The 576,716-nt window shown below is 42.6% G+C and overlaps 8 protein-coding genes and 1 long non-coding RNA gene across 24 annotated transcripts; 3 read left to right on the top strand and 6 right to left on the bottom strand.

Annotated features, from left to right (window-relative positions):
- The first annotated feature begins 4,505 nt into the window (after positions 1-4,505).
- LOC148684869 (uncharacterized) lies at positions 4,506-23,535 on the top strand. Its single transcript, XR_015951239.1, has 3 exons — positions 4,506-4,619; positions 17,528-17,631; positions 23,278-23,535. It is a non-coding gene; the product is annotated as an uncharacterized LOC148684869 (long non-coding RNA).
- Positions 23,536-62,434: 38,899 nt separating this feature from the next.
- Positions 62,435-80,070, bottom strand: CA2 (carbonic anhydrase 2). Its single transcript, XM_035125900.3, has 7 exons — positions 79,931-80,070; positions 78,480-78,677; positions 68,676-68,794; positions 67,376-67,468; positions 65,586-65,648; positions 64,806-64,961; positions 62,435-63,381 (listed from the first exon to the last, which is right to left on the bottom strand). The coding sequence occupies exons 1-7, from the start codon at positions 79,956-79,958 to the stop codon at positions 63,262-63,264; spliced, it is 777 nt and encodes a 258-aa protein (XP_034981791.1). The 5' UTR covers positions 79,959-80,070; the 3' UTR covers positions 62,435-63,261.
- Positions 80,071-100,716: 20,646 nt separating this feature from the next.
- On the bottom strand, positions 100,717-120,897 carry LOC118090073 (carbonic anhydrase 3-like). 2 transcript variants are annotated; one of them, XM_088675675.1, is made up of 7 exons: positions 120,794-120,897; positions 114,394-114,591; positions 107,497-107,615; positions 106,453-106,545; positions 104,646-104,711; positions 103,235-103,390; positions 100,717-101,928 (listed from the first exon to the last, which is right to left on the bottom strand). In XM_088675675.1, the coding sequence occupies exons 2-7, from the start codon at positions 114,560-114,562 to the stop codon at positions 101,809-101,811; spliced, it is 723 nt and encodes a 240-aa protein (XP_088531801.1). In that variant the 5' UTR covers positions 114,563-114,591; positions 120,794-120,897; the 3' UTR covers positions 100,717-101,808. The 2 variants fall into 2 exon arrangements, with proteins under 2 accessions (XP_088531801.1, XP_034981293.3); XM_035125402.3 differs by lacking the exon at positions 120,794-120,897 and adding an exon at positions 118,257-118,338.
- Positions 120,898-161,066: 40,169 nt separating this feature from the next.
- LOC118090074 (carbonic anhydrase 13) lies at positions 161,067-176,283 on the bottom strand. The gene is made up of 7 exons (XM_060277721.2): positions 176,166-176,283; positions 170,989-171,186; positions 169,428-169,546; positions 166,764-166,859; positions 165,661-165,723; positions 164,206-164,361; positions 161,067-162,767 (listed from the first exon to the last, which is right to left on the bottom strand). Exons 1-7 carry the CDS (start codon positions 176,191-176,193, stop codon positions 162,654-162,656), a joined length of 774 nt encoding a protein of 257 aa, XP_060133704.2. The 5' UTR covers positions 176,194-176,283; the 3' UTR covers positions 161,067-162,653.
- Positions 176,284-182,285: 6,002 nt separating this feature from the next.
- RBIS (ribosomal biogenesis factor) lies at positions 182,286-189,305 on the top strand. 2 transcript variants are annotated; one of them, XM_035125745.3, is made up of 5 exons: positions 182,286-182,354; positions 183,878-183,994; positions 185,928-186,044; positions 186,372-186,449; positions 187,881-189,305. In XM_035125745.3, exons 2-4 carry the CDS (start codon positions 183,881-183,883, stop codon positions 186,438-186,440), a joined length of 300 nt encoding a protein of 99 aa, XP_034981636.3. In that variant the 5' UTR covers positions 182,286-182,354; positions 183,878-183,880; the 3' UTR covers positions 186,441-186,449; positions 187,881-189,305. The 2 variants fall into 2 exon arrangements, with proteins under 2 accessions (XP_034981636.3, XP_088531800.1); XM_088675674.1 differs by lacking the exon at positions 182,286-182,354 and adding an exon at positions 182,523-182,706.
- E2F5 (E2F transcription factor 5) lies at positions 186,503-202,445 on the bottom strand. 2 transcript variants are annotated; one of them, XM_035125743.3, is made up of 9 exons: positions 201,867-202,445; positions 196,612-196,721; positions 195,963-196,124; positions 195,078-195,121; positions 194,204-194,268; positions 192,911-193,172; positions 192,410-192,598; positions 190,107-190,151; positions 186,503-187,233 (listed from the first exon to the last, which is right to left on the bottom strand). In XM_035125743.3, the coding sequence occupies exons 1-9, from the start codon at positions 202,053-202,055 to the stop codon at positions 187,124-187,126; spliced, it is 1,176 nt and encodes a 391-aa protein (XP_034981634.2). In that variant the 5' UTR covers positions 202,056-202,445; the 3' UTR covers positions 186,503-187,123. The 2 variants fall into 2 exon arrangements, with proteins under 2 accessions (XP_034981634.2, XP_088531799.1); XM_088675673.1 differs by having other exon boundaries at positions 192,410-192,544.
- Positions 202,446-204,874: 2,429 nt separating this feature from the next.
- Positions 204,875-229,868, bottom strand: LRRCC1 (leucine rich repeat and coiled-coil centrosomal protein 1). Of its 3 annotated transcripts, none has more exons than XM_035126190.3 (19): positions 229,610-229,868; positions 222,089-222,294; positions 221,442-221,507; positions 220,679-220,846; positions 219,598-219,767; positions 219,285-219,485; positions 218,122-218,315; positions 217,110-217,305; positions 216,106-216,254; positions 213,785-213,989; positions 212,348-212,487; positions 210,529-210,730; positions 209,085-209,270; positions 208,735-208,909; positions 207,814-207,977; positions 207,107-207,315; positions 206,765-206,902; positions 205,602-205,737; positions 204,875-205,194 (listed from the first exon to the last, which is right to left on the bottom strand). In XM_035126190.3, the coding sequence occupies exons 1-19, from the start codon at positions 229,666-229,668 to the stop codon at positions 205,072-205,074; spliced, it is 3,087 nt and encodes a 1,028-aa protein (XP_034982081.1). In that variant the 5' UTR covers positions 229,669-229,868; the 3' UTR covers positions 204,875-205,071. The 3 variants fall into 3 exon arrangements, with proteins under 3 accessions (XP_034982081.1, XP_034982082.1, XP_088531798.1); XM_035126191.3 differs by having other exon boundaries at positions 209,154-209,270; XM_088675672.1 differs by lacking the exon at positions 205,602-205,737.
- A 6,923-nt stretch (positions 229,869-236,791) lies between these two features.
- SLC7A13 (solute carrier family 7 member 13) lies at positions 236,792-248,143 on the top strand. Of its 3 annotated transcripts, none has more exons than XM_088675670.1 (6): positions 236,817-236,957; positions 237,331-237,771; positions 237,872-238,628; positions 243,276-243,407; positions 244,211-244,575; positions 245,586-248,143. In XM_088675670.1, exons 2-6 carry the CDS (start codon positions 237,679-237,681, stop codon positions 245,817-245,819), a joined length of 1,581 nt encoding a protein of 526 aa, XP_088531796.1. In that variant the 5' UTR covers positions 236,817-236,957; positions 237,331-237,678; the 3' UTR covers positions 245,820-248,143. The 3 variants fall into 3 exon arrangements, with proteins under 3 accessions (XP_088531795.1, XP_088531796.1, XP_088531797.1); XM_088675671.1 differs by having other exon boundaries at positions 236,850-236,957; positions 237,644-237,771; XM_088675669.1 differs by lacking the exon at positions 237,331-237,771 and having other exon boundaries at positions 236,792-236,957.
- Positions 248,144-266,311: 18,168 nt separating this feature from the next.
- Positions 266,312-524,575, bottom strand: RALYL (RALY RNA binding protein like). Of its 9 annotated transcripts, XM_088675664.1 has the most exons (11): positions 523,625-523,673; positions 523,342-523,464; positions 399,224-399,502; positions 311,098-311,173; positions 307,214-307,246; positions 291,584-291,631; positions 288,085-288,248; positions 284,751-284,864; positions 280,982-281,160; positions 279,695-279,771; positions 269,055-269,191 (listed from the first exon to the last, which is right to left on the bottom strand). In XM_088675664.1, the coding sequence occupies exons 3-10, from the start codon at positions 399,477-399,479 to the stop codon at positions 279,736-279,738; spliced, it is 906 nt and encodes a 301-aa protein (XP_088531790.1). In that variant the 5' UTR covers positions 399,480-399,502; positions 523,342-523,464; positions 523,625-523,673; the 3' UTR covers positions 269,055-269,191; positions 279,695-279,735. The 9 variants fall into 9 exon arrangements, with proteins under 9 accessions (XP_088531793.1, XP_060133709.1, XP_060133710.2 ...); XM_088675666.1 differs by lacking the exons at positions 523,342-523,464; positions 523,625-523,673 and adding an exon at positions 524,499-524,575; XM_060277725.2 differs by having other exon boundaries at positions 523,342-523,903.
- Between the last annotated feature and the right edge of the window lie 52,141 nt (positions 524,576-576,716).

Genomic DNA, 576,716 nt, shown 5'->3' with positions numbered 1-576,716 from the left:
TAGAGGCTTAAGAATTTTACTGAATCTTCAACTGAAGCATGAACTTTGACATCAATTGTATAATGCTGGCATTGATTTTTAATCTCCTTCATTCCTTGGTGAACAGAAAACGTGGAATTCAGGCGGTTCTTTTCGTTCATTTGGCTAAGAAGTAAACCTAATAAATTGCAAGCAGTAGGTTTTTTTGCAGCATGCAGTAAATTTTATCCTCCCCTCACACTAGCGAGTTCTACATTTGCTGTTTTAATCAATGAATATGTTCAGTGACCTGAAAACAAGAGGTTTATTTATGTGAAGTACAATCTGCCCCTAAGCAGATGCAATTCTACGATTTAAAAAAAGGACTTTTAAGTGAGATTCTTTATGGGATACAAGATGGAATGATTTATATTACATGAATGCTAAAAACACCTGTTAACGATGTTACATGTAGGGTTGCAATCGCTGTTCTTAGAGAACCTGAACCTTTCCCCAACTTTCTGTATTCCATTCCCATCCTCTTTTAAACGATTGCCACCAATCAACTTCTATACATAGAGCTGCACTACAGAAGACTCAATGAGAACAGACTTAGTTTGTCATTTGATAGCTACTTATTCAGCCGCTTCTATGAACAGTCCTAGATGTTGTGTCTCCCAGTCTCAGTTCTCTTGCCATTTTTCTGTCATGCAACAGCTTTGCACTATGAGACACATAGCTGCCAAGTTCTCCCTTTTTTTAAGGGAAATTCTCTTATGCTGAATAGGCTTCCTCGCAAGAAAAGGGAAAACTTGGCAGCTATGATGAGACAACAGCAATGCATTGACACGGGGATAAACAAGGCATGTGTCTTTTTCGATGTGTTTCTCATACAGAATCAGAATTTGGCTTATATTCTGCTTCTGTGCTATTGTCTTAGTATAATGGCTTCTGCCCATGTAAGCTGGGAGATTTCTAGAATGCAATGCTCTTATAGCTGACCTTGCTCTGATACATACCTCCCTATAAAGAATTAGAAGAAAGGAAATAAAATACTGTTAAGATCTTTAAATAATTCCAAGGAACAGTGGGACATAGGATCTGAGGTTGTGTGCACCTTTGCACACATAAGCTATGTTCTACCTCCATTGTCAGAGGCATTTTGCCTCTGAATACAGTTGCTGGAAACCACAGGTGAGCAGAATGCTCTTGTGCTCAGGTCGTGCTTTCAGCTTTTCCCATCAGGGACTGGTGAGTGGAGGATTCTGGACCTGGTGGGCCATTGGCCTGATCAAAATATGTTCTTGTTTAGCATGAACTGGGAAATACATTTATATTAAGTAGGCCTTACCCATGTGCTCTATCAATCCTTTTTGTACAGCAAATGGGCCCCATGAACACAGTCTACTTGCATATGAATGAATATGTGTAAACAGCAGTTCACAGTAAAAGTCCTACACATGATTGTGTGGGCAATGGATGTGGTAGTGTTGTATGTAAAGGATATACATGCCAGGACCATGTATGAAGTAGCCTTGTCAACTTAACCTAGTGTGTCTTATGAATGCATTCCCGATTGTTGAGAGCTGATACTTTTTACATAAGAGAGCCTGTTAGATCCCCTTCTCATGTCATACAAATTTATCACACCTGAAAATGATATGGTGGAGGGCAATCAACATGGTGCCCTTCAGCTGTTGTTAGACTGTACATCCCACCATTCCTGAACATACAGTTGTTAGACTGTACACCCCACCATTCTTGAACATTGGTCATGCTGGCTGAGGCTGATGGGACTTGGGAGTCTAAAAAAAACCTAGAAAACACCATGCTGCCTATCCCAGGAACAGGGAAACACAGCACTGCAGGTATAGAACATAAGAAGAGTTCTGCTGAATCAGACCAAAGGCATATTTAGTACAGACCATGAGAACAATAGGCCTCTCCTGCTGTTGTTCCCCAATGACCAATCTGCAAACGCTTTCTGTTAGTAACTAGACTTCATGGCTAGTAGCTATGGATAGTCTTATCCTCTAAGATTTCATCTGAGAGCATAAAAAGAGCCTGTTTGATCAGGCCAGTGGCCCATCTAGTCCAGCACCCCCTTCTTACTGTACAGTGGCTAACCAGAGGTCTTTGAGAAGCCTGCAAGGAGGACAAAATCCTTCTTCCTTCCCATAGTTTCCCGCAACTATTCTCCTTGTGAAGCCACATCTAAGGGCTCATCAACACTTCCCTATGCCCCATGATTTATAGGCATGTGTCTGAGAGGTTTTGTCCCATCACTTTCCCTGGGAAAAGCACACTGTTTACTGCTAAATTGGAATGAACGTCAATTGTGTTTCCTGCAAATTGGCATTTGTTCCAATTCAGCGGGAAGCATTATTTGGCTTGGACCTATACTTAGAAATCATAGGGCAAGTGGAAGTGTGGACAACAGTGCCTAGATCTCATAGTTTAACTGTGTGCTATGCAAAGACGTGTTCTTTCCTGTTCTGAATCTCCCACCACTCAGCTTCATCAGATGCCCCCATGTTTTGAGGCTTTTGCCACTTGCCTCAATGCTTTTTCCTCCTTGTAGTGTCAGAAGTCATGCTATGTTCTCAAGCCTTTTTCCTGATGATGTCAGCTGTCACCATGTGTCTGTCCATTTATATAAAAGAAATATTGTTCACATGCAGGCAAGTATTGCGGTAAATCAGCTTGTGTTGATTTTACCATATCAAAAGAAGAAAGCAAGAATCAGTCCTCATGCTGGGGTAGCAGCTCCCACGGTTAGGTCATGCAAAGGTTTGACTGCAAATACATATGGGTAACTTTGGTTGTTTGGGAGGCAAATGGCAGAATAATAATAGTTCTTTGTAATGGAAATTTGAAAGTCAAAACAGACATTTGAAACACAGCGTGATTTCCTTCACTTGTGAGATCACCCACTGTCATCTTGTTTTTTTAGGTCTTGCATGTTCTTCCTCCAGTTCAAAGTTAGAAATTAAAAGCTAAATGCATGACAAATGCAGAAACCTGACCATTCTACTCATGATGATTCCCATCTAGTTTTGTACTTGATTATCACTGTTTAATTTTTTTTTAGCCAGCAGGAAACTTCTTTTGTGCCTTGAAAGTGATCCAGGTTTTTAATCTCACTGTCAGCCTCTTCAATTTTAAAATCCTGCTTTGTTCAAATAATAAGATGATGCTGTCAAGGGTTAAAGAGACCAGAGATCAGTGGAAACCAAAATAAATAAGGAGTTAGTTGCTGTTGTTTTCAAGTCAATCAATTTTGCTATCAAGGCAACTGTGCATTCTGTAAGGTAACATAAATTCCCAATTTTTTCATTCATAACATTTGCCTAGTTGTCCTGTTGCATGCCAATATTTACTGGTAACTCTTAAGAGGAAAATGGATCATCAGTTTAAGTCGGTTGAATATTCTTCAGATTTATGCTAGCTAAGTTGTATATCTTTAATTTATGCTAGCTAACATATTTGCAGCACAGTCCTATACGTATTGATGGGATGCAGGTGGCGCTGTGGGTTAAACCACAGAGCCTAGGGCTTGCCGATCAGAAGGTCGGCGGTTTGAATCCCCGCAATGGGGTGAGCTCCCATTGTTTGGTCCCTGCTCCTGGCAACGTAGCAGTTTGAAAGCATGTCAAAGTGCAAGTAGATAAATAGGTACCGCTCCAGCGGGAAGGTAAATGGTGTTTCTGTGCGCTGCTCTGGTTCGCCAGAAGCGGCTTAGTCATGCTGGCCACATGACCCAGAAGCTGTATGCCGGCTCCCTCGGCCAGTAAAGCGAGATGAGCTCCGCAAACCCAGAGTCGTCTGCGACTGGACCTAATGGTCAGGGGTCCCTTTACCTTTACCTTTACCTATACATATTTACTCAGAAGTAAGTTCCACTGGGTTCAATGGGTATTATTTCCAGGCAAGTGCCTACATAATTTCAGCCTTAGAGTAGCCAACTTGTATACCTCATACCAGTAAATTTGGAAACACCATAGATATTTTTATAAAAAATAAGAGAACAACATGGTTGCTTTGGTATTATTTCTCACTGAATTGCCTTCCAACTTCCAAAGAATAAATTCACCAGATTCCTTCTGAACTAGGGTAATCTGACAAGTGATTGTTTCAGAGCAACACCCAGGCTAAAAGACACATAAAGATTTTCCTAGGAAGGCATGAAAACTGTAGAGAAGCAGAAAATGTGAGCATTCGTTGCCACAGAAATATAACTGTGGTTTTTTTTAAAGCTACAGCAGAAGCATTGAAGCCTTTGAGCCTTAGGGGAAGTATGATGGCAGGAACATGCTTTGTTGTTTGGATTAATTATATTGAGAAGCTTGTGCACTACTGCAACAAGGGCAAAAAGTTTTGTTCAATTTAACTGCCCCAAAGGCAGGGCTGACATTTGCAAACAGGCGAATCAAGAGTTCTGTCGCGGTCTGATAACCAGAATAAATGTTAAGCGCTGAACTTTAAGCAGAGACCTTTGAAAGACCTCTGAGTACACTGTAGCTGTCTCCACTTGCTTTCCATCCTTTTACAATACTGTGCTTTATATATTGCTGGTCTCAATGGTGCTGTCACAGCAGAATCTGGAGGCAGATGTGCAGGGTCCAAATCAGCAGAAGCGGAACTGGCTTATCACATTTAAAGTAAGTGGAATAATATGCATTAGCAACCTCCTCCCACCTGTAAGACCATTAAACCCAGAGTCTAAAATTACCTGATGCAGCCTGCCTTCACTAACTTAATCCCCTCAAGATTTCCCAACTAGCATGGCCATGATAGGGACTGATGGGAGTCATAGTCCAAAACATCTGGAAGGTACCAGGCTGTTGAGGGCTGACCAAACTGTACCACTGGCTCCTACTGTTTTCAGTTTACATGTTTTGAGTTTCTCTGAACTTAGTTTCTCACATGGAAAAGCGGCATATAAAGTTTGATCAAACCTTTCATCATGAGATGGGGAACCTTTGGCCTGACATATGTTGTTGGACTCCAACTCCCATTAGCCCCAGCTAATCTGGCCGGTGCTCAGGGGTGATGCGAGTTGTAGCCCAACAATACTTTCTTAAAAATATAACGTGGTATAGAAATGACAACAACATTTGGGGGTCAAAGGGTTCTCCATTCCTGCTGCTCAGTATCTATAAAAATGTTAAGATTGTTTTAAGTGATCTGTACAGTTGATAACTTTGGTCAGTTCATGAAAAGCCCTCAGTGATAATTCTGCGGGGGGGGGGGGGGTGAAGAACCCCAGCAATCCAATTTTCGTAAGAGGAAAGAAATAAAACAAGTCACATAACTTCGGCTGACATAAAATTATAGGGTGTCCATCAGCACCTACTAAATATGAACGCTGTGTGAACAATTGCTCTGTGGCACTGGCATAAATTATGAGGTAACAGACATTCTCCGCATTATAAAAATGTGCTGAATAAGAACCAGAGGTTTAATCTCCTGTTGCTGTTATCTCCCATTCCTCTCTGCTTAATGGCCTGGGATTCCAACCAGTTGCAGGTGGTTGTACAGAAGACAAGATGGGAATCATTTGCTTTCTCCTCCTCACTTGAAAGGTTTGCTCAAAGAAGCAACTTTGAGGCTGCTGCTCCTGTGCTTAATCAACAGTTTGGATTAAATGTGTATAAATTATAGAGCACTTTTCCACTTCTAAATTATGGAGAAATATTACACACATCGCTAAACTGGAAATAGGGTTGTATAATTCTATTTTTAAAAAAGGAAATGCAAGGAACAGCCTCATGGCACCTTACAGACAAACACACCTTTCTACGCCCATTTACTTGGGGGTTCAATGAAACTTCCTCTCAGAAAAGGGATATATTAGATTGACCTATTAGTATTTAAGGTGCTAAAAGACTCTGCAGTTTTGGAGTTTCTTTGCTTGTGTCTGCAACAGCCCAGCACAGCTAGCACTCAGGGATTTTTTTTTAATGGATTAACTTTCACCCGCTTAAATTAAACTAGGGATTTGTACAGTCCATTCCTATATTTCAAGAAGTGACAGCACATTTTAAAAATTGTGGAGGAGGAGGTAGGCATTTTTGCTGAAGGTCATAACTCTGTTGGGGGGGGGGAATCTCATTTCAACAGTAAATAGCAATTTGGTGTTGCTAGACCCCAGGGCCAACCCAAGGTACTTCTCTGCCTGGTTTTATCCCATTTCCTGGATATTATCCCAGTTGGCATCACAACAAAGATGAAGTAGGAAAAACGTGTGTAGGAAATGTTTGAAAGTTCTTTTTCTGCTGCTTTTACTGTACTTTGGTGGTAGGATGTTTGTTATTCATTCATTCATTTAAATAAATGTATCCATTCATTTATTTAAATAAATGTAGATTTGTTTTGCTTTTTACTTTTTGATGCTGTTTGTTAGCCACTTTGAGCGTCCCCATTGGAGTCAGGAAGCAGAATAGAAATCATATTCTAAATAAGGTGTCAGGGGATTCTTGTGACTACTCTAGAGTAACGACACTCCTCAGGTTACTTTTCCATAACGTGTTTATTGGTGCTGCTATGTACAGTGAGGAAGGTGTAGAAACATGTCTTCTTACTCCGATGCAGAATCCGGAAGTGCCCCCCAGCGCGAACGCTCCCAACATAAAAGTCGCGGGACACTGAATCTCCTCCCCTTTCTTCTTTTTCGTAATTCCGGAACCGGCGGAAAGGGTCTGCGTTCCATGTTTTCCCTCTCCCCCTTTCCCCCTTCTCTCTCCTCCCATCTGTGGAGTCTGGGCTCTTTCATCCTGCCTGAGCCCGGGGCACTCTCTCTCTCTGTGTCCTGACTGCCCTCCCCTGAGCCTGTGCTTCCTTCGCTGCTCGGGGAGGGGCTGCTCCTGATGATAGGGGGAGGTACTCTGTACTCTCTCCCCCTTACATAAGGGAACATTGATTGGCTGGCAGCTGTGATCCCTGTCCCTCCACCTCAGAGCCGTTTTTATAATTATTACTTAAAGGATTGGGCTATTTCTTAAAATGAACTCTCCTACATTTATGCATCCGTTCTGCACTTCTTTTCTTAAGCACAATCTCTTGGCACAATGCTTTAAAACTACTCTGAAGGCTGAGAGATTACGCTCCTGATTACACCAGGCAATCAACCTTCTTCCCAGCTTGCTCTACTGAAAACCCACAGAACTGGTTTCCCCATAATTAATCCTGGAAAGGAAAATATGCCTGTCAACAGCATAGTAAGTTCAGCTCCAGTGCCGTGGCTATTTCCTATGTATGGTGGCAAGGTGACTTGGCTGTAGCGTATGGCCTCTGTTTGTGAAACAACTCTCTTGCCCCTCAAAGAAATTATACTGTCATTTCTTTTAACTGACTGAGAGAACTTGATGACAACTAATTTTAAGAATCTCTAGTCTACATGTTGAGGTCAGGGATAATGAAGCACATAATCCAAAACTGCATCAAATGAGAGATTCTATCAACTTCACTTGGAGTTATTCAGTGATGAATATCAGCCCATCATCCTTTTAAAAAAATGCAACAGCAATTTCATAGCAGATGGGATGTGAGTACGGATGAGAAGTACTGCAGTTTACGTCAATACAAAGTGAATCATTTTGTTTCTTCGGAACCCCCATATTTTTCACTTGCTCAGTTACAAAAGCAAATTATAGAACAAATCAGTTGGCTCATGAAGTCCAGCTCCCATAATCTCTCACTGTAAATGTTTTTTTCACAGCTTCTCAGCCAATTTCCTATTGAAAACCTTCACAGATAGATATTCTTTTCTGGGCAGTTTCTCCCATTGTCATAAGAACATCAGAAGAGCCCTGGAAGATCAAACCAAAGGTCCATCTAAGTCCAGCATCCTGTTTGCACAGCAGCCAACCAGATGTCCATGGGACGACCAAGAAAGATATGAGAGCAACAGTGCTCTCCTCCTTCTGTACTCCCCAGCAACTGGTATTCAGAGATACTGTATTGTACGCCATCTTTGATATGGGAGGTGGTACACAATCATCATGACTAGTAACCATTGATAGTCTTATGACTGTCTAACCCCCATCACTGCTATGCTCACTTAGGAATTTTTGGTGAGGGGCTTAATGATCAGCATTTTGAATGTCTAACTGCGCAAAGGCCTTGTTCATGCATCACTCTAAGCCAAATTAAGGACCGTACCTAGAAAGAGCAGAGGAAAGATAAGTGTGGATATGCCCTGTGTTTTCTTTGAAATAAACCACAAGCAGTAAGTAAAAAATAAGTCAAGAACAAAGCTTGGCTTATTTCGGCTTTACCATTTGTAAACAGCAGCTGTAGTATTTTGTACGTGGAATATGTTGCACACAGTTGTTGTTTTTGTTTAGTCGTTCAGTCATGTCCGACTCTTCATGACCCCATGGACCAGAGCACGCCAGGCACTCCTGTCTTCCACTGCCTCCCACAGTTTGGTCAGACTCATGTTGGTAGAGAACACTATCCAACCATCTCATCCTTTGTCATCCCCTTCTTCTTGTGCCCTCCATGTTTCCCAACATCAGGGTCTTCATCAGCTTTATCAGCTCTGAATCTACTTGTACTTGTCCTCCGCTCTTCCTCAGTAGCATGTTGGACGCCTTCCAACCTGAGGGGCTCATCTTCCAGTGTCATAACTTTTACATGCCTCCATGGACTCCATGGAGTTTTCTTGGCAGGGATACTGGAGTGGCTTGCCAGTTCCTGCTCCAGGTGGACCATGTTTAGTCAAAACTCTCCACTATGACTTGTCCATCTTGGGTGGCCCTGCACGGCATAGCTCATAGCTTCTCTGAGTTAATCAAGCCCCTTCACCACAACAAGGCAGTGATCCATGAAGGAGGTTGCACACAGTATCCACAAGTAAATAATGTTTAAAAACATATTGTTGCATGCCACCCCTATCTCTGAGTGGTGCAAGATTCCAGCGGTTCCACACACTTACCCAGGGGTCTTGTTTCCTTTTAGAAATTATGCACAGTGGAGACGGAAATATATTTCCTTTTTTTGAAATGTATATATATATATCCCCACACACAAAACCCGAGTCTTGTTTCTCCCAAGACTGCAGGCTTGGATTTAAGCAGAAATCAGCCATGGCTCTCTCTCTCTGCTTTTTCCAGCCCAAAGCCTCAACGATCGCTATGGTTTGTACTATAAGCATTTTTCCTCTAGGTCACATCACAGCAAACTCTCCTTTCCAAACTCCTGCTTTGCCATACTAACTATGTAAGAGCTGGAGGAAGGGCCCTACCCATTTGCCATCCGGCACAGAGTCCACTTTCTACCAGTACGGAACATGTTATATCAAAAGGACCCCCCCCCCCTAGTCAACTGGGTTATTCAACCTCAAAGACCACTATGGTTTGTACTATAAGCATTTACTGCTGGCAGAAAACCATGCTGAACAGTTTCCCTTTTTTGTGACATGGCAACAAAATGGTTTCTGTTTTAATTTTCCTGGCTCTGTCAGGTTGATAAATGGATGTGGAGAAATGCTTCAGATTTCGCACTGCAGACCTGCTTTGCTAAATGTTCAACGCTACCTAATTATACAATCAACACAGAGACATTTCTTCACTGCGCATAAACAGGATGCATTTGTTCACAAGTTGATGTTTGCAGGTGAAGAGAGTAATTTTCCTCAGAAAAGAATTGCTTACAGAATAAAGGTTAGGCAGCAGCTGTAAGCTTTAAAATGGAGCTGTACGGCCAACTGTAATAATGAGATAGGCAGGCAATAAACTTACAGGTTTGGCTCAGGGAAGATTGAGGAGGCAGTGCACTATTCAAACATTCAGCACAGTTTATATTTTATAACTCTGACTGGTAAGCATGCAGAATGCATGCACCTCCTTTAAATTGCAGGTGCTATATGAAAAGAGGGGACCCTTGACATTGAACCTATAAAAAGGAGATAAAAAAGCTGTAGAAATCCATGCCCCCTCTCCGTGCAGTGGGGGGGGGGGGGCAATTTGGAAACACATCTGACTGTGCTTATGTGTACAACAATGTGCAGGTGCTATTTGAAATGCAGCGGGGAGAAATGACCTTGTCACGTTCTGTGCTGGTAATGTGTACATCGCCTCTGGGTGATAGTTAGCCCTGCTGGTTACCTGTTTTGGATGGTGAATGGACCAAATGTAGTGTCCCCACTCACTCATTCCAAACAGCATATCTTCACAGGAGACCATTAGTTCTCTCCTAGCCTACACAGATGGAGTTGCTGCACATAGATATTTATTTTATTTTAAGCATGTTAACCATGCCCTTCAAGGCTCCTAGCATTTTAACCCTGCCCTCATGGCTCACATAAGATCATTAAGAAGACTAACACATAATTGAAACCATTATGTAGGCTATTTAAAGGCAGTTGGTTCGAATCGCCTTGTGAGAGGCCCTGTCTCAGCTGATGAAGCAGCAGCAGATGGAAAAGTGATGATGGCAGCTAGCAGGCTTCCAGATATGGCTGGATTAGGGCCATGATCCATCCATGGAGAGGAAACTAAAACCTTTAGCTGAAATATATGGGGCCTGTTCTGAGCCTTGGGACAGAGCATGTTCTGAATCAAAGATAAACAACCTCAAAGTAAACCTATAATTTTTTCTTTTTATTTATTTATTTGTAATCAAGAGCTGGGCTCGCATACCTCTAACTTGCTCTACATTTGGAATGAGCTGGGTACTATTCTCTAAGAATGGATTCATGATTTCCATATCCAAGTAAAAATCCATTTCATGTTCTTTCACAGTGTGAAAGGCGCACAATGTCAGAATGTTGTCACTCAAATTAAAGACTATAATGTGAGTGTGTTTGGAGTCCTTTGTGTCTACACACTGTGGAAAGTGTTTGTGTTGTGAGCAGAAATACTTCACACCTATCTCCAAAGATAACAGACCAAAAATGCATCTCATCCTTTTATTTATTGCTTGATGTTGAAAAGGACTTGACCAGCTTTGTAATTTAGTAAAGCACAGAAAGTTTGTTTTCCAGGTAAATACTGAGGAAGTAATAAAGCTGTGCAAGTGGGGCCTGCAACAAAATATTGCAACGTGGAGAGCTCTTGTTCAGAGTTCTAATAAGTCAGCTATTTCCTTTTCCAGCACACCCTGTTCCATCTCTCTATTTCATTCTTTTCCTCTCCCCCCCCCCCTCACCAATTGTATTTAGATTCCTCAAAAGTTAGCTCGTAACCTGCATATGCCTTAAGATAAGTTTTGGACTTCTGCTTGCACAGTGGAAAAATCTGAAAAAGGGACACCCTGAAAAATCAAGGGGTTGCAAGGGAGAGGAAAGTTCAATTGAGCAAGCAGAAGTCTGCTGCACTTGCTTCACAGCAGTGCTGGATATGACCGAAAGGTCGTAGCATCAGCCAGTCTTCATACGAAACAGAACAAGGAGTATTAACTTGGTGGAAGGGAAATTTGACAAAAAGAAATACAACAATAAGGGAAGCCAGCACTGTTTTCTCATTTGCTTAATTGTTCAAAATAGGGCTTATTGAATAATTGGGTCACATTGTTGAGTCCTTGGACTCAGCTACCCAGGGGGAAATAAAACGTTTTAAGTATGTTTTAAGTGCAATATACAATGTGACACTAGATGGTGATGGTGAGCCTTATGGACAATTCAATGTGGTTTTTTAAAACACTTTTAAAAAAGCATTTTCAGAACCAATATTCCACCCTTATCTTGGTGGACAAGCAAATTCTTGTACATACCCTGGCATCCTCTGACCTGAGCCCCTTTATTTAAGAAAATACTTGCATGCATTATGTTTAGGTAATCAAGTTTTGAGAATGTATGCTTACAGAAAGAATATTGAAATGTGCATGCCTGAAAGAAAATTAGAATGCCTTTACAAGCTTATTTAAAAATTTGACTAAATATAATGCTTGATATACAATGTGCTCTCCTGAAGCATAAGGTGGTTCTCTGCCCAAAGGAGTGTCCTCTGTTTGAAGAGCTGTATGGACCAAGTCTAGTTTAAACATAAAGCGCCATAGAAACAGAAAGCAGGAGGGGCTTGAAGTTGCTGATCAACGGCAACTTGGCAGCAGACTGAGAAGGAAGACAGGCCACAGTCTATAGCAGGCATCCCCAAACTTCGGCCCTCCAGATGTTTTGCACTACATTTCCCATTTTCCCAACCACTGGTCCTGTTAGCTAGGGATCATGGGAGTTGTAGGCCAAAATATCTGGAGGGCGGCAGTTTGGGGATGCCTGGTCTACAGCAAGGTATATTATAGTAATTATTTTAAAATTTGCATCCATACATCTAAAATGTTATATCCAACTTATTTGGATATACATTGGCTCCCAGTACATTTCTGAGCACAATTCAAAGTGTTGGTGCTGACCTTTAAAACCCTAAACGGCCTTGGTCCAGTATACCTGAAAGAGCGTCTCCACCCCCATTGTTCTGCCCGGACACTGAGGTCCAGTACCGAGGGCCTTCTGGCGGTTCCCTCGTTGCAAGAAGCCAAGTTGCAGGGAACCAGGCAGAGGGCCTTCTTGGTAGTTGCGCCCGCCCTGTGGAATGCCCTCCCATCAGATGTCAAAGAGAAAAACAGTTACAGTGGTACCTCACAAGATGAAATTAATTCGTTCCACGAGTCATTTCGTATTGTGGAATTTTCGTCTTGCAAAGTGCAGTTTCCCATAGTGCAGTTTCCCATAGGAATGCATTGAAATTTAATTAATGCGTTCCTATGGGCAAAAAAAAAAAAGCACCAAAAAAGGTGCCGACTCACCCGCCACGGCCAGAAGTTTTTAAGGCTCTGGGGAAGGGGATGCAGGAGGAGGGGGGACAGAATTCACAACTTAAAGCAGCATCAACGTGAAAAGCTATGGCCAAACCAGAGCATCTTTTAAGTCTTGGGTCACAAGGGTTCAGCCCTAGACTTTCACTGAATGCCAATGTGGCCCAAGAACATTTGGATTAAGAACAGATGCAGGGAGGGATGTGCTGCAACATGTGTAGACTACCTTTCCCACAACAACCACAGCTTACCCACACATCTCAACACTTAGGCAACTGGGTTTCCAGATCAAAGGGCATAGTTAGATGCGTGCTAACATGAATTTATGCCCAACGTCATCAAAAAATTAACTATTTCCAGCAGAGAAGCTTTGCAACCACTTGAAGTCACACTTCTAGGGGCATTCTTTGCCTTGATTAGTTTTCCTTGCCTCAACACGAAGCAAGGAAATTCCGCAGAGTGAAGGAAACTGGGGCAGACAGACAGAGGAAATCCAGCTTCCTCTGTCATTATGTCTGCCTAGGCACAATAAACACAGAGTCAGAAGATAAAAGGGTCAGGGCTACTCTCAGATCCTCATGATCATTCTACGACACCCTGGAAACCCACCACCTAATCACAATATAGCTCTCACCTATAATGGATTGCATTATAAAATTCACAATGGGAAGAAACTAGAACTGAGGTGCGAATACTCATGCAGTCTTCAAAAATCCAGTGTTTGGTTCCCACAGGTTGTGCCCACAGATTTCAATGTTATTTTAGCACCATCCATGTTTAAACTGATGGTTAATTTTATAATGCAAATATGGTTAATTAGTTTTAGCTTGGGTATGTGAGTGTGCTGGTGTTGATAACGTTTTTCCTTTGCTGTTGGCTTGCTTTATTATAAGTTGTCTCTGTTTGGCGTGTTTAATGTATATCTTAAATGGTACTGTATGTCACCTCAAGGCTCATTTTATCTATATAGTTATATATCGGGTTTTTATTTATTCATTCATTGAACTTATACCCTACCCCATAGGAGCCCAGGATGGTCTACAATCGTCATAATATAACATTAAAGCAATAAAAACCATAGAAGCTCTACTCAGAAATGAATGGTTGTATCAAATGAAATTATCTTGTTAGCGCAAGGACTTCCCGCTGCAGAACAGCAATTCAAGGATGTTCATGTGTTGGTTTCTTTACATGCAGACCTACTATGAAATGTAACTTCAGCTTCTATCCATGGCTATGGACTGGACACAGATATCCTCATTATTTTTACATGCAGGTCTAGAAACTGATCATCTAAGCCAGGCATGGCCAAATTTGGCCCTCCATCAGTTTTGGGACTACAATTCCCATCATCTCTGACCACTGGTCCTGTTAGCTAGGGATGGTGGGAGTTATAGTCCCAAAACAGCGGGAGGGCCAAGTTTGGCCATAGCACAGATCACAATTATGTGCATTGACTTCATAACAATCACAACTCACGACACCTCAGTGTCATAAAATTCCCTTTCTGAGCCTTATATCCTCATGTATATCCCCATGATCGTTCAAAGCGGCTAACATTCTCCTTTCCCTTCCTCTCCCACAACAAACACTCTGTGAGGTGAGTGGGGCTGAGAGACTTCAAAGAAATGTGACTAGCCCAAGGTCACCCAGCAGCTGCATGTGGAGGAGCAGATACGCGAACCCGGTTCCCCAGATTATGAGTCTACCGCTCTTAACCACTACACCACACTGGCCACCTATGACTTTCATATCACATCCGTTCCTTCTTACACATTGCAAACTAAAAAAATGCAGTGCACACAATTGCCAAATCTTCCACTTCCCTCAGCTGTTGAAACAATCCTTGCTCTGTTGGGAAGACTCACCAAATTAGTCTTTTCTAACTGGCATCTTTCTTCAGAAAGAACCTTAAAAGCTTTCATCATTCCTTTTTGAAAAATAGCAGTAACGTGTCATGACAGAAATTTGGAGCTGAGTCAGATGAACACCTTTGCCTGAGTCATGAGCACCTTTGCTGGCAGCATGTAGTACATCTTGCAAATCTCCTGTCCAATCATCTTGTCTGTTGGGATTCGTATGCAAGTTGCTACAGTATTGTGGTTGGGGTGCCTATTCGTTTACACAAAATTGCTATCTGTGGACCTTAAATCATGTTGGATTGCATTTTCTTGTGTTTCGATGGAATTTCCTTCAGCAAATCTCAGTGACTGCAATTTACTCATTAGCAGAACCTGACGGTTCATAATAATTCACCATTTTAAAGAATTTTAAAGCCTAGCTGTTGTACAAAAGGTGACTATTGTATATTAGATTAGATTATATTGTATATAGCACAACACCAGGCTATGTTGTTGTAAGTTTGTCAAAAAAAATCTGCTCTGTCATAGGATGGGTTTCTTATCTATTCTATATTTTTATCTTATGATTTTGTATTTTCCTATTATTATTACTTATAAAATAAACATTAACAAAACTAAAGTTTTATGAACATCTTGTACATAATCGGCATAATGAGCAAGTTATCATTCAATTCAAATACCATCATGATCTGCTGAATTTTTGATTTAATTAATAATTTGTACTTTGGATCTGCTTCTACTAAGGATTGTTAGCTTGACCAGTCTAGCTGTCCACCATGCGTTTCGTAAGTTTCTTTTGGGAGAGTTAGGAACATAATATTTCTTGAACACCTGATCTCTAGTTTTCATTTCCCCTCTTAGGAGTCAATCGTTTTAAAAAAGAGATTCTTCTGTTTCCCAACCCACACCCAGCCTTTCATGCTGTGAGGGGAGAAAAGTCTCGTTGCCAGAAAAACATCACAAAAGTCATTGGACGGTTCCAAATGCTACATTCTTCACCTAACACATCTCAGTCACAAATCCGCATTGGTTGAGGCCTGATATTTAATATTTGCATTGGCAAATGAGCAAAACCAAATGTGAAGAGTTTTGTGCCTGTTTTTCTAGGTCCCCAAGTGCCCTTTACATTTGTCTCCTTGCATTTCCCCCATGGTCCCTGTTTGTCACTGCCACCACTTTAAGTTTGGTCTTAGATTTATCCCTGGAAGCCATGGAAGGTCTAGGGTGCCTAACCAGCCATCATTTTATTGGCTGGTCCAGTGAAACTATATTCTGACCTGAAGTAACCAGAACTAGGAGCTACTCCAGGTGGTATTTCAGAGTTAAAGTGATAAAGTAGTATTGCTTTATACTAGAGTAAACTAGTATTGAATGGGGTAACTGTGCCCCTGAAGGACCAGGTGCGCAGCGTGGGAGTCATTTTGGACTCACAGCTGTCCATGGAGGCGCAGGTCAATTCTGTATCCAGGGCAGCTGTTTATCAGCTCCATCTGGTACGCAGGCTGAAACCCTACCTGCCCATGGACTGTCTCGCCAGAGTGGTGCATGCTCTAGTTATCTCTCGCTTGGACTACTGCAATGCACTCTATGTGGGGCTACCTTTGAAGGTGACCCGGAAACTACAATTAATCCAGAATGCGGCAGCTAGATTGGTGACTGGGAGCAGCCGCCGAGACCACATAACTCCGGTCTTGAAAGACCTACATTGGCTCCCAGTACGTTTCCGAGCACAATTCAAAGTGTTGGTGCTGACCTTTAAACCCCTAAATGGCCTCGGTCCAGTATACCTGAAGGAGCGTCTCCACCTCCATCGTTCTGCCCGGACACTGAGGTCCAGTGCCAAGGGCCTTCTGGCTGTTCCCTCGCTGTGAGAAGCCAAGTTGCAGGGAACCAGGCAGAGGGCCTTCTCAGTAGTGGCACCCGCCCTGTGGAACAGCCTCCCACCAGATGTCAAAGAGAAAAACAACTACCAGGCTTTTAGAGGACATCTGAAGGCAGCCCTGTTTAGGGAAGCTTTTAATGTTTAATAAATTATTGTATTTTAATACTTCTGTTGGAAGCTGCCCAGAGTGGCTGGGGAAACCCAGCCAGATGGGCGGGGTATAAATAATAAATTATTATTATTCTTACCGGTATTGTTGTTGTTGTTGTTGTTGTTGTTGTTGTAACTGGAGCTGCCCTCTGGACTCTGCAGTCTCTTCCATCATGCTCTTTACTCATCAGATTCCGCTCCAGTCCTGATCCGAATCTCACCATGTGTTGGGGGAGCAATACTTTTGAAATCATCCATTGGAAGCTCTACATTAGGGGTCTATTTTTAACAAACTATAGCAGTGTCAATCAAGTGGACTTTCCATTCAAGGTACCCGATAAAGAAAGGCATTTCATCTATTACTGGTGTAAGTTATATCCAACTATAGTGCAGTGTGTCTAAACAGGATAGTATTGGTTAGTAGTTTGTACCGTGGAGCTAACACTGTTTGGATGGAAGGTAAATCATTTTGTTTTCAGGTGAACTCTTCCCAATGTGAGCTTAGTATTGCAATAAACATTGTGTTTCGCTTCCAGGTGACATTTCTTTCTGTACGCAGTTTGCATACAGTTGAAAGGTGTTGTTAGGCACAAGGAGTACAAGCTGATTTGAAAAGTGGGCTTCCTCCCTTCTTCCTCAGACACAGTGATTTGCTGCTAACCATATTTTGCCACACTGTCTGAACACAGAAAAGCATGGTTTATGCATACCATTGTTTGCCACACCAGCATGCTGGGACCGGAAACCCCTGTGGTTAAGTTCTGCATCCATAGCTTTAAAATTTTATGTTCAATGTTCCTCAAATACAGAAGATAAATTATAGCACACTGAAAAATTAGCAATTGATGTTCTTCCCCTGACTTTCCTTTATTTGATCTCTCTCATACCAAGCCTTTAGTCTTTCTTATACACACAGCAACATGGATGCTTACTCATCTGTCCCGTGGGCATTGAAGTTCTTTTCTCTTCCTGTTACAAGAATATGAAGTTGCAGTTGCACAATGATTGGGCATACAAAAGGTAAGAGGATTATGAAGAAAACCAAATTTTAAGCTTGTTGATCCTGAACGTTTTTTTCCTGAAGACTTTTCTTTTCCATAACTTCTTTTTTTTTTAAAAAAAGGTTGCTTTATTTGGAAAGCACTTCTTCTCTGGAAGCTTGTGTAGACTTAGCAAATACTTTGTGGCTCATAGTGGGATTTCATCCTCAAATTATGTTGCGTCAGCAGAACAAAATGTTGCAGCAGTAGAGCAGATTTACACCAGCGATAAGCAGCACCCACACTGTTGCAAACCACCCCAATCTCAGAGCAGTTTCAGACAGGTTTCCGTGTTTCCTTCTGGGTGAGGTACAGCAGAGACTGTGGTGTCTTTAGGTTATATGGTTTATTTACACATATATACAGTTTGAGCCTGCGATGGAGGGGTCCACAGCATTAACACCCCTCCATAGCCATAGCCTGGGATTCAATCAGAAGTCAAACATTGCTCTCTCTCTCTCCAGCTTCCTGCTTTGCTTCTAGCTTACATCACTCCAACAACTCCCCGCTCTCAACTCTGCCTTTGTCTTTCTAACTTCCTTGAGCTGAAGGGGGACACCCATTTGCCCTCTTGCACAGTCATCTCACCAGGAAGCTAGCCTGGCTTTTCCAAGAATTAAAAGCGGGTGCACCCAGAAAAATTAGAAGGGTTTTGGCATACAATCTACCCCGCAAAAAAACACCTCATAAAAACTTATTGTGGAATATCAAAACAGAGGGTTATTCCATAGATGGGATTTATCAAGTGGGTACAAGGTGCCAGCATTTATATTCAGTGTAAAAAAATTCAAACAGTTCCTATGTTAGACAAGAAATCTGCCTTCAGGCAAATATTTCTTGTTTGGAAGGAAGTGGTATATATTTAAATACTTCCCCCTTTCCCTTTGATATATATCACAAAGTTAAAGGCTTTATTCAAGCAGCAGTTGTAAAAATTGAACTCCCATGATTTTTCCTCAGTTACATATGACAGTTATTCTAATGCCATAATGATTTATGACAGGTGGACATAAATCGTTAGAGTGCCATTCCTATGCAGCCGTTCAAACATTAAGCAGGAGAGTAACAGACACTTGCTTTGTCCAACATAGAAATATAGAAAGAGCAAAAAGAAGCAACTTTCTAAGCAAGGATGGGGAATCTGGTGCAATCCAGATTTTGTTGATCTCCTATCAACCCCGGTCAGCATGGTCAATGGTCTTAGTTCGTGAGAACACTGCAGGCTCCCCCCAACTCTGGTTTAGAGGATAACCAGTGGCACAATGTGTCTAGAGAACACTCCAGATCCAATGAAGGCCAGAGTCAGATTTCATCAAGCTTTCTGGGTCTCTTTCTTCACATCACCTGTTTAGGCAGAGTTTAATCTTTAAACCACCACCTACGCACAAATTTGTAAATAACTGTATAACCATGCATTAGTGTAAGCAAGCACTAATATTAGTAAATAGCAAGAATTGATGAAATTATATATATATACATATATATATATATATATATATATATATATATATATATATATATAAGCAGGTCCTCTTTCCAGGCTAAACACAGATATAGAATATGCTGTACCCCTAGAATGTCTCACTACCTGGAGGCGGGGTGTGATTGTAGGAACCGCTTGGAAGATTCAGGTTAAAGAGAGAGGTATTTAAAGTCATAATTTTGGATGCAAAGAAATCAAGCCAAAATAGACTTATTACAGTAGGGGGGAATTTTCTTGCGGTTTGAAGTGCCAAGAGCTAAACAGATTGTTGTGTTTGTTATGAAAATTAGGCTCTTTACAATTCCCAAAATAATAAAACTATACATGTTTTTCTCAGGCAGTATTCTGAGATTTCAGAGCCACGTGAAGTGTGTGTGTGTGTGTGTGTGTGTGTGTGTGTGTGTGTGGAGGTGGAGTTCTTCTTGGTTTGTCACATCAGAAGCTTCTAGAATGGCTCACTTGAACAAGCTGCCAAATTGCTTATTCCCCTCCCCTCCCCGCCCTCCCCTCAATATAAGGATTCAGTATTATCATGCTGAAAAACACTGCTGGGGAAAACGTAAGGGAGAAAACTGGGTGCATTTCTAGATTTTGCATAGAAAGAAACAGAGCCCTGGATTTGAGGTTTGTTACATCCTGCTGTGGTTTCCTTAATGTGATGACCTGTGGTTGATACAGATAAATGAACTCAGCTGAACTTTGTGGGTGCTGATTGATTTACATTAGCTCCTGCTTCCAGACAGGATGCATGTTCTCTCACTGGAAGCTGTTATCAGCTATCAGCTAAGACTTTAAATTGCCCCTCCATAACCTACTGCTCTCTCTCAGTTACCATCCATTCTTTCCTGGTGCCCAAGAGAGAGTTCAATATTCTAGATTGCATCCTTAGTATTCTAATACGGACAAATTGCTTAAAGTGTAGCCGGATGAGATATTAGGCTTAAAAATGAGGGCATGGCCCATCCCTGTGGGGATGAAGATGCTTCATTGTAACTCCTCCACATCCTTCCATCTGTCTTCTCCTAACTCTTACTTATAACTGGTCCACTCCATGGACTCGGATTGTATTCTCACCTCTCTCTCTCCTTCTACTGGTGCAGTTCACTCAGCCATTTCCAGTAATGCAGGGGAGGGGAAACTTTCTCAAATCAGGGGCTGCATTCCCTCTGGGCAGCCTGCCAATGGCCATATGCCAGTGGGGAGTGAGGCCAGAGGCAAAAGAAGGGGAACCAACAGATATTTCTACACCACGTTATACGTCCCTTTCTAGCCTCCATCCAGGCAAGCAAAAGGCATCAAGGACACATTCCAGCCAGCAAAAAACTGTCAAGGAGGGTGTGAAGTTGGGCAGGGAATGGGTGTGACTGAGGAGGCAGTGACAGCGCCCCCCTCCCTCTTGGTCAGTCCAGGGGTGGGGTGGGCACAGGTGTCCCTTTGCCGGCCATAAGGAAAAGGAGGCGCCCCCGATCTCAGCCCCAAAGGCCCGGCTCGGGTGTGGCTTCCCTCCCTGTGGCTCCAGCCTCAATGAGGGAGCCTATCGTGGGGGTACTTGGTTTTACACTGCCTCAAAAAAAAAAACACAAATGTGTCCAGGGCCACGCCCCTGCAGCCCCTCCCCCCCCATGCTATGCCACTGCCATCAAGGATCACTTTTAAAGAAATCTCAATTATTTATAGAGATGTTTTTAAAGGATAACCAAAACACACCTTAAAAAAGGCTATGCTCAAGTTTTGCTGCTATAAACAGTGCCTTTCTTGAAATATAGTCGGGGGGGTGTATATGTCATTTGGAGACATGTCTTAGAGTGGGATGAAAAAGATAGCAACTGACAACATTGCTACAAGGAATTTCTGCTGAAGAAGTCTGGTGGTGACACAGTTCTTGACATAATGAGGCCAAATGCCTTATCTGGCTCTTCTGCAAGAATATCGTATCATTCGCTTCTGGAGTCTGACATTACAGTGGTACCTTGGTTGTTGAATGGCTTGGCTCCCGAACAAATTGGCTCCCGAATGCCGCAAACCCGGAAGTAAGTGTTCTGGTTTGCGAACGTTTGTTGGAAGCCGAACTTTTGGTGTGGCTTCCGATTGAGTGCAGGAAGCTCCTGCAGCCAATTGGAAGCTGCGCCTTGGTTTTCGACAGTTCCGGGAGTCGAACGGACCCCCAGAATGGATTCAGTTCAACAACCAAGGTATCACTGAATAGAGACATTGGATTCTTATCTCATTATACATGAGAAAGCTATTTTTTGCCCTCTCACCCCTTGCTTTTTCCTGTAAGACCAATTGCAGTTGTTAACAGTCATCAACAGGTTTATCACACCTATCAGCCAATCACCCATTCCCACCACCCTTCTGAGTAATACCCCTCCCTACCCTCTCACTATATATAAGGGTCTGGTGACTTCTGTTTCAGTGTATCTGAAGAAGTGTGCATGCACACAAAAGCTCATACCAATGACAAACTTAGTTGGTCTCTAAGGTGCCACTGGAAGGAATTTATTTATTTTGTTTCAACCATGGCTGACCAACACAGCTACCTACCTGTAAAGAAAAATGTATTTTATATGTGTTGTATATGTGATATAACACCGTGACACCAGATGGCGCTGTGGAGTCCCATCTGTCTCTACCAGATTTCCCTGTATGAGTTTGCAACGCATCCAACTGAATCGCTTCTTTGATGTGTCTAGATCCACCCCAAGTCTTCATCCAATATTCTATCCACTGGACATGTGAATCTGTTTTATACCATGTTAAGGCATTGCTCCATGTAACCTAGTAAGATCTACTCTGACCAGCAGTTTGCCAGCAACCTAGGCATAGGGCTTTCCTATCATCTGGTACAGCTGAGTTGCCAGGGATTGACTCAGGACTTTCTACATTCAATACATACGGTAAGAAGCAATGAATGAGCTATGTCTCCTATTTTGGTCCTTGTACAGTACATAGAAGGAAGATATTCAACCAAACACTCAGATAAAAAATTCCCTCTGAAGTACACAGCCAATCAGGGCACATTCTATCTCAGCAAGGATCATGCTACTCTGTCTGGTTGCTTAGCAACACCTCCACCTATCCCCACTCTTGGCTGATTAACACTAACATAGCTAACTCTTACATTTCAAACAGAACGATCTCTGCTGTTGCACTTCCAACAGCTGGGAACAGAACTCACTTCAACCCCCGCCAGCATATCTGAGGGTTAAAGGGTGATGGGATTTGTACTACAGCAACATCTGGAAGGTCACAAGTTCCTCACCCACACTTTAAGGTTATGACCTTAACTGAACTCAGCTACAACCAGTAGATAATAATCTTTATAATAAACTGCTGACAAAATGATGCAAGCTGTTAAATATAAAAGTTGCCAAAAATAAATGAATACTGTTTATGAGGCATGAGCACTGAAACTAAAGAGAAAATAGAAATACAGGAAATAGCTGACATGGGGACCAAGCTGTTTCTAAGCAAAGTGTTTTATTAAGGCTGTAGTAGTGACAATTCCTGGAATAATTCAGTTTTTTAAGAAAAACATGGGAAAGAAATACATGTTAAAATAGTCCAGAAAGTGATGATTACTAGGTAGTATCATCTATTCAACCAATTTTCCACAGTGTCCATGAAACTTAGTAAGTTGGTTATCCATAACACCCTTCCTGGGGAAGGGAGGAGAGTTTTATTGTGCATCATGCCAAGATTAAAGGGTGTGGCAAAATGTGACTCCTGTCTTGGCAGGCCATGGCAGAAGGTGAATACAGACAACCATTACCCAACTGGCAACTTTCCATCAGGTATGCACCTGTCAATTTCTGCCAAGTGTTGAGAAAATGCTGATCGTGGTAAAATTTATTATGGCTCTACTTCCCCAGATTTATGATTGGGAACAGATATCTAATAAAATTATCCTGAGCGCTTTGTGCATGTAAGCACTTGAGAAACTAGGAATATGAACATCTTGAACCTTTAACACTTTAAATCCTCTTAGGTCACTGCTCACTACCTGGGTTTTATTCCAAATGGCCCTCCTTTGCTTTTCTCTTTCCCTTTCCTTTCCTCTCCTCCCAAATATGCCTTTTCATTACTTTTAAATGATTGCAAGCATGCAAGTGTGAGCTGTTTTCATTTTTCGTTTCTGTACAGTGCCTGTACAGAATTCTGCCAGGGAGAATTTCACTACACATCTTACTACAGAGAGGGCTGGTGCCCGGCATGAATGAACTCTTGGCATAGTTCCACCAATGCCACGAAACCACAAGACAGCAGGCAGGTCTCTCTTTTGCTTCAAGACCTGAGCTCCAGCTCCATTGTTGTCAAGCTAAAATAAGGGTTAAATCTGGTCTACGCTTCATTGGAAGCAATTGCAGCTAGCCTGTGTAATAAACCTGTCTCTTCTGGTGATTAAATGTGTGGTGCAATCCTCTTTATTACATACTTCAAAGCATTCAAGGATGCAATTATACTGGGACAGCGTGGCACACGGATTTTTAAAGGAAAGAAATGGCATCGTATTTCAACAAACTTACACTACCCAATGTCTGGTGGTTTGCTGCAGGCCAATGGACACTGATACCCAGAGTCCCCCTGCATAAAAGGGCTCCATTAATTTAATTAGACAAAGCAGATCAGCATGCAAGTTGCATGCACATAGAAGCCATGCACTTTCCATTGAAGCAAACCCTACAGTGGCCTGGTGCAGACAGAACACTAAACCAGAGCCAGGGCACCTATGGCCCTCTAGTTGTTGCTGGACTCCAGTGGCTGCCAGCTAGCAGGGCCAATGGTCAGGGAAGATGGGAGCTGTAGCCCCAACAACATGTGGAAGGCCACACATTCCCCACCCCTGCTCAAAACTAAAGCTGAGTGTTGCAAGCACGAGCCTGATCTCCTGTGATGCTGCCATGAGAAGATCAGATATATCTGCTTTGGTTTCCAGAGTTTGTCATTTCATCTGAACTGGGACACAGGGTTAGTTTAAAATGATTTATCAAAACAAGCCAGGGTCAAAACCAAGAGCTTGAAACTGACTCGTTTGGACAAGCTATAGTTAAAACGAACCACAACGGTCCCAGTTCAGATGAAACCATGAACGGTGGTTTGTTAGAAACAGAAGCAGATCCTTTCGATCTCATCCTAGCAATTGTGCCCAAATGTGGGGTGGAGGGGGGAGCACATGAGTCTGAGGCTTATTCAAATAGCTTTAAATTGTGTTTTTAGTCTTACATCCAAATGCAGTCTGTGGAGTGGCTGTAACTATTTTTTTTTGTTTTACTAATTAATGGGTTAACTTTTTGCAGACCAGCACTTCCAAAACATATAATTGTGATGAGGATGAGAGCGTAGCTAATTATTCTGATTGCAGCCTAATGTATGGGTCTCTTCACCTAACCAATGAAAGACCAGAAGCAAAAAAAAAATTTTTTAAAAATTAGACCCTGCAGTCTTGCACACATCCAATTATAAAACACACAGCATTTGGGAAGATTATTCTCAAACGTTCTCTGCAATTCTTTTGATTGAACTTCTGGGCTTATTCAGTAGAGAGGACAGAAATGGATAGTATTGTGTACAGTTGAGGCAGGTCACAGGTTCACACAAAAAACAACAACAAGGACACCATTAAGCAGTGGAGACAGCAGGTGTTGCACATTCAGATTTGGGTATCATTCCCCCCCATGTGGGTCTTCTGGTTCAAAAAAGCAGACCCATGAGCATCTTCTACTAGAGGGCTATAAATGAACAGGGTTGGTTTGTACAAGTTCTAAAATTCTCTCTTGTCAGGTCTCCTACTGGCATGAAAAACTATTATTAGTCTATAGCAGTGCAAAACCAAAGGTTTTGAGGCATTCAGAGAGAAATCATATTCAATACTCATAGCCAACCTGTGATTATTTGCCTGGCGATGCTGTACAGGAAGCTGTGTGCTTCCGAATCTCTTGATGGTCACACAGCTGTTAAAAGCACAGGATTACTGCCAAGAAAAATAAGGATGGCAATATTAAGACTAAACCAGGCCCTCCAAGTGTCCCTATTTTCCAAGGACATCCTGATTTAGAGAAGCTGTCCTGGTTTCTGATTTGATCCCAGAATGTCCCACTTTTCCTTAGGATGTCCATGTTTTCATTGGAAAAATGTTGGAGGGTATGGAGTTATCTGACCCCCCCAAGCCGGTTGAACGCAATCCTGTACAGAGAAGGTTTTTTAAAAAAATGTTTAATGTTTTATTATGTTTTTATATATGTTGGAAGCTGCTCAGAGTTGCTGGGGCAACCCAGTAAGATGAGTGGGGTATAAATAGTAAAATTATCATTATGGAATGGGATATCCCTATTTTCATTGGAGAAATGTTGGACATTTTTTTTATTGCTGACCTTCACCTGACTCTGGCTCCTGACAATATTATCTCGTTTGCCCCCGGAGGTAAACCATTTTTTAAATTTTGTATATAAAAAACCACACCTTTTTTTCCCAATTGCTTACTTTGCCAAGTGACCTACCTCAACCAACTTAAGTCAAGATTGGGGCCTTTTGTTAACCAGAAGATTGCCCATTTTCCTATGAACTAATATTCCCCACCCCCAAGCCCAGTGCTTTTTCCTTGTTGGTTTTTATCTCTGATTTATAAACTGAGTATAAGGAGATGGGAAAGGGTTTGTTTTCCTTTTCTGGTTGGTATTTTAATTATAGATAAGTACAGTGCTTTTTTTAAAAAAAAATCTGGCTGTATTTTTGAAAACCAGCAATAAACAACAGAATAGGCCACCTAGAATGAAGAGATACTGAGCTAGCAGGAGGGGATATATACCGAAATTCCCTCCACTGCTTTCAGAACCTCTGAAATTCAGACTTAGACACTTAGGCCTTAGTTGTTATCTTATTAAAGTCACACACTTTACGGTTTGTGTTGAATGTGGATGTTTTCCTGTTAACATATTGAGTTTGTACATTTCTTCTCGTTATCTGATGTAGGTGCCCTTTGAAACAAAAGCCAAATTAGTCCCATTTTGCCTTTTGCTTTGCAAGCTTCAGCACGGCGATAAGGAAAAGTCTCTGCATGACGCAGCACTAATCCATGAGTCACAAGAAAAGTTCTTTGCAAATACTATGGATAGTGCTGTAGCTCAGTTGTATAGCCTCTGCTTTGCATGCAAAAGGTCTCAACATTTTGAGGAACATTCTGAGAAAGAATCCCTGCCTAAAACTTGCTATCAGCAGTCATTACTGAGCTGCGCACACCTTTCTATGTTCTGCTGGGAGACCGATATTATAAAAGTGGGTCTTGCAACGAACGTTGCAATCTGGAAATGGCAGGTTTACAAAATATCCAGGTTTACAGGATATAGCAGGGGTGGGGAGCCTTTGGGTGTAAGTGTTAACTTTATACAGTAATCTGGTTTCCACACACACTCACACACCTCTCTCTAGCTTCCATCCAGGCGAGCAAGAGGCATGGTCAGAGTCCAAGGACACATCCCAGCCAGGCAAAAACACTTTGAGGTGCAAGGAATGGGGTTGCTTGGAGGAAGGAGGCATGGCCTGGGGAGAGTTCCAAGGGCCAGAGAGGTCTGGATTTGGTCCCTGAGATATGGAATGAATTCCCATCATATGGTGAGAATCTGTACGGAAATACAGGTGAGCTGTACCTGAATGTGCAGGTGTCACCCCACAACTTTGCTTTGCTCTACCTTTGCTCTTCCCCTTATTTACAGGATTTGTATATAAAATCACAATCCAAAATGTGCTTACAGAATTCAGAATAAAATAAAAATTCAGTAATAAGACAATTTGACTGAAAGAAAATGTACAAGAATAAAGGCACTCCAAATAAAAACAGATGATGCAGACAATAACATTAGCAACCAGTAATCTGCTACTATGGGACCCAGGTGGCGCTGTGGGTTAAACCACTGAGCCTAGGGCTTGCTGATCAGAAGGTCAGCAGTTCGAATCCCCGCAACAGGGTGAGCTCCCGTTGCTCAGTCCCAGCTCCTGCCCACCTAGCAGTTCGAAAGCACGTCAAAGTGCAAGTAGATAAATAGGTACCTCTCCAAGAGGGAAGGTAAACGGCGTTTCCGTGTGCTGCTCGGGTTCACCGGAAGTGGCTTTGTCATGCTGGCCACATGACCTAGAAGCTGTACACCGGCTCCCTCGGCCAATAACATAAGATGAGCGTCGCAACCCCAGAGTCAGTTACGAATGGACCTAATGGTCAGGGGTCCCTTTACCTTTACCTTTTAATCTGCTACTAAAATGCTAGATAATAAAAAAGATATTGACTTGCCACCTATATGAGAAAAGCACTTATATTAGTCAAACTTGTTGCATTCCATATCCAAAAAGCCATTCTTGAAGAGGTCTCTTCCTCTGCCACTAAATGCATTAGAACTTCTTAGAGACTTTAAATTCTGAGCAGGTTCCTATAGATGAAAACACGTTCAAGAGCCCCCTTGGTTCAAGGAACTCTGTTAATCCTTGTTTCCTCTTTCTGGTCATCCGTTGCTCCTCTCACCTAATTTGCACTGTTTAGATGCCCCCTGCCTCTTAACCTGTTTTCCATTCAGTCCCATCCCCAAAGCCATGATAGCTAGATTCCCACCAAATGCAGGGATGTGTGATTGAGTCCTTTTACAATGAAGAGGACTTGTTCTTGTTTGCTCCAAACCTTGAGACATGTCTGCCTCAACTCACGTTTTCTCACTCACAGTAGCTGGGTTGGTTTGTTGCTCACCACATTCATTCTTGATCCATTGCTTCAAGGTCTGACAGACATAACAGCCTCCTGCACTTTCCTTATTGAGGGATTCATTAGTCACTTGGAATGGATAGGAGATGAAGGTGAGTTGTAATTGGTTGATGATTCCACAAAAGCATCAATGGTTTCCTAACCATTAGAAATCAATGGGGTTTAGTTCCTTGAGAGAAAGTGCACTTGAAGGTCTCCCTCTTTCAACAGAACATTGCAGCTGGTTCTTTACAATCCCTCTACAAACAGGTTCTCAAAGAGGTAGGAAATTATTGTGGAACATGTGTAACAATGGGATAAATTGCCAAGGAAAGGTAGTGTGTTTTTGCAAGCAGGCTAAAGTGTGTAGGGGGCATGTACAGCCTGTACTTCAAATACCCAGCTTTGGAGCAGCTTTAATTACCTAGCAACTGCTTCAGCGCAGAACACAATGACATTTTCAGAAAAAAGAGATCCTGCTTACATTAGGTTACAGTGTTCCTAATTAATAATCTCATCTTAAAAGGTCTTGCTGAAATATTAATTTCTTTTGCTTCCGTCTTAGTGTTTGGAATCCAATGGTTATGGTTATTAATTCTTAGGGAAACGTGAGTTTCTAGCAAGGTTGCAACAAGCAGAAGAGATGAAGAACAGAGGATGAGTGGATGAACAAACTGACCATTGGATTCAATTTACAGTACAAGAAAAAGGGGTTTAGACTAAACACTAGGAAGAACTTTGTGATGGCACAGGTTGTTTGACAGTGAACTGCCTCAGAAGGTGGTTTTTAAGCAGAGGTTAGATTGCCACCTGCCAGAGATGTTATATTTCTATTGGTTGTTGTCATCATTACCTGCCCTTCCAGGACAAGTTACAACAATTTATCATTCAGAATTAAAAACATACCGTGTTTCTCATATTTTAAGACATGTCTTATATTAATTTTAACTCAAGAAAATAAGCCTATGGCTTATTTTCGGGGGTGCCTTATTTTTTGCCGAGCCCCGACTGAGCGGGAACCAGCAAAGGCAGCAGCCCGCTGGGCTGGGGTTTGCCTTCCTTGTGAGTCTGTTCTTTTACCTCTTGGCGTCGCTATCACTCACTCACGTCAGTCTCTCTTTCTCCTCCTCTCTCTCCTCCCACTTTGCGTCGGAGATCTAGGCTTCAGGGGCTTCTCCTCCAGCCGCGCTGCAGGCTATTGTTTCGCCCTGGTTCACCCCTGTGCTTTTGCTGGTTCCCGCTAAGTCGGGGCTCAGCAAAGCGTGTGCTGCTGCCTTTGCTGAACCCCGACAGAGCAGGACTGAGCGGGAACCAGCAAAGGCAGCAGCCCGCCGCCGGCTTGGAGCTCGAGCCGGCAAAGGCAGCAGCGCGCGCTTTGCCGAGCTCCAAGCCGGCAGCGGGCTGCTGCCTTCGCTGGTTCCCGCTCCGTTGGAGCTCGGCAAAGCGCGCGGGAGCCGACTTCCGGTTTCCTCGCGCTCGCATCGGACGCGCTCTGCGGGAGCTCTGAGAAAAGCTCCGTGCACGAAGCTGCTGCCTAAGGGGTCTAGGGGCAACGCGAGGCTAAGCGACCCCCTAAAAGCCCTGGGGTGAACCAGGGCGAAACAATAGCCTGCAGCGCGGCTGGAGGAGAAGCCCCTGAAGCCTAGATCTCCGACGCAAAGCGGAGGAGAGAGAGGAGGAGAAAGAGAGACTGACGTGAGTGAGTGATAGCGACGCCAAGAGGTAAAAGAACAGACTCACAAGGAAGGCAAACCCCAGCCCAGCGGGCTGCTGCCTTTGCTGGTTCATGCCGGGTCCAGCATGTCTTATTTTTGGGGGATGCCTTATATTTTTTAGGCTTCAGAAAATCGTGCCATGGCTTATTTTATAGGCACGTCTTAAAATATGAGAAACACGGTACTACATTCACAAGAATAGAGTGAATCCTGAAAACATACATCTCGACTGTCAATGGCTAGGGTAAAGACGTGTGTCTCCAGCATTTGCCAAAAGCTATATAATAGAGAATTATGGGGTAATAATTCCACCACTTAGGGGCTGCCACATGGAATGCCCTCCCCTGGGCCATCACCACCCCACACTTCTGAAGGAGGTGGAACCATCAAGAGAGTCCCCTCTGCTAATCTTAACACCTGGGAAGGTCTATATAGGGAGGGAGGTAGTCTTTCATATATTTGGAGCCTAAGTCATTTAGGGCTTTAAACAACAACATGTGCACCATTAACTGGGCCCAGAAATGGCCTGGCAGGCAATGCAGTTGTTTTAGAGCAGGTGTTATATGAATTGATTTCTTGCATTAGCAAGCACTTGGACTAGGTAACCTTTGAGGTATCACTCAGTCCTATGTGGTAAACTCTATGCATGTTTACTCCAAAGTGAGCTCCACCCAGAAAAGCCTAATTCTTTGCAAAATGTTGTTAAATGACGGAAGCAGAGCAAAAAGCATTGCATCTGTGTTTAGGGTTGCCAGACTCAATAGAGTACAAGGACTTCTGTTCCTTTAATTGCCCTGCTCTCTTTTGAGTCTGGAAACCTTAAAGAGAAACCAGCAGACCCTTTGCTTGGAAATTAAACAAAGGGTCTGCTGGTTTCTCTCTAAGGTTTCCAGACTCAAAAGAGAGCAGGGCAATTAAAGGCACAGAAGTCCTGTCCTCTATTGAATCTGGCAACCCTATCTGTGTTTTTTAAGAAAAATGTTGTGGGTTTCAGCCTGTCCTTGATTATCACTCCACTTCCTATTTCTCTGTAGAAGCTGGTTGCAGCATCCACCTTGCCACAAATGCCTTGCAAAGGAGGCCAGTCTCACAAGTGGTGTTGCTCCGCCAACAACTGCCCTTATTTCCTGTTCACTTTGCCCAGGGAGGAATTCCAGAGCTATAAGCCAATTAACTCCATGGGCAATTGAGCATCAAGCCAATACCTTCTTGTCTCAAAGGGACCAGGGCATCTTGATTTCCTTGTACTTTCCCTAAGGCACCCATTGGTAATTTGAAGCCATTTACTCCAGCGCATGGAAGGAACGCAGTTCCTTGGCCTTGTCACATATACACTCTTACCCCAAAACCAAAATAAGGATTGTATTAAGTATGAAATACAAAATGGAAAGCAGGATAGTACAGTATATTCCTGCGTATAAGACTACTTTTTAACCCAGAAAAATCTTCTCAAAAGTCGGGGGTCGTATTTCTTATACGGCGAGTATATCCCAAACGCTATATTTTAACTGGAAAAGTTGGGGGTCGTCTTATACACCCAGTTGTCTTATATGCCGGAATATACGGGTACTTTAAGATAATGAACATTAAAGAAATAGCTAGCTGATGAAAGACTGCAGGAGGAGTCTGTTACTCACACATGAAGGGTCACCCAAATTTAGATTCTAACACACAACAGCCTTGGATGGTCAAAGATGAGGAAAAAGAAATATATGCACTATGCACTATATTTATTTTATTTTCACCTAAGTGACTTTGATTGATAGGTTGCCTGGCACAACTAATGGGGTGAGTTGCACATAAGTCAGAAAGTTGCTCTTAACGCTTTTTGGGAGATGGGCCAATTGGAGTATTAATTCAAAAGGATATTGTCCTGACAGGCAGAATATCTCAAAGGAAGGCATAGGCTGTGTACTCAGAAGTGGAAGTAAAAACATGACTATGTACTTAGAAGGAGTAGAGGACTACAGAATTTGTATGTCTCAAAGAGACACATCTGGCCAGGCTAGAACTAAGTAGGTCACAGTGACACCTTATTATAGAGAAATAAACTTCCTAAGATTAACTGGGACAAGTGTATTGTAATTCCCACCCATTGCAGTAGCCTTCTTCTTTCACTATTTAGGATGGGGAACCTGTGTTCCACCAGATGTTGCTGGACTACAACTCACATCATCCCTTGGACTTGCTGCCTTGCTGTTGGAGTCAAACAACATATATAAGAACACAGATTTCCTATTCCTGAGTTAGAGCCTTTTCACTATATTTTCCAATCTTCTTTCTTCCATACATTATTGACAGTGTTATCATTTATTAGAATTTTCCTAACAATGCTCTCAAAACAGCATTGTCACTTTCATTTGCTGTGATATATATGTGGACATTGGGATGGCTAGAGGGAAGTGATGAAATAGTTCTGATCTTGCACAGTTCTGACTACCTTCACATATCCATCTTGCATACCCTCCAACATTTTTCCGATAAAAATAGGAACTCCCGTTCCATAATGATAAATTTACTATTTATACCCAATACAACTTATTGAGGTTCCCCAGCACTCTGGGTAGTTTCCATCATATATAAAAATAATAATAAAACATTTATATATATATATTTTTAAAAAACCTTCCCTATACAGGATTGCCTTCAGACGGGTTTGGGGTTGGATAACTCCATACCCTCCAACATTTCTCCAATGCAAATAGAGACATCCTAAGGAAAAGCAGGACATTCTGGGATCAAATCAGTAACCAGGATGGCTTCTCTAAATCAGAGACATCCCTGGAAAATAGGGACACTTGAAGGGTCTGACCTTGATGTTTTTGCCCTTAACTCTGCTGCTTCATTTCCTCTCTGTGCCTCAATTGAGTTACTGAAATTTGGATGTGTGCAGTTATACAAATTCTAAACTCACAATTCTGAGAGGAGGGATTGTGGGATGTGCAAAGTTTAGACAAAGGATAATGAGAAGACAAACTGGCATAGAATTAAACAAGAAGCAACAAGGGTTCTAGTGCAGATACAAAATTTTTAAAAAAATCATTCCAGTAGCACCTTAGAGACCAACTAAGTTTGTCATTGGTATGAGCTTTTGTGTGCATGCACACTTCTTCAGTGCAGATACAGTGTGTTGTTGCTGCTTGTCTAGCCTTCCATGGTAAACAGCTGGCCCTGGGATGCAGGCCCTGTGTAGGCAGAATGCATCTGAATACCCAGATTTACATAACAGCTAGGATAAGTGGTGCCCAGAAACTCAGCACAGCCACATTACAGTCTGTCCTCAGTCTGTTCTCAATTCTGCGTTATCAGTTGCTGCAAGCAGGGAAGAGAAGGCAGTTGGTTGGTCTGATAACACACTTAACTTCATGCAGCCTTCAGTGTAGGTCTTACCCTACGAAACACCACCCAGTTGCTCTCTGCCTGTGGGAAAGTTAATGTTTCTCTGAGCAGTTTCACATATTGTACTTTTGTTGCAATATGTAACAAAATCCATTGTTAGCGGTCCTATCTGGTTGATAGGCATGCAAACATAAAAATCAGAATGATAGTTTTTGAAAACATGGAGCTCAGTATTGGAGATATATCTTCCTCTTCCCCATTCGAAACTGCTCTTGCGCTATTAATAGAAAGTTCATTCCATATTAGTAAGGTCACTTTGCTGTTTAGGTTGAATATAGCCAACCAAGGTCAACCATGTTGCTTTCTAGTTGACCCCGTGTGACTCTAGATCAACTAAGGGCAAATTTAATGTTCTAATAATATGTTGCAGGACCCATCTGTGAAGGTTCCTGAGTGGCCAGGAAGATAATGTCAGCGTCATTGGATGACCCCAGCTTCTTCTTCTTCTTCCCTCAGCATACTAGTACCAGGGTTCATCCAAGGATGAGAGATTCAGGGCAAACAGAAAAAGTACTTCTTCACATAGCTGATAGTTAAGCTATGAAATTGGCAGCAAGACATTGTATTGTCCACCAGACATTGTATTGTCCACCAACACACCAACATAAAGAGCTTTAAAAGGGGATTGGGCAAATTGATGGAGAATGAGGCTTCCTATGGCTACCGATCATGACAGATATTTGTTACCTCAAGTATCAGAGGCAGCACACTGGGGAAAAGGCTATTGTGCTTCCAATAGGCCTTTGATTGCTTAGGTTGCAGGCATAGCCAAACTTGGCCCTCCAGATGTTTTGGGACTACAACTCATCCCTAGCTAACAGGACCAGTGGTCAGGGATGACGGGAATTGTAGTCCCAAAACATCTGGAGATCCAAGTTTGGCCACGCCTGGCCTAGGGCGTGGAACAGAATGCTAGACTAGATGGGGCCTTTGGTCTGATCCACCTGGCCTCTTCTTATCTTCTTATATGTTACTTGGATCTGTTCTGTACCTGTTTTTCATCATGGGGACTTCCTTTGTGTGCTTTGGCATTCTTGGCACAGCTGACTTTTTGTCTACTATTAGGCATGAAGCTGATGGATTTCAGCGGAACAAACTAGTGTTTTTTCTTCACCAACGATTAAGTGTGTTATCTGACCAACTTCTGACCAACTACATTGAACATACGGTAGGAGGCACAGAACCTTTGACGTGCTTTACATTTGGGCTAGGTGTTAAAAATTGTGATTCAAACTAATTCAAAAGAAATCTGACAAAAATGAATGGGAAACGGGATTGCAATGTAACTGATCTTTAGAGCAATGCAGTGCCATTGTGGTGTGATATACTAAAACTATGGATTCACACACACGCCATAGCACTTGTGGTTGACACTATATTTGCCTTTAGCAAGATAATTTTGCAAAACTAGTGTGATATATTATTTTTCTGTTTCCTGAAACCATGGGTGACACTCATCCCATTATTGACTTCCCTACTTTTCCTCCTCCTGTATCAGCCTATATTTGCAATGCAAAGAGCTGGTACAGGGAAGGGGATGGAGAGCTGCCAATGGCACTAGATCAGATGTTAACACCACTGCAGTAACTATTTGGGGCTATGAGCTTTGGAAGAGACCAGACACGAAGAGTGCCATCTCTAGAAATAAGTGCTTGTGCATTTTTTGTTTCATGAACATTTATAGAATAAGGGTCATTGATTGGAAATCGCAGCCAGTCCTGAATAAAATTCAGGCTTGACATTGTTTGTCATAATCACTCTTCACATTTTTTAAGTGAAATCTTAAAACATCTTAGGTGCTATGGAAACAAATACACCTTTCCTCCCTGGAGAGAGGACAGTCCTATAATTCACGGTAAAGAAAAAAGACCCTCACAAGTGTTGTAGAAGTATGTGGATGCATATCCTCTGTCCTGGAAACAAATACCTTTAAAGGTAATGAATGTCTAGCCCTTTTCAAGTGTCCCCCCTCACAAAATTAATATTGCACGAGGGAAGGAAAGCAGAAAAATTCCATAAGGTCCGGCCCATCATGGAGCAACACCTTAGGTAGCAGGATTCACAGGGGCAGGGGATCCCAATGTAGATCTTTATTCCCCCTTTGTTCCTAGTGTCGATCTTCACTCACCTCTTCTTTTCTGGAGGGGAAGGGGTTGCCATTTTGTGGTTCACCTCAGGTGCCAATATGTATTGTGCCCGCCCTGACTTCCATCGCAGGCGCCGGTTGCATAACCCCCATGCATTAGGGGCTGAATGTTTGTGTCAGGAAGCCTTTTTTGTAGACTCCCTGCACAATATGGAACCCTGAACTTCCAAGATTCTTAATTTGCACAGAACGCCTACATTGAAGTTCAGCCTCCCTGGGCAGCAGGACCAGGGATGGTGAGGCAAGAGAAGCAATGGGGATAGGAAACACCCTCCTTGATATGCGATGGTAATTACTGGATGGGGGCCAGGGGAAGAAGTCCTGAACAGGGTTCCTATTCAAAGCAGTTCCAACACAATTAGAGTGCTAGGCCTGTCTTCACCCACAGTGGTGGCTTTTTTGTGGGGGAAGGAGTGTCAGAGGCAAATGTGGAAAGCCTATACCATACACACAAGCAGATATTGAAAATGAGTCTCAAGCCACATCTGCCTAAGTGCCCCCCACACACTTCGCCAAGGGTTGGATGCTGTAGTTCACAACATCTAATGCATCTTCGATATCTGCTTAGATGCACAACATCAAATCATAGCTGCCAAGTTATCCCTTTTTTAAAGGGATTTTCCCTTATGCTGAATAGGCTTCCTTGCGAGAAAAGGGAAAACTTGGCAGCTATGCATCAAATTCACAACCGTTACTCTTTGGCATGAGAAGCAGGGATGAATGTGAGAAGCCCAGTGTGGGTTCTGCTATTCTTGTACACAATGTAAGTGTGGTTCCCCCCCCCCCCAGGGACGTAGGAAGGGTGGGGTGATAGGGGCGCTCTGCCCCAGGCAGCGCAATCCCAAGGGTGCCATCACGGCTGCTCCCCTGCCCACGCTGGGTGCCCCGCCCCCGCAGGCGGTGGTCCTCGCCCCCAGAATGCATGCCACGTCCCTACAGGTGGCACACCACACCCCCAGAATGCGCGCCAGCCCTGCCCCCACTTGCTCTGCCACCGATGCCGCAGCACAAAGCTCCACCACTGCCCCCCCCCCCACAAAGACTGACTTATTTGGAGGGGAGGGGGTTGGGGGATTCTTCCTTCCTACTTCTGATTTGGTACTGTAGAACAGAATCAGGAGGGGAGATTTGCTTTGATCAAACACATGGGCTTCCCCTCCCCCCAAATAATTTACTGAACTTTTAAACGTCTGGGTTTTTTAAAAAAGAAAGAAAGAAAAATAATATAATAAAAGATGTTAGATAAAAGGGTGTTTGGAAGTGGTGTGAAAGCAAAACTAATGTTTGATCTAAATATATGCTTCATAACAAAAAGGCTGTGCTGTTTCCAAGATATGTGGGCTTCACTCACTGCCATTGCTACCCTCCAATAAGGCAGCCTGAATATGAATGTTGGGACTTTGCCAAGTACCTTTGACCATTTTATCAGTGAGGACCACCACCACCCTCCCCTACTATGGAAGCAGAGCATTCAACGTGCTTTGAATGCATTTTAAGCCCATACGGCACAGTTGTCTCTTTCCCTGCATTCTGGAAGCTTGTTTTCCTATCTCAGTGATTTCTGAGTCATCTCATCTCCACCTTGTGTAAATCAGACATGATGACATCAGTACACAAGATGACAGTGTGTCAGCTCTGCAGCTCACACTTTTATACCTTCCAAATCAGAATGCGGCAGAAGCCAAATTTCTCCACTGAACCCAGGAAGGGAAGCTACCACCCAGTATTTTGCTCAGCTGTTTGTTGTATTGGTGTGATAATATAGGAAGCTACCTTACACCAAGTCAGACTCCTGGTCCAGCATTGTCTGGGAGTTCAGATCAGGCTTGACCTGGAGATGTCAGGGATTAAATCTCTGTACCCCAAACTTCATCCCACAGAGGCCTCTGATGAATCCAGTGGTTCCCAACCTTGTTTTCGCTATGCCACACCTAAGCATCTCAAAAATCCAGATGCCCGCCCCCCGCTCCAGGTGACATATAATTCTTATTACAGTGGTACCTCGGGTACCTTAATTCGTTCCAGAGGTCCGTTCTTAACCGGAGGCGTGCTTTCACAAAGGGGCCTCCTCCTGCTGCCGCTGCGGCGCTAGGGCGCGATTTCCGTTCTTATCCTGGGGCAAAGTTCTTAACCTGGAGCAACCATTTCCTGGTTAGTGGAGTTTGTAACCCGAAGCATCTGTAACCTGAAGCGTCTGTAACCCGAGGTACCACGGTATTCAAAAAGTGAACTCCTATTCACTTGGAGGAAGCCTAAAAGGCCATTCACTGTTAATAACTCATTCTCGAATTCCCCCCCTTAAAAATCAAATTGCGCCCCACATTGGGAACCATGGGATGAACCATACAAGTACTTAAAGGGACTCAAGTGGGTCCAGAACATTCTGTACTTCTTTTAGTGGGTTCAGAGATTATCGGGAGAGGTCCGTCATTCCAAAACACCAATATTAAAAAGCTGTGCCAGAACCAAATTCCAATGAGTTTTGGTAGGGGGGAAAGCCCGGCTTACACCCCAGTTGACAAACCCACCCACTCCCTACAATTTATTTATTTCAAAACTGTAAAAAGTGCAGTTTGCAATAATTTTTAGGAGCAGTGCTTTTTTCTGGGGGGATGCAGGGGTACGCATGCCCCCAAACATTTTGTGAATCTTTGTACTTTTGTGCATTTACTGTAATTATTTTTTTCTGGAGTCAAAATGAGAGTACACCTAAACATTTTTAGGGGGGAAAGCACTGGTTAGGAGACTCCTATTCCCCTCACAGAGCTACAGTTCCCAGAATTCCCTGGGAAGAGTGATTGACTGTTACACCACCCTGAAAATTGTAGCTCTGTCAAGGGAATAGGGGGGTCACCTCATAACTCTCAATGCCCTTAACAAACTACAGTTTCCAGAATTATTTGGGGGAAGCCACAACTGTTTAAAGTGATAAGATACTGCTTTAAATCTACAGTGTGTATGGGGCCTTAGTGGCAAGCAATGCTGTTGGGTGCTTTGTTACAGCATCTTCAGGAGTCATAACTCCGTGCTCACCCTTTACAATGTTTACATTCCCTCTTGTACGCCTCTGTTCCCCACACTCAATAATTTATCCAGGCAGTCCCTTCTCCATCTGGCTCTTCTGTGCTATGTTGGATTGCAATAGGGGTCTGCCTCGGTGTAAATGATAGGAGCTGACTTCTTGTTGCCAGCAGTGTTCCTAACATACAGGAAAGAGGTCAGACGAGCTCACAGAGCCCTCGAGGAACACTCATTTTGCAGAAACTGACATCATAAGAAATCTGAACAAACCAAGCAGAAATCAGCCAAAGGAGATTTTAGTTTCTGCCTACCACTTTAGAAGAGGGGGAGCTTTATAGTATAGCGGTTTAGCAGTCTCTTGGGGGATCTATTTGGATTTGCAGATAAACTAGGGCTGATTTCCTTGAAAAAACAAATGAATAAATGCTTTTAGGTATTTACTGATTTTCATTATCTTAATTCGGAGGGGTTGGGGGAGGCAAAAGGAAGCTGCTTCCAAGCCGTACTGTCTTTGCAGAGTGGTCTAACGACCTTTTCATATCACATACACTTTTGCAGCAACAGTATTTTTTATCCTGCAACAGCCACCACAAATGGTTGGCTGGCTGGTTGTATTAGCCTTGATGGGTCATAAACTGTGCAAGCCTAATGCAGTGTATGGAAGGGAGCCATGCAACTCAGTACAGTCGTACCTCAGGTTGCGAACACCTCGGGTTACGAACAACCCGGGTTACGAACTTCGCAAACCCGGAAGTATTTTCGCCGCGCACCTTTGCGCATGCGCAAAGCGCGAAAATAGCAAAAATAGTGCTTTGCGCATGCGCAAAACGGCGGTTCGGGCCCTTTTCGGGTTACGAACTTTTCGGGTTACGAACTGCGACCCGGAACGGATCGCGTTCATAACCCGAGGTACCACTGTAAATATGTGCCTGTGATACTTTAGCTGTTGCAGCTTTGAGGTGCATATGTGTGTGCATACTACCTTTTTGCGTGTGTTTTACAGATATAGGAATGGGAACTTTAAATAGGGAGCTGATTTATTCCAAGTCAGACCATTGGCCCATCTTGTTCAGTAATGTCTACACTGACTGGCAGCAGCTCTCCAGGGTTTCAGACAAAGGTCTCTGGCAGACCTAGTGGGGGATGCTGATGATTTAGCCTGCATGCAAAGCAGATGATTTAGCTTTGAAATACCTGCCTGTGAGGTTTGCTGCAGGTTTAAAGGCTCCACTGCAGCTGTCTAAGCTTTGTTTCTGCAGTTAATTTCTTTGCTTTCTTTTCTTCCTTGGAACTGGGTAGCAAGATTTGCCTCTCATCTCTCTCCCTGCCCCCCACCCTCCCATCTTGTGCAGATCAGCTCCTTGAGATTGGGATGGAGTTCTGAGGAGATTCTGAGAAGCGTTGTTTGAAGAAATTCAGAGAGGAAAGAGAGACTAAGGGGAAAGGAAAAGAGGGGAATAAATGCAATGACCCACAGTGGAGGAGACAGCTGCTGCTGCTTTCTGCTCACACTTGTGGCCTTCCAGCAGCTTCTTCGCAGCTGAGGGGGTGGCAGAGAATGAGCCAAGGCTCTACACTACAGTTCCCTTTATAGCAGGGAGTTGCTTGCAGGTAGGGTTGCCAGACTCAATAGTGGACAGGACTTTCTGTGCCTTTAATTGCCCTGCTCTCTTTTGAGTCTGGAAACCTTAAAGAGAAGCCAGCAGACCCTTTGCTTGGAAATTAAACAAAGGGTCTGCTTGTTTCTCTGTAAGGTTTCCAGACTCAAAAGAGAGCAGGGCAATTAAAGGCACAGAAGTCCTGTCCTCTATTGAATCTGGCAACCCTACTTGCAGGGAAAGTGGGGTTGCACATTTTTAAAAAGGTAAAGGGACCCCTGACCATTAGGTCCAGTCGTGACCGACTCTGGGGTTGCGCGCTCATCTCGCATTTTACTCAAATGTAAATCCCAGGGAATTGTGCAAACCTTACACATTTGCTGAGAACAAATACTCATTACGTTCAATGAGGCTTACTGCCAGTTGTTTATAGGATGAGAGTTTCTTCCGTTTTTGCTATCTGACCACCTATCTTTTAAAAGTAGTATTATTTTATACAATAATGGGCCCAGACAAACTTTCCCATGAGGAAGAAAACTACTTTCCTCCAAACCAAATCATGCAGGTAATGGGAGAACCCTTATTATAAAATGCTATCTGTTATTTTATGTCTCCTCTCCCCCCTTTCATGTTGTTCATCTTTAAATTAATAGAAATAAATCATTATGTGAGTTAACTGATGTTTACTACTGTGTCTGTGCCGTGTTTGGTTAGTGCCCTGTAGAGTGGTTGTTGGTTTTTAGTTTGTGCTTCCATTGAACAGCGTAGGCGCCGTCATGAATTCTTAACGAAACCTGTTGTGTAAAGCGATCTCTTAAAGATGTCTATCTGTGTAGAAACTGCTTCTGTTTCTCAGAACTTATGAAAACTAGATCCAAGCAACTGAAGGCTGTCAGTGCCTTTAATAAATGATGGGTATATTTGATAGCCATAATTTAGGAGCCTTCTCATAATGTCCTCGGGATCATGTACTTCCCATATATCAGGGGTCAGCAAACTTTTTCAGCAGGGAGGCGGTCCACTGTCCCTCAGACATTGTGGGGGGCCGGACTATATTTTGAAAAAAATATGAACGAATTCCTATGCCCCATAAATAACCCAGAGATGCATTTTAAATAAAAGCACACATTCTACTCATGTAAAAACATGCTGATTCCTGGACCGTCTGCGGGCCGGATTTAGAAGGTGATTGGGCCGCATCCGGCCCCCAGGCCTTAGTTTGGATACCCCTGCCATATATGATCAGAGAGTCCTTTTGTTCTGTCAAGTCTTCCTGAGATAGCTCAGCAATCTTCTTTACCTTTCCAGCCCAATCTCCAGGTTACCAGAAGGCGACAAGACCTATCCCTGCTTGCAAAGGAGCCCCAGTATCAGCAGCCATTCCAGCTGGAATGCCTTCCCATGAAAACACACAGTTAAAAATATCACATTCTCCCCTGTGCTTTGTCCCATGTCTAATATCCAAGGAGGCCTCATGTTACTCAGGGTGACCAAGAAAACAGTATGTAAGTGATACATCTCTGTTAGACTGTCAAGTGTCAGTTATGTTAGTAAACGGTTTTTATTTTCTTTGGTAGTGAATACTCACTGTTTTCTGTTTTCCATCTTTTAATTTTCCTCTGAAATAAACTGTACACAATTGGATTCTGGGCTGATTTAGATTTTCATAATGCCCAAGGCTAAGTGCAGAACTGCCAACTGTCCCATTTTAAGTGACACATCCCAAATCACAGAAGCCAATCCCGGTTTCTGTTTCTATCCCATAATGCCCCGTGTTTTTGGTTCAGTGCTATATATATATATATATATAGTTTGACACATTTTGTAGGCTTGTTATGCAATATCAGCAATGACAATTTTGGTTTCCTATGTGATAGGATGTAAGTCTTCCTTCTAGGCTGCTTATGGAGATGAATGAATGCAGGGGTCTCTCCAGAAATCTATGTGCAAGTGGATTCATAGCCAGCTGAGTTTTCATCAGTAACACGTCTGTGTGTATATTTATCCCTTGTTGTATAAATGTCTTGTTTACAATTACATGGGTATGGAGAGGCTCTTTGAACTGCCTTCCTGTGCAGGGAATTTTCCCACTGCTCCATCTTCTGAGACAAATCCTCAGTAAGCAACTAACTTCCTTCGAGTCATTACAATTAATCCCCATGGGGTCAATAGGATGTTTGCATGAATAGTTTAGGATCACATCTTTAGAAGGGAAGGGGCTTATTACTGGGTCCATATATAACCCTCTGGACTTTGGTAGTTCCCCTAAACAAAATTGTTCAGGGTCTCGACTGTATTAAAGCAGGCTTCCATAATTCAAGATAATAATCCATGAGTTGAGAAACCTCAGTTGAATTAATAAAATGTATTAGTCAGTGTTTAAAGAATAAGCACTTATTCAGTCTACTTATGGCTTCACTCCTGATGAATCTTATCCATTAGGCTCACCACCAATAAGTGGGTCTGTTTTAAACCACAATAATAGTAATCTTCCCTGCTTGGTTATTGATCACCAGTGTATGATGTATTTTCTCATCTCTTGTGTAGCTATGGTAACTGCATATATACTATAGATTCAAATAACAGTTACTATGGAGTAAACTCTGTATAGAAAGAAGGTGATATTATTTATTCCAAAATGACATTTACTTAATTTCCCCCTCGGAGTAAGTGAGTTATTCAGCTTCAGTGAGATGAATCACTTGAGTTACTTACAGCTCAGTTTGGCAGTCAGAAAGAAAGCTGCTCTCTTGAGACTACATTCAAAAGCAACCAATATCTGTAGCTCTGTCGGAAGTCTTAGTTTAACGAAGGAACGTCATATCTGCAACTCATAATTTATTCTCTTGTCCTCCCTTAAAAATACGCTGATAAATATAGCAAAAGGTTTAAGGATGTGGTGTAGGTGGTGCAGAGATTAAGAGCTTATCCAAATGATGCATTTCTTGATCATCATGTTCCCTTCAGTTTTTCCTTCATGTCTTCATAGAGAACATTATGTGATTTCCATGGATTATGGAAAAGCAGTAGCCTTGCTTTGGGGAGAAGATGGTAAGGAAGGAAGAAAAAATCTGCAGAACGTGGAGTGGAGTCTCAGAATTGTTTTCAGAGTAGTACCGAGTGTCCAAAAATGTGGGAGATACGTCAAACAGATACCTCTATTCTACTTCCCCCCATTGTGTAGTTGTCCATATCAGTAATCACGGTACTTGTGTTAACTGTTATTGACCACATGGATTATTCTAATTTAACTCTCTTTTTTCATACCAGAACATACCTTTACAAAAATCATACTTGGTTATGTTTGAAGGGAAGGAAGAGTAAATAAATTCTAACGGACAGAGGAGGCGGAGAAACAGTGGTGGCTGAAAAATAAAGGGGGAATTTGTAGTGGGAACTATTGTAAAAAACCAAAACCAAAACAAAAGTGAACATGTTAAATTATTTATTACCAAAAAAACAAAAACAAAAAAACCCAACAATTTCCCATCACACTTCTTCATGGTATCATCATCCAGCTCTGCCTCTTTGCAATTATTCTAATAACTCAAAGGTCAACTTTAGTTCTTAAGGGACTGACCGAACATAAAGGAATCCCCCTAAGATTAAAATGGATGAAGTTCCCTCAGGAATCACTCAGCTCTAATTGTTGTAATTGCTTCTGGAAACACAAAGGAGGAAGTTGCTCCTCTTGTGATGCACTTCTGCCACCTCAATTACTGAGTTCTTTAGGACAACAGTGCTGTGCACAGGTCTTCTCCACAAGATATATGTTGCATGTTTGTCACCATGATCCCGGGCACCTCGATTTAAACCTATTTTGCAACCTGTTCATCTGTTTTCCTGTTGTGCCCAAATTAAGGGCCTCCTGGATCACTGTTTGTTTAGCACAGTAAATGTGCAGAGATGCTTATTTATGCCCTCACATAAAAAAAAAAAACACTTACTGTCTTATTTTTCCTCTAGGAAGTTCTTCTGTTGCAAGGGTGCAACATTTCCCGGGCACTCGGATTGCACCATAATCTAGAAAAATGCATTTGATTTCCTCTCCTAGGGCTTCTGTTGCAATGGTATCTGCAGTGTGGAATGTGATTGCATAGGTGAAATTTTGCAAATTGTTTTAATATGTTCCTTTTCCTATCCTTAAAGTACATACTTAGAGCTGAGTGGCTAGAAATCACTGCAATGTGGTGTGCACCTAGTGTTATGAGTTTGTGGGGTGGGGTGTCAATCTCTTTGATGCCAGTGTGTGAGAGCTGAGAGCAAACTAGAAGCTGGCAGAAGCTGGGGGAGAGACATGCTTGATTTCTTTTTTAATCCAACACTGTGACTATGGGAGAAGCAATATATTTTGGGCAGTACTATTTTTTCTAGAAAAAAAGAGGTGCCATAATTCACTACGAATGCCTCCCTTGTTTTCTTATAATGGCAATGGCACCCACCTGAGAGGTGTCAGAACAGGATTTCGGTGAGCTCCGGCTGAAAAAAAAGCCCTCATTTTGGGGTGCTGATGCTGTGGCGCTCCATCTTCAGCTTAGGTTGTGTATATGTGTAAATAAACCATATATCATAAAGACACCACAGTCTCCTCTGTTCCTCATTCCAAGCAAACCAAATGCTGGGTGAGCACTGGGAACCCCTGGAATCTTGCACTGCTCAGAGATTGCGGCAATGTGTAGCAATATTGATAAATATTTAGTCTATTAAAAGGGGGAGGGATCTCTAAGCCTGCTGGCTAGAACTGATAACAGTCCAGAAACATCTGGAAGGTCACAGGTTCCACACCTCTCATTTATTAGAACTTGGACATTCTATTTTCAGTCCAAGAAGGTAGAACAGGAAAGATAGCTACTATAAAACAATCCCAGTGGTGTTAGCTACAACACACGGACAGTAGGGAAGATTCTATAAGGGACTTTCATGGCTTTATGTTTCTATTCCAGTATCATAGTTCTCTTTCACCCAATTTCATTCTACACCTCTTAAGCATTACTTCCAGTCATCCTACCTGTTTTAGAGCAGTGTTTCCCAACCTTGTGCCTCCAGCTGTTTTCGGAATTCAATTCCCATCATTCCTGACCACTGGTCTTGCTAGCTAGGGATGATGGGAATTGTAGTCCAAAAACAGCTGGAGGCACAAGGTTGGGAAACACTGTTTTAGAGTACAGTACATGTTTGGTGATTTCTCAACTTCCCTAGCTGCATGAGTCGGTTGTTCAGCAGACACTTTGACCCCAATGAAGAGAAAGTCCCACAGAAATCAATGGAACAGGCTAACTAAAATGAACTTATTACTTCTACATGTCAATGAGATTTTTTTCTGGATGCCTGAGTCCCATAATTTCTTTTTCCTGTCCCTCCAGAGATTCTTTTTTTGCACAACAGCTCTTCCCTTTCCATAAACTATAATTCCATTTCATTGTTTATATGACTGTGTGATGGGTGTTATTTTAAGTTCTTCTTTTGTCCTATTCTTCATATACAGTACAGCATGTTTACATTCCAAGTCAGTTCCCTTCTAACTACGGGGCATTTTATCAACACACGGGTTGACCTCTCAAAATATCCTAGCACAAGGGATCCATGTGGCTGATTTAGGGGCAACTATGATGGCTTCATGCCAGCTTCATACCCACTGAAAATTCTTATTTGTCTAACTGACTGCCAGCTACTGAATATGACAGCTGATATGGTAAATGCTGCTGCATTCTATTCTGTATTTCTTTTTACAGTTGGAACTGTTTCATTTAATCTCTACTCTTTATTAGGACTATTCCACTATCACTCTTTGCTCTTGTATTCTTTCTCTCCCACACCCTTTTCTGGATGTTAATTTAATGAAAATGGTGCTCAGAATTTAACAGAGCAACCTTTTTGTGATTGTGTATCACCAGTCCAAGAAAAGCTCCATTGGATAAGTTCACATTGACACCATACATTTAAAGCACTCTTATACCAGTCATGGCTTCCCTGAAACAATCCTGGCAACTGTCATTTGCAAGCCCATGCACTAAAACCTGTTCCCTGAGCCTACCCTACCCCCTGGAAATGAGGCATGACAACAATGTATGGGTTTATATTAGGCCACAACTTCATTGAATTTCAGGTGTAGGTGTTGGATTTTTTGAATAGTCAAGTTACTCTAGAGCCAATCTAATGTAAATACTGTCTGTTTAAGAGAAACAGGTGCCGGTGATTTCTGTTAATTGCTCACAGGCGTGGGCTCTGCTCCTTGTATATAGGGCTCTGCCAGAAAGCCTTCTGCATCTCTTAGTTAGATCTCTTAGTTGAATGTATCTCTTAGTAGATCTCTCTCTCAGTTGAATGTATCTCTCAGTTAAATATCCATAGCTGCCAAGTTATCCCTTTTTTAAAGGGATTTTCCCTTATGCTGAATAGGCTTCCTCGCGAGAAAAGGGAAAACTTGGCAGCTATGTAAATATCTCTCAGTGTGATTTAATTTTCAGTGTAAGAGAATCCAAGTTGAATCTTAGTAAGAGAGACTCTCAGTTGAATCTTAGTATGAGAGTTGTTTAGTTATAATGCTAGTTTGCTGTTAATTCTTGGGTGTTTTAATGAGAGTTATGTGGGAGTTTGTGGGAGGTTTGGAATGGTTTGAAGGTTGGAATGTGGGTAGATAAAGTTGCCAAGAGAGAAAGCATTTATCTTTAGTTTAAAGTCTCTTTAGAGTCAGTTTGTTTTTCAGTTAAAGAAACCCAACCATTTGTATTTTCATCTGTATACTTTTACAAGTGTACAGCTAGTAAGGGGTTTCATATAAGGGAAATAATTCCCTATGCTCTTGGTGGTATTTTCTTAGCCAGGTCAACTTCTGACTGCGTATACTCTGTGTGAAGCATACTTTGAAGGGTCGCTGGAAACTGGGATATATGATTTAGGTTAAGCAAGTTTCAATACCCAGTTTTCTCCAATATTATTCTTATTATATATATATTATCCAAAAGTAGGAACCTTGGCTTAGGCCTTGGAAGGTATCCCTCTCATACCCAACAGGGGCTGAGGATGTGCAGACCAGTCAGGTGCAGTGGGAGAGGACTGTAAAGCGTGAACTTACACAGCGTGCCCTCCCACCTCATCAAAGCCAGTTTGACCTAGGGTCAGTGACTCCCGCAATCAACACTTTACCCCCCCCCATCTTGAAGATAGACTATTGAATACTGACCAAGACTCAAAACTGCCACCTGAGACCTCTTCTTGGGGTCTCGCTGCCAAGAAACCTACAGCTGAAAGCTCCTCCCCCCTAAGAAGGGTCACGCCCTGCCGTCCACCCAATCCTTGAGGCCTTGGTGCACATTGTGCAACCAGAGGTCATTTCCTGAAGGGGTCAAATGTACTCCATCCACCCTGAGATGGGGGCTGGGCAACGGCCACCCTTCAGCAAGGTGGGTGGCACCTAGCTAGCCAGGTAAGGTTGCACAGTGTGGCAAACTCCGCCCACCTCTTGGGACGGGGTGAGCAGTCATTGCTAAAGATGCTGGGAACATGGCATAGCCAGGAGGGCAAGGGGGCAGCTGCCCACCCCCCAAATCAAGTAAATAAATAGAAATACTTAACTAAGTGACCTATTGCACTGCAGATAACTCAGTTCTGCCCCCCCTAAAATAAATCCTGCCTATGCCCATGGCTGGGAATTGTAGATTTCTGAGAGGTAAACTACAGCTCTTCCAGGTTTCTTTGAGGGGAACCCAAGGCTATTAAAATGACTTAATTGTACCTGAAATGTTTGGTGCTTTAAATGTTGATGCATCAGAATGCTGTTAAAGGCAGAAAAGCAGTGACTGTAAACAAAATCGCAATGAAGAAACCCTAATTTGCACTACAGCAACTAAAGCCATGCAGTTCTCTGACACATGACATTGACAAGCCTTAAATAGCAAAGCCAGAAAATTAAGTTGCCAAGTTTCACCAGCTATTTTGACCTTGCAAATCATTCAGCCTGATAAAACAGTGGTGGGCAACCCATGCCCCCCCCCATATTATTGGATTCCAACTCCCATCAGCCCCAGCCAGCATGGCCAACAGCCAGGGATGATGGCAGCTATGGCCCAGCAATACCAAGAGGATGCCGTTTCCGCATCCCTGTTCTAAAATGTCAAAGGAAATAGAATCAACACATCAATCAGCAAGGGCAGCCCCTACACCTGTACTGAGCATGTACGTGTACAGAGATCTTTCTTGTGCAAGTGGGCAAATTGTGCCTTCACGTTGGTAGCAGGATCTTTATTCCAGATCACAGGAGCCACTGTTTCAGGGCAGCAATTTATAGCCTATGGGGCCATGAATAGGGGGAAAAAATAGACTCGATGGGAAAACAAAATGTTAGGGTAATGTCCCTCCGCTCCTGGCACAAAGAATTTCTACGTCCAAAAATACACAGGGAAAAACCTCCCCAGGCTTTTTCTGCTTCTCCCAGTTGACTTAATTCTTTCAATTCAACAGGGACCTTGACCTGCCAGTGAGTACGTTCCGCTTCTCATCCCCAATGCATCCCCTCGCAACACGAAAACACCACCAATTCATGCAGTGGGGAGGGCAGACCATGGCAGAAAAGGTCTTCATAGCATAGGAAAGCATGCTACAAAGACAGAACAGCTGCCCAAGCAGAAGATGAAGCGAAAGTTTGCAGACTGCAAGGCAGGGGGAGCAGATCTCTAATTGCTGCAGAGCTAGTTAAACAGCACTTGATATTTAGAAGTGGTAATTTAATTGTACAAATATGTCAGACTATCAGAAATAACTTTTCAGTTACTGGATTGCAGGAGAATCCTGATTTCACACACCCTCCTACAGTAGTGGCAACAAAGATTTTGCAAATTCAAGATAATACAATCTACATCTGTAAGTCTGATCTTCGCAGAGACATTCATGTTTGTAAATCCCAACGTAACTTAGAATTTGTAGTTACAGGTAGGTAGCCGTGTTGGTCTGAGTCGAAGCAAAATAAAAAAATTCCTTCAAGCTTTCTTTAGCGCCTCAGCCCTTGCTTTTCCCCTGCAGGACCAATTGCAGTCATCAGCAGTCGTTAACAGCCATCAACAGGTTTACCACTCCTATCAGCCCATCACCCATTCCCACCCACCCCCCACCACCCTCTGTATATACATAAGGGTCTGGCTCTTCTGTTTCAAGTGTATCTGAAGAAGTGTGCATGCACACGAAAGCTCATACCAAAATAAAAACTTAGTTGGTCTTTAAGGTGCTACTGAAGGAATTTCAGAATTTGTAGATGTCTGTTTGCAAGTTGCTGACAGGTTTTGCTTTATTTCTAAATAAAAGCATTTGTGTGTGTGTGTGTGTGTGTGTGTGTGTGTGTGTGTGTGTCAGCATCCTTTGCAGCAGATAGTGTAAAGTTCAGGTGCTTATCGAGAGGATCTCTTTCTGTTCTTTTACTGGAAGGTTTAAGCAAGTGAATTGGAATACAGTACTGGCAAATGCTGTGGGCGATTTCAGGCACATTCAGAGCAAATAGTTTTGTCCCATATACGTAACCGTGTGTGGGTGTCCATTATTGCACAGGAGCCAGATTGTGGCACTAAGGTTGCATTCCATCTAAGCATTACTGTTTAGAAGTAAGTCCCAGTCAACTTAGATGACTTGCTCCAAGTACAGTGAACATGCTTGGTATTGCTCTGTAGTTGAACCTTATCAAGAATAATTCCTGCTCCATTTATATATTAAATTTATATCCCTAGGTAGAAAGGGGGAGGTGCATTGCTACGTCCCATCCAACTCTATCATTCTATGTGGATGGTTTTGGTTGCCAACTGGCTAATCGGAACAGTAATGCCAGTTGCCAAGCCCAGATAACATACAATTTCAGATAATATATAAATTCTCTAACCTGTGTATTTTTCAAAGCCACAAAGAGGAATGAAATTGGTATCTGAGCAAAAGTGCCATGCCCAAGCCACATTTCCCTAAGTAGACACTATTAATTTCAGAACAAACCCTCACTGATGCACGAACCAATGGGGCTGTATCTACAAATAAGAATGAAGACCCTCCAGTTCTCCCTATTTTCCAGGGATACTCCTGGATTTACAGAAGCTGTCCTGCTTTTTGATTTGATCCCAGAATGTCCTGCTTTTCCTTAGGATGTCCCTATTTTCACTGGAGAAATATTGGAGCTTATGAAGTTATCCTACCCCTGAGCCAAGGAGATAAGTACCTATACAACCTTTAGACATCTGAAGGCAGCCCTGTATAAGGAAGTTTTTTAAATGTTTACTGTTTCATTATGTTTTCATCATACATGTTGGAAGCCACCCAGAGTATGAGAGTGGTATGAGAGTGGAATACTGTATTGGCCCGAATATAAGCTGCACCCCCCCCCCCAATTTCGGACCCTGAAAAGTTAAAGTGCAGCTAATATTCATGACTTTTTACCAGATGCTGCTGAAAGCGATTGGGGAGCACACATGCTCCCTAGCTGTTGGCGGAGGGGGGAGTGGCGTGGCCACCTCCAGCTGGTTGGCCTGTGCGCACTCCTCCCACCGCCAACCAGCTGGGAGGCGGGCACCCAGCTCTCCAAGCCTGTGCCAGCACTCCAAGCCCCTCCCAGCACTACTGCCCTGAATGGGGGTGGCGGGCACCGGCTTGGGGAGCAGGGAGTGAGCATCGGCACTGTCTTAGTGGCCGCACCTGCAATTAAGCCTTGAATTTTAAGGGTGCGGCTTATATGCAGGTGCGGCTTATATACGGGCTAATATGGTAATTTGCTTTACACATCAAAGGAGGCCCGTGCCTTGCTCCTCACCCTCTCACTAAGCAGCAGTGACCTGCTCTGTGGGGCAACCAGGAGAGCTATGGAGCTGCACCCACACTGTGCCTCACTGGCTGCTACTGTTGATAAGCATAGATGTAAATTTAGAAATATTTGCTACTATTTAATTGCCTCTCATTATCATGAGGAAGTCTGTGGCCTAGGGACAGCTTCAGGGCCTCTAATCCTCACCTTTATCTTTAAACTTCTTCTTTAAACTGGACATGGTCAGCCCTTCAAACAGACGGCTCCTTCAGAAAGAGTCCTGTTCTCTGCCAGGCCTTCAAAAAGAGGGCTGCCCTCTGTAAAGTAGGGCACTTGGCCTCCTGAGATCCTGGCTAAACATGCACCAGTATCCCAGCAAACTCCACCCATCAGCTACTGTGTCTTTGAACCATCAGCTACTGTGTCTTTGAACCAGGCCTGTATTGCTGGATTTAGAACGTGTTGCTGAACACCGCGAAAGCCTCAACATAAACACACCAAAACATCATAATGCTGTCAGCAAACAGATCTCTCAGGATGATTATCAGCTCTCCAGAAAAAACACACGTCCCTCATCTAGTAGAGTGTGTTTTAAAGGACACTTAACTTCTTCTACTTGCATTGCGATGAGTCAGATACTGCTAGCTCATTCCCATTTGTCAACTGCTTCGTTTATTAAGGCCTGGAGTCCTGCTTTAATGTAACTAGACTTCTAGATTTCACTCTTGGGACTTTCTGTGTCTCTAGATTTTTATTCTGAGCAAAACACATAGCTTGAAACAAAGAGCTTTTAAACTGTGTATCCACCATGCCTAGGGTTGCCACATATTCATTTCCAAGCAGTGATGATGAAGAGTTACCTTAAAAAGATAGGATCATGTAGTATTGTTAGGCCGAAGGTCAAGTCAAAGCCTATTGCCAACCAGGTTGGAAAAGTCATGGTTTCGTGTGGGAAGCAGATTGCTGCTTCCTCGCCTCTCCTTCTGCACAAGCAGATTTCAAACTGGTTTGCCTTTGTACCCAAATGAGCAAAGAGGTAAATTGTTATGCCTTTCACAATCTGCAAATATTGTAGGGAGTAAAGGAACTTTTCTGAGCCTACTTCCTCTTACAATGAATTCGTAAAGACAGGCTTTTAACTATGCACTGTGGATAGGTACAGGCGATGACTGATTTATGCATCACAGAGACCCGGAAGTGGCAGGAAAAGGAGGAGTAATGGGGCAAGGATGGGCAGGGCATCAGGAACGTAAACCCTGCACAAATCAGTCATTGCCTATACTTTCTTTTGTCTGTCCTGAATCTTCCAACATTCAGCTTCATTGGCTGTCGCAATGATATACCGGTAAATAATCACAGAACATGCAGAGCATCAAGGATTCCTCCCCTATCCATCTGTTTTGGCTGACCCCTGAGTTTTAACAAAGAATTTCAGTAACATGTGAGCAGATTGCCCAGCTGAAGCTGCATTCCAGAACAGACCTTACACCTAACCTTCCTATCCCAGGAATTCTAAAGGAATCTGGACTATCAAATACTAATTTTTCCATTAGCAGCTGAGGGCCACTGGCCTTTTATCAGCACCCTTTTCATTCATAGTGTTTACTTTCCAGCCCAGAGTCGAGTCACATTTCCCGAATGAAAAGACACATTGTCTTGGAATAGCTCTGACTTACAAGTTGTTCTCCCTTCTCTGCAGTGCCATGATTGCACATCTCCGTTAAGTATTCAAGGTCTATCTGTCATTAAGATGTACATTCCGCTCTTCTCTATGGGTGGCACAATAAAAGAGATCTAAAGGAAGTTTTAACTCAGTATTCTACTTACTTACAGAAATGAGGGAGATGCTGATTGGCCTCCTTTATATAAGGCATTACAGAAACAGCCAGCTCATCGCGTAAATGGCATTCCTGTCTAGAATTCTAATGTTGTCCTTAGCCATAGGCTCAGTTTGATGTAACACAATATCCATTTTCTCATTTAAGTTAATTTGTATTTTCAATTCATAATGGAATTTAAGTTGAGGAGGAAAGAGTTTTACTCCCCAGATTGTTTACTTTCTGATGCACAACCTTAGGAAGCTGTTTCCAAGTTTCCCTTTATGAACAAGAATGTTGTTGTTTAGTTGTTTAGTCGTGTCCGACTCTTTGTGACCCCATGGACCATAGCATGCCAGGCACTCCTGTCTTCCACTGCCTCCCACAGTTTGGTCAAACTCATGTTCGTAGCTTCGAGAACACTGTCCAACCATCTCGTCCTCTGTCGTCCCCTTCTCCTAGTGCCCTCAATCTTTCCCAACATCAGGGTCTTTTCCAGGGAGTCTTCTCTTCTCATGAGGTGGCCAAAGTATTGGAGCCTCAGCTTCACGATCTGTCCTTCCTGTGAGCACTCAGGGCTGATTTCCTTCAGAATGGATAGGTTTGATCTTCTTGCAGTCCATGGGACTCTCAAGAGTCTCCTCCAGCACCATAATTCAAAAGCATCAATTCTTCAGCGATCAGCCTTCTTTATGGTCCAGCTCTCACTTCCATACATCACTACTGGGAAAACCATAGCTTTAACTATACGGACCTTTGTCGGCAAGGTGATGTCTCTGCTTTTTAAGATGCTGTCTAGGTTTGTCATTGCTTTTCTCCCAAGAAGCAGGCGTCTTTTTATTTCGTGACTGCTGTCACCATCTGCAGTGATCAAGGAGCCCAAGAAAGTAAAATCTCTCACTGCCTCCATTTCTTCCCCTTCTATTTGCCAGGAGGTGATGGGACCAGTGGCCATGATCTTGGTTTTTTTGATGTTGAGCTTCAGACCATATTTTCCGCTCTCCTCTTTCACCCTCATTAAAAGTTTCTTTAATTCCTCCTCACTTTCTGCCATCAAGGTTGTGTCATCTGCATATCTGAGGTTGTTGATATTTCTTCCGGCAATCTTAATTCCGGCTTGGGATTCATCTAGTCCAGCCTTTCGCATGATGAATTCTGCATATAAGTTAAATAAGCAGGGAGACAATATACAACCTTGTCGTACTCCTTTCCCAATTTTGAACCAATCAGTTGTTCCATATCCAGTTCTAACTGTAGCTTCTTGTACAGGACAAGAATATATATGAATAAGATAATATGTAAACGACCATATAGCTGTGCTATAGCCGTCACTATAAAATCTTGCCGCACCCTAAATGATAGAAAAACTTCACACAAAATAAAAGCTTTAAATAGTTACCCTTTACTATCTATGGCTTGGAGAGGGGATACTTCACTATATTTAAAAGCCAAATGGAGAGCCAGTGTTCTACAAAACAACTGCTTGGTATTTCCATCATCATGAAGGTGTGTTGATGGACACCCCTATTCCCATGTTGGTTCCTTCCAGGAAAGTCCAGTGATGGAGGCTATGCAATTAAGGGTGAATCCAGACGAGGGGCTTCCTTCTCCCTCCTCCCCCCACGCCTGCAAAACATTACAGTCTTACATTTTTATATCAATAGGTTTGCTTGCTTGCTTGCTTGCTCGCTTGCTTGCTTAAACAATTCCTAGGAAATTCAACACAGAGATCTCAAAGCCAAATGCATGGAATTGTGCAAGCCCAACAGGACTTCCCCATTTGGGACCCCTAAATTTGTTCTGGGGGTTTCCCCAACCCTCCAGAGCAGATTGTTTTTTGGGGGGAGGACACATGGCATGCAAAGAGCAAGAAGGGGGAAGAAAGTCCTATTGTGCAAGCAGCACTTCATTAAATACAAGCCAATATACACACAAAACAAGCAAATGTGAATTGTGCATTTTGTCACTTTGCCTAGCTCTCCCTGCAACAGCTTGTAAACTGTATTGTTTTGCTCCACATTTCTTCATTTTCCAGGACCATAGAATAGGTACCGGTTTCCTTAGTGCCTCTAATTATATATTAAGGCAACATAGGCAGAATGGGGACACAAAAAGCATAGTATTATGTAGCAACTCTCCTGTGGATTGCATTGGCAGTTTGTGAGAGACAGGCTCAAATAGTAGGGAACAGAAACGTCTTTTAATGCCAAAAGCATTTGGCACATAAGTATCTATTCTATTGTAAGTGCTAGACTTCTCTAGTAAATAACAAAAGCTACTTCAATGTATTTTTTATATGCGAGAACTCTTTCTCATTCCTCCGACTGGCAAACATTTCCTTGTTCAGACACAGTCATGCATCAAGTTAGAATCATAGAATAGTAGAATCGCAGAATTGGAAGGGACACCAAGGGTCATCTAGTCCAACCCCCTGCAGTGCAGATATCCCAGCTAAAGCGTCCATGACAGATGGCCACCAAACTTCTGCTTAAAACCTCCACCACTTTCTGTCTGAAAGTTCTTCCTGATGTTTAGTCGGAATCTCATTTCTTGTAACTTGAGGCCATTGCTTCAGTCCTAGCCTCAGGAGCAGGAGAAAACAAGCTTGTTCCCTCTTCCGTGTGACAGCCCTTCAGATATTTGAAGGTGGCTATCATATCTCCTCTCAGCCTCCTATTTTTCAGGCTAAACATACCCACCTCCTTCAGCCATTCCTCATAGGCCTTCCTCCTCTGCACGCATTCCAGCTTGTGAATATCCTGCAAAAGAGTTGGCAGATCAGGTTGTGAGATTTTGTGTCTCTTCTGAGATACCGTGTTTCTCATATTATAAGACACGTCTTATATTTATTTTTTCCTCAAAAAAACACACTATGGCTTATTTTCAAGGGATGTCTTATTTTTTCCTCCTCCTCCTGCTGCGGCCGGCATTGCTGCTGCTCCTATCACTATGTCTTATTTTCGGGGTATGGCTTATATTCCTTGAATGCTTAAAAATCCTGCTATGGCTTATTTTATGGGGATGCCTTAAAATATGAGAAACAGGGTATGAGTACCCAAGTCGCCAAGCGGCCAGTGATTTCATTCACTGCCCTCACAGGCCTGCTACCAGTCCTCTATAGCCCTGAATAAAATAAAAATAGGCTGTGACACATCATGTTGGCAGCCCTCCATGCTTTGGAATAGTGGGTGCTTAAAATAACAAATTGTATATTTTGTTAGCACTCAGCGCATTATGCTGACCGTTTGACCGTCTGTTTTGCAAGAGGCACTTTCAGCTGAGGAACACAGGGAGCACTTCCGAACTGATAAGAACTTTTGTTCTTGATTTCCTTTCAAATCCTCTGGTGAATGCCACCCTGGCCCCATCAGCAACTGTAAACTAATCCCATGGGTGCTTTGCTACTTCATTTCAGACGGGGCCATCCCTTTGTATTTAATGCTCAGCAAAAATTAATCTGAAGGCAAAAAGTTTTATTGCAAACAAGCGGAGAGCGCTTGGGCAATCTAGTCTCTTGTCCTTTAGGCCACCTCTTTAGGTCTATTAGTAGGGCTTCCTGCTGGTTCCTTCTTTCAAGGAACAGTTCCTTATTTAGAAATCCTAAATAAAGAATCATTCCTGTGAGCCTCATGGCTGAGGGTGGATTTGAACCCTGGTTTCCCAGGTCTTAGTCCGATACCCTAGCTGCTATACCACACTGGCTCTCAAAGATAGATAGATAGATAGATAGATAGATAGATAGATAGATAGATATAGATACAGTGCTATTTTTCTAGAAAAAGTGGTGTCAGAACTCACCATGAACACCTCCCTTGTTCTCTTATAATGGCAACAGTGTTCACCTGAGAGGTGCTAGAACTGAGTTCCAGTGAGTTGTAGTTGAAAAACATCCCTGGATAGGGTGTGTGTGTGTTAGGTAAATAGAAGATGAGTGGTTTGTGCCCATCCAGGGATGGCTGTGGGCAGGATTCCTACATTGCAGGGGGTTGGATTAGATGATCCTCAGGGTCCCTTACAACTCTGCAATTCTATTATTGCTTTGGGGGTGGGGTGGGGAGAGTGACTAATAAATAATTAAACAATGGAGTGATCTCACAGAACTAGTGGAAATGGGATGGTTCTGTTATCTTTGGTGCTGACACTTCTCAGCTTGGTGGACCCACCGCAGTGTATACTGTATAAGTATATTATTTTCACATGAAAGTATTGGTGCCCTGAGGAGCCCTTCAAACTGACAACCCCACTGTGCTTCCACTTGATTCTCTTTGATAATGTTTTAACATAGGGCTGAAAGTTACAAATACTTTAGATGTTTCACTTATTTTGTACATCATCAGTTTATTATTATTATTTTTATTTTGTTTCTTTTTTATATAAAATCCCCCCAGTTTGCAGGTTCTCAGCAGGAAGGAAATCCTTTGCAGGCGGTTACAAAGTCTCAGAATGAAGGCTTTTTATAAATGCAGCCCAAGACTCGCTACTGTAATTCTGCTCTGTAGCTGCACGGTTCCCTTTGGCTCTGGTTGCTGCGTTGAGTTTCAGTTCCCCCGTGCTTTGAGGCTAAAGAGGCTGATATGTTAAGCTTCCATAAACCTTGAGGCCCTGACTCAGACATTTTATGTTGAAGTGTAGAGCCGTCCTCGGTGCAGTAAAGAGCAAGCAAAATGCTGCAAGATAAAGTTTGAGCCAGGCGCAGCATTGCCTGCCTGCGCTCACGCCGTGAGTACTATGCAGCCGCTCACGTGGGTAAAAAGAATTTGGCTGCGGCCCAACACAATCTGCGCTTAAGGAAGAGGTTCAGAGAAGTCAGCAGCCTCATATGCTGCCTTCTCTGAACTCCTTCCTTAGTGAGGATTGTGTTGGGACGCAGCCAGTTTTTATTTTTACCCACGTGAGCTTCTGCAAAGGATTCACAGCAAGAGCTAGATTGTTGATGGGATAGCACAGTCTGAACTTATAACACCAATCTTGGTACGGCTGCACTGGCTACCAGTTGGTTTCTAGGCTCAATTCAAAGTCCTGGTTTTGACCCCAGTTCCTCAAGGACCACATCTCCTCACATCTGAGGCCTTCTTTGTGTACCCTTCCTCAGGAGGTTCTGAGGGTGGCAACATGGGAATGGATCTTTGCAGTGGTGGTCCCTGCTTTTGGGATCCTCTCTCAGGGCAATACACCAGACAACATCTTAATCTGTCTTCAGGCACCTTCTACTTGAATAAGACACTGCAGGAGCGAAGCAGTGTGTGGAAGCTCCCTTGTGATGAAACAGAAAAAGTAACAACTATCTTAGAATACATAGGCATAGGCAGGGGGGCAGGAGGGGGCAGTTGCCCCCCTAGAAGCAGGGCCGCTGGTGGCCAGCCTGCCCTGCTGCCCACCGCCGCCCGGTGCCGTCTCCCTTCTCCCTGGCTGGCTGTGGGGTGGGTGGAGGGAAAGCCCCAGAGCCGCGCAAAGCATTTGGCTGGCTTTCCCTCCGCCCACCCCACATCCAGCCAGGGAGAAGGGAGACGTCCCTTCTAGCCGGCTGGCTGTGGGGCGGGTGGAGGGAAAGCCAGCCAAATGCTTTGCGCGGCTCTGGGGCTTTCCGTCCACCCGCCCCACAGCCAGCTGGCTAAAAGGGACGTCTCCCTTCTCCCTTGCTAGCTGTGGGGCGGGTGGAGGGAAAGCCAGCTTTCCCTCCACCCACCCCGGCGATCGCAGAGGTGGAGGAGGGGATCGGAACAGCCCGATTTCGGGCTGATCCAGGCGCCCCCTCGCCCCTGCCAATCGAGGAGGGGGAGGAACAGCCCAATTTTGGGCTGATCCTGGCGCCCTCTCGCCCCTGCCGATCACGGAGGGGGAGGAGTGGGTCAGAGCAGCCCGATTTGGGGCTGATCCTGGCGCCCCCTCGCCCCTGCCGGTCGAGGAGGGGGAGGAGGGGGTCGGAGCAGCCTGATTTTGGGCTGATCCTGGCTCCCCCTCGCCCCTGAATGATCATGGCTTTCCTTGCCCCACTGTGGCCCCTCCCCCATGCCTTGGCCCCGCCCCTTGCCCCCCCTGATTTTGATCTGCCTACATCCCTGTTAGAATATATCTATTTCCCACCCCACTTTTCATTTCATTCATTGCATTTCTATCCTGTCTTTTTTCCAATGAGCTCAAGGCAGTGTATCAGGTTCTCACTGCAACCCTGTGAGGCAGGTTAGCCTGAGAGACTCTTAATGGTCCAACATCGAGTGAAGTTCATGGCTGAGTGGGGAGTTAAATCTGGGTTTCCACACTCCTTAGTCCAAGAATTTGACCCAGGAGTGGAGAACTGGTGGGGGGTTCAAGTAATCCCAGACAACTAATGGTCAGGGATTGTGGGAACTATAGTTTAACAACATTGATTAGCCACCCCAACTCAACTCCTGTCTCTTTCACTTTCCATGCTTTCTGCACCACCTAACAGGAGCTAGATGCTGTGTTTATTTATATCCCGCCTTTCCTTCTAGCAGCTCTCCCCCTCCCTATTTTACCTTCACAACAACCCTGTGAGGCAGGTGTAGCTGAGAGCCAGAGGATGCCCCTACATTGCCCAATGAGGAACATGGTTTGAACCTTGTCTCCCAGGTCCTAGTCCAACACTCTAACCACTGCACAACATCAAAGGACTCTGGAAGCGGGGAATTTATTCCTCTCCATGGTACACTTCCAAGTATTCAACCCATCCAAAAGCTTCCATGCTGTGATGCTTAATGGAGCTGTTGTTCCACACTTTGCTGTGAAATAAAGAAGCACAATTATGGCCTCTCAGTATAAACAAACAAGGAAGCAGAAAATAGTTCAGGAAGGAGAACCCAGAAGTTCTAAACATGTCTCTTTAGAACAAAACTGGCAGGGAAGAATGACCTGCTAACATGGTGAGAATAATTAGAATTAAGTTTGTTTCCTGATGGCACATCAGTTTTGTAGGAAGCAACAGCTCCAAAGTATCTTTTAGAAAAATCAGTGAGTCAAGGTTGTAAACAAGTAGGACCAGAGGTAATGTGCTTTGGGACAGACCAGATAATTTTCCTGCTAATATTTTCTTGCCCATTGTCACAGCCAACCAAATCTAATGGAAGGGAAAGGTATATACTGTATGAGTCAAGATCAAGGGAAGTAATAGTACCACTGTATTCTGCTCTGGTCAGACCTCACCTGGAGTACTGTGTCCAGTTCTGGGCACCACAGTTCAAGAAGGATACTGATAAGCTGGAACGTGTCCAGAAGAGGGCAACCAAAATGGTCAAAGGCCTGGAAACGATGCCTTATGAGGAACGGCTTAGGGAGCTGGGTATGTTTAGCCTGGAGAAGAGAAGGTTAAGGGGTGATATGATAACCATGTTCAAATATATAAAAGGATGTCATATAGAGGAGGGAGAAAGGTTGTTTTCTGCTGCTCCAGAGAAGCGGACACGGAGCAATGGATTCAAACTTCAAGAAAGAAGATTCCACCTAAACATTAGGAAGAACTTCATGACAGTAAGAGCTGTTCGGCAGTGGAATTTGCTGCCAAGGAGTGTGGTGGAGTCTCCTTCTTTGGAGGTCTTTAAGCAGAGGCTTGACAGCCATCTGTCAGGAATGCTTTGATGGTGTTTCCTGCTTGGCAGGGGGTTGGACTGGATGGCCCTTGTGGTCTCTTCCAACTCTATGATTCTATGATTCTATGATTCTATGATTCTATGAGTCTGTTTGTTATGCTGGGTTTGCTGAGCACAACTTCCGCTCCCCCTACATACTGGGAATGGTGAGTCAAACGCTAGCAGAGGCCTGGTTTCCAGGGATGCCAATTGAAATTCCATCCAAGGCAGTGTAAGAATTGCATGCACTCCATTAATCCCAATAATTTTTTTAATATTCATTCCTAGGCAATGTCTCTGCCTGTAATCCACTTTTAATAAGCGGAGGCTTTTACAGCAGTAGAAACAAGCTTTGCAACATCCATTGAATGGGTAAGTAAGTACTGATGCAAATTCAGCCCTGCCTGGTCTGACCTAGTTGTGCATTCCATGCCACATAATCAATGGTTTCCTATTATGGACTAGTCACTTCCCCCATTTTACACCATAGTGGTTACCCTAGTGCTTAATTACTTACACCCTGTGCAATTATTATTAAACTTTATTTTTAAAAGGCAGCATGGTATTTGCATCGCTCAACCTTTTCTTCAATAAATTAAGGGGTTGTTTTTTGTCAGCTTGTTGCTACCAAATCTAAATCATTGTGGGGATCATTGATAAATCGCTGGACCTCAGCTCCATCAGCCCCAGTCAGCATAAGCAGTAGTCAGGATTGATGCAGTTCAGAAACATCTGGAGGGCCACATCCCCCCCCCCCCGTCACTGCTCTAGATGCTTAGCTCCTGAAAATATCATCAATTTCTCTCTCTCTCGTTCTGCCAAAATCAACAGAGCTGAAGAGTTAACAAGGGCAAGGGAATCACTGCCCACCCTTCTGATTGTAGTCCCATATGCATCAAAGGTAGTGGGGCTCATGTCCACCTGTGGGTGCATATTTCTGGCCCACCTTGATGTTTGATGCTCACCAGATTTGAGAGTACCAATCAGCTGAGGATGAGAGATGGGGAATTGTCTTTAGCTGCTTCCCCTCTCAACAGGATGGATGAAGCTCATAGTGTTGGCCATGTGTTTGGCAGCCAATGATATAATAAGAGGCCTAATAGTTTATGCCATCTTTGGACTGGTGGCATAAACTAATTAGGCCCGGTATTATTAACTGGCTATTTAGGAAAGTAATGCTTTCACATAAATGCAGCAAACTCTGTACTGCATGCCAGCCTTCCCTGGCCTGGTGGTGCCTTCCTGATATATATTGGATTACAACTCTCAGTAGTCTCAGCCACCACAGCCAGCAAATGGAGCAAGCCCATTTCTGAGCTCAGAGATGGTGAACAGAGACAAATGGAAAGCAGTTGCTTTAGGATTTCAGCTGTCTGAGGCATGATCAAGGAGGATAGGTGTCACTCTGTTAAACACGGCAAGTGGAATAGAGTGTCTGCTCCCAGGTTTGGAACTCCTTACCCATTAATGTTAAACGAGAACCATCAGGGTTTGTTTCAAAGGCTTGCTTGAAGACCTTTCTGTGTACACAGGCTTTTTCTGATGTATAATTCAATCCATCGGTTATTGTGTATGTTAAATACATGTCCAGATGTTAAATACGTACTTCATGCTGTTTTACGGATGTGCTATGCTCACCACCTAAATAAGCTCATTTCTTGTGCAGCACATAAGGCTGTAAAATTCATAAATAACTAAGCACATAGGATAAAGTTATCAGTTGAATCAAAGGCAGCAGAAAGGTCAAGAAGGACTCAAGGCCTTCAGTTTTTGCAGCGAGAAGGCAATCAGTGATTTTTGTGAAGGCAGTTTCACTGGCATGATTGTAGGGTGTTGAGAGTTGGAGGGGGCTTCTGGTGGTCTGGAGAGTTGATGGAGCAGGCAGCATGCGTCAGAAGTCTGGGGGGTCAAGGAGAGCTGGTAAGATAGTTGTAAAGGAAGGTGGGTCAAGGGATGGGCTTGTGAAAGGTGAGAGTGAAATCACTGAATGCAGGGGGAAACTAAAGGGAAAGACCAGTTATGTGGCAGAGGAGTGATAATGATAGGGAGATATGGTAACCAGGAACTGAAAGGGCATGGGTTCAAGAGGGTACAGGGAAGGATTTGATGAGATGAATGTTAGAGGAGGGCAGAGGGAGGTGATTGGTACCAATATCAATTCAGCAGCAGAAATACTTACTGACAGTTTGTTTCTGTGAACAAGGCCCTCTTGACCAAGGCTACTCTCTGCAATTATATGCTATTAAGTACTTGTAAATACTACTCATTTTGGTTCAATAGAATGTACCAAAAGTAATAGACATAGACTTTCTAAACCATTTTTTTCCAGCAGGGTTGCCATGTTGGTCTTTTTGCAACAAAACCAGCAAAGAGTTTTGTAATGCTATCGGAAGCTAACAAATTTATTGCGGTGTAAGTTAGATTTAAAGTGTTGCAAGACTCTTGTTTTTCAAAGCCAAAATCTTGTTTCAAGAGTTTTTATGTTGCATCCTCTTTTCTCCCATTGCAATAAATGACTGAGAACAGAAACATAAGTATATATATATATTTATTTCTTTATTAGCGAAGGTATCTAAAATACAATATTAATTTCTTTTTTTAAATTATGACAATATTATTTTTCAGTGGAACAATACTCTGTATTATAGCTATGGTATCAACAATTTTTACACATAATAGTACTTAATTTAGCTCAGTTGACATTTTTATAATTAAAAAAATAAAACACACTAACATTAAGACATGATTCAGATTTATGGCTAAAAATGTAAAACAATTTAAAAATATTTACACTTCAAACTTCTTTTAAAAAAGCTAAGAACGCAATCCTAATTTTGCATTACAATGCCTATGTTGCTACAACGTATTCTCCTAAATCAAATGTAAAATGTTCATATTAGATTGCATTCCTGTGCTTCCATGAAAGATTCAAGTTACTGAGTACGTTTAACCTCATATGTTCCATGAGGTTATATATTTTTTAATTTTAAAAAATGGCTTATTTTTTTCTGTTGCTTATCATCTTATCCTTTGGCAAGCTGCCAAATGAAGATCTCCTACTACAGCCTCAGCACCAAAAAATAAAATAAAAAATCACAGCAATTCTCATCAAGCATCACTCCACGATTCCTCTCCCCTGCCCTCTTTAGCCTGGCATACACACTGCAAACATGCCGCAAACACAACCACACTTTATGGCCTTCATTATTAGAAACGTCAGAAGATGATAGGCAGACAGCACTGGAGTTTGGGGGAGAAGAGAGATCTTGCCAGTGCATATATATGGCAGTAGTTTGATTTGTGCTTAGCGGAAAATAACTCAACCCTCAAGGACACAGCAATGTTTAATGGGCACAGCTTATTGGAATGAGGCTCTAACTTCCCTGGTCTTCAAGGGCTGGCAAGGGCGCCAGTTGTCCACCATGGCGCAGTGGGACTCGCCCTCGCAACTGAAGCAAAGGCAGCGCAGCTTGTCCATCTGGAGAAGAGAAAAGGAAGAAGCGGGTGTCTTCAGTATTCATGCGCCTCCAATTAATTTTTATTTATTTATATGTCACGTTTATAGCCCACCTTTTTCTCAAAAGGAGCTCAAGGTAGAGTATGTGGTTCTCTCCCTCCATATTTTAATCCCTACAACAACCCTGTGAGGTAGGTTAAGCTGAGACTGACCCAAGGTCACCCAGTGAGCTTCATGGCCAACTGGCCATTAAACTCTGGTCTCCCACATCCTAGTCCACACAGGCTTTCAGAGCATTCTGTTGGAACTCTCAGGATTTGGGATGATCTTTACACTCTCACCTTAACCTACCTCACAGGGTTGTTGTGATGCTAAAAAGGAAGAGAAACCATGAATGCCTTGGAGGAAAGGTGGGCTATAAGTGGAATAAATAGGCAAAACATAGTTCTGCCACAGCAGTTCTGTGTCTTAAACCATGCATTATAATACTTCCGCATACACCCAACTACACCCAGAAATATGCTTTTCGAAAGAGACCTTCTTTGCTAAACCTCTATGTGTACGGCATGTATTCAATTTTAGCAGAGCAATCAGAGGGAGACCTTTCAGATCCCCCTGTGTGTGATTTATTCACTTCTTCAGATCTAATTCCAAATTCCAGGACAATGAGTGGATTTCATTATGCAGCACTCATATGTGAAGCTCTTTCATGTGTGATACGGCGAATGTACTTATAAATCAATGCGAGTTGTGCTGGTTGGAAATATCCCTCAATTCATTTAACTGATTGAGGGTGTTATGTCTATGAACAGACACAAGTGAATAGAAATTGCTTATGCAAATCTGAGAATGGCCATGTCGTATAAGAGCATGCGTCTCATTCTCTTGGAAAGTCTGCAACACTCTGGCTTAGCCAGTAAGGTGTTCCTTGGGTTTATGTATATCAAAATCAGCAGCAAGTTTGCCCCACAGGGGAATGAGCTAGCGCTCAGAAAGACACAAAGTTCCACATGTGCATCTCCCATCTGGAAGGCCATTGACTATTTTCTGTAGGACCACAGGTTCTTCATCCCTGCACTAGGCTGAACCATATTAGAAGTATCTTTCAAATGTTATGGCCACCATGTGAATGCACTTATCTATGGAGCTTTCTCATCCTTACCTGTGGAGATACTAGGGACTGAACCCAGGGTGTTTTGCATTCAAAGAATGTGATCTTAAACTGAGCCATGGGGATGGCAATTCGCACAGCAAAACCAGGTGATATCCTGGCCATGAATCTTCATGCCTGATTTGGCCCTTATTGCCCACAGGCTGTGTGCGTCTCTATGGGTAAACTATAATTCCAGTGTAGGCACCTTACCAATAAGAAAAAGATTAGGAGTGTTTACAGATTAATATGTTTTTTGCTGCAAAAAAGGGGGGAGGCGGGAGAATTTATTCACCTGTTCCTTGCTGACAGTCACGGGCTCCTTCAGGACAATCCAGATTACACATTCAAGCAGAGGAGGAGTGGTCAGTGATCCTGGGTAGGTCCAGAAATCACGGGAGGCAGGAAGCAGACCGGTTGGATCAAAGTTTGTGAAGGCAGCCTGATTGCCCTAGAATAGATAAAGCTTTTTGATAAAACAGCCCGATGCAGTAGTGAGTAGATGATGTGTACAGTACACACACTTTGCCTGTAATTCCGTAGCATGTAAAGGAGAGCTATGTATTTCTTTCCACAAGTGTATAACTATTATCGAGCTGGGGGTGGCTGGAGGGAGGGAGGGCGGGGTTGGAGATGCAGGGAGGTCTGCCTGTGCTTCAGACAAGGTGGTGTTGCATTCAAAAGCTGCATGCTAAAAAGTGGTGCAATCTAAGTGAGGGTAGTAAACCTACTCTCCTTGGAGCAACTGGTGATAATAAGGGACTGTGCAAAGCAACTGAGCAAGGGGAGGAGGATGCATTTTCCTTTTCAGCCCCCTGCCCCCCCCCCTCCACGCACCAAATAAGCAGAATCTTTCAAAACACTGAAGAACCCAAAGTGCAATTTTTTTTGCTGTTTGAAGGCAGGTCTCTTACCGACAAAAGATTATTCAAGAATAATTGCCCAGCTAGAATAGATGGAATGAGAAGCTAAAAGCAATCCCTTTGGAATTCCCTTGCAATTTTGTTCTTTGAAAGAAGAAAGCAGGAAACTGCAGTGCAGTCATTCTTAGCTGCCAAAAAGGCAGAAGCTTTACCTTGTGTTTAATGGTGCCGAGCGCATCAACAACTTTCTGTATTCCAGGACAGGCACTTCCAACCTGTGATATAAAAAGGCATAAAGAGAAGGTTGTGCGCACAAATGTATATGTGTTTATATCACTTACACCTCACAGCTCAGCATACGCTTATATTCCCAGCACTAAGAGAGTAGTAAGAAACAAAAAAGTGCATTTTAAAAATATTATAAAAAAAGGATACAAACTACCATAACAAGTTAAAATATCAACAATTCATCTAAACAGCAAAATCAAATTGCTCTAAATTAAAAATGCTTACACTCCCATTTCTTAAAAGCCTAGGGAAACAGAAATATATATTTTTGAAGGGGAACCTAAGAGATAATAAGGATGTCTCCCTGGGGAGGGAATTCCAAGAGCGAGGATCCACCACAGAGAAGGCTCTCTTACATTTACCGATTACCGGTAAATATTAAACAAACACAGTGCTCCAAACAAGGTCATCTTGCATTCAAAAGTTACATATTAATGAGAGAGTTAATCCTGAGTACCCTGTCATCTTTCACAGTAAAAATTTAACTGTCTTTCACAGAAGTTTATCTTCATTTGGTAAGGGAACTAATCAGTTAGCATTGTTTTAAAAGCTGAATATTTTACAACCTGATGCCTTAAGAATATATCCACATGCAGGAAAATCTCGTTTATTTCTCTGAATTTTTTGCTCCAAGCCAGAGCACCTTGGTTCACTGTTTCATATACAGACACCTAATGTGTATACCATTAAGAATGAAAGTACACTGCCACAAGTTGTGAAGGGTAAAGCATTATTTGCTGCTTTGCCTTTCAAATAGTTGAAAAACTATCCTGGCTATCCGTTTATAAATAAATAAATAAATAAATAGGTGGCTCCCAACAGAATATTGAAACAGAAATATTGAAACAAAAATTTAAAACTTCCCTAAACAGGGCTGCCTTCTCATATCTTCTAAAAGTCAGATAGTTGTTTATTTCCTTGACATCTGATGGGAGGGCATTCCACAAGGTGGGCGCCACCACCAAGAAGGCCCTCTGCCTGGTTCCTGTAACCTCACTTCTCACAGTGAGGGAATCACCAGAAGGAAAGAGGAAACACCAAGACAGCCACTTGCTCACTGGTCCACTTGGCACCCACTTTCTGCCCACTTAAACAAACACTGCAGTGAAGCGGCTGTGGTTTCTCACATGAGCAGAGCAGTGCACCCCAGCACTTCTCTCTGCCTAACGTTAAAGCTGAGCCTGTGTAGGAAACCGCTCTGTATGCATAATATTTGGGCCCCAATCATTTTAGCTTTTTAAGGCTTATCAGTACAAACTGAAACTTCTTGACATTTACGCAGCATGTGGTTTGGCTCACTTGCATGAGTCACCTGGACGTATTTGCTCTGCAAGCAACTTTCTGCACTATAACTTATCTTGGGGCTTGCTATGGGTGGGTTGGGTTGACTGATTTGTAATGTTTGCTAGCAGATAATGGTTCTGTGTCATAGAAGGAGGTTGGTTTTATGTGGCTTTTTGGACCCTTCCACTTCTAAGATGCTGTGATGATGATATTATTATTATTATTATTATTATTATTATTATTATTATTATTATTAAAAAAACACTTGATCAGTTCTCACAGGACTAAATAAAGGGAACACGGTATCACAAAGCCACCTTGAATGCCTGTGAACAGAAAATTCAGCTTCCGCTGGAGGCGTAAATCGCATTGTACAAAATGTTCTCTTGCAAAGCCAGCAATGATCAAAAGAGGACATAATGGTACTAACCTTCAAAAACACGCCCACAACGGCCAGACCATCGGGATGTTTCACAGCTTCACCAGAACTACCATACTTTGTGTTCCAATGAACCAAATGAAGCTGGAGCCAAAGAAAAATGCAGAAATAAAGTGACCTTTTAGAAAGGCCTTCTCTCAAACTGAAGAAGCAAGATAATTCCTATACTAAACATTAACACGTCCTTTTATGGCCGAGACAAAAAGGTACTGAAACCTTGTTCAGCCATCGATTTGCGCTTTTCATTCACTGAGAAAGGCAAACATAGATATCAGAGCTCTGCTCTCATGCTGGCATTTTACACCCACTCAAACAATTTCCTAAATGCAAACATTCTGCCATATCCTGAAGCATATATTCTGAAAAATCCCTGTGGCCTTTAGTAGGAGCCCTGCTTAATTGAGATCTATTATATATTTCTTTTAAGTCAGTAGCTTGAGTCCAAGCAGTGAGGAAAGGCAAGCAATGGTAAGCTTCTCTACAAGGGGAGTGCCATAATACCATTACTGAAAACCAGTGTGGTGTAGGGATTAGATTGCTGGAATAAAACCAGGGAGACGTGGATTCAAATTCCCATTTGGCCATGAAGCTCAAAGGAGAGGTCTTGGTCTTGGGCCTGTCACTGTCTACCTTACAAGGTTTTTGTGAGGATAAAATGGTGGAGTCGGGGATTATGTCTTCTGCCTTTAGCTTCTTGGAGAAAGGCCTGGATTAAAAACATCTCATGAAAGGACTGGAGCCACCATGTAAAGAACTTGCTCCTTGCCCCAGGTGACCTTCATACGCTTCACATCAAAATGGTTGGGAGTTCACATACTCAATAGATTTGATGTTTAAATAATCCCACCTGCCATCAAATTTTAGAAGCTTTTCTTTGATCAGAAGATGCCACCATGTCTATCCTTACTACCTGCTTTTATCAACAGTTTCAGGATCTTTTCGAATACCTGACATAAAGATACTCAGAAGCATAGCTGCCAAGTTTCCCCTTTTCTCACGAGGAAGCCTAGTCAGCATAAGGGAATTTCCCTTTAAAAAAGGGAGAACTTGGCAGCTATGCTCAGAAGGGGGGTCATTCCATATCAAGTGATTCAACTTTTGTACCTCATGTCATCCAATTTTATTAATATTTTGTACACCTGTTGAATGATCGAAACTAAGTTTAAATCTAAAATTGATTTTTTTAAAATTGAAATTTGTAAGCTTTGAGGGTTTGAAAGGGATATGGAATGACCCACTTGATATGGAATGACCCAAGGAAGTCCTGAGAGGATGAAGAACAGGGCCTTACCTCAGCATCATATTTCACCCCATCCACTGTGTGTTCAGAGCCTTGGCCTTCACAGGAACCCCAATGAATGTGGAACTGAAGCAGCTTGTAAGTTCCCTCAACTGGACCACCTTTCAGCACTGGAAGTAAAAAGAAAGAAATAGCTATATTTACAACATTTTTATTAATTTATTGATTTAAAAATACTTAAGAGGCCATTTCAAGGTAGCTTACATAACAGAAATAAAAACTACAACATCAGCAATGTAATAATTTTTTTATTTATAAAAACACAATATGACTTCTACAGATCGCCCCTGAGATGAATAGTAAGGATAAAAAATGTACCCAATTCATAATGTAAAACTTGATTTCCACAATTAAAAAGAAAGCAGTCAAGCCAAGGAAGGTGGCATTCAGTATAAAAGTGGGGGGGGGGGTTTACATGAGAAATATTAAAGGCACAATAACAAAACATTAGACTTGAAAGGGCAAACATGAAGATTGGGTAGAAGGCAGATAATGTATGTGTGAATGCACTGAGCTTCCTGCAAGTAGTGCAGTTAAGCCATTATATAGACTATGGACTGAAAGATCTCTAGGGTCTCTCCCCTTCCCCATCATTTTAGATCAGTGCTGGCTGGGGAAACTTTGGCCATCCCAATGCTATCGGACTCCAATATCCATCAGCCCCAGCCAGCCCGCCCAGCAGCTAAGGAATATAGAAACTGGAATCCAACAAGATCTGGAGGATTACAGGTTCCCCCCCCCCCTGCTTTTAGATGGGAAGTCAGTTCTGTTGCTTTTTGGGGGGGGGGTCCTCCTGCTCAGTGATGCTCTGGACCTGCCACTGGTAAGAAGAATCAGCGGAAGCAGAAGGCTTCCCTCCCTGCTTGCACTGAGCTCATACATATCCTGGATAGATATTGAGAGAGGTACCTTAAATGTGACCCCCCCCCCCCAATAATAAAAAATGAAGCTTTCCCAGCATGAGCACACATAGTTTTAACTCTGCAGAGGTTATCAGCCATATTTTCCCTTTTTCTCTTTGGCAAAATTAAACTAAGCTAGATGGGCCAATTGTCTGACTTACAGTAAGGCACCTTCTTAAATTCCTATACAGGGCTATAGTATAAAATGCATGCATAGTTAATTATGTAGGGGATGAACCACCTCCCCCACCAGATAAATAATCCCATGCCTGAATGTACTGTACTACTGCTGACATGAGACAAACTAATAAGGATTTGAAAGGATTAGGCCATGTTGTCCCCGACTAACCCACAAGCCATTATTGACGAGTTCAATTGGGGCAAAGTTCTAATCACTATCTAGCAGCAGAATGCCATATTTTGGGAGGCTGCGTATTTTTAAAACATTATCTCTCATAACCATGCTTTCTATATTTAGATATATTTTTGACTTGGTTCTGGATTGAGTACAAACTGAGCGGCACATTCTGAATGGCTACACAAATTTTCCTGGTTCAGAACATATATATAGAACACATTTAGAGAGTCATGAGAGTACCTTCTTTCACCCTAAAAAACTTTTTAGCAGTTTTTTTAAAAATAAAACCTGATAAAGAGCTGAAGGGTGTCCCAGGGTGAAGTCAGCTGGGGTTTTTGATAGCACTAGAAGGTTTAGCAAAAGGAGATAACTTTCAGAAAAGCGCAACACACCCAACTTTCCTGAAACGGCCCTTATTTGCACATACTTGGTGTTGATTGTTTGTCAGCGATTAGGACTTGCCCTACATGAACTTGTCAGGAGAGCTGAAGAAAGGCTACTCCTATTTAAAGGCCCATTGCTATTCCTGGGTATCCCAGGTCCTCATATGACACAAGGGACTTAGGGTTACTTCATATGCATCGGTGTTCTGCACTGGTATCACTTCTAGTTAACTTCTCACACATACACACTCACCTCAAACCTGCATGTATGTTGATGAAGTAAAAGGAACCTTTTTCTGTTGAATATATAAACAAGTTTATGACTTCCCAAGTCTTTTTTTTAAAATAAAAGTAGCAAAAAAAAAAAGGTACATTTGCTTCAAACACAACAAACTGTGCAACTTTGTCAAACTGCACAAACTGTAGTAGTCACAGCACTTGGCAGATGTGTCCCACATATGACCCATATGTAGTTTGCTGACACATAAGTGCTATTTTTGGAGTGTGTGAAATAATCCTATTAAGCTGTTAAGAGTTTACACATATATTATTCTTTTACTTTATTTATATAACTCCCTTCATCTGAAGATCTCAGGGTAGTTCACGAAACAATAACCTCCCCTCCCACAAACATATTTGAATGGCTGGGTGATATTAATCAGCCAAAGGGCTGGTTGAAGAGCAACATTTTCACCTAGCGCCTACAGATGTATCATGAAGGCACCAGGCAAACCTCCCTGGAGAGAGCATTCCACAAATGGGGAGCCACTGCAGAAAAGGTCTGCTCTCATGTAGCCACCATCTGGGCCTCTCCTATAGAGGAGGCACACAAAGATGGGCCTCATAGGATGAGTGCAGAGTCTGGATCAGTTTATATTGCTACCAAAGAGTGTGGTGGAGTCTCCTTCTTTGGAGGTCTTTAAGCGAAGGCTTGACAGCCATATGTCAAGAATGCTTTGATGGTGTTTCCTGCTTGGCAGGGGGTTGGACTGGATGGCCCTTGTGGTCTCTTCCAACTCTATGATTCTATGTTTCTATATAGGGAAAGGCAATCTTTGAGTATTATTATTGGGCAAATACATTCATTCACAGACATCCACTTTATTTCTACTTGTATGTAGAAAGAGGGGGGTAAATAAATCTTCTCCTCCAAATTATATTTACTCTGAAGCAAATCCAATTGATTTGAGTGGAACTTCTTCCAAATAAATATGCCTAAAATTACAGTCTGTGTTGGAAATGCCGTATTATTCAGTGTTGCCTTAGTATGAAATTTGTTTGTATTTAAATGTATTTCCAGATGGAAAAGCAGAGCATTATTATTATGCTCAAAACAATTAGAAAATTTAAATGATAAAAAATAAAAGCATGAATTATTATTATTATTGTTATTATTTTGCTCAATACCATTAAAAATGAAAACAAATACGCAAAAGATGTCTATTTATTATAAGGAATACTGAGACTAAGAAACTGAGGGAAAAAGTCTGGGGGAACTCTTGCTTTTTAAGAGGGCCATTTCTCTTGATGATCCTCGATTCTCAACCACCCATCCCAACCCCAGGGAGGAAGTTGTCTATAATAGAAGCCAATATTTATGGCATAAAGAGACATTTGAAAAACAGGATGGAAAAGTGTCCTTATAGAAAGGTGGTCTCCCCCTGGTTGACACCCACGGTCTGTATCAAAAAGTTCAGCCAGGGTGAGGCTTAACTGCTGGCAAATTGTGAATGTGTGCATACATTGGATATTTTGGGAGTTGTTTCACAATTTTTTGAGTTATCACACTAAAACAAAACTTCTGCCATATCAAGGTTTCCAGCTGCCTACTTTAGAGTTAGAAGAGCTGTCTTTCAATGATAGCAGACTTTTTTTCTGTATCCTTATATGCTTTATGAATATTAAGCATAATCAATAAATAATATAGCATGGTGAATAATTACTAAAACTGGACAAATAAAGCTATATCAGAATGAGCAAAAAAACCTTAAAATGTTTTTAAATACAGTATTCATTATACAGGGAGGAATTAACCTGCTTCAATACATACATACATACATACATACATACATACATACATACATGTTAAATAAATTAATCCATAAAAGTATGAGATTAATTGAGCTGTGTGCTAGACAATGATAACCAATCCTGGTTAAGCACACCTGGAACCTCTGGAATCTCACACCGCTCGGAGATTGGGGGTGGCATGTAACATTTCATCCTTGGCTAAACAACAAGCAAGTTTGCCAATTCACCCATTTGCTCTTAAAACGAATTATGATTCTGTGATCACAGTACTGCATTACATTATAGACATGTCAATTTCAAAGAGTTTTCAGCATTTCATGTTTTATTACTCATCCTCCATGAAAGATAATTTATATCTATGAAACTATGCAATCATAGCTTTCAGTATTTCGCCTGCTTTTAAGAGCACTGACTTTCTACAAAGAACATTCAACAAAAAGGCATGTCAGAAGGGAAAGATTGTTTTCTATTTTGTTTATTATTAAAACCATATACCTATAAGTTCTTTATTAACTATCATCAATTTTAGCTCGGTTTATGTCGCTACATTAAACAAATTCACTAGTGATGGATTCTTTGTTTCCAGAAGCATGCTCAGTGAGAAATTAATTAATTTACTATGGATTTCACAGCTTATTAATCGAAAGTTTCCAAACTGGTTATAAATGCTCTCTTTACATTATTGCTTTCTAACATCCTCTTCCTTTTTCTATAACTGCATTATTCGGGTGGTCATCACACTCGCCTGTGTCTTTGTAATAGTGGTGGTCTCGATATTTTCTCACAACAGGCTTTAAAACTCCTGAAACTTTAAATTGTTGATCAAATGGCTTTATTTATGAGCATCACCAACTCAGAGACTGATGCCAACTGCAATGTTCTGGTAAACAAATTTTTGGGTGATCTACTTGTTGGAATGGCTCTGGCATGATCCAACAGATGTACAGGACAATCCTGTGCATGTTTACTCAGAATAAGACCCACTTAGATTTACTCCCATGTCAGTGTCCATAGGCCTGTGGTGTAAGCGGACATTTTTTGACACGACTGCAGAGGAAGAACGGATTCAGAATTCGATTCAGAGATCTATGAGCAAGCAAGCCACTCATTTCTGCCACTGAACAGATGATCAGCAGCTGGAGGCAGGGGGGCACTTTCCTGCACTTGAAATCCCTCCCAACAGAGAAGTCAAGACTGTGAACGCAGCAGTGGGAAAATAGGCTGGTGCAGCAACCCTCAGGCGTCTCTGAACTGAGGGCAGAACTAAGTCGTAAACCGCTGTGTGATTTTTTTTGGATGAAGGGCCAAATACAAATTTAAATAAATACAAAATATGCAGGGTATTTTTCCCCACCCAGGTGTCTCCTGCTTCTGTACACATAGGGGCCTTTTGATAGAACTGTGTGATTAGCTCGTATTTGTTCCAGCAAAATCTGCTTCAGTACCAAATGTGCTGAGCCAAGAGGAAAGCTTTTTCATTCTAATGTCAAGAGGTTAATTCTGCAAATATTTTCTGCTGCATGTAGTGGTTACTACTGATGTCCATATGGGGCAGGTCCCTAAAATAACAGTTAAACAACCCAGTTACACTAATATACTTGTGTTAAAGCTGGTCCCAGCATAATTCTAAAATCCCAATACTTCATTGCAGTCAGGCTGTGATTGGGCTGTAGAGCTCACATTTAGATGTGGATCCTATAATTGGCCTAAAAACAGTCTGAAAGTGTGAACATTTTGCAAGGGGTTGTTTATGCACTTTCGAAGCATTTACTAGTTTGGCAATGGTGCAGCCACCAGATACAGGCAAACAAACTGCAGCCGTGGGAGTGGGGACAGAGAAAACTGCACAAATGATTACAAAGGGAGCTTAGGTGTGCAAAACCTAATCAAATCATACAAATCAAAATCCCAAGTGCAATCCCATGGGGAAAATTGGACCCTTTTGTCAAAGTCTTTCAACAAATGAATGTGCTGAATTGATTTTCTGCTGCCCGGGGACTTATGACATTTCCGAAGCTGTACTGGAGATCATTAAATGTTATGGGTGTGCTATAAATGGCCAACTGCCAAATCCTGCCCATCAAATGCAACAGAACTGAGCAGATGAGCGTATGCAGTAAGAACTGCAGCGATAACTAATTTTCTGGAATTCCCTTATTGCACCAACAGAGAGTCTGGTTCCTAAAGCAGTCCTACACTTCCATTTTCTAAGGATCAATAGTGGCTATCATGTACAGAATAGTCGCTTTATAACTGACAGAATACATGTTTGGAGGATTCTGTAACAGATAAACATAGAACAGGGTGTGCCACCAGAGGACACATTTTATAAAATGTCAAAAGATCATATAGGATTAAACAGCCACAGAATTTCACATGAATTTTTTCAATAAGGAAGTGACTAGATTTTTAAACAGAAGATTTCAAGCTTGGTGGCCAACATAAAAATACAGCAGACCATTCAATATGCAGGGTGTGTGCACCTTGCAGCAGTAGGGGGGAACCTGTGGCCCTCCAGATGTTGATGTACTCCAGCCTTCATCTGTCCAAGCCAACATGGTCAATTATCAAGGAGGATGAGAGTTGTAGTTCAACAGCATGTGCTTTAGCAGTTTGTAAACATGTTAGTCTGTGTAGCTACAAACCAGTTTAAGACTTCCTCTATACCAGTGTTTCCCAAAATTGGGTCTACAGCTGTTTTGGAACTACAATCCCCATCATCCCTGAATGCTGGTCCTGCAAGCTACAGATGATGAGAGTTGTAGTCCAAAAACAGCTGGAGACCCAAGTTTGGGAAACACTGCTCTATTCTATAAAAATGTACATTGTCATAACAGAATAGCATGCATTGACAAGAACATGGACATGACTGGACTTCAATTTTACTTTATATTTTCTACTGAGGGTTATATCAAATGTCAGCGCTACCCAGAGAAGCCCCCCCCCCAATCAATAGCCATGACTTAGGGCCATTAATTTCAAGGTGTCTATTCTGAGTAGGACTTAGTTGGCTATAACTCTAAGCTTTTAACAGGAAGTCAATAAAATTTGCAGTGCCGGAAATCTGTAAACAGGTAGCTTGGGAAATCCAGTCGGGATGGTTGTATTTTTGTGTGTCACATAAACAAGACGGCTAATTAATTTCACAACAGATTATTAACTTGTTAAACTGCTTTATACTGAGTCAGGTCTTTAACCCAGTTTGACTGGCAGAGGCTCTCATGAGGTTGTGGGCAGAGGTCTTTCCCAGTCCTGCCACCTGACTTTGAACTGGATATGGCAGGGATTGGGTTTGAGACCATGCAATACACAAGGATTCGCTACTGAGCTTTAGACTCAATTTATATAATAAATACAATTATGTGTGCATGCAGGTTCATTTGGTTATGCATTGTGCATTTTGAAAACCTGAGGAAAACCTCAGGCACCTGCTGCTAAATCTACATAGCTGTGGCGGCTCTCCCCCCCCCCCACCTGCCACCCGCGTACTTGCAGTCCACAGATGAGCTGCTCTGAGCATTTCAACTCTAGTCCTGTCCTCCTCCCACTTCTCCCTCCCACTCTCTGCAAGCTGTAGCTGCCCGAGACTGGCTTGCGGGCTGCTGCAGAATCAAAATGATCAATGCCTGTGCTGTATTTTCTGGCTAAGCCACTCTTCCAGTGGATCTGAAAACATCCACACATCCCTTCAATTTGCAGCTTCATAGGGAATTTATATATACACATGCTACAGAAAAGCCTTTCATCGTGCTAGATGTATGAAGCGTGGATTTTGGAGGTGTTGTGCATCCTCACTCACGCTCCCCACTGCCTTGCTCCAGCTTGAGAGGGACTCTAAACCTCAATGAATAATACAAACTCCTAAGCAATGAATAATACAAACTCCTAGCAAAGGATTCTGAAATGTGGAACAACAGGGGGTAGGGGGGCAGTGGCATCATCACTGTCACAATCAGTTGCCAACTATGCCCACTTGCAGAGAGATCTGGTAAGAATTTTGAACATCTTAGTATCTCTTTTCTTTAAGGAACAAATTTAATATGCACCCTACTGTTAAGTGGGGGAAAAGGTGTCTCTTTCCATTAAACTTTAACAGTTAAAGTTTAGAAACCAATGTCGTTTTTAATATTGCAACTGTATGGAGCACAGATCTCAATTCCCTGCTCTCATTTGATCACCCAACCCCAGATTTTCAACCAGAGCAATATATGGAATTTGCACAATTGCAGAATTTGGCTTATAGGATTTTGGAGAAGACTCCTCTTTCTGTGTGCAAAACTAGTGTGCACAGGCAGATAACTGGATGAGTCTAAAAAGATTGAAAGCATGAGCCATGCAAAAATTCAATTCAATACTTAGTAGGTCTCTATTTTAACATGTTTTTCATATACTTTTATAGTGGACTTCACCGAGTGTAAGGTGCTGGGTGCCTTTAACTTCTTTTGGCTACAACTGCTGTCTGTTGAGGGGAAACTGGATACCAAGGAAGTGCTGTGTGACATAACTAAAAAGCAATTGGAAAGATATTCTGCATTTCGTTTGACATTTACTTCAGCTCTTTCTTCCCCCTCTAATAAATGCTGATAGTAAAATGGGGTATTGCAGATTTAAGTACATGCGCTGGCTCTACTCCATCAACCATTTTACCCCCAGAGTTGTCCTATTAAAAATCAAAAGAAGTAGGCCTTGGATTGCAGCCTGTGACATGGTTGCTTGCAATCCTGTTTGGAAAGCTCACAAGTCAAAGCTGCTCTGGGCTCTTTGAATTTGTCCCCTCAATGACACTGCCAACACGGAAAAAAATAGGACACTTGCTCAAGCAAGTTAAAGGAGCCAGTGCCTCGAGAAACAAGCAACTTTTGTCTTTACAGCAGAATCATTTCCTACATTTAAAAGCTCATTCACAGTCAATGTAGGCAGGTGAAAATTGCTGCACAGGCAGCTGACGGAGAAATTACTAAAAACCAAGCATGCACACTCTTACTCATAAGCTTGGACATCAGCATTGTCCATATGGTCATGGAATTCTCTTTAGAATAGGGACTTACAAAATGAGTTTTTTCTGTGTGTTTTTTTAATTTGGCGTGACTGTGCACAGAGGATGGTGCTGAAAAGGATGACTAAGTAGCCCCCAGTGAACTGTGTGGGGATGTGGGAAGAATGTACTGCAGCTTCTATTGAAAAAAATGCTAAAATGAGAGGGAAATCCTTTTGGGAGGTAATTCGTAGACAGCTCCCCTAGGACAGCTCTGGCATACCACCACCCAGCCCTGAATATCACATACCCCTTGTCTTAAACAACTGCCTGTTATTCCAGTTCAAAAGATTTGTACCTGGAAAATATTTTGCACATCAGCACTCCACAGGACAGGTGCTGCTGCATTGCAAAGGTCCTTTATGTATTAATGCGGTTTGCTTGCTTGATCTGGAACTCCAAAATGTAAAACTGAAACGAATGAATACTGACAGTCTGTTGTCCCTCTCCATTGGATCCTGACCCTCGGCTACACCTGTTCTAATGGTGCGGTGATTAGATTTCTTTTTACAAGATGAAGGCTACAGAAATGTAGAGCTGGAAAGCATAACAAACTTCAACCCTGAAGCATAATGATGAGATCCTCCATTGTTGAAACAGAGGTGAGCATACACCAATCTAAATTGTTATCAGAACACACACGCCTGCCCTGAAATTGTGTCTGTCAAATTAACTCCTATTTGCCTTGCAAGGAAGAAAAACAAGACTGATAAAAAGGAAGCAGATGTATGCTAAATACTCCATAGCTGCTAAAAGGGACAAGGGAGAAGAGATTTTCCCCTTGTTGAATTATGTGAGGTTTTTTCTGATGTTTAAGGCTACAATTCCACACAGACTTACTAGGGAGTAAAGCATCACTGAGCACAGCACACTTTCTTTTGAGTAAACATGTATAGGATTGCACAGTTAAGACTCATTTGGCAAACTAACTTGCATCACAAAGGTAGCAAAACCCCCCTTATGCAAAGCTAACATTAACTAACTTTGATAACATGGGCCCCTTCCATTCCTTTGCTTTCTTACCTTTCCAGCAATGCCTGGAAAATCTCAAGTCTAAAAAGCCCCCCAAAGTGACCAAGTACTAACCGCATTTGTCACCAGAGTCATCAAACTCCACGTTGAAGGAATGCCCATTGTTCACTATGTTTTTGGCTGCAGATGGGTCATAACTGATGTTCAGGGACTTCAAGGAGGCATCAAACTTGGCAGACTTCGGTTGGATGTTGATTGGGGACTGCCGCTCTCCATTGGCAATGGGGAAGTTCTCATGCCAGTGAGCAGGTCCTAGAAAGAGAGAGAGAGAGAGAGAAGAAAGCACAAGAGTAAAACACCCGCAGACTACAGAGGCATGGCTGGTTTTTATTTTTATTTTAAAGGAGAAAAACTCAATGGAGGCTTTAATGCCTTAAGTGCAGCTGGGAGGCTTTAACATTTGCCTCATCAATATTGAATGCAGGAATGAAATGATCTCTGGAATTGGAAGCCTTAGCTACCAGGCAGAGACAGATCATGCTGCGGAGCAATTGGTGAGTTGAGGGAGGTTTCGTAAGCCTGGATCTAAGCTTGCCTGGATCTAGGAATTGGTGTGGGGGGGGGGATAACTGGCTGAGAGGGATCTGAAAGGAATGTAGCAACCTCTTTGTATTTCCAAGTCGAAGAAAACCTGGCAATCACACAGCTCCGTGGGCATGACAAGCAGCACCTCTGCAAAGCAATGAACTGGACTGGCAAAATCCCCACCACACAGTTGCGACAAGGTCCCATCTCACACAATCCAATTTCCCAAATGTGGGGAAGAATGGAAGGTGGTGGTGGGGGACCTATGCCAACCACTCACATTTAAGATGCAGACCTCTCCTAATTCATGGGGAGCGAAATTCCTATGTCACACCTGTGAAATTGCCCCCAATGATCAGGTGGGGATTGGAGGGAAGCGAAGGGGGTTCCTGTCCCTCTGGCATGCTGCAACAAGCATATGTGCGCAAGAAGTTTCAGGCGGGCTCCCTGCGCGGAAGATGGGAGAGTGGGAATTACACGGGGCTGACAGTCAAGTGGCCGTGGAAGTGCAGGTAAACAGAGTCTGCATAGAGCTCCCCATCACTTCCATCTCAAACACCTGTGGTGGGACCCCTAGAGGTCCTCGGCTTCCCCATTTCCTCAGCCCAGAGATGTCCTGCTGCTGGGAACTCTGCTTTGGACGAGACGTCCTTTGATGGGAGCAAAGATCGCACCTCTAACTGCGGATCCATGAATGGATCGCAGCCGCTGAGTTGCGCCCCTTTCTGAGCCGGACTAAGGAGTCTTTCCGTTTCGCCTCGGAAACCTGGGAAAAAACACCGTCTCTGTCCTAAAAGCCCCTTCCCGGGCTGATACCGCAGCCTCGCAGAGCGGCTGCGGAGTGCGCTCCCCTTCGCGATGTCCGTCCAAGGCAGCAGCAGGTGCCGCGCTGGACTCGCCCCGAATGCCAGGAAACAAGCAGCAGGAGGAGCAGCCGCGGGGTCGCCGCGTCAGGTGGGCGAAGGTCGCGAGGGACTCACCGTTGTCCTTGCCGTAACCCCAAGACATGGTGATGGTGATGGCTCAGCGTTCCTCCTCCTCGTAGTCTGCTGTGGCTCGTGCTGCTGCTGCCGCTCGCGCGCTGTGTGCCGCCTTGATCTCGCTTGCCGGTGCTGGCGGTGGCTCTGAGGCTCTTGTCAGGGGCTTTTATAGGCTCCGGCCAACTCCATGCCCCTCGCGGACATCGCTGAGGTGAGAGAGGGAGGAGCACGAGCAGCAGCAGCAGGAGGAGGAGGAGGTTCCCAGAGGAGCGCGCGCTCCGAGAGCCGCCGGGGGGTGGGGAGAGAAGGTGGCCGGCTGCCAGGCAAGCACCGCGCGCGGTTGCCTCCTCACACGGTCCCGGGAGGAGCTGCCTCTGCTGCTCTGGTCGCCGGGGCTCCTGTTCCGTCACTGTAGCGGCAGGCGCCGCCACCGCGCCGCGTCACACCAAGCCGGAGCCTGGCACAGGCGGCGGGAGCGCCCGAGCCCGAGCTGCTGGCACTGCGCAAACGAGGGTCGCCTCACCGGGCCCGCCGTGGAGGAGCGGGTGGGCGCTCGCCGGGCAAGAGGAAGGCTGTGTGTGGCTTGAGGGTGGCGGTGTGGAGAGCGGGGGTGCATGTGGCGGGGTCTCGCGCGCGTCCTTCGGACCGCGGCCTTCCGCCTGACTCTGGGCCGCCGCCGCCGCCGTGGCGACTCCCTGCCACGCAACTCCGCTTCCCACACGCGCTGGAGCTCCATTCCTCCCGGAGGCGGGAAAACAGAGCCCTCGCGGGGCTGACCTTGGGACGCGTTCGCGCGCGCGCTGCGGGGAACCAGGCGGACAGAAAAGGAAGGAAGGGGGCCGCGTGGAGGCGGAGGCGGCCTGGTATGTGAGGAGACGCGGCGAGTCCAGAGAGGGTGGCGAGGGGGCGTAGGGTCACCGACCCGCCGGGCTGCCCCGGAGGGACCCCGCGGAGAGTTGGCGCCCTGAAGTTGCCTTGGAGGGGGGGGGTGAGAGAGGGACGCTTTGGAGCATCGCTTCCTTCGCTTGTGCCCTTCAACGACCCTGTTTGTCGGAACTCGCGATCAGGAACCAGTGATTCCGCAACACACACACACACACCGCGCGCCCGTCACCTTCCGACGGTCTGTTTGCTGATCAAAAGGGGAGGCAGCACGTTTAGAAGTACAGAAGTGGGAGTCGATGGCTGAAGCCTCTGGCAAGAGGCGGCCCACCTGATGCACCGATTTCGCCTAGCGTTCGTTTTTTAAAATCAGGTTTTCAAAAATTCATTGAAAGCGAGACCCTTTTTTAAAAAAATATTAGACTAATTATTTTTTTTTAAAAGAGTCTTGTTAGAAGGGGGGAATCGGTGAAAGCTTGCCCTCTTCCCGTCCCCCAAAGTGTCATTGCTAGCCCTCCTGAGGATGCCCTATTTATTAGCTGGAGCGTGACAGAGATGCCACCAGTACAAAGTAAGAAAGAAACAAAACTTCCAGCTTTATTCACTGACACCTCCTTGGCGACGGTGGTTTGCCTCCTTGAAAGTGGGTAGAGATTTTGCCAGTAGAATAAATCTCCAAGAGCTTCCACTGCTAGTAGACAAAGTTACTGAATCCTGGCAGGGGTTGATGGGGGTTGTAGTCCAAAACATCTGGAGGTCTGGAAGTTGCAAAAAGCTGCTTCATCCCTTCCCAGCTACATTTTCCATTATCACAGAAATCTTACTACTGTATTTTCATTGTGTGCGTTACTATCTTTTTTACTTTTATGTGCAGTTTCGTATGCACATCTCAATTTCTAATGGAAATTTCATAGATTTTATAATCAAAAGGATTAACAAACATCCCAATTAAATTTGATTGTTAACTTAGGGGCAAATTATATATAGAACTGCGTTTTTTTAAAAAAAAACAGCTTTAGAAGGACAACATATGAAATGCAGCAGGATATACACACATTTGTAGGCCTATGAACTCCTCCAACTTCCAGAATCTGCTTTTTTCCAGTTAAAGGCTGCCAGGCCTCCTAGTATCCCTTTGCAGATATCATGTAGTTTGTCCCTTAACAGAGCCACTACTTCATCTCAAATTAATAAACCGTAAAGTGTTCCAGTGCTGTAACGTTTAGATGAAGAGATTGAAATAAAACTCCGGTAGGATAAAAGAATATGGGTGTGAGTAGCACCTTTGTACCTCATTGCCGCAAATAATAAAGATAAGTGAGCAACAGGCTCTACAAACTCTTCACAGGAAGACATTTACTCTGTGAGAGTAGTATAAATTGTCACCAAGTTAGTGACTACTTCAAGTTAAGTAAGTCATGGGCTTGCGTATTTTCATGACTCAGTTGACATGTCAGCAATTTTAGAATGGTCTTATGGGCTTTGGAACAATCTAGCAGTATCCTTTTCCATGTAAGTAATGTGGAAAAGGACATGCAGTTAATAGTCCTTGTTGGTAAAGGGCCCGACAGACTTACATAATAAAACCAAACTTTGGCATAACTTCATGGTTTATATCTGTGCTGCAGAGTGAAATAAAGGGCCATTAGGCTGTTGTCTCTGAAAAGGAAAGTGTGATTATATAATTTATTTATCCATCCTAATAGCAAAAAACGAGCCAAGTGAGAATTGCTTGGAAGAAAGAGAGGCACTTCTCAGGGCTCTTTGAGGATTATCAGAAAATGCTTCAAAGATTATTACTAATTAACCAAGTCCTTGTGTTCTCTCACACTTCCATGCTTCCATTCAGAATGCGGCAGCGACCTTAGTGCACAATTGGAAAATCACAACAGCAGCACAAATACACACACAAGTAGTTAACAAAAATTAAATACCCATATGTGAAAATCTTTGGAGACCACGTTTCAGGTTCCACCATATTTAAGAGGTCAAGTAACTCTGCTATATACTAGTAATAATCATAGCTGCCAAGTTATCCCTTTTTTACAGGGATTTTCCCTTATGCTGAATAGGCTTCCTCGCGAGAAAAGCGAAAACTTGGCAGCTATGGTAATAATGCATGTATGTGACCACCAGCATTAGAAGCAGCTTGCCTCTGAATATCGGTCACTGGGGAATTGGAAGAGTGTGGTGCTCATGTCTTCTGCCTGAGTTTCCCATGGGCCTCTGGTTGGCCACTGTGGGAAGCAGGATCATAGACTAAGAAGGGCTTTGGTGTGGTTCAGATGGGCTCTTTGCTATTGTGATGTCCTGACTGTGCAATGCCCTCCTGAAATAAGTACACCCAGATCCTATAATATCTTTTGGGTGCCAGGTGAAAACTTCTACTCACTAAAGCCACTGGCATATTTTAACAATGGATGGTTTTCTGTTGTGATGCTGCTGCTTTTCTGAATTGCTTTTGCATTTGTATGTTGTTGTTGTTGTTGTTTAGTCGTTCAGTCGTGTCTGACTCTTTATGACCCCATGGACCAGAGCACGCCAGGCACTCCCATCTTCCACTGCCTCCCGCAGTTTGGTCAGACTCATGTTCGTAGCTTCGAGAACACTGTCCAACCATCTCATCCTCTGTTGTCCCCTTCTCCTAGTGCCCTCAATCTTTCCCAACATCAGGGTCTTTTCCAGGGAGTCTTCTCTTCTCATGAGGTGGCCAAAGTATTGGAGCCTCAGCTTCAGGATCTGTCCTTCCAGTGAGCACTTAAATGTATGTTACATTTAATCTAATAAGTTCATACTCTGGTTTCCCTTCAGATCGTATAAATCTATTAAATTTGCATTTTTTGTAATCCCCAATGGAGATAGTAGTTGCAATATTAATCTTCCATAAATAAATAAATATGCAATTGATTATCCATTATCCACTAATTCCCACATGTGATACTTTTGCTAGCAGAAGTAGCTGATAGACTGATCAGCACAAGGTCAATCTCAGTTTCAGCAACTCATTCAAAATTTCAGTGGTATTTACCTCCACCAAGGTGTGTTTAGGATTGAATTAGAAGCATGATCTGAACAAGCTGTTAATGTTGTGTTTCGCATGATGTCTTCTGGATGTAGTAGTTCATTTTTTTCATTTGCCACCTTTTGTTACACAGGTATATATTGTTGTAATAAATAGAATTAACCTTTTTTGTTTTGTTTTATGCTATGCTGACTTTTTAATGAAGTATGAATGTAAACTTCGCTGGGTTGAATTACCCATTCATACAGATTCTTTGTTCTTGGCAGGAACTAACTCTAATTCACAAACTCTGTAGTATACTCAGAGAGGTAAACCCAAGTCTATGAACCCAAGTCTCAAGGGCAAATCACCACCAGGCACTGGCTTGCACCATCTGTTCATTAAAATGCAGTTTGCAGGGATAAATCATAGGAACTCAGAATGCTGTCTTGTACCAAGTCAGCCCTTCTAGTTTACTGACCACCCACTGACTGGCTGTTACTCTCCAGGGCAGGCAAGGGCAACCTCGGCCCTCCAGATGTTTTGGGACTACAACTCCTGTCATCCTTAGCTAACAGGACCAGTGGTCAAGGATGATGGGAGTTGTAGTCCCAAAACATCTGGAGGGCCGAGGTTGCCTATGCCTGCTCCAGGGTTTCAGAGAAGGGACATTGGAGATGCAGGCGATTAAACCTGAGATGCTTTTGCTCTAACACTAAGCTATGACCCTTCCCACAAGCAAATTTCACTTAAATGACTGGAACAGCGTTTATTCAGTAGATAAGGTTGGTTGATTTCACCGTGTCCCTACAATGGAGTAGATGAACAACTTGAAGATACATTATATCCTGAATAATGTGTGCACAGCCTTCAGGAAATGTACCTGAGGACAGGAAGTAGTTGCCCTGGGGGGGGGGTGTAATAGTTTTCATTCAAACAAAGCTCTAGGAGTATAAATAGCCACAAGGGTTTACTCTGTGCTTGTCTTTCCTGGTACCTTTGTGCAGATGAGATCTAAGGGCTTTGCCTTTGCCCGTGAACATTCTTGGGCTTGATAGCATCTTTGAGTTACCATAGTAAATATTCATGAACAAAAATACAGCCAGAGGGTCCATCATGCACTGTGCAGGGGTTGGTAAAAGCAAAGTGCTGTGAACTAGACTTTGTTCCAGTTAAAATGAGAATAAATGAATGAGCATTATGGACAGGACTCTGTTCGCGGTGTATGTGCACTATATACTGCACGTAAAAATGTACAGCTGTCATCATCACCCAGCCCCCACCGAAGGATTTGTGGGGGAACATCACAGTCCTGGATTTGCACAAAGTCAGGGGAAGGAGCAAAAGAGAAAGCAGGTCACATAATCCCAGTGGTCATGGAATGGGAGTGAGAAGGGAGAGAGACTTGAGAGGGAGAAAGTGGTGTAAAACAATGCAGGTCGAGGAAGGATTGAGGGAATTGAGAAGAAAGTGGCATATTTTAAAAAATGCAAAGGTTTGAATAAAAAATGATATTTGAGGGCTTTTCATCTATGTCTCTCACACAAGACAGCTAAGGAGTGGAAGACGGAGAAGTGCAGCAAGAAGGAAGAGCACTGAAAGGAAGAAAACACATTAAAATAACAGAAGTTTTGGGTCCGGTCATCTTATAGATATAGAAACGTCAGCAAAAGGGGGCTGCATAACAGGAGAGGTGACAAGGCATAGAAATGGGGGTGACCTGTGTGCAAGGGGAAGTTGAGGAAAGGGAGGAGAATGGAGGGGGAAAGGAAGAGAAGGTGACAATCGGGGGGTGCAAAAATGAAGGGAGTAGGAGGCATGGGAATGGAGTTCGATATGAAAGCAGGGTTGTGAAAGGGTCCTAGATCATAGGATCATAGAAGTGTAGAGTTGGAAGGGACCCTGAGGATCATCTAGTCCAATATCCAGCTGTCCCATACAGGATCGAACTTTGGTGTTATCAGCACCACGGAGCGGCTGCTGGTTTCATAACTGCTCAGAAGGTGGAAAGAGTGCTTAGCAGGTGCAATGTATGGGAGGAGGAGGAGGAGGATGCAGCAAGTTAACATGGGGGTGGCTTGTGTGCAGGGGGCTTGCCCCAAAGATGGGGGGGGAGGTGTAAAGATGGGGGTGAAGGTGAAGCATTGTGCAAAGTGGGGGTGCAGAACAGATGAGAGAAGTGGCTTCTGAAATGGGGTGAGGGAGGTGAGAAACAAGCATGGGGTGGGAAGGGAAAGCTCGGGGGACACACACGGGATGGCAAGGGTTTGCCAAGTGGAGTGAACAGGGGCATAGCCTCTGGTACCTTACATATTACTTGGGTTACAAGTACATTACACGCTCATTACAGTGGTGCCTCGGTTTACAAACACAATTGGTTCCGGAAGTCTGTACTTAACCTGAAGCGAACTTTCCCATTGAAAGTAATGGAATTATCCGTTCCAGACAGGTCCGTGGAGTACTTAAACTGAAAATACTCAAACCGAGGCGTACTTAAACAAAGGTATGACTGTACATTGCTTGGCCACTATATGCTCCTTTCAAGTTACTTCATTCCCTTACAGAGGTGCAGTCGCCTTTTTAGAATCCTTATTGAGCTGACTGTTTATCTCCCTACACACAGCACAAATATTGGCCCTCATTATTCCCGTTTCCAATGCATTCCCATGGGAAATTGCATTTCCAATGGCGCTTTTCGACCTACAAAGGTGCCTTCGGAATGGATTAAATTCGTTAAGTCAAGGCACCACTGTATTCATATGGAGGCAGCATTGCATCGGGCGATTTACTAATGTAAGAGTTCTCAAACTCTCGATGTTTACAAAGCCCACATGCATAACTGCAGCATTTTCAGAGGCAGTATACTGTGCTGTTCAGGTTCCACTTTCGGGCCTCCCATGAGCATCTGGCTGGCCACTGAGAGAACTGGGCTGGGCAACATGATTCCTGGGTCGTCTCATTCAGCAGGACAATGATGTTCTCTACTTTGTCCCTGGAATCTCAGTTCAACTGCTCTTCACAGCTTTAGCTGAAAAACTACCACAGCATCTTGTGCAAGGTACAATGGGGCAGCCTGTCCTGTTCTGGTATGATCTGGTGCATTTCTATTCCAATATATTTCTCACCATATAGTATAAGTAAGTTTGCATGCAGAAAGTCCCACGTTCAATCTCTGGCATATCCCAATAGCTCTGGGAGAGGCTGCTGCCCCAAACACACCCGTGAGTAGGGTCTATTCAACATAGTGGGATTTACTTCTAAGTAAAGATGCATAGGCTTGCCCCATAAATCTGGCAGCAATGGGCGCTCTCAGTCTAGCAGCACCCCCTACTGTTGCATCGATGCAACATGACACTAGCAAAATGAATCTCATGCCCGTTTCTCTTTACCACTTCCTAGCATAGGATTGGGAGTTGAAAAGGCAACAAGAATTGAAGCAAAAAAAGCAAGATGCTGTTGATTCCTGCCACTGTTGTTGCCACCGACTACAAGAAGAGTCCTGATCCAGAGATTCATCTGTGTCTGCTTGGCACGGGTTGAACTTTCTCTTATCGAGGAGATGCTTATGAACACAGCTTCTCAATTGTTCAGAACTCACTGTGCAAACCGGGCACTGATGTGTGGGTGGACAAAAATGTGAGACCTATTCCCCACATTACACTGTTGTCCCAAGGAGGACAAGCAGCCAGTAGTTTGATTCTGTATTGACAAAGCACAAACTTACAGTAGCTCTTGACGTGCATTAAACACACACACACACACACATTTCTGGAGGCTAGGTAGCAGATGCCCCTCCCTGGGCTTATGCTCTGAGCTGGATTGTAAGACCAATGGGTGGCCACACTTCCACCCCAAAATTAAATACTGTTGCACACCACCCCAATCTCCTGTTAAGGGCTGTCTTAAGCATATCTGGCGCCGTGGTGCGAAGATCCCTCCGGCGCCCGCCCCCCCTGCCCCGTTTCTCAGCGCAGCTGTCTGACGGGCGCAGCGTGGTGCCCCCCTGGTGGCCCGGCACCCTGGCGCCCGGTGCCACCCAGCCTTGCCCTAGGGCCGGCCCTGCTCCTGTTAGTACGCCCTGTTTAGCCCGTATCTTATGGGCTAGGTGACTGGAGCAGTGTGAAATTCCAAGGGTTCCAGGCGCTTCCCCAGTGTTCGTGTTTCCTTTGGGAATGAGGCGCAGTGAAGACTTGCTCCTGGCCCTCATGTGGTAGCCCCCGTGACATGTTAGAAAGGAAAAGTGAAGAACAGGAGCATGCTGAGAGAAATAGCAGCTTCTGTGTGATGCTACTGGGGTGCTCAGCTTCTCCTGACTACTTGTCCCTCCTCTCATCAGCCCCTTGGACCACAGAGAGCTCTTGCAGAAACATCTTTGTCTGGCATTACTGCCCTCTACAAATCATACTCGAGGGGAGAGGATCAGCCTCTGCTTTCAATAGCTATAATGCCACCAGTGGCGTGGCTAGCCGCTCGGGTGCCCAGCGCAGTGTGCGCATCCTGCAGCCAAGGGTGGGGCGGGGCGCAAGCTGCGTGGAGCCTTTCTGCTGCCTCCCCCTCAGCTGTAGGGTGGCTGAGGGAGAGGCGGTGGGCAAACACAAGCCCCACACTGCCATTTCAGGCAGCGTGGAGCCTTTAGGTGCCCAAGCCACCATGTCACTCCCAGGAGAGACTTAGGCACGCTGCAGGCCCCGTGGTAAGTGCCGGCCCCCGCGGTGTGGCACCCAGTGCCAGCTGTGTTTTCTTACATTTCTTGACTGAACTATAAAGTTTTGTGAGCCCATTTAAAAAAACAAAACCCTAATATTTTTCTCAACCCCCTCAGCGATGACACCCGGGGCGGCTCGCACCCCCGCACCCCACTTCCTCCACCACTGAATGTCACCACAATATTACGATTGTTGGGTCTGAAAGAGGGCATTTGGAGGAAATGGTCTATTTATTCTGTCATTTCTTCCTGCTGCACTTAGCCATCCGCATCAGAGCCACACAAGTACAGTTAATCATTTCGCAAATAAATGTCGACAGCTAAAGAGTCTTATGCACCTTAAAGACAAACAGATTGATGGTGGTGTGAGCTTTTGTGGACTTGAGACCAGTTCATCAGATGTATGAAGTTTCAATCCTCAGCTAGCTGGTATATGTTTACCCATGAAACTATAAAGAGGGAAGAAATAGGGACAAATGGCAATGAGATGCAAAAAGCAGAATCTGTGACAACTCCATGTAAAGCTTATCACTTTTCATAGGATTGTGACAGGCTTTACTTTCAGCGTTTCATTGCCATTTTGGTCCCGTTATTCTGTCTGTCTCTGCTCATGTAACTGCCAAGAGGGGAGATCATAATGAAGTAGGCTCCAGTCCACAAGAGCAGCCGCCACAATAAATCTGTTAGTTTTTAAAGTGCCACCGTACTTTTTGTTGTTGTTTTCACTGTGGCAGACTATTACGACTACGCTGCTGGCAAGAAACGACACTATTTACTTTTTTCAGGCAACCTCCGATTTCCATATTCCAATTAACATGGATAAGTAGCAGCAAATCCAGAGACAAATACCGGAAGGCAAATGACCATTCATTCTTAATCCTTCCATAAATAAAGCGTAAGAAGGATTAAGCTCAAAAACAAACAAAACATTTTGTTTGATCATCCTGAGAATGCAATTTGATATTGTATGATGGATCACTGTTAACATTTCACCACATGCATGCAATAAGTTGTTTCTGGTGTTCTGGTCCCAGAGGGATCCATTGCAGTTATTTTACAGAAGGAATGTTAGTGCAACTGATATTTTATCTTGCAATTTCCTTCCTTCCTTCCTTCCTTCCTTCCTTCCTTCCTTCCTTCCTTCCTTCCTTCCTTCCTTCCTTCGCTCTAGCTAACTCCATCCAGTTCGTTTAACAGCTTTGCAGTAATTTGCTTTCCCAAAAGTAAGAGCTGCATGTTCTTCAGAATTTACTGTTTCATGCCCGGCATTTTCCAAAGTAGAAGGCAAGGAAATTGTTTCATCCCCTTCAAATGTACAGTGCCTTCTAGTTACCTCACACCTGGAGCCTGGAGATGAACAATAGGCAGCTGGAATGTATCCCATTTAGGAGACCGGAAGTTAAAGAATGTTTGCAGCTGGGTAAAAGGCCCCAAGGGAACTCCATTTGCATCTAGAGAATCTTCTTCTTCTTCTTCTTCTTCTTCTTCTTCTTCTTCTTCTTCTTCTTCTTCTTCTTCTTCTTCTTCTTCTTCTCAGTGGCGGAGAGCAGGCGTGCTGCCCCCATGGATGTGGCGCGCGTTCTGGGGGCAGGGCACGCGTTTGGGGGGCGGGAGCACCGCGTGCAGGGGTGGGGCATGCGTTCTGGGGGTGGGGTGTGCCGTGCAGGGGCGGGGTGTGCCGTGCCGCACGTAGGGGCGGGGCACGTGTTTTGGGGCAGGGCGCACTGCACGCAGGGGCGGGGTGCGCGTTTTGGGGCAGGGCGGGCATCCGCAATGGTGCTCCTGGGATCGCGCTGCCTGGGGCGCCACGCCCCCACCACCCCTATCTTCCTACGCTGCTGCTTCTTCTTCTCTTCTTCTTCTTCTTCTTTTTCTTTTTCTTCTTCTTCTTCTTCTTCTTCTTCTTCTTCTTCTTCTTCTTCTTCTTCTTCTTCTTCTATCACTCATTTAAGAGTGAGTCCATAGGTGACTGTGGAGGCCAGTTGTGGATCCACACATCCTTCCACAGTGGGGACAGAGGTTTCCGGACAGGAGTTTATCACAGTGAGGGTTTGCAAAGTGGGCTTTCCTCTTAGTGCATCTCTCCCTTTTGTCCTGAGTTTGAGCGTCTCCAAATCCCATGACACCTTTGGTAAAGGCTGTTCTCCAATTGGAGCACTCTCAGGCCAGGGTTTCCCAGTTGTCAGTGTTTATACTACATACCGGTATTTTTTTTAAAATAGATTAGTGCTATTTTCAAAACGAGCACTTTCTGCTTGTGCATCTACCTCCTCCTCCCTGCTTGGTTGTAGCTCAGCAGAAGAGCATCTGCCTTGAAGGTCCCAAGTTCCATTCCTGGCATCTTCAGGTGTGTTAGATGGACCCAAGAGGTCTGGCAGGTTCAAGGCAGCTTCCTACCACCCTATGCTCATGGAACTTTACCAATGCCTCTTTTATCTCATAGCAGGGAATCAAAGGGATGGTCCTTCCTTTCATTGATTGCCCCAGTACTGGTTCTCCAAGATCTGCTGTTTTTGTTTTTGTTCTGAATGCAAAAGTTCTGGTTTTGCCACTACTGATCTGTCCTCTGTGGATTTGTCTAAGGGTGTCTTTCAAGTCTGGCAGAGCTGATTTCAGAAGAGGCAACCAGAACTGTACATAGTATTCCAATTGCAGTACAAAATTCTATCATGCCACCTCTTCCTCACCTTTCTTCTAAAGTCCTGAATACTGCAACCTTTCCTAACAGGAGAATTGCTCAATTACCCTGATCATTTTGGTTGCCCTTTTGTGAAACTTGCCCAACACTACCATATCCTTTTTGAAGTGAGGCAACCAGAACCATACACAGTATTCCAAACACTGCTGCACCATAGATTTATATGTAGTTGCATTATGATACCAGCAGTTTTATTTTCGGTTCCTTTCCTAATGATCCCTAACATGGAATTTGCTTTTTTCTTCTTCCTCTTTTTACAGCTGCAACACACTGCCTGCCTTACTTATAACCACTCCAGGGAGTAGAACTGCTTGTCAGCTCCCTTGTCCTTCATCTGTGTTGCCTTTGTAGAGCTCAACAGGAAGGGAGAAATGGACAAAGCTAGCAGTCCCAATGGACACCAACCATCACTTCTCAACTTTGGAAACAGATGAATGGCATTGAACCACTTTTTCATAAAATAAATAACTTTCTTCAGCAGCACTCCCAAGTTATAGTTTTTGAAATCCATGGTAAAGGTAAAGGGACCCCTGACCATTAGGTCCAGTCACGGACGACTCTGGGGTTGCGGCACTCATCTCACTTTACTGGCCAAGGGAGCCGCCGTACAGCTTCCAGGTCATGTGGCCAGCATGACTAAGCCGCTTATGGCGAACCAGAGCAGCACACGGAAACACCGTTAACCTTCCTGCCAGAGCGGTACCTATTTATCTGCTTTCACTTTGTTGTGCTTTTGAACTGCTAGGTTCGCAGGAGCTGGGACTGAGCAACGGGAGCTCACCCCGTTGCAGGGATTCGAACCGCCGACCTTCTGATCGGCAAGCCCTAGGCTCTGTGGTTTGACCCACAGCACCACCCGCGTAAAACATGTAAAGCATGTTGGTATATGACATCTTCCTGGTCTTCTGTCCTTTCCTCCAACCATCCCAGAGCTATTCATATAAACCTCCGTCTCTAAAGAGGACCATGCCAAGATCTTCCACTCCCTGTCCTCTCAATACATTACCTCTCATTGGCAACGTTTCCAAGTCGGGACTCTTTGGACTACCCTTTGTCCTTGTCCCTTCTGCTCCTGTTCCCTGCTGCAAAGTTATTTCCCCGGCCATCCGTCAACTAATTTCTTCCTAGGAGTGTCTGCTGCTCATCTTGCCTATAGGAAAATAACCACATACCCTTAGTAATGAAATGTCCTTCGTTTATTTTGTGAAGATAAATACAATGGGAGTTCTGCATAAATCACTATGGCAGCAAAAGGCATGCATAATTCAGAGCTTGTACAGTGCCGGACTTTATCTCGTTTGCAGAGTGTTGCAATAATTGTCTTATCACTGACGTCAGAGGGAGCCTTTGCTTTTAAGTTAAACTGGTGGTTAGAGTTCAGGTACCTGTAATGTTGCTGCCATCTACAGGCCATGGAATGAAACACACAGGAGCCACCTAATGCACATTTTGCCAGTTTTTCTGCTGGGCGATGTGTATAGACCAGCTCCAGTTCTTAACATCATCCTGAAATGCTAAAGGACTTACCAGCAACTACCACTTCCTTTTCAGAAGTCTAGCAAAGAGGACATTCTGCAAATTGTTGTTTTTTTATAATGATTTTTATTAGAAATTTTCTTAAAATAGTCACAACAAAGAATAACACAACAAACTATATAGAAAAACACTACAATAACAACAACAAAGAAAAAATAAACACAAAAAATCAAATTAATTATTCCTTTTTCTTTCACATTATATATGGGGACCCCCTCGGGCTCCCTTCTACTGCAGTTCTTTAACAAATTGAATTCTTAGCAATTTCTGAAACATTTTAATCACATTTTCTAAACTTATTTTCCTCCTTTCTACTTAACATATTCATACATTCCACAGTTTCTTTTTTTAACCTAATTCTGATCTTAATATGTAACGTTTACATTTTTAAAAAAATTATAGCTTAAAATCTTTCCATTCTTCTTCTGTCGTTTCTTCTCCCCGGTTGCGGATTCTTCCGGTCATCTCAGCCAGTTCCATAAACTCCATCATCTTCATCTGCCAGTCATCAACTGTTGGTAGTACATGGGATTTCCAGTTCTTAGCTAATCAGATTCTTGCCGCCGTCATGGCATACATAAAAAAGGAAACATTTTTCTTAGGAATCTCTTTACCGACGATGCCCACTAGAAATGCTTCTGGTTTCTGACATTCTGCAAATTGGCCAAGAAACTGTTTTATGTCAATGGGAAGGAAAACAAGTACCAGCATTCCCAGACTTGCTTTATCCTGAAGCAAAACATGTCAGGGGAATGAGAGGGCTTTGGTTCTGCCGTCTTATTTCTGAGTAATAAGAAAATGCAATCACCCTAGAATAGAAACCCAATATTCCTGCCTGGCCTCCGGGCCTGCCTTTCCAAAAAGAAATATTATTCAAGGCACCAAACAAAAATACAGTTCCTAAGTTGTAATTAAGACCATGAAGAAAATATCTAAATACCCTAAATTCAGAACCAGCTCTACCATTAGGCAGAGCAAAGCAGATGCCTCAGACCACTGATGCTTGGAGGTGGAGAGTGGCAGCAAGGAGATGCACCCTCGAAGCTCCAGTAGAGGGCGCTGTCCTGGCACCAGTGTTAATGTAAAACACAACTGCCAGCGTAGTTGGCTTCTGTATGTGAAGCACAGAGTGACTCGCTGGGGAAGAACCGCCTTGTCTTTCATGTCAAACAGCGAAGTATCTGAAGGCAGCCCTGCCTTAAATTAAATATTACGTACTCAAATATTACCTCTAAATGGAGCTCCACTTAGTATATAAGCCAAGAACCAGAAACACCCTCCAGCAGTCTGAACAATGGCGTCACAACATCACAACTAGGAGAGCTTTTACAGCCCTTTACTTAATCTTTTCCTAAGAGCAATGATATTCATTAGTTGAATTGTCCCATAGGTTAGCTAACCTTTAGTTTAAACAACTACAGTATAGTCTTATCTTGAGGAAGTTTATCCCTGTCTGCTATGTAATTTTCAATCCTTTTCAGAGTTTACAGCTCCTGTTTAGTTTTTGATTATAAAGAAACCTCAGCCCCTAAACATTTTCCTTCTGAGGAAACAGATAGAGATTTTCCAGTGAAACGAGTCACTTTAGCCGGCACCTCATCAAGGTTTACTTTATTTAAAGGTTTACTTTATTTAGAGGTTACTTTGAGAAATTCATTTCTTTTCTATATCAAAGTTTCTTTTGGAAATTTAAACCTGTTATGTTTCTTTGAGTAATCATTAGTTGAGTTTTAGTATTATTCACTTCATCAATATCTCGTTTCAGGGATTTATCACGGCATAGCTTTGTTTTTGTTTTCGCGCTGATTATACATTCCCCTGATTGTCTTTTTTGCTAATTCAAATTAAATATTAGCAACTGCGTATTCATGATGAATAAGAAATGATCATCTGGAAAGCTGTCCCCGGTTTCTGGTGTTCCATTCAGGTCGGCACACTCGGGAGAAACGGAGCTGTCAGAGACGGGAAGGGCGGCCATCCGTTCAGAGGCCCTAAGACGGGCGGAAACTCTGTGTACAGAAAACTTTTCCTTTACTCCTATGCATAGTAGCCCTTTGCAAACATTAATCACACAAACAATTAATGTATGCTTTTTTGAGGTGTGTGTGTGTGTGTGTGTGTGTGTGTGTGTGTGTGTGTGTTGTGAAGCAGCCTCTACCTGCAACCTGCCTTTCATCATGTAAAACTATCATCCGTGTGTGTGCAGGATTATTTCACACAGGGAAACAAATGTGCCCAAGTTAGGACCAGAACCTGACACCGCTTTCATAACCTGTGTTCGTTTTTAACAGCTGGACTGCCATCTGTAAAGTGCTTAATGTGTCCCTACAAAGAATCGCAGAACTGTCAAGTTGGAAGGGGCAACAAGGTTCATCTAGTCCAGGGGTAGGCAACCTAAGGTCTGTGGGCCGGATGCGGCCCAATCGCCTTCTCAATCCAGCCCACGGTTGGTCTAGGAATCAGCGTGTTTTTACATGAGTAGAATGTGTCCTTTTATTTAAAATGCATCTCGGTTATTTGTGGGGCCTGCCTGGTGTTTTTATATGAGTAGAATGTGTGCTTTTATTTAAAATGCATCTCTGGGTTATTTGTGGGGCATAGGAATTAGTTCATTTCCCCCCAAAAAATATAGTCCAGCCCACCACATGGTCTGATGGTCGGTGGACCAGCCCGCAGCTGGAAAAGGTTGCTGACCCCTGATCTAGTCCAACCCCCTGCAATGCAAGAATCCTTCGCCCAATGTGTAGCTCAAACTTACAACCCTGAGATCAAGAGTCTCATGCTCTACCAACTCAGCTATTCATACCTGAGTTTAGGGCAGGGATGGGGAACCTATCGCCTTCTACATGTGACCAAATTACAGCTCCCATCACCCCTGCCCTGACTGTTGCACATGCTGGCGGCGGGGGGCGGGGGGAGAGAGATGGGAGTTAGAGTACAGCAGCAAGAAGAGGGCACTTCTTGATAAATTGATTTCATTCCAAAAGTAAAAGTTCACCGCAAATGGATTTTGTATTGCCCCACAATGTGTCCCTTTGAAAACTGATGTGGGCCATCCCAGTAACGAGGAGCGGTTTATCCAGTGACATTGTGGGTGGGCCTATACCAAGATCACAATAGCACTTCCTTCTTCGTTTCTGGGATGGGGTGGGGTGTGTGGAGAGAAAAGGGCATGGCTATCCTAATCAAGAGGAGGGTTTTTGAACATGTATCAAGGAACCACAGTCATCTTTGTGGACAGCAGGATCTAGAATCAATCTAGATTCCAGACTGAGGAAAAACTACATCTGTGTTATAAATAGTTTAGTGTGTATGCATTCTTAGAATTTTAGCTAGCTCCTGAGTAGACCACTGCAGAGAGAGAGAGAGAGAGAGAGAGAGAGAGAGAGAGAGAGAGAGAGGTGTCACTCATTGGCAGTGAGCCTAGCCTACTGGGTTGGTGCTGGAGTGGGGTGTCCACCACAGATATCACACTTCATTTGCTTCTTTTTGGAAAGAACCACCCAGCCCACCAGATAAGCAACATGGCCGAAGAAAAACACCTTCCTCCCTAATCTGAGGTAGATGAAAATTGACAGGGCATTCCAGTATATTCTCAGATATCTGTTATTTTAGTGTGTTGAAGACTTGAATATACACATGGATTTCCCTGAAGTTACACACACACTCACACACACACTCCCCTTTTACCCAGCTGTACAAATTTAAAATCCTTTGTATATAATGGATTTCAGCAGCTGTGAAAATGTTTGCTCACTCTGATAAAAATTTTTAACCCCAGTGCAAGCATGTTTACTCAGAAGTAGATTCCACTATATTAAAAAGAATTTACAACCAGGTAAGCACGCCTAGAATTGCACTCTCAAATCCTTAGCATGCTTGCAGGAGAGAAAGTTCCTGTGCATACTAGAATAAGCCAAGTGCACACCCCAAAATGATTCTTTTAAAGATCAATTTCTAAAAGCAATTTGGATTAAGAAAAGATACAGCTAAACATTTTGTAATCTCGTCTTGAAGGAGCTGCCTGTAATATCTGAGAATGAGATCTCTCACTTCCTTTTCGTTCTGAGACAGCATGAAATAGCATGTGATAGTCGAAAGCCCCCTCATCTGAACTCCGTGACCAGAATTCTGGATGTGAATTCGCTGTACATCTCTCATCTTGCTCCATCTTGGATGTTTTTTATGAAAAGCATGCTTGTTTCTACCAGACACGATTATCCCAACATTTCAGTTGTCCTTTAGGGCATTTGACAAATGCAGTTGTGCTTTGCACTGTTCAGTCAGATTTACTGATCTCATCTGCCAAATCCAAAAGGCATTCTGTTGTTGCAGATGGACTAATCTCAAAGAATTATAATATGGAAAGGTCACAGTGAATGTGCTGTGTTATTCTCTTTGCAGGACAGTACTGTAATAATATTGACATTTGTGTAATTGATGTTGTACGCTGGGGACTTATGACTCAGTCTAAGATGATCAGAGGCCAACAAGATGACAGATTTGCATTACTACATAAATACTAAACCATTGTAAACATATGCATGTTGGCTTGCTCCCAACCATTAATGAAAGCTTGCACTTGGCATGCAATGCACTCAAGAATTGTTTACAGACCAACAGCATGAAAACGTAACATTCCGAGCTGATCAATTATTTTCCCCTTCTCAGAGTGTCAAGATTATGCATTAATGGCACTAAGCCCTTCAGGGTAATGGCTGCGATTCTAACCATAATTACTTGAATGTAAGTCCAAATACAAACAGTATGACTGTGAAGTAAAAAAAAGGGTGAGAATCAGCATTTTTGTGTGTTATTCTTCCCCACGAATTGCAACCAGTGGATTGCATAATGGATTACATAATTAGTATTGATGAATCTGATTTTGCTTCAGACAAACAGGAATCTCTGTAACCTGATTTATCATGACATCTTTAATGTAAAAAAAAGAAATTGCAGCCAACAAGAGGAAATGTAAGAATGGGCCCAAATTTGCAAATTGAATTCTATAATGATTTAGAAACGAGCCAGAGAAGTCAAATGACTAAAGGTTATATAGGCAAAGAATTTTATTTCTTGGCATATCCTCAGTGCTTAATTTCCAAAGAAAAATACGTTGGGGGTTTGTAGTAAAACGTATGTTCAATTGACTATTTGAATGAGATAAAAATGTTGAACCAAAGACATCTGCCTCCTGGTGGTTTTCAGAGAACCATTCCATTGGCATTTTGTCAAGAATATGGTTGTGTGTTAATCATTTTATTCCAAGCCAAGGAACAAAAAATTTAGGCATTGTTCAGTTTTCTAGCTGGAAGGAAGTTTCCAACGTGCCTCATAATTTTTTACCTTGCAGGCAAACAACAAACAGTGATGGTTATTTAAAATTGCTACTAGTCATGGTGGATATATTCTACCTGCACTGTCAGAAGTGGCATGCTTCTGGATACCGTTTGCTAGGAACTGGAGGTGGGGAGAAGACTGTTGAGATCACGGTTCTGCTTGCAGACTCCCTTCATGAGAACAGGCTGCTGGGCCTTTGGTCTGATTCAGCAGGCTCTTTCCTTATGTTTATGTAAAGACCAACAAATGCACTGCCGTCTCTTGGCTTTCCTTAGTAAGCACCACCCACCCAGGGCCGGCTCTAGGTAAACCCCCAGTGGTGCGGTGTGGCAGGGCGCCGGGCCGGTAGGCTGGGCGCCGCGCGGCGAAGCCATGCGGAAACCATGCTGCGCCCTGCGAGGGCGGGGGCGCCGGAGCGATCTCCGCCCCTCAGCACCAGGGCGCGCGACCTGCTCGAGACTGCCCTGCACCCACCTCTCAACATGTGCACCCATCTGCTTACCTATTTGGGATGCCACACACCTGACAAATTTTGCTGTGTACCACAAAGGCTTGCATGCCAATATATCTGCAAGTATATAATGCCCAATATCTTGATGGCTGAGGGTAGTGGTTTGGAGGATCAAGCACAGATCTCTTGCCCATCACCGAGGAGTACGGCTGATTTGGGGGTTGGGAGGGAAGTATTATTATTATTAATTTGAATTTTTATACCGCCCTGTACCCAGGGGTTTCAGGTCAGTTCACAGAATAAAATCAAGATATAAAACCACAAAATACCTAATGAAAACAAAAACAACCCAATACCCCCCCAAAAAAAAACATTTTAAAAGGGCATGGGATGTAAATCAGATCAACCAAAGGCCTGGTTAAAAAGGAACCTTTTCGCCTGGCGCCTAAAGGTGTATAATGAAGGCACCAGGCGGACTTCCCTGGGGAGAGCATTCCACAGACAGGGAGCCACTGCAGAGAAGGCCCATTCTCGTGTTGCCATCCTCCTGACCTCTCGAGGAGGAGGCACACGGAGGAGGGCCTCAGAAGATGGTCTCAGGGTCCGGGTAGGTTCATATGAAAAGAGGCGGTCCTTGAGGTATTGCGGTCCTGCAGCAGAAGCCCACCTTCTGCCTGAGAGGGCAGCAGGCTTAGTGAGCAGCGCTCCTTCGACTAGTGGCACCCTGTGTAGGGCTGCAGAATAGGGTGTTCCCCGGACAATGCGGGACCAATGATGGAACCACTGGATCTAAATCCAGCATGTTTCAAAGAGAGGAAGCCAGTTCAGCAGCTAGCATCAGCAGACAGAGATCCAGATCCAGCCCTCCGATATTCCTTAGGTTGGGTTAAGACTGCTCTGCCAGTTTTGGCTTCTTATACAGTTGAGTAACATGAATATCCATCAGGAATTTAAAGTTGAGGGTTGTTGTTGTTGATGATGATGATGATTGTAACGGATTGACACGGTTTTGAAAGATTCCTACCTGGCTGGAAAAGAGTTAATCCACCTCCAGCCTGACTGACATAACATTCTGGTGGGGGCAGGACTGTTCCCAGTTTAAAAGGAGGGAGCAGCGGTTTTGTCAGTTGAGGAGAGGGAGTGGGTAGATGTGAAGAAGAGAGTTGAGAGGCCAGGATAGTGGGGATCTAGATGAGGTTCAGGAAGGCTCGATGTTAAGTGTTTGACAGAGATTACCCACAACCAAAATGTATCTTATAAACACATGAAACGTCGAATAAATAACTACGGTATGTTCTAAGGTTAATAAAATTCTTCTCTTTTGTGGCAAGTAGTATCGTCCTTATTTTTCCAGCAAGGTATCCACTCACAGAAGTGGTAACTCATTAGAGGACAAAACTTACCTCAGGAAAAGAGGCGAAAGTTTGTGTCTTAGAGTAACACTGAGGAGGCTTAGAAAGATAACCTGGGGGTGACAACAAGTTGCCAGCGTGGAAAGGGCAAACTTTTGCAGTAGGGGGAATCAAGCCGAATGAGACCCTTTATTGGTGGCAGGAGGTTATTCTATCAAACAGCCTAGAGTTGTTGTTGTTTTGATACCAGGCCACCTGAGCTGGAAGGAGAGTCTCTTTACTTATAAACCCACAAGAATAAAGGGGTTTATTTGGAGGCAACGGGAGAAGAGTGTGTGTGGCTTCACCTCTGGATTCTTGTGTCGCATTTTAGTAATAGAGATGGGGACATTCGTCGCAATGATGTTTTTTAACCCCTATCAAAATGATTCAAGTGCACAAAGCCCTCTCATGGGATGATATTACAATCACCTAAGAAGTTCTGAAAACTTTGCTTCTGAGGTAAACAGATTTGTTGTTGTTGTTTTATATACAGAAGCACCTATGTTGCCATCATGCAATAGTATCTAAATTGCTTTTTTTCCAAAAAGCACCAGCTCAAAGCAAGAAGAAAAACAACACACACACCCAGAAAATAACACCCTGGCTGTTGTTTTCATCAATTTTTTTGAAAATGTTTTTCAGATTTGAAGCAACAAATCGTGGGTGGCACCCAGCTGAGTCATACTCTGTTGATTTCAATGGTCTGCTCTGAGAATGATTTAGCTAGGTACCGCCCTATGTTTACAAACATAAGTGCTACAACTTAAACACTAAATAGATTCAAGTTCTTATATTTTTATTGATTTTTGAGATCTGAGGAGAAAAAAAGCAGCCCCCTCCTTAACAGGATAGGATCTGACTAGTCATACACAGAGTAGTTCCACTGGAATCAATGTATGCAAATTAATGGCAAAAAAGTCCATTTATTTCAATAGGTCAGAATCAAAGTTGGTATTCTGAAATCTGTAAACTACTGACAGCAATGTATTGAAACAGGACATACAAAACTCAATTTCTTTAGTAGTTTGAGTCTTTGAGATATTTCCCATTGCAAAATTTATCTGAGCATTTCACAAATGAAATGGGTTTTCGACCAATATTTCATTACACTAACTTCAATGGCATAAAAATTAACTGCAAAATAATAAAATCAGAAGTTCAGAAAGTGACCTTTCTGACACATTGGAGAAATGATACAATAAACCCTAACAATTAAATAACTCATAATGCTTTCTGGAATCCCCCCCCCCAAAAAAACCAACCCTATTTTAGAGTCACCAAGATTACTTACTATATATTAAACAAAAATCCTGGCTGTTCAAAAGATTCATTATCATTTCAAACAAATCAACAGGAAATGAAGTTGTGCAATTAAATAAGAATGCTTCATCCCATACTATATTCTGTTTGAATTGATGTCTTTAATTTCACTGTCCACAATGAGAAGGATGCAGGGTTAGACTTCCAGGTTGATTTTCTTCACAATTTGGATTTTTAATGACACTTTATACATAGATATGATACAGAAATGCATTCAACTCCTACTGTGCTCCTCTAGCATTCTTCATTTACAGGTGTGTGTGTGTGTGTGAGAGAGAGAGAGAGAGAGAGAGAGAGAGAGATCCTTGAAGACCTTCCCACCCACCCACAGAATTTTCCATAAAAATTGTAGTGTTCACAAAGATTATAGAGAGAGATCCTCCATTCTAATATAGTTAATTTTCCCCCAGTGATTTCCCCCATCTAGAATGTTGATTAATTTTATCTAATTTGTCCTGTTTCATTGCTCGGAATTTCTAGCTCAACAGTACAGATCTCGAGGGAGAATCCTGGGTCTTCACAACCGAAGGTCATGGGCTTCAGCAAAGATTCTATTGGCATGAAGATCTTACCATCCTGTTATTCAGAGGCTGAAGAGGCCGCCAGTTGTCCACCAAAGCACAATAGGGGTCACCTGCAGTGTTGCTAGATAGGCTACGAAGCTTTTCCATCTACAGAGAAGTAAAAAGATGTGAGGACCAACCTGGAGCCTGGCTAAAAATGAGATGTGTTAAGCACTGAGCAGACACATGGAATGCAGTTTCCTTAGAAAACTACCAGAGTCCGTTTGGGATGTACTTGCAACCAAACATGAAGGGATAAAGCCAGCAGAACCTGTTTCTAAATGACATAATTAAGGCTGATGGAGGGGCTTCAGTATGATTCATGATGTTGAACCCAGCAAACCCGCCAAAGTTCATTTGCGTTTTGTGCTCCAATGAAATTTTTAACCGAGAGCACGGGCGGATTTGGGTAATCTTTTGGCAATATGGCGCCCTGAGCGAGCCCAAAATTTGGCGCACCCAAATGGATCTTCTCGGAAAAGGAAGCTAGGAAAAATTGGGGCGGAAATATGAATCAAATGCTCTTTGGTGAGTCTCTCCCCTTCCCTCCCTAAATGTTTTCTTTTGTCAATAAAATTGAGACAGACAGGTATGTTAACGGCAGCAGAAGATAGTTAATGAAGAGAGAGCCTAACCACAAGCCAAACTTTGGCTGAGCTCCGCATGGTACAGGAATATAAAGGACTGCAGAGGACCAAAATGGTTGCAAGCTCCTTTCTAGGAGTCAGCACATTCACAAAGTCCCAATAAGATATAGTTTAGCTTATTGTGCTGTGTAAACCAGGTCTTAGTTTGGGGTTAATCCCCCTGTTACATTGTCAGAAGTTCTTTGAGGTGCATTATAAAGAATATTGGCTTGTTTGATTCTGTGGTTGGGTGAACAAATGCAAAAACTGAACTGAAACCCAAGATGATTTTCAGCCTTTTCTCATAGTTCTGATTCCTCAGCTTTAGAAATGTCCCAGCATTTCTCATGGCTGTTGTCAGCATTGAATTCATGCATGTTATTCCTGATTAACAGAGCAAAGCTTTCAGCAATCTGTATGTGGATGTAAAGGGACCCCTGACCATTAGGTCCAATCACGGACGACTCTGGGGTTGCGGCACTCATCACACTTTACTGGCCGAGGGAACCAGCGTACAGCTTCCAGGTCATGTGGCCAGCATGCCTGAGCCACTTCTGGCGAAACCAGAGCAACACATGGAAACACCATTTACCTTCCCGCCGGAGCGGTACCTATTTATCTACTTGCACTTTGATGTGCTTTCAAACTGCTAGGTTGGCAGGAGCTGGGACCGGGCAACGCGAGCTCACCCCATCGCGGGGATTCGAACCGCTGACCTTCCGATCGGCAAGCCCTAGGCTCAGTGGTTTAGACCACAGCACCACCCGCTGTGCATAAGGAAAGCTTACCTGGTCCACACTGACAGTGATCGGCTCTTTCAGAATAATCCAGGTAACACACTCATCACAAGGAGGCGTGGTGAAGGAGCCATGGTAGGTGAAGTAGGTCCGATTTTGAGGGAAAAGGATGGATGGATCAAAGTTTTGAAAAGGAACCTCTTTCCCCTTAAATAAATAAAAAGAGAAGCAATACTATTAAATCCAGCTGAAGATTTAGCTGAGGTCAGGGATAGGCATAACTAACACACACACACAAGGGCAAAAGATTTTGGATATAATATACAGTTGGCAGCATGGGGAAAATAATGGAAAGATGACTTTAAATTGACAGCATGTTATACGCTAAAAGAAAATTATATGAAGATGATGTACTGTTGGTACTTAACACCCAGTAAGTTAGCAAAAATGTATAGGACTAACTCAAATGTATGTTGGAAATGTAAGGAAAAAGATAAAGGAATTCTGGGAAATGATATGTAATGAACTTTTAAAAAATGTTTAAAATAACATTTGTTAAAAGACCAGAAGCCTTTCTCCTAGGAATGATAGTTGCAGATATACCAAAAGATTTGAGAAGACTATTTATGTATGCAACTACAGCTACAAGACTGCTGCTTGCCCAGCAGAGGAAAGAGGAAAAACTGCCAACAAAAGTGGACTGGCAGACAAAATTATTAGAGTTAGCAGAAATGGCAAGATTGACAGGGGAAAATCAGAAATCAGGAGGAACAAAACTTCAATAGGGAATGGGACAAATGTAGACTGTATTTAAAAGAACACTGTAATAATTTCAGCTCTTTGGCAGGCTTTCAGTAACTCTTGCAATGTTACAAAGACTTTGGGAATTTTGGAGGATGATAATGTGGAAGAATTATAATATGCAGTTGATTTATATATGTAAAGAACCCACAAAGGGAAGGAGGGAAGTCCTAAGATTTGGAAGATTGATTTTGAAATATAAATGTGGTAAATGTAAAATTTGTTTTGTAAAACCAATAAAAATTATTTCAAAAAAACAAAACAACTAACACACACACTTTTTGTGACCATTCCCCCCCCCCCCACACACACAAATGGGGTGGGAAAGATAAAAAACGATCACTCCAGTTTCTAAATGTAGGAGGAATGCACCCATTCCTTTAACTGTGTGTACACTCATCTGATAGTGGCTGAACCCAGTTCTTGGAAAAGCCACCCTGCTTCTAATCTTCAAGAGCCAAATGATTTATCTTGCTTCCCTTATGCCCCTTCTACACATCCACTTCTTCATCAACCCTTCTCTTATTTCTATTTTAACTTCCACCTGCCTCTCCTGTGTGTGGTCCCTGTGACTGGTTTGACAGTCCCCCTCTTTGTTTCCTTGGCAGATTATAGATGGTTGCTGTTTTGCAAGTGTGAGTCAGTTGTACCGTCAAGTTACCTTGGTCTTAATGGCTTCTATTTCTTCAATAATTCTTTTCATCTCTGGCTTAGGATCTTTCCCTACCTGTGACAGAGAAAGTACAAGATGAATGGCATGGAAGCTTATAAATCACAACCACATGCAGAATTGATCTTTAACCACCCCATCTGTTTGTTTAATTCTGAGAACATCTTGCACAGAAAAACAGCAAAAATCATGCCTGTTGGGTTTAAAAACAACAGAGAACAACATTTGGAACAATGTATTTGCCTGATTGTTCATTTGATTTGGTTTGCTGTCACTAAATTATGGTATAACATGAATGCAGCAACCTCTTGCTTCAGTGGGTGTGCTAGAGTTTCTAAAAGTATTTTCGAAGTCCACATGCAATACTGCTGAAAGAGAAAGTAACAGGAAACCTCTGTTGTAGGTACAGGTGGTGCATAAAGTCCTCTGGATCATGGCCGAGCTACACCATCTCATCCAACTTCCTACCTTCTGAGGCAAGTGAAGGATTCTGTAGAGATTTTCCTTGGAAATTCGAAAGAAGGGTGTAGTACCCTTTCTGTTGTTAAGCCACTTATAAACCAGCTGTTATTTACATAACCATTTCCACTGTTATTTCTTGCTGTAACAGCAAAATGCAAAAATAATAGGTTCATCCCTAGTAAGAATACTAAAATGGCACCTGCCGCTCATGGTTTTTGCAAGTTCCTTCAGTGAAAATAATCAGTTTGGGGTCGCTCTTGGGTTTTTGTTTGTTTTGAAAATATGTAGCCTGATTATTTAGGGCACTTCTAGTCCTTCAAAAGAGTTTTCATCAGTTGATCAACTCAATTAATCATCTAACCCTAAACTCATGTACTAGAAGGTCTTGTTGAATTCAGGTGAATTTACTTCCAAGTAAGCATGCACAGAGGTGCATAACAGAAAAAAAGCTGTGGGTTTCTAATTCTTATGTGATAAGAAGAAGAGCACAGTGGGGATGATTTAAATGATTTGCTTGACAGATTGTCTGTTTGACGTGTGTGTTAATTGTGTTCTGTTGGTATAATAAACTGTGGTGTGGTGGGAGGGGAGCTCAGGGGAAGACAGCTCCAGGACCTTTTTTTTTCAGAGCAGGATCGCCAGTGTCATCTGCCACAGTGCCAGGGTAATTAAACAGATTCTCAGGCCAACAAATGTGGTGATAACGGGGCTTTCAAGTATATTTGTGACTGAGTTACATGGTGCCAGTCAGAGAATGAATTTCAACGGCAACATTTATTTGAAAAATCTTTGCATTTCAACTGGCTGAAGCTCAATGTGTATTGCAAGCAGAATCTATACTGTCAGATGTAAGCCCCACTGGCAATCCTCCCAGGAAATTGTACATAAGATTCTAATTATGCTATGGACTGCTGCTCCCTCGTGCAAGCACCCACACACAAAGGATCAGTTTAGCTGTCTTAATTGTTGGACTCTCCTTAAGGGTGTGGGCTGGGGGTGCTGTCATGATGACCTCCTGCACTTCTTTGCTGAGACCCCACTGGTAACAAGGCAGTCCAAACCTAGTATAATCACACTTGCACATTCATGCAATACTGGGGTAGTGTGAGTAATATAAAAGGACATTGTTTCAGACAGACATACCGTAGAATTGTAGAGTTCGGAAGGGACCACAAGGGTCACCTAGTCCAACCCGCTGCAATGCAGGAATCTTTTGCCCAATGTGGCACTCGAACCCATGACCCTGAAATTAAGAGTCTCACACTCTACCGACTGAGCTACTTAGACAACAAGATTGCTAGGTATCGTAATATGTGTAAAGAAAGATAGAGCTTACTTTCAGAAGAATAGCCAAGATAGCCGCACCATCAGTTTTTCTCAGAGAATCTGCATAATTGCTATACTTAGGATTCCAATGCACCAAATGAATCTGGAAACAAGGAAAATCTATTATACTAGGGACTCTGTCCATGCTTGCTCACCCCCCATTAACCCCTTAGAGCCTCCCATTCCCACCCCCATGAAACTACTAAACTTTCACCTTCTGAAGCCCATTACTGAAGCCACTTCTCTCTTCTATTCTGCAGTCCTGCACTGAACCTGCTTGCACTTTCGCCCTCCATCTTTGGTGCAATTTATTAATTATTATTATTATTATTATTATTATTATTATTATTATACCCCACCCATCTGGCTGGGTTTCCCCAGCCACTCTGGGTATCTTACAGCACATTTAAAAAATTGTAAAGCATTAGACATTTCCCGATACAGGGTTGCTTTCAGATGTCTTCTAAAAGTCAGATAGTATTTTATGGGAGGGCGTTCTACAGGGCGGGTACCACTACTGAGAAGGCCCTCTGTCTTCTTCCCTGTAACTTCACTTCACTTCACGCAGTGAGGGAATCGCCAGAAGGCCCTCGGAGCTGGACCTCAGTGTCTGGGCTGAACGATGGGGGTGCAGCTGCCCCACAGCGCACAGAACACCCCAATTGTAAGCTTCTGCATCCTCCTGCTACCACACATTGCAACTACTAAGCACCCTTTTCACCTTCTTCCCAGCTATGAAGTCGCTACCCCCTCCTATTCTTCAGATACTTCCACACCCCTCCTTTTTATCTTCTCAACCCCATAAGCGTGCCTCCTATTCTTTCTCCTTTTTGCACACCCCATTTTCACAGCATCCTGTTCTCACGGGGGGGGGGGGGCAACCAGGTGGCTGTGAAAGACCCACAAGCAGGATCTGATCACAAGATCCCTCTGCCCATCTATGTTTTCCAGAAGCAGGCATTCAGAAGGGTAAGGCCTCTGACCATGGAGGCAGAGTATAGCCACTGGTAGCTTTATCCTCCATGATGCATTCTCTAGTGCACAAAAAACTCACCTCTCCTGCATGCCTTGTTGCATCCACCACATGCTCTGAGCCTTTGTCATCTGTAGAACCCCAGTGGATGAGAAGCTGACGCAGCCGGTAAGTACCCTCCAGTGGCCCTCCCCTGAGCACTGCAACAAAGAGGTCTCGATTAAAAGAAGGCTTTTCTGGGCTGAAACAAAAAGGGACAACCATGTACTGCATGGGCCTTTTCTTTTAGGGTTGATGAGCACCTCTTGCAAATATGGCCAATGTCAGAGAGGGCATCTCATCTTCTATCACCTGGCATCCTGGGGCAGCTACCATGGCCACAGCCATGCTGGCACGGCCTATCGCTGACACTTCTATCAGCACTGGATGACAGGGTCTAAACCAGGGGTCTAGCCACCATTTAAATTTCCTACAAAGCCCTGAAGCAACACTACATTGTGGGCATGGTGAAAAATTAAAACGGCAGCTAGACCCAGCTTCCTGGAGCACTGCTGTGGCATTTGCCAATTAAGCCAGCCCAACAAGATCCACTGAAGGACAAGTGGTCCCATCGGACCTGGAGCCATACACCTGGTGCCTACATCACTGTTATTACTACTCTGCCATCACTATATTGTTCGTAGAAATTAACGTTACTTGAATAAATGGTTGACCTTACGGAGATGCTGTATGTAATTTTGTTGCCCAGGAAAATCTTTTAATAAAAACAATTAATAATAATGGTTGGCCTTCTTGTAGCTTGGGAGTTGTCCAAAATTACAGCATAAACAAGGTTCAGATTTATCATCATCATGTTGTTGTTGTTGTTGTTGTTGTTGTTGTTGTTGTTGTTGTTTATATGCTGCCCATCTGACTGGGTTGCCCCAGTCACTCTGGGCTGCTCCCAACAAAATATTAAAAACACAATAAACTTCAAGCATTAAAAACTTCCCTATACATTCATAGCAACCTTCTTTGGTGGGTTTCTTTCCCACACACTAATATTAACCGTAGAAGGCTTCAAAGCAGCCCCAAGACATCAAACACCTGAACAGGAGCTAACAATAGCAAAACTCCATAAAGCCTCAGGGAAGACTGGAATGTTATACATGCAAAGGGACACACATTTATTCCCCCTTTCCTTGAGTTCAAAGCCAATCTAAAGGTTTAGAGACAGGGAGTGGTATAACTTTCTAGGACTATATCACTTAAAAATGAGCCAGTAATGCCTCTCCCTGCTGTTGTTTTAAAATCCCTACAAATGAAAAGCTAGCATGTCAGGAAGATTGCCAGATTAAACTGGAACCCTTCTCCCAGGCATCCTAACTCTGCAGTTTGCTGCAAAAGAACAATAATGTGGTCGCCATTTGCATTCTAAAGTGGTACAGTACCAAGAGACCCATGTCTGTTTGTTTAGTGGTCTTCGGATTTGATTTTTTAAAAAACAACCTCTTGGTCATGATATTTTGCCAATTGTAAGAACTCAAGTGTGCATCTAGTGATTATTTATTTGTGGGTTTTTAAGCTGCCTTGCAGGACACACGGTAATAATTTATGAAAGAATACATAGTGAACTACAAAGCAGTAACAATAAAAACACAGCAGTTAATTAAAGTGGGTTGAAATTAAAAAGTCTTAAGAGTTCTCTTCAGTGTCAGCCACGACAGAGCACTGCTGTACATATTTCCTTGAGGAGGGAATTCCACAAACACAGTGTCATCTTGAAGCATGAGGTTTACCAGTAGCACTGCTGGTGGCAATTAAGAACAGGAATTCTTGGTTGAGAACAATAATAGCTCACACTTGTCACTTGTGAGTTAATTACATGTCACTCTGTGGGCTTCGAGTGAAGCTGAGCCTTTGCCCAAAATTCACACCCCTCACCCATCTATAAATAGGCTCTGACTTCTATCTCAATGAAGAACCAGTTATAATGGCAAGGAAGGTACATTTCACATCACAGGAAATACTTCTGAAGTTCCTTCAAATAACCAATGTAGTTATTGACTAAAATTCCTTTCTCTCGTCACACACAAGTGTGTAATTTAATATGGCAGTGCTCCCCCCCTTAAAATAAACAAAAAAAAGAGGGGGGGACCAGCAAGTATCCATACTTATTTCCTTCCAGGCATGCCAATCAACCCCAAACTGCTGTGAAGTACAGTATCTTGAGCTCCCAAGTGGTGCAGAAATGGTGGGAAGTGCCTAATTTCTCCAGCAGGAGGAGAATTTGCCAACACTTTTTCAGGGAGCTTACCATTAGCAGTGGCAGCAACACGGCTTATGTCATTTCCCCACAAGGTTTTGTTTTGTTTTGTTTTGTTTTTGCAACTGTGTTGTCAGCCAAGCCACAATCTTATTGACTCCACAATGCCGCAGACCCAATGTCATCCCAGCAGCCATGCCCACACCTTTTGTGCATTGGGTTGGCATGGGAAGGAACTCCTGTTCACAGTATCCCTTGCATGCTAGCTGCGTGTTGCTGCCCATGGCAGGAGTGGGGCTAGCTTACATAAGTGTTATGGTCTCTCTCAGAAATCCTTTCAATGCATGGGTTCTCTGAACCTCCCTAGAAGGCCATCACTCATGGTGCAGATACATGTGAAGTCTTGTATGTCGATTTTAGCTCTGTGCACGCAATATTTTGAAAGCACATTTGGAACACTTCCCCCCCCCCTCAAATAATATAATTCTAAGTAGTTTGTTAAGGGTTGCCACAAATTGTAATTCTGTGAGGGCGAAACTACTGTGCCCAGAATTTCTTTAAGAGAAAGAAGGTGCTTCATACATGCTTTGAATGTATAGTGTGTACAGCCTCTGCCTTTGCTCAAAAGTGGGACTGCTGGCTCTTAAAGCATCATAGCAACTTGCAAAGCTCATTGGCCAGAGAACATAGCAAAACCAGAGTAACTACCGGCAGCATGAGCAACAATGCCTCTATCATACCTCCACCAGCTCTCTGAAGAAGTTATCGCCTGTTTCCAGTTACATTCCCCCCCCCCCCAGTATGAAACCCAACTCTGACCATCCTGCTTTTGCTTAAGAATAAAGGAGTTGCGACGGAACAGGTTTCCTACTATGAAAATGTCAAATGCCGATCTGCCAACTATTCTACAGTGGGAAATTCATATACGTATTTCTTAGTCATTCCTTATGGCATTGTCTCACTGAAGAAGAACCACCTAAAGTTCACTACCACAAGATTTAGGAATAACCACTAACTTGGTCAGCTTAAAAATGAGATAGGACAAATTCAAGGACTATGAGCCATGATGACTCTGAAAACCAGCTGCTGTGGGGCACATGTCCTAGTTGTGAGTCCCCAATAGGTGTCTGCTGTTGGGGCAGAATGCTGGACAAGGCTGACATCTGGTGAGATGCAGCAAGATTCTTCTTCTGGTAATAAGCAATCTTTCTCCATTATGGGGTTTTCGTTTTCACTATATTAAACAGATTTTTGTGCATGGAAGGATCTGTTGATTATACCCTTCTGGTGTGAATGCAAGTGTGTGACGGCATAGTCACATCAGCAAAAACAAAAACAAAAAAACCCTGGAGCTGGCAGCTTGCAATCTACTGTAAAATCAGTGGAAGAAAACATCTATTCTACCCAGTAGGTTGCAAGCAGGAGGGAAATTGATTCCTTTTTTCAAAAGGCAGATGCCACTGGGAGCCAGGTAAAAACAAAATCTATCAGGCAAGGAATGTTAGCCCTGTTTATATATAGTTATGGGGGAGAGCAGGTCTTATTGACGCAAAGCCTCACCTGTTGCCAGATTTATAGTGACAGGTGATAATCCACAAGTGAAAACAATGAAGCCAAGTTTTCCCCAAGATAAAAAATGATGGCCTTCCCATGCTGTTTAAGGATAAAAACAAAGTAACAGTATAGCACAGTTGGCTATGTCAGTAACGATGCATTAACAGGTCCAGAAATAAATAAACATTTGGTCGGCAGACTGTTTTGGCATATTCTTTGTCATTATTGTCAATAAAGTCAGCTATGTATGTTTGACAATGTGCAATTATATGGCTTGCATTTCCAAGAAGGAAATTTTTCACCTACAGCAAAACAACTGTCAATAGCAATGAGGCTTTTATTCTATGAAAGTTTGGAAGGGAGACATCACAGTCTCTACAAAGAGTGTGGAAGTTCTGGAAAACAGGGTGTTCTGCAAGAGAACCTCCTTCCTGACCTGCAATGCCCCTGTCCCACTGTTGTAACCCTGGGTCCCCTGAGATACTAAACTGGTCTTTATTTGCAGCCTAAAAAGGGAAAGGAACCCAAGTTTCCATAGCCAGAAAGCCGATAACCCAATGTACTGTAGCAATCCCAGAAGGCCTTTGTTTGAACAACGTTCAAGTTCTTTGACCTCCAGCAATAGCATGGAATTTCAAAGTTAATGCTAACACAGATCTTAAATCCTTTTGTGCTGGAGCACTGCTGGTCTCATGTCAGTGATTGATATCCTATGTGCTGGAATACCCAAGGATAAAGGCTGTGTTAAGCACAGGGCAAAAGGCTTAACGTTGACTTTTCTTTCTTTAGTTGGTATGGGGATGCCTGCACAAAGCAGCTCCCCTGCGGCTCAGCTGTGTCAATTCTTCTCATTCTGACTGGTATCCAGAGGTACCCACAGAGAAATAAATCACCAGCAACAAAAAGCAGTTATGTAAAGATCTCAGAGGCCCATATAAAGTGCGGGTGGCCTGGCTGTCATGGCTTCATGACAAATGAGGACACTCAGACACTGAAATGGATAGCGAAATTCCCACTAGGGTGATTGTGGTGTCCCCAAAGCCAGGACCTGGAACTCGATGCTCTGGTATACATGCCAAAGTTAGGGTATCACAACTACTAGAGTAGGACAACATCACAAAAGATGAACATTACATCAGTGCAACAGTAACATCAGAAAAACAACAACACTGCAAGCAGGTAGAATGTCACCAATGTTTAGGATCAGCATCCTTAAGGTCCTAATTCTTAAATATCCAAAGCAGTTTTATGAAGCCCCATGGAGCGCAATGATCCAAAGCATCCCTTGAGGATTACAGCTTAACAGTACAATTAAAACAAACAAACATAAAAAATTACTCAGCCTACAAGCCAAAGCCAGACATGTGTCAGTCTTCCGACATTTTTTTAAGCTGAATGGACTCAGAGCTTCCATCAGAAGTAAGGCGAACTTTCATGGTTTCATTTGACTTCACCCCTCCAGTGATGTACTGAGGAAGCCCTCCAGATTTTGCTGAACAACTCCCACCAGTCCCAGCTGGCATGACCAATGGCCAGTGATGAAGAGAATTGTGGTCCAGCAACATTTTGAGGGCCGTAAGTGAGCCATTGCTGGCAATGACTAAGGGAGGGGCATCACCTGAAGTGGTTTGTGAATGGCAGACGCACAGCTGAAAGCATGACGATGAGCAATGCAAAGCCCCCATCCCAATACAGTGAATGAATGCTGCTGAATCTACAACCCTACTGCTATTATCATATTTGGAACAGGACCTCATTGAACATCTATTCTATGGTTTGTACTATGTTCTCAGACTGGACTGTGATGAGACCCATGAGCTCTATGAGCACCACTATTTTAGAGACAGGAAATTAGACGCACGGATAATACATGTACAAAAAAACCTCAACTTCTTCTGAATATTCAAACTGGCCTTCAGAAGTAGGTTTAAGCTTGGTAAAACCAGATTGCCACAGCAAATATGCCCACAACAAATATCTGTGTTGATCTGTGAGATTATTGTCCAGGCCAGAGGCTACTGCTCGTTCTCTGCATTTTAATGCAGGTCACTCATCTTTTGTGCATAATGCATAAGATGGAGGGGGGGCATTCATTTAAGTAATTAAGTAATACACATTGTCATCTAAATATTTTTAAACCCTTCAGGTCCAGAGTCTGAAATTGCCTAACTGGACCACCAGAAGGCGGAAGAGCTATCACACAAGCATATCACAAAAGTACTTCGCCACCTTCCCTGGCTTGTAATCTATTTCTAGGTCCAATTCAAGGTGTTGGTTTGTGTTAAGGCTCTCCATAACGTGCAACTAGGGTACTGACAAAATGGCCTCTCTCCACCTGAACTTAGCCAAGGGTAGTCATATGGTGCCCTCCAGGGTTGGCCCACCCATGAAGTGCCGCTTTAGGTGGCAGAAGCCTCTGCTGGCACCCCAGCCATACCTCTGCCTCTGCCACTGGTGGAGAAGTGGTACCAGCAGGAGTGTCAATTTCCAGCAAGATCTCACCCAAATCTCACGGAGCATGAGAGAGCTCACAAAATTTCAGCGAGATTTTGCCAAAAATAGCTGCCGATGCCAGCACCACTTTCCTGCCGCCACCAGTGGAGGTGGGCATCGCAGAGGCAGTGCCAGCAGAGGCAGAGCAGAGTGGGACGTCATTCCCTCCCCCTGCTCATTGGGTATTCTGGCTGGGCCTGATGGGAACCGGAGTTCAGAAACATCCAGCACACCATATTGGCTACCCTTGAACTCACCAGACTTTCAAGTTATTCTTCAGGGGACTTTCTCTGATTGCCACCCACCCAGAGTGTGCTGCAGTGGGGGAGAGGGACTTTCCCATGGTGGCACCCCAATTGTGGAGTGTCCTCCTCACAGAGCTGCCCCTAGCACCTATCCTGATGTCGTTTTCATGCCTAGCAAAGACCTCTTCATTGTCCTGTGCTTCTAATCTATCTTAGTTTCAGGCTGTTTTTTATAAAGCTGCCCTGCCACAGTAAATCAATAAATCAAATAAATATATACATTGCTTAAGATCCCTGCATGCAAAAAAGTATGACGTAGGAGAGGATCTCTGCCATACACACACACACACACACACACACACACACACACTCACACGATATTAGTAGGGGTGCATACTGGTTAACTAGAAGTATTTGTAAGAGATAAAACTCTTAAGTTACCTGAGCGATCGAAAGTGTCATCAAATGAAACACGGCAAGTTTTCCCAGTGTTCATAATGGTCTTAGCTGCCCCTGGATCATAGCCAGTAAACCAAGGCAATAGAGCAGGGTCTTTGTGGGCATCCTTGGTCAGGATTGCAACAGGTGACTGATTAGTCCCTTTAGCCATCGGGTATGTTTCATGCCAGCGATCTGGCCCTAAGGGGGAAAGACAATAAGAGAGTGTCATGTTCTAAACATATGCTATAAGTCCTGCAAACACTGCACGGTACCCACTTTCACATTTGCTTAGCATTTGGCAGTCAGGGAGTGCAAACTTTAGTATCTTGCTCAGTTCTACAGGACCATGGTAAATTAGAAAGAATGGGCAGATTAACTTAAATTTAAAGGTTGACAACTGCAGTCATATATACCCTTAGCTGGTGACTTAGTGGGACTTACTTCTGAGTATATGTGCAGAACTGTGCTGGAAGAAACACAGCACATCCCCCCCCCAATTGCCATCATGGATTTTGATTATAATTATGATGGTAAGATTTCTTATCCATCCTTCACCACAAGATCTCAGGGCAGTTCACCACGCCTTAAAAATACAATAGTTAAAATAGTTAAAACATACTACAATCAAGAGAATAGGGTGGGTCCTAGTACATATATCTCAGGTGTCAGACACTAGGATACAGAGTGATTTATTATTTTATTGCATTGCATTGATATCTCACCTTTTTAATCCATAGATTAACCCCCACAACAACCTTGTGAGGTAGGTTAGACTGGGAGGATCTGTAGGGAAGGAGGTTGTCTTTCAGATATTTAGGGTATAAATTGTTTATACCTACTAATGTGAGTAGCTTGAACCGGACCCAGAAACAAAGTAGCATCCAGTGCAGCTGTTTAAAAACAGGGGCTATAGGAGTTATAAATACTAGCGAGGGCTTCAATCTGACTGCTGCATTTTGGACAAGTTTCCAAGTAGTCTCCAAGGAGTGCCCCACATAGAATGCATTCCAGTCATCCAGTCTAGAAGTTACCAAGTCTTCTTTGTCCAAAAGACGCCATAGATGGCCAACCAGACTTAGCTGGAAAAAGGCATTCCTGGTTACCGAAGACATCTGAGTCCCAAGTGACAAAGTTGGATCCAGGAGCTATGAACCTGCTTCTTCCAGGGGAGTATAACCCCATCCAGAACAGGCAGCCTCCCGCCTCCCAGATTTGAGAACTCAGAACACATAACACTTTTGCCTTTTCAGGTTTCAGCTTCAGTTTATTTGCCAACCTCCAGCTCCTAACTGTCTCCAAGCACCAGTCTAGGACTTCTGCTACCTCTCCTGATTCAGATAAAACAGAGAGCTAGAGTTGGGTGTCATTTGAAAATTAGCAGCACACACCCTACTCGGAATCTCCTGAAGTCAGATCCCAGTGGTTCAGATATATGTTAAATAGCTTGAGGGACAAGGAACAGGATGGCACAGGGCAACTCCCATGGCACTGAACGGTTGCGCCACATAATTGCTTTCTGGAAACGGCCCTGCAGGCAGGAGCAGAACCACTGAACTGCAGCTTCCTAAGTTTCTTCAAACTGTTTTATCCTCACAACTTCCCCACAATTTAAGTTAGGCTGCAAAGAGCAGGAACAAAATGACTCCTCTTCTAAAGCAGGCTGCTGAAGTGAAGAAAGCTTGGAGTAACCGGGAATGAATTTCTGTGTGGAAAGACTGTGAGCTCCCATTCAGTTCTGGTATTCAAAATAAAACCCTGGACTTCCAGTAACAACAACAAAAGTCTGTAGTCTGGCTATTCCTGCTCTACATACAACACCTTGAGTACAGTGTTAGAAACTGAAATATGAAAGCTAGGAGCTAAATGGCACCTTAAACCTAGGTTATGGGCGCAACAACAGGATGTCTAGACACACATTTTGTAACAGGAATACAAAGCTGAAAATGAATGAACTGCAGCTAAAATCTTATGTTCATTTTTCACATGGTCTGGTTATCATCTGAAGACTTCAGAAAAACAAAGCCATGCTTCCCCTGCTGGCCCCCCATATATTCTTAAGAGGGTCCCTTCTGCAGTCTTCAGAGAGTAACTGGAAATGGGGAGGCAGAAAAAGGTCCTCCTTTCCTTCCACTCTTCAGACAAGCCCTGAATTCTCCCTACACCCCTTTCCTTCATATAAATATATCTTTTTTGGCACCACAATTAACACACAAAGGCCTATACAACTGATGGCAGAGACACCCAGTTCACAAACCTAAGACTTAAGGGTCCTTCAATGACCCCACTCCAAAATTTGTTTTGATTTTAAGCATCACTGTGAGAGTCTGAGGTAGATAACACTTTAACATGCACTACTTAAACCATCATAACTAACTGGCTAGTATGTTTCAAATTAAAAGCACATCATACATTAACAGTACATTAAACAAGGCAACTAAAACCTAAACAAAACATCTTGGGCTTAAAAAGGAAAGGAAAGAAAGTTCTCAGGTCCCCAATCCATACATGTTTTGCTTGGGAGGAAGCCCCATTGAACTTGGTTGGAATTTACTTCTGAGTAATAGTGGCAATTTTAATCTTAAAGCTTAGGCGCAGAACTGCATCCAGAGCTCAGAAACTGCTCGTGTTTATGAAATTCCCTGTCACAAAATGTGCCTAGAACAATGGGAGTTTCGAATGCTGCTTGAGTACTGTGGAAGAAAGGTGGGGTGTAAAATTAAATATATGGGAGGAGAGAGAGAATTTTACTTAGCTATTTCCACAAAACTTAGCCAGAAAGCATAAATGAAAGCACAGAAAGGCTAGCTTTGATAAGTGCCACATTGCTTTGTTATAGAGTGCATTCTGGTATACAGGATATCCCAGCTTCAGTCCTTTGAAGCTCCAGCCTCCAGACCCTGGAGAATCACTGCCAGTCAGGGCAGACAAGAATAGAGGGACAAATATTCTGACCCATCATAAGACAGCTTCCTGAATACCTATAAAAATATGTCAGATCAGTCCCAGAATTTTGCTTATTTGTAGGTGGTGTTGAACTGCGTACCAGCCAATTCACGTAGCAGAATGAAAGTGAATTTGGTGTTGGTTTTGTAATGGTCTTTTTTTAGTGGTGAGTAGTGCCAGGAAAATTCACCAGAAAGCATGCAAACAATTGCTTCATGCAACATACAACCTCCCTGCAAACTTTGTGCTTGCAAATCAGGATGAATAGAAGCTATATCCATCTTCTTCAAGGCAGAAACAGGGGGACCTGCTGCCCCTCCAGATGTCCTTGGTCTCTAAATCCCACCAGCCCCAGCCAACATGGCCAATGGTCAGGCGTGATGGAAGCTGCATGCAGTCTGGGATAGCTCAGTTGGAAGAATAGGAGTCGCTTAATCTCAGGGTTGTGGGTTCGAGTCCCACATTGGGCAAAAAGATTCCTGCATTTGGACTAGGAGATCTTTGTGGTTCCATCCAACTCTACAATTCTGTGATCTGCAGGAAAGCCACGTCCCCGTCCCCACTTTCAAGGCGGCAAGGACACCAGTGCCAGCTGAAAGAGCTCAGTAGCTGCCCAAAAAGCTTGTGTCCAATTTTGCTAACCAGCGAGGGAAAGTCCATCAACAGAACATACCAAGGCTGACCCCAAAGCCCTGAGAATCCAATATAGAAAGAGATGCTATTGGGGAGCTCCATCGAAAACAAATAAATACCGGGCACCGGTGGGCAAGGAACAGCTTCTGCAGCTGGTGAGAGATGCTCGTTCCCGTTACCGAAACTCTGCTGCATCTCCTACCCGCTCCCCTCTTAGGCGGGGAGGAGGGCGCCGCCGTGGGAAGCCGCAAACTCTGGCTCCCCGGAGAGACCCGCGCCCCACTCACCATTGTCCTTTAAATATCCCCACGGCTGCAGGCTCATGGTCTCCGACGGGACGGTTCGCACTGCGGCTCCTCCGGCTGCGGTAGCCGCGACCGTCCCCTGCCAGGGCCATTTATAGGGCTCGGCCGAGTCCAGCCCTTAGACAGCAGAGGGGCGAGAAGGGCGATGCTCGCTGGGGGCGGAGAGGGAGGAGGAGCCCCAGGCGGGTAGGAGCCCTCGAGGTGCGGGGAAGAGGGAAGCGCCGTCCGAGCGACGGGGATCTCCTCCCCCCCCCCTCTCATTCGCCTCTATTCAGAAATAGTTGTGGGGTCTTGGTCATTGGAAGGGGATTGAATGGCTGTAGGCTGTCGTTGAATTCGAATTATTTCTCAAGCGAGGCATTGTAGTGCCTTTTAATCTAGAGTTCTAGACAATCCTCTCTTTTATTAGCTATAACGGGGGAAGCATCCTTCCGAGTCAAAGTAGATTTTATAAACGGGAGGCGTCATGTGAAGACAGGAAAATTGAGAGCTGCCAATTTATACTGCCATTTGACGTTAATTTGAACTGGGCAGTTTCCCCGTTTTGCCCAAAACTTATTATGTGAAGTTATTTCCACGCTAAGAGTTGTTTTAGCAGCACTGTGCACTCATGGTTCACCCTCTATAAGCTACATAACTTTAACATTTCAGCAGGTATCTCCCCCCCCCCCCCAATCTTCCCTCATGTTACCAGTGCTGGATTTAAGAATAAGCTAAACAAGCTATAGCTTAGGGCTGCACTTTCTTGGGGTCCCCCAAAAAATTTAAAGAGAAAAAACCTGGATGTACATTTCCAAAATATAAGATAAAAACATAATAAAACCTACATACAGCAGCAGTGTTTTGTGTTGTGTAGGCTCCTATTATGTAAATAATGTGCCCCGCCAGCTAACCCGCTCCCTAAAATATTTGACACAAAAAACAGCGACAATTTGTTGTTGACAAAGGACAGCTGAACATATAAAGGGCCCCATTACCTTCAGTAGCTTAGGGCCTTACCAAACCTAAATCCTGCCCTGCATGTTGCCCACAGTTTTCCACATTAACGGCCTCAGGACATCATTTTTTAAAAAACATTTGAGATCCTGCTGTCTATGCTTGTCTGTGTCTGCAAAAGTTCTGGGGCGGTCACACTGCTTCATTTCCATTCACTGCACCTCCTGTAACTTCTTGCTGAAATCTCCTAATGTTCCATACTACAAATCCTCTGAATTTTATTTACACACACACACACACACACACACACACCACACACTTTAGTTGCACTATAGCCCCTCCAGACAGAATTGTGGAAGCATCACAGAGCAACTAATAAAGCAGAGTAAATTCACTGCTGGTTGTACTATCAATGTGTCAAGAACATATTGCAAAATACTCTTGCAATGAAATACTACTTTGAATTGGGGCCCCCATATGAAAGTAGCCACAGCAAGTATATACTCTGTAGATTCCCACTGACCTATAAAATGCGAACACAACAAATAATGCAATGTTGGCATCCATCTGTCTCAGGAGACCATGGAAGAGTGCACCTTCAGAGGTAAAGTCAACCCATTGGAGAGTTACAGTGCCTGCTGTGGCTGTAGAGACTGATACAGGAGAGAAATGTTTTGTTGCAACTGGGGCAGATGAAGGCTTCTGGTTTTGTTGCTACAGGTGCACCATTTTAATGGTACATTGTACTACATCAACTGTCACTATTGCAGAGATCACTATGAAGCAGTCTGACATAATGCATTCAACTCAGCAAGTTAAAGGAAATCAACCAAGGACCACCAACCCCAGAGGCGTCTTTACCATAGGGCCTAGTGGCGCGTTGCGCCAGGGCGCCAAACTCTCGGGGGCGCCGGCGGGGCGCAACCAGCCACTAATCCCTATGGCTCTGCCGCCTCCGCCTCCACCTCTCCCTTGGCTGCAGGAATCAGCAGGCTGTCGTCAGGCAGCGGAGAAGGAGGTGGCGCCACGGAGCCTCGCAAGTGAGCGCGGGGTTCCGGCTGTCTGGCCAGGACTCTGCGCCGCGCCTCCTTCTCCTTTCCCCCGCGCTGTGTGCGCACTGGTGGTGAAGCCTCTCCGGAGGCCGTGCTCTCCCCTTCCCGGCCCTGCGGCTCTCCGCGTGGCGATGGGTCAGCTGAGGTAGAATCTTGAGGCCTCCCGGTGAGGGGGAGGCGGTGAGCGTGGCGGGCCTGTTGCGGGACGCGGTGGAGGAGGAGGAGGATGGGGCACCGTGGTCGGGGCCTGGCGGGAAGGCGCTGGCGGGAAGGCACCACGCTCCCCAGGAGGCTTCGGTGCTGCTCTTCCCCGGCCAAGGCAGATAAGGGATGGGCCTCCTGCACTACCCAAACATGCACAGCTGAGGAAAGGGCAGGTGAGGTGGCAGGCGTGCATGTGGGAGGGTGGGGGGCGGGCGCCCTAGGGATCCCTGCACCAGGGTGCGAGATAAGCTTAAGACGATACTGATCTGCCCCACTGCCTGGCTGGCTCTGCTACCTCCCCCCCCCCCCAAAAAAAAATCTACTCACCTCCTCTTCCTCTGCTCCCTTGGGTAGACAAGTTTGTTGCATGAGAGCTCCAAATGAACTTTAACTGCACAGCTTGAATTCGCTGGTATGTGATTTAATCCCACCTGGAAAATAGCAGCAGTCTGGAATCATCTACCAACAACAGAAGTTGGCTGAGGAGGAGGAGCCACTGTCACCATGTAGAGCCAGGAGGGTTGACAGAGGCAGGGGGAGATCAAGGCAACGGAGGGGGGGGGGGTTCACCCTCCTTCATTCATTTGTATCCAGAGAAATGAATGAGGCGGTCTATGGAGGATTATCTTCACTGCTTGTTGGGACTCAGGGCTCAGAGCACACAGAACAACTGTAGATGTGAAAAGAGGAGCCTGATTTCTTTCTTTTTAAAATATATCTTTTATTAAAGATTTCTTAGTTTACAAAAATATGTGCATTGTCTCTTTTTCAAGTTGTGTTTTCTACAGATGAGTTTCATTTGTTGTGAGACATTAGCGTTGCATGCAGTGTTAGGTTGGGAAGGAAAGAGGGGGAAATTGTGAGTGGGGTGGGGTGGGGTGGCAATGCTTCTTCTACTTAGTGTATGTGTGGGGTTTTGTGTCAGCCTCACTTTTGTGGGTTCTCTTACTATTCGCTTGTTGTGTTTTCTTGGTGGTGAGAGAGGTTGGGGGGTGGCCTAGGGGGTGGTTGGCTGTCGTGAGATTTGTTTTTGTGGGGAGTGTGTGTTTTTGGATCAGGTTAGCCATATTGATTCATACATATACTGTTAGCGGATTCTTGTTGTCTTGTTGGGCTGTGTATGTGAAAAAGGGGAACCATACCAGGGTGAAGGAGTCTTCTTCTATTTGTCCCCTTGTCAGTTTCACTTTATTGGTTAGTTTTTTCTGATAAGGCTGTTTCCCATACTATTTGATACCATTGGTCAGGAGCTGGATTTCTTTGGAGAGTATTTCCTTGAAGGAAGAGGTCAGGAAATGGTCTTGTGAACAAAAAAAACTTCCTAAAGAACAGAAAGGCAGCACTAGAGTGCACTTAGGTGAGGTGAACACGAAACCGAATCCCCACCCTGCACCCTTAGCATCCTAAAGGGCAAGCCTATTGAACCCAATGAGACTTAATCTCTGAGTAAGCACATATAAGATTGCACTTCAGTTTCAGAGGATGACCTGATCGTGTCCACCCTCAAATCAAAGCAGTGGCATCTGTATTAACAGTGCCATTCTCTCAGCAACATCTGATGCCATAGCTGGAAGTGGCAAGAGTCCTTTGATCAGGCTGCAAAGTGACATGGGCGATCATCAATATATCACATGGAGAAGCACTGACACATCCCACCCTCTGCCCTCTCCTGACTCCTCCACTTCCCGCAAAGTAGCAGCTGCTTGTTAACAACTTCACTTGTCTCGCTCATAAAGAAGGGTGCCGCTCCTGGTATTGTCCCACACTTGACGACAGCTGTCGTTTCCATTTGTCTTGTGGTTGCAAGAGACAGATGGAGGCAGACAATGTGGAGGTAGCTTGAAACATGGCACCACCAGTCATCCCAAATGCCTTCATGCTAATGCAAAGAGTACGGGAGGGAAAGTACGCCGAGCTCAGAGCTATATGCAGAGAAATGGGATCAACGGCTCAGCCCTGCATATATTTGTTTCGTTTGCTTCACATTCCATTTATGAATCGCTTCCCGTGAAATAGCTCCAATTTTTGCAGCAAAACATCAACAAAGAAAAACAATTGCATATGTACAAACAATATAAAACAACCACACATACACACACACACACATACATGTGTGTATATATACATATATATACATAAGCAGAGGAAGTTGTGTATACGTGTGTGTGTGTGTGTGTGTGTGTGTGTGTGTGTGTGTACAACTTCCTCTGCTTATGTATTTACTTACTCTTGAAAACCTAATAGAAACTGTTTTAAAAAACCAAATTTTAATACAGTGGTACCTCGGTTTACAAACACTATTGGTTCCGGAAGTCTGTACTTAACCTGAAGCGAACTTTCCCATTGAAAGTAATGGAAAGTGGATTAATCCGTTCAAGACAGTCCGTGGAGTACTTAAACTGAAGCGTACTTAACCTGAAGCGAACTTTCCCATTGAAAGTAATAGAAAGTGGATTAATCCGTTCCATAAGGGTCCACGGAGTACTCAACCTGAAGCGTACTTAACCTGAAGTATGAGTGTAATTGGTTCCGGAAGTCCATACTTAACCTGAAGCGTACTTAACCTGAAGTGAACTTTCCCATTGAAAGTAATGGAAAGTGGATTAATCCGTTCCAGACAGGTCCGCGGAGTACTTAAACTGAAAATACTCAAACCGAGGCGTACTTAAACCGAGGTATGACTGTAGAATGTGGGGTGAAGACGCCTTCAAGGCTTGTTGAAAAAGCAAGGTCTTCAAAAAGGCAGTAGAGATTATGCCTGTCTCATATGTAATGGGAGGAAGTTCCAAGAGGCAGGTGCTACCACACCAAAGACCCTGTCCCCATATCGTTTGGAATGGACTTCTTGATAAAAGGTATCTCTCCAGTAGAGGCGCTCTCTTGAAGAGCACTGCGATCAGTTGTTTATTTACCACCTTCCAAACACATGTCTCAGGGCGATTGGGCATATAAGGTGCGCTGAGAATATCTTTTATGTATTGTGGTCCCAAGAGTTACAGGGCTTTGTAACCAGAGTAGCTAATTGGCAGCTAGTGCAAATCTTTCAATGGTGATGATAGTCTGCTCCAGTGATCAGCTAAGCCACTACATTTTGCAGCAGCAGCAGCAGCTTCCAGGCCAACCTCAAGGGCAGCCCCTCATAGAGTGCATTGCAGTGATCTAGGAAAGGAGAAACAATTCGGCTCCACATGATCTGCCTCAAGGACCAAATTTGAGAGGTAAGCAAGTTTTTTCCCACCTTTAAGATCAGAGTGAGACTGAGGACTTTAAAAGTGGGAGGAGACTTGCAAAAGCCCCTCCTTCCCTTTTAAGATTAAATTTGGCTGCCCAGGCTGTGCAATCCTGTTCACAAGCAGAGAACAAGGCAGCACAGCCAATGTAGGATCAAACCAGTGATGTCAGCTGATAGGAGGGGAGGAGAGTGAGATCTGGAGGAAATGGCCTGGCAGGTTGAATGAGCCCCTGGGTCTGAGGTTCCTTAACCCCACAGTATCCCATTCTGGAGATTTCCAGCACATGTGGTCAAGCTATCCTGGTTCAGAAATGGCAATAGCTGTCTTACCAGCCAAAGTTGGTAAAAGGCACTCTCGGCCACTGAGGTCAACACAGGATTGCCGTCAAGTATGCACTCAGGAAGGAACTAGAGCCAGCCCCAACTCCCAAGCAGGCATATCTGACAGATATATGTGTTTGTAGACGCTTGTTTGTCACTTTCGTTCTTTTCCTTTTTACCAAAACAGGAAGTGTGTACCTAAGGACATTAGAAGAGCCTTCTGGATCAGGCCAATAGTCCATCTCATCCAGCATCCTCTTGTCGCACTGGCCAACCAGCTGCCTGTGTGAAGCTTGCAAGTAGGATCCAAGCACAAGGGCATCCTTCCCTCCCGCGTTTTCCAGCAACTGGTATTCAGAAATATGCCACATCTGACCATGCAATTAGAGCAAAGCCACCATCACTAGTAGCCATGGATAGCCCTCTCCTCCAGGCATTTGTCTAATTCTCTTTTAAAGCCACCCAATTTGTGGGAGCAGATTCCATAATTTAATTATGGTCTGTATGTAAAAGTACTTTCCTTTTGTCTAACATTCAGCTTCATCTCCATGAGATCTAGTATTATGACAGAGGGAGACTATTTCCTATCCATTTTCTCCATGCCATGCATAATTTTATCACTTTCTATAATATCGCTGATTACTCCTCAAATGCCGCAACCTTTCCTCATAGAGGAGTCGTCCTGTCTAAAGTGTATTGAGGCCCAATCACCATGATGGATGTTTTTAATTCATGGTGCATGTTAGAATTAGTGAACACAAAATGCACTTCAAAACATTGCATCATCCTTTAGAATTTGGTGAAGCCAGTGCGCCCTGCTCCATGATTTTTTCACCCACTGCATTTTTGCAGTGCATGGCATGCACAGATAAGTCTAAATCCAGTTTCAGGAATTAAACCCTGAGCTGGACAATCTGCTTTTATAAACTCTGGCACAGTCAGGCCCAGAAAAATCCAGGAATGAAAATCTGACCTTAGCTGCTTGCTTTTAGAAACTCAAGGCATGTCTCCTCTGAAATGCCAGGAGACTGGCAAATCACTACTGCCATCATAAAACCTTCTGCTGTCACTGACCTTGACCTGCATTAACTTAAGGTGAATTATCAGAGACTAGAGACTGTCTAAGGCCACAGGAGACATTAATGGTTTGTGGAACAGCACTGCTTTGTAGAGAGTAGCACATTTGCTGCAGAAATAGATTGTGTGTTGCTTAACTGTAGTAACACATGAAAACAACAACAAAAGGTTCAATGAGATAGGCAAGCAGGAAATGTGTAAGACATCCTGGCAGCAGTTGGCCATTCTACAACTCTTCGTCATTCACTCTGCAAAAGAACCTTTCTGTGGTACTGACTACTCCTGTACCGAAGCAGGAGAATTGAGGGATTTCTTTTTTAAAAGGTATGGCAATGGGACCAGTTCCCTGCTCTGGAATACACAGACAATAGGGATCCTTTGCACTTGTTCTGAAAGCTTTCAGTGGAAACCTGTATAATGCTTCCTCTGTCCCTTAGGCTTTGACCTGACATTTTACTAAAATGCAATTTAGGATTTTACTAAAATATTTGTTCAGTACTTGCTTTCTCTTAGAATGGCAATGATGCCCACCTGACAGGTGCTGGAACTGAGTTCTGGCTGGGGGGGAAAGCCCTGTATTTTCTAATACTAAAAGGCATTTAAGTCTTGAAGATTTGGGCCCTGATTTAGCTCCACACTGATCTTGTTTCATGCAACTAATGGTCTTGGATGTTGAGGACCAACCAGGTCAATAGCTGCATTCCCAAGTTCAGCATGTGCCTTAACCAACTGTATGTTTGGATCTCCTTTGCTGGGAGAGCAGGGCATTCATGTAAATTTATGCTTCAGTTCAAATGAGATCATTAATGCTATTGGTATTTTTATGATTTAAGTGCTGACTTGAGTTGGGAACACCCAGTTCTGTGTCTGAACACCCAGCTCCTTTGAAACGCTGTGAACATGTTTTAAATGGGGAAATGGTTTTTATGTTTAAAATATGAATAAATGAAATCTGGAGTAGTCTCACAGACTTCTGGGAAGTAGAAATAAAGAATTGCAACTAATAATAAACACTTTAGGTGTCTAGTCTGGTTCACAGTGATACTGACTTCCGGTGTGCAGTTTATTTTCTCATTCCTATCACACTGACCAAACCAGTTATATTGTATAATTATCAAATGCATGTCATTCATGCCTTCATTTTCATTACAATTACCAAACCATAAATTACCAAACCAGAACCCCTGATGCTCAAAAGGCAACAGGCCTGCATGAAGACGCTCACATCACCTTTGCACAAATTTCTGTTTATGAACAATGGCAGCAGAAGAGAAGAGGGGAATGTTGTTGGCAAGGAGATCAAAGCTGGGATCCTGCATTGTCTCTGCCCACACATATCATGGACACAGTGCCTATAGCCAAGCACTGTAATTAGAGATCTGCTTCTCACGTTACTAATGATCGTTCCAAAAAAAGTTGTATGCTCAGCAAAGAAATGGCTAGAAAGGTAATCTAAGGTTGGTCAGTTAGAATAAGAAGGTTTATTGAAATCTAGAAGTCTAATTATAATGCTAATTAAAAATTTAAAAACCAGCAGTGCTTAACAGACACCAAACTTCAATAAAATCATTCCTTCCTTACCTCTTTGCTCAAATTTCAGCTCTCCACAGGCCTCAAAAATCGGTGCAAGGGCTCCTGGGATTGCACTTGCAAAGGTTTGTGGAATTGCTAGGCACTGTTTTTGCACCTTTTTACCCTTTCTGGGCTATTTCAGGGCTGTTTTTGCCATTTTTAAAGTCACGTCTGGGTTCTGCGTGATGCACACAGTCGCATGTCAGTCGGTCACATGTAAATTTGCTTTTACTAGTTTTGTCATTAACTCAAAGGGATATTATTATATGGTGCTGTCATTCATTTCCTCATTCTAATAATTGATAAACAAAGCCAATATTTCCATAAATGTGTCTTGCTGATAACTGTTTGTTGGGATTGTTTGGTAAGCCAATATAGTCAATAAAACAATTTCCGAGGTCTTTCATGGCCACTCCGTTGATGTGGGAGTGTCTTCTTTTCTTTCCATAATTGTGCAACACAAAGTTTGACCACAGTTAATAACTTGATTATGAGTTGCCCATCTGTTTCTTGAACTTTCAATTTTAAAATGCGCAGGAGTGCAGTTTGGGGATTTCTGGATATATTGTGTCTTAGATGTGTCTTAAGTAAGCTGTTGTAGTTGTGTCTGCTGAGGAACCATAGATGTGTACAACAAGGATAACCAATATGGTGCCCTCCAGATGTTGTTGCACTCCTTGACCATTGTCCATGTTGCTGGGACTGATGGGAGTCTGCATGTTCCAGGCTGTCCAATGACCAACCAATAACCTGAGCAAACAAGTGCATTCTAGAGCACAAACAAGCCCCCATCCCCAGCGCTGCTTTGCACTGAAGGTGGTAAAGTTGTTTTTCAGGGAAACCTCCCCACTCCCATTTATCACCTCTTTGAAGAACTGCGAACAAGCTTGCAAGAAACCCCAGATATCCCTGTAACGACATAGTTCGAGAATCCCAGAATTACAAAACTGCCATACAACATCTAAATGCAGTTTCCGCTGCTCATCCAAAAAGGGATTTTGCACAGCTGTCACTTCAATGAAAGATGCAAGCAGTTGAGCCAGCTCTAATTATCGCTGCATAGATGTAAAATGCTTTCTGGTGGGTTTTATATCCAGACAGGAGGCTCCCTTGGATGAATTCAAGCAAGGAAAGAGAGAAAACGGGGCCATTCTTTAACCTCACCCAACTTTGCAGCTTATGGGGCTTTCCAAGGCACAGCAAAAATTATACAGCACAAATGGCCCTCTCTCTCTCTGTCCCTCCCAATCAATAAATGGTAATGTACTGTGCCAGTCCTCCAGGGCAAACTTGAGAGGCACATATTAATCCAGGAGGAAATAAACACCCATTTTAATGTGTGTCAGACAGATAATATAGCAGCTACGTGTCACCAGGACAAAATTCATTCCACTGCTGGAAATAAAGTAAGGCTGGATCAGTTCTCCTTAGGTGTTATCGCCACCATGCAGAGCCCATCTAGAAGGAAAACTCTGAGCCTAAACCTTGCGGGATATATCCGGGAGAAGGAAAGGCTAAGGAGTAAACCCTACACAAATCTGGAGTGGAGTCCCTAAGACGGTTGGTTGTTGCCTTGTATGCCTCCTCCCAGCAACTCCTGCAGCCAAGCTAGGGCCAAACATATTGCTCTGCTTTCCTTTGGACCACATCAGTGTTGCCACGAGGTGAGTTTTGTCATCTGGGCAGCCCAGGGCCTTGAGAATGTGACTGCACACAGGACACCCTGCAGATTTTTCTTGAGAGCAGAAAATAACTAGCAGTTTTACAAAAGCAAAACTATTTCCTGATGCTGAAAAATGAAATGGTAGTTGGTAAGAGCAGTACAAAAGAACTGGAGGTTTTCACCATTCTGCAAGATGTGAAACCGTTAGCAGTAGGAGGTGGTTCTGCAAAATTTGACGGGGAGTCCAACATTTGATGGCATTTGACATGTAACATGCCTCTGGGTACATTTGAAGGCATGTCACGCTGTGTTTTGATTGAGTGGTGGATATGTTGCAGCCAAGCAGCCAGACTGTCCTATGCCTTTCACTTTGCTCTGATACGTGCCACAATGTGGAAAGCATGATAGGTACGGATGGAAACCCTCCCCAGAGCCAGAGCTGTGTTGGAAGAGCTGCCAAAGCGAAAATAGCAAAATGTGGAGGCAAATATTGTGATCCTTTCAACAAACAGATTTATCTGATTCCTTGCCATTTTCTTGTTTTAAATTTAGCACAATGGACACCTTTTCGCAAAGTTGCTACAACTGAGCAAACACGAAGTACAGCAACTGGATATCGGTGCAGAACACAGCAGGTTACTGGTAAAGTGCCTTCTTAGCTATGATGTACAATCACATTCCTTTAGCCATGTACAAACTGGATATACAATTCGGAATATTTAAATGAAAACATGCATGGATCGAGCACAGAACCTTAGAGAGGTGAAGCAAAGGCATTTTCTGCATTGATAACCTTGCAGAAGAGACCATTAAAAAGAGAGAGAGACTATCGATCTGTGGTCATGTACTTAAGCAATCAGTTAATCCATGCAGGGTTTATGCAATACAAATCTTTCATCTATTTAAGGCACAGCTTCCAGATTTGATACACTGAAATGAACTAATCTTCATAAGTAGGTGACTTGTCATAGGTATGCATTTGCATGACATATGCATTGAAATCCAAATCGCAATGCAAGAATGAAAATCTGAGATGAGCTATCTACTTTTAAACACTCTGGCAAGCCCGACTCAAAATAATCCAAGAATGAAAATCTGACCTAAGCTGTTTGCTTTTATAAACACCAGACGTGTCTACTTTGAAATTCCAGAAGATTGGCAGCTTTTTTGTCTCATGTTGACCTTGAACACTAGATTCTGACGGGAATAATTGGCTATCTGGAACATTTGCCACCTTGCAACCAAAGCAGTCATGTGAGGAAATGAAGTCCATTTATAAGAGTTTCAATAGGGCTCCATTGAGCGATGGGGCAGGTTACCTGGAAAGGGTTAGAGATGAGTTGGGACAGTGAGATTAGCACCAGCCGCAGCACCATCCTGGCTCTTTAGGTGCACCTGAGCAGCCACATCCTTGCTGCTTTTAAAATACTTGCTTTTAAGATGTAACAAATTTCCAAAGCTCAGAATTGCTGACTAGGAAACAAGTGCTCAGGTTGGAAGGTATAAGCTGCTGAACCAGTGCAATGGCACAAAACACAACATTGTTGAAGCATTGCAGGTGGATATGGAACAAATGCACCAATGTATTTCCAACCCCTCAGTTTTACAGATTTGTGGCTTTACCTGGGAAAACCGACAGAGCAGCGTTCTTCCAGCCAAATGAGCTGTTCTTCTAAATAGCTTATTCACACTTACCTTTCCTCTGCTCTTTCCAGGCATGGTCCATGATTTAAAGCTCCGTGTCTGAGCACCCCCCCCCCTTTTTTTTTTTGCTCTGGAGCTTTACCCATGAAAAACCGCTCTTTAAAGCTTAATTGGAGCAAATGCCAATTCACAGAAAACCTGACTTGATGTTTTCTCCAATTCAGCTTTAAAGAGCAGGTTTTCATGCAGAAAGCTCGGGGCAAAAATACACACACACACACACAAACACACACACACACAGAGACAAAATTCTTGGACATGGATTGTTAAAGCATAGACCTGTGCCTGGAAAGAGTGGGGCAAAAGATAAGTGTGGCTAAAGTCTTTCCTCCCCCCATCTGTAAAACATTTTATTCATCTGAAGCACTCAATTATTTCCTCCCCATGTAAAATACAAAGGCTGCCCATAAATCTCTCCTTGGGAAAATTACCCCTTTTGATAAACACATCTATATATATATAAATGTAAACTGGGCATGTGGGTTATTATCCACTTTTCTCCGAAACCGCTTGACCGCTTGTGTTCAAATTCGGACACAACGTCCCATGTGAATGTCCGAAGGATCTTATAAAGTTTCCTAAGACAAATGTCACACCTGGGCCACGTAAACCCCATAACCCTGTGTTCAAGAACTCACAACTCACCCTAAAGTGCATGCTGGGAAATAAAAGCCAGAATCAGGAGACCTTGCACAATAGTGGCCTCTAGCGGTGGCTACACTGGTACTGCAAGTAGGAAACTTTCCCTCTCCACAGCAGCTCAGCTCGGTTTTGCAGACTAGGCCGAGTAGAGGTTTGTAGACTAGGCCGAATAGAGGTGGGGGCTCCCCTAGGTGGGGAGTGTGGGGAGGAGGGGGCGGGAAAGGTCATGGGTCGGGACAGGGTGGAGCCAATCACAGGGATGAGCCGGGTGGGGTGGGGGGGAGTCTAAAGGGGGACTCTGAGGCATGGGCATACCCAGTGTGGGGCAGCTGCCCCCCTAGAAGCAGGGCCGGTGAAGCAATCGTTGAGAGCCTGCAGCACCTCCTTCTCGTTGCGCCCGCGCAGGTCGCCATTCAGTGACGACTCCAGGCTCTCAGTCGATGAGCCAAGCTGGCCCCGCAACCACAACTGCGAGTGGAAGCCACTCGATGCCAGCGAGCTGCTGTCGCCTGCGGAGCGCGCGGCTGCCATCGAGTAGTGCCAGCCGTCGAAGCCGGGCTCCTTGCAGTACGAGGGGCCACTATAAAGTGTGTTCATGCCGCAGCTCATCATGGTGGTGGCGGGGAGAGCACCGCTGCCGTCAGAGCGACATGCCAGAGAGGCCACTGCCACAAAAGGGAGCGCCGCGGTTCTTATATATCGCACGCCGGCGGCCGCCGAGCATCCCGGGGCCGCTCCTTCTGCGAGCAGGGAAGGAGGGAGGGAGGAAGAAAGAGATGGGGTGGTAGAGGAGGAGATGGAACGGCTTCTTTTCCCCTCCCCCCCTCTCTCACACAAAAACCTATGCCCGCATCCCACCCCCTCCTGCCAAAGGTAAACTCTGCAGTGCTTTTCAGTACGTACTGGGGCTCTGCCTTCCCAACCTGAGACACTTATGGAGAAGGGTTCCTCGTTTGAAAAGAGGTTCCGGGGCTCAAATTATGTGTCTTACCCCTAACATGAGATATATTATTTTGGGGGGTGGGGCGGTATTGTTTAAGATGTTCCGGAGCTTACGTCTTTCCTCACCTGGGCTCCGTAGCCCCGCCCACATTCCCACTTTGTGGCCCCTCCCCTCCCATGCCTTGCCCCCGCCCCTTGCCCCCCTAGTTTTGATCCTGGGTACGCCCCTGCTCTGAGGGCCCATTTAACAGACTAAACCAAAGTGGGGCCTACAGGAGAGTCTGAAGGGGGACTCTGAGGGCCCATTTAACAGACTAGGCCACAGCAACGAATACCTGACATACAAGCCGGGATACGCCGCCACCGGGGAAATCGCAGGGATGTGCCAGGGGGGCAGGCGTGGGGGAGTCACAGGGATGAGCCGAGGGGTGGGGGGTACAGGGAGGGGACTGGGACCAGTCACAGGGATGTGACAGGGGTGGGGGAGGAGGGGGAGTGATGCCTCATGGGTCGGGACAAGGATGAACTGGGGGGTGGAGGAGGGGGCAGAATAGGTCATGGGTCAGGACAGAGTGGGGGGAGTCACAGGGATGAGCCACAGCAACGCGTGGCCAAGCCAGCTAGTTCTCCATTAAAAGGTTACCATATTCTGTTAGGTCCTTTCCAAGAACATTCCATTTTGAAACAGCCAGTCCTTTAGCAAGTACCATTTACTACCATTTGCTTCTATATGGGGGTACTGTTCCTGTCATGGAAATTCCAAGTGACTGACCTCAAATGTACATTCAGAACTTCTTGTACTTCACCATATGAAAAGGAGAAATATAAGTCATGAGTCAAGCAAACATGTGGTCAGCCAAACCTCTCCAAGGATTTTGTCACACACAGCAATCACAGACTAGACAAACTAGCGACCAGATTATAAAAAAGGGACTAGACAGGTTCTAGACACATTTATATGCAAATATTAATTAGAGCAAACAACAACCAGCAGTGATGCATATCCACTGCAGCATGGGATAATAAGTTAGTACTTTCCCATTCTAAAGCCATTCACACAATACTTCTTCACATGCACAAATTGTCATATTTATAGCATAAGGCAATTTCTCCTAGGGTTATGACAAGAATTAAGTGTGCACTGCAAATACATTGCAAATAATTAAGACCCTTTGCCAGTACTAAGCATAATTGTTACAATACTTTTTAGAAGACATGAAACTGTTCATTATAATGTCTACTGGTTTAGTAGAGCCACAAGTTATAATAGCTCTCAAAAGTCAGAACGCAGTTGGAGATAGTCAATGCATAGCATATTACATACAATGTTTAATCCAGTGCTATCCTCACATGGTGCACACAGCCTTTTCAGTAGCTAAATGGAGCTGTTGCATAATCTTCCTAGGAAAGCTTATCGGGTTCTCCCTGATGAATGAGTACTGATTTATTGTCCAAACATAGGTAATAAGAGAGAGAGAGAGAAACCATTAGACGTGGCAGGTGTTCTTATTATAATGAACTACACACATGTCCATAGCAGCTTGTCACAATCGGATTAGTATTAAACATGCTACAAAAATCTTTTTGTAGAACTTGACTAGAGTCAATTGCTTTTGTTTGGCCGCCAGCTCCAGTTTCTGTAGTAGTGAATTTAATTGTCAATGCTTTAGCATTTTCTCACCACCACTAGAGGTATTTTAATAGAAAGGTGAATAATAACAACAACAGTGGGGCACAGTTATTTGATGGGAATTCTCCGTTGCATCTGAATTCAGAGGCATATAGCCATTTAACACCAACTGCAAAGGCAGGTAGTGATTTGCCTCTCTCTTGATTGCTGTTTCCTTAACTTCTCACTTTCATCTATCAACAATTATGGTCCACTTAGATCCATTTTGTTCCATGTGCTGTAAGGAACAAGGTGAGTCTGCTCACATAGAATTGTAGAGTTGGAAGGGACCCTGAGAATCATCTAAGTTCAGCCCCCTGCAATTCAGGAATACTCAGCTGTCCCATACGGGGATTGAACCTGCAACCTTGGTGTTATCAGCACCATGCTCTAACCCACTGAGCTATCCAGGCAGAGGCTCACGTGGAATAGCTGTTCTGGGCCTGCCATGCCCGTGTTTTACCTCTTTAGCTAGACTGGGCAAGAGTATTAATTTAGCAGCCACTTACAATTCATGCTAATGATTCCTTATTGTCTTTGTGTGTTGCTCTCTGTCCTTGCCTAGCTACTCCAATTTTATAAAGACCTGACACTTAAACAACCCCTCATTTCCCAAACAGTATGTTAGCACTCCCTGTGTTCTTCTTCTTCTTTAATATCTGTTCAGCAGAAGCTATCGCACTACTCTAAAGATCTCAAGCATGGAAGGTATTCTCTCTGAACTTACACCCCTGTACCTTTTCCTACAGCCGCATGAACTCAGTGCTTCAATTATAGAACACACGAACATTGTTGAGCAACAAAGTCAACAACTTGCATACCTTTATCCCTGGGCCAACAGCATTTGTTTGGCCATAAATTCAGAGGTGGTATAGCTGTCAATTGTCACTCACACAGCTCTACTGTACTAGAAAAATATATGCTTTGAGGATCCATTTTGGTCGAAGTAGGCTATTTTAAACATAGGCATTCAATTCCACAGAGGAAAAGCTTGTAAATTAGAGGTCCCAGTAATAACCGGCACTCTTTTGGTTCCTGGAAGAATAAAAACACAATGAAGCATTGAAAAATACAGTTCAGGTCATGCCTTTTATTCATAGAATATTTTTGGTGCCAGTAAAATGGATGTTTTTCTAGTGAAATACAAGTCAATGTTCATAAGCCTCTTTCTAAGCAACATTATGAAAAGCATAGCAATCAATTGAAAATATGCAAGTGGTCTTCCTCCAAGGGTCTTCTGCTGGTTCCCTCACTGCGAGAAGCAAAGTTACAGGGAACCAGGCAGAGGGCCTTCTCAGTAGTGGCACCCTCCCTGTGGAACACCCTCCCTTCAGATGCCAAGGAGATAAAGAACTACACGACTTAAAAGACTTCTGAAGGCAGCCCTCTATTGGGAAGTTTTTAATGCTTGGTGTTTTACAAAGTTTTATATATGCTGTAAGCCGCCCAGAGTGGCTGGGGAAACCCAGCCAGATGGGCGGGGTTTAAATAATAAAATTATTATTAGTATATTAACCTTCAAATATAACTTTGTTGAATTACAATCTACAACTATGGTTTAGATACTGGTAGTTATTTCAAATATATGCATTCTGGGGACACACACTGGTAAAATTCCATATTGCCCTGCATTAAGTGTTGTCCCACTAGAATATAAAGATAACCTAATAGTAAAGATCTTGCACATTTAAAAGTTTTAATGAACAACTGTTCTTGCTAATACTGTCATTTCATGAAATAGGTGTCCATAGAGTGACATGATTTATAAACTTTTCATATGTTTGTTTAAAAGGGTATATAATTTTTGTATGTGTACTGATGAAACGGTTTCATGGATTGCAAGAGAAATGAAATACCAATTGTCATCTTAATCTTGATGAGACGCATTTCCGTATATATTGAACTTTTCCTCTGAATGCGCTGTTTTGTGTGATAAGATGCAGTTTCTACCAAGAAGTGTTTGACAGTTGCATGGAGACAAATGCATGTTTCTCACCATGCACAACATGATGGGGAGCCATGTCCAAGGTCCTTGCGTGGAAATGTAATGTGAGCATTCAAACATGCTTAGGATTTCAGCATGAATGTGTTTAAACTTTAAGTGTGCATAACAGACATATTTTTTTTATAAGCATGGTGGCTACTACTGTTTAATAATCAAAACTGTTACATGCCTAGGACTTACTCCATGCTTATTCATTTGATAGGCTGGTTTTAGTCTCTGCCAGGATGCCAAAGGAATGAAGCAGAGGCACAAGTGATGAAAGGATTAGCCTATTTCTTGAACTTTCCAAGTCCAGCCAGAATGTTAATGAGAGAAGGAATTAACTATGCACAGAACCAAGGAGACAATCTCTTTCTCAGTTGCATACTGTATTTTCCTCCTCTGTGCACAGCGCAGGTTGCCACCTGCTGTAGAAGTAGGAAAGCATTCTGAAAGAATTTTTAAAATGTTACCGTATTTGGTTTTCTAGTAAATAAGCTCTCAGTGGGAAGGTAAACAGCGTTTCTGTGTGCTGCTCTGGTTTGCCAGAAGCGGCTTAGTCATGCTGGCCACATGACCTGGAAGCTGTACGCCGGCTCCCTCAGCCAGTAACGCGAGATGAGCGCCGCAACCCCAGAGTCGGTCACGACTGGACCTAATGTTCAGGGGTCCCTTTACCTTTATACAGTGGTACCTCGGGTTAAGAACTTAATTCGTTCCGGAGGTCCGTTCTTAACCTGAAACTGTTCTTAACCTGAGGTAGCTAATGGGGTCTCCTGATGCCGCCGCACGATTTCTGTTCTCATCCCGAAGCAAAGTTCTTAACCCGAGGTACTATTTCTGGATTAGCGGAGTCTGTAACCTGAAGCGTCTGTAACCCAAGGTACCACTGTATTAATAATAAAAGCATAGTCCGTTTTTTGTGCTAGGAAGGATGGTAGCTCAGTGGTAGAGAGCATGTTTTATACGCAGAATGTCTCAGGTTTAATCCCTCCCATCTCCAGGTAGAATTTATAACAGCTGGGATAGCTTAGCTGGTAGAGCATGAGCCCCACATTGGGCAAAAGAGTCCAACATTGCAGGGGGTTGGACTAGATGTCCCTCCTGATCCCTTCCAATTCTACAGTTCTATGATGGGAAAGTTCCCTGTCTGAAACCCTGGAAAGTTCCTGCTAATCAGAGGCAATACCAATGGCCCGACTCGGTACAAGGCAACTTCTTGTGTTCCTATGTAATATCACTTACTATATTAAGTTGCAACAGTTTGTTCAATTTACCCATCTTTTCTCCAAGGACTCTCAGGCATGGTTTTCCTCCCTTTTATCCTCACAGCATCTCTGTGTGATAGGTTAAGGTGAAAGACGGTGGCTGGCTTTTAACCTAGTCAGCATTTAAGCATCATGGCTGAGGGAGGATCAGATTCAGATCAAATCTTCGAGTTGTAGTCTGTCCCTCCCTGCCTTACCCAACCAAGTTCTCTCCCGATGTTTTGGACATCAACTCCCAGCAACCTCAGCCAGCATGGCAAATGGCCAGGGATCATGCAAGTTGTATGCCCCGATCTCAATGTTACAGTTGCACTTATGGTTCTACAGGACCTGATTACTGAGCATTCATCTTGGTTTGTTAGAGGGGAGGTTAGACACTGCAGCAAGCAAAGGCTATCTCACACTTTCCAATGCAATTTCCCATCACTTGCTTTATTGCAAAAAAATAAAATAAAAATCTTGGGTTTAAGCGACTTCAACTGTGTAATAATAATAATAATAATAATAATAATAATAATAATAATAATAATTTCTACCCCGCCCATCTGGCTGGGTTTTCCCAGCCACTCTGGGCGACTTCCAACAAAAGTTGGAATCTGAAATTGCCAGTATGAGATTGAATCCAACCAGAAAACAGTTTGGAATTGCTGCGAGATTTTAAATAAGGTATCAAATAATCAGCTCCCCCTTGTGGCAGAAAAAGCACTGCAAGAAATTCTAACAGTCTGACATAAAAGGAGAAAAGAGAAGATGTGTCTTTGAACAGCCCTGAAGGTTTTCATCTGCATGAAATTGCCGTATGGGATCAGGGCAGCCTCCATCTAGCCAAGCATTTCTCTTTTCAGCTTCAACTCCTGGCTTGTAACCCCTGGAAGGGTTGCCCACGTGGAAATGTTGCCTTGAAGTTGTCAACTGTTGATTGGTATCTTCAAGGCCCCTTCACATCTTCACTTCTTAGGGTTCTTTACCTTTAAACCCTTCAGAGAGAGGACTCCTTGAAAAAGAAAGCTGTGCTTTGTATGGCAGGGCCCACAGCCATCCTATACTAGTTTCAAGAACCTAGAGACTCCTACCTAGGCCGCTCCTTCTCTTGACTATACCGTGATTCCGTCTAGTAAGGGAATACTGTATAGGCAATTAAATTGTGTTTCTGTCATACATAGACCATGGCTGTGTACACATTACCAGCTTAAAACACAGCTAAGTAGTTCCTTATCTCAATTTAAAATGTGAGCTAGACAATGCTACCATTCAGTGGATTTGTAACTGGCTGACTGACCGAACCCAAAGGCTGCTCATCAATGGCTCCTTCTCATCCTGGAGAGTAGTGACTAGTGGGGTGCCACAGGGTTCTGTCTTGGGCCCAGTCTTATTCAACATCTTTATCAATGACTTGGATGATGGGCTTGAGGGCATCCTGAGCAAGTTTGCAGACGACACCAAATTGGGAGGGGTGGCTAATACCCCAGAGGACAGGATCACACTTCAAAATGACCTTAACAGATTAGACAACTAGGCCAAAGCAAACAAGATGAATTTTAACAAGGAGAAATGTAAAGTACTACACTTGGGAAAAAAGAAAAGAAAAGAAAAGAAAAGAAAAGAAAAGAAAAGAAAGGCACAAATACAGGATGGGAGACACCTGGCTTGAGAGCAGTACATGTGAAAAGGATCTAGGAGTCTTGGTAGACCACAAACTTGACATGAGTCAGCAGTGTGATGCAGCAGCTAAAAAAGCCAATGCAATTCTGGGCTGCATCAATAGGATTATACGCAGGCATGTCAAACCTGCGGCCCTCCAGATGTTTTGGCCTACAACTCCCATGATCCCTAGCTAGCAGGACCAGTGGTTGGGGAAGATGGGAATTGTAGTCCAAAACATCTGGAGGGCCGCAGGTTTGACATGCCTGGATTATAGCATCATAGAATCATAGAATCATAGAATCATAGAATCATAGAGTTGGAAGAGACCACAAGGGCCATCCAGTCCAACCCCCTGCCAAGCAGGAAACACCATCAAAGCATTCCTGACAGATGGCTGTCAAGCCTCTGCTTAAAGACCTCCAAAGAAGGAGACTCCACCACACTCCTTGGCAGCAAATTCCACTGCCGAACAGCTCTTACTGTCAGGAAGTTCTTCCTAATGTTTAGGTGGAATTTTCTTTCTTGTAGTTTGAATCCATTGCTCCGTGTCCGCTTCTCTGGAGCAGCAGAAAACAACCTTTCTCCCTCCTTTATATGACATCCTTTTATATATTTGAACATGGTTATCATATCACCCCTTAACCTTCTCTTCTCCAGGCTAAACATACCCAGCTCCCTAAGCCGTTCCTCATAAGGCATCGTTTCCAGGCCTTTGACCATTTTGGTTGCCCTCTTCTGGACACGTTCCAGCTTATCAGTATCCTTCTTGAACTGTGGTGCCCAGAACTGGACACAATACTCCAGGTGAGGTCTGACCAGAGCAGAATACAGTGGTACTATTACTTCCCTTGATCTAGATGCTATACTCCTATTGATGCAGCCCAGAATTGCATTGGCTTTTTTAGCTGCTGCATCACACTGCTGACTCATGTCAAGTTTGTGGTCAACCAAAACTCCTAGATCCTTTTCACATGTACTGCTCTCAAGCCAGGTGTCTCCCATCCTGTATTTGTGCCTTTCATTTTTTTTGCCCAAGTGTAGTACTTTACATTTCTCCTTGTTAAAATTCATCTTGTTTGCTTTGGCACAGTTGTCTAATCTGTTAAGGTCATTCTGAAGTGTGATCCTGTCCTCTGGGGTGTTAGCCACCCCTCCCAACTTGGTGTCATCTGCAAACTTGCTCAGGATTCCCTCAAGCCCATCATCCAAGTCATTGATAAAGATGTTGAACAAGACTGGGCCCAAGACAGAACCCTGTGGCACCCCACTAGTCACTACTCTCCAGGATGAGGAGGAGCCATTGATGAGCACCCTTTGGGTTCGGTCAGTAATCCAGCTACAAATCCACTGAATGGTAGCATTGTCTAGCCCACATTTTACCAGCTTCTTTACAAGAATATCATGGGGCACCTTGTCAAAAGCCTTGCTGAAATCAAGATAGGCTACATCCACAGCGTTCCCTTCATCTACCAGGCTTGTAATTCTGTCAAAAAATGAGATCAGATTAGTCTGACATGACTTATTTTTCAGGAACCCATGCTGACTTTTAGTGATCACAGAGTTTCTTTCTAGGTGCTCACAGACTGTTTGCTTAATGATCTGCTCTAGAATCTTTCCTGGTATTGATGTCAGGCTGACTGGGCGGTAATTGTTTGGGTCCTCTCTTTTCCCCTTTTTGAAAATAGGGACAACATTTGCCCTCCTCCAGTCTGCTGGAACTTCGCCTGTTCTCCAGGAATTTTCAAAGATTATTGCCAGTGGTTCTGAAATCACCTCTGCCAGTTCTTTTAATACTCTTGGATGTAGTTCATCTGGCTCTGGAGACTTGAATACATCTAAACTAGCCAAGTATTCTTGTACTACCTCCTTACTTATTCTGGGCTGTGTTTCCCCTGCTGAATCATCTGCTCCATATTCTTCAGGTCGGGCGTTGTTTTCTTTCTTGGAGAAGACTGAGGCAAAGAAGGCATTGAGGAGTTCTGCCCTTTCTCTGTCCCCTGTTTGCATTTCACCATCTTCTCCTCTGAGTGACCCCACTGTTTCCTTGTTTTTCCTTTTGCTACGGACATACCCATAAAAGCCCTTTTTGTTGCTTTTAACCTCTCTGGCGAGCCGGAGTTCATTCTGTGCTTTAGCTTTTCTGACTTTGTCTCTACACGTGCTGGCTATATGTTTGAATTCCTCTCTGGAGATTTCCCCCCTTTTCCATTTTTTGTACATATCCCTTTTAAATCTTAACTCAGTCAAAAGTTCTTTAGATAGCCAGCCTGGCTTCTTTAGGCACCTTCCATGTTTCCGTCTCATTGGTATTGCCTGAAGTTGTGCTTTTAATATCTCCCTTTTAACAAACTCCCAACCATCATGAACTCCCTTCCCTTTTAGTATTACTGTCCATGGGATTTCACCCAGCGTTTCCCTAAGTTTTCTGAAGTCGGCTTTCTTAAAGTCTAGAATTTGGACCTTAGTATGCTTGGTTGCTCCTTTCCGCTGGATAATAAACTCCAGAAGAGCATGGTCACTCCCACCTAATGATCCTGCCACTTCTACCCCACTAACCAAGTCATCACTATTGGTTAGGACCAGATCTAAAATGGCTGATCCTCTTGTTGCTTCTCCCACTTTCTGGACAATGAAGTTGTCTGCAAGGCCAGTGAGGAATCTGTTCGACCTTATGCTCTTGGCTGAGTTTGACATCCAACAAATATCAGGATAGTTGAAATCCCCCATTACTACTATCTCACTTCCTTTGGAATGCTTGGCCATCTGTTCCAGGAAGGCATCATCTGTGTCCTCAGTTTGGCTTGGGGATCTATAGTAAACTCCCACAATGAGATCACTGTTGTTTTTCTCTCCCTTAATTTTGACCCAGATACTCTCAATTTGGCTTTGAAGTTTTAAATCCTGGATCTCTTCACAGGTATACATATCCCTAACATATAAAGCTACTCCTCCTCCTTTCCTGTTTGGTCTATTTCTCTTAAATAGATTGTATCCCTCTATTACTACATTCCAGTCATGAGACTCATCCCACCAGGTTTCAGTGATGCCTATTATGTCATATTTAGTTTGCTGTACCAAGAGCTCAAGTTCATCTTGTTTATTTCCCATGCTCTGTGCATTAGTATACAGACATTGAAGACCGTTGATCATTCCCCCATGTCTCTTATTTAAGGATATTTTCGTCCCACCACTAGGTCTGCATGCTGCTTGCTCCATTTGGTCCTTGACATTTGGATGATCATCTTCAGCATTTGATAGACTCCTACCTTCAGGACCACTGTCTCCCTCCCCCACATAAGTCAGTTTAAAGCCCTCCTGATGAGGTTTTTGAGTTTTGTGGCAAAAACATTCCTCCCAACTTTTGTGAGGTGCAGTCCATCACTTGCCAGAAGTCCATCTTCAAGAAACTGCAGACCGTGATCTAGGAATCCAAACCGTTCCTGTTTGCACCATTTGCGAAGCCAGTTGTTCACTTCCCCTATTTTTCCCTCTCTCCCTGGGCCATGTCGTTCAACTGGGAGGACAGAAGAGATGACAATTTGTGCATCTAATTGCTTCAACTTCCTGCCCAGAGCCTCATAATCATTTTTGATCTTCTGTAAGCTATGGCTTGCAGTGTCATTGGTTCCCACATGCACCAAAAGGAAGGGGTATTTGTCGGTGGGTTTTATGATTCCTTGCAGCCGTTCTGTTACATCTTTGATCTTGGCCCCAGGTAGACAGCACACCTCTCGAGACATCTTGTCAGGCCCACAGATCACTGCTTCTGTACCCCTCAGTAGGGAATCCCCAATCACCACTACACGCCTCTTCATAGGCTTGGTTGGGATTCTTCTATGTGCTGTCCCTTCCAAGGTTACCTGCATATTTCCAGAGGACTGACTTGGTTGCTCGTCTTCATATTCCTCATCAACTGTGATGAGGGAGAGATCCTCAGGTGGAGTCTGTTCCTCGTCTTCCATGAGCACTTCAAAACGGTTGTGTAATTCTAAGCACTCAGAGCGATCCCTGGGCCTTCTACTTCTATGAGTCACGTTCCTCCATACATCTGGCTGCTGTGTTGGGGAACTGACCTCCTCCTCAGGGAGATCCCCTGTCTCCTCCTTGGTGCAGACAGTGTGCTCTGCTGCATCCAAGAAAAGCTCCAGCTCTTTAATTCTCTGGAGCGTAGATACACGCCCCTGAAGCTGCTGCACCTTCTCTTCCAGAAGGGCAACCTTGTTTTCTAGTAGGGCAACCAACTTGCAATTGTTGCAGGTGTAGCTACCCACATCCTTTGGCAAGAAAACAAACATTGCACAGGAATTGCAGGTGACAATGGTTGTTCCCTCCACCTCCATCTTGAAAACCTTGAGGTCAAGGGGGAAAGAGGAAGAGGCCTAGGTCCCCCCTAACAAACGTATGAGACTTGCTGCCCTTCTGCAGCTAGATCAAGGGAAGTAATAGTACCACTGATTTCTGCTCTGGTCAGACCTCACCTGGAGTACTGTGTCCAGTTCTGGGCACCACAGTTCAAGAAGGATACAGACAAGCTGGAACATGTCCAGAAGAGGGCAACCAAAATGGCCAAAGGCCTGGAAACGATGCCTTATGAGGAACGGCTTAGGGAGCTGGGTATGTTTAGCCTGGAAAAGAGAAGGTTAAGGAGTGATATGATAGCCATGTTCAAATATATAAAAGGATGTCATATAGAGGAGGGAGAGAGATTGTTTTCTGCTGCTCCAGAGAAGCGGACACGGAGCAATGGATTCAAACTGCAAGAAAGAAGATTCCACATGAACATTAGGAAGAACTTCCTGACAGTAAGAGCTGTTCGGCAGTGGAATTTGCTGCCAAGAAGTGTGGTGGAGTCTCCTTCTTTGGAGGTCTTTAAGCAGAGGCTTGACAGGCATATGTCAAGAATGCTTTGATGGTGTTTCCTGCTTGGCAGGGGGTTGGACTGGATGGCCCTTGTGGTCTCTTCCAACTCTATGATTCTATGATTCTATGATTTGGGTCATATATGGTTTTTGTATGGCAGATGGTGTCATGCATACACTGGATGCAGAGGAAATGGGAGTGCGGACACAGCCCATGTTTGGTGTGCATTTAAGTGCTGCACAAGAGAAATTGGAAAGTAGGTCTAAAATGAACCAATGTGGTGCAGTGGTTATAGCATTGGACTAGGACCTGGGAGACAAGGGTTCAAATCCCCTTTCAGCCATGAAACTCACTGGGTGACTGAGAGCAAGTCACTGCCTCTCAGCCTAACCTGCCTCACAGGTTTCTTATGGGGATTAAATGAGGAGGGGGAGAACCATATACCTCACCTTAAATTCCTTGGAGAAATAGTGGGATTTATTTATACAAACATACATACATCCCCTGGGTTGCCCCAGCCACTCTGGGCAACTCCCAACAGAATATTAAAAACACAATAAAACATCAACATTAAAAACTTCCCTAAACAGGGTTGCCTTCAGATGTCTTCTAAAAGTCAAATAGTTGTTTATTTCCTTGACATCTGGTTGGAGGACATTCCACAGGGTGGGTGCCACCACCAAGAAGGCCCTCTGCCTGGTTCCCTGTAACCTCACTTCTTGCAGTGAGGGAACCACCAGAAGGCCCTCTGCGCTGGACCTCAGTGTCCGGGCTGAATGATGGGGGTGGAGATGCTCCTTCAGATATACTGGGCTGAGGCTGTTTGCAATAAATAATTGCAATAAAAAAATTAATAATAATAATAATAATAATAATAATAACAATGTGGAATTTTATATGTGTTGGAAGCCACCCAGAGTGACTGGAGCAACCCAGCTAGATGGACAGGGTAGTTTAGTTTAGTTTAGTTTAGTTTAGTTTAGTTTAGTTTAGTTTAGTTTAGTTTATTGTTACGGTGCTCGGCCAGCATATACATATATACATAAAACAATCCAAAATATAATCTAAAATATAAGCAATAAATATAAACCATTTTAACCATTATAAAAATTATTAGATAAAAGAAGGTATCACTACTTGGGAGGGTTCAACAAATCTTTGGGCACTACTAACTAGGTCGGCTCGGATTTTTATGGCTCACAGAACTTGGCTACCTTTTCTATCACATTAGAGTTGGCATCTGAAAGAAGCCACTCTATATAGAAACATGGACAGGGTATTATTATTATTATTATTAGCTCTAAAACAGTAAATTAAAACCATAATTCACAACAATCCTTTTGTCACAGGCACTCTTATTTGAGAAGAACACTTACCATAGCTGAAAACACCAGAAGCTATTTTTGTATTCCATGAATGCCACCACCCTAGTGTGACAAATATTATCGGGTCGGGTGTCATTGCCACCTTCACACAAAGGGTAAGGAGAACACAAATGCAATTCAGTTAGGTGTGAGCAGGCTGGGTTTGTGTGTCGGCTGCAAATGGCAGCGGTGATTTAGTATTGATGGGGGTTTCGTGAACTGCAGACAATCCAAGCAGCTATTTCTGTTTGTTGACAAATGGTGATTCCTGGATTACTGTTGCCAGGTTGCTAATTAATAGATTTTGTGTGAGCCCCAATGACAAAGAGAAAAAACAAACAAACACTGACAACAGGAAATGCTCCGATATTACCTCACTGCCACAAAGGTGCATTCCTTTTGTCAAGATATATGGACACAGAAATATTTATATATATTTTTTCACGTTTATAAAAAAAGGTTTATTTTTGTGTTTCCCTCTCACCCTCAAAAAATCAGGGAGGGAGCAGGTACCCTGCGCTCTCCTCCATTTTGGCATTAAAAACTCTGACCACCCCACGTGAGGCAGAGACAGCCCTCAAACAGGGCAGCAGGGGGCAGCACTTACTCCTGAAATTGTGCCAAGCAGCACCCACTGCTTGAAGTTCAAAGTCGGAACGGCTGCGGAAAGCTCTGTCTTGCCATGGCTGCTGCGGGTATCGCTTGCATCCAATACATGACTGTCGTTCTGTGTCCAGACACTGCATTTATCAAAAGGATGGTTGAAAATGGTCACTTCATGTACCATCACCTTGTTGTAATCTTTTCAACAACCACCATTAGGTAGATCAGATGTGCATGTCTGCACATGGTGCAGACGAGGGGACAGGGACTGAGAGAGAACAACTGGCTTAAACCTCCCAAGTAAGTAAGCAGAGGCAAGATTCAAAACAGGTTCGTTCCTTGGAGGTCTTTAAGCAGAGGCTTGACAGCCATATGTCAAGAATGCTTTGATGGTGTTTGCTGCTTGGCAGGGGGTTGGACTAGATGACCCTTGTGGTCTCTTCCAACTCTATGATTCTATGATTCCTATTCATATCTCAATCTTTCCATAGCCACTTTGTGGTTACTCCAAAAAAGGCTTCCCATTGTAGGCTTATTAGGCATTTGACACCCGAGATATACATATCTAGCTTCATATCTATAGACACACAAACAAACACACACAAACCTCTCCTATTTTCTGACTGTTAATTAGAGGCTTTTGTTCGATAAGCAGCATATAAATCTCGTCAAATAAAAATAATAAATGAAATTGTTTTACATTATTTTATTATTATACCTTTACATTCCATCACCCACCTTGGGACCTGGGAAAACTGAATAATAATAAATTCGCTAAACCCTCATCATCCTGCCATTCCTCTTCCTAAGCCCCTCACCATGAGGTGATACTACGAAGCAAATTAGAAGTTCTCCATTGAGTAGGATTGTTGGGAACCCAATTTTGTTTGAAATGCATTTGCTACTCGACAGATAAAACACCTCAGGTACTTGCACCAGCAGTGTCATACCTGGAGCACTATCCTGAAATGACCCTTTGACACAGATTGAATTGGAGCAGCAGTTGAAATAAAGGTAAAGGTAAAGGATCCCTGGATGCTTAAGTCGAGTCAAAGGTGACTATGGGGTTGGGGCGCTCATCTCGCTTTCAGGGCGAGGGAGCCAGGTTTTTCCACAGACAGCTTTCTGGGTCATGTGGCCAGCAGGACTAAACCACTTCTGGTGCAACAGAACACCGTGACAGAAGCCAGAGCGCACGGAAACTCCGTTTACCTTCCCACAGCAGTGGTACCTATTTATCTACTTGCACTGGTGTGCTTTTGAACAGCTAGGTTGGCAGGAGCAGGGACAGAGCAACGGCAGCTCACCCTGTCGCGGGGATTCAAACCGCCGACCTTCCAATCGGCAATCCCAAGAGGCTCAGTGGTTTAGACCACAGCGCCACCCACATTCCGTAGCAGCTGAAATACCCCCACCCTAAGCCACCCTTATTTTATGGGCACTTCATTCAGCCCCACTGTGGCAACCCCTGGATAGGAAAATATGGGTTTACAGTAAGGTGTGATAGCCAGAGCTTTTTCAACAGTAAGCATAGTGATCAGACAAACAGCAGTCTGGTTCACATGGGACTATGGCTTCTAAATTACCTTATTACTTTACGCTTGAAGTTGACACTATGCCAGGGACTGGCAGCACTCTGAAGAATGTGTGGCAGAGGCTGGGGACCCAAGAGAGGGGACCAGCGATTTATGGGGCGTGATGCCGCCTGCAAGGCAGGAGCCAGGGAAGAAGGGGGTGTCAGTGTAGACCCAGGCAGAGGAAGGATCTGGCAGAGGGGCAGTTCAGGCAAGGGATGGGTCAGTAGATTCCCCAGCTTCCCTTGCCCCACTGTCTCCCAGAACCAGGAGGGGCTTGAAAGGGGAAGAGCAACGGTGACTTCCATGCAGGAGACATCTCAGGCTGCAGGGACGCAATCCATCAGAGGAGGGTATATAAGCCAGAAGAGGGGACCACTACCACCACCACCACCGCCCCGGTTGCTGCAACTGCTCCATAGACTTCAGACCTGTGGACAACTGCTTAGAGCAGGCATGTCAAACCTGCGGCCCTCCAGATGTTTTGGCCTACAACTCCCATGATCCCTAGCTAGCAGGACCAGTGGTTGGGGAAGATGGGAATTGTAGTCCAAAACATCTGGTGGGCCGCAGGTTTGACATGCCTGGCTTAGAGGCTAGAAGCAGGTGTATCTGGAACACCATGGAAGCTGCTTTTAAGTGTTTCTCCTGCAAAAAAGAGTTAAATATCAGACGTGTGTCTTCCTTATCTGGGATGGGCACACTAGAGCTCTTCGGGCATTAATATTAAGTGTTAAGGTACCACAGGGGTGGGGACGGGGCGCTTGCGTCCTCCAACCCCCATCGCTGCTCTAGTCACCCTCCAACTTGTGGAGAGTGGCTTTCTGAAGAGTGGCTCCCCATGGACTGAGGCTTCAAAAACATGTAGGGAACCCCCCACTGATACAGGAGGTTCACGCCTTCAGACAGCTGCCCTCTATAACTTGGAGGGTGACCAAAACAGCTAGTGCCGTCATCCCCACTGCCCCCCAATACACAGTAACATGTAACACCTGAAGATGGCTGGAACTGAAATCTATTGTACTTGAGGTCAAGGTCAGAGTCTATCCGAACCTGGTGCCTTCCAGGTGCTAAAACAGCTGTGCTAGCTGCTGTTGACGTGAGTTGTAGTTCAAGGTCTTTGTTTTTGTGTGTTGTTTTCATTTTTACGTACACCTCCCCCCCCCCAAGTACGTGCATTTTTGTACACATTCCTTGGTTGAAGAACTGTATTGCAAAATTCAGAGAAGTGATGATTCGAAAGGCAAGCTGAGTTTTGGTTTACATATTGACTTCCAGAAGCGCAATTTTAGATAAAAAAATGCACACAGAATCAAACTTCTCCCCCATCCCTTGCCTGAGATTCCGGAGAGCCACTTGCAGTCAGAGGTCCCACTGGGCTAGAATGATGAAAAGCTCGCCTGAAGTGGTTAAAGGCAGCTTCCCCACATAACTCACATTCGCACAGGTGTTGGTGTTGCTGCTGGTGCAGAAAACCCCCCACATCCTGCATTGGATTGTTCTGGCTCTGATCCAGAGATTCCTCTGTTTACTGACCACCAGTCTCTTCTTGGGGAGAAAACGAGTAAATGCTACTTCTCCTCATCTGTCTGAAGCAGGATGCAAACAAAAATATCTCTGCATATAAGGGATGCCTCAATGGAGAATATGAAGCAGTTGTTTTGCATCTGAGCAGATGGGTCAGCTGTCCTGTCAGTCATAACCAGTTCATGGCATTAAGGGGCTTCTAGGATTACTTAGAAGGCTGGCAGTCAAAACTGTGAAAGGTCATTTCTCCTAAAGCTGGTTGCAGCCACCAAGATCTTTTTTCTGAGCTGGTGCTATGCACACACACACACACACACACACACACACCGAGTGCATATTTTTCATAGCCAGAAAATCGCCATCAATTATCTGATATTGTCATAGCTGCCAAGTTTTCGCTTTTCTCGCGAGGAAGCCTATTCAGCATAAGGGAAAATCCCTGTAAAAAAGGGATAACTTGGCAGCTATGGATATTGTAAAAGATACTGTAGCATGCTTCTCCAGATTACAACCCCTTTGCATCTGTCTATTAGGATAAGATTTATATTTCTCTTGGCTCTTATTCCCAAACAGTTGTTTCTACTTGTTTATTAAAGAATTACAAACGATCTCATGCAAATCTTCCTGCTCTTAATGATGTGATTTCTTAATATTTCATTGGCCTGCTTCCTATTAGAGCAGAGCTCTTTCTTCGGGGACCAAGTTATCAAACAGGTATAACAAATAGTTTCAGGGTTTTTAAAAATGAAAGAATCCTGGCTGGTCCATTAACCAGAGTCTACTGGGCTATCACAATTCAGGGTTACAGCTCTAAAATATTTTTATGCCCAAGGTAAAGGTAAAGGGACCCCTGCATTAGGTCCAGTCGCGGACGACTCTGGGGCTGCGGCGCTCATCTCGCTTTACTGGCCGAGGGAGCCGGCGTTCAGCTTCCGGGTCATGTGGCCAGCATGACTAAGCTGCTTCTGACAAACCAGAGCAGTGCATGGAAACGCTGTTTACCTTCCCGCCAGAGCTGTACCTATTTATCTACTTGCACTTTGACGTGCTTTCAAACTGCTAGGTTGGCAGGAGCAGCAACCGAGCAATGGTAGCTCACCCCATCGTGGGGATTCGAACCACCGATCTTCTGATTGGCAAGCCCTAGGCTCAGTGGTTTTAACCCACAGCTCCACCCGTGTCCCATGCCCGAGGTAGAAGACCCAAAAGTTTCCTTCTCTTACTATGGGCCAATCAAGACATTAAATGTGCAGGGGGTGGTGTTTGTTTTGTTTTTAAAATACAAATTTCTATAGATGGGAGGTCTGATAATTATCCCCTGAAACTGGTTATTTGCATTGGGAGCAAATCCCCTATTGGTGCCAGGGGATGAATTTTTCATTGGACCCTATTAAGGAAGGAAAGGGTTAAATTGCCCCTCAGTTCCTGTTGCGATCCTAGTCATTATCAGCTCCTCCTCACTGTTTAACTGTGTGTGTGTTAATGCAAATATGCATTTAACAACATATCTTTGGTCTGGTTTAACATTAATGGTCCAAAGCCCATTCATTTCTACGGAATTGCAGAGAAATCATACCTTACAGGATCAAGCCCACAACATTCCACTCTGCATCCCTTCATGGCACCCAGATCTTATCCCCTGAGCCTATTGCAGTATCTAGTCTTAGCTCCATCCTTACAGCTGTGACTTCTGCTTAAAACCATGGTTGAAAACGTCGTACAGTAGAGAGTTTCGAGGCCACCGGATCGTGGTGGAAGGTGACTGAAGTAAATGTTGTGCATAACATTAGGAGACGAGTACACATGCTTTGCTGTATGCTATGCAAACTTGATGACAAATCCAGTGGCGGCCATGAGGCGAGTGATATGTCCATGGCTGCATCTATGGTTGCTGTCGTCATCCGGGGACATCTGCACAGGACTGATACCAGCACAAAGTGGACCCACCAAGAACAGCAGCATGCAGTAAATAACAAGATAGTATGTCTCAGTTTGTGTTTTTCCTCCCAAGTCAAGATGGTGGAGAGATCTTAAAGGTGACACTTTTAAAAACAAACAAACAAACATGAAGCCTGCATGACTAAAGTTCTAGAAAGTGCTGCTTGCAGTCTATGCCTTTAAAACACTTGGGGGGCTGTTTTTGTGTGTTTCCTACTATTCACACACACACACACACACACACGTGTCATTTCCCATGTCACAATTTTCAGTTAAGAATAAACCCTGCTGCAAAAGGCCTACCTTGCCCAGCATCCCGTTCCTTTAATGACCAACTAGATGCATTTAGAAAACCCACAAGCAGGACTTCTAAGCTCCATGGCACCTTCTCCACTTGTGAGGTATGCAGAGGCCTCCTCCCTCTGGTAGTAGAGGGAGAACAACCCTTACGGCTAGTAGCCAGCAAAATTGTGGTATCTTCCACAAAATCTATCCCACAGGCAAGTCTTAGCCTTAAAGCACTATTCCACTTTAAACCGCCATGGGTTTCGCACCCAAAGAATTCTGGGATTTGTAGTTTGTCAAGGGTGCCGTTAGGAGATCTTAATTTCCCTCACAGAGCTACAATTTCCAGAGTTCCTTGGAAAAGGGGATTGATTGTCAAACCACTCCAGAAATTGTGGCTATGTGAGGGGATTAGGGGGTCTTCTAACAACTCCCAGCAACCTTAACAAACTACAGATCCCAGAATTCTTTGGGGGAAAGCCGTAACTTGCATTTAAATGTATGGTGTGAATGCGGAAAGCAGATGTGATGCACTAATTACGATAATAGAATAATAATTCTTCTAAACGTATAGCTATTCTCAGTCCTTTAAAATAAAATTAGCGGGCAACACATGACATTCGTGAAGTTCAGACTAAAAGCATAACCTGGGATGGGGTATATGCCATCTATCCATAGATCTGACCCTCAAAGAATACTGGGACCTATATGGGACATCCGTCTGTCTCGAGAGAAAATGGAGTGCGCCTTTGGAGGTGAAGTCAAACTGCTGGAGAATCGCAGCACCTGCTGTGGCTGCAGAGAAAGGTAATTCGTAACTGTTGCTTCCCATGTTGTTTTTGCTGTGTTGGCAGCACGGAAGTGACCTCTCTGAGGCACAAGCCTGGGCAGTGTGTATGGAGGTCTTGGGCTGTCCAGACAACAAGACCCCCCTCTCAGCCTCGCTGATGTGGTCCAAAAGAAAGCAGATCACTACATTTGGCACCAGCTTGCCTCCAGGAGTTGCCAGAAAGAGGCGTACAAGGTGCCATCCAACCATCTTAGGGACTTCACTCCGTATTTGTGCAGGATTTATTCCTTGGCCTTTTCTTCTCCTGAAGATGTCCCACAAGGCAGCAGGTATGGATCTTTCCTCAGGGTTTACTCCTGAAGTCTTTCTCACAAATGAATATAGCCACAAGACAGCAGAGGCTTACGATCAGAGATTTCCTTCTCCTAGATTGGCCACCTTCCCAGGCTGGCAAGCCCCATCTGCTAAGGGTGTAGGTAATAGAAGCTCTGTGGCCAATGCCATCCTGGGCATAGGAGAATAACGGTGGATGTTTCACATAAAGAGATTTGTGTGTGTTCAGGTTTTTGGAATACTGTTCATCCCAGCTTATATATTTCCTAGAAGTTTAACTGTGGGATGTGATTTCTTTTTGTGGTTTCTTACAGATTTGTAAGAGCTCCAAATATACATTTGCACTGAGGTTCAGTGGAAAGCAACTCAGCTATTAAACACATACAGTAATCTAACGAAATACAGAACTGCTTAAATTCCAGGCAACTATGAGTGCAGCTTGTTGATAATTCATTTATCTAATCTTCAGGACAAAAAACCTGCCCTTCAAGATGCACATAAAATGGAGTCTCTGACATATTTTCAGCTAGCTTTCATGCCCACCCACCCACACCCCCAAAGGAAATGCTATAAAAGACCAACATGCACAACTTCAAAATGCAGCATTTAAAAGTCTTGAAATCACTAACTTTCCAGGAATTTAGATTTTAAGGGATATATTTTTATTCTACTTCATCAGGCAAAATCAAGTTATATACTAGTACACTGTCAAGTTACTTCAATGTCGACCTGAAGGGAAAGGCATCAACTCCTCTCTGCATAAGTTCCAATACTGTATAAAACTTTTGAGCAAACTCATTCTCTGAATGCCAGTTCTTATGTGGGCAAAACAGCACTATCTGCTCACAAATGGGTGGTATCAGCAGACTCCAGGAAGCCTCAAGCTTTGCAAAAGTACAAAAAAATTTTTTAGGAAAAACCTTGTTACAAGAGATGCCCCCCACAAAAACAAATATACCAATGACCCAATAAGGGCCAAACATAATCCGTGGGCGTGGAATGCTTACTAAACTTTGGGAAAATGCAAAGTGAAAAGGGAGGGGGAAAGGAATGGCAAATCTTGGAGAAGGGCAAGGCTCCCTGCAAGTTGAAATCCTGACCAGGAACATGGCACACAGTAATATAATTCTGCAGGTCTCAGCTGTAAAAGCTGCAATGTCGGAATTCTGATTATGTTCTTAAGGGATGGGGAATCGATGGAGAACACCCAAAACAGAGACAAGTGGCACAGTATATTTAAAGTGATCTTATGTATTAGTGAGCGACTGGTTACAATATTGCTTGCATGCATTTCCTTTGATCTCCGCAGGTAAGAAGGCAAGAGACCTACTTTGTAAATGAACACTAACGATCTATAAAGAGATCAACCTGTAAGCTCTAACCCTATATAGATATACAGTGGAACCTCGGTTTATGAACACCTCAGTTTACGAATTTTCGGTTTACGAACGCCGCGGACCCATCTGGAACGGATTAATTCACTTTCCATTACTTTCAATGGGAAAGTTCGCTTCAGTTTATGAACAGACTTCCGGAACCAATTACACTCATGCTTTGGGTTAAGTACGCTTCAGGTTGAGTACTCCGCGGACTCGTCTGGAACGGATTAATCCACTTTCCATTACTTTCAATGGGAAAGTTCGCTTCAGTTTATGAACGCTTCAGTTTATGAACAGACTTCTGGTACCAATTGTGTTCATTAACCGAGGTACCACTGTATGTCAGGAAACTATGAGGTTGTAATATCAAGTAATAACACAAATGCAAGCCAAAACCCAAACTATTCCACACTTTTTGCGATTCCTTGTGACACTTTATGTTGTCACAGTCTGCAAAGCTTTGAAATGAGAACTGAATTGTGTTGCAATGACTTTGAAGTGAACTACTACAAAAAAAGGAAGCCTCTCAGGGTAAGGTGGATTGCAAAGTGTCTCCCGTCAAACCTATTAAAAGGTATAGGCCCATTGAACCAATGAACCTGCATACTTCCCTAAATGTCAGTGCAATATAGTATGACAGAAGCCACCAGGGGCTATCCATTACAACAATAGAGCTGCCAAAAGCGACAGGACCCCCCCATCCTGCTTTCAGATTAACATTGCAGAGGTCACACAACCACACCGGCTGCAAAAGAGCTGATCTCACGGGACCTGGGGGACTACTTTGGGCTTCAGGGGGAGCCAGAGGTCCTTGGTGCCATTCTGTCGCATGGGGGGGGGGTAGGTGAGTGAGTGGGAAGCTCCTAGGGGTCACTGAGTGCAAATGAATGGCTTTCGCATTGCAAGCATGTCCAGACAATGCAGAACTTTGAAAGAACACAGGTCGCTAATGGCATTTGGAGTTCGGCAACAGCCACACTTTCCATGCCCGTAATCTGAAACGAGCATCCCAGTGTCATAGCTAAACTATCTGCACCTGACCTCCTTTTTAGACTTATTAGATTTATTTCCTATTATATCTGCACAAAGCCCTGCATTTACAGGCATTAATGTTTGAATAAACTCATCTAATCAGAAGGCTACACAGCAATTCTATCCAAGCATTTCACAACTGGGCAGATCATCCAATTACTTCCCTATATAAATAAGCCCATGCAACAAACCTGGGTTGCTGGACCTGTCAGAGCTCAGGGCAGCTGCTCATGGTTTCCTTCAAGAGTAGGCTGTCCTCCATTCTCTGCCGTCCCATAAGATCAGAGAAGCCCTGATCAGCATGGCATGGTGCTGGTAGTGGAGAATAGCTACCCCAGACTCAACCATCTCCTCTCCAGCAAGTTCCTTTATCCCCAAAGTGGAGAACCTTTTTCAAACAGAGAGTCACATTCCCATCGGGGAAACCTTCTGGTGGTCACCATATGAGGTTGAAGATGTTGGCCTAGCATGCAGCACATGTGAAAGACAAATTCCACATGGAGATCATTAGTAAACGGACTGAAAATCAGACTGTCGTGGTGTACTACACCAGCGTGGTATAGTGGTTATAAGAGCGGTGAACTCGTAATCTGGTGAACAGGTTTCGCTTCCCCGCTCCTCCACATGCAGCTGCTGGGTGACCTTGGGCTAGTCACACTTCTCTGAAGTCTCTCAGCCTCACTCACCTCACAGAGTGTTAGTTGTGGGGGAGGAAGGGAAAGGAGATTGTTAGCCACTTTGAGTCTCCTTAAGGGGAGTGACAGGTGGGATATCAAGTCCAAAGTCTTCTTCTTCTTCTTAGTCATCATCATAATGCCATTACAGTGGAACCTCGGTTTATGAACACCTCGGTTTATGAATTTTCGGTTTACGAACGCCGTGGACCCATCTGGAATGGATTAATTCACTTTCCGTTACTTTCAATGGGAAAGTTTGCTTCAGTTTATGAACGCTTCAGTTTATGAACAGACTTTCGGAACCAATTACACCCATGCTTTGGGTTAAGTGCGCTTCAGGTTGGGTACTCCGCGGACCCATCTGGAATGGATTAATCCACTTTCCATTACTTTCAATGGGAAAGTTCGCTTCAGTTTATGAACGCTTCAGTTTAAGTACTCCGTGGACCGTCTGGAACAGATTAATCCACTTTCCATTACTTTCAATGGGAAAGTTTGCTTCAGTTTATGAACACTTCAGTTTATGAACAGACTTCCGGAACCAATTGTGTTCATAAACTGAGGTACCACTGTATACATAACTATGGTGAGGCCATAGTGTACAGTTCTGGCTGCCTCATCACAAGAAGGACATTGTAGAGCTGGGGGAAGTTCTGGAAAGGGCAACCAAAATGAGGGGACATAATGGAATTGCATATAATTTCCAGGCACAGGACTACTACTTTTGAGTTAAGCATGTGCTCTGTCAGGGATTGTTCTCACACATAAAAATCTATTCCCTTGCAAGGATTATGCATGCTTCCGCCTGCTGTTTGAAACCCAAACTGGGGACCTGCCCCATTGCGACCCCAGCAACCCCCTTGGCTGCAAACCCTCAAAACTAGCACGTTAACTGCAATTGCAAATGCTGTTCAACTTTGACACAGAGACCAGGGTGGAGGCTCCCCACAGTATCAGGCTGAACACGGCTGTCCTGTGTGTTTACTGCATATAATGGATACTGTAGCAAAAAGAGGAGGGGGGGGGAGAGAGGGACTCAATGTTCTCAGCAGACTATCCACAGCTTGCTAAATCATGAATTTGCACGTACCCAGCTTGGCTGGTCTCGCTGAGATATCAGCAATATGTGACGTTACCTATCCAAAAGTCCCTTGGTGCCAAAGCTTCTGTTCCACGATTCTACTTGGTAACACTTAAAGCAAATTGCTTCTCCCTCATTTCAACTTCACTTTGAACTACAGTGGAACCTCAGTTTATGAACACCTCGGTTTATGAATTTTCGGTTTATGAACGCCGCGGACCCATCTGGAACGGATTAATTCACTTTCCATTACTTTTAATGGGAAAGTTCGCTTCAGTTTATGAACGCTTCAGTTTATGAACAGACTTCCGGAACCAATTACACCCATGTTTCAGTTTATGAACGCTTCAGTTTAAGTACTTCGTGGACCCGTCTGGAACGGATTAATCCACTTTCCATTACTTTCAATGGAAAAGTTCGCTTCAGTTTATGAACGGTTACTCCACGGACCGTCTGGAACGGATTAATCCACTTTCCATTACTTTCAATGGGAAAGTTCGCTTCAGTTTATGAACGCTTCAGTTTATGAACAGACTTCTGGAACCAATTGTGTTCATAAACCAAGGTACCACTGTATTGCATTCATATTCAAGGAGGCCTTCCTTTTGTTAGCTTCTGAATGTAGCTGTGAATGTAGTACCAATTGTAGATACTGTACACCAAAAAGAAGGGTTTTTTTGCACCAAGAACTCTGGCCAGAAATTTCAATGTTAGGAATAAATCCTACACGCGAGTTACAGTCAAATGAGGTACGTATTCTGGTAAGACTAACAGTCTTGAACAGAACAAATGAATACAAACAAGAAATGAGCTACAAGTTCACTAGAGTATATATAGTTTAAAGTAGGCATCCCCAAACTTCGGCCCTCCAGACGTTTTGGACTACAATTCCCATCATCCCTGACCACTGGTCCTCTTAGCTAGGGATCATGGGAGTTGTAGGCCAAAATATCTGGAGGGCCGCAGTTTGGGGGTGCCTGGTTTAAAGTGTTACAACTAAAAAAATAATAGTACACTACAGTGTAAAGACACAAAAGCTATCAACTAATAATATCCGTAAAAGTCAGTCCGATTCCAAAAGTGTTCAAAAGGGTCGTTTTATATAGAGCCGGAATGCCGAGTCGATTCAGTAAAAGAACCCAGGACAGCAAATTTATGAGGTTGTGTTGACTTGTGGAATAGAATTCTATGTTTTTCAAATATCGTGTCTGAGTTTGTGGCGATTAACGTGTATCTAAATATTTCTATGCGTTTTTTTTCCTTTTTGCTGCAAAGGGACTTGGCCAAACGCAAGAAAAGGCTGAAGGTTGTAACCATTTTGTTAGGCATCTTCAGCACAGTCCTGGCAGCAAGTCAGTATGCCAAGTGCAAAAAGTCCAAGGGCCGAGCCACACAGGCAAAGTCCAAAGGTCAGGAAATGCAGTTTGGGGTCAATCCAAATAGCCAGGTCCAGACACAGCACCTCAGCTCTGCTTCCCTTTTGCAGCACCTGGGCTTGATGAGGCAGGTGACTCTCACCTGTCCTGAGCCTCCTCCAGCTGATGAATCACACCGCTTTCCCCAGAGTTAGCGAGCCCCACCTGGCCAGCTAGAGAGCTGGGCTGTGGGCCTTTGCCTGCCTCAGCCTCCTGCTGCTCCCTAGGCCTCAGAGCCTGCCATTTGTATGGAGACAGAAGCCCTTCTGGCTCTGGTGATGGGTCCTGCTGCTCTGGTTCCTGTGCACTGACCCCCATCCCATCGTAATCCTCCATCACCCTGTGAGTACTTCCTTCCCCATCCCCTCGCCAGGGTCCTCTGCCTCCTCCCCATCACCTTCCCCATTCATCTATCACTGAAAATAATATACAAAAATGTATTATGCTTGGGGTGATGGTTTTTGCAAAAATGTATATATTAGGCAAAATTGTATACTGTACATCAGAATAAATCCAAACTCAAACGGCAATGAGTTGCCACGAGGACTTTCACTTTACAAATTGATGTGGAAATGTGGAGAACTGAATTTAAGACTAGGAAAATTAGAAACTGAGAGACACCCAAATTGGCAGATTTGCCCACCTTGGCCAGTGGATATTCTCTGGGAACAGAAAAAGTGGAGACTCTGTGTGAAACATCAGTGGTTCTGCTAGGCAGGTTGTTAGGCAATGCTTCCTTCTGAGGGGATATTAGGATGCCACATTAAGACCATTACAGCTAGGGGTTGTTGCTAAAATATCTGTCAGTGAAACAATTAGGATCGTGGTGAAAGGACTCGGTTGTCTGTGGCCTTTCGGCCTGTCAACACATTTCATAGACCTGTTTGGTGCTTCCTCTTTTTTTTATACTGCTGCTTCATTGTAAAAGGATGAATGGTCTTTGAAACAGCCTTGTACTTGAAGGGAACTTTGATACGCACTCTGTACCTGAATGATTGTTTTAGTCCACTGCATTCTCAAGAGTCTCCTCTCCTAGCAACGAGCAAATAGTTTTAATGAAAGCTGAAAAGTTACAAGCTTTGGAGCAGGTTGTTCCAGTCTCTGCTTTCGTCTCTCTTGTTTTGAGCCTTTGCTACAGGTATTAGTACAGGTATCTGTCCCATCGTTGTTGTTCTTAAATGCTGCCAATTGTGAATTGTCAAAACACTGCTGTATGCCTTTTGGCTGTGCTGTTTTAACAAAATAGAGAAATGTTGCTACAAACTCAGCTACATCATTACAGTATTTCTGAGTCCATCACCATCCAAAGCTAAATCTTGATTATTTTTACCTATTCTAACCTTAAAAGCTATGGATATATAGTGAGCGAGCAGGTCTTGTAGAAAGTTTCGGGGGGGGGGGGAATAAATCAACAGATTCCTCTTTTAAAAACCAACAATCCAAACTCTAATTATTCCATGTACAAGCTAAGTCAGGAAGGAGTCCATGACAAGGGGAACCCTCCACAAAGCTTTTGAAACAGAAACCCACACATCAGCCTTTTGTAAAACAAAACATAAATACACACAGTACCATTAATTGTGTGTCCAGACTGGTGTTTTAAATGAGGGATGTATCCTTGCAGATGATAGGGATTTGCAAGTCTTTCAAAATGCATCAATAAAGGTGGATTTTCCAAAGTGCCACTTTTCTCCACCCTATTTTGTCCAGTGTATTGAAATAGCCTTATACCACTCAAACTCAGGACGCTCGAACTCAGGACACAAGGGAGAAACGTGCTAAGAGGAAGGCACACTTGGCAAATCCACACCGGGATCAACTCCCGCCCAGAAACCAATGTCCTCACTGTAAAAGGACGTGTGGATCCAGAATCGACCTCCACAGTCACTTACAGACTCATTGTTAAAACTGTGTTTATGGAAGACAATCTTACTCCACTACGAGTGATTGCCAAAGAAGAAGATACCACAGCATAATCATATACATGCTTCCTGAGTGCAGTGGAGCTAACTCCTAGGAGAGTGTGAACAGGATTGCAGTGGGGCAACTGAAATTGATTTGAGTTACAATTTGGTAAAAGGTATCTTGTGCTGGATTCATACATTACATGAATTCTCCAGTCTTTGCATGAAAAAAATGGGTTGTGATTACCTCTTCAAAGGAGTCAAGCGCTTTTCTTGATTTTAATTGTCCATGTATATTTCATTGCAGTTTGAACGGCTTAACTCACTAATTATCTTAAAGCTAACTTAATGGCTTCAAGTAATGTTAACCCATATAGTTGTAGATCTACATGTTGGATATTACTTTGCTTGTAGTGACACCTACTGATTGGAAGGAGCTGTTTGCTGGCTTCAAAATCTGTTGACTTTTGTTGATTAATTAGTGAAGGCTTTGTTGAGTCCTGTATGGAAAAATTAGTGCATTTGTGCTGCTTTTTGTATAGCTATTTTGTATAGCTATTTTTATATAGTTGGATTAACCCATCATTTCTGCTGAACACAGAAAGAGCAACCTTCCTTGTACAAGGTTCAGGGACCTGGTCTGGTTCCTTTTGACCCAAAATACAATCTTTGTGGTTTATATTTAAGAGGTGACTTGTTCTCCTTTTCCTGGAGTGTGCTTGTGGATGTGTAAAGGAAGAAAGAAATCAGTTTGAGATAGAGAAAGTGGCAAATAGTGAGCTTTGAGCTCTGGAAGGTTAAAACAACTTGGGGGGTTTGCTGCCTCTTTGGGGATCTGGTGAGGGGCTGTGGATCTGCTGGCTGCAAGTGTGCTATGCTGTTTGCCTCCACCTATTGTATGTTCAACCTATATATTTGGAAATAAACCAAAATGCTATAAGAGTCCAGTGGCCTCTCCTTCAACAGAAACCAAACCCAGTTAAGCACTGCCCCAGGATGTCTCACTACTTGAGAAAATGGGGCGATAAAAGGAGTAGGGTGTAGCCACAGATTTCTTGAATTGCACAAACACAGTATTCTTGAGCAGCAATATGCCTCAGCAGCTAAGACAACAGATGTAATTTTATGTTTTGAGCCGCCCCGAGATCTATGGATGAAGAACAGTATACAAATTTGATGGTGATGATGATAACCCAGCATTAAACATTTGCATCAGCGTATCTGTCTAAACCACTGAGTCTAGGGCTTGCCGATTGGAAGGTCGGTGGTTCGAATCCCCGTGACGGGGTGAGCTCCTGTTGCTCGGTCCCAGCTCCTGCCCACCTAGCAGTTCGAACGCACGTCGAAGTGCAGGTAGATAAATAGGTCCCGCTCCGGTGGGAAGGTAAACGGAGTTTCCATGCGCTGCTCTGGTTTCGCCAGAAGCGGCTTAATCATGCTGGCCACATGACCCAGAAAATCTGTCTGTGGACAAACGTTGGATCCCTCGGCCAGTAAAGCAAGATGAGCGCTGCAACGCCACTGTTGTTCGCAACTGGACTTAACTGTCAGGGGTCCTTTACCTTTTTATCTGTCGGTAACAACAGATCAATATTGCTAAACTGATCCAACTTCATGATTTGTAAATGTATTGGTTAGCCTGGGTCAATCTGGTTTGTTGGCAGAGCACACAATCTCATGCATGCCTAGCCTATGCAGAAGAAAGCCCCACTGAGTTCAGTTTGGCTTACTCCTAAGTAAGTTAGCACAGGGCTGTGACCCTGAGTCTTGGCATCCAGCTTATTTTGAGTTACCACCGTGAAGTGTACAATGCCACATGCACCCTCACTTGGAAGCAAGCCCCACTGAAATCAAGGGAGCTGACTTGTCACCCATAGGAGTGTACTGTGTAAAAACTTAAATTATTTCTGGTGTAGCAGAATCCCATTGCCATCAAGTGGAACTTACATCCACGGAAATGTGTCCTAGGACCTTAGTGCAAGTTCTTGGCATCTGGACTCAATCCCAACTTGTTTCCATTTACTGTGCAATTTTTTTAAAAAAGATTCTAACAGGCAACTGAACCGAGAGCAACATGTTGATCTATTCATGTGTGCAGAGTAAAAAGAAACAAACAAACATTTGTCTCGCTTGCTTTTATTTATTTCATAAAGTTGCAGAATAAACTCAATTTATTATTAGAACACCCCCCCCCCATTTCTTCTAATATGAAAACATGAAACCAGCCAATTTAGCTTCACTGTTTTCCTGTCCAAACGCAAACAACTTTAGAATCGTCCATGCAGCCATTCAGACAACATGAAAATATTAGGTACAACTCTGGACTGAAAATATATATCTGTAAATATGCCATAGGCAAAGCATCATTAACATCCTGACATACAAACATGAATGTGCAATCGCACACGCACACACACACACACACACACACACACACTTGTCCTATGAACTCATGTCTCTACTAGTAAAGGCAAAATGGAAAAACGCCCCTGGTGACATTGCTATGTTAGGATTGCCATACCTCTTCCCCTGACACTTCGGTGGCTGTGTGTTTCATGGAGTGGGAAAATGCTGATATGATTGTCACGTCACACTCTACCCCCAATAATTAGCAACCACGAAGATGTGGGGCAGTAGCACCCACACTTCTCCTTGCCTCAGCTCCACATTTCGGCCACCAGAGGCTTCTGCTCCTTAAAGGTGCTTTGCTCAAAAGTCCTCAATTCCTTTCTTTAAGGCTTAAGGCATTGAAGCAAATGATGCAGCGCTACAAGAGTCTAAGGAATTGGCAGCTTTTGAGGTAAGTGAAGATTCCTAAGTCACTATCCAAGCCACACCTAAGTCACACTTATTCTCTAGATATGGCCTCTGGCAAGGAAGTTAGGAAATAATGTGTCCCATTTCCCCCCCTTCCAGTTTGTAGGGGGCAGGAAAAGGGGGCCTGTGGAGAATGTCTGGAGGGATGGGAGGAACCTCAGGTTCTCTATGATCAGATCCCAGCACATCTATACTATGCATTTAAATGGGTTTGAACCCCTGTGGTTTAACCCCTAAGGTTTCTGCTAAAGGGCACCCAGAGTTTGCATGTGGGAATGCTAGCGGTAAACCCAGGGCAAGTTGAAACGGATCCAAATGGATCCTCTGGTCTAACCCTCTGCCTTAGATAGCCCACCTCACAACTAACATTCCCAACTGATATCTGCCCAACCTAGATAAGAGAACATCACCATACCGAACAAAACACAAGGTTGGCTCAACTGCTACACCTCTGAAAAACTCTTATTTTGCTATAACTAACTGTATCTTAATCAAATCACAATACAACACCCAATCTTATTTCCTACAACATGAATCCTATTCTTTTTATTGAGTCATGAGTGCCTGTCTATCATAGTAATAAAGCAACAAAACAGTATCTATTAATTATAATACCTTAGCGCATTCATGGATTACATGCTAAAAATTAGGGGAACAATCCAGGAAATCTGAAGCATTTAAAGGTCTGCCTATTTCACTTGAGAAACATAAGCATGGGCCTCAAAATACCTAGGACTTGAAAATGCTTTCTATTTACCAAACTTGGGACCTAATTAGAAGGTATCCTTTTTTAAAAAAATCATTAAAACTTAACATAACCTATTAAAATGGGTTCCGCTTGCTAAATAGTATCAGTCATTGCTAAGAGTTATCCTTGCTTTTTCTCCCCTTCAGTTTCTTCTCACTTCCCGGCCCCTTAAAGGCTGTGGCGGTCTGAAGTTTCTCAGCATGCAGCAGGCGGCTTCTCCCTCACCAGTGCAGAGGAGGTTGCGAAATTTGGCTAGCTGTGGACGAAAATGGCACAAAATTCAGCAGGGAATTGATTTGAATGCCCCAACTCAGCCCAAAGTTCAATTACATGCATCATTTAGGCCCCACCCCCACCCCAAAGCATTGTCCCAATCCAAAACCTTATGCGTGCGTCAATGATTGGGAGATTACAGAGCCCCTTTGCATTTGAGGTGGTCTATTACCTTCAGTAATAAGTAAGGTAATAAGCAAGGTGCTATGCTCAATATGCCAGCAAGTTTGGAAAACTCAGCAGTGGCCAGAGGACTGGAGAAGATCAGTCTACATCCCAATCCCAAAGAAGGGCAGTGCCAAAGAATGCTCCAACTACCGCACAATTCCGCTCATTTCACACGCTAGCAAGGTTATGCTTAAAATTCTACAAGGCAGGCTTAGGCAGTATGTGGAACGAGAACTCCCAGAAGTGCAAGCTGGATTTCGAAAGGGCAGAGGAACCAGAGACCAAATTGCAAACATGCGCTGGATTATGGAGAAAACTAGAGAGTTCCAGAAAAACATCTACTTCTGCTTCATTGACTACGCAAAAGCATTTGACTGTGTCAACCACAGCAAACTATGGCAAGTTCTTAAAGAAATGGGAGTGCCTGATCATCTCATCTGTCTCCTGAGAAATCTCTATGTGGGACAAGAAGCTACAGGTAGAACTGGATATGGAACAACTGATTGGGTCAAAATTAGGAAAGGAGTACGACAAGGCTGTATATTGCCTCCCTGCTTATTTAACTTATACGCAGAATTCATCATGTGAAAGGCTGGACTGGATTAATTAAGATTGCCGGAAGAAATATCAACAACCTCAGATATGCTGATGAAACAACCTTGATGGCAGAAAGTGAGGAGGAATTAAAGAACCTTTTAATGAGGGTGAAAGAGGAGAGCGCAAAATATGGTCTGAAGCTCAACATCAAAAAAACCAAGATCATGGTCACTGGTTCCATCACCTCCTGGCAAATAGAAGGGGAAGAAATGGAGGCAGTGAGAGATTTTACTTTCTTGGGTTCCATGATCACTGCAGATGATCACTGCAGCTTTGCCAACCAGGAACCGTTGAGCTTTGTGAGCACTTCAGCCTTGTTAAGTTTTAATGTATGAACATGTTGATGAAGTCTGTCCCTTGAAGAAACTGTACCAGTGAAATGGGGATAACACAAGCTAGCCGCCCGTCGGAGGACAGACAAGGACGCCTGAGAGACTTTAGCACCTTATTACATTGGACTTTTTGCACATTGAACGTTGCACTTTTTGAGCCTTATCCGCCTCTTCAGAGACATTTGCATATGTGTTATGTATTCCACCCCCTCCGGTTGCATATACATATGATTTAGTGCTTTCACGGTTTTTGTTATTTCTATACATCCCATGGTTTCAAACTTGGAAGATATTATTCTACAAGGCAGAGGTATTAAACCGCACCTGCTCTGAGCAAACGCTTATAGGCTCCCTGAGAATGATCCAGATCACACTTTCAAGAAGAGGAGGAGAAGTGAGGGAGCCAAGGTAAGTCCAGTAGTCCAGCGAATGGGGCAGCAGGCAGGAAGGATCAAAGTTGGTGAACCTGTGCTGTTTGCCCTGAGGAGAGAAAGAAATGAGCAAACACCGCCATGCACCATTTCCTATCTACCTTATTGCTTTTTGAAGAGGGAACTGTGCTAGTCTGCCACAGCACAATAATAATAATAATAATAGTAATAGTAATAATAATAATAATAGTAATAATAATAATAATAATAATAATAATTTATTATTTATACCCCGCCCAGCCACTCTGGGCGGCTTCCAACAGAAAAATAAAACCACAAATAACTTGGTGTCTTGCGGCACCGTAAATAACAATTTCTGAAAAGGGGGGGGGGCTTTAGGCAATGCTTTCTAAAGGTAAGAGCTATTTGTCAGCAGAACAGACTGCCTTGGGAGGTGATAGGCTCACTTTTGCTAGAGGCATTTGCAGAGAAGCTGGAGGTCCATCTGTCAGGCATTGAGCAGAGGGTTCAACTATGGACTCAGCTACACGGCTGCAAATAAAACGGTCTAAGTGTGTTTTAAGTGCAATATACAATGTGACACTAGATGGCAATGGTGAGCCTTATGGAAAATTAGATGTCTTTTTAGAAACGCTTTTTTTAAAAAGCATTTTCAGAATGTTTTTTATATGTGTGTAGATTCCACCTTAAGCAAGAGTCCCTTTCAACTTTAAAGTTCTATAATTCTATGAGATGAGTCAAGAGATTCAAGTTAAGCGTTCGTAATAACGCAACATGCAGAATATGCTTGAACGGCTAAATATGACAGGTTTTCATTCAGCAGGGGAAGCAGCGTGGGTCTGCCTCTTGTTTCAAAGAACAAGGAATTGGATATAGCCAGCAGAGGCTCTGTGAGCACCTGAGCGTTCCTATAGCTATGTTGAATGTTGACATATGTTTTAATCTGATAGCTGGCTTATTCTTCATTTTATTACTTTATGTTTCAAACAGCTGTTTTTAACTAGTAATTTTATTTCGTCATCCCCCCCCCCAAAAAAAATTTTTAAACTGCTTTGAGATTTTATTACAATCAAGCAGTACATAAATATTGTTAAATAAATAAATACACTGAAGAACGTTGTGAGCTGTGGAAAACACAGAGAGCAGTATTCAGCTGCCTTTCTCCATCAACATAAGGATTTCCTGTTGCACAATGGGACTTCCCCGTTCTTCCCACTCTCTGTATGCCTTGCAACTCTCCTCTAGGGGGCTCGGGGGAACCCCCCAAAACAGTTTTAGGGGGCATGCAGGGGAAGGAGAAGTGGGGTTTGGAAGTCCAGTTGCATAAGTGGAAATCCTTGTGCTGACAGGGATAGTTAATTAGTGCCCAAATTTAGAATTACCTTACCTTAATTTTGATGGCGTCCAAATGGTCTGTGATTTTCTTCAGCTGCGAATTGCATTCACCCACCTGTAAATACAAACATCAACTTGTTTGCCTTGCTTAGGGAAGCTTACAGATTTGTAATTTTTCATTTTGTTGATTCTTTAAATTTATTAACTGCTTTCTCATCAAAATGCTCAAAGCAGTGTAGGAGGTTTAAAAACTATATTAAAAAATGCCTTTTTAAAAAAAAAGTCCAGAAACATGAACAATTAAATATGGAAACATTTCCAAAATATTAGTTAGTCCTTCTTGGAACACGTGTCAGTTTGTTTGTTTTTTAATCACTGAATCATGCTAAAAGTTGAAGTTCTGTGAACCTTTGAAACAAACTTTAAATAGCAGCTGCTGGTGGGTCAGGGTCACGACTGCAGGGAAAAGGGTTCTTCCTGTGCCACACACTTGACATGCCCCCCCCAACCAATGATGCTGTTAGTTGTGAGAAGCAAAGTTCTATTGATACAAAAAGGAACTTCACTCCATGCCAAACATCAGCTTCAAGGGAGGGGATTATTTGCTGGGGCCGAGCTGCAAGAAGAGTTATCACTCTTTTCTACAGTTCCAATCCTGGTGTCATGTCTCTCCCCCCCCCACCCCCGGATTATGTTTATTTCTGTATTTTTGAAACACTAAAGCAACATCAATTGATGCATTTAGCACTGGATGTAGTCTGGCTTCCCTTTACATTAACTGTAATGTTTCCAAGCACAATTCAATGTGTTGGTGCTGACCTTTAAAGCCCTAAATGGCCTCGGTCCTGTATACCTGAAGGAGCGTCTCCACTCCCATTGTTCAGCCCAGACACTGAGGTCCAGCGCCAAAGGCCTTCATTGTGAGAAGTGAAGTTACAGGGAACCAGGCAGAGGGCCTTCTCGGTAGTGGCGCCTGCCCTGTGGAACTCCCTCCCACCAGATGTCAAGGAAATAAAGAACTACCTGTTGGGAGCCGCCCAGAGCGGCTGGGAAACCCAGCCAGATGGGCAGTGTAGAAATAAATTATTATTATTATTATTATTATTATTATTATTATTATATATACATTTAATCCCTCTATTCAAAACCTCTGACCTGTAAGAAAACAGCCATGACTGCTAATCCATCTGCCTGGCAAGCGGCCTCCACAAAATTGGGGTATTTGTCTGCGTTCCAATGGACCACGTGGAGCTAGAAGGCAAGACAAGTAGTAGTATCAATCATCACTTTACTGAAGCCAGACAAATTTCCGTAATATCTCACAAGGAGTATTTGGGACTAGTTTAAACTTTTTGGTTTTTACAAGCCATCTTGAGGTATGAAGTCCTTTGGAAGCTCCATGCTTGTTGGTCCAAAGCTCTGAAGATCCGTTCTAGCCAGTCCTAGTCTTGGCCATTAAAAAAAAAAGCAATGAAACAGTCTCTGGCCTGTTCACATGCCAGCCCTGCCCACTAGGCCAAGTTCCCCACCCTCATTTTCCCCTCGACAGGAATCCTCAGATATACACGCTGGATTTGAGGGCTTACACAAGGTCCTTGGCTGCTACGGAAGTGCAAATGAGTAAAATATATGAATTCTGACTGCTCGGTTCATTAAATCATTCCGTATTCTGGAACGTAAAGGTGTCTCAAAACACTTGCACTTTTAAAAGCTGGACGGCACAACTTTTTAAAAAAATTATGCATGTTACAAAGAGGAAACAAATGCTTTCGGTCTGAATGGCTTTTATTGTAATGGAAAACAACAAACGAGAAAGGACACAAGTCAAATCTGAAACACTGTGGGGGAGGCCCATTCCCAATGGCTTGTGACTTCTCTTTTAAAGGATGTATGTATCTTGTCTTACCACCGCTTCTGCACCACAGCTTGTTGGAGAAATCTTTTAAGGCCTGTTTCTTGTGAATCACCACCACCATCATTGGCACTCCTGTACGGCAGCCCGTTGGAGAAAACTGGGTCCAGTGGATAGGCCGTCCCAGCTAAGCTGGGACCTTGAATCCATTATCCTGTTGAGTTCATCTGCCAATGGAAGTTATGTCGTCTTCTTTGACTGCAGAGCAGCTCTTTCTTCTTGCATGTGCCAGTTTGGCAGAGGTGCATTCTTGCATTAAAGAGCCTTTTTTCCCTTCTTCTTCATGGAACTAAGCACTGCAAACTGCCACCTGGCCACTGATCCTTCGGAAGTCTCTCCACCTATATAGTTATGCCTGGTTCTGTCTCAATTCTAGGGTCCTTTCTCCAAAACCAGAAGGGTTTCTCTATTGGTTCTTGAAGATGTTTATAACCAGCAGTGGGAAACCTTTTTAGACTGACTAAAGATTCCTAGATATTGCCTCTTTCCATTTTGGTTTCTTAGATGGTACTTATTTTTGTTTTCCAGCTATATGTTTGTTTTGGAACATATTGTTTTCTAAGCACTTCTTATTAATTCTTTATATTCCATCTCACCTGGTTCCTGTGGAAAACATAAGTCTTTAAACACTGCAAATGTCATTTCCCACCCCCACCCCCAAATTTATTTCCCCCACTGATTTTAGCCACTCAACATATTTCCCCACTTTTCTCTATTTCACTAAGGACATTGCTTCTCCCTGTCTTCAGCACTTGCATTATAGTACTGTACTTCCATTTCAGGTTACAATTCCATTAAAAATAAATAAACTCTAAAAAGTTTGCATCTTAATGTTAGTTAAATGGAAGCCATTTACACTTTTTAAAGGTGGGGGAATCAGCATTTCAAAGTGTTATGAATAACAGCTTTTGCACGACAAGTTCCATTTCAAACACTGAAACAACTAAATGTCAGAGGAAGCAAAAATATTGACCATCCTGGTGCAGGGAAACCTTGATGTATCAAAGTTTCAATGTGCACCTCAAGCTCCCTCACTTGGAAGTGCTTCCTTGTTCATTTCAATGAAGGTAGTGTATATTCCTTTGAATAGAGGAGCCAACGCATGTAAATTACAGTGCGTGCCTCAGAGTACACAATACCTTGATACTTAAGTGTTTTCTGCACACAATGGATTCAATCATGCCCACGTTGGTTTAGGGCATTTCCTGTTTATTGGAATGCTAATATTTTCTCGGCTTGTTTACAAGATCCGACTAATGTTTTAGAATAAAACGAATTCCCACAGAAGCAATGGCAAAACGTAAACATTTGTGCTTTTTTGTTCTGTGGCCTTCAGCGATAAACGTACAAGAGGCCAACTCTCTCCGAGGACTGCCACATTTTATACAGCAGGTACGTCCTCCTTGTTTAGCACATGTACATGCAATGGATAATGGAACACTCGAAAGGGAAATGAGCATCCAGGCATACTGCAGACATGCGCTAGGAAGCTGAAGCACAGTGCAGCTCCTCCATGGGGGGGTCCCTGTGTGCTCACTGAGATGTGTCTTCCTTCAAATATTAGTGTTCACCGATATGTGGCAAACAGCGATATTATATGCTGTGTAATGAGCGAAACAGCCCCCATTAGTCAGCATAATTTATAGACACTTTTCTGCGCAGTATACAAATGAAAGGCAGATTGGTAATACAGCTGGATGCATTTTCCAGAAATGATAAGAGGCAGATTCTAGGGGGGCGGACAGCAGTCCTGGTGAAGCATAATGAGAGTTACAACTGTAAACAAATGGTCTTTCAATTGCAGAAATCACTTCGGCGTGTTAAAACAGGCCTGCTTATCAAAGAACGGCTGTAAAGATGCAATCAGGAAATCACAACTATTCATATAGTTCAGTGGAGTGCTTTACCTCTGCTGCAAATCTTGTCCCATCCACTGCATGCTCAGAGCCAATGTCATCACTGGGCCCCCAATGGAAGTGAACTTGCCGCAGCCTATAGTTTCCAATGAGTGGACCCCCACTCAGCACTATAAATATAAAAAATGAAGGGTAGCATTGTTAGAATACTGGGAACCCAAGAGAAACGTGACATTTTCCTTGTCACTGCCAAAGGGCCAAAACAAGCAGGACGTGAAAGAGTGCGACTGGATATCCCAATTTTAAAGTAGTTGGAGGGAAACTCTGATTTTGACCAGAGTCACAGCACTGGAGAAGGGCTTTAACCCCACCCCACCCTAATTCTCTGGATCTAAATCTCCATCTTCACAATAGAAAATGCAGGCAACATACAAAGGCAGGGAGTAATTTAGATCTGAAACATGTTGCTGGGAGAACTGGTTAGCTTGCCCTCTTCCAGCACTACTCCTCCGACCAAAATTGGGGACACAGCACAAGGCTACAGCTTCCCTGTAAAGTCCCTGTTTCTCCTGGAAATTGCTGGACTACATGGATCTTTGGGTCGAATTCAGCAAGGCAGTTCTTAGAATTCCTGCACAGGTGTTTGTATATGTGTTCTCCTCTAATATTTGCAGCAGAACTGCAGTGCTGTTTGCCCATCTCCTATGAATTTTTTTTTAATACTAAGATCTTCCACTACTGAACATAATAACATATGAAATTAGAAGGTAATCACTTGACTTGCTGTTTCATCCCATCCCCGCCCCCGCCCCCCAATCATCTAATTTGGGGGGAATGAACTTTGGGCCGGGACATAACTTGCTCGCTGACTACAGGCACAAATGGAAACGAGAAATCTGAACTGCTCACATGAAATCAGACCTACAATCAGAAACAAAGGCTCCAACTATTCTGCAGACTAAATGAAAGCTGTGTTTGGAAGAGGAATTTTGCCAATTTAAACAGGGTTTGGGGGGGGGCAACTGTTCAGCTCACTTGCTGTGTATAAGACTGAAGTATCTTCAGACAGGATGAGGCTAGGGTGTTTGAACTCTGGTAAATTCAGATAGATGCAATTGTGGATGTTATGAGAATTCTAAGATAATCTTAAATGATAGGCCTAGCTCGCAAGTCATTTTAAACCATAGTTAATATAAACTAACGTTTCAGGTGAAATGAGCAGTGTGCTGGTACATGAGGCTCACATCACTAGTGTTTTGCTCGTCCTAAAGTCCAGTCTGTTTTTGGTAAGCGGAAACAAATCAGAAAGCTTGCTTTGTCTTATGTTGGTTTACCTCTGGTGTTTTATCAGACTTGCAAACCAGGACTATCAATTGCAACATTTCCTCAAACAAACAATGAGTGCTGAATTTATGTCATGCCAAGCCAGTCTCTGGTTAGTTTCATCCCCAGATCACAGAAGGGAGGGGAGAAATGTGGTCTTTTGCCCATTCACAGCAAATCTTAGTTTAAAGTGTCATGCAAACCAGACCACAGAATGTTATTTCACCTCAGGAAATACTGAGAACCGCCCTAAAACGAAAGCAGAATGAAATCGACCACAAAAACAAACCTGATTTATTTTCAGTGTCATCGAATTCCACACTGGTGGAGTGTCCGTTGTTGAGTATAACTTTAGCGGAGGAAGGGTCATAGTTAGGGCAGAGAGGACGCAGAGTGGGGTCATATTTAGTCGTCTCAGTTTGGATATCAATGGGAGATTGACGGTCTCCAGTCGCGAGAGGGAAAAGTTCCTTCCAGTGAGAAGGCCCTAGAATGTATTGCAGTAGAAAAAAGGTGTTCATTAAAATGCATTCCATGCAGCCGGAGAAACAAAGGAATTGTCGTGAGAAAGTAATCACAAGAACCTACCTGGATTTTCTTAATTTTTTTTCTTAAAAAATATTATTCAGATAATTAAACATGGATGGATTTAAAGGGATGGGAAGTACACCGCCCAGTTGTCTTTGGTGAGCTATAAGGCAGCTCTCTCTACATAAATAGGTCTTAATTCTAATATGAGTTAAATACCCAAGGATCCGGGTTAGAACCCTCAGGTGGGTCATTTTCTGCCTACTTCCAGGCATTCTGGTCATTAGGAATGCAGCAGGCACCTGAAATTGACACACATGCAATAGATTCAGAGAACATTTCCCCACCAGCTGATTAATGTGCAGTTGACACATCTAAATTGCTTCATTCTGGTTCCATTCCTATATGGGACAGACAGCTACAAATTCCTGCATCGCAGGGGGTTTTGAACTAGATGGTCCTCTGGGTCCTTTCCTCTGAAGTTGTGCAATCAATTCAGCTACTACCCCAGATCTCTGCCATTGTTACACAGCCACAGTTTACCAGGCCCCCGGCCGTTTGGTGGCGTTAACTCACATAATACATGCATATTTAAAATGACAGGGCTGAAAACCAATTTCCTAGGCTAGAGTTCAGTTTATTAGGAGGTGCCATCCTTTGAAAAAGGGACCCAGGTGGCGCTGTGGTTAAACCACTGAGCCTAGGGCTTGCTGATCAGAAGGTCAGCGGTTCGAATCCCTGTGACGGGGTGAGCTCCCGTTGCTTGGTCCCAGCTTCTGCCAACCTAGCAGTTCGAAAGCACGTCAAAATGCAAGTAGATAAATAGGAACCGCTACAGCGGGAAGGTAAACGGTGTTTCCATGTGCTGCTCTGGTTTGCCAGAAGTGGCTTTGTCATGCTGGCCACATGACCTGGAAGCTATACGCCGCTCCCTCGGCCAATAATGCGAGATGAGCGCGCAACCCCAGAGTCGGTCACGACTGGACCTAATGGTCAGGGGTCCCTTTACCTTTACTTTATCCTTTGAAAAACAGTTCAGTTTATTAGAAGGTGCCAGCCTTTGGAAGAAAAAGAATCAAGAGTTCTTAGCATATTTACACTTAAATTAATTTTATGCCATTTAAACTGTCACAGCTATCTTCCACAAGAATATTGGGAACTGGTGAAGGGGTTAGACCCCTCTGTATTAAACACACACACACACACACACACACACACACACACACACAGTTCATAAAACTGCAGTTCTCCCAATTCCTTGGGGAAAGGGAAATAAGGGTTAAACCACAGATACTAGCACATTGTTAGGTGCTTTGGTGACCAGCCCTGGAGATTTGTCCTATTTTGCATGTTAATGCATAATGTAACATTCTAAAGAACAAAAAAAAATGCCAGCAGGGGTGGTAGGAGAATCAATTCTAGTTATCAGCTTCCTTTTATTCAAGAAGTCTTCACAAGGGGAGGAATAGCTCCAGTGTAGCCTCATACCCTTAACACTGTCAGGAATACTTTTGGTGAAACTTAGGGTATACACCTCCTCTGCTATCGCACCAGTGGCTTCCAGCTCCGTAGAAAGTTTGTGAAGATTATAAGCAGCCTTCTGAAGATTTGCCCGTCAGTTTCCAAGTGATCTACCAGTGTGCAAATAAAAAACGCCAGTATAATCCCACCATATAATTGATTCATAACAGATTTCCAGGAATCTTTGCTTTAATCCTAGCTGTAGGTCTCTAGCACCAAAGTGTTCCTCCCCTCCCAATACTGTTGGGGGGAAGCACGAAAGTTAACAAACAAACAAAATGTATTCACTTTATTTTAGCAGTATGAATTATAGTACTGTACTGAGTATTTGTATAGCACATTTCAATCATCCAGTGTCCTTTATCTACATTAGCTCAGAAATCCTTACAACAGCTTTGTAAGGTAGGCAAGTATTTTTATCCCAAGATTGCAGGCGGAGGGTTGAGGCTGGCTTACTTACTGAAGGCAACCTACTGAGTCCGACAAGATAACATCTTGACCCACTCTGGGCCTCTAATTCTCGGAAAACACCATCACACCTAATGTTATCTGGGATGCACAGTTTGTTCGACGTCAGGCATGTTTCTGTCTCACCAAGATTATCTGTCCTGCAGGCTTTCAAACTGTGTTTCTTACCATAAGTGGTAAGTCAAACTATAGGCCCCAAATGGGTTGGCTACACAATTACTTGAAAGATTTTTCTGCTTATAGAATCACTTTAGCACATAGCACCAAAAGCACCATTTGCAAAGTAACATTCCTACCACTCTAAATTTTAACCAACTTTTCAAATGTGCAACTTGTAAGTTAATTAAGCCTGCACAAGGACTTATAAATTGGCTTTTGTTCACGGCAAACAAGGAAGTATTAATTTCGTGCCGTCTGATTTAGAGTTCAATCCTATGCATGCTTTGTTTAGAAGCTGAGTCCTACTGTGTGTATATAGCAGGAGTCCTTAAGCAGTGTGTGGATTACACTACCCTGGTCATTTGGTGACACTGTGGTCTAAACCACTGAGCCTCTTGTGCTTGCCGATCAGAAGGTCGATGGTTCGAATCCCCACAACTGAGTGAGCTCCTGTTGCTCTGTCCCTGCTCCTGCTAGCCTAGCAGTTCGAAAGCACACCAGTGCAAGTAGATAAATAGGTACCACTGCGGTGGGAAAGTAAACGGCGTTTCCGTGAGCTCTGGTTTCCCCTCAGCCTGAAAGCAAGATGAGAGCCGCAACCCCATAGTCACCTTTGACTGGACTTAACCGTCCAAGGGTCCTTTACCTTTACCTTTATAATTTAAAGAAAGTTTGAAAACTACTCATCTGTTACCGTGCCATCCTTTTCTTTAACAATGAACATTTTATCACCTGTTAACCACAAATGTGGAGTAGAATATATGTATATTTTAAAAAACTATTGAAGACTATTCTAGTTGTAGGGAAATGCGCTGGTATTTCCAGTTTAGAACTCTTCTATGTTTTCATCACACAGCACAGCTTGTAGTAGTACTACATCAGCCAAAGTTCCCCAGATCTCCAGTGCGCTCAGAGAGGTTCTTGAAACCAGGAGTTCCAATGCGCAGCTAGAACATTCCACACATTTTGTATGCAAAGCCCCCCCCCATGACAGAGAAAACACATGGGGCATCCATTCAACATTTTGTATTCTCACTAACACTGCTCATGACGTTTGCCAGCCATCTATTTAGTTTGCAGAGGAGGTACCTTGCTAAAGTATCATTTATTATTAAGAAGACATACAACAACTCATTTGGTGCACCGCCATATGCAGCAGAACACAAAGCTGTGCCATTGTATCTTCAGTATGTGTCTTGCTAAACAGACCTCATCCATCCTTCTGTTGCATCAAGATTAGGTAACTGCAACCCAGCACAGCATAGAGAGCTTTTAACAGTACAATCCTATACATCCAGTACAATCAGAAGCGAATCCCATTGAGTTCTACCAAGTAGGTGAGTACAGGATTGCAGAAGGTAATGCTGAACCATTCCATTTACTACCGGTAAGTTGTCTTTCTAGGTACATATGGACTAAGAAGTGCTGGTTCTAAAGTGGCATTATTAGTTAGATTTATGTTTATTCTGTAAGGTAGAACACGTATCAAAAGTCAGAGTTCTCCCCCAGCTCATTAACCGAGCCCCCAGAAATTTATGGAATGCAAAGATGTATTCAGCTTGGAAGGAATGATTAAGGGATACATCACAAAGCAAGGTTGTTTTGGTGCAGAAGGAAAAATGTAAGCTGCACCCTAAGTGTAAAGGTTGATTATTGGCTCACACAAGATGCTGTATTTTATATGCTATATTTTATACATGGTTCCCAAAGAACCATGAGCAGCAGGATTCTCCAACTCCTGCTGAAGTTCTACACTTTCCCCTTTCTAAATCCAGAGATTCCCTATTCAGTACTGTAATATACTTTGAAAATCTGAACAGAGAGCTGCATATGGAACCTCTGGATTTAAGATTAAGGGAGGCATTTTTTTTGTTTAAATTAAGCCCTACTTAATTCAACAGGGCTTATGCCCAAGTAATGGGGTTAGGACATCTGCCTAAATTGCTCTAAAACATGAAGGTAAAATTTGTACTAGCTACAATGCATGTTTGGTTTCCTTCCTGCATTCTGACATGAACAACATTCACACATAACACAAAGAATCAGAGTTTAAATACATGTGCTTTTGAGTGTCACAGAGAAAAGGTCTCATGTGTAGACTGCCCTAGCACAGATTTCAGAGGTTTTACAGAGTTATAGAGTCACTTATAGAAGCGGAATAAATACTGTGGAATGTAATATTATTAATGCAATACACAAAAGGGGGGGAAAGAAACCAATTCATGTTAAACTACTACTGCCTTGCATCTCATTTAGCAATCACAATATATATAAATATTTTCCTTCCCCCGCAAAAAAAACAATGCAAATCAGCTGCTGTTTTTAGCTTTGCAAGCCTATCAATTAAGAAGTTCCCCGTTATCCCCCAGAACCAGCAATGCATCCCCAAAATGCTTTTAAAACCCCTAGTTTAAACCCCATTTCAAAGCGTATCTGGCAAGTGAATTGGTTTGGCAAATTGTGATTAACAGCACCTACACTAGAGATCAATCCACCTCCACTTGCCCACAACCGCTATAACTTGCAAACAAATCCCACAGCAGCAACACGCCCCGGATCGAGATGCACGTGCGGTGGAACTGGGCTCAGCGCTTCCACCGCACTTAAAAAGTTGCCCATGCCTTCTAACTCACTTATTGCACGGACTTTGCAGCAGGTTGCCAAGGTCCGAATTAAAAATAAACATCTAAACGGAAGCATGCAAAATCCACCCCAGCCGATCTCCCTCCCGGGGCCTCCCCGTCCTGCTCTGATTGCCCCAGAGAGCCAGCAGCAGCTCTCCCCCCTCACCGTTGTGCTCATCGTATCCCCAGTGCATCGTGGCTAGTCCCCTAACGGGATGCTCTGGCTGGTGCCGCTGTAGTGGGGACGCAGAAAGGCGGACGCTCCACGAGGCAGGACCAAGCGCGCCCAGGGCGGCCCCGCGGCGCCTTCTTATGCTCCGCGCGCCCTGCAGCGCCGCACTTGGCCGCCAGGGGACCCAAGCAAGGGCGTCGCGGCGCCACCCTCGGGGGCCAGTCACTTGAGAAGACGCGCAAGGCTAGGCACAAGTTGTGTCGCCTTGTCTGGCCCTCTCTGCTTTCATGTATTAGAAAGCATTTCGAGACCGATCCTCAGCAGCTTTACTCAGCCTGCTGCTGGATCAGGACCAGCATCCCGTTCAGCATCCTGTTCTTACGGTGACCGACTAGACGCGTGTAGGAAGCCTGCAAATTGGACGTGTGCACGGTCGGCAGCACTCGGCCCACCTGCGATTCCCAGGAAATGGGATTCAGACGCATGGTTCTTGCTGCAGTGGCAGTAGAACCTAGCTAGCCGTCCTAGCTAGTACTTCCTAGTAAGATCGTGCGCAATGGATTAGGAACGTGGGGGGGGGGGATTCCTGCTGGATCAGCTCCCAAATACATCTAAATCAGCTCTGGCCCCCGCTCGTCCCAAATGCTCCCGTGCATTTGGGAGCATTTCCAGCGGGGTAGCCCTGAAGTGCGATCTGCTCGGAAGTAAGCCCCACTGAGTTCTATAGGACTTGCTTCTGTGTATAGAGGTATATACATATGCATATACATACATACATGCATATACATACACACACACACACACACACACACACACACACATATGACACTGCAATCCTCCTAAACAGGAATATTATGAGTAACACGGGACTAGAGAGGGGGCTGTTAGTGAGACATCAGATCAGTCCAAGCCACAGCTAACTCCTTAGTTGCACGATTCAGATGTATACAAGCCACATGGTAGAGAGCCTTCTCAGTAGTTGTGCCAGCCCTGTGGAACACCCTTCTGTTAGATGTCAAAGTGATAAATAATTATAAGACCTTCCGTAGACATCTAAAGGCAGCCCTGAATTGGGACGCTTTTAATGTGTGATGTTCTGTGTTGTTGTTGTTGTTGTTGTTGTTTTTATGTATATTTTGTTGGAAGCCACCCAGAGTTGCTAGTCAGATGGGCGGAGTATTACTACTACTACTACTACTACTACTGTTATAGAAAAGTGGCAGAGTTTGAAATATGGACTTTCTACTTGTGAGCCATTAGGAGCTTATCAGCAATTCAACAATGAAAACATTAGTGCCCCTTTAGTTTTAAAAAAGTCCTAGGGGAGGGATCGAAGGGAAGCATGTATTATTTTCATGTTTGGTTTATTGCATAGTTTTTATTACTAAAAACACAAATAAATACATTTTAAAAACTGTAGCTTTTAAAAATGACATCTGTTTGGACTAATCACTTGAAACTTTCCATACATGATCTGCCCGATGAGCTCCTCTATAAATGTGCCAGATTTCAAACCAATCCAGTTAAGTTACAGGTAGGTAGCCGTGTTGGTCTGAGTCGAAGCAAAATAAAAAAATTCCTTCAGTAGCACCTTAAAGACCAACTAAGTTTTTATTTTGGTATGAGTGTGCATGCACACGAAAGCTCATACCAAGATAAAAACTTAGTTGGTCTTTAAGGTGCTACTGAAGGAATTTTTTTATTTTTCAATCCAGTTAAGATTGCCACAGCTACAAGTTAGCTGCGCTAAAAATTGACCTATTTACTATCATTCTTATACATATATTTCTTTCCAGTTCTGTTGAATATGTTTCAGGGAACATTATCACTTCATGTACGCTGGAAGTGAGGCATAGCATGTGGTGGTATGAAGTCATTCTCAAGTGAAAATAGGACAATTAGTCAGCCCCTAAGCATAAACAAAGATCTCCCACAATTTCATCATCCAAAGGATAATGTATTGGGTTTGAATTGTGGGTCCATCAACATAAGCAGGGATTCCAGGTCATGCCTGGAATCACACACATTTTATGCAATTTGGGCAGAATTAAAACCAGGCTAGTGTGCAATAGCTCCACCTCCATAAAAATAAAAATCAGACTTACTCTTCCCTCTTACATTCCTTTCCTTAACTGTGGCAGCCCAAGACCTTTGGGTGTCCTTCCACATACAGAAGAACTCAACTGGCCAGAGAACTGAATCTTATCTCCTTACTCATTCTGGTCAATGACCGTAATAAATTGATTCATTTGTTAATACCGATGACAGCACAGCATCCTCGACCACAGCTGAAAGAAGCAGGCTAGCTTAGGGGCTGAAGCACTCACAACTCTGTTGCCATCAGCACTGCACCACCAGCACCCGTCCCTCAGTTTCTGCCACCCAAGGCAGCCACCAACTGGCACTAACAAGTAAATAACCCAAAAAACTTCTCCCTGTGTCATCTTTCTATACCCCTAGCTAATACTAGGGTTGGATCTAGGAAGGAACCTAGACCTCATTTATGCAGAGGTGGCTTTTTTGTGTGAGAGATGTCACTGTGCTTAGCTGGGAGTACAGGTTGTTTATGGAGTTGAATAACCAGGGGTCACCAAACTTACTGCGCTTTGGGTCGGTGCCTGCAACGCCGATCGCGTGGCAGGCCGGAGGGTGGGGGAGTGTGCCCCCATACGTGTGCATACACGCTATTTCGGGTGCACCTCCGGGTCGCAGGAGCACCAGAAATAGCTTGTGTGCATGCTCAGGGGCCTCCTCCGACCCGGAAGTGCTCCGGAAATGACGCTTACGCATGTGCAGAAGCTATTTCCAGTGCTCCTGCAACCCGAAAGTGGGCAGCCACACCGCGCTGGTAAGAGTGGGTGGCGGGGGTTGCTGCAGGCCAGATAAATGAGTCCTTCAGGCCGTATCCGGCCCCCGGGCCGTAGTTTGGGAGTGCCTGACTTATACTGCAGTAGGAGGTTGCTGATAAAATGCAGTTTGTCCCATTTGCCTTCATTGCTATTGAGCTATTGTGTGAAATACAACTATTGTGAGCATGTATTAGAAATCAATGTTAACAGTGATATAATCGGACAATACTGCAGGCATCTTATATTTCATTTCCACAGCAATTGTATATGTAAAGGCACTGGTAACCACACATGGATGTAAAATATGTATGTATGTGATTTGGCTACAGTTGCTCTTTTTATGCTATTTCTTAGCTAGCTGTTGTGTTTTAATTTTTCTGAACTGAGCAAGCTTATGTGCATATTTAGTATAGTTTTCTCCCAACCTGCTGACCTTCAGGGATTTTGGACCAGACTAACTGGGGAGGGCACCAGGTTGGGGGAAGCTGATTTCATACATGCGCTGTGGTCTAAACCACTGAGCCTTGGGCTTGCCGATCGGAAGGTCGGCGGTTCGAATCCCCGCAACGGGATGAGCTCCTGTTGCTCGGTCCCAGCTCCTGCCAACCTAGCAATTCAAAAGCACGTCAAAGTGCAAGCAGATAAATAGGTACTGCTCCGGCGGGAAGGTAAACGGCATTTCCATGCGCTGCTCTAGTTTCGCCAGAAGCGCCTTAGTCATGCTGGCCACATGACCCGGAAAAACTGTCCGCAGACAAACGTCGGCTCCCTTGGCCAGTAAAGCGAGATGAATGCCACAACCCCAGAGTCATTTGCGACTGGACTTAACTGTCAGGGGTCCCTTACCTTTTATTGTACATGTAAGGTCCTTACTATGTGAAATGTGCTCATTACATGCATGCTATGGCAGGTTTTCAGGATCTGAATGGAAAACATTCAGCAGAAATCACAGGAAGATCATCTAGTCCTAACCTGCTATTTGAAAGGCAAGCCCATCTATCTAGAATATCTTCCTCTCCTGTCAACCCTCTTTACAGTTTGGATGACAAAGGGACAGAGAGAGAGAGCAGCTGCACTACACAGTGGTATAGCTCTTGTAGAGCCGCTGGCATGCATTGTGTAGACAAGAAATGAACACGAATGGCAAATTGTTCCGTGCCGCCTCTTGGTTTATCTGCTCCCAAGGCAGCAAGAGAAAGATGCTCGTTGAGAATGAGCACAAAAGGGATATGTGAGAACAAGGAGATAGTGCAAAGAATACTGGCCGGGGAGATAAGCGATTGCCCTTTCCCAGGCCCATATACTGAAAAACCTGTTGCAACTACTGCTGCACTGGTAAACTGATGTTGAGCAAAAAGGCTTCAGAAAACCACTGACTTGCTAATATGAGTGTGTGGTACCTCTGAAATAGAACACACTGATCTTCAACTATTTCAAAACTATTTGAGTTTTCCCCTCTAAGGTTTTGCCTCCATAATAATGTGCTGTCGTAAAGTGAGTCAGAATAGTATGGTGGCTAAGAAACAGAATTGTGATTCAGCTCAAATCTCACCTCTTGCCAAAAACTCACGAGCCTCTCAGCCTCAGCTTTCCCTTATCCACAATATGTGGGGAATAATCTTTTTTGTCCTACCTTTCAGAATTGTTGTAGGAATAAAGCAATGCAAGGGCTATAAGAATGCTATGTCTTATCACAAAATGTGCTGTACTGGCAAGTGCGTTCTGTCAGAACTGTAAAACCAGTACGCACTTGAAGGTAGTGCAATTCTCTGTGCACTCAGGCATTTCCTTATTTCAGTAGTTTTGCTGTTGGAACAAATTCTTAGCTTCAATGATTGACAAAAGAATGAAATACCTCTCAATAACCAAACTTCTGGATGAATGCATCCAGAATTCTGTTCTGAGCTCTAAGAGAACTGCTTAATACCCCCATCTGAAAAGGAATAGAATGGAAAGTACGTAATTGCGGCCAATATGTCACACAAAAAGAAGACAGAATTCTGGGCCGACCCATGGGCTGTTCAGCAGAGGTCCAGGCAAGCTGAACCCAAGCCATTTCTCCTCTTTTCTGTCTATGACTTCTTTAGCATTGTCTACAGCAGTTCTGAGCAAGGTGATTGCTTCTTAAAGGTGCATCCATGTGGCATCTTGAAGGGCATGTGGGTGTGCAGGCATGTACCGTATGTATCCAGTGCACACATCACATCTCCTTATCTGAAATCCTGGACAGCCGCTGCTAGTCAGTGTAGACGATTCTAAGATAGATGGACCAATGGTCTGATTCAGAATAAGGCAGATTCCTGTGTTCTTTACCCCTATTCTACAGCATGTGTAGAATAGACCTTAAACAAACTGTGAGCTAAAGGGAACCTCGATTTGTGCTCCTGGAAACACCAGTTTTTAGGGAACCGCAGTGAGGATAGACTATTGCCTTCATGCTTTACTTTTAGGCTTGTGATTGGCCACTGACTGAAACAGGATGCCAGACGTGTACACACAATATAGCATTTTTAGCCCATTCGAGCCCATTTCACTCCTCAAAGAATTCTGACCAATGTAGTCTGTAACTCTGGGAGGAGTAAACTACAGAGCCCAGAATTCTTTGGGTGAGGTGGAAATGTGCTTCACATGTGCTTTAATGTGATCCAGCAACTTTCATCGTGTTTTTAAATATATTAAATATAAGAGCGCATTGCCACCTTCAGTTTGGTGCTGATATTGCAATTTGGGTTATGTTTTCCGAAGCGCCTAGGCAAGTTTGCCCCAACAAAGCCATTTTAAAACTGAGATTCCCAAAATATGTGATCGTCTGCAAAATATACAGCTTCCTACCCTTATTTGTCAAGCATAATAAGCCTCTACTTCCAGTGTTCAGACACGGAGTGTTGCTGCTTATGCAGTGAAAGCCACAAGAGAGTGGTGTCAGCTGGCTTGAGGGAGCCCTCGCGAAAATACTCAAAATACCAAACGAATCCCCATTTAGGAACCGCCAAAACAACCCCATGAAGACTGAATTTGCTCAATGGGCAGGGAATGCTGACTGTGTGTATATGTAATGTAAAATCAGGTGGAAACCGAAGTTAGTGACTAATAAGATCTAATCAAATCCGCAGCACCCACACCCACACCCTGCAAGTTTCCTCCACGCGAGCACAGGCAAAGATTGCACCACCCAGGGGAGCTCTCCGCAGACACTCAGCTTCTGGCACGGGCATGTAGCTGTCGCTTTCTGATGACGTCAGAAGCCGGCGCAGCCACACGTGCTGCAGTAGGCAAGGGCAGAGCCAGGAAGCCGGACGAGTTTGCAAGGCGTTTGGCTGTGCGTGCAAAGAAGGTAAAGCCGTGGGAAGAGCCGGGGGGGGGGGAATGGAGGTGTGGGCTCTGACTTCAGGTTGTACCCGCGTTTTACCCTCCTGTAAGCGAGATATATAAGCGGCGCAGAGTGCAACTGCGGAACTCTGCCCCCCGCAGTGATGGCCATCAAGTTTTGTTGGGCAAATTTGTGGAGGGCGACGCTCTTAATGGCTCCTTACCCACGATGGCTGTGCTCTCCCTTCGAGGTCGGAAGCAGCAATGCGCCTAAATGCCAAGGGCTGGGAACCGGAGGAGGGGGAGAGGGGCTCTTGCGCTCACCGGGTCCTGCTCAGGACCGGGTTTAGGTTTGATGAGGCCCTGAGCTACTGAAGGTAATGGGGCCCTTTATATGTCCAGCTGTCCTTTGTCAACAACAAATTGCCGCTGTTTTTTGTGTTGAATATATGCTATATGGTAATTTATGGACCTAATAGGTATCTAAAGCCATTTGCACATAACAAAACATGTATTTTATCAAAGTAATTGTTGAACTGAAATACAATTAAGAGGAAATATATTAATAGTGAAATTTGGGGGGGGGGCAAGAGAGTGGGGCCCTAAGCAATAGCTTGTTTAGTTTATACGTAAATCTGGTCCTGCTGGTCCTGTTTGAGGTTTTCCTGAGGACATCTGCGCGGCCTCTAGGATAACAGTCTGCTGGACTGGATGGGCCTTTGGCCCAACCCATCAGACTCTCCTTGTCAATGTAATGTTGCAGTGTATCCTCAGGGCCTAAGAGGAGTGCTCCTGTTTACAGCTGCAACCAGCCCGGAACCCTTATAGGGGAGATTTTCTTCTTCTCCCTTATGCAGCCCTATTTCCCTTGGTGTGTTGTAGTATCTCAGATGTTGGACTACCGTTCCCAAGATCTCTGACCATTGGGCATGCTGGCTGGGGCTGATGGGAATTGTAGGTTGGGGACTCAAGGTTGGAAAAGGCTGTGCTAGAGGACTGCCAATGCAACTGGACATTTTATGGCTGTGTGTGGGAAAGGGCACACAGTTCTGGAGAGGATATACTGTAACTCCTTTTTCTTATAGTGCCCCGTTATAGAAGGGATGGGTGCGACCCTGGTTCTCCAGATGTTGCTAGGCTCCAGTTCAGATGATGATCGCAAAATCTGGGTTGGTTCGTATGGGGAGACGTGGTCTCTTGCTCTGCTATGAAGCTGTACTGGCTGGTTCAGATTACTGGTTGCACCCTGCTGGCCCTTTAAACTTGTTGCTTACAATCTTAATACACTTAAGTGTGCACTTGAATTCTGGGTTGAATTGTAGCTATTATGTGTCATTTCTTAGCACTTGAATAGGGAGGCATTTGGGTTTATAGCTTCATTTTATGCAAGTCTCAGTTGCTTTAAGTTTAATGGGACTTCTTCCCACATACGGTAAGTGTGTAAGACTGTAGCCTTATTTGCATCGAAGATTCAATTAGCTTTTAAGTATTATTGCTTACTACAGCAGCCAAAACACATTATTTAAACTCCTGAAAACAATATTTTAGGCAATGGGCAAGAACAAGGCAAAAAGTCAGAAGCCGATGAATGTATTCCATGTGGCCAACAAGAAAATTGCAAAGGTTAAAAGGAAAGCAAAGCCCGTGACGACAAATCTAAAAAAGGTTAGTTTTAGAAGATTCCTTCTTGATAATTGTTTTGGATTTTTCATTAGGAACATCTTAACAACATGTGCTGCACATGATAAATGGAAACAACCTTAGTTTATGTCATATGCCATTCTTTCTCAACCTTGGGTCCCCAGGTGTTGGACTACGACTCCCATCATCCCTGACCGCTTGCCCTTCTCACTAGGGATAATGGGAGTTGTAGTCCAACACCTTGAGACCCAAAGTTGAGACAGGATGGCATATGCAATTGCAGTGTGATGGAAGGTACAGGACATTCTACTAGTCCCATTCTTGACTTCAAATCCAAGGTAAATGAATGCATTTGGGGGGGGGGGATTGTGTCTGCTGACCCAACATCTCCATAACTTCAACTTGAGGTTAGTGAGGACAGAAAATATGACCCAGCTCTCCCTCCATATGCATGTAAAGGCAACAACAATACTACTACTACTACTACTACTACTAATATAATAATAATAATAATAATAATAATAATAATAATAATAATAATAATAATAATTTATTTATACCCCGCCCATCTGGCCGGGTCTCCCCACCCACTCTGGGTGGCTTCCAACAGAAAAATACAGCACAATAATCTATTAAACATTAAAAGCCTCCCTGAACAGGGCTGCCTTCAGATGTCTTCTAAAAGTCTGGTAGTTGTTTTCCTTTTTGACATCTGTTGGGAGGGCGTTCCACAGGGCAGGCGCCACCACCGAGAAGGCCCTCTGCCTAGTTCCCTGCAACTTGGCTTCTCGCAACGAGGGAACCGCCAGAAGGCCCTTTGTGCTGGACCTCAGTGTCCGGGCAGAATGATGGAGGTGGAGACGCTCCTTCAGGTATACTGGACCGAGGCCATTTAGGGCTTTAAAGGTCAGCACCAACACTTTGAATTGTGCTCGAAAACGTACTGGGAACCAATGTAGATGTTTCAAGACATGTGGTCTCGGCGGCCGCTCCCAGTCACCAGTCTCGCTGCCGCATTCTGGATTAGTTGTAGTTTCCGAGTCACCTTCAAAGGTAGCCCCACGTAGAGCGCATTGCAGTAGTCCAAGCGGGAGATAACTAGAGCATGCACCACTCTGGCGAGACAGTCTGCAGGCAGGTAGGGTATCAGCCTGCGTACCAGATGGAGCTGATAGACAGCTGCCCTGGACACAGAATTGACCTGCTGGAATTGTAGTGCTGGAAGTGACCCAAAGGGTAATCTTGTCCAGCCCCCTGCAATGCAGGAATCTTTTGCCCATCATGGGGCTTGAACCCACAACCCTGAGATTAAGAGTCTCATGCTGTACTCATGAATTTTTCTTGGCTGAATAAAGACACAGGTCACTTCCAGATTACCCGTTTAATGAGCATTCATCCTGATTTATTTGCTGAGAGATTAGATGACATTGGCTGTTTAATGATTCGTTTGTGAAGAGATTAGATAACGCTTTGATGGAATGTAATCCCCCATTTTCCAGTCACTCCTCATCACTTGAGAGTCTGATCTTTTGGGAACATGGGTTTTTATTAACCAGAGCTCCAAATCAGCTTTAATTTTACAGTACAGCCTGAATCTGCTGGAATGGGATTGAATTGCCCCAAGAACAGCAACAGTCTGGAAATGCCTGTAGTAATTTTCTCATGTTTAAAATCTATAAGCCCGATTCTTGGAAGTGAGTGATGCATTTCTATTTTTGCATATTTTTGAAAGACTTCGCCCTACCTCAACCTAATGAACAAGCTGAACCGTTATGTAAGAATGGTTCCCTTGGTGAACTTTTGAAATCTCAGTATACTGTAGTTTAGTGTCATGTATATCCTCCAAAGTTAATTTAAAACACAACACATTGAGTTTCTATAGCTTATTGCACAGAAAATGCTTTTAGGTTGATCTTGAAATACAAAAGCCTAAAATTTGTTTTCTTTTCCCCCAAAGATTAATATTGTGAACGATGAAAAGGTTAACATGGTGAATAAGGTATTTACAGAAGTACAGAAAGAAGTTAAACAATTGTCCAAAGCCATTTCATCAGACTCTCCAAAGAGCTGTCAGGTAATTCCTTTGCCTTATACAAAAATTAAGCCAAGCCTCTTTTCACAATGTACTGGAGTTATAAGGGGAATGTAAACCCACTGTGTTACTTGGAACTTTGTGATATTAATTTATTGCATTTGATTTTGGCATGGAAATCTGTTCCTATATGTTTGGCTCTAGATATCCCCTTTTACTCTTTCATTTGGCATCTGTTATTATATTTTGTTGTGTTACTATGCTGCATTTAGGCTTCAGTTTTCAATGAGATGGTGGTTGTAAGTGTATTCTTAAATTAAACATGGACACTGGACCCAAATCGCTGAGCATGTGTGTTTCCCTCATCAGATTCCAAAAGCTCTGGAAGGTGAACCAGCCAACGTGGATGCTGCTGCTGACTTGCTGTCCCAATTGTAGTACCAAATAGTATGTATTACATCAATATTGCCCCCCCCCCCGAAAAATTGGCAAAAAGCAACTCTTTGTATAGTTTTATTTTAAAAATCTTGTTAATGTACAAGCATTGGCACCCTTTTAATACAAACTACAAATAGTGCTTTCCTAAATCTAGGAATGTGGAATGTCAGAAGTAAAAAACAGAGAACAAAATAAAGTGCTAATTAAAAAGGCACTCCACAAAAGTGTTCACTGAAACAATGTAGCATAAACTAGTTAATGCCCTTCATTCTACAGTTGGCAGTGGGAGTTTTAGACACAAAAGGTCAGAATTTTGGAATGATTGTAGAGGATTTCCAGGTGTATAAAATGCAGCAGTCTGGAGTTGTACAGGAAGCAGAGTTGGGCTTATGAAACTTTGGTTCCTAAAGAACAAATAAAAAGAACTGGGGCTTTCAAGTAACTGTATTAAGCTACTGTAACATTTCTAGGAACACCAATCCCTGCACTGCAGTAAAATGAAGCTTCTGTTTTACTGAGTTTATAAGTTGATCAAAATAATGAAGTACAGGGGAAAAGGTACACACCCAGTGTTGGTGAACTACAGATGTTTTACATTCATAATTTTAAATACTTGTGTTATGAAATTAAGTCTACAATATTATATCGTTAGAGGTAGATGAGGCAATCTGGCTGCATCAAATCTAGTAGTTCAGTATCTGCACATCAAAGAGGTCACAGACTCCTTCGTTATCATCCAGGTTGAAGTTGTAGTCATCTCCAGGAGTAGGAGACAGCCGTAAGAGGGGGAAAACTGCAGAGGGGAAAAGAAATATTACTGGTAATTAAAGCACAGTTTGTGTCACACAGCTACAGTACCAGTCCTTTGCAAATGAATACATAACTATCCTGATTTCTAGTTCTGAATTGGCATTATTATTCTCCCAGCCTCCAAAATCATTATCATTGCTGCCACATTCATCCTACATCCTGGAAGACTGCTGAGAATGAGGTTGGCAAACATCCTGCTCCAGTACAGCTTTCCACATATGACAAATAGAAATTCATGCTAGCTTTGACTGTACTGGGTAGAAAGGCAAAGAACTGGTAGAAGGGATACCCATTTTGTTAGTAAAAGCATGCAGCGCAAAATGTGGATGTGTCTTTATGTTAAGTCTGTTTAGCGACTCAAATCTTGATGGGTCAGCACAGCAAAAGTGAATACTGTGCAATGGAATTTATTACCCTCTGGTGAAGTCCACTTAGTAGGGGCATGCAGAACGACTGTGTGCATTATCTTGTGGAATTTGGTAGGAATAAGGAACTAGCAGTGTTGTTCTATGAAATGAGCTTTAAACACATATAATGCAAAAATGTGGATTGGATGACATATTATCATCCAGTACATTTACTGTACTGAAAATGGAGAAGTGTTAAATTGTATTTTCCCCACCCCCTCAGGTATGAAGCGGAAGGGACAGCTCACAACCAGCTTATACAATTTGGAAAAAGCAACTGGAACGCCTCTGATGGAATCAAAGAGACATGAGATGCGATGGTCTTCAGGCAACAACAGAGATGTCGCACAAGTTATTTAAGATGAAGACTCCCATTCATATGGTGCACGTATAGATCAGGGCAAAGTCATTTTTCTGAACAGGTGGTCTAAAATTGTGGGACTCTGAAACAGCAAGTGCACTGAAGTGAAGCAACAATTTTTAAATAAGCGTATCAACCACAGTTATAAAATTAAATTCTTTGTTGGCTTGTTAATGGAATGCAACAAGGTTACAAAGAAAGCAGTTGTTGAATTTGCTTGCTTCATTCGGAAAAAAGATTGCGGAAGCAGGGTGGCATAATAGCAGGGCTATGAAGAATAGTTGGACCGCTGAGAACATTTTTTTTATATTTACAGCTGAAGTGCAAAACCATTTCATCTAGATGCTAAAGATCAGAAATATGTTTGAGAGAAAACTTAATCAAAAATGAAGCTTAATTATTATAGGGGATAGTGGGACAACCTAAAGCTGATTTGGTGGTGGAAAGCCCCCACATCCTCCTAATTCATGGGCAAATTCAAAAGGGAAAAACACTATATATGGCATTTGAGAAATTTGTGGGGAAAGCTTTGGACCAGGCATGCTGCTGGTACAGACTCCTTGTACACAATTTGGCAGAGCAAAGATTTATTTTGCAATGCAGTTCATACACCACTGGCAATTATTAGTGTTGGAATGTGACCTCAGGCAGAGTCTGCTCAGGCATTTCATAAGGAACATTCTCCTGGTGAGTTTAGTTTTGAGATTCATGTCCAGCCATCTTCCTGTATTGGCACAGGGCCATCATGGGTTGAATCCCCACTAAGTTTGTTAAATTTTAGCCTACCTAATTCCAATAGGCCCCAAGTTCAACCTATGTTAGTCAGGATTCAATCCCATGTGTGAAGTATGAAACTTTGGACAGGAGGAAACTACTAGCAAGATATAAAGCTGGAGGAGTAAAAGTCTATGTCAAATGTACATGTTTGTAGACTGCTCATGCAACAATTTATGATGATCCAACTTGCAGAACAGATGACACTCTTAGAGTGTAGGAAACCAGGTTTTGATGTATTTATTGGGTGGTTGTGAGAAAGTCATAATTTATCTCAGGCTAAAAGTGAGGAACTCAAGCATACTATCCTGACCTTTGAAGGCTGGTGGGTAAGCTGCTAAATAATTCTGCAAACAGCATGTTGCAGTAATTCACAGGTAACAATTTGCAAGTGGGAAAGGCTGTCAGCTATAGGTTCCCATGCCATTATTATGAAAACACACTCAATTAGGTTTGTACAATGGGTGATCTGCTCATTCAGAGTCTGCAATAAAAGGATGCTGTTTCAATTAACCCTGATGAATCCTGGGAGTCTGGAATTGGTATTTAAATCTGGAGCCTATGGGTGGTTGCCTGGTGTTTTCAGTGAGCTAAGCTCCCAGCTGTTTGCTGCTCTTATTTACTCAAATAATGGAAATCTTAGTGCTGCTGAGTAGTGCCACTCAACATGCTATATTACTCATCCAACAAATTATTCTAGAATGTGCCATATGAATAACACAATCTAAAGCTACACTCTTATGCAAACTTTTCAGAAAGTAAACCCCATTGACATCAGCAGGACTTACTTCTGAGTAAACTGGATTGTGTTGATGACTCTACATATTTAAGAAAGTGGGAACTACAGTATAAAATACACTTTGGACCCTAAAGAGGGCTCTGGTTAAAATTGTGGGCAGAAAGCATTTAAAAAGCAAACTGCAGTCTTTGACCCTTTCCTTATTTGTTAGGAGTTTTGCTCAGGCAAGTGGAAATAAAAATGATAATTTGTGTGGCTTTGCTCACATATTTCTTGCATTCCTAAGGAGTGTCCCAGCATTGTTTGTAATTAAAGATTGGAGGAGGGCATACGTACTAAAGTTAGGGAAACTCACTTGCTTTGTTAACTGCAAGCAGCAAAATGCCACGGAATGCCCACCTGCTCTAAACTCAGCAGGGTAAAAAAAATCATGAAATCTAACTGCTTCAAGTACATTTCCACCTAAAACTCTAGCAAAGGGATGTTGAGCTGGCATTTGCAGGGAACTGTTAACTAGTGAAGCAGAGACATCATACTTTGTAAAGAAGGATGAGACAATGAGAACATAAACTTACCATCAGAGGACATCAGCTCATCAATGATATCGCTGTTAATTATTCCTATGAACACAAAAAGCAAATTCATGGCTATCCACATAGACAATAAGATCAAATTACAAGGCTTTCATATTTCCAGTTGGCATGTGCAGTTAGTCAAGTAAACGTTTTAGGTACAGGTATTTAAGGCTCCTGAAATTTTCCATAGGCTTTTAATATTTCATGTAGTCTACTCTTTGGTATTTCTAGTGAAATGGAAATACAGAGTGGCTTAACACTCGGCATGATTCTCAAGTTACAGGATTCAGAAAATTACAAAACAAAATGCCAGGTCAGTTATGAATTGTATTTTGTAAACTATCATGCACCACCCCTGTTTAGCCTACACTGAAGGAGTAGCTACCGTGTTTCCCCTTTTTTAAGACACCGTCTTATAACTTTTTTCCTTAAAAAAACACAGGGTGGCTTATTTTTGGTGGGGTGTCTTATGGTCTCCTCGGCCGGGCCAGGCCGCTGGCTCAGGGTGCTGCTGGGCGCTACGCGCAGCGCTGCTGAGCTCTGTCCTACCTGACAAGGCTGTTGTATGTATTAGAACAATACAATGTATGCACAAAGATTTCAGCGCTCTGAGGTGCTATTGAGCTTGGACTCTCCTACATGGGAGGTTTTTAAACCCAGGTTTGGACGGCCAAGGCTTCTCCAGCTGTGACTGCCATCTGATGGGGATTATTTTAGCTGTGATTTCTGCATAATTGCAGGGGGTTTGACTGGATGGCCCTTGGGGGACCCCTTCCAGCTGTACAGTACTATATTCTCAGGTCTTCAGGTTCACAGGTCTTCTCCATCGGTGATGGGAAAACCTGTGTCCCTCCAGATGATCATAGAATCGAAGAGTTGGAAGGGAACCCCAAGGATAATCTAGTCCAACCCTCTGCAATGAAGAATCATCAGCACCATGCTCTAACCAATGGAGCAAATATAGATATAAATAGGGTTGCCCTGTCTCCTATTTTTTCCAGGACACGTCCTCTTTATCACAGGCAGAGTCGTCATAGCGATCCATAATTAAAAACAGGAGTTGCCAAATGCGTCCTCTTTTTTGCTTTTGCAAAATATGGCAACCCTATTAAATAATGAAATAGAAAGCCCCCATCGGGTGCGCGCTCCCACCTTCCCACCGCATCCCCCTCCGATCGCCCTTTAAAGGCGTTTTCTCCGCTGCGCCCCTTTTAAGACAGGCCTGACGGAAGAAGAAAGGGGCAAGGGCTCTGCTGGGTGCTCCGAGCTGCTGAGCGCTCCGCGCGCTCCAGCAGCTGGTTCTGGGCAGCGGGACGGCAAGCCTCCTCCTTGGCCGGGCAGAGGCAAGGCCGCTGGCTCTGGCACTCCGTCCGGCGCTGCCGGGTGCTCTGAACTGCTGAGCGCTCTGCCGGGCGGAGGTGAGGCTACTGGCTCTGTCGCTCCGCCTGGTGCTGCTGGGCGCTCCAAGCACTTGGCGCTGCGGAGCGCTCCGCTCTGCAGCAGCCGGTTCCGGGCGGCGGGGCGGCAGGCCTCCTTAGCTGGGCGGAGGCGAGACTGCTGGCTCTGTCGCTTCGCTCCGCTCTGCAGCAGCCGGTTCCGGGCGTCGGGGCGGCAGACCTCCTCGGCCGGGTGCTCCGCGCGCTCACCACTACGGTACAACAGCAGCCGCTTCCAGGCCCCGCTGGCTGGCTGGTGCGCTCGGCGGTCGCGCTTTTAAAATCCAGTCACTTAAATAGGATCTCAGTCTAATTACTGCCAGTAGTGGCCATAAGGAGGGTGTTAGTTTTCATACACGGCATGGAGGTATGTCTTATTTTCGGGGTATGTCTTATCTTTCGCAACTGCTTAAAAATGCTGCCATGGCTTACTTTATGACTACGCCTTAAAAAAGGGGAAACACGGTAGGAGCGAATCAAGTACTCCTTTATAGTATTTTCATAATAAAACACGCTTAGTTTTTATGTACAGTTCTGTTCAAAATGCTTTACATTATCAGTAATCCTTGCAGTCATCCTCTTGATCAGCCTTCCCCCAACCTGGTGCCTTCCATATACTTTTTATTACAACTCTTACCATCCCTAACCATTTCCATCAAAACCATTTGCCCATGAACACCTGCTTCACAAAACAACTACAAAAGCAAAGATACTCTCCTAGAAATACAGCCAATGTTAAGACAGTAAAAAAAGTCCACAGCTCAATGTCGTCATTCTGGCTACAGTCCTGTTTTACACTTCAGGACACCAGCAAGTGTCCTCCCCCCCCCCCTTCAAAGTTATAATCAAACGAAGTATGTAATTTACCTCCAGGCTCATCCATCTTTGCAATGTCAAATGCATTTGGCTTCAGAATACTATTTACATCCAGCGGAAGGAAGGACTGGCAGGTATTTGAGCTAGGTGTAGTTTCTGTTATAAGGCTGTTATACAGCTCAGAATCTGGAATGCCAGCATAAAGAGTTTCAGGAGTCGGGCTCTCCTGCAAACTGTTGTCTACAGGGTGGGAAAGTTCACATTAGAAATCAACAATATTAATTCAACGCAAATTACTGGAACACAAACATTTCTGATACAGGCACAAATTCTTTGTTACCACAAGCTCATATTTTAATATTGGCATGCACTTGCTTTTAGTGATGATAATGTGAACAGCAAAAATATGTTAACTAATTCTTAATACATGGATTTTGCTGCTTACATGTCAACAGTCACATGTAAGCATTGTCTCCCACCCACAAATCCTTAGCTCACCCCCCCTTTTATATTTTAAATTTTCTGCCAATTGAGAAAAGGGGAAATCGCTACCTGTTGACATATCTGTGACTGGTGGTATCCGTGGAAGGGATTGACCCTGCTGAGGAGGATCTCTAGACTCCACCTTCTGGGGATCTACATTCAGTTTAGGGGAAATCAATGGAGCTGGCAACTGAGATGGAGGTTGCATGAGGTCATCTGGAGGTGGTACCGGAAAAACCACTGGCTTTGAGGAACTGGACTCTTTATTTATAAGCAGCACATGGATGGGCCCCGAATGACTCTTCAGATTGATCTGGTATTTGTTTTGTCTCTTTAGAAAGGAAGCAAAGTTAAAAGGTAAAGCCACCATCCTTTATGGCAGTAGGCTTAGCAATTAAGTGTAACTGGACTGAAGTAAAAAAAAAACTGCAGGTGAAAGCTGTGTACTGAACAGGTGAGAATGTGCTTGTTGATAAGTTGAAATCATAAAGAACAACTACACAAGTATACCCTCTCACCTCTAATCTACATCATAACCCAACGTATCTTCACATGGTCAAACTGTTTGGAAGCTAATTGTCTGGAAACGACCATGCACACTGAACACGCATCCTGTCTCAGAACTGAATCAAAATTTCAGCGAATGTTGCTGCCGCCTGTAGTAATGCTTTTGCTTTATACTAGTGATGTGAAACCTCTGACCCATGAGCTTAACCAGGCCCGCCAGAGCTTCCCATTTGGTGCATGAAGCCATTTGAGCCAAGCTACACCCACCTATCCATCTCCTGGTGTCATATGACATCAGGTGAGGGGCAGGCAAAGTCATGGGTTCAAATAGTGCCAAATTCAAACCATTCAGAAGGTAATGTTCTGGGTTCATTGGAAATTTAGATGGTACCACTCAATTCTCTCTTGGATCAAGATGTGAACAATCATTTGGAATAGCGGTCAATTTCCTCCTTCCAACTGCGACAAAAAGCAATTTGTATGACTTTTGCTAGCAGCAAAGGAAACTTGAAACTGAAAATGTGGAGCAAGTATTTCCTCCTGGAAATTCTAAAAAAAACCCAAACCCCTACTGTGTTAATATGTTTCCCTCAGGCTCAGCATAAATAACTATCAGCATCACTATCAGTAATTTAATAGTTGAAGTGATGAATGCTGCATGTTTCAATGAAACAATTTTTTTAACAGATTAGAACACAAACTAGGTATAATACTATTTTATGTTATTAATTTAGCAAATTTATTCTGTAAGCACAAGTCCCAGTTAGAACATATACACTACTTGGGTCCAAAACCTTTTTAAAAAATTATTATTATTTGCTAACCACACAGATTAAAAGAGCTGTTTATACATACCACATGAGGTACAGGAACTTCTAACTGTGTGCCAGAAGGAGCCTGAATTGCTAGTAGTGTATCCCCTGATTGTGGAGTAATTGTCAAGTGTTAGCTGAATGCATGCACACTCAATCCTGGATAGTATACAGGTAGGCCAATGGGTCATGAAAGCATGTCAGAATAAATATACAAAATAAAATTCAGCATACTTGCAGAGGTTTACATGATCAAATAAGATATGCTATATTTCAGGGTGAAAAAAACCACAATACAGGATGGCTACACTGTATAAAGAGAAATCATGTTTTTAATGGAAGAAAGTCTTAAGTGATCCTAAACTGGCCATTTCACTTCCCCATATTCTACCAGCTTTATTTTCAGAGTCCTACCGCACACAAAAATCTGGTGCTGTCTTTGCTTTAGCACATTTACTCTGAAATCATGGGCCACTATATTCATACAGGGCTTACTTTCTTGAGTTTTAGGATTGTAGCTGAAATCCAGATCTACATAAAAAGCAGAAGCAGAGAACATGCAGCTCTCCAGATGTTGTGAGACTGCAACTCTCATAAACCACAGCCAGCATGGCCAATAATTAGGGATGATGCTACTGGCCTATAAACTTGCATCTGGAAAGCCACAGGCTCCTCACCTCTAGCAGAAAGAGAAAGAACTGGTCTTCTGCTAAGGAGTTATGAGGATTTCTTTTGGAATCCCTGCCTCTGAAAATCAGTTCTGAAAAACAGAAATCTAACTCAAACACTATTTTAAACACATGCTATGTGATGAACTTTTTGCACTAGCCGATAAGAGGACCATATAGTGAACACAACAGGGTTTTCTCCTGACCTGACACCATTTAACAAACATGTCAAACTTCTCAACAACTTACCGTTGAAGCAGTCACAAATGTCTTCATGAGTGATGTATGAAAAAGTGGTCTGTGTCAAGGAAAGTTTCAAAATAACATGATGCTGCTGACCTTCTCAAGTACATTTTAGGAAATTTACCCGGCTAGTTAGGTACCGTAGTTCTGTTTCAATACCTGTATTTTGCCTGTCATACCCTGGAGTAATGACTGAAATTGCAGAGTTTAAAACACATTCATTTTAATTATTAAACAAAATTTATATACCATTGGATTGTAAGAAAACAGCTCTAAGTTGTTTAGCAAAAAACAGCCTCTGCCCACTTTATATCTTGGGTATTAACAAGTCCCATTAGGCTGAGTCCAAAGGTGCTGTTGCATGAATGGAAAAAAATAATCTGTTCAGACAAGTCACCCAATTCACTGCTGCCCAAAAAAGGATTCTGAGGATGAGGGACGATCTGGAACAAGATGCAACATAGTACAGAGGGCTGCAGCAGTGGGGGAATAAATGAAAAATGAAGCACTGCCTTGTATGAGAAGGCTTTCCATTTTTGAAACAGCACCTGTGAACACAATGAAACTTCTATGTAAACACTGAATGGGATCAAACTGGTAGCTAATGCTAAGCTACCAATATAATTTTGTCCAATACAAGTTGGACATGTATGCCATTTTGCCTCCCGATCTGCATTTCACTTCCCCTATTAATCCACTACGGTTCTAGGTTCCCACAACTCATTTTGAATAGCCAGACAGAAAATTAGTATCAACTGTTGTCAAACCCTTCAAAACTCCCATTTGAGGAAAATGCCCATCACTTATTCCATCTCCATTTTCTGTGTTTCACCAAGGCATAGCAGCAATAATTCCATTTGCAAGAATTACACAGCATGTTTCAAAGGATATCATTTATTTGTGGAATCTTCCTTAACATTTTTTATGCTTTGCTGTAACCACAGTTTCTGCTGATCCAGCTCCTTTTCTTTTAGCTCCAATTCTTCAATTTCTGCTTCAAGGTATCTTAGTCTATCTACGACTTCCTTCGTATTGCAACCAGCACCTACACCTCTTAAGAGAGAGCAAAAAAATTCAATGCTACTATAAATGAGTAACAAACAGGCAAAAGTAGAAAAGATATAATAGCAGCAAAAAATTTAATTCTATAAATGGTGTAATATCAATTAAATTTCAATTGGATTTTGATTCTGTATATGAGTAGGGAGACTTTCAAAGGTTGCACACAAGAAAGACAATCCATCTCTTTTTTGGGTTTTCATGTGTGATTTTCTGCTGAACTGTGGAGCCTCTGTTGCTTGACCACCAATGAAAGGGTTTGCATTTGTGGCAAAATATACTTCTAGGTCCTAACAAACAACTGCCTGGAGACTAGTGTCTGCAGAGAATATGAAAGCTGGTATTGCTGACATACATTGTTTTCATTACATATATACATTGCTTTCATTACATAAATACCTAACAATGATAACACTCGTCCTGTGAAGGAAAACAGCCGCCTGTATTTCTATGTAAGAAAATTAAAATTCAGTTATCTTACTTCCACTGGATGCTGTTTTTTGACTTTTTTTCTATGAGATCTATCCCTTCCAAAACATTGGTGATGTCGTAAATCCGCCTTTTTTGTCTTACAGCAAGTGTGTCGGCAGCCTGGTAAGATAAAGAATAATTTATGTAGATGAAGGGCAAAAGGGGAGGCTCATTAGACAGCTTCAGTGAAGCTGTACAAGCCTCCGAGAGAATATTAATCACAAGCCTAAAAGGGTAAATCTTCAACCTGCCACAGTCACAAATGCACAATTAGATGCGTTAGACCACCCTCTCTGACTCTTGGACAGGGACAGTAACCTTCAAACAAAATGCCTTAAAAATGACCTCCTTAAAACATGTCCATAGAATTCCACACATGGGAATGAGTTCTTTCAGAATTAGCCATGCATGAGAACTAGGGAAATGGAAAGGGGGGCTGAAAAGACAACATGCTTTTCTTGAGCAGGATGTAAAGGAATAATCTGCCATTTCATTTCAAAATATGGGAACAAGATTTGTGGAAGGGAGTAGGATGACAATTCATTATAGCAAAGGAAGATGGGCTTCTTAATGTCATTTATGGAAGAACAGTGTTACAGTACTACTGTATGGGCTTAGGTTTGCTATCATTCCAAAATATAATGGCAATGGTTAAGATTGAATCTCAGTAACGAACACCACCAAACAAATGAAATCATGGACCTTTTGAGTAAAAGTAGTAATGAGATGGGGGGGAAACAGGGATGCTTAAGAGGTATGCTCTAGAATACTTTATGTTGTTGAACTGTTGCTGAAAGCAATAGCATAAAAATTTAACCTGTGAGTAACAGCCAACGTGATTAGCAGCCTAAATTCTGAGCCTCAAATTTTTGCATTGGCATGGGTCCAAGACTCTTACCAATGTAAATTCTTTGAGGATCGAGCTGCCTGAAACTTCTACCCCCTGCTCATATTCCACCAGAGACAAATTTTACTTAAGTATTGTTTTGTGAAAGACCCGTTTTGCTTCACCCCCTAATCCAGTTATATACATATACACTTTTTGGCAACAATGAGAAACGTTTTTCAACTGTAGCTTTTTCATCCACATCCATACCAGTGAAGAAGTTGTTACTTTGATCCAACCTACAACCATTAATTAAGGTAAAGGTAAAGGACCCCTGACAGTCAAAGGCGACTATGGAGTGTGGTACTCATCTCATTCTTCAGGCTGAGGGAGCCAGGGTTTGTCCACAGACAGCTTTTCGGGTCATGTGGCCAGCATGACTAAACTGCTTCTGGCGCAACGGGACACTGTGACGAGTGCCAGAGCACACGGAAATGCCATTTACCTTCCCACCACAGCGGCACCTATTTATCTACTTGCACTGGTGTGCTTTCGAACTGCTAGGTTGGCAGAAGCTGGGACAGAGCAACGGGAGCTCACCACTGTCGCACGGATTCGAACTGCCGACCTTCTGATCAGCAAGCCCAAGAGGCTCAGTGGTTTAGACCACAGTGCCACCCGCGTCCCCTAACCACCAATTAAGGGCCGTTTACAACAGCCTTCCTCTCCAAATCTATGCTTATAGTTGATCATTCAACACTAAAGACACAATCGAATTATGGTGCTGGAGGAGACTCTTGAGAGTCCCATGGACTGCAAGAAGATCAAACCTATCCATTCTGAAGGAAATCAGCCCTGAGTGCTCACTGGAAGGACAGATCGTGAAGCTGAGGCTCCAATACTTTGGCCACCTCATGAGAAGAGAAGACTCCCTGGAAAAGACCCTGATGTTGGGAAAGATGGAGGGCACAAGGAGAAGGGGACGACAGAGGACGAGATGGTTGGACAGTGTTCTCGAAGCTACTAACATGAGTTTGACCAAACTGCGGGAGGCAGTGGAAGACAGGAGTGCCTGGCGTGCTCTGGTCCATGAGGTCACAAAGAGTCGGACACGACTAAACGACTAAACAACAACAACAACAACCACAAAATTAACATTCCACTCTCCATCAGTCCAGCTCCACTGGAGGGATGTGTGCAGAGAAACCAGACTTTTGCATAGTTGGAATGTAACCTACTGTACAAAGTTAAGAGTCACATTTATTGCTCTTCCCACTTTTGCCTCTGGTCCATGCACTTCTGACACAAGCCCTTTCACAATGTTCCCCATAAGGAAATTCAGCCCTCAGGTTGAAAAACGTTCCTCATTCCTGCTTTAATTGGAGGGAAGATGGAATCTTAATGTGCACATAAGACCTAGTTTGTACACTCAAAGATCATTTCCCCAAGGTAGAGTGGATGCCCAAGACCCCCTCATCTTGCACACATGTAAACCCCTACGTAAGATATCCCTTCCCCTATCCCCACTTTTAAAGGGGAAGGCATGTACATTCCATTGGCTCAGATGAAGTTAGCTAAATTTAAATCCCACTGAAATCTTCAGTACATCTAACTTAGACTAGATCCATCCCTTTAGGTAAATATGAGGAGCACTCATGTTACATGTCCTTTATGCTGAGTGATCGATGGAAGAAGGTGAACACGCATGCTATTCTGTCACGCAAAAAGGGACTTTATTTGGGCAAGTGTATGAAGAATCTGCCCTTTGTTGGAGTGTAATTATAGTTATGTTTACTTTACCCAGCTGAATATAAATGTCAGCTGAATATCTGCTGATACGTAGTGCAAGAGCAAAGAACCAATCTACTTTACTAGCAAAATTATTCCAATAGGTTGATCCTAGGCAGGTTTACTTGAACAAAAGCGCAAAAGAACTAGCTGGATCTTATTTCTGGGCAAGCCTGCATAAGTTTACATATTGCTGTTTCTGTAGGTGTATAGGGGTGGGGGTTGTTGTTGAACCTGATGTCGTGTTTTTAATTAAGTTGATTACAGGTGACAAATAAAATAAGCAGGTTTACCAGAACTCTGGAGCAACTACACAATTTATTGCAACTCACCTCGGAGGAGGTTGCTAATAGTTTAATAGCAGTTTTAAATGTTTTACAATCTTTGCCTTGTATATTTGCTCAACAGTTCTGGGAAACAGACCATTGTTATTCTCACAGAAATGGGTGGCAGTTTGCCATGAGCCGTCAATGGAATGGATAACTAAATAGGAATTTGAACCCATGTCCGATTCCAGGTCTGGTGCCAGATGATCACGACTCCTCTATTAGCGGTTCAATAAAAAAACCCTCAAAATCTCTCTCCAAAAAAGCGCTTCATTTTTTGTCACAATTATTGTTATTATTATTGATTAAATTTGTACCCTGTCCTATACCTGCAGGTCTCAGGGCGGGTCACAGGATAAAATCACAATATAAAAACACAAATTACAGGTGAAACTCGGAAAATTACAATATCGTCGAAAAGTGCATATATTTCAGTAACACAATTTAAAAGGTGAAGCCAATATATGAGATACGGATGCATGGCATGCAAAGCAAGATATGTCAAGCCTTTAATTGTTGTAATTGTAATTATTTATCGTTAGACGGGTCAATTATAAATGAAATGTAATTAATGAAATGTAATAGCAATGTTTTTTTGTTTTTTTTGTATTATTGTAACTATTTGTTTTATTACTGTGGAATTTCCAAAAGAAAGCATTTGTAAAAATAAAAATAAAAATAAAAAAATAAAAAGTTGCATTACTGAAATAAATGCACTTTTCGACGATATTCTAATTTTCCGAGTTTCACCTGTACATTCGGTAATTATCTCATTGGGATGAGAGAGAAAAGATGCGGCAGATCTCAGTCTCAGCCAGGCTATGTCGTATATCCCCAACCCTGGCTCAGCCGAAGATATGCTGGGGTAACTTGCTCAACGTGGCTTGGCCAATGCAAGTCCCCCAGAACCGGCTTCCTGGTGGTGGGATTGGCCAGAAGATACTTAAACTGGATCCTAACTCTGTTCAGCTCAGTCACGTGACTTGGCAACCTGGCAGAACTTACACTGGCAAAATGGGTGGTGTGAGTCAAAATATATTTTGTTTTCCCTCTTGGGCCAGCTCAGTTGGCAGTAGCCGTGCTCCCAAACGGGGCTGGATCTGGCACAACTTTACGCTGGTCTAACGTAAAGCCAGTATAAATTACAGTGGCTTCCCATAGTTAGGACTACCCACTTCACATAAGATTCTGCAAGTTCCCCACTTAGATTATAGAAGAAAGCAGGATTCAAGACACACTTCTCCAAGGGATTCACTCTATAGCCCTTCTGGTTTTGATTGTTCCTCAATATGCAATACCAATGAACTCTACTGCTGAGCTACACCTCCGTTTCTTCTACTCACCCTAAATAACAAGCTCAATGAATCCAACTCCTAAAAAGCCCCACCAGCCATACGTTCTCTCCAATCCAGATATGCTATAAGAGTTCAGAAGTTACACACTCTTCTACTTAAAACCTTTCCCAGGATATATAAAGGGGAGAGGGTGCTCTATACAGAGTTACCCTCCGCATGTTCCAAGAACGCAGGAAGGGTCATGTCCCCAACATTTCCACCAGCTTGTCACGACATAAGTAGGCTTCTGTGCACAATGGGATTAAGAGCACATACTGGGAAAATACAAGTTTTTAAGGGACAAGCTGTAGAATGAGCAAGTGCAGCAGTTTTCAGGACTGGACTTAGACTACGGTTCAAATCCCTACTCAGCCACAAAAAACCTTATTGTGCACCTTCAGGCCAGTCGCTCTCTCAGCCTAAATTGTCTGTGGAGGTAAGAGAGGGTGGGAGAAAAGAGCAGGGCTACTCATACTGCCCACAGCTCCTTTAGAGAAGTCTTAATCTGAGGGTCGTGGAATCGAGATCCACGTTGGTCAAAAGGTTCCTGCATTGCAGGGGGTTGGACTAGATGACCCTCGTGATCTCTTCCAACTTTATAATTCTAGGTTGGGGCAACCGAGAAGCGTGTTCAGTCGCTGGCAACTAGGAGGAAACACAGAGCATCAATTTGAAGCAACCGAGCGCTAAGCAAGCTAAACCCAGCTATGGGTTGTTGCAAAGAGCGCGTCAGGGGAGGGGGGCAAAAGCAAAACCACATACGCCAAAGCCTGCAGAAAAGGGGCGATTTATTAAAAAGGTGGCTACCCCAACATGGAACTTTTCCCCTCACCAGATCCAGAAATCCTCTCGCTGGACCCCTCAGAATATCAAGGGCCACCCCACCCCATGTTGTGTGTGTGTGTCTCACATGCACATGCCTCCTCCCTCAGCGCCAGGATCCCACCCGCAGCGCCTGGACCGAAAGCCCCCCCCCCCATCTCCCCCTCACCGCTTTCAGGTCGAGCACGCCGTCCTTGGCCTCCTGCAGGAGGGACACGAACTTGGTGGTGAGCAGCCCCAGGCTCTTCTCATGCCGGCTGCTGTTGCTGGCGCCCCCGGTGCCTGCACCGCCTTCCAGGCTCCCCACGCCGCCGCCATGGCTACTGGAAACCGACTCGGGCAGCGCCACCGCGGCCATGCTGCATCCCCCCACCTCCCCGGCCCTTCTCCGGCGTCCCCCCCGTGCCCCCCCGCCGGGCTGCCCTTCCTCCGGCCGCAAGGGAGCCCGGCTGGTCCCCGCGCGGACCCGCAGAGACACGGAGCGAGCCCTCGTCCTTTTCTCGCCCACCGCCGGCTGGCCTGCAAGGAGAGGAAGTGACGCTACCCGCGCAGTTGCCGGGAGACAAAGTTTTGTGTAGGGAAGAGCGAGAGAAAAGGGGGCAGCTGCTCCTTTCCCGAGAAGGTGGAGCCTGAGGGGAGAGAGTGCGGGGTGGTTGCGCCCCCCCTCTCTCGCCCCCGGGGGGAAACGAAGGCCGGGAGGGCGGAAAAGGCGCTTTCGAAGTGCCAGGCGGTGCTTTCACTCGTTTCTCTGGGGACTTTTCCGCGCAAAGTTGCTCTGCGCGAGGCACGGAAGCGCGCGCGCTTGAATTCCGCGCGGCTCAACTCCTCCGGAGTGAACTTTTCCGGGGCGGCGCTAAGCAGCCCAGAGTCCAGCAAGATAAAGCCCTCCTGTCTTTCCGCCCGGAAAGCACTCTAAAGCAACAAGGCAGGTGGTGGCTTGAGTCCCAGCAGTCGCTTTCCTTTGGTTCCCGTTGCGAAACTCCCTGCAGGTGGTGAGCGGCGGCGCTTTTCCCCTCCAGCAATGCCGGATTTATGTAGAGAGTTTACAGGGGTCCCCAATTGCCTTCTAAATCCGGCCCGCGGACGGTCCAGGAATCAGCATGTTTTTACATGAGTACAATGTGTCCTTTTATTTAAAATGCATCTCTGGGTTATTTGTGGGGCATAGAAATTCATTATTATTTTTTTCAAAATATAGTGCGCCCCCCACACAAGGGCTGAGGGTCAGTGGACCGGCCCCCTGCTGAAAAAGTTTGCTGACCCCTATAAGCTAAAGAAGCTATAGCTTAGGGCTCCACTCTCTTGCCCCCCTCCCCAATTCTCTATTAATATACTTCTTGTATTTCAGTTCAACAATTGTTGTTGTTTAGTCGCGTCCGACTCTTCGTGACCCCATGGACCAGAGCACGCCAGGCACTCCTGTCTTCCACTGCCTCCCGCGGTTTGGTCAAACTCATGTTAGTAGCTTCGAGGACACTGTCCAACCATCTTGTCCTCTGTCGTCCCCTTCTCCTTGTGCCCTCCATCTTTCCCAACATCAGGGTCTTTTCCAAGGATTCTTCTCTTCTCATGAGGTGGCCAAAGTATTGAAGCCTCAGCTTCATGATCTGTCCTTCCAGTGAGCACTCAGGGCTGATTTCCTTCAGAATGGATAGGTTTGATCTTCTTGCAGTCCATGGGACTCTCAAGAGTCTCCTCCAGCACCATAATTCAAAAGCATCAATTCTTCGGCGATCAGCCTTCTTGATGGTCCAGCTCTCACTTCCATACATCACTACTGGGAAAACCATAGCTTTAACTATACGGACCTTTGTTGGCAAGGTGATGTCTCTGCTTTTTAAGATGCTGTCTAGGTTTGTCATTGCTTTTCTCCCAAGAAGCAGGCGTCTTATAATTTCTTGACTGCTGTCATCATCTGCAGTGATCATGGAACCCAAGAAAGTAAAATCTCTCACTGCCTTCATTTCTTTCCATTCTATTTGCCAGATGATGGGACCAGTGGCCATGATCTTGGTTTTTTTTTTATGTTGAGCTTCAGACCATATTTTGCACTCTCCCCTTTCACCCTCATTAAAAGGTTCTTTAATTCCTCCTCACAATTACTTTGATAAAATACATATTTTGTTATGTGCAAATGCTTTTAGATACCTATTAAAGGTAAAGGTAAAGGGACCCCTGACCATTAGGTCCAGTCGTGACCAACTGGGGTTGCGGCACTCATCTCGCATTATTGGCTGAGGGAGCCGGCGTACAGCTTCCAGGTCATGTGGCCAGCATGAAAAAGCTGCTTCTGGCAAACCAGAGCAGCACATGGAAACACCGTTTACCTTCCCGCTGTAGCGGTACCTATTTATCTACTTGCACTTTGACATGCTTTCGAACTGCTAGGTGGGCAGGAGCTGGGACCGAGCAATGGGAGCTCACCCCGTCGCAGGGATTCGAACTGGGTTTAACCCACAGCGCCACCTGGGTCCCTAGATACCTATTAGGTCCATAAATTACCATATAGCATACATTCAACACAAAAAAACAGTGACATTTTGTTGTTGACAAAGGACAGCTGGACATATAAAGGGCCCCATTACCTTCAGTAGCCTAGGGCCTCATCAAACTTAAATCCGGCTCTGCCCTCCAGGCTTGGTGGGGTTTGAACCCCCCTTTTCCTGCTGCTCAGCCAAGCGCCCAACCAGGTTGCTGTTGTGACTGTGTGAGCCTTCATTGCTTATCTTGGCCTCACACTTAGCAAAAATAAAAATTAAAAAACCCCAAAAGAGGGGAACCGTGTCCCAGAGCACTATGCTGTGCTGGGAGATGGTGGTTGTGAGGAGCATAAGAAAATTCAGACACTTGCCATAGACAAGAGTGGAAAGTAGCAAGTCAATTGCTGGATGTGATGCTGTTGTGTACAGGGTGTAAATACAGCGACCATCCCTCCTGGCTTGGTACCTCGCAAGATACAGCAGTGCTTCCACAATACCTTATTTCTCACTTCACCCCACCCACTAATGCACATAGAGGATTCTTCCTTTCAGCACTAAGGCATAGAGCAAAGACCACTTTTTAAAACCTCTCCATGTTTCCAAAAGTTATTCAAGCCTTTGAATTGCCTCTTAAGTAACATGTATATAATTCCACATTTTCTGGAGGCAATTTGGGTTTTCTTGAACTTTAGAGTAAATCTGTAACTTAAGAAAGGTAGCTATTTATTTTGAAAATATTATACATAAAGTGCAGATATAAGTCATGCCAATATGCAGCATTTTTTCCAGACGACTAACTTTCAATAAACAGCTAATGTCACAGTTGTGCCCATCAAGGCTGACTATCTTGCTGAATTTTGTATGCCTCTGCAGGAGTGTCACATTCCCTGTACTTCAGAGTTCCTGCTGAATGTCACTCAAAGCAACTGTCAATCGTTTGATTTTCTCTTCCATGGCCTTTTTATTGCTTGCAGTCTCTTGCAAGAGCTGACGCATTTCTTCTTCAACTTGATAAACCTGAAATAAAATTTACATGTGTTATGAACAACACCCTTGTGAACTTGTGGTCTGTTTGTGCAATGAAAGATACATAAGATATAATATGAATTTACAACATTATTTCTGAAAATGTTATAGAAAGGTAGGTAGAAGTTTGAAATAGGCTGAAGAGGTTACATTTGTGAGAGCACCAACATATATTTTATGGAGACTACATAAAAGGTAATGCCTATCGTGCAAAACCTATTACATATCAGAAGGTCGGCTTCCCATATCCTGCATCCGTTGATCATTCTTCTGCAGTAGCTGCAGTAATCAAGGAGTTATCTACACATTGTTAGCAAACGAAAACTAGTAGATTGATTTGCTTAACATAATTTTTAAAAGTGAAACAACATTTGGGTGCTTTTAGCATTATCTATCACCTTTTCATTTGCTGCTGCAATTTGTTGTTGCTTTTCATTTGCTAGCTGCAGCAATTCTGTTTGATGCGCTGCTAGCGTTGATTCAAGTTGTCTTCGGAAAGCATCATCCATAGAATGCAGTTTTTCTACCGCTGCCCTAGACACAAAATGAAATCTTAAACCTTATATCCATATCACTATTATTGGGATATGCATGTTGTGTAGACAACTATTCTCCTACAGTCAGAAAAATATTCTTTATTAAGTACATCCCAGTAACTTGTTCACATATTCTAATCTTTTCTACTGTAATCTGAATTTTAAATATTTTGTTACAGAAACCACATTAGCAGAGACAGTGTATGTATACACTAGAAATTTGGAGAAATATGTGAAGGGGAAAAAAGCATGGATCTGTTGCAAGTCTTCTAGAGAAAAAAATAGGAAGAAAATTCCTCCTTTAAGAATTGTGCATTTGATGCAGTACAATCCAAAGTTTAAGGCATAAACTTCTGGGGTGCCCATCCATGCTTCCCATAAACAGAATTCCTCACTCAGGAAGCTCTGCTGAAAGGAGGGGGGCAGAAGGCAAATTTCCTCACCACCCACATTATTTCAATTCCTCTGGAGCAGCTGTTAGAAGGCAAAAGGGCCTATAGAGTAAGCAGTAATCAGGGGAAAAAATGGCTTCCACCACATACTTCCAACCAAAACCTCTGTTGGATTGGAATTCCTTTAGTGAATGGAAAGAACCCTTTTTTATTTTTTCCACAGATAAAACAGAAATGTAGTAGGTTTCCACAGGGAAACTCTATTTTTACAATTACCAACAAACATTTAAAAATAAATAAAATTGGGCTAAAGAATGGCTTTCAAATTTTGTCAGGCTACAAGTGGTCCTTTATGAATTTTCAATTTAATTAGGGATAAAAACAAACAGTATTGTAATGACAGTTGTGAGCACCTTTCACCAATGGAAGTTCCAATATATGCCATTATACTGCAAACGAAAAGCTTCCCCCAAAGCCACAACCACCATTCAGGAAAGAAAATTTCTTTCTCTAACTTCTCTGAAGGACACCCTGCTCTGCAAAATCTTTCATGAAGAATACATACACCCAAAATCTGACTGTCTTGAGTGAATTCACATTAATACAACCAGAAAGTCAAATATAGCAACTTACTTCTGTGCCTGAATACTTTTATCTCTCTCTTCAATCAGCTGCTTCTCTTTTATATCAAAATTTTCTTTCATTTGTTTAACTTGTGCTTCCAATTTGCTCAACAATCCTCCTTTATCTTGCCACTTTTTATTCATCGCACTGAAATGTAATGGACATTTTCACAGAAGCTTCAGAGACTTACTCGTACTACAACAAGGAAAACCTTATCCCTACTTTTCAAGTCTTTGTAATGGGAAAAGAAAAGTTACAGCTTCCCATCCTGCCTCAGTATGGCCTACTGACACTTTAGCATTACTAACATTAATTCAGCAGTATTTAAGACATTACTAGTTACGGTAGTACCTATAAGCTTTCTTGATATCTTCGAGCTCTGTTTCTTTTTCCTGCAACTGCTGCTTCAGTTCCTCTTTCCTCTCATTTTGCCTTTCCAATTTTTCCATGAGATCATCCAGCTGAGTCTCTCTTCCCTCTAGTTGCACCTGAAGTCTCTTCTGCATTTCAATACTTTCTTCACGGTGCTTTCTTATCTGCTCATCTCGGTCCTGTGAGGCCTTGAGAACAATTTCATCATTATATTTGCCCTGGACCACAGCTAAAACTTCAAGGTGGATCAACGGGAAAAACTCTACTTACTCAGTCTCCTATAGTTAAAAGCAGAGGACACTTGCCAGAAAAGAATGGCCATTATACCTCTATCACTGATGGATAACATCTTGAAGACAACCCATGCACAATTGTTGTACCATTTCTTTGCTTTCCCCTCCTATATCATTACAAGAACTTTTACACTGGTACCTCAGGTTACAAACACTTTGGGTTACAGACTCTGCTAACACAGAAGTACCTTGGGTTAAGAACTTTACCTCAGGATGAGAACAAAAATTGTGCGCCGGCGGTGTGCCAGCAGCAGGAGGCCCCATTAGCTAAAGTGGTACCTCATGTTAAGAACGATTTCAGGTTAAGAATGGACCTCCAGAACGAATTAAGTTCTTAACCCGAGGTATTCAATATCTTTTCAGGCAAATTCCTTAAAAAACAACAACACTTACTTCTTTTAACTTTCTAATCGTTTCTGTTTGATCCTCCACTATTTTAGACTTAATCTTCAATGCGTCGTTGTTACGCTCGTTTTGTTTTCTCAGCGTCTCATTCTCGCTAGTTAGTACTTCTATTTTGGCTTCCAGTTTCCCCCGATCTTGAGCAAGAGATGCTCCTGGGGAGGGAGACACAAAACAAAATCTATGTTTTCAGTGCTGCAGATAATGAAGTTAATTTGTCGTGTTAACAGATTGTAAAGCAATCAAAACCACCCCACTCTTCTCCATGTCTGAAAATTAACATTGGGCATCCAGGAAAGTGCTTGCTTAAATGCTTCTTTGATTAGGCCACTGTAGTAACTGTTTGAAAATTCCTTCAGTAGCACCTTAAAGACCAACTAAGTTTATATTTTGGTATGAGCTTTCGTGTGCATGCACACGAAAGCTCATACCAAAATATAAACTTAGTTGGTCTTTAAGGTGCTACTGAAGGAATTTTTTATTTTGCTTCGACTCAGACCAACACGGCTACCTACCTGTTTGAAAATTGTTAACCTACTTAGCTTAAGAATGAAAAAGCACACCCAAGTCTCATTAACAGAACAACCTTTTCTTAGTAAATTGCATTTTGGAAATTAATTTCTGGAAAATCACGATACTGCTGGAAGGACAACTAGACACTTTCAGCAGCTCTTATGTGTGTGATGCCAGGAGCATGCCAGATTGCGGATGAATGCCTCTACTGTGTAAAGCACTACCAAAACATAAAGCTGTGATGCAATAGGAAATAGATGCAAGCAATGCAGCTATGGAGCTACAGCCCACTGCAACACCATGTAGACACTTTGCATTCTTACAGAGGCTTAACATGCAGGTTTAAGTTTGACTTTGTTCTTTATCAGCATCCCACCAAGGCAGAATAGAAGTATTTACCCTGTTGCGCCAACTCTTGTCCCCATATTTTCCTCTCCGCTTTTAACCCGTCAATTACAGATTCCTGGGCTGTTATCTGTGAAATAAGTTTTGATTTCTCCTGTTTAAGAAGCTCAAGTTGAATAGTCGCCTGCTTATCTTCCTCCACCATATTTTCAAGAGTTCGGATTTGACTCTGACAAAAAGAGAAAGGACACGTGCCATTGTGAAAAAGGCTTTCACTGTATTGGAAGCTGCAGTGCCATTGAATGTTTCATGTTGTTGATTAACAACAGTCTTCTGTGTATTAACACAAAATGCAGTGTGAAGAAGACAACATACAAAAGTTAGATTAGCCTATTAACGCATACTCTCAAGTTGTGTGTAGTTTCTTGCTTCGATCTGACTAATTCTGCAATCTTCATTTTTTGTTCTTTTACCAAGGATGTCAGCTCTTGGACTAGGGTGGCCGATTGCTTTTCTTTTTGCAGAGACTGAGAAAGACGATGCTTATGTTCTGCCAGCTCGGCGGCAACATTGTCAAAGCCTTCTTTAACCTATTTCAGCAAGGGGAAACAAATTGCAAATTATTAGAAAGGTTATTGCTATGAATGAGTTATTTCTTTCAAAATAAAAACGGCAATGTAACTTTCGAATGAATGACAGGAGGTTAATTTGAAAACACATGGAATTAAACACCGAATATTACCTTGCATTTTAGGAATAGAGAGGCTCAGTATTTATTCCAAATTATGAACTAAAAATGGATGCAGAATATCATCAGTTAGCAAAAAAAGGAGAAAAGAATAAAAACTATATATAAAAGCTATAGTAAGTTCCTCAATTTAAAATAGAACTGAAATTAATGAAAGCATGTAATATCTTAAAATTGAACTTTTAAGCAGCTTTTCTTTGATGCGGAAACTTGTGGGCATGTACACATGCCACAGGGCTTCTTCCTCCTATCTTCACAGTCCCCAAAATCTGCCCCAGAGAATTGGAGGAGACTGTGCAGCAGATTTTGGGGGCACACAGGAGGGCTGGAGAGGCTTGCCTTGTTGTACAGTGGAACCCTGGTTTTCAAGCGTATCGGAAGCTGAACATTTCAGAACCCGAACGCAGAAAACCCAGAAGTAATTGCTTCCGTTTTCGAATGCGACTTGGAAGTCAAACTGCTTCCGAGGCATGTTTTTCATTTTCCCCCATTGACTTTGCAGCCAGCCATTGATCCTTGGTTTTTGAACGTCTCGGAAGTTGAACAGTCTTGCGGAACAGATTACCTTCAAAAACTGAGGTTCCACTGTACAAGCAGATTTCTGTTGCACAAGTGAGCATCTGTTACACTAGAATCGGAGAAACAGGTATTTCTAAGAGTAAAATGAATGTGGGGAGAATGAAGACTAGTTTTATAAGTTTTTGAAACTTTATGAAATTACTTCCTATAACACATTAGTTAGTTCCTAAAATACAATTTTTGTGGTACATGTGCAATGTATTTTAGCTTGACACAATTTAGCTGGGCAGTATCTGAAAATTAATAAAAAAACCCAAAATATATGGATCTTATTGATTGCATTTATTTATTAAATTTATATGCTGATATATTTCCTCCCAAAGAAACCCAGGACAGCAAACACGTGATAAAATCATGCAATAAAAATAAAAACACGGATAAAATAAAGTGGAGTTCCAGAGCACAGACTTTTTACAAATGCGGAATGAACTTATTGTTACAAATGTACTGCTATGAAAAAAGGACAAACATTTCTGTTTTTAGCAGAAGAATTCCTAATATGGCTCTCCTCTATTTCTTACCTCGGTAAATCTTCTGGCCTCTATTGTTAATGCAAAACGAAACTCATCCTCTAGATCCTTATAATTCTGGTGCAACACAGCATTCTTCCCCTGCAGTTCTTTAATATGATGTTCATGCCTCTTCTGCTCTCTGGCAACTTCTTTTGACAAAGCTTCTTGGAATTCTGAGCCGGTCAATGGAACTCTAGTTTCAAGTTCTTTTCTGGAATAACAAGACCTATGAGTAAGAAGCTACACAGTAAAACAAATGAGGACTGCATGCCTGCAGGTGGGAGTTCTTCCATACTTCTTAGTTCTTAGACACCACGTATGTGGAGATGAGGCTCAAACGGTTCTTGAAATCACAGATGTTAATTCAGATTCAAGACTGCCTGGATAGCACTTCACTTACAACCATTTCTTACCAGCAGGACTTGATTTTGCACCCTTCTTCCAAATGGAGCTTGTACACTACCCTGTCTCCCTGCTTATTTAACTTATATGCAGAATTCATCATGCGAAAGGCTGGACTAGATGAATCCCAAGCCGGAATTAAGATTGCCGGAAGAAATATCAACAACCTCAGATATGCAGAAGACACAACCTTGATGGCAGAAAGCGAGGAGGAATTAAAGAACCTTTTAATGAGGGTGAAAGAGGAGAGCGCAAAATATGGTCTGAAGCTCAACATCAAAAAACCAAGATCATGGCCACTGGTCCCATCACCTCCTGACAAATAGAAGGGGAAGAAATGGAGGCAGTGAGAGATTTCACCTTCTTGGGCTCCTTGATCACTGCAGATGGTGACAGCAGTCACGAAATTAAAAGACGCCTGCTTCTTGGGAGAAAAGCAATTACAAACCTAGACAGCATCTTAAAAAGCAGAGACATCACCTTGCCGACAAAGGTCCGTATAGTTAAAGCTATGGTTTTCCCAGTAGTGATGTATGGAAATGAGAGCTGGACCATCAAGAAGGCTGATCGCCGAAGAATTGATGCTTTTGAATTATGGTGCTGGAGGAGACTCTTGAGAGTCCCATGGACTGCAAGAAGATCAAACCTATCCATTCTTAAGGAAATCAGCCCTGAGTGCTCATTGGAAGGACAGATCGTGAAGCTGAGGCTCCAATACTTTGGCCACCTCATGAGAAGAGAAGAATCCTTGGAAAAGACCCTGATGTTGGGAAAGATTGAGGGCACTAGGAGAAGGGGACGTCAGAGGACAAGATGGTTGGACAGTGTTCTCGAAGCTACGAACATGAGTTTGACCAAACTGCGGGAGGCAGTGCAAGACAGGAGTGCCTGGCGTGCTATGGTCCATGGGGTCACGAAGAGTCGGACACGACTAAATGACTAAACAACAACAACAACAACACTACCCTTTAAAAAGGCATATTTGCCTGTTTATAATCTTGCTAAAAACAGCAAATGGTAGTTTCGATTTGCTAGGAAAACCTAATGAACTCTTGTGTATGAAGTACAGAATTAACTGTCTCTGATCTCTCTCTCTCTCTCTCTCTCTCTCTCTCTCTTAATTCTGTTGTCTGACCATGGGAATAACTACATGCAGAAAGTCTAGCCTTGGCTGTTGTGCCCAACCAAGGAATCCCACTTTCAAAACTTGCAAAATGCTTTCTGCAAGAGGTGTCTGAATTAGAAAAAGATAAATTTACAGCACAATCCTAACCACAACTACTCAGAAGTCCTACCAACTTAAATGGGGCTTTAGACGACATCTAAGTGCAGCCTAGGCTATTTTCCACAACGCAAAGCTGAACAATTTTTTTAAACGCACAACTAATGTACACCTGTGCTTTCTGGATTGTCATGAGGCACATACCTGTGTTCCTGCTCTCTCAGCATAAGAAGTTCATGGACTTGTTCCACCTTCTCTTTTTGCTGCTGCAAAGAAATCCGAAGCAATTGCACTTCTCTCTCAGAAGCTGAAACTTTTAATTCTGCAGCTTGAATTTGCTTCCTCTGTGCAATGTTATCAAAGGAAGATAAGGAACACACTATCATAGTTGCTGAGAGTTGGTACTACAAGCAAAACATTGCACATGGAATGGAAAATTCCTGATGTTTATCTTTCTGGCTAGCATGTATTCCTACCCCCCCCCCCAAAAAATCCAATAAAGCAATTGGACTTGAAAACAGCCTTCTTTCAGCAGCCATGCAAGACAGTTTCAACTCAAATTGCCATGCGGTTTTGTGTGTGTGTGTGTGTGAGAGAGAGAGAGAGGGGGGGGGCAGGGAGGCAGAGATTGCAGATGGAGAATTAAACATCAATATTGCTATCCTCAGCTGCAAACTCCATGAAGATAACCTTTATACCTCTGGAAAGACTTAAGAAAAGCAAAACTGCTATTAAAAAAAATTCTTTAAAAAAACCTAGTGCTGTATGCATCAAACATACTTTGCACATGCTGTGGGCTGCCTAAGTGCATGCATGCACACGCTGGCTCTGGTTTTGCCCTCCTTTCCTATATCTGCTTTTTGATGTAGCACAACTAGCATGTGGCACTGGAAGTTGGGCAGAAGGTACCATGGCTCTCAGGCTGAAAGAGGTTCCCCTCCCATGGAATACAGTTTTATATTACTCCCCATGCCCCTCAATCACATCTTTCATTGTTTGGCTCACACTCATATCCACAGTACCATTCAATAGCTTTATTCAACACAAAGTTGAACATAATTAGTCACACATCCCTGCAATTATACAGAAAGCTTTTGAAGGTCTTTCAACTTCCAGTGATGCCCTGTGCAAGGTTAGTGATAGTTCCCCTCCCCCGCCTATCGCCTTCCATTCTGCTCAATACACTATGTCATAGTTGTGACGTCCTGTGGCGCCCCCCTAGGCTCAGTGCCCGCTGTTGTGGAACTGGTTGTGCTGCCCTATAGCCAACTCTGGCTTTTGTACGAATGGAGCTGCACAAGGTTCTCTATGTGGCAATTTTTCCAGCTGTAGAAATTACAGGAACTTAATTACAGGAACATGGTAATGCTCTCCCAACGCAGACAATGCAAAGGCAGGGTTATTTAGTTCTTTGCTCCAGTGCTAGAGCGCACCAGTTAAACAGAATCTTAACATGCCAATGGTCTTAACCAAAATATGCTCTAGAAAATTTTGAGTTCTATGTAGGAGACAGAATTTTGGCAGGTGCAACTCATCATGCAGAGGTGTTGAGAGATAAGATAAAACAGACCAGTTCTCACTTGCATCTGATTAACTGAACTGTAGGTACTAATTTTCTTCAGTGAAAAACAAAGGTTGTACCTCTGAAGCTTGCCGCTGTACTCTTTGAGTCTCCACTTTGGACAGCGTTTCTTCTAAAGTCTGAAGTGCCTTTTGTTGATCCTTCACTTTATGTCGTGATTGATCTAGTTCCTTGCTAAGTCGTTCAACTTCGTCTTTCAGATGCTGAATGTCCACCTGAAGTTTGGTTTTCGCATTTCTTTCTCTCAAAACCAGCTCTTTTAACCTGAAAAACATCACGTTCATTCAAAATCACTACTTTTTCAAAGTAAGAAGTGGCACTGTTTGGGAATGTATGAAGAGATGGCACCCTAGTATTGTATAGTTTTCAATACTCAGCGTATCCCTTAAGGTCAAACCATAGTTTGCATTTCCAAAGCATATAGGCAAGCCATGCTTTAAACCTGCTCATCTGCTCCCAAAGCAAAGGCCAGACACAACTATGGCTTGTCCATTCAGATATCATGCCAGAACAGCTTCCTTAACCATGATTTGGCATGATGTCTAAGTTGAGCTGTAGTTAAGACAATGGCTTTATTGTTTTACTTACAGTATTAAAATTATTTTATACCACCTTTCATTTTAAAAACCAAGGCAGATAATATGGGGGGGGAGCCATTTTTAAAAGCTGTATGAGCAAACATCAGTTGCTATTAAAATAGCCAGAAATGCTAGGATCCGGTATTAACAGTCAGGAAAAGCTTGGGTGACGAAGTATGTTTTTAGCCAATGGCAGAAGCACCCAACAGTCTGTGCCTAAGTGATCTCCAGTCAAATTACTGTTTCCTACAGTATGTGTCATGCTCCCTACCTAAGCAATGACTTGTATTAATAGTTGATAGATCTAAGTCTTTAAGTGAGGAGCGGAAAGCTTTTCCAGAAGGGCAATGAGAAAAGCACTCAAAGTTCAAGAGGCAGAACTGTAAATATTTAACTCAGGAATTAAATCATCTGCCTAAAACTACTGGCATATACTTTGGCATCCAGCTTTGTGCAATTTCCGCATTTCCGCATCAAGCTTGTAGAATACCTTGCGTTGCTGTATTCCAAGTGAGATTCTGGCATGATAGTGCCCATGCTAAATTGTAGGGTTTCAGGGAGGAGCATTTATCAATCTTACCTGGAGAAGCCAAGGATTGAGCATGGAACCTTTCACATGCAAAGCATATTCCTCTACCACTGAGCTATGGACTCCTTGTCAAATCCTCTTAGCTAGGTCCAGGTATGTCCATTGGGGTTGTGCATATTCCAACATCCCTCACAAGCACAGAACACACAAAACTTGACAATAGATGCTGAATTCAGCAGCTTGGCTTTCACTTTCCTTCACAGAAAAACAAGCAACTTTTCTGTTCTTACAGGCTGAAAAGGATGTGGAATTATCCAAGTGACAAACATTCACAAGAAGGTAAGTGGGAACTGCAAAGGTAGCTTAATAGCAAACAGAGCCTAATATATATCTTAAGTGGCCATGTTCATCATCAGGAAATAATGGCCTGATTCACACATTACACTAAGCCATGGTTGGTTTGACAAACCACAAGTGGCAAAAGTATGAAGTTGTCCCACAGATGATCACACAAACCACTTCAGATGATTGTAGAAACCATGGCTTGTTTCTACAAAGTTTGTTCTGCAGCTGCTATGGCAAACAAACCTTAGCTAAGGAAGGGTTCATATGTAAGGTCAAGTCACCATTAAAACAAGCCAAGGTGCACAAGCCAACAGCAACAAGCTATGCCTTCACATATTGTTGGCAGTAACAAACCAGTTAGGCCACAGGGAAGGGCTCAGGTGATTTTTTAAAAAGCCCATGGGTTAATAAACCAATAATTTGCATTTTGTGCAAACCAATCCAATGTCTGAAATGCAATGTTGTATAAGTAATATTCTTTATATGAAGGATAAACTATGCATAGTAGTTTTGCAGATAATCCTCATAATTATTCGCGTATATTCAAATGCCAGAATTGCTAACGAGGATTTTTCAAACATACTTCAAAATTATTTGAAGGCAAAGTCAATTATAATATTGCTAATAGTATCACCCTGATGACAAGGGATCAGTTTTCTGAAAAGCTGCACCTCCATCCACCTTTTGACACAATTTGCTCTTCCGCTGAAGAGTAGTAGCACAGAACAGGATTGTGGAAGATTTATAGCCTAAAACACACTGAAAGTTATTGATTTGCAAATAAACCCACAGACACCTACCAAAACCAGTTGTATTTTATTGCCCTAAGATACTCCCTCTCTGTTGCCTGAAAAAATGCAAGTGGGAAAAAAGCGGTGCAGTACTAAATTAATTTTTAGAAGGCCATCCGAACATGCTGGATCCTTACCGGTCTGTAGTATACACGGCCATACTTTGAATATCCTTTTCTTCTCTTGCTTGGTCCTGCAGCTCTTTGATATTTTCTCTCAGTTTCTTTTCAGCTTGTTCAGCCTTCCACCTTTTCTCTCTCTCCTGATCCAGTTCTTGAATTAGTGCCTGAACAAGACAGAGATCCCATATTCCAGAGGAGAAACTACAAATGCAGAAGAATTGATTCTACTAAGAAGAAAGGTGGATGCATTTTGGGGCAGGAAGGGTGTTGGCGCTGAAGGGGGAGATGACAGACACCCGCTTTATTCTCCCGAAAGATAACGTGCTATATGGCTATGACTCTGACACTGCAGGCTGCTATAAAATAGGAAGGGTTTAAAAACTAGGCTACTAGACAGTTAAGGCAAAGGGATTGCCTTCGGCTAACAACAAATCCCAACTTTAAAAAACCAATATTGGGCACATCGAGAAATGATCTACTTCAGCTCCAAATAAGTAGAAGAATGAAGGTCAGCAAAGGCAAAGTCTAGAAATGCTGGGGGGGGAACAATGGGTTTCTGAAAAGAAGCATGAGAATGTCCGTGTGGCAATACTAGTCAGGTGCATACTGCAAAAGAAGAACCAGTTTTGAAGTTCAAAACAGCAGGTTGAATGCTGAAGGCGGTGCTGATGCAAGGAAAAAACATGAGAAAGCAGATGTGAGAGATGTACTGCACTTCAAAGTTTAGTCGCTCTCTGTACCATAAGCTGCTTCTGAAAATATCTCTACAGGTGTATTTCTGTGATCCTATAGTGATATCTATAAGCCGATTCAGCTGCAAGAGATCCTGTGCTCAGTGGACCAACAGCTAGAACAGTCATGTTGCCTTACAAGTTTAGGGGTTCTCTCAACTTCGATTTAGAAAGTTGCTCCTACTTCTGTTGATCAATTTTTATATTAGTGCCAGTTTTTTATGGCTAGTGTGAAAACCATGTTAGCCTTAAGTACCTTGAAATAATAAAATATTAAAATATACCTACCCTGTAAGTGGACTCTTCTTGAGCACTGGAATCTAAACGTTTTAGTTTTTTCATTTGATTTTTCTGCGCACTCACATTCTTGGGCGATTTCCCCACTAAATCTGAGCTTGGAACTTCTGAAGTTGGACTTGAATTTTCTTCCTCTTTTACTTGAGATCCTCGATTTTTTGACTTTACACAAGTCTGCTCTCCTGCCCTAAAACAATACATAAATTAAACTCACACATCAATTTTTGTTGTTGTTGTTGTTCAGTCGTGTCCAACTCTTCATGACCCCATGGACCAGAGCATGCCAGGCACTCCTGTCTTCCACTGCCTCCCACAATTTGGTCAAACTCATGTTAGTAGCTTACTTGGACAAAAAAACTTCCAGATGTTACCAAATGCATTTAGAATGCCTTCTAAATACTTAAAGGAGAATTTTCTATAATTTTACTTGGTCATAAACGAGCACACAAAACCATTTCTCCTTTATTTTTAATACCCAAACTGCTCTCCAATTGAACTATTTTTATCATTTATTACATTTGTATATCGCCCTATACCTGCAGGTCTCAGGGTGGTTCACAGGATAAAATCATGATATAAAAGCACAGAATACATAAAGACAAGAACACCCCCGCAAAAAACCCCACATTTTAAAAGGCCATTGAATGTTAGTCAACCAAAGGTCTGGTTAAAGAGGAATGTTTATGCCTGGCGCCTAAAGGTGTATAATGAAGGCACCAGGCGAAACCCCCTGGGGAAAGCATTCCACAAATGGGGAGCTATTGCAGAAATGGCCCGTTCTCGTGTTGCTACCCGGCAGACCTCTTGTGGAGGAGGCACGAAGGGCATCACAAGATGATCTCAGGGTACCAACTAGAAGTACCTAAAACACTTAAAACATTATTTTAGACATGCCTATTCAGAAGAAAGCCCACCGAGTTCAATGAGGCTTACTCCCAAGTACTGTAAATGGATAAAAGACTGCATGTGAATATGGAAGCACACATCAACGAACTGAAGATACCTGTCTGAAATTTTGCCTCTCTGAGAATGGTGTTTTGTAGACGAAGTGGCTTTTCGATAACTGGGGAACTTGCTCCTTTTAACTACCTTTCTGTTCTCTTTCCCACTTTCACCACCACTCTCTGAAGTGAGATCTGTGTCCCTTTTTGCTTTGAGGACATTAAGAGCAATGCCAGCCTTTGAAGTATTAGTCACCTAAAAATAAAAGGATTTAGAGCTCATTTTTTATCTTACTTGATCTTTAGACCTATTGCTTTTAGACAGTCTTGGGTAGCTGATTACATTGAATGCCACTTACAGCAGGATAATCTGCAAAAATGTATTAACTCCAAAAGTAAGAAGTGTCCCTTAATTGCTTCAAGCAGCAATTAAGTGAGGTTCTTCTTCCCTTTAAGTTCCCAAAATACCCAGCCTAAGCTCCTTGACTGCAGGCTTCAGCACTTTTCACTCAGACCATAAGAACAATTTTGCTCTCAAGCGCATGCATGACTCACTCTGAAGCTTATTCACACTGCAGTTCTGGGACTACAGAAGCTCAAGTGGCTTGTTGATCATACTCTGTCTGAAGTCATGGACTACAGATCAGTGTTCAATTCAGACCTTTGGTATTGAAGCAAGGTGAATGAGCCAGTAGCAACCAAATGGAAAAAAATGGGTGGGGAAGTCAATTGTTTCAGGCAAGTCAGTTGGTAGCTTTGCTGCAGTCATTCCAAGCCTCTATAACAAGTACACAATACATAATCTATATCTATGTCACATGGAGCAACTGTTTCAAATGTAACTACGGCTGGATGAACACTGATCTGTAAAAATGTTATTAAATATAACATTATATAACTCTCAATGCAGTTTCCCATTGTCGAAGGCTCGCTGCTCCACAGCGCCCTCTGTTGTCGCATTTTAATAATGCATTTTAATGTTATAAACGGCCAGTGTAGATCCATCCTACATTTGAGAAAGGGCTGTAGCTCAGTGGTACAACACCTGCCTTTCAGAACAACCCAAGTTTAATTCCCGGCACCTCCGGGTCAGGCCGGGAGAGATGCAAAGTCAATGAACTAGATGGGCCTATTGTCTGACTAGGTACAAGGCTGCTTCGTATGTCCCAATGTTCATCAGCAAACAGACATTTGTCAAGCCAGAGTGGAAAATGTAAACTGTTACCTTTTCCAGCAGCTGTGATATCTGATCCTCTAGTTTTTTTATTCTCATGTCACTATCCAGTTTAATTCTTTCTGGCTCGGAAGAGGAATTGCCCTCAGGGGAAGAGCTAGTGGCGGGCCAGGTTGGCCTGCAGGCACGCTGGCGAAACTGAGCTAACACCTCATCAATATGGGGTGTCATCACTGGCAAAGTGATACAAGTCTGTTCAAAAGAAACAAAGCATAAGTGATGGGGAGCGGGGGGGGATGCACATTTTCAGAGACAAAAAGGCCCCCCTCCACTGCCCTCCCCCCACATGCAGGAGTCACAGCACCTCATCTTCATCTGCAGGAGAACTGGATGAAGCCAAGCAGTCCAAAAGGTCCTCTAAGCACTTCAGATCTGTTGAATTTGCTTCTGCCAAGTTTACTGGTTCACCAAATATATTCCTTCCATCTAGGATGGCTAGCTGGGGTAAAGCCTGAAGGAGGATCTCTCTGTAGCCTAAGAAGAACAGAGAAGCTATTAAGCACCATGCTTCAGTCTAAACATCACCAACAGTGAGGCAAATTCATTTCAGTATAGCATATCTGACTATCCCAATAGCAGAGGGATGGGGAACCAGTTTCCCTACCAAGATGCTTTCGGCTACAACTCCCCATCGTCCCAAACAATTGGCTGTGCTGGCTGAGGCTGATGGGAGTTGGAATCAAGTATCTGGAGGGTCACAGGTTCCCATCCCTGTATTATCCGAAACATCATTCACTGAAGAACTAAATTATAGGCTCCAATCCATTCCTGAGATGTTCTTCTGGCAGCCGAAAGCCTCAACCGCTCACAGAAGGGCTATTTCTGAACGGAGCAAAAGAGCACCGCATGTGAAGATTTCAAAGCAGTTCTGCCATTTGTCCAAGCTCTTTCTCATGACTTTTTCATTGTCCACCGAACTTTATATGGTACAGTCTGCGTCTTCCTTCTCAGCATGTTTTTCATATTGCAATGCACCCTCACGAATATTTTGCTTATTAACATACTTATAACCCGCCCTATAATGGATCTCAGGGCGGAATACAAAAACAGCAAATTGCAAACCCGCTATAGCCATTAATTTTAAAATCAAGCAAATACATCAATACTAAGCTGCAGTCAAAGGTTTTCCCGGTGCTGAATTAAGATCAACGCTAGCGTCAGCTGGGCCTCTGAGGGGGAGAGATTCTATAACTGGGGTGCCACAGCCACACTGCAAGACGTCTTCTGCAACCTTAGTACAATAATTCAAGGACCAGCACTTGTGCTTATCTCTTTCTGCCAACAGTTATCTGGATCCAAGTCATGATCTGGTGATCAGCTGGAAATGCTGATCTTCAAAATGCAAATAGAGTGCGTCGTAAATGTTTCCTGTGCACCACTCTTACCTATTTTTGCACACACTGGATTACTTTTTCCACTCTTCTCCAAAGAAAGATTTGACAGGTACTGTAATCCCACCAAGCACTGGAGTAAATGGTTAATATTGCTTACACAATTGCCGTGTAGCTCAAGAGAACTAATTTTAAAATTGGCTCCACGAAGATACAAAAGTCCTGTAAAAACAGACACAGTATGTAAAAAAAAAACATTTTCAACAAGGCGTGTAAAGACAAGGAAAACCCTTCTGGATCAAGCCAAGGGCTCATCTAGACCAGGATCACGGTCTCACATTGGCCAGATGTGATTCTCAGCAACTAGAATTTGGAAGCATATTGCCTCGGATAGTGGAGGTAACACATAGGCATCATGGTTAGTAGCCACTGATGGCCTCATCCTCCTTGAATTTGTCTAATCCTCTGCTGAAGCCATCCAAGTTGGTAGCCATCACTGCTTCCTGCGGGAATGAGTTCTGTAGCTGAAACGATGTGTTATGTGGAAAAAGTAATTCCTTTTAGTCTGTCAAAGACGGCCCATTACAGTATCACCGTCTTAAACATGATTGTGCTCAGCTAATGAATTAAGAATAAACCACTTTTCTTCCTTTCCTTTTGTAAAATACCTCAGGAATACTTTATTGGCAATTGTTAGATGTATGCAGCAGCAATAACAATTCTAGCAAAGCTATCATGGGAGTTAAGTCACATCAAACATAGTAAGACTTACTTCCAAGCAGATATACAGAGGGTTGAGCTGCAAAAAACCTCTTACCTGTTAGGTCATGTATGCGGTTGTAAGACAAATTCAATCTAGTTAAGTTAAACAGCTTTTCCAATCCTGGGGAAGAAAAAGGTAAATAAAAATAAAAATCACTGACCACAGAGAACAGATAAAGAATATATGCAATTAAGATAATGTAGAAATAAAATAAAGTCGCAACAGTTACAGGGGTCCACAGTTTTGGGCTGGTCTTGGCAGCCAAGCCAGAATTTATGGTTACTGTCTCTTGTTCCTGACCTCACATTACATTTTATAAGAACTTTTAACTAAGTCCCGGTTCTGTGAGAAAGGCAGGATATAAATGAATAAAAGAAATAATAATAATAATAATAAGCTTTAGGAAGTTCACAAGCCAGTGGGTTGTGTTTGTGTGAGAAAGCAATCAGCTTATTGTAACATTTGAACCAGCATTTAGAGTTTATTTCCTCTCTAAGCAAACCAAGCCAAACACTGGTTCACACACCGTAGTAAGCCAAGGCTTGTGATTTGTTACCCCTGCTTGCACTAAGGGAGAAGTACAGCAGGAGCGATCTGGAAGCTTACATTAAGCACTGGTTTTCCGTGTCATCCAAACACAGTCATTACATGCAACATGCACACTAGGAACAGAAAACCAGTCAAGCCAAGGGCTAACTAACCTTCAACCTTTGTTATCAAGTTGCAAGCTAAGTTTAAGGTACGCAGGTTGATCAGGGAACTCAGCCCTTCAATCCGATGTATGTGATTGGATGAGAGATTCAGATGCTGCAAGTTCAACATATGATCAAGACTTTCAATTCTGGAGATCTGGTTACAGTGCAAGTTCAGCGTGTGAAGTTCTGAGCTTAAAGGTATGTCCGCTAAACTACAAATGAAAAAGCAAATGATATTAGGAAGTAATCATTTGGGGGGGGGGAATAGAGAATCCTAATTAATAAAAATAAGCAGTAAGTAGCCTATCTCAAATGGTCTGCAAGGCAGGTAAGCATGGTCATTTCCAGTGCTCAGGCCTGCCTCTCTACTCTGGCTACTTGTGTTTAATTAGGCTGCACTTGCTTGGGGATGAAAGCCAATGTGATGTACGACCAGCTTTCTGCTTGGACCGGGGAGGGATGCAAGTTCAGATCCCCTCGCAGGGTGGTTGTTGTGAGAATTAAACAGTGGAACTGCCTGTTATGTACTGAGCTGAATCCTAGAACAATAGGATTCAGAATCAGCGGGAGCTACCCAATCCAACTCCAGGTGGAAGTGAATCCGCAACCTGATTGGCCTGCTGGAGCAGCCAATCAGGCGGCTGGCAGAAGTGAATCTGCTACCTGATTGGCCTGTAGGAGCAGCCAATCAGGCTGCAGGCAGAAGTCAATCCACAATATAATTGGCCCACAGGTGTAGCCCTGAAGTAGCCAATCACGCAAGGCCCATTGTGTAAATAATGTATATAAGCAGATGGTTTTGGGAAAAGAGCCATTCGTCTTCTCTTCTTCTCCTTGATGAATATGAGCTGAATAAAGAGCATGAAATTCACTCTCGACTCCGAGTATATTTCACTGGCGACGAAGGTGGGATCCTGCTGAGCTGACCGCCACCACGCACTGCACCGCAGCACCGCCACCTGCTGCACCGCTGCATCGCACCGTGCATCCAGGCTTCAGCTCCAGGACCCAAGGAACCCAGAATGGCAACCGACAGCAGCTTCTTGCCATTCAAACCAGCATCAGGAGACTGGGAAGGGTACGCCGCCCGTTTCAACTTCCTCCTGCAAGCGAAAGAAGTCACCAACGATGCCATGAAGAGGGCGACATTCTTCAGCGTCTGTGGAGAGGAGACGTTTGAAATCGCCCGGGCTCTCCTTGCACCTAGAGATGTCGCTACCGTCTCTTACAAAACAATAATGGAACGGCTGAAGGAGCACTTTTCACCACAGCCCTCGGTGGTAGCTTGCCGAAATGCCTTCTACGCAAAGCGGCAAGCCCCAGGGGAAACCATAACTGGGTTTGTGACCTCCCTCCGCCAAGCCGCCCGGTTATGCAACTTCTCAGAGTTGGAGAACATGCTTCGTGACCGCCTCGTCGGTGGCCTGAGGGACGAGATGTTGCAACGACGCCTCTACGCCAAAAAAGACCTCACGTTCCAGATTGCTCTGGAGGAAGCCCTGGCAACCGAAGCCGCCGAGAGGTCAACGCAAGAGGCACGACCGGCCCCGCCATCCCAACCGAGGGTCTACCACGAAGACCTCACCGACGAATCCGAATCTGACAGGGAGGAAGTACACCGAGTACAGCGGCGCACTCAAGCAGCACACACACCACAGCAGCCTCGACGAGAAGGAGGGAACTGTGCAAGCTGCGGGGAGAACCACGAGAGGAGGACCTGTCGTTTCCGCAACGCAGAGTGCAGGCAGTGCAGAAAATTGGGACACATCGCCCGGGTGTGTCGGGCTCGACTCACCCGTCGACAAGCATCAGATGACCGATCCAGGAGCCCCAGGTCACACGGCACCATGCACCAAGGCAACTCGACGGAGATCACGGACTACCAGGTATTCCAGTTGCCCCACCCCAGCACAGAGAAAATTTATATAGAGGTACAGATAGAGGGAGCCCCATGCCGCATGGAGCTGGACACGGGTTCAACTCTATCCATAATCTCGGCCCGAACATTAAGGGAACTGTGCCCTAATGGGGGTCCCAAACTAAGGCCGGCCCCATTCACCCTCCGGGACTTCCAGAAACGTAAGGTCGCTACAATGGGGGTGGGGACCTTCAGGGTGCAATATCGAGGGCGAAAGCAACAATTGGACTTGCTGGTAGTTAAGGGCCCCTACGTTAGCTTACTGGGACTGGCATGGTTTGGACCTCTGGGGCTAGCCGTTACCGGGGTGAACCGCACTAGCTTACAAGTGGACGTGGACGCCATATGCAAAGAGTTTCCAGGGGTTTTCGATGGGGCATTGGGACGATATACAGGACCCCCCATTGCCCTACAGCTAGACCCCGCTGTACGACCCATCAGGCACAAGGCCCGCCGGGTCCCGTTCGCCCTGAAACCCCGCATAGACGAGGAATTGGACCGGCTCGTGGAGCAAGGAGTGCTGGAGCCGGTGCCCAACGCCCCCTGGGAAACTCCAATTGTCACACCCGTCAAGCCTAACGGTTCGGTCCGCATCTGTGCAGACTACAAATGCACCATAAACAAGGCTCTCACGGCCCATGCATACCCAGTGCCAGTGGTCAGCCATGTCCTCGCCACCCTGGCTGGGTCAAAAATCTTTGGCAAACTGGACTTGGCCCAAGCGTATCAACAGTTGCCTGTGGACGAAGCCACAGCAGAGGCTCAGACGATTGTGACGCACAGAGGGGCATTCAGAGTAAAGCGGCTGCAATTTGGCGTTAGCGTGGCACCAGGCATATTCCAGAATCTAATGGACTCTCTCCTTAAAGGGATTCCTGGCGTCACCCCCTTCTTCGATGATGTACTGATCGCCGGGCCCACACCAGAGGAATTTGAGGACCGCCTCCGCTCCGTCCTGTACCGTTTCCAGACGGCGGGCCTCAAGGTGAAGCGGGAAAAGTGTTTACTGGGAGTGCCGCAGGTGGACTTTCTGGGATTTAAGGTGGACGCAGAAGGGGTCCATCCAACCGGTGACAAGGTACGGGCCATTTGTGAGGCCCCAGCGCCCAAGAGCAAGCCCGAACTTCAGTCATTCTTGGGACTATTGAACTTTTACCATGCCTTCCTTCCCCATAAGGCAGCGGTAGCGGAGCCCCTACACAGACTCCTAGATAAAAGGGCCCCTTGGGTGTGGGGCCAGCGACAAAGGGCCGCATTCCAGGCAGTCAAGGACTTGCTCGTCTCGAACTCGGTCTTGGCACACTTCGACGAGAGGCTGCCAGTGGTGCTGGCATGCGACGCCTCTCCCTATGGCATCGGCGCTGTCCTGGGACACCAACTCCCGGATGGAAGAGAGGTGCCGGTGGCATACTTCTCCCAGACGCTTGCTGCAGCCGAACGAAACTACTCACAGATTGACAAGGAGGGTCTGGCAATGCCCCTCTGTGCGTCAGCCATGTCCTCGCCACCCTGGCTGGGTCAAAAATCTTTGGCAAACTGGACTTGGCCCAAGCGTATCAACAGTTGCCTGTGGACGAAGCCACAGCAGAGGCTCAGACGATTGTGACGCACAGAGGGGCATTCAGAGTAAAGCGGCTGCAATTTGGCGTTAGCGTGGCACCAGGCATATTCCAGAATTTAATGGACTCTCTCCTTAAAGGGATTCCTGGCGTCACCCCTTTCTTCGATGATGTACTGATCGCCGGGCCCACACCAGAGGAATTTGAGGACCGCCTCCGCTCCGTCCTGCACCGTTTCCAGACGGCGGGCCTCAAGGTGAAGCGGGAAAAGTGTTTACTGGGAGTGCCGCAGGTGGACTTTCTGGGATTTAAGGTGGACACAGAAGGGGTCCATCCAACCGGTGACAAGGTACGGGCCATTTGTGAGGCCCCAGCGCCCAAGAGCAAGCCCGAACTTCAGTCATTCTTGGGACTATTGAACTTTTACCATGCCTTCCTTCCCCATAAGGCAGCGGTAGCGGAGCCCCTACACAGACTCCTAGATAAAAGGGCCCCTTGGGTGTGGGGCCAGCGACAAAGGGCCGCATTCCAGGCAGTCAAGGACTTGCTCGTCTCGAACTCGGTCTTGGCACACTTCGACGAGAGGCTGCCAGTGGTGCTGGCATGCGACGCCTCTCCCTATGGCATCGGCGCTGTCCTGGGACACCAACTCCCGGATGGAAGAGAGGTGCCGGTGGCATACTTCTCCCAGACTCTTGCTGCAGCCGAACGAAACTACTCACAGATTGACAAGGAGGGTCTGGCAATCGTGAAGGGCGTAAAAAAATTCCATGATTTCTTGTACGGGCGGCCCTTTACCATAGTGACTGACCACAAGCCGTTGCTGGGCCTGTTTGCCCCCGAGAAGCAGACCCCCCAAGTGTTGTCTCCACGTGTCCTCAGGTGGTCAATTTTCCTTGCCGGCTACCAGTATGCACTAATCCACCGCCCTGGGAAGGCGATGGGCCACGCAGACGCCCTCAGCAGGCTACCACTACCAGAAACAGGCCCCGACCCAGCGCCTGCGCAAGAGGTTATGACCCTGGAGCTGCTTCCCGACCGACCCATTCAGGCACAAGAAGTTGCGCACCATTCCACAAAAGATAGGGTCATCTCCCGGGTCCTGGACTGGGTGTGGCGAGGATGGCCCAGCAGCAGCCCCGGGCCAGAATTCGCCGGCTACACAAACCGCAAACATGAACTGTCGGCCCACAAGGGGTGCCTGTTATGGGGAAGCAGGGTTGTTGTTCCCCAGCCCCTCCGCAAAAGGGTCCTTACAGCCCTTCACGAGACACACCCAGGGGTAGTGAGGATGAAGGCCCTTGCCAGGAGTTATGTGTGGTGGCCGGGGATTGACAGAGAGATAGAGGCCTGGGTCCAACACTGCAAGACCTGCCAAGAATCCCGCCCGGATCCCCCAAGGGCCCCAGTCCAGCCCTGGGAGTCCGCCCGACATCCATGGTCACGCTTGCACGTGGACTTCGCTGGCCCCTTCCAGGGAAAAACATTCTTCATAGTGGTGGATTCCTACACCAAATGGCTGGAGGTCGCACTGGTACCGTCCACTTCTACGGCGGCAGCCATCCGGGTACTACGTAAGCTTTTTGCAACCCACGGGCTCCCTGACACCCTCGTCTCGGACAATGGAACCGCATTCACGTCAGAGGAGTTCCAGACCTTCACAGCGCAGAACGCCATCCGCCACATCCGCTCAGCACCATTCCACCCTGCCACCAATGGCCAAGCGGAGCGCATGGTGCGGACCACCAAGGACAGCCTCCGCCGCATGACACAAGGGGACTGGGAATACCGCCTTGCCGCATTTCTTCTAGCACAGCACAGCACCCCAAGCACAACGACGGGCCGGAGCCCAGCTGAACTACTAATGGGCCGGCGCCTTGCAACTAGACTGGACCGACTTCACCCCGACAGAGCTCAGGATGAGGTAGTGGTGGGGAAAGGCAGGAACCCCCGGACATTTGTGGCCCAGGACGCAGTGTACGCAAAGAATTTTGGGGCAGGCCCAGCATGGGTACCCGCCACAGTCACCAAGGTGACCGGTCCCGTGTCGTACGAGGTACTAACGGAAGGGGGGCAATGTTGGCGCCGCCACTGCGACCAGCTACGGCGACGATTCCCAGGAGGAACCCGGGAGGAGAGCGGGACAGAGGGGTGGGCAGGGGAAGCAGAAGCAGTAGGCACAGAGGGGCGCCCCGAGGCTGGAAGGACACCGGAACCAGAGCCACAACCTAGTGGTTCAGTGGCGCCAGACCAGACTTCCAGGGAAAAACATTCTTCATAGTGGTGGATTCCTACACCAAATGGCTGGAGGTCGCACTGGTACCGTCCACTTCTACGGCGCCAGCCATCCGGGTACTACGTAAGCTGTTTGCAACCCACGGGCTCCCTGACACCCTCGTCTCGGACAATGGAACCGCATTCACGTCAGAGGAGTTCCAGACCTTCACAGCGCAGAACGCCATCCGCCACATCCGCTCAGCACCATTCCACCCTGCCACCAATGGCCAAGCGGAGCGCATGGTGCGGACCACCAAGGACAGCCTCCGCCGCATAACACAAGGGGACTGGGAATACCGCCTTGCCGCATTTCTTCTAGCACAGCACAGCACCCCAAGCACAACGACGGGCCGGAGCCCAGCTGAACTACTCATGGGCCGGCGCCTTGCAACTAGACTGGACCGACTTCACCCCGACAGAGCTCAGGATGAGGTAGTGGTGGGGAAAGGCAGGAACCCCCGGACATTTGTGGCCCAGGACCCAGTGTATGCAAAGAATTTTGGGGCAGGCCCAGCATGGGTACCCGCCACAGTCACCAAGGTGACCGGTCCCGTGTCGTACGAGGTACTAACGGAAGGGGGGCAATGTTGGCGCCGCCACTGCGACCAGCTACGGCGACGATTCCCAGGAGGAACCCAGGAGGAGAGCGGGACAGAGGGGTCCCAAGGGGACAGCAGGGCAGTGAGGCCTGTAGAGCGAGAGGGGTGGGCAGGGGAAGCAGAAGCAGTAGGCACAGAGGGGCGCCCCGAGGCTGGAAGGACACCGGAACCAGAGTCACAACCTAGTGGTTCAGTGGCGCCAGACCAGACAGCCCCGGCACAGCCAGCAGCCTTGGAACACGAGCCAGAACCAGAACCCCTGACCAAGGAACACCCCAGGCCACAACGCACACGGAGGCGGCCAGCAGACCTTGGGGACTACGAATGCAACTTCCCGGGCAGGACTGGAACTTAGAGGGGAGGGGTGTTATGTACTGAGCTGAATCCTAGAACAATAGGATTCAGAATCAGCGGGAGCTACCCAATCCAACTCCAGGTGGAAGTGAATCCGCAACCTGATTGGCCTGCTGGAGCAGCCAATCAGGCGGCTGGCAGAAGTGAATCTGCTACCTGATTGGCCTGTAGGAGCAGCCAATCAGGCTGCAGGCAGAAGTCAATCCACAATATAATTGGCCCACAGGTGTAGCCCTGAAGTAGCCAATCACGCAAGGCCCATTGTGTAAATAATGTATATAAGCAGATGGTTTTGGGAAAAGAGCCATTCGTCTTCTCTTCTTCTCCTTGATGAATATGAGCTGAATAAAGAGCATGAAATTCACTCTCGACTCCGAGTATATTTCACTGCCCATGCATTTTCACCCCACTCTCCCCATAAGGTTCTTCTCGCCACAACTTCCAATCTTCACAAGCCTGTGAATTAGGGTTAGGGCGGCTTTATGATTACAACGACCACCTGTCCATTCACCTAAACTTCATGTTTGAATGGGAATCTTAAACCCAGGCCTTGCTGGATAGTTGCTTCCGTTAGGACATTCAATATACTTCCAACTAAGTAAAGGAACACTCAGTGGAACAATTTGTGGCCATTAATTCCCAGCCGTGGGAAATGTCCCTTCCCTGGATACCCCAAGCATGTGCTTCTTCCGCTTGATGGTTCATCCTGCCCTGCTGGGACCCGAACCAACGGATTCCTCCATTGCGGGGGGTCGGACTAGATGATCCCTGGGGGACCCTCCCAACTCTACGATTCCGCGACTCCGCTGCAGCAGCTCACCTCCTGACGCCTTTGTCCATGAGGCTGAGCTCCCCCGAGGCCGTTCCGGGCTCCGCCATCCCGCTCCCGTCGCCGTCGGCGCCGCCTCTTCCCTCGGAGCTGCCACTCGCCCTCAGCCGCCGCGGCGTTTGCCGCCTTCCGCTTCAAATCCCTCCCACCCCGTCGCCAGGTCAACCGCGCCCGCGCAAGGCATGACGGGAAGCTCGAAGCTCCTCCCGGCGGCTCTTCCCTGCGACTGAGGCGAAAGCGAACAATAGCGCTATGAAAAAAAAAATAGATACGTAAGTCGCCTGGGCACTTCCGGGACGGAAGTAGGATGCGCCGCAGAACTCTGCACGTTTCTCCTGCTACAGGAAGAGAAAGTGGGGGTAGTGCTTGGCGCTTCGCGCCACGATTCAGAAGCTCCTGGGCTCTTATCCCCCACTCTTAGGATTGACCTATGTCTCAGGGTTGTTTGGAAAGGGAGAAAAATGTGATTACGGTAAAAACAAGACAGTTCGTCCTCCGCTTTCTGATTTTTTTTAATTGTGGAAAACGAGGTTTGTATATATATATATAAATAACAATGTAAACACATGTGAGCCAGTGCAAACACAGCCCATTCAACCAATAACAGCTTCTCTAAAGTGAACCCGGAAACTCCAATCAGCTAGGTGCGTCACTCTTGATTTTTATTGCGTTTGTGAACATGCCGGGAGTGGACACCTTGGAGATAGAAAGCGAAGAGCGGTTCGCTATTTTTGAGGCGTGGAATCCGGAAGTTATGGCCATATCCACATTATCCTTTTTCCCATACTGTATCTATTTGGCTCAGGGGAAACTTCTATCTTTGGGGGAAAGGAAGTGGGGCTGCAGGCAGCCCACAGAGCTATAAACAATAGATCTCTCCCCTTCCCTTCCCTTTAGAGTACAGTTTAATTTGAGGTCTCCGTTTTCCGCATCCCTACGGAGACGAATGAAGGGGCCTGGGAACGCGTGTTTCAGACTGAACCAGATTCACGTTACAAGCAACCTGAGCCCTGCCGCCAATGCATCCATGATGAATGTTCATAAAAGGGCAACCAAAATGATGGGGGGGGGCACTCCCCTACTTTAGAAAAGTTGCAGCTTTGGGGACTTTTTAGGAGGCTGTGGACTCTCCTTCCTTGGAGGTTTCTAAGCCAAGGTTGGATGACCATCTGTCATGGGTGCTTTAGCTGAGATTCCTGCATTGCAAGGGGTTGGACTAGATGACCCTCAGAGTCCCTTCCAAGATTCTATGACTCTAAGAGGTGACAGGGTGGAAATTTATATACAGAAAAAGAGAAAGTGGACAGAGAACAGTTTTTCTTCCTCTGTCGTAAGAGCAGAAATTGTGGATATCCAATGGACCTGAGTGTTGGGAGATTCAAGGCAGATATAATCATGTACCTCTCTACACAGCACAGTGTTTATCTGTGGAACTCGCTACTGCAGGAGGGAGCGGTGGCCACCAACCTGTCATGGAAGAGGAGGCTATGCATGCCTACTTGCCATCATGGCTATGCTCTGCCTGCAGCCATTAGGCAGGACAAGACTGCTGCTTCAGATGGTAGAAACCCTCCAGATGGCATACCCATAGGCACCTCACCAGCCCCACCGCCTCTGCTGGAGCAGAGAAGTGTCACTGCCGTTGGCACTGATTTAGGGCAAGATCCCATCCATTTTGTGCGAGATCTCGCCCCAAATTGTGTGAGATCTTGCGCTCTCCACGTGTGGTTTTCGATAAACTCCAGCTCACTCTCGTGTTTTCCTGTAGGAAGCTCTGTGCAACTGGGGACTCAGCTACATTGGCAAAGAAAAAGTGCTTTATGTGTGTTGTTCTAACATTGTGACACCAGGTGGCACTGGAGAGTTCCGGTTTTGCCAACCCTATTTACAGTAACTTAAACACTTCTTTGATGTGTCTAGAGTTCAGCCCCACTCCAAAATAAACATGACAACACCCTTTACATAATGTGAGAATAGGGCTTCAGAGGGACATTTATGTAAGGTCCTCCGCTCCTCTTTCCCCCCACAACTGTGAGGTAGGTTCATAGCTGCCAAGTTATCCCTTTTTTAAAGGGAAATTCCCTTATGCTGAATAGGCTTCCTCGTGAGAAAAGGGGAAACTTGGTTCAGTTGAGAAATGGCAATTGGACTAAGGTCACCCAATGAATTTTATAGCTGTGTGGGGATTGCTATTAGAATCTGATCTCCCCAGGTTCTGCATCTTTTTGGGAGCTATTTCAGTTGTTTTAAAATGTTTTTCTTGTTGTTATATGTGAAATTGTTTTATATGCTGTGCATATATATGTTTTTACACTTTTCTTTTGTTACTATAATTGCTTTGTATAGTTGTATATATTATTGTTGTAAAATGCCTTGGGACCTTATAGTAAAATAAGAAATAAAATACATTTTTTAAAAGTTTTAAAAGAACCCTGAGTGACATAGCTGGCACCCCTTAGGGAAAATATCTCTTTCTCATCAGGCACATGTACAGATATTTGCCATCCTCCAGAAAATGAAGAGTTTCTTCCCATCATTAATCTGAAGGGCACACATGTCTCCAAATTGCGTTGCCATCTGTGATGATACTAAATGGGCTGAAATGCATATGTGCCTAATTTCCAGTGTCTTAATCATGTTTGTCACCCAAGAGGAGGCAATCTGGATTCACCTCTGTCCTCCTTTCCCCAACACTGCACGTTAGAATCAACGGAGGGCAGGGGATCATGCAATACTTTCTTTAATGGAAATGACCAAATAAATCCATGATAGAAAACCTCGCGGCTTGGTGATTTGGGTTGCTTACAGCTGACCTGTATATTGAGCATTCATCCTGATTCTGTTTGTACACAACTTGCAGGGCATTTATATGTCGTCAGCTATTCACTGAGCATCCATTCTGATTTGTTTTCAGGGATGTGGTACAATGCCATGTCTGGAGCATTTGTTATCTTGCACCTTCCCATGCACTTTGTTTACCACCACAAGTCTGGTGTTGATTTTATTTGGAGGAGGAAAGCAGGTTTATTGTGCAAGAGTGCCAAAATCACTTTAATGGGACAACCCAAATTTGCCCATGAATTGACTTCACTTCCAATTACAAAATAGTGGCAATCGGGAAGCAGCAGCGGTCATATATATTGGGCTCCGGAGGCGTAAACCTAAGATTCCAAGATGGATTTGTGAAATTTTTAAAAGTAAGACAAGTAGCACTCTTCTTCCTTTTCTTTCTGAGGCCTCCTTGCTTGAAGACCCTGGCTTGTCTGGATTGGCTGCAAGTTCAGGAACCATTCCATCAGAGCTATCTTGGACTCTTTGAGATGCTCTGACACATAGATCATCTATAGAAGTACTGTAGAGAACAATCATCCACGCCCAAATGTGCAGAAAGTGCAGTCCCACAAGTGATCCTTTATCTTGTGATAGTTTTGTCTGCTGCTTCTATAATAAACCACTTCTGTGTTCATTAACACAGGAGGGCATCAATGGAAGCGATTTCCTGGACTGCACAGCTTCTTACTTTCTCAAAAAGGGCTTCATGCACAGTTTAGAATGGAAACTTGGAATCGCGGCTTAGTCAAATAACACAGTTTGTCATAGCTACTCGATAGACCAGGAGTGTGTGACCTTTGGTCATTCAGATAATGCTGAACCACAACTCCCATCCGTTGGCTACCACTACCGCACAAGGCTTCAGAAAGTGGCACAAGAAAGGCCCAGACACCACAATGCCGGTGGGAGAAAAAGTCCATTTGCTGGCATAAACTCAAGGCTACATTTCCATCCTTTGGAACAGAGCCTCAGATGTGAGGGGCGGAAGGGAAACGAACCACCTTGGTGAGGGCGGTCTAGCTCTGGGGCCAGGCTAGGAAAGCAGAGGAGCACTGGGGAGGGAGGGAGATGGATGGGGTGGGTTGAGATGGAGCTCTGCCACCGCCCTCTACAAGGTCCATTAACAGTTTTGTACGGCTCAGCTCTACTCTGCTTAAGACTGCCTTTCCCACCATGAACCTGCCTGAACTCTGAGATCTGAGGCCCTTCTCTAAATGAGAAGTCCAGTCTGTGGCAACAACAGGAACGCTATCTCCAGGGAGGCCTGCCAGACACCAGCCTTGTAATTGTTTCAGCGCCAAAGACATTTCTGTGTAATATACTGTTAAGTCTGTTTTAATAATGTGCATGGGATTTTATTTTTACTTTGGTTGCAAATTACTTTAGGACGCAATAAATTTATACCCTTTTAAATGTGTTTGTGGGGGAAGGGGAGTTATTTTTCGTGGGGGGGGGTTGTTTTTATTATATATTTTGTGTTTTTATCTTGTATTTTTATGTTGCGAACCGCCCTGAGATCTATGGGTGAGGGAAAATATACAAATTTAATTAATAATTAATAATAATAGATATAACAAACCTACACTTTTATAAAAACTTGTAAACTGCCTTGTGATCTTCAGATTAAAGGCGGCATGTAAATTTAATTAATCATCAGCAAAATCCCTAGCCATTGGCCATGTTTGCTGAGGCTGATGGAAATTGTAATTCAGCAACATTTGAAGGACCCAGGTGGCGCTGTGGTTAAACCACTGAGCCTAGGGCTTGCTGATCAGAAGGTCAGCGGTTCGAATCCCTGTGACGGGGTGAGCTCCCATTGCTTGGTCCCAGCTCCTGCTAACCTAGCAGTTCGAAAGCACGTCAAAATGCAAGTAGATAAATAGGAACCGCTACAGCGGGAAGGTAAACGGCGTTTCCATGTGCTGCTCTGGTTCTCCAGAAGCAGCTTTGTCATGCTGGCCACATGACCTGGAAGCTATACGCCGGCTCCCTCGGCCAATAATGCAAGATGAGCGCGCAACCCCAGAGTCGGTCACGACTGGACCTAATGGTCAGGGGTCCCTTTACCTTTACCTTTTTTTAACATTTGAAGGGCCAAAAGTTTCCCCTCTTGCCTTAGACTAAGCTGGCTACTGGTAGACTGGGAGAAATAGGCGTTGCTATCAGTTTATGAGGCTTACAATGCAATCCTATACATGTTTAATCAGGTGCCCATTCAATGGGACTTACTCTCAGTTAAATACATACTACCATTTAAGAAGGATTGCATCCCTGGGTGAACATCTCACATAACTCAGTGCAATACTGTTTTCTGAACACACACACACACACACACGTAATTGTGCTGTAAATGCAATAAAAAGGGGAAAAATCAGTATTTGAATAACCAAGGAGCACAATGCAGTGCCAGATGGCATTTTTAGGGGTTTTTGTTTAAATAAATGGCACATATGAAGTCCTTGGCGTGCTGCTGAGATCCAGTGAGACCATTTGCTAAATCAATAAGGAGTCAGTAAAGCTTTATGACCATATGCCTCTTGTAATGAATAATCAGGGGAGAGTAATGACAAAGCACATCAATTTGATTCATCTGATATTTATTGCATGCTGGCAGGTTTGGGATGAAATATGCATGGAAGAATTAACATTTCTGCCTCTACTTTATTTCTTGATATCCAGTATACCCTGCTGAGTTTATGTTTGATCTGAGCTAATGAACCCAAATATCTTTGTTTCGCTCTTTTTTTAGGAAGTTTTATGGGTTGCTTTTAAGCTTGCATAAAGCTTGCATCAGCTGAACTTCCCCTCTTCTATACAACTATTAACGGCGAAGGATCCCTGTCTGTTTTGGCATTGGGTCACCCAGTTCCACACTTATGAAGTTTCTCTTAATGCTTTCCCAAAATCTACTTCCCATTTTCACCCATTAATTGCATTCCTGCGGTCAGGAGTGAGCAACGCATTTATCATGTCCTTGGTCATCTTTTCTATAATGTTTACAAAAAAAGACAGAGGATCCTAGTGTCACAGCAGCAAACCTGCTAGCACATTTGCCAAGCTAAGCAGGGTCCAGTATGGTTCACATTGGATAGGGAACCATGTGTTGAAATTCCTGCATTGCAGGGGGTTGGACTAGATGACCCTCGGATCCCTTCCAACTCTATGATTCTATGAATCTAAACATTTCCAAGAGGAAGGAAATCTGAATGTGCAATCAGATTTTAGCTATGCAATCAGATTCCAGCTCACTTGTTTACCCACAGGCCGGTCTGCTTATAGACAAATCCTTTTGTTATCTCAGATACTTGGAACAAATGTCTGTAATTGCCTTTGATCCGACTTGAGACTCTGGATCAAAAAATGTAATCAGTATAAAACTGGGATAGAGTTTGCTACCAGGGAATAGCTAATGGTTGCTTTTAGCGGTGCCTCTGTTTCTACAGACATAATTGAGCACATGTGGAAGACTTGGCCTCATCTAACACAAATACTGTATGCCAGGGGTGGCCAACTCCCAAGAGACTGCGATCTACTTGCAGAGTTAAAAACAGGCAGTGATCTACCCCAATAATAATAGTTAAAACAACACAGCATTAAATATTAAAAACTTCCCTAAACAGGGCCTTCAGATGTCTTTTAAAAATAGGATAGCTGCTTATTTCCTTGACATCTGATGGAAGGGCGTTCCACAGGGTGGGTGCCACTACCGAGAAGGCCCTCTGTCTGGTTCTCAGTGTCTGGGCTGAACGATGGGGGTAGAGAAGCTCTTTCAGGTATACTGGACTGAGGCTGTTTAGGGCTTTAAAGGTCAGTACCAACATTTTGGGGGGTTCAGGCTGTTGAGCTTTTTTAGGGAGGAAAGCCCGTTTTTAGGGGTTCAGGTCAAAGTTGTTGAGCTTTTTTAGGGGAGTCAAAGTTTTTGAGCTTCTTTGAGGGGAGCCAGTGACCTACCACAGATGTCCAGTGATCTACCTGTTGGACATGCCTGCTGTATGCCATTTTGCTTGTAGAAGCCTTGTTTAAGGGAAAGTGGAAATGTACCCTTGTCTTACTATTTTGAATTTAAGCTAGGATATTGTACTATTGAAATTGCACTCTAAATTTCTTTAATTTTTCTTCCGGTCATACCTACACCATATGTTTCAAGCACTCTTACACAACTTTAGCAGCCACAGTTTCTTTTGTTTTCAAAAGGCATTTACTGTACTTCCATTCTCACTGCTCTCCTCTTCCTATATACAGTACAACTGGACACAGTCACAGGGAATGCTGAGCTCAATGGCTTCTGTTAACCACCAGGCGTTACAGCACTCTGTAAATACCCCAGTCCATGGGAGGGAAACGACTCAAGAGCTCTCCTGCAAACAGTAAGTGTAGCCTTTATACGACTTGTTCAAGTAAAGCTGTTCCTTTCTTGGCAGCTCCACCTCAGCCTTTTTCATGGGACAAATATAAAGAAAGGAAAACCCTCCTTGCAGATCTCTTCCAGGACCATTGCACGTTCCAGGTAAGCAAACATTTAGGTAAAGGGGTCCACTGAATGAGGTCTGCTTCCCTATCTGTGCTCAACCCATTCAGGGACTCAGGATGGGCTTGTTCCTTCACATTAGGACTGCAGCTTACTAAGGCAGTCAGGTTCCTCCATCAAGAGTTTTTGCTCCATCTGTCTCTGCCTTGACAGCCTCCCCAACCCTGCATTTTAGTGTGAATTTCTCCTAATGCACACGTTTGCATTCAATTTTGCCCATTATCCACATTTTTGCAAAGCAATTTTCGCTAATACAATGCACTTTTACTAATTATCCACATTTTTGCAAAGGAATTTTTGCAAAAAAACTAATGCATTTTTGCTTGATTTTGGCATCCCTCTGTCTCGACAGACAATGGAGTCCGCCTCTGGAGGTGAAGTCAAACCACTGCATTAGCAGCACCAAAGTGCCCCTCCTTGGGGCGCAAGCCTGGGTACTGTGTATGGAGGTCCTGGGCTGCCCAGATGACAAGACCCCCAATTGCTGATGTGGTCCAAAGCAGAGCAATATATTTGGCACAGGCTTCCACCAATATATGCATTTTTATGCACAGATTAACTAGCATAGCATATGCCTTTTTCGTACATTTTGCTTGTACATTGCAAAATTCAGAGAAGTGTGAATTCCCAAGGACGGCTGTGTTTCAGTTCTCTTATTGTTCCAGAAAATGTGGTGCCTTAATTTGAGAACCCGCTGGTGATGGGGAATGCTATATTCTATGACCCAGCCTGCTTCCTCGAAACAACATGGTTAATCATCAGCACTTTTCCTGTTAAACATAGGAGGATACAGGTTTGTAGTGACCTTGCAAACAGTTCCAAGTAACGTTTCACTACAGTCAGAGGAGGAGATTAGGATCTTCGGGTTGCTAACGATTCTTTTTTTTTTGGAGGGGGGGAATAACAGCAGAAGAAAACAAAGCGCCATGGGGAACGACGGGTGTGATCAGGTGAATGAAGAAAATAAAAGCCAAAATGGTGAGATGCAACTCAAAAGAACCATAGGATATTTCGAAGGTGCCAGCTTTATCGTGGGCACCATTGTAGGGGCAGGGATCTTTGTCTCGCCCACTGGAGTGCTGAAATATTCTTTGCTCAACGTTGGCGTTGCATTGATCATCTGGACAGCTTGTGGCATCGTTTCGCTGATGGGCGCTCTCTGCTATGCAGAGCTGGGGACAGCTTTACCGTTTTCAGGAGGGGAATATAGCCACATCAAGAGAGCCCTGGGCTCTCCCTTGGCTTTCATCTTTCTGTGGACGGCAGTGTTCAACAAACCCGCCTCTAATGCCGCTCGGGCCTTGCTGTTTGCCGAGTATGCTACCAAGCCTTTCTACGGCGAGTGCCCGGTTCCCGACGTGCTGAAGAAATGCCTGGCTTTGGCGGTCCTCTGGTGCCTCGGGATCCTCAACGGTCGAAGTGTCAAGATGGCTGCTTGGGTGCAGACCGTTTTCACCGTCCTGAAGATGATGGCGCTCTCTGTGATTGCGGTTGGCGGGATTGTCCTGCTGATAAGGGGGAGAAAAGAGAATGTGGCAAGATTTGAGAATGCCTTCGGCTCAGAGATCCCAGATGCTGCGCAGGTTGCAGAAGCGTTTTACCAGGGGCTCTATGCATATGGCGGCTGGTGGTCTCTCAACTATTTGTCAGGTATAGCTCTCATTTTTGCTTTCAGTTGGCAGCTGTGATGTCTATGGAACTGAGGCTCCACACAGGTGTCAGTGACTTTACTTGATGATGAATAGAGTCCTGTACAGCTTCCTGGCTGGTTTCTTCATATAGGCCTGAAGCAATAATTTTCTAGGCCAAGGAAAGAGAGGGAGGGAGGAAACTGCAGGGTGGGTTATTCTAAAGCAGTGAACAACTAATTCACAAGGATCGAGCAGAGTGAAACAGCCGGTTTAATCACACAGAATACCACCTCACATTTCTGAACCCTAGGATTACCAGGTTGTTGTTGTTTTTTAAATGATTGAACTACTGTCATTCAATCAGGGGACACATAGATACAGTAAGTGTTAGGTCCAATTCTGGATCAGTTTCAGCCATGTGAAAGTATCCCTGCAGATGTTGTTCAATTCTCTCATCCTTGATCTTTGGCTATGCTCTCTGGTGCTGATGGGAGTCCAACATCATCTTGGGTGGTCACATGTTTCCCATCCCTGGTGGAAACCAGGGTATTGCGATGTGAGCCAAGGAAGTTGTGAGGTATAAGATCCTAAGTGCACACTAAAGGTATGCATTGGATCCAGGCAATTCCTGAATGATGCTTCTAAGTCAGCTGCTGTGGATGGATTCAGAGCTTCTCTGAGCTGAAGCAGGATCTCTCTGAAGCACCCTGAACTGCTGGGGACCTTTAAAGCTATTTGGGGTGATTAAGAGATCCAGATGTTTTTTTAAAAAAGCTATACAGACCATGCCCACTTAAATAAAATATGGGGACACAGGAAAGTCCCCCCCCCAGCATAATAAATCACAAAATGTGGAGCATGCACACTACAGTGGTACCTCGGGTTAAGAACTTAATTCGTTCCGGAGGTCCGTTCTTAACCTGAAACTGTTCTTAACCTGAAGCACCACTTCAGCTAATGGGGCCTCCTGCTGCCGCCGCGCCGCACCAGCACAATTTCTGTTCTCATCCTGAAGCAAAGTACTTAACCCGAGGTACTATTTCTGGAGTCTGTAACCTGAAGCGTATGTAACCCGAGGCACCACTGTATTTGAATGGCAATGCCCATCAACTTGGGGGGGGGGGCTGGCCTCATTTTTTTTTTTTTGGCGGGGTGAAAGGACCTTGGTTCCTGTGATCATGTGTCTGAAAAAACCTGAAACATATGATGAAAATACAGGGTGCGGAGAGCTATTTGCAGACTGACAGGACTAGATTCTAATCTAGGAATTGCCAGTCCTTTGGGGTACATGGGCTTTTTGAAAGAGTGCTCTGGGACCCACCTACTCTCTCTCTCTTACAGACAGGAGAGAAAGCATATGCACACACACAATCACACACTTTGGGGTTTAAAATATATAGTCTAGACCAAGCACCCCCAAACTTCGGCCCTCCAGATGTTTTGGACTACAATTCCCATCATCCCTGACCACTGGTCTTGTTAGCTGGGGATCGTGGGAGTTGTAGGCCAAACATCTGGAGGGCCACAGTTTGGGGATGCCTGCTCTAGACTCTAGGTGAAAGGCAGATCCATATGAATTAAGACATATCCTCTCAAATTTGTATGATTTTACCTGGGACTCCACCGCTGCCAGAAGCACCATCAATTTAAAGCTGATGGATTTTCATGATTTTTGAATAGGGTGGTAACCAAATCACCGGAAAATTTATACCTGTGGAAACAACAACAACATATTTATTTATTTATTTATTTATTTATTTATTTATACCCCACCCATCTGGCTGGGTTTCCCCAGCCACTCTGGGTGGCTTCCAGCAGAATATTAAAATATTAAAATGCAATAGTCTATTAAACATTAAAAGCTTCCCTAAACAGGGCTGCCTTCAGATGTCTTCTAAAAGTCTGGTAGTTCTTTTTCTCTTTGACATCTGGTGAGAGGGCATTCCACAGGGCGGGTGCCACTGCCGAGAAGGCCCTCTGCCTGGTTCCCTGTAACTTGGCTTCTCACAGCGAGGGAACCGCCAGAAGACCCTCGGCGCTGGACCTCAGTGTCTGGGCAGAACGATGGGGGTGGAGACGCTCCTTCAGGTATATTGGACCGAGGCTATTTAGGGGCTTTAAAGGTCAGCATCAACACTTTGAATTGTGCTCGGAAACGTACTGGGATCCAATGTAGGTCTTTCAATGTAGGTTACTGGGAGTTATGTGGTCTCAGTGGCCGCTCCCAGTCACCAGTCTAGCTGCCGCATTCTGGATTAGTTCACAGAGAGAAGCATTCACCACCCTGCGGAGTCCATCTCCCAGTCCTCCCCGGGTAGCTTTTATAAGCCAGGATGGGCAAGGATCAAGGAGACAGGTGGTTGGTTTCACTTGTCCAAGCAGCCTGTCCACATCCTCTGAGGTAACAGATCAGAGTTGATCCCATGCAACTTGACTAGACAGGACTCTAGCACTCTCCAATCCCGGCCCTGCTCCCACAGTGGAGTCTACCTCTTCCTGTATCTGAGCAACTTTATCTGCAAAAAACTTTGCAAAATCATTGCAGGAGATCTTGTGGCTCATACTGGCCCCTGATGGACCAGGTGGTTCTGCTAAATGTGACCCATCAAACTTTTGATGGGATCCCTTGTAAAAATTATGAGGATGCATAAGAATCCATACCTCAAAAGCATGTTTTTTTGTGTGTGCAAATGACTGTGCTGGGGAGCACCAGAGCTGATTTTTATGGTTCAGGTGTGATCTGTTATTTGATGGTGGTGAGGTGTAGGGGAATCTATAGAAAAAAACATGCAATATGAAGAGGATCCATTTTACTGGATTTGACTCATGCATTCATCTCTTCCCTCTCTTTTTCTGACCCTCTCTTCTCACTCCCCACCCCAACACCCTCCCTCCCTCCCTTTGTCCTGCTCCCTACTGCATCTTGCCTTCTCACTCTGTTGCCTCCCCCATCTCGCAGTTAGCTCTCTGCATATCTCTGTTACTGGGCTAGGTAACTGTTAGCCAAGCTACAGAACTATGCTTAAGCAGCCCTCTCATACCTGGTGCAAGGAATGTATGTTTGTGCCAAGAACAGAAACATAAGATAAGGAAAACGGTTGGCACATAAGTTACTACCTACTTGGAGCATTCCAAAGTGGTGGTGAAATCTTCCCTTTGGTTTGCACCTGGTTACAGCTGCTGTGCGTGTTGAACAAACCTAAGCAGTGTACATAATGTACGTATTGTCCCGAGTCTTCATATTTGCTTTGTTTCCTCAAGACTGAACTAGGACCACACAGTTACTTCCTGACAGGCATCAATTTGACCATTGTTACTGGTTCTCAGAGCAGCAACTGGTGATGTAATCATTGCAAATTGATTCAGTAAAGCACAATGGCTGGGATCTGAAATTCCACAAAGTTGCAATGAACACACTTAAAATAATTCTCTTCCATTTCAAGAAAAGCTTTACATATGGAACATCCCAAACACTGTGGTTTAGAGAAGGCCACTGTTGCATGAGACCTCTCCATTCACCTTGGAGTTCCTATGTGTGCTTTCTGATTCTACTCTGTTTTACTTTTATAGTATGGGGAATGTTTTTGCAATGATCAACACGGTACTTGGAGGAACATAAGTTAGTAAAGAAAATATGGCCGAAGAAGCATAAATGGAAGCAAAGTTCTTTGTTTTGCAAAACAACAGGATACTGGGGGCGGGGAAGAATAACAATAATCATGCCAGCTAAAAACATGGTATAAGTATAAATGTAAAGTAGATTTTCACAAGATTCAGTGCCAATTTTCAAATTCATCATATGGAAATTCACAAAAATAGCATACCGGTAGTCATGAGTCTAGTAAAAGAAGTTATGGTGCATGCTTTCTCCCTTTACAAACAAATGTTTTGGAATGATTTCTAGGCAGAGGGCCTTCTTGGTGGTGGCACCCACCCTGTGGAATGCCCTCCCACCAGATGTCAAGGAAATGAACAATTATCTGACTTTTAGAAGACATCTGAAGGCAGACCTGTTTAGGGAAGTTTTTAATGTTTGAAGTTTTATTTTGTTTAATATTCTGTTGGAAGCCGCCCAGAGTCATAGATGCCAAGTCTCCCGTTTTTCGTGGGAAACCCCCGTATTTTAAACCGTTTCCCGCTGGCAGTCCGGATTGGAAAAAAATCCCATAAATCCCCCGGATTTCCTACCTGCCAGCGAGGCTCCATTTTTGGTGCCGGCGCTGCCCAATTTCCGGTGCCCAGACATGGGTAGCGCAGCACCGGAAGTCGCATCTACACATGTCCGGACATGCATAGAAGCGACTTCCGGTGCTGCTCCGCCCATGCCTGGGCACCGGAAATCGGGCAAAGCGGCACTGGAAGTTGCTTCTACTCATGTCCGGACATGTGTAGAAGCAACTTCCAGTGCCGCGCTACCCATGTCTGGGCACCAGAAATCAGGCAGCGCCGGCACCAGAAGTTGCTTCTATGCATGTCCAGACATGCGTAGAAGCGTCTTCTGGTGCCGCACCGCTGCTGATCCCGCATTTTTCAGCGGGAGAATTGGCAGCCATGCCCAGAGTTGCTGGGGAATAAATAAGTTCTTCTTCTTCTTCTTCTTCTTCTTCTTCTTCTTCTTCTTCTTCTTCTTCTTCTTCTTCTTCTTCTTCTAAATTTTCTATTTCAGAGGAAGTTAAAAATCCCAGCAGGAACATTCCATTGACTGTGATGACAACACTTCCTTCAATAACTGTGTTTTACTTGCTTGTGAACATTTCATACCTGACAGTTCTCACACCAAAGGAAATTGTCTCCTCAGGTAGGCTGATTGGTTTGAATTTTTTATTCAAGAACTGATCATAGATATAATACATATTCAGTAGATAATAGAGAAAATCAGAGTTATGTTTGTGTGTTTAACTGAAGCCCCATTTGGTGATTTTTGGAAGTGCATTTTAAATTGTCAGTTTTTTTAGCCTATCCCGATCAGGCGTAAGGGATGAAGAATGAAACCAAATAAGCGATCGTTCAAGACTAGTTATGCTACAATGTGAAGGTAGCATGCTAGCCTGTTACTGATTTTAAAATTATAACTAATATAAAATAATTTCCCTTTGCCTTGGGATGAGACTCAAATCCCATTGAAATTTATGGATGAATTTCTCTTCCAAGTGATGATGCATGGTTTGTTGTAAAAAAAGAAAAGAAAGACATAAATTCAATGTGACCAGCATTATTACTGATTGCTGTAGGTATGCTATCTTGTTTCTGGGAATACAGATGAAATAATTACAACACACTTCAGTAACAAGGTGGTGTGTGTGTGTGTGTGTGTGTGTGTGTGTATATGTGTGTGTGTGTGTGTGTGTGTGTGTGTGCGTGCAATAAATGCACACATAATTTTGGCTAATGCCACACCTCTTATGGCAACAGAAAGTACACAATTTGAAATACTGCTTTCTGTGGAGCTATTAAAGGGTAGCCTACATGATAGCCTGGTGCAGTACCTCCAACTGCTAGCGTTTTAAATGGTCTGGCGGCCACTGAAACATGGGACTAAATTTGATGATCCAGGACAGCTGTAACCAGGAGTCTGCTAAGGATGTCAATGTTTCCTTGCAGTCGCTGTAGCAGTCACTTGGGCCGACAGGGTGATCCCTTCAGTTGCCTGGATAATTCCTGCATCTGTAGCCATCTCCATATTTGGCGCCCTCAACAGCAGTGTATTTACACTCGGACGATTGACCTATTCTGGAAGCCAATCCGGACATTTGCCCACCATAGTATCCATGCTCAATGTCCACCACTGGACCCCAGCGCCAGCCATGATTTTCTCAACTGTCGTGGCCTCCATTTTTATTATCCCATCGGACCTAATTGCTTTAACCAATTATTTTGGCTTCTCCGTTTGGCTGATGATTGGATTAACTTGCACTAGCCTGATTGTCCTCCGCTACCGAGAGCCGAATCTACACAGGCCGTACAAGGTAAAAAGAAATTTAAATACCTAATTAATTGCCGTATAAATAACATGCGAGTCTTGCAAGCTTTGAGCTATGGACACTGTAAGCTCAACCCCATTGATACTAGATGGGACATACGATATGTACATTAGAAATTGCCTTATGCTTAGACAGAAGATTGTTCCATCTTGTCTATATTGTATACACTGACTGGCAACAAATCTTTTGGAGGGCCAGGCAGAGGTTTTCTACATAAACCTTTATATAAACCTATATATATTATGAGGTGATCCTACTGAGTGAAAAGCATGCAATTATAGGACAGAATTCTTTTTTTAACCTTGCCAAAAGACCACATCTTGGTATGGTCCAGAATCACATTTTGCCATTTTGGATAGAATTGTTTTTAAAAGGTAGATCTACACTGCCATCTTAGCTGCGTCTATTCAGAAATAAGTCCTGCTGAATTCAATGGGGCTTGAATTCAGGTAAGGGGAGGTTAGAATTGCAGCCTTGCTTGCACTTAGGTGTATATTAGGGGAAAAGAAAATGTGTTTGAAATATAGGGGTGGACCCTAAGCAGTGATGCTGTGCACATATGGAAAATGGCAGGGGGACCTATACTGAAAGGGAGACAGGCATTTTACTCGGCTACGGCTGCAGAATCAAAGGCAAATTCTGAAAGTGCAATACCAAACGAGTGAGCCACAATGCAAGGATAGGTCCAGACAGGACCACTTTGCATCGAGAAAATGGCTGAACAGTTATTTATACCATCCCCAGTGACTGTAAGAAGATCACTCAGTACTCAGGAAGTCTGGAGGAAATCTCTTGCATAATGCAGCTCTGGAGAGATTCTGCCTGGGGCAATTTCAGTTCTTACCCACCTGTCCCCCAAAATAGTTGGTTGGCAGCACAAGCATCATCTCTGCTCAGAATATGAAACCTATTTTATTTTTCTGCAGTCCCCCCCCCCCCCATGCTTGTTCACATATCTGACATTTGCTTTCCCAAACACTGTTTCTGTTTTGCAGGTTTTCTTACCCGTCGCTTTCGGGATGGTGGCGATTTCACTGTTCTTAGTTTTAGCTCCTATAGTCTGGTCTCCAAAGGTGCAGTACATTTACGCTTCCATTTTTATGCTTGGGGGTCTCCTCTTATATGTGCCTTTTGTCCATTTTAAAATTCATTTTGCGTTTATTGACAAAATCACTTGCTACCTGCAGCTGTTGCTGGAGGTATCACCTCCTCATTATAAATCTGAGTAAAGGCAAAGTTTCATACTTGGCTGCCTTTTTTTGGGGGGGGGGTGAAGAACGTGGCTTGGATCTAGAATAGCACTAATGGAATATTGCTTCCTATAGCCTTCTTTCCAAGGGGGTGGGGGAGACAGTTGGTTTTAATGCAGACCCACCTAATTTGCATTTCTTGAAACAATGCGCAAACTAAAATGCAACTCACTGTTGAAATTTAAACTTCTGATTTTGCAATGCTGTTCTCCAACCCAAAGAAATGTGTACAAAAAATGTATATTAGGGGAAATTATGCAGAAAAATCATACCTTCCAACAGCTTGTGTCCCAAAACTGGGACGCATGTCTTCCCACCTGCGCTCCCAGGTGAGTCAAATGATCCGCATGAGATCATGGAGCCCAAAATACATGCTTTCTTTCGGGAGAGATCTTGCTGTGGAATCTCCCGAGATCAAGGCGCCCAAATGGCTGCTGTGCTCCCATGCAAGAAAATTGGATGGTACATTTTTTTCCCTAGAATACAGAGACACCGCTCTAGCCCTCCTTAACTCCCGCCTCCTCATCCGAGAAGTCACTGGGCTCCGCAAGGGCGAACCAAGGTGCTCTCTCACTCGATCACGTTTTACACAAAACTTAATCTGGTAGTTCACTGCCACCACTGAGCTACTCGAAAGTAACACAGACAAAATATTCTTGGTAGGGTCGAGCAGCCAGGTACCAGAATTAGCTTTGGAGTCGAAAATATTCAAAACTCACGACAAATTGTCCCTTTTAGAATTTATTAAAGAACAAGGGATAAGTAATAAACCACAAAGTTACAGTTCTCAGCAAAAGGTTACAAAATAGAACATAAAAACATTATAAAGTCTCACTAACTTACACATATGTAGCAAAAAGAACAAAGTCTAAATGCATTTCTCTCCGGCAAGGATTTTGACGAGCACATTATGATATCCACTCCAGGATAATGGCATAGAGCAACTTAACATTTTCCACCATCCCATATTTAAACAAAATTATACCACGAGGGGTCTCGAGAACTGACCAGTTAAAACAAAGGTGTAGATGTGAACTGGCCAATCATCAATTAATACACATCGATCTTTCAGCTGTCACGTACCAAACCAGCTGCCCCAAATTTAATACTTAAAAGCTGGAGGTTAGGGAAACTCCCCAAATAGTTCTCAAGCCCCTCTCTTGCACGTCTGGAGACACTAAGCCAATTAGGCAGATAACCCTCTGTGATCTTAGGTAAAGGTAAAGGGACCCCTGACCATTAGGTCCAGTCGTGACCGACTCTAGGGTTGTGGTGCTCATCTCACATTATTGGCCGAGGGAGCCGGCGTACAGTTTCCAGGTCATGATCTTACCACTTCTCAAATAAACATCCCGTTTCCAGCTGCAACAGACTTCACATTAACGTATAAATCAGTTGTGGGTAAACACAGTCAGGAGGCAATTCAACTAACAAAGCATTCCATCTAAAGGGCAAAAAGGCATCTTCCCATGAGAGCTGGGGTTTAACAACTCCCAGCACCCTTTCTGGTGCTCCCAGAGTGCACCACGATGAACCAAGGTATAAGATTTTCATACACAAAGTTATCTATTTCACTACAGATATATTCATGAGACTAACACAAAAAAATGCATTGTATTAGAGTAAATTGGATACAGAAATATGTATATTAGGAGAAATGCATATTAAATGCAGATGAATTTTTCGGGAGGACTTAAAAATAATAATCACAAACTGATTTGTAAATATGGTGAACTGAACATAAGATTTGAAAAATGAGAAACAGAGAGAAACTAAAACTGACAGATTTGTCAGTCTGTATTTCTCCCTGCTTCTCCCTGGATCACCAACTCAAAGCACAAGTGGGAGGAAGGGTACACAATCCCCATTGTGCGAGCGTTTTTCTGCACCCCACCCAATGTTTCTTAAGGTTACAAGTTAGTAACCTTTAACCTGGTTAAAGGACTCTGTATTTGAAAGCAGCTCAATGCCCCTCTTTTGTTGCTTGCATTTTAAACTTTATTTCAAAAGAAAAAAAATCCAATTTACTGGCTGAAGATTATTGTTCCTAGTAACCCAAACTTGTGTTAAACTGTGAAGCATTGCGTTTTAATGCTAATGGGACATTAGGTGAAGGGCAGGAATTAATAATAATGTTAATGAATGGAATAATGTTTAAGTGTAACATATTTCAGATGGTTTTTTATTGTAATCGTTTTGAGAAGGTTTTAGAATGTTTTTGCTTTTGTTTTCTAATGGTATATCTGTTTGCTGTTCTGGGCTCCTGGGTGAGATATAAAATCAATAAATAATAATGAGAAAAACTCTTGGGATATCTTTTTTAAGAGCACATTCTAGTATGTTTTGTTTTTCAAACAATTAAAATAAAAACTAAACATAGTAATTGTTTGTCAAGTCGAATAGAGAGAAGATACAACTTCTTTAAAAGGGCAATGCCCTAACTATTATCTATTTTAAGGTTGTTATTCATTAGGTCGTCTTCTTCTTTGGCGATCACTCATAGCTGAGTAAGATTGTCTTCCATGAACACGGTTTTAATAGCGAGTCCATAAGTGACTGTGGAGGTCAATTCTGGATCCACACGTCCTTCCACAGTGGGGACATTGGTTTCTGGGTGGGAGTTGATCCTGGTGAGGGTTTGCCAAACGTGCCTTCCTCTTGGCACGATTCTCCCTTTCATCCAGAGTTCGAGAGTCTTCAAAGTCCATGGCATTTTTTTACATTGATTCCGTAAATACAACATAAATGGTTCCCAGTCTTTTTTTTAAGGTCTCTATTGTCTTTATCTCTAAGTCTTTCAGTTAACATCGCCATTTCAGCATATTCCATTAGTTTTTCTTGCCACTGTTCTTCAGTTGGTATTTCGTTGCTTGCAAAACCTTGTACACATATCCTGTTTGGATACTTCACCTCTGTTTTTGCACCAGAACAAATTATCCAATAATCTATTTTAATGCTTTGGTTATAGAAAACAGATGGGTGTCTTGAGTTCATATGTTTGGACCAGTCTGAGAGTTGCTGCCATGGAAAACTGAGCACAAATCATGCGTGTTCATGGACCTGTATATTGTGGCTCTTGCAGATGTTTTGTGTCTGCACCTACCGTAAGTGGTTCACTTGAGATTGGGAGTGTCAATAGCTAACCCAAAGTTCCATTTCACAAAACAGGTAGCAGCATTAGGCTGCGGTGCTATATGTGCATGGACCTGGATGTGCTTTGCACAAAGTGTGAGATTTCACTAGAAATGCAGCGCTGTTACAACAGCGGGATGGGCAGTTTTCCCTGAGCAAATAATTGGGTTTGGGACGCCAGGCTTATTTGTAGTTAAGGAGTGCCTAGCGATACGTCCAGCAGATGGCACCACACAAACAATATCTGACCTGAAGTAGCAGGTACCGGTAGATTATGCAGAACGCAAGAGAAACAGCAGCGACTCGTGATTATTATTTTTGCAAGGTAAAAATGTAGATTAATCATTTTCTAGGTCAGGAACTTAAAATCTATTCTGTCCGTGCCCTGCTTTTGAAACTTTTATGAGCAACTCAGGACCACTTGACTTTAAAAAGGATATTATTATCCCAAAGAATGTAAACATTGAATAATAATTCAGATATAGATGACACACACACACACACACACACACTGTATTCAGAGTCCCCAAGAATCTGTCAGAAGACTACAGTGCCATTGCCACCCCGGCAAGATGTTACTGCCTCAAGGTCTGAAGGTACAAGGCCACCACTTGACTGAAGCTAAGCAGGTCTGGGTTGGGTTAGTGCCTGGGTGGGGGACCACCTGAGAGCCATATGCATGCCACACTGCCTTTGGCTCCCTGACAATACATCATATCCCTGTAGGTCAAGGCCAACATAGATGGTCCACTTGGGGCAAGCTGCAGTGACAGGAGGATGTTGTTAGAAAGCCCTTAGATTTTCTACTGGGTCCCTAGGAGACGGAAAGTGCCTGGAAAGCCACTGTGTCTTAGTTGCCTGGCTACTTCTGCATCTGAATTGAAGGTAGCCAGAGCGCACAGCTCCTTCATTCTGTGGCAGGTAAATACAGGGAACCGTGTGTGGCATCATGCTTGCATCGCCCTGTAGGGGCCGCAGAAACCATCCTACTCTTGGGGTCTCCTCTCCTCCGAGACAGTTGTGACACTGTACACTGGCACCAACTCAGTGGGCACTTTTAATTGGTTTTTAACCATCATGAACAGCAGTTACATTTTTTGGGGGTAGTGGGGGAACTAAAAAAAAAAACTACATGCACAAGCCTCATTAAATTCCTTCAAAATACAGGAAGACGAAAGGGAAACATCAAAATTAATGGAACACTGCATGGCAGACAAATTACAATACCCCTGGGAGCATTCAAATGGGTACTTGATGATGGGTAATAAAGAACCATAGCAGTACTGTAAATGGCAATATCCATTATATAAGCGATCATCGCAACTCTGTCAGAATGATCGAAAACAATAATGTTATTTTAGCAAACTGCCTGATCAGGCTGATATCGTGTAAGTTTAATGAAATGCAAACTGCAACAGACCAGAAGATGAACTGGTTCAGAACAGCAAATTCATCCCAACCCATAAATCCATATCAGATCAGTAGTAAAGCAGATCTTAATAAATCCTAGAGTTACCCACTGGCCGCAAGATTTGCTGGACTCAATATTTGCCAACTTAGGCATGTGAAAACTTCACCAGAATCACCCACCCACCTTGTGATTAGGCTGCAAACACAGCTTATGCGTGCCTCTGATAAATACTTTCCCACCTCCCGTCCACACAATACGGTTTGTTACAGCACAGTTTTAATCTGAACTAGCACTTTTAAAAGAATGCATAAAAAGTGACCTCCATTCATACCAAGGACATCACGCTTCATTGTATTTTTTCTAGTCTTCCAATTAAAATACCAATTAAAATATTTGGCCAGGATAACCTTAGCAGATGCCTAAGAGTCGGAAATTCTGATTCAATGTAAGGCTGTAGCACAGCAGTGATAGACCTTTCTCCACCAAGAACTCAAATGCTGAATAAATGTAGTCCCATTACAATAAGCATTTCTTTTGAGCATTTGAAAATGTAGCTACCGGTAATTCCTCTATGGGGAAGCTGGGCATAAACTTGAGTTGTTCAATTTGTGACCTCTTGAGCCTTGTTGCTGATCGGGTTATTTAGAGGTTAATCACACAACAGTACCACAGAACAGTTCTTCAACAATCTATAATTGAGAATAGTGCAAGCAGAACAAGAATATCTGCATTTATATTTGATTATTTCAGAATGTATTCTCCCTTCTACTAGTTATAGCAGAACTACATATGGTATTGGAACCTATTCCCATTAAAAGCAGGTATCTTACAACCAACCACTCATTTTTCCTGATTTCAACAAGCTTTGTCCAACAGGAACAGAGACAAGAAGCATGTGACTTTCCAAATTGTGTAGGACTCCAACTCCCATAAGCCCCAGCCAGCTTGCCTAGTGGTCAATGTTGATAGGAGCTGTAGTCCAACAACATCTGGTGGACTATGGGTTCTCCATCCCTGTATTAGAGCTATGAATCCTAGAAGCTTCTCTTATTGCAAGCAGAAAAAGTAGACATTGATTCTCAGGATTTCCAGATTCATGAGCAAATTGTGTGCTTGGTCAGTGCAACCACAGAATCACACAGCCCTGAACATAACAGACCAAAGGCATGTGCCAAGATGCCTCCATAAACTCAGCTGGAAGAATAAATGCTATTACGATAAAATTTTGGAACTAAACCCAAAGCTTAAAACGAATTCACATGATGTATTTCTGTGTTAATTATAATCCCGTATCCCCTAGACGACTATTAGACATTTAATGCCTCCTTGTTATTCTCACTCAGTTTGAGAAATGCTTGAAAATGTTCCAGCTGTAAAGTGGGTGGATAAAACAGCTGCTTCACTTAATACTTTAAGCCTTTTATGCAAAGACCTATTTCACTACAGTATATGGATATTTTAGACATCATAATCTCTCACGTGGAGGTTATACATCGTGTCCTGCAACTCAAACTGTATTTGCACAGAGATGGTTTCACATTCCTGTTGCTACAGCTGTAAGAATAATTTGCAATGAGCAGCCATTTGTGTGGGTCTCACCTGTGTCAGGGCCATCTGTGGGTTGTGTCATTCTTTGAATCTGTTCCACTGATTGCAGGTCTGGAGATAGTCCTGCCAATACAAGGGACATTATTTGCGGATGATGCCATGTGTGCATATAGAAAGTGTCTGAATTGCTGGCAATTTTCTGGTCTGCCTCCTGAAAAATGCAGATCTCTCACATCCTGCTTCTGGTTTTGAGGAAAATAGAAACTTTAAAAAACCAAAAACCTTTATCTTTTCTTTGGAAAAAAAGAATAAAATAATTTAAGAGTAAAAATGAAATATTGTGTGATTTGAGAATGTGACCGTTGACCCCAGTGCTCTAAAAAATTATTTTCCTTCTTTGTGAGCCATGGAACGTCCAAGTGTAAAGTATGAACATAAACTCCATCTGTCCTTACAATTCAATTTCAACCATGACAAAGCATACTTATCAATACCTCTGAATGTTCTGCTGCAAAATGGCACTTTGGAGAATTAGTAAATCATTACTTGCAAGGCAGTGGTCATATTTACCGAAAGGAAGAGGAAGGAGAAGCAATAATAATAATTTATGCTCTTTTGCCGTAAAGATCTCCACTAGGACTTTACGATTTAAGAAAGAGATTTTGGGATGAAAATTGCATTGGCATATGTGTCAGATGCTGTTTCCTTGACACACCATTTATCATAATAATTTACATTCCATGCTATTGATCATGCACATTAAGTGGTTTTTAAATGCTTGCTTTCGAAGGGAACAGAATCATGTCCCTGCATATGGCAGTGTATTATTCATAAATGTGTCCCCCCCCCTTTTTTGTAAAAAATGAATACTGAACTGATAGGCATATGAACCGTAGCAATAAGGTGCAAGGGTAGATTTATTACAAAAGTAATAAGCCCAGCATGTTTCAGGAAACAAGAGTTCAGAGCCAAACCTGAAGCACTGTCCTGTAGAGGTCCTGAAGCATCCAAGCCAAAGTCTATCAACATGGGCAGTTCAGCAGGCACAGCACCTCAGCTCTGTTTCCCTTTTGTACTTTGCCTGCTGGTTGCAGCACCTGGGCTTGATGAGGCAGGTGACCCTCACCTGTCCTGAGCCTACTCCAGCTGATGACTCATAGACCGTCTCCCAGAGCTAATGAGCCTCACCTGGCCAGCTAGTGAGCTGGGCTGTGGGCCCTTGCCTGCCTCAGCCTCTTAGAGCACTCCACTGCTCTATGCCTCAGAGCCGGCTGTGTTCATGGAGGTAGGGGACCCTCTGGCTATGGTGGTGGGTCCTGCTGCTCTGGTTCCTGTGCACTGTGCATTTTGAGTCTGCTCATATCTTCCTCAACTTCCTCAGGTCAGTTCATTCTCCTTATCTAAATTCTTTAATAATAATAATAATAATAATAATAATAATAATAATGTTTTTAATTAAAGATTATATTGTGTTATAAAACAAACGAACAAGGAAAAGTACATATAGCATCTCCATTTTTTATTCATATTCTTTTTCACAGTTTGTTTATGTTCTGTATGAGACACTTTTGTCATGGACATCATGCAGTTGGGAAAGAGAGGGAAAAGAAAGAAGAGAAGGTAATGTTCTTTTGTTCTATTGCATAGCATTTGTGTAGGGAATTGTGCTCCTCTTGAATAGCAGTTTGACTTTACTCTGAGGCATCAAAGAAAACAAGCACCCCATATTTTGTTCTGCTCTTTGTCCAAAATCAAAATGAAGAAGAACCTGAAAGTTCCCAACATGCTCCATCATCTCATAGGCTCATGGAGTTGCTGGGAATCTTGTAGGCCAGATTGCAATCCGTCCCCTACTTTGATGCAGGAGATCCAGAGTTAGACCATCTTTGACAGATGATTGTCCAGTTTCTGTTTGAAGACCTTCAGTGGAGGAAGCTCACAACCCCCATGGGTAATTGGTTCCAATGTCAAGCTGCTGTTGCTGCCAAAAAAAAAAAATCTGCAAATGTTCAGGAGAAACCTACCCTCCCGCAACTGAAGATGAGGCGTGGAGAACAAGTCTTTGGCCTCTTGCACATGATAGTCTTTTAGTTATAGTGTGATAGCTATCTTGCACCACATATTCTTCTCTTCTCCTGGCTAAACAAACCTGGTTCCTTTCACTTTTTTTTTCATAGGATTTGCTTTCTGTATGCCTGAGCATCTTTGGTTATTGTCCTCTGAACTGCTTCAATAGTCTATAGACTTCTTAAAGTGGGGTGCTGAGAAACTGGCTAATGTTCTTAACTGCAGTCTTGCCTTTGCCTAAATACCGTCATGTAAATTACAACTTGAGAGATAGGATGATTTAAACCAAAGGTTGGTCGGTTTGTGACAAAACTCGTTTCATATTGGAATGGGGGGGGGGACAAAGAATTGATGCTGACGGTGAAATTGCTACTTGATGTTACTGCCACAAAGGCCATGAGGCTGTAATAAGAGCTACCTGCATTCAGTCACCAGACATCAGATCAATCATTCATGGCAATTTGCAGATGAAGGCTTGGGGGGAAGTTTTCTTTTTCAATCCTGATGTATGGTTTGCTTGGCTCAAGGAAAGGAAATACCACAAACAGATCATTCAAAGGATGAATAATTTTTTATATTATAGAGAAGGCTACACTGAGCTTTTCTAGATGAGACTGCGCATTTATGAAACCAAAGTTTTAAATTAAAAGCTGCCACCTTTAGGAATAGATGAAAGCAGCCTGCGAGTAACTTGCAATATTTGAGCTTCATGCAACGTGAGTCCTTGTGGGCATAAAGGCTTTTGAAAGTAGCCAGGTGGTTAAAATGGATGCTTACCCCTTTCTCTGGGTGGGTGGTTGTTGCAGAGCCTTGCAACATTCCTGGGCAGCCAGAACAGACATGGCTAGGTGGCCATTGGGGAATTCCGCTGGGCACCTGGGAAGCAGGGCTGGAGTCCTGCATTTCAAATTGGCCAGTGAGAGGCCTCCTCTGGAGGGTGTGCCTTGTTGGCTGAAAGGGGATTGGCTGCCCACCTGCCCAGGCAGCCAATTAGGCATAAAAGCCGGTTGTGCCTTTCACCCTCAGCGCAGCTGGCCATGTTCTGTTACCCTCCTATTTCGCACAATTGCGTAAATATCTTAAGGCTGCAATCCTGCAAGAGATAGGAAAGTTTTCAGCAGGTGTCTAAAATGCTACAGCAAGAGGGGAGTCTGCCTAAGGTCAGCAGGCAGGGAGTTCCAAAGCACAGGTGGTGCAAATGCAGAAGGAACATTACTGGCACTTGTCAAAGTGCAAGTTCCACAGAGGAAAGCAGTCAACGTCCAATGTAGGGTTGCTCTGGGGCATCATTGGAAATTTAAATAATGACTTATGCTCATCTACGCACCATCTGGTCCAGGGCTGGCGAGCTTTGCTGGGGACTCCAGCCACTGCCAGATGGTGCCAGATGCTGAAAATGGGCTTGGAGAGGAGAACTTTTTTTAAATTTAGAAGGGCAATTCTGTCATTGGTAGCCTAATCTTAGAAGACCATTTAGTGCATGCATATAATGACCTCTTTGGAGGTCTTTAAGCAGGGGCTTGACAGGCATATGTCAAGAATGCTTTGATGGTGTTTCCTGCTTGGCAGGGGGTTGGACTGGATGGCCCTTGTGGTCTCTTCCAACTCTATGATTCTATGATTCTATGATATGGTACTTTGTCTCAGTCAATAGTTTCTTCCCATTCTCTCCACTAAAAGCAGTAATCTTTATAGTGCTGCTGCAAAATATTGGCAAGAACTATAAATAAGAAAAAAGAGGGGTAAAAAAAAATTGCATATTGAAGAAAGATCAAAGCATTCATAAAGGGTATTCAGTACACAAAGGAAAAGGCTTGCTGGCATCCAGAGTCGATACTAAGATGATAATCAAGAGCGCTTGAGGTAGAAAATGATTCTTATTAAATAGTGGTTCAGATTAGCCTCCTTGCTTCAAGCAAATTGCCTTCCCGCAGAATTTCTATGGGATTTTAAGAAATAACTTCACAGGCTATCTTGAAAGAGTGACCTTCAGAGTTCACCTCCATACACATTTGCAAGCAGTCTCTTTATATGTATAGATTTTCTCATGTTGTTGTAAATGCTACAGATGCTTCCTCTGTAAACTATCAGGAATATACATGGAGCTGTTTTATTAAGTTGTACAGTGGTACCTCGGGTATAGACACTTCAGGTTACAGACTCCTCTAACCCAGAAATAGTACCTCGGGTTAAGAACTTTGCTTCAGGATGAGAACAGAAATCGCGGGGCGGCGCAGCAGCAGCGGGAGGCCCCATTAGCTAAAGTGGTACCTCAGGTTAAGAACAGTTTCAGGTTAAGAACGGACTTCCGGAACGAATTAAGTTCTTAATCCGAGGTACCACTGTACACTGAAATGCATATACTCAAGTGAAGACAGTAGGTTACAAAATCAGTTTTTTTATAAATCTGAAGCTTGCTGTGTGACCTTTGGTTAGTCACAGTCTCTCAGTCTACCCTACATCATCATCATAATAATAATAATAATAATAATAATAATAATAATAATAAATTTTTATTTATACCCCGCCCTCCCCAGTCAAAACTGAGCTCAGGGCGGCTAACACCAATAAAATTACAATAAAACATAAAAAGCAATTAATTAAAATACAGATTAAAATACAATATTAAAATTTAAAATGCAGCCTCATTTTAAGTAGTCCATAAAACTAAGCCACGAGGGAGGAAAACGCAGGGGTCAGACTAAGTCCAGCCCAAAGGCCAGGCGGAACAGCTCTGTCTTGCAGGCCCTGCGGAAAGATGACAAATCCCGCAGGGCCCTGGTCTCCTGTAAGAGAGCGTTCCACCAAGTTGGGGCCAATACTGAAAAGGTCCTGGCCCTAGTAGAGGCCAATCTAGCCACTTTATGGCTCGGGATATCCAGAATATTGTTGTTTGTGGACCTTAAGGTCCTCGGCGGGGGATACCAGGAGAGGCGGTCCCGTAGGTACAAGGGTCCCAAGCCGCATCATTGCTTTGTTGTGAGGATCAATGGGAAGAGGAAAGCAGAAATAACCAAGCACAGTGGGCGTTTTAAGAGAAATGTACTAATTCTCCTTCATTATAATAAATTGCTTGAATGATGATCAGCAGTATTTTCTGACTCCATAAAGTGCCTGTTTCAGGACACACTCGTATCTCAAAGCCAAAAATTTCTGAAAGGAGTGTCAGGTTTGCATGTAAGAAGGGCAGGTTTGATGGCAAGATGCACACTTTGTAACACCCCTGTCCAGGGGAAGTTCCCCTTCCAGGCAAAGTGGGGTGTAGCTCAGATACCCCTCTCTATCTTCCAGACAAATCAAGAGCATTATTGGAGTGCAAGAGCACATTCTAGCCAAGCAAACAAAACGCTTGACGTGTGATGCACGGCCGGGGGGGGGAGAGCTTGGAGGGCTAAATATATAAGCCTGAAGTGCCACATTTGGCTCCCCATATAGCCTGAGGCTCCCCACTCCTCGGCTGTATGGTAAATAAACCAATGTGTGTGCTCGTTTAGTTACAAAATCCTGTTGAGGTTCTTGGAATAAACGGCGCTGTAGCAATTGGGCTCTCCTCCCTTTGCCTCTCGCCCTTCCTGGCTCCTGAAGTCCTTGGTTCCTTCCTCTCACTATTCAAGTCTTTTCCTTCTGCCTCTGCAGATTTATTGCCGCTTCCCCACTGCTACCTAATCTCTAAGAACAACACAAAGTAAAAGCACAGTAGAACAATCAGACACAGCTATACACATTTACATAATTTGATGCATTCATTCTGATTGCTTAATCTTTCTGCAAAATTTGAAGGGTTTTTAAGTGCTGAAAACAAGACCCAATTCCCTTGCCTTCCTAGTCTGTATGCTTCCTTGGGAGGGAAGATTGCTATCTGAAAATAAGACTTCTCAGTTTCTCATTATTTGTAATGGACGATCCTGTACATACTTACACAGGAGTAAGACTGATTGAGATCAGTGGGACTTAGACATGCACAGGACTGCACTGTAAGATCAAATTAGTTTAACCTGGTCAGATCCATACAGCTATTCTTTTCACTGAGCAAAGAATGCTTTGCAGCCTTGTGACCCTCTACAATGACAGCTGGAATGAAACTCTCAGGCTCCATTTGCTCTGGATTGGTTTTCAAGCTTGCATATTTACACAGAATTTGAAAGAAATTGAGTTAATGATTACTTCAAGGTTACTTTTTGCAGGTCAGAACTCTGTCAGGTTGCTATAATCTTATTCCAGTAGTAACCTATGCAATGATGGCACTTTCTCTGTGCTCGTGAGTGCACATCCATTTGGATTTATATTGTTGCAAACAACCCCAATCTCCAAGTGGGGAGAGATTCCAGGGGTTCCATGCATGCTTACCCAGGGTCTGTGTTTCCTTCTGGAAATGAGGCACAGTAGATACTGTGCTGTCTTTGTGATAAATGGTTTATTTACCCACATATACAACCTGAGCCTGCAATGGAGGGGTTCACAGCATAATCACCCCCAGGGGGTCTGGCCTCTTCTATAAACAGCCTAGGATCCAAGCAGAGATCCAACATCGTGCTCTGCCTGCTACTTTCCTCTAATCTCCTAACCCACATTACTACTGCTTTAGATGTTGAGGGAGGGAGAGACCCCATCCATTTGCCATCTCCATGGGATCCTTTTGATCCCTTGTAGTCTTCATGGCTCATACTCCAGGCTTTCACTTCACGAGGCGGTTTAGTTTAGCTTAAAGGTAAAGGGACCCCTGACCATTAGGTCCAGTCGTGACGACTCTGGGGTTGTGGCGCTCCTCTCGCTTTATTGGCTGAGGAAGCTGGCGTACAGCTTCTGGGTCATGTGGCCAGCATGACTAAGCAGCTTCTGTCAAACCAGAGCAGTGCATGGAAACGCCGTTTACCTTCCCGCCGGAGCAGTACCTATTTATCTATTTGCATCTTGATGTGCTTTCAAACTGCTAGGTTGGCAGGAGCAGGGACCGAGCAACGGGAGCTCACCCCGTCGCGGGGATTCGAACCGCCGACCTTCTGATTGGCAAGCGCTAGGCTCTGTGGTTTAACCCACAGCGCCACCTGCGTCCCATTAGTTTAGCTTAATTAGCTTTAAACGCTTTCTGATTCCAGTGGATTAAAAGTGTCTAGCACACAGCTTAATACACACAGGCCCGATTTAACACACATTGGCTTAATACAATTTAATCAAGCATTGATTAAATTCTAACACCCACTGGACCCACAGACTCATAACAATATAGTCGCGAACTGTATACAAGTGTCAACTGAATTTATACACTTTATTTTATACAATGTTAATGGAACACCCATGGGCCAAGCCTGTACCCTCTATAAAAGGTGTATGCATCTTGACTGTAAATATTGTACCAGGGGAATGAATGTAAGCTTCCAGATACTGACACCTTCACTCTAGCTTTTCTTTAAATTCAGCAGAGCTTTCCTGTCAAAAGCACCTGGAGTGCTGATCATTCCCCCCCCCCTGGAACAATTTAGAGTTTACATTTCATGTAGATAGGCAGCGGGTCTCCAGCTAGTCAATATTCTCTCCCAGCCCTACCTGGAGATGAACCTGGGACCTTCTTCATGCAGAGCTCTGCCACTGAGCTATGGCCCTTCTAGGCTGCGATTGCTTTCATTGGGAAGCACTCAATTGCAATGTTCTGTTCTGCCCTTCACCATGGCTTCCATATTCTTCATATGCTAGAGCAAAACACAATTTAAAAAAGGAAGAGAGAGAGAGAGAGAGAGAGATTGCTTGACTTGATCAAATGCTCTGAACAGATGCAGCTTCGTATTTTAAACTCACTCAAATCACGTCACTGTCAGGACTACAGGAACAAAGTGGTGCTTGCTTCTGCTTCCCCAGTGAGCTAAGCTCAATTGCTTGGGAATAAGCATCATTTTCTCATAGAAAAGGAGGATGGACTTTAAAGTTACAATAACAAAACAAGCATCTGTAACCATAGGCATGCCTGGCTATCCACCCCCTGGCTATAAAATTAAAAAGAAGAAGAAGAAAGGATGCTGCCACGACGTGTATCAATCACGATGGGCCCTGATACGCTCATTATGCTGATGATGAGCTTATCTTCTGTTGCCTACATCAACAGCTGCTCTCTGGAGGGTTATTAGGGACCGCACTGGGTTGCAGAGCCTTGAGCTTCATCCCTGAGGTCCAGACTTAGGTGCATCACTGTGTCCATATTTGAAGGCAACATCCTCTCTCTCTCTCTCTCTCTCTCTCTCTCTCTCTCTCTCTCTCTCTCTCTCTCTCTCTAAAAAGAAGTGCTGGAACTCACCATGAATGCCTCCCTCATTCTCTTAGAATGGCAAGGGTGCCCAGCTGAGAGAAAAGCCCTGGGTTGATGGACAGGAGGACCCTAAGTGAGAGGCAGGGAAGCCCTCTCAGTGTGAGAGACTGGGAGAAGGGAAAGCTCCCAGGTGAGAGCTGGGAGGGTCCACCACTTTCTGTGTGAGGCAAGGGTTACCTTTGAGAGAGAATGCTGTTTTATTTTCTCCTTTCTTCTCTGTTTTTGTTTTTATCTAGATTAGTTTCTTTTATCTTGTTGTATCACGAAAAAGCTTTAATAAAAGCATATGAAAAAACATAAAGGAAATGTGTACGGCAGCCTTCAAAGTGCAATCACTGCTAAGAAATGTGACAACAGTGTCTTGGCTCATATCACGGAGTGTGAGATTTGCCTTGTAATAATAATAGTAATAGTGACAACTTAATTATTTCTACCCTGCTCCAGCCACTCTGGGCGGCTTCCAAGAAGTATAAGAACACATCAATCATTAAAAATGTCCCTATGCAGGGATGCTTTAAGTTGTCATCTAAAAGTTATATAGTTATTTATCCCCTTGACATCTAATGGTGCTCCACAGGGCAGGTGCCACTACTGAGAAGGTCCTGGTTCCCTGTAGCTTCACTTCTCATAGTAAGGGAACCACCAGAAGGCCCTCGGAGGTGGACAGTGTCCAGGCTGAAAAATGGGGGTGGAGATGCTCTTTCATGGCCTTCTACTGAGTCAGACCATTGGTCCATCCAGCTCAGTATCATTTACACTGACTGGCAGCAGCTTTTAGGGGTTTCAGGCAGGGTCTCTTCCACCCTTATCTGGAGATGTCATTGGGGATTGAACCCAGGACCGTCTTCGAGCAAAGCAGCAAAGAACGACAGCCCTTCCCCATGCACAGGCAAGCCATGACAATACACATAAGTAGCTCCTACACAATAGAAAATGTGAGCTTAGATTTCTCTCTCCCTGCGACTCTCTTGGTTCTCTGACAATTTCACAGCTTCTCACTAGAAGTGATGCTACCCTGCTTTCAAGGCTTCAAACCAATAGACTTAGAAAATAGGTCTAAAGTAATTTCTTTTTAATTGAAATTCCTGCTGGGCGGGAAGGTGCTTCTTAGGGCTGTGTTTTGAAATAGCTTGCTCTATAGCAAGGAGAGCTGCAGTTAATTTATTTCAGTTGGGGCTACAGACAATCAGGAGGAGATAATAATCACCAAAGCCTAAGATCTTAATGCAGATGAAAAGAGGCTATAATTTAATGCACGTCGGCTCTAATTTAACACTTTTGATCAGAGCGTCAAATGTTCCATTAGTGACATTTCATTTTCCCAGCCTGTTTGAGGACAGTAATAGAGAGGAGCCCTGCCAGTGTCAGTCAAAGCTCCTCGCCCGCCCTTTTTAGTCGGCTGCCTTCTGGTATGACCTCCGATGCCAAAGCGGATGAAAAGAGCCATCACATCACTGCAGGAATCCCAAAGCTACATCCCACTTTGAAAACTTCAGATATAAGGGAACAGCTTCACAGAGTATGCCCCTGACTTCCTATTAGGATGGGCTTGAGCAACTGCGGAAAATACGGACTTGCACCTGCGCTCTCTCTTTCAGTTCATGAAGCCCTAAGTGTAAACATTTGGGGTGGGGGGACAATTCAGTGAGGGAACAGCAGCAGCACTAGCATCAATATAACCGCAGCAGCAGAAAGTTATTTGCCAGTCATCGAAGGCACACTCGTTTGAACCAGCTAGCCAAATGACAGGGACTTGGGGGGGGGGTCAGGTGGAAAAAAGGACAAGGCACTTAGACCCTTTAATAGTTGTGAGGGAAAGGGGATTTCAGACAAGCACAATTCTGCACAACTTTGCAAGGTGCAAAAGCCCTGCCCATTTTCTAAGGAGGCCAGATCAGGGGCGAAGGAAGAGGGGTGCGGTGGGTGCAGGCCGTCCCGGGTGTCACCACTGAGAGGTGTGACAAAATGCCGGGCGGCACTCACCACGGGGCCTGCAGTGTGCCCGAGCCATGCACCTCTCCTGGGAGAGAGGAGGTAGCATGAGCGTGCGCAGGCTCCATGCTGCCCAAGCAGTCCGCGCACTGCCTTCCCCCAGCTGTAGGGCGGCTGAGTGGGAGGAGGCAGGTGGACTCTGAAGGCCCCACGGTGCATCCCACCCCTATGGGCGGCTCACCCTGCCCCTATGGTTGGCTCATCCCGCCCCAGGGCGCACTGCCCCAGGTGCCTGAGATGCCTTCTAATAGTCAGATAGTTGTTTATTACCTTGACATCTGAAGGGAGGGCGTTCCAGAGGGAGGGCACCACTACCGAGAAGGCCCTCTGTCTGGTTCCCTGTAACTTTGCTTCTTGCAGTGAGGGAACCATCAGAAGATGCTCGGAGGAGGACCTCAGTGTCCTATGGGAACCCCCGTGGAACACAACAGCTGATCTCCTGCAAGTCACTGCAGTCTGAATACACACACACAATTGCAAGAACTCAGCTGAATAAATATGCCTAGGATTGTATTATGTCAGAGGCCTGCCAGCAGATTCTGATCTACATGCTGGCTGCTTCCAATGCATATCCAAATAGCCTATTTTCTTAGAGCACTCCTTCTGCATTCTGTTGGAAGTCTGGATATAATGTACTAAGGGCTCCTCCAAACGTCCTTTTAATTGTGCATTCATGAGGATTTGTGCTCACCATGTGATTGGGGGGGGGGTCACACACGATCCCACTTTCAATGCTGTTTGTGCCTGCAATGGTTTTGGGGCTGTCTCACTGCTTCATTTCCAGTCAGTGCATATCCTGCAACTTTCTGAAATCCCATAGCTTTTCATACCACAGATATTCTGGGTTGAGGTCCTTTTGTCCTGCTTCAGTTGCGCTTTAGCCCTTATTGCCAACAATAATGCAGCATTGGGGAAGGCTCACAGAACAAGAAGTAGCATGATGTGTGGATGGTCCAGTGTAAATCTGCAAATATTCTGATGAGATGTTGCATATACTCACAAAAGCCCCACCAGTTTGGAGGAACCCAAGTGGTTTTCAACCAGGGTTGGCAGTGCTGAGCTATTGCAGCCCCCAGCTGCTTTACTGAAGGTTCAAGAAAACCAGAGATCAGGGCATCTTTGACTTCAAGAGTTACTAGATGAAGCAAAACACCAAGATAGAAGATAACACACAACCATACTTCCCCTCTTTCTTTTGAATGAGGCATATTGCAAGAGAACTTTTTCCAAACTATGAGCTGGCCATTAGATATCATTTCAAAAGCTTTATTGTACTTTGGACTCAGATGTGTTCTTCCCACCTCGGCAGGCTGTGCTTCTGACGTCACTCTCCTGCCCTTGGTGAACTCTGAATCGGATAGAGCACTCAACATTGCATTTTGACTTCAAAACCACCCATGTGCAATTACATGGATGCGTTTCTTCACCCCATTTCTTCTATTGCTCCTATTGATTCGCTGCTCTCGGGTTGCCTTGTTACGGATCCTGGATCGTCCAAAGCAAAGCTTCCAATAAATTGGTCCAAATGGCCAGCATTAAACTGGTAGCGATGGGAGGGTGTCGCTTTTATGCTCTGTTGATTCTGTCCAAACCGGGGGGGGGGGGGGGGAGAGCAAGCAAGCAAGCAAAAGTTCAACATTCACTTAGAAGCAATGCTCAAGTAAGCCGAGAGGGATAACTAGCTCTAAAAGGCAAGTCATCCTTGAAATCACTGCAATTGATTTTATCTAGTTTGCTGTCAAAAAACTACTTTGGGTTTCCAAGACATGAGCCTTTGCAGTTGGTCTCCGAAACTTGTTTCCTTAAATAACCATGTTGGATGGAGCCAGCGTGCTTCTTGATAGGAGTGACATATTGATTGCAAGTGACATAATGTTGGGTTGAAGTAAAACTAAATACAACTCAGCAGATATTATTATCTTTCCTGCTTCTTTTCTTTTCCCCCCAGAAATTGTTTTTGCCCTATAGTGGTACCTCGTGTTACGTACCATCCCCCTTACGAATGCTTCAGGTTACGCGCTCCGCTACCCTGGAAGTACATGCCCCTTGCTGCGAACTTTGCCCGGGATGTGAGCGGAAGTCGCGCTCTGGCGGCGCAGCAACAGCGGGAGGCACCATTAGCCAAAGCGCGCCTCATGTTATGAGCTGTTTCCAGTTACGAACAGCCCTCCGGAACGGATTAAGTACGTAACACAAGGTACCACTGTATATAGAGCAAATGTGGCTGCAATAGTTAGGATGGAGGCTGAACATTTTTATCTGTATGGAACACACAACACATGGGCTTATGCATGGAGTTTTGCATTTGATTGTGTGCATATACAATAAAGGATGCAGAAGATTATGGAAACCTCTACATATGAGGGTATGCGTCATGTGCATGGCTTTAGCTTTTACACCCATGCAGCAAAAAAACCAGATGAGCACCAATTTAAGCATTTGCACTTTCCCCCCGTTTTTAACATTTTGGTGCCCTTCCTTCCTTCCCCACTAGATCTGTTGCAACAGGAAGGGTTCAGGTCTGTGACCCCCCCCTACTTCTGTGTCAAAGATTGCATGGGGTGGGGTAGAATTCTAGGGCCACAGTAGACTTGTCCTGCTTCTCCTCTGTACCCATTAGCAGCCACATAAGCTGATGTCTCTGTGCTGGATGCGCATGAGAACGAGCTGCACATGCATACCATGTGCATATAAGCATAGAGTGCCTCCATACAAGGGGAGATCGTGGCCCAATCCTATTGATTGAGTCTGCCTTCTGTACTTCTTTGGCCTTCCTGAGTTAAGCCTTATTTTTGCATACTTCCTCCTTACTGCCTCATCCATAGACTTGCCTTTCTGGCTGTAGAGATATAGACTATTTTGCATCCTGAAAAGCAACTATGTGGTTTGGCCTGGTATCAACAGCTTCACAGGTACTCCATCTCATAAGATAGGGCACTAAGACCCGGAACTCTGATTTCCTTATTTATTCTGCCACGGAAACTATTTGAGCTGCATCAGAAGCAGTCACTGGAACATTCAGCTAAGGCCCATTGCACTGTTTTAGCAGCCACATGCCCCTCATTTAGATGTCAGGTGGGACGTGGGAAAATGAAAAAGGATTCCAGGGATGTCCTAGGAGATATCCATAGGATGTCCTAGGAGAAATCCACAGGATCCCAAGCTTTCCCATTTCTCTAACATGGAATGGAGGGGGAAACTACAGTCCCGGAGCTGATGTAGTTTATTTCCTTCTTGTTGATCTCAGTGGGAAGGAAATCCTTTTTTCACGGGAGGGGATGAAGTCCTCGGAGAGGAGAGAAGAAAGAAGGAACCTTCCAGCTGACTGGCATGAGCCCAGTAGGGTTTGGGGTTTGGTGTCTTTATCCTCCAACCCACAACCCAGTAAGAACATAAGAAGCACCTGCTGGGTCAGGCCAAAGGTCCACCTGCACTGTGTTCTCCCGATGGTCAACCAGGTGCCAGTGGGGAGCCTGTATGCAGAACCTGTATGCAACAGCACTCTCCTCACCTGCTGTGATTCCTAGCAACTGGTATTCAGTGGCATACTACTGTATTTCCAACAGTGGAGGTAGACCGTTCCCATCATGTCTAGTAGCCACTGATAACTTTATCCTCATGGAGGTTGCTCTGATTAACCAGTTGTTTAAGTGAAGTGCAATTGAATCCTAGACATGCTGACTCAAAAGCAGGTTCCATTGGGCTGGATTCAACTAAGTTGTTGCACTAGTGGATCCCCTATTAGCACAACAGGACTCTGATCCTGCATTATCACCAAACCTTCTTGGGAGGACGCCCAGAACAGTGTGCTGGGGGAGGAGAGGGGAGATCGTTCCATCTGTCAAGCAGAAATGGTCATGCTAACCAAGCAATCACCTTAATGCCCCATTGAATTCCACCCACTATGTTCAGTGCAGCATATTCTCAGGTAAATGTGTACAGCACGGCAGACTGAATGTATTTGGGGTACTGCTCCGTATCTATAACCAGCATTTGGCAGTAGGAACTACTGAAAAGAGTTAGTGCATTAGTCAGAGAAAATATTTATTTACAGGAATGTAAAAATTATGTTACAACTTTTGGAACAGAACCGTCATGAAATGATTACACGAGAACACATGGGCAATATATTCAGTGCAAATAAACTTCCTATCATAGATTTTTAAAAACTACCATGGCTTTGAAAAGGGCTGCAGAAAGTATATACAGGTAACAATGTTTTTTGACATTTTAGAAACCACTTTCCCTGCTCGGAAATAATTGTTGTAGACAAAAAGATATAACAAGACTTAATGTAAGGATACAGAAAAGTGAAAAGAAGAAATAAAAAAGAATCTGGTTTCCTTCATTGGATGACAAATGGAGACAATTTGGTCCCCCTGTGTCACAGAGGTACGTGGCTGATGTACTCACAGTAAAGGAGAAGCTGGATCATGCTCCACATGCTAGATTTGGGATCGGGCGGGGCGGGGGAACCTTTCCTTTTTGTAACTATTGCATGAGCTTAGGAAGAAAGTGCATACATGGAAACCAGCATGCTCAAGTGCAAATGCTGTAATAAAGCAACAGACTGGGGCACATGGAGGTAGAGCAGCTTCTTTTCACATACAAATAGGTGGCAGGGCTAGGGGGGACCTGTGTGTCAGACACAGTTAAGGCGGGCAATACTGGACTAGATGGACTGATAAGCCTGACTTTGTATCTGACAGGTTCATATTCCCAGCTGACCGGGGTGGTTTTCTAAATTGGGGTTATTCAGATTTGCTCGCCAGGTTATCAGAATGACAAGTTATTCTTTGGTCCATGTCCCTACCTAAATGCATATTGTACGAATGATTTGTGCTAAGAAACTAGCATGTGGCAGAAGTATTCTGCACTGTGGTTTATAGGTCTGCCGGTGTCAGTAATTTGTAGGGAAGGTGTATGTAAGATGACACGAAATCGTGGGAAATAAATATTCTGTCTCTCAAAACTGAACAAAAAGTTCTCTATGCACTAGAGAAAGTACTCTGAGAAAGTATCATTGTCAAGTCTGTAAGGCACCTTTCAGATAGTTTGTGTGGGTGGGGGCAGTGGCCTGTTTGTAGCAAACCTGTGTGGGTGACAGAATGGGGATGCCCCCCTCCCCACATGTTTAGTGACCATGTGATCCCCCCATCTGAAAGGGCCCTGAATCTTGTTAAGAATGGCCAAATAATTTAATTACACAAGAACACCCTGACATTGGGAAACTCATTAAAACTTAAGAGAAGTTATATATTAATATTACTAAAAGCTAAAATGTACTTTTAGCTTTATTTAGGAATCATAAAACTGAACTATGTAAAAAGACAATGTGAGAATTCTGGAAAGGAAAAAAACAACAACCCAAAACTCTTGACCCATTTCCCCCGTGTGCAGAGGTATATGGTACGGTACTCCCAGCAGAGGAGAGAAACTGAGGTGGTGGAAAGGCTTTTCTGATCCATGCAGTTTTATTTTCAGCATTGTCAAATCACCAGCTCTTTCCCTGGAGCAGAAGCAGTCACAGCTGTACAATATTTAGTGTATCTATAAATATTTTCCAATTAGCATGTGGGGAAAAATTCACCAGATTTGGTGAGGTGTGTGGGGAAGAAACCACAGAATAAATTAACATACAGTTGGGCAGCCTTATTTTGAGAGCACAAGAAACACTTAGGAATGAGAAACAAAGGCAGAGAAAGATATTGCACAATCCAGGGCCTCCTTCATATTTTATTGGCAGGGATGCCACGAAGAAATCTGAACTGCCTCTCTGTTCAGTTAGGTGCATCCAAATCGCTCGGGGCAATTTTAACACCAGGCAAACTGTGGTAGGATTATAGATGTTTGGTTTAAAATAAGTCCAGGTCATTGGACTAACCTTATGGGGAGCTACCTACAAAGTTTGGTTGCCAACCCCAAACATACTGCCATGATCATGCGACTTCAATTCTGGCAATTTGGAAAATGTGGGTTATGGAGTAATTATGAAATCGAACAACATGCCAACTTTTGATTTGGCAACACTCTTGGAAGTTTTAGTATTACTGTTCTTTTTAAAAGAAATAAAATCATGTTTCAATCCATGCTGTCTGACATATGGTTATGTCAGAGAGCAGCAAATGTATCTGTGTAGCTTTACAACATCCTTAGATTCAAGAGCACAGTTCAGAGTATTGAAATAAGTGGTAGTTATTCCATTGATTTCAATGGGATATATATTGCGCACAAAACTACTATATCCAAATTATATTTGTTTTGGCATTATGATGTAAAAATAAATAAATCTGAGCATGGATATTACTTTGACCTCCAATATGACCCTACTTCTTAATAAATGCACTGGCTCTAAAACAGGAATATAAATAAATACAAATAATTAAAATACTATTTAACATATTAGATCATAAATCTTTCATGATCTCATTTTGTTATGCTGTAAACATTTAAGTGCAATATCACCTGACTTTTAATATGATGAACCATAAAACATGCTAATCATAAAAATAGCTTTTACAAATATACATTTGTATACAGTGTCTCCTTCATTTTAAACATGTCCTTCATATTATCATACAATTCATTGGCCTTCTGACATCAAAATTAAAAAAATAATACCAATAATTAGCCAGGAAAAAACACATTTACAATCTAAACCATATAAATCTGACAATTGTACAGCTTTAGAACATATAAGAAATGGAATTTCTAAGTTTTGAATGGTAATGTCCATTTCAAGAAGTAAATTCATTTCCCCGCCCCATAAAAATTGAGTCAAAGATGTTGCTAGCCAGCAAGAAACAGCAGCTCACATTTCCACATGGAGGAGTCTGTGAATTATTATGTTCTTGGTTTCCAAGGGGACTGGATGTCATTCCAAATTCATTTGATCTGTAGAAACTGTAAGATAAAATGCAAATTTTAATTTGAAAACATTTTGATTAAGAGACAGTGACAGGAGACTGTGGGCAAAAGTAAATGTGATGCAGGGAATCTGTGACTGGATGACCGCTGTCTTTTTCCTTTGTAAAAAAATAGCTGGAGGTGGGGATCTAATTTGGATCAGCACCATAGTGCAGAGCTTTCTAAACTGTGTCATGACACATTAGTGTGTTGGCTGCAGCGTTTAGGTGTGTCGCAGGAACGCTCCCTGCACTCCACCTGCAGTTGGAAAGGGGCTAGTTTAACCTCAGGTTTGCTAGTAAAACTGAATTACTGTGTCGTGAAAAGATGCACGTCTAAAAAGTGTGTAATCAACATGAAAGCTTTGGAAAGCTCCTCCCTTCTTACCAATTACCCAATGGAAATTGCTCCGTTTCATTTATTCATTTAGTGTACCACCAGCAGCTGAAGATTACAGGGCGGTTCACAACATAAAAACACAGAATGAGAACACGAAATACATAACAAAAAGATAGAGAAAAGAACCAATAACCTCCCCCCACAACACATTTAAAAGGCCACAGAAATTAGATTCCTGTTATAGAAAATGAATAAAGGTGCTATAGTTTAATCACACGCTAGGCTGGCCAAGCAGTTGTTTCTGAAGTGGTGGAACCACAGTCAAAAGCATTAATATTTCCTGCATATTGTGCAGAGGTTGACAAAAACGTGGGGCTGTTTCCACATCACCCACTCTTGAAAACATGCTGGAGAACGTGCTGGGTCCGCTTCACGTTTAAACCGTAAATGCCTTCTAACTATTTTTAGCAGCAGGTTCACAGGCGGAATTATCTCTATAGAGAAGAAATGTATTTTCTTCCTCCGACCTTTCCTCTTGCGTCAGAGATAGCCCTGATTGTGGTGAAGTAGCTCTATAGAGCTTGTAAGAATGCAACTTGTGCTGCTCCACACCTTTCAGCTCCAAAGAATCCTGCTCTTTTTAGTCTTTTCTTTCCCTTTCCCTAATTGCGCTCTCTTATTATAATAAGACAAAGAAGACAAAGAGCAACAGATTTTCGGCTTATTTATTGGAGATCTTTTCACAAGCCCGCTATATGCGCCAAAAAGGCTCTGCAGGTTATAATGAGGAAAGAGCATCGCGAACTGTCTGGATCCAAGGGGTGGACACACTTTTGGTGTTATTAAGAAGCTGTGTTGAACATTCACTAAGTCTGAATCACAAGCAAAATGGCCACAGAATTTTCGGACAGGGCGCACCTGGCATGTTTCAATAGGGTGGGGTGGAAAGTCATAATCTTAAAAAACCCCAAACCATAGTTTGGCGATACTTTTATTAGGACCAGCCAAAATGTCACAGAGTCTTGAGCAACTTGAACATCAAAAGACATTTTTATTACTTCCAGAGTGATATAGTCTCCCTCCCACTTTCCCCCAGGGGTCTGATTAACCTGAGGCAATAGAAAACTAATTTTGCTTCGTTCTATTCAGCTAAATTCTATATAATTTATCTTTGGCTGTGTGGCAGCTGTGACATTTTTTGAAAACCCACAAGATGACTAATTTATGGGGGAAATCGTTTATTTTAAGGAATTATATAAATTGCGCCCTCGCACGACAAAGATGGAATCAAATTAAATTCCAGCAAACCATATGGCTTTCATTTGGTGTTCTTATAAAGAAAGATATCACCTGAAAGAAAAAAAAGGTCCACTTTGCTTTGGATTATGAGTGAAAATACAGATTTGCTAAAAGGGCGTGCGTGTACACACAAACAACAACAACAACAACAACACCCAATAGCATATTTGTGAAACTCATCAAACAAAATATAGAACCATAGACCTGGAATCTATAATATATTGTAATTTAACAACTCTACCAATAATTTGTCCTTGTCACTTAAAGCCATGAAATGCACACTCTCAACACACCCAATGCCCAACATTTCATCAGTTAAGCAGATTTTTTGGAGGAGTGTTATGTTCACCTCCCCCCCCCAAAAAAAACACAAGAGAAAGAGCTGCATGTCTGTCATTTACCCTTAAGCCCACAAACACCCAAACAATAATACCATATGGTGCCAAGAGTTGTTATTTCCTCTGTGAGCTACCAGCAGTCAATACTGTAAGTCTGCACTGCATACTCTATTGATGGCACTGTAAAATGAATCACTTTAAGTCAGTTGTGTTGAGTTGTGTTTAACAGGCAATCTTGGTGAAAACTAGAGAAGCTCGGTTTGTGTGTGTGTGGGGGGGGGGGTTCAATGCTAATTCTATTGAGAGTGACCCATTGACATTAACTGATATGGCTAACTTTTAACAGCTCTACTCTGAGTAGGACTTAGGTGAATACAACCCCTTTGTGTTTGAGAGCTATCACGTTTGGCAGCTCAAGATTGATAAGGCAGCAGATGTAGGTAGGTAGTGTGCATGTTGTTGGGGAAAGGAATAGAGGGGGAAATTTGTGAGAGCCATGAGGGGAAAAATACTGAAACTGGAGACTCGAAGCTGTTTTAAAGTAGGGCACATGTGTACAGAGGAGAAGGAACAGGTGTTCTGCTTTAAGTTTGCGTAAGGGAAGTGACAAGAAGATGGACTTGAAAGTCGCTGGTGTGAAAGGTCAAGGAAGGATTACTACAAAAGCTGGACCTGTTCTTGACTGCGTGTTTTATTTTTTACGATTTCTTCCCATCAATAATGATTTGCCTGTACATCTTCAATTTTCTTCTTAGTGATGCTTTTTCTCAGAAAAATGAAGTGCAAATTGAAATGATTGCTTAAACTTATTGAAAGCTTAAACTATCATAATCAGGTGATACTTGGATATATCCACTCAGTTCCCTATTATTCTCTTACTGTCTGTTTCATTTCACAAACCCTTCTGCCTCATTTTTCCCTCTTTCCTTTCTCAGCTCACCTTTTTACTTTGACGATCTAAATTGTAGCAGAATTCCATTCATCTGGACACCGATGAAACATGCAATATTTCTATAATGGAGAGGTGTCAGAAAATGATGATCAGATGTTCATTACTGAAAATGAAAAGAGCCAACTGTAGCAAGCCAACAGTTACTGTATCCTGAAGATATATTATGTCTCTTAACCAAATATTAAAAATGTAGAAAAAACTGGTGGTTGTATCAGAGATGACTGAATCTGAAGAGATCTGACAGGGATAGGCTGTTCTAGATTCTGGTTCAGTTAAGAAGATATGCCAGTCACTTGCCCGCTTTCTGAAAGCCATAAGGAATAAGAATTCATAGAAGGTTGTAGAGAAGAAGCTAGCAACCAATAATCAGGACTCAGTTCATCTGTGCCTCAAAGAATACTCTGAGGGCCTATGGCATAGTTCCATTGTCAAAGCTAACTAGATTTGTGTTTTGTCCTGACCTCGAGCCCATGGGAGAATACCAAGTTGCCTGAAGGTGACTGAGTCTAGGTAATGCTGGAGTTGCAGGACCTTGGAGAGCTCCAAATGGAAGGACCAAGTGAACTTACTGCAAGGGCTGTAGCTTAGTAGTGGTAGAGCCCATGTATTGCAGAATTCAACATCTGGCATCTTCAGGTAGAGCTTGGAAATCCACCTGTCTGAAATATCAGAGAGCTGCCAGATGTTGAATTCTGGGAACTTCTTCATGCAATGCTCAGAAGTAAGTTCCCCTAAGTTCAATGGGACTTCACCCCAGGTAAGTGTGTATAGGACTGCAGCCTGAATCTTGTTTAATAAACGGTTTGAAGATGTCTGGTTTTCTTCTGCACCTAATGCTAGTGGCAAATCTTTGCATGCAGCAGAGCATATACAAACATGCACAAGAACCTCCATTCATTCATGTTTTGGACAAATTATTGTTGGATTGGGAAGTTGAAAAGAGGAGGTCCAAGTTCAAAAAAATTGAGAAACACTGGCCTATGCTGCTATTTGAAGAATGGAAAAATGGATGCCTATGATACTGTTGGCAAAGAGGTGCAACAATGTTCAAAGGTCTCTGGGTTTTTACCTAGTTTTGCAACAAATAGCTGATCTGCTATGAAGGATGAAGAATCGTTGCTGCACAAGTAGAGAAAGAGGAAAGCCAGTGGTGGGAATAGTATCTGCAGGGATGGGAAGCTGAGCTGTAGACTTAAGTGACTCGGTGTGCTCTACCTTCAGCTTAAGCTAATGTAGAAACAGTTAGGAATATAGGAAGTTGCTTTATACCAAGTCAGACCATTGGTTCATCTAGCTCAGTACTGTCTACACAACTGACAGGGTCTCTCCGGGGTTTCGGGCAGGGCAAATTTCCAGCCTTCTCTGAAGATGCCGGAGAATAAACTTGGGGTCTTCTGCATGCATTTGGAAGTAAGCTGAGGTAGTAAAGTCCCTGAATGAGGATGATGTCCAGAAGCACGGAGAATAAACTTGAGGTCTTCTGCATGCATTTGGAAGTAAGCTGAGGTAGTAAAGTCCCTGAATGAGGATGATGTCCAGAAGCAATACAGACTGGGTTTCAATTTAAAAGATAAAAGCAAAGGAGGAAAAGGCACATCATTGGTGAACTATTTATTTGAACCATTTGCCATTGAATCGTGTCCCAACTTTTGCAACAGTTTTTCCTTTAGTCATGGTTATTCAGAGTCAGCTATGTCTAAGGAAAACATATTGGAAGTGAAGAGGAATTCAGGCCACAATTGAATGGTGACTTCTTTCAATGAGTGCAATTTTTTTAAAAAAAGAATCTCTCAAAAAGTTAAAATATGTAAGTACGTAAGTTGGACCCAAAGTAATTGGAGCACATAAAACATAAGCCCAGCGTATCTTTCCTTAGTGCTGCAAAGGAGATATTGCAAAACCTCAGCAAAAAATTAATTGGTTGCAACAGTAAATCTGAAATACAGGTGAGAAACTTGAGCCAGAGCCAGCCTACGAATTTAGAATAATTATGCGATGGAGCTCCACTGGGCTTGTATCACTTCAGAGTGCCCTGGCAGGGAGGATTACATGTTACAATATTTTCCCAATTAAAAAAAAACAGCCCAAACTTTTTTAAAAAAAGTTCTAGTTAAAAACTCTCCCCCTGATGTGATAGTTTTTCCCAAGAATCAGGTTTTTCCTTCTTAAAACATAGCACGCCCAGTCTGCGCAGTGGCTCTTGAATGTTTTAGTGCTTTCGCTCCATTTCAGTAGGCACTATCCTCAGGGGTTGGTAATGTGGCAAGGGTGACTAGAATGTAGAACATACAATACCTCAAGAAATATACAAAGTATTACACCTGAAACATTTGGACAAACTCACATCTTATCCAAAGTACCATGCTTTCTGTTAGGAAGATCCCGATTTATAATATATCCTGCAGAGAACATCTTATTTCTTTTCTTTTGCTCACACAGTGATATCTTGTAACTGTCAAGTGTGATGTCATTGTGTATGTTATCTATTTCACTTTCCTCTTCATTAGAAATATCGTTTCCTTTCTGGGATCGAAAGGACCCCGATGCTGCCGAGTTATTTATCACATGTCATTTTGTTTTTAATAGAGGACAATAATTATTTGCTATGATTCAAGATGACACACTGACAACTGAAAGGCACTATCTATTTCGCAGAAATAACGGGAAAGAATGATGAATGGGATTGAAATTTGTTTCTAAATCAATAAACTGTTAGGAGAGCTGCCTTTGTTACAACTTTAAGAGATCTCATTGCAAGCAACAGCTTTCAGCTATTGTGTCTACTACAAAGTTTTCCTAGACTATGCAGGGACTGTCTGAACAGCAGGGCCAAAATACCTGTAATTTATGAACTACCACCATCCTAAATTTATATGGCATTGACTTCTAAGCTCTGTTCACACAGCATATGTAGTATTCAGGCTTCACTTTCTCACATAAGGAGACAAGCCCTTGAATTCCAGCTTCTTTTGGTTCATTTCATTGTAGGACAGGGCTGAGACAGCTATATGAGTAGCAGTAACAAAATGGCTGCCATGGGGTGTGTGGCACAACACAAAATGGCTACCACATCTGAAACAGGAGAAAAGGGGACAGAATTACAAAAATAGTGCAGGCATGACTCCCCATCTTCTGCATTGTGAATTTCTGAGAGGAATTCTATTGATATCCTTCATACTGTTGGTTGGCAAACTGTGCTCTGAATTTCTTTACCAGAGTTTGACAGCTTTGGCATTGAGGGGCCTGGGGGGAAGTTCTCTTTGGTGGGCTGCTTCAGTCACTGGGACCCTGGTGGGCTTATCTGGCAGTGGTAGACAGCAGCACTCCAAGCCATACCGGGTGGCAGGTTTTAGCAATCAAATTAATTTCTCACACAGCCCTGATAAATGCTATCTTAGACACACTGTGGAAATGAAAATGGCAACTAGATCCAGCCACCTGGTGCTGCTCAGAGTGTCAGGCTGGAAGCATTTTTCAAAGCAGGGCCAAGGCCAGGCATCAGTGGTGGGTCCTGCTAGGAGACATGGGAAAAGGTAAAGAGACCCCTGACCATTAGGTCCAGTTGTGACCGACTCTGGGGTTGTGGCGCTCATCTCACGTTATTGGCCGAGGGAGCCGGCGTACAGCTTCCAGGTCATGTGGCCAGCATGACAAAGCCGCTTCTGGCGAACCAGAGCAGCACACGGAAACACCGTTTACCTTCCCGCTGTAGTGGTACCTATTTATCTACTTGCACTTTGAGGTGCTTTCAAACTGCTAGGTTGGCAGGAGCTGGGACCGAGCAACGGGAGCTCACCCTGCTGCAGGGATTCGAACCACCAACCTTCTGATCGGCAAGCCCCAGGCTCTGTAGTTTGACCCACACTAAAAGCTGGATCTGAAGCCACCACATGAGACACAATATGCATGTCTTCCAACAAGTTTCAGAGCTTGGGCCTATAATATGGTCAATCTGTGTGGAGGAAGCTACTAGCAAGCTAGGAGTTGCTCGCAAACATTGTGTGCATTCACGGAACATGCAAAAATGTCCGTTAAAGTAAATGTATTTTAACAGATTCCATTGCATTGCCTGGAATTACAAGAAAAGTCCAGCCACTGGTTTTTGGACAGAATTCTTTCCCAGTCTAAGCTGCCAGGGATTGAAATTGGGGCTTTCTGCACCATCATAATCATATTATTTGTACCCCATCCATCTGACTGGATAGCCCCAGTCACTTTGATCAGCAAAGCAGATTCTGAACTACTGAACTATGGTCCTGAGTGGGTCTATTTTCCATCACCACCCTATAGGTACTTCAAGGATTGAGTACACCCTAGAGGTAGGGATGGGGTGGGAGGGGAAGAATTCAGTTCAGTTTGCATTTAAAGCCAAACCTATATTAGCCATACTTTCTGAAATAATATGAAAAAGAAAACACAGGCACCCTACAAAATTCACACTGCAGGAGTGAGAGTCCAACTGTCCAGTCGGAAGTGGAGGAGAAAACCCAACAAGAAGGACTGGGGAAGGGTGAGGGCACCCCAGTCCATACAGAAGAAATTGAGTGGTACAGAAGGAGTGAGAGTCCATCTGTGCACGAAAAACTAGTTGAGAAAAATCAGCATGAATTGAAAAATATCTCCTCTCGACAGATGGACACATCGGACCAGGGAGTCAAGATGATCATAGAAAATAGAAAAGGGGTGTTTAGAATTACAGGACTGAAGAAAGATGCAGGACAGCAGGGGCGAGGTTGAAGGAATGAGGGTAGAAAGAAAGGTGAGGAAGGGGGTGGGATAAATAGTTTATAAGTGGTTATGTAATAGGGTAACCCGGATTGAAATAGGACTGTTTATATAGACTTGCCGACCGTAAAAGGGTCCTTGTGATTAGAAGGGTTAATTATAGAAATATGGTTTTGACTGAGATGGGGGAGTTCTTAGAAGAGAGGCGTGGGTATAAAGAAGAGAATTTTTAGTTTAGTATTGTGTAAAAGTAGATTAAGAATTTTATAATATGAATTAAATGAATAAGTATGTTTAAGGTAGAAATGTAATATGTAAGGAAAGAGGAGTATGATGTTGTCATAGATAAATATGTAAATTATATGTAAATTATAATGAAAAGGATAATTATAGAATTTTGGTGTATAAACATGTTTAAGATAGAAAGAAACAATGTTAAGATGACAATTAGGAAATTGCTAAAGAGAGTATAAGATGAACCACAGGAAGGGGGGCTGAGGAAGTCAACCTACAATGTCAGGAAAGATGAATGATTTTGAACTATCGTATATGTATGTTTTTGTTTTTGTTTTTTATTATGTTTATGTTAATGTTTTTATTTGTGTTTCTTGTTTTCTGTGTTTCTTGTTTTCTCTTTTAGGTATTGCTGGCGGTTGGTGTGTTGGTGATGTTTTGTTGTTATATGTTAAAAAAACAATAAAAATTATTTAAAAACAAAAACAAAATTCACACTGGTCCGAACTTTGCAGTGCAGTTTTCCAACCAATGTTTACAACAGTGAATAAATACAGGGAAATGCATATAGACATATATTCATGAAAATAACATACAGTAATGCACTGTATCTTATTTATTATATTATATCAATTAAATATGTATTCTGCTCTTCGTCTGAAGATCACAGGATGGTTCAGAGCATAAAAATACAAGATAAAAGCACAAAACATATTAGGGAAAATTGCTTGCAAAATATGTGTACATACAGCAGAGGGCCTTCTCGGTAGTGGCGCCCTGTGGAATGCCCTCCCACCAGAGGTCAAAGAGAATAACAATTAACAGACCTTTAGAAGGCATCTTAAGGCAGCCCTGTTTAGGGAAGCTTTTAATGTTTGATGGATTTCTGTATTTTAATATCTTGTTGGAAGCCGCCCAGAGTGGCTGGGGGAACCCGGCCAGATGGGCAGGGTATAAATAATAAATTATTATTATTATTATTATTATTATTATTATTATTATTATTATTACAGCCAGATGGGTGGGGTACAAATAAATTATTATTATTATTATTATTATTATTATTATTATTAAAAACTGAATTAAAATATGTTTATTAGGAGAAATTATAGGGACCCAGGTGGCGCTGTGGGTTAAACCACAGAGTCTAGGGCTTGCTGATCAGAAGGTCGGCGGTTCGAATCCCTGCAATGGGCTGAGCTCCCATTGCTCGGTCCCAGCTCCTGCCCACCTAGCAGTTCGAAAGAACATCAAAGTGCAAGTAGATAAATAGGGACCGCTCTGGCGGGAAGGTAAACGGTGTTTCTGTGTGCTGCTCTGGTTCGCCAGAAGCAGCTTTGTCATGCTGGCCACCTGACCCGGAAGCTGTCTGCGGACAAATGCTGGCTCCCTCGGCCTATAGAGCGAGATGAGCGCCGCAACCCCAGAGTCGGACACGACTGGACCTGATGGTCAGGGGCCCCTTTACCTTTATTAGGAGAAATTAACTCTAAAATTGCAAATTGCTACAGAAATGTGAAGAACACAATTAAAGATTGGAAAAAGGGGAAACTGAGAGAATAAAAACTGAGAGTGCCTCCCACCCCTACCTGGTGGGAATATAGCTTTGCCTCAGGCTGAAAATAGGTCTCTTCCTGGTACAGACCTAAAGTTTCTCCAAAAACCCCCACTGAAATGTCAAGAGCAGGATTTTGTCCACACATTAGAACAGGGGTCGGCAAACTTTTTCAGCAGGGGGCCGGTCCACCGTCCCTCAGACCTTGTGGAGGGCCGGACTATATTTTGGAAAAAATAATAATGAACGAATTCCTATGCCCCACAAATAACCCAGAGATGCATTTTAAATAAAAGCACACATTCTACTCATGTAAAAACATCAGGCAGGCCCCACAAATAACCCAGAGATGTATTTTAAATAAAAGGACACATTCTACTCATGTAAAAACATTCTGATTCCTGGACCGTCAACGGGCCGGATTGAGAAGGTGATTGGGCCACATCCGGCCCCCGGGCCTTAGTTTGGGGACCCCTGAATTAGAAAAAGGGATGGAAGTAACCTTGCTGCAGGGAGGACAGGCTTGCTGCTGAAAACTGCTTCTGTGCAGCTGTGCTGGAGAGATAAGGTGCACACCCCCAAAATAACTTTCTTTTGGGTTAAAAAATTAAAGGAGTCCATGAAACAATGATGAAAAAATACATAGCCTTGCTTGTGTTTTCCATTCCAAACAGGAAAGAACTCAAGGCTTGTCCTTCAAATTAAATATTGAAAAAAGAGAGTTCTTTCCAGGCTATGCTTTCCTCGCTCTAATAGAGCAGCATAGATCTCCTCTGATAGTTGTTGTTGCTGCTTTTTAAAAGAAGAGGCTGTCATCCTCACAGAAAGGTTATTTCTACCCGTTTCCGTTACATGAAGACGGAACATCATGCCATTGAAGCTGGACTAGTGCTAGTGCAATTACAGCTCTGAGAGAGAAGTGTGCTGTGTTTTATCATGCAGAACGATCTCGCCACAAAGCAAGTGAGAATCAGGTTGCATACTCCTAGCCTGAGAGGCCGTGTGCTTCCTTGAGAGTTAGCCTCAAGGAATGCAGGGAGACTTAAGAGTAAACGTACGTTAAGATCAAGCTCCATAAATTTATTTCATCCCATTCTTTTCAGCAAAAACTAAATTGGTCCACATTCCAGCTGGACTGTGAATCAAAGAGAAATGCTGTTATCCTAAGCATATTAGTCAAAGGTGAGTTCTACAGAGACCCTCCAGATTTGTTTACTACTGGTAAATGTGATTATGAAACTGGCAGAGGGTATGTTTTATGCTTTTAGGTTGATAGCCTTCAGGAAACACAATCAAAGCATTCCTGACATATGGCTGTCAAGCCTCTGCTTAAAGACCTCCAAAGAAGGAGACTCCACCACCATAGCTGCCAAGTTTTCCCTTTTCTCGCGAGGAAGCCTATTCAGCATAAGGGAAAATCCCTTTAAAAAAGGGATAACTTGGCAGCTATGTCCACCACACACCTTGGCAGCAAATTCCACTGCCAAACAGCTCTTACTGTCAGGAAATTCTTCCTAATATTTAGGTGGAATCTTCTTTCTTGTAGTTTGAATCCATTGCTCCGTGCCTGCTTCTCTGGAGCAGCAGAAAACATTTCTCCCTCCTCTATATGACATCCTTTTATATATTTGAACATGGCTATCATATCACCCCTTAACCTTCTCTTCTCCAGGCTAAACATACCCAGCTCCCTAAGCCGTTCCTCATAAGGCATTGTTTCCAGGCCTTTGACCATTTTGGCTGCCCTCCTCTGGACACATTACAGCTTGTCAGTATCCTTCTTGAACTGTGGTGCCCAGAACTGGACACAGTACTCCAGGTGAGGTCTGACCAGAGCAGAATACAGTGGTACTATTACTTCCCTTGATGTAGATGCTATACTCCTATTGAGGCAGCCCAGAATTGCATTGGCTTTTTTAGCTGCTGCATCACACTGTTGATTCATGTCAAGTTTGTGGTCTACCAAGACTCCTAGCAGAGCTGGCTCTAAGGCAAGGCTGGGTTGCGCAGGGCCGCCGGGGGGGGGGTGCTGTGCGGCTGTGCCCGCGGCAGGTGCGCTGCGCCCACCAGGGGGGCCTGGTGGGAAAAAGGGCGGGGGGCCGGAGGCGCCGGAGCGATGTTCGCACCATGGCGCCCGGGCGCCCGATATGCTTAAGACGGCCCTGACTCTTAGATCATTTTCACATGTACTGCTCTCAAGCCAGGTGTCTCCCATCTTAAGAGTTTTTCAAAGGACCTCTAAACAGCATCTCAGCTTTTAATAGCATTTGTTTTGCTGTTCTTTTACATTCATTCTTGAATTTTTCAGCTTACATATACAACTACCAGTATTTAAAATTTCTCACCAGCTCGTTACTTCCATCCTCGTCAAAGTCCTCGTCTATCCCATCAGTCATCTCTCCGCCATCTCCATCTGCATCTAAACCTCCCTCTATAGGATCCTCTGTGGAATTGTCAGCGTTCTCTGATATAGATTCCTCTTGGATCAAGTCTGCACAGTCTTCTATTTGTTTCCTTTGGGTTTCTATAAGAAAAGGGGAAAAAAATGTAGCTTAAATAAGATCCCCTTTTCCAGAAATGGAACTGTGTTATAGACAGCAGAATACATTCTCTGAATCCCCAAATGATACCAAATATATTACCCAGGTTCAGAGATCTTCTTTTGGCTTGCTAAGAAGCTGATACATGCCCAGCGGGATATTTGCCTTTGAATACGAGTTCCCTATGCACCATCACAAACTATTTCTGAAATTCCCCCGAGTTTAAAACGATGCTTTTCGAATGATGAAGTTGGAAGAGGAGAGTAAGTTGGAGGGTTAGTTTCAGACTCATATTTGTGACCAACATTACACACTTATGAAAGTGATACTGGTCTCCTGAGCATCTGATCTATCTTTCTAAAAGTAAATTTCATACTGTCATGGTTGCAGTGATGCATGTGCAAATGTAACGAGGGGCAATAGAAGAGAAGCCTGCTGGATCAGACCAAAGGCCTAGCTAGTCCAATCTTTTATTCTCACAATATTCTCATATGTCATTGGGAAACTCATAAGCACGGCAGAAGTGCAGTAATACTCAGTTGGTTGGGATCCCCAGCAACTGGTATTCACATGCATACTGCTTCTGGTATTTGTCCTCAGTCATTGCCACTCTCATAGAATTTTAGACTTTGAAGGGATCCCTAGGGTCATCTAGTCCAACTTCCTGTGATGTGGGTATCTCAACTAAAGCATCCATGACAGATGGCCATCCAACCTCTGCTTAAAAACCTCCAAGCAAGGAGAGTCTACCACCTCTTATGGGAGTCTGCTCTGCTCTCAAACAGCTCATGTTGTCAGAAAGCTCTTCTTGATGTTTAGTTGGAATCTCTTTTCTTGTAACTTGAAGCTATTGGTTTGGGTCCCAGCCTCCAGAGCAGGAGAAAACAGCCTTGCTCCTTGAGATATCTGAAGATGGCTATCTCATCTCTTCTCAATCTCCTCTTTTGTAGGCTAAACATACCTAGCTCCTTCGACTGCTCTTCCTAAGGTTTGGTTTCCAGACCCTTGATCATCTTGGTCATCCTCTAAACACGGTCCAGCTTCTCAATATCCTTAATCTGTGGTGCCCAGAACTGGACACAGTAGTCCAGGTGTGGTCTGACCAAAACAGAATAGAGCAGTACTATTTCTTCCCTTGATCTGGATACCATACTTCTGTTGATGCAGACTAAAATAGCATTAGCTTTTTTTGCTGTTGCACCACACTGTTGACTCATGTTAAGCTTGCCAGATTTAAAACACAGAATTAATTAGCAAAATAAGAGATCTGAGTATAAACACATTGCTTTTCTGTCCCTTTATAACTTCCATAAAGATAAGCGAGACAGACCTTAGTATAGTGTATAAAAGATCATTAAAACTTTCCCGTTTTTCATTTCTATGTTTGTTTAAGCTTCCCACTGTTGGCTGAAAGCAGCTCATGCTGTATATTCTGCCTATTATAATAGATTGTTTGAAATATCTGCCACTTAAAAATCTGCAACTTTTCAAGTCGTTCTCCTTTGCAATGCAGCTGATTGTTTTTATTCAGGGAGGACCAGAAGTAAGCCTTTAGCAGATAAAAAGGATTCGGCATTGTTATATTTTATCAGCTGCAACTCGCTGAAACATATCGGTTCACAATCAAGCCATTTAAGCAGGATTAAATCCCACTGATTTTGAAGACAGAGTCAGCACATGATTTAAATCACTGGTACCCAAAAGTACTATGGTTGCATTATACCATCTATGAATTTAAATGTCACGGTACAGAATAGATAGATTCTCTCTCTCTCCCTCTCTTGTACCCAGAACCCACAAAAGAGCCACTCTGATCAGGGTTCAAATCCCCACCCAGTCATCTAGCATAACCAGTATTGAAAAGAATCTAGGTTGGGGTTTTGTTTTTTGTTTTTTTGGGTACATTGCCTTGAGGCGACTATGTAGAAGGCGATTAATAAATTGATGTTGATAATGATAATAATAATAATAATACTAAGTATGCTCACCTGTCAGTTCAGTCGTGATTAACATGCTCTGAGCTATCTTTTTATATTCAGCTGTCTATGAGTCAGTGCAGAATGACAGTCTAAGATCTGATTTGTATTTAAATGAATTCACAAGCCTTTTTCACACAAAAAAACCCGTATTTTTTTCCTGCTCCCATGGAGGCTCTTTGCATATTAATAGCTTTTATGCTGACTCCTCCTTCATGGGATTTGCCATCCCAGAAGGAAAGTGCTTTATTTTGCAGTGTTTTGACGTTAACAATGTTTAAAATACCAACGTTAACAGCGTAATTTCTGTCGACGTTTTTGTGTAATAACATTCCCCTCTACTGTCCCAATTAAATTGGGACATCCTGTTTTTGGGGTGCCGTGCTCTTGTGTGGGTCATGTGACTCACGTGGGAACATGGCCCAGAAGATGCCTGCGACGTGTCAGAGGGTGTGCAATTAATAGATTTTCCATTGCACTATGAATATGTACATTTCCGAATTCACCACTAATCAGAGTCCCTTGCAATGAACGTCCTAGGTTTTTTATTTTAATCTACAGCAAGTATGCAGAGCAAGTCCAGAGGTGGGGAACCTGTGGCCCTCCAGATGGCATATTCTGAGTGCAAGATGCTTTTGTGACCCGGGCATCAGAAGAGGCAGCAGCGTGGTGTGTGATGTCAAGGCACCTGGCATGCAGAATGATGGGATGAGGCTGCATCAATGCTCTTAAGCTCTATTGCCCTTCCCTTCTCCCTCTTTCTGCTGACAGTGGTAATGAGATCATTGGAACTGGATCATCACTGGCATGAAGCAGGGAAGAAGCTCTTCCTAAAGTGTTTGGCAGCATAGCTTAAGTGCTTATCCTTGCTAGTGGTGGCAGTGGCCTGACCAGAGGGCCAACGGAGGCCTTCTTTAGCGGCACTAAGTAGTGGAGAGATCAAGGTTTATGTAAATTTACATTTCTTTATATACCGGTACCAACCTGAAATCCATTTTTGCATGAAGAGTGGTTAAGAAAATTTAAAAACAAACTGCCATACTCTTGTAAATATTAGCAGAATTGCACTCTGTCGAGGACAAAACAGTTTGCAGCCTCTTTATTTCATAGGGTGGAATATTTGTCAATTATTGGAATATTTAATTCATTATTGCCTACTGTACCTGCTTGTGGCTCTCCCAGTGCCTGCTATCTTATCCTCTTAATTGGAAATACCTGGGATTGAACCTCAAACCTTCTGAATGCAGACCGAGGGGAGATGAAGAAATGACTGTGCACCCATATGCATATGATTGACCTGTAAGACTGGCCTATCTACTCTGAAATAAGTGCCACTGAATTCAGTGGGGATTACTCCCAGGTAAATTGTTGCATGGATGCAGCCAAGAGAATAGCTAAGCCTAGTCTTTAAACAGTTGTTAGCTGCTCAGTGGCTCATAAGGTTGTACTCAAAAAGCCTCTTTCTGATCCTCAATGTGAGCACGCCAGTATTTCCAAAATTGCCTCTCCCATAGAACTGACGATATGATTCACAACTTTGCACAGAATTAATTCACCCTTTAATGAGCTGCCAAGAGCTACAGATTATTTCCACGTACCAGCTTCAGCCTTCTGCTGCTTCTCAATCTTCTCCAGCCTCCCTAGCAAAGAGTCAATTTTTGTTTTGATCTGAGTTAATTCCTTCTTGATTGTTTGTAGCTCATCTGATTTCACTGAAGAGAAAAAAGAACAAAAGGTACCAACTATGACACAAATAATATTTCAACACAAAGGTATCCCAGCACAATCTATTCATAAAGGCGAAAACTGAAGTTCAAGGTATTGTCTCATATATTTTTATTTCTGTTTTACTATTTCTTCAGGGAAGGGTAAGTTAGAATGTTAGTATATTCCCTCTCAGCCCTTCCCCCCAAATGCACACTATTTCTATGTTCATCCATGTATGTAAAAAACACATTTAGGACTCATATGTCCTTTGCAAAGTGTGTTTGGGATTTTCCATGCAAGTACAGTACAAAACAGAGCTGGCCCACCTATGAGGCTGGGTGAGGCAGCCGCCTCAGGCGAGACCCATTCAATGGGTGGCATCTTGTTCCACCACCCAGCTTTGCCACTGCTTTTTCCAGCCTCTAACGTCAGACAGGGACTGGAGGAAAAGCTCTGCAAAATACCTCCTCTCCTACCAAGACAGCAAGAGGGGAGACGTTCTGCCATCCAGCTTTGCCGCTAGGCGGGGGGAAATCTCCCCCCTCCACCCAGCAATGTGACAGAGCTTTGCACCAGCTTCTGTGAAGCCCCACTGCTGGGTGGGAGGAGGGGGATCTGGAACAGATCTGCCCTCGTCTGGTGGGGGAGTATCCTTAAGAAGTTTGTGCCCCCATCGCTGAAACATCTCAGGCCACCCCTGGGTACAAAATCTACATGGCTTATTTCATTCAGCCTAGATCAGAGAAGAAAGTTGCATTGTGGTAGTTGCATTCATTGAACAAGGTCTATTCACTAGTCATTTGGTCTCATTCTTTCTGTGAAGAGTCATATGTGCTATCTCATGCATGCCACTAGACAGCCAAAGATATTTGAGTTTGTGGTGACATTTCTGAAGGTCAAGTCATTCAGAATGAGAGCAAACTATCTTCCACTTTTGATGCAATGCCTGAAGATTCACTGGAATGAGGTGTGTGTGTGTGGGTGCTTTCCGATGTGAAAACATTCATGAAAACTGCTCCCATTCATCATAACTACAAAATTGTCTGACTCCCCAGGCTTATTTTGGTAGACATGCTATATATTCCATTGATCTAATACCGTATCAAACTTACACCATCATGTAAAAACTGTCTAACAGTCATGAAGTCACAAGTGATTTATGAAAAAACAAACACTTTGCTCCCAGATAGCTCGTCCAGATCCATAAACAAAATAATGAGAAAACTGCTTAATACTTTCTTCATTTGCAATTTCACATAGACAAAGCAGATGCTTCAGTTTTACTTGCAGAAAGCAAAGTCTGCCATGGAACATCAATACAGCAGCATTCATCTGCTTCCGCTTTTGATGGAAAATGACAAGTAAGTTGTCACTTGGCTGATTTTTTTTTAAGTATACTACATGAGATTTATATTTTCATTGGATTCAATTTTTTTAAAAAAGGTCAGAAATTAATCAGAGTCAAAACAATATGCAAACCCCTCAGGCTTGACTGAGGTCCTCACTCTACTTCTAGTGGACTACCATGTTTTCCCGAAAATAAGACACTGTCTTATATTTATTTTTCCTCAAGAAGACACACTATGGCTTATTTTATGGGTTTGTCTTATTTTTGGGGAAACAGGGTATTTGCTGCTTTTAGAAACAGACCACCCTCCAAAACTTTTGCAGCTACACAAAAATCCATATAGGACCTAGAATGCTATCTTGCTCCTCTTGTGTATAAAAACAAAGCAGGCCTGGCACAGGGTTTCTGAATACCAGTTGCTGAAAACTGCAGGAGTGGGGAGTGCCCTTGTACTTGGTCCCTGCCTGTGGGCATCAGGTTGGCAACTGTGAGAACAGATGCTGGGCTACATGAGCCACGGGCTTGATCCAGAAGGGAGCTGTTGGACTTAGAAATGTTACCCACTGTGAGATCTGTGAGCCTCTAATCTAAAGTTCAAAGATCCCACTGCCGGGGGGGGGGGGACCTTCCCAGGGACACTTTCCATTGTACAGTGGGAAAGGAAACGAGTGACGGACTACTTTTATGCAATTTATGAATGCGGTCTTAATTTATGAATCAGTCTTCAGCCTCAGGACATGCACACACACACAAGGCTTAAATAAGGTTTCGCCTTTTGCCTAGCCACCTTCGCATACAAATATAAAACCCACGTTAGTGAAAATGTACATTCAGTGTCAAAGAGGTTTTTTTTTAAAAAAAAATGTCAACATTGACAACATTCATTGCCCTACTAGTATGCCAGTTTTCAGTCACTGACACAGCAGGGAAGAAACCAGCACAACTGATTTAAGGCTTTGTCAAGACAGGGGAATTATGTCTGCCTCGACCAGTCTGCAGCTTCTTCATTTGTGAAGAGTTTCTTACATTCTTCAAACACAAGACAGGAACTCCAGAAAGGACACACTGTGCTGTAGAGAGCTGCAGGGCACTCCAAGGGAATAACTTATACAGGCTTTCAGCAGTGCTCTGTACTTCATAGACTGTTTATAATGCTTCAGCAGCAGCAGCAACAACAATAGCTTTCTGTTCTTGGATCCTTGCAATCCTTTGGGGTGCCAGATGCAGTTCAAGATCCCACTGTTTAGAGATGTAAACAGCACACATCCTGGCTATTATAACTGAGATCTGCTGTCCCAGGCAGTTACTGTGGACAGTTATCACGACATGGAGGGTACTTGTGCTCCACCACTGTGTGAAGTAGACCCACTGAAATCAATGAGTCTGCGGCATGGCTCCTGCCACTATGGAACAGCAAATCCAACTTTGCCAACAGGTGATAACCAATGTTAGAGTAGACTCTCTGAAATCAATGAGTCTACACTTATTATGACTTCGTTCAGGCATAGGCAAACTCGGTCCTCCAGATGTTTTGGGACAACAACTCCCATCATCCCTGACCACTGGTCCTGTTAGCTAGGGATGATGGGGGTTGTAGTCTCAAAACATCTGGAGGGCTGAGTTTGCCTATGCCTGACTTGGTTATCATGCAATGAGCTTTGATCTCTTTTTTAAAAAAACAACAACAACGCCGATAGTCTGCATTAAGTGAATGCATCCCTTCTCACTAAACCATTACAATGAAAACAACTTTTCGCTCTCAGTATGATAACCTAATGTTTAAAGCTTTAGCAATGGGATGAGCTTAGAATTCCACATATATTGCATTAAGCATAGCATTCGTACAGGCAACTTTGGCGGTGCAATATAGAACTCACATTTTGACCCCGATGATGAAGTTCCACTTGATGTAGATCTTGATCCCCCTTTCATGGAAAATACGCCTTTTCCTCTGCGAGTCGCTGTGACAGTTACACGTGGGCGTTTTAATGGAATTACAGCACGAGGCGCTGCAGGGACCCGGCTGTGGTAATCAAACAACCTTAAGGGAATGGAAACAGAAGCTTCATAGCACTTGGTTATGGTGTGATGGCAGGGAGATCATGCAGACTAAATTTCCCTACTTTCTAATGGAAAACTGCTCTCTCTGAAATATCAATGGCTTGCATGACAGTTAAAAAATTAGATTTCAAGGACCTTTGTACTTTTAAGAAGCATATTTGTATTTCAGACATGACCAAGTAAGTAGCTGTAATTTCCAGGGAAGGATACCATTATTAGTTCGTCTTAACTTGGAGTATGAAAAACATGCACCTCATAATTTCATTTCACCCAAGTAATAATATGAGGTTTTTTAAAAAATAAACACACACACACTGTAGCTCTGCTGACAGCCTAGCTCTAAATTCATACTTTCAACTTTGTAATTTGCTGCCTTCATAGTAATGCTTATGGTGAAATTTAAGATGGTGAATATCATGGAAATGAAATGTGACTAAACTGAAACATCTCATCAAAGAAATTAGCACTTCTCCAAATTTAGCAAATCACTTTTCCAGCCAAGTAATGTGTAAAAGAATGCATACACTATGGTAAAGTGTGCATTTAAAAGCCTATATTATTGAAAATAGCATCCAAATGCATTATGTTAGGGGAAAATTACCTGCAAAATTACATGCAAAATTGCATGTGTATATTATGAAAAATTTGAATTAAAATGCTGATTAATTTTTGAGAGCACTTCTTTAGAGAGAGAAAAAATCACAAACTGATATGGAAATGTAGAGAACACGATTTCAGATTGGAACGATGAGAAAATAGAAGGAACTGAAACTGACTATGCACCCATCTCTAATAGCATCAATACTGAAATTAATAATTTTGAAGGGTTGCTTTGGTTTGTGCATTATTTCAGAAAGTGCATTCTAGGTACATTCACTGTTAAATGTGAAATGAATTGAGTTTCTCCCCCATCCCTACAGGCATGTCAGTCTGAGGTACTTTTGATAGGAGAGAAACACTGAAATTTGCTTATACCTAGAAATGACATAGCACTTCACATAGAAGCCAATTCCTAGGGGCCGTTGGGGCTTCGGCCCCCACAATAAAATATTTGAGGGAGCCTCCCGCCACCCAGTTGATGGGCATTCCCATTCAAATGGTGTGTGTGCACTGCATCATGTGATCAGTTATGTGGGGTGAGGGTTACCTGGGCCCCCACACTATTTTATTCAACTTGGCACCCCTGGTGCTTTATTAGTGGAAGATAAAAAAACTGATAGAGTATTGTCAGCTTCAACTGACGTACTCTCAAATCACCAAGCAATTTTAGCTAAAATGGGCTCTCTATTCATGGAGAGCACGAGTTGCGGAAGGGTTAAGGGGACAACCCCTTGGGTTGCTGGGAAGGTTAGGCAAGATGGCCACTGAGTGACTGGGCGTATTTTGTGTTGCTGGGGAGAAAGCCATGTTGCAAGTTTTGATTGACAGCCATAGCCTTTATAAACTCCTGCATGCTACTGCCAGTTTCACTTTTGCCAAGTGCAACACCCTCTTTAAGGGCTTCTTGCGATTGACATTGCTATGCCTGTCATGGGGTCGCTTGCTTTGGAGCAGGGGCCTGGTAGGAATTTTGTCCATTTGGCTGATTGGCTGTTGCCATTTGGTTTTTGCCTACTGCGTAGCAAATCGTCACAACTTGTAAGGTTGGCGGTTAGGCATTGGTTAAAAATTGGTTGGTGGAGGGGTATGGAAAGGCTGGGCCTACCCCTCAAAATTGGTGCTGCTTATACAGGTATTCCGTTAAAGGAATCCTGGGGCTCGAAGGGCTCTCGTCGGTACCCCTGCAAGGGGAATTGGGCCATACAAGAGCAAAGAGCCTCGGGGAACATTTGGGGAGAGGTGGAAGGGCCTGACACACACACAGGGTGTTTACCTACTGACTTCCCTAGATGGCTAGCGGACGTCAGTGCATATCTGTCCCAGGGCGAAGGACAGATGGATTAACCAATGCCTAAGCAACCACTCACTTTTGGTTGTATTTTGTGGCCAAAATAATGCCAAAAGCCTTAAACTTAATTTACGGTGTGGTGTGTGAATTTTTTTTTGGGTTGTCCTGTGACCACGGCACACAAAACTGACTTCAATACCCTCTATAGGTTGCAATCCTATACACACTTACTTAGGAAAGGATCCCACTGAACTTGGAGGGACTTCCTTCTGAGAAAATCAGGGTTGGAATGAATGTGTATATGGTCATTTGAACAAAAATTGCTTAGCTGCGGTATAGTTAATACAACTGCAGCTTTAAGTAAACAGGAGGCAAGACATGTATTTCAAGGATAAAGGGATCCAGATCCAGGAGGATGTAGGAAGGAGGATTGCCCCAATTTCTCATTAATCTGCTATCATGTTGTGAAGTGCCTTGAACATTTGGCTCCTGAATAGAGTATATTGCGGTGGAGGAGAACTTGAAGAGGTGAAAGGGCTGCCCACGTTGTTATCATAAGTACCAATCTGAAAAAGGCCTCTAAATTCTACCCTAGATGGTAATAAATTCTTGACCAGTTTGCTGGACATTCTCCTGTCGTCCCCTAGTAGGCCATATTATTCTTATTGAAATACGTAGCTCTTGGCTTCGTTTTCCAGATTTCCCACTTGGTTTCGTATTGCAAAAGTGTGCTACAGATTAACGGGTTACTTGATGGCAGACAGCACACACACTTGTGGAAGACATTCAGCCAGAGCAGCACCATACCGAGTTGCTGAATTTCAGATATATTTCCAATCTGGATTCTTAACTAAGTCATGCTGCAGAGAAATACTATGAGACCTGCATCTTGAACATACCTTAGTAGTCCATGTAACCTGAGTCTCACAAAGGATTTTGCATGGAGTGAGGACGCCAACACAGCCACATGAAAATATATCAATAAATATATCTTATACTGTTCTCAATGTGTCTTAGCTGCTGCAGCTGAGGCACAACCCATTGTACAAAGAGCAAGGTGGAGCCTCTCAGATCTGCCCCATTGGTCAACAGCTCCCTTCCCTTCTCATCCTGTTGGAAATGTCGCCTTTCATGCCAGTTCGTGACCCAGTCCTCTGAATAGTACCTCCAGTCAAAGCCCTGAGCCCTGAGCAGGATTATTCCAGAAACGAAAGCCTGTCATGGTGCACAGAGCACCCCCCCAAATGGAGCTATCATCCTGATACGATGTAATCTGAATATAAACCAGAAATGCAAACAAGCAATAAAAACAAACTGAGTCCTATGAGAAAACAAATGCAAAGGTTTTCTGATCTTGTTATGTGAAAATAGGTCAAATAAGGAGCATAATATATGGAAACAAAGACAGTAATAAGAGCTGCACATACCGATTGTAGAAATCATCCCTGTAGTAGTCATAATCAAAGACATAGCCACTGCGGAAAAGACCACAAATGAATTCATGTGAGTTGACATGACTGCATTATCTGATAAATAGCATTATATAACATTCTGAAATTACAATGCTAATTCAGGTCTGCATCTCTGGAGACTGTTTCATCCCTGTTACTTTTATTGACTATTGTTTGGAAATATTGAAATTTGAGTCTTTGAACTAGTCACAATCTCACTAAAAATGCAAGGATTGCAAGGTGAAAAGGAAACACTGGTTTAGATTTGATTTTTTTTTAAAAAAATCCTGTTGTTATTATCTAATTGCCAGTGTGGTGTAGCAGTTAAAGTGCTGGGTTCAAATCCTCGCCCAGCCACGAAGCTCAGTGGGTGACCTTGAGCCAACCACTTTCTTCTTGCCTAATGTACCTTGCAGGATTGCTGGTGAGAATAAAATCACGTACAGCACCCTGGGTTCCTTGGAGGAGCAGCAGAATGAAAATGTAATTACCGGTAATCATAAGAATGCACAACACGTTCAAAGAAATCCAGGAGACATCCCAGTTCTATAAATAAGAATAGCTCTGATGACACTTGGCAAGACTGTTCTGCTATAGTTACAGCAGCACCCTTTGCTTGCTTGATATGAATCAAGTCCGCCTTATGCCACTGAATTTTATTTTCAGTCTCATTATATCAGGTTATTATCAAATATCAAAGCTAACCTACACATTAAGTAAAATCAAGCGGCAGACTGAGATGATGAAGATGGGCCAAAGCCCCATGGTGATCAAGCTCCACTTTGATCACACCTTACACTGCCCTGCTCAGGGATAAGAATTCTGCAAAACTCAAAACCTACCATATTGACTATTACACACATAAATGTGCCCTCCTGATCCCAAGATATTTCTCTGCCGCTTTATTATTACTGTACAGATGGATCATGCCTACCATTTTTTTATGCTTTCGGGAGTACAGTCATACCTCGGTTTAAGTATGCTTCGTTTTGAGTATTTTCAGTTTAAATACTCCGCGGACCTGTCTGGAACGGATTAATCCACTTTCCATTACTTTCAATGGGAAAGTTCGCTTCAGGTTAAGTACGCTTCAGGTTAAGTACAGACTTCTGGAACCAATTGTGTTTGTAAACCGAGGTACCACTGTAATTGTACAACATATGCACATATTCAATTTAAAACGGTTCTATGACAATTAAACAGGATACTTGCTTAACTGAGTTCTAATTTTGGCCACTTTATATAGCATAACAGCTCTGGAGAATAATAACGATAGTAATAATAGTCATAATTTATAAGACAACTGAAGAAGGCAAGTGCTTAATTTTTGTGGCCTCTCACTAATCCATCCTTGGTTAGTGAGCCATAGGATGAAAAGGTTTTCATCCTAGTTAGTCCAGCATCCTGTTTTCCACAGTGAGGACCTGATTGCAACAAGACTCTCCCACTCTTGTTCCCAAACAACTCAGAAGTACACAGCCTCTGATGCTGGACATCATGACTAGTAGCCATTGATAGTCTTATTGTCCATGATAAATAAAAAAAATCGTCCAGTAATACCTTAGAGACCAACTAAGTTTGTTCTGGGTGTAAGCTTTCCTGTGCATGCAGACTGCTTCAGATACCTGAAGTAAAATTGAAAGCTTATACCCAGAACAAACCTAGTTGGTCTCTAAGGGGCTACTGGACAACTTTTTAATTTTTTAAATTTATTTGGACTCTGTCAGACCAACAGGGCTACCTACCTGAATCTTATTGTCCATGAATTTGTCTAATTCCTTTTTAATGCCACCCGAGAAGGTGGCCATTACTACATAACGTGCTACCGAATTCCATAGTTTAAATATGTGTTGTGTGAATAAGCATTTCTTTTTGTCTCTCCTCAAATCTCCCACCAATCAGTTCTAGTACAGTCATACCTCGGGTTACGGCCACTTCAGGTTGTGTGCTTTCGGGTTGCGCACTGCGCCGAACCTGGAGGTCCCGGAATGGGTTACTTCCGGGCAGGGCAGTCTCGAGCAGGTCACGCGCCCTGGCGCTGAGGGGCGGAGATCGCTCCGGTGCCCCCGCCCTCGCAGGGTGCAGCATGGTTTCCGTGCAGCGCCCTGCCTACCGGCCCGGCACCCTGGTGCACTGCACCACCGGGGGTCTACCTAGAGCTGGCCCTGCTTCTGGGTTTCAGAGCACACGCATGCACAGAAACGCTAAATGGCGCATTGCGCATAAGTGCTGTATCGTGACACCCGTGTGCGCAGATGCGGTGCTGCGGGTTGCGAATGTGCCTCCTGCATGGATCATGTTCACAACCTGAGCATCCACTGTATTATGTGAGAGGGGCAAAACTTTCCTTTATCAATTTCCCCCCACACACCATGCATTATTTTACATACCTTTATCATGTCCCCCACCCTTACTCATTTTTTTTTCTGAACTAAAAATGTTGTAACCTCCCTCCATAGGGGAGTTGCACAGGTCCCCTGATCGTTTTATTAATCTGCACATTTTCTAGCTCAACAATATCATTTTTGAGGTGTGGTGACCAGAACTGTTCATAGTATTCCCAATGAATCCTGAAAGCATAATATCATCCAGAAAGCATAATAATAGACCTAAGCCTTTCTGAAAGGAGATACAAGATAAATGCCATGAAAATGAGTTATAATTGTAGGCAATCTTGTTTTAGTTTAAGCGACTGAATGTTGAAAGACGTAGGAAGGCCCCTTTAAAATGAAAAAGGGGTTTAAAGCGAAATGAAGCGAAATGTGGATAAATGGAGGAAGTATTATGACTAAAATATAAGAAAAGATAAAAAGGAGTAAGACTTGTTTTGCAGCCTAATTACTCTGATAAGGATCCAATGATCTCATTCAGTTGCCATGTGAAATGAGAGTTTCATATGAGGCAAATGAGCTGCAGACAGCTTCAAGTTCATCTCCTCTGTGCCCCTTTAACAAGGCTGTGAGGAGTGTGGAGCTCTTGCTTCCATTTTTTGCTTAGTGAAACGTTATGTTTATCTTTTAGGTGTCATGAGAATCTGTTGTTTTTTCTCCAGCCTTGGTTATCTTCCTCTAGCAACTCAACTGTCCCCTTATTTCTCTCTTCTCAAACTCTTGGGGCAATTAGCCACCAAGACAAGTATGCAGGGGTGATTTTTGCATTTCTGTATGTTTGCTTTGCTGTTGTTGCTGTTCAGTTTTAAATTAATTATTTGTATTTTACGCATTGTGATCAATTGTGACGGCTTTTAGCAAGAAAGATTTCATTCATTCATTCATTCACCCAAGGAGAGATGAAATGAGAATAAACAAGGACTGAAGAAAGTATCCAATCAGTTAGCATCTGATGTGTTCTGATGCCTGCAGTACCTTGGAAGAGGAAAGGAATGGTGCTACCGGTACATGGAAGCATGAAGAAAAATATAGCAAAAACAGCTACGATACTGTTACCAAATACCAGTCTGGGAAGGCCCTTCCACTTAGTTCTTTTTCATAGGGGGAGTGCAGTGTATAGCCACACTTATTCTGTTGCATTCGGCGGCCAGGCCAGGAGAACAGGATTTCACCCTTTTGTCAATATGGAAATAAAGCTGACCTCCGTGTGGAAACAGCAGTACGTACTGTATCTTTTGGAAAGAGCTGCTTTGTTTACTACTGAGCACCATCCAACAATTTTGGGAGCAATAGAAGCTATTTCCTACATTCTTCATTATTGCCTTAATTGGCTTTTTAAAGGAATGCTTTGGGTCGCCTTTTCAATAAATGAAAGTTACCAGGTAATAAACTACAATAATTACCATCTCTAAACTACAGCCTCCCTATTTGTCTCTTATCCTTTAGTCGTTGTGCATAATTAAGCACACACATAAAGGACTCTCTGAGGATCAGAGACACGGAGACTATTAATTTATTTGCAGATATCCACAGCTTTACTGCTTTGTTACATGATGAAGAGCCACAATTAGCCCAGTTTTTAGTATTTAAGTGTTTTATGCTTCTATATTAAGGAGGGACAATCCTTATTCAAGTGAGAAAACATCTATCTGAGGTAAGATGGACTTCACTCACATGGACCATAGAAGGGATTACTGAGCTTCATGCAGGAATTTTAGGGATCTAGCTTAATGAGCTGCCACGTACTATGTACGCTAGATTTCAGAACCTGTTTCAGGTGCATTTCACAATGTAGGGGATGCCACAGAATGCCCTCTCCTAGGCTGCCACCCTCCCAAGCTTCTGAGAGTGGTAGATAAACCAAAAGGGTACCCTCTACCAATCTTACCACCCTTTAAGACAGATGGTACTCTCTCTACTCCAGTGAGGTAGCAAAGGTAAAAAAATAGTAATCAGTGAGGCAGTAATCACCCTTAGGACCCATCCTGTCAACTCCCTATTGCTGCTTTTAAGAAGCCAAGATGGGCAAGGATCATAGCTGCCAAGTTATCCCTTTTTTAAAGGGATTTTCCCTTATGCTGAATAGGCTTCCTCGCGAGAAAAGGGAAAACTTGGCAGCTATGGCAAGGATCAAGAAGGCAGATGATCAGCTGCAGTTCTTCAAGCAGCTTGTCCACATCCTTAGGCTGCAATAATCAAAACTGACCCATTATAGATGGAAGAGATAGTACTATAGCACCTCCATGGGAATTGCTATCACTGTGGCGTCCGACTCTGTCGGAATCTGAGTGAATTTATCCCTAAAGCATCTTGCAAAGTTGTTACAGCTGGCCTCTGAGAATGTCAGAGCACCACTCTCTTGGCCAGCTAACGAAAGCCCATTCACCACTCAGAAAAGCTCTGCTGGATGGCTACTTGCGGATGCAGTGATGGCAGAGAAGTAAACTTTTTTTGCACTGCAGCTATGGCCATGCGGTAGGTACTATGGTGTGGCCTCACCCACATTTGGCCAGATTTGGCTCCAAGTCTTATGTCATCCATGCTTTAGCTGCCAACCTTTCTGTTTCATTGTATTTAGATGACCTGTTGCAAAGTCATAGACTTTTGAAGATCTCCAGCAATGGACAGCTCAACACCCTTCTAGGGTTCCATTGTCAAACTACTCTTACCCTCAAAACGTTCTTCTAATGTTCAGTCGGAAACTATCTTCTTGTAATTTAAGACCATTAGATCAAGTCCTGTCCTCTAAGGCCTAGGGAATGGGTCTTGGAGACCTTTTGTTCAACTGCACAATATATCAGAAAGAACATACAAAATTATGGGTGGAGTATATTGTGGAATGCCCATCTCCTCCATATTCCTTGAAATGAGCCCACATCTCTGTCGATGGCTTCTATGTTTAGGCCCTGTCATTCCCCTGCCTCAAGAGTCTGTGCCACATCCAACGTGTATTCAGGGAAGCACTCTTGTCAAACTGTATGAATGCAGGATTGATTATATGATGTATTCGTTATGTGCTACATGTTGCTGTAGTGCAGTTTGATATGACAGATACAGAATACTTTCATTGACAGATATAGGAATAAGTGATGAGCTTAAGCCATGAAATGTTCCTGCTGCATTTCATGTATGGCAGCTTGATAAATTAAAATTACAGCTGCGGCAGTGGACCTGAAAGAATAATCACTTTTTGAGGACTAAAACAGAATTCCGGAAACACGCTCTACTCCCATGAGAAATAGTAGCCTGGGGACTACTGAATGGAATGTAGTGGAAAAGCACAGTATGTTAAACAACCATCAATTACAAAATGATGGTGTCAGAGTGTAGAAAAGTGGGAAAGCAAAATTTCTAAAGAGGGGAAGGATCTTTCCTTTTCAGTATTTAGTTAAAACAAGAAACAGACTGCCTTGAAAGGTGGTAGAGTTTCCTTTGTGGTACAGCAGATTATAGAAATAAATGGTCTGGTAAGACTGCTGCTTGAGAGAATAAAGTTTATATTCTTCGCAAACTAAGTCAATCTGAGTACAAGCTTACATGTGGCTATTATGGAGCCATGAGTTCAAGAGGTTAACAAAAAAGAAGGTCCGGTGCTAATTGACTTGGAGAAGAAGCAGGAAGGAAGTAAAGGCCGAGAGAAAAAACAATCTACAGGAAGTTACTCAAGAAGGAATCAGCAAAGGAAGAATATTTATTTAATATATTTATGTTTATCTTTTGCCTTTCTCCCAAGTTTGGATTGAGGGCATTTAAAAACATCAATTATAAAATGTGGAATAATAAAAACAAACTAGCTAAAAGCAATCATTAAAATCCATTGCAACATATTTAGAACCAGCAATTAAAATCTAAATTTGTCCTGACAGCAGCCCAGTGATCAGCATCACCTGCACCTTAGTTTCCAAAGGCCTGTTTGAATAGGACGGTCTTATCACGCAAGCAGAAAGATAACAAAGAGGGAGCCCTTCTAACTTCTCTTAGGAGGGAATTCCACAAAATGGGAGCAGCCACAGGGAAAGCTCTCTCTTGTGCCACCACTAGCTGTGCTTCTGATGTTTGTGGGACCAAGAGATGGTGCTCACCTGAGGCCTAGTAGGTTTGCATAGGGAAATATGATATTTCAGGTAGAATAGGTTGCGTTTCTGTCTGTTGCACCTCCATAAATTCAGATGACTTATTGTAAGCGTTGCTGCTTTAATCCTAACAGTTGAGAGGCCACTTTGTAAGAACAATCCCATATACAGTACTTTACGGTAGTGCGACCATCTAGTCTGGAGGTTATTAGACCATGAATGATATATATTCACCTCCCCTTCTTTGTAGGTAATAACAAGGCAATCAAAAGTATATGTGCTTCTATTATACTTAGGTACACAGTAACTTAAAGCATTTAAGTCTCTAAAACTACTCAAGGCAATGCCAGTGGACACACCATTGCTTTTTTATAGTCTTATTGAATCAAACCATCACAATTTCTCAGAACAGCCTACAGCAACCTACCCCATCTCCCCTGCACTGCATGAAGGACTTGAAAATGTTAACCTCTTCTTCTCACTTGTGATATGCTTGCCCTTTTGACCTCCTATTTTTTCCCCTGTTTTCTCCCTGTAAGATATCGTTATCTTTACTCATCAACAGTGACCTTAGAGGTCTGTTGTGTTTTCCATGAATGCTCTGCACACCAAGACAGGTTTATAGCTTGTAAAGTATAATGTGGAACATGAAACACGTCCTTCACTGAAACCTATGTGCAACCAAAGGATATTTTGAACTCCATCAACTTGGTAATGGCTTTCTTGTTTTATATAAAGAGTAGATTTTGCAATGAAACAAAGCTCTACACATTACTTACTAAATGGCACTGCCAGGAAGGCAAAGAAGGAAAAACTTAGCCTTAAGAGATGATGAAAGGTGACTTTGCCAGTGCGGTCTGATTCTGCTGAGCTTACATGAAATTCAGGTCTGGTGGCAAGCGCCACAAGGAATATTAACTTTGCATCAGTGCGGTAATCATTAATATATAAATTTGGGATTTTCCTTTTCTTTGAGAAAATATAAATAAACAAAAGAGGTAGTCTTCTGTAGGTATTTTGGCATTGTTTGGGTCTCAGTGGAGTGTCTGATATATATATATTTAGGTGTGTCTGATTTTGACCTAATCATGGTATACATTTCAATGTCAGATCAAGAGTGTGCTGCTGATAACACCTAGGTTGCAGTTTCAGTCCCCATATGGGACAGCTGCATAGTCCGACTCCTGCATTGCAGAGGGTTGGACTAGATGATCCTCAGGGTTCCTTCCAACTCTACAATTCAATGAACTTCTATGAAGTCACATCCTTTGGCACTGGAGGATGAGATCAGAATAGCCTTCCCATTGCAGTGCTAAGCTGTTTCCAATTGCTGTTGATTTAGTTTAATTCATAGCTTAGTAACGTAGGTGTATTATACATTGTATTCGGCTGTTTGTAACCCATCCTGGTGTTTGGTGAAGGTTCTGAATGCCTTTAAATAAATCAAGAAAGGAAACAGATTTCTTGATCCCTTTCTGCCTTACAAGTTCCTTCCAGACACATCCATACCACACATTAAAACACATTATTTCTCCTAAAGAATTCTGGGCACTGTAGTTTATTAAGGCTGCTGGGAATTGCAGCTATGTGATGAGCAAACTACAGTTCCCAAGATTCTTTGGGGGGGGGAGCTATGTTATTTCAACGGATGGTATGGATGTGACAACATAGGAAAGGGTGCTGAATAAAAAATACAGCACTCTCCTTTACTCCTGGAACCAGTTGAAAGTATGTTTTTGGTTTAGCTAAGAATCCAATGACATTTCAGAAATGGAAAGTTAGTTTTGGTACTCATTACAGTTCCATCCAGAATTCCTCTGCATTTGACACCACAGTGTGAAGTAGTGGAGACAAGCAACAGATTTGTCATGTTTGCCAGCTGATTGTGCATTTTGCTCTAGGCAAATGTAACTCATTGTTTTAGTTACAGGTACATAGCCGTGTTGGTCTGCCGTAGTCGACACAAAATTTAAAAATTCCTTCCAGTAGCATCTTAGAAACCAACTAAGTTTGTCATTGGTATGAGCTTTCGTGTGCATGCACACACACGAAAGCTCATACCAATGACAAACTTAGTTGGTCTCTAAAGTGCTACTGGAAGGACTTTTTTATTTATTTTGTAACTCAGTGTGTGACTGCAGCCAGGGTTTAATAAATACAAGAATGCAGGAGAAAGCATTTTGCCATTTGGTCCAAGTCTTAACTTCTACCTAGAGAATAAATCTATGGTGATGTTAAACACATCATTAGAGGGTAAGAAACTCTGGAGGTTTCTTAAAAAGTTAATAGCAGGCATGAGGGCTCCAGATTCTTTTCAGGACTTCAGCTCACAATGAGAAGAGAAAACTGTGAGGTTCCGGTTTCCGCCGGCAGGAATGGCGGACCTGTTTTCCATCCCTCTGACCTTCGTAAGGAATTTGGCGGTTGCTAGGGGAGTAAATGGCAACCCCCTACCCTCTCCGGGGGTTACGGAGAGGGGCCGCTGGCCCGCGATGCCCCCAGACCCACTCCAACTGTTTATGGAGTGGGGGGAGCTTGGGCTGAAAAGCACTTACGAGGGCCAGGACTCCCGGACGCTAATCTGCATGGCGGGGATTTCCATGGTTAAAGAAGATAATTAGGCTTAAATCTATGGACATACTTCAGAAGGAGGGGAAGAAGCGCTGTTTACTGCTGAGAAATTTATGCTGCTGAGGGAGAGGAGTCAAAGGCTGTATTTCATCTGGAAGAAGGATTGATGGGGACGGAGCGATAAGGGAAGTGAGGTTTTTTCTTCTTCATATGAGTTACTTCGTACCTTCCCAGACGCGATGTCCTGGCTTGTTTGGAGTGAAAGAGAAGCAAAAGACTGTGTGAGTTGAACTTTATAAACTGTTGTTACTGAGCATATTTTTTAAAGATGTGGAGTTGCCGATGAGAAAAGCCCCCCCCCCCTAGTCGGACGGAAGGAGTCCTGGACGCGTTCGGAGGATTTATGAGCTGTGACGCACTTTGAATTGGAGCAGCGACCTGAAGCTAAGTTCAGCTATAGGGCAAGGAGATCCATTAATTTACCAAGAGTTTATGGTTTGATGTTTGGGTCTTCTGCCTGGAAAAGCTGTAAATTTTATAAAGATCGTTAATCTACATGGCTATGAGAGAAAACGAAAGTGATTTGAGCTTTTTAAGATGGCGCTGCTTCGACGCAACAGGGAGCTCCAGACTAAGAAGATTTATGGGGAGGCTGGACTGATTAACCCACACAGGAGAAAGAACATCTGTGAAACCTTGTTTGATATTTATCTCAGCAGCTGGGAAACAATCGGTTGAAAGTGGAAAACATCTATGTGACTGTAAGGGGAAGATCTGGATTATTATGAACTTGGAGAGACGATTTGAACTTTAGAAAAAAGACGGCAGTGGACGGTTGCGAGGAATCCCCAATTTCTTGAAGCATGGGAACCCAAAAAAAATTCTTTAGATGATTTGGCATAACATTCGGTTTGATTGATATATATATGTGTATAATTTGAAATAATGAATGTGATATAATTGGTTTTAATTGGAAAAATTAATAAAAATATATTTAAAAAAAAAAAAGAGAAGAGAAAACTGTGCGACCAAACACCCTGCATGTGGTATCTGTTACTGTTAGACTAAAGCTCTCATAAATGCTAATGGGACAAAAGCTCTTTGTGTTGGCTTCAGGCTGTCCTTAAGTGCCTTTTTGCCTGGCTGAACTGCCGCCTTGAATGGTAATACCTCTTGCTTGCATGACGGATGTAGACAGGCATGTTTGTATGTGTAGAACTTTTGCATGTTGTATGGGAGCCTATTGTACAAAAGTATAGAGTTACATGCAGTATGTGAGTCCACTCAGTTCTTCCTCTAGCCACACCAGCTTTGGCATAAACCACCCCAGACAGTGTGTTCATCATTGTCAGATCATAATTCCATGATAATGGAAATTCAAAAAGAAAGTCAAACTACATTTAGATGGAGATTGAATGAAGATTTATTGGAAGATCAAAATTTTATGGAAAAGGTGAATAAGGCCTTGGAGGATTATTTTGAAATAAACCTCCAGAGTCAGACTAAATTACAAATGGTCTGGGATGCAAGTAAGGTGGTGATGAGGGGACAGTTTATACAACAAAATTCTATTAAAAGGAAATTGAAAGAAAAAAAGGGGGGAAATCTGAGATGAAATTACAGAAATGGAGAAGGAATTGTCAAAAAAGGCTAACAAGGAGTCAGTAAAGCATTAAAGCATTAAAATATTACAAACCCAATACTCTATGACAGTGAATGAAGAGATAGTGAATGAAGAGATAAGTTGGAAAAGAAAAAGAGTGAAGCAGAAATATTTTGAGCATGCCAATAGATCAGGAAAACTGTTAGCATGGCAATTGAAAAAAAGTGAACAAAGAAATTTCATTAATAAAATTAATGTAAATGGGAAAATTACAGATAAAATGAATGAAATAAGAGATTTATTTGTGAAATATTTCTCAGAGTTGTACAAAAAAGGAAATGAATTTTTTTCCCAATGTGGAGGAATATGGTTGCATTACAGACAATTAAATGAGATGTTTAAGGAGGATAAAAAATATCTCCAGATTTCTATACAATCTCCAGATTTCAAAAGGAGGTTATAGAAGAAGAAGTGAAACTACTGAAGAAAGCATACAGTATTCTGCTAGAATGGGAAACGAAAGACGAGGAGGTCAAATTGGTTATGATCAAATGGGCGCAAGATATAGGACACAACATACAATTTGAGGATTGGGAAAAACTGGGAGGTAGATTTGAAATTTACAGATTGTTCTCTTTTGAAGGAAAATTACATGAAAATGGTTATTACAGATGGTATATTGCACCAGTAAAAATGGCAAAAATGTATAAAATCAGGTCAAACATATGTTGGAAATGTAAAGAAAAAGAAGGTACTTTATATCATATGTGGTGGGAATGTAGAGAAGTCAAAAAAAATGGGAGATGATATATAATGAATTGAAAAAGATGTTCAAAATAACATTTGTAAACAAACCAGAAGCATTTTTGTTAGGGATTCTAGGACAAGACCTGCCAAGGAAAATAAGGAACTTATTTATGTATGCTACAACAGCGGCAAGAGTCTTGTTAGCACAAAGATGGAAGAATGAGGAAATCCCAACGAAAGAACAATGGCAAGAAAGACTGATGAGCTATGCAGAGTTGGCAAAGATGACATATAAACTATGTGAGAAGGACAACCGTGACTTCAAAGAAAAATGGGAACTTCTTAAAAATTATTTAAAAAGACAACAAAGGGATTTGGACTCCTTGGCAGGTTTTGAATAAGCACCCACAATTTATTAGTAGAGCATATGATAGATAAGGTAATGAGATGTACAATTTTATAATATGCAGAAAACAGTAGGTACAAATAAATCAGAGAGGGGAGCTGCGGGAAGTCCTTAGAGGGTGGGAGAGGGTAGGAGAGGAGGGGAAAAGGGGGGGGAATTGTAATTGGCCGTGTTATTGGTAATTTGTATTGTTTAAAAATGCTTTTCCTTCAATAAAAATATATTTTTTAAAAAATAATAACAATCGACAGCCTTTTAAATGTGTCTGTGGGAAGGAAGGGGTTATTATTTCATTTTGTTTTAAAACTTGTGTTTTTATCTTGTATTTTATTCTGTGAACCACTCTGAAATCTTGTCATGAAGGGTGGTATAATGATGATGATGATGCAGCACCCAGACGTTTGCTCACAACAGCCATTTGGCTGAAATGGTTTCTGACCCCTGGACTAAATCTCTTATCTCCGTGTGGTAACGAACCGCCCCCCCCACTATCCAATAGAACAGGCACCCCCAAAGTGCGGCCCTCCAGATGTTTTGGCCTACAACTCCCATGATCCCTAGGTAAGAGGACCAGTGGTCAGGGATGATGGGAATTGTAGTCCAAAACATCTGGAGGGCCGAAGATTGGGGATGCCTGCAATAGAACAACAGCAACCCCAACAGGCAGCTGTGTGATGCCTAGCATTGATTCATTTAATGTTACACCTACTTTTCCTCCCTGCGCAGAAAAAGACACCAGTGTGGCCATTAATACTTCATCTATATAAATAATGAACTCTTGACAATCCAGTCGGAACTAAATTAACTCTCAGAGAAGGCAGCAGGAAAAGGGGGGATCTGGAAGGCTGAGCCAGCTCTGAATCATTTGTCTGTACTCTCAACACTAATGAAAGCTGCTGCCAAGATAGTGCTTTCAGTTTCCACCTTGCAAGCAGCCGAGAAGAGCTTTTCGCAAACCCCTTCACCAAAATGAACGGGAATCGTTCTGAAACAGGTCTTTTTGCTCATGAAGCCCACAGAAGCTGATTTGCAATTGCAGAGATCTGCTGAGGCCTTAAGCAATTTCTTACTTAGCCAAAGCACTCGGTAAAAGCAATGATAATCTTTCAGTAGTCATGATTACTCTTATAATGGGCCCTTAATGAAATAAGAATGAACAGGTTGTGTTAATTAAATTGCAAGCATGTAATGGAATTTCTATCTCCCACTGGACTTAAAATAGACTTAAAACACCAAATCTTTTTCAGTCCTGTGGTCAGCAGAAGCTACTAATATATCATTTAACCCACCCCACCCCCAATTTCCAGTGAAGAAACCTGGGTCTGATAGGAGTGCGGGCTCCAAACCCTCTGGTGAACACATTTGGGAAGGCAGGTTTAGAGCAGATGGAACGATACATACATCTAAGCTGTATACTAAGCCAGAATCGTCAAACTGTGCACACAACCAGTAAACAGAGCCAATTTCCTTGTATAACGGCATGGGAAGCCTATGCCCCTCCAGATGTTGCTGGACTGCCAACTCCCATCAGCCCCAGCTGGAGTGACCAGCTGTAGTCCAACGTTATCCAGAGGAACACAGGTTCCCAATCCCTGTGCCCTGGAAAGGAAGGCAGGGATGTGGCTATTGCTGGGAATCACAGGTGGGGGAGAGTGCTGCTGTGCTTGGGTTCTGTCTGTGGGTTTCCCATGAGCATCTGTGTTGGTAACTTTGAAAACAGGACACTGGAACAGTTGGGCCTCTAGCTGGATCTAGCAGCGCTGTTACATTCACAAAATGGAGGTGAGGAAAAATGTTTTAAAATGATGTTTTGGCCCCTTTTAATGTTAAATTTTACCACCGCACCTGTATTTTTATCCATTAGCTTCCTGTTTCTTTACTCCTATGCATAGTTGCTTTGAGATCTTCATCAGAATCCGCTATGATATAGATGTGAAAACACTCACTCCATCACTGCTGTTAATTACAGCCTTCTTGTATCTCTAACCAATCTGACCGGCTAAACCGGTTCGCAAAGCTAATTTGCAGGATTATTTTTGGTAATCTTGGCTCAGCCTTCTCACTTCAAACCAATTCGCCTAAAGTGCTTGTTGCTCAGAGAGTCTGATCCACTAAAGAAAACAACCCTTTGTTTGAAATAGCTACTTGCCTAGTGCAATATGACTGCAATTAGCCAGGTCTCTTAAGAAAACCTCCTCCAACGGCTGCCTCCCACTCTTCTTCAAGTGCTGGGGAGATTTCAGAATAAACAGGCTCCTGTCCGTACCAATGTAAAAGGTTTAACTAACTACAGGGTTGCAGCTGTAGGCAGCTTGGCTGCTTCCAGGGGAAGGAAGGCACCCGCCCCACACCCACACCCACACCATGGAGGTGGAGTTGGCTAGGGCTGGAGTGGGTTTTCACCATAGCTGCCAAGTTATCCCTTTTTTTAAGGGATTTTCCCTTATGCTGAATAGGCTTCCTCGCGAGAAAAGGGAAAACTTGGGAGCTATGGTTTTCACCCTCCTGCCACTGCAGCCAGAGTATAGTGCAAACATAACTTGTATATGTACAGTACTGGGAAACAAATAAAAAATAAAAAATGAATGACTCGCTTTATTGCAATATTCAGTCTACTGCAGTGGTCTGGAACCAAACTCACAATATCTCCAAGGTATGCTTGTGTACTTCGGGATATCTGAATGCATAGGAATTGTGGTGTATTCTAGCCATGGATAGATAAAGCAAACTGGGATCAAACTATGATTTGATATTCTGGTTTGTTAGCTAAGCACAGGTGGAACATGGCACACTTCCTTAAATTTGAATATCATGGGGAAGGAAGTTCAAAATCCAAAGCAGCAGCTTTAAAACAGTGTTTCCCAAACTTGGGTCTCCAGCGGTTGTTGGATTACAATTCCCTTCATTCCTAGCTAGCAGGGATGATGGGAATTGTAGTCCAAAATCAGCTGGAGACCCAAGTTTGGGAAATTCTGCTACAGAACTTCTTATTACATCTACTTTGGAATAAGAAAGGGGAAGATGGAGCACTTGAGTCAAGGCTTACGTAGGCTCTGCTAGATTCTGCTAGATTTCTAGAAGTCGGTTTTACATCAAGTGAAATATCACAAAAAATGCAAAAATTAACTGGTAAGGAAATGGTTGTCTCTATGCAACTGCAAAAGAGCACAAGCAAAAATATTTCTTTGGATAACACATACAGGAAAGAGACAGAAACAGAAGAGGAAAGCAATAATGTAACCAATAAAGGAAGGGGACGTGATCCTATGCTCGGTTGACTTTTTCCATTATGAAGAGTATTCAGGGTATATATTAAGGTCACACAGAGGAAAAACAATTGGCTAGGATGTTCATCTGATCATATGTTTATGGCTAATAAAAGTTAATGAAATTAGGAAAAAAATTATTTCACTTCCAGTAAATCAGAGAAAACATCAGCCCAGTACGAATGTTACATAGATTGCAGCTAAGTGTACTACTAAATAAACCAGCATAGCTGCTCACTTTGTGATAAGACCTTCAAATTAAGCAAGGCAATACCGTAGTTGGAAATTGAACTACACCAGTTATGTATAATTGAATAGTTTCTGAGAAAAGTCTCCAACCAAAGTGTGTGTGTGTGTGTGTGTGTGTGTGTGTGTAATACAGTGCTTTTTGTGATCACTCCTCTATCCCCATCCCCCCAAATTTTAATGAGTGCCACAGTAAAGCAATGGTGGTATTAAACCCTAAATCTTGTTGAAGACATTAAGAAAGCTGGGTAGCCTGTGAAATTAAAAACAAAACTACAATACTCAGCTACAGATTCTTACTCACCCAACAGACAGGAAAGGCTCCTTCGATTCAAGTCTGTTAAACAAACAATGCAGTAAAATAGGTAAATATATTCAAAAAAATGCATAGATAACATACCGCACAAGGTTGACATTATATGTTGTAGTCTGGGGTGGGGAATATGTGGCCCTCCAGATGTTGCTGAATTCCAACTTCCATCACTCCTGGCTCTTGGCCATGCCAGGTGGGTCTGGTAGGAGTTGCTGTCCAACAACATCTGCAGGGCCACAGGTTTCCCAATCCTGCTTTGGGCACACAGGAGGGCAATGCTGGGCATCTTCCAGGACTGAAGTCTGGCAGAAAATCACGACCATCATCAGAACACCATCCTCATGATGGACAGAAGCACCCAAGAAAGTCATGAACAGTGTGAGGGAATTCTCCTTTGCACACTTGAGATTTTCCACTTTCACCTGGCATCTACATTTCCCAAGGGTTCCAAAATCTTTGAACCAACACAGGGGCGTAGCCAGGATGAAAATTAGGGGGCCAAGGGGCGGGGCCAAGGGGAGAGGGAGGGGTCACAGTGGGGCAAGGAAAGCTCCCTTCTCCCTTGCTGGCTGTGGGGCGGGTGGAGGGAAAGCCAGCTTTCCCTCCACCCGCCCCGGCGATCGCAGAGGGGGAGGAGGGGATCAGAGGAGCCTGATTTCGGGCTGCTCCAACCCCCTCCTCCCCCTCCTCGACCGGCAGAGGCGAGGGGGCGCCAGGATCAGCCCGAAATCGGGCTGCTCCGATCCCCTCCTCCCCCTCTGCGATCGCCGGGGCGGGTGGAGGGAAAGCCCCAGAGCTGCGCAAAGCGGTTGCCTGGCTTTCCCTCCGCCCGCCCCACAGCCAGCCAGGGAGAAGGGAGACGGCACCGGGTGGGCAGCGGGGCAGGCTGGCCAGCGGCCCTGCTTCTAGGGGGGGCAACTGCCCCCTCCTGCCCCCCTGCCAACGCCCATGAACCAACACCAGTGGACTTCAGAAAGGACCTTTTACACACTGTGATGTAGTGGTTAGAGTTTTGGATTACGACAGGGGAAACCCACATTCAAATCCCCAGCCAGCCACGAAGCAGCTGCTCTTGGGTCAGTCTCTATCTCTCAGTGTTGTGAGGATAAAATGGGATGGCAGGGGGCAATGTATATCACACCTTGAGCTCCATTAAGGAGAAGCAGCCAGTAAATATAAAGAGGAAAGCAAGGAATACAAAATTTTGTAACAAAGACCAACAGAAGCAAATGGACAGTTATAAAGTTTTGCAATAAAGGCAAGAGGGACAACTTCAATAGTCAGATAAAATAGTCAGATATAATTGGGGGTGCATTTCTCTGAAAGAAAGGGAGCGGGGTGGGAAGGGAAATGTTGCATGTGTGATGGCCTATGGATAAATCACTGCAATTAAAAATCTGGTTGAAATCCATTCTCAAGAGTTGAGATTCAATTTGCTCAAAATACAGCTGCCCTCCATTTGACCCTCCCTTAGTATATTTGACTAAATGGTTTTAGGTGATTTGTAGTGATACAGTAAATTGCTTCAAAGAGTTTCAGGCAATAAAGGAAAGCAATTATTCATTGGCCTTTCATTTAAATTGCTCTTTAATTTAAATTAGTAATTTAGTGCAATGAAACTAAAATAAAGATATTAAGACTGCAGCGATACATGGAAAAGAATATGCTCTAAACGTGGGGTTTATTCACACATTATTCATCACCTCTCAGCACCCATAATTTTGCAGGGTGGTTCCTTATGAATAGCAATCCAGCATAGCTTTCTTTCCATTGTTCTCCTGCTGATAAAGTGTATTCTCTATTACACTTATGTTTTAATTGTAAAGCTTTTACTTTTATCTGCCAAGAAAACTTGTAACGTCGTTCTAAAACAATATACATAAGTTTACTACTCTCTATATAAAGAAGATAGGTATGACTAAGCATAGCAAATATCAAGGATTTTATGAGTAGACCTTTAAATTTAATAAGGAATATTAAGAAGCCACTGGTCCTTCACACATTAAATGCTTTTATTCATGACACATTTGGGGTTTCTTAAGTATGCTCCATCACTGTGCTGAGACACTTGAAGAACCACACCATCTGCAGTCACTCTGTGCCCTGAAACCTCAAATGCCTAATCACTAAGTATGCCCTGAAACCTCAAATGCCTCATCACTAAGTATGAGATGCCAGGGCATGGGAAGCTTTCAAGCAGAGAGAATTACATGCTGGCTAGGTATCTCTCATGTTGCAGCACCACCCAGATCGTGGACACAGTGAGGAGCAACAGTCACCAGGCCAGGCAGGCCAGGTGAATTGAAGAGCCAATGGGATACTTGCTGGCCTTATACAACTGTAGCATATTGAGTCTCCATCATTCAGTGCTAGGCTAGACTTGCAGCTGCCATCATCCTGCCCCATGTCTTCCTTTTGGAACCTGGCCATCTACTTTCTGTGACAACATATCTGCCTGTGGTCTCTCTGATCACTGTTGGCTGCTTTGGACCTGGAGTTGGACTTGTCTCTGGCCCCCCATGTTAAGTCAGTGCTCTGGCTCTTTCTCTTGGCCTGACATGGGCTATGTACTCTCACCTCTGTCCCTTCCAGCCCTGGTCTTGCAAGGCCTTGACAGTAAGATGCCACCAAGAGAGGGTGATCTGCAGCAAAGCAGCTACAGACAGGGTTGTTATATTTTATCTTGCAATGCCCCCCAATTTCCTTTTCCCACACTCCACTAGCTCATATTTTGAGATGTTTACCCCACCCATCCACAGAATCTTTGGATAAAGGGAGGACTATAAACAATTCTGACAGATAAATATGTGTGTGAGTATTCTAAAAAATAAAGCAGCCCAGCAATCAATAACCACCCCTGCTCTGTTGTATTTTAGTTTATTTTGCTCTGAACACCTGTACTTGAAGATGATAAAATTTGACGGATCTCCGCTTTTCAGCAACAGATTTGCCTATCTGATGTCTTTCACAGAATTGGATCAATATGGATACAGCCCTGAGATCCACAGCACTAGTATGAGGAAATACGTTCAGCTGTCATCTTCAAGTACTGCTCTCCTAGCTGCCTTAATACTTATTTGGATAAAGCTGATGCCAGCTGACCTTTTTTCTACCCTGCATCAACAAGCTGTAATGAGCCTGTCAGACTTGGCATAGCAAAACGGGGCTGACTGTTCTAATGCAAACAACCAGTGTCACTTCAGCACATGCTTACTTGTACATAATCAAAAAACAATAGAAGACTGCCTTCCTAACACCCTTAAGATAGAGCTTTTATGTTTGAATTCCTCCTTCCTCTGCTAATACAGTGGTGCCTCGCTTAACGAATGCCCTGCTTAACGAAATTTCCGCTTAACGAAAGGTTTTTTCGAGCGGAGGTTGCCTCACTAGATGAATTCGTTTTATGAAAAATTCGTCTAGCGAATCACGGTTTCCCATAGGAATGCATTGAAATTCAATTAATGCGTTCCTATGGGCAAAAAAAAAAATCAAAAAAATTTCAATGCATTCCTATGGGATTTGTTAGACGAATTTTTCGTTATAAGAAAAGACCCGTGGAACAAATTAAATTCGTCTAGTGAGGCACCACTGTATTGACAAGGAACTCAGCAGATTATGAATTGTGCTGACAAAATGCAATTCTCTGGTGGGGGAAAGCCACAATGGAGTGAATGTCAAGCTATAAATATCAAAGTGAGGCAAGGAATGGGTGACAAAGTTGCCGTCATTTAGTTATTTATTTCCTGGCCAGGTTCCTGTGCCAAGGGACTGCAAGATGAACCCTTATTCAAGTGATAATTTTTCACCGTCATGAGGAACATACCCTGACGACTCAGAAGCTGTTCCTAGGTAGTGTAAGGAGCAGATGAGCCTACCTGTAGAGAGCTGAAAGTGGCCGCTTGTTTCCAGGCTTAGGTCTGTATGGTTTGGGCTCTCCTGCCATGTTGATGTCTGAAAGCAAACATATTGTAGATCTAAATTAAAATGTACTGCAGGGGGTGGGGAGAGCTTGTACAAAATAATTTGTGAAATGGAATGTTAGCAGAAGAAGAAGAAGAAGAGGAGGAGGTGGAGGTGGAGGAGGAATTTGGATTTGATATCCTGCTTTATCACTACCCTAAGGAGTCTCAAAGCGGCTAATGATCTCCTCCCCTCCCCACAACAAACACTCTGTGAGGTGAGTGAGGCTGAGAGACTTCAGAGAAGTGTGACTAGCCCAAGGTCACTCAGCAGCTGCATGTGGAGGAGTGGGGAATCAAACCCAGTTCACCAGATTATGAGTCCACCGCTCCTAACCACTACACCATACTGGCTCTTAGCAGGAGTAATTCCACTAAAAATTCCAATCTGTTCATTGCTGCCTGTAAATGAAACCTAATCCACACTTCCTACATTTTTCCTATGTCCCCAGCTCTTTCTGACTCTTCTGCCCACTTTGTTCTGTCATAAGATCTTCATTCTGCCTCATTCATAGAAACGTTGGGAAGTTGACTTGGACGAGATGAGAATATTGGTCCATTTCCTCCCACTTTTATCTCCTTTGGCTGGCTGTTGACATCTAAGATCTGAGCCTGAAGACATTCCCATTTCCTGCCACCTGATCCTTTTAGCGAAACGTCAAGGATTGAACACGGGAAACATATATGAGCTGACATGTGAGTCAGACCATAGTTTGATCTAGCTCAGCATTGGCTACACTGATCAGCAGAAGCTTTCAAAGGTTTCAGATGAGGATATTTCCCAGCCTTACCTGGAGATGCTGGGGATTGAACCTCAGACCTTCTGCATGCAAAGCATGGGCTCAGTCACTGAGCCATAACCCTTCCTGGTCCTTACACTTGGTGGCTTCACTTATTCCTCTTTGCTGCAGTTCATGCAAGGAGTTCTTTCGGAAGGTGGGGAACTTTTTGACCCAACAGACCAGATCCTTATCTGTCCCAATTGGCTGTGACACAGCTAAGATAGGCAGGGGAGGCAACCCACCTGTCAATCACCCTGACATCATTATGACATCAGGTGATGAACAGGGAATTGTCCCACCCACCAGCCCATGTCCCTTGCACAGTGCTTGTGAAAGCTGCCTGACAGCCAGCTGGTGGTTGGGTGCTTGGGAACTGTGCAAAGGGCTTACACAGCCATATGCTTACCACTTGGGAAGTGCTGAGTACAGGGCTTGCAAATATATTTTCTGCAGAGATCAGCTGCGTTATTGAATTCTCTGCAGGCAGCTCAGTCATGCAGTTCATCAGCAGATGGAGGGGGTGACTTCAATCCCTCTTTTTGCAGGGATCAGCTGTGTGATCAAGTTGCCCACGAGAAACTTGATTGCATAACCAATACAGCTGCATCTCCATGTACCCCACACCTGATAGAGCATAGGATTTGAGGCAGGGCCGGCTCTAGGTATAGTCCCGGTGGGGTGGGGTACTAGGGCGCCGGGCCGGCAGGTGGGCCGCTGCGCGGCGAAGCCGCACGGAAGCCATGATGCACACTGCAAGGGCAGGGGCGCCGGAGCGATCTCCGCGCCTCAGCGCCCGACCTGCTCGAGACTGTCCTGATTTGAGGTATAAGGTAGGTGGACATTATTTGGGAGAAATGGCCTCACAGGCCAAATTGAGACCTATTGAGCCAAATTTGGCCCACAAGCTGGAGGTTTCTCATCCCTGGTCTAAATAGTATACCTGATTACCATGTCACCTCTCAAAAGTTCTGTATTTCCTCCCTCCCACCCCAGACAGCCTTCAGCTGCTGCTCTATCCCAAATATTATCATCACACCAGATAAATGTGCAACTGAATTGACCCACATTTCTGAGATGCAGTCCTCTCTCTCTTATTCATATTCATTTTCCAAGGTTTTTTTTTTTGTCTCTAGTTTATAGTTTTCTTTTAGGTCATTTTCTCTTCCTTCCTTTACTGTCTGAACAGGCATTGCACACTGGTGTTTTGCAAATCAAATCATACAAAATTCCAAATTGAGTTAGCGCTGGATGAAGCAGTGCTTTACTATATTGACTATTCATATCACAAACTACTTAAGCCAAAGTACTTCTCATTCCATTAACTTTACGGGACTAAAGGCAAGTAATCATCTTAGCTGGCTTCTACATTACCTCCAAACACTATCAGTCTTTTTGTGCCAGTTTGTTTGTGGAATTAAGGAAATTTGCGTATTGCCCTGGGGACTGGCTTCCTTCAACTGCCTGCAACAACCATTTTACAAGAGGCAAAATGCAGCAGCAGATGAAACCCAGCCCAAACCCCTCCATCTCTTGGGATTATTCTACCTGGCAGTAGCCACTTTCAGAGAGGTGATCCCATTACTTAGAGAAGGGCAGTTCAACTTCTCATACCTAGTGGGCTGCAAGAGTACTTTGACACAGCACTTGCAGGCCACACAGTGCCTTGTCACGTGGTGGTGGTGGTGGGGAGTGAGGCAAAAACTCCAAGCACGCCTGGAGGATGCGGACCATTTGGATCCCTTCCAATCGGGATTCAGGCCTCATCATGGGACTGAAACTGCCTTGGTCGCGCTGGTTGATGATCTCCAGCTAGGGACAAAGGTGAGAGCCGTTTCCTAGTTCTGCTGGATCTCTCAGTGGCCTTTGATACAATCGACCATAACATCCTTCTGGACTGTCTAGAGGGGTTGGGAGCTGGGGGGACTGTCATACAGTGGTTCTGCTCCTTCCTCCTGGGCCGTGTTCAGAAAGTGGTGGTGGGGGATGAGTGTTCAGACCCCTGGGCTCTCACTTGTGGGGTGCCTCAGGGTTCCGTCCTCTCCCCCCTGCTTTTTAACATCTATATGAAGCCGCTGGGAGAGATTATCAGGGGGTTTGGGCTGGGTGTTCATCAGTATGCGGATGACACCCAACTCTACCTCTCTTTTAAATCAGAACCAGTTAAGGCAGTGAATGTCCTGGAGGCGATTGGAGGATGGATAGTGGCTAACAGATTGAGGTTGAATCCTGACAAGACAGAAGTACTGTTTTGGGGGGACAGAGGGCGGGCAGGTGTGGGGGACTCCCTGGTCCTGAATGGGATAACTGTGCCCTTGAGGACCAGGTGCACAGCCTGGGAGTCCTTTTGGACTCGCAGCTGTCCATGGAGGCACAAGTTAATTCTATGTCCAGAGCAGCTGTCTACCAGCCCATCTGGTACCCAGGCTGAGATCCTACCTGCCCGCAGACTGTCTCACCAGAGTAGTGCATGCTCTAGTTATCTTCCGCTTTGACCACTGCAATGCGCTCTAAGTGGGGCTACCTTTGAAGGTGACCCGGAAACTGCAATTAATCCAGAATGCGGTAGCTAGACTGGTGACTGGGAGCGGCCGCCGAGACCACATAACACCGGTCTTGAAAGATCTACATTGGCTCCCAGTACGTTTCCGAGCACAATTCAAAGTGTTGGTGCTGACCTTTAAAGCCCTAAACGGCCTCGGTCCTATATACCTGAAGGAGCGTCTCTACCCCCATTGTTCAGCCCGGACACTGAGATCCAGCCCCAAGGGCCTTCTGGCGGTTCCCTCACTGCAAGAAGCAAAGCTACAGGGAACCAGGCAGAGGGCTTCTTGGTGGTGGCGCCTGCCCTGTGGAACGCCCTCCCATCGGAGGTCAAGGAGATAAATAACTACCTGACATTTAGAAAACACCTATAGGCAGCCTTGTTTAGGAAAGTTTTTAATCTGTGATATTTTAATGTATTTTGGAATTTGTTGGAAGCCGCCCGGAGTGGCATGGGAAACCCAGCCAGATGGGCGGGGTATAAATAAATAAAATAAAATAAAATAATAATAATAATAATAATAATAAATGTAATGCCCCCCCCAGCCCTTATGCTGCCTTCTCAAAGATGGCTAAGTGAGGTGCTGAGCTTTGGGAAGGAGACACAAGGTCCTAGAGCACTCCCACCTTCTTCCCAAAGCTGGGAAAGCACTAACTAGGTTTTGGGATGGAGGAGGGAGGACTCTATGACCCTGTCAAGGCCCTCACACCTTCTTCCCAAAGCTCAGTGCTTCGCTTACCTGGCTTTGGGAAGGCAGTGAGGGGGCTGTGTGTGTGAGAGAGAGAGAGAGGGGGGGAGAGAGAGAGAGAGAGAAATGCTGTCTAGGGCCACCAAAAATGGCCCACACATTGGACCACCCTGACTCAGAGTAAAAAACAACAACCCACCAGTAACGTCTATCTGAAAGTCTAGCTACATTCACATCTTTTACCTGCCCATATATCACAGTCACTGAGTTGTATTTCATGTATCACAGTCACTGTCTCCCATTTCCTCCTAGCCCTGCCTCATGAATGCATTAAGGACACAGATCCTATTAATTTTAGTTGAGCTTTCTTTTTCAAGAGTCAAACTAAGGTAAATCTTTCTAGCAAAGGAAAAATAAATACTGTCTCATTATATATATACACACACAGAGGAAATTACTGAAGAAGTGGGGAAATGACATCCCCACTCTTCTGCATATGCTTCTGCCCCAAAAATTAGTTTAGGAAAAGCCACACAATATTTCTCCTGTTCTACGACCAATGTCACAGTGTTAATAGACCTTCTAGAATTCACAAACAAAGGAGTCAAACTAACTTCTCCCAAGGTTGTTTGCCTTTATTTCAACGCAGCAGGGGCACTAGGGGCCATTTAAATTAGGGCAAAAGGTAAGGAGTTAAACGGACCTTCCTCAGTCAAACTAGCAGTCCCCTGTGTTTTTTATTTAGCTATCTATTGACTGGAATATGTTTTTATCCCATCTACCTTTCCACTAAAGAAAAAATATGTTAGGAAAACATGATCATCAATTTGCATACATCATGCGTAGCTTGCCCCCAAGCCTAAAATTTAGCAAATATTTTGGATCCTTCATCACCTATTCCTTTTTTTAAAAACATTTTTAAAATCACAGGAGGTGGCTTTATTTGGGGTTTTTTTTGGTACCAGGAATCTAATGGTACACTGAAATAATACCACAGATAAGCACCCCTGCTCATCTGAAGTCCCATCAGTGACATCAGCCGATTCAGAGATGGGCATGGTTACGGGAAACGGCCTCAAGGACCAAACTGGACATCCTGGTGGGCAATGACTAGTGTGTGGGCTTTTGGTTCTCCACCCTTGAACCACTCAACCACACTGGGGCAACATGTCTCACAATGCTGCTGCAATGACTCATCAGAACACTGCAGTTTGCCCTCTCCAAACATGCTGCCATGCGAGCTGAGAGGGTTGAGCCATGGCATTTTGCTACAGAAGAGCACTGGCCTGGTGCTTTTACATTATGCTAACAGGCAAATTCGTCTCGGCAAAAATGCATTGAGATGGTTGTTACACAGATCCCTTTGCTTCAATAAAGAGCAGTCATGAGATTTCTGAAGTTGGTTTTATTATTTGCCGTGCAATCTTCAGCAGTTTTAAGATAAATGCGTTATTAAATGAAAGGTCAAACCGCATCCTCAGTTTTAAATATGTACCTGAGATGCTTTCAAAAGTATCTGTTTAAAAGAGAAAATAATAACAGTAGGTAACCCCCCTCACAGTATTGCAGGAAATGATTATGGGATGTTATCACCTGTGTAAGGCTTCTGTCTGGATTCCAGAGATTGTGGACTATAATTAAAATGGAAATTTCATCCTGTGATCTTTTATTATAAATCCACTCTTCCACAATATTTTAATATGGCAATGTTAAGGTCACAGATTTTCATCATTTTGAACTTCTAAAGCTAAGCTATATGTTGGGAAGGAGAGGGGAAAGAAATGAAATTCTGAGGAACTTGACATGGAGGGGAGATCTCTGGGGCTGTAACATTAGTCTCAATATTTTTTCTCCTATCAGACTTTCTTTCCATTCGCAGACATTTGACCGGGTCACTGTATTCTTAGACATTTTCACATTAAATGTTTCTTTGGCATTTTCATGTCCTCTGGGAACACGTCAGCACTATCTTGATGTTTATTCCTTGCGGCTCAGCGTTTATAGACTTTAATCTGTAAAACTGAACATCTTCTGGGTGTTTTTCTTCTGACCTAGCCAAACAAATATACAGTAACTGGCAATGCACTCCAGGCAGAACACAGTTGGTGTCAGACTGAAGGGGGACAAAATGGGAGAGGTCAACTCACAAGAGGATTTTACTCCCAATAGAATTAGGCCTCAGATAATTACAGAGCCAGGACAACATGGGGCATTTTTCTGGCCCTAGGCACTCAATCCTTCCCATCTTGATTTGAACCAGGGGAAAGTGGGGGTGAATGGAGGTGAAGTTGAAAGAAAGCCCAGTTTGTGACATCACATGCATTATAGGTGGCCACAGGGCAAGACTGTTAAGGCATCTTCAAATATCTAAAGGGATCTATATATCATCTATCTATATCTATCTATCTATCTATCTATCTATCTATCTATCTATCTATCTATCTATCTATCATCTCTAAAGGGCTGTCATGTAGAAGATGGAGCAAGCTTGTTTTCTCCTGTTCCAGAGGCTAAGACCTGAACCAAATGGCTTCAAGTTACAAGGAATGAGATTTCAACTAAACATCAGAAAGAACTTTCTGGCAGTAAGAGCTGTTTGACAGTGGAATGAACTCCTTCTACAGATTGTGGACTCTCCTTCCTTGGAGGTTTTTAAGCAGAGGTTGGATGACCATCTGTCAGGGATTCTTTACCTGCCATCCTGCATTGCAGGGAGTTGGACTAGATTATTGGGGTCCCTTCCAACTCTATGAATTGTATGATTCTATGATCTGGCAGCAACACAGAGATGCATCTACCTTTCAGGTTCTCCTATTTTTAGGACCATGATTGATGTTTCTAAGAAAACAGTGGAAAGATGATAATCAAGGAGCTATACAGTGGAACCTCAGGTTACAGACTCCGCTAACCCAGAAATAGTACCTTGGGTTGTCCCCCTTCAGGATGAGAACAGAAATTGCGCGGTGGCGGGGCGGCAGAAGTGGGAGGCCCCATTAGCTAAAGTGGCACCTCAGGTTAAGAACAGTTTCAGGTTAAGAACGGGCCTCCAGAACGAATTAAGTTCTTAACCTGAGGTACCACTGTATACTGTGTTTTCAACATTATGAGTGAATGGTGAGGGTGAACGAAGGAAAGAAGGAAGGAAGAAAAAGAAAGAAACATACATACATACATACATACATACAAATACACACATAACATTAATTTAGATAATCCACAGAGGCACACTTGCTGGCTCCAGATCTGCATAAGGGAGGTCTTTCTTTCTTTCTTTCTTTCTTTCTTTCTTTCTTTCTTTCTTTCTTTCTTTCTTTCTTTCTTTCTTTCTTTCTTTCTTTCTTTCTGTTGCTACACTCAGACAGTGGAGCACCTTCAAAGATTCACTTGCCCCACCCCCTCTTGCTTGGCCTTCCACCACAGATTAAGGTCTTCTTGTTAGGAAGAGGTTTGGCCTTTTCAGGCTGTACTGTACCGCCTGGCCTTCTCATAGCTGCTGTGCAATCCTTCTGTCTGCACAGTGAAAACTCAGCATCCAGAAGGAAGATGCTTTGCCGAAAACTGGCAACAAACTCAAATTAACATTGCTAGTAAAGATCTTGAACCAATATCTGTGTCACACAGTGTACTTCCTGTACATGGTGCGATAAAAATAATTTGATTGCGTGGTTTGCTACTGGATCTCTCCTGTTGAAAGTAATTAGAATACTTCTGTGTTATTCCAGCTACAATTATTATTATTATTATTATTATTATTATTATTATTATTATTATTACAGCAGGTTTTGTCAGTGCCCTGCACAATAAAAGCATGGCTTCAATAGCATAAGAAATTATTTGTTGCTATCACCTATTAAAGAAATGAAAATTGAACCATCATGTGAATTTGCAGGCATGATTTATTTATTTTTCCACCCCAAGGAATTATTTCATTCCCTACCTACAGGAACATAAATCAATTTTGTAAAGAGCCTGGCTAAGCATATCTTGTCCAGTTATATATTTGTGTGAATTACAGACTCTCTCTCTCTCTCCTGAGTCAAACCATTAGTCTATCTAGCAAAAAAAAAAAAAAAAAATTGTAGGAGATATTCCAAGTTCTGAACTCTGCTACTTAGGAAACGTTTGCAGGCCAAGGGCCACGTTCCATTCTGGGTGACCTTCCAAGGCCCACACGCCAGATAACGCCATGCACTCATACATCCCTCTCTATCCTCTATCTAGGCAAGCAAGGGGCATGACCAGAGTTTGCGGACATATTACAGCCAGAGGAAAATGCTCATGTTGCAAAGCAGGGCCAGTGAGGAGGTGTGGTCTTGGGAGGTGGTGGGGCATAGGAGAGTTTTGAGGAGCAGATAAGAGAGGCCTGGAAGGCTTCATTCACTCCTTAGGCCTGGGGTCCTCACCCCTGCTTCAACTGATGGAAGGGACTGAATGTGGAGCCATACACAGGCAAGGCCATTTGGACCTCAGAACTACGCCCCCTCTTGTTGAACTCAAGAAAAGCAATTTACAACGTGCTCCCAGTCTGAAAATGGCTGCCAAAATAGCTTTGTTTGATAATACTGAAGGAATGCTTTGGATTTCCGCCTCTCCAAGTCCCCAGGCAAGATATACGTTTAGGAACAGAGTTGAGTCAGAATTTCTCAGAACAGAATTATCATTTTCATGCTTCCCTCTTCCCTGAAGAGTGAAATTTTGCAGAATATGCTTTGTCTCTTTATTTGGTGGCCATCTCCCCACTCCCCCTCCCTAAAAAAAATGCTCCACAACAATGCTAAGTGTTGGCACTATGGGAGATTTTGTGTGTGTGTGTGTGTGCTGCTACTGCAAAAAGAAAGAATAAAGGAGAATATTGAGTAAAATGGTACCCCTCAATTCTGCAGCTGGCAAATAGCAAAATGAAGTACAGTTGGACTTTGTATTTAATAGAAGGGTTCAGTGAAGAGGTTGGGAACTAAAAAGAGGACCAAGTCATGTTGCTAACACATAAACTATTTCAGTTTCATGTTGCTGCTTTGAAAGTGCTTAGTACGGTCTGTTAGTCAGCACTTCCCTTGCAATGTGTGATGAATCATGACAATGGCAGACACAGTTGCTCCATCTTAAACTAGGACCTTGTGTAATTGCTGTTATTATTTGTTATCTAATGGATGATGTCAGCCGAGCCTCTTTTCAAAGACTAAAGTGCTGAACAAGTGTAGAAACAGAAATGTTCTTTACAAAAGAAGACTGCCTTGTCTTTTTGGATGTAAAATAAAATAAAGCAGGGTAACAAATGTCAGCATTGGTACAGCTGTTTTGGAGCCACAGTTTATATAAAAATGATATTTGGGCCAATTCTATATGAATCATCAAATGGAAGCTGAATGTTGACAGATAATTTAGTGCAAATCTATCTTCATTATACTTAAGTTACATCTGAACAAATCCAGAAAGAAGTCTAAAGTTATATAAATTGTCCTTTTTATGGCGATGTTTTATGTGCTTTGTTGCTATTGCTTATATAAAGATGAGAACATTATTCCAAAGATTACCTGGATCATCACTTCCAGATGGTCACCATTTTCTTGCGTGATAATGAAGTGGATGATGGCCAAAGAACTGACGTTCAATCCAGATAAAATGGAAGTTCTGTTGGTGAATAGTTCACCTGCCCAAACTAGTGGTGTTCTCCCTGTGCTGAACAGGGTTATACTTCAAAGTATAACAAGATTGCAGACTGCGGTTCATTGATTCAGCTTGTGATCTGGGGTGCAGGTGTGGCACTTCTGTTCTTTGTGCCAAGAACTCATGCAACAGCTGCAACTCTACCTGGAAACAGATAGCTTGGCCTCAGTGGGATCCATTCCCAGATTATTATTATTATTATTACTGATTAAATTTGTATACCACCCTTCCTCCGAAGATCACAAGTCAGTACACAACATAAAAATACAAAATGAGAATGCAAAATACAAATAAAACAAAAACAAAGCAATAATGGTCACAGAATGTTCAGTCAACCTAAGGCCTGGTTAGAGAGAAACGTTTTCACCCGGTGCCTAAAGGTTTGTAATGAAGGCCCCATTTGGTGAGCCTCCCTGGGGAAAGTATTCACCAAATGGGGAACCACCGCTGAGAATGCCTGTTATGGTGTAGCCATCCTCCAGACCTCTCGTGGAAGGGGGGGGGCACATGAAGACGGGCCACAGGTGATGATTGCAGGATCCGGGTCGGTTCATGTGAGGAGAGGCAGTCCTTAAGTTATTGCAGTCCTGAGCCATTTAAGGCTTTATAGGTCAAAACCAGAATTTTGAATTGGGCATGGAAACTACAGTAATTAGCAGTCAGTGCAGTGGGGCCAGTATTGCTGTAATATGCTCAATCTGTTCTGCCCTGGTGAGCAACCTGGCCGCCAAATTTTGCACCAGTGTCTGAATCTAACCTAGATTTTACCAGAGCATAGACAACAGACTCCCTTTGAACTCTGTGATTCTATGATCTCTCTCAACTGCACAAGGCTGCGCAAGGAAAAAAATCATTGTACTATTCTGTCACCCTATGTAGCAAACAGTGATTCTAAAAAGATGTCATTTTTATAGAATGATCTATAGACAATAACTTGAGGGGTTTTCCCCTCAAAGGCTTTTTAATAATAAACGGTTGTGAAGTCAATGGGCGGGTCAGGGGGGGAGGGATTCGAGGGGATATAACTGGGTGAGAACGGAATAAGAACAATGTAACCATTAGAGATGCATTACTCATTTTATTGTATCGATTGTACATAATAAAGTTTTGTAATAATAATAAATAATAATAATAATAATAATAAAAACCCAAGCACCTGTTTTTCAAAGGAAATTATGCTCATTTCTAAACTAATTACAGCTGTGAATCAAAAATAAAGAAGTCCTTTATGACAATGAATGCTACAATTTACCACTGATCTACTGCTTTGCAATTGCATCTAAACGACAGTAAAGCCTGACAACCTGACAAGAGCACAAAATTGTCTACAGTCCCAAGAATGAAATAGACACTGAAGTATAACTATCATATTTTCCTCCCAAACAGTGGTGAATGGAAGACAGAACTGTGAAAGTTCCAAACTGTGCCAGTCTGGGCATCATCCAATTTGGTATGATGAAGGAGCAGGTTAGGGCCTATATTTGGATACCATTGGACACCATTTTGAATCAAAATGGCTGACTGAACTATTCCAAACTGCACTGATTTGGTCACCTCTGAAGATACTGTCACCCAATATGGTGTGACAGTTCCTGAGAGCGAGCAGCAAGTTTTGAATGCTCTCAGGTGCCATTTTGAATACGATGGTGGACCGAATCATTCCATATTGCACTGATTTTAATCAAAATCATCAGAAAATAATAAGTGTTGTGCACAGCATTCAGCCAAAGTTCAAATCCTGAATTCAATCCATGCTTTAACCAAATCGGGTTGAGACAGCCCCAAATTACCTTGTGATGGTGGCAGGAATGGTTGGGGTCTGAACTGCACAAGCAAATCATAAAAAAAAAATGTTTACAACAACAGCAAGCTGAAATGTGTATGCTTTTTATTTCTTTTCTGGCTGTGGCCTTAATTATTTCTGGTGGGCTCCTGAATGGTGCTTCTCTTCTCTCTCTCTCTCTCTCTCTCTCTCTCTCTCTCTCTCTCTCTCTCTCTCTCTCTCTCTCTCTCCCCTTCCCCTCAAACACACACACTCCCTCAGATTGCACAAAACCAGAAAACTACACAGCAAACCACATAAAAAAATTATACACCAGATATTGCACAGCAATCTGAAAAGTGTGTGCCAAGAATTTGCTTACATTCCCCTGCCTCTTTTGATCCCTCAAATTTGCATAAAACCAGAAAATTGCAATAGTGTGTGGTGAGAATTTACAATTGCCTGACTACGTGCTTTTGTGCATTTTCTGGATGTTAACAACAACAACAACAATGTGCACACAGTTATCTGTGCACATGCCCTGTCAGCACTTCATCAGCAAAACAGAACTAAGAAATTAGAAGGCAGGGACAAATGCAAAAGGGAATGGAAAAGACCAAAGTTGTTCCGCATATACAAATGTGTGCGGGTGTGGACTATTCTTGCCTAATTCAAATGGGGGAAAGTGGATTCAAAGCTAAGTAAAATGCTCAAATGTGGACAGTTAGACTTACAAAACAGGGCACCTCTGAACACATTCTGAGCCTAGGAATGTGAACTGATCTCACAGGCAAATTATGTTGTTGCAGGCAAACCTACCAGGACCCTGAGATAATCTTCTGAGGCCCTCCTTTGTGTGCCTCCTCCTCGAGAGGTCCAGAGGGTGGCAACAGGCCTTCTCTGCAGTGGCTCCCCGTCTGTGAAATGCTTGCCCCAGGGAAGCTCGCCTGGCACCTTCTTTATACAGGCAAAAACATTCCTTTTTAACCAGGCCTTTAGCTGACCTGATCAACATCCTAGACCAGGCACCCCCAAACTCGGCCCTCCAGATGTTTTGGGACTACAACTCCCATCATCCCTAGCTAACAGGACCAGTGGTCAGGGATTGTGGGAATTGTAGTCCCAAAACATCTGGAGGGCCGAGTTTGGGGATGCCTGTCCTAGACCCTTTTAAAATGTGGTTCTTTTTTTGGAGGGGGGTTATTATTGGGTTATTTTTTATTTTTATTTTATATATTGTGATCTTTTTTGTGAACCGCTCTGAGACCTCCGGGTATAGGGCGGCATATAAATTCAATAGATTATTATTAGACAATCAATGGCTACTAGCCACGATGGCTATGTTCTCCCTCCTCTCTCAGAGGCAGGATACTAGCTGCTGGGAATCACTGTTGCAGAGTGCTATTGTATTGATGCCCTGCTTGCAGACTTCTCAAATGTTTGGCCACTGTGAGAACAGGATGCTGGAGCACATGAGCCACTGGTTTGATCCTTATAAACTATAACAACATGCGAGACAGTGATCCAAGGTAATCATGGTGGACGCTAAACGTGATTATGTAAAATTATTAAGACAAAAAGAATCACAATTTATTTTTATGTTCAAAACGCTTCATCCAGAAGGATTGAACTCTGAGTTAGATTTGAATTGTTTCATCTAATTATATTACTTCCAGGATCTTGAGGTTGCATGTAACTTTAAAATTTCAATATCCTTGATTAACTAGGGTGTTACCTGTGGTGGAACTGTATATTAACATAGCTGCCAAGTTTTCCCTTTTCTCGCGAGGAAGCCTATTAAGCATAAGGGAAAATCCCTTAAAAAAAGGGATAACTTGGCAGCTATGTATATTAAGCTTTCTTTTTCCTGCTTCAGGCAGCAGGGGTTACATATGTGTTTATGACCCCTGTTCCGCAGATTGTATACAAACACTAAGGTATGTTTTATTTTTGTATTTTTCTGTATTTTTTCAATGTTAAGATATTATGGACTGTATAGACTCATGTTCATGCTGGCCGTTGGCCTTAATATAATGTATGACATAATTAATGATATACATTTATTTGATTTATTTTTTTGTAGTTAAAAAACTGAAGATCAAACCAAAACAGTATGATTACCTTGGATCACTGTCTCCTGTTGTTATAAAAAAAAAAAATCCTTCAGTACCACCTTAAAGACCAACTAAGTTTTTATTTTGGTATGAGCTTTCGTGTGCATGCACACTTCTTCAGATACACTTGAAACAGAAGCGTCAGGCCCTTATGTATATACAGAGGGTGGGGTGGGTGGGTGGGAATGGGTGATTTTTGCTTCGACTCAGACCAACACGGCTACCTTCCTGTCGTTATAGTTTATAAAGATAAACACAGTTATATTTTGCCCGTTGGAATTGGTCGACGTGTTGCCTCTTTTTTTGGTATTTTGACTCAAGTCTCAAGTTTCATTAGCACTGGTTTGATCCAGCAGACTCTTATTAAGTTCTGGTTACCCCATGCTCCTCCACTTGTGGAGAAAGCACTTTGTTATAGTTGAATAACCGGGAGTCAGGCTCCCTTTTGATCTACTGCAAATCACCCAGAGATCTACCAGTAGATCCTGATCTACAATCTGACACTCCTGATATACTTGATACTGGTAACACCAAGTATGTGTGCACATTCATAGCCATATAAGCTGTGTAACATCCGAGAGAGAGAGAGAGAATTTAATAATAAATTCTATAAGAAACATTTTACAATTCCTGTTAAGGTTTCCATTATTAGTTGCCCAGTTCTTCCAAGCATATAGGAAATAGGCGGGAACATGGGGAGGCCAGGATGTGACCTTGTAGGCAGGGAAAATCACTGACGTACGAGAGCAGGATGTGGCAGACACAAATAAAAAGTATAAAGTGCTCGTGTGTGAGGGAGATAATATTACCCAGTGCTTGTGATGAGAAATCTCTGTCCAAGCTCATTTACAACTCTGTCAGTTTTAAGCCTTTGGGACACCGTCTGAGGAATACAGACACCATTAATTCTAAAGTTACATTTGTTTGCGGGTAAGGTAGTTACGTTATCTTTCTCAAATTGTCAGCAGAGCTCAACAGCACTTGAATGCCTGCTTTGCACCACCACTGCAGGCTATAAGTGCAATTATCTTTTCCTACAAAGGTTGCAATTATCAATTTTTTTAAAAAAAAAAGTGAACACAAAACAAGCAATAGAAACCATCCGAGAAGCCAAGACAGTAACAGTTTCTGGAGGAAAAGAAATGAAGGTGGATGAGATTATTGTTTCCCCCTTCAATTTAAGAGTTTCAATTTCCCTTGCATGACAGGTTCTTTTGAAGATTTTCATCTCTGGGAAATTATTTTTTTAAGCGTTTGCACATAGCTATGAGCCACAAAATTAAAAGACAGCTGTATATTGTAACCACCCAAAGGGTTGCTGTTTTATGCTCTTCTGATGAGTAACTTCTACCCAGAGTCTTGTATGCTCTGACTTATATACGTGGGCCATGCTCAGAATTTTCTGGCGCTACCAGCCTTGCAATACTCTCTTGTTCCAAGGTGTGGATGTCTGCAGAAGGGTTCCTTGGACAAGTAGTTGTTGTTGTTTTAAACCCACTATCTGGGAAAGTGATCTTCTCAATCTTCCCTAAATGGCCTGTTTAGGATCAGCAATGTGCAGACTATTTAGGGTGGATTTTGAGCATGCAATATCACTTGCAAAGTTTCCCCCCCCCCTACGAGTTATTATATATTGTTCAGGTATTTTGGAGCCGCTTTGGTGGCTTTTAATGTGTCTTGACATATGCATCTTCACATACATATAGCATTCAGGAGGCCGTTTGGTGCCTGTTAACACACATTGCTGGAGGGAATTCCAGAGTTTAACTATGCACTGTGTGAAGAAATCCTTCATTTTGTCTTTCCTGAAGCCAGTGTGGTGTAGTGGTTAAGAGCGGTAGACTTGTAATCTAGTGAACCGGGTTCGCGTCCCTGCTCCTCCACATGCAGCTGCTGGGTGACCTTGGGGTTAGTCACACTTTTCTGAAGTCTCTCAGTCTCACTCACCTCACTATCTGAAGAAGTGTGCATGCACACGAAAGCTCATACCAATGACAAACTTAGTTGGTCCCTAAGGTGCTGCTGGAAGGAATTTTTTTATTTTGTTTCACCTCACAGATTGTTTGTTGTGGGGGAGGAAGGAAAAGGAGAATGTTAGCCGCTTTGAGACTCCTTCGGGTAGTGATAAAGCGGGATATCAAATCCAAACTCTTCTTCTCTTCTTCTAGAATTCAGCTTAATTACCTGTTCGTTTTAGTACCTATTATTTCCCCAATTCCTGCTTTTGTCTTAACTGAAAAGCCTCAAACATTGTAAGCTTTTCTCCTAGGGGAGTTTTTCAGGCCCTTTGATCATTTTAGTTGCCCTTTCCTGCACCTTTTCGAGCTCTACAAATGACCTTTTTGAGATGTACAAGGTCCCTGCTCCCCATCTCTAACCTTTATTACATGGCCTGAATACAGATAGGTTCTTAATCAGTACTAAAACGTGCCCATTAATACTAGATTGGGCCAATCTGTTCAGTAGTGGATCCTGTTCTGCGAGAGCAAAAGCAGAGAGTGACTCAAGAAAGGCAGCATAGATTTCTCCTCACTCATGCAAGGTGGCAACGTATAAAATGTTGTCCACTGTATCCAAGCACCCTCCACAGATGCCTGACCTTCTTTTCCTCAGAGTTGTTCATGAAAGCAGATTCTGCAATTGACTTAGACAGTGGAACTGCAGTGGCAGGTTACATCTAATCAATGAGCATTTTATTTTTCTGTGAGCCACGACTCTTTTTTCCCTCAAGTGTCACTTCTGTTTGAAATGTTATTAAGATACAGGAAATTATTTAGAAGCACACTAAAAAGAACTGCTTCAGCTATCAATTCTGTTGGGGTTTTTAGATAGAAAGCCTAGTTATTTTCAGTCACGCAGGTGTCAGTTTGTTAAAGGCAATTGTTTTGGAAAAGCCAATTATTCTGAGCGCTGTATATAAATTTCAATCCTCACTTCCAATTTGCATAAAGCTGCAGCAATTCATACTTGCATTAGTTAAAATTTAAGGTTACTTCTTTGATGGCAGCCAGAGAAGCTTTAAACCAGCCTATGTGAGCTATTTATGAATCAGATAATTAGGTTTTCCAAAGAGCTAATGTTTATCAGCATAATAGAGATGTAAACAGCAGTCCTGATGAGCTTCACAAATGGTTGGGTCCAAACTTTTGTTCTCTTTTAAACCAGAATTCACTATTGTATTTCAAGAAGCAGCATGAAGATTGGGCTAGTAACAAAACTGCACTAAATAAGAGTTTACATTTTAGGACAGTTGCAGAAATACATTATTTTGTGCATGAACACCAGCAATTCCTGGGAGGGGGGGGGGGTATGTATTTGATTTGTCAACCTGGCTCCTTCCAGACATTATGGACTATAAGACTCACTATTCCAAAACACCTGGAGGAGATCAGGTTGGTGAGGGTTTAAAGCACACACCAAACAAATTTACCTTTTTGCACAAGATGCATTTCAGCCTTATCAAACTTTTTGTAAGTTACTGGACATACAAAGCCGGCTCATACATAGTGAGTGTGATGTAATGGCTAGACTAGGAAGATATGGGTTCAAATTCCTGCTGGGTCACTGCCTAACCTACTTCACAGGAGGGTGGACCATGCAGCAGGCCACCCAGAGCTACTTGGAGGAAGGGTAGGATCAAAATTAGATAACTAGATCTATGGCTTGACTATTTAGTTATCTACCTCAGCATTGCTGTCTCTGCCCATCACTCTCCAAGCTCTCCTTCAAGTACAGTAGCTTTTCTTTGCCAGGGAGGAAAGAATGCAAGAAGATTTCTGATAGGTCCTCACACCAAAGGCTTATATACCATCCTATTATTGCAGTGGCTAAGCACCAGAACCCATATGGGGTCCACAAGTGAAATGTAAGTGCAATAGACCCCTCCAGCTGCCCTTCCCCAGAAACTAGTATTCAGAGGCATGCTATCTCTGATTCTGGAGGTAATATATGTAAAACTACCACCCATAGAATTAAGGAATTCTATGCTTGGTCCAGGAGGAGAGAGGGAGAGCATTCCATTGTGCAAGGAAGCATCTTTGCTCTGACAGAAGGACAAACTTCGTACTACATTGGATTCTACTCTGGTCCCCCACCCTTAGTCTTTCTTTATCTCAGCAGTCCGATTTAGAATTGAAGGAGCTTCCTTGTTCTTGCTATTGATTCACTGCAAATCACCCAGATATCTACCAGTAGATTCCAATATACTTTCTGCCTACCCTCTGCCTTACAACATCTGAACAGCATCAGAGAATGGTATCAGATAATGCCTAAAGGAAGCATGCATGAGTTGTGCTGAAACCTGACAGCCACTGTTCAAAACCGTATAATGGTCTGATGTGCCACAAAGTTAAGGGCACTAAATCAAAGGGTTGCTTCCCATCAGGAAAATAAATGCTGAAGTTATTCTTCCTAATTAGTGAATGTCTTCACAGTGCTCCAGTTTGGGGTGGTTAAAATGTCACCTTGTTTACTGAAATAAACCAACAATTACACTTAATGCAATACAACAGAGGAACTTCAGGTATTTGTGTGACACATGGGAGCACTTAGCACCTCAACTCAGTGTTAGTGTAAAGAGGAAATCATAGCTTACCACCCTCGGGGAATTTCTTTGAAATGTGGAGAATGTGGAGAAAACCTGGCAGCGGTGAATTGCAATTCACATTGAGCATCAGAGCTTGCAAGAGGAATAAGAAGTTCATTGTTTTGAATCACAGCAAAGCTCAAGGTCAAACAGGATAGAAGACCCGGTTGCCAATATAAATGGGAACTGGCTAAATTGCTGGTCTGTTCTTCCAAGCTACCTGTCCTACAGGGAGTGTGGAAACAAAGAGAAGTACTGAACTGCATGAGGTTGCAGTCCTACAACAAATGAGCCCGCTTAAGAAGCTGACTATTCAAGGCTGAAGCTTTAGCTACAAAGCCTTCTTTTGTAAGATGAACAAGCTTCATGGGTGCATAAAAAGCAGGGAGGAAATAAAATTTGAGTTTCAAGGTCATTTCAAAGGACAAAGGAAATAAAACCCAATCTTTACCACAATGCTATCTTGACCACACAATGATATACAAGTATGTATGTTAGATCCGATTTTAAGTCTTCCAGGAGTTATCCCCCATTATACTGTCTTGTCATGGACCTGAAACAGCATTAGCATCAAGATTCATTTCCTCGTACAATACCTTAAAGGGTATTTCTGCAGCAATTTTTTATACCTGTGACTTGGATGATGTTTTCCTTAAAGTGGTCTGTAGTGCAAATACAAAATCTAGATAGGCTAGAATTCACATTTAATTTCTCTTTTACATTGTCTTGTGCTCTGGTGCAGTTTGATAATTTTAAACTCTGGACTTAGGGCTTATCCTAACCTTCATTTGCCCCGTTTCCCCAGGGAAAACCCACATTTTAGTGCTGAATCTCAAACAATGGCAATTGGGTTTTCCAGAAAGTGTGGATGGGCCCTAGGTTTTTCAGTTTAGGAAGCTTTCTCTTTAAATGGTAATGTACATATATTATTCAGTGGAGCCAAACAGCAGGATGCATGAGCCCCCTGCAAAGCAAAGGAGGCTCCTGAATGACTCTAAAAATGCTCCAGTGGTGCTATAGCAATGACCAATAATAGCAGAAAAGGAAGTAAGTCACCATCAATCAACGCTCCGGCTGCCGGCCATTTTAATTTTAAAACACTTCCGACCCCTGGAAAAGGTGGTGGTGAGCTCAGCCGATCAGAGGACAATTTTGGGTTCTAGGGAGAACCCAAATGAAGAGAAATGAAGAGGCTCAATGACCTCCCAACCCCAAGGTCATCTGATTGGCTGAGCATACTGCCACTCCCACTCATGGATCTGAAATGCTTCAGATTAAAATGACAAGTAACTGCAGCCTTGGAGGAGCTGGTCAATGTGACACTTTACCAGGCACCAGGCACTAGCCAACCTGTCATTTTGCTTCCCACCCAGGGGAAGAGAAAATGGTTGATTCTGCCATTGAGAGAACCATGAAAGATTAAGAAGAAAGCACAGGGGAGCAGCAGTAGGAAGAGAAGAGAAGAAAAGTGGGTGGTGATATGTGTGAGAGTCTGTGAATGTATCTTATTTGGTGCCTTCCCAAACCTGGGAGTATCTCCAGTAAGATGAGGCAATGCTATGAGAGACTGGAATTTTAACAGAAAGGGTTTCATTACGACTAAGGTTATCCTGATCTGGCACCAACATGTCAATGTTTTGTCACTGTTTATTTATTTCAGCCCCCACACCTGGCATACGATGCCCTTCCAACACATATGCATCTCTCAGGGCAACTTGCAACAATAAGAACATTAAATAATCAAGGACCATAAATAAAGCAAAACAACACTATCCCAAAATTGGAGACATGCTATTTTTTCAATCTGCTGAGCTGAGCCTGTCTATTGGTACTGTATATGTAACTTGTATCTCAGAATGGCCTGTTCCCCTATTCCGTAACATTTGGCAGTGGAGCTCTCTGGCTCCACTCAATAATATACGTACATTACCATATAAAGAGAAAGCTTCCTAAACTGAAAAACTGAAGAAAAGGAAATAGAGTTTTGCAAAATTTGGACATGATGCACATATTACTAGTGGATGTTTCATATCCACCAGGCACCATAGATCTCTGATGGACTCAGTGGCGTGCTTTAGCCCTTTCTCCGTCCCTGACCTGCTCTCCAGAAAAGAAGACTATAATGCAGTAATTCTGAATGACACTAATGAACCTTGCTAATGGCCTTTCCTTACATAAATATGGTGGTCACCTGACAGGGCCCTTTCATCAGCTGAAACCACCTGAAACATTACCGACTTCATACAACAGGTATGGTTGACTTTGAATCCGGAACATCTGCTTATTACATTTTATCTTTCCCACTTCAGTCCCAACAGCCTGGCTGCTCCAGTGAAGCTGCTCCAGCCTCAGCCTATCTCTGTTTGAGCCTCTAGCTTTCATCTCTCTTCCTCCGAACAGCCTTTGAAATTTACTTTGGGAGTACAGCATCTGCCAGGATGCATTTCTGATTGAGTTTAGTCTTGCCAGCCCTGATTCTGCCAAGGTTGCCTAACCCTCATAGTCCTGAGTCCTGCCAGCATAGTATTTAGTGGTGGCGAGAAAGGAAAATGTATCTGTGATATCCAATGCTCCCTTAACAATGATCTCAAAACTCCCTTTCTCCGTTCTGCTTTCAGTGCCTAAGTCCACATTCTGACCTATCTAAACCTCCAACCAGTTTCCATACATTTTCAGTGTAGATGCTGCAGAACAGCTGTGCCATGTCAGCTCAAAGACATGGATCAACAGTAAAATAGTAGCACAGCCAATTCCACGGAGGTACCAAAAAGTGGAAACCTCTGCTGGGAATGTGGAAAAGGTTAATGGCTTTCAAAAAGTGCCATATTTTGCTCTCAAGGGTCCTTTTGTTGTTGTTGCATGGAGCAAAAAATCTCTCTCTTTTTCCTCTCTCCTTCAGATGCCTATACACTTTCTGCTACCTGGAGAAGCTTTTATGGGAGGGAAGCATAAATAAATTTTAAAAAAGCAAATCAAACCCAGTATTTAACGTCATACAAACAATGAACAAAGTGCAGTTGCCTTATTTGCCACTGACTATGAATGCCTTTTCCAAGTTATAAATAAATACCTTTGTAATACAGTGCTTTTGTTTCTTTCCCCTCCCCTCTGATAAGCAAAGGCAGCTTTCAAAAAATAAGTGCAGAGCCACCCGTTTTACAAAACCCACAAAAAACTCAGCCTAAAATTATTATTATTTATAGCAATGCAATAGAAGTTATTTAGGGCTGCATTTATGACTAGCAATGCTTCCAAAGGAACCTTGAAAACAGGAATGCTTTTTCCTTCCTTCTGAAAACCTACCTGCAGCAGAAAAGACTGAATGCCAGACCACCTGTAAGACCTGAGCGATGTGTTTAACCTTTAAAACAGAAGCTTCTTATTCTACACCTGCTCCCATATGCTAGATTTACACACTCAGAGTTGGAAATGTTCAGCACTGGGTATCTGGATAAGTAGGCGAAGGCACATATCCCTTTACTCTGTACCTGGTGTGCCTCCACCACTGGTTTGGGAAGCGGTGTGCACAGCACATCAACCACAATCCACGTCTAGTCCTTAGAATATCCTGCATTAGGTTTGCTTCCCCACAAATTGATAAAAAGAATGACTTGGCTGTGTTTTAAGCTGTGTTTAAGCAGCCAAAGCCTCACAGATAACCATGACTCCTTCTCCTTTGAACTAGAATTAGTACATTCCTGATACACAGTATTGTGGAACAGCAAAGTCACCCCAATAAGTTCCAGCCGTAGTTTGTGAGTGTCTCGCTGTGTGTAAAAATATGTGTTAAACAAACAACCTAAAGTCTAGAGAACTGCTACAATTAAACCCAACCTACTGTAGCTAGGAAGACAGGAGTGCCTGGTGTGCTCTGGTCCATGGGGTCACAAAGAGTCGGACACGACTAAACGACTCTAACTGTAGCTAGAGGTAGAGGAGGGTGCATAGCCATTAAATATCTATTATTCCTTCCTCTCTTGCTCTCCCCAACTCCAGTGCCTTTTACACTCCACTCTTTCAACTTTGGACCCTGCAAATCTCATGGAGGAAGAGACGCCCACACCAGCGCACAGCTTAGTTCCTTCTATTTATTTGTGGTTCGTTACGTTTTCATCTGTCCCCTCCTCAAAGGAGCTTATAGTCACAGAATCGTAGAGTTGGAAGGGACCCTGAGGGTGATCTACTGTAGTCCAACGCCCTGCAATGCAAGGATCTCAACTAAAAAAGTCCACGACAGATGACCTTTCAACCTCTGCTTAAAAACCTCCAAGGAAGGAGATTCCACAACCGCCTGAGGGAGTCCACTCCACTGTCCAACAGCTCTTAGGGCTGCGTACATTCCACTGCCTCCAGCATTTTCAGTTCATTGGGTTAACGGACAGTGAATGGCAAGAGGTTGCCCAGTGAGCTTTGTGGTGGAGTGAGGTCCTGTATGCAATGTAATTAGAGTCCTCCTACACAACATTTCCTAGAATCACTAGAGTAGTTTTAGGGCTGATGCCTTCAAATGAGTGGACTAATTTGTTTTTTTCCTCTCCTGTGTTTTCGCAGTCCAAGTCCAACACTCTCCTAAGCCCAGCTCCGCAAACAAGGAATAAATCACTGCTGTGCTTCAGCCTGTTACCAAAATGCCTTTGAAATAACATGTGTTTAATTTCAAATACTCCCTCACACCCCACAATGTCTTCCAGAGGATCTTAGAAATAGTCACAACCATTTTTGTTGGTTGTGTTTATAACACTGGAATGGACCCATCAAAACCACACGCTTCCAAATGTTCGTTTTTCTTTCACTTAGGATTCCTGTTTTCTTCTATGTACTATGAAACATGCAGGATAAATTAATCCCTTCAGTAACAGCCACTTTCCAATTGGCATAATAGCCGTTATACAACACTAAAATTTATTGATGCAATGTAATTTAGAAACTATTAGCCCTCCTACACAACCGTTCCTAGAGCCACTAGAGGAGTTTTAGGACTGTTGCCTTCAAATGGAGTGGGGCTATTTTTTTTCTCCAGAATGATAAATCAGCTTTTCCCTCTCTCACACACACTTAAAAATAGTTTCAATTACTAAAAAGCAAAAAGGAGGAATGATGCAAAGGGGTAACATTCACTTAAATGGGTGGCAGGGGGTGGGACAAGTCAATTCTGTTGCCATTCTTGGGGCGGGAGGAACTCGACAACAAGGATAAAATGACAGCTGAATTGTGTACAACGCTTAATTCACAGTGAGTGCACCTCTTTTTTCTACCCTCTCCCAAATATAGTGCAAAGAGGAAGAAAGCAAATTAAATCTCATCCTCATTCCCAAACAGAAGTGGCTTTGGGAACCCCTAAAACTGTGTGCGATTGTGTATATCAAAATTGCAAGGATTCACAAAGAATAGATAGCAAAACTCTAATTAATAGTATATTTATGTTTGCTTGTGTTTTATTCATCCCGTTTTGTCTTCCATCTGTTTTACAAGATAATTCCCGCTTTAGTCCCACCTTTCTGTGTGCGTGCAAGAGACTGAAAGGGCAATTCTCTTGAAGTCAGAAGCAGAACTTCTATTGATTTTGTTGCTGTTGATGATCACTGCCTTTGATCTTAACTACACTACTGCGGGCTTGACAGCTTGAGCCCTACAAGTTTGTTCTTTTAACTCAAATGTGCAAACCTGGCTAGACTAGGAGCACACCAAAGTGGATGCTGTATTTGTTTGAAGAAAACAGAAATAACATCTCATTCACACACACACACACACACACACACACACGTTTACAGACATTCTTCTATTTTCTCTGTCTCCTTTTATGCTTTATCGGCTGCTTCCTTTCAAAAGTAGAGCTTCAAAAATGAGAACAGCCACACTCCTTACATGTCTTTCTACCTAAAGTCACGTTGTATAAAATAATGTAGTGATGCAAATGTTGCTCTTCCTCCCTGAACCCCAAATTTTAGGGTAAAACCCCCCATCTATCCCATCATAATTATACGAATACAGGATCCTAGGCTGCTGTGAACTAGCACTTGATCTCCATTTCCTTGTTGATTTTATAAAGCAGTCACTTGCTGGTGGTTTCCATAGTAACAAGTGACCTTATTCCCCCCCCCCCATATTCTTCCGATCTCCTCTTCCCCTAACCATACAGAGAGTGTAGCATAAAATCACCGAAAATTCCACTTGTGCTATTTTATCCACTGCAGAAAAAAGTAAGACACAGTTTTCAATCAAATTAGGAGAAGCGTACACCCTGAACGATCCTCCTCAACGAATCGATTTTTCTATATTTGATATATGCACAGACAAAAGCACACAGATGCAAGAATGAATTGTGACTACTTACACCTTTGGTTTCTGCGTTTGCTCTTGTACATAGTCATCCTGAAGACAATCCGGCTATCCAAGAAACAATTCTCTCCAAGACCGAGACAAAAGAGTCGAGGCTGTGCTTCCGCTCTGCAGTGAGGCAGTTGCTCACTGGCAGAAGGTAACCAGCAATCTCTCAGTGAAAAGCCAGGGTAATACCATTCTCATCCAATCTTGGGGAGATATTGCTAGCTCCATTGCCTCAATTGCTGCCTGGGGGTAAAATGAACTCCACCCCCATTCCTGTTAACGTTTAAGCACCTCTCCTGAAAACCCATTCACTCTGAGGAAACATAAATCAAGCCACGTTGCTTTAACGATGTAATAATCAGATATCATTTTTCTGAGTGACCTCAGAGTGTTCTTCCTTTGGAAATCACAACTGACAAGAAAACGATCTGGAGTAAATAAGTGTACATGCAATTAAAAACTGACTATTTTGTGGAGTGGCAGCAGGGGGAAAAAAGCTACTAAACAGAAATAGTATCAGTTAAGTACTTATTGTTATACGTACCACAATCACTTATCCTAAAGCAGGGCTTGTTTTAACTTCTGCTGTATTGCTAATCATATATAGTTCAGGATGGAAGGAAATAAAGTAAAAGCTTTCTACTAAGCCAAATTAATGGGGATGGGAGCTTGGTTAGTGAAGAGCAAGGCTTGAGCAAAATAAGTTGAAAAAGCAACTCTTTCTAATGCCCTAGCCTAGTGTCACTTCTGTCAATGTTGATTCCCTCTTGTATAGCTTTAAAACATATTTCCTTAGGGTTCATGCCCTAAGTTCAAGCTATCTGCCCATACAGCTGCTTTTCACTTCAGCTCTTTGCTCTAATTGTCTCTTAACTGGCTGTCATGGTGAGAGACCATATTCTGTGAGAACTACTAATAGTCATTATGTGTGTTCGGCTCTTGACAACAATGCTTTATTCGTGTTGCCAGAGCCTCTCCATATTGTCCTTGCACCTCCCATATCATCTGCTTGCAGCTGTCAGGACCTGGCAGCTAATGATGATGGGATCTGAATACCAGGACCAGCCTCCACCTTCCACGCAAAATGGAGGGTGTTCTAGCACTTTGATGCACCAGAGAAATGTAGCTCCTAGATGTTTGAAGCCAAGCTTCCCTGCATCCAGATGAAATCCAAGGCAACATCCTCAAACATTTAGATCCCCTTTTCAGAAATCATTAGTGGTACCTCCACCCTTTTTGTTTTCCACAAAACGTCTTCACAGGAAATACTCCAACCCCCTCCAAACACAAATGCCCTCAGATTCCTAACTGCAGTGGGCTTTCAACAATGCTGTGACTGAGAACCACTTCACCAAAGTCTCCCTTGAAGCTCCTTGCTGAATGCCCTTCTTTGCATCAGAACATCCCACGGCCCTACTCAGCAGAAGCCCTACTCAAGCCTGGAATGCCTGACCTCCCCGAGTCCTTACATTTCTGCCTGATGGATGGCCTACTTTGGTCTGGGAACACCTGACTCTCCTCTGCTTTTCAGTTTAATCCATCATAGACGATTCCCCCTTCTCTATCCAACTCAGCAAATTACAGAAATGTAACAAGACTTCCTCCATTCCCCATCATTCAGAATACACTCTTGTCCTCATTCCACTTTTCAACCCACCCTTCCCCTTCTGGGGTAGCTTTCTTACTTGCTCTATAACAAGCCCCTTTTATAAGTTAGGTTCTGAAGTCTCAGCTCCATTCTGGCATCCTTGCAGAGACCCTCCACTACCTAGAACAGGGGTCCCAATTTACACATGGTAGCTCCAAATCAGAGTAGTGGCCTGCTCTCCACTGAGAACACAGTCAGGGGCTGCAGAGGGAAGAAGTTCTCCCAGCAGTGAACTAATCCACTTCCCAACTTGCCCAACAGTCCTGAGGGGATTACTCACCCAAACACAGAATAAAGTTCAAACGTATGTCAGATACATAGTGCCTGAGTAACATTAGTAGGCCCAGTGATTTCCTATGGTTGGAGGGGAATGGGCTGTGGAATATTAAAGGAAGGGATATTAAAGGAAGGAAACACACACACACACACACACACACACACACACTATTTGCATACAAATATGCAGCAATTTGCCTCTGGAGGCCTCCCCTTCCAAAAGGGGTAGGCAGAAATCAAAATTTGGGCTATTTGCATCCATGAACATGTGACCTCTATATATGACATTTGGAATGTGCAATCACAAGACTGCCTTTTTATGTGTGCAAAGTTACTAGGCCCATTAACATTTGAATTTAGATTCAGATAGGTAGCCGTGTTGGTCTGACGCAGTTGAAATATATATATATATATATATATATATATATATATATATATATATATATATATATATAAAATAAATTGTCCAGTAGCCCCTTAGAGACCAACTAAGTTTGTTATTGGTATGAGCTTTTGTGTGCATGCACACTTCTTCAGATACCATTACCATCTGAAGAAGTATCTGAAGAATCTGGTATCTGAAGAAGTGTGCATGCACACGAAAGCTTATACCAATAACGAACTTAGTTGGTCTCTAAGGAGCTACTGGACATTTACACACACACACACACACACACACGAATTTAGGTTGATCACAGAAAATGATGTTTAGAACTGCTTCATGCATTCTCTAATACTGGTGTGGATGTGGGCTGTTTCCATTCTGCACATGGACAGAATAATCTAAAACAGTAACAACCATACCTCTGGAACCTTTGGGCAGGTAACGTGGGTGATATTTGCCAGTACAAGTAATCTGTTTGAACTATATAACCGTTATGCACCTTTTGATTTTATTCTATAATATATAATTCAAATACAGTTTAACAATGTTGTCCCCCCCCCCCCCAGCCTCCTTATATATTTTTAGCCAGGAATACAATACAGTCCTGGGCAGAAGCAAACTCTACTCCTGATAATGGAACTGAACTGAGAGTTTCTACCAGGCTTGTTTTTAATGTTATCAATGGAGGGGGGGGGGGTTTGAAGTACTTTATATGCTTAAGATTGAATTTTGATTAGAGTTTTTGATTAGAGTTTTCTAGATGTTGTTATGGTAACAAAAGGATTAGTTTTTATCCCATAGCAGACACATTCGTTTTCTCCCTTATATTACCTTTCTCAAAGATAACAGCAAAACCTAATTAATAGATTACCTCCAGGAAATATGACTGTAATCCACCCAGAGCAGCTGCCGTGTATTCCTTGCTAAAGCGAGTGGTGCTACTGCAGTTGTAGCGCATTATGACTGAACTACTGTGGTTTTAATTTACTTATTTAACAAAGTCAATATAATGTTTGAAGGTAATGAAACACCCAAGTGGTTTACAAGGAATATTAAAATTATTATTCCAAAAACAGTCAAAAGATTTTGAAAATAATTGAAATTAACAGTGGCCCAAAGGAAAAAAGATTATTACATGTCAACATCTGTGTGTTTGGATAGGCTCACCTACACAAAAATGTTGGTGCGTGAAAAAAGTGTGCAGGCAACCCCTGATCTGCACAGGGGTTGCGTTCTGGGTCATCATGCGCATTGGTGGAGCATGCATAAGCCCACCCTGCCCCATTATGCCCCACCCCTGCCCCGCTCTACCCTCTTCTGGGTACAAAATCGGCACATGCATGCACAGTTGCAAGCAACTGACTAAATTCTCGGACACAAGAACTACTCATTCACAGTGCCTCCATCTTGCCAGGAGTCAAGAACAGCTTATTTTCCCTCATGCATCCCACCCCTGCTGCTAGGCATCAGCCCAGGGCCAAACGGCCCCTCCAGAGCCAGATATTATATAGAAACAATTCTGAGTGTTATCTTGATAGCAGCTTGCCCCCCAAATTCCTAAAGGCTGCTTCCAGCAGCTTCATATGGATATTAAATAGTGTCATGGATAAAACAGTACGGTGTGGCACCTCACATCATAACCACTAGCAGACTGAAAAGCAGCCTCTCTGGACTCATTCCCATAGACAGGACTGGAAGCATTGTAAGACCACGTCTCTAATGCTCATTCCACAGAGCCGGTCCAGGAGGATACCATGGTCACTGGTATCGAAAGCCGCAGAGAGATCAAGAAGCAGGAACAAGGTTGCACTACTCCTTGTCCCACTCTCTGCAAAGGTGATCCATCAGTGATTAAAACCAACTCAGTTTGATGGCCAGCCATGGGTCTGTTTCCTGCTGCCCTTATCATTTGCTGCACTTGGGAGTTCCCTGGGCTGTGGGACCCGGGACCTCAGATCTGGCCTCAGCTACACCAATGATCAAAAAGCAACAAGCAAAGTGTGTGTGTTGGGGTATGAAATTGGATGGCAGAAGTGGTGAGGTGCAATGTGTGTGTTTATCCCTGTGTTTCATTATTTCCTGCCTGAGCTGTTTTTCTGACTCCCTCACCCCAAGGTTTTGCCCTCCAGAGCTCTTCTGCAGAGGAAAACATACAACAGATTCATCAAATGGTGTTCTCTAGGTGTTGCTGGGACTAGCCATTCAACTCCAGCCAGCACGGTCAATGGTCAAGTGTAATGTGGGTTGTAGTCCAGGGATATATTGAGGGCATGTTGGCTACCTCTAATGTAGCAGGTAGGTGGGTAGGTGTAGGGGTGTGTGTGTGTGTGTGTGTGTGTGTGTGTGTGTGTGTGTGTAGGCAGGGGGGATGTTAAATACCCAGTACACCAGCATCACTGCTTTGGGGTATAAATCAAAATCTCACGAGACTTAATCAAGGATACTGGGTATTTAACATCCCCCACATAATATGCAATTTGGCCATCAGCTCAGATCATCTGGGAGTTTTTATCGCTTAAAGAAATCTGAGAGGTGTTCTGTCCCAATTGCTGGCACTACAAGCAATGGGGAGATTTACAAGTGACTTCAATAGGTTCTCCTCAGCAGGATCTTGATATGCCAATAACTACCAAAGTTGCTTATTTTTCTCTCCAAGTGAGGTGGCAGCTTCCTATCCTCATATGACTTATCATGTGAAGGTCCAAGCTTTAAGGCAGCGCGCCATGATGAAAATAATCTGCAGGTTTCAATTTCATTGAGGAAGAGATAGTACAATCACCAAACAAAAGAAGGATAACCTCAGTCTTAAAACACATGTTTGGGAGAAATTTAAGCCACAGCTAATATAACTCCTTAGATCTCAAGGTAACGGATGGAAACTGAGTTTTAAAATACCAGAAGGAATCCCTTTGAAGCCTGGGCACAAAGGGGAGATAGTTTAGTGGAATCAAATCAGTTCCAAGGATGGGTAAATGTGTGCCAAGAATTTTAAGCAATGAGGTCATGATAGGTCATGCCTCATGAAACCATGTGGACTGTCACTGAAAAGATGCAGATGCAGAAATTCAGCTCACTTAAACATGTAACCTCTCTTTTGAAAGATCATCAGCTAACCAGCTATACCTAAGTCTCTAATGCAATGAAATATGGTGATTTTACAGGTCACATTCTTCTCCGTTCTTTGAAATTAGGAGGTGTGGTATAAATGGCTCATAGCGTTTTAGGATGATTGTTTCACTAAATCAGCATCTAGAAATTTATCTGTAATCTTCTAGGTTCACAGGGGTCCTGCATATATCTGATGTACTCAGCATCCTCGACACAGTCTCTTCACACTGTGTAGTATAATTCCTGAAGAGACAATCTGCTCAATTCTGCCCAGTTACCAAAATGGCTGATTAATGTGCTTCACACCTTTTCTGACTGCTGCACATACACAGAATATTCAGTCTCCCTTTAGAGTGGCCGCTGGGTATGGGGATTTCTGCTCCTTCCTCTCTACATATTCATATGATTTTTAAAAAGAATTCCTGATTTCCACTGAGATGATAAATTAACACTTCTAAGCACTAACCTCTGGCACTTGATGCTGGACATTTAGTTTCAGAGCCCAAGGCAGGATGCATGGAAAATGCTCTTTAAAGAGTACAATTTCACCAAACCTTTTATTTTCATTTCATTCATCACCGGCTACACAATTTGATCAGAATAGCAAGGATATTGCATTGCAATTCCCACCCTCAACAAGTTTACATCATTTCCTTCTGGAAACTGCTGCAACAAAATTGTTTTAACTGGTTTTAACATTGTTGCAATCCACCCTGGGGTCTCATGGTAATATATTATAACAACACCTCCAGGCTCAGAGGCAGTCTATACCACTGAATACTAGATATTGGTAATCAGCACTTCAGGCAAGGGCATTGTTGTGTTCATTTTCCTGGTTGCTGTTAAAACTCTGAAGCCTGTGAGCACTTTCTGAAGTCCTTTCGCATGCTACTAGGACCAGTCTCTTCACCTCTGAACTTCTTCAGTGATGCACAACTTAGCAGATCATAGGCAACGATCAATATTGCTCCGTCAGAACAATGATCAGGAACTTGATTTTGTAGTTTATTATTGTTGTTGTTGTTTAGTCGTTTAGTCGTGTCCGACTCTTCGTGACCCCATGGACCATAGCACGCCAGGCACTCCTGTCTTCCACTGCCTCCCGCAGTTTGGTCAAACTCATGTTCGTAGCTTCGAGAACACTGTCCAACCATCTTGTCCTCTGTCGTCCCCTTCTCCTAGTGCCCTCAATCTTTCCCAACATCAGGGTCTTTTCCAAGGATTCTTCTCTTCTCATGAGGTGGCCAAAGTATTGGAGCCTCAGCTTCACGATCTGTCCTTCCAGGGAGCACTCAGGGCTGATTTCCTTAAGAATGGATAGGTTTGATCTTCTAGCAGTCCATGGGACTCTCAAGAGTCTCCTCCAGCACCATAATTCAAAAGCATCAATTCTTCGGCGATCAGCCTTCTTTATGGTCCAGCTCTCACTTCCATACATCACTACTGGGAAAACCATAGCTTTAACTATACGGACCTTTGTCGGCAAGGTGATGTCTCTGCTTTTTAAGATGTTGTCTAGGTTTGTCATTGCTTTTCTCCCAAGAAGCAGGCGTCTTTTAATTTTGTGAGTGCTGTCACCATCTGCAGTGATCAAGGAGCCCAAGAAAGTAAAATCTCTCACTGCCTCCATTTCTTCCCCTTCTATTTGCCAGGAGGTGATGGGACCGGTGGCCATGATCTTGGTTTTTTTGATGTTGAGCTTCAGACCATATTTTGCGCTCTCCTCTTTCACCCTCATTAAAAGGTTCTTTAATTCCTCCTTGCTTTCTGCCATCAAGGTTGTGTCATCTGCATATCTGAGGTTGTTGATATTTCTTCCGGCAATCTTAATTCCGGCTTGGGATTCATGTAGTCCAGCCTTTCGCATGATGAATTCTGCATATAAGTTAAATAAGCAGGGAGACAATATACAACCTTGTCGTACTCCTTTCCCAATTTTGAACCAATCAATTGTTCCATATCCAGTTCTAACTGTAGCTTCTTGTCCCACATAGAGATTTCTCAGGAGACAGATGAGGTGATCAGGCACTCCCATTTCTTTAAGAACTTGCCATAGATTGCTGTGGTCGACACAGTCAAAGGCTTTTGCATAGTCAATGAAGCAGAAGTAGACGTTTTTCTGGAACTCTCTAGCTTTCTCCATAATCCAGCGCATGTTTGCTATTTGGTCTCTGGTTCCTCTGCCCCTTCGAAATCCAGCTTGCAATTCTGGGAGTTCTCGGTCCACATACTGCCTAAGCCTGCCTTGTAGAATTTTGAGCATAACCTTGCTAGCATGTGAAATGAGTGCAATTGTGCGGTAGTTGGAGCATTCTTTGGCACTGCCCTTCTTTGGAATTGGGATGTAGACTGATCTTCTCCAATCCTCTGGCCATTGCTGAGTTTTCCAAACTTGCTGGCATATTGGGTGTAGCACCTTAACAGCATCATCTTTTAAAATTTTAAATAGTTCAGCTGGAATATCATCACTTCCACTGGCCTTGTTATTAGCAGTGCTTTCTAAGGCCCATTTGACTTCACTCTCCAAGATGTCTGGCTCAAGGTCAGCAACCACACTACCTGGGGTGTACGAGACCTCCATATCTTTCTGGTATAATTCCTCTGTGTATTCTTGCCACCTCTTCTTGATGTCTTCTGCTTCTGTTAGGTCCTTACCACTTTTGTCCTTGATTATGGTAATCTTTGTACGAAATGTTCCTATCATATCTCCAATTTTCTTGAACAGATCTCTGGTTTTCCCCATTCTATTGTTTTCCTCTATTTCTTTGCATTGATCATTTAAGAAGACCCTCTTGTCTCTCCTTGCTGCTTTTTGGAAATCTGCATTCAGTTTCCTGTATCTTTCCCTATCTCCCTTGCATTTTGCTTGCCTCCTCTCCTCCGCTATTTGTAAGGCCTCGTTGGACAGCCATTTTGCTTTCTTGCATTTCCTTTTCCTTGGGATGGTTTTCGTTGCTGCCTCCTGTATAATGTTACGAGCCTCCATCCATAGTTCTTCAGGCACTCTGTCCACCAAATCTAAATCCTTAAACCTGTTCCTCACTTCCACTGTGTATTCATAAGGGATTTGATTCAGATTGTATCTTACTGGCCCAGTGGTTTTTCCTACTTTCTTCAGTTTAAGCTGGAATTTTGCTATAAGAAGCTGATGATCTGAGTTACAGTCAGCTCCAGGTCTTGTTTTTGCTGACTGTATAGAGCTTCTCCATCTTTGGCTGCAGAGAATATAATCAATCTGATTTCGATGCTGCCCATTTGGTGATATCCATGTGTAGAGTCGCCTCTTGTGTTGTTGGAAGAGAGTGTTTGTGATGACCAGCTTGTTCTCTTGACAGAACTCTATTAGCCTTTGCCCTGCTTCATTTTGAACTCCAAGGCCAAACTTGCCAGTTATTCCTTTTATCTCTTGATTCCCTACTTTAGCATTCCAATCCCCTGTAATGAGAAGAACATCCTTCTTTGGTGTCATTTCTAGAAGGTGTTGTAGGTCTTCATAGAATTGGTCAATTTCACTTTCTTCAGCACCGGTAGTTGGTGCATAAACTTGGATTACTGTGATGTTAAAAGGTCTGCCTTGGATTCGTATCGAGATCATTCTGTCATTTTTGAGATTGCATCTCATTACAGCTTTTGCCACTCTTTTGTTGACTATGAGGGCCACTCCATTTCTTCTACAGGATTCTTGCCCACAGTAGTAGATATGATAGTCACCCGAACTGAATTCGCCCATTCCCTTCCATTTTAGTTCACTGATGCCCAGGATGTCGATATTTATTCTTGTCATCTCATTTTTGACCACATCCAGCTTACCTCCACTCATGGTTCTTACATTCCAGGTTCCTATGCAATATTTTTCTTTACAGCATCGGACTTTCCTTTCGCTTCCAGGCATATCCGCAACTGAGCGTCCTTTCGGCTTTGGCCCAGCCGCTTCATCAGCTCTGAATCTACTTGTACTTGTCCTCCGCTCTTCCTCAGTAGCATGTTGGACGCCTTCCGACCTGAGGGGCTCATCTTCCAGCGTCATAACTTTTATATGCCTGTTGTCTTTGTCCATGGAGTTTTCTTGGCAGGGATACTGGAGTGGCTTGCCAGTTCCTTCTCCAGGTGGATCACGTTTAGTCAAAACTCTCCACTATGACCTGTCCATCTTGGGTGGCCCTGCATGGCATAGCTCATAGCTTCTCCGAGTTATTCAAGCCCCTTCGCCACGACAAGGCATTGATCCATGAAGTTTATTATATACAGCAGTAAACTCACAAGCTATATACAAATTACTATATACAGACACGAACTTCATCACTCTCCAGGCACTCCAGAATACTCCTAACTAGCCAAACAATGTCATAGGTCATGCTGCCTATATGAGAGACCTCAGCCAATCATCGAGCTGTTACTAGGTCCTCTTATCTCCAGGCAAATTTCTCCCATGCTCTGTCTCCCTAGCCTGTAGTCAAAACATTAATTGCTCACTTGCCAAACTCCAACTTCTGTTTCCAATGTTCCTTTTACACTGCATCATCTGTTGCATTGTAAAACTGTGGCTTTTGGATCCTTATATTGCCATGTCACACTAAATTGCATTCCCACCAGTGGTGCGGTGTGACACAACAGCTGCCCTCACTGGACATGCTGCCACCCTTTTATTTGCACGCATGCTTCTGTTACCCCCATGAGTCATCCATGGAAACCGCTGGAAAAAAACTGCATGCCAGAATACCACCCCAAATTTCAAAGCATGAACAGCAGCAGCATGATGAAGACGGTGTGAAAATTACTGAACAAAACTCCCATGATTTTCCGGGTTAATGGGATTGAAACAGATTCTGCCCCCCATCTCTCCCCCCCCACCCCCGGAAGCAATTAATATGGGAACAAACTTCCACTAGATTCTGCTAGATTTCCCAGAAGCGGCTTTTACATTGCGTGATAGATCACATAAAATGCAAAGAATATCAGGTAAGGAAACATCAAGAAAATGGAATGAATTGCTGTCCAAATGCAACCTTGGTTAGCCACTGTGAGGGAAATGGATGCTGGATTACATGGAGATTTGGTCTGATCCACTAGAACTCTTCTTATGTGCCACGTGGGCTGACCCACTAAGCTTTGGTATTTTGACTATTAGGGATGAAACCCGAAATCGTTTGCATATAGTGTATGCTCACTGAGCTACAGTGGTTAAGTGTGGTTAGCACTGTAGCCTTGTAAATTATATTTACTGGTCTATAATGGAATGGGTCTTGACTTTCTTATGACTGTGAGAATCTCTCTGGACTTCCAATCACCACATGGTGTTAACCTTGAAATATACGCGGCCATATGCAGCCTTTATGCGGCATATTTTAACTGGAGAGGTTATGCATGCATATCATTACTTGAACCCTCCTTCCTTTCCTCATCACATTTAGCTGCAATTATCCACACTGATGAGCTCTTTCACCATGCGGAATTAAGCTGCAAATGATATCATTTTGCTGTTCATAGACCAAAGCCATGGCAGAACTCCATCTCAAATCCATATGCCTTGTTCCTGTGTGCTATAGAAAGTTCAGAAAAAACCCCAGTGCTGCATTCAGTCCGTCTCCAAGTCCCAGCGGGACACAATTTCAACATAAATAAATAAACTTGTGAATCTGTGACTGACAAAACAGATAGGCTTAAAATTGTTATTTTTTGGCTTCTGCCTCAGTCAGTAAAAGAACTGCATTTCAAACCTGGCACTGGGAACTGGCAATAGTACAACTGTCAGGACTGTTAGGTAGATGGAGGCAGCTGCCTTAGGCAGTAGCTTCTGAGGAGCAGGCAGTGGTGGCAGTAATGCGTTGGGCTGTGTGTGCCTCCTGGCTTGACCTGTGGCCCCTAAGCTAGATTGCTGCCTTCAGGTGTGGTGGAGCCCTCCCCCCAGCATTGAAATAAAAATTCAGCTGCCAGTTGTACATAAGGTGGTGTTCAACTAAGTTTTACTTATGAGTAAGAACATCAAAATTAATGAACATGAGTAACTTAGGACCATTAATTCAATAGGGGCTACGTGAGTGGACGTTCATCGAATAGCACACATGGAATGAGGACCATCCCGTTTTGTCCTTTGCTTCAGGCAGCTAAACCTCTTGGGCCAATTGTGACCACTGTAATCCTCATGGCAAAGGCAAAAGTGGATAGCACATTATTCATAGCAATCCCAAACAGAAAACTCCCATCATGTGCTTGCCGCCTTTTATTTTTAATTGGTACACAGGTGAACAAACGATGCTTGTTAAAATCCCGCTCATCAGCTGCTTAGAAGGGAAGATTATTGTGGAGAGAAGCTGTATTTCGTCCCCTGCTTCCCAAATGGATGATCAACAGAATATTAACCTTTTGTAAAGGGTTTTTGGCTTCTGCCTCAGTCAGTAAAATAACTGCATTTCAAACCTGGCACTGGGTACTGGCAATAGTACAACTACAAAAACCATAGAAGCAGGACACAACACAACAAATCCAGAATGAGGCAGCTAGACTGGTGACTGGGAGCAGCCGCCGAGACCACATAACACTGGTCTTGAAAGATCTACATTGGCTCCTAGTACGTTTCTGAGCACAATTCAAGGTGTTGGTGCTGACCTTTAAAGCCCTAAATGGCCTCGGTCCAGTATACCTGAAGGAGTGTCCACTCTCCATCACTGAGGTCCAGTACTGAGGGCCTTCTGGCGGTTCCCTCGTTGCGAAAAGCCAAGTTGCAGGGAACCAGGCAGAGGGCCTTCTCAGTGGTGGCGCCCACCCTGTGGAATGCCCTCCCATCTTTTGTCAAAGAGAAAAACAGCTACCAGACTTTTAGAAGACATCTGAAGGCAGTCCTGTTCAGGGAGGCTTTTAATGTTTAATAGATTACTGGGTTTTATTTTTCTGTTGGAAGCTGCCCAGAGTGGCTGGGGAAACCCAGCCAGATGGGCGGGGTATAAATAATAAATTATTTTATTATTATTATTATTATTATTATTATTATTATTATTATTATTATTATTATTATTATCATGGCAGCAGCTCAATTTAGGCCAGATTTACACTATACATTTAAAGCAGGATGGTACCATTTCAATCAGCCACGACTTTCCTCCAAGAATACTGGGAGCTTGTGTTTCTTAAGGGTGCTAAGAGCTGTTAGGAGATATCTATTCCCCTCCCAGTGTACACTTTTCAGTGTTTCCCGGGGAAAGGGATCAATAGTTAAACTACTCTGGGAATTGCAGCTCAGAGAGGGGGATAGGGTCTCACTTACTGTTGTCTACTCTCCATGGCAATGGTTCTCTAAGTTTCCAGATCAGCACCTCATACCCATCATTGTAACTGGAAATGCTATAGGTCAAACCAAGATCTTTCGAATGCAAAGCAAGTGCTTTACCCCTGAGCAACGGTCCCTTAGCACCTAAAGGCAGCTCATGAAATAAAGCCTAATTTCTCTTTTAAGGTCCATGTGATCAGCAGCAGTGTAAACGAGATTCTGCTGCTAAAAGATACCCATCTAAACTGTCTCAAATACATAAATTCAAGCAGCAGGGGAAAATATGCCACAAAAAAGTGGAAGCTCCCTCCCTCCTTGTCTGGTGTGATTTTGTATAACCCTGTACTGAAAGAAGCGTTAGTAGAAAATGAGGGTAGCACCTATAGCTAAGGATGGCAGGTGCTGGTGAAATTTGATCCAGTTTTCATTTAAAAGATAGCCTGCCTAATCTGTACATTCAAAAACAACATAGAAATGGAAACACTGCCATCCTTTGAAATTTGCACTTCTCCGAATTTTTCAGTGCAGTTTTCCAGCCAAGTATTGTGTAAAAAAAAAATGCATATCCTAAAGTAAGGTATACATGCATACATGAGTGAAAATAACATATGGAAATGCATAAATGCATAATAGGAGGTGAAATTGCTTTGCAGAAATATGTATATCTGGTAAAATTGCATACAAGAATGCATACATTAGGATAAAATTGAACAAAAATATTCATGAATTTTCGGCGGTAGAGCTCAAAACACACACACACACACACACACACACACACACACACACACACACAACCTGATGTGGAGAGCTGAATTTAAGGTTGGGAAAATGACAAATTAGTCCACCCTCCCTAAAGGCCACCCTTGCAGCATTATATTAGGCATCCAGCCAACCTCAACACTTTCATCTGTTTTACCATTTGCCTGTTATGATCAAAGTCCCTATAGTCCACTTCAGAGTGATAATGTGATTGTTTAAAGACAAAACATGTCAATGGCTGCAAATTACTTCAAAATATCAGAGCCCTAAAACGGCAGCAGCAGGGATAGAAGCACTCAGGCTTTTGAGAGTCTCAATCTTCTATAGTTGGAGGATGGATCTTTCATGATAATAGCTCTAGCTTTAGAATACTAAAACTGCAATCCTATACCCACTTACCTATGAACTCAGTGGGATTCAGCTCTGAGCAGATGTACATAGATACATAGATCTAGTTACTTTTTTTCAGGAAAAAATATATTTGGAAAGGTTGTACATTAATTCACTGCTGAAAGTGACTAGAGTCTCTCCCTAAGCATTTACACTCTTGTTTCCAGTAAACTCTTCTTGGGGTCTGTCTGCATGCTAAACATTTCAAAAATGGAATATTCACAGCAATAATAATTGCTGGAAGAAAAGGAATTACACCTGCAGAGAAGACGGGAGAAAGAAACAGAAAGAAACGATTTGGTTAGGAAGGACAGTCCATAGCTGCCAAGTTCTCCCTTTTTTTAAGGGAAATTCCCTTATGCTGAATAGGCTTCCTCGCGAGAAAAGGGAAAAATTGGCAGCTATGACAGTCTTGGGTGCTATATGAAAGGACTACGGCAGACACATTTTGTCATAGCTCCAAGCATCTCAAAAATTAATTCAAGGATCCTCGTATACACCTAGGACAAAAGTATGGAGGCACTGCAGAGGAACACCTGCATGCTTCTTTCATCAACGGATATTTCCTAGAGAGGGTATTATGCACACATGCATACATAAAGCCTAAAGCACCCTCCGCTCAGCAACCAAAGCGTGAAGGCCAATCAAAACGTACCATTTCCAAGAGCTTGATTTTGACACTCGGAATTAATGACCGATTCTGCAGTTGGCTTCTAATTAGAGAAGTGAGCAATTCAGTTTGACATGAATGATGAGAAAATCTCAGGCAATTTTAAAGGCCTCAGTAGGCTTCAACATGAACTAAGTGCCCCAAATACCCTGGTTTTCCACTTGTTTGTCAAAAGTTTGTTTCCTGCAAAGTATTTGTCTGGCTCAAGTGGAGTCTGCCTTCTGCAGTCGGGTTGCAAACCAGAGCAGCTGCAGAAGTCTTTGGAAAGGGGTGGTGGTGCTAGCGCCATCTCCAAAGGCCCCCCAAGGGGACACCCTGAGAGGCTCCCAGTCTGCTTGCCTCCACAGTTTGCTTGCAAGCCATTTCAAGGCTCTTTACAGAACCACCATCCCTCTAGCTTATTTCTCTCATTTTAAGCCTCTGTTTTATTAGGAAAGCTAAATGTCTGCTGTATTTTAAATAGCTCTCACTGCTGGCTGCTTCAAGTGAGTTAAAATCACCATCTTCTCTTCCATACTCTCACTTTCACAGCCATCTATAGTTTCTTTGTGGTATGCTAGGCCCTACCACAAGGGACCCAGGTGGCGCTGTGGGTTAAACCACAGAGTCTAGGGCTTGCTGATCAGAAGGTCGGCAGTTCGAATCCCTGCAACGGGGTGAGCTCCCGTTGCTCGGTCCCAGCTCCTGCCCACCTAGCAGTTCGAAAGCACATCAAAGTGCAAGTAGATAAATAGGGACCGCTCCGACGGGAAGGTAAATGGCATTTCCGTACGCTGCTCTGGTTTGCCAGAAGCAGCTTTGTCATGCTGGCCACATGACCCGGAAGCTACCTGCGGACAAACGCCGGCTCCCTCGGCCTATAGAGCGAGATGAGCGCCGTAACCCCAGAGTCGGACACGACTGGACCTGATGGTCAGGGGCCCCTTTACCTTTACCTAGGCCCTTAAGGCTACTGTTTTTGAATCATTACTTTAATTGAGCAGACACCTTCCCCTTCCCCTGGTCTCAGCCAGAATTCTTCCCCCTCCATTTCCCCTGAAGAATTTTACTGCATCTCAGCTTTACTATGTGTTTCTGTGCATGTTTTTAGAACTGATATCTTTAACTCCTTAAAGGGCTGTTGTTAAGTGTGCTGCTTACCAAAGTCTGGCCAAGCGATGTCCGTTTCACAGTTTTAAAAAAATTAACATGCAGATTCTCCTTTCGATACAATAAAAGTACTTAGGATTTATCTTTGTCGTACTTGATTACAGGAACCCTTGAGGTGCTAAAAATGGAAGGTGCCCAAACATAAAAAGATCTTGTTTAAACATGAGTGTCACAGTGACATATGAGAATTGTAGGCTTGTGTGCATAAACTGGACATTGCTATGCTTCCAAGGTTACTACTTAAGTTCAGAAAGAGGTTTTGGGTACAATTCTATGCACACATTGAACTTTAATGCCACATATTTCTGAACCGGTAAGCATAGGATTTGGCTGTTAATAAATCTTTTAATTCCTCTTCAGTGAATTATGCAATATATCTTTAATGTGCAATACATATTTAATCTTTATCTGGTTTTCCCACAATTGGCACTGATGGCCCATATTTTGGAAAGAAAGAAAAATTAGCGGAGAATGTGTATTTAGATATGCATATGCTATGTGTGTTTGTGTGTCTAATCTGTAATCAGCATGCCTTAGTGACTACATTTTAAGAACTGATATGCTAAGTGAAAACAAAAACAAAACTTAGCATGTAAAGTTGTGAGAATCTTTCAAAAGCTTTTAGGATGCATAAAGTGTCAGATGTAAAGCATCTGATTAAACGTCAAGACTCTTTCATTCCTCATAAGCAAAAAGGAAAAAAAAGTATTTGCATGCTAATTTCTCGGAGCTTTAAAAGCCAGAGTTTATTATAATCCTTTTTTAAGATGCAGCAATTTAAAATAAATATCTCAATTATCCTGCCATCTTATTATGCAAAACTTTATTCAAGTTTTCTCTGGGTATCAGCTACATTTTAGCAATTTGAAAATAAGTTGTTACTGGTTAGAAACTCCCACCCACCCCCTTTTTTTGCTAAAACGGCACAGTTTATTTATTCCACCTGTAGCTTTCATGTTTTAATTTCCAATGAGTCCTGATGTACCTTGGAATTTTATGAATGGATCCTCAATGAAAAGGTCAGTGAAAGAGGACAAACAACCACAGATGACATCTCGCCCAATGCTACTGATCTTTTCCTGAAGATTGCAGCCCAGGAAGTGTTGGGTCTGTTAGTCATTCTGTGAAGGATAGCTGTGTTTTGGTTCACTTATTGCAGGCATGTCCAAGACATCGACTCAGAGATCCTGGGACTGGTATTGGTCGATTGCAGGCTCCTCCTCCTCCCTCTGAAGCCGTCTTGCCTTCTTGGGGGTTAGAGCTCCAGAGGTGGGGAGAGGGGAGAGGCAGGAAATGAAAAGCTCCACACCTGCTCTCCCGCTAGTTCAAATGCAATGAAAGCAATAAGAAAGGAGCCCTTCCCCAAACAGTGAGGAAGGCAAAGAACAAAACACATGGAGAAAAGCCCCCTTAGTGCTCTATGAGTTTGAGCGAGGGAAAGGCTTTAATGCAACAGTAGGGGAAAGAGAGGGATGCAGGTGGTGCTGTGGGTTAAACTACAGAGCCTAGGGCTTGCTGATCAGAAGGTCGGCGGTTCGAATCCCTGCGACGGGGTGAGCTCCCGTTGCTCAGTCCCAGCTCCTGCCAACCTAGCAGTTCGAAAGCACATCAAAGTGCAAGTAGATAAATAGGGACCGCTCCAAGCGGGAAGGTAAACAGCATTTCCGTGTGCTGCTCTGGTTTGCCAGAAGTGGCTTTGTCATGCTGGCCACATGACCTGGAAGCTGTACACCGGCTCTCTCAGCCAGTAAAGTGAGATGAGTGCCGCAACCCCAGAGTCAGTCACGATTGGACCTAATGTTCAGGGGTCCCTTTACCTTTAGGGGAAAGAGAGGGATGAAGGAAGTAGGGATGCTGACACAAAGTCAGCTACGATTTGAAGCAACAGTAGGGGAAAGACGGAGAAGCCCGGCACACTTTGACTGGCTCCTCAGATCTGTGTAAACTAATATAAAAATATAGTTTGACTTTTCTCACTTGTTTAGTTACTTGTCCATCTAGCGGTGATATCCAAACATAACTACTGTATCTGTGAAATAAAGATCCATCCATCCACTTATCTCTATCTATCTATCTATCTATCTATCTATCTATCTATCTTTCTTTCTACAGTGGTGCCTCAACTTATGAATTTAATCTGTTCCGAAGGCACCTTCGTAGGTCAAAAAATTCGTAAGTTGAAAAGCGCCATTGGAAACGCGATTTCCCATAGGAATGCATTGGAAATGGAAAAATCCGTAAGTCGAAAAAACCCTATCTAAAACCGCCGCGGTTTCCGTTCGAATGTTGAGAAATTCGTAAGCGTGTGGCCATTTGCCCCACTCGTAAGTCGAAAAATTTGGTTGTTGAGTCGTTCATAAGTCGAGGTACCACTCTATCTATCTGTCTATCTATCATCTATCTATCTATCATCTATCTATCTATCTATCTATCTATCTATCTATCTATCTATCTATCTATCATCTCTATCTATCTACAGTGGTACTTCTAGTTAAGAACTTAATTCGTTCTGGAGGTCCTTCTTAACCTGAAACTGTTCTTAACCTGAGACACCACTTTAGCTAATGGGGCCTCCCACTGCCGCTGCGCCGCCGCCTCATGATTTATGTTCTCATCCTGAAGCAAAGTTCTTAACCTGAGGTACAATGTCCAGGTGAGCGGAGTCTGTAACCTGAAGCATTTGTAACCCAAAGTGTTTGTAACCCGAGGAACCACTCTATCTATCTATCTACCTATCTATCTTTCATCTATCTATCATCTATCTCCATCTTAAATGACTTTGGAGAGTGGTAGATCACTGCCAGTTTTTGATACTGGATTGTAGATCACACCCTACTCAAAGCTGGATGTGCCTGACTTATTAGTTCAGAAAGTAATGGTGATAATAATGATAATTATAATGATAATAATGTTGCTATGATGTTACTTTTCCCTCCAGAAAGGTGAACGGGGGCTCATCCACACTTGCCCCTTGCCCTGCTGCTTGCCCCTGGTGAAAACCAGCTGTTCACTGCTGAATCAGAGCAAACATCAATCGGGTTTCCTCTAGATTGACATATGCTCCAATTTAGCACTAAAGTAGCTTTTCTGGTTGAAAATGATGGGGCAAAGGGAAATCAACTTGGACCCATGCCTAGAAACTAAGGGACAAGCAGAAAACTGCTTGGACCCATGCTTTCTAGGCGCAGGACAAGCAAAAGTGTGGACGAACCCTTGGTCACCTGAAAGTAGAAATGGATAGAATAGCCCTCCCAATCCTAGGGAGTGGGACACAGCCAAAGAGGGCCAGCGAACCAGTCCCTGCTCATTGCACAAGCCCTTTAATGCTTGGATAGTGCTAATAATTTTTGCCAAATTGTTTCTTTTGTCCCCAGTGTGAGATCACATGCAGGAGTCTATTTGCAAAGTACGTATTATGTTCTGATCGTGCAGTCAGATGCTTTCTGCTTTTAGGTACCTGCCTTTGTGTTTGGTTGACACGCTTTGCTAGGCATTTTTAATTAAATGCCTTTTACTTCCTGCCTCACTTTCATTTGGGAAGGACTTTTCAATAATTCTGCAGACATCCGCTGTCAAGTTTGGGTTTCAGAGCACCCTTGTTCATAAATCATTCTTCAGTTAGTTTGACACCTCTGTACTTTAACTTTGCTATATAGCAGCCAACGCAGTCTTAGCACACAATGCGTTTGACAGCCTGAGTCTAAAACAAGTGCATGAGAGCAAAATTCACAATGCAGCGCAGCTACAGAAATAGCAGTGCAATGCCTCAAAAAGGGTGTCTTCGGGGTCCAAGGCAGCCACATGTTTCTTGAACAGGAGCTCTGCATGCCAACTGGCAAAACATACTTTCAAAAGCAGTCTGCTGTGTAGCATGGGATGTGCCATTAAGAGGAAGAGAAGTCAAAAATCCAATTACACATGCCATTGTGTACCTTTGGAGCCTGGCTGATTATCTTGTTTTCTTTCATTGCATTTTTACTCTATCCTTCCTCACAGGGTTGGTCTACATGGTTCTTCCGCTCCTATTATCTTTATAAAAGCACTTTTAAGTTATGAGCTAGCTCAGGAACTGCCAACCATATTGAGAACATATTGGGATTTATTTTAATAGAAAGTACAGTAGCTGCCTGCCACAAAATGGCTGCCACAGGGTTTGGTGCAACGCAAAATGGCCACCACATTTAGAAGAGCAGAAAGAGGGGCCGGGCCACAAAATGGTGTGGCCATGCCCCCAGAACAGCCCCCTCTCCATCAGTGGGAGAAACCACCATTAGCAACTGACGGAGGGAAACTTTTCCCACCTCCTTTCAGTTCAGAACAGAAGGGAGGGTATGTGCCCGATCCTGGCATCCAGTGAAATGAGGACAAATTTGCTGCAGGAGAAGACCAAGCCACTGCTTGGTCAAGCCAAGCTGATATACGGGCAGCAAGCAATCTACTGCACACTGTGAATTTTGAGGAGGTATTTTACTGAGACATTTTGCGGGTGTCATGAAAGGTACTGGAGAAATAGTGGCTGCCCTGAAGTCACCCACCTGTGTCCCTTTCCAGTCCTAGCCCTACACTCCTAACTACCACACAAATATTCCAGAGTTGCAGAATTACCTTGCCAAAACTGCAGAAAAACCAAGCCTATAATCCCAGCCACTCTAAATGACTATTTCCAGAAAGAGGAAAACTTGACAACTCATCACCGCTGGATCTCTTATGCCATCTGCTGGGCATCTCAATGGAAGTGTTGAAGGATTTCTAAGTGGAAATGAACCACACACAACATTCATCTCTGCAATTTGCTTTTCACATTTCCGTCAGCAAATCAAGCCCCCTTCTTTAGTTGTGAAGCGGTGCTTGGTACCGTTCAAGCTGCAATTACCCTTTTTAAATATTGCTGGTTATTCTGTTTTATCTCTCTTATATATTGGCATATTAATTAAAATTTATGTTCTTTAATCTGCTTGTTCTCAGCCTTTCAATTAAAGCTGTCCAAGGGGGTTAATGAAAATTTTAATAATGAAAATATGCTACAGTAAGAACAATGGCCTATGTAGTTCAGCATCCTGTGCTCACAGTGGCCGACCAGATGCCTGTGGGAAGTCCAAAAGGAGGCCTTGAATTCTTCCATTTGTGATTCCTAGAAACTAGTATTCAGAGCCACCCTCCCTCTGACACTGGGGGGGGGGGGGAAGCACAGCCATAGCAGTTAGGAGGTATTTATAGCTTTATTTGCCACAAATTTGTCCAATCCCCCTTTAAACCTGTCCAAGTTAGTAACCGCCAAATTCTGTAGCTTAACTACAATACAACCTGAATCTAAACCCCACAAGAAAAGCCCAAGAACAAGAAAAGCAGCTCACTAATACAGCAGTAAAGGTAAAGGTAAAGGTACCCCTGAGCGTTAGGTCCAGTCGCGAACGACTCTGGGGTTGTGGCGCTCATCTCACTTTACTGGCTGAGGGAGCTGGTGGCCAGCATGACTAAGCTGCTTCTGGCGAACCAGAGCAGCGCACAGAAACGTCATTTACCGTCCCGCTGGAGCGGTACCTATTTATCTACTTGCACTTTGACGTGCTTTCGAACTGCTAGGTGGGCAGGACCTGGGACCGAACGGGAGCTCACCCCATTGCAGGGATTCGAACTGCCAACCTTCTGATCGGCAAGCCCTAGGCTCTATGGTTTAACCCACAGTGCCACCGCGTCCCATAATACAGCAGTACTCAAAACCAATAATAAACCAGCATTGGCAGTTTTAGCAGAAACCGCTTCCAACTCATCAGTTATTAAAAGCTTGGTAGCTGAAGGCCAAAGTACAGGTTGCAGTAACAATATTTTAACCAAGGTCTGGGAACTTTTGCTCCACATCTAGACAACGGTGTGGGGGGAGAAGGGCTAGAAACTTTCCACTTTTTGTTTTGCCAAAAATCCTGTCAAAATGTTTTGAGGGGCTATTGTTGTTGTTGTTTACAGTCAAGTGGCATATAAATGTTATGAAATAAATATGAGATAAAAAATCATCTCCTAAGCTTCTTTTTCCCCTTTTTGCTGTAAACACACTTGGGGGCAGTTTTCAGCAGCAGAAATGGTTAAATGACCCCTATTCTCACCATGATCTAGCTCAAACTCCTGACTGCTAGTTTCCTAAGGCCACATCTGCATCTTACATTTAAAGCACCCTTACATGACTTTAACCGTCATGTCTCCCCCCCAAAGAATCCTGTGAAATGTAGTTTATTTACCGTGCTGAGAGTTGTTGGGAGACCCCTCACAGAACTACATTTCCCAGCACTCCTAGATCAGGTGCTTGCTCCTTCAGTGGAGTACAGCCCTGCCCAGCGCAGGCAATTGACTAATTTTCCGAACACAAGAACCACCCACCCACAATGCCTCCATCTTCCCAGGATTCAAGCCAAGCTTATTTTCCAATCATTCATCCTGTTTCAAGGCAAACCTGCTCACTTGCAAGCACTGCTGCACAGCCCACATGGAGAACCAGAGCTGAGCGTCATCAGCATATTGTTGACAACATGCCCCCCAACACCTTATGACTGCTCCTAGCAGCTTCATATAGATATTACATAGCACTGGGGATGAAACAGTGCCCCAGTGGTGTAGCTTGGGAGGGGGCACAGGGCTGGTTGCTTTGTTAGGGGGAGCAAAATTTCAACACCTGGTGCTGCTTCAATACAGATGCATGTTTCCATCACTGGGGTCCATTGAAAACGGGTTCTCAACAGAAATGTTTCGGGGTTTTTTCTTTCTGTTAGAAATGCTAAGTGAAGATATTAAGGGAAAAGACAGGTGTTTAATAGTGTATGCAACCACATCCGCCAGACTTCTTATCGCCCAAAATTGGAAAAGTGAATTAATTCCGAAACTAGAGGATTGGCAAATCAAATTGATATGGTATCAAAATGTGGCGAGGAAAATAGGAGAATGTAAGGGGATATCAGAACAGAAAATCGATAAAGGTTGGAGGAAATTTAATGATTATTTGGCAGAATTTGTGGGAAATGCTAACCTTTTAGCAGACAGGTGAAGGGCCCAAGCAAAGCAAATAAAAATGGAAGGAAATATGTAAAAAGGTATAGAGAGGAACTTGGATACAGAAACCGAAATAGAGAAAAGGCTGGAAGTCACCACAGGGTGGAGGGGGTGTAAGGGGTGGAGGGTGCAGGGTGAGTAGGGGTTCATTTTTTCTTTTTTATGTTGTTATTATCACTTTTTTTCTTTTTATTTTTTTTTGGTGGTTTGTCTGTATGTTTTTTTTTACTTTTTTCATTTTTTCATGATGTATATATTTGATTTGTATTTATTTTATTCGGCATTTAATTTTTTGTAAAATCATTATTTTTCAAATAAAGAGTATTTTGGATTAAAAAAAGAAAGAAGAAAAGAAAACAGGTTCCCCATGCAAACCAGGAAGTGACCTCTCCAGACAACTGAATGACTCTTTCTTTCTTATCTTTGCAGCTGCAATCTCCTGACGCTGTTAGGGAGCTGAATGAGCATGTGTACTCTGTATGTTTCCCTCCCTCCCCTTCTGTGTGGCCCCGGACGCTAGAAACCCACGCTACGCCACTACAGTGCCCCACACCACCTCATAATTCAACTGCCAGGGGACCAAAAGCACTCTCTCGGGGCTGCTCTCCAGACTTTGTCCATTAGGTGGGGCTGGAGCTACTGTAACACAATGGGCTCAATTCTCATTCCACAGAGGCGGCCCAAGAGGGTAAAATGGTCAGTTGTATTGAGAGCTGCAGAGAGACAGAGATGCGGAAGAGCAAGGCCAAATTCCCCTTGCCCTGTTCTCTGCAAAGGTTCTGTTTGAAAGGTTCAGTTGCCACCTTGAACCAAAATGGGGCCCCGCTGTGTCCAAAGACACAAAAAGCCTGCTCCTTGATTTTAGGAACCATAAAGCAAAATTTGATTATGATATAAGCAGGCAGGCAGACATAATACCACAGTCCACAAAAGCACTAGGTGCCAGAGGAACACCTTTTATTCTAGGATATCACAGAACTGATTTAAGAAAGGCACCTATGTACACCAGTTGGTCCTGAGCACATTGTGTTTTGCTGACATTGTAGGCAGACGAGCCGTCATGTAGGCCCTGGAGTGACTTGACTGCAGCATCACCATGCTAGTAGCTATTGCTTGATTTTTTTTTGTATTATTCAAACTTTTAAAAGAGCAGTGGGTAATATATGCCTTGGTGACATCACCCTCTTTAAATCGCTCTCTCTGTGCATTCAAAGGTTTTCACTAAAATTATTGTTCTGAATGAGGAAAAAGTGCCACCTAGTGGCCCAGTGTACAACTTGCACTACAAATTAGGGCTCTAATTCAAGTGATTGAGGGTTTGTTTGCACTTCCACCTTTCCCCCAGTGATTATGCACATGGTGACCCACACGTTTCCTGCACTGTCCTAGATCATTAGTCTGAGTTGTGATCCTTCCCTAGATGTTCTTATCTGAGCTTCTTGGAGTTCAGTCACATATAATAGTTTTATGCCTGCTATGTCTCAGCTCGGGTATCTGAAGAAGTGTGCATGCACACGAAAGCTCATACCAAAATAAAAACTTAGTTGGTCTTTAAGGTGCTACTGAAGGATTTTTTTTTATTTTACTCGGTAAGTCAGAAATATAACGGCATCGTCTATTTTTGCTCATGAAATGCAGATGTAACTAATAAACTCCTGCACTTGCCTTTCAGCCAATTCTAAACCTGCCAATGAATAATAATATATATATATATATTTCTAAGCAAAGTTCTTCCTAGTTATTGTTTCCATCCTCCCAACTGCCCCGAACTAGTTGGCACCTCTTCCAAATGTGGAAGAAATCTGCTTTCTAATAATCACACTGCTAATATTAAAGGCATGTACACACTGCATGACAATGTGCATTTAGTGCTGGATGCAATCTTTTCAGGGTGCTGTACATAAGAGATAATCCTCTCCTCTGCCAATCTAAAGTGGATTCTGTTTCATGCTGAGAATACACTTCTCAAGTGCTTGCTATATACGTGTGTAGACAGGGAGTGCTTTCTTAGGTCACCTCCATTGGGGAAGACCTACAGACATTGCAGGGCTCTGCCATTCCCGGTCACCATGTTTTTATGCTGACAGCCAGTGGGGTTAGACAGCCAGACTAGGACTTGGGAGACCAGGGTTCCAATCCCCACTCAGCCAGGAAGCTTGCTGGGTGACCCTGGGCTGGTTGTCAGCCTGGCTTACCTCACAAGGAAATTGTGGGGATGCATTATTTTCCTCTGTATTCCCAGAAGTAGCTTTTATGTACAGTCATACCTCATGTTGTGCCCACTGCAGGTTGCGTTTTTTCGTGATATAAATGCAGCGGACCTGGAAGTGTTTACTTCCGGGTTTTGCTGCGTCCGCATGTGCAGAAGCATTCTGTATGCTTCGCGCATGTGCAGGAGCGCTCTATCACGCAAAAGCGCCGCTTGGGTTGCAGACTTACCACTGTAATGAGGAAATCAACAGGGAAAACGAAACAAACTGCTGTGTGAATGCAGCCAAATAATTAGTCCAGAACACTGTGTTGCCTACTCTGTGTCCAAAAGCACTTCCATTGGTCAGGGCCCCTCCAGACATTTTTATTGAGCAGTCACCATCATTTGTGCCCTTGATTGTATTGGAAGGATTATACATTTTCTTTTTTTCCTGATAGCATGTGCATTTGCGAATGTTTTGGGGCAGTATACTACATTGTTTATAACAGGTGCATGTCTCATGGTTTGCTGCCAAAATTGAGGAACTTTATTTCTAACACAAATTTTCCAGGGGTGGGTTTGTTTTTGTTCTGCCTTTTTTGTGCTGCAGTGCAGGAGTGCCCCCCCCCCCCGATCAATAAACAGATGGCAATAACATGGCCATATTGGGGAAGCATTGCAGGATAACAAATTAAAAAGGAATGGTGTGTGTGATGTTTTGTAGGCTCTGCTGATGTTAGGAAGCACTCACTGGGCAGGGGCAGAAGCTGCATGCAGCTGCTCAGTTTTTAAGGACTGCTTCATGCAATTTGGTCAGGCCGACTCCAGAGAAGGAGAGGAACAGCATGTTTGACAGGTAGAGAGACTTGACACCCCACTGAGCTGAGAGGAAGCTGATTGATTACCTGTGGTCATCATGGGGATCTCCTATCTCCCTTCCTAACAGTTCAATATTTAATCTGTGGATTCGTAAGTTTGCCTCACTTGGGGGGAAACAGAGGGGCAGGAAGGCAAGGATTTCTTTACACCGGGAACTCAAAACTTTTTGATTGGCTAGTGCCCGGTCTGTCATCGCCCTCCTGACACACCCCAAGGAAAAGGGTGGTTCAGCTCTGGCTTTGTGTCCGCTCACTTGCTTGATCTAAATAGGCAGGGAAATACCAAAGTGCAGGTACTGCTGCACTGTCAGGGGGGACTGGCTGGACACAGAGGAATGGAGGGAGGAACTAGCTGGGGAACCCCCAAGGGAAGAAGGCTCAGAGCCCAGGGAGTGGTGGTGGGATGGCGATGCGTAGTCAAGAAGAGTGAGGTGTTGGAAGCTGGGATGAGGAGGTGTTGGAAGCTGGAGAGGTAAAAGGGCTTCGTGAGATGGGAAAGTCTGTGCCAGAGTATCAGAGGCAGAAGCTAAAGCAGGGGAGTGAGATGAGGGCCAAAAAGCAGAGCTGAGTTAGGCTAGTGAAGAAGCAGGGTTGTCTCCCCCACTTGCTGAGACAAGCTCCCTTCTCTCCTGCTCTTCCAGGACCAGGAGAGGCATGAAGTGGGAGGAGCAAAGGCAGGCATGCAGGCACAGTCCAGCTGCTTGGGGGAAACCCTGGAGAAGAGGAGACTTAGGCAGCTGTGGGAAGGCAGGAACCTTCAGTCTCTGCAACCGCCTCATAGCGGCAAGACCTATTGAAGAAAAGTTGCTGTGCTCATTAGGCCTGGCACCCCTATGCAGATCCTTTTTCTAATAAAGTGTTGACTTTGAGTCATTCATGTTGACTTCATTTACAGCTGGCTTGGTTCCGGCATGCACCAAATGATCGAGTTCTTACAAATGGGTATTATGGGGCACCTGTTTCTATTCATGAAGCTTTTAATTTCAACTTGAACCCTTTAATCGTTTTCCTCAAGCAGTGGGCCTGGACACACCGGCTGGTGCCGCTGGGCTGCTATTTGGTGGGTTGCAGTGCCACAGCCGGCCAAGTGCACCTCCTCACCTGCCTGCCCCTTCTCCCTTGCCTAGCCAGGACCATTGCCAGCACCAGCAATTCTTTACGTGCTGTGTGAGGAAAAGAGGCAGGAAGACAGAGAGTTTCATCAGATGGGGTTGGACAGCAGCACAGAGACTGAGGAGGAGAAAGTGGGCAAACAGTTCCATCTACTGGACTGGCTGTTAGTAAGAAGGCAGGCAGGTTGGGGCTGGCTGAGGCCAGACTGAGCTTGGTGGGGCCGAGCCCCATTGCCCTAATGGACCAGCCTCCATTGGGTGTTGGAGACTGTGGAAGTGCACGGGGACATACAATGTTGGCCTCACCAGCTGTCAAGTCAGAGGTACCAGACCTTGTACTCAGAATTATGGAATTGTCAAGTTGGAAGGGATCTAGGCCAACTCCCTGCCATGCAGGAATCTCAACTATGGTTCTGGGGTGGGGGAGGAGAAGCACAGGAGGTTTGCCTTTTCCTTTTTCCTGCATATAAGGGCATCAAATCGTGACACCTGCTATTATTTTATGTGTTTGCGTATTAAGATTTCTTTCTGGCCCTTTACTGTAAGGTTTCAGAGCAGGTTACAAAAATAAAATATACACGTAAAGCAAATAAAAACAGTCCCAGCCATAAAACAAGAGAAGTGTAAAAACAATTAAAACCAGTTCCATATATACACAGCTCAGTTGGTAGGGCACAGGACTCTTAATCTCAGGATCATGTTGGGCAAAAGATGCCTGCATTGCAGGGGGTTGGACTAGATGAGCCTTGGAATCCCTTCCAACTATTCTATGATTCCATAAAAACCAATTTAAAACAGTTCCAGTACAGATGCAGTCTGGGATTGAGATTTCCACTTGAAAAGCTGGCTGAAAGAGGAAGGAAAAATGAGAAGGGGTCGAAAGAGGAGGTGCTGCCACATTAAAGGCCTGATTCCTACATCCTGCTGTATGGACCTCCTGATAAGAAGGCTCCTGATTTCTGCTGAAGGCCCTTTCTGGCAGGGCTACATGATTGACTGGGTATGTAATACAGCCTTGGTATAACACAGGCTTAGTATAATATACTAAGACAGGGATGTCATACTGGTGGCCCTCCATGCTAGCTGTGGCTGACAAAAGGATGCCACAGGTTTCCCATCCCTTTGAGAACTGCAGCCAGCATCCTGCTGCCAAAAGAGAAATTGTCAGAGGGATTGCAGGAAGGTAGGTGACATTGATTGAGGCTGTCTAACCCTTTGTTACAAATTGTCCTTCTTCTGACCTGCTGGGAAGTGTTGCCTGATGATCAGAGTGGCACACGGATTATTTTGTAAACCTATGAATGCAGGGTATCTATCTATCTATCTATCTATCTATCTATCTATCTATCTATCTATCTATCTATCTATCATCTATCATCTATCATCTATCTATCTACATCTATCTATCTACCTAACTTATATAGAGAACACTCTCTCCACACTCAATAAAGAGATAAAGGCAGTGAACATATGCATACTTTCTTGGGCAAAAATTCAGTGCAATTTACCTCTTAGGAAAGATGGTGCTATTTAATGAATTATGAAATCTAAGGAAATGCACTGCTGCCTTACGGCCACTTGGTGGCACCAAAGGATTTTGTTGAACATCTTCATTCACCCACTTTGAAATGTTTACTGGTCACGGTATGTTTTCCTTTAGCATATTAAAACACGATTATGGCACTGTATTATTATTTTTTCTGACACAAGAAACAAGGGATAGGGGCGACACATATGTCTTTCAAAACATATTAATCACGGCATGATCCAGATAATATTGGCAAAAGCAATGCAATGAACTTGTGCCAAGAGAATGTCTTCACCCGCATTAGTGCTTAATATGTATGGTTTTACTAAATAATAATGGAAACAACAACCGTGTTTATATCCCTGTACCCTTAAGGAATTACAAATAACCTAATTTATTTATCTCATTATTAGGAAGGTGATTCTTACTGTCTTGGGAAGAATGAAGTCCTATTTTAGGATACTCATGAACCACTTAGCTTACATTACTCCTAACACACACACACACACACACACACACAGCATAATGTAAGCTGAGTGGTTAATATACATAACAACCAGCCATTGCACACAATCACCAGGTTTCACTGAAAACATGGATGTAATGTGTCCATAAAGAGGAACTTGTGCACATTTCCTGGTCAATACACATCATCTCCAACAAGCCTTGGGAGTCATGCAAATCTCAATTGCATTTTGTACATTCCCCAGACCCCCAAAGTATGTTTTCTGGAGCCGACAAGCTTAATTCCCTCTAGTGCTGTCAACTGGAAAGAAAAATGAAAAGAAAGAAAAAATGGGAGAGAAAAATGCAAACACTCTGTTCCTGTCCAACACAAAATCTTCAAGGTTTAGGAGGTGGTTTCCCCTACCCAGGGAGGTAGGTTTGGTCTGCCTATTATATGTGTACGCCTTTATGAATCCTGCATACATATAATAAGTTGGATAACAAAGCCAAACCAAGCTGTGGAACCCTATCATGTCCTCAGGATTCCCCAGTAAACAAAGCAAACACTTGACTTGCTCATTGTCCTAAAAACTGATGGTTGGAAATTTAATGGGTTGTTGTTAACATCCTTGAAGTCTTTTGATGGAAGGCAGAAACAAATTACTTTAAAACAATGGTGATAATAATATTGATGCCATATGCAGAGTTATCTGAAATATCAGAGTTCATGAATCTATCACAGCGAATTCCGACCTGAGGGATCTTAATGTGCCTCTCAATGACCTGTTTATTGAGCATTTATCTTGATTTGTTTGCTCAAAGGCTATATGACTTCCCATCAACGGATTATAATACCATGCTTCCTAGTACATTTCTCCATCACTTCCCTTACCCCTAAAAGTCTTTTTTTTTTTTTGAAGTGGGCTTGTTGCACAATAGCATTTACAGTGGTGCCTCACTAGACGAATTTAATTCATTCCACGGGTCTATTCTTATAACGAAAAATGTGTCTAGCGAATCCCATAGGAATGCATTGAATTATTATTTTTTTAATTGCCCATAGGAACGCATTAATTGAATTTCAATGCATTCCTATGGGAAACCGTGATTCGCTAGATGAATTTTTCGTAAAACGAATTTGTCTAGCGAGGCAACCTCCGCTAGAAAAATCCTTTCTTTAAGCGAAAATTTTGTCTTACGGGGCGTTTGTTAAGCGAGGCACCACTGTACTGGCACGTGATTGAATCCCCTCTGCAAAATAGTGGCAGTTTGAAGGAGACCTTATTTGTGGCAGGGAAACAGGCAGGTCAAATTGCGCCATAAACCACAGTGGGAAACATACAAAGCACAGTTTCACAAAGAATTATCAAGAGAAACTGGCAAAGATTCGCAAGGTGGCAATTAAATTTCCACGTGAGAATGACCTGCAGATCATTAAACTCTGTATAGCTATCAAGACTGCTGAAAGCTTTCCCAAGTGACAGGTAAGGAAGGGGATTCTCAGCAGGGACCAAAAGAAAGAAGGATCACGCTCCAGAAGAAAGACATGTCAAGGAAGAAAAGGGGAAAACAAGAAGTGCTCATGCTTTCAAGGAAAGAAGCTGTCTCCTCAGGACGGAATGACCCTCATTCTAAAGCCTACTGAGCATTACTGCCAAATCAATACTAAAGCGGCTTGCTTGATGAAAGAGTGAAGATTTACTTGCTCTGGGAAGCACTGAGCCTTTTGCATCCCCATGAACAGAAAGCCTGTCTGTCCCATGCAATAAGATTTAAAAGGAATATTGAGGGAATTTTCAGCCGCACACCCTTATTCTAGAGATGTGCATAGCTTTGATGATGGGGGAGCCATCCACCAAAATGGGGCAAAAAGTGCAGGCCTATGACCTGGTGCTGTGAGACGACAGGGGCTTTAAACAGAAATCCCTTCTCCCCTAGTTTCAAGATAGGTCTAGATCAGGTATAGGCAAACTCGGCCATTCAGATGTTTTGGGACTACAGTTCCCATCATCCCTGACCACTGGTCCTGTTAGCTAGGGATCATGGGAGTTGTAGGCCAAAAACATCTGGAGGGCTGAGTTTGCCTATGCCTGGTCTAGATCCCTTGGGGCTCTGTCTCAAAGTGGTAAAAATTGTTCTTGGACCAGGGGAGGAGTCTGCCTTTCAAGCTAAACTCTTCTCATTTGGAGTCCTATACCATCTGTAGCTGTGGTGTCCCTTTCATGTCTATTTCTGTGTCACATCATGGCTTCCTGCCTTGCCACCACCCCACTGCATCCGCTGATGGTCAGTCAGGTTGATGGACTTGCTCAACAGCATCCTGAATCTGCTCACAGTGACACTGCAATGCAGTGGTTGTGACAACCCATTATCCCAATGTGATACACTTACCATAGCTAACACTGAGGGATATGGGTGGGTTTTTTTAATCAAGCTATGTGTAGCACAGAGATAAAAGGTTCCTGCCTTCTCTGACCCATATGCTGAATCCTGACCACAGCCAAATGGACAGAATTCCAATAACCTGAGATGCAACAGACAAGAGCAGAAAGATTTGTAGTTCAGCCAGTTTAGATGAACAGGATTCAGCTGGCTTAAATCCCAGATCCTCTCCCATAAATATGCCATGTATTGATCTGTAATCCATATTTCCTGCCGCTTCTTTGGCACAGCAATAATACATGCAATATGAAGGGTAAATATGAGCCTTAATGAGACAGAACAAATATAATTTATAGTAGTGAGATAGATAAACTGGACACAATTCATCTTCAAGCTTGTAAGGACTAGAGTTGAAATTTGTGCAACTATCTGTCTTGTCCCACCAGGAAATGTCCTTCCTGCTACAATTTCAAATGAAAGCTTTGTGTGTGTGTGCCAACTCTTGAAAAGTTATTCTGAATATCTACAACTTTTTCCTATGGTGTTTTCTTTTGAAGCACTGAATCTGGAAGTCAGGAGACCAGACAAGATTAAATTGGAGCACGTCCAAATGAATGACTTATCACAAGGCACTTTCTTATTATTCCGCAGAACTCCAGTTTTAGCCATTCATATTCCTTGCTATTTCACAAGGGTTCAGAGGAAGGTGGGTAATGTATATGTTGCATTTCCCTTCCCTTCCCTCCCCATGCCCCCTATGGATTTTAGTGGGCATTAACTATCTGGACTGTGCTGAACATTCTAAACAAAAAAAAAAAGAGAGAGAGAAATGTTATTGCTACTTTAGGTGATGAGAAATGATTCTCATTTTGAGGGTCTAGAAAACCTTGAAAATGTTATCTCGTGAAGATATAGGTCTCCAACAAGCAAGGTTAATTGACAGCAAATAAATGTCGATAAACACACATGAGTGCAGAAGGAGTTACAGCTGGATGGTAGATCACACAATTTTCAACGTCCTATGTCCAGTCTATATAATGGGGTCTTGCTATGGGGTCTCCAATACAGTGCCCGTGGGCACCATTACACTCTTAGTTTACCCTCCCCCACAGTGCTTGCCAAAGTTCCCTGGCCTTCACAATTTTTAATTTTAATTTTTAATTTTTTGGCTGTTGGATCAAGTGGGGGGGACGACCTACTTTTTCTGGCTGTTATTTTATTTATACGCTTACTGAACTACAGCTCCCAGAGTTCTATGGGAGAACCCATGACCATTTAAAGTGATATCATTGTATTTTAACTGTATAGTGTGAATGTGGCCATACACAACCCTCTCTATTCTCTGCCCAAGTTAGCAAGAGGGCCATACAGTGTCAAGAGATTAAGGCCAGATTGCAGCTTGGCAAAAAAGTATTTGAGGTGTGAAGTAGGCACAGTGACAGCTGTGGTCAAGAGAGAGTTCCAAGGGCCAAATAGAGGTGTCTGGATGGAGGGCCACATTCAAAAATAAAAATAGCCTGCTGAATCACCCCTTTTGTGATTTATCCTACGCTGCTAACAAACTCCTTTCATAAGAATGTTTGCCCTGCATATCCTTCCCACCTGGAGACAAAGTGTATCGCTATGACCTTGGCTTGTGCATGAATCTTATTTCAGCAATACACATAGTATCAGTGGTTTGCAGCCACAGTTGTTTCCTGCAATCAACGTGGTTCCTCATTACCATAACTGATAAACACCAATCATGTTTTGCCGGAATGCCATCACTTCTTTCCAGTTCTCTGGCTGTCCATTCCAGCTCAGTTTCTCAATGACCACAAGTGTAATCTAATTACCAGTTTCATCACTTAGATTGACCTGCAGCATCATAAACAGTACTTTGTGTTGCTGGGGCTGAAATGTATCCTGTACATTTGGGTCAAGCCCTTCACATCCTTATTATCCTGAACTTGCCTGATGCATATATGGAAGCTATCGGCTGCCTTCTCTCTGCCAGAACCAGAGCAGAGGACTATCCTTCGCAGACATAGCAATAAGATTATGCATACCATGACATTTTTGCCTGCTGCTACTACCATTGACACTGGGGGGCTTGTCCCTTCACTCCAGCGTTGGGACCTGAGAATCCCAGGCTATGCGCTGCTGCTTCAGTTTAATTTATTTTCTTACACTGACAATCCCACCTTTCTTCCACCATGGAACATAAGGCAGTGTATATGTGGCTTCCAGACCTACATAGCTTCAGAAAGGTAGTGGTTTCATACACCTCCAAACCATATTCTTGGTCATGACATACAGAAAGGTACACTATGGTTCCTTTTCCATTATAGGATGCAGGCTGAGTGCCACCTTGAACTAGAATTGTAAAACTGGGTAAGAGGCTTGCTTCTGTTCATCTATGTATCAGCCCCCACAAGACTGAAGGTTTGCCTTTTCAAACTAAGTGGCAGTATAAACTCCAAAATGCCCTTTCACTGCCACCACTGTGGATTGGTTCATCTTGGCCAAGCCACTGGCATCTCCAATTAAACATCTCCAATCTCTGAGGCTGTTCAATATCTCCATCTCAGGCTTTGGGGATTGATGCTATCAATCTGAGTTGTTGGCAGTGGCACCCATCTGGGCAGAGCTTGGGGTGTGTGTGTGGGGGTGACATCCAGGGCTCCACTCAGCAGATTGAGCACCCTCAGTCCCAAATGCAATTTGCCACATTTTGAAGCAAGTGAAGTGACAGACATCACCACTGGAAGAGGCCCCATCCCAATAAGACCATTAAAACCAGAGGCTAACTGCAGTACGGGTTGGTGGCACTGGACTAGAATGAACCAATAGTCTATGGCCATGCAAGCCTGCTCCTTACATGTGTGCATACACTTTGCACATTTTAAATTTTACAACCATTTTCTAACTAAGGCATTTGAAAAGGCCTCTTGCCTATTGAAGAGGTTAAAAAGGGGACTGCTGTGAAAGTTAGAACTGGGCAACTGATCCTGACTGCAAATGTGTTTCATTGAGCAATGCTGCTCTTTGCAGGTATACGAGGGCAAAATGAGAAAAGGATATTGTCAATACATCACAACCCCTTACATTTATTGAAGAGAACAGCTCGTGTGTGCATAGTATACTAATAAATGGGCAATGACTGCAAGGTTGCTAAGGAATAAGATGATATCGTGGGGGGGGGGGAGGAGAGACTCATAGATAGAAGTCTTGTGTATGCCACTGAGTATATATTTATTCACCTCTGTTATTCTTGATTATTTCTGAGTATGCAGAAATATGATGGCAAAGCTAGCTCACCACTCATCCCTGCTCCTGATAGAACTGTCAGCATCTTAAAATCTTGGAAAACAGATTGAATCCTTGCTTCAGAATCCAGATGCTCAGCAGTCCCTATAAATCAGGAATGGGGAATTTCAGACCTGGAAGCTGAAGGCAGCCTTCCAGGTCTATCTGGCCCTTGGGAATCTTCCTAGGTCATGTCCCACTCTCCAGGCCACACCACTCACTGACATTGTTCCACATCCTCCTTTAGCCTGGCTGGAATGTGTCCTTGAATTCTGATAGTGTGAATGGAAAAAGGTTCCCCATGCCTGTTATAAAAGCAAGAGGTTGAGCCTGCTGGCAGGCTGGTCAATAGAGCACACCTCTTTTTGTGCCTTTCTCTTTGTGCTGCCTTCCTTTCCCAACCCTACATAGGAGCCAACTCCTAGGGGCCAAGGTCCCCTCACCTCTCATAAAATATTTGAGGGGGCAACCCCCCCTCCCCAAGTTGATGGGCCTTGCCATACAAATGGTGTGTGTGCCGTGTCTTTTGATCAATATGTGGGGTGGGGCTTACCTCCCCTCCCCAATATTTTATTCAAGTTGGCACCCCTTAAACCCTATTTGACTTGACTTCTGTTTGGTCCTCCCTGTCACTTTGCTGCCTGTCTCATCAAAGTTTTCCTGGTCACAATCCTGCTCAAACTTAACTCCTTTCCTTCATCCTGCTTTGATCCCATGTCCTATGTTGCTCCCTGATACAGGATTAGGAAGGGTTCTGTAACACAGGTGAAGATCATGGGAGAACCACAGCTCCACTTTGCTACCTACAGATACAAGCTTGGTTGTTTGCCAAGGACTGGTGTGAAATGAATACCAGAGAATGGGATGGAGGGGCTGGGCTGCTCCTACGCTGCTTCTGGCTGAAACATCTTCTTTGTATTGGGAGGTTTCCATGTCCCTTGGAACTCATGCAATTCAGCGCTTCCTGGGAGAATTTATTTTCCCAGGCTACAACTACTGACTACTCACAGAGATGGGCAAATTCTTCATTGGACATTGTGGAGAAATGATGTTAGCCAAACTACAATCAGTGTGGTGAGCCAGTGTGGTGTAGTGGTTAAGAGCGGCAGACTCGTAATCTGGGAAGCCGGGTTCGCGTCTCTGCTCCTCCACATGCAGCTGCTGGGTGACCTTGGGCTAGTCACACTTCTCTGAAGTCTCTCAGCCCCACCCACCTCACAGGGTGTCTGTTGTGGGGGAGGAGGGGAAAGGAGATTGTTAGCCGCTTTGAGACTCCTTCGGGTAGTGATAAAGCGGGATATCAAATCCAAACTCTTCTTCTTCTTCTTCTTCTTCTTCTTCTTCTTCTTCTTCTTCTTCTTCTTCTTCTTCTTCTTCTTCTTCTTCTTCTTTTCTTCTTCCAGTCATTTTTGGCTGGTGGCCCTTCTCCATGACGTACAAGGCTGATCTCACTTGCCCCCTTAAGCCATCAGTGATTAGACTGCCTCATATTCTTTTTAAATGGCAGATTTCTTGTCATTCTCAACTTTAAGAATTGTATTTATTTTAGGGAAGAGATTTGGCAGAGCATGTGACTATGGTCCGTAGCTCAGCGAAAAGTGCCAAGTTCAGTAGCTGGTGGTGGAAAGACCTCTGCTTGAGAGTAACTACCAGAGTAGGCAATATTGGGTTAGATAGTCTGGGCTTCTATTTTTCAAATGCTTTAAATTTGGCAAGAGTCCTGAAGGTGTGCTCCTTTTCATTAGATCTGGCTGCTTTCAGTGCAAATGAACTAGTTTTTGACCTTTCCCAAAGTTACCTGCGTGCGTATGCAAATGACTGGTGCTATTTTAGAAGCATGCTTAGATGTATATGCCTAATGATAAAGTATTGCTTCTGAAGATGAAGCATTTGTACTTTGCGCCCTCTTCCGTTCTCCATGTGATTAAATTCTCTCATCAGAATGAAAGCCGTTTATCATCCTCAATGTACAGATAATATGATGATTGATGGCTTTGCATCCAACTGTATAATATGCAAATATAGCCTTCTGCTTCCTCTTTGGCAAAGCCCTGTGCGCTTCTTTCCATTCATTTCCTAATCCCCTTAAACACGAATGTGATATGTGCGTTGTGGAATGTGATCACCACAGGGATTCTGAACTCCCCCTGACCCCCCCCATCCTAAAGAAAAATACTCAGGATTTAATAGCTATTAAGCTTCCTGAAAGGTAGCATTACCAGATTAGGTTTATGCACCAACTTTAGAAATGCAATTATTTCACTTTCTAAGTGCTATCTGATGGTAAACATTGTCTTCATTTATAGCTGACTCCTTGAAAATAATAAAGACACAGCTGTTGTCATCTGAGCCTTATGGAAGAGAGAAACAGCAGATAATGAAAAAATGTTGATAATGAATTTTTGTTTCCAGGGAATTAAAATCCCAGAATCACTCAGCTGCTGATGTAAATAAATCAGGATTGCACAACCTGTGATCTAGCAACCTGAACAAAGTCCACCAGCCAGGTGACATGATTAGCAGATAATTGATATGTCCTCTATGGCATAGTCCCAATACGCAGCAAAACAGCACTTTATCACATCCCTAGTGGTGCTTCCAAGTTTGCAGACCTAGATTTTTAAAAAAACTTTCAATTTAAAAAAGGCAGGGTACATAAGGCAACATAAAGGTTTTGCACACTAATACATCCAGCACACACCCAAAAGGTTCAAAGCAATATGTATTGGAAAAATAACACGCCTGTTGACCATGTGACATTTCCTCAGGAGAGACCATTTCAAAACAATGTCCTGCTTGCTGGGCTTGTGAACTCAGATGAGAATGAACAAAGTGACAAAGATAATTCCTGTTGGAAGAAGAGTCTTATTTTTTTATGCATATCGCTCCACTAAATACCAGTCTGCACTATTTCGGATTTCAGCATCACCTGTTATACATTGGCCACTTTTTTTTACAGTCATCTTGCAGAAATAGTGACATTGCTGCAAAATGACACATTTGAGGCTCTAGACAAATATAACTGGCTAAGCAGGTTGGAATATTATACAGATCATCCAAATAATAGCGTTGGCAAGAGGAGACTGTCAATACTAACAGATTCAAGGACAATTGGAAATCATTTATTTGGTTTGGGATTTCATCCAGAGTTAAGTAATTCAATAGATTTATTGTCAGTTACCTAAGAAACAAACTTAGATCCCTTTTTTGTGTGCGTTAACTGTATCCTGATTTTATACATGTGCAATAAAAATATTCAAAACGAAATTAATCTAGGGATTCACCTTTAAATATATGCAGTCCTCATTTTTTTTACCACCTTCATTTCTTTTGTCAGTCTCCGTTCCAAACGTCACTCCCGTCTGTTAGAGAGCTGCCACAAATTTAGTCTTGAAAGGCTGACATTTAGCCTTTCCTCAGCTTTAGTCAATCAACACTATTCCCTGTCTGAACTTTTGAGCACACTTTGCAAAAATAGTTGGATAGTGTCAGTCAGATCAGCGTTTTGAGATTGACTGTTCCTTTTCCCTCTAGAAGGGAAATGCTGTGGCAAGTGCAACTGTTTTGCCTGCTTGTCTGATAGCCTTTCCATCACAAGCTCTGCAGGGGGGGAACCTTAACACTGTCAGATAATGCCTGTGTGAGGAAATTTGTGCCACCTCTGGGGAAAATACCTGCCAACGACTAGGTCCAACCCAAGGTTCAATAAGCAAAAAGACAACTAAAGCACAATAATGAAAAGAAGAGAACTCAGTTTTGACTGTCTTGGAGGGGATTGGCCAGAAGTCATCACTCTATGTGCCAATCAGTGTCTCAGCTGGCGGTCGCTTGGTGTCTGAATCGTTCAGATAAATCTCCTTGACAGACTGGGATACGTTTGTACAGCCTGGTGTGTCTTCGGTCAACATTTCTAGTTAGCCTAAGTTCTGGAAATGTGTTTCCACCGGTGACATGTCAGGAAATGGCGAAATATTGCTGGGCCTTTTGGAAATAGGAGAAGGCAAAGATTATACATTCTCCGAGCGGCTGGGCTATTTACGTTAACAGTGGAGACAAACACACTAAGCTACATAACAGCTTATTTATGTTAAGAAAGAATAAAGCGGCTACTTATTCACCGCACACAAAACACTTGAGGGAATATTTTTTCCCCTTAAGAAAAATGTCACCACATATTTATAGCAACTCTTTAAAATAAGTCAATTTATTCAGAACAGCTCTGTGGAATTGAACAAGGGGAAATTCTTTAGAATTCACACATTCAGTCTTTGCGTGCTTCTAGGTGGGTGTTTATTGTGGGACTAGAGGCTCTTCATGATGCATGCAGGTGGTCTGGAGAGGCCACACAATGTCAGCTTCAAAATGCCAGAGCCATTTAATCCAGATTTACCAGAACAAACAAAAAACCGAGGTGTCAGGAGTGTGTGCAGGAGCCAGGCCCTGTGACTGGTAGGACCTCACAGGACTGGGACCTTCCTGAGTTTGGCCTGAAAGGGCAAGGCGTGGCCGCACAGGTGAGGCTTGACAGAAGACTCACCTGGTAGCAAGGGCCGGGAGGGGTATATAAGAGCAGCATTTCCCTATGGCTTTTTGCCACAGCAACACACTACCCACCTAGCTGTGCTTTGCCTTTCTGACTCCTGGTTTCCTGACTCTTGGACCCTTGGCTTCCTGACTCCTGGTCTCCTGATCCTCGGACTCTTGGCTTCCTGGTTTCCTGATTCGTGGACTCTTGGCTTCCGGATCCCTGGACTGCTGATTCCTGCTTCCCAACCTCTACCCAGGTCCCGACGTACCAAGCTGGGACACCAACTGCCTGTAACCCGGACTGTGACACGAGTCCCTGTTGTCAATGACCCATTTGCAGTATCTCAACAACCCATTAGAAAATTAAGTTCCTGTCTTAAAGCACTGTGTGGCTCATTTCCAGGTCTAGTGGTTAGAGCAGGCATCCCCAAACTGCGGCCCTCCAGATGTTTTGGCCTACAACTCCCATGATCCCTAGCTAGCAGGACCAGTGGTCGGGGAAGATGGGAATTGTAGTCCAAAACATCTGGAGGGCCGAAGATTGGGGATGCTTGGGTTAGAGTGTTGGACTAGGAACTGGGAGACCAGAGTTCAAATCCCTGCTTAGTCATGGGACTCACTGGGTGACCATGTCACAGTCTCTTAGCCTAACTTACCTCACAGGATTCTGGTGAGAATAAAATTGGGAGGAAGTGTTCCATGAAAGCTATCTTGAGCTCTCTGGAGGAAAAGTAGGAAATAAATGCTATAGATAGGTAGATATATAATGTCCTCCAGTTGTCCCCGTTCAGCCAGGATAGACCCTCTTTTTGCTACCTGTCCCTGTTTTTGTTTTCTTTCAAATAACTTTTTAAAATTTTGATCGTGTACATTTCTACTTTTGACTTACTTAAGGATTCAAGCTTGTACTCCAGGCCTAAACTATGTAGGGATATCTTTGAGCAACAGGGTGGGGAAAAGCATCATCATCATTCTCATCATTATACCACCCTTCATCCAAATATCACAGGGCAGTTTGCATCATAAAAACACAAGTTGTTTCTTGCTTCTAAAGCACATGCACGCAATTTCACACTTGTGAATATTCGTTCCCATGTAGGACGCAGCCTAAATTTCTAAACCAGTGGAGGACAAGCTACTATTGCAGAGTACATTAATATAGCAAAATAACAGGGTAGAGTTTTCAGCAAAGTGCCATGGGGACAGCAGGCTTGAGTAGTGTTCATTTGTATTAGATAAGGGATATTATCTCCCTGAAGAAGCTAGGTTGGCTCCCTCCTTGCTGCCTTTTCGCTGGCAGATGAAGAGCTTGGGAATTGACTGCTTTTAATGAAAGGGCTGGTGCTGTTTTTATTGTAATCATTTGCATGTTTAAAACAGATTTATTTATTTATGCGTGTTCAATATGTGTGGGACTGAGTATGTATGCATCACATTAAACCCTTAAGTGACCCGAAAAACGTCACAAAAGGGGTGGAATGGGGCACGGGTAGAAGGAGGTCTTTGAAGGCTTTTTCAATGGTGTTACAAATGTACACAACTTTGATCACACAACCTTGATGGCAGAAAGTGAAGAAGAATTAAAGAACCTTTTAATGAGGGTGAAAGAGGAGAGCGCAAAATATGGTCTGAAGCTCAACATCAAAAAAACTAAGATCATGGCCACTGGTCCCATCACCTCCTAGCAAATAGAAGGGGAAGAAATGGAGGCAGTGATAGATTTTACTTTCTTGGGTTCCATGATCACTGCAGATGGTGACAGTAGTTACGAAATTAAAAGACGCCTGCTTCTTGGGAGAAAAGCAATGACAAACCTAGACAGCATCTAAAAAGCAGAAACATCACCTTGCCGACAAAGGTCCGGATAGTTAAAGCTATGGTTTTCCCAGTAGTGATGTATGGAAGTGAGAGCTGGACCATAAAGAAGGCTGATCGCCGAAGAATGGATGCTTTTGAATTATGGTGCTGGAGGAGACTCTTGAGAGTCCCATGGACTGCAAGAAGATCAAACCTATCCATTCTGAAGGAAATCAGCCCCGAGTGCTCACTGGAAGGACAGATCCTGAAGCTGAGGCTCCCATACTTTGGTCACCTCATGAGAAAAGAAGACTCCCTGGAAAAGACCCTGATGTTGGGAAAGATGGAGGGCACAAGGAGAAGGGGACGACAGAGGACAAGATGGTTGGACAGTGTTCTCGAAGCTACGAATATGAGTCCAAACTGCGGGAGGCAGTGGAAGACAGGGGTGCCTGGCATGCTCTGGTCCATGGGGTCACGAAGTGTCAGACACGAGTAAACGACTAAACAACAACAAATGTACGCAATTTCACTTAAACGTGCGGTGCCTTGGAACATAACCCCTGCATACATTGGGAGTTGTCTGTATGTATATTGTTCTAATTCTATTAATGTTTAATTGTTTTTTAAATATCGTTTTACTTTTTCTATGCTTTTAGTCATTATTGTTTTGATCCGTAAGCAGGCCTTGAGTCCCATCAGAGAAAAAGGCAGGGTACAAACAAACAAACAAACAAACAATAATAGCACATCCACATTTTCATCTGCAAAAGGTACATCACACTTATTTTCCTTTCACTATAAGTAGTGCAAAGCTTCATTTCTCCCTCTCTCTTACCCCAAGGCTATTCTCCCTCTCTCTTACCCCAAGGCTATGTGCGAAAATCATTAAAAAACCAAACTTTCCAGAGAAAATTCAAAGCGTGTATCCTCTGGATAATACCACCTCTATTTTCATATGCAAGTCAATTTCTACGATAGTGTGCATGTTCACTGCAGACATGCTCTCACTAAGGGCCTGTTTTCCAGGGGTCACATTTACTCATTCTAAGGGGCATGTGAATTTTTTAAAGACAATTGTGCCTTGAGTAGAGCATATGCCAGTACCAAAATCTGTGTGGTAGGAAAGCAGATGCTCTGCAAAGTGTGCAATATGTGATGCTGGTTTGGAGTTCTTTCGTGCCAGACTGCCATTGGTTTCTCCAGGCAAGTTTGCATCAAAACATCTGGTTTGGTCCTAAAGCAACAAACCAAATGGAGTGGGCAGCTGTTGTGGGCTTTCAAAACAAAATTGTTTTGGGGATACGTGCAAAAGTGGGCTTGCTTAAAAGGATGGGTTTCCTAGACTTGCCAGTGTGCTTATCAGAGGCAGGGAAGTCCTCAGGCAGACATGGTGCTACACAGAGCAATGTTTCGATGAAAGTTGCATCCATACAAAAAATTAAAAAAAGAACAATGTTCACGTCTTTCTCTGATATTTCTAGCTTTTTTACCTGGGGTGCAAGTTCTACATGACATTGTTTGGAGAGAGAGAAATCTTTCCCCGTATGAAAATTAGGCAGTGCTGTCTCCAGCCAGGGAAACAGACAAGAAGCAGATTTGGACAGGGTGTCTGTCAGAAATTGCTACCTATAGTCATCTCCCACCTAGACCAGCAAAGGTTTTCAGGCTGCGCTAGACTGCAAAATGACAAGATGCATTTGAGTCAGACTGAAAGTCTGGAATGCATACCTGTCAGGATCTCACACCTGGACCCATGATCTGCCTTCTGATCCAAGATAGCAAAACCTGACACGTAGCATTACTGAAGAGACCGAAAGATTGAAATCACCACCTGTCACTTTTCCCCCACCTGGATAAGTAAAACTTTCTCTTGCTCAGTAGTTATAAAGTGTAGAATGTCCGTTTGAACCAGACACACCACAATCAACGGAACAGCTAAGGGAGGTGGTAGGGACTGTTGCAAACTCACCCCTGCACCTTTGAATCAGGCCTCACTACTACATAACAGTCAACATCTGCAGCATTATAATATAAACAACTGTATTATCCATCATTAATATAATAATATAATATGATGTTATGAACATGAGGGGCCAACCAAAGAAATTAATGAACTCCAGATAACATCTAGATAATAACTGGGATATTGAAGGGAAAATACAAGCTGCAAAGGAATCCTTGGGTTAGCCTATGCCAGGCATCCCCAAACTTCGGCCCTCCAGATGTTTTGGACTACAATTCCCATCTTCCCCAACCACTGGCCCTGTTAGCTAGGGATCATGGGAGTTGTAGGCCAAAACATCTGGAGGGCTGCAGTTTGGGGATGCCTGGCCTATGCAAACCGATCAGGTGTAGAGCCAATAATAAACAATGGAGTGCCATTGAAGGCAGGTTGCCAAGGTGATGAGGGGGCATGATGTCAGAGGAAAATTTGTACTTCTTGAAAATCTGAGGATGTACTGGGAAGAAGAAGGATAACAAAGGCCAGAGCTCCATGTAGTGCTGGCTGGAGGAGGCTGCACCAAGAGACCAGGAGCCATGACTGACTGCTGCTTTAGACCTAAGCTTGCTGAAGCTAAGAGAGGGGCAACGAGAGACACTCTTCTGTGCCCCTTCCATTGCAGACTTTCAGGTGTAAATATGTGTTAAAGGTAAAGGGACCCCTGACCATTAGGTCCAGATGCGGCCGACTCTGGGGTTGCAGCGCTCATCTCACTTTATTGGCCGAGGGAGCTGGCGTACAGCTTCCAGGTCAAGTGGCCAGCATGACTAATCCTCTTCTTGCGAACCAGAGCAGTGCACGAAAACGCCATTTACCTTCCCACCAGAGCAGTACCTACTTATCTACTTGCACTTTGATGTGCTTTAGAATTGCTAGGTTGGCAGGAGCTGGGACCGAGCAACGGGAGCTCACCCCATCGCAGGGATTCAAACCGCCAACCTTCTGATCAGCAAGCCCTAGGCTCTGCCACCCATGTCCCTAAATATGCGTTAATAACCCATATTTCTTCAAGACACTAGCTTCTGCTGTGCCTCGCCTGGAACCCCTGGAATCTCGCTCCACTCGTTGATATTGCAATGGCGTGCAAGAATAAATAAGAAACCCCAAACTAAAGCAAACTAAGAAAAGAGCTGTCCCCTTGTATTTCTGGCTATCAAATGCTTGTCTGAGTAAAAGTGTCTTAAGATATTACAAGAACTGAAACATCGCCTTTCTGGATCAAAGTATATCTAATCAAATTCTCTGTCTGACATGGGCAGCCAGATGCTATTTGAAGATACCAGCATCTGGTATTCAAAGGTAACTGGCTCTCAAGATGGAGATTCAATTTAGTTAACATTTCAATAGCTGCTGTGTGGCCCTATCTTTCACGAATTTATCTAATCACATTTGCCTCCACTATGAGGCAAACCTGCGCATGGACAGATGCAACAAGGCTAAAGATGATGGAATAAAAATAGAAAAAAAATCCTTCAGTAGCACCTTAAAGACCAACTAAGTTTTTATTTTGGTATGAGCTTTCGTGTGCATGCACACTTCTTTAAAAACTTAGTTGGTCTTTAAGGTGCTACTGAAGGATTTTTTTCTATTTTGCTTCGACTCAGACCAACACGGCTACCTACCTGTAACTAGATGATGGAATAGTTTGAGGGAGCCTCTTTTGAAGAGTTTGGATTTGATATCCCGCTTTATCACTACCCGAAGGAGTCTCAAAGCGGCTAACAATCTCCTTTCCCCTCCTCCCCCACAACAGACACTCTGTGAGGTGAGTGAGGCTGAGAGACTTCAGAGAAGTGTGACTAGCCCAAGGTCACCCAGCAGCTGCATGTGGAGGAGCGGAGACGCAAACCCGGTTCCCCAGATTACGAGTCTGCCGCCCTTAACCACTACACCACACTGGCTCTCTTTTGAACTTGTTGGAAGTATACAAAGCTATCTAATAGCATGAGTTGGGTTAATGAAATCATAATAATAATAATCAGAAAGGCTGTGAGAAGAATGTAGCACATGAAGAGCCTCTGGAAAAACCCTCACTTTTTAATATGCTCATTAGGTACATGCCCATGTAACTGTATCTTGCCCTGCCTTTGTGATGTCTTCTGTATGAGAGTATTGCTTTGTTTCAAATAGTTGCCCACTAGCAATGAGTAAAAACAGCTTGAACCAAGAGGTAAAGCGAGTGCATCTCCCGGGTTCAGGCTTAGGGTTGTTTTGAGATAAGCAGCACCCTGTCTTTGCCAAGAGGAAGCTAATCATTATGCAAAACTACTCTACATGTAAGCCCCATCTTTATCAGTCTATCTGAAGGGAAGCTAAAATCCGTTTGCTCTCCTGAAACTCTGAATGTTTTAGAAACAGTTTCTGCTGGGAAGCTGCAATCAACCCTTGCAGCTCAGCTTTGAATAATATTCTGTGCTCCTTTTCCAGAGCATTAACTGGAAAAACTGTTGCCCTCAAGCTTTCGTTTTGCAGAGAGACAGCACCAGCAGCATAGCTGCATCAGGAACAACAGAGCCTTCAGCTCAATGGGGGATCAACCCGCTACAATTCCGTTTTACTCACCATCTGTGAGTAATGTCTGCTACTGGATTTTTTTTTTAATGTTTTTCATTTGCAAAGAAGCATGTATAAATAGCCATTCTACCCTTCAAAATACACAGAAGCAGTAAGTGCAAATGGATTAGGCCACCAGTTCTACACATTTCAGAAGGAAATTTCAGATTGAAACATTTTCACAATGGGCATGGTTCCCCTTTCTCCATATTTTGATGTCAGCAGAAGATGTTAAGAAGCATTCCAACTCCCTGCCTCTACCCTTGCCCAGGTGAGATCATCTCCAGAGTTTCTAAACAGGTGAAGATTCCCAGAAGTGATTTCCTTGGCACTGCTTGTCCCAGTGGCTTGGTGACGAAATAGCCAAGCATTCTGCAGGGGATTAAAGAAACATGTTTTTGCATAGGGTAGGTCTTGGGCCATAGCTACAATGTAACACAAAGATTCTATGCTGAAAGGGACAATATTTTAAAGCGGTTGAGGGTGGCTGCATGGTGGTGGAAACCAGGCTAAGGGGACAAACCTTTGAGTACCTTCTTACACAACAGATCAACAGAGCCAGACTGATACCCAGAGAGAACTTGCTGCAAGACAGACCCAAAAAAGAAAATAACAGAACACCACTAGTAATCACATACAGCTCCCAAGTTAAAACAGTACAACGCATCATCAGAGATCTACAACCTCTCCTAGACAATGCCAGCTCTCTTTCTCAAGCTCTGGGAGGAAGACCTTTCATTGCCTACAGACAGCCACCCAATCTTAAACAACTCCTCACCCACAATAATACAACCACCAGACTTAACATGGACACTGGTACCAGAGCCTGCAATAAACCCAGATGCCAACTTTGCTGCCACATACACTCGGACAACACCATTACTGGCCCCAACAACATCAAACATACCATCTCAGGACTATTTAATTGCTCATCTTCTAACATTGTGTATGCCATCAAATGCCAACAGTTTGTCTATATCGGACAAACAGGCCAAACCCTATGCCAAAGGATAAATGGACATAAATCTGATATCAGGAATCACAAGACAGAGAAACCAGGAGAACACTTCAATCTCCCAGGACATTCTATACAAGATCTCAAAGTAGCTGTCTTATTACAAAAGAATTTCAGAAATAGACTGGAAAGAGAAGTTGCTGAACTGCAATTTATTGCCAAACTTAAAACGATGGAGAAACCTGGTCTAAATAAAGACATTGGATTCTTATCTCATTATACATGATAAAGCTATCTTTAACCATCCAACCCCTTGCTTTTCCTGTGGGACCAATCGTAAACAGTTGTAAATTCTTCCTGTAAGACCAAATGCAGCCATAAACAGTCTGGCCCCTCCCCACCCTCTCACTATATGTGGGGATCTGGTGACTTCTGTTTCAGTGTATCTGAAGAAGTGTGCATGCACACGAAAGCTCATACCAATGACAAACTTAGCTGGTCTCTAAGGTGCTACTGGAAGGAATTTTTTATATTTTGTTTCGACTATACCAGACCAACACGGCTACCTACCTGTTCTTACACAACAGTTTTGGTGTGCTATTTGGGAAGTGTAAGTGTAGAGAGGAAGAGAAAGATGTTTCACCTGCCAAAGATCTTTTCTCAAAATGCCAAAATAGCATTCAAAAGAAGGCTAGCCTAAGAGCAATGCTGTAAAGGTAAAGGGACCCCTGACCATTAGGTCCAGTCGTGACCGACTCTGGGATTGCGGCAATGCTGTAGCCAGTCTCAAATAATTGAACATTCCTATTTTGCATGGGATTGCATGCCAAGGATCAGTATCACAGCTTGGATCAGGAGTGCCTCTGGATGGGTCTTCCCATGGATAATTAGTTTGAAGTTATGGCCCTGAGTACATCTTATTAGCTTCAATTGATATGACAGCTGCACTGCTTCCTGGAAATGTTGTGATTTCCCTGATAACCTCTATTACTGACTCGACAAATACTGTGGAGCTCCAACACCCAACAGGCTTGGTCAGCATGGTCAATGGTCAGCAATGGTGCGAGTTTGAGTTCAGTAACATCAGGAGGGGCACTGTTTAGCCAACCATGCTGCAAATGCTAACAGACAGGGCTGCCATTGAAGGCAGTTTAGAAGCTTGGGTTGGTCCAGAATGTGGCAGCAAGACTGATGTTAACTGCAGAGAAGGTTCAGCATCAGCTTTACAAAGCTTCTCCTGGTTTACTAGGTTGTTTCTGGGCTAAATCCATGGAACATGTTCAATATTCAAAGCACAATCTGTCCAGGGCTCAGAATATCCACTTGTCTTCCTTCCCCTCTCAGTATGACATTTAAACTGTGTGTAAGGGTTGATGTTGTTTGTCACTATGTTATGTATTTTTGTTTTTTTATATTGTCAGCTGCCCTGTGATCCTCAGATGAAGAGTGAGTAGTAGTAGTAATAATAATAATAATAATAATAATAATAATAAAGGTAAAGGTAAAGGGACCCTTGACCATTAGGTCCAGTCGTGACCGACTCTGGGGTTGCGCGCTCATCTTGCATTATTGGCCGAGGGAGCCGGCGTATAGCTTCCAGGTCATGTGGCCAGCATGACAAAGCCGCTTCTGGCAAACCAGAGCAGCACATGGAAACGCCGTTTACCTTCCCGCTGTAGCGGTTCCTATTTATCTACTTGCATTTTGACATGCTTTCGAACTGCTAGGTTGGCAGGAGCTGGGACCAAGCAACAGGAGCTCACCCCGTCCCAGGGATTCGAACCGCCGACCTTCTGATCAGCAAGCCCCTAGGCTCAGTGGTTTAACCACAGCGCCACCTGGGTCCCTGCATGATAAACATGCCCAATAATAATAATAAGCTGCCCTAAATGCTATCTATTAAGTGAAAGGACGAGATGGTTGGACAGTGTTCTCAAAGCTACGAACACGAGTTTGACCAAGCTGCGGGAGGCAGTGGAAGACAGGAGTGCCTGGCGTGCTCTGGTCCATGGGGTCACGAAGAGTCTGACACGACTAAACAACAACAAGTGAAAGGCCAGGATACAACAACAACAACAACAACTTATTTATATCCTGCCCATTTGGCTGGGTTTCCCCAACCACTCCGGGGAATTGTGTGAAATAAATTTCAGCAAGTCCTGTCTGTTATTATACATACTGGCATTTCATATTTAGCATGTTCTGAATGTTATTTGGTGGTATTTTTGTAGATATTGCTGATGTTGATTATCATTTCATCTAAGCTTTGAATTTTGAATTTTACAGCTATTTTATTGCTGCCTTCCACTTGCATAGGTTGTAAAAATGCAAAAGTGGTTTGCAACATTGCAAATAAACAAGCAAATGTTTTTAAAGATGAATTAGGTACAGAGGGCATGTTTCAGCCTGCAGAGCTCCTTTTCTCCTTGCCTCACCTCAAACAGAGAACTGTAGATAGACATGTCACAATTTTTCCTGTCATTATTCCAAGCCTGATTAATGAGAAGGAACAGATGTCCAAGTCTATATCTATCGTAGCAGGGAGCTCCCTTTGAGATTTATCCGTGTGTTAAGAATAAGCCTTCCTTGTGCCAGAGAGCCAGAACTAGAAAAGATAGACTTTAAAACAAAAACAAAAACTGAACTGTCCACCATCATGTTTGCAGAAAACTCCATGAGAGAGCTACAGACATAATGCAGAAACTGCCTGAAAATGTACACAATTTGCTAACATTGTGAAGATTTCTAAAGTCAGATTAAAAGGGATTCTGTTTGAAAGACTGGGGAGTGCTACATCCACCCCCTGCATGCTGCCCTATCTAATTTGTGTCCCTTTATATGTTTTTATTTTATTTTGTGGACTGCCATGGTGCTAAAAACAGGTGAGGAGTGGCAGACGGAGATACCTAACATTTGACCAAACTCAGCATATACCGTATAAATATACTGAGCCAACTACCCAAGAAAATGACTGCCAGCAAATATAGTACTTATATTTCAAATCTGTGTTGCATCTTTTAAAAAACTCCAGTAAGATTCCAGTGGGTGAGAGCCAAAGTAGCAGTCTGCTAGTGCAACTGCCATTCTGCTGCCTTGGTCTGCCTGTGGTCTCCTCTACTGGTTGATTAATTCAGCTCGTAACTCACAATAAGAATGGCATTTAAAACTCCTAATAATCTTAAACTCCATGGCTATGCCAGTTCAAAACAAAGTGGGCTGCTGACAGATACATGATAGAAGCAGACTGTTATACAGTCTCCTTTTACAGTACATTTATTTGTCCTTGTTTGAGAAATGCTCAGTACTTTGCCTTCTTTTCAATTGCTTTTCCATGTGTTTTTATGCCCTCCCTTTTTAGAATCACCAGTGCCATTGGTTAATAAAATAATAAACATTTACTGCATTAACATAGTTTGGAAATAAGTGGACAGTCCTCATTAATTCATGTGGTTTTCAAAATTACATTAATCATAATGAAGTAATTCACGTCATACCTATGCGAATGTGATATATAATTTATGGGAATTGCTTGGTAATTTTGCAATTAAAATACAATTATATTAAAATGTTACCTACCATCTAATTTCTTTTTTTAAAACATTATTTATGACATTTTAGCATTAATTATAGAGGGATTAGCAACATTCTTAGTTCGAAAACACCATGTAAGCAGAAATACTTGCACAATGAAATGCTAATTAGTTTCTAGGGAACAGCATTCAGTGAGACAAATACTCTGGAAAGTAAGTGTCGGTATTGAAGCAGATGGAAGAAACTAATCACGCCAGTCAAACATCAGGTATTTCATTTGCACACCTATCTGAGAAGTCATTCTCCATTGGGGGGGGGGGGAGGAACACTATATAGATTACATGAATCAAGCCCAACCCATCGTCTTTCAGATGCCTTAATTCTGGGTGTATTTTGGGTCAGCGTTTGAAGACATACTGGCCCATTCCCAAGTTTCTCCTTGTAGTTACCATTACACTCTAACAACTGTCTATACAAATAGCATTGCCCCAGCATTCTTCCTCTTTGTTCCTAACATAAGATCCTGTCACATTCCCAAAATTTAATCACACTACAGTAGTACCTTGGTTTTTTAACGCCCCCGTTGACAAAAGTTTTGGTTTCTGAATGCTGTAAACCCAGAAGTAAATGCTTCGGTTTTCGAACACGCCTCGGAAGTCAAACATGAAACGCGGCTTCCGTATTGAGTTTTCCGTTTGGAGGCTTCCGTACTGAGTTTTCGGTTTTTGAACATTTCAGAAGTTGAATGGTCTTCCAGAATGGATTACGTTTGAAAACCGAGGTACCACTGTGTGGTATGGTTAAGAAGCAAGGTCTACCCAGGCAGACTTAACTGAAGGGATGGAGCTACATAAGCATGTTTGGCTTAGTTCTTAATGGCACTTTTAGTCCTTTGGAACAAAGTAAATGAGCTGCAATCTCAGACATGGTTCAGAAGGCAAAACTCTTGGGATCCCTGGTCAGTTTAGCACCCATCCTCAGGATGTGTCAGTGTCTTTACTTTTTCCACTATCAGCAGATGTAATTGCCAGAAGCTGCTTTATACAGAGCCAGACTATTGGTCCATCTAGTTCACTACTGTCAACATTGACTGGCAGCAACTCTCCAGGTTTTAAGACAGGAGTCCTTCCTAGTCCTAACTGCAGGTACCAGCCACCCACTTCCCATTATCTAATACCTGAGTCCCATGTTGGGCAAAATATCCCCGATGACCTTCGTGATCCCTTCCAACTCTAATTCTATGACGCTGTTAAGTGGAGATGGTGGGGGCTGAACTTGGGACCTTTGGCATGCTTAGAATGTGCTCTGCTGCATAGCTATGCCCCCCCCCCAGCTGCTTCTTATGCACGTGAAAAACATTGTAACGTGTAATAAACTTTGCCAAGGTGGTTGGCATAAACTTTTATCAGTGGCTACACTGGGTGTTTTTCCTGACCCACCCCAAAAGCAATTATGCTCTCAGCTATGGATACAACAGTATTCAAAGAATATTTTCACCATATCAGAGAAATCTGTGAACAAATTATTCTGAAGCCTTTGTGCTGATAACTAACAAATAAAACTGAATTCCAAAGCACAACCTGGAGAACAAATCAGCTGAAAGAAATGTAAGATTGTGATCAGCGCCTTTTCAAACGAAGCAATGTTCTCCCACACAGAATGTCAAAGAGATCACCAAACAACTGTTGCTCATTGTGAAACATGAATTGTTAACTAATGCTTCACAATCAGAACCCTGCTTTGTTCCATATAAGGCTTGCAGTCACGATCATCAATGCTATAGCAGTACAATGAGAATGGGTTTTTTTCCTGTGTGCTGCAAATATAATAAAGCCCTAATAAAGGCAAAAAGATGTGGAAATGCGTAAAAGCTGCAGACATTTGAAATAAGTAATTTCTTATCTCAGCTGCACAAATGTAGGATTTCTTACAAATACAACAGGCAGCTGTGAGGACAAAAGGCTGGGAACAGGTAGGCACTGTGCATCTTTGGCAAAGCTTTGCACAAAGTGAACAAGAGCATGGCCATGCATCCAATACTCTGGAAGCCTTAGGACCGTTTGCTGTCTCAAAGAGCAGCAGGAAGAAAGCACTCTGAGCAATTTGTCCAATGTCACAGCGACTGAATACAAAAGCTACAGAGTGGCATAAATTCAAGTGCTTTGCAATAAAGGACACGTTTTATTGGCTTCACTATGAATGTGGCGTGGAGCAATGATAGGCGAGACTCAATTCAGACATTACAAAAGTAGGGGCGAAATCCACATTGGGGTCCCGGGTTCAAGCCCATCCCTCCTTGAGTGTCCTCCCACTGCCATACCCCAGACACGAGTGAGGTGTACACAGATAGTGGTTGCTGAGGATCAGGGTTTGTTGACATTTATCCTACCACCCCATGTGCTCCACTAAACTAATGTGAGATCCACAGTAAACCATACGGGTACAACAGTTGCGTTAGCACAAGTACCATTTGTGCACCATCTCAAAAATGTCATAGCAGATAGAGAATGCAGTGGCCATCAGGAGCCACCTAAGTATCCTTTTAGGATACATCCAATTAAGTCCTACTCAGAGTAGACCCCCTTAAAACTAAGTTAGCTAGGCCTATGAATTTCAATGGGTCTACTGGCATTGCTTTTATATCCCCCCTTTCATTATTTTTCTGAGTGAAATTAGCGTTTAACAGAGAGAATGGATATAATGTTAAAAACACAGAAAAAGACACTTTTTCTGTGTTTTCAGGTTATATGTACTCTCTCTCATAACCCCCTATTTCACTGTTGCAAGATGTGGGGATGGACAGTAGCTCAGATGGTTTTTAAAAAGTGATTAGGCAAATTCCTAGAGATAGTTCCTTACTAGTTACTAACTGATAGCTCCTAGCTACAATGGCTTAATGAAATATGCATTTTAATACCACTTGTTGGAGCACAATAGTACAGTATATTTATTTATTTATTGCTTCCCTTGAGGCAGCCCAAAGTGGTGTGCAATATTCACACACACACACACACACACACACACACACACACACACACACTTAAAACAATCACATATATAAAAACATTTTTTTAAAAAATGAATATAAAAACAGTTTAAAACAGCAGTACATACATAAAATCAACTCAAGTTCAAGACAGATACCAACTGAGATGAACTGAGGACTTGTTGAAGGAACAACAACAATTTATTACTTATACCCCACCCATCTGGCCGGGCCTCCCCAGCCACTCTGGACGGCTTCCAACAGAATATTGAAAACATGATAAAACATGAAATGTCTTCAGCCAAGTGCCAAACCAGCAGCAACAATGGGGAAGGTGCCTTTCTGATATGCAATGGGAAAGAGCTCCAGAGAAGAAGTATCTCCCCCCTCCATCTTACCACTTTGGGGTATCTCAGGGCTGATAACATGTGAAAATTGCTTAGAACACCAAACGCTTTAAATATTTAAATGGAAAACCTGGAGCCCCAAGAAAAGTAAAATCTTTTTTTCTTTCCTGCCCACACCGCCGTGTGCGGATGGTGACTATTTCCCAAGCAACTGCGACAATAAATAAAGCCCATAAGTGGCGTGACAGGCAGCCTTTTTCTCCCTCCAGCCTGGCAAATAGCTGCTTGGCATGCTTTAAATATGAGCCCTGCAGAGTAACAGCTTTTAGTATGAAGGGGAAAATGCTGAGCAGCAGTCAATTTCCAGACTAAATGAGACATAAAGGTCATGAGGAGGAATGGGAAAATAGTAAAGCTGCTTTTACCTAAATAAATAAAGATCTGAATGAGCCATAATCAAGGGATGCATTGTGCAGCAGCTGTACAGTTGCAGTAAGTGGTTCCTCCAAGAATTACTCTAGAAAACTATTTCGTTGAACTCTAATGGCAGCCATTATTTTCTCCTAATTATGTTTTTCCCTAAACCCCCCCTTTAAAAAGTACATATCTGTAACATAAAATAGTATATTAAAAACTTGCCTCAACTCAGTGGTGCCTCGTCCCCTGCAGCATATGGGGAAATGACATTATTAAGTATAATGGCCGAGTTACAGATTCAGCAAGAAAAACATGCCTAAATTTTAAGAGAGACAATTGTGAGCTGTTCCCATAAGAGACAGCTGGAAAATGCACCATCCAGTTGCTTTTCTTAATTTTGTGCCACTTTCAACGTTGTTAATGCCTGAATCACACCGGCGTGTTTGGCAGTAGGCTTGTATTTTGTCCGACTAACTTAATTAGGAGTGGCACCTCAATCCTAAATGCAAACCCAAGCTAGACATTAGCTGGGGCATCAGGGGAACTCCGTATTCAAATTCAGTGTTAATCCTGCTGGTATCTAAGATGGGATGCTTAGATTTAAGACAGTTTTATATTAAGTGTCTTTCTTTGAAGCAATTTTCAATGGTATTCAGGAGAAATTTAGTGGGCACAGATCATTTCACCAGTCCAAGGACCTCTATTTTCCTCATTATGCAAGTAAATTATATGGCTAAGCTTCTCTGGCTAATCTCTGAAGAACTCAATGAAATTGTCATATTCAAAACCATAATTCTGCTTCTGACTTCTACCAACTTTGGAATATTAGAAGCACACATGATGTACAATGATGATGCACATCCTGCCCCTCCCCCCCCGGCATGATTGGTTTAAACAGTTTATCACTGCAGTCAAACCAAGCCAAACTATGCTTAAACTATGGTTTGATTAAATTAGCCAGGATCTTTCCAGCGACAGTGGAAGATTGATGATGTTCTGTTAAATATAATGACCTCCACTTTCATATTTTAAATTGCTCTTAATCTGTATATTGAGAGATTGCTTTAAGGTTTTTTAAATTAAAGATTTAAAAAAAATTAAACTATTAAGTCCCCTTGGGACCCTTTCTGAGCCAAAAGTTGACTCATAAATAAATATGACTATTTGGTCACCAGACCTTAGATACTATTGAGTGCACATTCTGCTATGAATTTCCTTATGGGGATGAGAAATCTGCAGCTCTTAGAAACAAAACACCATTGCAGATAAAATAATAAATGCATTAATTTGGGGTCCACTCCCCTTGCCTTCTAAGTCCTGTGTTTTAGGCTGCTATGTGCTCAAGCTTACCCTTGCTATCATGAGGGCTGAAGACGACTACCATTTCAACAGTTGCCCAAGGGTTAAGCACAACCACGTGGGGATAGCAGGCAGTCCCCTGGCTCGTATATTGCCTGGGCCTGACCCATCACATCAGTGTGAAAGTTGCTAATATATATCTGCGCACATTGCTACATAAAGTGATATAGAACTGCAGTGTCGTTTCATGAAATATTTCCCTTCATGCATAATTCTATTCCAGCAAGCAACCCATTGACGTCAACGAGACTTTGCCTAGCTTGATTAAAGAGCTGCCTTCAGCTGACTCCAGTAGGCTCTGGGTCTAGCATTCTGTATTTGTATTCCTTGCTATATTGCATGCAATTTCAGAGGGAATAAGCATGAAATTACAATAAAAATATGACGTTGCAGATTCCTGAACTTCGGCAGCCTTCCAATTAATTGAATGTGAGTTGTAACAGAAAGAAGCTCTTCAAATTTAAGCTCTGTGCCAAGTATAGCTGCTTCATGAGCATGGTTTTAAGTCCTCTTCCAACACTGTGGCTATTAATTTAGTTAACGTTATATCATTATAAAACCAGGCCACATTTGAGGCTTTCTAATAATGAACTAAGTGAAATTCTTTGCTGGTTTTCAACTGAGGTGGTAATAGTGGCAAATGGCCTGAATAAAATATTTAAATAGATAAAGCTATGTGGGTAGATTTTCTGTACTGAGTCATATCAACAGGATATATCATACTGCTTCTGGCATTGTAAGTGCTTTCTGCCCCAAAGCATTTCATAAACTCAAAAGTAACATTTCTGAATCATTCTAAAGACTACGTGATAGCAAATGCCGGTATGAAACAAAATCCCCAACACTATCTAACCTAGACTGTGAATATATTTTCTTACTGATAGTAGTATGACAATTGTGTGCAATATTCAAATGAACCTAAGGTGTTCTTAAAAAGAGCAGAGTCGGAATTCAAAAAGCCGTATAAAGGACAGAATCTGCCCTGCCTTCCATTCCAGCTATCATTTGAAGTTGGCTAGTTTGGAAACTAATCATAACTAGTGTTCAACCACAATTCCTGGTCTGGATTAAATTGTGAGCCACTGATAACTAAAAACAGAAGTGGAAGCTTGACAGGAGGAGAAAAAGCAGGGAGGAAGGAGCTAAGTTTGTTCCCATAGTATTGAACCATGGTTAAGTATTATGTCTAAATGTGGCCATACAATACATCAATGCAACTAGGTAGTAGAGCACTTTCATGTCACCTGAGAGGCTGTATTTGTCTTGACAACATCTCCAGAATGGCGACAAGCTTACAGTAATTCTGAAAAATACCTTCTGAGTCTATGAAAGAAATAGCCTGATTATAAAGCACTTCATCTTTAGTGAATGTGTTTCCAAAATAATGGATTAAAACCCATATACTGAAGTTATAGCCCTATACATACATACTTACCTGTTAAGTCCCATTGAAATAAGTGGGGCTTACATCTGAAGAGACATGAACACGATTCAGCTGCTGTAGGAGGGATACTGCCATTTGTGCCCTTCCATAAAATGCTTTCAATAATAAAAGAAATACCATTGTTTCAGGTTGAAAAGGAGAAGATCTAATAGGAGCTGAGTTTTCTTACATAAAACAAAACAAAAAAAACCACAAATGTGTGTCTTGTTCTCAAAGATGGACAGATAATTTTTCAAAAAGCATCCTTTCCCACAAGAGGTGGTCCTTGCCAGTGAGCAAGATGCCAAGCCTGCCTAAAACTACTGATGCCCAGTGTTGCTATCCCTCTTTGACTTGCCCTCCAGCCAAGCCAGATGAAAACAAAAGCAGTAACTTGGGGACACAAAAAGTCACCGCCCATTTCTTCTAAAGCAAAAAACTTACCAGCTGGTTGCAGTGTGTGTGTGTGTGGGGGGGGGGGGAATACTTGAAAATATAGCTGATATATGACAGGGCTGGGTGGGGACCAGGTGTCATAGAACTGAATCCAGGCAAGGTGCAGCACCCATCATCCTTCACTATTGGCCAAGCTGGCTGTGACTGATGGGAACGGGAGTCCAAAAACACCTGGAGGGCCACAGGTTTCTCACTCTGGGACTTTGATTTACTGTCCCTGAACTTCCTTCCTTGTACCACCATAAAATACTGCTGTCCTAGTTTTATTGGGCTGGTTTGCCATTTCCAAAGGGGCACTGTCTCATGTGTTTCCGGGCAGCCTTCTAGTCAAATGCTCCTTCCCTGCCAAATCTCGTTTTTGAAACACAATGCCGTGCCCCCCCTAGGGCATACACACATGCAATTCAGTTTCTCAGCTCAGCCCTAAATTCCTCCCTCTCCAAAACCCAGAGGCATTTAAAGTGGGAAATCAGCTGGCCCAACCAGTGCCATATCATTAACAGACCACCCAACAGCCACCTGTGAGAGATATGTGAAACACTTTGAGGGCAAATCACTTGAATCCATGACAAACTTGATGCCACAATTAGTTTGGGCCTGTTGGAGGTCCCTGTAGCACTATTAACTTAGAACCTGTGGATCCACTTCAGTTGTGGAAGCCTGAAACTTTTGGGGCTGACTACAAGCACTTCTTGAAGCGGTCTTCCCTGCATCCAAAGATTTGAGAGAACTATCATCCAGTCTCTAATATTCCCTACCTGGGCAAGGCAATTGAGAAGCTGGTGGCCATCCAGCTACTGGTATGCCTGGAGGAATCAGATTCTCTGTATCAGCTTTTCTCAGCCTTGGATCACCAGAAGTTGTTGGACCACAACTCCCATCATTCCTAGCTAGCAGGACCAGTGATCAGGGATGATGGGAACTGTAGTCCAACAACATCTGGGGACTAAAAAGTTGAGAAAGGCTGCTCTAGACCCATTTCAGTCTGGTTTCAGGCCCAGTTTTAGAACCAAAATAGCCCTGGTCGCCATGACTGATGACCTTTATCAGGAGAGACAGGGGAAGTGTGACATTTGGTTATTCTTGCTCTCTCAGTGGCTTATGGGGTGTGAGAAATTGGATGCACTGTATGTAAAAGTGTGGTTATACGGGAAATTTCAGCGTCATTACCAGAAAGTAGTACTAGCAGACAAATGTACTATGTGGCTTTGAGCTGGTGGTTCCAGAGGGGTCCATTTTGACTCCTATGCTTTTCAACTTCTATGCAAAGCAACTGCAAACTCTCATCTGTGGTTTGAAGCACAGTGTTATTGGTATGCTGATGATGGACAGCTCTAGCTGTCCGTTCCATCTGAATCAGGACTTTGGAAATGTTGGACTGCTAGAAGCAGTGGTGGGCTGAATAAAGTGAATCCTGACAGCAAATATATTCTCTGGGCGGGCTGTTCCTGTGTCTAGAATTAGGTGGCAGGTGCTCTGTATGGGGAGTTGGCATATAAAAGACACCAGGTCCATTGGCAGACCAACTCTGCACTACAATAGTGTCTGCAAATGTGACATAAAGGCTGGCAGCAACATCAATCCCGCCATGTGGGAATCCCTTGCAGATCAGTTGCAGTGCCTGGAGACAGACAGTCAGGCTGCATATTCATAGCAGTGACCAGAGAAGAATGACCACTGGGAAGAGTGCAGAAAGTAGAAATGTCCTGGTGCAGCTGCAGCTGCACAACCAGAAGCCTTCATCTGCCCCAGCTGCAACAAAACATGTCTCTCCCGTATCATTCTCTACAGCCATAGCAGGTGCTGTAACCTTCCAACAGTTTGATTTCACACACCCCCAAAGGCACACTCCTCCAGTATCTCTTGAGACAGACAGATGCCAACCATCTATCTATCTACAGTGGAACCTCGGTTTATGAACACCTCGGTTTATGAATTTTCAGTTTATGAACGCCGCGGACCCATCTGGAATGGATTAATTCACTTTCCATTACTTTTAATGGGAAAGTTCGCTTCAGTTTATGAATGCTTCAGTTTATGAACAGACTTCCGGAACCAATTACACCCATGTTTCAGTTTATGAACGCCTCAGTTTAAGTACTTCGCGGACCTGTCTGGAACGGATTAATCCACTTTCCATTACTTTCAATGGAAAAGTTCGCTTCAGTTTATGAACGGTTACTCCGCGGACCGTCTGGAACGGATTAATCCACTTTCCATTACTTTCAATGGGAAAGTTCGCTTCAGTTTATGAACAGACTTCCAGAACCAATTGTGTTCATAAACCGAGGTACCACTGTATATATCTTCTACATAATGCCCCATTTTTATCATTTGTTTAAATCGCCTTTTCATTGCTCATGGTTCATTCATCTTCTCCAGCAACTGATAAAACTACTTTCCCTTCCATCTTGTTTCTAAGTGCAAACCTAAAGTACTAAATATTTTATTTTGTTTTGTAATTAGTTTCATTCATATATATATATATATATATATATATATATATATATATATATATATATAGAAATAGAAATATCAGGCTTCTTTCCCTGCAGCAATCCCATGTCCATTAATACACAGCCCCCTGCTCTCCTTCATTATGCTTACATAGTTATTCATGGAGGCAGGATAGTGGATATAGCCAAATAACAGTGGGTGGAATGTCAGTCCCATCATTCTTCAACAAAGGTTTTTGGTGTATATTTGTTTCTCAGATTGAAGGCAGCACAAGACCTGTAAGAATTTCTCCAAATCGGCTGTTTCACCGGGGGGGCGGGGGCGGGGGGGGGGAATTGCAGGCTTTGATTCATGAAAATATAGGATTGATAAATCAAATGCACACCAAGCTTGGGTAGTGAATGGGTCTCATGGGACTGATGACTCAGTATCTTACTATTTTTAGCACCATTTATTTGGCAGTTAATTGTCATTTCTGCAACATGGTCTGCAAGTATTTTCATGTTTTGCTTACAAAAAATATTCAGCAAGTAGTTCATCCTAATGCTATACAAGGATTGCATGCAATGGGCTAAACTACTCTACATGCAGTGCACAAGTTTGCTGCAGAGGATACACTCCAACAAGGTGCTGGGTATTTCCTACATGAGATTAGGCATGTGATGACTAGAGGCTTGATGAATCTTCTCTGTAAAGGTGTCTTGGCTCTAGAGTGTGTACCTTAGGGCCAGGTACCTACATTTGAAAAGGAAGGCTAGTGCGGCTCTCCACCTCCCCAGCTTTCTGAGTTCCTGTTCATTTTGAAGCCAAAATCTGAGATGCCATTTCCCCTCCAAAATAGCGCTTTTTCCAGGACTGCGATCTCATGTGGCGCTCCAAACCATGCATTGTAGGGTGTCTTACCCCAAAAAAAGCACTTGGGGGGGGATGGGAACTACAGCATGAAATCACGTGAGATCACAGTAACCAAAATGGCTGCCATGCTCTCGCCATGCAAAATGGGATGTCCTGGTTTTTCCAGGTCAATTGTGGGAAATTCCATAGTTTATGCACTGTACGAAGAAGTACTATCTCATAAAGCAATGGAAAACCATCTCCCCGACCTGGCTGTGAATGACTTTCTCCAAAATTCTCACAGCCAGGTATGTGTTTATAATTATATAAACACTGCTGATTTAAACAGACTGGGCTATATTTAACAAATTACAAATCTATACAGATATATTTATACACCAGCCCACAGGAAATTCTCTCTTGATATATTGTGGCCTAGTTCAGACACCTGGTAGGTCCCAGACAATCATTCATGGAATAGCTTGTGGCTGTTGATAAGACTGCAGCCCAGTGTGTATCATAGGTGCCAACTCTATGAACTGCTTTGGATTCTACATTTTATCGTTGTTTGGTATACAAGTTGTCATGTGACCTCAGTGCTTCTGGATAGGGCAGCTTGTAAATCTAATTGATAATTCATTAGATCATCAACTGCTGGGTTAAATGGGCTCATAAAGACCACTAAAGTTTTGGGTTTTTTTAGACTGCATAAATAGGCTACTTAAAAAACAAACTTGCATATTCAACTTATTTGCTAGTCTTGGTAGGAACCAATTATGTACCGTGGAGCTTTCTTTCTTTCAGAAATGAGAAAGCAACTGTTACAAACATGTGACATGACTAGAGATTCAAAACTGTAGTGATGAATTGATTCACCCTAGAGATTACAGGCTCTGCAAAACAGGGTTGGAATGTTTTTCTTCCATGAGCCACTGCGAGCAGGTGATACTAAAAAGAAGTGTTTGGGGCAGGGGCATAAGATGTGAAAAGGGGGAAATGGCTCTACTTGCCACATCAGGTATATGTTGAACTCTTACTAAAAGTATTCTTTACTGCCTGCCCCACACATTGTATGTTTTCTAGGCTTGTCATGATTTAGAAAGCTCCTGCAGGGCTCCTGTACTTCCCAAGAGGTTGTGCAATAGAGTGTGTTGTCCAAAATAATTATCTGTAACCACCATTTTACCTGAGGCCATATGTCATTCTGTGCTCACTAGGTACTTGGAGACTGTGTCTAATTTGGACCTGAAGGCAGGCGAACGTGAATAATACTTACAGAGATAAAACAGGATGAAAGCCACCGTGGAACTAATTTATTAGTTTTAAAGGACATCAACCAAAGAAACTGTAGTAAGTCCTTTTGTTATTTATTCCAAGGACTTGAATGTTTCTCTGTGTTGGATTTCTTAGCTTTTTTTGTTTTTGTTTCTTTTAACAAGGAATTATGAATATATTTAGTAGCTTTAAAATATTCCTGCAAAAAGTTAGACCTTACAATGTTAAATTCTAGATTATCGCGTGATCTTGCATCGGTGTAATTGGCTACAAGTGGATTTACAACAGAATAAATGTGGTGGGATCAGGAGATGAGCCAAACCCTACAGGCAACCTATTCCAATGCCTGTCTAGTACCTCTAAAAAGCAGACATGCCTGACTCATGCATAATAAGAAATGAGAAATTAACCACTAAAATAAGTTCCATTAGTCACAGTGTCCCCTTGTCATTAAATCATGTAATCACATAATGTTAACTTACACCCTAAATCATTCTGAAAATTTTTGTTACAATTCAGTAGTGTCTAATAGGTGCAGGTGCTCTGATGGGTAAAAACAAGGATACAGCACTCAAGGCCACTTCAGTCATTTCAATGGAGGAAAGTATATGTTTTGAATAAAAAGTGCATGTTTTGAATAAAATAGGCCAGATCGCACACAAGAAAGGTGGAAACAGTGGGAAAGCGTCATGATGAAAACGGGTTTTTGGATCAAGGCAAACGCCACTGAAATGTGAAATAGAGTGAAATCAGCAGAACTACTTCAAAATAATGTGTTTAAGTTGGGGATTCGTTGCTCAACATGATGTTGGCTACACCACTTAGCCATTCCTGCATACTGTGGTCTTCAAGAGATTCTTGGCATGCCTTTTATTTGAAAACTACCTTTCTCTCTCAAAAGCCACTGCAAAAATATGACAGCTACAAGAGCAATAATTGCAAGGTGGAGTCATTGCTTTAGGAGTCATTACCTTTCAAGTAAATGTTGGCTCACATCCTTTAATACACATAGTGAGGCCTGAAACTCTAATGGGTCATCCTTAAGGCTTTTCACTGAGACAGCAGCCTATTGGATTAGGAACTCTTAGCAGTCCTTCACAAGCAGCTGCTGCCTGCCCCCATTGAAGGGTCAATTAATGCTACACAAGCACACTTATGCCATTCATTCAGGGAGAGAGAGAGAGAGAGAGAGAGAGAGAGAGAGAGAGAGAGAGAGAGAGAGAGGGAGCAGGGTCTTGGATTATGGCAGCAAAGTAGGTTACTCGCAATCCAGGCAAACTTGGCTGGAACATGATGAGAATTTAGCTGCAAAACCACCAGCAACTGCAGCTGTAAATAAAACTGATTCACTGGCTGGAGCTGTGAGCCTCTTGTGGTGGCCAGCACAATTCTGATATCCCAATAACAAAAGTCCAATCTATTTATATACTATAGTCTCCAAGTTGTGAATTATAAAGTTAGAAGATGCAACAAATCTAAAAACTGGTTTGAAGTCCATATTGTGCTATCGGTTTCATAATTTTTGATCTGGAAATATATTGCAAATCTTGACGTGTGTGTCCTATAAAAAAATCATGATGCAGGAAAAATTGGGAAGCCAGCCAATGCCTCTACATAGCTCCATCCTTATTACAGACATTGTCATGTATCAGTATATTATGATGTTTAGCTGGTGATATACTGTGATGTTGAAAACTGGATATTGCCCAGCCCATAACTCAATATCTATGTCAACCAGGAATACACCCATGACGGCCTTCTCTTGCACCTTCATGAATTAGATTTGAAAACAACAACAACATTCAGTTGTAGCCAATAGATGGTGGTGCATGTGGTGCTTAACTGTGGTGTGAGTGCACACTTTATCTGGTTTGCAAAACTGCCTCATGGGACCAACAAGGTTGCCAAGCTCAGATGTACACTTTCTTGTTCATTAGTGGATTCTAAGCATTCTTTCCTAAATTATGATTGCTACAAGAATGAGGTACAAGCGAAAACAAAGGAGAAGAGTAAATATGTCAGTTTTTTTCATTCAAATGGACACAACTTCCAAGTACATATAGCTGTAGGAAAATGGGTTTTACAAGGAAGAGTAAAAGCATAAATGACAGAACACATGGGATGGCATGCAGATACTCACCGAGAGGTTGCCCCGCGATGATCCTGGCATTCTCTCCTGCCACAGCAGCCCTTGCGTGCCTCTCACTCATATACTGTACAAACGCATAACCTTTGTGCACCGAGCAGCCAACTATTTTTCCATACTTTGCAAAGATCGCCTCTATGTCACCCTTTTTGACAATGGCTGTGTTGAGGTTGCCAATGAAAACTCTCGAGTTGATGGATTTGGGGTCATTCTTATTGGTGACATTACTGGTCTGTGTTTTGCCGGTCATGGTTGGCTCACTTGACTTCAGCCCTTAAAACAAGACAACAAAGATTTGTGTTTAGTTGCATATATTCATCTCTAGTTAGGTATGAAGTTTAACACCAACACCAACAACTAATTGAATCTAAATCATGAGGAGTATATAGTTAAAGATGACTGACCATTAGAAAGCTCTAGTGAACATTATCAGAAACCAATTTTAAACCCTACATTTTTATGAATTTAAAATACACTCATAAATCAGGCCATCTCAAATTTAGCACTTTGCCAATATTCACTGATTTAAACATGAAAGTTCAGTCAGTGGCTTATTAAATAACCATCTTTCCATCATGCAAATTAAGAGACTAAAGCACTACTGTGTGTCAATGAAATGAACAGCCAAGGCCAGCTGAGGAGCAAATCTTCATGATGATGAAAAGCTTGCCTGCTTTTATCTGGCTCCTGTCAATCAGCGTACATTATCTTTTCCAGCCTGTTAAATACTGTAGATCATTGCAAGAAGTCCAGAGCAGGTTGAATACAGCTGCTTAGTGCAATCAATATATTTCCACTAGGAGCTAGAAATTTCTTCTTTGCAGAATAGCTCAGAAGGGTAAACTTTTGTTGTTGTTGTTGTTAGTAGTAGAAACAGGACCAGCAGCTAATTCTCATCAATGACACAGTAGGTTCTTATCTGTCCATCAAGGCTGCCTCTGTGATTATGTGGTTAGATCCTGGAGATAGAATGGTTTGAATTCTTTGTTGCGACAATGAAACTGATGAGATTCAGTAGTTGGCAGGAATAATTGGAACTGAGGTTTATGCTGTTTTTCTTATGAAACTGTCTAAGACATCCCATACTGTACTGCAATTAATAAAACAATCACTATTTCATAAACTACTACCCTAACATTCCTGAGCATATCCTATCATTTGTAAACTGCTTCTGAATATTTTGGATATGAGCTCATAAGTATTTACAGTAGGACACACGCTTCTCTCATGTCTGCAATTGTCATAGCAACTGCCCACAAAACACTAGGGGATTTTAAGCTGTTTCTTTTTTTTTAACACCCCCCCCCCAAACAACTGTCTTTGCAGGAGAACCACTGAAGCTGTCCTCCTGAAACTTGGCAGGATTCATCACTCAGGATTCATCACTCAGAAGCGGCAACATTACATGCAAATTTCATCCAATTCTGCCCCCAAATCAAAACATTACAGGTCGTTCCTTTAAAAAAAAAGGTCCTAAAGCTCTCATTTGTAATTTGGCAGGTTTTATCCATTCTGGAGGGGCTATTATGCCAGAAAATTTCATTCACGTCTTTGGCATATATATATGATTTTTAGAAGTTAGAATAAAAAGTTTTAGTTTACAGTATTCTGTGATTTCTATTAAGTTTCCTGCAATACTACAGAGCAATTTCATGCATGTCTACTCAGATGTCAGTCCTGTTGTTTTCAATATGGTTTATTACCAGATAAGTATGTATATAATTATCACTTAAAAGATTTTTGTAAGTCCTATGTGTATCCAAATATACAAGTCGCTTGCCATTTACACTAGTGGCCAGAATTGTGGAAACCTTTTGGAGAAAGTGTATTTCCGAGGTTTGATGGCTCATAACACCACTTTCTTTTGAAGTAATACCATAAAATTATATATCAATGGAATGATAATTTAATGAAGAATGTAATGCAACAAAGCTTGTTGAATTATCTGTATTCTATCAAAAGTATAGCCAAATAACCAGAAAAAGGTGTGTTTAGAGAACCAATCAGGTATCATCTGGTTTTGGTAATGATGGCTCATAACACCACTTTTTTTAATAATCCCAAAAAATTATATAACAATGGAAATATAATTTAATGAAGAATGTAATGGAATAGCTTATATGAAGAATTATTATAACAGCAGTCATAAAGAAACGTGAAACACATAGAAAAAATGTGCTTTACAAAAATTCTCACCATGTCAGCTACTACTTAGTTGGATAACCTTTAGCCCTCGCATGGAGTGAACAAAGTTTTTTTTTTAGTTCTGCAGCTGTAATAATGTGAAACCAAGATTGAATTATTGCCTCTATTAATTCAGATTTATTGCTGGGTTGCTTCTAACAACCTTCTTTAGTCGGCTCCATAGATTTTCAATTGAGTTAAAATCTGGGCTATGTAGTTTTGGGCATTTACATTCCCATTAATAATGCAAATTCTGCACACACCTTTTGCTGTCATACAACCCCAGATCATAACACTGTTTCACAGAAGTTGTAATACAAGTAGGATGTAAATCTCCGATTCTTCTCCTTACGTATTTCATGCCATCACTATCAAGCAAGGAGATTTTGATCCCACCACTCCAAATAATACTGTCCCATTGTTCCACTGTCCAGTTAACATAGGTTTTAGCCCAGTTTAATCTTTTTAACCTTTGTTTGAGAGATAACAATGGCTTTTTCCTTGGCATTCTAGCATTTAGACCATATTCCTGCAGTCTGTGCCGAACAGTCCTTGCACTCAACTTCACATTACATTGCACCATGTCATCTTGTATACACCCAGATGATTTTCTCCTGTAATGTAGGCATAGTCTCAATTTTTCTATCATCACTTGCTGTTGTGCACCTTTTCCTGCCTTTACCAGTCTGATTTTGTAGTTACTAGGTCTCTTTATACCTCTTCAAAATTTTAGAAATGCCATCTTTGGTTAAGTTTCAAGCAATTTTTCTTTTAATTTCTTCATAACTTTAGCCTTGTTCACTTAATAGTACTATTTTACTTTGCTTTCTGGGTGACCGGTCAACTCTTTGTGCCATTTCTTTAATTTTATTATGTTTTACAAGCTCACTAAATGGCAGAACAAAAAAAAAACCCAACAAATTTGATAGCAATCACATAACACAGTGGCAAATGTCCTCTTTATTTATGTTGTAATAAATCATCTTTCATAAAAAGTTATTGCATTACATTCTTCATTAAATTATCTTTCCATTGATATATGATTTTATGGTATTACTCCAAAAAAGTGCTGTTATGAGCCATCATTGCCAAAACAAAATGACACCTGATTGGCTCTCTAAACACTCCTTTTTCTGGTTATTTGGCTATAGCTTTTGATAGAATACAGATAATTGAATAAACTTTGTGCACTGCATGCTTCATTAAATTATCTTTCCATTGATATATAATTTTATGGTATTACTCTGAAAAAAGTGGTGTTATGAGCCATCAAACTTTGGAAATACACTTTCTCCAAAAGGTTTCCACAATTTTGGCCACTAGTATAACTAGAGGTCAACAATATATTTTCAAGCCAGCCATGTGGCTTTTTTATTGGCCAGAAACTACTGCATTCACACACACATTTCCTAATACTGAAAAATGGCTTTGGTGAGGAAGAGACTATTTATATAGCAATTAAGTACATAACATTTATTACAGGGTACAGTTAAGAGTTATGTAACTGCTCTGTTCTGCTTCATTGTGGTCATATTTTAGATCTTATCACCACCATTGCTCAACTGAGGCTTAAATCTGAGATGCTATTCTACACACTCATTTCTCAAGTGAAAAAAAGCACAAGTGGTGAAATCCCAAAGGATTATTTTCGGTAGGAATTCTTTGGCCCATTTCACACAAAGACCAAGTAGCATGGAGGTCTCTTGAAACATAACAATTTTGGCTCTGAATCACTACACCACAAGGATGTTGATAATTGAGCTCTACTTCTCCTTTTCACCTGCAGGTATGGGAGTGGATCTGCTGGACCATTGTCTTGCCTAAGTAATGGACTGGATGAAAGCCAACAAGCTAAAGCCAATCCAGTTAGGACTGAGGCACTGTTAGTGAGTGGTTCCCTAGACTGGATGGATAGCTCTTGATGGGGTTATGCTCCCTCCAAAGGAGCAGGTATGCAGCCAGGGGGTACTTCTGGATCCACTGCTGTCACTTTAGGCTCAGGTGACAGCAACTTCTGCTGGTGACCCAATTGCATCCCTTGTCCCCAATCCAATCCTTAAATTACAAGGGGCTTGCATATATTCTTTATAAAGTGGCCTAGTGGCCAAGTGATCAGAAAGCGGACTTTTCTATGGATCAGTATCAAAAGACATTGTGTTGAGCCACCTGCAATACAACATCTTCATGGAAAATGGAATGCAGGAAGCTCAAATGCATGTATCAGGCAACTGAACTCCAGGATTTCATGGAGGAATCTTTCCCATCACCTGCAGCTTGATTCTTTTAACTGAACATACAATGAATTGAACTTATATCTTCTGCATGCAAAGCATATGGTCCACAGCTAAGTGATTGTCTCAGAAATATGCAGACTGAGCAAAATGGCAATGGTGAAGTAGGGTAGGTGGGCGCTGAATGGTACTAGGACTGGGGAATAATGCATCTCTATACTACTCTGAGACATTTAAACTAATCATTAAGCTGGCTATAACAGATTGATAGTATTTTCTCTCTCTACAGCTTGTTTGGGTTTATACAGTTGTTTGAAAAACCAATTTAATTTGTACGGTACCATCTATGAACAGGATATCTTCTACAGCACAATAAGAAACATGTGCATGAAAGAGGAGACTTAATGCCTGAAGCAGTAGCACATGAGCTGTTATGTGCACATTTCCATGGATCTGCTTTGCCTCTTCCTGCTATACTTTGTTTAGAAAGCCATCCTGACTGGGGTGACTGTGTGTGTGTGTGTGAGAGAGAGAGAGAGAGAGAGAGAGAATGAGCCTTCCTTATAAGGAAATGGCGATGCGCTTGCCATGAGCATAACAATTTTGTACATCATAACACAGTTCAACTCAGCCCCAATTCAGCTCTGCAATAGCGTTTAGAACAGCAAATCTGGGTCAAGGTGAAGGAGTATTTTCCAACATTCTGCACATGAAAACAAGGACACCCTTGAGGACTTATAACACCTCAATTCTTCTTCCAAACATCACTGAGCACCGACCTAAGAACCCACTCCTGAACACTAATGGAAAGGCTCTTTTCCAACTGCTGTGTTATTTTGCACTACAAATGCATTTACACTGTATTAATTTACTCTAGAGTCTGTTCTGCACTGGGTTCTGAAGCAGCTGTTTTGATATGCAGGCCAAAACATTTTTCTTTTGTGAGACTTAAGAATGGTTTAATAGGAAGTTTCATCTCACAAGAAGTCTGGCTGAACTTCATGCTACAACTCGAACCCATTCACAGCAGCATGCATAATGCAATCCTATGCCTGGTTACTCCCGATGTAATCCCACTGTGGCTTAATTCCATCTACGTGTATAACAGAATTATTAAAAAAAGTTATCCTGGAGTCTCCCCCAAAGGCAAAACAGGGATACTGAAATATTGGAGACAACTACCAGAAAACAGGGGGAATTGGATTATTGCTTTCTATGAGAAAGAAACAGCAGGTGGTGGGCACAAGAAGAAAATAGTTGCCAATATGAGTGGGGGGCTGGGGCTCCTCATATTTCAATAGTCTGGATCCAGAAAAGCTGAATGTGCTTTGAATCTGACCATACTTTTCCCAGGGCTACAGTGCTCAAAGTCCGATGCTATCTTTTCAGGCAGACACAAGGTAAGCAGGGCTTGGTTATGTCTGAACTTTCAGACACCCAAATACACACACTTAACTTTATGAATTAACATTCTTGCTGTATAAATTAACTAGCAGCCTCATACCCACTGTTGCTCAGGAATTCTAAAAAACAAAACAAAACAAAAATCACTGCAGGTTTGAGATCAGTGGTTAAAATCAGTACCATTTTGAAAGGCTCAGTCTGCCATCTTGATTCCAAACAGCATTCAACTGGATCCAAACATAGCAGAAAACTGGCTCCTTGATGTCAGGAACCATAATGCAAAATTTGTTTACGGTATATTTATAGGCACCCAAATGCACCATGAACAGATAAGCAGCATTCCAAAATATATAACAGAATACACATTGGGCTTCCTTTTTTTAAAGAACAGTGCAAAACTGAAATTCCGCTTGATCAAAATGTCTTCCACAAAGCTCATAATAGGGATTACTAGACCATTTCCTTTGTTTTATTGCATAACAATATCACATTTTAAATTCTGTTTTCTATTATTACAACCTGAATAATGTGTGAATAGGACCTGGAACTATTCCCCCTCCCTGCCCCAAATTAGCATTGCAAAATGCCACATATTTTCTATTAGAAAGAAAATGATTTTTGTCTAATAGTTGTCCACCCATTAAAAATTCTGGCTAGGCAAATGCATTGCAGAAATATGTAAAAGTAAGATTATTATTAATGTGTATATAACTGAGGTTTGATTTCCTGGCGTGTACAATACAATTGTACAGTACAGTTGCTTAAATTTTCAAATGACCTCCCCACCCACCTAAAAAAGGAACAGCAATCTCAACAGCAATAAGAACTCCCCCCCCCCTCTATATATATATCAGCTAGCTGTATGCATTTGCATAATACTGACATACTGTGGAGTCACTCAAGTCAATATACAATATAAAATATCTGGAATATGTATGTGATTTACATTACACCCTTACAGTGGTAACTGTCACATTTGCAGGCATAGGCTGTACATTCAAAGGCACATTTCTGACATCTGTATGTATTGCAACAGATACCCGTCAGGAATCCCAATTTCACTGGGGCCACTGGGGCACTAAAGGACAAGGCACCTCTGACAGGTAAGCCAAAGAAAGGAACCTCATTACCACTCTATCCTCCTGCCCACAGCACAAAGATACTGTACGCTGAGGACCATGTTGTGGTCTTCAGGCTGCCTGGTTGTGTGTAGGCTATGCAGTGTCACACGATGTCATGGGGTGGTCTGGCCATCACCACATAGAGATGGCTTTCCCTGCATGCCTGATATGAAGGCAGCAGTGGCTGCTAGTAATCCCTTTAATGTTTTATGATGAAGAGAAGATGCTTGGGAGATGGCTCTTTCCTTGACTGAACTGTTTTAAAACACAACTTTGTAACATGGCAGTGACAGCATTTAATGAACATATTTCAATGTGCACATTAAGTCACTTAACAATTAGTCATCTGAAATGGTTTCAGCTTGGCAAAAATCGGATCGGGATATGACCCTATAAAATTAAATATACTGGCTGAAATACGAGGGTAGAAGCCATATTTTTTCTTTTGCTTGTTAAACAGAAGGTACATTTTTCAAGGCGTTTGCTGTTTCTTGTACATAAGACAGCACAAGATAGGAAGAATCAGGCTCACAAGCTTAACATGAGTCAACAGTGTAAAGCAGCAGCAGCAGCAAAAAAAAAGCTAATGCTATTATAGGATACATCAAAAGAAGCATAGTGTAATAGGGAAGTAATAGTACTTGCTCTATTCCACCTTGCTCAGACCACACTGAAGTACAGGGTCCAGTTTTGCGCACCACAATTTATGAAGGACATTGACGAGCAGGTTGGAGCTTTCTTGTGGATATTTGCTGGCTCAAATAGCAAGCTTCTACAAAAAGAACCACAGGGGCAAACGAGAGCTCACAATTACAGAACTATCCCCAGTGGTTGTTTTCACACATTACATTATAACATACATACACAATTTTAAATAAGGGCTTACGCACACTTCCGCTTGTCCCTTGCCTAGAAAGTATGAGTCTGAGATATTTTCTGCTTGACCTGTGCTTTCTAGACAAACGTCTGAGCAGTTGCCCCCTTGCATTGCTCATTTCCCAAAGAAAACCTGCTCTTTAGTGATAAAATCGAGTAAACAGAGAAAACTCAAATTGCCGTTTGCTTCCTATGAGCTTCCTTGGGCCCTCCTGCAACCTTCTCAGACCCTGGTAAGTGGGAAGGTGCCTTCCTTACTGGTCTCTGGGATGATCCTAGAGCCCCCACACCTCCTTCCCAGAGGCCAGGGTTGGGTTTGGGGAAGGTAGTGTGAGGGCTTTGGAACTCACTAAGCGAGGAAAACCCATCGTAAAGCCTGGATACTGAGGTCTGGCTCCAAGAGCCTTCTGGCGGTTTCCTCACTACAAGAAGTGAGGTTACAGGGGACCAGGCTATTGTACTACCAACCTTACTATATGCTTGTGAAACATGGACCACTTATAAACGCCATCTCCAACTCCTCAAAAGATTCCATCAACGGTGTCTCTGAAATTTTTTACACATCACTTGGGAAGCTGGGTGAACCTATATCAGTGTGCTGGAAGAAGCAAAGATCACCAGTGTTGAAGCAATGATTCTTCAACATCAACTTCGTTGGTCTGGTCATGTTGTGTGGATGCCTGATTATTGTCTTCCAAAGCAACTACTCTATTCTGAACTTCAAAATGGAAAGCGTAATGCTGGTGATCAACAAAAGAGGTTTAAAGACTGTCTCAAGGCAAATCTTAAAAAATGTAGTATGAACACTGACATCTGGTAAACACTGGCCTGTGAGTGCTCCAGTTGGATAACAGCCTTTACCAAAGGTGTCATGGGCTTTGAAGACACTCGAACTCAGGACGCAAGGGAGAAACGTGCTAAGAGGAAGGCACGCTTGGCAAATCCAAACCGTGATCAACTCCCACCTGGAAACCAATGGCCCCACTGTGGAACGACGTGTGGATCCGGAATATTGGTCTCCACAGTCACTTACGGACTTATTGTTAAAACCGTGTTTATGGAAGACAATCTTACTCAGCTATGAGTGAAGAAGAAGAAGAAGAAGAAGAAGAAGAAGAAGAAGAAGAAGAAGAAGAAGAAGAAGACCCATTCTGTAGAACGCCCTCCCATCAGAGGTCAAGGAGATAAATAACTACATGACTTTTAAATGACATATGAAGGCAGCCCTGTACGGTGGTGCCTTGGTTCTCAAACTTAATCTGCTCTGGGAGTCCCTTTCAACTCCCGAAACTGTTTAAAAACTAAGGTGTGACTTCTGATTGGCTGCAGGAGCTTCCTGCACTCAATTGGAAGCTGCGGAAGCCAAGTCAGATGTTCAGCTTCCGAAAAACGTTCGCAAACCGGAACACTCACTTCTGGGTTTGTGGTGTTCAGGAGCCGATTGTTTGGGAGCCAAGCTGTTCAAGTATCAAGGTACCACTGTATAGGAAAGTTTTTAATTTTTGAGGTTTTACTGTTTTATAATATTTTGTTGGGAGTCACCAGAATGGCTGGGGCAACCCAGTCAGATAGGCAGGGTAGATATATTATTATTATTATTATTATTATTATTATTATTATTATTATTATATTTTATTATTATATTATTATTATTATTATTGGATGGGCAGGTGGTGGTGGTGAAATAAATAACTGTTGAGTGTGGAGCAGTGGGTTTCCTTGGCTCTCCATTTATTTATTTATTTATTCATTCATTCATTCACACCCATACCCACACCCACACCCCGGCCAGGTTGTGATTGCGTAAGTAAAGCGAGCACAAGTTGCTGGCTTGCTGTATTTATTTTTCAGAATCACTCAATTTCCAGGCAGAAAATATTTCTTCAATACATTTGAAATGTAAATTGGATTTTGTTTCATTTTGTTTTTTTAAATTAATCTTTAGGAATGTGTGCAAAAACCAGCTCTCTTGGCAAGGTTATAGAGATAGCAAAAATGAACATAGCATTAAAAGAAAGCACACTTTAAAAGCTTCTAATGCTAATGATGTTTATTTAATATTAAAATTCCACAAATGTCCCCAGTGGCTTCTGCATATAAAATACATTTCTTCACAGAACTTCCATGTTGCTGCCGTCAGCCTTTCAGATTCAGGATCCATTTAGGAAAGTGATGCCCTTAGCCAATCACATCCTCCCAGCCTGACACCTTGGTGTGAAAGTGAGAGGACAAAGGAAGAACTGCAAGGAAGCCGAAGCTTTTGTGAAAGTCATCTGAAAAAAATAAATAAATCTATATATCTAGTTTATCGGGGGGCCAAGCAGAAGGTTGATTATATCCCATATTAATTTATTTTAAAAGCTGTTGGGGGTGGAAGATTAATACTAAACTGCCAAGTTGTTGATTAAATTACTTCTGCTTGTATACAGATGCCATGTCTGTTCCAGCAATTAGAAAGAAGAGAGTTCACTATGTTCAAAGGCAAATGACTTCTGAATCATCTGCCTATTGAGACACCAATGTTGTTTCCTCCAATGTTTTGGAGGTGGAAGGGTGACTTTCCAATTGCCACAAAACTATCCTGATTCAAAATGGATAAAATTATGGCATTACTCATTATTTTAAAATTTCCAAGGAGGCAATACATTCTGATTTTAAAAGAAACTAGCCTACTTGTCCTCGTTCCTTCACAGATGGCAACGATCTGAATAGGAGCTGCATGAATAGGGTTTGATTTAATAATTCTATGGAGGGAAAAGGGCATTGTGTTTTTGGCGAGCTGCAAAACTAAGAGCAGCAAAGAGCAGTAGCATGACACCATCAGAGAAGGATCGTCTTAACATTAATGGAATGCTTAGCAGCATAAAAGGCTTAATTTCTGAAATTGGTAAGTGTCTGCATTTCAATTTGTCTGAAATGTCTGGCATCTACCCTTGGCTTCAACACCCTGGTTTCCAACTTCACAACATCTGGCAAATGTTACTTATAATCAAGAGCGAGTTGCTCTGAAGAACATCTGCAATCAGTATGTAATCAAATTCAATAAAAACACAGCCAGTTGCACATAATGTAGTTCAAGTGTGTGTGTTTTTAAATGCCAGCACCCTTTTAGTTATACTAGGACTGTGCTACTACTTCAGTTGGTCTTAGTTTTGCAGCTCATAAAATGGGAGAGCCCAAGGCTAGCCAGAGAGACATTTTGCTGCTTGAGGCAAATGACAGAATGGCGCACAAATGTCAAATATGCAAGATAACTGGTAGGTGAATTTTGATATTGGTGATGGGATAGCACCCTCCTGTGGGCTGAAGGCAAGCTTAGGCACTTGCCACTACTCCCTGTTCCCCCAACACTTGCCACCTGAGATGGATGCCTCACTCTAACCAATGGTAGGCCCAATCTTGAGAGAGCTGGACCCACAGCCGTAAATAGTACCCTACTGGATCCAGCCAACAGTTTATCAGGCCTTGTTTCCTACAGACACCTCTATGAAGTCGCACAATAGGGCACGAAGGCAACAGCTCATTTCTGCTATTGTAGCGAAGCAGCCATACTGCCTATGAACCTGGCGGTGCACATAGTCATCACTACTCATTTCAGCTGATATGGTACTCACTCTCCATAGATTTATCAAAAATTCCACAATGGAAGGTAGGATTCCAGCTAACACTCAACCAATCACCAATACAAGGTACGTATGCAGCGGTTAAAAAGAGGGTTCTGGAGAAGCAAATAAGCTACAAGCATGCATCTGTGACAGACATGAGGAGCACAGCCCATCTTTGCAGGTAAACACCAAGGACTCCATTTCACCTGCTAAAATTGCTGGCCAAATTACCATGTTACCTATCAACACCAGGTTTACCTGTAGTTAGAAGAGCCATTCATTTTGGCAGGGAGGGGACTGAGCCATGTGGAGTGGCAAAACACCTAGGAAGTGGCAGGGGTTATTATTTTATTATTAGTTTAGTGTGTGTGTATTTTGCTGCTGTGACTAAAAGAGGTATACAGTAAAATTATATTGTTCCAAAGGAATGCACCTTCCTAATGCAGAAATGCTTAGCAATGCATATAATTTGGCCTGAAGCCTTATTTACAGTTGAGGTACTTTAAGCTATACTGTTTCTCTTACTGAGTCTTACCTTTCCTTTCCTTTCCCACCCTATTTTCTTTTTTTTTCTACTCTCATGGACTATTACTATTATACCCAGGCACCATGGACACCTGTTGATGAAGGTTCTATACAATAACAAAAATATAGTAACTAAAATGGAGCAGTTCTTTCTGTAATGTTGTATTTATCAGTCAAACTATTGTATTTCTAATGTTCTCAGTAGTAGTAGTAGTAGTAGTAGTAATAGCAGCAATAATAGCAGCAATAATAGTAATAATAGTATCAACATAATAATAATTGTGGCACCTGAACTTTCCTGAACCTTTCATGTTTTATGACTTCAAGAGCAATAATCAATTGTCAGGCCAAGCTCTGGGGGTCCTCAACTAGGCCTGCAGGATGGAAGGTACCTCACCCATGTGCAAAATAATTTTGACATTTTATTTCTTATCTGAAGTGAGTAGCATTGGCATTTGCTTCTATCCTTCAAAAGATTCCAAACCAACTTGATACATTTCTGAGTTGAAACAAAATGAACACCTGGTTTGTTGATTTATTTTAGACATGTTTGTCCCAACTGCTTTCTAAAACATCCCTCAATTTTATTTTATTTTACAATTTTCTTAGCTATCTCAGAAATGAGCCCCAAACAGTAATTTAGATAACATATTGTATTGTTTTATCATAGTTACCCATTAAACTTTTGTTGTTGTTGTTGTTGTTGGTTGTTTTTTAAAAAAATATCAAACTGGCCTACTTTTGGACCAGAAGGATGTTCCTCTGCTGCTTGAGTTAATAAAATACACATCTAGCTTTAGAACAAACATATGGGCTCCCCAAAACAATATTAACACGAACTTACTGTGGCTAGCAGAAGAGATTTCATTTGTTTTGACAACACATGCATAGAATAGAATAGTAGACCCTGCACCACTAAAAACATAAAGTGCATTTCCGGATCAGCTCAAGGTTGATCTAATCCACTGTGTTTTGTTCATCTACAAGAGTGATCAACCAGATGCTTCTTGAAACTCAGAAGGTGGGCATGATCTGATGCCATGAGTGAGTGTTTTTTCATAGAGCTGCAACTCAGAAGTGTTAAATGATTAATCATATGGGCTTTAACCAACTGTTCTATCAATTAGATTTGCATCTGAGTAACAACACTATTTCTGAAGCAAGAAACTTGTTTACTTTGTTCTTAGATTATGTAACAAAGAGGTAAAAAGGTAAAGGACCCCTGGATGGTTAAGTTCAGTCAAAGGTGACTACAGTATGGGGTTGTGGCGCTCATCTCGCTTTCAGACCAAGGGAGCCGGCGTTTGTCCACAGACAGCTTTCCGGGTCATGTGGCCAGCATGACTGAACCACTTCTGGAACAACGGAACACTGTGATGGAACTCAGAGAACACGGAAATGCTGTTTACCTATTTATCTACTTGCACTGGCGTGCTTTCGAACTGCTAGGTGGGTAGGAGCTGGGACAGAGCAACTGTAGCTCACCCCATCGCAGGGATTCAAACCGCCAACCTTCTGATCAGCAAGGCCAAGAGGCTCAGTGGTTTAGACCACAGTGCCACCTGCGTCCCCTAGATTATGTACATGTTTCACAACAGGCATAATCTTAGAAGAGGCATTCCCACCTATAAGAGAGTGAAAAGGAAATGCCTCTTTTCATGAGCACCTGCCAGTTTTTCTAAGCTCTTTCTATTAAATTCCTTGATAGCATATGGAATCTCAGGAAAACAAAAGCCAATTAGTTGCACCTGTTGGTGACTAAATATATCATTTTACAACACTGGAAAAATAAATACAGCTCAACAATCTGCCAATGAGCAGACCTATCTTTGCTTGCCACACATGAAGTAGCTACATCTCTTGGATTGCAGAAATCTGAAGCTTGCCCTGTGATATGGTACTACCTAGTTGAAGGTAACAGTATTTTGTTTGGTTTTACTTCAGCCTTGTTTTGATGTTTGTTCATCTCCATGACAGTAGTAGGAAGTCAGGTACTGTAGGTCTCAGGAGGCATTGCTGCATTGTTTTTAAACTTGTACAGCAGCAGGAGCCCTGTGCACTTGCTAGCTGATCGTCTGAGTGGCTATAATTCCTTTAAAAAAGGAAAGAAAAAAGGAAAGACAAAGACAAAAGAGAGGAAGCTCTTGAACCACCTCTCAATGGAAATGTGTAAATAAACTTCAAATCCACCAATGTTCAGATTAAAAAACGGGTGTCTGAATTGAGCCACACATTGATGTGGGCATACTGGATCAATGGGTCAGCTTTGGAAACCAAGCTTTCTAGATTCCCCCCCCCCAGCCCTAAAAAAGAGTAATTCTTGCTGGTGCTGAAAAGGATAAATTGACTCCTCCTTTCAAAACCATGTTTCCGAGTGCTTGCCTTTAAAAACCCTTCGTGGCTCAGAAGCTGAACACCGAAAGAACAAAGAATGCTGCCCATATTCTTAGATTATCTTCACAGCCTATGCTCCAGATGTCCCACCATCTGAAGTAAGGCGAGTCGCAACTAGGCAGAAATTATTCTTGGTTGTGCTGACCCACTTATTAAATGTTTTCCACAAAGCGGCTTCCTTGGAACCTAGTCTGATGTCCTTTCAGTGTCTATGAAGACCTTTTTATTTTCCCAAAACTTTTAATTGGTGATAGGAATTGTTTTAGTACTGCTTTTTTCATCCAACTGTTTTATCATGCATTGTAGTTTTTTATTATTTTATTTTGTAAGCTGCCCTAGGGATGTTTTACACTGATGGGCAGAATGAAATGTTTGTAAAATATCTCTATATTAGATTATGTTCTCTAATCTAATTAGAGAGCATATAGTCTCATAACTTTTTTGTGGAGTGCCTGAAAGTTTTGAGGGTAAGGAGTTACTCTCCTTTATGGAAAAAGGAGACTGTGATACTCCTTGAACTAACATGCAATTATCAAGCTTTTGTCTTAATGTTAGGCGTCAGAGGATCGAACCCCCACGGTAGGTTGCCAGAAACAGATAAGACAAGGAAAGTTCTTACCAGCTGCTTTTTATTCAATATTTACAGAGAGAGGCAGCCTTTTAGAATAATGGTGTTGCTCCGAGTAAATATCCAACCCCCTTCTCTCCCACTTCCTCATTCATCAACAGCACACACCCCTTTACGGTTGCTGCTTAGGGACATATGTCTCCAAACCCTTTGCTCTCCTACTTTTAAGGCTTGCCGGGTTCTGGAAGATGGTGGTTCTGGAATGCTTTTAGTGATAACGTGTCAGCCAGCTGCTCCGGTCCTGCCTCCTCCTCTTCTCCCATTATTTCCCAACTTTTCCCCTCATCTTCCTCTGAGCTGTGACTTGCCTCAAACCCCTGTTTGAATTCTGAACTGTCTCCTTCTTCTCTGGAAGGGTCCACCACCGTTCCTCTTCTGCCCAGTCCCTGACACTTAATTATAGACAAATATATTTTGTCTATTGCTGGTAACAAAACTTTAATTAACATGTATGGAAAGAGTAACAAAAGTTTTTTTTCAGCAGCTATTATAGCAAAGACCAAATAAAATGACCAATTTCAAGTCCAACTACCATTTTTTATTATCTGAAATTTTCAGATCATGAAAATGGCAAATATGTTACAGTTCTGAGATGGGAATTGTGTGTGCAGCCATTTGTGAAAATAGGATGGGCCATAACCTACTTCTACAGCTGGTTAGATGTTAAGATATTTCCCTCTGATTCTGTTCTACAGGGTTCTATTATGCACATGGATTGAATGGTTTGGTTTAAAATACAATGGTACTTTAATTCGTTCCCGAGGTCCGTTCTTAACCTGAAACCGTTCTTAACCTGAGGTACCACTTTAGCTAACGGGGCCTCCTGCTGCCACCGCCACACAATTTCTGTTCTCATCCTGAAGCAAAGTTCTTAACCTGAGACACCACTGTACTGATGAATTTCTTGTTTCATATAATATTAAGTGTAGAGATAATGATTTATCATTTATAACATTTCTACTCTATTTCATAGCACATAAATATGACTTTAGACTTTAGAATGTACAAATAATGAGAGATAACCAACAGTCATTATTATTATTATTAATAATAATTATTCATACCCCACCCATCTGGCTGGGTTTCCCCAGCCACTCTGGGTGGCTTACAACAGAAAAATGAAATAAAATAATCTATTAAACATTAAAAGCCTCCCTAAACAGGGCTGCCTTCAGATGTAGACTCCTCAGAATCAATGTACTTAATTCTGTTGATTTCAGTATAGGCTTACCATCAGCATGAGTTATCACCCAACCTTTTTAAAATATCTATCATCTATCTATCATCTATCTATCATCATCATCTCACTATCATCTCACTATTTTTTAAGCATTCTGCTTTTACAGAAACTGTATACAACATCATGCTAGAATATATTTTTGCTAGGTAGGCTCATACAATATTTGTACAGTTCCCTATTAACTCAACATTTTTAACTCAACATTTTCTTTGCTCTTGCTTAGTTTGTACAACGCACTTGCTACTTAGCATTATCAGATGCCTTTTTTCTACAGTAGAAAATAAAACTACTGGTCCAGAAAAAAATATATATATCCCAAGGCTACCGTACTTCAGGCAACTACGTTTCAATGGCTTGTTTTAACAATCTCTTGACCTGCCTCTCACAAATGGTAGCAAGGAAAACTATCCAAGGGCATAATTGAAAAGCAACATCTGAAAATTTTCATTCCTCCAAAAGCAGTTGTATATGGAATGCTCTAAAAATATAATCACAATGACATCTTTTCTAACACCATGCAGTTTCCATGCTTCACTAATTTTGAGTTTGAGCACAGCTGAATAGAAGAGCTTATGGGTTTTGACTACAGGCGATCCCTGTACCATGAGCTAGTTCTGCTTTCTAATTGTGTCATCATTAGAATATAACCAGTAGCATGTCTTCCAGAAGGGTATCAATTCATTAATGCAGACAGTTAAAACTATTTTCCACTGTGAGTAATGAAGTGGAAACATCCACATTAGTTTTAAAACTGTTGAGATTATATGCCCACCATGGCCTCCATAGTCACAATGCTCTGCTAGATAGTTTTTGCTTTAAGTAGTTGAGTGAAACATGCTGTTCACAACTTAGATTTTCACAGGACATTGGGGGGGGGGCAGACACAACTAAGATACACATTCTTGACGATCTTTAAAGTTTTAATATAGCTGGGATTAGGAACCAGGGCATCAATCCTGCACTTGCTCCCACAAATCTAAGATGTAGCAGAAAGAGAAGAGTTCTTGCTGTTTTTAACACATTTAGTGTGAAACATTTAAAATCGGCTTGTTAAAGCAAATCCCAAATCAAATGCTGTTTGGTATTCCCATATTTGAATGGAAGCAACTGTGGTTTATGACTAATGGAACTACGTAGTACCACTAACATCTTTCCAAATACAGGTAATGTAGAGTAAAACAATTTAATATAATGGCCTACTGAAATCAAAATCGTATCGTTGAGAAGCTAATTTTTCAAGTTGATCTACTGGAGAGATCAAGTAATTCTGTGGAAAGATGCAAATGTTTCAGTATGTGATTTGTGTCAAATATTTGGTATTTCACTTGCATGTCAAGACCCTGAGGCCTCACCCTTATGCTGAATAATAACATGTGGACACCATATTTTAGGTTAATGGGCAAAATTTAAGCCACAACTTTATTGGTTACAGAATGTGAGTGGTATTGGGTTAGGCATTGGAATTGAACCGACTATATCTGACTCCTGCCCGCCTGCAGGAAGTCTCACAAGGGTTAACCACCAGTAGGGGGAGCCTTGTTGATGAACATCAACTCGGATCTCCCCCCAGTGTCACTGGAAGGTCGTGCCATGGCTCTAGCCTCCACCCGGGCTTGGGACAGGAATCACAACCCCTGGATTCCTTTAACAGAATACCCTTTAGCATGGAGGGACAGGTGATTGCCACACCTCCCCTCCCCCAAACAATGTTTTACCAATGCCTAACCGCCAAACCGTACAAAAGTTGTGATGATTGCTATGAGGTAGGCGAAAACCAAATGGCCAGTGCCCATTTGCCAAGTTGAAAAATTCCTACCAGACCCCTCAAAGACAACAAACCGAGGTCCATAGCAAGGCCAATATGATGAACGCATGAAAAGAGGGCGGGAGATCCACAGAAACCAGAATAAGAAGGGCGCACAGCTGTTTAAAAGGGATAAGCCACGCCCCCCAGCCAGTCGGATTGCCTGGCCAGGGGCCATGATGCGTCCGGCGCTTCGCCAGCCTCTGCTGTGTGTGGAGGCCATGTGGCCTGACTGCAACACCCCCACCACCACCCGGAAGTGGAATGGCGTTATTAGTAAGTTTTTCTTTTATTTTGTAAAAGGCCAACATTAAAGCATATTTTAAAATAATAACAGTATTATTGGCATTTATGTTATTTTCTGCCCCAACATATTAAATTCCACATCCAATAGGTAAAGGTTTTCTCTGTAGGTAGTGTTTGAACTCCCTGGAAATTTCTTATAAATAAGAATGATGACCTTTTATAGACAAGAATACAAAACCACTGGAGCAACGTGTTATGTTAATATTCTGTTTCCAGATGATCTAACCTTTTACCCATTGGAAATCAATTTTGTTAAAAGCTTATTTCATTAGAAAACCAGCATTTACTTCAGTTTCAGTTGTATTTCTTAATTTCGGAGTCATATTGGTTCTCTGGGAGCCATAATCCAATTAGTCAGCAAGCAAATAGAGCCATCCTTAATTTTGCTTAAGTCGCTCGCAATAAAGCATATTCTGGGTGATTTGTATCAGAACCTTTAATTGCTTGAAATGGGTGAGTCACCTGTAGTGACAGCAATAAGGATTTCTTATGACAAGATCCAATTTTATTTAATTTTGGTTGACATCAGGCCTTCGCTCCAATCTTTCATCTTAATACAAACAATTTTCTTTTCTTTTTTTAAAGCCCAAAGCTGTTTTGCATAATACGGAGATTATTTGAGTTACTTAAGGCTTATAATAAATGCCAAGAATGGCAAACATGCCTGGCTTCTAACTTTTTAAATTGAAATTACATGTGGAGACTTCTTTCGGACAATTTAGTTGATGACATTTTCCTCAACAGACACACATTCACCAACATTCTAACACCCAGTAGATTTCACCCTCCCCTTAAAAAAATAATATATCAAAAGCCTCATTAAAACTTCAAAAGTTGTATCTCATTGCAAATGCTTGAATAGACAGAGGCTATCTCAAAGCACGAAAGGGTAGCATGTCATGAATAAATCAGGTTTTAAGAGAAAGCAAACATGTAAAGTCTTAAAATTAATTCAAAGGAGGTCAATTAGTGAAAGCAACAAACTAATTTGATTTGCATTTGAAATCACACATTATAGTTGTGGTTTTCCTAAACACCAGTTCAAAGGGTTTGACTGCATAAGCCATCAGTACTAGTGGGTCAAAATGTAGTCCTAAATCTTAGTGCTATTTTTACTACTAATTGAAGATGATCAATTAGTAGAGGTCTTTAATATGAAGCAAGAACATTTAAACAGAACTATAGCTGTAATCCTATGAACCCTTTATAGGAATAAACTTCACTGAGCACATTAAGCATGGATCAACCGGGTGTAATAATAGTTTTATAGAATTGTCCAGTTAATCTAGATGTCATATTTAGGGTTTCTTCCAAAACTGTGATTTTATAAAGTCATTGTGTAGAGAGAAAAAATGCTAGTGGTCAAACCTGTCTCATTTTTACCTTAATAGTTCTAGTGTAATCTGTTAAATTATTATATTAAGCTTAGGCCAAACTGTTCCCCAGAAACTTAACTTCTGGAGATGCTTCCAGAAAGTGGGCAGGTCTTTTCCCCTCCCCTGGCTACAAATCATTAAAGTATCATTAAAGATGTAATTAAAGTGTTGGTATCTTGTGTGGAGAAGAACAAAGGGCACTTGGTCCTGGAAACTACCGTGTTTCTCATATTATAAGACATGTCTTATATTTATTTTTTCCTCAAAAAAACACACTATGGCTTATTTTCAAGGGATGTCTTATTTTTTTCCTCCTCCTCCTGCCGCGGCCGGCATTGCTGCTGCGCCTATCACTATGTCTTATTTTCGGGGTATGGCTTATATTCCTTGAATGCTTAAAAATCCTGCTATGGCTTATTTTATGCGTATGTCTTAAAATATGAGAAACAGGGTAAGCTAGAAAAACGAGCATGCATCAGATTCAGTTGACTATCTTTCAGGATTTTAAAGAACATGCATCGTCCTTCAGTTCATGAAAGCAGTCTTTCTATGAAGGTAGGGGATTTGATTCAGTGAAGGAATGTGCTAACATTGCTGGACGGATCCAGCTCCCCATCTCTGCACTAACAGAAGGGAAAGGTCACTTTCCTGTGCCATATACTTCACTGTTCAGGAAATCCCCTACACTCAGGAGCAGATAGGGCAATAACTGAAAATGCCCTCCCCAATGCTTCCATTAGTAGAATCTGGGAATGCCCTTTTTGTGAACAAAATTCCATGCACACTATCTTTGGCTCCACCCCCATGATTTTGTATAATAAATGTCTTATTTCATCAGCAATAAATAATATTACAACTGTGTCTTGTATGATTGTGATGTTTCCTGCATGTAGCTACAATGATAAACCACTGGTGAGTTAGGGCTCAACCACACTTCCTCTTGTCCCTCTGCTTTTCCCTGGGGGAAACCACTCAATCAGAGCAAATAGCAATTCAGGTTTTCTTGGATTGATGTTTTCTCCAATAAAGCACTGAAGAGCAGGTTTTCCCTGGGAAAGGAACAGGGAAGAGAAAAACCATTCAGACCTATGCCTAGAAAACACAGGTTAAGCAGAAAATCACTCAGCCCCATGTTTTCTAGGCACGGGACCAGTAGAAGTGTGCACAAGCCCTTAGTTGTGCCTTTCAGAATCAGCATTAGCCTTTTATTAATTTTCCTTTAGCTGACTCTTGTTGTGATCTCCATAGATCTTATACTATTTGGATATATAGTGAGTGGTCTGGATGATAGTTAAAATCAAACACACAAAGCAATGCCTAGACTTGACCTTGTTAAAATTTACAACTAAAACTTCCAAAACAAGACCTCAACCTTAGGTTAGACCTGGGATAAATGTAGGCGCCAGGATTGCAAATAATCATGTCTCAAGATCTTCTGTTGATAGATGGATTTTTAGACACTTGTAATTTCTCGCAACTTAACCAGATGCTGCCTAAACTTTAGGAACAGCTTTTTCTGGGGCATGAGCTAAGCTAGAGGCTTCAAGAGGACTTCCATTCACAACCCTGCAGGATCCTCGCAGCCTTCTACTTTTATCTCAATGAAAGTAGCCAAACAGCAGCAAAGGAGAGGCGATGTCAGCACAAATTAACTGCATTAAGAAAGAGCACTTCACACTGCAGCTGAATCCCAGGAAAGCAAGACCCCAATTAAATAAAATTAGGCTACCAGTGGAGAGTGTAAAAGGCTCGTGGCTAGATGCTGGACCTCTCAGGACATGAAGAAGGCAATGACACCACTAGGATTAACACTTAAATGTTCTTGGTTCCTGTTTCTTGCCGCCACAGAATAATGCTGCCTCTCGATCATTCTCAGTGTCCTTAGGTGTAACGATTCATCCTTTGTAAACATATGTGCTTTATCTCTTTTGCCACAGTACAGAGTTTGAGGCAATGCAGTGGATTGTGGTGATGTATCGTGCATTTCATCATTCTTATTAACAATCCTTGCCCAAAGGCTTGACACAGATGTTATGATTTGTTCTATCATTTGATGTACAGTAGCTGGCTTTTACTTAGGTCAGTAACATTGAAAGAGACAACAAGCAGCTATTTATTTTATGACCTACTGCAGCCTTGATGTTTGTTTTTCAGCGGGAAGGTGTGGGAACCTGTAAACTTCAGCAATCAATCAGGTTGGGAAGGAAAAGCATCTCTCAAATATGCACATATTTTTTGTGTATTTTTAATCTAGATGCTTTGCATGATTGCTTCTTTTTTCAAATTATATCATTATGTAATTTATTATAGGCTGGACTGTTCTTTTCTTACTTGTACTTACAGCCTCCCTTCACCTAACGGGTTACAAAAAACATCACAAAAAGGAAGCACAATTTGCAATACAGTCGTAAAATAAAACCACAACTTGCAAAATAATAAAACAGCAGCACAAAACAGCAATGCACAGCAATGCAGGAGGCTGAGAAGACTTTACTTCAAACAAAGACCTGGGTAAAAAAGGTAAGTCTTGACCAACTGTCAAAAAGCATAGTGTGATGGCATGAGATACACCTTCAGAACAAAAGCAATTACATATCCTGGGGTCCACCACAGACCACAGGGCCTGACAGACTCCTTGCCGCACTACCAACAGAGCCTCATCTGCTAATCTTAACCTTACTTTGAGAAGACTAGGTTAGCTGCCACTAGGAGAAATAACTACTCTATAGTGGCTTAATACCATTGAACTCTCTGCCATGAGAGAGAGAGCAGAGTTCTCCCTTCCCTACTAACATTCCGCAAATGGGCAAAACACATTATGTCTCAGTTGACCTTTTAAAATGAAGCTCTTTCTTTTCAGGCAACATTTTGCTGCTGACTTGATTGTTGCTTTATATTTAGATTGAATTATTTCATGGTTGTTTTGTTGTGCGTGTTTATTAAGTTTGTGGGCCACTTTTAAAACTATTATGAAAAAATAGCAGTATATAAATGGGTTTAAATAAATGAAGTGTGCTCCAGGAGAGCCTTTGCTTGAGATAAATTGTCCACCCATAACTATGCTGTATATCCCCAAATAGCAGCAACTTCCTTCTTGCAGTGGGGCATACAGAAGGGAATGGACTCTTATGAGGACCTAATCTACAACCTCTTCCAAAACATATCTCTGGGTGGGGACAGAATAGCAGGCTTTATTTAATGTTTGTTTTAGTGGGGAGCTGAGTTTGACTGTAATTCTTTGAAGGGTAATCATCCCCTTAACTCTGCAATTATGTACAGTGAATGCTGAATGAGAGGCAATCAGGAAAAAAGAACAGAACATAAAATAAAAATAACTCTTGGACTTGGGGAAACTATGGAGCATATGCCAAAGGTGGGGTGATTGTGAGAAGTATTAATATGCTAGAATACTGCTGGTATGCTATAAAAGACCAAAAAACCTGAGACCTTGAAATATAATTAGGAAACACACACAGTATTCACCACTAATGCGGCTCCCATTGGGCATGCTGCACCATTACTAAAATATCATTCCATTACCAAGTCAGTTCTGATGTTGGTACAGAAATATACACTATGTAATTATTTTAATTTCAGGTCATTTTCAATGGCAGGAAGAAACAGTCACTCTATCGTTCCCCGCTCTGGCTTCTTCCCTTAGTCATTTAGTTGTACTATTTGGTATGTTCTTGTTTTAGCTTTAAAAATTACTGCAAAGCAGCAACATATCCTTTGGGCAGTGGCTGCTGCAAGTGAGATTGTGTCTGATTGAGGCTGTGCCAGGAATGCGATGCTTTAACTGGCAATGGCTGAAAATTGCCAGAAAGCAAGCACTACTGTACAGGAAACCTATGAAATAAAAACAGAATCAAATAGCATCTGGGAACCTGCAGCTAATTTATATTCCTTCAGGGCTGAGAGTTAGGATGCAAAGCTGGAACATTCATGATATTCTGCCACAGTTGCATAACAAAAATCTATACTATTATCTAGCCTTCTTTATGACATTTTTTTTTTAAAAAAGTGTCTGTTACTTTTAAGAGAAGAGTTATCTCACAGGAAGAAAGGGAGAAATAAAAGAAAGATGAAAGGACAATGGCAAGGAAGATTAAATGTGAAACTTGTTGAATAAAGTTTTGATAGGAACTAAAGATGTCTGGTTATTCATGAACAACTGTATTTAAGTATTTCTGTAAAATTTATTATGGAAAAACTCATGACAAAGTTGCATGCATTTAAGTCTCATTTATTTCAATAGAAAGTCAAATATGTGCCTAACATAGAAATCAATAGAATGCAAAGGTGTTTAAAACATGCTGGGCTGTGCCAATTGCATTTTAGCCAGTGTAATATTTTGCAATGAAAGGTGGCCTCTTAATGCAATCGATCTATTCCTACAGTGTTCTCAGCCAGATGGTGGTTCAAGCCGAAGTAGGGGTTCCATCAGGAGTTCAGACACAAATAGGAGTTTCAGACCCAAGAAAAAGTTCCAGCTCAAACAGGACCTTGGACAGCTCTGAATGGAGCTCAGGCTGCAGAGTCACACAGGAGCAAGACAGACACTGCTTCAATAGTCAGGATAGCTACCTCCACCCCTTTGGTGAAGACCTGCCATGTTCAAAGTTAGCATTGAGGGGGGCTGTGGCTCTCTTGCATTTTGTAGGCTTGACTACTCAGCCTCTAAGGGGGAAGGACATGCAGTCTTAGCCTGAGTGAATTTGCACACAACAGCAAGAATACATATTTCATAACAATGGAAGAATGAGATAATATAAAAGCAATAATCAAATAACGTATCTAAGAGGCTGAAATCCTAGGAAGTAAACATAATTGAACAACATTTTTTCCCCAAAAGATGCTCTGAATATGCTTAGAAGGAAGATATAAATTCACATCTGTTCATACCAGATTATCCTAGTCCCTACATGTGTTTGGCATAATATATGAAAGGGCCTATGTGCATATAGCGTACAGTGGAACCTCGGTTTATGAACACCTCGGTTTACGAATTTTCAGTTTACGAACGCCGCAGACCCATCTGGAACAGATTAATTCACTCTAACAGTTCATTAAAGTGAAACCCTCAAAAAGAAACTTCGAAACATTTATAGGAACACACACACATCCCGAGAAATCTTAGCCTAATAGATAGATAAGGAAACAGTACAGTAATTGGTAGCATTTCTTTATATTTAACATTTGAATACTTGTATACTTATGCTTACCGTGTTTCTCATATTATAAGACATGTCTTATATTTATTTTTTCCTCAAAAAAACACACTATGGCTTATTTTCAAGGGATGTCTTATTTTTTTCCTCCTCCTCCTGCCGCGGCCGGCATTGCTGCTGCGCCTATCACTATGTCTTATTTTCGGGGTATGGCTTATATTCCTTGAATGCTTAAAAATCCTGCTATGGCTTATTTTATGGGGATGTCTTAAAATATGAGAAACAGGGTAACTTAAGGAATATGCTCAAAATTATCTGCAGTGGTTGGTAGATAGCTCACACAACTGATGTTAGTGAATTTCCATTCATTATTTGGAATGTTTTCTCTCTCGGTTCCTTTGGAGTCAGCAATCACTGTCCAGCTTTATAAAAACCTCTTTCTAATCAAACTGTGCTTTCCTTTTTCAGACACTTTCTGTATAAATAATTCATTTGAATCATATTAGCATGCCTTTTAAAAAAAATCAGAAAACACTCTGCACCTTTGCTCTGGGAATATATTTGCAAAAATTAAACTTCACTTCCTCTGCCTGCTTCATCAGTAAAATATACATAACATAAATTGCATCTACAGAAGCAAGACTGCGCCCCTCTATACATATGCATTTACCAAATAAGTCACTGCTCTTTTAATATGACCTTTGAAGGAAATAGCAGAACATTCTCTGAGATTTTGAGTGCTTATGTCTCCTGGATATGCAATTCAGTCTTTTTAATTGTAAATATGCATGTTGTTTACACACACACACACACACACACACACTAAAATTTTATTCTCTATAAAACATTTTCATAGCATTAACCGGGTTTCAGACCAAATACTGTAACAGACACAGCATCAGTTACCATTTGGAGGCTGTTTGGAGAAATACCGTGTTTCTCCTAAAATAGGACGGTCCTCAAAAATAAGCCATGTCAGGCTTTTCATTAGTGGAATAAATATAAGACATCCCCCGAAAATAAGCCGGGGGTGGGAGCCGCTTCGGGGAGCGCAGCGCAGCGCGAAGATCCTGGTGAGAGGCAGCTGCGGCTGCAGGTGAAGCCCGGGATCTGCGTGGGCGACTGGGGACAAGCGCCCTGAGCGCTGCGGCGGTGGCGAAGAGGCGCCTGATCAGCTGAGAAGCGGGCTGATCGGGCGCCTCTTCACTACCGCTGCAGCGCTCAGGGCGCTCGTCCCCAGTCGCCCACGCAGATCCCGGGCTTCACCTGCAGCCGCAGCTACGGTACCTCTCACCAGGATCTTCGCGCTGCGCTGTGCTCCCCGAAGCGGCTCCCGTGCAGCCGCTTCTTGCCGCGGGGACCGTGCAGCCGCTTCGGGGAGCACAGCGCAGCACGAAGAGCCTGGTGAGAGGTACCGTAGCTGCGGCTGCAGGTGAAGCCCGGGATCTGCGTGGGCGACTGGGGGCGAATGCCCTGAGCGCTGCGGCGGTGGCGAAGAGGCGCCCGATCAGCTGAGAAGCGGGCTGATCGGGCGCCTCTTCATTACCACCGCAGCGCTCAGGGATCGGCGCAGCGCGCGCTGCTGTCTTTGCAGAGGGGGGAGAGACGGAGCGAGGCGAAACAGTGTGTGTGTGTGCAGAGCACAGACTGCCCACCTCGCGGGGGTAACCTCCTCCTCCTCCTCCTGCATCTGGGTAAGGAAAAGGGGACTTCTCCTTCGCGTGCGCGCGCAGAAGAGCACCCCCCATTTTGAGCCGCACCGAGCCCCGACTCTGTGCAAGACCCAGCAAAGATGGAAGAAGGCAACATTTTCCATTCCGCCATGCCACAGTTTCCGTTCTGCTGAAAGAACTTAACAAAAAAAAATAAGACATCCCCTGAAAATAAGCCGTGGTGTGTTTTTTGGGAGGAAAAATAAATATAAGACGTGTCTTATTTTAGGAGAAACTTAACCAACAAACCAGTTTTACCAAGTCTTACTGACTGTAGTAAAAACAAAATTAAAAAAATCCTTCCAGCAGCACCTTAGAGACCAACTAAGTTTGTCATTGGTATGACCTTTCGTGTGCATGCACACTTCTTCAGATACACTCATATTGGTATTACTCCAAATGCAATTTAATAGGTTTATGATCACAATTGCCATTGATGTCATCTCTCCAAATATTGGTCAGTTATTGTTTCTGTCAAGAGTGCCCACCAGTTATTCTTACTTCTGCTGATTTAACAGATTGTTGATTGACTGGGATATCCAAATCCCCAGCAACTCTGACCTTATGAAACTCTTAACAAAGTTCTAAGAATTTTGAAGCTGTTTGTACTTGGATATCCTATACCCATTTACCTGAATGTTAACCCCACTCCAATGGGGACTTACTTCTGAGAAGTCATATACAAAATTGCCCTGTAGAATATGTTGGCATCCGGGGGTCAAATGGCCAGCTAGCTAGCCCCCAGCTGGATCGTCTCCAGTCGGCACATTGCGAAGATCCCTCGACCTCGGGTGCGACATAAATCAGTGACCCAAATCTGCTGACGTGAGCACACTTTGCTTAGCAGAACAAACTGCACAACAAAAGGAGGCTTGAGGCTTGTGTGGTGTAGTAGTTAAGAGTGGTAGACTCATAATCTGGTGAATCGGGTTCGCGTCTCTGCTCCTCCACATTTTACATAACCAGATGTGAACTCTAATCACAGTATTTTTCAATGGAGAATTTCCAGGAGTGGCTGAAGCAAGGAGGCGAAGATAGAGAGCTACCCTCTCAACACCAGTGTTTCTGATGTTTGCTGAGATGGTGTGGGTGCAAGGCTGAGGTGAGGGCTGTGTGGGTGCCAGATTGGCCTTGACCTTGGCACCAGCTGTCTACCACTCCCATGCTGTCCCAGTAAGCTGTAGAGATCTTGATGTCAGGAGGGCAGCTCCTGAGAATGCTCACCCACCCACCTGTAGGATACCAAGTGTTGATGTATCCAGGAATCAGAAATCAAGCGGTGCACCAATAGGTGTGGACTAGCTCGAGTCATACCAACAAGGTAATACTCTTCAGTCATTTGTCCATCTGATGACCAGTCTTGTGAAGAAAGCAAAGAGGAATAACTATTTCCCTTCCCTAATATGGCTACAAATAAAAGTGTTAATACAATCACAGAATAGTATCAATGAATTTAAAAAAGACATCACTAGCGACATTTTCTCAAATGAGCTATATGTTCAGTTTAATGCCATTCCCATTAAGAAACAGCATTTCTACTCAAAATAGCTTTCAGTTAAAATTTAAAAATTACAATTTAGGCCATGTCTTCTTGTTTTTGTTTTTGTTTTTAGCTCAAGCATCTTAATACAATAATGCAGCACATTGGCTTGCTTGCCTGATAAACTGTATTTTATCCTATAAATTGTATGCAATAAAGATGTAATACAGATAAATGTGGAGTCTTCTCTTCATTACACTTTTCATTCTTCCAAGAGACTGGCATGCTGACAGACTGACTTACGGGGAATTTTTTATTTGAAATCATATATAATGTGTATTCACTGATGTAAATTGCATGAATATTGCACCGATAGATCTCAAAATGTAATATAATGAAGAATAATGCACACAGAACAAAAGGAAGTTTGAAATATTCATGGCAGTATTGTTTCATGGTCACAACTGAAATTGTATATTAACTGTTTTATTTAAATCATTTTAAGAACAATACCCATAGTCCAGACTTAGAAAATATACTAAAAATGTTTTAGTTGTTTCCCTTCACCCCTAGTTAGTTTCAGTGAATTAATTTTAATGTCCTATTCCAGGCATCATTATGTCAATAAACTGTAAAGCTTTGGGTACACTGATACCCTTGAGATATTTATCTATGTATTTCCTTATTCATTCACTCCATTTTTATGCCACCCTTCTTTTATGGTGAACCTAGGGTTCGCAGGCAGACTTCCAGCAGACTCAAATTTGCTTAGATTTAGCAATGTGACTGATCATGTGGTCTCGAGCACATGCCATTATGGTGATGGCATAAAAGACACACACTCCAGAGGCACTCAAGGCCACTAAGACCACCTCAGTATCTAGTGATGATGCCACATCCAGGAGTGACCCCATGCTGCTAAACACTATTTCTCAAATGGTTTCGCAAATGCACTGCTTGGCCATCTTTTTATGTGTGGTTACTCAAAGCAACTCTACAGCACTTCAGGTCTCCTATGACTAAATCACTTCAGAATGGTAGTGGGCAATCACATCCTTGACTACTTCTCCAGGGTAAAAATCAATCCATCAACCCCTGGACACAGAAAACGAGCAAGATTCCTTCCACAGACGTAGCATTTTTAATATGCAGATGCATTCTCCCAACTCTAGAGAAGACCGAGGAGAATCAACCCCCTTAAATGGCCTCTCAGAAAGATAATGAGAGTTCTTATGCTTCTGAATCACAAACATGCTCTAGACTTCCATTGTGACGTAAGTACATCCCATATCACCTATATTTGTCATTATTATTTGCGGGTGTGCCTACCCAGTGCCGTACTGATCCTTGTAGCACTACTCAGTCATTTCGTGGGCAAAGGAAGGTTCTTTGCGCTTCCCCATCCTCTGGAAGGCTGTTTCTGCTGTGGTGTGAAGTGTTGGAGGGCTCAGGTTCCACCCCTGAACGTGCATGTTTTATTGCTATATTGCATGAAGAAGAGTTGCCTGGGCAGTGGGGAAGGAATAAGGTGTTCTTTTTCTTTACCTTCCTCCATTTTTGAAACATCTCTGCACAGTAGAGAGTTGTTGTTTTTCCCATCAGTACAACCTAAATCCTGTAGGATGTTTAGTGGAAGCCAATAGTAGTGGTGTCATGTGGTGTCCACCAGATGTTGTTGGACTTCAACTGCATTTTAAACAATTCATTTTCTTGTAATCTACACATGTATACAGTTCTACACTTGTAGAGAGTTCTTAGTTTGTAGAAGCCATTGCCTGACTTGGGTAGCCCTGTTCCACTTCCATAACTGGTAGGATTGCCTCCTACATTTTTGCTACATTTACACCCAACCTTTTCTCCAAGGAGCTTAAGGCAGCAAAAATGGTGGTCCCCCCCCCTGCATTATATCATCAAAACTACCCTAAGAAGTAGGTTAGGCTGAGAGATGGTGATTGGTCCACATACATTCTGTGAGGTTTGTAACCAAGGGTTGATTTGAAGCCTTGTCTTCCTCGTCCTAGCCCAACACCATAGCTGCCAAGTTATCCATTTTTTAAGGGATTTTCCCTTATGCTGAATAGGCTTCCTCGTGAGAAAAGGGAAAACTTGGCAGCTATGCCCAACACTCTAAACGGCTACACCACTACATTCACTGTTAGTATAGACACATTAGCAGTATACATTAGCAAGATGCATTAGCAGTATACTAAAGAGTACAGTCATACCTTGGTTTAAGTCCGCTGCGGTTTGAGTACTTTCGGTTTGAGTACTCCGCGGACCCGGAAGTGTTCACTTCCAGGTTCCATGGCGCGCTCATGCGCAGAAGTGATCTGTGCGGTTCGCGCATGCGCAGAAGTGCTCTATCAGTGCTTCACGCACATGCGCTATCACCACTTCGTTTAAGTACTTTTCGGGGAGCAAATGGCTCCCCGGAACCAATTAGGTACTTAAACCGAGATGTCAACCAGCTTATAAACAATGCATTTCTCATTTCACACACCCCCCCCCCCCGATCTGATGCATATTTGCTCAGAAGTAAGTCCAACTGAATTCAACTTAATCTATTCCTGAATAATATGGCCTGGACTATTTTTGAATGAATCTACATGTGTTTGCAAACCTGGTGATCTCTATGCAAAAAAACAAAACCCTTTCTCTCCATCTCCTAGTTTTCATTTTTCATTTTTCTGTAAGTTTGATTTATACTGTCCTGTTACAGAAAAACATATTTTTCTTTAAGTTTGATTTACACAGTCCTGTTTTTATGTGCTTTGAGTTCTCTTCAAAGAAAGAACAGCTAGGTTTTCTACAAGGTACAGTACAGAAAGGGCATGGCTTGTACAACTGTTGCTTGTTTCTCCCGTGGATAGGTGTACATGCTGAAAAGCTATCCAAATATAAAGGCCACCTATGCTTTTGATAATTATACTGCAGTATTTTCATTACTTGTAGAAAAGCTCAATTACAAAAAAAGAGAGAAAAGCATAAAATGAACACCTGGCTAATTCCACTCCTGCAGTGTGCAAATGGTCCAGTTAGTAAGTGAAAGATCCCCAGACTATCATACTGAGTAAATCTGGAAAGGTCAAGATGATGCTCAGAGGATACATTTTTATGGGGGGGGGGGAGGTAGCGGAAAAATGGGGGTGGGAGTGAGGCTACACTTTATGTGCACAAGCAAACCGCATAACATAAGAGTCACTGCATCCAACCTGTAGGGGAGCATTTATTTGTTCTCTGACCCATTTAATATTTCAAGCAAGACTGCTAGCTATAAAGGGCATAGTTTCATTCCATAATAAACACAACCCTGGTGTTCATAGGAAAACAACAGCAGCAATGTCAGGGCTGCCCTTTAGAACATTGATCCAAGTCTAAGAGGAAAGTGCAGCTTGCTACAAAGTACAAATCCATGCACATTAAGTTACAGAATTGCAGTGAAAATAAAACAGCAAGGATACAGCAAGCCCGATAAACTCATAATGCCAAATATTTTTTCAGAGTAATATAGTACCTGCAAACATAATCTGCACTGTTGCCCATAAGGAAAAACTCATTTCGATAATCTAAATATTTGCCTGCTAGTCCCAACTGATTTGTCAGCAACTGCGTTAATGTGCTAGGAATACTAATGCTCCGATTTTGAGAATGCTTTTATTCTCACTTTGATATTCCAAGCATCTCAGTTGCTGTCCCTGAACAAGAAAATTACATAATTACTTCTGCAAAGAGGCTTGTCATAATCCAATGTTTAGTGCAGACCTTTTCTTTCTTCTGATTATAAAATTTAAAATACTAAGCTCTGCAGGAGATCATCCAAAACATAAAAGAGAATGCATGTTTTGTGAATGGTGATGGTGGGATTCCCATGCCTATACTTACTTGGATTTTTTTTTAATATGATAAACTGCAAATGCAAGTACACAAACTGATACCATCCTGCCAACCAGCAGGCACTCCAAGGCCCCCAACATCTTTAACATTCTGTGGCTTATATCAAGAATCCTTGCACGGCACACTTTTTAAATCCTATGTTAGTCATCGTATATATTTTCAAGCTCTTCACCTGCCAGCTACTAATGTACCTCAGGGAGTGACCTTTAGCTTGTAACATAGAGATTATGACAGGAAGTCTCAACCAAAATGAAAACTCTGTTAGCCTTTCCCAACCCGGTACCCTCCAGATGTTTTAAGCTATTCTTGTCAGCTGATAGGATTTGCGTGGCAAGGCCCCAGACCAGCCCCCTTATTAAAATAATTCACAGACACAGAATTTTAGTTTAAGGTTATTGGATACAATTTTGGCCACAACTTTATTGAATTACTGAATTACAGGAGTGGTATTGGTTTAGGCATTGGCAAAGGCTATATCCAACTCCTGCCCCCTTTGCAGGTAGTCAAGTAAGGCAAACCACACAAGAGGAAGCCACATCGGGGGACCCCGCCTGCAGCTCTCCTCGGTGTTCCCAGAGGCCTGGCATGGCCCTAGCCCCTCAAGCGGACTTTGAACAGGATCCAGGCCCTGGATTCCTATAATGGAATACCCCATATCAAATGGAGGGGCAGGCGATGGCTGACTGTCAGGGTTGAGACAGACGAGGAGGAGTGGTGGCTAGCTCCCCCTGACAAGCCCCCACAGAGGCAAGCCCCCACAGAGGAATCTGAGGAATTCACACCTGGGGAAGACTGGTGGAGACACTCCTCGGAAGAAGAGCAATCTGACAGGGAGGAGGGAAGATCAGAACTGCAGCAACAAGTCGATCCAGAACCAGGCTCAGCGTCTGCAACGTCGTACTGAAGTGCCTAGTTGCCTCGCTCATCTTGTCCTTGGTTCCTGTAATCTTGATCTGGCTTCCCTGACCCCGGCTTTTGGACTTCTGGCTTTAACTGACCTTGGCTACTCTTGACTCACACGTAACTGTCTGACTTCAACTGGCTCTGACCAGACTGTTGACCTTGGCTTATCCGACCCTGTCTGCTGCTCTTCAGTGTGCCTACTTGCTGGCACCCTAACACTGACCTCCCCTCCACCCAAAAATGAATGAGCCAATGCCTAACCGCCAAACCTTAAAAAGTTGTGACGATTGCTAAGAGGTAGGCGAAAAACCAAGAGGCCAATGCCAATTTGCCAAATGGGAAAAAATTCCTACCCGGCCCCTGCCCCAAGACAGGTGACCAACCAAAATCCAAAGCAAGGCCAAAGCACACACATATAAAGACAGGGAGGGTGGGAGGGTGTCCGGCAGCGCAAAGCAGGTGCTCAGCACACATCAAGCTGCCACTTTTAAACTCCCCACAATCATCCAGCTCAAAATTGATTGGCCAAATAGGCCTGAGATGATTGTGGTGCCACCCTGGCATGGAGGCTTTTACTCCGCCCACGCCAGGGTAGGGGTGGACTGGGTTGAGGTCCTGCCCGCAACCAGGACCATTCTAAATATGATCCCACTTGTAGTGCAAAACGTCTGGAGGGCACCAGGTTGGCGAAGACTGCAAAGAAGCCTAAGGTGAGATGGAGCAAAGCAATTCATTGTGCCTTTTCTCTTAAGAGCCTGTAAAGCAAAGTATGGTACACTTGATCTATGTAAACTATAATATACAGCAAATGAAAATCAATGCAGGGGTGTACAAAAGCCCCCCCTAATCCAAATGCAATTTCTCCCAAGTTCTTTTGTGCCCACGTGCATTCCTTTTAATGCATAAAGAAAGCTGTAAATCAGACCTAACCAAACACATGAAAAGGTCATTTAGTCAATCTCCTACTATAAAATGAAACCATTCATGCATCAACTTTTCATAAATTGTCCTGTGTTAGTCCAAAGGAAACTCAATTCATGTAGGCTCCATCTTCAGAAATAGTAGATTCTCAATTTCTAGAAATACAACAATCAGCTGTTACTCAGTTTTGTCTTCATTCTTATGTGAAATACTCAAGTTCCTTGGAAGGTGGGGAACAAGTGGAAAATAGAGAATCTACCACTTCTCCTCCCCAGGATGCCTTGGGAGACATCACACATAAAGTCTCATTTGAATGTCTGCTGCCTTCTCTCACACTACATCTTAAGACTCTTACCAGATTCTAACACTTGAATACTATCCATTTTTTCTTCCCCTCCTTAATATTTTATTGTAATATATCCTGACTAAGACTCTTGAGAGTCCCATGGACTACAAGAAGATCAAACCTATCCATTCTGAAGGAAATCAGCCCTGAGTGCTCACTGGAAGGACAGATCGTGAAGCTGAGGCTCCAATACTTTGGCCACCTCATGAGAAGAGAAGACTCCCCGGAAAAGACCCTGATGTTGGGAAAGATTGAGGGCACAAGGAGAAGGGGACGACAGAGGATGAGATGGTTGGACAGTGTTCTCGAAGCTACGAACATGAGTTTGACCAAACTGCAGGAGGCAGTGGAAGACAGGAGTGTCTGGCGTGCTATGGTCCATGGGGTCACGAAGAGTCAGACACGACTAAACAACAACAACAAGGGTACAGGTGAACTTGAAAGATTGCACAATGTCATCTGGCATTTTGGTTGCCCTAATATGGATTTTGGAATATTCAAATAAGTATTGCAATGCATATTAGTGGGCTCTTTTTTATTTGTTCTGGTGGTTTTTTAAAAAAATAATTAATGTAGAAACAAAATATGGGTAAAAACAAAAAAACAAAACAGGAAGTGAAAGCGCCATGTGCTGGAAACAGACATCCCTAAACTAGTGAATTTAATTGGAAATGAGAGCAGAAATTGCTTCAATTCATCTAAGTCTTCATCTAAGTCTGGAAGAGAAACCACATAAGCAAATAAAAACAGTGTACACTATTTTTTTTTAGTCTACAAACAGTATGTAGATAATTTTCTGCATTGTTCTTGATGTTTCCCTTCCATTAAAAAGCATATAAATTAATTAAATAATTAATTGTCTTAGTTTCAAGGATAGTGGATAGTGAGATGAGTAATGTAGGCTTTAGTGGAAGCCTGACTGTAGTAGAACAGAAACAGTGCTTATTGCGACGAACACAGAAATCACCGCCTGCTTACATCCCTACCCTATACATTTATTATACTGTATAAAGCCAGTTGAGCTTCTTTTGGTCCTTTAATTTATCTGATTTACTGGGGCTGACAAGTTAAGATTCCCCTGTTTGATCCCACTGGCACATTAAACCCACCCTTTCCACCAAGTGGTCACGCAACTCAGTCACACATAAGCAATATGGAACTTCAAGAAATACTGATACATTGTTCAATAAGCCCCCCAATATTTTAATCCATTATTTTATACTGAGTTTTGAAACATTTACATATATCAGTTGCTTACCGCAGTGTCACCCATTTTAAAGGCAAAAGAACAGCAAGGGGCATAACAATTGAGAAAGCAAAACACAAACAAGATAAAGCATAAAGCTACTGGTACCTTTAGTATAGTTTACGCTTGAATTAAGTTCCATAAAGAACGTAATTTCACATAAAAGCCATGACAGATAATCCAGGAGACACACACAAAAAAGCTGTTTTTCACATAGGCTATCAAAAAAAAAAGCAATTTAAAACTGAATAATAAAAAGAGAGGCGATATTATCTGAATGGTAGGTGTTGCAAAAATTGTGCAGTGAAAATTAAAGTACTAGTTTGTGCTGCAGCCATAAATTACTAAACTAATTATCTAGTAGCAGGCATAACTGAATCATTCAAAGGGGTAATTAGCAATCAGACATAATGAGCACTGCTCCTATTTCTTGTCATACTGTATTTAGCTTCAGTGTAGCCTAGAGGATCTGAATTATTTCCTCTCCTTCTCTGAAGGCATTACTGCTATATTGAGTGCATCAGCCCATATTATTACTCCCAGTAGTTTAATTCTTCACTGGACGGTACACTTCTGATTCCTTCTGTCAAAGTCTCTCCAGGTCTCCTGGGCCCTTTTAAGCAGATATCTTCTAAAATAAAAATAAGAACCTCTCCTCGGTGTAAATATAAATTGGAGAGATAGTAAAATGGCTGCACTTTTATTAGGCCCACTACACAACTGCAAGACACCTACAGCCAACTGAAGTCAGCCAGTGGCAACTCACATTTGATGAGCGTTTAATAGCAGTGGCATTGCACCCAAGGGCACAATCCAGCAAACAGTTTTCATGTATACCCTGCCCCATCCAAAGCACTAAATAACTCGGGCCCAAGGTACATTAAGGGCCACCAGACTTTTTATGCTCCCCCTTCACCGAGACCCTCCATTGCGGCACTTCTGGTGGTTGCCCAGGCCCCTGGGGTTCTGTCAGCCTTTACTAGAGACCGAGGCTTCAGCAGGCCTGGCAGGAATTATCGCAGCCTATTTTCAGGTATCTATTGAAAGCTGTGCTATTCAGACAGGCCTTTGAAAAATGATCTCCCCACCACCACCAACCAGCTTTCATTAATGCTTTTACTGATGCTTTGAAGCATTTGGCACAGCTTTTATCAGAGCTGCTGCATTTTTTTATGAAAAGTGTGGTTTATAAATATTTAAATAAATAGTAAATAAGAGTTCACAGCAGGCAATGTTACTTATGTAAATGAGAGCAGCAACAAAATGTTGCTGCGTATCTTCTCAATTTTAGCAGGAGTGCTTCTGCTCAGGGTCCCAGCCTTTGTTCTATTCCATTCCGTTCCATTCCCCTCACTCATTTTTGTTGTTGTCGTCACCCCGCAACTGGCACCCAACACTCTGTAATTACTGAGTTTGCCCAATCCACAAGTCTTTTTTGAGAAGAGCTTTGCTTTCTTGGCGGCGGCGGCGGGGGGGGGGGGGAGTACTTGAAGTTCCCTCAAACATGCCAGTACCTCTGTCCTGCTTCTCAGAAGCTCTGATTAGGCTACATAGTACTTGGCACTCACCACCTGTTGGAGGAACTGAGTCAACATTATCCTTCCCTATCCCAGGGTTCCATTTTATTTTCATTAACAGCAGCCCATGTCACAATTCTGTCTGCTGTTGAAGCTTCCATGAATTTCCACTTTAGCTTCTTATGTATAGTGGAACCTCGGTTTACGCCTACCTCCGTTTATGAACGCCGCGGACCCGGAAGTGTTTACATCCGGGTTCCGCGGTGCTCGGATGCGCAGAAGCAATCTGCGCAGCGTGTGCGCGCAAAAGTGCTCTATTGGCGCTTCGCGCATGCGCAGAAGCGTGCCTTCGGCGAGCGAACACCTCTGCGAGCGAATGCCTCCGCGGAACGGATTGCGTTCTCAAACTGAGGTACTACTGTAGTTGGAGAGGGGAAGTGAGGAGGAAGGGATGGGTAACAAATTCAAATATGGCATTGGGGGGCTAAGTAATGGGATTGAAAGTTTTTCTCAATCAGAGGATACCAATATATTCCTTGGGTTATTATTATTGACTGAATTTTGTTAGCAACTATCATACAGCAAATCATTTATACGGTTCTGATTATTAGCTCTGGCAGACAGCATACTCAGTCTAGAGACAACTGTTAGCAATTGCCCTCTTCAAACTGAAATGCATATAGTGAGGAAGGGATGGGAGTGCAGCTTTCCACCCCACCCAACCCACTCAGGTCCACTAGACTGTGTACACAGTCCCTAAAGGTAAAGGGACCCCTGACCGCTAAGTCCAGTCGCAGAGACTCTGGGGTTGCGGTGGTCATCTCACTTTACTGGCCGAGGGAGCCGGCATTTTTCCGCAGACAGCTTCCGGGTCATGTGGCCAGCATGACTCAGCCGCTCTGGTGAACCAGAGCAGTGCACGGAAACGCCGTGTACCTTCCTGCCGGAGCAGTACCTATTTATCTACTTTTTGACATGCTTTGCACTTTTTGACATGCTTTCGAACTGCTAGGTTGGCAGGAGCAAGGACTGAACGGGAGCTCACCCCGTCGCGGGGATTCGAACCGCTGACCTTCTGTTCGGCAAGCACTTGTGTGTATGTGCAGCACTTAGGAACCCAGTAAATGCCACAATCCCCACTCTTTCCTCCATACAATTCTTATATGTGCTTTAATTGTCTGAAGAGGTCTATTCTTACTGTTGTACCTTGTCCCAAAAGATTCCATCTTCTCTGCCTCTTTCTTTTGTTTGTTTTTTGTAATAGAAACCAGTTTGCTGATCTTGAGAATTACTCCCCAGAGGCCTTTGAATTTCACTGGGCTCAGTGTTTCAATCTATTATGTTCAAACAACACAAACACACATATACCACAAACAACACCTGATCTCAATTACAGTCTCTTTGGCAGCCTCCGTAAAACAAAGTGTTGTCAATCAACACCATTATTATTCAAATCATTATTGCTTGCTACCTTAGAAGAGCAATCGTATTTCATATAGTTTCTATTGTCTCATATACCAAACATTGCCATCTTCACAAATATGGCAGTATAAATGAGATTGTCATTGCTGATTGACATTGGAGAAAAGCAATGACAAACCTAGACAGCATCTTAAAAAGCAGAGACATCACCTTGCCGACAAAGGTCCGTATAGTTAAAGCTATGGTTTTCCCAGTAGTGATGTATGGAAGTGAGAGCTGGACCATAAAGAAGGCTGATCGCCGAAGAATTGATGCTTTTGAATTATGGTGCTGGAGGAGACTCTTGAGAGTCCCATGGACTGCTAGAAGATCAAACCTATCCATTCTTCAGGAAATCAGCCCTGAGTGCTCCCTGGAAGGACAGATCGTGAAGCTGAGACTCCAATACTTTGGCCACCTCATGAGAAGAGAAGAATCCTTGGAAAAGACCCTGATGTTGGGAAAGATTGAGGGCACTAGGAGAAGGGGACGACAGAGGACAAGATGGATGGACAGTGTTCTCGAAGCTACGAACATGAGTTTGACCAAACTGCGGGAGGCAGTGCAAGACAGGAGTGCCTGGCGTGCTATGGTCCATGGGGTCACGAAGAGTCGGACACGACTAAACGACTAAACAACAACAACAACAAATGAGATTGTAGCCTTTGAGACCCAACCACCATGTGAACAGACTCCCAGGTTGAGGTGTCAAGGAGTCACGCAGTAAGCTCAAGTTCTGAATCTGGTCATTATCTGCACTTTGGACAAGAGTTCCTGACAAGAAATAAGCCAAGTGTTCATTCTCTTGTGGTGCTATAAGCAGCTCATATTCTGTAGAAGCTAAGGTATGACGCAGGGCCTCTCCATGCTTACCATTTATAGTGGCATAGTTGCTGTCAGAGCCAACAATTTTAAGAGTGGATTTGTATCTGTCTGCACCTTTGATCACATATCACTGTCATCAGAAATAAGTGTGGGGTTTTATTTTCTACACTCATGGAAGGTTGCCGCTGAATTGATAAAAGTTCCTTAATGTATCCTTGTGGCCTCCATCCAGTAAACACAATCAGTTATGAAAATGCACATGGGGCTAGCCCTTGCACTTTTCATTTAATTAGGAGTAAAAGCCATTATTTAACCCACGTTTAAAGGACTTGGGTTACAGCTGGTTGGAAAACAAAACTGATCTCAATGGCTCTGGACTGCACCTGCATAAGAGAGGCTGTGGCGGTTGCCTCCACCTGTACAGGACCCCCAGACGTTTCATGGTCTGTTGATTCCTGCACAAACCACTTTATTATACCGCTGCCACCAACCAGTAATATGTCTGGCAACTATCCACTACTTCAAACAAGGATGATGTTTGAACAAAAGAGGTTTATTTAGAAATGGTACATAAGCATATGGTTTCAATAGTTAAGTTCCTGAATTCTTATATAGCAGTTCCTATACCTGCCTATTACCTCTAACCTTTAATAACTAAACTGTCAAACACTCTATCCTTTCTGATTACCTACCACCTAATGCCTCACCCTCAGTCTCTAAACCACACCTCCTCCACCTCCCACACAACTCATAAAATCATAGAGTTGGAAGAGACCACAAAGGCCATCCAGTCCAACCCCCTGCCAAGCAACTCAACTCCTTTCTACCTCCCAGGGGTGGGTTTATATAGTCCTCCTAACCCCGCCCCCTGGTTCTGTCATTACCTGTTAACCCCTTCTATACCGGGCCTGACTTTAGGGTGATTGTCACAGAGGCTTTTAACAGTTTGTTCTATATAAAGGGAAGAGAGCTGAGTCTTTTAATTTACACCAGTCATATTCTTCTCATTACAAGCAGCAAGTAATTTTTTGTTGTTATTTATAGCTCTTGACACTTAATCTATCTCTGATGCAGCTATTTTCATATCGACAGGCTACTTTCCCCCCTGCCCATGAATAAGAGTTTATATCTGGTCACTTTTCCATTTGTTATGACACTTTGTAGGTCTAGTAAATTATTAATATTTATCACACTGAACATTTAACATGTACATTATGTTGCACAATTTATAAGCACAGCCTCTTTTTTCTTTGACCAATGCTTAGTGTCCTTATAGTTTGGAAGCATGCAGAAATGTACACAGTAGGCATGAGGTTATGTTCCTGGGGGTTGTGCATAAAAGGAAAATCAAGTAAAGTCAGAACGACTGGCAGAACCACCCCTGCCACCTGAGATCAAAGGAGATTGGAGCTGTCTGAGATCTCGGATGGCCCCAAGAGATCTCGTGAGAGCTTCCAGAACCTGGTAAGCAAGGCAGAGGGCTTAGAAACTCTTTCTGAAAAGGGTTTTCCAGGCACAAAAGTGTTTTTAAACCCTTCACTTTGCTTTCTGAGCCCTGAATGGGTCATGCATGGGCTCTGGGAAGCTCCCATGAGATCTCATGAGATCCTGGACAGACCTAAAAGAGTTTCCCAGAGCCTAGGTGGAAGGCTTAAAACACTCTTTCTGCTGTGGGAAAATCATTCAAAGAAGGAGCTCTGAGGCTTCCTGCCTTGCTTGCTGGGCTCTAGGGGGGACGAGGACTGCATGAGGTCTCTGCAGGCTCATGTGAGTGTCTTCAAGACCCCAGTAAGCAAGGCTATCCCACTGTCTTTCTATTTATTTATTTTTCAGCACAGCATATAAAGCTGTGATCGTGTATGTGAAATACAGTTGCAGTCCTACTTCATATGAAGTACAGTCGTACCAAATGCCTTGCGAGTCGAACGTTTTGGCTCCCAAACGGCGCAAGCCCGGAAGTTAGTGTTCCAGTTTGCAAACGTTCTATGGAACCCGAACACCTGACACGGCCTCTGTGGCTTTCGGTTGACTGCAGGAGCTTCCAGCAGCCAATCAGAAGCCGTGCCTTGGTTTCCGAACATTTTGGAAGTCAAACGGACTTCTGGAACGGATTCCGTTCGACTTTCAAGGTATGACTGTATATGCACTTTGCTGATGACACTAGCTGCTGTATTAGATTAAGTGCTCAATAAATCCATAAACTAGTTTTAATAATCTCAAATGTAAATTATCTCTATGTGTCATACATTGTGCTATACCAAGCATGTTGTTTATGACACAGCTGCAGTTTATCACCTGGAATATGTAAAGATGGCCGTATCAGTTTTCACAGGAAAACTCTGTGCCCTGCCAAGGCAGTAAGACATTCTGTTATGTTTATATATGCTATGTTTATATGCAGTTGGATTACCTCTCATAAAGCCTGAGTTTTAAACAAGTGTCTAAATGACAATACTGTAGCTGCCACCACATAACATGAACTGCAGGAGCACACAACACTAGTGAAATTAAAGGATCTGGGGGTAAGAAACAGCTATCGGAACTGTGTGTGTGTTGGAACAATTTTTGGTCCTAAAATTTTACTTTAAATTTATGTGAAATTTCTTATTTTGAATATAGGAAATGTTCAATTTCAAATCCATGAAAAAAAACCATTCCCAACTCTGATATAAATGTTTTGAAAGAATACAGAGTAAGAATAAAGAGTAAAGCAAAAAAGTAAACAATTTCTGCAGCAACTTTTCAATAAGGCACACATTAGTTAACAGCTGTGAGGCCATTCAAAGGCAACCTTCAGCAAGACGCAGCTTATTTTTAAATTAGCTACTTAGAAAAGATAAATAAACTAGCGTATATCACAAGTTTAACAAGTTCTGTTAAAATGTATCTCTGTTCTTAAAACAGAAGCTATTATCTCAACCTTTATTTTCTGACAAATTTTACTCATGCTGGTTATCCAACCAAGACACCTTCTGCTCTCCTTTAGGCTCCCACAAACCATTGTATAGGAATTAATGTAAAAATTCAATTTGAAAAAGAGTAACATTTTTCTTATTTATTTTTTTAAAAAAATATTTTTTCTTAAACAACATTAATGTGAAAGTGAGGCAGGATGGTGTGTTTAAAATCACTGTAAAAGAAACTCAGATAAAATGCATAATACAGATTAGGAAACGTATGATCAAGTCCATGTAGAAAAACAGTGTAGTTAACAAGCATAGTTAGGATGAGATGGAGGGCAAAAAGGCTTTCTTTTTAAAAGTGCATGAATTGCCAAAGTTAGGAACAAATATAAAACAACTATAAGATGATAAGAAGGCCAAGATCTTGAATACAATGGCTTCTCTATTAAGTTACATAGCATTGAATTACCACTATCTACATGTTTGTTTTTGATACATGTTTAATAATTTCTAACATTTCAATAACACTTTTCCTGAGGCAGAAATTAGACTACGATTCTTTTGGATACGTGAAAGACAATGGTGTTATTAGAAGAAAACTTTTCCACTTTAAATGATCACAAACGGCTTTCCCATGAATTATACCCCATTATTAACTCTTCCTACAGGCTACAGCTTCTTATACTTAACTAGAACATGCTTCCCTCTCCCCTTTGCATGCCATGATGCTGGTTGGGTATTGCAAGAGTGCTACTGTACTGAAAAGAACAGGCTGATTTAAGGGGTTGGCCTAAGAAACTGAAGAGGCTGGCCTAAACATAAGCAAATCCTGCCAAAACGTCCCAAACGATGGGCTCAGTAACACTGCCACCAATATTCCTCAATGACCCAGAATGTGGAACCAAAAATCTAGAAAAGTGCAAGGAATAACCAGTTGCAATAACCAATATACAATAAGTAGTTTGAATCATCTTTTGCCCTAAACCTTGCTACATGAGTAAACCTCAACAGAATAATTTTAGAAGACAGGCAGTTGGTGTTCCCTTGCAATGACAACTTCCTTTATTATTCCAAATGCAAAACACAACCAGGCATGCAGCCAATCCTAAACATGCTTACTCTGAAGTAAATTCCACCAAGGTCAAGAGAGCAAACTCCCTAGTAAGTTGCAACCTTGGTTTTAGACTTTTTAAGCTTTACCACTTATATCATGTTAAACCCCTAAACGTTAATTTTTAATTGCACATTGCAGTGATCAAACTACAGAAGATTTACAATCTAATATACTTGCAAGTTTCTTTACAGGCTTTATGTAGGATTTCATTTACCAAAAAAAAAAAAACCTTGCAGAATCTGCAATGCAAGCAAATGTAATTAGCCTGACTATCCCAAGCGCCTCAATAAAGAACACATAATGCATATTTATAAAATTGTTATTTATTATTTGCAGTACAGCATTCACTAGGGACTCCACTGCAGTTCAGAAAATGCTGGCTTCAAGGTTTCATTACACCATTCTTCTGATTTTTAATGCATAAGAGAAGAATCTATTCTAGTTTCATTCTGTCCGTTTGTCCCTGCTGAGAGGAATCTGTGGTCTGTTTCTTCCTTGCTGTGCCTGTGGCAATTCCAAGTATTATCATTTGCAGAAATGCTGATTCTACTTAATCAAGGCGTGAGATACAAAGAGTAGATGCAGCAATTTTGTAATTATTATATATATCTCCAGCTCCCCTGCATTATTAATCAAACTACATTGGGACTGCTGCAATTAAATATGTAAAGGTGAATACAGGGATATTGGCCATGATATTTGTCAACAATTAAGATAGAACATCACTGTGATTCTCTATGGGAGTAAGAACTATACCCTTAGAACTAACACATTTTTTTTACAAGATGTTGTACTCTGCATTATAAGGATGGTGTTGAAGAAAGGAACTGTGTGGTCAAACTGAGTGGTTCTCTTTTTCAAGTCACAGCAAATACTAACTCAAACCTTGAATGTGTGAACAAATCACAACCATGGTTTATGACTTGTTGTGAATAGCAGTGTCCTACTGCTTCACTCCAGCTTGCAAACCAGCCCTGTGGTATGTTTTTCTCTAAACAAACCATGGCTAAACCAAGCCTTGTGATTTGCTTCTCCTGTCTCCAAATGGGAGAAATGAGTACACTGCTCTTTCACAGTAAGCCATGGTTTATTGCTGGCCATGGCGTAGTAGTGCAATGCGAAAACCAGCCCAGTATCTTAATTTACCTTCACATGCCCACATGCTAAGTAGGAGTTTAAAATATCCAGAATTAGGAGTTAACGGATGAGCAGTTTTTCTCCTAGCCCAGGCACCCCCAAACTTCGGCCCTCCAGATGTTTTGGACTACAATTCCCATCTTCCCCGACCACTGGTCCTGTTAGCTAGGGATCATGGGAGTTGTAGGCCAAAACATCTGTAGGGCCGCAGTTTGGGGATGTCTGTCCTAGCCAATAACAAAACATTTTTAAAAAATTATGGTAGCATATAATGCCAGGTAGAAATATGGACTTCTGCAAAACACCAGCCACATGTTCCTTGGTAAGCAAAGATACTGTAGAAAGGTATGAAGAAGTGATGTGTAATCACATCAATACTCTTGAACAGCTGGTGTCCAGAATCAGAATTAAAGTGTTTGTTTTAATTTCTGCTATAAAAGCTTCAATAACATCAGTGAAATACATTTTCTACTTTCCACTTAGAAAAAAAAGTTGCAGGACATTTAAAGTATAAAATTAATTCAGTGTCAAAGTTTCAAAGCAATAATTGTTTAATGAGCAGCTGTTTCTAGTGCTATATTTATTTCATTATGAATAAATAAAACTACATGCTGCAGGTTTTGCTATTGCAGTGAAAAGATCACAGTTATTAATATCCATTTTATAGCTGATGTATCTATTTCAGAACATGAAGCATCCATTCTCTTCCCAAATTTGGACTGAGATCTATCTACCTAGATTATAATTAGTATATAAAGCAATCTAAAATTTGGAAGTTCCAAGTAGGAGGTGAAAGCTAATTGACAGCCTGTGGCTGGAGCAAATGAAAAGGAAATGTACAAGCAATTTGAGCAGCTGAACCCAATAATTAAAATATTATTTCATTTTAAAAATCATTTCGTGGGGAAAATAATCCTATGAGGAAACAAGATTTATAAAGACAGATTAAAGTCACCCATTATAGCATCGCCACTGTATCTGAACAATGTCTTAAAATATTTAATCAAATAATTAAGCAAATCCCGCGTAGACTGAGGTGTAACTAGCTTTTCTTCATCTGATGCCATTCAGATGTTGTTGTACTACAGTTCCCACAAGCCCCAGCAAACATAACCAATGATCTGAGATTTTGAACTTGTAGTCCAACAACATCTGGAGACCACCAGGTTGGGGAAGGCAAGAGGACAGCAGAGTGGTAAGTGATGTAGTGGATGGCAGTCAAAGAAAATAGCTGGCCAATGGAGTTGCCCAAGGAATAAAACTACCTAATCAGAGCAGGCACTAAGCAGCCAATGGAACCCCAATATAAGCACTAGCTAGAGCCCCATAGTCCTGCAGTTAGTTCTGATTGGCCCCAGCAGGCCCCAGATGTAGCGACAATCACTTTGCAGGTGGGAATGTGATAGGGTACACCACCTAGGGAGTAATTTTTACACAAAGATATGCCTGTATCACTTATATGTTCCGGAACACTAAGGAGAAGTTGTAGATGAGAAAAATGTACGTGTAGTTCCCCCTTTATTCTGAAAACAAGACATGGAAAACAAGTCATGTTCAGAGCTGACCTAGTGAAATTAATGGAAATGACTATTAACATAGGGCCATTACTTTCAGTGTGTCTACTCTGAATAGAAGTTGGTGAGAAACAACTCATAAAGTAGAAGAAAGGAGTGAAGCATCAGGAATAATATTACTTGGGCCCGATAACTGAAATATTGTGTTTGGGGGTGGATATAAATCAGGCATTATTGGCAGAGGGAGCCGGCGTACAGCTTCCAGGTCATGTGGCCAGCATGACAAAGCCGCTTCTGGCAAACCAGAGCAGCACATGGAAACGCCGTTTACCTTCCCGCTGTAGCGGTTCCTATTTATCTACTTGCATTTTGATGTGCTTTCGAACTGCTAGGTTGGCAGGAGCTGGGACCAAGCAACGGGAGCTCACCCTGTCACAGGGATTCGAACCGCCGACCTTCTGATCAGCAAGCCCTAGGCTCAGTGGTTTAACCACAGAGCCACCTGTGTTAACATACCTCAATACCATGGCTGGGGAGATCTCAGGGTTACATAAAGTACTCTTCTTTTTACTAGAGCCCACAGTTCACCAACCAGAGCCAATTCCCAAATGGCTCAAGCCACATGCCCCATTAGCCCTTCTCAACTACATCTGGGGTGTTGCTGATAAGGGGGTTCTAACAGCAAACCCAAGCAGAAGCCAGGAAGGCCACAAATTTAGAGCATTTTACTCATATTGAGTTTGACAGGACATACGAACAGCATAAGTAAGTTTTATACTGATTTTAGATTTTATTTTACTGTTGTATTTTATTGACTTCTTTTTATAAAGTGCCCAATAACAAAACAAACAGGCCTGAGCATGTTTATTCAGAATTAAGTTCATCTGAGCTCAGTGGTACTTGCTCCCAAGAAAGTGTGCAGAAAGTTGCAGTTGTGCAACCAACTCTAGGATCTGAAAGCAAGAACCACAGTATTCAATAACCATTGAACACAGCATGTTACATGTGTTAGGGTTAGAAGCAATTGAGTTGCATCAGCAGGAGCTGGCTGAGGGACTTACACATAGAGTCATACCAAGGCTTAAACAAACGCTTGGTTTAATGGAGAAAGTAAAAATAACAAAATTAAATTAGGCTTACACAAAACACCCACACAACCAAACCACCCACCAAGAGCACACTGGGAAAACGCCCAGCACAGAGGCAACACACAACACCCCTGATATACCCTGCATCATCAGCTTCACAGCAACACCTGTAGAGCTGCTGCAGAGCCCCAGTCACTAAATCTTTCCTGACTCTTAAAGGTACAGTGAAACAATAATGACACTTTTACACAATCATTCAACAACATGTACTACTTTACATGCTTCCATCTTACATTTGAACTGAGCCACTAACTGAGACATAGGAAGCTGTTACTATTATCGAGTACATAAAATTTCAGCATTTGCCTTTTAAAAATCCCCTCCCCACAGCTTCTATACCAACTCTTCTTTTCTGAGCAGCTGATTTCTTATGCCTTTCACTACTCCTCTCCCAAAGTAATAATTTTCTAAGGAAGATTGCCAACATACGTATTTTTCTTTTAAACAGCATTAAAGTCTCAGCTAAAATTAAGACACTCAGCTTCACGTCTACTAATTCCCCATCACGACTGCCACCAATGGACATTAGAGGGGGAAATGAATTGACCTACTTCATATGAAGGCTGTGCACTCACTGTGGCTTTTCAACATGGTTGGATAAACTTTGAAGTCTCCCTGAAATATACCACTACCACTGACTCACATCTGACCTTCAGACCTCCTCTCCACATGCTGAACCTACCCAACACACCGTTCATAATTTCAGCAGATGGTTATAGCCGTCATGCACACATATGAACTATATAAAGTCATTTCTCCTCTCGTCATATAAGATACGGAGATACGTTACAGTTATTGGAAAATATTCTCTTCAACTTGGCATGATAGTCCAAAGCATTCCTACAGACAATGCAGATTATGATCATATTCCTAGCCTATATAATTGCAAACTCTAAATCATACCCAATCTGACAAAAATATATCAGTGTTGCTTGTAAACCTCCATTCCACCAGTTCTATTAGTTTATGATAGCTTTTAAACTATTCTCCTCTGCTGCTAATTTCTTAAGTTTTTATCGAGTATACAGAAGGTTAAGTAAAAGTTCTGGGTTGTATGCAACCAAGGTATACTCAGCATAGACCCATTGAAACTAATGGACCTAAATTAGCCATGTCCATTACAATTAGAAAAACTTTCTGACACCACCTGCATTATTCAATAACTTCATCCCTTACAAAACAACTTGTGCAAAACTGCATGAATTGTTATACAATCCTTCAATAAACAATAGTGAAGGGTTAAAATGTTTGGATGTGTTGGTTCCTCAACTCCACAATAGATTTCCAATTGCCTGGAATAAATATCTTTTCCCTTTTTGTAACCTCCTCACTTTATGGGGATGTCAGATGAGACACCTGCAATTATATGAGTAAGTAGACGTCACTCATTGTTATGGATAATGAACACTAGAGAGACTACTGTATGCTCCATGATTATTGTGAATGATTAAGTTGCCATTTTATTGCTTTATTAATGCTTCTCTTGATTCACCCCTCCCCCAACCCCTCATCAGAGGGCAAAAACCCAGTTTGTGAATTCTAACTTGGAAACATAAGGAGCAGAATCTAAGTCTGAAATATTGGATTTTACTAAACGTTTTCAATACAAACCATAAACAGAAGAGTATAATTATTCAGAACTGACAGCTGGATATTAGTTTCAGTAAGAGAGAAACATTAGGAGATATATCCCTTTAGTCCAATGGTATAAGAAAGGCTGCATGAAAAGAGAAAAATAGCATCTCAAGTGCAACATTCCTTTCAATGTGAACACAAGGTGCATGCGAATGAAGGTCGGCACTTCGAATCCCCGCAACGGAGTGAGCTCCTGTTGCTCTGTCCCGGCTCCTGCCAACCTAGCAGTTCGAAAGTACACCAGTGCAAGTAGATAAATAGGTACTGCTGTGGCAGGAAGGTAAACGGTGTTTCCATGCACTCAAAGCAAAGATGTTTATTCGGCTTTATACCCATCATAAAACACAACAAAACAAAACCAATCAAATCAAACAGCGGACTACATGCACTCTGGTTTCCGTCACGGTGTTCCATTGTGCCAGAAGTGGTTTAGTCATGCTGGCCACATGACCCGGAAAGCTGTCTGTGGACAAACGCCAGCTCCCTCAGCCTGAAAGCGAGATGAGTGCAGCAACCCCATAGTCGCCTCTGACTGGACTTAACCGTCCAGGAGTCCAATAACTTTTACCTTATACATTCATTGTAAGCAGAGGATTCTTTTTTAAAAAAGCAACCTCTTTGTTAACTCTCTCTATCTCTCTCTTCTTCATAATATATAAGCACTATTTCATTCATACCAATTGACTAAGGCAGCATTTTAGATGATAACATTTTGAGCTAACCAATTAATCAGCTAAAGCAGGGCTCAAAGAACCAAGGGCAATCGTTCAAGGGTGAAACAGGCAGAACCTTTGTGGGCAATCGTTCAAGGGTGAAACAGGCAGGGTTAGAGGCAAAAGTGGGCAAACCCATAGAATAGACTTTGTACAATAGGCTATGTTCCAGCTATGCAAAAGTAAGAGGTTTTGATGAACACCCACCCTGCTGTCATCTGTTTATCGTTCTTCTGTGCCAGCAAAGAGGCACAATCTCAGTCCAAGGACACAGTTCCACACTTTGGGATGAGTGTGGAGCAGGGACGGTGGGGGGTATGCTCTGGGGTAGGGGAAACATGGGCTGGGGAAAGTCCAGGAGAGGGGCTTGAATGGTTTACCACCCCTGAGCCAAACTGCAAATAGAGTAATTCTCTATCTTTTATTTTACAGCTTCATGGTAACTTTAAGGAGGATTTAAAATAATCATTTTTATCAATGGCCTTTCAGAGTGGCTGAGGAAACCCAGCCAGATGGGCGGGGTATAAATAATAAATTATATTATTATCATGGTACTGGACAAAGAAGGCAGCATTAAAGAAAAAGAAAAATCAGAACTCAAATAAAATAGTTATCTTTGTTCTAGGTGACATTCTTTTTTAAAAAGTACAGGTATATGTTCAAGCAGGACAAAAAAATAAACAATTTGAGTAAAATTGAACTATTTTGCCATTATATCCATTAAGCTTGAGTGTACCACAGATGTAATTTAGAGGTGAGGAGGAAGGAAAATGGGAACACTGGGAGCACAACCATTAAAAGCAATTATTCTCCATGCCATCAGCAGTAAACATGGGAGAGTGATTTGCAAGACTGGGTATGGAAATGGTACTCCTGTGGATGGGCAAATAATGAAAGCAAATAAACCTGTGCTGAAATGAAAAAGTGTCAATTGACAGGGAGAGGGGGAATAAAACTGAGAGAGAATTATCTAAATGCCAAACAGCCATTAATATCTGCCAAGGCAAAATTCACAAGCAGCAATGAATAACAGGAAGCGACTTGGAAGCGATATTACAGCTGATCAAGTTTCAGAATCAGTTTGAGTGGGTGGCCTCTCCTCCTTCGGGCAGAGGCTACACAACTGCCTCTTGAACATGCTATAGCTCTGGGCTGCTGCCATCAATCCAAAGATTCCCTGACCTCATCATTCCAGTGAGTACTGTCCCCCATGCACTACTGCTGCTTCCTGCAAAGTTTGCTTTGTTTTAATGTGTCTTAAATCTCCTGTTGGAAGCCGCCCAGAGTGGCTGGGGAAACCTAGACCAGCGTTTCTCAACCACTGTTGTGCCACGAGACGCTGGCTGGTGTGCCGCGACGTGCGACGACGAGAAGGGCGATTTGCATTGTCACGTGCCTGGCGGCCGCCAATGTACAGCACTGACCCGCCGGAAAGGAAGCCGGCCGGGTCACAACGCGGAGCGAGTGCAGCTCTCAACAGCCACCACCACGGGAGGGTGGTTTTAGACAAACTTAAAGAAGCTGGCTTGATGAGCTCAACCTGAAACTTGCTGAGCAAAGGATTGTGCTGGCAGAGAAATCAGCGGCTTGTGAAGCCTTATTACAGGAGATTGCAACCAACACAGCAATTGGCAAGTGTTTCTTACAGTCATAATTATATAGTCAATATAGGGCGGCACAGAGTTAAATTTTTTAACTTTTTTAATGGTGGTGTGCCTCGTGATTTTTTTCATGGAACAAGTGTGCCTTGGCCCAAAAAAGGTTGAGAAACACTGACCTAGACAGATGGGCAGGGTATAAGTTGTTGTTGTTGTTGTTGTCTCTACAATCCCTAGAAACTCATTCCCGCCCTCTATTTTTGATCCCCATCCTCCAGGAAAGCAGAATTTCTTAAGAGATTTCCTGCACTTTCATAAACCAGTAATGCACAAATTATAATAACCCTGCTTGCTCATGAAAACCCACAAAAATCGCCATTCAATGAACACGTTTTACCAGAATTAATTACACAGTAAGTGATTTAAGCAAGCAAATACTGAGTCACCATGCTACCTACTTTATTGTGTTCAGAGGCTGAGAGTCAAATGGCTCAGTCCTTCCCCTCTAGAATATCTCTACTTTTACATTTAGAAAGGGGAGGAGATTTAAGAAGGGGAGGCAATCTTAGGTCTTCGGCTGTCTGCAGAGGTTCTCCTGATAATTTATCAAACCATAATTTATAAATGAAGCTGAAATTATTGTCTAGCACTATTCATAAAACCACAACCTTCCCAGTAGGGAGAAACAAAGGAAATGCAGGACAAAGGAGTGTAACTACTGAAATATAAAAAGTGGAAAGTAAAGTGAGGAAATGGGGGAAAACAGCATCTAGCTATTTGAGGACATCATGGGTTGTTACTTAATTTCCACAATGCAGGACAATGGAATACTAGCCAGTTCATTGTTGTTGTTGTTTAGTCGTTTAGTCGTGTCCGACTCTTCGTGACCCCATGGACCATAGCACGCCAGGCACTCCTGTCTTGCACTGCCTCCCGCAGTTTGGTCAAACTCATGTTCGTAGCTTCGAGAACACTGTCCAACCATCTCGTCCTCTGTCGTCCCCTTCTCCTAGTGCCCTCCATCTTTCCCAACATCAGGGTCTTTTCCAAGGATTCTTCTCTTCTCATGAGGTGGCCAAAGTATTGGAGCCTCAGCTTCACGATCTGTCCTTCCAGGGAGCACTCAGGGCTGATTTCCTTAAGAATGGATAGGTTTGATCTTCTAGCAGTCCATGGGACTCTCAAGAGTCTCCTCCAGCACCATAATTCAAAAGCATCAATTCTTCGACGATCAGCCTTCTTTATGGTCCAGCTCTCACTTCCATACATCACTACTGGGAAAACCATAGCTTTAACTATACGGACCTTTGTCGGCAAAGTGATGTCTCTGCTTTTTAAGATGCTGTCTAGGTTTGTCATTGCTTTTCTCCCAAGAAGCAGGCGTCTTTTAATTTCGTGACTGCTGTCACCATCTGCAGTGATCAAGGAGCCCAAGAAAGTAAAATCTCTCACTGCCTCCATTTCTTCCCCTTCTATTTGCCAGGAGGTGATGGGACCAGTGGCCATGATCTTGGTTTTTTTGATGTTGAGCTTCAGACCATATTTTCTTTTTCTGAAGCTTCTGAAGTTCTTTTTCTGAAGCTGAAGCCAGTTCATAGCCACGACTAAAGAATGAAGATATGACAAGACTGTGAGCCTTCCTCACAAACCCTTTCTCAAACATTAACCCCTTTTACACAACCACCCCCTTCAACCCAGCTTTGTCACTGGGGTTTGCAACCATGATAATCATGTTATTAATGCCCAGTATATTCATACACTACAGTTTGAAATCCTGGTTGGGAGCGATTTACAAAGCCTAGGTAAGCAGTGCCCCTTGGTTGCATTAATCATGGTTGGCCAGTGACATAATATGAACCAGTGATATTGGGAGGCAGGGGAAGGCCTTGGGGAGATGGCTGAGAGGAAGCAGCTCAAAACTCTAGAGCTTCTCCCAATTGCTAAGTCACAGGCCAGCTAGCATTTTGTTTCCAGGAGCTTTCAGTGCTGCACAAAATACCATTGACTAAACCATGCCTATGTTTGGAACATTGTCACTGGTGAATATTTGGTGAGGGGAATATTTGGTGAGGGGAATATGGTATGCATATCTAATAAACAAACAAACATTGCTCCCCATTGTTACTGGGGTAGGGGAATCTAAAGTGTCACCTGTAGAACTTGGTTTATTTTACACTTCTGTCAACAACTACAAGAAAGTAAGTGCACTACTTTGAGGTAATACTGTGATGGCAATTTGTTAACATGACAATGCTGTAGTTTCTTACGAAAAACATGATATGCTATAATTCAATTTGACAGAAAGCACAGATGATAAAAACCCAATTACTAGCTGTTGGGTATGATGAAAAACTATGTAAATATTCTCTTCATGGTGACAGTCCATAAAACTGCTTCAGCACTCACCAAGAAAAACAAAACAAAACTAAGTGTCAGACATCTGAAGAATTTTTAGAAACTTTTTAGAAACTTTTTTTCTTCCTGAAACATAATTATCAGGTACACTTACATACAATACTGCTGACTTTATGGCTGACATGCTCTTCCCTAGCTAGCAAATTATCCATAACAGAGCAAAGATATAGTATTAATTTTTAAATTCATTTGTAAGAGCATTTCTACACTGCTTTATGGTCGTATAAAAGGTAAAGGGGCCCCTGACCGTTAAGTCCAGTCACAGACAACTCTGGAGTTGCAGCGCTCAACTCGCTTTACTGGCTGAGGGAGCCGACATTTGTCCACAGATAGCTTCCGGGTCATGTGGCCAGCATGACTAAGCCACTTCTGGTGAACCAGAGCAGCGCACGGAAACGCTGTTTACCTTCCCGCCAGAGCGGTACCTATTTATCTACTTGCACTTTTTTGGCATGCTTCCGAACTGCTAGGTTGGCAGGAGCTGGGACTGAGCAATGGGAGCTCACCCCGGCGCGGGGATTCAAACCGCTGACCTTCTGAACGGCAAGCCCTAGGATCACACCACTGTCATATAAGAGCACCAGTGTATCACACCAATGTCTTCTCTAGCCAGTCCATGTCAATCGATAAGACACATATGCCTTTCGAGTCCCATTTTTGTTTTGTGCAGTCAGAAAAGAGGAAGGATAGCAGCATTTTAACAAACCACGGTGATTTTATGACTAGCGAGAAAAATTAGGTAAATCAGTCATGCTGAGATAGAATGTCAGCGGACTCAGAAGATTTGCATCACAGGGGTGACAAAACAGCTGCAAATTGCCAGCTAATGGGTGAGGGAATTCAATTTTATTGTGAATGGGAAATCTGGGTACCTACCATTACTTTATATAAAAGTTTCCCTGTGGATGGCTATTTCCTCTAGTCATTTAAGGTCCATTATGAAGTCTCGAGCAATAAAAAAGGCTTCAGTTTTGCTCAAGGGCACTTTTTTTTTGTTTGTTGCTTTGTATTCCGAGTCCTGAAGAAAGCTCCATTTGTGCAGAGAATTATACCTATGTTAAGCCACCTGCATATATTATAAGATCCAAATACAATTAAGGTTGTGGGAAAGAAAAGGAAGAGTACTGTATTTTGAAGAGGTAAGAACAAATTGAAGCACAGATCAAACTGTAAAAGAGTGGTAGGTGCAGAGTGGTTGCCACCCCCCACCCCCCAGCTTAATGGAATCAGACCGGGAGAAGGGGAGTTGGTTTCTTTTTTTAAAAAAAATATATTTTTATTAATTTTCCAATTAAAACCAATTATATCACATTCATTATTTCAAATTATACACATATATATATCAATCAAACCGAATGTTATGCCAAATCGTCTAAAGAATTTTTTATTTGGGTTCCCATGCTTCAAGAAATTGGGGATTCCTCGCAACCGTCCACTGCCGTCTTTTTTCTAAAGTTCAAATCGTCCTCCAAGTTCATAATAATCCAGATCTTCCCCTTACAGTCACATAGATGTTTTCCACTTTCAACCGGTTGTTTCCCAGCTGCTGAGATAAATATCAAACAAGGTTTCACAAATGTTCTTTCTCCTGTGTGGGTTAATCAGTCCAGCCTCCCCATAAATCTTCTTAGTCTGGAGCTCCCTGTTGCGTCGAAGCAGCGCCATCTTAAAAAGCTCAAATCACTTTCGTTTTCTCTCATAGCCATGAAGATTAACGATCTTAATAAAATTTACAGCTTTTCCAGGCAGAAGACCCAAACATCAAACCATAAACTCTTGGTAAATTAATGGATCTCCCTGCCCTATAGCTGCCCTATAGCTGAACTTAGCTTCAGGTCGCTGCTCCAATTCAAAGTGCGTCACAGCTCATAAATCCTCCGAACGCGTCCAGGACTCCTTCCGTCCGACTAGGGGGGGGCTTTTCTCATCGGCAACTCCACATCTTTAAAAAATATGCTCAGTAACAACAGTTTATAAAGTTCAACTCACACAGTCTTTTGCTTCTCTTTCACTCCAAACAAGCCAGGACATCGCGTCTGGGAAGGTACGAAGTAACTCATATAAAGAAAAATAAAGAAAAGACTCCATTCCCTTATCGCTCCGTCCCCATCAATCCTTCTTCCAGATGATATACAGCCTTTGACTCCTCTCCCTCAGCAGCATAAATTTCTCAGCAGTAAACAGCGCTTCTTCCCCTCCTTCTGAAGTATGTCCATAGATTTAAGCCTAATTATCTTCTTTAACCATGGAAATCCCCGCCATGCAGATTAGCGTCCGGGAGTCCTGGCCCTCGTAAGTGCTTTTCAGCCCAAGCTCCCCCCACTCCATAAACAGTCGGAGTGGGTCTGGGGGCATCGCGGGCCAGCGGCCCCTCTCCGTAACCCCCGGAGAGGGTAGGGGGTTGCCATTTACTCCCCTAGCAACCGCCAAATTCCTCACGAAGGTCAGAGGGATGGAAAACAGGTCCGCCATTCCTGCCGGCGGAAACCGGAACCCGAGAAGGGGAGTTGGTTTCAGCAAGGGGGAGACTCCCCTGACTTTTTCAGAAGCCTACCTGATGTCTGCCTCTTGGCCCCTCTCCTCTCCAGCCTCCACTTCTGCCACTTATTCTGGACTGCTCTCTGCCATAGCCTCTTCCTGCTCACTAAACCCTGTTGCCTCTTCAACCTGCTCCTCCCAGTCTGCTCCCTCTTCTACCTCTGACCACTCACTGTTGTCCCACCACCAATACCCTGGCTATGAGCTTTCTTCCCTTGGGGTTCCCTCAGCTGGTGCCTCCCACTCCACATCCAGCCAGTCCATGGCAATTGTGGACTTTGGATTCCTCACACACACCCCTCTCAGATTGTCAAAGATGGTTGCCTTTGCTTTAAAAAAAATAGTTTATGTTCTCAAAACTCAAGGTTCACATATGAGCCTATTTATACAGGTTTCAGCAGATTAACTGGGGAACAATAAATGATACATCTATTCTGTTTATAGAATGGGACACATAGAATAGGCAGTCAAAATATTTCTGTAAACTATTTTGAGGGTGGTTTTTTTTTTACAAACAAATAGTGTATGAGTTTTATGAAATAAATAATAAAATGATACAAACATTACTTCCTGATTAATAGATATATTTTAATGTACATTGGATTCAAAATATCTACAGAAGTATTTTCCTCTAAACTACCTTTCCCCCCCTCCCGACGTTAAAAATATCACCTTTAAAACATTATCCTTTTAATTCAAAATTGCTATAGAAAGAAAATAAATCAATTTCAACTCTGAAACTATTATAAAAGTGTTTCCAAAGATTTTTAGCAAACAGAGATGCTAAAATCCATTTTGTAGTGTTAAAAGTACCTAATCTAATTTAACCAGAGTGAGCTCAGCAAACAGCAATAGTTTTGTGCCCTTCAGAATACTAAGCACTTAAGACTGCAGCATTTTAGAAAGCCTTTTTGGCAGATGTTCTTCCAAATCAGGTGACTGGAGAGGGATAGAGAGACAGAACTCTCCTTCAGCTCAGCAGAGTGACCAACTCCATCAGGCTCCTCCCTCGCTGGTCATCTACAGCAGCCATTCCATCAGGCTCTAGAGCAAAGGAGACTGCAGAGCCTCTCAATCGGCGCTGCTGAAAGATGAGCCATTTTTTACTCCCCTTGAAATCTTTCCATTCCAGCTGGTCATTACCAGAAGTCTGTAACTAAGAAACAGTGCCTGGGTTTCCTTTCTTTCCTCCTTGCTCCCAATCTGTTTCAATTTTGTGCCATGTCTTTTTTGACTGTAAGCCTGAGGGAAGGGGCTCTCTTATCACTGACATTTGTCAGTCCCTCTGGGAGGAATTTTCGGCACTGCAGTACACGAGGGCTCTTCAGGCCTGAACAGCTACAGTGTGGCATTAAAGAATTAGTAAGCCTTTTCAATAAGGGAAATTGGGGGGGGGGGGGCTGCGAACAGCCAAGGAAGTTTCCTTGATAAGATTTGTCTCATAGAAATGCACAGAAGCAGAGAATTAACTGGGGGTTAGGGCACAGGTCCTAATCTCAGACTGGAGGATATGACAGCAGGGGTCCCTTCTGAATGACAGTAAGGCACTTTTCCATTTGCTACCTATTTGTACAAATGTAGCTTACATGCACACTCTTTCCTTGACATGAAGGAAGATGGAGGGGGGAGCAACTAGAACTTGATCCCATTCATGCAACCTCTTGGGCCCTGCCAAAGCAGCCCAAACAAGGCCAAAGTCCACCAACCCCAACTGCCCACAACAACTGGGGAATAGAGCAACAGCTGTTCATCCAGGTAAAGTAATTCAGTAACACTGCCAACTTTTTTAAAAAAAAAACCACACACTTGTTTTTAACTTTTTATGCTTTCATTGCATTGTTTTATCTTATTTGTACTGTTGCAAACGGCTTTGATATTTTTTTCTTGATATTTGTTGTTTAGTCGTTCAGACGTGTCTGACTCTTTGTGACCCCATGGACCATAGCACGCCAGGCACTCCTGTCTTCCACTGCCTCCCACAGTTTGGTCAAACTCATGATCCTAGCTTCGAGAACACTGTCCAACCATCTCATCCTCTGTCGTCCCCTTCTCCTAGTGCCCTCAATCTTTCCCAACATCAGGGTCTTTTCCAGGGATTCTTCTCTTCTCATGAGGTGGCCAAAGTATTGGAGCCTCAACTTCAGGATCTGTCCTTCCAGTGAGCACTCAGGGCTGATTTCCTTAAGAATGGATAGGTTTGATCTTCTTGCAGTCCATGGGACTCTCAAGAGTCTCCTCCAGCACCATATTTCAAAAGCATCAATTCTTCGGCAATCAGCCTTCTTTATGGTCCGGCTCTCACTTCCATACATCACTACTGGGAAAACCATAGCTTTAACTATATGGACCTTTGTCGGCAAGGTGATGTTTCTGCTTTTTAAGATGTTGTCTAGGTTTGTCATTGCTTTTCTCCCAAGAAACAGGCGTCTTTTAATTTTGTGACTGCTGTCACCATCTGCAGTGATCATGGAGCCCAAGAAAGTAAAATATCTCACTGCCTCCATTTCTTCCCCTTCTATTTGCCAGGAGGTGATGGGACCAGTGGCCATGATCTTGGTTTTTTTGATGTTGAGCTTCAGACCATATTTTGCACTCTCCTCTTTCACCCTCATTAAAAGGTTCTTTAATTCCTCCTCACTTTCTGCCATCAAGGTTGTGTCATCTGCATATCTGAGGTTGTTGATATTTCTTCCGGCAATCTTAATTCCGGTTTGGGATTCATCTAGTCCAGCCTTTCGCATGATGAATTCTGCATATAAGTTAAATAAGCAGGGACACAATATACAACCTTGTCGTACTCCTTTCCCAATTTTGAACCAATCAGTTGTTCCATATCCAGTTCTAACTGTAGCTTCTTGTCCCACATAGAGATTTCTTAGTAGACAGATGAGGTGATCAGGCACTCCCATTTCTTTAAGAACTTGCCATAGTTTGCTGTGGTCAACACAGTCAAAGGCTTTTGCATAGCAATGAAGCAGAAGTAGACATTTTTCTGGAACTCTCTAGCTTTCTCCATAATCCAGCGCATGTTTGCTATATCAGTATATAAATGTTTTTATTAAGAAATAAATATAAAATAAGGAAATAGTGTAGTAATTGGAATGGGGGGGGGACTTAAAAAGAATGTGGAAAGAAGCCCCCTAGCCCTATTCAGTAATGCAAGTTGCATCTCTTAAATCAGGGGTTGGCAAGCTAAGGGGGGTTGTTTTACCGCCCCCCCCCCCGAGCCGCCCCCGAACCAAGCCGCCCACTCGGCGAGTCCCTGCACACTGTGCTAAACCGCAGCAGGGCAGCACAGGAACTCGCTTCCGCGGCACCAGAAAACACGTCTGCGCATGTGCAGATACTGGAATTTTCATCTATGCAGACACCAGAAAAGGCGGGGGCTCTGCGGCATTGAACCAGCCCAGGCAATGTAAGCCTTGCCAACCTCTGTCTTAAATAATGCCCTCTGAAAGGACCAGCCTACTACTAGACACCTTGAGGTGATGCCTACAGCTAAAAGATCCTGTGGAGTGGCAGTGGCTCTTTCTCACCCCATTCCTCCTAAATTCCCAGGCCAGTTTCATAGTTCTGAGCTGGCGGCCTGGCAGCAGCATCATTTATTTGTTGTTGGGCTTTTTGCCCATTGGAAATGCTGAAGTAAGATTCAACTGCCATTCCGGTCTTCTGTCTGGGGGTGTATCCAATATTGTCTTTCACTACAATCAGCAAAATGCACTGGGCTGGCCTAAGCCTTGTGATCATTTGGTTTCTGCCACACTTGGGAGCTTTTTAACAACAGTGGAGCTAGGCACTTGCTTGTTAATAAAAGAAATCAAAAAAAGGTGTCAGTTCTCAAGCACTGTTTATGCTACCCAATTCCATTTGCTCATAGGCATTAAGATTCCAATTTTTTTTGTATGTACTTTTTGTACATGCTAGCAAAGAATACTAAATTTTATAGGATACAAATAGTATAGCAGGACTCTGTGATGCTGTCAGAAAGCATTTTGAATGGGCCTATAAAGAATTTATTTCTGGTTAATGGGATTTCTCCTAATTTTTAGAATTCAGTGTGTTGTCAGCAGTCAAAGTGTATAGGGGGGGGAAAGATCGTCACTCCAGCTATTATGGTTACGTTTCCGTGCTACAATTACTCACTGATGGCTGTTCCACTAAAATTGTACAATAAGCAACCACAAGCAAATTATATGCTTGGCTTTCTACATCCAACATATTTCCAACCTAATATATCCTTGAGGAAATCCTTCAAAAATAAGTTCCAGAGGGGCAGCCATGTAAGTCTGCTACAGTGAAAAAAGAAAGAAAGAAAGAAAGAAAAAGAGTATTTTGGCACCTAAAAGCCTAATGGGTTTATTGTAGCATAAACTTTCATGGACTACAGACCAATTTATCTAGTGTAAAAGTGAGCTCTAGTCCATGAAAGCTTATGCTGTAACATATTTGTTAGCCTTTTAGGTTCCACAAGATTCATGTTTGCTTTCTTACACACTTACACACACACACACACACACACACACACACACACACACACACACACACACCTCTAGTTGGTCTAAATGCTTAAGAAAAATATCTGCCAAAGAGGATTCAAACACTACCAGTTTAACCAAAACAGCAGATAGTAAAAAGTTGGTTCCTCTCCCTCATTGATTAGCTCTAGAAGAATGATGAAAAATGAATTACTAGCATGGAAATAATATATTCAGTGTAAGGAAGAGACCTACAGCTTATCTTTCTGCCACTATTACTATCACGGTTATGGAGTAAACAGTGAGGAATGTATTTGGTTACAATGAGTGTATAGAAATCGGGGAGGAGGGTGGAATATGTGTTATGCTTTAAACCACACTGATGGGGTTAATTTTTTAAAAAAGGAAACTTTAAAGCTTGTAAAACCAAAAGGGGGGGGGGTGTTCTGTTAACTCTGAAGTGGATTAGAATGTTCAAAGTGCTCCAGGACTTGACACCATGTAAAGGCTGATTTATACTCCAGGCATCATAATGCCTCCCTACTACAGAATGACAAATAGCACGACGCTGAAATTTCAATGGCAGGCCCAGAGCACTAACAGCAAACGTGTTCCATCTTAATAACAAGGCTTCTGCAATTCCGTTCACTTAACATTCTGAGCAGTTAACACTCCTTGTTGCATCCAAATCCAGATACAAAAACCTTCAAATCAAACTATTTACCTCAAGTGAAGTCTGCCTTGAATTATTCACAAGGCAGCAGGGAAGCTGGAAGCGCAGGGGAAGCAGGGCATGTTTTTGTTTTAAAAAAACGAAGGCTGGCATTTTAAAAACAATGGCATTTAGGCTCTTAAGGAACCATATAAAAGAAGCATCCCTACCCATAACAACAAGGGGATGGAAAACTGCCACCCAATAAGCAAGAGAACCTAGGTAAGTCAGTGTGACTTTCTGCAAAAGGAATCACAAAAGCGGTGGCATTAAAACTGCAACACCTAATGAAACATCTAAAAAATATTCCCTATCTCTCGCACCCACCCACCCTTCCTAGGTTTATATGAAGGAACACTGATGGCTAAACCCAGGATGTCCAGGTGTTGATTAAGATCAGATGCACCCTCATCATGATAATTTATTACCCCAGCCAATCTGGGTGGCTTTGCCCAACTCAGGCTGATAAGCCAATTCTGCTGTTCCTAAAGACTACTATTAAGGTGGTCTTATTAAATTTACAAGGGACGTGGGTGGCACTGTGGTCTCAACCACTGACCCTCTTGGGCTTGCAGATCAGAAGGCCGGCGGCTCAAATCCCCGCAATGGGGTTAGCTCCCGTTGTTCGGTCCCAGCTCCTGCCTGCCAACCTAGCAGTTCGGAAGCACGCCAGAAAAGTGCAAGTAGATAAATAGGGAAGGTAAACGGCATTTCCATGCACTGCTCTGGTTTTGGTGTTCTTTTGTGCTAGAAGCGGCTTAGTCATGCTGGCCACATGACCCAGAAAAACTGTCTGCGTACAAACGCCAGCTCCCTTGGCGTGTAAAGTGAGATGAACGCCACAACCGCAGAGTCCTCTGCAACTGGATTTAACTGTCAGGGGTCCTTTACCTTTTTATTAAATTTACAGTTAGATCCAAGAGTTTTAATACTGGACCACAGAATACCAAAAAAGGAGGAGCTGTAATAGGATTAGGTCCATTAGATAACTTTCTTTTAATAAAATAAAAAAATTCCTTCCAGCAGCACCTTAAAGACCAACTAAGTTTTATTTTGGTATGAGCTTTCGTGTGCGTGCACACTTCTTCAGATACTCACTGGTTCTTAAGTATAGTCCAGCCGGATGACATTTAAGCGGGTGAGAAAAGTTAATTGGTCGTTAAGAGTATGAAAGGGCAGGCACCAGGCTGTCAGTTGGGGAAATGGGTCAGGTCAGGCAGGCAAAGAAGAGCCTGAGGGAGAAGATGGCAGCCTTAGAACCAGGGGGAAGAAAACAGCTGAAATCACAGAAGGCAGAACCTGCTGGGAGAGGAAGGGTCCAGCATCAGTTCTACAGGGAAGGTTCTGGCCATATTATCAATATGAAAGCAGCTGACCTAAAAAACAAAAACTATGAGACTTTGGGAAGATGCAACTACTGTAAGGTAATTTTTATGTGCTGTGTCCTTGTTTGTGAGCCCCTGACCAGGAAGAAACCCCTAAAGTAATGCTGAAACCAGTTTGCCAGGTGAGGAACTTTTTTCTCAGGAAGCTCAGGTCTTCATTTCTACCATTTATCTTTTAATCCTGCCCTTGTGTTTATACTGATGAAGGAGAAAGTGTGTGTGTGTGTGTGTGTGTGTGTGAGAGAGAGAGAGAGAGAGAGAGAGAGAGAGAGAGAGAGAGAGAGAGAGAGAGAGAGAGAGAGACCAGAGGGAGGAGTTCCTCGGGTGAAGGTAGAACAAAGGAAATTGGCATTTACTTTTTATTAGGGAAATGAACAGAACTGAGGTGACACCTGCTTCCTTGAAGCAATGGAACACCATTTTAAACAAGAAATAAGTAAAAACAGAATAATATCCAACTAGCCAATGATGAAACATCTCAAAGTCTACGTAAGTGTTTAAATATATTTGTTTGAACTTGGGAGGTAAATCACCACTTCTGCTTATCCTATCTATACTCATAGCCTAACATCCCTGCTACTAAATGAGGGATGTAATAAGGGTTTGTTGAGAAGTTGATGCTGGTGGTAGAATTTAAGAGATTAATAGAGCATGTACATTTATTACCAGCATTGAACAGTGAGGTAGAGTGGCAGCACTCAACAATCTGACCTCAACAGTTGAGTGACTGCTGCTTATAGGGAAGGGAAAGAATGAGGTAGCGGGCAGATCAGCACAGTGCAAATCCACCAGCGGAGCCAATCCAGGGCTTCTGTTTGTGCATTTGCACCTCACCCCTTTCCTTCCTGGTAATCAGCAGCTGGTAGGAGGTCAGTGGACATCATGCTTTCTGCTACTCTTTATTACACAGGATTAAGGGTGGGAAAGAATCCACATTTTTTAACAAGTGGTCTCCTGACAGTGGAGCAGGGTATAGCAAGTAACTCACCAATCAAATCAAATCAGATCTCATCTATCAATCAATCAATCAATCAATCATCTATCTATCATCTATCTCTAATTTTTCTCACCATCCTCTTCCTGATAAAGACAGCAACAAAAATGACAAGGTATTCAGATATCACTCTTTAGGAACTGTGAAACTATCTGACCAGAATGCACAATCTCAGGCACTTGGTTGCATTTTGCTCCAAGGAACCCAGCCTAGTGGGCATTTCCCCCTTCTGCAAACTATCAGAAATTGGGAGCATGTGTAGCATCCACAGCATCAGTGCTGCACAGTGAGAACAGGGAAGAGCAAGGAATAAGAGAGCAAAAAGTTGAAAGAATGCATAGCAAGGTGCTGTCATTGCAGCTTCTCACCTCCAAGGATGTACAATATCAAACCAAGCCAAGTATTGGCTTCAAAGAAGCAGAGTACAGAGAGAGCCCAGATGTGATACTCAAAGCCTGTCCGTGACAAGGTAGAAGTACAGAGCAGATGTATCCCCAGGAACACGAAGATGGATAGGTGGAAAGAGCAGAAGGGCAGAAGTCAAGATCAAAACAGTACAAGAAATAAGCTCAAGGGTGGAGCAGCTGGGCAGAAATCAAGGACAGAAGCAGACTATTGGCCCCAGGGATGAGTTAGTATGCCAAGCCAGTAAGCCAAACCAATGATGTAGCTTATGCAATAGGCTCTGGATATTTCCTTTATTGATAGGGAAAAAGGAGCTATTATCACTAAGAAATAAGAAATCACTAGTGCATTTACTTAATAAATATCAACCAGGGCAAAAATAACAAAGATAGCTTTCCAGAAGTTAGCAAGAGTACTTTTCATTGCATTTTTTAAAACTTAAAAGTATGTGATTCTTTTTGTATAATGGATTAATGTGATGTATTTACTTTTAATACAGTGCCTGGATGTTCTGATTACTTTTAGTAGATGTAAACTAATCCAAATGGTTCATTCAATTTATAAGGAAACAGCTTTATTTGAAGTAATTCTACTTGAAATAATAAAAACTCCACTATTTGGGTATAAAGTTTTAAAATGCCTTCTATCTTAGTAATTAGACTATAAATTCTACCTTTGGTGAACTAATTTACCAAAGGAAAAAGATACTGTTGCAAACAGCAATTCTTCTGGACATTGCTAATGAAACCACAAAAATATAGCACTATTAGAGAGCCATATAGATGAAGAAACAAAGGGATTGTTTTCAGAAGCTGGAAACAAACAAGCCTATGAAATACCAAGTCACATACAAACATGTGAATGCAAACACCCTGAAACTATCTTTGCGTGCTTTACCTTTTGCTGTATTTATAAATAAAAAAGGTAAAGGACCCCTGACCATTAGGTCCAGTCGTGACCGACTCTGGGGTTGCGCGCTCATCTCGCATTATTGGCCGAGGGAGCCGGCGTATAGCTTCCAGGTCATGTGGCCAGCATGACAAAGCCGCTACTGGCAAACCAGAGCAGCACATGGAAACGCCGTTTACCTTCCCGCTGTAGCGGTTCCTATTTATCTACTTGCATTTTGACGTGCTTTCGAACTGCTAGGTTGGCAGGAGCTGGGACCAAGCAACGGGAGCTCACCCCGTCACAGGGATTCGAACCGCCGACCTTCTGATCAGCAAGCCCTAGGCTCAGTGGTTTAACCACAGCGCCACCTGGGTCCCGGTGTATTTATAAATACTCAGAAGCTATTTTCCAACAGATATATTCCGTTTTACAGTAAGCATTTCCATTTGAATCATTATCCAACATTAAGAAAACACATTATGGCAGTGAGCAACATAAAATTAACAATAAAATCATTGTCCTAAAACGAATACAAAATGCATCACAAACCAGGAGACCCGTTTAATGCATCAAGACAGTTGGATAACCCATCAGGGAACGCCTGGGTGAACAGATAAGTTTTAACCAGGCCCCTAAATGTCTGATGTTCATTGGGAGCTCATTCCAAAGGACAGGTGCCACCATACTAAAGGCCCTGAACTTATCAGCCATTAAGAAAGTGTTTGGCACTACAAAGAGTATTTTTCTTAAGGACTGAAATGACTGGGTAGTGGTATGCATTCCTGGAGGTGATTATCAATTTAAATGCAATGAAGTTACCTAGCAATTTTTATGCAGGTTCATTATTTTGGAGCCCTTAAATATGACTAGGATCGAATAGTGATTGTGCACCCTGGGGTATAACTAGTGCTGTGATGAAAATCTCTCTCCTCGCCCCTGGTTCTTTAACAATTTAATAAAAAAAAGAAAAGAAACTGCACTAGAAATGATCAAAGAGAGTAAATTTTCAGCAAAATTTCTGTGGGTTGGGCGTGTCATGCTCACCTTACTTTAGAGGTGGTGCAGGGATTTCTGAGACAGCCCTTTTTTCATTCTTATTAGGACAACTAATTATGATTAGGATAATTCTACAAGTAATCTCGCTCTGTATTATTTATTTCATTTCTTTTCAATGCCACTTTTCCTCCAAGGACCTCAAGGTGGCATACATATTTATCCTTCTCCTCATTTTATCCTCACAACAACCCTGTGAGGTAGGTTAGGTTGAGAGCGAGGGAGTGGTCCAAGGTCACCCAGTGAGCTTCATGGCTGAGTGGGGATTTGTACCCTCATTTCCCTGGTCCTAGTCCAACACTCTAAACCCAGGCATCCCCAAACTGCGGCCCTCCAAATGTTTTGGCCTACAACTCCCATGATCCCTAGGTAACAGGATCAGTGGTCAGGGATGATGGGAATTGTAGTACAAAACATCTGGAGGGCCAAAGTTTGGGGGTGCCTGCTCTAACCACTACGCCACACTGGCTCTCTGCAGCCTTCCTTCACTTATACCATCATGCCCATGGGCCGTTCTCAGCTCATGACATGTGGATAGCCAGGGAGGCTGCAGTGCTAGAGAAGTGTTTACTGGAGAGAAAATGACAGTCACCCATCTCAGCCACCTTTCAATGAAGTAATCTCAAAGATCTGCACCAACCAAATTTTTAAAGAATTGGTAGGATGTCCTAAGAATGGGGGGCGGGGTTGGAAACCAATTTCACAGTGGGGAAAAAGCTTCCCAAGAAATTGAATGACAGATTTCGGCACAGCACTAAATTAAAAAGATCTGCCAGCATGCATCAGGGCCCCCTTATGTTCAAGAGGCCTCTGGAGCCAGGCAGCTATGATCTCCTTTTTTGGCTCCTGTCCCTATGGTATCTGCCACAGTTTGCATATGCTTAACTTTAATTTTTCTATCTCAAAGCAATGCTTATAACATAACTGACTAGAGATGAGTACAAATGGCACAAGTAATGACATTCTATACCAAGAGTTGGAGTGCCTAGGTTTACTTTTTGCAGAAATAAGAAAGGATAATTATCAAGTAATTACACTGGCAGAGTAGATACTGTCTACTGTGTTGACCAACAAAACCAGACACTCAATAAGCACTGCATTAACTCATAATAGTTATCCCTAAATACTATGACCTGAAAAACTGGTTTGGAATTAGGAGCATGTGATATGGCTGAAAAAAATACGCAAAAGAACTGAACTAATACAGAAAAATAATACTGTAACCCTCTTCCTGAGGTTTTGTTGTGGATGAAGAAAAATAAGGTGCAAATGCTATTAACTATTCTAATGCAATAGCTCATGCTGATGAAATTTTTGTTTTTTCCCAAGGAACTACAAACCCATTTGCAAAGAATCTTTTCCTTTATACTGCAAATAGCAATTGCTTACCAACACTCCCAGAACAGCTTTGCCAACTGTTAGTGGATACAGTTGCAACCACCTCCATACTGTTGGCTATTTAAAAGTCTGTTTTGGCAACTGTAAACACAAAAGCCATACAAAAAAGGGCCAAAGGTAGTTGATTCAGCAGCCTAGATGTAAAAAAGAAAGAAAGAAAAAAGCCTGCCAAATTTAATTTCAAAGTATGTTGGCTAATTCACATCATAGCAAACCAGCTTCTGAATTATGTACTGGTTTAAATATAGTCCATAAATCATCAATAAATGGTGCAGCTCCATGCACACAAAAGGATATTGCATGGAAGAGGGGAAACCTGAAGCCACAATTCAGGGGATACCTGCCATGCCCCAGTACCCCACGTTTAATAACAGCACCAATAGCCTGTGAAAAATCTGGTTCCAGATTTATCATTTCCAGCTCTATCACCACCACCTCCTCCCTCACACAGGTTATCGGCACTATCAAAACTAGCATCAATGGTTACTAGGAGAGGTTCAGAATCCATTGACAAAACCAGATTGGAAACAGAAGATGAGGGTTCAGCAATCTGTGCCGAAACCCACTTGTAATGAAATACATATCACAGCTTCACTTAAAATGAATCCACATTTGCACCATTCAAAACTTTCAAAAATGAGTCAATGGTGAGGCAAATGTGGATTGAAATGAAAGATCAGAGCGCTGGCAATATTCACATGACTACTTATCCACATTCAAGGCTTGGTACAGAACCATTTAATCTACATCCTCAACTTGTCAGGTTTTTTGTGTGAACTGATTTTATTAGGATAAAGTTTGATAAGTCCTTTGTTCTAGCTACAAAGTCTTATCGAGTTATACAAAGGAGCTATCTCTTGGCTAGCAATTATTTTTAGTCATGCAGCAATAGTCACTTAAATATTTGATTGCACTGTATCAGAATCCTGAAAGACCATGTATTTCGATTTCTTAACAAACAAACAAACAAAACCCCAAATTCACCTAATAAAAACATAAAATGGCATTTAGTTTAATTTTACCCAGGAATTAGTCATTCGCTAACAGAATAAATAAAACTATTCAAATTTTAGATGATTCCTCAAATTTGTAGAGTGATATCGAATTTAACTTGCAAATGCTGCTAGCTCAAACTATGTCAGAGTGATCTGCCTAATTAATGTATTTACTGAGTGCATCAGTATGCATTACGTATCGAGCTCTGCGAGTTTCTTTTGAAGTGCTAAATGATGTTATGGTACAGAATTCTTTCACCTCTCACAATCAGAACTATTTTACATCTTCAAAGGGCAAAGTATTCAATACAAGCTTTTGTATCTATAGAGCTGTTATTGATAACAAACTGTTCAGTTCAGATGGAAAATTATTACCACCAATGCCTCCTCCCCCCCCCCCCTCCGGCATATACACACCCTTTTCAAGCATTCAGGCCATAACTTGCACATATTCAGCTGAAGTGTGAAAGAAACTCTAAATGCATGCAGCTGTTATGTCCATAGAGCAGTTTCACATTTCTGCAGAACACTCAGAAGCTGAGATCAGTGCTCATGTTCCTGCTTCCACCTCCACTTGTGTAATGTACTCATGTTAACAGAGAAGGAAATAAATAAATGCAGTTAAACTTCTCGATATAGCGACACAGCATATGCACATCTGAGCATGCTTTCATGCTGAATGTGGAACCCGCATGAGCAAATGGACATTGTGGGTCCAGGTGCAAGGAATCCATGGCCAGAGGGCCCCATATTGTGAGACGACACCATAAACTCACAGAACTCGGTTTCAACAGGCCACAACTTTGTAGGCACTGAGTATGTGTTCCGAATCAACAAAACAGACTGCTGGTTGGACCGTGGTCACACCTGGCCGTAATTGCCACTCATTATACAAAAGTAAGCTGTCCAGCATAGAGAAAAACCTTCAATAAAGGAGAGTACACCACCTTCTGAAGTAATCTGTTCTACTATCAAACAGAAAGTTCCTCCTAATCTTTAGTCAGAATCTCCCTTCTTATACTTTGAATCCATTGGTTTGGGTCTTACCCTCTGGGACATCAGCAAACAAGCTTGCTCCACCTTTCATGTGACAACCCTTCACATATCTGAAGATGGCATTCTGATCAATGGCATGTTCAAGAAACAGAATAGGAGACTAGATCTAGTCAACATGTGACAAGAATTTACTTCTACACCACTTTATTTGTTACCCAAGCGAAGGACCACCTTTTAAATAAAAAATGGAACCAAGGAAAATTCAAGTCCTGCACCCAGGAGGGACACAGTATTTACTGTAGCTATTGCAACAGGGCAGAGCTCAAGTTAACGTGGTTGTTCTAGCCCAGGCATCCCCAAACTCGGCCCTCCAGCTGTTTTGGGACTACAATTCCCATCATCCCTGACCACTGGTCCTGTTAGCTAGGGATGATGGGAATTGTAGTCCCAAAACTTCTGGAGGGCTGAGTTTGGGGATGCCTGTTCTAGCCAAATTGCCAACTAAGAAGTCTGCCAGAGGGAGAATTAGAACAAGGGTTTTAGAGGCAAAGCACACAGAGTCATAAAACATCTGATTTGCATGACTGCAGTTTATTTTATGGGGCTACAAAACACATTACCTTAGCAACTCATTGGACTAGATATAGGATAAAAAATTGCAATCTTAGATAATTATTTTTTTTGCAGGTTAACATTTTCCCTTTTACTTCAATTAGTTTGGCATGACTTATTTTAACAGAAAAACTCCACCTGGCCATTTTTGGAATGCTAGTTTGTTTTCAAATTACTAACTAACCCATAAACCTCACTGATGAGTCTTGGGCATGCATTGCAGTAGAGTAACTTTTAGGTGGGAGATTTGTGCTGAACTACAATGGTCATACCTGAATATAAGCCGCACTTTTTTCCAAATTCCGACCGTGAAAAGTTAAAGTGAGGCTTATATTCGCAACCTTACAAAATTGGCTTTTACAATATCGCTGCTGAAACAAACATACAGCAAAATGGAACCAAAAAGTATTTATTGCTGATTTGTGAGCTTGAGTGCCTGTGGAATTGTAGCAACTGAATAGCGATTTACAATTTTAGCGATTGTACGGTAACTTTTGCGGGCTAGCAAGATCAAAGGCTTAAATTGGCTCTGCATTACAATTCTACCAACCACAATTATTTTCAGCCTGTAGCCCAATTTTAAGGGAGCAGCTTATATTCGGGTATTGTCTTTTTATTCCCCCTCCTTGAATTTTAAAGGTGCGGCTTATTTGCGGGTGCAATTTATATTTGGGCCAATATGGTATGTAGACAGTGAAAATTGCAACTTTAACCACTGAATTAAAACAAGAAAAGGCTAAATGTTTTGAATGACAATTTTTGAATGTTGCCAGAAACAGATATAAGATTAATAATGGTGATAAAAATACAGAAAACAAGAAATGTCTTTTTCTGTGTTCTAGATTCTTTTCCATATCTCAGTTGATAGAGGGCTGAAATCCTTTAATTAGGGAAGAGAAGAGAATCCATAAAGATGTATATTTCATGAATTGCTTCAAGGAAGTCACTGTGATGTGGGAAAACATGTCAATATATACTTAAAGTTAAATCTTGCTTAAAACAGATTTATGATGCCCTACTTTCAGGCTAGTCACATTAAGGACCAGCTTATCCACAGTCATAATTTAGAACCAACTGTCACACAATTTTTCTCTAAATACTGATTAGGCAAGTAGCAGTCCCAAACATATACTTGTGGTGGCATTTTCATGTGGCATTAAATATACTCAATCTAATCTAAAAAACATTAGATGTATTTCACAGTGATGAAAAAGAAGTAAACAAATTTTTGCAAAAAGAAGTACAAGCAGTCAATAAGGGATGCAAAAAAGAATTTGAAGAACACATTGCGAAAACAGCCCAGCAACAATTCTTTTAAACAATTAATAGCAGGACACAAGCTAGGGCAGTGGTTGAATGACCAAGGAGTTAAAGGTATGCTAAAGGAAGAAAGAGAGATTGAAGAGAAGTTGAATGAATTATTTGCATCTGTCTTGAAACCAGAAGATATATGGTTGGAATATGCTGTCGCTGAAGGTTGGCAGTGGTGCAGTGCCAAAGGGTCAGACAGTCTTCCTGGCAGTCTGGAGCGCTCTCCTCTGGAAGAGAAAAGTCTCTTCCAAAAGGTAGCTGCTGAAGGGATCAGAGGCCCACAGAAGCAGCAGGCCGGGCAAATAATCAAGCTTGCTGTCTACACGTTATATCAGGGATGACATCTCCATTTTCAGCATCAGGAGATAAAAGGAGACAGAAATGTGAGAGTTGAGACAAAGAAACTATATAGAGAGTACATCTCCCCTCTGCCCATTGGGTTTTTCAGTGAACCCATTCTAAACCTTCCCTTTGCCATCATAAGGACTAGTAAGTGTTCAGTGAAAGCCTGGATTCTCTGTGGTTTGAGAGATTCAGTTCCAGAACATTGTCCACAAATGGTGCCTTTACACAACACAACGGTGCAGGAAACAAGTTTTGTCATTTGTGAGGGTGTTTAGTGGAGGAGTTTGAGGTGGAAGCCCAGAGTGCTGTCTTAAGGTGTATGAAGGACCAAGAGAAATGGACAGCGAGGGAGAAATGGACAGCGAGGGAGATGCTACAGCAACCTGCAACATCTGTGTCATGTTTGTCTTCCTGCCTAAGAATGTGCAAAGCTACACCTGCAGCAAGTGCAAGCTGATTGGCCTGCTGGAAGAACAGGTACAGCAACTTGAGACTCACCTATCCACACTTTGAGATACTGGGCAAGATGAGGAAATTCTTGCTAGACCAGCGTGGGCAGTCTTGGAAAAGTTCCTTAGCGGAACATGGCACACACAAAAACATAACACTTTATCCCATCCTTTCCCTGATAGAATCCTCTATTTTTATCCTCCCAACAGTCCTGTTGAGGAGACTGCTCTGACACTGCAACTGGCTGGAGGTCACTCACTTAGCTCAGCAAAGACTTGAATTGGTAGGGTGGTGGTCCTGAGTTCAAACAGCCTGGCTACTACACCACCTTGGCTGTCATACCCTAATTCCCTAGTCAAAGAGTAAGTGTGCCATCTGTTAGAACCTGAAAAGGTCAAAAATATCCTTCAAATGACAGGGTGCTTTCAAGTGTCAGATTAACGGAAAATATTTCAGCCCCTTACAAATGCAAGGGTTGGAGAAGAAATGTGATAGCACCATAAGCACTTTATTTTCTCCTTCTCTTGTTCAATCTGCAGCAGGAAAACCACTGGAGGCATGTATATATACATATATTTATACCTCTTTGGAGTGTCACATGCATCATAATCCAGTTAAAGAATATGCTTCCCACTGCTCTTGCCTGATTGCATATGATGAATAAATGTAAATGTAGCTTTTATCTCTTAACTGATATAAATAAAATTATACAGGCAACACAAGAATGCAAAGATTTCATTCAGGCAAACATTATCTTTCTTTTTGCAATGCTAGCTAAGAATATTCATCCACTCAAAAAAAAATAGATTTGAGTCCTCTGCTGTGGATTTTTATAATAAACAGTGCAATATAATAACAATTAAAGCTATATAGACAATATTCTTGACAATGTCAATAAACAACTGCTTCCCTGAGAAGTGATCCTTGCATTGTGCTAATAAATAACAAGCACAGAAATGTGAAGCTTTATGCTGAGATTCTTTGCACAGGAGCATGGAGTCCAAACTCCGATGTTTGACATGGCTGAGTTCCCTTTACTAGGGTTGCATGTTTAGCTACAGACCAATGCAAATGTACCGACGACGACGAAATGCTCGTTTTAATGCACATCAAAAATGTAACGTTCTATGCAAGGAAACAATTCATTTCTAAATGAGTTGATCCATTTAAAACTTTATTATACCTATAGGCACTGCTCACCTTGAACACTGTGTATCTGTTACTTTCTAACAAACTATGGCATCTTTAAAGCCTCAGAAGACAGAATGTGCATGTTTCCACTGAGGAATATTCTACTATAAAAAAGTAGTTTTGATGCAGAACAGACTTAGACCTGTGAGTCTGTATCATGATTTGATGGGGAAGTATGAAACAAGAGACTTGTGACCTCTTTAGTGGTCCTTACCTATAGCAATAACAAGCCATCAAAACAATAATACTGTTCTAAAGGCTACAATGAACTGAACATCTCTCAACAATGGAGATTCTTTTTTTAAAAAAAGGGGGGAAATCACATCTCTGAAAAGATATGTAGGCTATATATGTGACAGATGACATTGTGATGAACTGGCATTGGAATGCTGACGAAGAACAAAGTAATTCAGGTTTTTATCTTTAATGCTGCCCTTAATTCTGAAAAGAAAAGGAATGGGCTTCCTTTTAGCTTTGTTCTGAAAGATACTTGCTACACCATAATCACACAGAGGATTCATGAATAAAAACAAAACCAGGGAAGTAAAAGAGCCCAAGACATTACTACATCCAAGATACATCGGAAATGTTACATTAGGGGATATCAGCAGCAAGTTGGGCTGTGACCTTTGAAATACCTTTCATAGCAGAAAAATGTTAACCAAAATATATAATTACCGGTAACTAAAAAAAGAGAACTGATTTGGACCAACAAACCTACTATAGTTGAAAATACCCAAATTAGAGGTGGCACATGCCTATTACTGAAAGGTCAGGGACCTGCACTTTTCTTGGAATCAACTGCATTTCATCTGGTTACGCCAGCTGTGAATTTGCCCATTGCTGTCCAACACATTACAGTTTATCTCAGAATATGACAAAAAAATGACGATCAACCAACAATGTATACAACTTTACTGAGCTTGCTTATCGAAATATAAACATTTCAAAAAATGTAACATTGATCAGATAAATCCTCCTAGTGAGAGCAAGACTTCACTTTACAAAATCTAACTTTGATTAAGTTGGAAGTAGAGAAAACAGGGCTTCAGAATGGAAAAATTCTTTCAGCCTGAAAATTGCTCAAGTGTACCTCAAAGGAATCAGATAGATGGTTGCAATTGTGCTTCCCTCTGTTGCAAGAAATTCATATTTATCCCTTTCCAAGGATAGAAAAGAAAATGCTCGTTTGCATATCTATATAGTTTCACAAAATTTGTGATGGCCAGGTAACAGCTTTCTAGCTTGCTTGGTTCCTTTCATAATAATAAAAGTATACATGGAAGAGAAGCACTCTTCCCATGTTTCGTTGGAACATCTGAATCTGAGCCCTGACAACAAAATGAAGGAAATTGATACCTATCACATTCTCTAATTTTCTGCAGCTACTAACACCGATTCAAAGTGCATATACAGAACTAATAGCCTTTAATTCTGTATTTCCATGTGATAAACAAGATCATGACTATGCTTCCCATAACATGCATATTGTATACTAGTGACCTGAAGTTGACTAAAAATTCCAAATAAATAAGCATGCAATCAACACTGGAAGCAAACAAAATGCTGCCATTTAAAACTAATGAGAATAAGGTACTGTCCAGGCAGAATTAACTACACTAAGAATTTATAAGCTTATGATCATAAGAGAAGTGCTGCACTTCACAATATTTAGAATAAATGTGTTTTCACACTCCCCTTTCAGCACAGCATGCTGCTAAAACTAAACATAAATCATTTAAAAAGAGAGCAGCTTATACTTCATTTATCTCATAAAGTAGTTGACAAGGATATAATTCCTAGTTTTTATGCTGATACAGGAGCTGCCTGCAGGAAAATAGTACCGGATTATGGAAATTCTGTTATCAAAATTTGTATTCAACAATGTCTTAAGATAATTCAAGCACCTCTTATTTATGGCTTATCCCAAGTAATGTTTCTGTCACTGGGCATGTTGACATTTGGTGGTTCAGATGCAATGAGAAATGATGGGTTTCTTAACATAGGAGGATTCAGTTTATGTGTTCACCTGCTCACCCCTTCTTCTCTGTGCACCAGGGATGATTGTGCATCAGGAGTGATTGGAAGTTTAATCTAACCACAGTTCTTCCTCATGTCTGAATTTAGGGAACTGTGGTTTGCACAAACTATGGTTAGTTAGAATAAACCAGTACCAAACAGCAGTTTCCGATTCTGGTTTGCTCTAAAATCACAGTTGAAACACACCATAGTTGATTGAATTTGAATGTCAAGGGAACTGGACCTGATTGCAGCTTCCAGTTTCTTCCCATGGCACACAAAAGAGGAGGGGGAGGGGGTTGATCAGCAGCACAATGAACTGACCCAGCAATAGGTTGCAAGCCAGTGTGATCATTTAATGTGACCATTTAATGTGGTCAGAAAACCAGACACCAGGAATTACTCTGTTTGTGGCATATTGAACCAGCTGTAGTTTCCAGACACTTCTTGAGAGCAGCATGTTGAAATTATCTAACCTGAATGTAATTAAAGCATGTGCAAAGTGGCCTGATCACATAACAGCAAAGGAGCAAGATACTCCAGAGCTGAAGATGGAGCTGTGAACCCTCCAAAAGTCTACAGGAGATTGCTGCCTGCTCCTCTTATTTCTGCTTATCTTCTGGGCCATTGTTTAGAGCTGGATAGTCTTCCTCCTCCTGACTAGACTCTTGCTCCCAATGAGACTACTGATGATAGAGCATTCTGGCAGCCAAGTGGCAATCCTATGGTGACTCAAGGCTTACTCCTTCAGGCTACTGCCTCCACTCAATGAAGGAGAATAATCAGGAATCGAAGCAGGGGTCTGGATGTTATGGCAAGGCATCCATGAGTGAAGACACTGCCATCTCCACAGATTTCTGGCCCTGCTCTCTTCCATTGCCAACACAAAACCATGCAAAGAACTGAAGTTCCATGAGTTGTAAATCAGCTATGTTACTGTATAAGGTCTTTCATCTACTGATAATAAGATGGCAAGAACGGGCTTGGTATATCAGCTGCTATGAACTGAGGAGGAGGAGGAGGAGGAGGAGGAGGAGGAGGAGGAGGAGGAGGAGGAGGAGGAGGAGGAGGAATGTGACCCAGGTAGGAGGCCAGGTTGGTATTGTAATGCTAAATGTCTGAAACAACCCACACATGTTGGAACTTGTTATATTAGAACTCAAATAAATATCCACATTTAAGCAGAAAGTGAGTAGACCTATTGATTATTGTGTTTTGCTATAATTTTCATTATTGTGAATAATAATAATTTTTATTCTATATTTACCATGGAAGAAAGAGGGCTTCAGTTGTTCTAAATTAAGAGGTTACTCCAGCTGTAAATTCAAACAATGGAAATTTCCAGATGGCAGAAGCCAATTTCCAATACATTCTAATTGGTTTAATTGGCTTCCTTGTTTACTAATTGATAGGGGTGATGTAGTTCATATAAATTAACCTCAATTACAGCTGTGATTAAGCGTGGCTAAGCAGCCAAAGTAAAATTTTAAAGAAGGAGAAGGGGGGAAATGTTTCATTATTTGACATTCTAGTCCAGGCTGTCACTGGTACTTTAGCAAGACATTCTAATTTCATTTCACTCACAGACAATGACACTGGTGACTGTTTAGCTACTGGAATGATATTATATATAGCATGTCTTTTTGTTACTGGAACATATTATAGGATTCATAAATAGGGTTGCCAGACTCAATAGAGGACAGGACTTCTGTGCCTTTAATTGCCCTGCTCTCTTTTGAGTCTGGAAACCTTAAAAGAAAACCCAGCAGACCCTTTGTTTAATTTCAAAGCAAAGGGTCTGCTGGTTTCTCTTTAAGGTTTCCAGACTCAAAAGAGAGCAGGGCAATTAAAGGCACAGAAGTCCTGTCCTCTATTGAGTCTGGCAACCCTATTCATAAATGACAAAAAAAAAAAAAAAGAATTGAAAAACTGGCAAAACCTTTACTCACTAGGCTTCCATTTTAAAACTGGAAATAATTTTGAACAGTTCAAAATAGCCCAACAAGGTCACACGTATCTGGAAGGTCTTTCTTTTTAAAAATAATTTCATATCCTTAGAGACTGCAAACACTGGCTATATCATATAATGATCTCATCCTACGTTATCCAGAAAGCACTGCCCTCACTTCCAGTACACTTCACTTTTCCACACTTCTATCATACAACTAAATTTGATCAGGTTTATAACGTGGTATTATCCTGTTTCCCATGTGCTTCCCATCTGGCTGTGATAATCTATGACTTGAGTGGGCACCCTATGAAAGAGATGGAAGCAATAATTAGGGAGAAAATATAGAGGGAGCAGCACTGAACAGGATCACAACTAGCAATGTAGATCATTGGCAAATTGCAAACCGAATGAGAAAAACAGCTTAATCCTAGTTGCTAATTCTGCCAGTGTCAGAAAAGTGTATGAAGGAAGGAAGGAAGGAAGGAAGGAAGGAAGGAAGGAAGGAAGGAAGGAAGGGAATAAGTATAGTTAACCACATACACTACAAGTGGGATGTCCCACCTGCACATTTCAGCTCAGCTGCTATGAGGTTAGAGCCAAGCCTCTATCATCCACACTATGCACCCGCATATGCAACATGCAGAAAACGATACTAGCCTACTTTACATTTTGGAAAAATTACTGGAGAAGTGCTTTGGACACTTAAGAAATGCATAAATAATTATTATTTACTTTTTCTAAACTCTATCTTGTCTAACTCAATGGGGACGGGGGTAGTCAGTCTCTGGATTTCTGGCAATTGTATGGTAAAATGATCAATAGTGCATATTCTTTTTCAGAAAAGAATGGTGTTCTGCTACCAGCCTTCCAGCCCAGTAGCAAACCTCATTTCTACCCGTATCATTGTGCTACATTTATATTGTGCTACAGTACAATAGCAGCTTTGTGCATAGGTCCAGTCTTAAATGCCTACCACAGAAATCCTATACCCAAATTACGCTGGAAACAGAGATGGTGCTATTCCAGAGTGGAATGACTGCCAAATCCAGTAAGAGATAGGAGGGGACGTGCGGGGAAAATCACACAGCATGGAAAGTACAACAACTGTGTGCAAATAGTATGGCATGCCTGGCAGCACCTAACTAATGCAAAAGCGCGTCAACCTTTGCATGACAAGGTAGAGGCATGTTGTCTTGTTACCTAGCCATGAGAACAACTATTTAAATCAAGGGGAGATAAATTCCTTGCTCCCAGTCTGGATCTGGCATACAGGTCCACTGCTAAAGGACATGTGGCTGTAGATAAAGGGGAAAGTGCTCTCCTCCCCTGTGCTGCACATGTCACACACAAGATGTGCCCTTGCTACCGTAATTCATGCCTGGTAATCTCTAGTTTTGATTAATACACATTATCACATTCAGGATCTTCTACCAGTGCAAAATATAACCTGCAGAATTCTGACAGGCACAACAGCAAGAATCGGGTGTAATGCCTGTGTTTTAAGGATCAGTGGTAGTGAGGGTCCCAGCAAATGAAGCTGAAGAGATTGTCCATGCACTAAGCAACAGACGCAGCAGAAGCTTTTGGCACCAGTTGCAGGCATATCTCTTCGCTCAGGCTTTTATAGGTCTTTTGATTTAGCTATGCTAGCTGCATATCTGCTGCCAATTTGCTGCTCCGTGAACTAGTGAATTGGATTTTAATTGAGGTTTTTGTTATTATGTTCTAATGTTTATACTGTTTTGAAACCTGCCCTGGGATCATGACCTGATGAAGGGCGCGACAGAAATCAAACAAAATAAGCAACCTCATTTTCAGCTCTTCTGCCAGCATATCGGGGGTGTTCTGCAAACTGTAACTTAACCCTACATGGTACTAAAACACTAGAAAGTTATAGGTCTGGGGAAAACATCTCTTTTCTGTGGCACCAGTTTCTGTTTAAAATCTCTTGTCAGAAGTACCTGTCAACCAGAAATTATATTGTTTTGTATCTGAGGCTTGAACATTTGCTTCAGGTGGTTAAGAGAGTGTGATACAATAAAGATGAGAGTAGCTTGCACGACAATTCTATATATATATTAGTGGCAGTTACTTTTAGGTAAATCTATTTGATACCCAATCTAAGCACAGTTACATTCTACTGAAACAAGGGAAACTATTTCTCGGTATATGGGGGTAGGATATGGTGCTACTATTCAGTTTTAAGCCTAAGAAGGGCTCTTTAAACTTCCATTTCCATTAATTTATTGCTGCCTTTTTTCACTTGATCTGTACTACAGTACATAAGGAACATGCTGCAACTTGAAAACCATCTTGCTCCTATCGCAATAAGTATTTGTCATATGACTAATCCTACAAATGGAGCAGTGCACTGAAAATTATGTTATCAGTAGACATGTAATACACCCGATGCACGCCATCAGCCGTAATTATTTCATGCAGCTTGTGAGAAGGCTTTTCAATGGCCTCCTTACTATAATGTCATGGTTATGAGTTTCTCTGTCCCCTAGGGTGCTATATTTTGATTTAGACTTGGAACTCTGCTTGTGCTGGCCATTGTTTGTCTTGTACCACACTATCCCCTTATGAAATTTCCATCAGATATTTGCTTAGAATAATACTTTTATTTCTTGCTATGCATGTTATGGCACCCACTACTCAAAAGGCCTGGAGCAGGTAGCGATGACTAACAAATATACAATATTCACTTAAAACAAATGCCAAATCTGAAAGCGAAACAGACTGCAACTCCATGTATACTTAGGCGGGACTAAGTTCCACTGAGCACAATAATAGGTCACTTCTGAGTAAACATGCATAAAATTGCACTGTTACTTAGAAGCAAGCTGACTGCTGTACCATTTACTACCAAACATGCCAATTTGGGACTGGAAATAAATATTTACTTCAAATATGTAGTTGTATTTACACAATAAAATTGTGGTTGAAGTTTAGAGCATCACAGGTGCTTACCAAGAGGTAGAGGGCAAGGGACAAGAATATGACCGCAACCAGTAGAGACTGCCTTGCCCCTCACCCTCTACCTCTTGTAAGCATCTGTGATTGTACAGCTTAGACTAGCGGCAGGATATGAGAGAGCTAGAAACCAAGTGCGCCAAGTGGGATGTGGAGCTGCAATGTCATATGGGCAAAATGGACAAACATGCTGCAATAAGAGATTATGGGAGATTATCTGACAAAATTACAAACACCCAAGCCAGATTTAATGTGCTCCTCTCTGCCCTGTTGCAAGGCAGGTATGAGGGTAAACCATATCAGACACGTGTTTGCCCATGTGGCTCATCGGAAGTAGAAACAAATTTACATGTATTGTTATACTGTAGTTTCTACGAGGATTTACGTTCATGAACAGACTTCCGAAACCAATTGTGTTCATAAACCGAGGTACCACTGTATATTCAGATAGTTCTCTTTTTAAAATACTGGGAATTTGGTATTCCCCAATCTCCAATATGGTTTGTTTGTTTGTTTGTTTGTTTGTTTGTTTTTAAAAAAGATTACAGAAAAAAGGTCCAGAAAACTTTGAAAAGCCTTCGAAAGCATTGGCAATCTCTCTTGCACCATGAATCTATAATTATAGAAGAACCCAAATATTAGCACTCTGTCTTTGTCAAAATAAAGCTACGATGCAGTAATTAATGTTTTAAATACTTGCATTCCCAGTTCGAGAGGCCTCTTCTAGATTTGTAGTGGTACCTGCTAGAAATATATTTGCTTTTGCCTAATTAATGTTTGCAACATATGGGAATTTCTAAACTCAAAGTTGTGAAAGTGGTAACACAGGAAAAAAATTATGAATTCTTTAATGACAATAATTACAAGCTGTCATTAGGGTTATAATTACTTGAAACAATATAAGATCAATCCAGTAAAGGTCATACCAATTAAAAATTGTATATGTTAGACTGAAAAAGAAAATATTTTATTCAATTATTTATTTAATCTTTCCATAAAAGCACATTTGAATTTCCTGGAGGTCTCCCACACACTCTACTAAACCTGCTTGACATTACTGAGATTGCTGCATCATCTGTCTCCATATTATGCCTCAGACTCCAGATTACCACCTTTACCTCCAAACAGAAGCTGTTCAGGTTACATGCCTGAAATTTTCAACAAGTTAAATTCTCCTGTCACTGCATCTGCAATTGAAACAAATCAACAGATGCATGTCACTGCACTTATTTACAGTTTGTTCTTCCTTTTAAACCAAGATTTTTTTAATTTAAACTTTTCACCGGTTGTCCTGTAAGGTTAATTTAACCGGTGTGTGATTTTGGCTTTTTGTTCACCTTTAATATCAAATTGAAAGGCTCTGTTATTTTTACATCCTTTTTACTGTTTTACAATTTTTGTATCAGGGTCATTCCTAATTCAAGAAGTCTAAGAAATGGGTCTTCTCTTCCAAAAGTAAGTATATCCATTAAGAAGTACTCTGAAAAAATACATCACACACTCATCAAAAGGAGTAAGAACTGTCAATTTGATGAAGTACAACTCACATCTCATTAGAGCTGAGCACAGACGCAATATTCCACATAAAAAATGACCGCTAAAATATTCACAATTACCAGCTGTTCAGAATCCATTTTATATAGATAAAAAACATGTCAAATTTAATTTATCAGATTTTTTTTGCTGTCATTTTTCTCTTTCCTTCAACGTGCTGAAAAATTATGATACACCCTTTAGTGGTATTCAAGGGAAGTACCGAAGAGGCAAAAAGAATAACACAAATCTGTTGTGTACCAAGGTATAATAGCTGCATGGATGAATAACCATTCTGAAATCAGGAAACCCAATCCATTTCAGTGTAGTTTCTGTGCCTCTAGGGAAGCAAGGATGCATGGCCTAGTCCAATGAAATATTAGTTAATTTTAAGCAGAAAGTAATCACACACATTCAATCAGAAAGCATGTATTTATACTATGCCCTGAAATCATAAGGAATAAGCACTTTCCTACACCCCAATTCCAGTGAGCACCACCACCTGTAGCAATATAAACAAATAATTAATCTTCCATCCAGAAAGTATAGTAGCATTTCCTGCTAGCAGAACCAATACAATGCAATTCTCCTATCACCCCAAGAGAAGCTGGTGAAATAACCATTTTGCAATGGTATCTCAAGACTAATCCTCAGCTCTGGCTAGCAGAGGTGAAGTTCTGCTGCTCATGGTGGCAAGTATGGAAGGTGGATGGCAAGGGGAAATGCTTGCTCCACAAGTTCCCCGTTACTGCAGCAAATAGTCAGATTAGGCCCAGCCTAAATTATCAAGAGGCTGCCTTGTGGGATATCTTCAGGAGAGAGAAAAAAGCTAAGGAGTAAACCCTACACAAATTCAGAATAGAGTCCCTAAGACAATTTTTTTATCTAGTAGGTGGTTCTCCTGCCCAGCTAAGTGGTGTCCAACCACTTCTGCATGGGATTGCACTTTCCCTGGAGGAATATGTTTGTAGTTTAAGTGGTTCTCCTAGATCAGTGGTTCCCAACAGGTGGTCCGGGGACCCCCAGGGGTCCGCGAGCTATGCCAGAGGGGTCCGCAAGATGCTATTAGAATAAAAAAAATATTAAATATATTTGTATGTTAACAGATTTTTTGTTTGGGCCGCTTCCTGCATGAGCAGTCTAGCGCAAAACTAGAATTAGATAGAGGCAGTAGTTCTGCTGTATGCCGTTAGGTGGCGCTTTACAGACACTACTGTTTTGCAAAGAGGCAGTGCGCGCATTCTAGTAACGCTCACCTCCCCAAGATGCTTTGCGCGCGTCGGCTTCATTTGTGCGCTACTGCGCAGGTACCCTGTCTTCTCCATTCCCCTCCCTCCTCCCTGGCACGCGCTGCGTCTTTGCAAAACAGTAGTGTTTGTAAACAAAGCGTTGTTTTTCGCGGAAGCTACAGTTCGCATAGTTAAAAATGGACCGTTGGTTAAAAAGTGGTTCGTTAAAACGACAAAGGCCTACAGATGAAGAGGAAGAACTGTAAAAAACGTATAAATATAAAATATAAAAAGACTCTTAATTTGGCTCTCACTTTTTAATTTTAGGATTAGGAATTAATGGGGGTCCTTGTCACAATAGCGGCTCGATGGGGGGTCCTCGAGAAAATTTTGTTGGGAACCCCTGTCCTAGATACATCGCTGTCACATGAAACCAGGTGCCCTCAGTGGTGCAGGAAGTCTTTTGCCAGCTGCAGTTTTAGTATAAGCTACACACCTTTCTGGGTAGGAACAGCCCAGCTTTAGAAGTCCATGAACTTCCAGTTCAGTTACTGCAATGCACTATATGTAGAGCTGTATGGTGCTGGAGGAGACTCTTGAGAGTCCCATGGACTGCAAGAAGATCAAACCTATCCATTCTGAAGGAAATCAGCCCTGAGTGCTCACTGGAAGGACAGATCCTGAAGCTGAGGCTCCAATACTTTGGCCACCTTATGAGAAGAGAAGACTCCATGGAAAAGACCCTGATGCTGGGAAAGATTGAGGGCACAAGGAGAAGGGGACGACAGAGGATGAGATGGTTGGACAGTGTTCTCAAAGCTACAAACATGAGTTTGACCAAACTGCGGGAGGCAGTGCAAGACAGGAGTGCCTGGCATGCTCTGGTCCATGGGGTCACGAAGAGTCGGACACGACTAAACAACAAAAATGTAAAGACAGTCCAGAAACTGCAGCTAGTATAGAATGCAGCACCCAGACTCTTAACAGGAGGCAGACAGCCCAACCATATTGGTACTGACCCAGCGGCACTGGCTACCAATAGGTTTCCAAATTCAATTTAATACTCTGGTTTTAGCTTCTAAAGCCTTGTAAAGCCAAAGACCCCAAGACCTTGTGCAGCTCTTCTTCCAACATGAGTCCACATGGACCCTGAGGTATCTGAGGCAGAGAAAAATGTAGTGTTTGGCAACAAGAGAGCAGGTATTTTCAGCTATGCCCCCTGTCTCTATAATGCTTTTCCCCAGCTAAGCCTGCCTAGCACTGTTATTAAAATATTTTTGCCGCCAGGCAAATACTTTCCTCTTCTTTCAGGCATTGGACAGTTAATATTTTTAAGTTCTTTTGGGCATTTGCATTGTTTTGCTTGCACTGGTTATAATATATACGTATTTTCTTGGGAGACCTCTCTCTCTCTCTCTCTCTCTCTCTCTCTCTCTCTCTCTCTCTCTCTCTGTGTGTGTGTGTGTGTGTGTGTGTTTTGTAATCCACCTCAAGACTACAGTCATACCTCGGTTTAAGTACACCTCGGTTTGAGTATTTTCAGTTTAAGTACTCCGCGGACCTGTCTGGAACGGGTTAATCCACATTCCATTACTTTCAATGGGAAAGTACGCTTCAGGTTAAGTACAGACTTCCGGAACCAATTGTGTTTGTAAACCGAGGTACCACTGTATTTTTTAAGTAGAAGGTATCCAAAAAATAAATCAGAAAACAATGAGTAATGAGTGCTGAATCATGAAAGCTGTTGGGATATACATTTTATTTTATTTTATTTTCATACCAATTGCAGGAATAATGCAAAGTTATATTAATTGTGTTATTATACATTTAATTATTTCAGCACTGCAAAGATAGATTCAACAAAATTCGTAATGGGATGACTCACACTTGCTAATGACAATTCTCACTTTAACTGCATAATATAATCAGAATAAAATGTGGCATAAAAATACATTCTGCACACCATTATTTTTAAGTGCTACCAACAGATTATCAAGACAATGCTAGATAAATGACTAATGCATCAGTGCAGAAATTCAATATATAGAATTTTTATACAAAAACACGCACCTTTAAACTGAGAAGGCAGGTTATTAAGCAGTTGGTAATATTTACAACATTTCAACCTATGCACATTTCATTGCAGGAAGAATTTTAATATACATTTTATTCTTCTGAAAATACTGTTCAAGATTACATTGTGATTTTAAGTGGGGCAGAGCGAGTCAGCCCTTGCCAGACTTCTGATGGCAGTCTTGCTCCCAAACCTACAACATATTAAGAACTTGTGGTGAAGCAGGTCAGACCCAATTGTAAATGAACAATTTGTTGGAGCAACCTGCTTTTTCCTCATCCTTTAGCATGTGCTGCTGCAGCTAGGACTCCTAGATTTGTTAATCCAGAGTTTCCTGTGGCACCTGAATCAGAAAACTGCAGTTTAAGTGGTGCCTACAAACAAATCAGATCCTAGTTTGCAACACTGATTTGAAGGCACTGCTTAAACTACTGTTTCCCGGTACAGGTGTCATTTGAAGCAGTCATTTAAGTAATCAGAAAATCTAATCTTAATTATGCAATCAAATTTTTCTCCAAAAACTAATTCTCTTTCATAGACTCTTATGTTAAGGACAAATCAGCTTATGTAGTTTTCAAAGCATTTAGGCCAAATCAAATTGACATTCATTAGCTTAGGTCAAACGAGATGTAGAACCTTGCTAATGTTTTAAAAGTTCTATAGATTTCAAAGGAGAAGTTAGGAATGGGTTCAAATTTTTACACTAAATTAATGGAACATTAAAAAGCACTTTACTTTGGCTGGATTGTGGCCTTTCATATTAATGGGCTTTTAAAAAAAGTCTTAGGCAGAAGTGGTTATACTAGCACCACAGAACAGAATAGCCCATTTTATTCACATGCATTCAAGCCTAACAAGATCAAAACTCCTACAAACTATAGAATCTAGAAAGAGATAAAACTTTAATAATATGGAGATATTATATTTCAAGTACATATTTGCCATGAATAACCTTTCCTATACCTACAATTATCTTCCTCTAAACTGATTGTTGTTGACACATGTAATTAATGCTTGCAAAAGGACAAACCAGGAATTAAGGCAGACAGCAATTATATCAAGTGTAATGTCTGCAGATTAAGTTTGGCATAATGAATGCTCATTGTGTTTTAAGCACTGCGTAACAGCTATATGAAGAGGACTTGAGAAGCTGCTTTAGAAGGAAAAAAGTAAGAGTATTTGGGGGGGGGAGGAATCAGTGCAAATACTGACAAGGTTGCACTCCTCTCCCATATCCAATCCAGAGAGATAAAGCCCACATTCTTAATAACATAGCTAAAGCATCCCTATGTATTTCGCTAAGTTTACCATTTTATTCTTGCAATTTTAGTTGGTAGACAAGGATAAAAACTGCCTTAACATAATGAACTGAAAGCTACACATGATGGGGCCCTCGATTGTGACAGTGGAGTTAAAGTAGAATGTAGAAGAGGTTAGATTTAGATCATTATAATAAATTATTCAGGCCAATGTGCAGTTGTGCAAGCCAAATATGTGTTACAATTACGTATTTTCCGCTCCATAACACACACTTTTTTCCTCCTAAAAAGTAAGAGGAAGTGTCTGTGGGTGTTATGGAGCGAATGCATGGTCCCTGGAGCCGAATTGCCCAGGAGCAAAAGCAGATCATGCTTTTTTTTTTTAAAAGAAAGAGCTAAAGGCTAACAAGAGGGAAAGAGGGTGTTTAAAGGAAGCCGCTCAACAGCTGATTGCAAGAGATCAGGGAGATAAGGGACGCTAGCTCCCTTCCCAGCCTGCCCCCTTGCCCTGCCCTCCACTGTTGAATGTTCTGCAGACAGAGGCTGTTTGTTTCCCCAGGGACATGTGACTGGCTGATTAGGTTATCTGTCTGGAAACTGTAGAAATTGTTCCCTTTCCTTTCCTAAAGAAGCTGCAGAACTGTGAGTTGAACCCCATAAAACAGGATTTTTTCCCTTTGCAAAGTAAGCTCAACAACTTTGAGCTGATCCTCAAAATTGGAGCTTTCCCCCTTTGCAAAACAAGCTGCACAACTGTGAGCTGACCCCCCCCCAACGGGGCTTTCCCCCTTTTCCCCTCTAAAAAATTAGGTGCGTGTTATGGTCCGAAAATACGGTATTGTTTTTCGTCCATTTTTTCCCCATTGTAGTTCTTCAACATTTTTCACCAATGCTGTGAATGGGTTCTATTTTTCAAATGATTGTTACTATTATTTTGAAAATTTGGAAAAAGAAGAAGACATGGATTCAAAATTTGTAACCTGGAAATGTATTTTAAATTTCCACACCAGCTGCCTGGAGCAACTTCATAGCAGTGCCAACATAACCTATTTGTTAGAAGTTTGTTTGTTCCAAACATTCCATTCTGAAGGTAACCAAAGTTTGTGAGGTTTGGACAAGGGAACAAGCAATGGTTAATCACAACAGACCATGGTTTACCATAGCATCCAAATTCAGCCCACATGGGTTGAGTGGTGACTTACAAAGCAGATGTTTCAGTTCATGACAACTTCAAGATTGCCCACTTACATAAGCATAGTCCACCATAAACAAGATTGCTGCGCACATCAGCCATAAAATGTTTGTGGCAGAGAAACAAGTTCATGAAATATTTACTAAGCATTTGTTTGCCTGGCTGTTGAAACACTGCAAATAATTCTTTGTGCTAAACTTGAAGTGGCTTGCATATTACTTCAAATGTCTGCTTTTTATATGTATGATTTTTGGGACTTCAACATTTACTGAAGCCAACTGAAACCCAATGTAAATTCAGTGACTTTCAGAATTGAAGCTTCTGCTACAAAATAACAACACCTGCATTTAAGCCGATATATTGGGCTGCTAGTCCCTAACATCACTGCAATAGATAAAAGGCATTGTTTTTTCTAATATTCATTGAATAGTGGCAAGAAGGTACTCAAGAGCTTGTCCATATCTTAGTTGATGTTTTGAGCATGTTTTCCTTCTATGATCACAATGCTTGTTTTATGAAGCTTGATGGCATGAAGCTCATTGCTCAAATAATCCTTTGAAATTGGCAGACTTTGCAGCTCTTGTAACTATTGTAAAAGTATCTTGGTTTATTATGCAAACACCCCTTGGTGCCAAGGGTGACAATGAAATCCTTTTCATAATGAAAATGCATTGTAAACCAGGAAGAAAATGACTACAATAAATCATTTTGGATACCATGTTTTGTTGTGGTCCCAACTCATTACACTCAAGAATCAGTGTTAAGGTCTACCATTTTATTTTTTGTTGTAGCAATCTCATAATTACAAAGCCATGTACAATGATAGGTTTGGTACAGTGAAACAATTTCAAATTAGAAATTGACGATTTATGTCTGATATATAATAGGATTCTAGGTAACAATATTGCAACACAGTGATCTGGTTAGTCCTGTATTGTTGCTCCTGCCAGCAACTATTTGATGCTAAATCGAACACAAAAAGATCGGAGATTGCTATACTTTGTTTCAAATCCGCACTTAAACAAGCTTAAAAGAAAGCTATTTCAGCTATTCTGGCTATCACCAAGGTGAAATGGTCATAGGAACAATGATAGGAAATTAAGTATATAGATTTAGCGGGGAAATGCAAGTGATAAATAACAATGATATGTATCTACTCACATTCTTGCCATTGATGTGAACAATGGCAAAAAGAAACACATTCCTGGTTTATCTCTGACTAAATCACCACTAAATCAAAGCATAAGAAGGTTACTCAAGGATAGCATATATATTAATATACGCTATAAATTCAGACTAAACAATAGTTAAACTGTATGTAATACTCTGGATCTGATTCTATACCTCAATTCTAGGAATCCACTTTAGCTTTAACAGGACAAATACAGATTTACACCATCTTGAACAGCATGTACAGTAAGTCCATGGTGCGGGGCAACACCACACACACACAAAAAAGAATGCCACCATTTTGAACTATGTCAAGAATTCACCAACCAGACTAGGCCTTGCTCTATTTAGAATATTTCACCAAAACTCAGATTAAGTCAAATGAAAGATAATACACTGTATATAGTAAAAAAAAACTCATATTCTTCCTCCTGCCTGGTCAAAAATAGTCTTGTAGGATTACAAAACAGCAAGTAGATTTAAGCTATGAGGAGTTTCAAGTATTTGGAAGCTATCATTGAAACTGCTGATGAGAAACACTGTGTACTTTTATATATTTGTTGAATTTATATCCATCCCTTCCTCCTGAAGGAGCTCAGGAACTTCAAAGATATTTGTCACCTGGGTTTTATTTATTGAAGCATTACTCTTTTAGAATGTTCTTGAAATAAACCAGCTGGATTACAGCCCTTACCCATTCCTTATCCCTACTTCTTCTCCATTCAAACCTGCACTTTCATTAACATCTCACAAGTAACTTATTTTGGAGTATTCTCTTAAAAAGTCACTTGACAAATAAACTTTAACACTGTCAATTCTCAAGAGAATCTGACTGGATGGTAATGCATTCTAGCAGGATTTAAGGTAACTAAAGCAGTATTAAAAGACTAACCAATTGGATCAAGTAGGAACACTAAATGACCTAAGCAGAAACTAATTATTGTCAAGGATGGTGGATGAAATATGGGGGCAATGAGCTCAATCCTTTCCATGTCCACAATTTCCCCATTCCAAAATGCATTCTATGCATGGCTTTCCTCCCACCATCCTAAGCACAAAAGGGCACATTTCGAACAACAAGGGAGGTGAGAGACTGAAAGCCACAGCTCAGTGTAAGAGCACTTGCTTTGAATGGAGGAGTTTCAACCCCGGACAGTTCCAGGGCCTGGGAGAATGGGGCAGAGGCTCATATCAGAAACCCTGGGGAGAGACTTCCAGTCACAGTTGATAATACTGAACTAGATAGACCAATATTCTGATTCAACAGAAGCCATCTTCCAACCTTGCAAAAAGCAGGGGAGGGGATGGAAAAGAGAATGAGAAAGTGGGGAAAATATTAAGCATCCTGATACCATACCCATGATCCAAATTCTATAACCTAATTCTATAACCTAATTTTCCTTTTAGAAAAATCAGCACCACATCTCAGTTCACGTTTGCACATAATATGAAATTATCAATGGTAAGTTAGATCCAGGGTAGCTAAGCTTATAGTCACATTAAAAAAAAACAGCAAAAAAGAAACTGTTTATCATTGCAAAGTTAATGCAAAGTCATTCCCAGCCCAGTGTTTGCCTTATTTTCATGTTGTAATGAATGCACTCGTCTGCTCAGTTCAGAATACTGAAATCTATTTCATTTGCTTAGGTTCTCACAGTTCTTCTAAATGTTGAGCTGGCAGGAACAAGCACTGACATCTACCCTTGATTAGGCGTCTTAGAAAACTAATTATGTAATCATTAAGTCATTGACAGCTCTGATAAGCAAGCGCAGTCTTAAACCTACAGCAATACTGTTCCCAACATTTGGAAGGTCAGTTATACTGTTATAACTATGGTAAACTTGTAGCCATTTAACTATCTATCTATCTCCAGTGCAAAAAGACCCCTTCTTTATTTATTTACAATATTTAAATGCTACCCAATAAAGTTTTCATGTATGGAGGACAACATAATACTTTCTCCATACATGAATCTGAATGGACAACAAATGATTCTGAAGTATAGAAATATTTTAGTTCTAAAGAAATTGAACATGTTTCTTCGTCTAGCATTAATGCATTTATGATAGGGAAATGTAACACCTTTCATAGTTGCTGTGACCACAGCAAATTGCTCATCAGATCCTGTTCTTTGAACAGGCACATCTGACTTTCATGAGCCCATTAGCATACCCAGCAATTACGGTACGACTGGCACGTGTAGTTGACTAACACTGGAAGGTATCGACAAATTTGCGGCAACTGCAAATGGGGAATCTGTTCCCAGAGGCGTCTTTCCCATAGGGGCGCCCCAGTGAGTGGGGGAGCAGCGTGGTTTTGCCGGCGGCCTCCCCTTTCCCTGCACACCTGCCAGCTGCGCCTTGCCAACCATATGGCTGGCGGGCGTGCAGCTTCCTTCCCAAGCCTCTGGGAATGAATCCTGTCCTCTTTTCAGCATTTCTGCAAATTTAGTTTGCATAATTGGTCCCTCTTTAAGCTCACCATAAGTATGCAAACCTGACTACAATTAGTTTGCTTTGGACTCCAATCCTAACCACCTGATGCACTAACATCAGTGTCAACCGATAACCAACTGTAGCTAAGGAGCAGTTGCCATCACCAGACACCCAAATCATGCCAAGTGGGTCCCTACAGATGGGAACTACTTCAAGTGAGAGAGCAGGTGAGTGAGATAGTGGCTATTCCTTGTCACTGTCTTTTGCCCACTCATTCACTTGGTGGCAAAGAAGATGAAGATGCAGCACCAGCAAGAACATGCTTCCGAGCTTATGCATATTTCTAGGAAGTCCCGCTGAACTCAATGTGTTTTATTAAGTACACATATTCAGAATCTGGCTGCCAATCCCAGTGACTTTGAAAGGATTTCAGCACTCTTATTTTGCACAAGATTACAGCTGTTCAGTCGAATCCCTATGCATATTTATTCAACAGTATATCACATTGTGTTAAATAATGCTCATTTCAGGGAAGTTTGTATAGGATCTCAGCCTTAGTTATTACCAGTCAGCTTTCACTTCCATTTTCAAGTAACCACAATTACTAATTATGCCTCAATCAGCATGAACTGTGGTTAGTGTTAACTGAAGGTTAGAGTTAACCATAGATTGGTGTCAACCATAGTTTAAGGTTGTGAACCAGGCCATTATATATCCTATTTTTTTCCTGTAGGAAAAATAGTAGGAAAAAAAATCCAGTAGAAAAAATAGGGGGGGACTCAGTATTTTAACTCACTATTTTCAGTACAGGATTTAAGGTATTCATGGCTTTAGGTAATTCCTTCTATCTGAAAGAACTGAAGTGTCTTTTTAGATGCTTACACTCTGACCCCAAATCCATTTATGCAGAAGTACCACTGATGGAATATACTTGTAAGTATTCCACTGGTGGGACTTTCTTCAGTGTAAATGGGCTTGGGGCCAGAGTGCAAACGTCTAAAAGTACAGTTCTTTCCAACAGAAAAGGGAGAAAGCTGAAAGTCCTGTCTTTAGAACCACACAAGGATGGACAGAGGGAGGAGGTTGCACCTGTTCCAGGCTTTGACAATAATTAAGTTTTGTTATGCAAAGAACTACTAGAAAAGGTGCAACAAAGATTACTGTGCAACTTGAATTTAAGGGGAGGGGGAATAATCCCTACCTCCATCTTTCCTTTACTACAAAATCCAGTAATGAGAGTCCAGCAGAAAAAGAGAAGATAAATATAGCAGTAATCCATGAACATATACTTCAGTAAAAGGTTCTCCCATCTCCTGACTGCTGCAGTAGCTTTTTTCTAAGAGAAAAATCCCCAGGAGATAGAGAGGTTGGGATAAGGTCATCATTCTATAATTAATTTATCCTCTTGTTCTTGAATGTTCCAGCATGAGATACTTTTATTGGGAAACATGCAGAAGGATTCCTACAATGAAAACTATTATGAAGAAATGATCCCCACACGCCAACCTTATGTTCCCAAATGGGGTAACAACTGAAAGCATTGATTAGTTCACAACATATTAGTGTTCAGTGAACATGTGGACTGGGGAAAAGAAGCTGCAGGTCTCTGTGCAGCCTGACTTCTGCGCATTCAGGTGAACATCTGAACAGAGCTTATGCATACAGTATAACACTGTGTGCAAGTAAGGTTCTCTCTGTATACTCGGAGACTGGAAAAGCAAAGTTCTCAAACCACACAAGGTCTACAAAGGTTGTACATGTACATGAGTACAGTACATGGAAGTTAAGACCAACAACAAGGTGTACAATACTCTCCATATGTTCACCGTACAACGGGGAAACAGTTGTAGTAAGAAGTGTTACCCAAAGAAGGCCCCAAGTCTTCTTGTTGAAAGCGGCAGATTAGAGAGAAATAACTATAAATAAAAAGGCAAGACAGCTACACCGGTTTATGGTTTAACTGAATCTCAGAAAATAATTTCTGAAAAATTTCACCCAACAATTTTTTTTAAAAAAATTGCTACATTGCTAATTGGGGATTTTGAGATCCTCCCCACCTCTTGTTGGTGACAGTTTAGAGATCTGTGCACACAATGAACACTAGCTAGTGTTTCAGTGTATCTGAAGAAGTGTGCATGCACACGAAAGCTCATACCAATGACAAACTTAGTTGGTCTCTAAGGTGCTACTGGAAGGAATCTTTTTATTTTGTTTCAACTACGTCAGACCAACACAGCTACCTACCTGTAACTAGAACTAGCTAGTGCTGTGTATGATACTTGTATTTGTATTTGATCCTGTATTAAAGGTAAAGGTAAAGGGACCCCTGACCATTAGGTCGAGTCGTGACCGACTCTGGGGTTGCGCGCTCATCTCGCATTATTGGCCGAGGGAGCTGGCATATAGCTTCCAGGTCATGTGGCCAGCATGACAAAGCCGCTTCTGGCAAACCAGAGCAGCACATGGAAACGCCGTTTACCTTCCCGCTGTAGCGGTTCCTATTTATCTACTTGCATTTTGACATGCTTTCGAACTGCTAGGTTGGCAGGAGCTGGGACCAAGCAACGGGAGCTCACCCCATCACAGGGATTCGAACCGCTGACCTTCTGATCAGCAAGCCCTAGGCTCAGTGGTTTAACCACAGCATCACCTGGGTCCCTGGCGCTGGATCCCTGGCCCTGTATTAAGATGGGGATAGTTAGCTTGGCATTGCTATCTTTACTCCATTGCACTGTACCCACTTCCCATCTATAGTCTCTTCTCTAAATAAACATATGAAACCTGCATAACCTGAATGCAATGAAGCATAGTATAGGGCTCTGTAAACAGAAGGCAGAATAAGAGTTTTGTTCTAGTTTTTATGGTAAAGTATGTTGTGATTTGCAGATACAGAACTGCTATTCCATGTCAGGTCCTCTTCTACAGAAAACTAGAGGAACATTGGTTTAGTGTAATTTAAAAATTAAACAGAAACTACAAATAATGAATTTGCTATGAGTAGCCTAGAACCTCTCTGTCTTACATGCTAATTTTTCATGTCTATAAAGCATTTTAGGTGGGGAGAGTTAGCTACTTAACAGTGTAATTCTTAGGGGAAAGTTACCGGGTGATAAAAAACATTCTAAGGGGGGGAGTGGCAGGACGCGGGAGGCGCTGTGGTCTAAACCATGCTCGGTCCCTGCTCCTGCCAACCCAGCAGTTCGAAAGCACCTCAAAGTGCAAGTAGATAAATAGGTACCACTCTGGCGGGAAGGTAAATGGCGTTTCCGTGTGCTGCTGTGGTTCGTCAGAAGTGGCTTAACCATGCTGGCCACATGACCCAGAAGTTGTACGCCAGCTCCCTCGGCCAATAAAATAAGATGAGCACTGCAACCCCAGAGTCATCTGCAACTGGACCTAATTTTAGGGGCGGGGGAGTGCATTAACAGCTTTTGCATAAATTGTCCTTTTCAACGGGCTGGGAATGTTGACTGGTGCCAAGTGCAGTTAACAGCCATCATACAGGAAACAGGTTATTTGTGAAAGGTATTAACATGCTACAATATATCAGGAAGGCAGCTGATGGATTTACCTGGGCCATTCTAGGTGCTCCTGTCAGTCTTGGGTCAACTTAAGTCTTGCTGACATCGGCAACTTCAATGAAATAATAGTTTTGCATAACAAAAGCACAGCTCTGATGTGGTATATATGCCATGAAAGATTCGTTTACAGTCTAGGACTATTTTTCAGGTAAGATTAGGACTAGGATTTCAGGTAAGTTTTAAATAAACAGGACTGTAGAAGAACAGGACTGTAGAAGAGATTTATCCTGCAGCCATCACCAAATATTAACAGCTAGCCAAATTAAAGTATTTCTTAAATCAGGCATAGGCAAACTCTGGCCCTCCAGATGTTTGGGACTACAATTCCCATCATCCCTAGCTAACAGGTCCAGTGGTCAGGGATGATGGGAATTGTAGTCCCAAACATCTGGAAGGCCAGAGTTTGCCTATGCCTGCCTTAAATCTTGCTTCCCTACAATCTGATTTACTGTAAATTTCACAGGAAATTCTGTGTTTAGCATAACAGCATGCTGGGACCAAAAACAGAAGCAAAGAGGTAAAAAAATAACAGCAATGTTTTTATTACTTATTTTTATGTAGCAATAAAATTAGAATACCACTTCTTTATTAATATGCTTTTCCTGTAAATGGCTTCTTGAAATGTGCTGTGTTAAGAGAAAACACTGGGGACAACCCCAGCCAAAGCGACGCCTTTTTTATATCCCACTAATTTCAATGAGAATAATTTATAATAGTGTTTATCTAAGAGGGGGCCTCATCCACGTTCATGTGGGACACAGTCTGACAGTCCCCCCCAGTGCCTCCTCACTCCTCACCTCTGACTGCTGTAGTTCAACGTCTTTATAAATGACTGTCTTGGACAAAGGAGCTCATCAAATTTGCAGATGACACAAACCTGGGAGGGGTAACTAATGCCATAGTAAACAGATTGGGAATCAATATGACTTTAACAGCTTTACCTCTGGGTTTTAGTGTGAACAATATGCCTGATGCTAAGTCATCTTGAGGGACACAGGTGGCACTGTGGTCTAAACCACTGAGCTGCTTGCCGATCAGAAGCTCGGTGGTTCGAATCCCTGCGACGGGGTGAGTTCCTGTTGTTTGGTCCCTGCTCCTGCCCACCTAGCAGTTCGAAAGCACATCAAAGTGCAAGTAGATAAATAGGTAAACGGTGTTTCTGTGCGCTGTTCTGGTTTGCCAGAAGCAACTTAGTCATGCTGGCCACATGACCCGGAAGCTGTCTGCAAACAAACACTGGCTCCCTCGGCCTATAGAGTGAGATGAGCGCCGCAACCCCAGAGTCATCCACGACTGGACTTAACGGTCAGGGGTACCTTTACCTTTACCTTTAAGTCATCTTGAGTACTTGGTGGCATTGTTCCAGAAGTCCGTTCAACTTTCAAAACATTTGGAAACCAAAGCACAGCTTCTGATTGGCTGCAGGAAGCCGCGAAGCCCCGATGGATGTTTGGCTTCCAAAAATAGTTCGCAAACCAGAACAGTCACTTCCACTTTACGGCGTTCAGGAGCCAAAATGTTCTGAGAACTAAACTGTTCAAAAACCAAGTTACGACTAAACTAGTTCAGTAACAGCAATGGTATGTCTATCTAGCCTATGTGAGCCACAAATCACTCCCAAGTAAGTTGAATTCTATTGGCAATCGCGTAAGCAAATAAGCAGATTCTGAAGTCAATTCATTTCTGGTCCAACAACATACTCTGTAGCGCGACCAAATGCTAGACCAAACACACCAGAGAGTCAGGATTACGTGGCACTGAAAAAGGCAGAGGGAGGTCACAGACTGTAAATAACATCTATATCATTCTGATATAGATGTTATTTACAGACATGGAGGTTTCGTACACCCCAGGTAGTGTGGTTGCTGACCTTGAGCCAGACATCTTGGAGAGTGAAGTCAAATGGGCCTTAGAAAGCACTGCTAATAACAAGGCCAGTGGAAGTGATGATATTCCAGCTGAACTATTTAAAATTTTAAAAGATGATGCCGTTAAGGTGCTACACCCAATATGCCAACAAGTTTGGAAAACTCAGCAATGGCCAGAGGATTGGAGAAGATCAGTCTACATCCCAATTCCAAAGAAAGGCAGTGCCAAAGAATGCTCCAACTACCGCACAATTGCGCTCATTTCACACGCTAGCAAGGTTATGCTTAAAATTCTACAAGGCAGGCTTAGGCAGTATGTGGACCGAGAACTCCCAGAAGTGCAAGCTGGATTTCGAAAGGGCAGAGGAACCAGAGACCAAATAGCAAACATGCGCTGGATTATGGAGAAAGCTAGAGAGTTCCAGAAAAACGTCTACTTCTGCTTCATTGACTATGCAAAAGCCTTTGACTGTGTCGACCACAGCAAACTATGGCAAGTTCTTAAAGAAATGGGAGTGCCTGATCACCTCATCTGTCTCCTGAGAAATCTCTATGTGGGACAAGAAGCTACAGTTAGAACTGGATATGGAACAACTGAGTGGTTCAAAATTGGGAAAGGAGTACGACAAGGTTGTATATTGTCTCCCTGCTTATTTAACTTATATGCAGAATTCATCATGCGAAAGGCTGGACTAGATGAATCCCAAGCCGGAATTAAGATTGCCGGAAGAAATATCAACAACCTCAGATATGCAGATGACACAACCTTGATGGCAGAAAGCGAGGAGGAATTAAAGAACCTTTTAATGAGGGTGAAAGAGGAGAGCGCAAATTATGGTCTGAAGCTCAACATCAAAAAAACCAAGATCATGGCCACTGGTCCCATCACCTCCTGGCAAATAGAAGGGGAAGAAATGGAGGCAGTGAGAGATTTTACCTTCTTGGGCTCCTTGATCACTGCAGATGGTGACAGCAGTCACGAAATTAAAAGACGCCTGCTTCTTGGGAGAAAAGCAATGACAAACCTAGACAGCATCTTAAAAAGCAGAGACATCACCTTGCCGACAAAGGTCCGTATAGTTAAAGCTATGGTTTTCCCAGTAGTGATGTATGGAAGTGAGAGCTGGACCATAAAGAAGGCTGATCGCCGAAGAATTGATGCTTTTGAATTATGGTGCTGGAGGAGACTCTTGAGAGTCCCATGGACTGCAAGAAGATCAAACCTATCCATTCTTAGGGAAATGGCCTGAGTGCTCCCTGGAAGGACAGATCGTGAAGCTGAGGCTCCAATACTTTGGCCACCTCATGAGAAGAGAAGAATCCTTGGAAAAGACCCTGATGTTGGGAAAGATTGAGGGCACTAGGAGAAGGGGATGTCAGAGGACAAGATGGTTGGACAGTGTTCTCGAAGCTACCAACATGAGTTTGACCAAACTGCGGGAGGCAGTGCAAGACAGGAGTGCCTGGCGTGCTATGGTCCATGGGGTCACGAAGAGTCGGACACGACTAAACGACTAAACAACAACAAATATCATTCTGAAGGGTTTTCTGTCACATGCAAAGAGATAAAAGAGTGAGAAAGCACACCAAAATGTATCTCTTTTCTGCACATTTACCTGGGAAAGCATAAATATGCTATAGAAATTGGTTCTACCTATAATTCAAATCTCACTCTGGAGCAGTGTGATAATGTTTAAAAGTTAAGAAAGACATAACATTTTAAATATGGCTGAGTTGGTTAAAATATCCATAGGATTCCAGGGCTTTTGTTTTCATGGCAGAAAATTGTCTGTTCCCTTTGATAATTTTCAAATGTGATTCCTTTTCTCAGTAACTGAGGTTGTGGAGCAGGAGGGAAACACAGAATAAATTGTTGGCACAGAGCTAGTTAGGGGTGCAGTTAAGGATGCTTACATGGATGGGAGACTCACTGAAATTAACAGGATTTACTTCTGAGTAAATATGCATAGGATTGTGTTGTAAAGCACTTCTAGAGGCATAAATCATAGTTACAAAAGTGTAGTGACACTTTTTGTTTGCTTGTTTTAGTGTTTTGGAAAAGCAACCTAAAATGTTTAAAATCAAATGCAATATATAAAAACAAACCTGAAACATTTGCAAACCCTTGCTTTATATAAGCTGTCAAGTGGAACACTTCACTTAAAAAATAAATAAAAGTTGCAAGGCTAAACCGTAGTCTGCTCCTGCAAGCAAAATATCTCCAACTTCTACATTGACTTCTCATTAAGAGTCAGGCAGGGTTCTAGCACAGCCCAGCAAATACTAAGGAGTGTGGGTATCAGTTGTTTTTGTCTGACTTCAGCTACAACCCAGAATAGTTAGGTTTTTATTGACTTCCTTTTACATTGGGTAAGCCACAATACCTTTTTTCCCCAAGAAAGTCATGAAGTACCCACCAATGAGTTACAGGATGTAAAAGGTAGAAGAATACCTGTACTAGAAAAAGTATTCACCAAAAAGAAATTTAAGATAATTAACATCACACTGGCTCAAAAACATATGTTTTAAATATCGGATTCCATTATGCTTTACTTAATCTGCTTATCCTAACCATCTTTACTGAAGCAGTGAAAAATACACAATTATCCAAGATTTGTTATACTTGAAGGTAACTATTAGTGACACAATTTCTATAAGTTTAAACCCTCTGGAAGGAACATAGTAAATGAGAAATGCTCTCCCTCCAAAACAGTAAAATTGTATCACATCACTATAGGAGTTTTACTAAGATTTTAGTTTCCACTTAGTCATTTTCTCTATATCAAGTTTTATAGCTCCCAAATGATGTTCACTAAAAACTACCAACCATTTCCCTTTCAGAGTTACTGTTCCTTCATGGAAGAAAAAATTCAGACCCTCTGTTCATTTAAAATGTACTGGTGCTTTATATTATCACTTTTATTTAGGGCACTGCAGATGCTTCAAATTGTACGTGGTAGCTTACACTGTTGTACAGGCAGCAAACACATTCCTGATGCAAAGTGGTTAAAATAAACAGTAAAGACAAGGATGTGGGCAGATATAATTACATACATATATGGTAAATGACCATAGGGGGGGGGAGAAAGGGTACGAGTTAGATTTATTGTTTTATTTTGTTTCTTTCTCCTTTTTGGAGTTCATAGAAGCTCCTCTTCTTAAAGAGGACCAAACTAGATGTACACTTGTCATCCGGTTTGGTTTTGTGTGACTTTCTCTTTCACAACTAATTAGTATGGGATCAGCACCATTCTGTGGGGAGTAGGGAGATTTAAACCTTTGTCCTCAATGTGATCCCAGATGGAAACAGGTTACCCACATGTGCTGTTTGCAATGAGATTTTCTCCCATTGTAAACAATAAGCATGGGGTGGGTGGGGACTGAGAGTGGACCCACAGCAGAAGGAAAGGGTTTGCTCCCCTTCCTGATACCATATTCCAGATATGGCTTTGCATTCACACACCAGCTATTTGTTTTTAGAAAATACAGAGTGGCTGGGGGAACCCGGCCAGATGGGCGGGGTATAAATAATAAATTATTATTATTATTATTATTAAATAACAAGCACACCACCCTCAATTATATCCAGGGTGAGTTCATCATTGACAACCTCAACATAAAGTAGTAACTTGCATATATGAAACAACAACTGCAAATCGACACCACAGATCAAATTTTTAAAGTCACCTCTAAAGTTATTCCTCTAAGTTATTCATATATTGAGTGCAGTCAAATGTTGAACCTAGTCAACTTTTGCAGGCAATACCATTCCAACATCTATCCTTATATAAACTGGGAAGGTGCTCACAGCAAAACACTGTTGAGACCACACAGAATTTCTGCAAAGGGGGCTTAATATCACTCACAACCCTAGAAAAATGATAGTTCTCAAACTTCCTTGGGCAAGTCATGGAAGTGCAATCATTTTTTAAAAAACTGATTATATCTGCAAAGCAGAAAGGCCTTCAAAGAAACAAAGGTCATTTCCTCTACACGACACAAAATGAATTGATCCTTGTAATGTGTTGCTATGTGGCAGCAGCGGTGACAGAGCAAGGTTCATAATGAATGGAGGAGCTAACTTAATACACTGCATTGAGGGGTTAAGTCAACAGAGTATTTTGTTAAGTAAGTCACACTGTAAAATGCTGGATCCAGGAATAGCAGTTTCATCTGTGATGGAATATCTCTGGTCCCTGATATAGAAATGGCTGCAAGGGACCAGCTTTTCAAAGTTACGTATATGTCATTAAATGAACCATTTATGATGGAAAATTAACAAAAAGAATACGTAATAAAAGTTGGATTGTAATCCAACATAATATGAAATGGTGCTATAGATGTAATTAAAGTATATATAGAATAGAAACAAATGAATACAAATGCTTGGTAGCATGGAAAAGTGACTGCACTGTGCCAATAAACCATAAAAATGGAAAACAAAGTATACTTCTCCAAACACTTCTATAAATTAACTCCAAAACACATCCCAAACACATAATCATAGAAAATGAGAGCACACTTCAAGCTGCAATAATCTCCTATTATGTTTCTTTCATATGACCAGATTGGATAAAGTCCCAGCTAAGATGGCAAGCCTCTCATTGATTTTTGTATGTGCAAGATTTCATCTTTTTGTAATGGAATATTATTATTATTATTCATATCATTAACTACAGTATTGCTATTCAATGGCCACTTGTATTAGTGTAATCCCCATGACCTCAGATAAATTATAGGAGTGTTACTGGTCACTGAATTGTCACCTAATTACTATAAACAATGCTTCAGTTCTAATTACAGTTGAGAATAAATCCTGTTTTGATATGCATAAAGTCTTTGCAATTGAAAACATTTTAAAGAATGTGTAATTACCTAAATGGATCGTGCCCATATTTTTAATAGCTCTTATGTTTGATATGTTTAATATGACACATCCAAGTTTCTTGCATATTATTTCTACTTTTATAACTGGTATTTTAACTTCTATTTTATTATGCATTCCATTATATTTTCCATGCAACATTAATTCATGAAACTATATTGTGGTTGATGACGGCAGCTGAACCCTCTCAGTGGAATTAATTAAGGGATAATCTCTCTTGCTTTGTAGCATACAAACCAATAAATGGCTGCTGAGATTAATAGCTTAAGCAAGGCTAAAGTGTTCAGTGAATTCCAAACCCTCCTTATTACATACACTACAAAGAAAGAAAGATTACAGTTAAACAATAACTAAGTATATTGCAAAGAAAAACAAGAAAACAAATAATTTCTTTAACATCCAAACTTAAAGTGTATTAACACTAGAAAGAACCTCACAGTGGATCCCAAAAGATTGCCACATGGATAGTTGTACTAAGCAGAAATGGGTGATAATGCAGATGAATAATATCAGGAAGTCAAAAGTGGGTGGAGCTGTATGCTTGAAGCAACATTTAGACAAACCTTTGACTTAAATCAGGGATAAACAATATGTTTTGCATCAGAAGGCAGTCACCAAGTTAGCATGAGCCAAAGGTTGCAATGGAGTTTTTCAAAATGCAAAATTGCATCCTTATACATACAGGCATGATGGATTTTCCATGAGACCTACTATGTGTTAAAGGTGTATAAATTATGCATGGGTTTTTCCTTCTCCCTCTCTTTTCAAAACTATGGAACCTAGAGTCTTTCAATGCAGTCGAATGATAGGAAATTCAGGACAAACAAATAAATGCAGAGAACCAGTTTCTCCTGAGGATTCTGGAATATGTAGCTCTACTCCCAATACTTGGCAGGGAAAGGTACTCTGATGCAGCCACGACTACCCAAAATTTGGGAGGGAAATGATACAATGGTCATTCTTCCAGGGCTTGCAACAGGGGAAGGCAGGCACAGTGAGGCATCCACTTTGTGAATCCATGGCAGCCTTTACTAGCATTCATTCCCAATATTTTGAAATGTTAGAGCCCTTGAATGGAAAAGCAGTAGGATCCACTGGCATCTCTAAAATGTGCAAAATCAACTCTCCTCCAAACTTTGTTGAATGTTGCAGAATTAAGTGTTCTATTCACCTTGATCTTCCACTCATGTTAATACAACTTGTACTAGGAAAGTTTCTCATGGCTTGCCTCCATTCTACATACATACATACATACATAATCACAGAAATCAGCCTTACATATAAGTACTAAACTGGAAACAACTGTTTCATGAATGTAACACAATTAGTTATGTACAAAAAAAATCAGACTGATTGCTTATTTGTAAATTATAGAAAATAAAGTTTAATAGCAGATACATTTCCAGTTCAAATTGCCCCATTCTGTATTTTTCACCCAAAGGTGAAAAATGTATGTGACCTAATTTAGTTCATTGCATATAGCAATTGGTAGTGACTTGTATGTCATTATGTATGTCTCTGCAATTATCTCTCCACAATTATTTTTAATAATACTGCAAGCTAGTTAGCAGACAAAGCAGAGTTAACTGTTTGAGGAGATAAAATAAAAATGATGAAGATTTAGTAAGGAAATACCCAGCTTAATAAATCAACATTAGTTGCATGCAATATTACCATACATCAAATTCTGCCCTCTACTCAAAGTCAAAACTACCATTAATGTTAATGAGGATTTTCCTTGAATAATATTAAAGGGAAATTTAAACTTTGATCTCTGTTAAAAGATTATGCTAATGAAATATTTAACTTAGAATTTCAGAAAACTAAACTTGGGAATGGATAAGATAGGAACTGGATACTGTATGCAACATGGGACTTTACCCATTGCAATTTCTGATTATAGCCTCACCTTTCCACCCCAGGTCCCAAAACCTAGGAGAGAATGTTGTCATATTCCAAATACATGCTAGTTCATAAGTTCAACTTACTTATTTACAACTAGCAGCCATCACAAAGTTAAAACTGGTTGTAATCTATCATTGAAGACACAACATCCATTTGCACAGGTTTAAATCTTATTTAGCTTGCAGCTATAGTACTGCTTATAGTGCTATTTTACAAATCTATTTTGATCTGACAATGTCATTTACTACTCCTTCAAACCCTCATCCCAAAGCCTAACATTTACAGGTACTATCCTTGATGTCCTTAGGTAGAATGCTTTCTGGAGAAAATCTGGCTAAGGATATTCTGAAATTTTAGTTTTGATTCTTTGAACAATCTTATGACCCATGCTTATTTACACACATTTTTCATCTTCTCTTATTCTTTCATTGATAAGCAAGTGAACATGACATGCTGCACAGAAGTCAATGGCAAAATTCCTAGTACCGTAGTATTAACGGATCTGGATTTCACCAAATATGTATTTATGGATGCATACTGTGTTACATTCATGTCTTATCATATTCACTATTTCTCATGAATGGGCCCACCTACTATACATTGATAAAAAGATTTTGCAGATTTCCCCAAAATTCTGAGATTACAGTATCGGTCACAATCACATTTGGTGCTGACAAATTACATATGTCATGGAAATTGCACTGGATTTAGTTCCACGGTTTGTCAGCGGATACACTAGCAAGACCAATAGAGGGTGTAATGTTGTATATCTCCATTGACATGAACAGAACTTTTGCCCTTAAGGATCTGTCTCTCTCTGTCACTGAAATAAATTAAGAAAAAATATGATTAAGTAACTACAGCACATATACTGTATTGATTTTCAGTATTGATTTTGTGTTGGCATTTGGAGTCATGCCTCAAGAAAGCTTCAACATTTTATGTATTTACAGCTGTCAGTTGGTAAGGGGTCATTTGTTCTCTCCAAATGAAACATGCCTCTGAAGCTCACAAAAAAGTTAGATCTTTTCTGTAGACAGGATCACCTTCCTAGTGCAAGAAGGGAAGATCATATTTTAAATCAGTATGGTTCAAAGAAAACTGAGTTATTTGAATTATGCATTTTCCCTTCACTAGTAGGCTAATACGACAGATACAAATTAAGCCTCTCTCCCTAAACCCTGGGGAACCATTCCATAATAGCCTGAGAGCAACAACCAGTGATGAGTCATCATCTCACAAATAAATGGTTCCTAGCCAAAACGAAAAAAGGCACGTACTGTTTGTGTGGGAGTTCTGGTTAAATATGTACTTAAGAAAAATCAGCTTGACTGTTAGTTCTTTCATCTTATTTTTAATGCTGAAAATTGCCAGTTGACATTCCATGTAGATGGGGAATTGAGAAGCAGTTCCCAAACTATTGACAAAAAAATTACATTTTGTCTGCAAAATTCCATCCCGTTGTTAAATAAGAACAGTAATGACGATAATAGGTTTCGGGGTTCCATTTAGTTCCCATGGCTTTTGGCGCCACATTGATTGCTTTGTGCTTTCACAGATGAAGATTACAAACTGCTGATTACAGGTAGGTAGCCGTGTTGGTCTGACGTAGTCGAAACAAAATTTTTTAAAAATTCCTTCCAGTAGCACCTTAGAGACCAACAAAGTTTGTCATTGGCATGAGCTTTCATGTGCATGCACACTTCTTCAGATACCTGAAGATATCTGAAGAAGTGTGCATGCACACGAAAGCTCATACCAATGACAAACTTTGTTGGTATCTAAGGTGCTACTGGAAGGAATTTTTTTATTTTGTTTCAACAAACTGCTGAGTCCATTTAGTTTGGTGCTTTCTGGTAGCACCTGCACCAGTTAGATACTTTGCATAGGTGACATTGGGTAAAATGAAGTACCTGTAGTTCATTAAGAAGCACTTTTGCAGATAATCTTTCATCTACATCTAAGTTGGCACAAGGTACCCAATCTCCACCATTTTTTGCAACATGGACCATGGAAAATTTTATTTAGTATAATGACTTTCTACACGATAACTCTGCTATGATTAATTTCAGTTCATTTTCTATCTAGTCGTAACATGTGCCTTGTTAAGCAAAGTGATGGAAGATGGTTGTTTGTTTTGTAAAGGGTGTCCAGAGTTTATTCAACTGTTGCAGAGGAATCAGATACCTTCTCTCAAATAAACACTTCTGTTGTAATTTAATTTTAGTTAGTTTGCTGCTAGGAATAGTGCTATTTGCCACTGTGCTGGAAAGTGCTGCAAAGAATCTGGATACTGTATGTATATTTGTATCAGCCATAAAGAGGGGGAAATCCACAGAAATTAATTTCAGTTAGTATGCTGGGTTTAAAAGCCAACAGAAGTCAATCTGGATCACCTATCAAAAAACCTGCAGGTTTTGCTTACAGATGAAGACAAGTCTAGATAACAGGTGGTTTCTGCCGTTCCAGAGAACAGGAACTAGTCATTTTTATATTTCTTCTTCCCAAAAGACCTTTATGCAACCTGATACCTGTATAGAATCTAGAATAGTCTTTCCATATTCTCATAGCTGCCAAGTTATCCCTTATTTTAAGGGATTTTCTCTTATGCTGAATAGGCTTCCTCGCGAGAAAAGGGAAAACTTGGCAGCTATGCATATTCTGCCTTAATACAGATGCAGGCTCGTGGCCAGGAAATCCCCACCCCCACCCCTGCTCACTCTGTTTAATTTACAATCTAGCCTGATGAAGCTATCTGGAAAACTTCCCACTCTCTCAGCCAGCATGAAAAATGGTCAGAGATTATTGGACTCATAGTCCAAGAAAAATGGGCAATGCCAGGTAGGGGAAGGCTGCCTTGGCTATCAAACAGAACAAAATGTTGCAAAGTGGAATGTACCTATTTCCTTCCCATTCTAGTGAGCCACGCCTTCTTCCGGAACACTCCTCTGTATCCTCTCTCATTTGGTATTCCATTCCACAACTCCATACTCTACAAGAAGTCAGGTAGGCAACTGAGCATGCTCAGTCCCACATGGGGCTGTTTTGGGGGCTTCCCCATTCCCTTAAGAATTTTTCCGAGGAACTTCTGAAAAACCTTGGATTTCACCCAGGCTGTCTGATTCCTCTCTCTCGTTTGAGAATTTTGGCTATACAAGGACTGGGATGGGCATCTAAAATTTGGAAATCAATAGAATGATTATTAAGGGAGCAGTCTTATGCCAAAATTCTTCAGCTATGAGGACCACAGGAACCAGCAGTGAAATACCAAATACAGTACGGCATTATCATGACCTCTAATACTCTAGTGGAACTGTCCACTGTTATAGTTACTCCACTGCCAAAGGTGTTCCGGCAGAATAGGTAGCATGTAACAAAGTTGTGGATAACACATACACAGGTTTCCCTGCTGCATTCAGTATGTGTTTAATACAGATTTCAGAATAAGTTTGTTAAATTGTATATTGTTTCCCTCCTGCTTTGAAATCTGCTTTTTATATGAATATATTTAAATGGCACAGTGGTGAGCCTTTCCAGAATCCAGCAACATGCCTTGCCTCTCACCTAGCAAGTACCTTCCATTGGCAGGACTGACCTAATCCAAAATGGTGGTGATTGATGAGCCCTCCTTGGCTATGCTACCGTTTCGGCAAAAAAACAGTTCACTGACTAATCAGAATTTCCAATAATAGCAATTGAAACTATACTTTTAAGTACTACCAAGTATGTACTGTATTAAGTGGGCCACATTCTCAGTGGCTCTTGCAATAACGTTATTGGAAAAAATAATTATGGTGGTGAAGGGAGAAAATGACTTGTGAACCAATTTTATGTAATCAATTCTTAAGGGAAATTATTTCGAATGGGATTATTAAACAGCTACAATAAAGCAGCAACAAAGCACGTTGCAGGTACCGAGCACTGAGGTATGGATTACTTCCCAGCCTTTACCATTTAATATACACATTTCATTAATATCCTTTTAATGTTTTAATTGTCCCTTTTGAAACATATAATTCAGCTTATGTGAAAGTTCATTTGGAGCATTTCATTTCTGCACAGGAAGAAAATAGCACCACAATTTCTACATTTTATTTTTTCAGGATAATATAATTTAGGACATTGCTCCACTGATGAAGTACTTTCTTTTCTGTTTTGTTAGTCTTCTGATCATTAACAGCTATTACCTTTTTCTTCGCACGGCAGCATAACACCTTGCACAGTAGAGCAAAGAATATTTTGGTTTGACACTTATGCTGAAGTGTGAACTCATTCAGCTAGTAAATTAAACTGATCTAATGGAACAATCTAAAGCAACAAATTCCATGGGATAGGCAGCTGAATCCTCTACTCTAGCTGCTATGCTGAATGTCTTAAAGCATTAGCACTACAACTGCTAAAGCAAAATCCTGTTGAATGCAAGTTGGCCAGAGCTGATTCTATCCTTTTGTTGTAAAGCAGGCATCCCCAAACTTCGGCCCTCCAGATGTTTTGGACTACAATCCCCATCAACCCTGACCACTGGTCCTGTTAGCTAGAGATCATCATGGAAGTTGTAGGCCAAAATATCTGAAGGGCCACAGTTTGGGGATGCCTGTTTGGGGATGCTCCTTACTGCAACCATTCTATAAAGGGACAAGACTCTTAAACAGAAGAAGCAAACAATACAATGGACCCTCTGGATACGAATTAAATTCATTCTGGGGGTCTGTCCGCAACTTTAAAAGTTCGTAGGCAGAGATGCCACTTCTGTGCACGCACACGGTGCGATTGAGTGCTTCTGCGCATGTGTGCGCGGCGAAACTCGGAAGTATACACTTCTGGGTTTGCTGCGTTTTTAACCCGAACGTTATGTATCCAGAGCGGTACACTGTACTGAATTTGTAAAGACATCTCAACTTTTCTAAAAGATTATGTTCATTGAATTTGTCCAAATGGGTTCAAAGTTCAGTTTCTCAGAAAGTGAACATATTGTTCTGGGTAACATGGACATCATCTTGAACACAGAGCAGGTCTTACCACAGAGCAATTTTGAGTAAGTCTTCATTGCTTGACTAAAGCAATGAAATACAACCACCTATGGAATTTCACCCATTCCAGCTGCTGCCCTCCTCCTCTTTTCACTTGCTTGGCCCTCTTCTATCGCTATCCTATTTGCTTTCAGAGTTGTATTGGCACCAACAGAAAAGCCCATATCCCAAGATAAGGGAACGAAAAGCTTAACAAAAATAAAATAAATAAAATAAAAATAAGTCCAGAAAGGCAAGTAACAAAACAATAATTTTAATGCACTCTTCTGTTGTACTGAATAGAATTGTTGATGTCAGAATTATTTCATGAAAGCACAACAACCAAAAAGACCCCAATCTTGATCACCACAACTGAGAGGAGGGAGACCTTAATACTCCATCAGATCCATGGAATAAAAATATTTCTAAAAACCAAAGAAAATAATTTTGACTGGGAGAAAAGGGTCAACTGCAGAGCCTCCAGATGTAGTCAATACTCTAATTATATGTACATTAATGGCAGCTAAGAACTGGAGTTCTGAACTAGTTAACTTTGTGCTTTGCATTGTGAGCACCATTTAGTATCTATCATCTGTCTTAATCATCAGATTTCTCAGTCTGTTGATGTGGGTTCTTTCAGCATAGTTATTATAGCATGCTGATTGCACTTTAGTTTAGGATCTGCAAAAAAAATAATACTGCTTTCTTCAGAATCAATTCAGCCGATTCAAATGTCTTCTATTAGCCATATTATACTTTATCCTACTGGTGCTCATTACCATCTCCACTGAAATCACTTCGGGCAGCATGCAGCATCTTGACATTAAACAGCAGCACAGTCAGTAGAGATGTCTGCCCGACTCTTATTAAAAAAGAAGAAGAAAGAATCTCAGAATAAAGGTCCATCTAGCCTAGCATCCTGTTCTCACAGTGGCCAACCACATGTCTAGTTCAGAAGGAAGGAATGAGCACAACTGCACTCTTCCCCCACCTGTGATTCCCAGCAACTGGTATTCAGAGGTATACCCTCTCCGATACTAGAGATAGTACAGAGCCATGACGGCTAGCAGGTTTTGATAGCCTTATCTTCAATTAATTTGTCTAGACCCTATAAGAAGTTTAAACCCCACAAGACACATCAACTACTGCACGGAACTGCATATATAAACATTCAGCAGAAGCCCATCATTTCAACCATTTCCATTTATTACTTTTGAGACATAATGAAATTCCATTAAGACAATAGGCCTGTCTAATTCATAGCTTCCCTGCCATCCCCTGAGTAACATGTAGCAAAACATGCAAGCCTAGTAGCTAAGCAGCTTTGTAAATCATGTTTTAGTGGCTCTTCCCACTAGGGTCGCATGCTGCATACAGCCCAAGGTCTCTGAGTTAAAGAGGGATGCAGTATATGATTTATATAGTCGTACCTTGGGTTCAGAACTTAATTCGTTCTGCAAGTCCATTCTTAACCTGAAACTGTTCTTAACCTGAGGTACCACTTTAGCTAATGGGGCCTCATACTGCCGCCGCGCCACTGAAGCACAATTTCTGTTCTCACCCTGAAGCAAAGTTCTTAACGCGAGGTACTATTTCTGGATTAGCAGAGTCTGTAACCTGAAGCGTCTGTAACCAGAGGCACCGCTGTACATTCATACTAATATAAAATGATAGTGACATTAAACAAGTGCAAGTGAACATTAACATTCATCAAACTTCAAATTAATACTAACTTGTCACATGCATTTTTTTTCCCCTGCAGCCAGAATCACGAGTGGTTGTCTTTAATTTTGTTAGCAATTTCTTGTAATTCTCAACCACAAATAAATCCTGTAACCAGAAAATGAATTCTTAAAAAAAATGCTTTGGCTATGAACAATCAAACTATAACATTACTTATTTGAACTCTTAACATTGTAAACATAAAGCCTAACTATGTAACTGCAAATGCAGGTGCTTGACTGGGCTTTTCACAAGTATTTATGAGACTTTTGACTGAATGTATAGAGACTGAAACATTTACAGCTGCATTAATTTAAATATAGAATAACTATCACACCCGTCAGTCCACAACTGGTCATTCATATGATTGAGAATCTGTAACAGAAACTTCTCTTACTTCAATATATTATCATTTAAAGTGATGTTTGATGTAACCTAGTTCAAATGGAGATGCTTAGCATAGAGTATTTGTTAGAAGTCATTCATTCAAATTTGACATACCGTAGTTGGAGAAATTGTTGCGCTATTATGATCGTTTAATCAGCACGAGTGCTCCTCTCCTACCACCATGTCTTGTTCTGGGAGATTCTCTCAATGCCCCCCTGCCCAGCCCCTGTGCTGATCTGGTGTAGTGCATGGGGCAGGAAGGGAAGGGGGTGAGAGGCTGGGAGAGGTCACACTCTGTGGGAGCTCTTGGGTTCTGCAACTCCCTCCCCACAGAGATGCACCTGGCAGCTTCATTTTGGCAAATGCTGAAGACACACCTCTTTACCCTGGCTTTTGACACTTGAGATGTACATTTTTTATAATTTAATATGTTTTAGACTGTTTTTGACATTGTTGTAGCCCACCCTGGGACCCTAGGGTGAAAGGCAGGTAATAGATTTTAATATTAACACATATGAACAATCTAGGTACACTTATCTGAATGTATGTATTGAGCAAGCAACGGATCGTGTTTATATTGTTGTTGTTCCTGTTGTTATTACTCCTACTATTATTACATCGCCTTTTTCCCTAACAAAACTCTAGGCAGCTTACAAATAAAATCAAGAATCACTGGAAACGTAGAAAAAACTATCATTAAAAAACAAGTAAACATGAACAGATTACAACTCGATACATATTTAAAACATACAAATAACTACAATAAAAACAGCAAAGCACCAGCCCTTTCATTGTGTCACTTTTTCCATGCAGAAGAGTGTCCCAAAGACAAAAGCTGTACCAAAAGGTACATTCATGTGTGGAAGTCACACAAGTCAGGGCTTTGGTGGAAGAATGGGAACTAAACAGCCAACCTAAGCAAGGCAAAAGTAACACCAGGTAGATAGAAAGACTAAAAATATTATAACAAGCGTCACAATTGTTTGGTATTCTCATATACAGACTTGTCTTGCCCAAATAAAAGGTATTGCAGTAATGAATGATTGGAAGACTGGAGAACAGTTGTGCTACTTGGAAGAGGATACATGGCCAACAGTCTGGTGGAATGCTCACTCACAAGAGACCAGGGCCCTGCGGGATTTGACATCTTTCAGCAGGGCCTGCAAGACGGAGCTGTTCCGCCAGGCCTTTGGTCCGGGCCCAGTCTGACCCCCATCTTTCTATGGGACCCTGTATGTAAGTGGCCTCCTTACATACCTTGTGGTGTAGTGGTTAAGAGTGGTAGACTCATAATCTGGGGAACCGGGTTCGCGTCTCCGCTCCTCCACATTCAGCTGCTGGGTGACCTTGGGCTAGTCACACTTTTTTGAAGTCTCTTAGCCCCACTCACCTCACAGTGTTTGTTGTGGGGGAGGAAGGGAAAGGAGAATGTTAGCTGCTTTGAGACTCCTTCGGGTAGTGATAAAGTGGGATATCAAATCCAAACTCCTCCTCCAACTCCTCCTCCTCCTCTTCTCCTTCTCCTTCTTCTATTGGCCCATATGGGACCAGCACAAGTGGTCGGGCCTGGTGAACTTTTAATTCCTTACCCCTACAGTTATGATTTGTGGGTTCCAACTTAATTTTATGTTGATTTTAAATGTGATTCGAATTGTATTTTAAACTAATTGTTTGATTTTGTGTTTTTAATGTATTATATATTTGGTGTTAGCCACCCTTAGCCCGGTCTCGGCCGGGGTATAAATATTATTTATTATTTATTATTATTATTATTATTAATCCTTCAAAATTATTCCGCTTCCCAGAAAGCTTGCTTCGCTTAAAAGTAAATCTGTTTAGGGTTGGGGAGAAAGAACAGCAAGTCCCACTGTTTGCTACAACTTTCAGTAAGTGGAGAGGGCACACTCCTATATGCTGTTAATATACAATGGGGGGGGGGGAGTCTGCATTCTGCTCTTAGGCCAATAAAAGCACTTACACAAGACCTAGCCTGTGACAATGATGATATAGGAATGTCTCCAAGCAATTGCCTTCTCCTCTTTGAGTCCATCTCATACTTTTTTGACCACCATGAGTTAGGAGAGATAAAAAGAAAGAGCTCTAGGCTAGGGTGACATAAAATATGGCATGGTATCTGCATATTTTTGTATAACTCATGCATTTAGCCTGAAGCAGCATCACAAATATTATCCTCATCCTACCACACACTTCAGAATAATTTCTTTTAAAAGGCAATAAACAGTCATAACACAAATTAAGTTCAATAAGAACTGCAGGCACAGCGTGTCTTGAGATCGGCCCTTGTTTGACTAGAAAGGCTTCTATAAAGCTTTTTTGAAAATATGAAATCATTTTTCTCAAATTTAATTCAGTGCCATTGCTGAGATAAAAAGAGTGCTCTGTATGGTGCAAACATTCTACTATTCTAATAGTACACTCCTGTGCATGTTTACTAGGAAGTAGGTTCCCCTTTGTTCAACAGAGCTGACTTGCAGGTAAATATGTGTAGGACTGCAGCCAAAATATGAAAGAGCTCTAGAATGAAACAGTGCTGTGAAGGAAAATATCCAAAAAGACAGGTCTGAAATATAAATTTTAAAAAACATAAGCAATAAGAATCACTACAACACAGGTATTCAAAAACTCTTCTTCTTTTTTTTACCTTGCAAGTCAATGCTTGAAAGCTGTGAGATAGGCAGACATTCATGGCCTCCTGTGGCATTAATGTGCTAGTGACAAGTCTGCCCACATTGAACTCTCTTTTAAAGCAAATTCAAATGTGATTTTGATAAAATACATGTTTTTTATTGGCCCTGAACTCTATGCAGTCTCATTATCACCTAAATGTATAACCATGAAAAAAATCTAGATAAAAGCTAGCTGTAAGTGGCCCCCCAATGAAATGTGAACACGATTTGCTGGCCTATTGTTCACTTTTGCTTTCAGGTACAAACTTCTAGCCTATTCTGAACTTAATAATACATCACTTGGTTAGCTAAGCGTGACCGTCCCCTAATTAGGCCATCACTTTTTATTACGCAAAGTGTCACATCATGTACCCTGAACTCTACAGCAATGAAATAATACATACCAGATCAACACAGACTGAAAGAAACCAATCAAAACACAGTGGCATTAAGCATTTCTCTTGGAATGGTAAGTTGCATGTAACTTTGTTCTGATGTATTTATTTTAAGGAAAAGCAGCGTGGTTGGTGACAGCTTGAACAGAGAGCCAGCAGGACACAGGGGCTGCTTAAATCAATCTCTCATACCATTTTCCTGCTTAAAATACTGTGTTCTGTTGCTTCCCTCCCCCCAGAAGCAAAAAGATATGGGAACCCCAAGCTCCACAGTGAAGGGCTATTGAGCAGTAAAACAGCCTGATTGAAAAGACTAAAGCACCCCTTCTCAAGTCGAATGCTTTGCATGTCAAAAACAACAAGAAGAAGCAAATATTGGAGGTGTGTACAACCAGATACAATGTCTATTTTGGCTCTAAGCTATAGAAATGCAAATCATTCATATATTTACAAACAAACATGATGAGAGAAAAGTGCAAAATTAAGATTAATAACAAATTGGAACCATGAATGTACGGAATAGTAGTAGTACTACCCTGTTTCTCCGAAAATAAGACATAGCTATAAAATAAGCCGTAGCAGGATTTTTAAGCATTCAAGGAATAAAAGCCATACCCCGAAAATAAGACATAGTGATAGGTGCAGCAGCAATGCTGGTCGCGGCAGGAGGAGGAAAAAAATAAGATATCCCCTGAAAATAAGCCATAGTGTGGTTTTTTTTGAGGAAAAATAAATATAAGACAGTGTCTTATTTTCGGAGAAACACGGTAGTAGTAATGCTCTGAAGAATTTGAAAGATACACTATGATTTTCAGTCCTCAACCCACGCCAGCTCCATTGAGCACTTCCTGACCAGCTCACTGGTCTTTCCTTTCCTCCATACTTTTGGAAATTTACCTTGTCCAGCTCTTTTGATACAAGTTCTAGAATGGGTAATTATAACAAAAAAAAAGCTGTCTTATCCTGAGTCAGATTATTAGTCCACCTAACTGAGTATGTCTACTACACTGGCTGGCACCAGCTGTCTAGAACTTCAGACAGGGGTCTCTCTCCCAGCTCTCCCTGGAGGTGTTGGTGGTTGCACCTGGGGTGTTTTGCATGCAAATCATGTGCTCTACCATTGAATGCCTTTCCCATAGAGTTGAACTAAAACTGTACACTTGAGCATCCTTCTGTACTTCACGCCAAGGAAGTTTATTTACCCTTATTAGTGATGACAAAGGGAAAACTTTCCCCATATACAATATGAATAAAAGGTATTGTTCAGGCTTTCCTGGTAACTACAGAGTCACCTATTCAGCTGGCTGAACTACATGTTATTAAATACCGCTTTGTTCTGCTGATGGGATGGGGAACCAGCTGCCTTCCAGATGAGGCCCTCCAGCCCCAGCCAGCACGACAAATGGTCAGCAATTATGGGAGCTGATGTATAGCGACATTTATGAGGATCCAAGGTTCCACACCCCTGTTCTACTGTACAGAGGACTCATTGGCACGGGAAGATATGTCATACCACACTCCAAGGGATTCTTTGGAGACAAAGAGAGAACAGTGACAGGACTAAAGTAGGGAACCCACATCTTTCACATGAGATCTCAGGTAACGCCAGGAGAAGCCCTACCACTAAAATATTGAAAAATGAATGCTGACCAGGTGGCGGGACTACATTTATAGAGCCCGGAGTGGGGGAGCACAGGATGCTTAATTAATAACATTAACCCATTTATTTTTACTCATTTTTTTTTGCTTAGCAATTTCGCTCAGTTATTCAAAAAGTAAATTATATCATTTGTTCGAATTGTTGGCTGATGACTCACTGTGTTATAAAATCAGTCAATTGTGCAAGAATGATGTTTCCTACATAAGTGATCACAAATCAAAGTCCAATTGCTTCTATGAGATTAAATAAACTATTCAAATTAACTTACACTTTTCAACTCTTTTAAACCTAAGGAAAATAATCAAGTTTTAAAATTATTCAATCTTTTCCTCCACAAATGGGAAAGAAAAGAAAGCATTAAAATACTACCTCAATTTTAAACATTTCTTAAGATTAACATGTAATTAGGCTTACTGAAATAATTTTGTACAGTATATTGCAGGAAACCAAGGCTCTTACTTAGTCTCCACAAAAGTACGTATAGCATCAACAATTGTTCAAGCCAAAAATGTATTATGTCAAAATGAATTTTAAATGAAACTTCAGGTACCAATACATTTATTTATCTATGCTACTTCATACTATCAAGACGGCATTGCTGGCTAACACATCACACTAAACCATGATCTGCCAAGACATGCACAACCAGAAAGGACCTGCTGTGCACCACAGGTTTCTACACTCCTCCCCACTCCATATGTCCAGGAGCAGGACTTTTTTAACACCCTCTCCCAACCCCTGCACCCCAGCCTCCCTTGAATCTCAGCTAGTTAGACTATCTGGACTGGGAATTGTAACTTATAACAAATGATTGTCAGTTTCAAAGCAATACAACTTCAAACCATTGTTTCTGAAGCTGGCTTATTAAACTAACCAGAGTTTGTTATAAACCTGGATCCCTTTGTGGATAATACAGCACACATTTCTATTTTTAAAAGCTGCCAAATTCCTCCTATATCAGTTGGGAGAGTGTGGATATATGAGCCAAAGGCTGACAATAGCTCCTTCCTTCTCATACACATCTCACTAAGCCAATACGAATCAAACAGAGCAACTGGAAGTGATATAACACTAGTCAATCAAAGTTGTAATTAACCTTTTTCATGTAACTATCCCCAGACAGCACATATTTGCACTGATCTTCAGAGAAGCTAAAATTAGTAGATTCAAGTGTTTTCAGGGTATTGATTCCTCCCCCTTAAAATATAATGTACCAATAGAGAATGGTATTGCCATATTTTAGAATGTTTAGAACAGGCACCCCCAAACTTGGCTCTCCAGATGTTTTGGGACTACAATTCCCATCATCCCTGACCACTGGTCCTGTTAGCTAGGGATGATGGGAGTTGTAGTTCCAAAACATCTGGAGGGCTGAGTTTGGGGGTGCCTGGTTTAGAACATTCCAACAAAAATGATTTCCAAGAAATCCTTAGAAGTTGTTTGAATGCAAGAAGCAAGCCACCATCCAAGTCCCGGCCACTGACTAGCAGTGCTTTACAGAGCAGTAGGATCACAGTTGCCTCTGTAGCTTGGCCACACACAGTGGCCAGGATGAGATGTGAGGAGGGGGGGGGGAAGGATAATCGCTGTACAATCAGGCCTCCCCCTCACTGCCTCCAGAATACCGTTTTGAGGGCTTCTGCTAGTGAGAATCCCCGTGGCAGAACTTCTGTCTGCATAGATGTTTGGTAGGTAAAGAGGAAGCTCCACGCTGGCAGGAGGCTGGCAGAGCTGGGCCAGGTGACACCCTTACCCAATCCACCATCACCATCCAACCTGCTACAAAGTGAGTTTGGAGTGCTCTGCCTGACAACAATCCTTAATACGTGTACAGTACTAGGAAGTAAATCCTATGAAGTACAGTGGCACTTATTTCTGAGTAAACATGTACAGGATTATTTTGTGTGCACTTTATTGAATCCTACCCCTACTGCTGCAAATAGCTATTTCAGTTCCAACTACTTTTGACTACTGGAATAACTTCTTGTATTTATACAGCATATAAAGCTAACATGATATAATTTTCCTTTTTTCTTTTTTTACTAAATGTAAGTCATCTAAACATACTAAATCATACATCCATTTTGAATTTCCCAGGACAACTGCACCACGGACTACTGTATATATGAGTTTGAGTACAGTGGCCGCTCGGGTTGTGAACGTGATCCATGCAGGAGGCACGTTCGCAACCTGCAGCGCTGCATCTGCGCACGCGCGGGTCGCAATTCGGTGCTTCTGGGTACTTTCGGGTTCAGTGCGGGACGCAACCTGAAAAGACGCAACCTGAAGCGTCTGTAACCTGAGGTATTGTAGTAATGGCACAAAACTGAGGGGATTCGTTAATGCAATCAACCCTTCTTGCAGTTACTTAAAACATTTGATATATATGTGAAGTCTGTCTTTGTAAATTGGTGCAACATATGACTGACTGCCCTGCCATTGCATGCTCTGGAAGGCTAAAATTTGAATTTCTGATTTGTCAGAGGCAAGGTGACAAATTATATGAACACTGCTTACACACATTCAGAATTATGTATGTGTCTCCACTGCAATGTAAAAAAAGAGATTTGCCTTAGTCCAGAAGAATGCAAGACAACTGAAGACTGAATGCCCATTGCTGCACTTGCATCATGACAAAGTAATCAGAGCAGAGGAAGGAAATGCCCAACCACAGCCTAGAGACTTCAGTTTCCATAAAAACAGACTGGTGTCATGAATGGATTCTGATCAAAGCCTGTCACACTGCTGTGTAAGGAAAACTGAATCATGACATGCCAGCATGAAAAAAGAAACAGATAATGGGAAAAAACCTCAATGAGTCAAATGTAAATTCAAATGTATTTACCGTGTTTCCCCCTTTTTAAGGCGTAGTCATAAAGTAAGCCGTAGCAGGCTTTTAAAGTATTTGTTAAATAGAAGACACCCCCTGAAAATAAGCCATACCTCCGCGCTGCGCGGAGTGAGACCACGAGCGCCCAGCCAGCCAGTGATACAGAGCATGCTAGCCACAGCAGCAGGAGGAGGTTGTCTGCCTCTTTTCGGGTGAAGGAGGCAGACGCCCGGAACCGGCTGCCGCAGCTGGACCCGACAAAGGCAAGACCACTGCTCGCCCCTGGGGGCTGCGGAGGCAGCTGGGCAGGGACAGCCGGAGCCCAGCCGGGCAGCAGCAGCAGCGGGAGGACGAGTACGGTGCTGCTGCTGGCCACGGCAGGAGGAAGCAGGCGCCCGAAAGCGGGCCAGGTGGAGGCGAGCCGCTGCTCGCCTCGCCCCTGGGGGTCGCAGAGGAGGCTGGGCGGGGACAGCCGGAGCCCAGCCAGGCAGCAGCGGAAGGACGAGGACGGCACTGCTGCTGGCCACGGCAGGAGGAAGCAGGCGCCTGAAAGCGGCGGCTGCTGCAGTCCCAACAGAGCGCGGAGCAGCGCCGCTCGTCCCGAGGCAGTGGGACCCAGCAGCAGCGCCGTCCTCATCCTCCCGTTGCTGTTGCTGCTGCTGCCGGGCCAGGTGGCTCCTGGGGGTCGCAGAGGAGGCTGGGCGGGGACAGCCGGAGCCCAGCCAGGCAGCAGCGGAAGGACGAGGGCGGCGCTGCTGCTGGGTCCTGCTGCCTCGGGAGGAGCGGCACTGCTGCACGCTCTGTCGGGCGCCTGCTTCCTTGCCGCGGCCAGCAGCAGCGCCGTCCTCGTCCTTCCGCTGCTGCCTGGCTGGGCTCCGGCTGTCCCCGCCCAGCCTCCTCTGCGACCCCCAGGAGCCACCTGGCCCGGCAGCAGCAGCAACAGGAGGATGAGGACAGCGCTGCTGCTGGGTCCCACTGCCTCGTGACGAGCGGCGCTGCTCCGCGCTCTGTCGGGACTGCAGCAGCCGCCGCTTTCGGGCGCCTGCTTCCTCCTGCCGTGGCCAGCAGCAGCACCGTACTCGTCCTCCCGCTGCTGCTGCTACCGGTACCTGGCTGGGCTCCGGCTGTCCCCGCCCAGCCACCTCCGCAGCCCCCAGGGGCAAGCAGCGGCCTCGCCTCCGCCTGGCCCAGCTGCAGCAGCCGGTTCCGGGCATCTGCCTCCTCCTCCTGAAAAGAGGCATAGAATCATATGATTCTATGAAAAGAAATGCCCCGCGGCAATGAGGGAGGGTCTCTGGGTTGGCTGGGCATGGGAGTTGAGCGTGGCGGCCCCAGGAGGAGCGCGGGCAGCACTGGGCGCGCTCCTGGCTCTGACCACGCTCGCCTGTGAAAAAGTATGACGTGCGCCCAGCTCCAAAGGTCAAAATGTAGATTGCTTAATTAAAAAAATATGACACCCCACCGAAAATAAGCCATAGGCTTATTTTCTTGAGTAAAATAAATATAAGACGGTGTCTTAAAATGTGGGAAACACGGTACCATGGGTTCTTCCGTGGATGGAGAAAGGAGATCTCCTCTGAGCTCTGGAAATCTCTGGTGCAACCCAATCAAAGATATATCACTACTGTTGCAAAATGTATCATAAAGTTACAGAGGTATATTTTGTTTGTTTATTTTCTTTAGCAATTTAGGTGCAGCTTTTCAGGATTTGATCATTTTACTTTAAGCAGCTTTAAGTTTGTGTGTGTGTGTGTGTGTGTGTGTGTGTGTGTAGTCACATTAATATCCACAACACAAAGCAATGCAATACTTAACTCATGGAATAAAAACAACCAGGCAGTCAATGATAAGACCATATAGAACAACAGAGCCAGCCCCCTCATTTGTGGTACAGGATACCTGCTTGGCTTAACCAACACTAACTGGAAAATAAAAATATTTATGTTTTGCCTAAAGAAATCAAGGAGAATGTTGAATTCAGCTCTCCAATAATGGAGAGTTCCACCGCCAAAATCTAGTTGTAGCTACTGATGGATCCACAAGCAGGCCCTCTAGTCTAGGCCAATCTTAAAAGTCCAGCCAGGTTTACATGGATGCAGCTGGTTCTTTAAGTAACCTGGTCCCCAACTGTTAACTGCATTAAAGGTCATAAACAGCACTTTGAATTGGACTCAGAAACCAACTAGTTGCCAGTACAGTGGTACCTCAGTTTAAAAACAGCCCTGTTTACAAACGATGTGGAAGGGCACTGGCGGCGGGAAGCCTCATTAGGGAAAGCGTGCCTCGGTTTAAGAACAGTTTCGGTTTAAGAACGGACTTCGGGAACGGATTAAGTTTGTAAACCAAGGTACCACTGTATAGCTAATATTATATTGGAGTAATATACTCTGAGCACCTTGCCCTGACCAACATCAGGGCTGCAGTATTTTTCACTAGCTGAAGTGCAAGTATGTTACTGAAAACCTTTCTATACTACGGCTGTAGTCTATGCATACTTACTGTATTTAAGACTAATTTCTACTGAATTCAATGGAACTAACATGCATAGGATCAAGCTGTGAGAATTAACTAGATCTATCAAATGTACTGTATGCAAGAACTATCATCATGCAGAGCTATCCTAACATGTTTATTTGGAAGTAAGTCTCTAAGCACGAATTGTCTTACTTCCATATAAGGATGCTTAAGATCCTTACACCAATTCAAAGGGCAAGCTGCAAGCATAAACAAACAAACATCCAAAACAGAGACACTAAGAGATCCTTTCCTGTGCATCTCTGTCTATATCAGTGCAAAAACACTCTTATTAAATGGGGGCACTTAGCACCTTCTTGAGACGAGCCCTTAACTGTGAAGATTTATTTCCAGATAATAGTGAAGTTGGACTTCACAACTAACATATTCTGTTAGAGAGCCATTCAAAGTAAGATTGTGTTCCTTTGAAGAAAACTGAGATATTTAAATTGTATTTCAATTACTTTGCCATTTTCAAATGTTATTATGGGTACACAATCTTGTATGCATCCATTATAAAATATTCCGAATTTACAAATCTGTTGCTTCAGATATTGGGAAAAAGCACTGATATCTCAATATTTTCAGACTTCCAGTCACTTCATTGAGAAAACTCAGTTTCTGACAGCATTAAATTCAATCAGCTAAGACATGCACACTGATAAATAAAAAGGATGGGGCTGCATTCCAAAACACACCTGAGAGTCCAATCCAACACATATTTACACATGCCTGATTCTGCATAGGACCAGGCTACTACTTGGAGACAAAGTTCACTGAAATAAAAGGGACTTGCCTCTGTGTAAATATAATTAGGATCTGGCTGCACCTGTCTACAAAATATTACTGTATACTCTATGTACGCATCTCAAAATGGCAATTCTCCAAAACTCTACAATATTTGGCTCAAGTTTTGAAAATACTATACAGTACACATATTCTTCATTACATTCAGAATATTCCAGAGGACCTTCAATGATTACTCACCCAGAAGAAAATGGAAGTGCTCTGAAAAAGCACTTAAGAATATACTCATAATTTGGAATGTTTCCTCCTAAAACACTGTATCTGACAAAGTTTTATTAGTTCCCACATGCATCAGAAAGTGTTCGGAATTAATTTTATATGAAAAAGCACAAAGATATGGCACCTAGTGAAGTGGCATTCTTTAAAATCACTGAGGTAACACATCTGCATTATCTAACAAAGCAAGGCAAGGCAAGTCTGCTTTGTTTGGTAAAAGCATCTTTAAAATATCAAAAATGAAGGCATCTCTGAAACAATGGTGGCTAAATGCAAAGGTTTCTCAGCCCCTGACCGATCGATTTAGAAGCCTAAACATTTTAAAATAATGCTTTTCAAATGCTTTGCTGAAGACAGTAACTATTCCAAACAAGCAACTTATATTCTCTACATATAGCCAGGATCCTGAATATACATTCAATTGAAACTGATGTATTTCAGACTGTTTTTCTTAATACTTTCAGTATATATTCTAAAACATGGTATAGTATGTTGTTAAATTGGTACTTCAATAGTACAACCTGATCCTATGCAAGTTTATTTAAAAGTAAATCCCAATGAGTTCAATAGGACTTGGTTTCCAGAAAGTGTGTACTGTAGATAGGATTGTAGCTTTAAGCATATTTACACAGAAACAAAGTTTCATTTCTACAGAAAGGTGTTTATCTTTGAGATGTACAATCAACACCTCTGTTAAATGCTACACATATGAATTAGATAAACAGCTATCTCTTGAGAAGTCCTGCTGGGTCAGTTGCATGAAATTTACAACCCTTTTTTCAAGTTTGCTAAGTACTTTTATTGCATACTACTGGAAAATGTATATCTTCAGTCTCTGCATTTCTATACAGCATTACTCAGTTGATTTAATTTGGTTTTCCACATCCCAACAACCTTAGCACTGCAGATTATGCAAGAACAAACTTTTCCCATCATTACCATATGCATGTGCAAAGCATTTCAAATTAAATAAATTTTAGACAGATGTAGGAACAGCTTTCTCTCCAACCTAAGTAAAACTATTTTGCATTTGGTTAAAAACATGAAAATATACCACTGCACACTTGTTGTGCCTGGCTGTGTTAAAGAAACCACAAAGTAAGTGTCCATGTAATCTGAACACTACCATTTTAAAGTACAGAACAGCAAACATGCAAAACATCTAACTCTGACCACATATTGAACTACTCAAATAAAGCTTGGTGGGATGGGGGAAGGAGGAAAAAATTTCAAACCGCATCTTCATTTACACTCTTTTAAAAACATCATCTATCACTACTCAATGATTAACAGCATGGCGAACAAAGCAATCCATTTATTGCCCAAATCGTGAATTATGATGAAAGGTAACTATTTCCCAGGCACTGGAGGTCAGTAACACCAATAATCACTAAACCCCAATGAAAACAAATACCAAGTGTTTTCTTATAGGCAAATCTTTGTCCATATATCTGAAAACTGATAGGTAGGAGTCACAGTGCATTATTAGGCATTGTTAAGGAGGAAGGCAGATGTTGGAAATGGGGGGGGGGGTTTGAGGTGTGCATGTGTGTTTGTGTGTGGTGTATCTGGTTGCAAAAAATGTCTCAGGCTCAAGCCTGATAAGGTAACAAGCTTCAGAGGGATGCTGCTGTTGCTGCTGCTGCTATGTCTGTCTCAAACACCTAGTGGGCAATAACAAAACCCCAACATCTTTCTCTCTATCAAGTCCTGGCATTGTCAGTTCCTTAACCCGATCAAAGAGTCCCTGTCTGTGAGATGTGTCTCAAGAGTTCCACTCAGGTAAGCTCCCTTTATGCACACAAACCATGCAATGACCTGTGCACAATTACTACAGTTTTGCATCTATTCAAACAGCAAAAGAATACCTAGCTTCATCTTCATTTCATCACTTACAGCTCTGCAGCTAAGGCTCAAGAGATCTTATTTGGGGAGAGAGGGAGGGGGAATCTTGGTAATGTAATTTACAAAGAGTGGAAACGCCTACAAGGAGCTAAAGTACCTGCACTGGGGAGATGTTCAGTTGTTCACTTCATCTTCCGTTGACAAGGAAACCAAACCGCACTTCATTCTCCAGGAAAACCTTCCACTGCCATCATTTGAAAACGTACTTATTTGTATATATGTGTATATCTATCAACATTATGATAATCATCATAACATTATCTCGGTATAAAAGAATAAAAAAGTGAAATTTTGGAAAGGAATTATCTTTGGCTTTTTCTCTCTTTTTTGCAATATGGTATTTTTTTTTTTTAGGAAGTGGGGGTGTATTTAAAAATGATCAACAGTACCAAGCTGCAAGAAAAGTTTCACATTATAACCGGGCACCAAAAACAGAAAAAGAAGAAAAACGGCTGATTGCAACCGGGTGTCCAAAAAAAGGAAACAAAACGAAAAACAAAAACCATTTAACAAAATTAATATCTTGCTTAGTGGCTTGCACCAGTATTGCAAGATTACAAACTCTTTGTAAACACTGCTGTAAAATGCATTTTCAAATCTCATATATATACAAAAAAACAAAAAAAACAAAACACCACCATCAAAAATCTCTGCAAAACAGAGTTTAAGCAACATGCCCATTTCTCACCTCTTTGGTTTTTTTTAATAAAAAAAATATGCATCATAATTCACATCGCTTTTCTTTCTTTCTCACAACAAAACCAGTTGCATATGTATAAATACGTATAATTTATCTGCATTTACGTTATTGCTGGACTGGCAAGTCTATTTCTCTCGCTCGCTCTCTTTCTCCTTTCCTCTTTAGGCTCCCAGTGACTTCCAGTTCCAGCAACACCTTTTGCTCCCAGTTTAGTAAACCATCGCATGCTAAGAAAAAAAAACTTGTCATCAGAAAAAGGATCAAATCCATGAAAACAAAGAGGTTAAAAAATAAAAAAGCAGCAAAAACAAAAACAAAAAAAGGAAGAGAGAGGGGAAAAAACAGGACGAAAAAGGAGGACAAGAATGTCAGCGGAAAGGTACTCACCGAGCGGGAGTAAAAGGAAGGAATAAAAATGCGAGTTACTATAAAATACAGTATGGCGGTGGAAGAAGGAATGAGGCGCTTTTTGCTCGCTCTCTCTCCCCCCTTTTTTTTATTCCTCCCCCTCTTTAGTCTCAGCCTCAGGCAATTGCCACGTGATTCGGAGCCAGGCTGACTCGCAGGCAAAAGGGGGTGGGGGGGAAGGAGCAGGCGGGGAAGGGGCAAACCCCACCGGAGGAGCCCAAGTCGCTCGCACGGCAGCAGAAGCAGAAGCAACACTAGCGGCGCCAGCAGAGGAAGGAACTGGAACCGGCAGTAAGGAGGACGAGGAGGCGGCAGCAGCAGCAGCAGCAGCTCTTAGCTTCGGCAGCCCTGCGTGGTGCTGGCGGCAGCGGCAAACAGCAGCCCAGACAAGCAGGTGCCCCACGCGCCGCACTAGGCAAGCGCACGCGCGCGGGCGCGCGGAGAGGAAGAGCCGCCTGTGGGGAGCGGGGGAGGGAGGCGCGAAAAGCAGCGCGAGGCGAGCGGGGGGGGTGCGCGAGCGGGGGGGAGAGAGTTTCCTCACGGACGTGAGGAAGCAGCTGCTCTGCTCCTCTTTCTCTCTCTCTGTGTGTGTGTGTATATAGGAGTGTGACAGACAAATGTAGGCGAAAGCACGCACGCGCACACAAAAAGCCACAACTTGCCACCGCCACTTCCCCTCAAAAGTTACTCCTGTCCCTCCGCGCTCGCGGTCCACGCCGCCACCAGGACAAATTCCGGAGGGAACAGCACACAAAACACACGCGCACGCACACACACACGAAAAGGGTGTCTTGTGGCGCCTTCAAATTTGCTGTGTGTGAGAGAGACTGAGAGGAAGTGGGCACCAACCAACCTCATACCACAATAATACACCTTTCAGACTTGCTTTTGCGTCTCGCTTTCCCTTTCCAGTATCACCTTATCATGGCTCCACTTCCCTCACCGGAGGAGGGCTGCTTTGAGCGCCTTCCTCTAATGGTTGTCAGGAATTTGAAATATTGCTGCTGCTGCTGCACCTCGCGCCCCAGCGAGATCAAAAGGAGAGGAGAGCTGCTTCCTGCCCGCCTGGAAGTTTGGCTAGGGACCTAGAGGGAGCAGCTTTGAGGAATGGGGAATGGGTTTGGATGTGCTAGTGGATCAAAAGCACCTGCTGAAAGGGATGTGGAGGGTTAAATGCAGCATCCTCTGCAGCTTTGGAAGCCCCACCTCCTCATCAGCCACACATGCAGCTGGTGCACAGAGGGACATGCACTCTGCACATGCTCTGAGTAAAGTCAATGGTCTACATTGAAATCTAGGGTCTGGAGCTTGGAGCCGGTGGGGGGGGGGGGAAGTGGTGCTGAAAATATTGGTAAGCGTCTTCTCCCTTCCTGACCAACGCCCGCATTTCTCTCAGGTTGTACACCTGTCAAAGTGCTTTGGAAATGAGCGGTGTGCAAAGTCATTGCTCCAAGATGTGCAACAGGATTTATGCCCTGCAGTGCTGGGGCAAAATTCAGTGCCAGTTGCAGCAGCTGATGGGATTATGGCAGCAATCCTAAACAAATTTACGAGGAAGCAAATCTCATTGTGAGCTCAGTGACTATTTTCAAATACTGTATATGTATATTTATGATTGGGCTGTAAGACCACTAAGCTGCAATTTTAGCAACACTTACGTAAAAGTGCCATTAAACTCAATAGGAATTGTAGGTAAATCTGTTGATGACCGGGGATGCCAGCTTGCTTTAAAAAGTTTTTTTCATTGATAGATACAATTTTAATTGCTTCCTACAGGGGTGACATAGTACACGTGAAACATTCAGAATGCTTGAAAATTATAGCATACAGTTAAATCATCATTCAATAAAATTACTCTCTTACTTAATCAGCCACTATCATGCTCAACAATGGATTGATTACATCATTTTGGTTGGTTCTCATCATATTCCAATGTAATTATTTTTAGTGTTTGTAAATTATTCAGTTACATTCCTAATTCATTTGCTCCCATGTAGATAAGTACTTCACAAACTTTTTAGCTTAAATTAAATCTTTTTTACTTCAATTCCTCAATCCCCACAATTTTTAACTCCCCATTCTCCCTAGGAAATGACAGTAAATAATAGCAGCCTCATCTCTCTACACAGTGCTGCTTAATGCTTTCTTTATTATTATTGGAGTTCAAAATGCGTACTAACAAAAATAGTTACTTTCCTCTTTTTGTAGATTTGTTATGGCTTTTTGCACTGCTCCCAGCTGCTCCCTTATCAACTGAGTTTGGAAATCAACAGCAGTGTGCTATACTTTATAATAAATAGGTATGCATAAAGTGATATGTATCAAGGTAGCCTTATGAATATGTAAACCTTCTAGAAATCAGCAAATTGCTATTGCTATTGAAAACAGCAAGATGACTCTAATAGCAGAACTATGTGGTGTTCTAGTATATATGACAAAAATCTAATTTGCATCATGCTATGGATGTGAATCTGTTAGATGTCTATCTCATATGCCTGTTAGCACCAAGCAGCGCATGGGAAAATATAGCTTTATAATGTAATTAAAACCATAATACAATATTAAATATGTTAATAGCTTGAGTCAGAGTCAGTGGGAGAACATACTCAATAAAATACTATCAGTGACATGCATTTGTGTGTCTTGATATGAAACTGCTAACATCTCCCTACCCCATTTTTTTTTAAAAGTATGTATTTTTTGCAATAGCAATGTTATTCTATACACACAGGAATGATGTTTTGGGTTTTTATACAATTTAGCATCTAGAATACTTATAACTTGAAATATGTATTTAAATATCCTGCAATCCTGCTGGATAATAATCAATAGGAATTCTGCTACAAATGTTTATAAGAAGAGGCTTGCAGTCTTGCACCACAATTCTATACCTTAGAGCAGGCATCCCCAAACTTCGGCCCTCCAGATGTTTTGGACTACAATTCCCATTATCCCTGATCATTGGTCCTGTTAGCTAGGGATCATGGGAGTTGTAAGCCAAAACATCTGGAGGGCCGCAGTTTGGGGATGCCTGCCTTAGAGCTTTCCAGTCTTTTCATGTTGGTGACACACTTTTTAGACATGCATCATTTTGCAACCCAGTAATTCAGTTTTACTAGCAAACTAAAGGTTAAGCCATCCCCTTTCTAGCTCTGGAAGGAGCGTTCGCGCGACACACCTACGCACTGCTGCCGACACATAGTTTGGAAAGCTCTGCTGTAGCTGGTAATTGTGAATGCATCCACCTCTGCATGGCTAGGGCACTAATTACAGAGCAAGAAGCAGAAAACTAAATAAGAAACCTTCAGGGATCACCACAGAACACTGAAGTTGTTCTTCTGATGTATCTTCTTCCCAGCAACATTCATCAACTGTGAATGCAGATACCCAAAGTGTGCCAAATGTGAGACCGTAGGAAATGCGGCCAGGAATGGTACAACATCATGCAGTGTCTGATGCACCTCACAGCCAAACAGCTCTGCTGTTCCAGTTCCTTGGGGACACAGCTGCAACTTGGTACTCTACATCTTGGCACATATTCTAAACCCACCTTCTGCCTGTTGCCTCATAATAGCTTTCTAACTGCAGGTGTGCAGGTGTCCACTGTCACAGCTGCAAGATTGTGCCTTTGGTCGTTCTGAAATTGTTTCTATTCGATGCAATGTAACTAGGTAAAAATAATGTTCTGACACCATGTGTGGATGGATGGATAGACGGACAGACAGACAGACAGACAGACAGACAGACAGACAGACTTAGAAACTGCTTTGTTGAAGGCTTATTTAAAGATCTAGAGATAACACTGTGTTTTGTTCTGTTGGAGAGCAAGTGTTAGAAATTACAGCAAGCGACTACCATTTCTCAACCTGGCTAAGACAGTTGAGAGCTGAAGAGATGAATTTGCAAGTTTCTAATGGTTCGGACCAACTGGGAAAGTTATGAGAAAGTAATGCTGGTCCACAAGAAATCATACAAAGGACAGTGCTTTCCTACTCGTTATTCAAAAGGTGAAGTCCAGAGTGTGGAGCTAATGCTGCAGACTGGTAGTCTGGCAAGTACACTGCCCAGCATAGGTCAAAAGGCACTGAGCAGCTGTGGAATGTAATGCTTCTTTAAGATCTGTAGAAATATGTTTCCATCCACATTGAACATTGCCAGTAAACAGTCCCAGGTATTTCTTTTTTGAAATATAGTTGTTGTAGGCTCCTGAGCAAGCCATGCATCATGAGGCTTCTATATGAATGTAGAAGTGGAAGCTTTTGAAAATATGCATATTCTATTATTTTTTTAATTCTCTATTCAGATCTCATCTTCGTCTCACAGCATAAACTCACACTTTCTGTCTCCAGGCTTTTGCGCTAACCACTGAGCAGCTAGACTGTTCGTAAATATTCCATGAAATTAAAGCACATAAGGTGGACCGGTTTCAGTAAACCGATTCAAAGTTTCTGTCACATAGCACATTAACTTTTAACTATAGAAAGCTGGTGAACTGACAGGTAACATTCAACATGGGTCTTTCCTGTGAGCTGTTCTTTATGGCGTATATCTCATTCATAGATCTATGACAGTGATAAAATGACATCCACACATAAACAAGTTTAAAAATAAAATATAGAGAACTTTGTGGGTATGGTTTTTGTTTGCAAAATATCTCTGTTTTCATTTCCTCCTCAAGCATGCAATTCAGACTTATGTCACATATGAATAGCCCACATTCAAATAACTGAAATGTCTCACATCTAACTCAAGTCTTTAGAACCTGGGAACTTCCAATCTCTTAACCTTGTTCAACCCTTGGATGGAGCTGTGAGAAGATAGGTTTCCAAAGTAATCTGAATGGTAGACTTCTGAATAGATTCATAAAAAGCAAAAGTGGGCAGTGCCGGCCCACAAGATTAAAAAAAAGCAACTCCCAAATTCACAGTTGGGCTAATCAAAATTATACAAAATTGTGGAAAGTTTTCAAGTTCTCCAGAATTCTTCATCAGGCAAGATGTTACGTAAAGCAGGAAGGGGGGGAATAAAGGATGGGTGGACGGACGGACAGGCAGGCAGGCAGGCAGGCAGGCAGGCAGATGTGTTAAAATTAGGTCAGCTTGTAGACTTAGTTCCAAGATTGAGTTCTTAGACTAGATAACACACACCCCATAGCACTGAATATATCAAATCTTTTTTTATAATCGGCCACTTGTTCCTCCTGCTCACTCTTCTCAAACCTCTGCTGTTGTTTAAAACCACAATTTTTCCTGTGTCCCTCCATCCCTGCTTTACTGAAACATCTGCTTTTTAAAACCACCGCTTTTCCTCTTTTAGTGTCCCTCACATCTCATTCCCATGCCATGGCCATTGGTGTTGTGCAACCTGCCTCCTCTTTTGCTCCTCTACTCCAAGCTGATTTCTTGCAAGTCCAGGATTGTGATGCAGCACTACAAATCCTCTACTGAAGGCTGTGCAGCGACAGCTTTACATTTTTATGTATATAGGAAGAAATGCCTCCTTGTAAAAATAAAAAATAAAAATTAAAAAAAAATTAAATTGTGAATGTGTGCCCCAAATCTTTTCAAATTGAAATTAGTGCTTTTGTATGTCAGAAATATTTCCCATCATTCCTCAATTGTGATATTATTTTTTGCTAACAATTGTTATCCTTATTTTCTTCTGTTTCTGCACTCTTCCCCCTCCTTTCCAATTATTGTGTTTTCCTCCTGGATTAATCACATTCCCAGCTAATTGGGAATATATAGCAAATGAGATAACATCCACATTTTTTATAACCAATCAGGTGTGATTCTGCACTGACGTTCATAAGAACAAACAAAGCCAATTAAAATGGAGTACAATGCTTATTGAACAGTCAAAACACTTTAGATCTCTTTCGCAACAGCAACTAAAAATTGCAGATGCAGGTTTCTTTTAATGTTGCCAAAATGTGTTTTTTTTTTAAAGCACTCCATTTTGAGCTTCCTTTTATGACTCTAAAGATAGTTGCAATTTTTCAAGCAATAGGTGTTTGATAGTTTTCCTTATGGAAGTACAATAGAAGTATGAAAAACTGCAGTAAGTAAAAGAATCGGACCACATAGGTTGAGAGCCAAATAATAATCGCATCTGGGGACGCAGGTGTCTTAATAGAGAAAAGGGCAAGTCAAGAAAAAGAAGAAGCATTGCTTTGAAATTGAGGAATTAACTCTGGCAGAGCAGTTAATCAAGAATTAGCTACCGGTAGTTAAAAAGTTAAACAATTTGTGCTTGCTTCCTTTCCTGCAGCCAAGTGACTGCCTTGTTGACTTATACAAGTGTGTGTGTGTTTGTGTGTGTGTGTGTGTGCGCGCGCGCCTGCATGACAACATACCCCTAGGAAGACATAATCTGTCTTTCACATAAGAAGTTCTAGAGCGTCAATGAAGAAATATTGTAATTCTATATAGGGTCCTAGACAGTGGCTGTGTTAAGAAAAACTTTGGGGAAATCAGTTTCTTTACTTTTTGTTTAATTTATACTTTAATAAGTCAGTTAACCTTTTTAAAATTGACAAAAATTAAAAGTTGGCAGCTGAAAGTTTTAAGTAGTCAAAGTTAAAAGTTAACAAATAATCAGATAGATTGGGCCCCAGTAAGAGAGAGCCATTTTTGCTGCTAATTTTACAGAATATATAAGTAAATGGGCTAACCTTCTATAATTTACAAATTTATAAGCCTATCTGAAATTTATGCCACTGAGATTTTGTGATAAAAATTCAGAATTCTAGACGTTTTTAGATGACTTCTTAAAATTTTCATGAAATTCAGAACCAGCAGTCTAGGGTCCATGAAGCTGAAGTTTATTTTTTATCTTTGAGAAATTTAACTGAAATGTCACTAGGATTTAAAAAGCAAAACAAAACCACAGTCCTGTGCATCTATTTCAGTACAGATATGCCCTCATCTACCCATATGGGGTGACTGTTCAATATGGGGGCATAATTCTGCAAGACAGGTATAAAATTGTCAGATGTAAGTTTTGAAACGGAACTTTTGCTAAAGTTCAAATAGAATTTATACCAGTAAACAGTTTCTGACATGCAACTGAACGTCCCTTTCATCACCCAAATTTATTTTTTCATTTCAGTCTAAATTTTATTTTAGACTTTTATTGCTTCTAATACAGACATATTTCATAACCCTTTTTTACCTTTAGAACAATAAAGATTGCAGCAACAGGGGTTTTTGTAGGAAACAGCTTCCATTTGTCACCTTGCTGGCTATTCTGAAGTTCTACTGTTATAAAGTACAGTACTTCACCTGGGGAAGGAACTAAAACAGGTATTGGTAAACTGTTGTTCTGAAAGCTGCATAAAGCAGAATGAGTTCAAAGTAAATTAGTGTGTTGCAGTGAGGTTGTGGGGAAAAACCACTCATAGCATTATTTTTCATTTTCAAATGCAAATAGGTGATACACAGTGTTTCATGCTATCTCAGAAATCAACTTAAAGAGTTACTTTGTTTTTAACTTACCCTTTAACTAGTTGAAAGCGAAAATATTTAACTAAACAACTTCTGAAGGCTACTAAATTGTAATGTTAACTAGTTAACATTTTCACTAATCTTTCCCATGACTAGCTACTATGTAATGAAACCAATAAAACGTTAGTGTCCCCCTTGAGCAAGTGTCTATACCGTAGGTAGGCAAACTAAAGCCTGGGGGGCCAGATCCGGCCCAATCGCCTACTAAATCCAGCCCTTGGACAGTCCAGGAATCAGTGTGTTTTTACCTGAGTAGAATGTGTCCTTTTATTTAAAATGCATCTCTGGGTTATTTGTGGGGCCTGCCTGGTGTTCTTACATGAGTAGAATGCATGCTTTTATTTAAAATGCATTTCATTTTATTTGTAGGGCATAGGAATTTGTTCACCCCCCCCCAAAAAAAAAAATATAGTCCGGCCTCTCACAAGGTCTGAGGGACAGTGTACCGGCCCCTTGCTGAAAAAGTTTGCTGACCCATGGTCTATATATTTATTTTTATTTATTCTGCTGAGATCCTTCCCTTCTTCCATGAATGATCTCAAAATGTCATAAATTGGGTTCCCAGGTACTCTTCCACCCAGACACTTCTTGGAGCCAGACTTGCTTAGACCCGGCAGTGTTGCTGCAGCATGTCAACATACATAAACTAGGGGAATGCTACTCTAATCAGATCCATGCCTAATGGTTAATAACATTTGAAAGTGCATACCCGGTAGTAGGCTTATGCCAATGGTGAAACAGTTTATTCATGGTGAAATACTTTATAGCATACCATACAAAATGTGTAACTCTTTAAAATGTCACATGGGTCTTTGTTCTTTTTATTCATGAGGGAGCTCTATTCCCTGGCTAAATGATTGATATGTGGCTGAAAAAAACACACAATCACAGATATTTTCCTCTTTTATCTCTACTCATGACAGCCTTTTGCTTAGTTTATAAGATCTTGCTTAGTTTATAAGATCTGACAAGATCAGAACCCATGGCACTATGGCTGCAGGCTACTACCGCATTTTATTTTATTGTTCTATTATTCATTTGTAACCCTGAAGAGACAGGGAGCCACTATATAACAAAGCAAAGCACTGTCTAGGTCACCATGCAAGGTATGAAGATAAGAATACTGTACTGAAGTTAAGTATAAAATGGTGCAATTTGAAAATTGGGTGTTTTCTTGTTTACTTGTATAGAATAATAAAAATTACATTTTTTATAATACAAATTTTTTATAATACAAAAATTACAAAATTCAAACCAGTACCAAACATATACTGTTATTCCCTGTTTTACATAAAGCCAGGACTGATGGCAGCAAGGATCCATTCACCTTATTTAGGGATCAGTATAGGTGTTAATAGGGACACGGGTGGCACTGTGGGTTAAACCACAGAGCCTAGGGCTTGCCGATCAGAAGGTCAGCAGTTCGAATCCCCGTGATGGGGTGAGCTCCCATTGCTCGGTCCCATCTCCTGCCAACCTAGCAGTTCAAAAGCACATCAAAGTGCAAGTAGATAAATAGGTACCACTACAGTGGGAAGGTAAACGGCATTTCTGTGCACTGCTGTGGTTCGCCAGAAGCGGCTTTGTCTTGCTGGCCACATGACCTGGAAGCTATATGCCAGCTCCCTCGGCCAATAATGCGAGATGAGCGCGCAACCCCAGAGTCGGTCACGACTGGACCTAATGGTCAGGGGTCCCTTTACCTTTACCTTTAATATAGGATCAAATACAAATACAAGTATCATACACAGCACTAGCTAGTTCTAGTTTCAGGTAGGTAGCTGTGTTGGTCTGACGTAGTTGAAACAAAATAAAAAGATTCCTTCCAGTAGCACCTTAGAGACCAACCTTTTACCTTTTTATAGGTGTTAATTGCTTTGGATTCAATGCACTGGAAGATCAAGAGTGTACTGAGTTGCACTTGACCTACTTTGAGAGGGTGGAGGCTGGTCCATTACTAGAGCCTGGGGTATGGCCCCACCAACTTCAGCCTGCCCTTCGCCAGCCTCCATCAGCCAGCCTCTTTATTTATACCCAGTCCAGAGGGTAACCCTGGCTGTCAGCTTCCTCCCCTCCTAGTCTCAGGGTTGTCATGGTTGGACTCAAGATAAAGACAAAACTAGGATTAGTTTATTCTGCTTGTCCTTGGCTCAGATACCACCTACTTTTGGCTTCTTGGCTACCTCCCCACCAGTCCTAATGAGCACAACCCACCACTGTTGTGAAATAAGGATATTATTATAAGTACTCAAAATATGTTCCACTGTTTAATGAAATAATTAATTTTCCAGCACCTTGTTGTAAATTGCATATATTAAAATGCCTGTCAATGGTCAGTTGACAGGATATTTTCAAACCTCCTGTAGTAAATAGCAGTAATCCAAATCAAGTTGACCTAGATTGTACCAATTTTTAAGGACTCTAGTGGACCTGGTTTGGCTTGCCTTTTGTCAGATGTTAATGTATTTGAGGTGAACTGAAGACAGTGTCAGTCAGTACTGGCTACATGACATCTACATTAGAGCAAAGCTTTCATCATCTTGACCAGGGCTGCAGCCATGATACTGCCCTAATACTCACTAACATCAGGTGGATTAGAAAACGTATGTCTGAACTGTATTACTTTATACTGGAGGTAGGGGCTTGCATGATGGAATGCTTTTCCTATGCAAAGCAATAAAACACATATACTTGGAAAGTGCATAGAATACAATTAAAATACACCCATTAACTGTTTAGATCAGGCATCCCCAAACTTCGGCCCTCCAGATGTTTTGGACTACAATTCCCATCATCCCTGACCACTGGTCCTCTTAGCTAGGGATCATGGGAGTTGTAGGCCAAAACATCTGGAGGGCCGCAGTTTGGGGATGCCTGGTTTAGATAATGAATGCGTGTCTGCATTTTTTAAAAATTCCCATAATACTACATGTTTACCTGGTTCACCTGCTTTATTCTATAGTGCACCACTATATTCCAACCAACTTCAATATGTGCATCTGATAGAAGTCAGGTTTTGCCAATGAGAGTTCCTGACACAGTATATTGGTTTCTAAGGTAGCATAACAATTTATGTCTATAGATGGGGAAGGCAAGCTGCAGTTTTAATCACATTTCTCAAATAACTTAGAAAACAATTAATGGAAATTACTGAAGAAATTTGCAGTGTATGCAAGCTGTGCATTTCACTTGACTGATATCCCATGCCTCCCTTTTCCTGGGATGTGATGCAACATAGTCTAGGAAAATGGGACGGTGAAGAAGCAATGCACTACCCAAGAATTTGCAGTGATCAAATGGTGGTGGGATGTGGAGATGAAGAAGAGAGGTTGGAGGAAGTCTAGGGCAAGGAAAAGTGGTTACTGTGGAGAGGAAGGCAGAAATGAAGATGCCTGGTGGGAATACCAGTTCAAGAATGAGGCAAATATTTTGGAAAATGTTGCCATAAGTGATTCAAAGGATCTTTGGCCACATCTCTTCTAAACTTTTCTGAATTTCAGCATACGTTATTTGCTAGCACTGAACTCAGCTTTCACAATAATTAGATATCATCTTGAATAAATGGCCTCGGTCCTATATACCTGAAGGAGCGTCTCCACCCCCATTGTTCAGCCCGGACACTGAGATCCAGCACCGAGGGCCTTCTGGTGGTTCCCTCACTGAGAAGCAAAGCTACAGGGAACCAGGCAGAGGGCCTTCTCAGTAGAGGCGCCCGCCCGCCCTGTGGAACGCCCTTCCATTGGAGGTCAAGGAGATAAACAACTACCTGACATTTAGAAAACACCTAAAGGCAGCCCTGTTTAGGGAAGTTTTTAATCTGTGATATTTTAATGTATTTTGGTATGTGTTGGAAGCCACCCAGAGTGGCGGGGAAAACCCAGCCAGATGGGCGGTGTCACGGTCTGGCTGGCGGGAGGTAGCAGTCCCAACTCAGGACGTCAGGACCAAAGGCAAGATGGCAGGGTGGAAGCAGGAATGGGAGTCCAGGTGACATGGGGCTGCGGGTCAAGCAGCAGGAAATCACAGGGTTGAAGAACCGAAGGTCAGGAAGCAGGGTGTCGTGAAGGTCGAGGAGCAAGGTGTCAGCAAAGGCGAAGATCCAAGGGTTGAGGAGCGAGGCGTTGGCAAGGCAAGGGTCCAAGGAGCAAGGCAAAGGATCAAGGAACAGGAGGCCAGATGCAACAAGGCAGGGATCACGTTGCTGTGGCAAAGAGCTGAAGGAAAATGCTGAGCTTTTATCCCTCCCAGCTCTTGCCACCAGGTGTAGTGAGTTATCAAGTGGCCTCACCTGAGTAGCCACTCCTTGCTTCTCCAGCACAAGCTGAGGCAGGACCCAGTCCTGCAAAGCACTACAGGCCCCAGAGCCTGACTCCTGCCCATACTCCTGACAGTCGGGGTAATAATAATAATAATAATAATAATAATAATAATAATAATAAGTTGTCACCCAGAGTGTAGTAAGACAATGCTTCATGAGCATAACAGTGGAACACGTCTTGGTACCTTTGAACAACATAACATATCCACTTCCACAGGGCCTCTGCTCAAAGCTGAATTCTGGGCACTATAGACATAGCTATTTAATATTTTGCCAGGAATAGGAAATGACACTTCAAACAGCACCCCCTGCAGATGTTGACCAGCAGCATTCCTCCCACATGCGCATCACTTATGCGCATATCAACCAGATCAAAGACTACAAAGGGTTGGTTTCGATGCTACCTTTTTTCCTCCAAAGGAGAATGTGCATCAGTATGATTTTTAAAGGAAACATCTAAAAAACAGGCATTAGATATACCTCAGCTCTCTAGCTCACAAATCTTTTATTTAAAATCCACATTTTATTTAAAAGTTCTTTCTTGTGTGTTCTGTGGGGGGAAAGTTTGATGTCAAATCTCATCACAGATTACAAAAGAAACACAGCAGAAATTAGGAATTACTGTAATATGCTCAAAGATTTAAATCTAAGCAGATGCAGTCTTAAATGATGGCCCTTAAAATGGAGAATGGAATAAAGGCTTCAGAATAAATCAAGAAAAACCCTTCTGTATCAATAATAACTATAATAATAAATTCATTATTTATACCCTGCCCATCTGAATTTCCCCAGCCACTCAAATTAGACCCATCAAATTAGATCCATCCTACTTCCCATGTACCAAAAGGAAGTTAATAAGAAGGAATCCCATAGTGGCATATTGCTTCTGAACATGGAATATATATTATGACTAATAGCCATTGGGAAACCCAGCCAGATGGGCGGGGTATAAATTATTATTATTATTATTATTATTATTATTATTATTATTATTATTATTGATGGCCCTATCCTCGATGGATTTGTTCAACCCTTATTAATAACCATCATCACAGTTGCTGGCTGTTACCATATCTTGCTTGTAATTCCTTAAATTGTGTGTTGTATGAAGCAGTCTTTCCTGACTGCACTGGTGTTCAGTGCAACATACTTAACAAAGAACAACAGAGGAAGTGAAGGTAAGTGTACACAAGAACAGAACTGGCATTACTTCAGTTACACATAAACTTAATGCAAGGCTTAGTTACTGTAGAGTTGGGATAGCCAATATGGTACTCTCCAGATGTTACATCCTACAATACATGTAACCAAAGGTTTTACAGAAAAAGTGAGGTATTCTGGGAGTTAGTTCCAACCATAAAGGGACAGAAAGAGTGGTGCAATTTGAAGAAGCAGAATGGCTCAGAGTGGTAGACATGGAGAAACAAAAAAAATAAAATAAAAAATCAAAGGCTGCCACCACCACCACCACCCCAGAATGTAAGACCAAAACAGGAAAAGGGTTTGTGAGAGTTTAGATGTTAATGGTAGGATTTCATGTCATCAGAGCAATGAGGTGAAATTTTGGCAGTAGAGGTTAGAGGTAGTGGGACAGTGACACGGTGGGGACAGGAGCAGCGGTGTAGCTAGCCACTTGGGCACCCGGAGCGGCAACCCGCTCCATACGGCGCATGCGCAGTGTTGCTCCGGGATCCTCTGCAGTCCTCGGAGCTCCGCAGCTTGCTTGCTCACCTGCTCGGCGCACATTTTGCTTGTTCCTGGGCCGAGGGGCGGGGGCGGGGATGTTGCAAGCAACATTTTACAGTAAGCAATAATTTAATATTTAAATTTTTCCTACCTAACGCATTGGATCTTCAAAAAGGTGGTGTATTGGCTTATATTGCTGCTGATAGTTTTTTGTTGTTTTTTTGTAGCCGAGAGAGACTAATATCAAAGAGCTGAGTCTGTAATATGACAAATTACTATTTTAAAGTCGGGACCTAAGACAAAGTGACCAACCTGGATACTGACAACTGGAATATTACTGATAAGCAACGCACGTATTTTGAAGTCCTGTGTTATTGATGGTTTTTAAGACTGTAATTGGAACATAAGCATTCACATACTTTGTGGCAATAAATCAATTGGTAACCTGTAAATGTGACACTCATTTTTCAGGAGTGCATAATATTTCCCACCCACTGTGAACACATTGTAATTGTCGTCACATATGGGGTGGATGGTTGTTGATAGGAAAAGCTTCTGTACCATAAAAAAGAAAATCACAAACTGTAATTTTGTGATAAAAATTCAATTAAAAGTTATTTTCATGCCAGCAAGCAACATTTTACAATAAGCAATAAATGAATATTTGAATTTTCATTACTGATTCTGTCTCTTCTTATGAGCAGTGACTATAAATTTAAAACAAAATTTGAATTCATTCTATGCTGTCATGGTTCCTAATAGTCACAACCCTATAGAGTCCAACCCTGTAAAACAGGCATAGGCAAACTCCGGCCCTCCAGATGTTTGGGGACTACAATTCCCATCATCCCTAACTAACAGGACCAGTAGTCAGGGATGTTGGGAATTGTAGTCCCAAACATCTGGAGGGCCAAAGTTTGGGGATGCCTGTTCTTGCTGGTTCTGCATCCTGCCTATGCCTGCTGTAAATGCACAAGGATAAGAGAGCTGCAGAAAGGGGGGGCAGGGCTATCAGCGGGATTATCACAGCAGAAATCACATGGAGGTACCAACTGCGTGAACCACTGCTACCATGTGGAGGTGCATATGTGATATACACTGACTGGCAGAGTTTCAGGTAAGGTTCTCTCTAATTGATTATAGCGGCAATTGTTTTTAGAGCACCTGTAAAATTAGGTACTGAACATATAGCAAATAAAAAGATGTGGAATCAGCCCCCCAAGCTCAGATTTAGGCCAGTCTAATATTAATCCAGTGCACCTTTAATCTAGTTCAGCTTGTCTTGAGGTCATTTTGATTGATTTGCTCATAAACACAATTGTTTTACTTAGATTTAAGCCATCTAGATCAGAGACAGCCCATATAGCATCCTCTAGATCAGGGGTCAGCAAACTTTTTCAGCAGGGGGCCGGTCCACTGTCCACTGTCCCTCAGACCTGACTATATTTTGAAGGGAAAAAAAGAACAAATTCCTATGCCCCACAAATAACCCAGAGATGCATTTTAAATAAAAGGACACATTCTACTCATGTAAAAACATGCTGATTCCCGGACCGTCCGCGGGCCGGATTTAGAAGGCGATTGGGCTGGATCTGGCCCCCGGGATTTAGTTTGCCTACCCATGCTCTAGATACTGTGCTATAATGCCCATCAGCCCAAGCCAACGTCATCGCTCGACAGGAATAATGGAAAACATAGTCCAGCAATATATGGAAGGCACCTTGTTGGCTACCCATGACCTAGATAGTCAAAAGATGTGTTGGAAAGGCCCTAATACTAAAACACAAACTGTATAGCTGATTTGGTGGTCTAAAGCAGGTATGAAGTCACTTTGCTGTAACCTGCTATAGCATCAGAAATAAAGTATGAGAAAAATGTCTAAAAGTGAGAAAACATGAAAAAGTGGTTTTGAGTTTTATTTTGTATCAAAGATATAAATTAGATTGATTCTCAAGCAGCAAGTTATTGCAGTATCCAACAGGTTCTCAGAATAATAATAAGTCATAGGCTTAGACCACATCTCTACCATGACCTTTTTCAAGAATTGTGCTTTACTTCATACAGCTCATATATAGCTTGCTAGTGAATTCAGTTTGTGTGAATATCAAGAGATCGGGAGTAGGAAGGATTCCACAGATAAAAGGGAGTTCAGTCTAGCTATTTAATCTGTGAAATTTGTCTTATTTTTATCTATCTCATCACCATGGTATTTGAACACTTCAGCAGCTACCTAGTGATTTACACAAAGACCCGAGATTTCTGATCTCTCCCTCTTTCTGAAGACAAGTAATTTTCATGTGCTTTATAGAGTGCTTCTCAAGAATATTGGAAGCTCCCAGAATTTGAGCCTCCATAAATGATAATAAAAACCCTCCTGAAATGTGGCTGAAGCCTGAATGTCCTTGAATTCGTTGAATGAAATGAGACGTTAACGCACATGGGAAATGTACCCTGTTCCTTAGTCTGGCTTCTCTGTGGGAAGTGGGGTTGAAGACATTGGAGGGGGCTGTAATAGCATTGAGGCTGGTTTGGGGGTGTGTGTGCGCAATTCTAAACACATTTGCACTGAGGCCTTCTGAATTCAGTAAGATTTAATTCCAAGCAGACATTTATTAGATTGCATTGTTAAAGACAATGGGGTATAAGTGAAGGAACTTTGAAACTGTTGTAGGCTAACAACAAATGAAGTTTCATCCTTTGTCCTTCTGCAGTTTCCCTCTGCCCCTGATAAACCTCTTCAGACCTTGTTCCTTCCAGCCCAGCTCTTGAAGGAGTCTTATTCTGACAGTGGTCACGTCTAATGCAATTATTTGGAATTCGAACTGAAACCCAAAAATCGTTTTCTAATAACTACCCATGTTATTTCCAGCCACAGTTGCAAAGCACAACAAAGACAATTTACATGACTTGTCTCTTCTTTCCATTTTCCCTGCAGAGACTGGGAATGAGGGACACCCCCCCCAGAGTCCAGATGAACTACAATTGGACTACAATTCCCATGATTCCTGACCATCATCTCTGATGGCTGGGGCTGATGGGACTTAGTTCAACAACATCTACAGGCATTCGAGGTCCCTCATCCAAGTGTCCTCTGATTACATTGTCTTCTTTCCATATCTTCTCTCCCCAGCACCTAGGCTACCTTGCCCTCTTTATCTCCATGGCCCTTCATGGTAGGTCTGGTCTACCAATGAGGTAGTAGAATGAGGTAGTAGAATGAACTTTACCACATCAGACTGGAGGTTTGGGTGGGAAGGTGGGCATGGGAAAACACATTTATTGAAGGAAGGAAGGTAGATAGATTAGCCTTATGCACTGGGTTTTGTAAACTATTCTCCCTGATGTTCTCATTTTATTACAGTTCTTACAAGCAGGGGTTTATTTTGTTTTTATATAAGACAGAATTCAGGAATACCCCACACCCACAGAGTACAGTCTACAACCTTATTGCTCTGCCAAGGTAACCAGGGCAGATTTGTCAAAGAGATATGTGAAAGAAAGAAAGAAAGAAAGAAAGAAAGAAAGAAAGAAAGAAAGAAAGAAAAAGAAAGAAAGAAAGAAAGAAAGAAAGAAAGAAAGAAAGAAAGAAAGAAAGAGATGCCAATCAAGGCAGACTCCCTCATCCCAAGTCCCTGGGCCATACCCCTCAGTTAGAGAATGGAATTGTATCTATCCTACAGCCTGTCCCAGGACCTCTTTTCTAGCCTGCTGCCTGAGGTAGAATAGAGGACACTCTCCCATCACTAGTATGGAGTATGATTCAAACACCATCTTGTTCTTTTTCTCAGGGAGCAAAATTTATTGTTGCTTATTGAATTGTGGCCTCCACCTCTGAATAAACAAACTTAAAACACATAAGAGTTATTTGTCAAGGGAAACATTTGTTTCCTTTGGCTTCTCTGTTCATAAATGTGGAATGGGAAAATTCTTTCTAAGCTATTTTGGTTCGTTAAGCATGATGGAATTAATTTTCAGATTTTTCATCCCTGAAATGCTTCCCAGTAATGTCAAAATATCTGTTTATCATGAGTTGTACATCATTAGGTTAAGCAATTACTCTTTCTCTGCAACCATCATTAACTAAGAATTCAGTTGTGCATTAAAAACTTCTTTTTTGTTCTGTTTTCAGCTGCTTTGACTCAAAGACTTGCTTTGTTAAAGTTGTTTTAAACTGTTTTTTAAGATTGTGCTTTAATGTTGTAACCTGCCTGGGACCTTAGGTGGAGGGTGGGTAATTGATGATGATGATAAAGTTCACATTTACTACAATCATTGTTTGAATATTCATTAAAATTAACACACCACATTTGCAAACGGCATTATTTTAACATGCTGGAAAATTAGAGTAGCTGTGAAAATAACAGGTAAGAGGTGGAAACGGGAAAACTGCAGACTAGCCCCACCATTGGGCAGATTGTGATGGTCATGTAGTCTTCCCTGCACTCCCTAAATTGGTGTGCTGCCTTCAGGCATGGTGAAGGATGCTGTCGCTTTCTATAAAAATATAAGAAGAATTTTGATGAATCAGATGGAAGATCCATTTAGTCCAGCATCCTGTGGTCAGGCTGAAGTAAGTGCAACTGTTGAAGTAAGATTCAGCTGCCATTTGGGTCAGCTTCTGCATTTATATGTAGGGACACCACTTTGTCCTTCATCTCAGGCAGCAAAATGTATTGCTCTTGTTCTGAAAGCACAGGTGATTTAGACTACATGGGTAGATGATAGCTGCACACTATCACTTCACTTCGTGAGGGAAACATCTGAGCATCCATGTGGATGTAACTTTCCTGTATCTTTAGGGACAGACCAGATATGTCTAATCCCCCCTTTATTTAATACTTACCACAGGGTGGAAATCAAAAATATCTTTATCAGTTAGGACTGGGGAAGAAGGGAACCCAAAGAAATGATGCTTGGCTGCTTTGGGAGCCAGTGCGGCATCATACAATTCAACATGTCCAGTCCCAAAACGGGGGTGTGTGTCTTCCTGTTTGTGCTAGTCATGTGATCGTGGCCTTGGTCCAGTATACCTGAAGGAGCGTCTCCACCTCCATCGCTCTGCCCAGACACTGAGGTCCACTGCCGAGGGCCTTCTGGCGGTTCCCTCGCTGCAAGAAGCCATGTTACAGGGAACCAGGCAGAGGGCCTTCTCGGTAGTGGCACCCGCCCTGTGGAACGCCCTCCCACCAGATGTCAAAAAGAAAAATAACTACCAGGGTCTCTTTAAAGGACATCTGAAGGCAGCCCTGTTTAGGGAAGCTTTTAATCTTTAAGAAATTAGTGTATTTTAATATTTCTGTTGGAAGCCACCCAGAGTGGCTGGGGAAACCCAGCCAGATGGGCGGGGTATAAATAATAAATTATTATTATTATTATCATCATCATCCTCATCATCATCACGGAGCCCAAAAGATATGCTTTTTTTCAGGGTCGTGCTTTCACAGCACCCAAACCCACATGTTTTGGGGCACCATGCAAGATTGCAGCCCCCCCCCCCGGTGCTTTTTTTCTAGGGCGAGATCTCAGTTCGAAATTGGCCACTGTGATCTCATGGGGAAAAAATGGGATTTCCTGGTTTTTCTGGGACACTTACAAGGTATGGAACATAGCTTCTCTCTACACTGCCCAGGAAATATAAGAAACATTTGAAAAACATGGAAGAAATCTGCCCATGCTACTCTAGTCTCTGGCTGGCAACACTGATTCATGAGGGAGATACATCACAAATTCTTCCTCCGTTACACACAAGGCCTTGGAGTGCTATGCGAAGAAATCAAGGATAGCACACAGTTTGAGAAACATAAACCTAACCACAAATTGAATCAGCCACATACTTCTTTGAATCCTAATAAATACATATATGTGTGTGTTATAAGTATGAAATCAGCTATCAGTGTTGGAAGTTTCTACCTGTAGTGACTACAAAAATATTTGCACTGTAAGGTGACTTTTTCTTATAATAACAGAAAATAAACGACTTTTCTTCTTTGTCTGCTAAACTGAACTCCAACATCTTTTTTGCTACAAGATAATTGATCACATAAAATGTCTAAGATAAATTTGCCTAAATTTGTACTGATATTTTAAGATTGCTGACTATTATAATTTCATATTGGAGGAAGGCTTCTGAGACATCATGCTGATACATGCTATAGATGGAAAGAGAGAAATCAGATTCAAAGAAAAGACTCTGAACCAGCCACTTCTTTAGAATTTTTGAAATAAATTACAAAGTAGAATGTGGATTGTACTCCAAAGGGAATAGAAAAGATTTGTGCTTATTTGATACCCATAGAGGCTTTGAAAGCCTGAAACATTTTCTTTCGTGTTATTTAAATTTCTTGCATGGCATGTCATACCAAAGCCCTCTGTAGATGTCAGTGTTCACATAGGGGTAGGGGGAAATAATTATTGTGACCCCTTTAGCACATCCAATGTCCATCATATTTAAAAGAAGGGTTTGGGAATGTCAATTTCAATAGGATTAGGAGTTATCAGCACATCTTGTACACTGCATTTTTTTTAGCTGGTACTCACTAGAACTCAGTTCCAGCACTTCTCAGATGGGCACCATTGCCAGTATAAGAGAACAAGGGAGGTGTTCATGGTGAGTTCCGGCACCTCTTTTTCTAGAAAAATAGCACTGCTTGTACATATTACTTAATTATTGTTGAAATGCAAATTCAAAAGTGGTCTTTCTTTCTGTCCTGCTGCTCCAGATTTTGTAAGTGACCATTTCCCAGGGCCAAACTAGATTTAATGTTTTTCATATTGTTTGGCTTCATGTGGTTTTCTTCTAACAAATACCTGGCGTGAATGGGCCAAGCTCCATCAGAACTGTATATACACCCCCCCCCCAAGACCAAGCAACATGAATAATATCATGCCTGATATGGCCTAAGTTGTAAATACTGAACATATGAAGAATTTTCTGTATATACAATGAGTCAGCACAAATATATTTTGCTAAGTATATTTTCCAGGAGAAATGCTTGGATGTTCCCACAGTGCTTTCCATGTTGTGTTGCCTATTCAGCATTTATAATGCCAATTGGCTCTAAACTTGTTAATTTTTATTTTTTTTCTAATGAATACTTGACCTCCTTTTGTTTATGTATGTTTCAGCATCCACTGAAATGGGCATATATTAACTTTTTAAAAGCTGTTAATTTTAAAGGCAATATAGAGCTAATTTGTTTGTACTCCTTTTTAACTGTGTGTGGTGCAGTACATTAAACAGCTCAGTCCAAACTAAGAGTTGCACAGAAGACAAATCCTTAGAAACCAAAATTTGTATTTAATGCATTTGAAATAATTAAGCCTGAATTTTGACACAAGCAAATAGAATTGTCAGAAAATAAAACAGGGAAGCTGAATTTTGAAAACAAAATCCAGAGGTCTTAAATCATAGAATCATAGAATCACAGAATCATAGAGTTGGAAGAGACCACAAGGGCCATCCAGTCCAACCCTCTGCCAAGCAGGAAACACCATCAAAGTATTTCTGACAGATGGCTGTCAAGCCTCCGCTTAAAGACCTCCAAAGGAGACTCCACCACACTCCTTGGCAGCAAATTCCACTGTCGAACAGCTCTTACTGTCAGGAAATTCTTCCTAATGTTTAGGTGAAATCTTCTTTCTTGTAGCTTGAATCCATTGCTCTGTGTCCGCTTCTCTGGAGCAGCAGAAAACAACCTTTCACCCTCTTCTATATGACATCCTTTTATATATTTGAACATGACTATCATATCATCCCTTAACCTTCTTTTCTCCAGGCTAAACATACCCAGCTCCCTAAGTAGGGTTGCCAGACTCAATAGTGGACAGGACTTCTGTGCCTTTAATTGCCCTGCTCTCTTTTGAGTCTGGAAACCTTAAAGAGAAACCAGCAGACCCTTTGCTTGGAAATTAAAGAAAGGGTCTGCTGGTTTCTCTTTAAGGTTTCCAGACTCAAAAGAGAGCAGGGCAATTAAAGGCACATGAGTCCTATCCACTATTGAGTCTGGCAGCCCTATCCCTAAGCCGTTCCTCATAAGGCATTGTTTCCAGGCCTTTTTGTGTTTTAAATATCATAATATTTAATGTATAAAAGGGCAGCAAAGCTGAGGTGCTGTGAGCTCATCTTGGTTGCTGCAGGACTGTACTTTGGTTTGGGCTTGTGGACTAACCCAAGACTGGGGACTTGATGTACTGACTTGCTTTCAGGTAGGCCAGGGGTTCAGGAAACAAGATGTTACTGAACCCAGAGGGACTTTGCTCAGGCAAAGCCCAAAGAGTAGTTGGAGAGTACAGTAGCTAGGGTTTAAGAAATATTTTTTCACTGCTCAGCATCTTTGAATGGCATAGACCTGCATTTCCCAGCTTTCTGATCAAACCCTTTCAGCAGCAGCAGGGAGTTTGATGGTTCAGAGTTATGGAGTGGTTTTCCTGATACCAGAGTCACTACAGTACAGTGGTACCTCGAGTTACAAATGTCTCAGGTTACAAACACTTCAGGTTACAAACTCCGCTAACCTGGAAGAGTTACCTTGAGTTGAGAACTTTGCCCCAGGATGAGAACGGAAATCGTGTGCCTGCAGCAGCAAGAGAAAGCATGCCTCAAGTTAAGAACAGTTTCAGGTTAAGAACGGACCTCCAGAATGAATTAAGTTCATAACTAGAGGGACCACTGTAAAAGATAAAGGACCCCTGGACAGTTAAGTCCAGACAAAGGCAACTATGGGGTTGCGGCGCTCATCTCGCTTTCAGGCTGAGGGAGCCGGCGTTTTTCCACAGACAGCTTTCCGGGTCATGTAGCCAGCATGACTAAACCGCTTCTGGCACAATGGAACACCATGATGGAAACCAGAGCGCATGGAAACACTTTTTACATTCCTGCCACAGTGGTACCTGTTTATCTACTTGCACTGGCGTACAAGGTTGGCAGAAGCTGGGACAGAGCAATGGGAGCTCACCCCGTTGCATGAATTCGAACCGCCAACCTTCCATTCGGCAACCTCAAGAGGCTCAGTGGTTTAGACCACAGTGCCACCTACATCCCTCACTACAGATACCCAGTGTACCTGGGTGGGGGTGGGGCAAGGTTGAAGCTGGGCAGAGGCATCAGCAGAGCCAATCCAGCACTCCCATTGGTGCATCTGCACGGTCCTGCCCTCTCCCTGCCCCATTCCCATCCAGGTAAGCTGAAATGACACCAATGTTGGTTGGGTTGATCCAGCACTGTTCCCCACCATTCTGGCCACAACAGCTTTTCAGTCTTTTTATATGCTCTCCAGCTCAGAAAACGATGGAAGGTGAGTGTGATGTCCAAAGAGCCCTTCAGAGCCCTTATCCCTCTCCGTATGCTGATACCCCAGGGCATGCTATCGTAATCGGTTGTTTTATCTGCTGTGGGCTTATCTTAACAAGGGCTGTATTTACTGTATCTACTGAGCAAGAGCTATATTTGTAGTAAGTAAGTAGTTCTGAACTGATTAGCTGGTGCTGCATATTCGGCAGGAAGGGAATGATTTTCGGAAGCTGACATTGTGTCTGGCGATATCCCCTTCTTAGCAAGTGTTTCTGGATCCTGCTTTGCTGCTATATGAAAAGAAGCTGTGGCAGTGGCTGGCTCGGAATATGCTGCAGCAACTGAATTTATTGCATGTGCTGTGAGAGATCCAGGTTGAGAGTAAAAAGGGCACCTATAGGGAGGGGAGATGGGTGAATAAAAAGAGAGAGGTGCTTTATATATTAAATGAACATACATTGTTTTGTTCTGATTTCCTGCCATTTTTGGAATTAATGCACAAACACATTAAAAAAAACAATTTCAATTTAACAGTTGATTCAATCAGTATTTCAGTTAAGAATTATCCTATTAATGTCATCACTGCAGCATTCATAGGCTTGGTAACATATAGCTATTTGGATGCTATTGCCATAAAACTGCATTGGAAGCTTGGTGTGGAAAGAGATACATTTTGCTTTGGCATTGTTAAAAATGTCTCTCCAGTCTTCTATTATTTGTTTGTTTGTTCATTTTTGCAACTTATATATACATCATACAAAATACAAAATAAAAATAAAATAGAAAAATTCCTTCCAGTAGCACCTTAGAGATCAGCTAATGACAAACTTAGTTGGTCTCTAAGGTGCTACTGGAAGGAATTTTTCTATTTTTCTATTTTGTTTCAATGGCAGACCAACATGGCTACCTACCTGTAAATTATCTCTTATCCTCAGACTTCCCAGTCCATCTCTCCATGGCTTTCTAGGTAGTCTTTTGTCTGCTGCATAATCTATTATTCCACCCATTTTCATCTGAAATATTCATTTATTTAATGTTATCTGCTGCTCATATGTTCATTTCCACTTGTTGGTTAAATTGACTATTATACCCTCTAAGATGTTTTCCCAAACACTTCCAATCTCTTATCCGTGACTCATCCTTATTTCTTAGTTTTGCAGTCATAGTTACTGATTCTGTGTATTCTATCAATTTATTCTGCCAAATTTCTTTTGTGGGTATTTTCCCCCTTTCCATTTTTTTGCATATACCACTCCAGCTGTGACAGTCACATATAAAAAGAGATTGAATGCCTTTTTGGGGAGATCATCACTTGTTATCCCTAATAGAAAGGCCTCGGGTCTTATGAGAATTGTAATCTTAAGGATCTTGCATATTTACATAACCACCACATAGGGATCAGGGTTCCATCTACCTCATGGCACTTCCAGCATAGATTTGACCCCTTTCTGTAAATTTTTGCCAGTTTGCTGGGTGTTAGGTACCACTGGTACATCTTTTGTAAATTTTCCTTAAGGCAGAGAAGTTCATAGTCCCCCCCCCATAGTTTTTCCTATGCTGACAATTTAAAATTATAACCAATATCTAGAGCAGGGGTAGGCAACCAAAGGCCTGGGGGCCGGATGCTGCCCAATTGCCTTCTCAAACCGGCCCGCGGATGTTCCGGGAATCAGCGTGTTTTTACATGAGCAGAGTGTGTGCTTTTATTTAAAATGAATCTCTGGGTTATTTGTGGAGCATAGGAATTCAGTCTTTTTTTTTTTCCAAAATATAGTCTGGCCCACCACATGTTCTGAGGGACAGTTCTGAGGGACATGTTCAGGCCCACGGCTGAAAAAGGTTGTTGACCCTTGATCTAGAGCTCATTTAATCATTGTCGCCTTTTCCATTTTGTCTTTAGTCTCCCACTCCAATAACAGTTTATAAATCTCAGAAATTAGTTTCTCATCCTTTCCTATTACAATTTTTTCAAATTCCAAACTCATTTCCCCAAATCCCTTTTCTTTATCTCTTTTAAATAACACACTCACCTGGAAGTACTGCAACCAATCTATAATATAATTCTCTTTTTTTCAGATGGACCGTTCTCTCTTTAAACTCTATAAAATCCTTCTAGGTAGCCCATCTGTAACCCATATTCAACCTTTTCACCAAAACCACCTTGACTGGTGATAGCCATCTTGGGGTTTTTCTTTCTAATAGGTCTTTATGCCTCTGTCAGACAGTGTATATGCTTCTTCTTATAGTGTTAAAATTCCTTCCAGCAGCACCTTAGAGACCAACTAAGGCTGTCACTGGTATGAGCTTTCGTGTGCATGCACACTTCTTCAGATACCATGCACACGAAAGCTCATACCAGTGACAAACTTAGTTGGTCTCTAAGGTGCTACTGGAAGGAATTTTTTTATTTTGTTTTGACGAATATTTTAGACTTAGAAGGGTTTGAGCTATGCTTTGCACACGAAAGCTCATACCAATGACAAACTTAGTTGGTCTCTAAGGTGCTACTGGAAGGAATTTTTTAATTTTGTTTCAACTATGGCAGACCTGTAACTAAAATATTGGTATCTCTTAGCTCCATTCATACTTTCATCCAACAGTCTCTCCAGTCTTCTAAATGCCAAGGATTGTTAAATGATCTCTTTGTGAAGCTGATAAAAGAGAGAATAATTGTAAATGTTAACTACAGCTTCACACATTACTATTTTTAGTTTATTGTGTTGCTCAAATAGAAAATTCAAGTTACCATGAACCCTCTCCCCTTTGTGTGCCTAATTGAAGTACTTATTTCTACATAAATTGTTTTCATAAGTTCAAAAAATACAGTAATATTTTTTCTCTCCCAATAAATCTTCTTGACAACACTCGTGCAACTATCTCCATTTTTTGCTAGAATATAAAAGCAGTGACACAAGGAAACATGAATACATTCCACTTCTTCTGATATACCTTATCGAAATGTAAGATAACATACAGATTAGAATGAAAGCCTCAAGCAATATTTCTGAAAGTATATATATTTTGGGAGTGTGCTTAAGTGCAGTTCGGGATGCTTGTAGCAATGTTTAACTGTTGAAGTGCAGAGCAGGCACAGTAATTCTGTCAACCAATAAAAATTCTCCATTTCCCTAAATATATGTAGAACTAGAAGTTTAAATAGGAGATTGGATTGAGATAGGGGATGAACTAAACCATCCCCTCAGCCCTATGATACTGGTTGTAAAAAGTGACTGCTAAAGATGTCAAACCAGGTGGAAAAGCTTAACTTGGCAGATTCCCCCACCCCCATTTTTTGGGGGAAGAACACACTTTTGCACCATTAAAAAGATGGTCAAGAACAGGTAATGTGTTGCCAAAGAAAATAGCCGGAGATACTTCAGAATGGTGAGCAAAGACAACTGTAGGTAAAAGGTAAAGGGACCCCTGACCATTAGGTCCAGTCGTGACCGACTCTGGGGTTGCGTGCTCATCTCGCGTTATTGGCTGAGGGATCCAGCGTACAGCTTCCAGGTCATGTGGCCAGCATGACAAAGCCGTTTCTGGCGAACCAGAGCAGCGCACGGAAACACCGTTTACCTTCCCGCCAGAGCGGTACCTATTTATCTACTTGTACTTCGTGCTTTCGAACTGCTAAATAAATAAGATGGGACTTAAATAAGATGGCCACCCATCCAGGCTTTCTTGGCTGGATATGAGGTCATCAATATATCTGTGTGTGAAAGGGGGCAAAAGATCATCTGTTTTGGAACTGGGACTGAAAGATACTGGCTTGGCTTGCTTTCTGGGAGAATTCAGTTTGATGGCATTGGACAGCTCTTTAGAGCACTAAGCAAGGGAACAAGATCTGTTGAAATGTGAATGCTTTAAAACATTATCATGTTCATTTTGTATATGCATACAGTGGTACCTCGGTTTACGAACTTAATCCGTTCCGGAAGTCTGTTCTTAAACCAAAAGTGTTCTTAAACTGAGGCGCGCTTTCCCTAATGAGGCCTCCTGATGCCTTTCCACCGTTCGGCCTCCGTTCTTAGACCGAGGTAAAGTTTGCAAACCGAGACACTACTTCTGGTTCTGTGGAGTTCGTAAACCTAATAGTTCGTAAACAGGGCTGTTCTTAAACTGAGGTACCACTGTATAAAGAATGTTGTATCAAGGAGGTATTGGCAAGCTAAGGGTGATCCTGAGCTTACATGAGTACATAAAAATCTTATAAAAAAGACTGGGGGTGGATTCCAAAACAGAGTTGAACACACTCAGTGACTATTGAATGCTAAGTGTCTTTTGGAAGAGCAGAACTGAAAATGGGGGTGAGGGAGAATGGAATGGAGTAACCCAAAGGAAGATATGGCTGGAACAGGGAACAAGATCACACAACACTGTCACATTTTATTGCAAGTTCCACTTGTCCCTGTTATCTATCTCTACCTAGATATATCTATATCTCCATATATAGATCTATATCTATATTTGTTTGTCTGCCCGTCTCAAGACCAGGACTCTTGAGAGAATCCTTATTGCTCCAAGCTTAGAAACTGTGATGTCTGCTCTAAAGAACGATTCAACATAGATTACAATACGTTAAAAATAATACATTTATTTCACACTGTGGTTGTCTATGAATTCTGCGACATTTGCATGATTTTTCAGCAATCAAGCTGGTGGGAACTGTTGGTAAATCATGCCTGTAATCATCTAACATACTCCCTGGGCCTTGAATCTAAAACCATCTGGACACAATGACAGTGTTCTATTTATTACATACAAATGCTTGGATACTACTGGTGCATAAACAGTAATTAAGCACACGAGTCAGCCATGCATGCCAGATTTGCTAGAATTATCCTTTGAGTATCTGAGATTTTCCATGCCAGTGAGCTTATTGAGGCATTGGCTGGTGATTAAACATTAATGATTTATGGTGCAAGCAGGGTTCATTTACTGCTTACTGAAATATGTTTGACAGCTTCTCTGTGATTTCCCAAGAATTAATACCTTCATGGGTGTTTTTTTTTTGAGCCATTTTCAAAATTGCTTTCAGCAAAGGCATGACAGAGCAACTTGTAGAATAATTGCTTATATGCATAGTTCTAATGATACCGCTAATTGATCATAGCCACGAATACAGACACACACACACACACACACACACACACACACTGTTCCACTAGATGCTGATTCAAATTCAATATGCATTGGCTGGACATCCAGCAAGCTGAATTCTGTCGGTTGAATTTATTTCTCCTTGAAACCAACAGGACTGTCATGACTAACTTTTCTGACCTTGTCCCACTGATACACATGGAATCATGGTTGAGACCCTTCTCGCTGTGCCTCCTTTGGCAGTACCTCAGAGAGCGGCAACAGGAGGAATGAGCCTTTTCAGTAGTGGCCCCCTTTTTAAGGAACTCTCTCTCCAGGGAGATTTGCTGGACATCAAAATTGACTTTTTTCATTTTTTATTTTTTTTTGCACAAGGTGAAGACATTTCTTCCAAGCATTTGGGTTGTGGAGCTGGAACTATCTGGGGAGGTTATTCTGTGAGAGAATGAATGGGATGGAGGGATTGTTATGGTCTGCCTGCCTCTGTTTTGTGTAATTAAGAAATTGCACTGTACGCTACAGTTATTTGGTAAGTTGTTTGGACCAACTTGTGTAAAGCAACTGATAATTTAAACGAGAAAGCCCAGGAATAAGTGTCTCCACACCACTTCATCTTATTTCTCCTTCATCTAAGGCAACATGTGCTTATTTGAATCTTTCGAGATAGGTTGGATGAAAACTTTTTATTTTCTGTTAAATTTTATTTGTATAGATGGCACCAACAGAAAAGTAACTATGAGAAAACATTTTCCATACATGAGAAATATAGGCAGATTAAAAGGTGGACAACAGTATAAACTGAGCAAGAATGCAAAGAATTATGAATCATGGCAAAAGATCAACTTACCTGCCACCCTCCGCTCATCTATTATGAACAAGTACAATTTGTGGCTTAAGTTCTAGGTAATCAAATTTATTCCAATTTCCTCTTCCTCATTCAGCATCTCACATCCATTTTTAGATATATGCCTCAGCAAGTTCTTTCCAGTGTTCTCTGTTTGGTTGCTGCACCACTTAAGCCCTGCTGTTAGATTTAGATTGTCCACCCATCATGCAGGTTGTCATCCCCTTGGTCTTTTGAAGTTGTAGGGTCTCTACACTAGGACTGCTTTATTCCATCAACCTGAATTGTCTCTTGCCACATGCTCTGCGTATATCCATTTTAGCAGGATGTTAGACTAATACATATTAAAATAGGGAAGATATAGTTAATACAGATGGATGCCATATCATCATCTAAGGAAGCTGTTTTCTATAGATTTACACTTAGAACTAATCGTGCAGCATTAAATATTCAAATCAGCCCAGACCTCATCTGGAAAGTTAAACTGTTAAGTGGTTTAAACAGATCACGAGCCTGCTTTTGAAACAGCCAACATCTGATTTATTTGATAAAGAATCTTGCCAAGCTGGCACACAGTTATAATAACTATTCATCATTCAAGCCATCAGTTAGCTGCATTTTTCCCTTTCCAGTATGGACTTTGTTTTATCAGAGACTAACTTGTCTCTTGGAATGAGGGAGGCTAACTTTTTGTTTCCAATACTAATTATTTAAGGAAGTGCTTTAGAACAAGACATAGTGTGAATCAGGAATGTTTGCTCTATGTTGGTTCAGTTCAAAATCAAAGCAGAAATAAATCACCATGGTTGGATTCAGGCTGTTAGTGGGCTTAAAGAGACAAGTTCACCAGGAGTTGAGTCCTTTGGTTTCCGTGGGGGCTAAGTGCAAGCAATTCAATTTGGATCGAACTCCACGCCAACTCTCCAGCAGAAACCGACTCTTCTCACAGTATTAACTGGCACTCAAGAGCATAGCTGATCCTGGTGAGGTCGGGGGGGGGGGGTCTTACCTGTTTGTCACCACTTTCTTCTCTGCCCTGTCTCCTTTTGCTTAACAATCTAATGACTTGCCATTGCTTTTAATATAATTTGCTGGATTGCTTGCTTCCATTTCAAAATTAGTATTTGCTGTTCTCAATGATTCATATAAGGGGAAGTGCAGATTCTCCAGAGTTCTTAAAGCAATAAATGCTTGGAGCCAACAAATGTTGGATTAGCAAAGTGCAAAAAAATAGGTGAGCCCAGTTTTCTGGAACCAGGAAGTCACTTGGCAGAGAGGCCATCAAGGAGTGATTAACCTGACAAAGGACAGGGAGAGAATCCACCAGCATAACTAAGGCTGTGTAGTGGCCAGCAAATGGCTGGGCAGTTTGGAAGACAATGGCAAGGTGGCTGGATAACTGAGTGTGATGGGATAAGGTTACAGGTAGGTAGCCGTGTTGGTCTGGGTTGAAGTAAAATAAAAAAATTCCTTCAGTAGCACCTTACTCATACCAAAATAAAAACTTAGTTGGTCTTTAAGGTGCTACTGAAGGAATTTTTTTATTTTACTGTGATGGGATAAGAAGATTTTTGGGCTTTTTGCAGGAGGCTTAGAATGGGGAGGGGCAGGCAGACAGGAGGGGGAGTCCTCTGCATGTGCTGCTGTAAGGTCATGGGTCAGAACCACCTTCGCAGGCTGAGGGAGGGGCACAGAGATATCACGGTGCTGTCAGGCAAGGAATGTCCAGAGTGAGGATTTAGCTCTTTATTGTCAAAAGTACACAAGTTAGGAAAAGGCATGTCTATCAGTCTTACGTCTATTAGCTACTCCTAAGTGTGCACCCGATGAGGGTGTTGCAGGAACAAAGGTCCTGCCCCCAAACTCAGCTTATGTGTCTTCCCCACCTGAGCTGCATGCTAGCAGGAGAAGACTCTGAGTATGTGCAACCTGCTTCTGCTCCTCCTGCTTCAATTCTTGCCTGGACCTGGGAGAGCTACACCATCATCTCCTGCACCTTTTCCTTCACTCTCCAATCCTGCAGCGTCTCCTGTCTCTGCCTCTCATTTCCTGGCTATTACAGGTTCCCCCAGATCACTGATCCTTTCTTCTAAGTCAGTCTCAAACCCTACTTCTCCCACTGCCCACTTATCAGCCACCAATCCTCAATGTCCAGCCAGTCGCTGACAGGAGATGGAACCCGGGATGATTCTGTCTGCAGTGTTGAGCCCCTGCACAGAGCAAATTACTCTTGAGATGGCAATGCTGTAAGATCTGGACTCCCTCCATCTAAACTCAGGTGTAAATATGTGAATAAACAATATTTCTTAAAGCTATGACTGCATCTTGATTCTCACACAGACTCTGAATGAATACCTGGAAACCCTCCTCTCACCTGGAATCTTGCCAAAGCGCTGCAGAGATTGGGAGTGGTAACAATATTTTATATACCACTTTGTTGTCGCCAGTAATGAAGTATCTTGTCTTATTCCATTGACTGGAATGAGCTGATAACAGAATGAATTGAACAGTGTACATATGTCAAGCAATGCAGTGATAGATGAGAGTGAACTGATTTTATTATGAATGGTGTCCTATAGGACTTGTTTACCTGGAGGAACAGCAGTGTGTTCTACAGCTGATCCTTACTGATGTAAAAGAAACAACACAAGAGCTAACGAATGGTTACAAGGCAAGGAGAGAAAGGAGGGCTGTTCCTGACCTTTGCTGATTTAATGATTCAAGCCCAATAGAAAGTTATCTGACCTACTGTACAATTTACATAACTAAAAGCACAAACACATGCAGGAAAAGAATAGACATGGCAGTTAGAAGCAGATGAAATGGGGAAATTCACTAAGCAAAGACCATCAATTATCTACACTTGGCAAATGAACAGCAATAACAGTAAAATGCATATCAGTACCAACTGTGATGTGAAATGCAAGGCTTTAAAACTTCATTAAATTTAGAATGGCAATGATATACCATATGCAGCAGTGAGCGCTTGCCTTTGCTTCTTCAACCTGAGGCTTGTTTTTTTTCTGTTGTACTATATGTTTACTTCAAGCATTTCAGCAAAGTCTTCAACAGTTGGCAAAAATAAGGTGGCTATTTAAACCAGATCCATTTTGTTTGATTCGCTTGTCCCCTGTTGAGTGCAGTTCTTCGATGTTAGCAAGTATTGTTTGCATTTCTAAAATCAGCTGCAGACACTGGGCAAAGCAATTTTGACAAATTACACTTCCAGTGTTGGATATTCCAATATTGCTGTAATGATTTCAAAGGCAACAGAAAAACCAACAGAATTGGATGAATTCTACATCCTTACAGCACAATCGCCCCCAACCCGATGCTCTCCAAATGCTTTGGACTACAATTCCCATCACCTGTGCTGGCTTGAGCTGATGGAAGTTGTACATCTAGACGTCACCACATTGGCAAAGGCTGCTCTACCATTTCATGTCCACTGCCCACTGGCTGCATATGTCTCCATCTTGGGACTCTTCCATCTTTAGGAATGTGAGTTGTCATGAGAGTAAATGACCCCATCATACGCACTTATTAGAAAAAAGGTAAAATGAGAACTTTATTTTGTACTCTTATAATGCTAGCTATCCAGAGATACTTTTAACTATTAGAAAAATCAATTTCAGAATAACTTTAGGAGGCTTTCATCTGCCTGTCAGAAACTCAGTTTTAATGAACAAAGTAGAATTCAATAACTTTCCAATCAGGTTTCTGACATTTTTGTGTGAAAGGCAGACACATAAGAGGTACTGTAATTACCGCAACTCCACTGGTGTCCAATTGCTGTCTGAATTCATCCTTTGACCTGAACAGCCATCTATTGGATGCCATAAAACTTTACACTGTGAGATAAAGAGTAAGCTGAGGCCTTGGGGAAAATGAGGAGCTTTATTCCAAGTTATAGCTTTTCAGCATGCCTGCCATTTTTTTTATTGCTATGAGAATGATTAAATATTCATTTCCTTTTCTCTTTTTGTAGGATGTTAATTAAACCTTTGGGTAGTTATGCACTTTGCTGTCCTTTTTTGTATCCCATCTTGTCTTGGAAAAAGTTAATGCAGAGGGCACAAAGTTCTTTCTTTCTTTCTTTCTTTCTTTCTTTCTTTCTTTCTTTCTTTCTTTCTTTCTTTCTTTCTTTCTTTGCTGAAAATGAATTTGTGTTGGCCCGTTGCAAATGGCCTGGTCATGAGTACATTTGCTTTGAAATATTTCATAGAAACACAGAATCATAGAGTTGGAAGAGACCACAAGGGCCATCCAGTCCAGCCCCCTGCCAAGCAGGAACCTCCAAAGAAGGAGACTCCACCACACTCCTTGGTAGCAAATTCCACTGCTGAACAGCTCTTACTGTCAGGAAGTTCTTCCTAATGTTTAGGTGGAATCTTCTTTCTTGTAGTTTGAATCCATTGCTCCATGTCCGCTTCTCTGGAGCAGCAGAAAACAACCTTTCTCCCTCCTCTATATAACATCCTTTTCCACTGATTTCCACTGATTTTGGTTTAACGTGCTTGGGAGTTGGACCTCCACTCCTGATACACTGATACATCTCCTCTCTTCACGCTCCTGATAAGCAGTGGAGACTGTTTCTGGTAAGCAGCTGCCTTGGTTCTGCCCTGCTGAGTGAACCACTCCTGGCTTTATGCCAAAGAATGCCCACTTTGGCTGAATGATCAGGGAACCCCAGTCCCTGCCGCCTTCCCCTTGTCCAAACTACACAGCTATATCTGCACCCCTTGAGGCAGCTTCATTTCTGGAAATGTCTTGGTTGTTTTTGTTTTAAGTTTCTATATTAAAAAAAATAGAAATATGTGCTAACCGATGTCAAGGACAAACTATCAGCAACAGAGTTTATGATACAGATCAGATATTGGAGTGTCATTCTTTTCTACCAGCAATGCTTGAGGTTGGATAAACGCAATGCTAAAATATCAAGTGTACAATGCTGATATATCTCCATGCCAGTGCTGAGTGAATTTGACAAAACATGTCTTATAGTGCTTCAAGAAAATGCCTCTTACATTTTGGCAAATCTCTAGAGAGGGGTATTTCCAGATGACCATATAACAAGGTCACCTTCCATTGGCCAGAATAATCTGAAGAACCAGCTTCCATGGTTTTATGTCTAAAGATCAAAACTAGCTCATTGACTTTTGTTTAGACATCCATATGAGGACTCCAGGGCACTGCTGTAATGGTTCCACTACCTTTCATAACAGCTGCAGCCTCTGAATTACCACCAGGAATAGTCATATAAGAGGAACCACTCAAGCTGACCTTGCGCCTTCTCCCCAGTGACTGCTCTAATAACTACGAAACCTTCAACTTTGTTTGGATTTCAGCCACATCTATTCCCCAAGTACAGCCAGATGCTGCATAAGTGTTATGTACTGAGCTGAATCCTAGAACAATAGGATCCAGAATGCAGCAGTCTGATTGGTCAGCAGGAGCCACCCAATCCAGCTCCAGGTGGAAGTGAATCAGCAGCCTGATTGGCCTGCAGGAGCAGCCAATCAGGCTGCTGGCAGAAGTGAATCCGCAACCTGATTGGCCTACAGGTGCAGCCCTGAAGTAGCCAATCACGCAAGGCCCATTGTGTAAATAATGTATATAAGCAGAGGTTTGAGGGAAAGAGCCATTCTTCTCTTCTTCTACTTTTGCTACTACAAGTTGAATAAAGAGCATGAAATTCACTCTCGGCTCCGAGTATATTTCAATAAGCATTGAGATTAAAAATCCTTGTGATGGAATGCTGAGAATGTAAGCACAAAAACACCACACATTAAAACTCTATACCAGCATGTTATTGACCCCTCTCCCTGTGGGCCTGTGCCATTTTTCACCGAGGTTTTAGGAAATGGGCAAAAGTTGTACAGTAGCAGCGCTTTCCTGGTTGCTCACATATTACTTGGCATTTTAGCATTTGAGAATAAAGAAACGGCAACCCATTCCCTAATCCCACACTCATACAATTGAAATCAAATAGCAGCATAGACTCTCTCAATAATGAATTAAAACACCATTTTGGAACAAACTACACTGTTTCTGTTATTTCAGAAAATACAACAACAAAATGGTAAAAATAATTAAAAAAGGATTCAGTTTTACTAAAACATCCTTTTGATTCAACTGGTATTATTCTTCAATAGGCTTGGCTCATTATATAGAAATGTAATCCTTTTAGGAAAAAAATGTGTCCCCCCTCTCCCCGCCAATGAGCTAATAACAATGTTCATTTCCTAATAAGCTGGACCCTAACATACATTCTGTATGCATTGAAATCCTTGATAGTGTCATTTTTATCTTGTAAGTATAATCCTGTAAAGGGCTACATCTTAAATGGCAAATTACTTGAGGGTAATTGCAATAGCTTCACATCAGGGGGTTTTTGTTTCCTTTTCTTCATTTAATAAGTGCATGTAAAATATGATACTTTTTTATTAAAAAAATATCACCCCACATACAACAACAATCAGTTAATTGCATCTCTGACATGGGAATTATTTTCTGAAAGCCACAGCTTAGAATTCTATAATGGTATTGATCTGACGACTAAAGATATATTACTTAATGCAAATCACAAGGCTATACAGCGACTATAATTTATCTTCCTATAACAGCAATTTATGGTATATCTGTCTGGGGAACTCAGGAAATAAATGAAGTTATCTCACAAGTTAACTAGCACAATGTTTTAGTTCTGACAATCTAATATAAAGACATGGTGGATCCTGCAGTGGTTGCCTGGACTATGCAACCACTATGCGAGGCTGAAGCTAGGAGTATGCATAACAGAGACCAATGCTGCAGATCTTCATTCCATCTTCATCTGAAAAGGGCTCTGGAAACTAAGCATGCCTTGTTTTGGGTACCGCTGGCCCCAGATCCAGTCAGAACACTGGAATCCTGGTCCAACCCCAGCATCTTTCACACACATTTGAAAGCAGAATGGAGATTGATCTTAGTCTGAACCATACTAAGGCTGCAATCCTATCAGACCCTCCAGCTGTTCCTATTTTCCAGGGACAGTTCTGGAATTACAGAAGCCATCCCGGTTTCTGATTTGATCCTGGAATGTCCTGCTTTTCCTTTGTTGTTTAGTCGTGTCCGACTCTTCGTGACCCCATGGACCAGAGCACGCCAGGCACTCCTGTCTTCCACTGCCTCCTGCAGTTTGGTCAGACTCATGTTGGTGGCTTCGAAAACACTGTCCAACCATCTTGTCCTCTGTCGTCCCCTTCTCCTTGTGCCCTCAATCTTTCCCAGCATCAGGGTCTTTTCCAGGGAGTCTTCTCTTCTCATGAGGTGGCCAAAGTATTGGAGCCCCAGCTTCACGATCTGTCCTTCCAGTGAGCACTCAGGGCTGATTTCCTTAAGAATGGATAGGTTTGATCTTCTTGCAGTCCATGGGACTCTCAAGAGTCTCCTCCAGCACCATAATTCAAAAGCATCAATTATTTGGTGATCAGCCTTCTTTATGGTCTTCCTTTGTTTATGTTGTTTAGCCGTTTAGTAGTGTCTGACTCTTCGTGACCCCATGGACCAGAGCACGCCACGCACTCCTGTCTTCCACTGCCTCCCACAGTTTAGTCAGACTCATGTTCATAGCTTCGAGAACACTGTCCAACCATATTCTCCTTTGTCATCCCCTTCTCCTTCTTCCTTATGTCTTCCTTAAAGGTAAAGGTAAAGGGACCCCTGACCATTAGGTCCAGTCGTGACCGACTCTGGGGTTGCGCGCTCATCTCGCATTATTGGCCAAGGGAGCCGGCGTATAGCTTCCAGGTCATGTGGCCAGCATGACAAAGCCGCTTCTGGCAAACCAGAGCAGCACATGGAAACGCTGTTTACCTTCCCGCTGTAGCGGTTCCTATTTATCTACTTGCATTTTGACGTGCTTTCGAACTGCTAGGTTGGCAGGAGCTGGGACCAAGCAACGGGAGCTCACCCCGTCACAGGGATTCGAACCGCCGACCTTCTGATCAGCAAGCCCTAGGCTCAGTGGTTTAGCCCACAGCGCCACCTGGGTCCCTTATGTCTTCCTTAGGTTGTCCTTATTTTTATTGGAGAAATGCTGGAGGGCATTGAGTTATCCAAGTCCCAAGCCATCTGAAGGCAGCCGAGTTTTTCGAAATGTTCAGTGTTTTACTATGTTTTTATATAAATTGGAAGCCACCAAGAATGGCACGTGCAACCCAGTCAGATGGGTGGGGTACAATAAAACAACAATTCTTATCAAATAGTATGTCCCTATTTTCTTTGGAGAAATTTTGGAGGATATGTCTTATATAACAGGGATGGAGAACCTTTTTTTTTTTTAGTCAAAGGCCCTATTCCTATCTGGGCAGTTTTCTTGGGCCACATGCCAGTTCTGGGCAGGGACCAGAGATAAAAATGGATGAAACAATGGATGCAATTTTTAGCTTTGCAAGGTAGTTCTGTTCCTATGTACACAAACCTCTCTATCCCCCATCCAGGAAACTAGGAAGTATTAACAGAGTTCAGTGATCCATTCCAGCCAGGCAAAAATGCTCAAAGGGTACATGAAATGGGGCCAGTGCAGAATGTGGCTGCGGAGAGAGTGCCCTAGGGAGAGTCCTAAGGACCAGGTAAAGAGAAGTCTTTTGGCCCCTGGGCCTTAGGCTCCTCATCCTTACTGTGCACATGAACCTGGAAGTGGTTCCTATTCTTCTTATTAGATATGTACAAAATTGCTGTGTCAAAATGGACAACTCTAACCCACCCTTCTTCCCAGGGTTAGTGAAAAGATTTGTGCCTTCTTCATGGTTTCCTTTACCAGCTCCCACTGTGTGTATGGGGGGGGGGCGTGTGTCAGATATAGTCTTGTAGAGCAGAAACCAGTTTCTTCATGTGCAGGAGATCACAGTGGCAATTAACTTTATGGAGCCAAACCATTGTCCCAGGGTGGCACTTTGCTTATGAATCTGCACTGTTTCCCAGCATTTTTGGTTCCCATATGCCACAATGTGTTTTTGGTTTTGGTGTGGGTGTTCAATGTGCATCCATGTGCATATAAAGAAATATATATTGACTGGGGCTTGTTATAGAGCCAGAACATTATGCACCTTCATTCTGAACATACTTCAAGGTTGCTGAAACGAGAAGTTTTGAGACTTCCAGCAGTAATGTTAGGGTATTCAAATTCAAAACAATTCTCTAGGAACTTTTGACAGTTCTTGGAGTGTGCAGAATGCAAATTCTGTGGCAATTATACAAATTTTAATTAAAAACTTGGAGACTCTTCATCTGTAAGTATATGGTGTCCTGTGGCATCTTAAGAATAATAGATTTAACATGGCATAAGCTTTCATGGACTAGAGCCCACTTCATCAGATAAATCTGTGCTATCTGATGAAGTGGGCTCCAGTGTATTACCATGGATGCCACAATAGATCTGTATTTTTGTAAAGAGCTACAAGACCATTTGTTGTTTCTGCAACAGCAGACTATGTGGAGTTCAGTTCTTTGAATGTTCATATTCAGTACTAATAGGCATGCAGCTATTATTTGTTGGAACTTTCTCTGCTATGATGAAGTATTGACTGCAGAAGATGAGGCATTGACTACAGAAAGGGGCACTATTAGCTTTCAGTTCACCACCCACTAAATTATTCCATGCAACCTGCCATGGAAGAGAGCAGAGCTTCAGACCAGAAGGGCTTTGTTGTGGTCTACGTTCCCTCATTTCTATAGCCAAGTCCTGGATGGAGTGCTGTGATAAGGGAGTCCCCTTTGTTTGGTTCAAAAATGATGGCTAAAAGTTGCTATAGGCAAGAGATTTAACAGGCTGTTCATAATGACCGACGAGTTCCATCTGGAAACCAGGCAAAAGTGTAATAGAGCACAAATATTGGAAGCCTGAAGTAGAGAAATGGAACTGCTTTTAAGAAGTAGACTTGATAAGTGAGGTTTCTGTGGAGATGAAATGTAAGGGACAAACTGTACACACATAATAAACCATGAATATATTTTTCACTCTGTGCTGCAGGAATATCTGAACAATACTTTTACAGTGGCATTTCTTAAGACACTTTTGGGGAGGCTGTGAATGGGAAGGAAATGCTGCTCTCTTTTAACAAAATACTTGCCTACCAAGGACTCCACTTCATACATCTGATGAAGTGACCTCTATCCATTAAAACATAGGCCATAATAATTCTACTATTGCAGAAGTACATAAAACCACACATGGTGTGGGAGAAGGGAGAAGTGAACAGAGAGATGTTTTTCTCCCTATCCCATAACACTGGAACCTGGGGTCATCCAATGAAGCTTGGAAGATTCAGGACAGGATCTCTCAGTCGGTCATGAGACTCTGAATCTCAGGGTTGTGGGTTCAAGCCCCACCTTTGGCAAAAGATTCCTGCAGTGCAGGGATTTGGACTACATGACCCTCAAGGTCCCTTCCAACTCTATGATTCTATGATCACAAGAAAGCACTCTTGTTAAATTATAGTTAAATTAGCACATAGTTAAATTATGGAATTAGCTCCCACATGAAGCAGTGACAACCACCAACTTGGATATCTTTAAAAGAGGATTACACAGTTAAAAATTTCTACCAAACAAAAACTAAATGAGAATGAAACAAAAGGTTCAAAAATATAACGGCAGTATCTGTAATATAACCACCTTGATACATGTATAATACATCCAATAAATGTTTCACATCTGTGAACATATGTGCCTATAATCCTTTAAAGGAACAGCTAGAAATGCAAATAGTGCATGTAAGATGACAAGCCCTTGCAATACAGGTTTACTTTTCAGAAATTCAGGATTCCAGTGATGAGCCGGTAGAAACTGTAGTTAAATGCAGGGCAGGTGCTTTATAATTTGCAGAGCATTAGAATTAGGTCTGGAAAATGGAGGTTCGCAAGTTCTGTTTCTGCCACAGAAAAGAGAGGGCAAAAAGCATTATTTACTGTTCCCCATCCTTTTGAGTTCTTCAACTCTTGAAACAATTAATCACAATAAATTTTCAGTTGCTTTAGATCTTTAATTTTTCATAGACACATTGAAGTGCCTTGTTGGCAGAAGTCTCATACTTTATCAGCAAAAGTAAAAAATAAATAAAATTAAAATGGTTATGAAGCTGTGACTATTAGCTGTGTGTATTGGAGCAGAAATTAAACAGCTCCAAGATAGTCTAATTGGTATATTTTCAGTTCAAGGTCGTTAAGTGGATAGATATAAAAGTCTGTTTTAAATCTCACTTGTTAACCTATGTTAACCTTAAAGTTGCTATATTGTTGGAACTTGAAAAGACAAGTGCCATCTAACCACAATGTGCATCGGCCAGGATGAGGCAGCTATCCCCAGTCCCCAACCCTAGGGAGAAAACAGTTTGCAGTAAGAATCTAAAAATGTCTTTCAAGTTAGTCACTTCAAGCAGTCTATAGCTAAGAAAGCACTATAAAGAGTCTAAAAGGAATGTGTAAGTGAAAGTGCTTAAATCCAACGTGACTTATGAGCAAGGTTTTGTTGTTGTTCAGTCGTTTAGTCATGTCCGACTCTTCGTGACCCCATGGACCAGAGCACGCCAGGCACTCCTGTCTTGCACTGCCTCCCGCAGTTTGGTCAAACTCATGTTGGTGGCTTCGAGAACACTGTCCAACCATCTCGTCCTCTGTCGTCCCCTTCTCCTAGTGCCCTCCATCTTTCCCAGCATCAGGGTCTTTTCCAGGGAGTGTTCTCTTCTCATGAGGTGGCCAAAGTATTGGAGCCTCAGCTTCATGATCTGTCCTTCCAGTGAGCACTCAGGGCTGATTTCCTTCAGAATGGATAGGTTTGATCTTCTTGCAGTCCATGGGACTCTCAAGAGTCTCCTCCAGCACCATAATTCAAAAGCATCAATTCTTCAGTGATCAGCCTTCTTTATGGTCCAGCTCTCACTTCCATACATCACTACTGGGAAAACCATAGCTTTAACTATACAGACCTTTGTCGGCAAGGTGATGTCTCTGCTTTTTAAGGTGCTGTCTAGGTGTGTCATTGCTTTTCTCCCAAGAAGCAGGCGTCTTTTAATTTTGTGACTGCTGTTGCCATCTGCAGTAATCTTGCAACCCAAGAAAGTAAAACTCAATGGACAAAGACAACAGGCATATAAAAGCCAGGTTTTACATCTATATATATATATAAAAATGTAGGCATTGTGAGCGCGGAGGTTGCAGCCTTTCTCTGTAACTGCTGAACTGTAATGTAACAAATTAGGCCACAAAGTTCCATGCCCATTGGGGAGGGATCTGGAATTTAAAAATTTCCAAAAAAACCACACCTTTCACACCTAAAATAATGATTAAACACAAAAAGTGGCGCCCAAATTAGACGTCACCACCAGAAGCTCTGAAAACTCTAGCAGCATCCAATAGAAAGGCAGATCGCCAAAGAAGATACCCAAAGAAGTGGGGGGTGGGGACATTTTCAGGAACACGCGTGGGTGGGGGAGTCTTATTTTTGAAACTTACAGTAGGGGAATCAGGGTTGGGACAGGGCAGGTGAGGGGACCCTGAAGGGAGACTCTGAAGGTCAATTTAACAGAAAAAGGTCCATTTAACACAAAAACCCACAGCAACGCGTGGCCGGGCCAGCTAAGTGTTGGTGGATGCAAGCAATTTTATCCTCAAAATGCCTTGCAAACAAGTCACAGTGAGCTACCGTTGGTTCTCCCACCTCCTTTGGGCCTGCCTGTAAAAGGCCCCATAAAAGCTCTGCCGGTTGGTGCAGAGCAAACACACTGGCAAGACTGGAGCACCAGATTGGCTCCACACGTGCATTTGCACCATGCCAGCCTCCCCACCGCCTTGCCCCTTTCCCCTCTTGGCAAGCAACAGTGACCCGGCTGCTGGGCAGCTGCCTAGTTAGCTGCTTCAGCCTATATGTTGTGTTTGCTGCAAATATTATTTCAACTACATCACCTTTTAAAATAAAGGCATATGTGCTTTGCCTCTACCCAAGAAGCCACTGAGCAGAAGGAATCTTCTGGCTATGAAGTAATAACTGTCACAAAAACCTCTAGTAGAGAGGGAGTTCATTATCCCCGAAGAGACAATCTAACCAGCAGCTGGAAGGGGATGAGAAGATCAAAGGGTTGGGATGCTCGTCAATCTAACCTTTGGTTTGCACAGCAGGAACCTCAGTCCATATTTTCAGGTTATATGCAAGGCTTTTTTTAACCTGTGGAACAACAAAAAAGCTCTAATAGCAGGCAGTTCACCAATAAAAGCATTTTCCACACGTGTAACCTTAAGAAGCACTCAGAAATGAAAGAAAATGCGTTCAGCTAGGCACACAGAGGTTATTAGCAGCTGCTTTAATACTACAATACAGAATCTCAGACAAATATACTGCCCATAAAAACCCAGTATGTTTACACTTGATTCTTTTCAGAACAGGAGCAGAATCCACCACAGAATTACTGTAAGTAGGTTCCAAAAACTGGGTTCCAAAAATAATAGGGTTCCAAAAATAATTTAATAAAGGGAAACGTAACAAAATGCCCAGAGTGCTCTTGAGATTAGAAATTAACTCACAAAGGCATCTAAAGAAGAAATGTGTCAGTTATCATATGTTGAGTGTCAGTTACATGGGTTAGATTGGGTAATTGTGTGTTCCAGTCACATCAAAGAAGTAAAATTAAAGACATTATTTCTTACTCGTTCTAATCTATGTGTCTAAAGACTGCCGGAAGTAGAGCATCTGGTCCCATGCCTACAATGCCATATGCAACCTTCTCTTTATGTACATTGCCTACAATATACTGTGAAAGAAAACCTTTCAAGTCATACATTTCACAGTGATTATTTCACTTCCTGGGTGGTTAGGTTTTCTTGGCCCAAAGCCTGGTGCCTTCCAACTGCTGTGTATAATTTTGCTGAAACTGCCAGGAATTATAGAGCCTGGTGTGTCTTATTACAATAAGGCTGGGTTGTTGTTGTTTTTTAAAAAGAAAGACCATCTGTCTCACATTGTTTGCCTTCCTTCGGTTAAATTTAATCCCATCTCCTGGGTTTTCATCCTGCATCTTGCGCCTGCAAAATCAAGCTCCTCCAAGTCATGCCACTGTCCTATGCAGGGTAGTATCTTGTTGTTAATGTTTACAAAACAACCAGCATGGGGGAGGAGTGGTTTGGACCCCCTATGTGGGGAGAAGGGGCACTTCAACTCATTGCTTTCTTGGCCTTCTGTTTGCATTATAATGAAAGATCACAGCGAAGCAAACTGTAGATCCGTGCTTCCCATGGGTCGGGGGCAATTTGATTTTTAAGGGGGGGCAATTTTGTTTATGGCCGTTTAGGCTTCCTCCACATGAATAGGAGTTCACTTTTTGAATAATAATAATTATATGTCATTGGGGGGGGGCGCGGATTAGGATTTTGGAGATGCTTAGGTGGGGCATGGCCAAAAAAAGGTTGGGAACCACTGCTGCCGATGTTCCAGCTTCCCCAGTTCAGACTGGGTCCACTGCACGGGGAAGAGAGTTCAAGTTCTCCTGCCTCACATATGAGGAACCCAACCAGATCAAAGTGTCCATACTGACTACTTGTTAAAAAAAGGGGGGATTAAAATAACCACATTTAAGGGCATGCCTAATGATGCATGGCTGCCCCCCTCTAATTCATCCCCAGTAGCACACCTGGCTAGGAGGAGTGCTATATCTATAGGAGTTTGGTTACTACCTTTCTTACTTTCCATTTGCATCTTGGATATGATTTTCTAAAAAACCAAAACTACCATGTCAGCTTGTATCACACCCTCCAAGTGTCCCTGTTTTCCAGGGGCTCAAATGAAGCCTTTCTCAGCCTTGGGTTCCCGGATGATGATGGACTACCATACCCATCATTCATGACTGCTACCTCTGCAGGCTGTGGATGATGGGAGTTGTAGTCCAACAGCATCTGGGGACCCAAAGTTGAGAATGACTGCAGGCTGCTTGCTTAGTATATCCAGGTAGATTGTGGGGTGCCTAACCCCTGCTTTGAGGGCCTGATATGGCCCTGTAGCAAATTTTTAATGCCCACCCTAAAAGCCACAATTTTTGGCAGCACAGCACCTTTATGTGGATGCAAATGAGTGGAGAGGAGGCTGTGTGTACGTATATGTTGTGTGTATGCATGTTTATGTGAGGAGTGGTCACACATTTAGGCTAAAAAGTTAGTCACACTGGATGAAGATGCACATTCTTATTACTCTTTGAGTCCTTTATCGCTCCTCACCTCTATCTGTAAATGACAATCAAATAATAGCCCTGTTTTAAGCTGTCTAAACAGGAACACCCCAATCAAGTCCCAAAGGACCTATCATAGTACAAGTGAAACACTGCTGATATTTATATTGCACAGCAATTAAAGTACAAATTAATTACACAAATACTGCATTCTCACCATAGCAATTTAATTTAGCAATGGTCACTCTGTTTACATGGGTGTTTTCACACCCTCTACTTCGGCAGGGTAGTCTTGGCAACCGGCAAAAGAACAGGGTCAAAGAACTAGAAAACAATCCAACTGACATATCCATTAAAGATGAAGTCCATTGTACAGATAGTTGGAAGAGGGGAAACCGGAGCTTGTGAAGGTTTGAAATTATTTAGTTTCAACATGCATTGTTTTGTCCTTCAGGATTTCTATTTTCAAGGCAGCTAACAATTTATGACAGCAATTAAAATGATCAGACAGCACATTTGAACAAAACAAAACACATATGAGGTATTAAGGCAGTATTTGTTAGAACAACCGAAATGTCAGAAAATAGTAAATACAGTGATGCCTCGCAAGACAAATTTAATTCGTTCTGCAAGTCAATTCGTTTTGCGAAAAATTCATCTTGCGAATCGCGGTTTCCCATAGGAATGCATTGAAATTTCTTTTTTTGCCCATAGGAATGCATTAATTAAATTTCAATGCATTCCTATGGGATACCGCGATTTGCAAGACGAATTTTTCACAAAACGAATTCGTCTTTTGAGTCACCATCAGATCGCAAGACGCATTCGTCTTGCGAAAAATTAGTCTTGCAGGCCATTCATCTTGCGAGGGACCACTGTAAGGGTATTTTGCTTATATGGTTTTTTCGAATGTTTCATATGGACCAATGTGGCTAAACTTGCTGTTTATGTAAAAGGCGAGGGCCTCCCTGGCCCTCCCCTCGCCTCCGCGGCTCCGCCCAGCAGGAAGTGAGGAGCAAGCTAGCCCCGCTGTGCTGAGCAGGTGAGCGAGCAAGACAGGCAGCCGCCCCCGCCGCCCGCTGCACCAAGTGAGGCTTTTTATGGGAGGCTGGAGGCTGGCGGGGTGAAGCGTCCCCTCCCCGCCAGCCTCCAGCTCTGTTTTTTGGGGTGGCGGGGGTGGCGGCACCCCGCCTGTCAGAGGTTATTACGGTTACTCTGAAGTAACGGCTCTGCACCTGCTTGTCTTTAAACAGTCTTTATTGGTGCATGCTATGTACAGTGCAAAGTGGTGTCAGAACACATGTCTTCTCAGTCCGATCCAGAATCCGGGACTGCCCCTCTCCGCCCCCTTTTCCAACATAAAAGACACGGAACTGACAGTCTCCTCCCTTTCCGTTGTCTCCTCAATTCGGAACCGGGGGCAAAGGTCTGCTCTCCATGTGGTGCTCAGGCTCTTCCAAGGTATCAGAGCCCTGATACCCTCTTCCTATTTCCTGCTTAGCCTCTGCTGAGTCTGCGCTCTCACGACTACTGGTCGATGAGCTGCTCCTGATTAGAGGCGGGGGGTTCCTGTACTCCCTGCCTCTTACACCGCCCCATAGCGCATCTGTGCAGCGTCGCTACGTGGTGCCACCCTGGCCCCAGGGGTGCCTCATTTTTGCCGCTCCAGGTGCCAGAGTGGCTTCGTTCGCCCCTGCCAACACTGACATATACATTTCTAAGCACAACTATTCCATTGCTGGATTGTCTGGCAATACTATAGCCAATACCTTTGCCAATCTGGTATGCTCCAGTTGTGTTTGGCTATAGCTCCCCATCGTTCTTGGCCAGCACAGCAGTGGAGGAGGACACTCAGTTGGTGAAAGCTGCTATAGTGTGAAATATTAATGCAGGTTCACCAGAAATATGTTCAGTTTGAATGGGAAAGTGAAACAGAGGCAAAGCTTACTCTCTACTTAAAAAAACGAAAAAACAGAAAACCAGCCAGCATGGTATAGCATGCAAGAGTTTTCAGTATGTTTTGTTAAACTTTTCATATCCATATTTGAATCACATCAGATTATATCAAATGAAGCTCAAACAGCTGAACCAAGAACTAAAAGATTAATATGCCATTCATTGGGAATTGGAAGAAAATTGGATTACTTCACTTCCTTGCACAGTTGTATAATACTGCCATTATCTGTAGCTGTCTATCAGTAAATCAAAACAGACGTACAAAACAAGTGATTAAGAACAGCACAGAGCAAGAGGTATATGCCAAACATTCCCATTTATTTTTGCAACTATTTCTGCTTTGCTAGGTACTAGCATTACACATTTTGGATACATACCAACAATCTGAAAGGTTTCCGGAACTATTTTTTTGTAACTTTGTTGTGCATTGCATATACAATTGTTCTCCATTCTGTGCCTATCTGAATCACTGTTATGCAGTGATCAAGATTGGTGCAAGAAATAAACTTTATTTATCTTTTAAATGTCCTCCATACTGTTCTCTGACCTGTTCTTGTTCAGGATAGTTATCCATGATACCAAATACATGATTCTTGCTTCAGAAGCATAAATGCAAAGCATTTGTATCACACCCTCCAAATTCTCACTTTTGCATTTTTTAAAGAATTTTGATGGATGTGTGGCGTTGGGCTTACCTTACGACTGCAAGATAACTGAAGGTCGTGTGTTTTTTCTTTTCCATGTCTGTGACATTCTGCAGCCTTCCTGGCTGCCCACTCTTCCTGATCTTCAAAAGCCCAATGGGAGGAATGATTTCATGACAATATCCTCTGGGCTTTCATGAAAGTGCTGGCACCCAGGAAGGCTGCAGGGGATAAATGACTGGAGAGATGATCTGCTAAATGGAAGCACGGAGACTCAGAAACATACCTTGAAGTAAGATAAGAACAACCGCTGCCACCCTGTACTTGACTCATGAAAACAGCATGGAAACTTCCTCTCCTCTTTGATAATTTTTAAATGCAATTTCTTTCCTCATAAATTGATGGAGAGTGGTAGAAAAATAATGCATGGGATACATTTTAAATCCAACTCTAGTAAAAATGTAAGAATGCCTGTTATGTACTGAGCTGAATCCTAGAACAATAGGATTCAGAATCAGCAGGAGCTACCCAATCCAAGTCCAGGTGGAAGTGAATCCGCAACCTGATTGGCCTGCTGGAGCAGCCAATCAGGCGGCTGGCAGAAGTGAATCTGCTACCTGATTGGCCTGTAGGAGCAGCCAATCAGGCTGCAGGCAGAAGTCAATCCACAATATAATTGGCCCACAGGTGTAGCCCTGAAGTAGCCAATCACGCAAGGCCCATTGTGTAAATAATGTATATAAGCAGATGGTTTTGGGAAAAGAGCCATTCGTCTTCTCTTCTTCTCCTTGATGAATATGAGCTGAATAAAGAGCATGAAATTCACTCTCGACTCCGAGTATATTTCACTGGCGACGAAGGTGGGATCCTGCTGAGCTGACCGCCACCACGCACTGCACCGCAGCACCGCCACCTGCTGCACCGCTGCATCGCACCGTGCATCCAGGCTTCAGCTCCAGGACCCAAGGAACCCAGAATGGCAACCGACAGCAGCTTCTTGCCATTCAAACCAGCATCAGGAGACTGGGAAGGGTACGCCGCCCGTTTCAACTTCCTCCTGCAAGCGAAAGAAGTCACCAACGATGCCATGAAGAGGGCGACATTCTTCAGCGTCTGTGGAGAGGAGACGTTTGAAATCGCCCGGGCTCTCCTTGCACCTAAAGATGTCGCTACCGTCTCTTACAAAACAATAATGGAACGGCTGAAGGAGCACTTTTCACCACAGCCCTCGGTGGTAGCTTGCCGAAATGCCTTCTACGCAAAGCGGCAAGCCCCAGGGGAAACCATAACTGGGTTTGTGACCTCCCTCCGCCAAGCCGCCCGGTTATGCAACTTCTCAGAGTTGGAGAACATGCTTCGTGACCGCCTCGTCGGTGGCCTGAGGGACGAGATGTTGCAACGACGCCTCTACGCCAAAAAAGACCTCACGTTCCAGATTGCTCTGGAGGAAGCCCTGGCAACCGAAGCCGCCGAGAGGTCAACGCAAGAGGCACGACCGGCCCCGCCATCCCAACCGAGGGTCTACCACGAAGACCTCACCGGCGAATCCGAATCTGACAGGGAGGAAGTACACCGAGTACAGCGGCGCACTCAAGCAGCACACACACCACAGCAGCCTCGACGAGAAGGAGGGAACTGTGCAAGCTGCGGGGAGAACCACGAGAGGAGGACCTGTCGTTTCCGCAACGCAGAGTGCAGGCAGTGCAGAAAATTGGGACACATCGCCCGGGTGTGTCGGGCTCGACTCACCCGTCAACAAGCATCAGATGACCGACCCAGGAGCCCCAGGTCACACGGCACCATGCACCAAGGCAACTCGACGGAGATCACGGACTACCAGGTATTCCAGTTGCCCCATCCCAGCACAGAGAAAATTTATATAGAGGTACAGATAGAGGGAGCCCCATGCCGCATGGAGCTGGACACGGGTTCAACTCTATCCATAATCTCGGCCCGAACATTAAGGGAACTGTGCCCTAATGGGGGTCCCAAACTAAGGCCGGCCCCATTCACCCTCCGGGACTTCCAGAAACGTAAGGTCCCTACAATGGGGGTGGGGACCTTCAGGGTGCAATATCGAGGGCGAAAGCAACAATTGGACTTGCTGGTAGTTAAGGGCCCCTACGTTAGCTTACTGGGACTGGCATGGTTTGGACCTCTGGGGCTAGCCGTTACCGGGGTGAACCGCACTAGCTTACAAGTGGACGTGGACGCCATATGCAAAGAGTTTCCAGGGGTTTTCGATGGGGCATTGGGACGATATACAGGACCCCCCATTGCCCTACAGCTAGACCCCGCTGTACGACCCATCAGGCACAAGGCCCGCCGGGTCCCGTTCGCCCTGAAACCCCGCATAGACGAGGAATTGGACCGGCTCGTGGAGCAAGGAGTGCTGGAGCCGGTGCCCAACGCCCCCTGGGAAACTCCAATTGTCACACCCGTCAAGCCTAACGGTTCGGTCCGCATCTGTGCAGACTACAAATGCACCATAAACAAGGCTCTCACGGCCCATGCATACCCAGTGCCAGTGGTCAGCCATGTCCTCGCCACCCTGGCTGGGTCAAAAATCTTTGGCAAACTGGACTTGGCCCAAGCGTATCAACAGTTGCCTGTGGACGAAGCCACAGCAGAGGCTCAGACGATTGTGACGCACAGAGGGGCATTCAGAGTAAAGCGGCTGCAATTTGGCGTTAGCGTGGCACCAGGCATATTCCAGAATCTAATGGACTCTCTCCTTAAAGGGATTCCTGGCGTCACCCCCTTCTTCGATGATGTACTGATCGCCGGGCCCACACCAGAGGAATTTGAGGACCGCCTCCGCTCCGTCTTGCACCGTTTCCAGACGGCGGGCCTCAAGGTGAAGCGGGAAAAGTGTTTACTGGGAGTGCCGCAGGTGGACTTTCTGGGATTTAAGGTGGACGCAGAAGGGGTCCATCCAACCGGTGACAAGGTACGGGCCATTTGTGAGGCCCCAGCGCCCAAGAGCAAGCCCGAACTTCAGTCATTCTTGGGACCATTGAACTTTTACCATGCCTTCCTTCCCCATAAGGCAGCGGTAGCGGAGCCCCTACACAGACTCCTAGATAAAAGGGCCCCTTGGGTGTGGGGCCAGCGACAAAGGGCCGCATTCCAGGCAGTCAAGGACTTGCTCATCTCGAACTCGGTCTTGGCACACTTCGACGAGAGGCTGCCAGTGGTGCTGGCATGCGACGCCTCTCCCTATGGCATCGGCGCTGTCCTGGGACACCAACTCCCGGATGGAAGAGAGGTGCCGGTGGCATACTTCTCCCAGACGCTTGCTGCAGCCGAACGAAACTACTCACAGATTGACAAGGAGGGTCTGGCAATCGTGAAGGGCGTAAAAAAATTCCATGATTTCTTGTACGGGCGGCCCTTTACCATAGTGACTGACCACAAGCCGTTGCTTGGCCTGTTTGCCCCCGAGAAGCAGACCCCCCAAGTGTTGTCTCCACGTGTCCTCAGGTGGTCAATTTTCCTTGCCGGCTACCAGTATGCACTAATCCACCGCCCTGGGAAGGCGATGGGCCACGCAGACGCACTCAGCAGGCTACCACTACCAGAAACAGGCCCCGACCCAGCGCCTGCGCAAGAGGTTATGACCCTGGAGCTGCTTCCCGACCGACCCATTCAGGCACAAGAAGTTGCGCACCATTCCACAAAAGATAGGGTCATCTCCCGGGTCCTGGACTGGGTGTGGCGAGGATGGCCCAGCAGCAGCCCCGGGCCAGAATTCGCTGGCTACACAAACCGCAAACATGAACTGTCGGCCCACAAGGGGTGCCTGTTATGGGGAAGCAGGGTTGTTGTTCCCCAGCCCCTCCGCAAAAGGGTCCTCACAGCCCTACACGAGACACACCCAGGGGTAGTGAGGATGAAGGCCCTTGCCAGGAGTTATGTGTGGTGGCCGGGGATTGACAGAGAGATAGAGGCCTGGGTCCAACACTGCCAGACCTGCCAAGAATCCCGCCCGGATCCCCCAAGGGCCCCAGTCCAGCCCTGGGAGTCCGCCCGACATCCATGGTCACGCTTGCACGTGGACTTCGCTGGCCCCTTCCAGGGAAAAACATTCTTCATAGTGGTGGATTCCTACACCAAATGGCTGGAGGTCGCACTGGTACCGTCCACTTCTACGGCGGCAGCCATCCGGGTACTACGTAAGCTGTTTGCAACCCACGGGCTCCCTGACACCCTCGTCTCGGACAATGGAACCGCATTCACGTCAGAGGAGTTCCAGACCTTCACAGCGCAGAACGCCATCCGCCACATCCGCTCAGCACCATTCCACCCTGCCACCAATGGCCAAGCGGAGCGCATGGTGCGGACCACCAAGGACAGCCTCCGCTGCATAACACAAGGGGACTGGGAATACCGCCTTGCCGCATTTCTTCTAGCACAGCACAGCACCCCAAGCACAACGACGGGCCGGAGCCCAGCTGAACTACTCATGGGCCGGCGCCTTGCAACTAGACTGGACCGACTTCACCCCGACAGAGCTCAGGATGAGGTAGTGGTGGGGAAAGGCAGGAACCCCCGGACATTTGTGGCCCAAGACCCAGTGTATGCAAAGAATTTTGGGGCAGGCCCAGCATGGGTACCCGCCACAGTCACCAAGGTGACCGGTCCCGTGTCGTACGAGGTACTAACGGAAGGGGGGCAATGTTGGCGCCGCCACTGCGACCAGCTACGGCGACGATTCCCAGGAGGAACCCGGGAGGAGAGCGGGACAGAGGGGTCCCAAGGGGACAGCAGGGCAGTGAGGCCTGTAGAGCGAGAGGGGTGGGCAGGGGAAGCAGAAGCAGTAGGCACAGAGGGGCGCCCCGAGGCTGGAAGGACACCGGAACCAGAGTCACAACCTAGTGGTTCAGTGGCGCCAGACCAGACAGCCCCGGCACAGCCAGCAGCCTCGGAACACGAGCCAGAACCAGAACCCCTGACCAAGGAACACCCCAGGCCACAACGCACACGGAGGCGGCCAGCAGACCTTGGGGACTACGAATGCAACTTCCCGGGCAGGACTGGAACTTAGAGGGGAGGGGTGTTATGTACTGAGCTGAATCCTAGAACAATAGGATTCAGAATCAGCAGGAGCTACCCAATCCAAGTCCAGGTGGAAGTGAATCCGCAACCTGATTGGCCTGCTGGAGCAGCCAATCAGGCGGCTGGCAGAAGTGAATCTGCTACCTGATTGGCCTGTAGGAGCAGCCAATCAGGCTGCAGGCAGAAGTCAATCCACAATATAATTGGCCCACAGGTGTAGCCCTGAAGTAGCCAATCACGCAAGGCCCATTGTGTAAATAATGTATATAAGCAGATGGTTTTGGGAAAAGAGCCATTCGTCTTCTCTTCTTCTCCTTGATGAATATGAGCTGAATAAAGAGCATGAAATTCACTCTCGACTCCGAGTATATTTCAATGCCCATCCTCTTTGGGTGCCTGTGACTGGTAGGAATACTTATCCAAATTTGCTGAGGCAGCGTGTTTACCTGCTTATGTTAAACTTTCTTAGATAAAGAAAACACATTACATTTAGAAAATAATCTAAAACAGGCACCCCCAAACTTCGGTCCTCCAGATGTTTTGGACTACTATTCCCATCTTCCCTGACTACTGGTCCTGTTAGCTAGGGATCATGGGAGTTGTAGGCCAAAACATCTGGAGGGCTGCAGTTTGGGGATGCCTGATCTAAACAATGTATTCAGTAGCTTGTAATTATCAATTAAGAGCTACAGTAAACCAGCACACTTTGTAGCCAACCAGAAAAGCTATCATAGTTGAATCGCTCTTGTTCCTCACTAACTTGGGGCCCTGACTTGCTGCCTTCTATCCTTAAATTAAAGGAGACCACTGTGTGAGATAATTTAGAGAGGGTCCCGGAAAGCTCAGATGAAATTAACACATGCTGTCATAAAAGGATTAGTTTCATGCTCAAATCATAAAATGGATGTGAAAAACACAAATAGCCAACAAAATGTAGATTACATTCTGAATTTAAAACTTGAAATTAGCTCTGCAGGTAGAAGGCTGTTTTGCTAAGTGACCCATTAGCTTCATATGCTGGTTTGCTTAACAGAGTGAAGTTTTTAAAGACAGAAATATGGATGGATGAAATGACAGCTTTATTCCTTTAAGAAAATCATGGCAAAGAACACACCAACTGGGTAAATTGATGTTCCCACCACACCAGGCAGCTGCTATCTCAGGGCTGCCCACAGTTAATTCAGAATACATCAGCTAATTTCAGTTCAAGCCTATTAACTGTTCAGTTCAAGCTTATGGGCCTTCCAATTTCATTTCATGCTCCCTCACACATTTCTGCTCCCTTTCTGTCCTCCATTCCTGTTCTCCATCTCTCTACTTCATGTCTGGCTCCCATCTTATTTTCAAGCCATCTTTCACTTGCCTCTTTCATGGGTTCCCATTCATCCTTAACACTTTCTGCTGTTGCCTCTTTCCCACCTGCTTCCTTTCCTGTACGCCAGTTTATCAGTTCCTGTTTCCCCATTCCTGACGCGTCT

Source organism: Zootoca vivipara, chromosome 8, assembly GCF_965207765.1.
Source record: "Zootoca vivipara chromosome 8, rZooViv2.hap1.1, whole genome shotgun sequence".
Classification (NCBI taxonomy): domain Eukaryota; kingdom Metazoa; phylum Chordata; class Lepidosauria; order Squamata; family Lacertidae; genus Zootoca; species Zootoca vivipara.
This window is presented reverse-complemented; position numbering and strand designations above follow the sequence as displayed.

What these genes read in the sequence shown, in the direction of transcription:
- CA2 (XM_035125900.3), bottom strand. Translation starts at nt 79,958, where the DNA reads ATGTCTTGGGGTTACGGCAAGGACAACG. An exon ending in GGGTTACGGCAAGGACAACG is followed by an intron (nt 78,678 to 79,930) that starts GTGAGTCCCTCG and finishes CTCTCTTTCTAG; the next exon opens with GACCTGCTCACTGGCATGAG. An exon ending in TGACTCTGGTGACAAATGCG is followed by an intron (nt 68,795 to 78,479) that starts GTTAGTACTTGG and finishes TTTTACTTCCAG; the next exon opens with TGCTGAAAGGTGGTCCAGTT.
- LOC118090073 (XM_035125402.3), bottom strand. Translation starts at nt 118,293, where the DNA reads ATGAGCCTGCAGCCGTGGGGATATTTAAAGGACAATG. An exon ending in GGGATATTTAAAGGACAATG is followed by an intron (nt 114,592 to 118,256) that starts GTGAGTGGGGCG and finishes TTTCCCCCTTAG; the next exon opens with GGCCAGATCGCTGGCATGAA. An exon ending in TAGAAGCCATTAAGACCAAG is followed by an intron (nt 103,391 to 104,645) that starts GTAACTTGACGG and finishes TATTTATTTAAG; the next exon opens with GGGAAAGAGGTTCCTTTTCA.
- LOC118090074 (XM_060277721.2), bottom strand. Translation starts at nt 176,193, where the DNA reads ATGCACTGGGGATACGATGAGCACAACG. An exon ending in TGACACTGAAAATAAATCAG is followed by an intron (nt 169,547 to 170,988) that starts GTTTGTTTTTGT and finishes TTATATTTATAG; the next exon opens with TGCTGAGTGGGGGTCCACTC. An exon ending in GGACAAGATTTGCAGCAGAG is followed by an intron (nt 166,860 to 169,427) that starts GTAAAGCACTCC and finishes CTTGCCTTCTAG; the next exon opens with CTCCACGTGGTCCATTGGAA.
- RBIS (XM_035125745.3), top strand. Translation starts at nt 183,881, where the DNA reads ATGGGCAAGAACAAGGCAAAAAGTCAGAAGCCGATGAATGTATTCCAT. An exon ending in TGACGACAAATCTAAAAAAG is followed by an intron (nt 183,995 to 185,927) that starts GTTAGTTTTAGA and finishes TTTCCCCCAAAG; the next exon opens with ATTAATATTGTGAACGATGA. An exon ending in ACTCTCCAAAGAGCTGTCAG is followed by an intron (nt 186,045 to 186,371) that starts GTAATTCCTTTG and finishes TTCCCTCATCAG; the next exon opens with ATTCCAAAAGCTCTGGAAGG.
- E2F5 (XM_035125743.3), bottom strand. Translation starts at nt 202,055, where the DNA reads ATGGCCGCGGTGGCGCTGCCCGAGTCGGTTTCCAGTAGCCATGGCGGC. An exon ending in GCGTGCTCGACCTGAAAGCG is followed by an intron (nt 196,722 to 201,866) that starts GTGAGGGGGAGA and finishes TTATCTTACCAG; the next exon opens with GCTGCCGACACACTTGCTGT. An exon ending in CATTTGTGACTGCTTCAACG is followed by an intron (nt 194,269 to 195,077) that starts GTAAGTTGTTGA and finishes CTCCACAATCAG; the next exon opens with GGGATACACTACTAGCAATT.
- LRRCC1 (XM_035126190.3), bottom strand. Translation starts at nt 229,668, where the DNA reads ATGGCGGAGCCCGGAACGGCCTCGGGGGAGCTCAGCCTCATGGACAAA. An exon ending in CTTGATAACAAAGGTTGAAG is followed by an intron (nt 221,508 to 222,088) that starts GTTAGTTAGCCC and finishes TTTCTTCCCCAG; the next exon opens with GATTGGAAAAGCTGTTTAAC. An exon ending in AAAAGTATTCAGGCACAGAA is followed by an intron (nt 205,738 to 206,764) that starts GTAAGTTGCTAT and finishes TTTTGTGTCTAG; the next exon opens with GGCAGCGGTAGAAAAACTGC.
- SLC7A13 (XM_088675670.1), top strand. Translation starts at nt 237,679, where the DNA reads ATGGGGAATGCTATATTCTATGACCCAGCCTGCTTCCTCGAAACAACA. An exon ending in TTAAACATAGGAGGATACAG is followed by an intron (nt 237,772 to 237,871) that starts GTTTGTAGTGAC and finishes TTTTTTTTGGAG; the next exon opens with GGGGGGAATAACAGCAGAAG. An exon ending in AAAGGAAATTGTCTCCTCAG is followed by an intron (nt 243,408 to 244,210) that starts GTAGGCTGATTG and finishes GTTTCCTTGCAG; the next exon opens with TCGCTGTAGCAGTCACTTGG.
- RALYL (XM_088675666.1), bottom strand. Translation starts at nt 399,479, where the DNA reads ATGACCGGCAAAACACAGACCAGTAATGTCACCAATAAGAATGACCCC. An exon ending in GAGCCTTTCCTGTCTGTTGG is followed by an intron (nt 291,632 to 307,213) that starts GTGAGTAAGAAT and finishes TCTTTTCCGCAG; the next exon opens with TGGCTATGTCTTTGATTATG. An exon ending in AGGGATGATTTCTACAATCG is followed by an intron (nt 288,249 to 291,583) that starts GTATGTGCAGCT and finishes CATTCCCTTAAG; the next exon opens with GTTGTTTGATTACCACAGCC.